General features: G+C 33.6%; 2 protein-coding genes and 1 long non-coding RNA gene across 4 annotated transcripts; 1 reads left to right on the forward strand and 2 right to left on the reverse strand.

Annotated features, from left to right (window-relative positions):
* Positions 1 to 43,632: 43,632 nt before the first annotated feature.
* On the reverse strand, positions 43,633 to 59,617 carry LOC126879509 (uncharacterized). Its single transcript, XR_007696080.1, has 2 exons — positions 53,658 to 59,617; positions 43,633 to 53,548 (listed from the first exon to the last, which is right to left on the reverse strand). It is a non-coding gene; the product is annotated as an uncharacterized LOC126879509 (long non-coding RNA).
* Positions 59,618 to 71,531: 11,914 nt separating this feature from the next.
* On the reverse strand, positions 71,532 to 450,322 carry LOC114346319 (homeobox protein abdominal-A homolog). Of its 2 annotated transcripts, none has more exons than XM_050642572.1 (3): positions 449,444 to 450,322; positions 421,910 to 421,942; positions 71,532 to 74,691 (listed from the first exon to the last, which is right to left on the reverse strand). In XM_050642572.1, exons 1-3 carry the CDS (start codon positions 450,105 to 450,107, stop codon positions 74,300 to 74,302), a joined length of 1,089 nt encoding a protein of 362 aa, XP_050498529.1. In that variant the 5' UTR covers positions 450,108 to 450,322; the 3' UTR covers positions 71,532 to 74,299. The 2 variants fall into 2 exon arrangements, with proteins under 2 accessions (XP_050498529.1, XP_050498528.1); XM_050642571.1 differs by having other exon boundaries at positions 421,898 to 421,942.
* A 50,968-nt stretch (positions 450,323 to 501,290) lies between these two features.
* On the forward strand, positions 501,291 to 502,504 carry LOC126880714 (uncharacterized). Its single transcript, XM_050644760.1, has 2 exons — positions 501,291 to 501,348; positions 501,501 to 502,504. The coding sequence occupies exons 1-2, from the start codon at positions 501,291 to 501,293 to the stop codon at positions 502,502 to 502,504; spliced, it is 1,062 nt and encodes a 353-aa protein (XP_050500717.1).
* Positions 502,505 to 576,716: the final 74,212 nt, after the last annotated feature.

A 576,716-nucleotide genomic window follows, 5' to 3' on the forward strand; every position in this document is an offset into this window, starting at 1 on the left:
TAGTTTTTTTCGTTTTTTGAAGATATCCATATGCATACTTCTATATAATCTATAGTATTAATGATGAATTATTCTTGGTTAGGTAGTCCATTTATTGAAATATGCGAAAAGATTATCCAAAAATCAAACCAGACATAGCAGCTCTGGGTGAAAAGATAGTACTCGCCTTTGCCGATGACGTAGATGCAGTACCACAATAAAAAGTTAAGGATAAGAAGATAAGAAGAACAATAAGAAGATAAGGACCACAATAAGAAGTTAAGGATATTTTCTCGAGGTTTGAAGAAGATGGATGAAATATCGGTCTAAAAGTAAATGAAGACAAAACAAAATACATCTTCTTTTTTGTGCTTGTTTTTAAGCGTTGGCTATCGTATAAACAAGCTGATGAAATGTTTCTCGGTCGGCAGCTATATGAAACAATTCCTCGACCGTTTGACCTATCCATTGTCTAATGTTACGCAGCCAGGACATCTGTTTCCTTCGAACCCAGCGTTTTCCTTCGATTTGCAAGAGGCAAAGACTCTAACGAAGAGTTAAAACGCCATTGATGATGATGATGATCATGAGTTATTGAAGCCATAAAGCTTAAACTAACGTCTTTAAAAAAGCTCTTTGAAATACCTCTTTGTTTTGGTTTGCTTATCAAAATATCCTAATTTTTCATGTATCGAATATTGCTCTGGTACCCGCTTTATATTTTTTTGCTTCTTGATAGAAGAATCTTTGTTTTTGTTTTTGGAATTTTCAAAGAACGAATAATAAAAGGAGGCAAGATTAGAGATAATCAAAAACTATCTCTAAACAGAAAAAATACAACTACATAAGTCTTCTTCTTCTTCTTAACTCAGGCGAGACTCGTTAGTCTCTGGCACTTGGTCATAAGACCTTTGTACCAAACCCTGTTCTTCTCCTTAAACTTTAATAAGTCCTGTGGCCTCAACGAAGGCCAACAGTTTTCTTATTGGTAGTTTTAGTATCTCTTCTGGTTCAAACCTCATTTGACCAGTGAAGTCCTGCCTTACATCACCTAGCATACTGCAATGGCATAGTATATGTATGGCAGTTTCTTCTTCCATTTCGCACTTTCTGCACCATGGTTCATTCACCTTACCTAGTTTGTATAGGTGATTTCTTAAACGGCAATGTCCAGTCACCATTTCAGTGACCGTTTTGATCTCTCGTTTATTGAGGTTCATCAAACTGTTCGAGAGTTTTTTTATCAATATTCTTGATTATTTTTTTAGTCTGGATTTGCCCTTGAGTGGTTGTCCATTTATTTTGATGATTCTTTATCAGCCATTTCTGAACCTCGTTTTTCATAGCATCTTTAGTGATGCCACAGAAAGGTTCTGGGCCTTCAAAAGTTTCTCTCGAGCCTTGTTTCGCTAGCATATCTGCTCGTTCGTTCCCATGCACCCCTTCATGACCCGTCACCCATATTAAAGACACTTTCTTGTCTTTTGCCAGGTTATTGAGGAGATCTTTGCAGTTTCTCACCAGTTTTGATTTGGTGAGAGATTTTGATCAATGATTTCATCAATTCAGGCCACCAAAGCAAAAACTTCAGCCTGGAACACCGTTGTATGTTGACCTAGGCTGTAAGATTTATTATAGTTACATGTTTGCCCAAAGACTCCTGATTCAGTATCGTGGGCAGTTTTAGATCCATCAGTGAACCATATTAAGTCCCCATTAATATTTGGGACTTTTTGTTCTCTAATGATATAATTGTGTTAATCTTCTCAGTGAAGATTAGTTCTGGTGTCATCATATCTGAGTTCATCATAAAGATGGATTCCTCAAGTATAGTCCCAGTAATGTTTGTGTGGCTATTCAATACATAATTTGGCCTCCAAGTATTGTTTGCTTTGAGTCTCAGGATGGTCGTAAAGGCTACCGCCGAAATATATAATTCCAGCGGAGGGAGACCTGTGATAGCCTCTAATGAAGCAGTTCCTGTACTATCCAAGGCTCCTGTTATATTTAGAAGCGCTTGTCTTTGTAGGGTGGTGAGAGTGGTCACACAAGATTGCAAAGCCGTCTTTCTCAACCAGACTACTGACCCATAAGTGACTGTCGGTCGTATCACTGATGTGTACAACCAACATATCACCTTTGGTTTCAATTCTCAGGTTTTACCTAAAACTCGTCTGCAGTTCCAGAAGAGTCGCTTAGCCCTATTGGTTATATTGGTAATATGAGTATTCCAATTGAGTTTCGAATCCAGGGTTACCCCTAGATACCTACTTAACCTCATTGGTTCTTTCCAGTACCTCTCCAAATAATTTCCTCCAGTACCCCTCCAACGACATAAGTATATAACAGTATTTTTTAAAGGCATTTTAACCTAGAATCCTATCGAGACCTAGACACGATACTTATCGTAACCGAGGACGTCCTCCAATAAAGTGGTCGCATGACAGATGACATCAAGCGCATCCAGCACAACTGGATTCAGGGTGCTCAAGATCGCATGCCATGGACTTATTTACGGGACACCTAAGTTCAGCAGTGGACTCAAAACGTCGAACGATGATAGCAGGCGACGTTCGGGAAAAATGTAGGTGAAAAGTACAACACTTTATGCTTGGCTTAATGTCATGTCGTTACGATGTGGTGTAATTATTTACATTTAAATAGTGCTATAGCGGTACGCTTTAATTACTATTTTTGCTAATTTTATTTTCCTAAATTTTAATAACTTTTCTCAAAACGAAATAATATGGGTCATATAAATGCACATGTAATATACAAACCAGATGCTAAGAAGGGCACGGTTTTACGAAACGAAATGTATCCTTAACCATATGTTTTTGGTGTGTTCAGTTTAACAAACTGAATTCCCCATAAATTAATTACCTTATCAGAACCTTATGTCAAAAACTCACTTTGGACATGTATTCGAAAACGTTTCCTAAAACTGCAGAAATGTTTCAACTTTTAAACGCCAGATCTAAATAATGTATTGCCCTTCTGGTCAGATGGTAGAAACACAAACAGATTAGCGTCTGTGGTTTCTTTCAGCCACTCAGTCGGTTACTACACCCCAGCAGGCATCGGTCGCTTGCTGGGCCGAAACAATAACAAACCCTCTTACGAGATGTATAAGCAAAACATATTTTTTTACCAAAACTAAATAAGTATATTATTGATATTGACAATTGTTTGCGTTTTAATTAATATTATTTTATATAATTGTTTCCGTCAACACACACACACACACACACACACACACACACACACACACACACACACACACACACACACACACACACACACACACACACACACACACACACACACACACACACACACACACACACCTACCGGAACAGTGCGTTAATTTTGTCCAGAAATATCTAGTTTTCAAGCTTTAATTCCTGCTACGCCAATGAATTTCTGCAATTCATTGAGATTGGATACCTAGGTACATTTTCCCAGTATCATTTATTATGTTGCCTATCTCGCACTCTGTCTTCCCCTCTCTTTTCTTTTATTTTTCTACCTGTGTCTGTTTCGTTTACTTTTTTTTCTAATTAGGAGAACTTGCTAAATGTACCTTATCTCTCACCGAATTGTTTGTTTCCATCTAGTTGGATACTATTTTACACAAACGGCCGCACAATTTATTTACGCCGTTTCTATATAGGAATTCGTTCGCCGTGTTTGGCAGTATCGTTAATGTCGAACTTGAATGGAAATTTAAATAAGAGGAGCAGTAAATAAATGAACCAGAACCATATTCTACAAAGGAAACATTCTATTTAATCAATGAAATTTTTGTTTATGGAAATGCATAATAGAAATAATATTCGACGAGTACTTGACAATAAATATTTTCTAAGAAAATAGAAGTATATTTTTATAGTATACAACGTTACTTTTGTATTGAATTTATACTGGATCTAGGAGCCTACTACAGTGCTATACAAAATTAGCGAAACAGTTTGGGGAACGTATCTTTCTATGTTTAATAGATATCTGCGACCAGGTTTATAGATATCTGTGAACAGAATGGACTTACAAAAATGAATGGATATTTCCAGCATAGAAATATTCATAAATAAACGTGGACTCAGGAATACTGAATACGGAATACGGAATAACTCAGTTATAGACTATGTCATTCTTAAACAAAAAAGTCGACTGAAAACAACATATAGCATGTAGATGACTAATTTGCTGCAGTGACCACTATCTTCTACGTTCAGATATTTCATTTCCACCGAAAATAGAAAAAGAAACGCCGCAAGGGTATCATTCAAATGAACAGCTCCAAGAAGTACGATACAATTTGAATAGTTTACACTTACACCAAGAAAGTGTTAAAAACCTATATAAACGTAGACTGGAAGAAAAACTAATTGAAACGGAAGATAATACCAGAAATGTGAATCAGTCATAAGAAAACATCAAAGAATGTATACACGCCGCTGCCTTAGAAGCACTAGGGCGATATGAAAAAACCGTACATCGAAAATCGTATTGGTGGGATCAAGATATTTCGAAGGAAATAACAAAGAAAAGAGAATTGTATCAAAAATATCTTAACACAAAAAACGTGGAAGACAGAATACATTATAAAAGAATGCAAGCGAGGGTCAGAAGAGAAATATATCAAAAGAAAAACGAATCCTGGACAAAATTGTGTACCATGCTAAATACATACATACGTGGAAGCCAAAGTTCAGAAAGTTGGAAACTATTAAAAAATTTAAGAAACGACAAAAAGAAAGACATGATTCAGTCCATATCACCACAAACTTGGGAAGGATACTTTGAAGATTTACTAACAGAGACAAGAGAGCCCTTTAAACAGATACAATCCAACGGTATACAAGGCGTAAGGTTGATAGGATAACCAATCAGAGCAAATGAGAGAGAAGTCGAAACCATATGCAAACAGTTGAAGAATGGCAGATCACCTGGCCCAGGAAATATAGCTCCGGAACTCATCAAATACGGACCTAAAATTCTAATTAAGCGGCTAAGACAACTTTTCCAGCAATGCTTGAATAACCATGAAATACCTGAAGAATGGAAAGAGTCACATCTGAGCACTATCCACAAAAAGGGAGATAAATCAAAACCTGAAAACTATAGAGGAATTATTGCAGTCACTTGTAGTATCAGCAGAATATATGGAAAACTTATTAAAAATCGAATAGAAGAGGAATACCAAAATATGGAAGCCGAAGGACAGGCTAGTTTTCGCGCAAGTCGATCTAAAATAGATCATGTTTTCTCCATTACTCAGATAATTGAAAAGAAAGTTGCTCGTGGCCAAGAAGTCCATCTGATGTTTGTAGACCTTAGAAAAGCGTATGATAGTGTCCTGCTGGTTAAATTATGGGAGGCACTGGAGAAAACAAAAATGTAAATATAGAATTGGTTGAAGCCGTAAAAACGGTGTACTACCAACAAACAACAAGAATTAAAACGGGAAATCTCATAACACCTGGATTCACAGTAACTAAAGGACTAAGGCAAGGATGCTGTATCTCACCAACACTATTCAAAATATACCTCGAAGCAGCACTCAACAAATGGAAGAAAAAATGTACGAATATGGGCATACCACTAACGGACTCAACTTTGTACACGCTGTGCTTTGCGGATAACCAAGTGATCATCGCACAGGACTCTGAAGATCTTAGTTACATGATGCGAAAACTATTAGAAGGGTTGACAGAGTGGAGCCTAGAAGTGAATATGGAAAAAACTGAATACATGAGTATCGGAGGAGACCAACATAGCCTCGGAGTAGAGGAAAATCAAGAAATAAAATTATGTGAAGTCTACAAATACCTGGAAGTAAAGATCACTCAAGACGGAAAATTAGATGCAGCTATTAAGGAACAAAATATACAGGAAAGGAAAGGCATATCCTTACTGAACAGTGTACTGTGGGATAAAAATATTTCTAAGGAAAATAAAAAAAGAATATATAACACTATAATAAAAAGCATCACAACATATGGATGCGAAGTTTGGCCCCTAGCTTAGAGCAACAGAAATGGGCTTCTGGCGCCGTTCGGCGGGAATATCTAGACGTGACAGAATAACAAACGAGAGAGTCCGAGAAATCATGGGGGTTACACATAATATTGTTGACGACATCAGGACGAAACAACTCAGCTGGTACGGACACGTAAGGAGAATGCCGGAGAATAGAATACCAAGACAAATCCTCGAATGGCAACCAAGAGGAAGGCGCTGACCAGGAAGGCCTAGAAAAAGTTGGAGAGAAGGAGTTGATAGAGAAATCAGGGACAGAGAACTCGAGGACGATCTATGGAATGACAGAACGAGATGGAGATTGGAAATCGGAAGACGTCGAAGAACGTTGTAAACCGATATTATATATATCTTCCTATTTTTGATCCTTATCTTTCATAGTGAAGCTCATCACTTTTCTTAAGATTGTGCAATGGTTTATTGACTAGATCAATGAGCTTTCTCATCTTTCTCTTCATTCACCAGATACAAGCATCTCCTCAATACAGAAGAAGTCTTTAATAACGACTTGGAATGCTACACAGTATCCAAAATGCTTAGGCATAATACTTGATCTTACCCAGATATTATATAATCCAGATAATCCATAATAAATATAATCCAGAAACTCAGCGGTACTACTTGGGATGCCACTGCAATATCATTAAGCACTTAATCTTTTGCCTTAGTGCGATTTGCCTATGTGTGTGAATCTTCTTTCTTCTTCGTTAAGTGTTGTCTCCCAATCAAATCAGATCACCCAAAATAAAAATTAAATCATCACTATCTTTATTCTATCTAATTACAGCTGCTCTTAAGAGTTCTATTGAACTTTATTTAAGCTAGTCCCTTAATTTTTTTCAACTATGACACTTTCCTTCTTCCTATACTCTTTGCTCCTCTAGTATTTCCCTATGATGTTACATAGTCTTAGCTATTTCGCATTTTTTGCTGTTTCTATCCTGCTCATTATTTTCTAAAATCCAGATTTCCAGGTATTTTTATTTATGAACCCTTTCTATTGGTACCTCTACCAAATGTGTATCACGGTGTCATATGCATAACTTATGTTGTTAATAATTTATAAGTTAATTATTATTCCTTCACTTTCAGATATTAATGCTTCTTCAAAGATGTACATATGCATACTTACATCGAACAGTAATAGACACATGATACATCCCTGCCTAACACCTTTCCTGATTTCAGTTTCTTAACTGGGTTCGTTATTTATTACAATTTGTGCTCTTTTATTCCAGTAAAGGTTTGTTAATTTTCTTGGTCTCTTTTGTCGTATATTTTTGTATTTAGAATTTGGTCTAATTTTTCATGTTTTACTTTGTCAAATGCTTTTTCAAAATCAACGTAACAAATCCACACTCCTATCACTGCATCTTTGAGCTATCAGATTAACGATTCTTTGGTTCCTAGTCCGTTTTGAACACAAACTGACTACCATCTATTCCTTCTTCCAGTTTTTTGTTTATAGATACGACTATGTATTATGTTCAAGAACAATTTGAGAACACGACAATGATATTGTTTTGAATTTACTGCAATTTTTAGGCTTTTATATCTATAGAGATAGCGCAAAAAGTAGAGAGTAACCCAGTAAAAAGTTAACTTTTCTACTGGGTTTTGGTCTGGACCTACTGCTTTACCATTTTTGCTATTTGTTAATGTCAATTTAATCTCTTCGTTTAATACCTTTAAGATCACACCATCTTCTACTTTTCCTCATATCTGTTAGGGAGCGTTCAAGTATTACGTATCGCAATTTTTGAAGATTTTTGACCTCCCCTCCCCCCATGTAACACACTGTAACGTTTTTCTGTACCCCACTCCCCCTACCTAAACGTTACGTAACACCCAAGTGGCCATTTGAACCTAAATGGAAAACGAGGTTGCGAAAAGTACCGGAAACTCGGTAAAAGAACTTTGTTATTATTTTAATCGCATTTGAGGTAATAACAAAAACTTACAATCATCATTCAACCTTAAATGTCCACTGCTGAACATACGCCTCCTCCCCTCGTTTCCAACCACGTCTATCCTGCGCCTGCGCCGCTCTCATCCAGTTTTTATTTTGCTTTCTTAAGTCGTCAGTCCATCTTGTAGGCGGTCGACCGACGTTTCTCTTGTCTTCTCTTGACCTCCATTCTAATAACCTTTTTGTCCATCGCCCATCTGTCATTCTGGCAATGTGTCCTGCCCATCTCCACTTCAACCTGGCTAGCATTTCGATGACGTCAGTCACCTTTGTTCTTCTCCTAATTTCATCGTTTTTGATTTTATCTTGCAGAGTTATTCCTAACATTTACCGCTCCATTCTTCTCTGCGTTACTCTTAGTTTGGTAGCCGAGGCTTTAGTTAAGGTAAGTGTTTCTGATCCGTACGTCAAGACTGGGAGGACGCACTGATCAAATACCTTTCTCTTTAGGCATGTAGGCAACTCACTTTTAAAAGTTTCTCTCAGTTTTCCAAATGCTGCCCACCCAAGAACGATCCTTCTATTCAGTTCATGTGTCTGGTTATCCCTGCCAATCGTAATTTTATGTCCCATGACATGAAATATGTTCAAAACTTACAATAATAATCTTTTATTATTAATTTTACATTTAAATTTTCCCTCCTTGGCCCCATCCTTAAATACATTTTTGGCTTCATTCTTTATTGTTCTTCTCATGCATTCTTCTATTTTATCTTTTTTAATAAAAGCTTAAAATAAAATAACATATTTATTATTTCAACATTTTATTTTGTTAATAAAAATTTTTGTATAACGAATAATATACGATGTTACCAGTAGTTTCGGAAAAATAGTGAAAAAAATGTGCAAAACTTTTTGTTCTTCGACGCCCTGTATCGTGAAAACGCATGCCATTACAAAAATTATTTAGTAAGCAAACCCCAATTATTTTTTAATTTTTCACCTATCCTAGAGGTCGTGTTACCTTTTTCTGAAACACCCTGTATATATATTTAATATATAAGAAGGCACTTATGGAATAAAATTATTTCTGTCCTCGTTTTAAATAATTTTAAAAAACGCTGAGACCAGTAGATTTTCATATATAAAAATGTGTGCTTTTTAAACATAAATTTAAATGTACAGGGTGATTCATGCAAGCGTCGCGTAGTCCATTATCTTTCATTTTAATTAAACACCCTGTATATTTTTGTTTTTAGAAGCTGCTTAACAACCTCATCTCAAAAATGTGTATTATGTAGGGTCTATTATGAATAATGCAAGGTGAAATTTTGAAATTATGTATAATTTTCGTCAAGATGTTAATCACATAAAACTTTGAAATTAATAATTCAGGAATCACACTTTAAATAAGGGTATTATTTTTTAAAATATTTATCAATTTTCTAAACTGAGTATCAATATAGTGGGTTTTGTATTTAATGCTTTTTATTTAAAGACATTTTTAAATAATTTGAAAATTTGCGTATTTAAAACATTAATGAACACCTACTGCTGAAAACGATACTGCATGTTATGGACTTCAGAAAACGTACATGATTTATGAGCATGTAGTTCCCTCTGCAACCTCTTAATCCCATATGTATCTTTTCATCTTTTGTTGTGGAGAAAGGTCCAGCTAATTATTGCAAACACATGTTACAGTGCTTCACAAATTTTAAGATTTTTTCACTTGAATACCATTGTCCTGTTGTCGGAACATGAGCGGAGCGTGAGGGCAGGGTTGCCAGGCCAGTTTTGATTTCTTCAGTAGTTTGGCTTTCAAAATATCAGTAGCAATCAGTAGATTTTTTAAACCATGTGTAATACCCTGTGTTAACCTGTGTTAACGGCCACCTGTTAAAATCGGCCACCTTTACTAACGCCCAGTTTCTAACTAACGGCCAGTTTAAAAATTTTCCAAACCAATTATATTTATGTAGATTCCCTTACTTATGAACTGGTATCAACGACCACCTTTATATTACGCACGCGGCCAAATAATCTCATATTTTTAAAACCTTCATAATACTTTAGTTATAAAATACTAAAATACCACAAAAAAAGCTACAACTTCACTGTAAAATAAGTTTATTTTGACGTTTTATTATTTATTTATTTATTTTACTTCAAAATAAACTCATCTTATGTGCTTCAGTGCTTATTCCCAACAAAAATATAAATTATAGAAATTAATTATTAATTATTTCTAATTACAAAGTACTGCTTATCTGATATTTAATTATTAAAATCAGCACCGCAAAGTCTAAATACCACAACTTAACAAAACACGCTCTGCAGTTATTGGAAATTGGAAACAGAATAAGTACTAAACTAAAGAAAAGACAAAAAATTACCCATTTCATTTTTACCAAAATATAATGTACCTACCTATCTATTCATCAGATAAACCCTAAACTCATAAATAACTCCGAGGGAACAGTTCCGGATATTGGAAACATACCTAATATATGACACATGGTATATTGAAAACACAACAATTCTCAAAAAGGTACTTGACCTGAAAAATCATTTTTACCCTGAAAATCCTATCGCTAATTTTACCATCAAATATAATTTAGGTGAAGTGAAACGAAAGAAGAATGCGCTGTTGGATGTTGGGCTTTGGGTTGTATAATATGAATGAGAAATGGTTTATATTTGAGCAACGAATTTTTTTTAGATTTTTTGGTACATTTTATACAGTTTTCAGTAGATAAGAAGATCGGAGTTCAAATCAGTAGGTTTTATACAGTTTTCAGTAGATCGGAGTTCAAACCAGTAGGACTACTGAAAAATCAGTAGACCTAGACACTGCGTGAGGGTGCAACATAATACAATTCAGGGGTCTATGTAAAACATAAAAGTAATTATGTAGTTTTTTTATTTAAGTTAAAAAAGAATGTTACGTAACGCGCTGTTCGAAACCCCCTCCCCCCATATAACGCGCCGTAACGTTTTACAAGACCCCCCCTCCCCCAAACTGCGTTACGTAATACTTGAACGCTCCCTTATTGTCTTTGAATAACTCATTGATGTTGATGCACGACAAATTAGATAAACATGTGATGTACATAAACTTAAAAAAATACGTGCTACATAATTTAAAATCGCACCGGCGGCTCTAATCATCAAGAGATTTTAGGGTGTGAGTTCATACAACAATATTTAAGCTAAAGAAAAGAAATTATTAATTTTTTGGGCTCCATTAATAGATCAGAATCTATTGCTATTTATCCATATAAAAATTACAAAAATGTTACGAAAAAAATGGTATCCCTTTGACTACTAATGGTACTTACCCTTGTTGTCTGTGGTAGGCTGCGTTTCCTAATACAATAAGGATACATAGATGGATTGTGCGAACAGAAAAAGACGAAATAAGTTTTAACATAGTTACCATTTATTTAGATAGAAAATTGTCATTAAACTGAGTTGATTAGAAAAATAAAAAAAAAAGAAGTCTTTCGCGTTTCATCTTAAAAGTTCAAAAAAAAAAAGAAAAAGGAACTAAACAGTTTATTGCAAAATATCTGGTGATGATCCGTTGTTGTTGAATTGCTGGAATCGGTTAGCTCGCCAGAGTTGTGGATACGACGAAATCACTTTCACTTTTCACTTTCATTTTTAGAGTTAAAGTACTGTTACATAATTGTTGTTATATTATACGAAAAATAAAAATTCCATAGTTCTTTTTGTTTTATGAAAAGAAAATAACTGCATTCATGATTATTAGTGATACTTCTCACTGACTTGATAATTAAACATATTTTATTTAGACCATTGTCTTTAAAAGAAAAATGGAACTGCGTTCCACGAAGATTGAATTAAGTGCGGTTTATATGAGACATATTAAACGGAAGTCTTATCCGCAAATGTTGAACTAAGTTCTGTTTGAACGAAACATATTACACGCCGTACTAAGAAAACTATTATTTTATCGTACCGGACACAACACAGAGAATATACCGGTATGGTATTTAAGACAACATATCGCACTTGCGATTTTCACGACAGAATCTTTAAGATTCCATTTTGCCTATTTAGGCACAGACAAGAAAAAATGCAGGTCTTCACTGCATGACCGCTAGAACTTAATTGATTTCTTCTGGTCCTAATCTCGGACAAGATTCCTCTCTGCTCTCTATATTCACCTCCCTTTTTCACAGCTATCACCTAATTTGACCAATAATCATCATTCCGAAATTTTCGTACCAATCACATAGCTGGAAAATAATGTTTAGACCAGCCTTATTATGATCATACGTTTCTTTTTCGGCCAATCACCACGAGTGTCCTTTTTGTAACCGTTTAAGGATTCCCAGGAAAGTTACTGCGTTGTAATTTTGTGGAATTCCTAGATTTCTATCACTCAAACATTTAGCAATCTTTCCTATTCTTCTTTTTATGAGGCATATCCTGTGCAAAGTAAATACTTTTAGGAAAGCTGTCTCCGAGCTCTAAAGTGTATTTGTGATTTTACTGCCTGCAATAGCTAAATTATCAGCTTAGGCGTCTAGAATTTCTTAAAATATTAATCCTTCCGCTTTCTTGTGGGTGGCCTAAGAGAAACGCGTTGGGAAGTACATTTCGTCTTACTTCTATCTATAACGACAGAGACGGACTTTTGCGATATTTAGATTGTGATTCTTCTAGCCTGTTTCACTGCCTCCCCCACGATTTCAACTTCGTGCTAACCAGTTTGAAATCGGAAACGGAATTAAAAAAATGAAACAGCAAAAAAAGATGAAAACCACATTTGTTAGTCACCATATCGTAATATCGTTCAGAGGCCTTAGGCTTTCTCTAACGATCAATACATGTCTTAAAATCTAGACATGGACGCGTTAATCATAACACAAAAAATTCACAAGAATACAACGACGCAATTCGTCATCGTAGACACAAAAAAAATAAAAACACAAAAATAGGGCAAGATATGTTAACGTTTTTTCGGATGCATAGGTTTCTTTCAACCTAGACTAACACCACGAATAACATAAGAATAATGATGTCTTAGCATCATTAACGCCATAAAAAAATAACATGTTATCCTTGACTTGGATGCATAAAGTCTCTCATTCATGACTTATTCCAGAGATAACACAATATAATAACGCCATAAGCAGTTATTACTTACGGACCAAAAAAAAACAAAAAAAGGGAGTTACTGATAGTTCTAAGTTGGACCTTGTAATTCTATAAAGATAAGCCTGTAATTAGTTTATTGTGGAAAAATGGACACATTGCTTTTCAGAAACTTACTACTCTTTTAAGAACAGGGGGGATTAGGAAAATATTGATATTTTAACTTCGTTGTGGTAACCAGAACAAGCGATAACTGACGCGTATCATACGCCTATCATAGGAACATTTTCGGTGGGGTCAACTTAAGGTAGGGTCATAGTCGGTAGAGTCTATTATTCAAAGTTACACAACCAAACGGAAATTTTAGGAAATGACATAGGAAGTCATCACCTAAGGTCTGTGGCTAAATTGCGATTATGAATGGCTTCTCATTCCGACGAGTCAACTGGCGGGAATCCGCTCACTTCATCCCTAGCCTTCCTCAGTGTCTGGCCATCCATACCGTAAAGGGGGTTAGACAACATATTTTAATAGAGGGGGCTGAAATTCATAGGTCCTTGAAGTAAGAAAAAACTTAGGCAAAACAAATAGGTTCTATTACGAACTATCACTAGTAACTGTACTAAGGACTTCTGATATCAATCTAGATACCAAAAAAAAATAAGAAACGATTTTCAAAAAAAATATAAAAAACATTTTCCCTAAGCTTAAGCTGGATTGCATATAAGCGAAGGTAGTATATCCTAGAAGGATACCAAAAAAAAATAAAAAAAAATAAAAAAATAAAAAATCAACCTTTTATTATAAAAAAAGTTTTACTTCTATATCGGACTAACGCACGACATAAAAACATTTGAAGAAGGATTTTTAATATGTCCTTTCAACAAAACAAAAAAATTTATTTTTATTAACTAGGTAAAACAGTTCAAAGAACTGGGGTGTGAGCCAAACTGAGTTGCTCTGGAGATCAACGTGCGGAATCCCCTACACTACTTCCAGAGGCTCGTCTCCTTCGCGACAACATCAAAAAAATATATCAAATAGATAAATATTGACCGCAGCGGGACAATTCCCTACTATTGGTCTACACCACACATAAAAAAAAAGGTTGTCGAGACAGCTCTAAAAAATTTATGCGCGTCTCTCGTCCTGAAGGGAACGAGGCACTTGGGGACGGTTTTGCCGAAGCAAAGTTGTATTCAACGTACTACGTACTAGGGTATCAGTGCATTACTGATCCCACGCCAAAATTTGTTGGAAGAGAAACAAATACCTTCCAGGAAAAAGTTCGCAATTTGCGTGACTTTTCTTTTAACACGGACCACGGAGGAAATGGGGTGTCGCTAAAAAAAATTACCGAAGTATTTAGATTATAATAGGCTTTCAGATCAAAAATTCATATGTCCAAAATCATTTATTTGAAATCACACTTTCCAAAATTGAAGAATTTCGACTAATAAAAAAATTTGGTACACAAAACAAAAAAAATTATTTCTCTCAAAAAAAACTTTAAGCACCTGTACTCTAAAATAGAAAAAATCAAAAATATCTCAAAAATTATATTTAAAGTTGGTTCATATCGCCCTGTAAATAACGGAATATACATTTCTATTCGCTATCGGACAAATCTGAAGCATCTGACGAAACATTGACGGATGAATAAGCTTTTAAATCTTTAATATGCCAATTTCCAGCATTGCAGCCATCTGGATTCCTAAGAACGTAAACTAAAGAGGATAGTTTTTTAATTATGGTACATAAAATATATTTGGGAGCCAATTTTGCCATGAATTGTTTCGGGGCGCTAGATAAAACCATATTTTTTCTCCAAACTTGATCGCCAACGTTAAACTGTACGTCGCGTTTACGCAAATTATATGTTTTTCCATTTCTCTGATATGCACGAGACAAATTTTTACGCACGGCCGTGAAAACTTCTTTTATTCCCGTTACTTCGGACGCGTAATTATCGCGATCACCCGGTAGGATTTCTATATCAACAAAATCATGGGGTATTTGACCGTAATAATTTCCAGACAACGGTACGTGTCTAGCAAAATTTAAAAATGCCGGTGAATATTTGGTTACTTCATGTTTCGCTGTGTTTATGGCTTGCCGAATTTCATGTATGTGTTTGTCCCAATCGCGATGTTCGTCAATATAACTTCTGATTGCCGTACCAATAGTACGATTGCTCCTTTCAACAAAATTTACTTGGGGAGAATAAACCGCTGAGAACCAGATTTTTTGGACTGCATATCTCTCACAAAGATCTTTCATTATTTTACAATTTAAATTAGAGGCATTATCACACATGAGATGTTGTGGAACTCCAAATATGAGAAACACCTGTTCCTCTAAAAATTTACAGATATTTGAAGCAGTAGCCTTGCGAAGAGGATGTAACAAAGTGTACTTAGAAAACCAATCTGAGACCACCAGCAACCACGTAAAACCGTTTCTACTTCTGGTTAAAGGGCCTATTAAATCAACAGCGATAATTTGCCATGGGTATTCGGCTTTTTTCTCTTTACCCATTTTACCCATTTGCGCCATATTTGGTGCTTTTTTGCTCCACACGTTTTGCAGGCACGGACATATTTAACAACATCTCTTCGCATTTTTGGCCAGTAATAATTTTCTTGGATTCGAGCAAGAGTTTTATAAACATCAGGATGGGCACAAGTTGCAGGATCATGACACGACTTAATAACATCCTCACGTTGAGGTTTGGGAACAAGGACTTTCCACTCGATTAAATTTGAATTAAAAGGAAGACAAGCCGGAATAAATTTGTATATGAGATCGTTCTCTACTTTCCACTGTGGAAAACTTTCTGGGTTAGACAAAATCTTTGTACGCAAATCATCGTACCAGGGATCGATGCGATCAGTATCAACTTCAAGATAAGCAATTTGATCATTCTCATGAATCCTACTAAGTGCATCAGGCACCTTATGACATGCTCCTTTACGATGGACGATTCGGAAATCAAACTGTTTGAGACGCATAGCCCAACGAGCTAAACGGCCTGTGGGATTTTTTAAATTTCTAAGCCATAACAACGAATAATGGTCAGTGATGAGGGTAAATTCAACACCATCTACGTAAGGACGAAATTTTTCAACAGCAAACAAAGCTGCAAGGGCCTCTTTCTCGGTGGTTCCATACGAACGTTCTGCTCTTGTCAAAGACCGACTAGCATAGGAAATCACCTTTTCTCCACCGTCTATTTCTTGAGTCAATACAGCTCCTAGACCGGTGTTACTTGCGTCACACTGAATAGTGAAGGGACGAGAATAATCGGGTTGTACTAGAACTGGGGAAGATACTAAAGCTTCCTTTATGGCGATAAAAGCATTCTCAGCTTCTGATGTCCAAACTATAGGTTCTTTCTTTTTCTTTCCTTTCAAAAGATCATTGATAGGGGAAACAAGGGTAGAAAAATCTTTGACGAAGCGTCTATACCAAGAACAAAGACCAATAAAACGTTTAATCTCCGTTGTGTTAGTTGGACGGGGATAATTAACCATAGTGGAAATTTTGTCGGGGTCCGACCGAAGAGAGTTATCACCAACGATATAGCCTAAATACTTCAAAGTTGTTTTGGAAAATTCACATTTGTCTACATTTATCGTAAGGTTAGCATCCTTTAGTTTATCTCGCACTTGTCCTAACAAGGCAACGTGTTCCTCAGCAGTGGAAGAACAAACAATAATATCATCCAAGTAAGTAAAAATAAAAGGTTCGAATTCTGGTCCAAAAATTTGATCTACTAATCTTTGCTGGGTTTGAGCACTATTACAAAGACCAAAAGGCATCACAGTAAATTGAAAAGATCCACGGCCAACAACAGCAAAAGCAGTTTTTTCTCGCGAAGATGGATCAAGAGGGATCTGCCAAAAAGCTTTTTTCAAATCTATCGAACTTATATATTTAGCGTTACGCAATAATGACAAAATTCGGTCAATATTGGGGAGAGGATGTGTGTCATGACGAGTAACTTCATTAAGATTCCTGCCATCAAAACAAAACCTAAACTCGCCTGTCTTTTTCTTTACAAGCAAGACTGGACTACACCAAGGACTGTTACTCGGCTCTATAACTTTAAGTTTGAGCATCTCATCTAATTCGCGATTTAAAATATCTGACATGTATGACGACATAGGAAAAGGACGTTGTCGAAAAGGCTTTGCGTCACCCGTATCGATAGTCATTTTGATCTTATCTGTTCTTCCTATACCATTCTTTTTGTCTACCTCCTGAAAACTATGGATGACAGCATCCGCTAGAGGTCTTAACTCGGCGGCAAGAGAATTAATCGAACACAAAGATTGTGGGAACGAAACATCGCCTTCAGGTTTTGAAGTTACTATCTCGCAACAAGGATTTCTGACACTCCATTTATTTTGTTCGAAATTTATCGCTAAAGAAAATTTTGAAATAAAGTTACTTCCTAAAATAAAATTTATTGGTAGCGATGGCACTACAAGACAACTAATCACATGACAAATTCCATTCGCCACAAACGGCAAATCTACAATACCAGAAACCTTTTTACTCGATCCGTCGGCTAAAGACACATTCTGACTACACGGTAAATCGATCTCAATGTTGTTTCTCTCAAGAAAATCCAATCCCTTGGATCCGACTACAGTAGTGGAACACCCGGTATCTAATAAAAGCGTAAAGGGTTGCGAAAGAATTTGAACCTCCAAGTAAGGTCTGTTATCGAATGGCTTTGAAGCAATGACCGGAGATAAATTTGACGAATGTTTATAAAAATTTTTTACTGTACCTAGCCATTTGTACCAATCAGAGACATTAAAATTTTCTGGAAACTTATTATCGGCCGCAAAACATGAATGTTCGGGGTTTGAAATTTTATTGTGAACACTCTTACCGAACTTAAGGGTGTTGGTTATTCGTTTTTTGAAGGTTTGACACAGTTTGGGTATGTCCTTACCGTAACATTATCTGCGCCACATCGGAAACAAAAATATCTATCAAAACGCTGTTTACAGTCGTTGAAATTGTGCCCGCGTCTTCGGCAATTAAAACAAACGATCATCTTCGATTTATTCGAAGTACTTTTACTAGGGTTTTTCGCCTCAGAATTTCGCGGAGCCGAGCGGTCGTCATTATTTTTAAAATTTGCTTTTCCGTTAGGAACATTAGCTTTTCTGGAGGGACCGGGGAACTCATGATTAACATAAGCGACGGACGTTTCCTTCTTGACACTAGGCACGACCACATTATTCTCTAGGAATGCAATGACGTTGTTTTTAAGTACTCGTTTACACGGAGCAAAAAGAAACAAAAAAATGACAGAAACCTCTAGGTGCGGTCGCCGCTTTATGAATAAAACTTAGGTTGCGTTAAAAATAAAAAAGCCTTTTTGTGATATTACTAATTAAGAGTAAGATGAAAAACTTAGCGTTATTTTATGAATCAATAATGAGCAGAACAACGTGGACAAAATAAGAAAACAAACTAATAAGAATTAGACAAGAGATAGCCCCACATGTTGCGGCGTCATTTTATGATGCACGACAAATTAGATAAACATGTGATGTACATAAACTTAAAAAAATACGTGCTACATAATTTAAAATCGCACCGGCGGCTCTAATCATCAACAGATTTTAGGGTGTGAGTTCATACAACAATATTTAAGCTAAAGAAAAGAAATTATTAATTTTTTGGGCGCCATTAATAGATCAGAATCTATTGCTATTTATCCATATAAAAATTACAAAAATGTTACGAAAAAAATGGTATCCCTTTGACTACTAATGGTACTTACCCTTGTTGTCTGTGGTAGGCTGCGTTTCCTAATACAATAAGGATACATAGATGGATTGTGCGAACAGAAAAAGACGAAATAAGTTTTAACATAGTTACCATTTATTTAGATAGAAAATTGTCATTAAACTGAGTTGATTAGAAAAATAAAAAAAAAAGAAGTCTTTCGCGTTTCATCTTAAAAGTTCAAAAAAAAAGAAAAAGGAACTAAACAGTTTATTGCAAAATACCTGGTGATGATCCGTTGTTGTTGAATTGCTGGAATCGGTTAGCTCGCCAGAGTTGTGGATACGACGAAATCACTTTCACTTTTCACTTTCATTTTTAGAGTTAAAGTACTGTTACATAATTGTTGTTATATTATACGAAAAATAAAAATTCCATAGTTCTTTTTGTTTTATGAAAAGAAAATAACTGCATTCATGATTATTAGTGATACTTCTCACTGACTTGATAATTAAACATATTTTATTTAGACCATTGTCTTTAAAAGAAAAATGGAACTGCGTTCCACGAAGATTGAATTAAGTGCGGTTTATATGAGACATATTAAACGGAAGTCTTATCCGCAAATGTTGAACTAAGTTCTGTTTGAACGAAACATATTACACGCCGTACTAAGAAAACTATTATTTTATCGTACCGGACACAACACAGAGAATATACCGGTATGGTATTTAAGACAACATATCGCACTTGCGATTTTCACGACAGAATCTTTAAGATTCCATTTTGCCTATTTAGGCACAGACAAGAAAAAATGCAGGTCTTCACTGCATGACCGCTAGAACTTAATTGATTTCTTCTTGTCCTAATCTCGGACAAGATTCCTCTCTGCTCTCTATATTCACCTCCCTTTTTCACAGCTATCACCTAATTTGACCAATAATCATCATTCCGAAATTTTCGTACCAATCACATAGCTGGAAAATAATGTTTAGACCAGCCTTATTATGATCATACGTTTCTTTTTCGGCCAATCACCACGAGTGTCCTTTTTGTAACCGTTTAAGGATTCCCAGGAAAGTTACTGCGTTGTAATTTTGTGGAATTCCTAGATTTCTATCACTCAAACATTTAGCAATCTTTCCTATTCTTCTTTTTATGAGGCATATCCTGTGCAAAGTAAATACTTTTAGGAAAGCTGTCTCCGAGCTCTAAAGTGTCTTTGTGATTTTACTGCCTGCAATAGCTAAATTATCAGCTTAGGCGTCTAGAATTTCTTAAAATATTAATCCTTCCGCTTTCTTGTGGGTGGCCTAAGAGAAACGCGTTGGGAAGTACATTTCGTCTTACTTCTATCTATAACGACAGAGACGGACTTTTGCGATATTTAGATTGTGATTCTTCTAGCCTGTTTCAATGTATTATGTCCATCTCTTTAATTTTTCGTTAGTATTCAACACTAGTTTTCAATTTGTATCTATCATAAGAGAAATAAAAGAACAACCCTGAAGAAAGATACAGAGAAACGGAAATCATGGATGACCGATAAATACTCGAGCTTATGGATCAGAGTAGAAAGAACAAAGAAAATCTCAAAGAATATAAAAGAACACATACCATCGTCAGAACAAAGATAAGAGAAGCAAAAGAGAAACAAAAAACAGAACAATGTCAAGAAATAGAGGAGTATCAGAGTCGATATGACAATTTCAATGTCCATCGAAAGGTGAAGGAAATAGCTGGGAAGTTCCGAAAACGCAGCAGCGGAAAAATAACAGATGATGAAGGCAATCTTGCCATAACCAAAGAAGATAAAAAGAAAGTATGGGAAGAATACTTGGGGAAACTTTTCCACGACCTTAGAACAGGAAAAGAACCCACTATTGAAGATAATTCAGGTCCCGAAATCCTACCAGAAGAAATAACCACAGCCATCAGACAAATGAAGGATGGAAAGGCACCGGGACTTGATGAAATACCTGCAGAACTGCTAAAGCTATTAGATGGAGCACAAATAAAAATAATAGCTGAAATATTTAATGACATATACAAGGCAGGAAAAATACCAGCAGAGAGGCTCAAATTCAGCTCAAATACCAGCAGAGTTTATACCGTTGCTCAAAAAACCAGGAACAACAGTTTGTGAAGACTATAGGACCATAAGCCTAATGAGCCATCTTCTCAAGCTGTTTTTAAAAGTCATCCATAATAGAATTTACCGAAAATGCAAAGAACAAATTGCGCCCAATCAGTTTGGATTTGTGAACGCCGTTGGTACGAGGGAGGCTTTATTTAGCGTCAGGTGTTGTTTCAGACATGTAGAGATGTCAGCTGTGATGTTTTTGCATGCCTGATTGTGATGTTTTTGCATGCCTGATTGACTACAAAAAGGCTTTCGATAGAGTCCGACATGAACAAATGATGGAAGTGCTGAAGAGGACAGGGATTGACGGAAGATACCTGAAAATAATAGCTAACCCGTATTGGAATCAATCAGCAGTGCTCCGAATAGATGGAGAATATACAGATCAGGTCAAAATCTTAAGGGGAGTGAGACAGGGATGCATAATTTCACCGCTGATATTCAATCTGTACTCAGAGCACATTTTTGAAGAGGCTCTAAAAGATATTGATGAAGGCGTAATGCGATGAAGTAACCTGCGATATGCAGATGATACAATAGTGTTTTCCAATACCATAGAAAGGCTGCAAAAAACTTAATGAATAAAATAACTGAAACCAGTAGAACATAATATGTTATAATATGTCCATATTATGGACTAGATATTTAAACACCAGCAAAACCAAGCTAATGATCATCAGCAAGCAAAACATAACTGGAGTAAATCTGTATGTGAACCAAATGAGAATTGAACGTGTCTCATAATACAACTATTTGGGAACTATAATCAATGAGTCGTGGGACAATACTCAAGAGATTAAATGTCGCATCGAAAAGGCAAAGAGTGCATTCTTGACTATGAGCTATGTGTTCAAGAGCCATGACATCACTCTAAAAACAAAAATAAGGCTCCTTAAATGTTATGTGTACTCAGTGCTTCTATACGGAGTAGAAACGTGGACATTGAAGGCGGAAACTCTATCGAAACTTCAAGCTTTTGAGCTGTGGTTGTACAGAAGGATCTTGAAGATACAATGGACAGACAAAGTCACCAGTGAAGAAGTACTACGGAGGATGAACACAACCGCAGATTTAGTCAACATCGTGAAGGGCCGTAAGCTGCAGTACTTGGGGCATATAATGAGAAATCAAGGCAGATACGCGCTACAGTGCATTTTACAAAGTAAAATTGAAGGAAAAAGGGCCCCAGGACGAAGAAGAATATCCTGGCTTGCTAACCTGAGAGCATGGTATAGAAAGACCTCAACACAACTATTCCGTATAGCAACTAACAAAGTCATCATAGCCAGAATGATCGCCAACGTTCGGAACGGACAGGCACCCTAAGAAGATCTATCAGTATTCCCGGTTTTCTTTTACTATTTTATGTATGATTTCTGGTCCTCTTCTATGTTTGCGCATTGTTCTTTTAATCATTCTTCTTTTGCTTGCTTAATTTTGTATTTTATTTGTTTGGCTACTTTTTTGTACATCCAATTATCTTTGTTTTCATGTTGACGTTTTTCAAAAATATAAAATTTTCTTCGTCATCCATTATTTCTTTTTGCAACTGGTTGGTATTAGAATTTCTTTTTGACTTTGATCTATTTCTATATCTATTCATAATCATTTCGTATCCGTTTCCGTATTTTGCAGAATTTGTTCTTTAATAAGGTAGCTCAAATGAAAATGTTACGGTGGATCCTGGGTAAGATTAGAAGGGAAAGGATCAGAAACAGAGGTGACTACAAGTCTCAAGAACAAAGACTGAAATGGTTTCTTTAGACATTTAGACGTAGAAATGAAAACATGTGGCAGAGCTCTTAGAAGTCAATGGAAGGAGGGTAGGGGAAAACCAAGGAGAAGATGAAGCACTGTGTGGCAGAGCATTTGAGAGGGAAAGGTTTGGGTGAACAAGACACGATGGACAGAAATGAGTGACGAATAAATGTAAGGAACAGCAACCCCTGAAAAGGGAAAAGCTGAGAATGAATAAGATGAAGGTAATGTGTAATTTCTAATGTGTTCGATAATCAAGAATTTATATAAAAAATTTATATTCCAAACCTGGTTCTGGATTAAAATAAAAATATACACTAAAACACTACTTTCTATGTAAACATCTTGAAGGAATAACGTAATGCCATGGAGTGGGCTAGTTCGTTTAATAAAAATGTTTTCGGGGAGAGGTAAATAACACACGCACCATGATGCAGTGTATGGCTTGTAAAAATGTAACGATTGAGGCAGAAACTTTAGTGTCACATAGCGGTTATTGAATTGATCAATTTATTCCCAACATGGTCTATTCTCTCTCGCTTTCTGGGTTTTTCTCGTATCCTTATGCCGAGTGAACTGCGTTTCAGACACGGCCTGACGACCCATACAGCTCACTATTATTATGTAGTAAAAGGGAAACGAAAACTCAAAGAATGTGTATTATACGATTCCGACATATTGTTATGTTCACTTTTTCATTATATATTCAGATATTTATTCCTGAATTCACAGCTCTCCGTGGCCGTAGTACATTTTTTATGCGTTATGGGCTTTCCTTTTTTGCTTCATTAATTTACAAATTTAGGGCACCCAAAGGGTGAACATGAAATTTTGCGACGATATAAAAATGAAAATGGAACAGGTAAAATTTCTTCTGCGAATCTATGGGGTCTACAAGAAAATAAATAAAAAAACATTTAGATTTTTTAAAAGGATATGTCTTTGATTTATATTAATATTCATCCATAAAATATATAGTTTTGTACAGTACCAATAAGGCAATATAGCTAACAATAACCAAAACCAATTGGAAACCATTATTTCTGTCGTCAGTCAATTTGTGTATTTAGGATTCTTCTTCTGCTTCCATCTTTATTCTAGGGCTAGGTGAATCACTTGTTTGTTTCAACTTCATCCACCTGCATTAACGTTCAGATAATCGTTCCATCTTTTTAGGGCTCATTTTGCGCACTTTATTTATTATCCATAATAATGTTGAAGAGCAACAGACTCAATACGTTCTGAATTCAAGGACTAGAGCCTCATTTCTGTGGAGATCAGTGGGTATCACATTATACAGGGTGTCCCGAAAAGAGTGGTCATAAATTATACCACAGATTCTGGTGTCAAAAATAGGTTGATTGAACCTCACTTAAATACCTATATACAATAGTGCACACAAAAAGTTACGGCCCTTTGAAGTTACAAAATGAAAATCAATTTTTTTCATATATCGAAAACTCTTAGAGATTTTTCATTGAAAATGGACATGTGGCATTCTTATGGCAGCAGCATCTTAAATAAAAATTGAAGTGAAATTTGTAAACCCCATAAAAATTTTATGGGGTATGGTTCCTTGAACCCCCCCCCCCCCCTCCAACCTTTTGTGTACGTTCCAATTAATTCATTATTGTGGTACCATTTGTTAAACAAAACGTTTCTAAAACTTTTTTTACCTCTTAGTATTTTTTCGATAAGCCAGTTTTTATCGAGATGCGGGTTCTTTTTTAATATATTTACATAAAAATTTTATGGAGGTTTTGTTCCTTTAAAGCCCCCAAATGTTTGTGTACGTTCCAATTAAACTATTATTGTGGTACCATTAGTTAAACACAGCGTTTTTAAAACTTTTTTGCCTCTTAGTTTTTTTTTGATAAGTCACCTTTTATCGAGATGTGGCTTCTTTTTCAAAATATACCTAAAAATGTAAATTATAAATAAATTTTAAGATTATTAACAGGTCTCTATAATCGTACTTAACCATATACAAATATGTGGTGGCTTCCACAAATATTCAAAATATCTCGATAAACACTGGCTTGTCAAAAAAGTACTAAGAGGCAAAAAAGTTTTAAAAACGTTGTGTTTAACTAATGGGACCACAACAATAATTTAATTGGAACGTAAACAAAAGTTTGGGGGGTTTAAGGGAACAAAACCCCCATAACATTTTTATGGGGTGCACAAATTTCACTTTAATATTTTTTAAGATGTTGCTGCCATAAGAATATCACGTGTCCATTTTCAATAAAAAATCTCTAATAGTTTTTGATATATGAAAAAAAATCGATTTTTATTTTGTAACTTTAAAGGGCTGTAACTTTTTTTGTGTGCACTATTGTGTCGATCGGATAGCTCAGTGCGACTAGCGGCTGACCCACACTTCACTTCGCCTTGAGGTATGTGAGTTCAAGCCCAGCCCAGGCCATCGGAAAAACAAAAAGGCTAACGCGCCAGTATAATATTCTAAATATGAATCTGGCGTTTAGACTGGAATATGCGGGCATCTGATCGACCTATGAGGGAGCAGTACGGCAAGGGATAAGGGCTTGCGGCTCGGTGATACTCCCCCATAGATCCCTACCGAAGGGCGTTGACGCCTAAGAACGGTGTAATACATACATACTATTGTATATTGGTAAGTGAGGTTCAATCAACCTATTTTGACCCCAGAATCTGTGGTATAATTTATGACCAATCTTTTCGGGACACCCTGTATAGTAGGTACTGGTGGCGAGTGTGTGAGTATTGACCTAATAGTGCCAAAATCAGCCTGATTCTATTATTATTGAATTGTATATCAATAAGTTTGGTATGCCCGCTTTCTACAAAGCAACAGAAGTACTACATTTGTATTCAGCTTCCAACCGTTTTCGACCTGCTAAACTTAAGTCCTCCCTCTTCAATAGCCCTTCTCCATCCCACTAACTTCCCTACCAACATGTCTTTGCTCTACTCCACTAACACGATATCATCAGCAAAAAGCTGACCAAGAGGCCTCCTCCCTTACCTTCCCTGTCAGTACATCCATAACAAGATTAAAGAGGTAGGGACTCAGTGAGGAGCCTTATCTCTTAAGTTGAATCAATTAAAGGGTTGTTTGGGGGTGAAGGGGATGAGCTCAAAAATCGGAACTATATCACTTCGAAAGCTCATAAATAGCTTGTAAATCTGTCGCAAAGAACGATTCAATATCCCTATTTTTAAGTAGTGGGGGGGGGGGCTGTGTAGTAGTGTAACGTGCTCAAAATTTTTAATGTGCGGAATATGAGAGCTCATAAATAGCTCATAAATCAGGCAGCTCAACACGGGTAAACTACCCATACACCAGGGAAGTATAGAAAGACACATTTAGTCACTGAAGGTTTTCACCTCCGATTTCGTTGAACCTCCATCGATTTTCATGAAAATTGGTGAGCAGTTAGAGGATACCTCAAGGAACAAAGGTGACATGATGCCAACTTGCGCTTTTACCTCGGGGGTGGATGCGGTTTTACCTTTATTAAAAATAATACCATAAATCGATAGAGGGACAAATTCTAAGCAAAATTTGTTATATTAAGTTATTAACATAAATCAATACTTTTTGAGTTATTAAAAATCAAAGATTTTATTTTTTCGTAAAAAAATGCTTGTTTTAAAGCTGTTTTTCACGTATAACTCAAAAACTATTAGCTTTTACAAAAAAAGTATTCTTACCAAAATTGAAGACAATAAAAAATTTAATACACTCTTCTCTCAAAGTACTAAACTTATGTTTATTCAAAGTGCGTTATAGGTAATTGAATGTATGTTTTTTTCGATGAGTACTCAAATCTAAGTATTCAAACTTAAATAACGGGAAAACGATGCATGTTATAAAATATACCTGTTAAATACTTATCAAAGTACTTCAAAATACCTAACAAATGAGCTCCAGAAGAAGTTAGTAGCATCAAAATTAAACAAGTTGTGATGAAACTAAGAGAACACTTTCGAATTTTTTAGGAAAAAGTGAAAAATTAAACATACGCCATTTCCACAAAAATTAAAATTTATAGCAATCCTTACAAAAATTTCTTTGTATTAGCATAAGTAATGATTTTAACAATTTTCACCGGTTTGGAATGCATATTTTTGAAAAAAAATATAATTTAAAAAATCAGAATTTTTAAAATTATCGTCATTTTCATTTTCTTTTGATAATAACTATAAAAATACTCAATATACGTAAAAAATAGTAAATAACCAAATTATAGTTTTTTCTATATCAAATAATATATCATTTTTACCATTTCTGTAGGATGAAAAATAACCGAGATAGAAAAGTTTAAAGCTTAAATTTTGCTGCGAGAACCATGTAACCGTGGCCATTTTAATCTTTGATTTCCAAAAAGTAAGGGGTTTGAAAGATTAAATTTAACGCACTTTAATAGCCTTTGGAATTACCTTTCGAACTGTTTTTAGGTGAACCTGATATCTTAAAAATTAACGGAGTCATTAAAAAAAAAGGATAACATTTCTTGGAAAAATTTTTAAAAGATTAAGTTTGAAAAATTTTTGAATCATAAATTTTAATGCTATTAACTTGTTTGTTATCTCATTTTATAGACATTTCTAAGTACTTTCACAAATGCTTAATAAGTTTATGTTATAAAATGCATCATTTTCCCGTAATTTAAGCTTGAATAGTTAGATTTGGCTACTCACCGAAAATAATATGCATTCAATTACCTATAACTCACTTTTAGTTAATACTAAAAGGTTTTTTTAGTAAGGAGTTTAGTTAATTTTTTATTAGCTTCAATTTTAGTAATAATAATTTTTTTGTAAAAACATATAGTTTTTGAGTTATCTATAAAAATCGGTTAAAAACATGCATTTTTCTTACGAAAAATTAAAAATTTTGATCTTTAATAACTCAAAAAGTTTTGATTTATTTTAATAACTTTATATAACAAATTTTGCTTAGAATTTGTCCCCCTATCTAATTATGTGGTTATTTTTAATAAAATAATTTTCACCCCGAGAAGGGGTGGCATCCACCCCCAGGGTAAAAGTGAAAGTTGGAACAATGTCACTTTTGTTTCTTGAGATATCCTCTAACCACTCACCAATTTTCATGCAAATCGATGGAGGCTGAACGAAATCGGAGGTGATAGCTTATATCCACCTTCAGTGACTCCACTAATTTTAGAAATAACTTTAAGAGTAGTAAACTCGAAGTTTCGAAGACATAATTCAAAGAGCCAACCAAGTTCCTCATATTTGAACTGGGCCCGACACAGTGGCGGATCCAGAGGGGGTCACGGGGTCATGACTCCCCCAAAATAAAATAAATATCAATTCAATAATCCTAAAAAAAAAGAAAAACCGAGAGCTGCCAAACAAAAAAAAATAGGCTCATCCAAAAAATAATTGAAAACCAACTTATCCTAGGGGTGGTAAGTGACCTTGCATCAGAGAAAAGTAATTCAATTACCCTCAAGATCCATGACCCCCCAAATTTCTGGATCCGCCACTGGCCGGACATATGACAAAATGGAGATCATGAGAAGAAAGAAACCTAGAAAGACCGCGACAAAAATGGTACGACGACTTATCAAGAACAGCGGGACTAAATTGGCACCGACTAGCACAGAGTAGAGAAAACTGGAGAGCAATGAAAGAGGCCTATATCGAAAAGATAGAGAACGACTGAAGAAGAAGAAGTATGCTTTTTCCAAAGTCAGTTTGCCAAGTGTCGGCTTTTGAGATTCTTTGATGTAAATTCCGACCATTGGCGTGGAAATTAAGAAAAAGGATCAGTTCATCAAACGCATATTTCAAGAAAAGTCATATAATTTTTATTAATTTTTGCATAATTATATTCAGGAAAATCTCTTAATTTTTGGGCAGAAATTGTTTAAACAATTTTTTAAACAAATTCAAAATATCACCTTTTGTATCCAAAAAATATTGTTTTAGGTTTTTGGGTGACTCTAAATAAGAAAGTTACTGTGTCATTTTTCTCAAAAGTTGATAGTTTTCGGATTATAGGCGATTTAACATCTGAAAAATGCGAAAATACGCATTTTGGAGGCTAAAAACTCATATATAATTTATATTTAAATTATTATCTTTGAGGTTCTCAAGAGCTTAAATTGAAGTTTAAATATTAATTTTGAATATTCTGAACAGTAATCGGGTCTAACTTCAATTTAGGCCGTTGTTTTTTCATTGTTAATTATGCGTATCCATCACATGTTTATGCCGTATACTATTTCAGAAATCTCTTATTTTGCTTTGTTCTGAAAAACATGTTTTTGTTTATTTTGTGTCATTCTAAACCAAAAAGGTTTCTTGTCATTTTCTAAAAAAGTTAATAGTTTTCGAGTTCTAAGCGATTTAAATTCTGAAAACAGCAAAAATACGCATTTTCGAGGCTTGAAAACTCATATGTAAGGTAAAATTTTTGAGGTTTTCGTGTGCTTAAAATGAATTCTAAACATTAATTTTCAAGATTCTGAAGAGAAATCGTTTCGAACTTTAATTTAGACCGCTGTTTTTTAATTGTTAATTATGCGCGTCTATCCGATTTTTATGCCGTATACCATTTCAGAAATATCTTATGAACTTCTCAGAAAAATGAAAAGAAATATTTTGTGTTTAGAATGGCCTACAAAATGTAAAAAAAATGTTTTTCAGGGTTAAATAAGAGATTTTTAAAATAGTATACGGCATAAAATCGGATGTACGCGCATAATTAACAATTAAAGAACAACGGTCTAAATTGAAATTAGACCCGATTACTATTGAGAATCTTGAAAATGAATGTTTAAACTTCAATTTAAGCTATTGACAACTTCAAAAATAATAATTTAAATATCAGTTTTTAACAGTTTAACATTCGTATATTCGCATTTTTCAGATCGCCTATAACTTGATTCGCCTATAACTCGAAAACTATCAACTTTTGAGAAAAATGACAGGGTACCTGTCTTGTTTAGAGTAACCAAAAAATTTAAAAAATATATTTTGGAGCAAAAGAGGTGATGTTTTAAATTTAGTTAAAAAAATTGTTTAAACAAATTCTGCACAAAAAATAGCTCGGCGCCCTTCAGATATGTTTAAGGGGATATTTTTGAACAGGAATCTGCAAAGAAATCGAATTATAATTTTTTTCACATTGGAACGTCCTCACAATATGGTCTATCTACCTATTTTTTTTTTATAATAAACTAATAAGTTATAAACTGTTCATTGATAAACATCCTTTGCAGCAGTGTCAACCCTACTCAGTTTTTTATTTCGTCGCTTCCGTTTTAAGGAATGATATGTAACAGTTCATAATTTAACAATTTTATACATCGTCTTATACCCGATTTTTGTTAATTTCTGAATTCTCGAAACAACTGCATTATCAGTCATTCCAGTATATTTTTTTTAAACGAGTTCACATTGAACGTGCAAATCGTTATTTTTTAATTCGATTAGTTATTTAGTAGCAAAATATAACCTAACCTTACAGTTACAACTCCGCCACTGTTGGATGAACAAATTTTGGTTGTAGAGACACAAATGTTCCGCGGTGTTGTTATCGTGAAAAACGATGCCAAGTTAACGTTAGGCAGAGTAGGGAAGAACTAATACTAATAAACTAATAGTGTTATATTGTTGTTGAATTGAACGAAATATATAAGTAATGGTTCATCACAGTTTGGTTTTTTATTACTTAAAATTTGATACTTTCGATGTTTAAACTTGTTTTCCTAACCAGTGGCGGCTCGTGATTTTTACAATAGGGGAGGCTATACCTAACTGTAAAATATCTAGACAAATTTGCACCAGCAAAAAAATGCGCCAAAAAATGTAATTTAAGGCCCCATCTTTTGGCCATTTTTTATTTACATTTCATAATATCATCCTAATTCATAATTTCATGATATCATCATTTTACAAATAGTTAGTCTAATAGTAAAAGTTTAATACCAAAGTTTGTGTCGTTTATTTGTTAACAATTCCATCTATTTGTAAATAGATACCAAGATACCTATGCATATCAAAATAAATACAGATTTGAAGTTTTGCAGTCCATACATAATGAAGCTTCAAATTTTTTAAGATACTCAACTGAATTTTTTTAATTCTAAACGCGGCCTACTGCCAATTCAAAAACACGATAAATTACTGATAATCTGCTTTGAGTTAGAGATATCGGAAAAAGTTATTTGAGCAAGTTGTTCCAAATATTATTATAACCCCACATACCAAATTTCATAACAAAATTCGCACTTTTAGATTTTTCATTATTTTTAGTCAGGACCCTAAAATTCGTTGTCCCGAGACGCACCCAACCACCCAACGGAGCTGAGAAGCTACACTGCCTCCCTTGGTATATCTCCGGGCAGCGTGTGATGGCGCCGTAGATGCCACTGTTAGGAGACCGGGTCTCCTTAAACGCCTGCTGCGCTGCACGGAGCATTAGCAACGGAGAAAGCTGGGCTTCTCGGCTCCGTTCGTGCATCTCGGGATAACCCAGGGTCCTGCCTACAATAATATGTAATAAAACTGAGACGTGATCATGCGTTCTAATGCTAATGCTCCGTACGTATGGATAATTAGTGATAATATGGAATTTACACGTTGTATAATAGTGAGAGTAATTGTTGTTTTCGCGATTCATGATAAACAAAACAGTATAGAGTGTGTAAAAAATTTATGGGGAGGCTGAGCCTCCCTTGCCTCCTCTGACGAGCCGCCACTGTTACTAACATTAAAGCAAATTCTTAATATCTTGTCTCTTATCTAAAATCATCAACATGGCAACGTCAATGTAAAAGGAGCTTCTTAGTTTTGTCCAGACTACAGTGTTGCCGATACTCCAAAATTTCTTTAAAGTATAATATATACAAAGTTGCTTCAATTTATTAGTGAAGGCCCATTGAAATTTTAAGTATCTAGTTAACTAATTTATATATTTTTTAAGAATTTTTTCATATTATCTTTCTAACAGTGTCATTGACTAACAATTGAATACTAAAGTAGGGAAAACATTTTCAGAATATATAAACTTTGGAATTTTAGGAAATATATCTGACAACCTTGATTGGAAAGCCGGTTTTTTTCATATCAATATGACTGATGATTATGTTGGAAAATTATTAGTGGATAAACTGTATGAGATGATGACAGAAACAGCTGCTACCAGTTAATATAAAGCTAAAAATGTGCTTACTTTAACCATTTAATAAATTTTCTTGGCTTTTAATACAAATTAATGATAAATAATTAACTTTATCTTGCAACTATTATTAGGAGTTTGACAAATAGGGCATGGAATAATACAAAATAACAAACAATACGAAGAAACACTTATTATTCATAAAGCGCTCATAAGTCAAAAGATCCTTCTGCATATTATGTTAAAAAGATAATTATCACTCTAAGTTGTTATTTACAAACATTCACCACCATTAAACAGATATTACGTAAACCATAAATATATAACTAATTATTTCTTCTTAAATGGCCATTCGGTTTGTTATTAGTTTTGCCGCAAAGTAATATTGTCTTAAATTATAGGTTTTTAAAATATTATGTAGAGTTACGTAGGTATATTATATTATTTATGTAGAAATAGGTACATATTTACTTGTGTCGTTATCTCTACAGCTAAATGCTAAATGATCAATAAGATGGTGATCGATTCAAACGAATATTTTAGGAAAACCGCAAATTGTGAAATAATTCTAATATTAATCTTTCGAAATTAAAAGTGGTTGACAAAATATTATATATAGTCCGTCCGCTATAACTTTTCCCATGCGGTACGATTCATTTTCAATCAAACTAGTTTCATCTCTTTTCGTTTCGCAACGTATTATGTTTTCCATCTTTTGAGCTATTTTGCCGATTATTAGCGCGCTCATCACTTTATAGTATACAGTATACAAAATGTATATACACATCGACGTTCGTTTCAATTTATGTTTTGACTTAATTTGATTGAAAATGAATCGTACCGCATGGGAAAAGTTATAGCGGACGGACTATACCTATCAAGACATGAAACAAAGCATGATTTTAGAGCAGAAGTCAAAAATATTTAAGCATAGAATAGTTTTCTTCGAGAACTTTTTTCAATGCCCTATTTATTTTCTTGGCACACTCTTAAACGAATTCCATCCAGAACAAGGATGTATACTGCCTCCAGAATTACTTAGCATATACATACATATATGGGGAGCACATTATGAGAAATGCGCTTGAAGGATGGGAAAAGGGTATCTCAATAAATGGCTGAAAAATAAACAACCTAGTTTTGCAGATGACACAGATCTTCTTGCAAACAGTCAAAAAGACTAATTGATCCCATTCGACTGGTTAAAAACTAAAGTCAAATATTTGGACTGCAGTTAAACATCTCAAAGACAAAAGATCATGATAGTCGATAGACTACATAAAAATCATACGCACGCGACCACGATTGACCGGTTTGAAGATGTGAGCCCATAGGTGCTTATATCTGGGATCATTCATCACAAACACAGAATCACTACAGGAAGAAATAAAACGTAGATGGGATCTCGCAAAAGTCACGGTAGTAAAGAAGGACAAAATATGGAAGGACTCTGAAATTTCAAAAATGAGGTTGATAAATTGCTTTATGTACAGTAAGGGAAAACCCTTTCTTTATAATATATGTATCCTAAAATGTATATAATGATTTAAGCATAAGTAGGTCGTTAACGAGGTGTTGGTTCTATAGTCCAGGGTAATAAGGATTTTCTCGGGACACTCAAAGATCCAGGGAGTTGACTACTTTTTTAGTTATTGTAGACCTATAGGAAGAAAACCTTCCTGTTTTCTGCCTAGAGTTCGTGTCCGTTTTTTAATCAGTAACAATTTAGTGCAAAAATCGCGATTTTTTCGATTTTTTGCACTCCATTCAAAAACTAAATAGTTGACATAAAATTACCATATTCAGTTTTTGAGAACATTGAAAAACCTGCTAAATGCAGATTTTTGAAAGTTAAAAAGTTAATTTGTTGCTACGCAAACTGCAAAATAAGTGAAAATCGTTATTTCTTAATAACTTTTACTAAAACTACCTTAGAACTTTAGTGTTTCACCCAAAGTTGGATATTGGGTTACTTAACAAACCCTCAAAATTTAAGACCGATCCATTAATTAGTTTAAGAGTTATTCTATTTGTTTATCCCAGAGACCTTTTTTTTGCAATAAGATAAGATAAAATAATGAAAATAGAGCAATTCTGAGTATGCCAAATGAAAGTAGAAGAGTGATAGTATCAAAATGTATTAAAACGAGATAAAAAAATAATTAACATAGTCAAAAATTATAATGCCAAATTTTTAAAATTTTGTAGTTTATAAACATTTAGAATAACTTTAAAAATGTTGTCCGTAGAAATAATATTTTTATATATTCGAAAAGATAGTATTTTAACACGAATTTTCAAAACAAAAAATTTAGCCTGGGCTTATTTGGGACAAAGTTAGCCATATGGTTTTTTAACTCACAGCTAATTTGTTTATAATAATTAAGGAATCTCATTAATACCATTTTAAAGAATGGGATTTGTATTTTTTCTTAAAAAATTTGCACAAACATTATACCTTCACAGCACCCTCTACGATTTTTCAAAAATGTAGTGCAAACGATTACTAGGGAAAACCTACAAATCCAGTGAGTTTAAAATACCGAAAAAGCAATTTCAAACGAATATAATTTGCTGCATCTCCGGATCAACTCAATGGATTTTGATCTTTCTTTTTTTAATTGGTATGTAATTTTTACGTACATTACAAATATGCAATTTGTTTATAAATTCATTAATTAATAAACAGTCTAATTTGTTTAAACCATTCTTGAAAAAATATTTTTTTACAAAAATCTATTTTTTTAATCATAGTATCATTAATGATCACAGAAAAAGTTAAAGTACACTTTAATAAATAAATGATTTTTATTAGATAATTATTTATTGAAGATAGTTTATTTATTAAAGTATACCTTAACTTTTTCTATGATTAATAGGGATAGTATGATTAAAATCATGGATTTTTGGGAAAATATTATTTTTTTAAAAATTGTTTAAACAAATTAGACTGTTTATTAATTAATAAATATCTAGACAAATTGCATATTTGTAATGTACAGAAAAATTACATACAAATTAAAAAAAGAACGATCAAAATATATTCAGTAGATCCCGAGATATAGAAAATGATAGTAGTTTTAAGTTGCTTTTTTTAGTTTTTGAACTCGTGCATTTGTCGGCTCCCAGATCCCCCTTCACTTACCACGACTAGTCACCAATTGAACTTCATTTTTAAAAATTCGTGTAAAATACCAGCTTTTCTAATATGTAAAATGACTTTTTCTACGGACAATATTTTTAAAGTTATTCTAAATGTTTTTAAACTACAAAATTTCACAAAATTGCCATTGGGATTTTTGACTATATTAGATAATTTTTTATCGTTTTTTAGTACATTTTGATAGTATCAGTTTTCTACTTTCATTTGGCATACGCAGAATTGCCATATCTTCATTATTTTCTGTCTTATGTTATTGCAAAATAAAGGTCTCTGGGATAAACGATTAGAATAACTCTTAAACTAATTAATGGATCGGTCTCAAATTTTGAGGATTTGTTAAGTACCCCAATATCCAATTTTGAGTAAAACACTAAAGTTCTAAGGTAGTTTTAGTAAAAGTTATTAACAAATAACGATTTTCACTTATTTTGCAGTTTGCGTAGCAACAAATTAACTTTTTAACTTTCAAAAATCGGCATTTTGAAGGGTTTTTAACGTTCTAAAAAATAAAATTTTGTAATTTTATGTCAACTATTTAGCTTTTGAATGGGGTGCAAAACATCGAAAAAATCGCGATTTTTGCACTAAATTGTTAATGATTAAAAAACGGACGCGAACTCTAGGCAGGAAACAGGTAGGTTTTCATCCTATATGTATACAATAACTAAAAAAGTAGTCAGCTACCTGGATCTTTGAGTGTCCCGAACATGGTCTATTTCTAGCTTATTACCCTGGAGTACTATAATAACAAACAAAGCGAAGGTTGATAATGTAGCTAATTGATGTAGTTTGTTTGGGTAACCTTGCGGTTTCGAAGCGTTGCTCACGTATAATCTAATTTCAAAGTCCAAGATAAAGGAAGACAAAAAAAGCCCGAGGAGGGGTTATGTATGGATTATTATTATAGTTAGCATTGTTCGAGATGGGTGTCTGAACGACATCCCCTGAAACAACACCTCCTTAAGTCCTACGCTTATGGACGTTGTATCTTTCAATAAAAGTATAGTGTACATTTCGTGTATTTCCTAAGTTCGAGAGTTGGCCCTTTTCCCGGCCCTTAAGGACCAACAAGACAATATCCCCAATACTAACTAACATACGGATATGAATCTTGGACGCTACGACAATCCGAAATGTTCTGTTGGATGACTATTTATGAAAAGAATATTTTCATATAAAAGTCAGGCTAAAAAAAATATAACATACCTACACTACATTGGCCACATAGTCAGAAGTACAGTGACAGTGGAACACTTGGTAGTAGAAGGAAAGGTAGAAGGCCAAAGACACAGAGGATGATCTCCTACGCGTTGGACAGACGAAGTGAAGACTCTGGAGGAAAAATCCCTACATGAAACCGTCCATGTGGCTCAGGATCGTAGCTAATGGACAGCAAGCTAACAATATTTAGAGCGTCATCACGCTCTAACAAGGGCTCAGGGAATGAGAAGGATTAGTTATTTCTTTGGTGTTTAACTTCCTTATCTCGTTCCTGACGGCTTTTGAAGTTTTTTTCTCTAAATTCCTTAGCTCTGCTATGTTCGTTTTGTGCGTATCTTTCATTTCCCTTACTTTTGCATAGGTTCCTTGTGTCCTTGTCTTGTTCAGTAAGTTTTTCATTTTTTTTTGTTTGCTTGCCTTGGCACTTCTTCTATGTCTTTATCAGAACGTCCACCAACATTTAGCTGCTTAATATTGGTTTCATTTTGTACGTCTTTCTGTACGTTACACTCTATTTTTCTGTTTGTAATCGCAGTAAATGTAACATTTTTAGTCCTGCTACAACATTTCTTTTTTTTTCCTTCTTTACATTCAAGACTACCTTCGCTCTAACTATTCTATGGTCACTTCCACTTGAAAAATTGATTTAATACAGTAACGTCTTGAAAAGCTTCGTTTTGGTTAGTAATTATAAAGCCAATCTCGTTTCTCTATGCCGTTTGGTACATGCCAAGTCCACTTTCTTTGGGAACTTCATCTATAACATTGACCAAAGGCTCCCGCAGGATGCTATCAGCCGAACCCTGGTTTTTTAACGAGGATACTTATTCATTCTACCCGCTTCTTATTTCAAGATGATAAGGCTTCTGGCTCGGAAGTTGAATAGCTCTTAGATTCAAAAACAACTAAGACAGTGCTGGAATCATTTGACGGGAACACGAAAGAGAGACAGAACCACAACGAGAATACTAAATAGAAGATGGAGCAGAAGCAACGGCGTAACCAATATGATCCTAAAAGGGAGGTTACAACTACTTTTCTGGGGGGTATGCAATATAGCCAATTTAAGTGTTGGGGAGGGGTTGTAACCCCTCAACCCCTGGTTACGCCACTGAGCAAAAGGGTGCAAAAAAGTCTGAATGAAAGGAAGTTTCATCTTATGTGTAGCTGTATCTATATTTGCTCAGAGTGCTTTTTGTGCTGCATAAATAATAATTACCTCTATCTTCAATAAATTACTATACCTACATAATATATATGATTTATTTTTCCGTATTCAATAATCAATGTGATAAATTTATTTTCACCACTATAAAACGAAGAATTTTGCAGAACTAGCATAGAACAAGTTTATCTTTCGCCTCTCCCAGCATAACGAATTCCTGCGGATTATCCGCTACTATTTACCGATTTAATTAGAAATTAGAAATATTATTAATTTATAACTATATTTATCAAGAAACTACACATATTCATTAACTAATGTTAGTTTACAGTAATCACAAGGTAGGAAATGCATATAAAATGTAAATTTTCGTAGAAAGCAGTGTATGATCATGATGAGTCTGTTTTATTTAAGTATAAAATAACTAGAAATAATAAATAGTAAATAATAAATTTGAAGTATGCAATTAACTGCCAATCTGCTGTATGTTTTCCTTTATTGGGTATACAGGGTGTTTCATTAATAATTGTCCATATAGTAACTGGAGAAACCTTAGCAAAAAATACGAAGATTTAACCTAAAACACTTAAATAAGATGTGGTTCCTTACTAAGTTACAGGGTGTTTTATCTAAAAATTTAAAAACTATTTTTGCTCAGCATTTTAAAACTATTCGACGTATTCTTTTCATACTTGGCAGGAAGTGTAGGTACTGTAGAAGCTACTAAATTATGTTAAACAAACGTTTATGGCAATAACCAGAGGCGTACGACGGGGGAAAGTGAATGGTTGACCCTTTCCAAATTCTACGCCACTGGCGAAATTGCTATTTAGTTCAATTTTTGAATTCTCCAATACTTTCCATGAAAATAATATTTTCTTCATTCGTAACGATAAAGTCATTAGTTTTCGAGATATTTGAATTAAAAATGAAACGACACGGTTATTTTGATCAGTTTAGTGTGTCGCTTCATTTTTAATTTCAAGTATCTCGAAAACTAATCATTTTATCGTTACGAATGAAGAGGATATTATTTACATAAAAACTATTGCAAAATAAAAAAATTACACTAAAATAACAATTTCGTCAGTGGCGTAGAATTTGGGAAGGGTCAACCAGACACTGTCCCCTGTCGTACGCCTCTGGTAGTAGCTAGAAACGTTTATTTATCTTAATTTAGTAGGGTGTACAGTACCTACACTTTCTGCCGAGTATGAGAAGGATACGCCAAATAGTTTTAAAGTACTAGGTACAAAAATAATTTTTAAATTTTAATCATATGAATCATATCATAAATTAATCAAAATAACTGTGCCGTTTCATATTTAACTTCAAATATCTCGAAAACTAATGACTCTATCGTTACCAATGAAGAGTATATTATTTACGTAGAAAATATTGGAGAATCTAAAAATGGTATTAAAATAGTAATTCCTCCAGTGGCGTAGAATTTGAGAAGGGTCAACCATTCACCACCCCCTGTCGTACGCCTCTGGTATTAGCTAGAAACGTTTGTTAATCATAATTTAGTAGAGTGTCTAGTAGTCGCACTTTCTGCCAAGTATGAAAAGGATACGTCGAATAGTTTTAAAATGCTGAGCAAAAATAGTTTTTAAATTTTTGGATAAAACACCCTGTAACTCAGTAAGGAAACACATCTTATTTAAGTGTTTTAGGTTAAATATTCGTATTTTGTGCTAAGGTTTCTCCAGTTAATATATGGACAATTATTAATAAAACACCCTGTATAATTATAAAAGATTTTAATAGGTCTGGATCCCGCGTATGAAAAAAAAGTTGATTAATAGCAAGCTGAAAATTTGTTAATAGCTTAAGGGTGTCTAGTCGGATAAACTTTGATATATGGGAACACTGGAACAGGGGCAGTTTTAATTGTGGACCAGGTTAAAAATTTGGAACGGTCAGACCACGAAAGCGGCACATTTATTTTGTCCGACAGCTCCGAACAGAGATTAAACTCTCATGCAAAAATCAGAATGCTATTTATCACCTCTCATAATTCCTGTCATTTGACATATTCTACATGTTCCACTCATTAAAACGCCCATTTGGTGATAAATACCAGTCTGATTTTTGCATGAGAGTTTAATCTCTGTTCGGAGAGTTTAAGTCGGTTCTGTCGGACAAAATACATGTGCCGTTTTCGTGGTCTGTCCGTTCCAAATGTTTAACCTATTCCACAATTAAAACTTCCCCTGTTCCAGTGTTCCCATATATCAAAGTTTGTCCGACTAGACACTCTTAAGCTATTAACAAATTTTCAGCTTGCTATTAATCAACTTTTTTTTCATAAGCGGGATCCAGACCTATAATGTTAGAGGAGAATTTCAGGACGAGCGATCGAATGTTTTTAAAAGTTCCAATAAATAAACTATCCTGTTCTCTTTTACCGCCGGTGGGAAAAGGTCGCTGCGCCTTTTGTCTTCGTTAGCATCTATCCAATAAAACATTTAACGCTGAAAATTTTTTGAACTTTTACCCAAAGAAAATGCCCCTAAATATTTCTTTACTTGTTTGTGCAACGATCAATTGAGCATACTGCTTTTGCAAAATACAGCTCATATCAGATCAGATAATTAAAGGCCAATACACATAGCTCGAAAATGGCACCAAGAGGTTTGTCTTAATAGCTTTATTAGATGCGACAAGACCATTTTTCGCGATTTGGGCGCTTTTAGTTGGTATTAGTATTCGCTGTTTCTGTACTTTCTATTCTTATAATATCAAAAATATACAGGTGCAGTTTTATGTGTTCGTTGCACCAGGATTGTTGAGCCCCAGAACATAACGAAGTCAGTTAACGAAGAATTACAAGAAATGCTCTGAGAGATCGAAAGAGGAGTGAAGAGTGAAGACGGAAGACAGAAGAAAATGTAACATACAGTGTATTAACGAATCAGACACATAATAATGGATAAAAAATAATGCAATAACCATATAAACAGTATGGGGGAGAGCCATGTGGTCAATAGAGCAAGAGATATATTACATCACCAATCGGCAACAGATGCATCAGACAACCGCGCAAAAAAAAGGTTGACAACCTTCCAAGAAGAATTGTTTGTAAAGAGAAAGAAATAAAAGGAAAATTAGGATTTCAAAAAAATTTGTTGTAAAAAGCTTAAGAGGGATTCGGCGTCTTTGTTTAGAATTTGGGTTGGCGTCTTTTTTATAAGCCAGTTCGGCCCTGCATAGTACCTATATCTAACAGTTAATGAGATATGTCTCTCTCTCTCTCATGTCGTTTCCCCATTACTGAGGATCGTGATTTCTTCCAATATTCCTAACAATGTTTCTCCATTGGTCTCTATCTTCAGCTGCTCTAAGAGCTTCGCAGGATGAGTTTCCAGCTGAATGCTTTATTTGGTCAGCCCATCTAGTTGGTGATCGTCCTCTTGATCTTCTCCCCGGAACGTTTCCAGAAACAATTAATCTCTCCAAACTGTCGTCACCTCTGCGAACCACGTGACCAAAGAATTGCAGAATTCGTTGCAGACATATTGTGGACAGCCTTTTTTTAATATCGAGTTGGTTTAGAATGGAAACGTTTGTCCTATGAGCTGTCCAAGGTATACGCAGCATTCTTCTCCAGCACCACATCTCAAAGGCATCAATTTTTTGGCGCTCGCATGCGGGAAGAATCCAAGTCTCTGCTCCGTATAGAAATATTGAGAATACAAGAGCATTCACCAGTCTCATCTTGATATTTTGAGAGATAGATCTGTCTTTCCAAACTTTAGTTAGGCGACTCGTCGCATTTTTTCCATACCAATACGTCTCCGAACTTCTGCTTCACAGTTACCATCGTTAGTTATACATATGAGATAATGTATTTAGCTTTAAATATTTATATTCTAATTTAGTTTGATCTGCACGGTTTATGAGATAAATGTTTTTCAGATGAAAGATAGTAGATGCCTTGGTTAAAGTTCATAAGGGGAGAGGTTAGGACAAAAATTGGATGTGTGAATATTGTTGATGTTTCGTTGTGTCGTGGATGCTTTGTGATAACCATGTATTTTGTCTTCCTTAAGTTCATTTTGATGTCATATCGGTAACAGTTTTCGCTCATGTGACATGTGCTCATATTATATGCTGTTAGTAATTTCTCTGTTATAATCATGCCATCTATATCTATACAATCTTTTAGTGTCTCTAAAGATAGCTTGACTTTTGGACATTAAAAACAGCGTTGACAATATACACCCCTATTTTACCCCCTAAGAATATCTGTCTCTTCGGACAGTTGTTCTTCGATTCTTATTTTGACTTTTTTATTCCAATATAAACTTATCTTTTTGATGTCACGGGTGTCTTTTTTATAATGTTAATTAATTTGTCATTTTGGACCCTGCCGAAAGCCTTTTTAAAATTAATGAAGCATAGATATCCTAGTTCATATCTAGATTTTTTTGCATGAGCACATTTATTCCAAAATGGAGTTTCTCTAGTGGCCATGCCGTTTCTAAAGCCTACTTGATTGTCGCTAATTTCACTAACTAACTTTTTATAAATCCTATTACGGATTATTCTCAGGAACAAATTCATCGGATGGTTCATCAGTGCAATTGTCGGTTGTTCTAAGCACCCTTTTCTGAACACCAATACAAAATAGGTAAGTAATACGAATGAACCATTTTACAGAAAAATGCGAAATGGAAGAAGATAATATGTATTGCCATACACATCTCATGTCATTACTATGTGATATCAGGCAGGAATCCACTGGTTAACTGGTAATCTTGGGGAAATCCTAAAATTTCCATTGAGCAAACTGTTTCCTTTGTTAAAACCATAGGACTTACTGGAAATTAATGAAAAAAAAAAGAACAGGGAAAGGTACAAAACGTCATATGACCAAGTAATCATCATCATCAGTCAATCTTCGCTTGTCCACTGCTGGAAATAGATCTCTCTCACAATTTCTATATGTGTCGATCTTATGCCTCTTGCAAAGTTTTAGATCGTTAGTCTAACATGTTAGTGGGCGACCTACGCTTCGGTAGGCATCATCTCGTGATCTCGATTCCAGTATCCGCTTTGTATCCGATTAATACTTTATTGACATTATTTTATTACTCATTATTTTAACTCCAAATACTACTTCACACACTACAATTTAACAATTTCGACTTTGTCTCTGGAATGCAAAAGAAAATTATACTCACCTTCTTTTAAGCGGCGGGATCTATCAACTCCATCCATACTCTTACCAGTACCTAATTTGTATATTGTATAGACTTACAAATACAATAGGTAAGCTTTCGTACAATCCTATCCCGATTATTAACATTTCTCAACATCAACCTCAAATTTTCAATTTCAAAAATATTTTATTTTATGTTTGGATACGTCCAGTCCAGTTGTGTTTTATATTGTTTGATATATTTTTTTCTACAACCGTTTAATAACATACTCATTATTCACTATTTTTGAATAGATAATAACAACCATTATTTTACCCGTGAGTAATAGTTCACTGGTCACGAGTTTAATTTAACAAGTGATGCTTGCGTAGTGACATGTTAGGTTTGTTCTAGAATCAGTTTCAAACGGTTTGAAACCATCAGCTAATAGTGGACCAGCGCGAGTAGAGGGGATAGCTCTGGTGACTGTATTATGTTCTCTCACTGACCAACTGTTTGCTGACGGTTTCTGACTAGTTTGACTGTTTGCTAGAACAATAGATATTAAGATCGAAACAGACTGCCATTACGTTACATGAGCTTGCGTGCTATTACGTTGCAATCTTTAAATTTGATTCTCTAACAGAAATACACCAAAATAGAGTTTATTATACGAATAATCCTCACGGCCACGATACTTATTTGTAACAATTTTATACGCCTCTTAATAATAGTAGGCAACCAATTATTCAGCCGCGTACTATTAATGAACTACATTTGTTTGTGTAAATGTTAATAATTTTAATAGATAGTAGTTGATAATTATTGTTCATTGTTTATAATAATATTAAATATTTATAATTATTTTTTAATGAATTGTTCATTTCCCATTTCTGCCCATAAATAGATTCCCTGTTATTTTTTCCATTCTTTTTTTGTTTTATTCACTTTTTAATTTCTGAATTACTACTACACATTTAAGAGAAGATAATAATATTGAAATAATAATAAATAACTATAAACATTAATTTAATTGTTTTAATGATCAATGGCGGGATATTTCCTACAAAATAAAAACAAAAAACTTTTCCAAAGAATATTTATTCAGTTCAGACAGTCTGTACAATACATATTATAAGGTTATACAGTTAAGAAACATGGCATCAAAGCAAAAGTAACACTATATCATAGTGGTACCTAAGAGTTTATAGTACATTCAAGTATAATTCGGCTTTGAGAGAGCTTTCGAGTAAAATCTACATCATACAAGTACGAAACATGTACACTTAGTCTACTTACGAGTTATTATAAACATTTTATTTTTTTATAAATTACGTAAACTACACCCATTCCGACAAAAAATGCTTCATTCGCGCGAATTTTAAATGATATGATTCACCTCTTACGTACAAATTAATATAAAAATCTTGAGATTTTAAAGTAGCATTCTTTTTTACTGATATAGAAATAAAGAGATCCTTAATACTACTTAATACTATAGTTTGAATTATCTATAACTTTCATTTTAAATAAAGTTACTCCCTAACCTAACCCTCCTTTCAATTTAAATAAAGTTACTAAGAGACATCTTTAAGAGCAACATGCGTTCTTCCTATTAAGGTATGACATACGGAGCAGAAATTCTCATGCTCACAAAAACAACAGCGCTAAAAATGCGAGTCGCACAAATGCGCACGGAAAGATCGATTCTCGGCGTGACAAAAAAAGACAAAATAAGGAATCAAGACCTGAGGAAAAGACACTGATATCGTCAAACGCATAGCCAAGGTAAAATGGAATTGGACAGGTCACATAGCGAGGCTAAAACACTCAAGATGGACCAGAAAACTAATTGACTGCTCCCAAGAGAAGATAAACGCAGCAGAGGACGATCACCAATATGCTGGATAAACGACATTATACAAATGTCCAAGAAATAGCCACAAAACGCACAGAACCGTGAAGAGTGGCGAAAAACGCGGGAGAGACGTATGTCCAGCAGTGAACGGAAGAGGTTGAATGATGATGCTGATGACTCCCTGAAATATGAAGTACGTACTATAATAATATACATATTTATGATAGTTTCCGTCAAGTAGACATAGAAACTGAGAATTGCAAGGGTACAAAAAGTTACTAACTATGAGGTACTTCGGCGTATGAGTAAAAAAAAAGAATTAGTAAGCATAATCGAAAGAGGAAAATACAATACTTTAGTCATGTGTTGAGAGGTGAAAGATATGAATTACTTCGAATCACATTGGAAGGTAAAGTACAGTGATAAAAATCAGTAGGAAGGCTAGGCTGAAAGACCTGAGGTTTGACCACTTTATCAAAGCTATAATTCCCATTTGGAAAGCCAACTTTTGAAAGCAGACGGTTATAAGAAGGAGAAGACAAAAACGAAAACATTCCAAATAATGGAAAAGTTCGGTTATAATCCTTCACAAAACAAGGAGAAAATTTGATCTTGAAAACTATAGGCTCATTAGCTTACTAAACCATAGATAGTTATTTATTCATATACAAGCTTTTTACTCGCAAATTGGCAAATAGATTAAAAATAAGACTCGATTTCTACCAGAAACAAAGTTTCGATCGGGTCGCGGAACAAATGACCATATTATTACGCAGTGCCTTAAACGTCTAGTCGAAAAGTCTATCTAATATTATAATAAGACTACTGGTTCTTATTTTTCTTGGCATCCACAAATAGGCGAGCGGCAGCAACCCCTAAAATTACGTAATACCGAACACGAAAATCAACTTTAAGGTGAATGACCCATTTTGGTCATTCTTTATGTTTTCGAGGTCGCTGAACCGGAATATGAAGTTTTTTTTTATCTAGAGTTGGTGGAACATGTTCAAAACTCAAATTTTATGCAAAAATGCGAAAAATCAATTTTGATGATTTTTCAATTTTACCTTGCTGTATCTTTGCTGTGTTTTTGCTACTCGTATTTGGGTAAAAATTTAAATGAACAATGAAGAATTCAATGGATATTAAGATAAGGATCGAGAATGAAAGATCAGTCGTCATCAAAATCAGTCGTCATCAAAATGAAAAACGATTGAAAAAAACAGACACGATATAAAGTTTCAAGATGTTCGTTCCAAGGTTCGTTTACCAAGATGCTTCGTATTTTCCATTCTTTTACATCGAGTGGAGTCATGGGCCTTAACTAAAGTGTCACTGAATAGACTCGAAGCATTTAAAATGTGGTACTGTAAACATATTGAGAATTTCCTTGATAGACAAAATAACCAACGAAGAAGTTCATCACAGAATGGGTGAAGAGCACGATCTAGTCATGATCATAAAATGTCGCAAACTGGAATACCTGGAGTATGAATAAATTCATAATGGAACCATGTTACGACTTACCTTGGACCATACTTCAAGGTAGTACATGGAAAAAGAGGTTCAGGAAGAAGAATAATGGTTGCATAACCTACGAAAATGGTTTACTGTGACCACTAGCGGACTTCTTAGAGCAGCTGTCAACAAAGTCAAAATAGCCATGTTAGTGTCCATATTTACTTCAAATAGAATTCGTTAAACGATTCTAGTTATCTTGGAATAACTTTATTGGATATAAAAATGAATAAATTTCACAGTTAATGACCTAAATTATTTTCGAAGATATTTATAGGCTCTCTTCATATCCATAATGTTTAGTATATTTATAACAAAATGCCACTTTAAACAAAACCACCAAAAACTTTTAAGTTCTATACATTTAAGCATCACCGAAAAGATTTACACTAACTTTCTGGAAAACTTTGTAAAAAAATATCGAAGAGTTGTACCAAGTTCAGGCTCTGAATCCCATCTACAATCCTGTTGTAAATGGTGATGAAATTGCACCAAAATCTATTCTAATAAAACAAAACTATTAGTCCAACAGTTAACACATCTATTCTACAACTGATTTTTTTGAAAGGTATTGCACTATGTCCACATTTCAACAATTTCAAAGGTACTGCTAGTTTACAGTAGAGAATAAACCATAAACAACGTTGGGAAACTATTAAACAAAGTCTAATAATATCACTTAAATAAAATATTCGAAAACGATACTCTCTTTAAATGAAACAACGGTATAACCACAGTTTCATGATAAAGAATCAGTTAGTTCACTCTCAAAATTTGACAGTTTCAATTTTACAATCCACTCCTGAGAAAAAATTTTGAATGCGCTACGATAACGACCAATCACGTCAAACGCAGTATGCCGTTAGCTGTCATTCATCTGCGAGAAGGACCAAACTTTTGATGCGTCTTCACCAAAATGGAACATGAGAACAAAGAATTTTCGCGGAGTGATCTACTGATTACTTAGCATTATACTGCGGAATAACTATTGAAATAGTGAATCTTGTATAATTAAGTTCGTTTAGCTAATCACCTAGCAGTATATTGTGTAATTAAGATTTATAATCCACTGTATTCGAGAGCTACATTAAATACCATAACTATTTAAATAAACATAAACTTTTGACATAACCAATGGTTGAGCTGTTGAAAAGTACGATTCTCAGAAAAACTGTAAGTAAAACGATCATAGACGTTAAAATACACAAGTACATAAACCAACAGATAAAGTTGTCGCAAAAGTATGGAATAAATAAATTATTTCAAAAACAGACAATTTTAAAAAAATCTTAAACACGTCACTTTTAATGTTTGAATGTTCATCAGTTGCTATGTTTTGTACATTACGTCATCAGAATTGGCGTACAGTCTGACAAATATACGATCATACTTGGCCTTATTGATATTATGCTCCACCTAGGATGCGCAGTCAACAGAAACACAATTCACCGAATGCGTTCCCACTTATTTTTCTACGCAAGTGTGGCCAAGTATCACCGTATACTTGACAAGCTGTAATGACGTAATCGAAGATTTTTTTAAATACAAAGCGAAGTCACGGGATACCTCATTTGAAAGGTCTCCTAATCCGCTTTGCTGCGATGCAATTATTTGAATATTCATTTTGATAACGTTAACCAAAACTGTTGGTTTATCATTGCAATGAACTTAGAAATTCTTTTCTAACGTAATTTAGTTTAGTAAATGAAATCATCGATTACGCCATTACGCCAACATTGATGACATATTGTCTAACACACATATCAATTAATGACAATTTAAAAATTAAAATTGATGGGTTTTAAGTTTTTTTTTATTCGTCTGTTTCTAAAATAATAAATTTATTCCATACTTTTGCGACATACTGTGTATTAAAATTATGGTCATGGTATAAATCTAGCTCTACCAAGAAAAATACATACTTGTTTATTACAAAATTCAACATTCCACAAATAGTCTTTCCTTTCTAAGAAAAATTTAACATACATTGTATACAAAAATAAATTTTATTCAAAATAAACAACAAATACTATGCTATGCATATTAACAACTATCCTACAAGTATCTAACAGTACCTCTTACACAACGATGTCAGTGTAAATCTTTCGGTAATGAGAAAGTTCAAGATAGGTAGAAATCAATAAGAATGTTCGAGAAAGAAGATCTATATCACAGGCTACAATTATTTTAATATTACAAAGTTCAGTTTTGCTTGTTTTTTTTTTGTTAATGATTAGTTCAGTTATTCACTTTCGACTTTAAATACGAAAGTGAACATTTTAAAATTGCATATAAGTAATTCGCTGAGTACATAGTTTTGGGCCCACCATTAAAAAAAATATTACCTCCCTCATCATGAGACTGTTTTATTCAGTTATTCATATCGAGTCGGACATTTTTTCTATTTCGGAAAATTTTCGAGAGGGAGCTTTTCGTAAATATAAAGGTTTCCAAACTTCGGTGCGTCCGACAACTGAATTACCCTTAAAAATTTGTCGGACAATATTACCACTTAATTGTAAATATTTTTATCAAACAATCCTGCAAAATTCAGCTGTGAGGGTATAAATTCTATGACTCTTTATGATGAGTGCGTCCCCCCCCCCTATGGGGGCGGATTATGGACTCATAAATGATGAACTTTTGCAGGATTGTTTGACAAAATACTTACAATTTACTGAATATTGTCTGACAAATTTTTAAGGGTACTCTAGTTGTTCGACACATCCAAGTTTAGAAACTTCTATATTTACGAAACACTCCCTCCTGAAAATTTTCCGAAAAAGGTATGCAATATATTTTTTTAATGGTGGGCTCCAGGACTATAACCTAGTAAATTAAATGCATGTATGTACAATAAAAAGGTATGTTTCTCATTTTGTTGATATTAATGACGACCTTAAAAATAATGAAGTTTCAATGGAAAGAAAAGGTTAGGTTGATAGGACATGGGTTTAAACATGATTGATCCATCATTTTTGATTTGCTGGCATTGTTTTATTCAGCGACGACGGAATTACAAGTACACTTATGTACAACCTCGAAAAAACAAAAGTAATTAGATCATTAACCAACGACCAACGAGATAAAAGGAAGTTGGTTTGACACGACAAGAATGTAAAAGGAATTTTGATATATTCGGGAAATCGGGTTTAGGAACCCTAGTTACCTAACAAGAAAAGTTTACAAATTTTACAGATTTCTGTTCCTATCTTTATTAAATCGGTGGATGTAACAAGGTAGAGTAAAAAAATATATTAGGATTTCTATACGAAGATATTGTTTAGAACAGTAATCTATTTTAAGAGCGAAAGAACCAAACTTATATCACGAAAAAAAAGGTAAGGAAGTGAATAAGTACGCGGAGTGCAACAAGATGATCACTTGCCATATTTGATATATCACTAAAACTGTTTAGTTTTACGTTTCTTACGTTCCGTAGTATCCAACAGCAAAGTAATTTTAACCAAGTGTAGAGTGTCTGTATTGTTAATAAAATAGTAAAGAAAAGTGCAGTGTATAATGTTATCCCCACAAGAGACAAATAAGAGAAGCAGCAACCTACAACCACAATCATGTGAGTAAATCCAATATGACAGGTCGTGACGTTTGCTGTCCAACAGGAAATTCGTGGATGAACACCTGCTTTTCCTTTAGGCCAGTATTATACTAGGCAACTGGTGACGCCACCAAGTTGCTCCACCAGTGACTCATTACGTCACGGGGCATTTAAGTAAATGAGACCTATTAGACTATAGTAACTGGTTGCGCCACCAGTTGCCCATATCGGCCTCCAGTTGCCCATAATATTTTGTGTGCTTTAATTTGGTGGAGCCACTAGTTGCGCCACCAGTTCCGCCACTAGTTGCGTCACCAGTTACCTAGTCTAAGGCCATTACCGTTAAAGCACACAAAATATTATGGACAACTGGTGGCCGATATGGGCAACTGGTGGCGCAACTAGTTACCGTAGTCTATAGTGGTCTTGTCACTGGTGGAGCAACTTGGTGGCGTCACCAGTTGCCTAGTATAATACTGGCCTTATGGTCCTTCTAACGAATTATAATACAATTTTTTTCGCAGAGGTTTAATCTATATGATGGTACATATTTCATTTATATTGACTTCTGGAAAAGAGATGAGGGGTTTGCCATTTAAAAAAAATGACCGAATGTAAGAGCTGGCAGATCCCCAGGCTGGTTGAACATGGCACAGAGGGGTCGAGAATTGAGGACAGCCTTTATTTGGGTCGATACCGTGAAAAATTCTTCGAAACTGAGCATTAAGTTGCCAATGAGCCTCTGGAGATGGTTCTTTGCACTTTTAAATTGCGCTTTCCAAGACTCCACCATGATGAGGGGCGTGAGGAGGAATAAATTTCCAGGTGATCTCTGGAGAGGCCAGAAAATCCTTTATTGCAGCTTTACTCTTTAAAAATTTGATGCCATCATATTATGACAGAGGGGACTTACGATGTTTGGAGGTTTTATGATTGTATGGTTGACCTAGGTCTGTCCCTAATGAGAAAAGTGCTCTGTACAAGAGATCTGAAGTTAGAGCTAAGAGTAAGGTTGGCTAGGTGCTACGTTTTCTCGACTTTGTTTTACGGAATGGAAGCTTAGACCTTGAATGCGGCATCAATGAAAAAACTAATCATATGAGTTGTGCGTGTATAGAAGAATTCTGAAAATATCATGGACAGAACACGTCACTAACAAAGGGGTCCTGATTGGAAGTCTTCTTCTTCTTGCAGTACCGTCTCCTGTCGGAGGTTGGGTACCATCACAGCAATCTTAACTTTATTGTCTGCAGCTCTGAACAATTGTATTGAACTGCACCCGTACCACTCCCTTAAATTTCGCAACCAGGAAATTTGCGCCGTTGAATTTTATGTTGAACTCCATGTCTGAAATTTAAAAAAGAAAAAAGTAAAGGGAGAAATATTCAAAAATTTATATCCTGGACTAGGTAGATCCATAAAAAGCGTTTTCATGGATAGAATCTATATTTTTACCTTGTTATGTACGCAATAAAATGAAGTTATGGAATGAAAGGTCACACAATTTGTATTTTCTATATAAATTATTCAAAAACGTTCGCATCCCAAAATATTTTTCAAAATTAACAGCAACAATACAAGATTTTGGCACAAATACAAAAACTGTATTGCCAATATACCGAACTTTGTAATATTTGTCTTCACTATCACTTTCAACCAAAATGCCACTCATACACAATCAGAAAGGCCGGAATCTCGTTTAAAAGTAACAAAAAAAAGATCGGAAAATGTAAATAGTGTGGTATTTGTTTATCTTATGTAAAAAGTAAACTCGGCAAGTTTAATGGTAATTGTACTACAATACATTGTTTGTTTATTCTAGTAAGAGTTATTTTATTCTACAATTAACAACAAGCTTCATCTTAAAAGCATTAATTAATCAGTCCAAGTTGCTTGAATAAAGTTTTTTATAGTACGTCGATACGTCTACATATAGCCCTATTTAATTTAATTATTTACACAAAATGTTCTGTACAATATAGAACGGGAGCCGGCGGGAAATTTTTAAATGTGTTCGTTATAAATTTTAATACGATTTTATTGCCTAAAATACCTTTTATAGTTACACAAAAGAAAAATAAAGATTTTTGAGTTCATGAATAGGTACGACTTTTTTATGTAATCATAAGTAGTGTCTCGTTTGGTTAGGATATTGACTATTTTTATGAGATGTGATATTGATTATGCATTTAGATCCTTTGCATCATTTATAAACCGTACCTTTAAACAAATATGTACATTAATTTTTAATTATTATGACGGTTACTAGAAATTATTTAATACTAATGGTATCGGCCTGAAGTTTCTGAAATTTCTAATAAGTACTAAAAAAGCAAACACCAAACTAAACAGCCAAAGCAGAGCTTACAGTCGATATACATAAAAATGTTCAACTCAGGAAATTGAAGAAAATGATAACATGAAGTAATAAGTATTTAAATTACCGGGTAATCATCATAATAAGGGACAAGAAAACACCAAAAACCGAAACTACCGAATGAAGTCGAAATGACTACTATCACCGAACGTCTAAAGGCGGAGATAGATATCCGCGCCGCGAACTCCGCGCTGTGTGTGCGCCGCGCGTTCGTGGCGCGGTTATTGTTCGTTAAAATTTTTCATTTTGACGATCCAGAGGAAACTTACGAACGTTTAGTAATTGTAGATAATCATGTATCTGTCCTGTACTTCTACTACATCTTATTTTGGTATTGTTCTGAAACTATTTTCTTGTGTCATCTTATGCAATTTACTATTTTATGTGGAATAAGCCACAGTTTGGGAACATTTCGGGAACTACCTTTTTCGCTTCCCGGCAACACAAATATAATGGTAGGGGAGCCCAAGCTGGGATTTTTTCAGTTACTCGAGCGCGTCAGATTATCATATGGGGAGAAACGCGGTACCCTGCAGATGTACCTCCACCATATATTGGCTCTTAACACAGAGGAGTTCGTTCAGGGGGGCCCGAAAAAAATCTATCCATAAAAATACTCGAAATTGTCAGATTAAGATAAGGTAAGTTAAATACATGCAAAAGAGTCTATATTTCAAAAATATGACGATTTGAGCGGGGCGTACGGAAATGGGTGAGTCAAAAAGTTTCACAAAAAAAAGCGAATATTTCGCGAAATGAACGTCAGATTGAAAAACTAAAAACTACGTGTTCAATATTTTTCAAAAATCTATCGAAAAATACCAAACTTGACCCCCCACGGAGAGGGGTGGGGGGTAAATTTAAAATTTTAAATACAAATCCCGCGATCTTTCGCAAATTAAACATCATATCGAAAAACTGCAAAATACACTTTATCAATATTTTTGAAAAATCTATCGAATGGTTCCAAACACGACCCCCCACGGAGGAGAGGTGGGGGGTTACTTTAAAATCTTAAATGGTAGACGCCGTTTCTTATTGCAGATTTGGATTGTTTGTATAAAAATAAACAACTTTTATTCGAAACATTTTTTTGAATTATGGATAGATGGCGCTATAATCGGAAAACAGATTGTTGGAAATGGAAAATTAAATTAAAAAATGGGAAGTCCCCACTAAAATGGAAAATTTTACTTAACTTTTTTGGTTTTAGGACCTAATAATCACAACCCAATAGGTCCCCAAAGCACTCGAGTGATTGCACATTTAGCATACTTTGCTCCCCTACCATAATATATCTGCTTGTTCCTACAACCAGAAACAAAATTAGAGAACTATAGGTACTTCCAAGTCATGCGTTACCTTTTTCGTTTTCCGGTGACACAATTGTAATGTATCTGCTTGTTTCAACTGCGTAGCTTCACTAGAAACGATATTAGGGAACTATAGGTTCTTCCAAGCCCTGTGTTAACTTTTTCCCTTTCCGGTGACCCAATTATAATATATCTGCTTGTTCCAACTCAGTTGCTTCACCAGAAGCGAAGTTAGGAAACTATAGGCTCTTCCAAGATGTGCGTTACCTTTTTCGCTTTCCGACGACACAATTATAACATATCTACTTGTTCCAACTCCGTTGCTTCACCAGAAGCGAAGTTAGAAAACTATTGGGTCTTCCAAGTTGTGCGTTACCTTTTCGGCTTTCCGGTGACCCAATTATAATATATCTGCTTGTTCCAACTCCGTTGCTTCACCAGAAGCGAAGTTAGAAAACTATTGGGTCTTCCAAGTTGTGCGTTACCTTTTTGGCTTTCCGGTGACCCAATTATAATATATCTGCTTGTTCCAACTCAATTGCTTCACCAGAAGCGAAGTTAGGAAACTATAGGCTCTTCCAAGATGTGCGTTACCTTTTTCGCTTTCCGACGACACAATTATAACATATCCACTTGTTCCAACTCCGTTGCTTCACCAGAAGCGAAGTTAGGAAACTATAGGCTCTTCCAAGTTGTGCGTTACCTTTTTTGTTTTCCGGTGACCCAATTATAATATATCTGCTTGTTCCAACTCCGTTGCTTCACCAGAAGCGAAGTTAGAAAACTATTGGGTCTTCCAAGTTGTGCGTTACCTTTTTGGCTTTCCGGTGACCCAATTATAATATATCTGCTTGTTCCAACTCTGTTGCTTCACCAGAAGCGAAGTTAGAAAATTATTGGGTCTTCCAAGTTGTGCCTTACCTTTTTCGCTTTCCGGTGACACAATTATAATATATCCGCTTGTTTCAACTGCGTTGCTTCACCAGACACGAAGTTAGAAAACTATAGGTTCTCCAAGTCGTGCGTTACCTATTTCGCTTTCCGGTGACACATAATATATATCTGCTTATGAATGTTTTTTTGATATTGATAACTATTTCCGAAGTGAAAGTCGAAAGGTCAAGTAAACTTGATTTCAAACTCGAATTGTGGCTTATGCCCAAATAAAATAGTAAATCTTATTTTTAATAAATGTTATTTTTAGTACAACAATGAACTAACATTTTTTAAAAAGGTCCGCATGTACATTTTTTTTATTTCAGCTTCTATTTCCGTTCAGATCGGATTTAAGTTGTTCTTTAAATTAAATGGTTCTTTATTGAGGATCCCACTATAATGATTTTCCACGGTAAACATCAGTAAGTTAGATATTTCCTTCCGACAGTTCCGACCATTCCATTACTAACAAATATTCAACTCATGCGCGCCAAAACCAACAAACCACTCGCAAACCCGTCCAAATACGTATTGCGAACCATCAAAGCGTTTGTTGAAAAACCGACAGAATTTATATCGTGGTGCGCCGTGTGCGTGCCGTTTGTGCGTCACTTGAAAACACGTACTAATCTGACGAATACGCTGCGCGCGAGCGGCTCGCACACCGAGCAGAGCGCATATGTATATCCGCCTTAAGATAAACCACGAAATACTCCAGATAAACAAGGAATTAGGACTTCAGATCAACACCGGAAAATGTAAAATAGTGATCGTAGAGGGGCAAATAATAATCAACGTCCCATACATACACCAAGTAGCGAAATTCGACGTAATACGACATATTTGTATATTTGGGCTCCCTGATAATCAACAATGGCGTAGACTAGTAATGTTTGGTCACTGATCAAAAGTTCAAGACTCATGGCCAAACAAAACACTAAGCTCAAGTTGGTCATTGCCCTTATTTTTCTTCTCTAGAAAAAATGAATAGAAGTAAGATCGAAGCCTTCGAGAAGTGGGTGGATAGACGAATCGGTCAAGAGTTTAGAAAGGCTGTTAAGAAAACTATATGGTTTTTTTCTGGCTATGTTACTTCGGCAACATAGCCAGAAAAACGGGGTCTATGGAACTATTGATTGTAGAAGGACCTAGAGGTCGATGTCCAACACGATGGGTGTTGCAGTTCCGCAATTTTCTTTTAACTTATGGTTCTCCCCGTATAGTTAAAATACTTTCTCGAAAACGTTGCTAGCTCTTAGACATCGTAAAAAAGTGTCGCGTCTAATATATGAACTTTTATGAACTATAAATATACGAACGTTTAATTACAACTTGGTTTATTAGTTTATTACTATTGGGAACGTGTCGATATGGCATCATTCAAATTATGGTAACTGCGTCCACGGAACAGAAATAATAAAAAATCGGTAATAAACCCTAAAACTAATTTTCTTTAATTGAGTACCAATCCAATATCGAAGAAGAGACCCCCCTAAAAATGTGTTTATTTAAAGTCAGCGGGGAACATTAATCAGTTGTGCACAGTTCGTTGAGCGAAGAAGGTGTTCTTCGTTTGGTAGCAAAGGGCTACCCTGCGTCCCATGACGGGATCCAGACATCATCGTTCCTGCGCTGCTCTGCTAGGAGGTGATGTCCTCGCTATAGACTATAGCAATCCTGCTGCATTGTACATCCCTGAGAGGAGTTTTAAGGTACCAAAATAAGTTTTAAAGTACATTTTACGTTGGTGTGGTATAATCAGATACCCTTTTCCTCCAATTAACTTTTAACGTCGCGAAGTGCGCGAATTTGCAAAGACATTGGGTCTTTAATCGTATAGACATTCATTTTAAACATAATTCTATATTTTTCTGTGTTGCATCGTATTATAATAATTACTGCATGTGTTTTATTTAGCATTACACTTTATTGACATATTTATATCCATATATTGATTTTATGATTTTATTGATTTTGATAGGGTGCCTTTCTCGTAGTAAACGCTCATAATATAATAATTTCTTTTAAATATACTCTTCTATGTTCCATTGACCTAACCGAAGTTTAATATTGTTTTGATATATTTTTAACGTTCTTGATGCCCTAATATTTTTGTGACCAATTAATTCTTTCTTAAAATGCCGTTTATGAGGTATCATATTCGCTTCGGAGATTTTATCGTCTCAGCCAGCTGTTTAGAATATTAGATAATTATTGTTGTACTTCCTTTACGATATTTGTAACAGCTGATTTGGTTTTAGGTCAAGGGAAATATTTATGTAATTTTGTCAAAGGGTTTTTCTTAGCTTTTCATAATTTGTATCTATTTGTCGTGATTGTATTTTGAGATATTTTCTGTTTCATTTTACTTGATCTTAATTAGAATAATACAGTCCACTTGCTTCGTATAATATATTAGTATACAGTTAATTCGAAGGGGAAAACCAGCGTGTTCTAGACTGAACTTACATATTATCTAACCTCCCCTTCTGGTGGCATCAAATGTGTATTTAGAGGCCATCTCTGTGCAGAAAGCAACAATGGGTATACCAAATGAAGACTCTGGTGGGAAAATTCTTTCATGAAACCATCTGGAACAGGATCGCAGTCAATAGAGACAACAAGCTAATAATACCACTATTGTCACCACACCATGACAAGGGCTCAAGGAATGAGAAGAAGGGATTTTAGTCTTGGCAACGACTTTGAAATCACATTACATGCTGGTATGATATGAAATCAAATACAGACTGAAAAAGCATTGTGTCCCTAGTAGGCATAGAATGCCCTACATTATAAGATTTGTCTGCAATTATGATGATTCTTCGTGATGTGGTGTGTCTCTTGTGAGTTTATGTTTCAGCCGAATAACAAATTCCCAAATATGTATGTGAATAATGTAAAATGCATTGCAACTATAAACTATATATACAAAAGAGCTAACAAATCTTTGAAAAAATATTCATGAAGTAAATAGTAAAAGGAGTACAAATAAGACATTTAAGAATAATGATCAAAGAAATCCACATTAAACGTTTGATTCTCTAATCTCATCCCGATTTAAAATTATTATTCCTTACTCTATTACCTATATTTCCATGTAACGGTTTTAAACTGAAATGAATTATTAAAGAATACGAGTTTTGGTAATTACATACCTACTTTTCCTTAAGCTCTTCGACTAACATGTTACGCGTTTATTTAACAAACACATCATAAAAATTTCCAAATTAGTACTATCATTACCAGCTCCCAGACTAAAGCTATCATTTAAAAGTTGGGGGATGAAATTGTGGAACTTATCAGAAAATGGTTAATCTGCTATTTTTTACGACTGCCTTAACATCAATCGCAATCTGAGAATCAATCTTTTTCGAAGATAGTCATTTGTTCTAAAATAAAAAATGATCAAACTTTGTAAAAAAGTTTTTGAGGTTTTGCAGAATTTGAAAATGTAAATTTATATCAAGATTAATAGTCCAGGAGTCAGCTAGATCACCGTGGGCTATTCAAAATATGTATTTTTGGCTGCTGATTACGAATAATTTAGAGGGTGAATTTCGATCGAAGTAGTCACACAATTGTTATAAACAATTGAAGTGTTTATAAAGCTCTAGTTCGTAAACTAAAAGAAAGTAAAAAATGTGTCAAATAAAATATGTTCCTTAACAAAAGAAACCATGAAAATATCGTTTACTAAACTTTAATCCAATAATTAGAACTCGAGATATTGTAAAATTCGTACAAAATGGTTGCAAAAGAAGAATTTTTCGAAGCTTTTTTGATCGTAAATTAATAATTTATTTTTTTTAAGGGTTTTAAGCAAATTACAGCAACAAATTTGTATCGAGCGGTTCGCTCGCGCACCTTTTCGCTGTGAGCTAATCTTGCGTCTCAGAGCGCATTATGAAAATATCGATAGCTTGGTCAAAAATAAATCTACGAACGTTTTTCCAAGCTCAAAATGTTCCTTTTAGAGTTTTTCTATCGTTACTGTTTGTTTAAATCAAATTATTTACAATTTCTTTAAGAAAATTACAACTTCAAACGAATATAACTTTAATATAAACAAAGATAACGGAGTTTAACAAAGTTTGTTTTTAAAAGTCTCTAAGTTAAACTTTAAAATGAGACTTTGTAAAGCTCATTTGTATGCGCAGAAGTGGAGTTACGATCGAAAAAAACTTCTTTTGCAACCATTTTGCACTAATTTTACAATATCTCTAGTTCTAATTATTGGATTAAAGTTTAATACCACCATTTTCTTTTTTGGTTTTTTTTTGAAGGAACAAATTGTATTTGAAAAAATGTTTTATCTCTTTTAGTTTACGAGCTAGAGCAGTTAGAGCCTTATCCTTATACAGGGTGTTTGGTAAAGAATCGGCCATAGCTTACTTAACCTTAGATTTCTGAAGTTAAAATAGGTCGATTTAAGCTAACTTACCTTAGTACAAAAATTGATAATAACCGAAATACAGGGTGTCAAAGTTAAACTTTTATTTTATTTATTTTTGAATATTTCCTGACAGGCATGGGACAACAACACGAAATTTGGTAAGCGGTGCTGGTATTGTACAATCTACTAAATTATGTTAAACAAATGTCTCTGGCTACTACCAGAGGCGTACGACGGGGGAACGTGAATGGTTGACCCTTCCCAAATTCTACGCCACTGGAGGAATTTCTATTTTAGTTCAATTTTTTTATTCTCCAATTCTATGTAAATAACATACTCTTCATCCATAACGATAAAGCCATTAGTTTTCGAGATATTTTAAGCTAAAAACGAAGTAGCATAATACATTAATCAAAATAAGTGTGCCTTTTCATTTTTAACTTCAAATATCTCTAAATCTAATGACTTTATCGTTACGAATAAAGAGTATATATTATTTGCATAGAAAGTATTGGAGAATCTAAAAATTATGCTAAAATAGAAGTTTCATCTACACTTTCTGCCAAGTGTCACACGAATATGTTAAATTATTTTAAATATTCTTTTTTTTTAATAAGTTATTTTTTATTTAAAACTTTAATACATATGTGTGCCCGCTCCTATAAAACTATTTGACATATCCATATGGTACTTGACAGAACGTGTATATACTCTACACCCTACTAAATTATGTTAAATAATTGTTTGTGGTTAATACCAGAGGCGTACGACAGGGGAAAGTGAATGGTTGACCCGTCCCAAATTCTACGCCACAGATGAAACTGCAATTTTAGCATAATTTTTAGATTCTCCAATACTTTCTATGTAAATAATATACTCTTCATTCGTAACAATAACGTCATTTGTTTTCGAGATATTTGAAGTTAAAAATGAAAAGGCACACTTATTTTGATTAATGTATTATGCTACTTCGTTTTTAGCTTCAAATGAAGAGTATGTTATTTACATACAAAGTATTGGGAAATCAAAGAATTGAACTAAAATAGAAATTCCGCCAGTGGCGTAGAATTTGGGAAGGGTCAACCATTCACGTTCCCCCGTACGCCTCTGGTAGTAGCCAGAAACGTTTGTTTAACATAATTTAGTAGGGTGTAGAAGTGTACAGTACCAGCACCACTTACCAAATTTCGTGTTGTTGTCCCATGCCTGTCAGGAAATATTCAAAAATAAATAAAATAAAAGTTTAACTTTGATTTCGGTTATTATCAACTTTTGTACTAAGGTAAGTTAGCTTAAATCGACCTATTTTAACCTCAGGAATCTAAGGTTGAGCTATGGCCCATTCTTTACCAAACACCCTGTATAACCAATCAAATTGTTTATAACAATTGTTTGACCACTCGATCGAAATCCACCGTTGAAATTCGTGATCGCGATCAGCAACCAAAATCACATAAAAAATTTGAGTGGACCCCATCCTTGGATCAGAATTGAAAAGGCTACGATAACCTAGCTGGCCCCCACACTATAAATAAACAGTCTGATTCTGAGATTGCGATAGTTTTTTGATAAATATTTTCAAGATTTCTCCTCATTCACAAAGAAAAAATCGCGTATACGTGTATATTTTTACATATCCAACAGAAACTATACAATTATTAAATTTACATTTTGTGTTGCTTTCAAAATATTGTACAATTTTACGTATCTATAATTGGTGCCGAGATTTTTAGGTCTCGACTGAACTATTACATAGTAATCACAAAACAACATCCATCTATAAGAAAATATTTTACACCTGATAGAATTAGAGAAGACGAGAATATATTTTTATAACTATTTAAAAACGTTAGTGATTGATTAATTCATAACTCCTGTCAGATGTTATTGTTTATTACGGAGAGACCAATAAGCTTCAGATCGTAAAATACTTTGTAAAAAAATTACTATGTATTATTTAATTATTAATAATAGTCCAAAGATTTACCAAAAGCTCCTAGTTTTAGTTGTCCTGTTGTAGGAGGTTGATTTTTCTCAGGGTAGCATATACATATTCATTTTTATTACATTTAAAATTTTGTTCAAACCTGGCATCCTTTACATCTGGCTTGTCTTTGAGCTTTATTATTTAGAATGGAACACTTATTCCGATAATTAGTTTTCTTTTAAATGTGCAGACTATTTGATTGTCCACTTTCAAATCTCCTCTTTTTAATTGTAAAGAGGCTGCGTAATTACCTTCGAATAAGCCTTTGAAATGCACACAGCTCATTCATTAACTATCCGAGTCTATTAAGTCTCTAACAGAGTCTAGAAAAGGCACACAATTACAGGGCATTTTTTAGTCTGTCGACGCAATGGCATGTGATGTTTATGTTAAGTTGTTTTTTGTTGAAAAACTCAACTCGTGTTGATAAGGTTTAAATTAATATTCTAATTTGTTCAACCATTCTATTAAAAATATTTTTCTCATTGTTTGAAGGGTTTTTTCGGCACGCTGAGTTTCAAAGCTTGACAGATTCAGCACCCTATTCATCTCATTCCCGTATAGTTTTCTGCGGAAGCAGCTTCTTATTGCAATCAGACACCATACTAAATGGGATGGCTGTTACCTGTTTCGCTTCTCAAAAGGCTGAAGGTTGGTGAACCCGTCATGTGTTTTTTTGACGAAACAGTCGACAAATAGTCGACTGTTATTACTATTAGTTATTTGTTGGAGAAATTGTATAGACATTGAATTAAATAACTAAATTCACTACATGAACACATATTTCTGTGACTATTGTTACATCTTTATTAAAACAAAAAGCTTTTATCTGTTTTAAAGGACTGCGGCCCGGAGTTTTCATTTATTTTTTTTTTGTTAAATCTAAGCAGTATTCAATTTTGAAAAATCATTTAAATAACGTTTAAAAGGGCGCAATCCATTTAGTTGTAAGAATTTTTTTTGTGATCAATATTTTTTTGAGTTTTAAATAAATACATTTTCTTTACAAGTTTACAATAATGATTTCGTTTTAATGAAAATGTAAATTTTTTCAGCACATAAGTAAATATGGTTTAATTTTCTGATATGTTTTTTTAGATTTAATTCCATTATAAATCTTTATTGGCGCCATAGGATTCTACAGTCCCTAGAATTCAGTATTTCATGTTTTCTTTGTGTCACACAGTTTTTCTTACTCTAAGTCACACAGGTATGGTCCTTTTCATAGGCATTTTTCAGTGCGTCACAAATGATAGAAAAAAAGGTAAGTCCGTGATAATACACGTTTATACATTTATTCTAACATGACATTTTAGTTAAATCTGACAGTTGTCACAATTTATTTACAATTTGGCATAAAAACAAATCAATTGTGTTTATTGCATTTATAAAATGGTATTTTCTTTGATTGTATAGTCTTATAAATTGTATAGATTATGTTCGTAGATATATTATATAATTCGTAAATAATTTTTTTTTCGATTATAGCGCCATCTATCGACAACTAGAATAAATGTTATAAATGTTTGTAATCACAGACGTGTCTTTTTTTTCTGTCACATACAATTTAATGCGTTAGAAAGAAATCGAAAAACTGTGACGCATTGAAAGATGCCTGTGAGAAAAAGTTTACATGCCCATTTAATTTTAGAATTATTTATATAAATTATTTACGTAGTTATTAATAAAAATTCAGAGTTGGCGCAATTATATGAAATGGTTGTTATTTCGACAAGAATCTATTCATGTAAATCGTATTGCATTTTAGTGAGATTACATTTACGATAAGATGGGTGCGGTGTCCTTTATAAATTGAAGCCAACTCAAGAGAAAAACCGATCATGCTTTTTTTGTTTATTATAAGTAATTTCTATTGAGTGATAATTTTAAAGGCCGAATTCATACGAGCCTAATCACATCCGCAACATTTATTCAACCTGATTTCTGTAAATATCTGGACTATTTTTAATATTAGTATAAATTAAATCATAGTGGGTAATAAACATTTAGTTGTAATATATTACAGGAGAAATCAATTAGTCATTCCTTAATTGGTAGTGAATGTAATACTAAAAAGATAAGGTCCCGCATTTTGATCTTACTTCAGTTCTCGCGATACAACCTCATTAGCTACAAGACGTTATGCAATTAACCAATTAGCAGGATTGATTATGATTAAATAATGCATTAATGGCTTCTAGAATGAATGGCTTCTAGTCGGTTTGAATTTTATTAGGAATGACATTTGAGGATAGTGGATAGGAAATAATTTGGAAAGTAAAATAACGTGGAGTGTGACATAAATCTAAAAAATGGTTATCATTAACATCAAAATTTAATGATCTTTTGTTTTCTTTTTAGAACTAAGGCAAACGACTCACTGATTTATAGAAAGATTAATTTAAAGAGTAAAGAGAAATTAAATTCCCAACGAGTTACCTATTTCCAATAAGATGTAAATTGGAGCTGGAAGGGCACATAATAGAACAAGTGATGGAGTTTAAATACCTAGGCATCGCACTATCTAGCTACGGAAGGCTCCGAAACAGAAGTGGAAGATCAAGTGAATAGAGCAAACAGAGTCGCAGGTTGCCTGAATGACACAATATGGAGAAATAAAAATATCGGAAAAGAATTAAAAGGCAGAATTTACAAAACAGTAATCAGACCAATAATGACATACGCAGCATAAACGCGACCCGACACAGAGAGGACAAAAATATTGCTCGAAACAGCGGAGATGAAAACCCTTCGAAAAATCGATGGTAAGACTTTATGGGACAGAGCTATAAGTGCAGATATACGACGGAGATGCAAGGTGGATAACATTAATAACTGGGTAAGAAACAGAAGAAAAGAATGGAATGACCACATAAGCCGAATGACAACAAATATAGTAGTCAGGACAGCGAGAGACGGTTCCCCAATAGGAAGACGATCAGTGGGAAGACCACGAAAACGATGGAACGACAACTTACTAGAGGCACATTGAAAAACAGACAGTCATGTCTATACAAAAAGAAGAAGAAGAGGACTTACCTATTCATCGGAGGTTCAGAAAAAGGGAGATAAAGTGACAAAGACGACTAAGATTGCTGGTAAGGAATATTCTATGCTAATTTAAATAAGAAAACAGTGAATCTGATAATGTATACGACAGAGCGCATAGGTTAAATGTATGGCTTCTATAAATGTTTTGATCATAGACCTGAGTTAAATTCGTTAAGGGGTGGATACACAAAATGAAGATAAAATAAAACACATATGTATCATTTAGAAGCTGGTAGCAATACTTAAAAATGTCAACAATGATATTCTAGGCGACCAACAATGCGGCATTCGTACTGGAAGTTCAACAGTAGATCAAATATTTACGATCTGACACATATTAAAAAGCAACTGGGAATTCAACCGAAATGTACAACAAATTTTCGTAGACTTTCAGCAAGTATATGACCAAACGCAACCATAGCAACCAAAAGAAGCAGACTCTGGAGCTGACTCAAATGTGCGCGACAGAATCACATGCACAGGTAAATATAGGAAACAGAACATCGATGCCATTTGGGATAACATCAGGACAAAGGTACCCCTTGTCACCGTTGTTATTCAATTTCTCCTTAGAATATGCAATAAATAAACATGCTCTGTGATGACAGGGCGATTTGCGAATCGAGGATAAAACTATTGTTGACCTTTTCTGATGATCTAGATGCAGTCGCTCATTCTACAAAAGGCGTGAGGGAGGTCTTTTCACAACTCGAGGAGGAAGCCGGTAGTTTGAGTCGTCGTATAAATGAAGAGAACCCGAAATACATGCTATTAGTAACCAAAAATCCAAGACTAGAAGTTGTCAGAAGATAACTATTAATGACCACAACTTGGAAGTAGTAAAAGAGTTTTCATGTTTGGGGGCGATAATCACATGACAATCACATGACAACCACATAGAAAAAGAGGTCTCAGCAAGGATAGCTGCAGTACATAGAGAATTATGCTCCCGCTTACCATTATTAAGATCTAATCTGCAAAGACGAAAATCTAAAGACTGTACATGTACAATTATTCGCCCAGTTATTAGATATGGCAACGAAACATGGACTCTACATCAACAGGAAATAAATAAACTGCTGATATTTGAAAGCAAGGTTCCTAGAATGATATTTCGCTCTGAAGAGATTAATTGTCAGAATTGACATAGTGTTACAGACAGTATTTTTTGAGAGACCAGGCGGTAGAAGATCAGTAACCGTCCCAGAAAAAGATGGAAGGATAATGTTGCAGCCGATTTATCTAGAATTGGGGTAAAACAATGGGAAATAGAAGCGCCAAATCGTAAAAGATGGAAGGCTATAGTGGATGCAGAAAAGATTCACCACGAGTTGTAAAACCAGTCAAAAAGACGAACACAGGAAAACAGACCGTAAAATGGCTTTAAATCTAAAGCTTAATCACTTCAAACGAAGGCAAGCGCTATGTAAAATTACATTGAATGTGGACATAATATTATAATGGTACATTAAAGGGTCTCAGAATTAAGGACATAAATGAGATGAGACCATACAAGTTCTAGACTCTGGACTGACGAAACTTCTCCAAATAACATCAAAACCCATTCATCGCGAATACATTAATGCTTCAAGTAACATTGTCAAACTTTTTACTAGTAAGGTTGTAGAAAAGTAAAATCAAAACGCAAAAGTTGTCATCCTACAGGAGATTATTTTATATTTCTTCTACCCTGACACCAAATTACGTATAAGAGTATTGAGAGTAATGCTTACTCGGCCAGAATTTTATGTCATTGGATATCTATTTCTTTTTAAAAAATATATTCGATCTGTCATGGAGATTAGAAAACCTGGTATAGGACTATAATGCTTTCAATTTGTTGCTGGCATGCTTGACATAATGGGCATAGCAGAACAAATTTAATAAAATAATCATTTTTCTTATTTTTATTCGTTTGTAACAGTATTTAGTGGAAACCACTGCTGGGAGCTAAGGAACCAAGACTCTTTTCAAAAATAATACTGAGGATGCAGTTTCTATGGAATCCTATTAACAAGTCTAACTTTATAAAAGGAAACAATTAGAACCCGTCTGTGTCCCACCATCCCTTAACTGTCTAACGTAGGATTCAGTGCTACATTTCTACATATTTCGTTCTCTTTTCACTTTTAGAGCTTTATTTTTTCAAGAATTATTAATACGTTCCAATCTAGTTATAACATTCCGACAGTATATCTCCAGGAATATCATGTTGTCCAATTTAGTTACATTTTTTACCTTAATATAGTGCTTGAAGCTTAGCAAAGTATTTTAACCAAAAAATTATTGAAAGCTGAATCAAGATGACCTGTTTTAACCCAGGAGACACCTTGATCCTGGTTCAGTTCACTACCTTGTCTTGAGCCAAAGATGAACCAGAAACAAACGAACAAAGCAAACAAAAGTTAATAAAATCATTATTTATTATTCTATAACTGGCCTATTTATGAAAATAGTACGGAATTATTAGGCCAGTGTTTGCATTGAATATAAAAATCACTTGTTCAAAATTGTTATAGATCTATACCAGTTTTATAACTCTCCTTCATTTGCGGCAGAAATATAGCTTAAAAAGCTTGGCACAATAGCAAAATAAACAAATAATTTAACAAATAACAAATAAATATTGCAACCCATAAATATATTTAGTCCTGCACTTTCCTAATTCTTTAGAAACAACTTTTAACACGTTAAGCGCCACCAGGTATAATGCGAATATCGTATCATACCTCATTGTGTCCTTTGTGTGTCGCGACATACATGTAGGCATAGTTGGGAACCAGAAACATACGTTGGTTCATTGCATTTTGGTTTTATCTCTTTTGAAGCAAAATCAAGGTATTATATTATAAAATTTACAATTTAGTAGGTACAAAAACTATAAAACCTACAGCTCATAACATATTATGTTAATAAGGCTATTAATATTATCTTCGACTTCGATACCTTTATTTTCATTACTGGTTGTATACAACAGTCCACTCTGCAATAATGTTTCCTATCACAAGACCCAAAATGTTATCCCTGTGACTACTATACTACGTTAATTCCCAAGCTAAGCTCGAATTCACAACCATCGGTGGGATTGCAGTGTCGTCGAAGCTTGTCATAAATTAATTTCTAACCAATAACAAACTGCGACGACCAGACACACGCACCGATATATGTGATCTCGAGCTTATCTTGAAAGTGAACGTAGTATGGTCCAACGGCGTTCATTATCTACGTTTGTCCAGTAAATTCTCAAATTTTTTATCTTTGGCTGGGAAAATCTACTGCAGAATAAAAATCAGAGTTTTTTGCAACGTTTCCTAAGTCGATAATATAAAATTTTAGGGCACTTATATTGAAAACTGTACAGCACCTACACGAATAATACATAAACATCAGATAACAATTGGTACATAAGACACAATAGGCTGGACTTGCACATTTATTTTATGAGGCCAAGCGACATAACGCAGACCTCAAAAAAAAATTAAAAAGGCAAGGAGCGTTTAAAAATAGCTGTCATACATGTTGAACTAATACCAAAAATACTCGAATTCGACAATAATACCCATTTTCCGTATTATATAATGGCGCTTAACGTGTTAAACAACACCTGTAGGCAACGCAAACGTCACTACTATAGTAGTTAATACGTCTCTTAGTAATTATGATCGGTGTTGTAAAAGCAACGTGGCAATTAAGTAGTTAATTAGTTTTATGTCAAATATGTTGAATGTTATTACAAATGCAATTAGATTTAAACGAGACAATATGCCTGGACATTAAATCATCAGTAAATTATGGTTGAGGTAAGAAAAATGGTTACGTCACAAGGACATATAAACGACGTAACTATCATTGTTAGCTGTGTGGAAATTCTAAAGAAAACTAAATACAAATATTTATTACGTTTAAGCTTAATAATATTTATATTCATCATCATCATCCAGCCTTCTGCATCCAAAGTTGAACATAGGCCTCCCCTAATTTCTTCCAATTTTGTCGGTCTTGGGCTTTCTGCAACCAATTCCCAGCAATCCTTTTGACGTCGTCTGTCCATCGTGTAGGTGGTCTACCTCTACTTCTTCTGTCTTCTCTTGGTCTTCACACTGTAATTTTTTGGGTGCAACTCCCGTCCTTCATTCTGGCTACATGGCCCGCCCAATTCCACTTCAGCCATGCTACTCGCTCTATGACATCTGTGACGCCTGTCCTTCTTCTGATTTCTTCGTTTCTGACCCTGTCTCTGAGAGTCAGTCCAAGTAGTGACCGTTCCATTCTTCTTTGGGCCACTCTAAGTTTCGTTGCTGTGGCCTGGGTTAACGATAATGTTTCAGCTCCGTAAGTCATGGCTGGAAGCACACATTGGTTGAACGTCTTCCTTTTCAAATAATTTGGCAAGTTGCTCTTGAAGATGTCTGATAGAGCTCCATATGCGGCCCATGCTAAGGTAATCCTTCTCTGTAATTCAGCAGTTTGATTGTCCCTGGCAATTTGGATTTCATGCCCTAAGTATTTATATTTATGGACCAATGCTATTTCGTTGACGTCGACTTTTGGATTTTCGCTTGGTACCAGGTTTGTCATGTATTGTGTCTTTCCAAAATTTACGTTTAAACCAACTTTTTTACAGGCGGCATCTAACTCAGTAAGCATAGTTCTAATCTCTTTTAAGTTGTCTGTTATAAGAACTATGTCGTCTGCGAATCGTAGGTGGGAGAGCCTTTCACCGTCGACATTTATTCCTTTGGCGTCCCACTCCAATTGTTTGAAAGCATGTTCAAGGACTGCCGTAAAGGGTTTGGGAGATAACGTATCTCCTTGTCTAATTCCTCTTTTGATTTTTATAGATTTGGTATCTTTGTGTAGTCGGACGGCCATGGTTGCATTATTGTATATGTTCGCATTCAGTTTGGAGTACCGATAATCTATACGACTTTCCTCCAATGCTCTCATTATGCTGTTAATTTCAATCGTATCAAATGCTTTGCGAAAGTCTACGAAAGCCAGGACCAATGGTCGGTTGTATTCGATAGATTTTTCTATAATTCCTTTTATGCAGTGTAGGTGGTCGTTAGTGCCAAAGTTTTTCCTAAAACCCGCCTGTTCTCTAGGTTGGTAAAAATCCAATTTTGTTTCCAGTCTATTTGTTATTATTCTTGTCAATAACTTGTAGAGGTGGTCTAATAGGCTTATGGGCCGGTAATTTTCGAGGTCTGTTGGATCGCCCTTTTTGTGTAATAAGATGGTAAGTGCACTGTGCCATCTTGTAGGTGTTTCACTTTGGTGTAGGCATAAGTTGAACAATTCCTTTATGTTGTTTAAAAGTCTGTCTCCTCCAATCTTTACGGCTTCTATAACGATATTGTCTTCTCCCGGAGCTTTATTTCTTTTCATTTTTCTCAATGCGTTCATTTTTCTCAATATTTATATTATTTTGACTTAATTCACAGCTTAAACTCGATGAAAACTGAACAGCATTTAGTTCAAATTAGCCCCTTTTGTTCTCACTACGAATGGAGACCAAGAGATGATACCTACCGAAGCAGAGGTCGTCCACCAACACGTTGGACTAATGATCTAACACGTTGTCATAGGAATGGGATGGAAAATATGAGGGAGATCTATGTCCAGCAGTGGACAAGCGAAGATTGAATGATGTTCTCTGTTCTACCCAATTTTAGCTATCATTATTATGATCTGACTTCCCTCGGCTGATTGACCATCTGATCTGATATTTAGTTCACCTCTAGCGATTGGCAGGCGTTGGAATCTCAAGAGCCATGGCTTTGAGGCTTTGTTGGATGTACCTCCTCTACATCTTATTGTAGAGTACGGAGCTATGAAGGCAGCCTGTCGTCTCAACTTCTCTGGATAATGGTTGGGAATGAATCGTTGAAGATAGACCAACCATCGAGTGTTGCCCTGTGCTCTCTATGGTACAGAACTATTGGTTCAATTATCTGACCATCATGAGTGGACGACACGAGTCCCTACACTGGCTCCAGGCTCTCGGCTCCCATGGATCAGTCTTTCCGGCCGAGATCTTTGCGATTCCGGTATGTGCTCGGGAGATAATAGATAGGGCTTGTTCAGACAGAACTATCTCTATCTGCTCTGACAGTCAAACAGCGTTAAAGGCTTCGGAAGCGCCCAAAGTCAGCGCTAAGCTAGTTATTGGGTGAAAAAGAGCACTGGCCGGTTAACTTGGTATGGGTACCGGGACATATAAGTATGGAAGAGAACAAACTATCTGACGCCCTGGCAAAACGGACTCATCCACTCTGCCTGTGGGACCAAACCTGCTATTTGAGTGCCCTTCAGTAGTCTCAAGAAGCTCCTTTTGATGAGGTTCCAGTTCTCCTGGGCCAGTTGTGGAAATATGAGACAAGGTAACCACCATATAGTGGGACCATCCAAACGTCTCACAGCCCAACTTTTCCTTTTAGACCGTAGAAGATGCTCTCTTGTGGTCAGTATGCTTTCTGGTCACTGTAGACTCAGGCGGCACCTTCGTCTGCTTATATTGGCGGATAGCGGAGCGCCGTTTATGTGATGAAGAGGACGAAACCTCCTCACATGTTCTCTAAAAGTGTCATCAGAGGTGATAGATCCTGGGTTCGGCCTTTATACAGCCGAGGCAAATACATGGGTTACTCCTAAAAAGACTTGTTGCTTTCTGTGAGACCACAAGATTACTATAGGATTAGACGTTTGAACGGTAGGAAGGGCTAAGATTTGGAACTTCTGCTCATTTTAGTAGATACGTGAGCCCGGAGCCGCTCAGACCCCAGCTGATCGAGTACGTATGATAGAGGTGATACAATGGACCTTTCTTAGGAGGTGTTTCAAGGGCTCACAAATGGACCCTGTCCCAATGTACCATAACCGTATCGATATTTAGTTCATGTATACTATAAAAAAATTACAAAACGTAATTAATGTATATGTGTAAATATAATGTATGTGCGACAAAAAAAACATGTTTTAACATTATTTGAATTCGTCTTTTACGCTTTTAAATTTGATTTACCTTTCCCACAGTAATAATAGTAACTTTCAACAAAATCGCACATTCCTAATTAGGTACTAATTGCGTAGTCACATATTTATCTTTTTGTATTTTTTTGGTCCAAATTCTAAAGAATTATTAATTAAACTCAGTACAGGACAACTGAAGCTACCCATCGGTAAACAAGTAGACGAAACTAACATTTACAAATGCAGTATAATAAAAACAAAAGAGCAATATTTAATCACAACAATGGTACGTAAAATAACGTCAAGTTTAGATCAGAAAACTGATCGTAATAAAAAAAGAAAAAAACTCAATATAAACGGAATATAGTTACTTTTTTAAGTATAAAAATATTAACGTGAACACACTACCCCTATATACAACGAATCAAAAACACAACGAAGCTCAAATAGTACATTTTTTGACGGTTTTTGCTGTAAATTTTAAAGAACCGTTTGGATTGACATGAAATTTGGCATACGCATAGCTAACACGTCAAAGAAAAAAGTGATATTGAGCCGATGTGTGCTTTTGCCCTGGGGGTGAGTTTCACCCCCTTCTGGGGGGTGGAAAACATACGTTCAAAGTAAGTCCGGAATTCGATAAACTGACTAATTCTAAGCAACTTTTATTCTAGAGTTTTTTCATTAAGTCAATACTTTTCGAGTGAATATGTTCATTATTCAACAAAAGAAAACACGTTTTTAGACGATTTTTCGCAAATAATTCAAAAAGTAAGTATTTTATCGAAAAACCATTCTGAGAAAAAATATAGCCTGTAAAAAAGTGAAAAAAATGGTGTAGGTATGCATAAGTCTCTAGACCTAGTAGAAGCAGAGTTATAGCTAAAGAAAAATAGGTTCATATTTGTCAAATTCCCAATAGAATATTTCAACGTGAAATAACAAAAACATGAAGCACTTTTGGAGAAAACTAATTACAACTTTAAACTCAAGTGTTTAAAAAAGCCTTATTTCTGATTTTATAAAAAAAAGATTCTAGCATCAAATGTACGCAAGTTACGCTCAAAATATAGTTGGTCCCTTTTGTTTTGGCAAAAAAATCGGGAAAATCACCCCCTAATTAGCAACTTAAATGAAATTAATCATTACCTCTTCACAAGTTGCTTTACTTATGTTGTGTTTTTATAGTCTGTAAGTTTCATCGATTCAGCGTGCTTTTGAACAACTATTTTTGAAAGAATTTGGTTTTAAAGTAAAATTTTTAAAAATTTTAAATTTGACAAAAATTCCTTTTTTTAAAATATCTTAAAAATTATTAGAGGTACCAAAAATCTCAAACAGTAAATAAGTCGGCTTTGCTTTTCTGAATATATTGTATTTTTTTGTTTGACTGCAAGACAAAGATTGGTTAAGATTTGGTGTTTCTAAATTTGCATACCCTCGTGATTAGTGACTCGTTCAAGCCCTTTCAACTACAGATGAAACTTACAGATCATATAAACAATACATACACCAGTAAAGCAACTTCTGAAGTGGTAACGAATAAGTTAATTTAAGATGCTAATTAGGGGGTGATTTTCCCGATTTTTTACCAAAAAGAAGGGACCAACTTTATTCTTTTAAACACTTTAAAAAAAGTTGTAATGAGTTTTCCCCAAAAAGTGCTTCATTTTTTGCTTATTTCACGTTAAAATATTCGATTTGGAATTTGACGAAAATGAACCTATTTTTCATTAGCTATAACTCTGCTTCTACTAGGTCTAGAGATCTAATACATACACCATTTTTTTCACTTTTTTAGAATATTTTTTTTCGACAAAATACTTACTTTTTGAGTTATCTGCGAAAAACCGTCTAAAAACGTGGTTATTTTGTGGAAAAATGAACATATTCACTCGCAAATAACTCGAAAAGTATTGACTTGTTGAAAAAACTCTATAGAACAAAAGTTGCTTAAAATTAGACAGTCTATCCATTTCCGGACTTATTTTACGCGTATATTTTTTCACCCCCGCAAAGGGGTGAAACTCACCCCCAGGGCAAAAGCACACGTCGGCACAATATCACTTTTTCCTCGACTTGTTAGCGATGTGCATCCAAATTTCATGTAAATCCAAGCGGTTCTTTAAAATTTAGAGAAAGTTAAAATTTTACCGTCAAAGAACGGACTAAAAAAACTGCTGGTAGAATCAGCGCAACACTTTTTCACGGAAAAGTTCGAATAAGTGAACGCAACAACTCAAACGGACAACAGCAGCAAAGTCAGTTTGTTGGTCAAATTTGAAATCACTTAGTACATTTTTCCACAAATCGGTTGCTTAAACGTCTCACTGGAGATACTCATGTTTTTAAAACTTGTCAAAATTTGCTCGTGTCTTTGTATGTTTCTACATTCTTTTTAATTTTATTATGTCGTTTGTCCAATGTAAACAATTTCGCAAATCTCATGAATCATTACCAAGATGAATTGTTTTTTAAATAACAGTTATTATTGCACGTAAAACTGATGAAACATATGGGAAATAAGTTAACTCAACACTAATATGGATAGTAGGTAAATGTTTAAATTTAAGCGCTAGAATAATTTTAACGCAGACTAATTGCTAGTTGTCTTATAATATTGTGACATACTGGCAAGAGTTTTTCATTATGTTGCTTGTGATTGACCGATGAAACACGAAATCATTTTTTTATGTTGAAGAACATATCTACGGTTCTCAACGAATAACACATATATTTTATGGAAAATTTATGAATTGGAAATTAATATTGACAACTGACACCGTAATTTTTTTGAGCAATCCTAACCTTAGTGTAGAAATTACCAATCAATCGTATAGTCCGTCCGCTATAACTTTTCCCATGCGGCACGATTCATTTTCAATCAAATTAAGTCAAAACATAAATTGAAACGAACGTCTATGTGTATATACATTTTGTATACTGTATACTATATACTACACACATCGGCGTACGTTTCACTTTCTGTTTTGACTTAATTTGATTGAAAATGAATCGTACCGCATGGAAAAAGTTGTAGCGGACGGACTATATCTCTCGAAAATGTACTCAATAAAGCAACAAGTACAATGTAGAACGAACAAGGAATATGATCTCATTAATAGTACCAATAAAAAAGAGACTGAAGAACTTCTTGATATAAGGAAACATTGATTGATTAAAACAAGGAACCATTGATTAGCACATCAGTTGACAAAGTAGACATGACAAATTAGACCAAATTCTAAAGGCAAAAACATAGACAAACCTCTTGTTTAAGCTCTTGGTTAAGAAAAAGTGTTTCATCAATTTCTGGCATTTCTTTTATGTTTAACTTTTATAATTTTTTTAATATTTGCTAGATGATTTAGTTGGACTAACTACAAGAAAATATGTATTATGTACTACTAACGAGAAAGAAAAAATTTTAAAATAAAGTAATAGAATCCATCTCATTATATCGTTTCAGTTATCATTTTATAATGTGCTGATGAAAACACTCTGGAAATGAGTTTTCTTTCTTTAAGTATAAATACATTTTAATAGTTTATTTGGAGAAAGTAGCATTTGATGCTTTTCAGTGAAACTAATTTAAGCAAGAGTTGTGGAATAACAAAGGAAGGAAGTGATTTCTATAAAGCGACCATCACTAAAATAATATCGCAACTAATGATACAATCTCGAAGAAACCGCTTTCCAGAAGTCCGATTTTTCATCGACATAATCACTTTGATCTACGTATATATAACACAAAGTCAAAAAACCTATCACCGTTAAAAACTCCTTTATGTCGGAACCTTCGACACTGCTTTGAGAAGATCCGAGCTACCCGATTTCTCTATGTTCATTTTCATCGGGTCGTGGTGGTGCTGGTGGATGTTCTGATCCATCTTCTGTTGCTTCTCTTGCTGTTGCTGTTTGTGTCTTTCCTGCTCTTCTCGCTCTCTCCTCGCTTGTTCGTTGATTTCTTTGACGGCTCGCAGTTCCTTTTTAAGTTTCATCCGTCTATTCTGGAACCAGATCTTTATCTGTCGCTCCGTTAGGCAGAGAGCGTGGGCGATTTCGATGCGTCGCCTTCTGGTTAGGTAGTGATTGAAGTGAAATTCTTTTTCTAATTCTAGGGTCTGGAAGCGGGTGTATGTCTGTCGGCCTCGTCGTCTTGGACAACCATTTGGACCTGTAACAAAAGAAACCAACATTAGCAAGAATCATAATACATGATAGTTTTAGGTTTTAGTCATCATAGTTTTAGTCAAAAATAATATACGTTTAAACATTTGGGTAAGAGTAGGCTTGGGAAATTAATTTGTACTGTTTGTTTCCCGGTCTTTTATGTCTTTTGGGATAGCCTTTCAAGTATATGTATTATAATTTATGACATAATTACACTCTATTCTTTAAATACCCCGTTGTTTTTTTTTTGTCTTTTTATTTCTTTAATTAAATTCAACATTGACTACATACAGTGCGCTGGAATAAGTGTTACCCCCCCCCCCTTATTAACTTATTTATTTCTAGCACATAAGCAAAACACTCGGACAGGTCGATTTTTAAAATAATCAAAGTATATTATAACATCAATGTTTCGAACTTTACGCGATTCCTCTTCAGGTGACAGGCAAAACTTTGATTTTTTTAAATGGGAAAGTACATTATGTGATAGCTCATTTAAAATCGTTTGAAATACAGATTACAAAAATGTATAATACTGTAATCCTTTTTAAGAGCGTAGGCGCAAAATTTCGATCGAATTGTTTTTAAACGCATTTATTTTTTTCTAATCCTGAGAAAACTACTGATAAACTATTTTTGAAAAATTTAAACGCAGAATAAAAGATTACATTATTACCGAGGGCTGAAAGTCCCTTAGAATAAACAAAAATTTATTTTGAATGATATATTTGAAATTAAAAATCCGACTAAATTTTCTTTTTCTTTTTCACCCCTGTGACTTATTAAAATAATCATTATAGAAGTTCTCAGGGACTTTTGACCCTCGATAATATTGTAATAATTCATTCTGCGTTTAAATTTTTCAAAAGTACTTATTAGTTTTCTCAGGATTCGAAAAAAATGAATACATTTCAAAATAATTCGACCGAAATTTTGCGCCTACGGTCTCAAAAAGTATTATACATACATATTTGTAATCAGTCTTTCAAAAGTTTTAAATGAGGTGTCACATGATGTACTTTCCCATTTAACAAAATCAAAGTTATCACTGTCACCTGAAGAGGGACCGCGTAAAGTTCGAAACATTGATGCTATAATATACTATGATTATTTTAAAAAGCGACCTGCCCGAGCGTTTTGCTTATGTGCTAAAAATAAATAAGTTAGTTAACGGGGGGGGGGGGTAACACTTATTCCAGCGCACTGTATATAAAATAATCAATACGTTTTGGTACAGTAAAAATACGTAAGTTACAATATACATGGAACGTTATCGAACTCACAGGTGGACTAAGACGGAGATAGAAAGGAAATCGGACATCTTGGGTATTAGCGCACCCTAATATGTCTGTGTAGATATTGGCATTGGATCCGACCGTCACATGTAACACCGTTGCCGTATCCTCTATTTTTTCATACTATCACGTTACAATTTGTTGTGATATTATATTTGTGTGTGAAATGTATCATTTTTGTGTATTTTAGGTATGTTCTAATATGTTATACCTAGTATAATGACGGAGAAGTAAACGTTATTATTCTATTATTCTTGTAGGTACATTTAACATTGATTGAAATTATGAAAGAAATATATAGAAAACAGCATGGCAGCACTGTGACGCACAAACATAAAAATTCAGCCACATTCAGCTGTGCGTTACATAGGGTGCTTTAATATTCAAGATGTCCAGGAAATCTATCTGAATCGGACGGAAACGTCATCTTGAACAAACAGACGTAAAATAATAACGTAGAAAGAATACCTAGAGAAACTATGTGAACTCCACAGAGATAGCACCTGTGAGCTAGAAGAAAGTTAAACCATGGACCAAGAATAGACCAGCTAGAAGTTTATTCTGAAATAAACAAAAGGATGAAAAAAGCAGCAGGCCCTGATAATATATACAAACACTACTACTTAAACTAATGGACAACTAATATATAGATAGCAATAATCACAAATACACTCAACAACATATACAACTCTGGAGAAAGACCAACAGAATGAGTTTATTGCAATTCCAAAAAAACTAGGAGTCAAAAAATGCAAAGAATACTGTACGATAAGCCTCATGAGTGATATCCTAAAATTGTTGCTAATAAGAGAATTTACAAGCTATGTGAAAGTGAAAGTCAAATTTCTCTCAACCAGTTCGGGTTCATAAATGCTGTTGGTACAAAAGAGACTTTGTTCTCAGTACAAGTCTTATTCCATAGATGCAGCTGCAAATGTATGAATTGCGATGTATACGCATCTCTTTGATTACAAGGAAGCGTTTGATCGAGTATAGCATGCCAAGATGATGCAAATACTAAAAGAAGCAGGAATTAATAACCAAGATCTAAAAATAATTGGGAACCTTTACTGGAATCAGACTGCAAATCTCATTGAAGGTGAACACACTGAATATGTGAAAATAATGCGTGGAGTGGAAGAGCTCTAACTCTTTTCATCATTTTCGTCTGATTAATTATACAGTAACGATAGAACGGAGATTAATTTTGTTTTCAGAATATTTTGCCTCATGAGTAACCACGAAATTTTTTGAAAACGATTTCCGGATTGAAAATAGAAACGTCAAAATCCTCATTTCAAAATCTTAATTTTTAAGAATAGTAATATAATATACCTACTTTTGATTTGTATCCATCGACACTACTTTTGGTATAATCATCACTTACAAAGATGTGTTGTATTATATTAACACCTCGCAAATATAATATTACTTTTGTCTTTCTACAGCCTCTTTCTTACTTTTGCGACTTCTCAATATATCCTGAGACAATGACAGGTTAACAGATAATTACAGATTAACAGAATATTAAATAAACCCGATGTTTTTTTCTCGTGATATGAAAATATCGATTTTGTCAACAAGCTTGAGATGAATAAAAATAACAGTATAAAAAGGTATTGTTCTAGAAGTTAAAGGAACTGTAACAAATCAATAAGTTCGCTAGTATTTGTTTTCTATCAAATTAATAGTTACCTATTGGAAGATACACTCACCGGCACAAAATTCCGCCACCCAAAATTTTTGATTAAATTGGACAATTTATAACTTTATTATTTGTACATACTCCGATTTTCAAGATTCTTGCACCAGGTACATGTATTGATATCGTTCGGTTTTATTCCGGCAATACAAAAATTTTGCTTGCATGGCATTATACAGGGTTAATGGAAGCGTTGTATTTTCTCCAAAATTTAAAAATTTCTGTGGAAAAATGCAATAGCTGATTTTGTTTCATACTCCTGTAATATTATCTCGGAGGCATCACAAAATTTTGTTTTTTGAATTATCCGAATATCTCTTTTCTTGTAAGAGCTGCACCATTTTTTGTAAATAAAAACACTGATTAACTCATAAAATATAGGTTGGATTGATAAGATTAGAATGGCCCGCATGTAGCCCAGATCTCAATCCTATTGAGAATTTATGTGATGAATTAAAAAAAGCTATTCGCCGTCATTCTAGGACTCCAGAAAATTTGGCACAGTTATGGCCTTCGTAGAGGAATATCGGGCTATTCCCCAGGCAAGGATAACACATCTTTATTCGATGCCAAACAGATTGCGAGCAGTCGTTGTTGCAAGAGGTGGACATACCAGCTATTGAATTGTCTTGTTTTGTTGTTAATTTTGTTTTGTTTTGTTAATTTTAGTGCGTTTGATATTTTAAATTAAAAAACCTTCAAAGCAGTGTTTTTATTTATAGCTCTTACAAGAAAAGAGATATTCGGATAATTCAAAAACCAAAACCTTAGAGATACCTCCAGGATAATACAAAAGGAGTATGAAACAAAATCAGCCATCCAATTTTTCCATAGAATTTTTTAAAGTTAGGAGAACATACAACGCTTCCATTCACTTCCATATAATGCCATCTAAGCAAAAAATTTTTGTTACCGGAATAATAACAAACAACATCAATACATGTACATGCCTACAAACTGATACAAAAAACTTGAAAATCGGGGTACAAATAAGAAAGTTATAGATTGTTAAACTTAATCAAAAATTTTGGGTGGCGGAATTTTGTGCCGGTGAGTGTATATTATAACTATTTTACAGGTTCATGTTAATTTTTTTAGTATCTGTCTACGAGTATGTTTACATTTAAAAAAAAGTTGTTGTTTTTGTAACACCTTATTACAGAAGTGTTCACCCAAAATAAAACCCCTTCTTTGCCTAAATGCAGTTGAACAATATTCCCTTCTGCATCATTTGAACCGGCGTAATAAATTTTACAACCTTATTCAAACTCGAACTAGAAATTTCGTATTCGCTTACAGAACCCCTTCCGAGTGAAAGTAGTGTACTTTTCCGATTTCGCCTTATTCTTTTAGTTTTTTTTTGGAACTATTTAAAAAGGGGTTTTACAGCATCCCTTCTAGTCATAAAAAAGAAAGTACCATTGAGTAAAGTTTTTATTACCTTGCAGATATAGCCAAAGGGTTTACTAAACAAGATAATAGACTTTCTCGAAACTGGAAATTGTGAAAGTTTTATCAGTTGTAGGGAAAGCAGAAGGAATAATGCATTTTTGAGCTTTGTGTTAATGCTTTTTTCGAAATACAAACTACAGGGTAAATCGCTAGCGTTTTTACCCACTCTCTCTTGTAAGTGAAATAAACTTGAAATGTATTTATATATTATGTTTATGATTTTCTTTCACTCCTCTATTTATTAGAAATACGTCATCTATCATCTTCACGCAATATCTTCACATTTTTAACTGTCTTTCTAATAGATGATGGTTACCGAGATTGTCTTTGAGAACTCTTTGTACCAACCATGGCTTGAGCCTCTCTGCATCTGAAAACACTTAAATAAGGGATAACTTTAATGTAATAAAAGCGTTTTGGTAAAATTGTGAGTTGTGGATTAGGCCACTGTTGCTCTGAGCGCCTCAATTATAAGAATCACGGTAAAATCCTACCGAAGAAGTACATACCTATAGAAAGAAACATCGTAGAATTGTCTAACTTAACGATTGTCTAGCTGTACAATCGCTAAGAATGGTTTGGGCTCTCCTCAAGAATAGTAACTAGTCATTTAATAAAACTACAGATGTTTTTTAAAGGTAATGTTTGCAAAAAAATAAATGTTTTGTTAGAATGAAAAGTATCTTTGTGGTAGATTCATAGGTACCAAAATTGTCAGAAAAGAAGGTAAATAAATGTGAATGTAAAGGTTTATGTAATAATTTTTGGTCAAAATAGTTATAATAAATCGATAAAGCTTTTTAATTTTAGAGAGTGCTTTTTAGTTAGAGCTCTATATTTTTTACAGTCCACTTTATAAGTCCATGTTACCATTTTGGAATTATATTAATATTTTTAGTTACTAGGCCTGGATCCCGCGTACCAAAAAAAATTTTATTAATAGCAAGCAGAAAATTTGAAGCGTTTACTATTTATTGTCTTTCATTGGTTCCGATCCTATGCTACTATTTCCCATGGTGTCACTTCCATCTTCTTCAGGTCTTCTCTGACTGCATCTTTCCCTCTTTTTCTAGGCCGTCCTGCCGGTCTTGTACCGTCTGGTCTTTCCCAAAACACATTACACATTGCTAATCAGTCTGTTGTCATCAGCCTGCCCATTTTAGTCTATTGGCTTTTATGTATCTCACGATGTTTTCCTGCCCGAAGAGAGTCTCTAATTCATTGTTGTATCTGCTCCTCCATTCATTTGTCACTCTGTTCCTTCAATAATGTTCTTCATGAAAAGAATTATTATGATCCAGAAGGTGCAGTGCGTATGTAGAAGTGTCTGCTTGTAGAAGTGTTGTGTTCTGCTATCCGTTTATCAAAGGTTCTGCCAGTTTGACCGATGTAAGTTTTCGGACAGTCACCACAAGTTAGTTTGTAGACACCACTCTGTAGTTGTTTTCTCTTTGGGCTCTTATTGTTCTTAATATATTTGCTTAAGTTGTTAGTTCTGAAAGCTGGTGTTATTCCTTTCTTTTTTATGTATCTGGCTATTTTTGTTGTTATCTTGCCAGTATATGTGATAGAGCAGAAGGTACTGGGATCTTTCTGTGGTGGTGGATAGACTAATTTCAGGGCTTTCTTATGGAGTTTTTGGTTTAAAATTTTATTAATTGTTTGTTCGTTATAGCCATTGTTTACTGATATTTGTTTAATGATGTTTAGTTCTATTTCGAAGTTATTTTTTGGCATGGGAATTTCTGTCAGTATATGTATCATGCTATGGTAGGCTGGTAATTTGTGTTGTGTAGGATGGGATGATGAATTGTGTATAGTTGTCAGTATGGGTAGGTTTATGATATACGGAGAACTCATGTTTGTTGTGTAGTCTGGTAATTGTTACATCTAGAAAGTTTATGGACTTATTCTGTTCTGTTTCTATTGTAAACTCAATATTACTATGAAGTGAATTAATGTATGCTAAAAATTAGTCAAGTTGCCTGTTAGTTCCTGTAAAGCATACTAGTATATCATCCACGTATCTCCACCAATATAGAAACTGTTTAAATACGGGATGTTTAGAAATTGTTGTTTCAAGCTGGTTCATAAATATATCTGATAGCAATGGGCTTAGAGGATTACCCATAATAACACTTCATACACTTGTAATACACGTTTCTGTAATAATTTTTTCAGTCCACTTTATGAGTCCAAGGTACCGTTTTTGAACTATATTAACATTTTTAGTTACATTTCCCTTACGGATAAAAGTTTCTCTGTATAATATTTCTACTTAGGTATTTTAACAGCATTTCCGAATTTGCAGGAATTTAATAAAGAAATAAAAAGATATATGTGTGAAAACAAATGAGAAAACATAAAAAGCACACCCTTATATCAGATATACTCTCATCCTTATCCTGACACTACACATTTCCCTGACACTGATTTATTCCTATGTGAGGGCAACTGCGGGAGGTCTTGTCTGTAACATTACACCAAAATTGTAAATGTAGAAAAAAGAGGTATGGGGCAGATTTCCGTGCAGTGGCGTAGACGAAATCTGATTGAATCAGTTACTTACAATACTAATATACATTTATACTGCATACTTTTACATTATTACTTTTTCTTTTTCTTAACTGGCTTTAGAGATATAGCTCTTATATCTCATACGATCTTGCGCTTTCATTTCCCATTGTTGTATGTACTCCAACCCTAGATAAATCGGCTTTAACATTATCCTTCCATATTTTTTTGGGACGGTCTACTGATCTTCTACTGTCAGGTCTCTCAAAAAACACTGTCTTCAACACTCTGCCTTCCTCTAAGCCTGTCCTCTTATTCGGTTAGCTTTTATATGCCTGACAATCTTTTCAGTACCATGAAGAGTCACTAATTCAGAATTGCGACGCTTTATCCACTACACTGTTAATTCATCTCTTTGAGAGCTAAATATCAATCTGAGAATTGGCTAAGAAGTTGGCTTTCACCTTTCTCTATGTGAAGACAGAGAATTCGACTCAACAACCCACTTGCTTCGTGGAAAGTCATATAGTGCCTTAGCGTTTTAACCCATGTATTTTTGGTGGCTTACCATGTAGAGCTTGCAAAGAACATTGATGATGCTCTCTTTAGGGCGAAAACGTTCTGTTTTGTATCGGTGCCGCCCAAAATCCCGACAGCCAAAATCCCGACGGCTAAAACACCGACAGGCCAGAATCCCGACAGGCCAGAATACCGACAGGCCAGAATCCCGACATGCAACAATCATCGCATAAGTAAAAATTCCGACCACTACATTTGGTTTAGTAACAAAAATTAAAAAACAGATGGCCATAAACAATAAACAATAACTAAATGTAATTATATGTTAAAAAGAAACTTATCAAACCTGTCGGGATTCTGGCCTGTCGGGATTTTGGCCTGTCGGTATTCTGGCTAGAGCTTCACGATACGATACAATATCGATACTTTTTAAGTATTGAGTATTGTATTGGTTATGTTAATGAAGTATCGTATCGAGTATCGATATCGGCAATACTTTCGTATAAAAATATCGTATTGATATTGATTTCGATACGATATCGATACAATACTCGATAAAATATCGACATAAAAGGATTATACATCTAAGCTGTGTAGGCCCTTTATGCCCACTTTTACTTTTGCATGCTTGGCAAATGGACATTATTCTAAAAATATTACGAATATTTCTTATAACTTATACGTATATTCTTATAAAGATTGAATATGGCTAAATGCTTCTTTGAAAGTCGACAAATACTTACTAATTCTGTATTGTTTAAAAACTACTTTTGAAAATATAGGGAAATCCCCGGAGATTCGAAATAAATCGCAATTCAGTATTTGTTAAAAATTATTTTTGCGTCATCATCACTCACTTCCTTAATATTGCCACAAATGCCACATCATATAAACAGTGTAATCATAACAGTCATTTACTCACTCTCAAGAGTTTCAAGTTCAGGCACTCAAGTGTAAGTGTAAGATATTAGGTCTGTTCGTAGAACGATCAGCAACCGTTTCCAACTATCAGACGCATGCGTGTTCGAAGTCTACGATCTCTAACTGGTAACTGCGCAGCGCTAACTGGTAACTGCGCATGCGTCTGATGGTTGGCAACGGTTGCTGATCGTTTGGATCGTACTACGAACAAACCTATTATAACAGCTGATGCTTGGGTTGCAGATCACTTATACTTTTATGTAATCAATAATTATGATCTAAATACCTAGTCCACAAAATATAATCAAAACAACTGTGGCGTTTTATTATTTTTTTCTCGATATCGATATTTTCAATAATATCGAGGCAAGCCTATCGAAAATACAAGAGTATTGTATTGATTTCAGATAATGAGTATCGTATCGACATTAATATTGCTAAGGTATGTATTGTATAGGTATCGTATTGGTTTTCGATACGATATCAATACAATATCGATATTTTTATCGAATATCGTGAAACTCTAATTCTGGCGTGTGATTTTGGCGGTCGGGATTGTGGCTGTCGGGATTTTGGCTGTCGGGATTTTGGGGTAGACCCGTTTTGTATTTGTAGCCCTTTTTTGGGGTTTTTTAAAAATAAATATACGTTTTCCGCAGAAGATTTTTCTTCAATTGTTGTAATTAATGGTATACAGCCAGCTACAGGAAATTCTTCCTTGTAAATCTGAGAATCTTTCTTTCAAATAACAGCGGTTTATTTATTTCCCGCTGATGTAGAATTCATGTTTCACTTCCATATAATATAACAACTGGGCGAATAATTGACATGTAAAGCCTCAATTTAAATTGTCTTTTTAGCAGCTTAGATCTTAATATTAATTATAAGGAGTATAATGCACCCGTGTTGAGCTGCCCCCCCCCCACTTGCAAAAATCAAAAAACAAATAGCCCTGATTTATGAGCTATTTATGAGCTCTCATATTCCGCAAACTAAAAATTTTGAGCTCGTTCCACTGAAGGTTCACCGAAATTGAAGGTAATCGTTGATTTTTACCTTCAGTGACTGCACTATACAAAATAAACTGAAATTTACTGATCTAAATGCGCGTAATTTGGAAGCTTATAAATAATTCAATGATATGTAGTCGCCAAATAATTAGTTTAATGCATTTTAAGTACAACTTTCTCTTAAGCCGGGAAGATAGGGTGGTTTTCTTGCGAAGGGGTTGTAGCTCAATAATCGAAATGCACGTGATTTAAAAGTTTATTCTTAGAGTATATAAGTTATAGGAATTATATCCGCAATACTATATATTTTAGGTTTTCTCAGCATTTTTCTCTTAAGTTAAATCAATTAAAGGGTTGTTTGGGGGTGAAGGGAATGAGCTCAAAAATCGAAACTATATAATTTCAAGAGCTCATAAATAGCTCGTAATTCTGCCGCAAAAACCGATTCAATATTCCTATTTTTAAGTGGTGGGGGGGGGGGCTGAGTCAGCCCCCCCACTAAAGTATTAAATTCCTGCTCAGTGGAACGAGCTCAAAATTTTTAGTTTGCGGAATATGAGAGCTCATAAATAGCTCATAAATCAGGACTATTAGTTTTTTAATTTTTGCAAGTGGGGGGGGGGGCAGCTCAACACGGGTGTATAATGCTCTATTCCCCGCAGCTATCCTCGCTGATACCTCTATCTTTCTATGTGGCTGTCATCTGTGATTACCGCCCCTAGAACTACTTCGAAATTGTGGTCATTAATGGTTATGTTCTGCTTAACTCTTAGTCTTGAATTTTTGGTTACTACGATGTATTCGTCTTCTCTTCATTTTCATTTATCCGAAGACCCAAACTACCTGTTTCCTTCTCCTCTTCCCTTTTTTTCTTAGTTGTGAAAACACTTCTCTCACATATTTTGTAAGTTCAGCGACTGCATCTAGATCATCATAATATTACTCACCGTCATAAATAAAGTGCACTTAAAATTGGGATAAACTGTATTCCATTTTTTTAATTTCTTTTTTCAATTTTTCCATTTCTATTTTTTTGTACCAATGTGTACCCGACCTATTTTGTATTGTCTGCTAACGTTTTTACTTTTTCCTTGTCACATAATTTTTTTCAGGCTTGAGAAAAGTGTTTTAAGTGTTTAAAATAATTTTTCTACAAACGTGTTAAAAATGCAATTTTTAGCACTCCATAGGAGCCTTAAAAATGTCACTTTAAAGCACTGGGTGCTTTAAAATTTTTAAGGCACTGCAGTTAAAAGTGAAATATCAAATTTTGAAAGCAAACGTCAAAATATTTATATTTCATTAATATTAATAATACGATTTGCGCAATTTGAAAAATGAATTTCTTGCACTTCAGTTTTACCATTTTCCATGGTTAAGGCGGAATGAGTAGAATTAACTGAATTTCCAGTCGAATGGTTATTTAAAAATGGTTGCTAAGGTCCGTAATATACGATGCAATTTAAAACTATCTCTTTTCAATGTATTAAAGGTTTTTAAAATTTAATTTAAACTGCATTATTGCATTTTTAACACGTTTGTAGAAAAAATATTGTATAATATACGTGTTAAAAGCACATTTTTAAGGCACTCATGTGAAGTGAGCCTTCACATGCGTGCCTTAAAATTGTACTTTTAACACATATCATTTTCTAGCTGGGCGCTTCCGGCTTACAATCCGAGCCATCTTCCGAACTATTGTAAAAATTTAAAAGTACCTACCACTTAGAGAAGGATCCTTCCCATTCGTGAAAAAATACAAAATTTTTCCTCAAAAGTTAAAAAACTTAACCAAAACTTAAAAAAAATCTGTCGAAAAAATATCTAATAGACGGCACATTAACTCGACAAGTCTGTTAAGCGATCTTCTTGGATATAAGCCAAGTTTTCAATAAAGTATTGCATTAAGGCCTTATTCATAAACTGCATAGAGCACTATCCAAGCAGTATTTATAATTAGAGTCGTACTTAACTGATAGATACTTCAGACTAAAAGGTTTATCTGATCCAAATTTGATTTACCTCAGAGATAAATCAAATATAAAGGTAGCAGTACTGTAGGTACTCTCTACTAAGCGATATCCCTAAACTCGAAAATAGAACAATCTCAATTTTTTAGGGCGACAAAGCTATTCTGGCATTGGGAAATAATCAAGAAGCTGCAAGAAATCTACAATCTTCAATGACCAAAATGGATAAATAATTGGACAAAAAAATAGCGAATAAAATTGAATGAGATCCAATCAGTTCATGTGAATATCACTTTTAAGAGAAAGCCATATATGAAATACAATATCGCTATTGCAGAGAGGTAACTGAGCATCAAGATGTATATATCTTGATGGGAGACTGTGTTGGAAGGTCCATATAACCAAAAAATGAGAAGAACTAATAAGACAAAAAATTCAACTGACTACTGGTTGCTTTCAAGAAACTCAAAGCTCTTCATAGATAATGAACTATTGACTTACAAACAAATAAATTATACTAAGGCCGGCATGTTCATACGGTGCTCAGCTCTGGGGATACAAAGCTTTCTGAAATAAGTATTAAGCAACAGCGTCGATGGCCCTTGTACGTTAAAAAAGGTTCACTGTGCGAGACTTGAAGATTGAGACTGTTAAAGAAATAATAAGTAAATGTGCCAACAATCATGAGGTTCAGCAAACATTGCATGAACATCCTGGATAGTACAGAGTTGCCAAGAACAGTGAAAAGAGTGAGTGAAGCCCCTGTGAAGAGGCACTGTAGTGCACCTACACAGGTGCTCCGATGAGGCTAAGTTAAAGCCGAAATACGTATAAGCACATAGTAGGTATACAGAGAGAGTCTGTAAAGTGGAATAAATTCAATATCGCAAATACTAATTGTTTTTTTGGAAAATGCTCAGACCCGTCGATTAGTATTTCAAATTGTCCTTTTTGACATTCAATAATAATGTATACAGGGTGTCCCAATTTAGAGATATGACGTCATCGTCGATTTTCTTAAATGGCAACACTGTCATTTTGATAGCTAATTTGATAGGGTTTGTAAAGTTATACATAACTGCAAAATATCAAATTTTTATTCTCTACCATTTACAAGATAATAGAAAATAACAAAGTTATATCTGTAATTTGGAATATATTCAATAATTAAAATACTAACTGTTTTTTTGAAAAATGCTCAGACCCGTCGATTAGTATATCAAATTGTCCTTTTTGACATATAATAATAATGTATACAGGGTGTCCCAATTTAGAGATATGACGTCATCGTTGATTTTCTTAAATGGCAACACTGTCATTTTGATAGCTATTTTGATAGGGTGTGTAAAGTTATACACAACTGCAAAATTTCAAATTTGTATTCTCTACCATTTAGATGATAATAAAAAATAACAAAGTTATGAAAAAGAAGTAATCAACTAATAATTGAATTTAATTATTTCAATAAATTTAGCAAAAACTCATAATGTTGCCCTCAATTATTGTCAAATTGACAATGGGCAACGTTATGAGCATTTGCTTAATTGAAATAAATAAATTCAATTATTATTTGATTACTTCTTGTTCTTCATAACTTTGTTATTTTTTATTATCTTGTAAATGGTAGGGAATAAAATTTTGAAATTTTTCAGATGTGTATAACTTTACACACGCTATCAAAATAGCTATCAAAATGATAGTGTTGCCATTTAAGAAAATCAACGATGACGTCATATCTCTAAATTGGGACACCCTGTATACATTATTATTATATGTCAAAAATGACAATTTGATATACTAATCGACGGGTCTGAGCATTTTTCAAAAAACAGTTAGTATTTTAATTATTGAATATATTCCAAATTACAGATATAACTTTGTTATTTTCTATTATCTTGTAAATGGTAGAGAATAAAAATTTGATATTTTGCAGTTATGTATAACTTTACAAACCCTATCAAATTAGCTATCAAAATGACAGTGTTGCCATTTAAGAAAATCGACGATGACGTCATATCTCTAAATTGGGACACCCTGTATACATTTTTATTGAATGTCAAAAAGGACAATTTGAAATACTAATCGACGGGTCTGAGCATTTTCCAAAAAAACAATTAGTATTTGAGATATTGAATTTATTCCACTTTACAGACTCTCTCTGTATATAAAGTATAAGCACATAGTAGGTATATAGAGGCCCTGTTCTGTACTCAAACTCAAATGTGAATCATCTTTACTTTATTAGTTTTAAAAATTTGTGAATATTACTGTAGGATGAAACAGAACTTCTCATTGATCTTTCTGATTAGATTGCAATGTTAAGTCATCTTTTGAGGGGTGTTTTACTAATAAAAAAACAAAACGGGCTTCTGTTTAGGTTTATTGTTATTCGGAAATTGTTGTCAAGGGCTTATTACATATTGTAGGTAGGTACTTTTTGTTCAATTTCATGTCATATTCTTTCTTCAGTATTCGCTGTTTTATCTTATTGATGTCGAGTAGATAGCAGTTGTTGATTTTATTTTTCGACTTACTTCATCGATTTTGTATACTTTATTTTAAATGTCACACTTGTTATGTATTACTAAGTAACACAACAAATAACTTGTTTCACTTGTATTTCTATTTCCGAAACGATTTCCAAAGATAAAAAATTAAAGTTATATGTCGATTTAAAACCTTTTGTCGTCTCCGCCTATGGCGCCGTGTTCTTGTGCAAGTCCCTTCAGAGCTAAGGGCGCAGTTGGGGTTAACATCTCGTTATGTAAAGGATCGTTTAAACACAGCGATATATCAAACAACTTATCAAGGTCAATCGAGTTGTTGCAACTTATCATTGTGTGTAAACGGTGCATCGCACGACTTATCAAAGTTGGAGTTGGGTTGAGGTTGGTATCAACTTATCACAAGGATCGAGTTGTTTTAATTTATCGTCGTGTCTAAACGGTACAGCGATTTATCATTGGACTTGGGTCGTATCAATTTAGGAGAATCTTACCGTATTAGAATTTATTTACATATAATTAAATAATGTACAGGGTGATTGATTAGTGGGGTAAAGCTACGTAGATCCGTTATAGTAATAGATAGCAATAAAAGTTAATAACAAAAATTGTAGCCAACTTTGAGATTCACATTTATAAAATTAATTAGAATGTTACATAGGGTGTTCGATAACATAGTGGCAGAAATCATAGAGCAAAACAGCGAAACCAAACAAGTTTGATTTCTCCGCTCGCACTCTTTGTTATTTTTCCGAAAAATGAATCTCGATGTCCTGATATCTGAAGTGTTTCAAAGAAAGCTGTTTTTGAATCAGTAAGATTCCCTATTCAGATGACGACGATGGCTTTTTAAATTTATAACTTTATGCAATTTTATAATTAAATAAATATTATGTAACTTAATAATTATTATTAGTTCTACGTTCTACAGTGTGGCAAAACCAAATGGAATAAATTCATTATTTCGTAAACCGACGACTAAAAAATCCGGACATATTTTTAAATTATGATTTTTTGGCATTTACATACTAGTGACGTCATCCATCTCGAAGCTGAAATAAAAAATATACATGCGGACCAATGTAAAAAAGGTCATTTCATTGTTGTCTTCTTACCGGCGTGAGAAATACAAAATAAGATTTACTATTTTATTTGGACATAAGTCACAATTCGAGTTTGAAATCAAGTTTACTTGACGTTTCGAGTTTCACTTCGGAAATCGTTATCAGTATATAAAAAAACATTCATAAATTAAAAATTTAACTTTTGTTTCTGGTGAAGCAACGCAGTTGGAACAAGCAGAATATTATAATTATTGTCACCGGAAAGCGAAAAAGGTAACGCACAACTTGAAAGAACTTATATATTTCTAACTTCGTTTCTGGTGAAGCAACGCAGTTGGAACAAGCTGATATATTATAGTTGTGTCACCGGAAAGCGAAAAAGGTAACGCACAACTTGGGAGAACCTATAGATTTCCAACTTGGTTTCTGGTGAAGGAACGCAGTTGGAACAAGCAGATATATTATAATTGTGTCACCGGAAAGCGAAAAAGGTAACGAATAACTTGGAAGAGCCTATAGTTTTCTAACTTCGTTTCTGGTGAAGCAACGCAGTTGGAACAATCAGATATGTTATAATTGTGTCACCGGAAAGCGAAAAAGGTAGTCCCTGAAAACTATAGGTTTTTCCAAGTTGTGCGTTACCTTTTTCGCTTACCGGTGACACAATTATAATATATCTGCTTGTTCCAACTCGTTGCTTCACCAGAAGCGAAGTTAGAAAACTATAGGGTCTTCCAAGTTGTGAGTTACCTTTTTCACTTTCCGGTGACACAATTATAATATATCTGGTTGTTCCAACCCTGTTGCTTCACCAGAAGTGAAGTTAGAAAACTATAGGTTCTTCCAGGTTGTGCGTTACCTTTTTCGCTTCCCGGTGACACAATTATAATATATCTGCTTGTTCCAACTCCGTTGCTTCACCAGAAGCGAAGTTAGAAAACTATAGGCTCTTCCAAGTTGTGAGTTACCTTTTTCACTTTCCGGTGACACAATTATAATATATCTGGTTGTTCCAACCCTGTTGCTTCACCAGAAGCGAAGTTAGAAAACTATAGGTTCTTCCAAGTTGTGCGTTACCTTTTTTGCTTTCCGGTGACAATTATAATATTATATCAGCTGCTTTTTCCAACTGTGTTGCTTCACCAGAAACAAAGTTAAATTTTTAATGTATGAATGTTTTTTGTTGATATTTTCAACTCAGGCGCTCCAAAACCAACAAACCACTCGCAAACCCGTCCAAATACGTATTGCGAACCATCAAAGCTTTTGTTGAAAAACCGACAGAAGTTGACGTGCCTGATCCCTTGATCACGCATTTTTAATTACTTTTTCTTTTGCGTAGACAGACGAATAGGGAATGTTGTATACAGATTAAAGTACGGTAATGGTACTTTTTAATAGTGATATAAAATACAGGGTATCCCATTTAAATTTTACTGAAAAAATAATGTACCTACCTACTTGAGTTTTAACTCACCCTTTATTAGATATAAAGTAAATTAGCAATATCAATCATTTTTAAAAATTTTGACAATAAATAAAATATGGCATCAATAAACCATTGCCGTTGTGCTTATTTTTATTTATACAGTGAGTTGAACTTGTTACGATTTTCATATAAAATTGGTTATAACTTTGTAAATACCCTGTATAACATACCCAACCTTTATATTTTGAAAGTAACAGGATCTATTTGTTTACGATGAAAACTAGTTATAATTCATTGAAGGGTCTAAAAGGGTCTAATGTACACAATGGTCTCCTCTTCAACTTGTTGTGGTCAACTTATCGCAGCGTCTAAACAGCGTTTCAACCTCAACAAATCACAGCAACTTGTCATCACAACTAGTTGCTGGACTTATCGCTGTGTTTAAACGCCCCTTAAAGTGTCTGTTTACAGGAATAACTTACGCACATTCGACTCGGCCATAATTCTCACGGAATGGCGGCTGTAGACAAAATGATGATGGCAAATGCCTCCCCAACAACCATTCCAGAGGTCATTTCTAATCTTCTAAATAGTTATTCCGTAATTTATTAAATTAGGCGGCCTTCTAGCACACAAAGATCTCGGTAGGTGTATGGTAAGAAGGCGACAGAGACAGTTTTTCTAGCATTTTTTTTTGTAGGATCAGTTTACGCCCATTTCGGAATTTAACAACAATAGATTTTAGTATATGGTGGTTTTCATTGTTTTTTTTTTGTTAGAATGTTGACGAGGATACAATAGAGCTCTATTGTACAATACAATTGTGAGTTAAAAGTATTTAGAAATTGAAAGGAATTAATGGTTTTATTGACCATGCCTAGATACCTATTATTTTTTTGTCGACATTTGTGCCATAATATGTTTCTTATGACATGAAAAACAAATATTTTTGAATTACCTAGGTAATTCAATTTTTGGTCTAAGTTTTTTTTAGGCTTTATGTACAATTTAGCTTTCGGTTATAGACGGGGTACCTTCGCCACCGTTAGCGAAATTATTCCGATTCGATTTTTTTGCACAAACCTACTCAAAAAAAGAGGTCCTTATAACAAATCCACAGTGAGCCAGGCGGTACCTTGGTTGAAAAATTGTTTAAACAATTTTTTTAAACAAACTTACAAAAATAATTTTTTCAATTCGAACAATTTTTTTTGGTAATTTGGGTCATTCTGGGCAAAAAAGGTCTCTTGTGGTTTTTCTCTAAAGCGTATTTTTGTTGAGTTATATACGCGATTTAAAATTTGAAAAATGCGAAAATTGCCATTTTCAAGGCTTAATAACTCTATTAAAAATTATTATTATATAGCGCTAATTGTTAATTATTAAAAATAACAGCTCTGTAATAAAATAATGACAAAAACTTCTTCAGGATCTTGAAGAAGGGGTTTTAAACTTTGATTTGGTCACTTTCTCACTTTCTGACTTTCATAATAATAATTTTTAATCAAGTTATTAAAAGCGAGCGTTAAAAAGATTAAAAGAGAGTTGAAAAATCGAGCGAGAATGGCAATTTTCGCATTTTTCAAATTTTAAATTGCGTATAACTCGACAACAATCAATTATAAAAAAAATCACGAGAGACCTTTTTTGCTCAGAATGACCCATATAATCTAAAAAAATGTTCAAAAGCTTGTTCGCTTTTGGGCATTTGTCTTTTAATTTGGCACCCGATGTTTACATATTTGTTATGAATAATCACGTTTAAGGCATCACTGCTAGATTTATGAACACGATTGTATGTAAAACACTGTTTCATACGTAAAAATCTTCTTAAATTATTAATGAAAAACTGATACTTTACATGAATTTATTTTCTTTCTTTACAAAACATTTCTTTATTTTTGAATGATTCAAAGCATGTAGGTTGTGGTAAGAAGGGAGACAGTCAGTTTTTCTAGTATCTATTTTTTTTGTGTATGATCAGTTTACGCCCATTTGGGAATTTAACAAACAACAATAGATGATAATATATTATGATGGTTTTCATTGTTTCTTTTTTGTTATAATGATGACCAGGATACAATAGAGCTCTTAGTACCTATATTAAGTTCAAACGAATTAATGGTTTTATTGATCATGTCTAGCATATACCAAAAATCTGTTAATACTGTAATTTTTCAATTTTTTATACACTAACCATAAAATGTGGTGCCATATATGGTTCCTAAACATGAAAAACAAATATTTTTTAATTACTTAATTCGATTTTATGACTAAGTTTTCTTTGGACTGTTTTTTACGTTTCTAAAGCTTTACAAGCTTGTAAAGGATGTTTTTCCCTGGAAACCGTCTATTATGACCCGGTCGTTCTGCAGCCACTTGGCTTACTGACCTTATTGTATGTCTTTCATTCCTTTAAGAAACCCAGGATTCTGGAATACTATACTAGCTTATACAGGTCTAATTTGCAACCTGCAATCTAATGCCTCGCAGTCGTGCAAGATATTGACTGTTTCAGGTTCTCTACTACAGCGTCTAAAATTGTTTGTAAACTAGATGTCACCTTGTCCATCCTAGCTTTTTTTGACATGAAATGCCCACTTCTTTGTTGTGGCTACACAGCACAGCACTGACTCTGCTTTTCATTAAAACTTCTCACGTATTTGTTGTGGCTACAATACAATGCACAGCACTAATTAAACCCGGCACAACTTCACACATTACACAAGCTCAAAGGGTTTAGTCATCTTGAGCCTTCGCATCTGGGGTTGGTTGACAAGAAGCTGAAGTACTTCATGGTTGGGATGTTTATGGAGCCTCTCTTCATGTCTCCTGGCGACTTTCTTAATTTCATTTGGAATATATTCGACTTGAAGATCTCTACGCAAACATACCAAGGAGCACATACAATATAGGGTGAGGCAGATAACTGGCCTATTAGAAATATCTCGAGAACTAAAGGCAACAGAATCATGAAAATTGGAATAAAGGGGTTTTGAAGGATGATCTATTAAATGAAAATATTTTCATCCCTTTGCAACTTCCGGTTATACCGGAAGTTGCTTATAACTTCGTTTTTTTAATGGGACACCCTGTATATTTTTACATTTTTGGATTCTCTTCGATGTCTTCTTTCCTAAAATATAAGGTTTTGTAATATTATACAGGGTATTTTAAAAGATAAATACGTTTTTTTATTAATTTCGTAGCAATATTCACACCCTGTAGAATTGTAATAGTTTGACATCTAAAACTCTACTTACGTTCAAATGATTTTTAATATACTCTACTATTGTTAAGAATCATTAGTATAGCTAAATTTTTAATTTTAGTATACAGGGTTTGTCGAAACTCGGAATGAGTATTTTCTGAGTTTTCTTAAATGGAACACCCTGTATTTTTGTATTGTAGTGAAATGATATTTTAGAGTACTTTTTTATTTCTTAAGCATTCCCTATACCTAACTGCTTTAATTTGTGAGTTATTGGTGATTCAAGCTAAACATTAATTGCAACAAAAAATACGTAAAATTTTATTAGGTTGGCCGTGAAAATACTCAATCCCAAATAATTTTTCAGAAATAAATACATATTAATCCAGACTGGTCCTTAAAATTACCAATAATGGTTTAGCTATCGAAATACCTACTTAGTTAAGATTGTTGGTGCGATTAACAATTAAGCACAAATTAAAGCAGTTAGGTATAGGGAATGCTTAAGAAATAAAAAAGTACCCTAAAATATCATTTCATTACAATACTAAAATACAGGGTGTTCCATTTAAGAAAACTCAGAAAATACTCATTCCGAGTTTCGACCAACTCTGTATACTAAAATTAAAAATTTAGCTATACTAATGATTCTTAACAATAGTAGAGTATATTAAAAATCATTTGAACGTAAGTAGAATTTTAGATGTCAAACTACTACAATTCTACAGGGTGTGAATGTTGCTACGAAATTAATAAAGAAACGTAATTATCTTTTAAAATACCCTGTATAATATTACAAAACTTTATATTTTAAGAAAGAAGACATCGAAGAGAATCCAAAAATGTAAAAATATACAGGGTGTCCCATTTAAAAAAACGAAGTTATAAGCAACTTCCGGTATAACCGGAAGTTGCAAAGAGATGAAAATATTTTCATTTAATAGATCATCTTTCAAAACCCCCTTATTCCAATTTTCATGATTCTGTTGCCTTTAGTTCTCGAGATATTTCTAATAGGCCAGTTATCTGCCTCACCCTGTATACAATGTTCTTTAATATTCGGTTCTGGAGCGTTTCTAAATTTCTATAATTGCTTTTGTTGGTACAGCCCCATAATTGTAAGCCATAGGTCCACACCGGTTTCAATATCTGTTGGTAAATCAGTACTTTGTTCTGGAACCACATCAGATTGGTTTCCGTAATAATACATATCTGAAGCTACATCTGGATAACAAACCAAAATGTCAATAAAAAGAAAACTAAAATTTGTAGATGATTCTTGTTAATTATTTCTGGTTGCATTTTACACTAATTTTTCATCCAAAAATTCTGCAATGATTCTTGCTACTTCTTTAGCAATAGTCAGTTATTTGTTTATTTACTGTAGTCAGTTTGTTATTTAGAAAGTCATACCATTGTCATGCTATTAACTATAATCATGTAGGTATTCATTTTGTCAATATTATTTCCACTTTCATGTATTTCTGTAAAAGACTTTAATGTGTCATAATTTTTGAATAGATCTGCATACTTTTGTTCTATGTAAGTTCTTTTCTTGTAGTTCTATATAAGATATGGCTTCTTTCTAACTTATGTCAAAAATATTCTGTAAGATTCTCCGTAAAAGCTTATGTACATATCGCAGTTCACGTATTCCGTTTAAAATTCTTTTCGTAAATATTTACATGGTGAAATTCACTTCCGTCGCTATGTTTCAGCCTTATAAAGCCATAGAATACAAACTGCCTCGGAAACAATGAAAAATTGAGATCCCGGAATAAAATAAATTTCGGATGCAAATCCAGAATTTACATTAACTGCGTCTTCCAAATTGGGAACACAAATATCAATCAAGGCTGCGTAATTTTAGTCTTGGTCGTCGAGGAGAGAAGCAATTTTATAACACAACAGGAATGTTTATTGGTTGTTTGTTGTTTTTTTGGTTTTGGACTATATTTTAGAAGGAATTTTATGTTTAACAAGTATTACAGTAATTTTATGCAGCAAACTATTAAAACAACAATTTCAACTTTAGAATTATTTGTACAGGAAGATTGTTTGGTTGTTTCATAAACCTTTCTTATTTTCGCTTCCAAAATTCATTTAGGTAGTCTTAAAGATTAAGTTCCTTCCATCTTTAACAAAACTACAGACGATCTACAATATTAGATGAACCAAATTAGTTTTATTTTATTTTATCTATTATGTACATCATTATATTTATATAATTCTCAATTACATGATAATAATATATTATTCATTTAATTTATCATTCATTATCTTGATTTTAGATATTATCGCTCAAACCAAAAATAAGGAAAATAAGCTTATTATATAATATATCCACCTTGGAAAGCAACCAAAAAATGGACCTAATGATTGATATATTCAAAACAAAATATATGACACTAAGTAAGATGAAAATTAAGCCCATAGATTAGATAGATGTATCTATCTACTTAGGCTCAGTAGTAAACGTATATAACGTATATCTAAAAACTACTTCTTAGCAGAATTCTAGCATTTCTTATTCTATAATCAATATAATATTAATCTATATTAACTTATTAATTTTTTTTTACTTTAACTCCAAGACTTTACGAGCACATAAGGAAACTACATACTACAAAGATACATCGACAACAAAGAAGTCCCACAAGAATGGAAAGTACCTTAAATGTATGTCAGCAATATTCAAAAAAGGAGATCGAAAACAATGTGATAACTACAGGGTTATTTCCGTTACACGGAAATCATTAAAATATATAAATACAAGGAAATGGAGGCAGAAGAACAAATAGGATTTAGAGCCGGAAGATCTACAAAAATGAATTTTGCACTCACACAAGTCATGAAAAAGATAACAGCGGTCAACCATGAGATTCATTTCGTATATATTGATCTGAAAAAGGCATACGACAGTATCCCTTTGATAAAGTTATGGGAGGCAATGCAGAATATAAATATAAACAGAAATCATAAAAATCATAAAAATTATTATAACAACACGACCACGAGAATAGGGATGTTCACAAAAAATTAAAAAGTCATTTCAAACATGTCAAACGATTAAGAAACACCCTAGGAATAATTGTCCAAAAATTTCAACAAAATTGAAAAAGCCTTTCTATAAAAAATCTTTATTAGAAATCTAGCATTATTTTAAATTTCAAGAACGCTTCTCTATTGGCCTGACGTCACTAGTTGCATACCCCAAGCGCGCGCCATTCTCATAGTGTTACTGTTTACCTGTTTGACGTTTCAGGCCATTTTATTTTGTTCTCTTCTTGTTTTATCAGGGTTAAAGTGGAGTTTTATAGTGAATTTGTTTAGTTTAAAGTGGATAGACTGTTTGTAAGGACATATTTTGGGTTTTACAAAAATAAACAAATAAAATGGAAGAAGGTTTTCAGAAAGCCGATTCGTATAAACTACCCACTGTAGTGTAGATGTAACAATGGTGTATGATTTATTGGCATCTTGTAAAAAAATAAATCTACCACAGCTTTACTGAGTGTATATTCAATATAATTTTCCATGTCTTCTTTAAGCTAAAAAAATAAATGCTTAATACTCCACAAAAAAAAAATAGAGAAAGTTGTATGCATGCATTGTACGCATGCATATTGTATACATACATTGGCGGTTATTACTTTACCTTGGTTAGGTGTATTAAAAATATTTTTATTCTTCTTCATGTGCCTTGTCCGTTGTGGACGTTGGCTATCATCATGGCAATTTTAATTTCATTTGAGGCGTTTCTGAATAACTCGATCGATTTTTGTCCAAATCATTGGCGTAAGTTTTTAAGTCATGAGTGTCTTTTCTTCCGGGTCCGCGTTTGCTCTCTATTTTACCTTGCGTTATCAGTTGGAGTATACGATATTTATCATGCCTCATGATATGACCGAAATATTTAAGATTTCGTTTCTTAATTGTAAAAGAGATTTCTTTTTGTTTTCCCATTCGACGCAATACCTGTACGTTGGTGTGGGTCGCCCAGGATATTTTGAGAATACGTGGGTACACCCACATCTCGAATGCCTCTAGCTTTTTCATTAATGTTTCCATTATTGTCCAGGCCTCTGCGCCATATAGCAAGACCGGAAATAATAACATTTTAGCAGCCGCATTTTTAGTGGGAGAGATATTATGTCGCAATGGGTGAAAATATTTCTCATGCATGTTGTTAAATGTTGCTATGTCCTTTTCAACTCTAGATCTTATTTCGGTTGTTTCGTATTTCGAGTTGACTGTTCCAAGGTAAAAAATATTTTTGAGCTTGGGTATTATACATTTTCATTTCAACCAATATTTTCACTAAATTATTAATGATTTTAATATAATATAAAGTCATACCTACATCCACATGTAGTTATTTCAAGGTTTACTTTTACTGTATGTATTATTAGAATCCCGTTTTTAGGAATATCCCAGTTTAAGGAATACAAATTTGAGGTCCCGAAACTTTTTCATTTACTCTTTAAGGGGGTAGGTGCAAGGTCCAATGCTATTTAAATTCATTCATTTTTTTCGAATCCTGAGAAAACTAATAAGTATTTTTGAAAAATGTAAATGCAGAAAGAACAATTACATTATTACCAAGGGCCGAAAGTCTCTGGAAAACTTCTATAATGTTTATTTTATTAAGTCAGTTATTTTAAGTTCTATCTGCAACAAACCATTTCTTTTTCTGTTTTAAATTGGCTGGAACGGTAATAAAAATCTTGTCAGAACTGTTTTTTGATGTATTTACACACCCAGGAACAAAACACCACTTATTTGGCTTTATTTTTAATAATTAAATACGTAAAAAACTGCGCACATTCAAATACACTGAGTAAATAGGTATACAAAACTAGTCGTCGATCAAAGACGTTACGACTGCTGACGTCACAGACCGTAGCCTCGCTGCAGGGTACCGTTTTTCTAGCCTCCAAGAAAATCAACATTATGAACTCATTTATCTTAAAAAATATACATTTTTAAACAGTTTTATGATTGTTACGTTTTTATATACCTTGTAATCTATTGAATTTAACTATATTTAAAAATTAGTGAACATCCCTATTAAACAAGGAAACAAACTCACCGAAGGGTTTTTGACAAATAAAGGGCTTAAACAAGAATGCTGCCTCTATCCAACACTTTTTAAAATATATCTGGAACAAGCTCTGAAAAATTGGAAACGGAGATGCAAGAACATGGGACTCCGATTGAATGTCCATACACTATATACTCTTTGTTTCGCAGACGACCAAATACCAAATAATATAATACTCTCCTTAGCATTTATATTCTTTGCAAATACTAATAGCACAAGACCACGATGGTATCAGCTACATGACAAGAATACATAGAAAAACTATATATATGAAATATACGAAAATCACGAATGATGGAACACCGGAAGGAGCCATTAAAGAACGAAATATCCAGGTCTGGAAAGCAATTACGCGTCTAAACTCAGTACTCCGGGACAAGCAGATAATCAATCAAAACAAGAAAAAGATCTATAACGCCGTAGTGAAAAGCATTACAACATACAGCTGCGAAATATGGCCTAAGGAAAAATCAAAACGAATGTTAGAGGTCACCGAAATGGATTTCTGGATAATAAAGAACTGCAGGAAGATCAAGAAGAGAACATGTCACCAATGAACGGATACGAGAAATAATGAAGGTCACACACACAATAAATGACGAAATCAACGAAATACAACTAAGATGGTTTGGTCACGTACAAAGAATGCATGAGGACAGAATCTAAAAACAAGTACAAATCTGGAAACCGCAAGGTAGAAGAAGAAGAGATAGACCGAGAAAAAGTTGGCAGGCAGGAACAAACAAAGCCATGGATCAAAGAATTCTGCAAGTAGATTAATGTACGGACAGAGAGAAATGGCTAACGGGTATCGGAAGACGGAGAACGTTGTAAACCGATAGTATGTATTTATTAATTTAATAATGCACCAAAAAACTGTGACATCCCTTGTTTTTGATCGGTAGCGTGTGGACAATCCTCGGTCTTTGCCTGGATACAAATTCTTGAAAAATTTATATAGACTAACCTTCTGGGTTATTGTGCTGAATCGATAGGCTAGTGCTAGTCGATAGTCCTCATTCATAGGCATTCAAGAAATAGATTAAAATTGCTAGGAAGAAATATTTGTTGATCCGAAACCTTCGTCAATGGGACTGGCGTATCAGCAGAAATGTTAGATATCGCACAAAATCCAGAAAAATATCGGCAAATCGTCATGGATGCTACCAATACTTAAAATCTGCGCATGGTACTCATCGAAGAAGTTAAATCTAATGTAAACTAAAAAGGATAGTTCCCTGGGTTGGCTGTATACCATATAGTTAAACAAACTAACATGGAAGTAAAACCACTTTTATGTAATAGGTATAATTTACTAAAATCTTAAAAAATCCCAATGGATTGAATAAAATATGTTAAGAACCAACGTTTTCGGACCTGTCAGTCCATCATCAGTGAACTCATTTACTTGCTAACTAGGCCAAGAACCAAACAATGATTGTAATTATAATTCAATCTACATTCTAATGTTGTAAAATTGAAAAGGCTAAACGTCGATGTTAATAGATAACCTCTGGGAACATGGTGAAACCTAATCGAAAACTTAAACAACCATCTTGGGCCAACAATGTCTGCAAAGTTCCCAGAGGTTATTTATTAACATCGGCGTTTAGTCTTTTCAATTTTACAACAGTAGAATGTAGATTGAATTATAATTACAACCATTGTTTGGTTCTAGGGCTAGTTAGGAAGTATATGAGTTCACTGATGATGGACTGATAGGTCCGAAAACGTTCGTTCTGAACATATTTTATTCATTCCATTGGGATTCTTTGAGATTTTAGTAAATTATACCTATTACATAGAAGTGGTTTTACTTCCATGTTAGAGTTTGTTTAAATCTAATGCTAGTAGATACTACGTGTTTCCGATCCAATCAACCTTCAACTTATTTTACTTATTTTAGATATTTCTTGTATCTCTTTGTAATAATAAAAGCTATTCTGTCTCATTGCTATCTAACTTTCCGACTATCGGCCCATTAGCCACGCTTCTTGCAAAGAACAAGAGGGGTGCAGCTTCACCACCCGGGGTCCGTTGCCATAGAAACGCGTCCGGCGCGCCATATTACTTCTACGGTCAGGACAGATTCCCGTCGGTTGAAAAGCAGGTCTTTGACCATGGTATAATCTGAGGTAGGAAATGAATTATGGCTATTTACTTTTGTTAAATACGACGATGGCATTTAGAAAGTTGTGTGACGTTTGGAGATTACTAGGTTGTTTGGTACACTTGTCTACCCTTCCAAAACATTTAAAAATAGGGAACTTGCATAAATTTTTAAATATTAAAATGATATTAAAAAACATAAGGTAACATGATCTTAAAACGCTTGCATGCGAAAAAAACAAATATTTTTAACCCGTACCTTAATTACGACGCTTTGAAAATGCTATAAAATTCAAATATCTTAGGAGGCTCTTGAACGTCCTTCTATTGGTTCGATGTCACGGGCCACGGTCAACCGGGCTAGCTAGTCGGAAACAACGCGATTAGGGTAGGTACCACGGGTATATTACATTTTAATCGTCTTTATTGAAAAATTCCTAGGTATTATTTATGTTCATCTTATATATTGTAATAAGTAGTTCCCCAATCAGCTTAGTTTTAAACTGAAATTGATAAAGTTGAGTGCTACTTTGTAAAGAGTTTAAAACGCATAATATGATGGACGAGGGTTTTTCAAAAGGTCAATCTGACTAACTTACCTACCGTTGATGTCTTCATCGTGGCAACTTTTATAAAAAGTAGTGAAAGCTATTCTATTGGAGAAATGCGAGGTGTCAAGGCAAATAAGTAAGAGTTATTAATAAGCTTGTTTAAACCGTTTATAACAATAGTTTGGTACCATTATATTATAGTATACGGTTTACCCCGAGGGTTTGATCTACCTACCTCTAATCGAAGGATTTCGTATATCCTGGAAAATATTACGGTGTAATTTGCACTATAATGAAGATTATATTTTATTGTAATGTTTATTAGTACCTACTGGAGCCTTTCATTATTGTGTTCAAAGCCTTCTGAGAAAAGATTATGGTGATTAGCAGACGTACCGATAGAACGTGTACATAGCCAACAAAATCCTTCTTTACAAAGTTAATAATACGCATAAATAAGAAGAATCATTATTGTAATTTTATAAGTTAAATATCTTTATCATCTCAGCTTATACTTACACCGCATCCCTCGGTAGACCGCAAGGTATAGTAGAAACCCGACTGTAGACCGCATACTATAGTAACACCAATTCTTTTTAGTTACTCTTACTTTTATTACTAAAAGTTTTGTTTATTTTTAAGTTACTTGTTTCTTCTTTGTTCTTCAACACAAGAAACGACAAAAGTAATTTCATAAAAAAGAACTTTTTGATACCTGTCAACAGAGATAAAATGTTAATATTTTGCCTGTCACAGAAAAAATCATTTTTGCCATAGAGTAAAACAAGATATTTCAACTATATTATTTATCTATGGGCAAACTGCATTAAATGCAATAGCCCCGCCGAACGGACAAACGATACGAGTGGCCTGTGACGTCAGACCCCAGGTCTCGCTTTTGAAGTTGTTTAAAACGGAAATTTTAGGCGCGGAACTTTGATATGTTGTATGTGTTGTAGGTACACTATTCATTATTAAGACGTAATATTTTGAGTATAACATTTTAAAACATAAATTAACAATTTTACGCAAAAAAATTTTTTAGTCCAAGTTCCCTATTAGTTAATAGTTAGGTATGTATAAATACTGCATATTATGTATTACTAAAAGCAATTATAGTGATCTGGAAAAGAGATCTATAGGGCTCCTCATCGATTGTCATTTGTTTCGAGCTTCTGTCAGGTGTGATCAAATATTAATATATCTACGTCATGCGCTATTGGTATATACCAATGATACAAACCAAAGGCGTATGACGTAGATATCTTAATATTATACGACACATGACAGAAGCTCGAAACAAATGACTGTGAATGAAAAGCCCTATAAATAAGAAATGATCATCAATATATCTGTAACAAAACAATCACATGAGGTAAATATACGAACCCCTGCCTATGACAGTTAACCCACCTTTGGAATTTGCAATTTATGGCGATTATCATAAACAAATCATAATCTACATGCTTATATTTAGAAGTTTTCATATTAATTAATATGATATTTTTATTAATATTTATTAAATAAGTTACCCTTATGGTTTTTATTTATTTTCAACAGTAAGAAACAAATTCGCTAAGTCGTGGATTTTCATCTACTTACATCAAATCTTCTTCTTGTGGTGCTATCTCCTTTAGTGGAGGTTAGCGACTACACTGTCAAATCTGTCTCTGTCCATTGCGGCTCTAAACAAATTGGTATGTATGCTGGATCAAGGCCGGTCCAGTCTCTAATAAGCCATGAAATCTGGCCCCTACCGGGACCCCGTTTCCCTGTAATCTCTCCCTGGATGATCAGTACTTTTCGTTTCTCATTATGTATCCTAGGTAGCTAACTTTTCTAACTTTGAACATGAATATCTTTAGCAACTCCCTATCTGTACAGAACATTTACGTTGGTAGTGTGGGTTGTCCAAGGTATTTTCAAGATTCTTCTATAAAGCCAGAGTTCAAAAGCTTCTAACTTATTTATCAGTGTTATGCTGAGTATCCAGGCCTTCGTTCCATACAAAAATATTGACCTTACATAGCAATGCAGAAAACTACATCTAAGGCTATCTTAATGTTAGATATTGTTACAAAATCAGCCTTCATTCATTTGGATAAAGCGTTGTCGGGCTACCCCTATTCTGGCTCATACTCCAAGTTTATAATAAAGTTGATTGTTGAACCAGCAGCCAAGATATTTTTATTGGTTTAGGTACGTATTCAAGCTGTTGCTGGTTCACATACATTGGAAGGGGTAAATCTTTGTTCCTTGATATTTTCATAACTTTGGTTTTTGCAGTATTGATCTTCATCCCCATTTTTTCACAACTCTCAATAACCCTATTTAATAGTATCTGGAGACTATAGTCCGGAACAGTCATTAAGATAGTGTCATCTGCATAGCGGATGTTATTTATTCTTTGACCGTTTATCTTGATTTCTTTTGAATACCTACTGCGATAAAGCCAAGGATAAAGCGTTCGCAAATATAGACGTGATACAGTATCCGTGATAGCACACAACCTTTTAATTCTGACTGCATATTCCAAATAAACACTTCCAGAAAACTACAATGTGTATATTTTGTAGTTCTAAAGAGCCTAGGTTCTGTGAAAATGTGGTATTTATTGTTTTATGTAGCCTTCATATACAGTATTCAATCTTCTATTTATATTTAATATATATTAATTTTCTTTAATTTAAAACAATCTTTATGGTATAATAAGTCATATATTTCGTTTCAAATTATTGTTAATGGTTATCATGGTTGGAAGGAGTCAGAATGAAATCAAAATTAACGCCGCGTGACGGTAAATATCTATAGAAACGGCTTCGAAATACCATTTTATGCTTATGGGCCATAAATCATAAATTTATAACGTATTTTTGTTTCTGTAGATTATGAAAGCTTATTACACAGTGATATTTATAGTGAGATAACCAGAATAGGACACCTACTTTGTATTCTGACAAAATTATTGGATGAGTATAGTTGATAATTAATTTTAAGCAAAACGAAATCCAAACAACCGGGGATCTAAAGATTTCTTGGAAAGAAAACAAATTATCTACAAACGAAGGTAAAGAAAGACAAAATTTAGTTTCGATACACAGACTACCACTACTACCACCATCTGCTTATGAACATTTCCTTCTTTTGGTCTCCTCAGAGTAGGGTGACCAAATCATAAACTTGAAAAAACGGGACACATCCAAGGAGCAGTGGCGCACCTAGAATTTTTCTCTGGGGGAGAGGGTTGGTTGGGCGTCGAATTTTTTTTGTATTGTTTGTGAAAGACATGTTATATTTTCCTACGATTTTTTGTATATTTTTCATATGCCCTGGGGGGTTTAACCCTCAAAACCCCCCTGGGTGCGCCACTGCCAAGGAGGGTTTGGAGCGATACCCAAACAGGTAGGGGAAATTAAAACATAGTCTTTTAACTAATTTGGGACCTTTAAATCCTTTTCAATTTACTTTTGAATGTGTAATTTACGTACGATCAAGACTGCGAAACAGAAAACTATAAAACTTCGCCAGAATCAACAACCCGTCAGAACAAAACAAAATATCGAGAAACAAAGCCAATTTAACAAATAAAAAGAAGAACAATGACTGGTTTCGCTGGAGGATATTGAGAAAGACAGAGAAAACTATCAAATACAACAATAATTTTACAAAAAAGTCAAAGCAGCAAAAAATAAGCCCAGCATTAAAACAAGAGGACTAAAATAGCAAAAAAAGAAAAACCTTGTTTGAGGACAGATAGATCAGCAAAATATTGGAAGAATATTACGAAAAAATGGTATTCACTGTGAAGGAAATACACTGCGATGAAAAAGTAAGGCCGTACAAGATAACGACGAATAAAAAATTTTCACAGAAGACGAAATAACTGTGGAATAAAATACGGAGGAAGAGAATTACGTAAAGGAATAAATCAGCTAATACAACAAATATGAACAAAACAGACTACCAGCCGATTGGAACGCAGGTATTAAGTAGGTACCTATATATAAAAAAGGAGATCTAGAGGAGTGCGAGAATTACAGAGCAATAACTTTATTAAACAACACATATTATAACATTCTAGAAAATACACTAAACATAAGACTTAAATCATGCACTAAACGAATATTAGGAAAATACCAGAACAGGTTCAGACCGGGGGAGGTCGACGACTAATTCCATACATACAGTGAGGCAAATAATTCAAAAATCGAGAGAATACAACAGAGAAATGCACCTAATATTCATGGATTTCAAAAGCGCTTTTGATACAACCAATCAGAGCAGCTAGAGAATGTTGGAATCCCAGAAAAATTAAGACATATGCTAACAGTGAGCCTAAAAAACACCAGAGCAAGGATCAGTTACAACGGAACAACTTCTAAGGATATTAATGTACACAAAGGCGTGAAACTAGGTGACTCTATCTCTCCGACAGTATTTAATCTGATATTGACAATATCAGATATTGACATAATCTGTAATCATGACGATGACAAACTTGCAAACAAAAACATTATTACAGATCAACTTCAAATAGTAACATGATGTTGATTCAGTCATCACAGCGAATACGAAAATAACACTTGCAGTTGGAAAATTACATAAGGAAGCGAAGAGAATAATAGGACTAGAGATAAACCAGCTCACAGCAAAATACATAGCGATAGGGAAAGCTGACCCAACTCAGAAATATCTAATAACACAGAACCATAAATTTGAAACTGTATCCATTTTTAGCTACTTAAGAGTAAAAATAGGGAAAACCGGAAAAAGAGAGAACAGAGGAAAGAATTCTGAAGGACAGAAAAACATCTACACGGTAGAAATCTGCTGAGAAGCAAGACTCAAGTATAATATAAACCTATATAAGACCTTAATAAGACTTGTTGTTACATATGGGATGAAAACAACGACGATTAAAAAGAAAGAGGAAGATAGCCTTCTGAAATTTGAAAGAAAAATAATGAGAACAATACTGGGCGACAATGTAACAAAAGAGGGAGAAAAAAGAATGAAAACAAATGCAGAAATTGAAGAAAAATTTAAGAGAGAAAATATAGTCAGATACAAAAACTCAACCCAACGCAAATACGGGACATTTAGGCGTCCCGAGATACTTTTTCGGGACTCCGGGACAAATCGTTACAAAAAGGGACAATCCCGTTTTTACGGGACGTTTGGTCACCCTACCTCAGAGCGACCCGTGGTGTGCTCTGAACCGGAACCAAATCTCCCTGTCATGTTAGCAAATTATTAAAAATAATTTGCAACAGACGCAATAGCGACATCGATTATTAGCAAAACGAAGGCCAAATCGTGTTAAGGCCCAAGAACAGCGTAGGTTAAAAAGGTTCAAACCACTGGACTTACCATTTAGAGTAAACTTTTAAACTAATTAGTTAGTAGTTATAAAATGTATTACATTAAATGTATAAAAGTGGTATAAAATTATTTTCTACAAAACTTTTATTTATAAAAATTGTACTTTGATTTTACCAGTGGGTAAAATCTTTCTTGTCCTTAGTGAATGTCATTACTTTGTTTATTGTTGACACTCAACAGATTGCAAAATACTTTTAAATTAAATAAAAAAAAATCGTGTTGCAACCGTGAAGTTAACAGACATTTAATATTATTTTTCGCATGTGAAAAATTGAACACACATTTTGCCACATTTTTATTTCCAAAATTCCTCCACTCGAATGAAAAACTGTGAAAAATGAATAAACTGAAATGTCAAAAAAGTGAATGTAACACAAAGACTGTATAAAAAAACACAGGTGAAAATAAAGTCAGGCAATGAAATAACAAAAACAATCATCCCAACAAAAGGCGGCCTCAAACAGGGATATGGTCCATCACCTACACTTTTTAACATACCTATATATACAGGGTGGGGCATTAGTGTGACAAAGTCCAATTAGTCATTTGTCGTAACAGATATGAAAAAAAGTTATTTAGGTAAAAGATGAGACAGACATAGCACCATAATTTGAAAATATTTTGAGATATACAGGGTCACCCGTATTGACAGAGTGACACAAACTTGTGTTTTTTAAATCGAATACCCTATAATAGTTTAAAAGATAATTACGTATTATTGTTAATTTCGTAGCAACATCCAAACCCTGTAGAATTGTAGTGATTTAACACCAAATTTTCTATTTATGGTCAAACGATTTTTAATATAGTCTACTATTGTTCAACATTAATAATATAACGAACAAGTTTAATATTAATATACAGGGCTGGTCAAAATTCGGAATGAGTATTTTCTGAGTTTTCTTAAATGGAACACCCTGTATTTTAGTATTTTAATGAAATGATATTTTATGGTACTTTTGTATGTCTTAAGCATTCCCTATACCTAAGTGCTTTCATTTTTGAGTTATTCGTGATTCTTTAATCCAAACATTAATTGCAACAAAAATTACGTGAAATTTTATTAGGTGGCTGTGCAAATATTAAATCAAAAATAATTTTTCGAAAAAAAAGTAGATATTAATCTAGACTGATCCTTAATTTATTAATTTTGGATGAGATATCCAAATACCTACGTAGTTAAGATTGTTGGTTCGTAAAATATTAATCAAAAACATACAAGATTCTACCTAGTAAGCTATGACAATAAATTTACTAAAACATTTGACGTTATACTATTTTTATAGTTCTAGTTGCTTTGTTACCATTACCTACTAAAATGAATTTTTCTAATGAGTAACTGATGAAAATGGTTTTTGTGCTAGGAGAGTATAACAAAAATGTGCTACTAGCAATAAGAATTTTTCATCAGCAATTCCCTGGTAGACGGAAACCAAGAAGAGAAACTTTTGAAAGTACACTAAAACGATTTCAACAGTCTAGGTCTAGATAGTTAGATTATAAGAACGTTCTTCCTAATATGCAGATCCTCAGTTACACTAAGGATTACATTTAATTCATTTCTCATTCGTTTCTTGTAATTTAAGTATCCAGTCCGTTTTAGTACACTTTCAAAAGTTCAACTTCTTGGTTTCCGTTTTCAGGGAATTGCTGATGAAAAATTCTTATTGCTAGTAGCACATTTTTGTTATACTCTCCTAGCACAAAAATCATTTTAATCAGTTACTCATCAGTTACTTATTAAAAAAATTAATATTAGTAATGGTAACAAAGCAACCGGAACTATAAAAATAGTATAATGTCAAATGTTTTAGCAAATTTATTGTCATAGCCAACTAGGTAGAATCTTTTATGTTTTTATTAATATTTTACGCACCAAGAATCTTAACTACGTAGGTATTTGGATATCTCATCCAATATTAATAAATTAAGGATCAGTCTAGATTAATATCTACTTTTTTTTTGAAAAATTATTTTTAATTGAATATTTGCACAGCCACCTCATAAAATTTCACGTAATGTTTGGATTAAAGAATCACTAATAACTCAAAAATTAAAGCACTTAGGTATATAGTGATGTGATCTTGATTATTGATATGAGATAATATTCTTATATGTTACTTAATTTAATCAATGTATTAATACTAATCTAATTAATTAACCAGATCACATATCAATATGTTTTCAATCTCAGGGCGAATTATAAATTAATTACTTACTTCCGTGGCTTCTAAATATTTCTTAATGGTTCCTAATCGGGATAGAAAAGAAAAGAGTAAAAAAAATACACATATGGGTTACAATTATAATCAAAATATTTTTTATTTTATTTAAAAGGCAATCAATGCTTAATATTTGCTATTTCTTATTATTCTTAAACATAACATTTACAAATGGGAATCTTATTTCCTTTTGGTTTTCAATTGAAAGTTTTTATTAACATTTAACTATTAGGAGTTATTAGGAACAACTCTATTTAAGTTTGATGAAGCTTTTCTGATATTATTGATTATGTTATTCAATTTTTTATGTGGAATTTAATACGAAAACCCATACATTCATGTCCAAACAAATGAGACTGACCTTTTCCTGGTGAACTGAAAATGTCCTCACACAAGACCCTTTCCTGCTATCCTTGGCTGCGATCAAACCTCGTCCTGGCTTCCAGTGATGTTCTCCTTTGAAAAACTAGCTCGAATAGCTCTCGTTCCTGCTTTTGTCGTGATGCTGTGTTCTACCTTTTTCGAAACTGCTATCAGCTACCGGGACACTCTGGGCTCAAGGAGGTTCTTTTACTCTCGACCTGGCCTACTTCTCGTTCCACGATAGATACTCCACACTCACGGAACTACACCGGCTTTCTCACTCCTCGAACACTACCGTCTACTACTCGACTTCACTTCTCGACAGCTCAAAACATTCTGCTCTCTATTTTTCATTCATTCCCCTACTTTCTAAATATCCCTTCCAGATTCACAAATCAACCTTCCACCACCAACTCTCATTCGCAGTATTCCTCAAAACCAATTTTTAAACTTTCTAAATATGCTTAATGGATTTCCAAAGAAAATATTTAATTCCCATTCTAAAATACTTTCTAACTATTTACAAATTTTAATGACCTATTCTCTCTTTCAAATGAGTCTTATTTAGCATAGGCTAATGATCGAAACCTTCCGCGAAAAACGATAATGAACTATCATCTATTTCACTGAGTTTTATTTAGCATAGGCTAATGATCGACCTTCCGAGAAGAACGATAATGGTACGCGTCATTCACTTTGTTTATCTAAGCACATTGTTCCGAGTTTCGTACGCTTATTCTAATCACTTCTTAAAATTAAATATAAAAATTTGTTGTATACAGGTTGTTCTAAATTTATATGCCCGAGGTTGAGAAAATTAAAAATATTTTATATTAAAGTGAATTTTGTTTATAATTATCAAATTTTAATTTTTATATCAAATAGAAATATAACAAATTCCCGCCTTGTATTCGATAAAATTTATCTGCATTTTTAAATAAATTTTCTCGAGGCAAAACCAACTCCCTGTATATTTCCTTACTTTAATCTACGTCTTATACCCCTTCTTCTTGTATTACTCTAATTAGTCCCACCTGTAGAGTAATTGTTTCCTTATTTTCAGTGTCCTCATCCTGTGTTAGAGTGTCGGCTATTATGTTGTCTTTCCCTTTTTCCCATATTAATCTTCTGTCTTTTTCCTCAGATTTTTCACATACTTTTATCGTGTATTCTGCATCCTCGTTTTCATATGCCTCCTCTTCAAATGCCACTGTTTCGATCATATCTTTTTCGCTTTCATTTTTTTGCTTTATTTCTTCTTCTCCTGAGCTCGTCTCTTCTTTTGAGGAATCCCAGGTTTCCTTTGTTTCTGATACTCTCAAATTTTCTTCTGGGCTCAACTCTTCTTTTGAGGAGCCACAGGTTTCATTTTCTTTTGTCTTTTTCTGACTTTTTCTCCCTTTTCTTCTTTGTCCTTGCTTCGTTGCCAAATTCATTTCCACTGTTTGTTCGTTACCTGATTCGTCCGTATTTTGTTTCTCCTGTTCCTTGTCCTGTTCTTCTTCTTTTTCTTCTGTTAGATTCATCGTATTATTTTTAAAATCTATCACTACATGTTTTTCTGCCAATTCGTCAACTCCTACTATCATGTCATGTGACATGTTTGGCATTATTACACATTGTAGTGCATACATCTTCTTACCCAGTCGTACCATTACTCGTATGCCTTCATTTATAGTTGCCAATGTCCGTTTGTTTGCGCCCACTAAATTTACCCTAGGTATTTTGTAAATTAAATTTGTTAAGTTAACTTCTTCTATTAGTTTTCTGTTGACCAATGTTATTTCAGATCCAGTGTCTATCATAATTTTAATTGGTTTCTCGTTGATAAATCCATCCACAAATTTTAAATTAACTCCATTTTTCTTTTCGTTGTTTCTTGCCAATTTAATAAACTCCTTGGGGTTACAAAAGATTCCTGTTTGATTTTTGGTTTTTAGTGAGCGCCGTCGTGAAAAAACGCCGGTTGCTCATCGTTGTTTATATTTTCGTCATAATGTCTCTCTCCGTCATATCCATCTGTCTGGGTATTATTTACTTCTCTTCTATTTCTCTTGGTCTGTCGGATCTGTTTCGGTTTTCTTGATATCCCTGTTCATTTAGTCTACCATTATTTCTGTTTTCTTGATTTGAGCGTGTGGTGTTTCTATTCTGGTATTCTCGATTTCTGTCCTCATTCCATTGCCTATTTCTTTGTTCATAATTTCCTCTTCCGTTGTCTCTATTTTCGTTTTCCCTTCTGGGATTAAAATCTCGTCTTGTATAGTCCGTCCTATTTTGATTTCTATCTCTGTAATCCTGTGTTTCTCGGGGCCTGTAATCTTCTCGCGACCTTCTTGATTTTGTTTCTCTTACACGTAATTCTCTTATTTGTAGGAATTGGCATAAACTATCTATGTCTTTGTAGTTTTGCAATGTGATATGGTCTTCCAGCGTTTCTTCGAAATGTCTTGCAATCAGTTCGACTAATTGTTCCGATGAGTAATTATATTGTAAATGTTTTGCGTTATAGTAAATTTGTAATGCATATGTCCTTTCTGATATACCCATCCTATCATTGTATTTCCCATTTTGCAATTCCTTGTTAATTTCCAATTGTTGCACTTTTCCCCAGAAATAATTCAAAAATTTTTGTTCAAATTGTTGCCAACTGTCAAATTCTTCTTCTTTGCAATCGAACCATAGGCTTGCTTCATTTTTGAGATGGTTTCTGATAGTTTCTTTTGCTGTTTCGAAATTTCCGATGTGCTGTATTTTCTTTTTCAGGCTATTTATGAACGGCACTGGGTGTAATCTTCTTACATCCCCGCCAAACCTTATCTTCACGTCATCTGTGCTATGTATAACCATTTCTCTTCTTTCTCCGACATTTTGTTGCGTATTGATTTCCGCAATCTTTCTTTCCACTTCTTCTATGTCTGCTTGAATAGCGTTTTGCAACTTGTTTTCCAAACTTTCCATTTCTTTTTTCTGGCAATTCGTTAACTCCTTCATTTTATTTTGAATTTTCATTTCTTGTTCTTTCATGTGGTCCTTCATTCTCATTTCTTGTTTTTGCATGTGATCTTTAATTTTCATTTCATACTTTTCTATGCGTTCCTCTATTTTCTTATTGTTCTCTTCTATCGCTGGTTTTGTTTCCTGTTGATTGTCATCCATTTTTTTCTCCACTTTATCCATTTTCTGATCCAATTTTTGTTGTGTTTCATCCATTTTTCGATCCACTTTTCGTTGATTGTCATCCAGTTTTTGTGACTGGAGTTGCATCAGTTGTAATAGTTTATCTATTCCTGATAATTCTTGCTGTTCTGATGCCATGATTGTCGTGTCTAAAATATCTTCTTGGTCTGAATGTTCTTTTTGTTTTTTGTTGTCCTTGCTTTGGCTTCTTGTCACAGACATTTGTTTTCAAGAAGTATTATCCCCGCCAAATATGAAATTTTACTAGTATGTTACCAAGACGACTTTTTTTTTTACCCAAATATTATAAATTGTCAATAAATATATCAAATGTAAATATCGTAAAAATAAAATATTAAATCAGTTATGTAAAATTTGTACCTAAAGAGATCTAAAATTTTATGTTATCAAATGTAAGTATCTCACTTTTTACCACAGGCATATAAATTTTCAAATACCGGCTTTACTCTTTCTATCCTTCAAATTTGCCACTAGAAATGCTTTCCACGTTGGACGACAGTTGATGTGATCTTGATTATTGATATGAGATAATATTCTTATATGTTACTTAATTTAATCAATGTATTAATACTAATCTAATTAATTAACCAGATCACATATCAATATGTTTTCAATCTCAGGGCGAATTATAAATTAATTACTTACTTCCGTGGCTTCTAAATATTTCTTAATGGTTCCTAATCGGGATAGAAAAGAAAAGAGTAAAAAAAATACACATATGGGTTACAATTATAATCAAAATATTTTTTATTTTATTTAAAAGGCAATCAATGCTTAATATTTGCTATTTCTTATTATTCTTAAACATAACATTTACAAATGGGAATCTTATTTCCTTTTGGTTTTCAATTGAAAGTTTTTATTAACATTTAACTATTAGGAGTTATTAGGAACAACTCTATTTAAGTTTGATGAAGCTTTTCTGATATTATTGATTATGTTATTCAATTTTTTATGTGGAATTTAATACGAAAACCCATACATTCATGTCCAAACAAATGAGACTGACCTTTTCCTGGTGAACTGAAAATGTCCTCACACAAGACCCTTTCCTGCTATCCTTGGCTGCGATCAAACCTCGTCCTGGCTTCCAGTGATGTTCTCCTTTGAAAAACTAGCTCGAATAGCTCTCGTTCCTGCTTTTGTCGTGATGCTGTGTTCTACCTTTTTCGAAACTGCTATCAGCTACCGGGACACTCTGGGCTCAAGGAGGTTCTTTTACTCTCGACCTGGCCTACTTCTCGTTCCACGATAGATACTCCACACTCACGGAACTACACCGGCTTTCTCACTCCTCGAACACTACCGTCTACTACTCGACTTCACTTCTCGACAGCTCAAAACATTCTGCTCTCTATTTTTCATTCATTCCCCTACTTTCTAAATATCCCTTCCAGATTCACAAATCAACCTTCCACCACCAACTCTCATTCGCAGTATTCCTCAAAACCAATTTTTAAACTTTCTAAATATGCTTAATGGATTTCCAAAGAAAATATTTAATTCCCATTCTAAAATACTTTCTAACTATTTACAAATTTTAATGACCTATTCTCTCTTTCAAATGAGTCTTATTTAGCATAGGCTAATGATCGAAACCTTCCGCGAAAAACGATAATGAACTATCATCTATTTCACTGAGTTTTATTTAGCATAGGCTAATGATCGACCTTCCGAGAAGAACGATAATGGTACGCGTCATTCACTTTGTTTATCTAAGCACATTGTTCCGAGTTTCGTACGCTTATTCTAATCACTTCTTAAAATTAAATATAACAATTTGTTGTATACAGGTTGTTCTAAATTTATATGCCCGAGGTTGAGAAAATTAAAAATATTTTATATTAAAGTGAATTTTGTTTATAATTATCAAATTTTAATTTTTATATCAAATAGAAATATAACAATAGAATGCTTAAGAAATAAAAAAGTACCATAAAATATCATTTCACTGGAATACTAAAATAGAGGGTATTTATTCTATTTAAGAAAACTCAGAAAATACTCATGCCGAATTTTGACCAACCCTGTATATTAATATTAAACTTTTCGCTATATTGTTAATGTTTAACAATAGTAGACTATATTAAAAATCGTTTGACCATAAATAGAAACTTTGATGTCAAATCACTACAATTCTACAGGGTGTGAATGTTGCTACGAAATTAACAATAAAACGCAATTATCTTTTAATCTACCTCGTATAATATTACAAAACCCTATATTTTGAGAAAGAAAACATCGAGGATAATCCAAAAATGTAAAAATATACAGGGTGTTCCATTTAAAAAAACATTATTTTGTGGCACCCTGTCAATACGAGTTACCCTGTATATCTGAAAATATTTTTAAATTATGGTCCTATCCGTGTTCCAACTTTTACCTAAATAACTTGTTTTTTGTATTTCTTACGACAAACTACTAATTGGACTTTGTCACACTAATGTCACACCCTGTAGGTACATCGATCAGGCTTTAAAAAGATGGTATATTGGTTTTATAACAGAAATAACTGTTATCATCAATGAACTAATTTTAAAAATTTATATTAAATAGTAGTTACCTTTCAATGGCTGTCATCGAGTGACCATATCGATTACTTTTCCTTTATTAGGCCTCGGTTTTTGTACAATTTGCTTCCAGACTTTTAGTGTGCATCCCATGGAGCTTCTTAATTTAATATTTTGTTTATTACACCACATGCCGCTTTTATTGTGTGTTCATCTATATATAGTTTTATCTGCGTCAAAATCATCTTTATAATTTCTCTTTTCTAAAATGTGTCACCTGTTCGACTGTTTTATTGTGGATCATTATACTTGCTATGTGCTACGCGATAGTTATCTTGAATATATAACAAGTACCTTCTGTAGTGTGTTTGTAGTATCCAGTTTGTTGTGTATATTTCTATATAAATTTAACCGTAATTTGTATGAAAGCTTTTTTAATAACAATAGTAGGTATAGGTCTGGATCCCGCGTATGAAAAAAAAGTTGATTAATAGCAAGCTGAAAATTTGTTAATAGCTTAAGGGTGTCTAGTCGGATAAACTTTGATATATGGGAACACTGGAACAGGGGCAATTTTAATTGTGGAACAGGTTAAAAATTTGGAACGGCCAGACCACGAAAACGGCACATTTATTTTGTCCGACAGAATAGACTTAAACTCTTCGAACAGAGATTAAATTCTCATGCAAAAATCAGACTGCTATTTATCACGTGTCATAATTCCTATCATTTGACATGTTATACATGTTCCACTCATTAAAATGCCCATTTGGTGATGAATAGCAGTCTGATTTTTGCATGAGAGTTTAATCTCTGTTCGGAGAGTTTAAGTCTGTTCTGTCGGACAAAATACATGTGCCGTTTTCGTGGTCTGACCGTTCCAAATGTTTAACCTGTTCCACAATTAAAACTTCCCCTGTTCCAGTGTTCCCATATATCAAAGTTTGTCTGACTAGGCACCCGTAAGCTATTAACAAATTTTCAGCTTGCTATTAATCAACTTTTTTTTCATACGCGGGATCCAGACCTAGTATAATATATTGGTTACTTTGAAAAAGTGCTATTATTTCTATAAATATGATTTTTTTCATAAATTTTATAATATAAAATAGATAGTCTATTATAGTTCAACTTGTAAACCGTAATTACGTTCAGGATAATGTAGACTTTCCTTTTTTTCTTCTTCTTCCTTCTTGGCCATACAACTCTAAGTTGGTCTTGGCCGCGTTTCCGCGTTTACTATTTTCCTTCACTTTTACCGATCGTGTACAATAATCTCCCATTTTTTAAATCCTATCACTCGTTACTGAAGTTACTGCATTACTGCGTACTGCATCCTTCCTTCCATCTTTTACCATCGGGCCTCTCCCAGGTTTTATTTAGCTGCCTTTCATCATTCGATCTAAGTACATGTCCTGCCTATTGTTGCCCAAATGCAAGAACAAGATGAGACTTAGACAGTCTTTTTTTTTTGGGTGAATTTGATGGCTTTGGCCGAGCCAATTAGCCAGACATTTTGTTATTTTAAAAACAAACAAATTTGATTTTTCAAGGAATTTTTTCTTTATTTCTAACTCTGAATACATAACAAACTAACATTATTATCTACAATTATTATCTAAATAATACTCTGTTTTGGTTGTTCATTTTTTTTGTAAATTTTTATTTTTTTTTGTATTTTTTGTTGTATTTTTTGTTGTATTTTTTTTGTATTGTTAATTTGTTTTTTTTATTATTTTTTTATTGTTATTTTTTATAAATTGTTTTTTTTTACTACTCTAAGATGTAAACCCGATTCAACTTTTTTTGCTTTTCTTTTTCTCTTTTTTTTTGTTCTTTTCTTTTTTGAATTATAATATAAAATAATTACTTAAATCTACAGGATTAAAAAAAATAACAACAAAACAAACATGCCTGCTTTGTTTTAACAAAATTTCTTAAATACAGGGTAAACTTTATTGCTACAATCTATATTTACAGTTTTTGATTGTTTGTAAATTGTTTTTAATATATTAATATCTTCAGAAAATATCAAATTGTTCAGGTAGACGGGAAGTGGAATTTTTAATATATTAAGATTATCATAAAATTTGTTTATATTTACTGATTGATGTGAACATTCGAGCAGAATATGTAGTAGATCACCTTCTTTTCCACACTCACAGTTAGGTGACTCTGTGAGACCCAAAGTGTACATATGAAGGGGGGTAAGAGCATGATTACATCTCAATCTATTTATAACTCTTATGAAATGGCGATTTGATACAGAATGAAACCATCTTTTAATGGGAATTTCAGGCTGCATTTGTTTGTAATTACTACCAGTTCTCGTGTTTCGATAATGCCAATTTTCTTTTTGGTGTCGTCTACTAATAGACAGTCTTGGTCTTGGTCTTACGCCAATACACCCGGTCTTGGTCTTGCAGCAAGAGTCTTGCGAGTCTCGGAGTTACCCATTAGCCTGTTGCTATTTATTAAACGTTACTTTAGACCTTGGAACAACGTAACAGAGTAGGTACATTTAAAGCTTGAATTAACATAATTAGCCATAGTAAAGACCAACCAAATTAATAAATGTGTAAACAACTCACACCGGAGAACAACAAGGATTAGATGAAGGACATTTATTACATTAAACTCGAATGAAAGATCAATTGGGAATAAAGTTTAGTGATGTCGAAAAAGTAACTACTCGTTGCTTTATACTCGTTACTATCCAATACCCTAAGTACCGAATACTAAACGAGAATTATAATATCGTTACTCCGTTACTTCAAATATTTGAGTATTTTGTTTACACAATAGCCGGGCATTATCTGTTATTAATTTGTCTCGTTACTTTTGAATATTAGTCACGCTGTTTCAGCAAATTTTGTTCGAATTTCGAACATCGCACACTCAGCAAAAACGATGTTTAGCTAGGTCGATAATATTTGTAATAGATTCCTACGAACTAATCAGGAAAAAATATAATTATTGAGTGGGTGTTCCTAACAGTAGTATGCTATTATGCTAACCTTATTATATTTTTGATAAGCTAAGGTGACATATTTTTAAAAAGTTTCGATACGATTGATTAATTTCAGAGCGAAGATGTCGTCTGCTGGGAAAGTATGTACAAAATATTTTAGAAACTTTTTAATTCCTGGGTTTTCGGTCTGATAAAAATAAAACACTTTGTTATGGCTTAAACGTTTCGGCTAATTGCCATTTTCAATAAGCACTTTAATTAATATTTATAAACATTACATAAAACAAAACAAAACACTAAAATTTACATTGCACTTGTTGTTTTGGCGTTTTGTTGTGGAATGCGAGCTTGACTCTTGAAAATATTTTATTCAAAATATTCTATTTTTATTAAGTACATCGTAATTATGACTTCTGAGTACGTGTGAAAATGTGTCCAGTATTCTTTTAATGGATATTTTGATTCGTTATGTATGTTTGTGGTATTATTCGTAATGCGCATAAGTCTAATTTTCCAAATTTTTGTTACATATTTTTTGCGTCTCATAGAGTCTTTAAGCATATAACTGAATTACTACACTCCCTAAAACGACACTCAGTACTAATTACAAGACGCAAGAGTCTCGTAGGCTTAGTCTTGTTTTTGCCCAAATCTTGCACGGTTAGTTTTGGTCTTGCTAAAATTAGGAGGTCTTGGTATTGGCCTTGTTCTTGCGAAACTGTAAGACCAAGACCGATTTTGGACAACATTAGTCCTCTTATACGATTTTCCTTGATATATCGTACTATCTTTTCGATCCCATTGAATCCTTGGAGCTCCTGATCCTGGTTATGTTTTTGACTCCACTCCACTGTTATCTGCAAGGCCCCAAGATTGTCCGCAGGATCTTATCTTCTAAGACTAATAATTTTGTTGTTTCACGCTGGTTCAGTATCCACGTCTCACTTCCCTATTTTAGAATTATAGTTTTATATACTTTTGTTTTAACTGCCTTTTAGATAAATTTGTAGCGTCGCTAGAGAGTAATGTGCTCTAGGTCCTGACATGATTCTAGCCGCTATGTCTTTATCATAAAGTTTTCAGATGTTACCACTGCTCCCAAAAGTATTTGAATTATTTGACAACTTCGAAATTGTAATCATTTATCGAAATGTTTTGTCTAATTCTTTCTATTGGATTTTTATTATCTACCATGTAATGTAGGTACTTGGTCGTATCTTCGTTGACCTGAAGGCCAATTTCCGTGGTCTCGTTTGCAAAAAGGGTAAAAACATCTTGCGCGTTTCTGGTGGATCGTGCAATGGTGTCAATATCGTCAGCAAAAGCTAAGAGCACCTTAGCTGCCTGGACAGAGAAGCCATTTGTTAATGCTGGTTGTGGTTTTCTAACTGCGTGTTCTAAAATGAATTTGAATAACAAAAGGGAAAGTGGATTGCCTTGTCTCAGAACCGTTTCGATTTTAGATTTGAAACTTATCTGATATACTGCTGCCAATTCTGTTAAGTTGTGCTCACTACGAAGAGCAATGGATTGTATCCTCCCTCCGACCCTTGCTCCCTGGTATTTATATTCGTTATATTCGTGAATTCTCGCATTTAAAATAATGTATTTATTTTAAATGTGAGAATTCACGAATATAAATACCAGGGAGCAAGGGTCGGAGCGAGGATACAATTCATTGCTCTTCGTAGTGAGCAAACCCTTACAAACACAGGAGTTCTTCACGCATCTCTAGACCCCGATTTTTGACCCTTCGCTTCGTTATCGATCATTCGCTATCTGTATCTGTAGAGTGTACAGATAGCGAATGATCGATAACGAAGCGAAGGGTCAAACATCGGGGTCCTTGGCCAATCCCTGCTATACTTTCTCTTGGGCTGGTAGAGAATAATAATTACTGCGTAATGCAAAGTATCTCTCTAACGTAGTCTGGGAGGTTATTATAAGTGAAACCACAAATTGTAAAAACAATTATTTAATAAAATTCAGGACTCGTTTCGACACCATTGTTGTCATCAGCTTTATAAAAAGCTTACTTGCTAATTTTCTCTTTACTCTGGGCTAATTAGCAAAATTCATGGAAAAGTTATAATCGAATTATAAGATCCTATAAATATATTAATAATATAGGTATGCAAAGTCCGCAGATAGTGTGCTACTTTTTTTATAAACAAAATTGCGCCGACAAATCTTTTTTTTTTCAATTATTGCTCTATAACTCCGAAGATTTTAACTTTACAACAAAAACCCAAATAAAAATTCACCGTAATTAAATTCTGCATAGAGATATGTTTTTCACGATTTGATCCGACGAAAATTATCCTCGGAAAATGCGGGTTTTCCTAACAAAAACTCTAATTTTCAAATAAAGTTTTAGGTAAGTAATTATTAAACAATAATTAAATAATTTAGTGACATCAAAGCTTTCTTGGTATAGATTGTAATTCCAGAAGCCGGTGAAAATTAAACAAATATTTTAGCAACAATTCAATTGTTAATTAACAATTTATGATCCCAATAATAACCAAAATAATCATGATACATTGATCAAACTTATTAGTCCTGTCGCCAGGGGGGGTACGACGGCCTCCTTTATTCAGATGGACTTACCCAAGTTTTTTTCATGTATTTTGAACCGTAGAATACGAATATTTTGAGTAACAGTTGATCCGGATGTCGATAAGATTGTTATTGACCAAGAACTTGAGGAATTACATAACCGCGATCTCTCGCAAAACAGAACATTTTTTGGTATTTTTTGGGTCATTTTAAACAAAACATGTTTCTACAATTTTTTTCGTAGGATGCCTAGTTTTCGAGATAACCGCAGTTGAACTTTCAAAAAATCGAAAAATTGCAATTTTTGAACCGAATAACTTTTACATAAAATCCTTTATAAAAGGTATATTTATATACCTTTTATAAAGGATTTTATGTTTTTGTAATGGTATACAGCCAACTACAGGAAATTTTTCCTCGTGGATGAATAACTTTTGATTAAAAAATAAAATAGCAAGTCTGCTTACCGCATTTTAAAGTTTAAGTCAAATTATATCGGTTTTGATTATTTGCATTGCTAAAAATTTATTTTTTTATTGTTTAACAAAGCTATAAACACATAGTGTTTCCCGTGCCTTTACATGCTTTTTTAACGCATGCTACGTAGAAATAGCCTGGATTGCACTAGTACCTATTCTACCTACTCGTTCGATTTTAAATGAGAAATCATTGAAAACATCACTCACGCACTAGGTGTTTGTAGCTTTGTTTAACAATAACAAAATAAATTTTTAGCAATGCAAATAATCAAAACCGATATAATTTGACTTGAACTTTCAAAGGCGGTAAGCAGAATTGCTATTTTATATTTTAATCAAAAGTTATTCGGGTTTAAAAATTGCAGTTTTTTGATTTTTTGAAAGTTCAACTGCGTTTATCTCAAAAACTGTGCATCCTACGAGAAAACTTGTTAGAACATTTTTTGCTTAGAATGACCCAAAAAATACAAAAAAATGTTTTGTTTTGCGAGAAATCTATGTTATGTAATTCCTCAAGTTCTTGGTCAATAACAATCTTATCGATATCCGGATCAACTGTTACCCAAAAATTCGTATTCTACGGGTCAAAATACATGAAAAAAACTTGGGTAAGTCCATCTGAATAAAGGAGGCCGTTGTACCCCCCCTGGCGACAGGACTATATAAAGATTATAAAGATGAGATGCTTATTTAATATTTTATCGACAAAATATAATTTTTTTTTCCATAATCTTTAAATTTTGAAAAAAAAAATAGTTATAATACGCTGGTCTAATTAGCAAAATTACAAAGAAAGGTTATTTATCAGCAATCTTATTGCTGCAATCGAATTATAAGATCCTATATATTATTAATATAGGTATGCAAAGTCCGCAGATAGTGTGCTACTTTTTTTATAAACAAAATGGCGCCGAAAAATCGTATTTTTTTCAATTATTGCTCTATAACTCCGAAGATTTTAACTTTACACCAAAAACACTCAAATAAAAATTCACCCCAATTTAATTCTACATAGAGGCATGTTTTTCCCGATTTGCTCCGACGAAAATTTTCCTCGGAAAATGTGGGTTTTCCCAACAAAATCCCGAATTTTCAAATAATTTTTTTGGGCCAGTAATTATTTATCAATAATTATATAGCTTGGTGAAATAAAAGCTTTCTTGGTATAGATTATAAATGCAGAAGCCGGTGAAAATGAAACGAATACTTTAGCAACAATTCAATTATTAATTAACAATTTACAGTCGCAATAACAACCAAAATAATCATGAGACATTGATCAATCTTAGAAAGCCTGTGATGCCTATTTAATATTTTGTCGACAAAATATAAATTTTTCATTTTTTTGCATAATCTTTAAATGTTTAAAAAAATTGTTATAAACAAATTAACATTTCTCAGAAATTGTTTATTATATTCTAATTTAAAAAATACTTAAAATGCGTATTTCATAGGTCTTGAAAATGAATGCTTTAAAAAAATTTTCCAACCATTTGCAAAAAAGTTATGAAACAGCAAAGTAAATATACGATTTCTCCGTTGTTTATAATTTGTTTTAATTGTTTCAAAGCTTAAAAGTTAGTCTATGGTACAATCTAATTACTCACAAAGAATGTCAAAAATTAGTGCAATGGTTATATTTTAATCAAAGATTAAAAATACTTTTTTTTGTAATTTTTAGCGCAAAAGTAGGCCTGATACAGAGTCGGAGCTAAAATGTTCACTCGAAGCGACTGGCACGCAGCATACATTATTTATTAAAAGTATACGTCACGCGGCCGCCGGTCGTCGCTCTGAGTGAAAATTTTAGCTACAGTACTGTATTATTCTACTTTCGCGCGTGTAAATTACAAAAAAATATATTTATAATCTGTAATTAAAATATAACCATTAAACTTATAATCGATATTTTCTTGTTAATAATTAGCTTGTACTTTAAACTCACTTCTACGCTTTGAAAGAATTAAAAAAAATTATAAACACCGTAGTAATCGTATGTTTATTTTGCTGTTTCATAACTTTTTTGTAAATGGTTGCAAAAAAGTTTTAAAGCATTCATTTTCAAGATATTTGAAATGCGCATTTGAGCTATTTTTAAAATTATAATATAATAAAAAATTTCTGAGAAACGTTAATTTGTTTAAAACTATTTTTTTTTAAACATTTAAAGATTATGCAAAAAAATAAAAAATTTATATTTTGTCGACAAAATGTTAAATAGGCATCTCATCTTTATAAGATTTCAAAGTTTAATCAGTGTATCATAATTATTTTGGTTATTATTGCGACCATAAATTATTAATTAACAATTGAATTGTGGCTAAAATATTCGTTTAATTTTCACCAGCTTCTGCAACTATAATCTAAACCAAGAAGGCTTTTAAGTCACCAAATTATTTAATTATTGGGAGATAATTACTTATCTAAAACTTTATTTGAAAATTAAAGATTTTGTTGGAAAAACCCGCATTTTCCGAGGAAAATTTTCGTCGGAGCAGGTCGGGAAAAACACGTCTCTATGCAAAATTTAATCACGGTGAATTTTTATTTGAGTGTTTTTGTTGTAAAGTTAAAATCTTCTAAGAGTTATAGAGCAATAATTGAAAGAAACACGATTTTCGTGAGGGAATTTGATTTATAAAAAAAGTAGCACACTATCTGCGGACTTTGCATACCTATATTATTAATATATAGGATCTTATAATTCGATTCCAGCAATAAAATTGCTGGTAAATAATTTTTCCCAAAAATGGCCTATTCTCCGATAATCAGCGCAGACTACTTGTACTTTTCTATTAAATTCAAATCGTTCATAATTTTTGGGACACCCTTTATTTGGTGCAATTCTAGTTTATTAAGAAGGAAATAATAAATAAAGTGAATAGATTACGGTAGTGTTTTGGTGAAGTAGAAAGCCAAAATTGTTCGTGGTTCTGCTTATGTGTAGTCCAAAGACGGCCATTCAAAGCTTTTAAAATACAATCAGAACGATAACCATATATGTCGTATATCCGTACATTAAAAAATCCTATGGTTTCTTGACACGATCCATCTCTTTTATTACGTTTACCGGTATAACCCAAAACCCGTTTTCAGAACCGAGAACCTCCTACCTCTGTACATTAAAGTCTCGAAAAGGCGACAGTATATCTCCCCAGTAACATTCCTTCAAAGGTAAAAGAAATCATTTGGCTTACGCGTAAGCATAAACAATCACTGTTTATTTCTCAATCTAGCACTAAATTTGTCTGCTGTTGCGACGGCAAATAAATTCCAGCTCCACCATGGCTTGCTGCCATATATCACTTTATCAGATTGAATACACAATGTAGCGGATGATTTAATCTATTTGAAATGCGACATTGGATTGGATTTTTTGTCGCTGTTCCGGGTTTGTTTCTATAAACGGTGGCATAAAAGGGAAATAACCTTTGATCTAATGCTTTCTTTCGTTTCAGATCTGTAAAATACGAGTGATCAAAATAGATTCATTTAAATCTGAAGTATATTACTTACGTATAAGTATTTATATGCAGACAATTTTGTTTTAGGCTACAAATAACAGAAGGTGAAATTCGGAGATTAACAAATTAACAAGAGATTACAAAAAAAATGGAACACTTTAAATACTGATAATATTGTATAGAGCAGCGGTTCTCAATCTTTTTGTGTCATGTACCACCAAATACTTTTTATTATTTTTGGTACCACCTAACTGAAATACATATCTAACTAGGTGATCCAATTAACTATAATAGTGGTTAGTGTTGCCACGAGACGAGACGAGACGAGACTTTCACTTAGTCTCGTCTCGTCTCGTTAACTCGAGACGAGACTAAGTTAAAGTCTCGTCTCGACCTAATGCAGTCTCGTCTCGTCTCGTCTCGTCTCGTATGGTCTCGTATGGTCTCGTCTAGTCTCGTCTAGTCTCGCCCAGTCTCGACTAATGATTTTTATTTCATTCCCACATTTCCACGTATGAAGTACAAATTGTCATATTCTCCGAAAACCCGCACAATCTGTTTCTATGCTTTATGGCGGAAGCACCCGCTAGAGACCGTCTTAAATTGCATCAATAATGAAAAGTATATTGTAAATTCTTCTCAACCTTCCTAATGCGACTGGCCTGTACTTGCAATTACTCACTGGTCTGGCCCTTTGGCGGTAGGTCATAAACCACACCAGCTTGCAGATGTTGCAGATGGGAATTTCCCAGGATAGTTTATGTTTCTGTTTCCTGTGTTTCGTCTACCTGATAATTCGATGACTAACCGCATGGGTCCTTCTCTCTTAGCTACTTCTTATCTTTTGGGTTCAAGTCTCAGTCTGTTTTTAGCTCTTGCAATCGCAACAATTTTTCAATCAGCGAATGCGAGTGCGAATACGTCGAATACGCGTGTTACATATTGATTGTAAGCATTTCTAATGTGTTTTACAACTACGGTATATATATTGTATTGTGTAGAGTGAATTACAACAATGAAACGAAGTGCCAGGATTGAATCAACCACTGTAAAACGTGCAAAACCACTAGTTGGAGACGAAGCTGCAGACGAGATTCTCGAAGAACAAGATCCATATTGTGCTAGTGATGACAGTGACAAAGACAAAGATTTTGTCCCAGAGGAATGTGAAACCACGAGCATGTCGTCCAGTTCTCAGTCATCAGTTTTTCCGGAAGATGAATCTTACTCCAGTGCTTCTACATCACGTGTTAATGCCAACTCGCAATCAGAAAAATTTAAAAATCTCTTCGCCTATTTGCACAACAATTTGAACCAAAAATATGCAGAGTGTAAATTATGTAAACTGCAGGGCAAAAATGTTCAGTTAAAAATGAAACAATCAAACACGAGTGGATTAAAGAAGCATTTACGAGCTCGACACAAGAAGGAATTTTCTCAACTATATCCTGCCGACAACACACATGGAAGAGGCATAAATGCAGCAGCATCGACATCGGCTATCAAACAGCAAACAATCTCCAATATGTTTCGGAGTTCTCAGCATCAGGTAAGCCAATGTTGCCTTTCTTTTTTTTTCGTATCCTTACTATTTGATTTTCTAATTAACGGTAACTAGTCACGGCCTCATCGTCTCTGCATAAAAATTCAAAAATTATTAAAAATACATAATATCAATTGCCACGTAAGTCTGTAAATTCAAAAAGTCAACAAATTTTATTATTTTATTTTACGTTTATCGATTATTCAGAATGTTCGGTTTAGGCACTTGGCAACTTCGTTATTTTAAAAAGAACACCATGTACTTACATATATTGGGTAATTCCGGGGGAGATGACCACATTTTCAAAAGTGCCAATATTTTCTTTAATACGCTTAATTAATTAAGTTATAAAATAGCAAACTACGCAAACTTTATTGCACATTTCATAAACAAAATCAGAATTCTAAAAAACAACACATAGTATTCAATAAAAAAACATAAACAAAACGTTCTAATGGTCCAACTAACCCAACCGTTAAGGGTTACATGAACCACCATATACGGTCTAGTTGGACCACCTAGGGTGAGACGGACCCCAAACAGTTTTTGGTAAAACAGGGTAGACACTTTTTTCTCAAAATAATTTTCCCTGACTTTTCCAGACTCTCTCTTCCAGACGATTTTTCAACTTTTCCCTGACTCAATGATAATATTTTTACAAGGGTTGGCAAATATAATGATATTTATATAAACATCGATATAACATTATACATACTTAAAGAATATTTTTGATAAATATCTGACATTTTATATCCAAACTAATATGATTGTGTACGCAGTGTAACGTAACAAAAAAAATTCAAGAAATAAAGCAAATTTAAGACTTAACCTTAACTTAACTTAAGCACGTAAGAATCTAAAGCAAAAATTTATAGTTTACCTTAAAAACAGAAATTTGATAGAAGTTTAACAAGTAAAAATTTATAATTTTGAAGTATAAATTTCCAGTTTAGTTTAAAAGTGTATAATAGTTTAGTTGTTGAAAAGTTATTAAAAGTTCCGACTTTAAAAGTAGAAATTTCGTCTTTAAAACTGAAATTTCTAATTGAGTTTAATGACAGGAAATACTAGTTGTTTAAAAACAGAAATTTGTATTTTAGTTAACTTTAAAAAGTCATTATCAGATGTTTAGAAATGAAGTGTGTAGTTTAAGTTTAAATGTAAACATTGCTAGTTGTTTTAAAATGGCAATACCTAGTTTAGTTTAAACCAAAAAATTCTAGTTCAAAGGCAAAGTAGAAACTTCTATTTATTTTTACAAGTAATGTAGTAACTACTCTTCTTGCATATTTCATACACGAAGCTTCCTTAATTATTGTTCAAGGTACACTATACATGACGCAATTTTTTGATGCTAGTTTCATCAAACTGCATGTAGCCGTTTCGTCGGAAAAAAATCGAGAACCTAACGAAATGCATTGGCGCCTATATGGGCCATTCGATCTTTGTCAGGTCGTAACTCCGTTTGAAGTGCGGCGAAAATTAATTCGGTCTGCCGGATTTTGTCACTTATCACTCGATATCTCGAAAACGAGGACTCAAATGAAAAACTTCGTCCCTTACAAAATTGTAGCCCGAAGGCTTCCGATGACAACGGTGCATTATTTACATTTTTTGTACAAGTAATAACCTAGGTACCCACCTAAGTTAGAGGTACCTACCCATTTACTAGTAAATGGCAATTAATAGATGTACGTTATAGTAGCAAATGCGTTCGCAAACCCTTATTCGCACACCTGTATTCACTTTTCAATTAGTTTGGATTTTATAAATGGAAACAGAACCATTGTCAAACGCTTTAAAGTTCCTTATCACTCTAAAAGTTGGCCGCTATAACAAACATCACTGCTGTTATTCATAGGAATTTTTCATTCAAATATTTATAACCGTTGCTACGACTAATTTGCAATAGTAATTATGTTGGTAACTATTACTACAATAGATCCTAACCAGTACTATCCAAATTGCGCTCACAACAACAAGCAATTAGCATCATTTACTGCAACGTAATGCACTGAAGTAATGTAGTACCTTCTCTTCTTTGGTATTTCATTCTGTAATACACGAAACTTCCTAAATTATTGTATATTCCACTCCACCACTTTAATAGGAAGGCAGTTTTTATACAAAAACAGTAGAAACAAATTACAATTTGCTTGCTACAAATTTGCGCCACAAATTTCTCACACATTTTTTTCCGTGTAGTTTTAATAATAATTCTTAATTTGCAATACCCAACTGTATGACTGTAAAATGAAAGCAACATTTATGCTCTGTGCAACGCTGATGTGCTCACTTTTTAACGTTTCTTCATTCATTTCCAAGGTGTTTCGATGTTACAATTAGGAAGGGTCTGTAAGCGTAATTTTTCCCAAAAAAACCGGTAAAACGGTAAAAGTTAGTAGACCCTATCTTCCACGTATGCTTATCAGAGCCTGAATAAAATTCAACGAGCAACTGAAAACTGAAATAACATGTAGGGTGCACAGCCCCAACCCGAAATTCTGTACAGTCAAAAATACAGGGTGTCCCTGAAATAAGCGGCATAAATTTAACCACAGATTCTATGGACCAAAATAAGTCGATTGAAGCCAATTTATCTGTATACAAAGTTGCTTCGTTTGGCCGTGAGAGGGCGCCAAAGTTTATTTTTGTTTTTAGTTTTTCTGTAATAATTCATACGCGGATCGTTAGATTTAGATGAAAATGAAACTAGATACCTGGATACTGCTTAAGATGCTCTAACATCTGATATGCATATCAAGGTCATTTCGATGCGATAAGGGTATAAACCACCCCCACCCTAACAGAAACCGTGGTATAACTTTTTTATGGATTGGACATTCCAGTCAATATTTTTTCTGGTAAAATAGCAACCTATTCTGCATGTTTTTTGTCTCCTACAAAAAATTAATATCTGCAGCCGTTTTCGAGATAAAAAATATTTTAGTAATCGCAACCCCAAATTTTGTAGTATCAAAAATTTTTTTTTGCTCATTTGAAAAAAGGGAAACGCAGGTTTAGATTCCTTGGACCAAAATAAGTACATTTTACTTATAAGAATTTTGTCTTAAAATGCTTCGTTTGTCCGTGAGAGGGCACAAAACTTAGAAATTTTCGTTATAAATTCCAATAGGTCTCACAGAAAAACCAAGCATTTTTCGACAAAAATTTATTGAATGAAATCAACTTATTTTAGTCCAAGGAATTTGTGTCTGCGTTTTCCTATTTCGAAATGAGCCAAAAAAAAAATTTTAGGTACTGCCAAATTCGGGGTTGCGATTACTAAAATATTTTTTATCTCGAAAACGGCTGCAGATATTCATTTTTTGTAAGAGACAAAAAACATGCGGAATAGGTTGGTATTTTACCAGAAAAAATAATGACTGGAATGTCCAATCCATAAAAAAGTTACACCACGGTTTCTGTTACGGTGGGGGTGGTTTATATCTTTATCGCATCGAAATGACCTTGATATGCATATCAGATATTAGAGCATCTTAAGCAGTATCCAGGTACCTAGTTTCATCTAAATCTAACGATCCGCGTATGAATTATTACAGAAAAACTAAAAATAAAAATAAACTTTGGCGCCCTCTCACGGCCAAACGAAGCAACTTTGTATATAGATAAATTGGCTTCAATCGACTTATTTTGGTCCATAGAATCTGTGGTTAAATTTATGCCGCTTATTTCAGGGACACCCTGTATATCTATTCTTTAAAATATGAACAATTTGATTCGGTGTAACTTTCGTTTGAAGCTTTTTTAATTTTTTTACGGGAACGCAGTTTTAGCACGATCCGTCTTAAGTGCCCCAACCTGTATGTTTGTCATGTTTGAACTCCAAAAAATTGGTCTTTAACATATTTATTTGGTTTATTGTTTACAGTTTGGTAGCGCGTGCGCACCCATCAGTCAACCTGAATTTGATGAGCTGGTTGTAGAGTGGATAGCTGTCAAATACCTTCCTTTTAATTTTTTTGAAGACGATTTCTCCCAAAAGCTTTTTGGCTACTTAAATAAACAACTGGTGTATCCCAAACGTACGAGCCTTAAGATAAAAGCTATGGATCGATTTAATAAAATGCAAGAGAGTGTAATAAGGATTATGAATGCCAATAGTTCAAAAGTCTCTTTCACAATAGACGGATGGACATCTGTAGCCAATAAATCGTTCTACGGGATAACCGCTCACTATGTAGACGATAATTATACGCTCCAGTCTCTGGTGATTGACTTTGTACCATCACACGGACACCACACAGGACGGGATATAGCTCAGTTCTTTTATTCAACTTTAAAAAAGTACAACATTGTTGAAAAGCTTCAAGGCATTACAGTCGATAACGCCGCCTCTAATACCCGATTTATGCACGAATTATCTCAAATAATGGCCGACGATGTTAATGTGAAATTTGATCCTGTTGATCAACATTTCAGATGTTTCGCTCACATATTAAATCTTGCTGTCCAAGACATACTGAAGTTAATACGAGACGAGCCCAAAAATGATTATGACGATTATGGGGAAGATGGTGGATCTGAGTCTGATCAAGAAGAAGATGCGGGTGAAAAACAAAAACCGTTGAGTAAGTTGCGAACATTATTCCTAAAAATAAAACGAAGTGAACAGTGGCAAAACAAATTTAAAAGTTGTTGCGACGTAACGAACATTAAATGTTTAGCAACAAATGTGGATGTTTCCACTAGGTGGAATTCCACCAATGACATGTTGGCTGTTGCAATTAAACTGAAACCGGCATTAAATGCCCTATGCGAGAACAATGCCGAATTAAGTTCGTTAAAAATACGTGAGGATGACTGGGCAATATTTTCCCAAATCCAGAAAATATTGAAATATTTTAAATCACTGTCTGTGTTACTGAGTGCAGAAGAATATGTCACGCTGCCGTTGGTGGTAATTGGTTTCAATATGTTACTTGACAAACTAGAAGAAGAAATTTTCGCTCTAGACTCCAAAGAAAATAGAACATCAGTGGATGAAATGATACTGCTCGCTTTCCAGGCAGCTCGTAATAAATTAATTAAGCACTATACCAAAGCCAATTGGATATATTGCGTGGTATTACTGTTAGATCCTCGACACAAAAAAGAAACTTTCTATTTGACAGATTGGGGCAAGGAATTACTTAATTCGTCGATGCAGAAATTTGAAGAAATTTATAAGAATGAATATTATGCACCAGAGTTTAAAAGTAATTCCACTCAGACTACCGAACATTCCACTAGAGAAGAGGATGAAGATTTTGATTTATGTTGTCTTTTTGAAATGAAAAATCAAAAATCTGCGGAGAGCACATGGCGTAACGAAATAGATGCGTATTTCAATAGCCCGAGAGCCCCCAGAGATGCGAACATTTTGCAATGGTGGAATCAAAATGCTTCTACATATCCAACGTTGTCGAAAATGGCTCGAGATTATTTTAGTATTACTGCTACAAGTGTGCCAGCGGAGAGACTTTTTTCGCGAGCCGGATTAACTATTCGAAAACATAGAAATAGATTGAGTGCGGACTCGGCTAGATGCCTTTTATGTATTAATTCATGGTGCAACAATAAGTTGTACAAGTCTATTAAAGAAAATGAATAACTTTTTATAACCAGAATTGTTCCTTTTATAGGTAGATGTAGGCATTATTAATAAGTACTTAATTATGTTAATTACTCATTATACTACTTATAAATTTATTTTTTTGAGATTAATGTTACTTTTTTTAGAATGTGTGATTCTGTTGTTTCATCGGCCATTTTGTACAAAATAAAATTTTCGTCTTTATTGTATTGTTTCGTTTTAAGTACAAAGCCATACCTAACACAAATAAAAGAATGTGTGACAACTGTAAATGCAAGCCTCTGCGGAGGATTTTTTCTTGCAGCGCAAATAAACTTTAACCGGAAAAATAATTTTTTCTGCGATCAGTATGATAAATCACTCATTCCGTGGTTGCTAATAAATCAGAAATTATAGGCTGTGCAATATCAACGCAATAAAGAAATAGGCGCAACGCGCAAACGTGGAGAAAAGTGCTTCGTATAGGTAAGTGCAGCATTATGTACTGAAGCACACCTTGACCTTGAGCAAGGAGTCATTTTGACGTACGAATCCATGTTTGGAAAACGATGCGTTTTCCTCGACTTTCCCGAAGGACTAGTGCGCCAAAATGACTCCTTATTCAAGGTGTGCTTTATAAAATTTTTATCTATTTTGCATATTTACAGTTCACCTTAGTTGAATTTTATTTATCCGCCACGCCACACTTGATTTTTCAATCATAATGCTACATTCAATTGTTGTTACAGTGCAGATCTTGATTGAGTTGAAGAGATACACGTATTTATTGAAAACTTCAAGACTAAATTGAGAGTCTCGTCGAGACTCTCGTTTGGTCTCGTCGAGACTCTCGTTTGGTCTCGTCGAGCCTCTCGTTTGGTCTCGTCGAGACTCTCGTTTGGTCTCGTCGAGACTCTCATTTGGTCTCGTCTCGCCGAGACGAGACTTTCGTTGGGTCTCGTCTCGTCGAGACTAGGCGAGACGAGACTGAACCACGGTCTCGTCTCGAAAAGTCGAGACGAGACGAGACGAGACGAGACTAGTCTCGGTCTCGACGGCATCACTAATAGTGGTGCTGATTTTATGTTTTTGCGTTTTGTGTACCACCTCAAAAAATGAAATGTACCACCAGTGGTACATGTACCACAGATTGAGAAGCGCTGGATAGAGTATAGAGGTATGCTTTTTCTCATGAGGATCTTTCAGTGCGTTACAGTTTTTCGATTTCCTTCTAATGCATTAAATGGCATGTGACAGAAAAAAACGCACGTCGGTAATTACATTTCGTCGGTGACATTTATAACATTTACTTTAGTTGTCAATAGATGGCGCTATAATCGAAAAAAAAATTATTTACGAATTATATAATATATCTACGAATATAATCTGTTCAATTTATAAGACTATACAAATCAAAGAAAATACCATTTTATAAATGCAATAAACACAATTGATTTGATTTTATGCCAAATTGCAAATAAAATGTGACAACTGTCAGATTTAACTAAAATGTCATGTCACTAAAATGTATATTATCACGGACTTACTTTTTTTTCTATCATTTGTGACGCACTGAAAACTGCTCATGAAAAGAAGCATATTATTATATTAACGTAACACAACATAAGAGAGTCTCCTAAATAAAGGCACCCAAGTTCGTGAGAGACAAAGATGGAGAAATGCTCACCGCCGAAAATAAAATTATCGAAAGATGAGCTGAATATTTGGAAAAGCTCCTGAATATCAAAAATTTCGCTGAATAAAATGGTGAAAACAACGAAAACAATGAGTTCAAACGGTCTAAATAGAAATAATCCTCCAAACCCAGAAGAAATTAGAAATGCCATACAAAACACTTAAAGAAAACGATAAATTCCCTGGTCTGGACAATATTGAGACCGAGTTAATTAAAAAACGAGTTCATAACTCATAAGTAAAATTCATCAGTTAATAATCAATCGAAGCAACAAGAAATATTGTATGGTAGTATTATTGTAGCCACACATAAGAAACGAAGAAACAAAAAAAGAAAGGAATCATGTATGAACTATGGAGGGGAATTTTATCAATCAATAGGTACTAGTGATGTAACGAATATTCGTATTCGCATTCGCATTCGCGAATACATATTCGCATGTTTTTGCATATTCGAATTCGCATCCGCATTCGCGAAATTTGTGCGAATGTTTTGCGAATATGAAAACCAGAAAAAAAATAATTTTAAGATAATATTAGGTTAATAAAATCAAAATCTATTCACTTCTCATCTTTTTTTATTAACCCGCCATTACACGCGCTATGAGGGAATCCCTCACCATATTTGTTTATAACCAATGAAATTGTGTAAACTAATACGATAACCTTAAGCACCCAGGAATGCCTTTAGCATGGTTCATGAGAGGGTATGAAAAAGTTATAGAATATTTCAGGCGGTCAGTGTGCTGTGTGATAGTTGAAAGAAGAGACATGCCTCTTCAAGTGAGGGAATTCCTCACTGCGCGTGCAATCACAGTGAAATCACGTTTCTATTAACTCAAAGAAACTTTTAGGTTTTTATTTAATATTTAGGTAGGTTTAATTAAAATATTATTGTTTGGATTAGGTTAGGAACAGTGGCACACCGAGGGGAGGTTTGGGGTTTAAATCCCCACCCAGAACATATAGAAATATATATAAAAGAAAGTAGGAAAATGTAACTTGTCTTTCACAAATAATACAAAAAACTCTCGGTGCCCAAGCAAACACCCCCCCCCCAGAGGAAAATTCTAGGTGCACCACTGGTTAAGAACCCATTTTTAAATTTACCTATTCTAATTGGGAAATAAGCCACAATTTAACTTGAAAAATTGATTTTATTGACGTTTCGAATTCCACCTCGGACGTCGTTATCAAAATACAAAATATTAATAGTTAATTACATAAATGCCACAAAGAAATAGCTTCAGAACAGTTGTTAATTTTAATTTGTATTTTTAGTAAAATTAATTCGCGTAAAGAACGTTAATTTCTTCAGTGGCTTGCTGAAATTGCAAATTAAGAAAACTTGCTTTTGATCTATATTATTTTTACTTTTGTTTTGTTAAATTAATAAAAAAAATGGTTTACGAGACTTTCTATAATATGTGAGTACAACCCATTTTATATTTATACATGTTGACATTCATTCTTCCTCGAAATAAGTCGAATTTATGTAGGTGAGGGCGACGCTCATACGCGTGCAACTACGTCACAATAGAAGACGCGTGTAACGGCGGGTTAAGAAAAGGTAACTTAACCTCAAACATGCAGCTACTCTCAAATGGAAATATGCAGGACACAACAGCAGACAAAGAGACGGAAGATGGAATGAAGCTATAACTCACTAGAGACCTTGGGACTACAAAAGAGGAAGGGGCAGACCACAGACGAGATGGTCGAATGACCTAAAGAGATACGCAGCGACCAGATCGACAGCATTAGCACTGAACCGACAAGAGTGGAAAGGTAAGGGGGAGGCCTACGTTCAACTTTGGACAAATGAAGGGCAATAGATAGATAGAACTTACCTTGTATAATCACATTATCAGTCTTCACTTTTTTTTATTATTTGGTATTATGTAATAAAGCTTAAGATTCAGATTGATTTACACTAAATATCAATTAACTTTTTATTAAAAATTTAGGAAACATTACAAAAATAAAAACAAATTAAAAAAAACTGGGCATTCGCATTCGCATCCGCATTCGCGAATGTCAGTAGCAGATATTCGCATTCGCATTCGTATTCGCGAATGTTAAAAAAATGACATCCGTTACATCACTAATATGTACTACCTATAAATATTGGGGCTTTGGTATTACTAAAAATATGACCACCATACGACGAAATAGTTGGTGACTACCAGCGTTGTTTCAGGCCTGGAAAAATCGACTATTGACAAAATATTTACTATTAGACAAATGCTTGAAAAGTATTGGGTCTTTATAGATTTTAAGTATGATTCAATTACCGCCCAACATTATGGAATAAACGGTTGAGCTGGACATACTCAAGAAACTAGAAACTAGCTGCGGTAACACGGATGTGTGTAGCTCCTTTGCACAAGTTAAAATAGGGGGGAAAATAACAAATAGTTTCTGCTTAAGGGAAAAGCGAAAAATGTCGCCTGTCATAATTTTCAATGTGTTTTAAATGTATTCATTTTTTTCGAATCCTGAGAAAACTAATAAATATTTTTGAAAAATTTAAACGCAGGATGAAAGATTACGTTATTAGCGTGGGCCGAAAGTACCTTAGAATAAATATATAAAAAGTTTCTTTTGAATGAAATATTTGCAAATAAAAATCACACTAAAGTTTCTCTTTTATTTTCACCCCTTTAACTTACTAAAATAAACATTATAGAAGTTTTCAGGGACACTCGGCCCTCAGTAATAACAAAATCTTTCATTCTGCTTTTAAAATTTTTCAAAAATATTTTGAGGATTCGAAAAAAATGAATACATTTAAAACACATTAAACATTTTGACAGATGACATTTTGCGCCTTTCCCCTTTTGGACTGAGACAGAAAAATCCTTTGTCCCCATTGTTATTTTAAAAATATATACAAAAATTAAACCAGACATAGCGGCTCAGGAGCAAAGATCTTACTCTCCTTTAAAGATGATGTAGATGCTGTAGCACAATCAACATGAGAAGTTAAGGATATTTCTTGAGCTTTGAAGAAGCTGCCTTCAATATCGGTCTGAAAGTAAATGAAAACAAAACAAAATACATGATCGTTTCAAAACAATAACGACGATAAGTAAGGATAAATGATAAAATAGGACGAGAAGTTGAAACGCAGATATTGGCAGGAAACAAATATTTTTTTTGCAATGTGGCTTCTAATAAAGTCAAAACTTCTCTCACGATGTGCAAAAATTCAGATATATAGACCATATAATACGACGAACAGTCGCGTATGGAAGCGAAACATGGACGTTAACAAAAAGAGAAGTAAATAAATTGCTAATGTGGGAACGCAAAATTCTTTCGAGTGATATAAGGCGCTTGTAGAGATAGGGTGACAAACGAACGGAGACACAGACACAAGTTAAAATCTCTCTTCGGAAAGAAAATCTTAGTGAGATCAAGTGAGATATATAAAGGCCAATGAACTAAGATGAGCAAGACATGTATACGGCAATCGTGTTAAATACTGTGTTTAGTGAAAGACCAGATGGAAGAAGGTATGTAGACTGCCTAGACAAAGGTGGTAAGATGCAGACAGAGAGGATCTGGAGAAAATAGGAGACTGGACGACACTCTAACCATAGAAAATAAAAACAGGATCTTTCAGAGCATCGTGCTGTATGGTACCATATAAAAGGTAATGGATAAATGGTACCATATGAAGACCACACGGAAGAAAGGCGAAATGTCACAAAAAGGTTAATTCGAGAAAATTGAATTTTTAACTTTCAAACCCTAATTATCATCATACAATTAAATATTTTGCGTACTTCTTCATTTAAGTAGTCTTCATAGTTATTTTGTAACGTATTATTTAATCAACGGAATTTAAAATAAAACGCAAAACTTAGAAACATTGCTTTATGTAAACACAAGTCAATACAAACACGAAAAAAAAGCGAAATGTATAACAAATTTTTTTTTCTGTTCTTTATTTGTCTAGCTTTTATTATTTTCTCCTCATTTTATTTACGTTTTTGTTGTAAGGTAAGCCTGTATAGAACCATCTAGCCCTTTCAGATGTGCAAAACTGACTCAAGTGGACCAGATCGTTGAATTTTTCGATGTTTCGTAAGACACAGGAGCGCCCTTATCGGATTTGTACATAGTGTACATTTGCTTAATATTTAAGTCATCCGGAAGGTACATTTTCTTAGTTTTATTTTTACTATAATGGCTTTCTCTTCCTTTAAAACGCTTTATGTGTTCAATAACTTCCATCTAGCTGTTGTTTTGGTAATGCGTGTTTTTTGGATTTTTTCCACGTTTGTCAATTGGTGCACTACCAGTAGCTTTTAAATTTCTTTAAATATTTTCAAGCCTCTTCCGACCAATTCAATGAAGGCTTAGAAAAGCTTTAAAACAAACCGGGACGTCAGTAGTTTTATTGTCAGTCGTTATTCTAACTCTAAAAGAATACGTTGCAATCTTGATGTAGCTTTATTTCGGGCTCTTCTTTGCTTCACGGGCATTAACGTTATTAGGCGTGCCAAATAAATATTTTGTTTATCACGCACCATGGGGTTAAAATTGTTTCTAATGTTTGATCGGTTTTGCTGATCTAGGGGAAGGGAGGGCAAGATGGAAGGCTTAACTTTATGTTGTGTAAAAAAATAAAACAACGTAATACAAAACTTTCATTTTAATCATTCTTGAAAGAGATCTTATACAGTTACAAAAGTCAGCCATTAAATGTTATTAATAATAAGTAGAATTTTTTTTATGAGTAATTAAAAAATAATGTCAAAAATTCCATCTTGCCCTTACCCTGAGGGCAGGATGGAAAGCTTGTTCGGGCAAGATGGAATGTAGAGGAAAGCACTACATTTTACAGTTTACACACATAAAACTGCCATCTTCTGTGTCGGTACACAATTCATGTGCCCAACCATTACATACAGGACATTGTACCCAGTCCTCTGTGGGTGGTGCCACATAACGTTCACCACGTACACAGAACACATAATTTTGTGAAGACTGTTCTAAATGTTGTACAATATTTTTAACTTTTTCTGTTTTTGTCCCTTTTCCTTTACCTTTTCTTTTATTCTCGCAGGTTCCTATTTCCTTGCTGTTATTTTTGCCTAACTATTATCTTCCAACTTGCCCTAAGTTGCAATTTTCCATCTTGCCCATTTGCCCCTTTCCAATAAAAATATCAATATTTTAAAAATGCTTTATTATTTCTCTTATTTAAATATAAATTCAGATAACCTGTACCTAGTAGATACTTTGTATAAATGCACAATAATAATATTATACACCTTGTTTAAATAATCGGATCACAAAAATTCAATAATTGCGTAATATTTAACTGCAAAAATAAGAAGGAAGCGTGTACACTCATTAGCTGACCTGAACTGATTGAGCCATCGTTTGTAAATGGAAGAGGTTCGCCTGCATCTGTGTGAGTGTGGATCCGGGCGCTTTATTGCGCAGCTCGGGTTTTATAGGTAATTTCCATCTTGCCCTATCCTTCCATCTTACCCTCCTTTCCCCTACTGTTTTAAAACACTTACGTCTCTCTACATTGACAATCGTCACCTGTTTCATGGCTCTGTTGTCTTAACCGCTTCATTTCTTCATTTATTCGACCTGTAATTTTGTTTTTTCTAGTGTTTTTTCGCGACCTGTATCATCTCTTTCACTATCCGTCATTTTCGAGCACAATAATACGCACTTTATTTAACGTTTTTAGTAAACAAAATGTGGCGTGTACTCCCCCGACGTCCCGACAAGCACTGACATTCCACCTTTCTCGGATTTAGGCGGCACACATAGTGAAAGCGGTTTCCGCTAGCGGGCAAACCGCGCGGTTCTCGCGCGCTGGTATGGTAACACAGTGAAGACGGGTAAAAGCGAGAGAGATCGTTCAAATCTGGCAGTTGCGTCTACTACTTGTAGCAAAATGTCGTCTTCCGATGATGATATAATTGCTTTAGATTCTGTTTTGACTAAACTGAAAAGAGAGTTGATGTACATCCTATTAATCGAGAAAGATTAATTTATGGAGAATATCATCATCTATTTCAAAAATTAAAAGATAATGCACGATTCTTCCAGTGTATGAGAATGACTCAGAGACTTTTAAATATATTTTGGAGAAAGTGGAGTATCGTTAAAAACAATATTAAACACTCAACTTACAGTCAACCAACAGAATATCGAAAGAGTTGAGAATATACATATCTGGGTACGAATTTAAATAGCGAATGGGACTACTCAGAAATTAAACAGCGAATAATAAAAGCGAAAGTAGCATACTTTAGAATGAGACCCATTTTCAACAGTCGAGACATATCATTAAAAACAAAATACCGTCTGTTGAAATGCTATATATTCACAGTTCTGCTCTACGGAATGGAAGCTTGGACACTAACTGTTACATCTATGAATCGGCTCGAAGCTTTCAAAATGTGGTGTTATAGGAGCATCTTACGTATATCCTGCGTTGACCGAATTACTAACGTGGAATTCCTGCGTAGAATGGGGAAAGAGTGTGCATTTCTCATAACCATCAAAACAAAAAAATTAGAATATCTAGGACATGTAATGAGAAATCAAGAACGTTACGGCCTTCTCCAACTGATTCTCCAAGGGAAGGTATGTAAATGGTAAAAGAGGACCGGGAAGAAGACGCATTTCCTGGCTTCAAAATTTACAAAAGTGGTATAATACCACTACCACTGAACTGTTCCGCGCTGCGGTAGACAAAGTCAAGATAGCCATGATGATCGCCAACATCCGGAACGGATAGACACTTTAAGAAGAAGAAGGAGTATCGTTTAATTAAAAACTGGTGTAATTTACATAAGCAGACTATTCTTCCGGACGAAAGGCTTGTTATAACATTGAGGTAAGTAGTTTTGTTGTAAATTTATTTTTCAAGTACTAATTTAGTTAATAGTTAATACTGGAATGGTTTTATAAATACCTAAGTAACACAAAATTACGGTTTCAATAAGATTGACTTTATTACTTTTGTTTATTATAATGTACAATTATTTATAAAATTAATCCATGGAGAACTATTAATTCTTATTATAAAAGAGCGAATAAACTAAATTATCATTGCAGTAAACATTAAAATTGCGCGGAAAAAACTAAATTCTCATTCTAGCAAAAGCGGTCAGGCAGGTTGAGGCGGTGGACCGCGCGGACCTGCTTTGACTATGTTCGTGTACATTTAAAGACGTGCATTCTTTTTGAAAACGTTTAAAAGCGGGTCCCGCTAGCGTTGCCCGCTAGCGTTGCCCGCTAGCGGAAACCGCCTCCACTGTGTGCGCCGACTTACGCGAGGACCATTCGCCTTTCTTTCCTTCTACGAAGAATTTTATAACGTGTTTTAAGCTATGAGAATTCGTCTTTTTCCCATGTTTGAATGACTCACATAAAACTACTACTAAAAACCTACATATGGCTGCTTTGACCCGAAAATAATAAAAAATTGACATTTCGCCTTTCTTCCTTGTGGTCTTCATATACATATAGAGCGGAAGTATGGCCAAAGACAACAACAATACGAAATACAATAAGAACAGTTGAATTGGACGTTATGAGATGTCTACAAACCACCAGAGAGGATAGAACAGGAACAGAGAAAATATGAAGTCAGAATAGAACTAGAATACTCAATTACAAAAAAAGTTGGAAAACACAGTCCTGCTGCGGTACGGGCATATACCTACAAAGAATGGCACAGCACAAGTGGCCGAAAAGAATATTGGACTGAGCCGCACCGGGAAGAAGACGGAGAGGAAGACTTGCTATGAGATGGAAATGTACACAGGAAATGCTAGGAGCATAGCACACCTCAGAGAAGGTGACTGAGAGAATAAGGTGATCTGGGGGACCACAACGGACAACGGCGAACTCATAATGGGAAAAAATCGATGTAGAAGACGAAGTAATTTGTCATATTGTTTACTTAAAATATAATAAAACAGATTCGTGTAGGTAATATTAACAAGATAGGTACAACAAATAATTTTCATTACTTTCTTAAAGAGTAAACCGGATATATTGTAACAGATTACACTATATTCGAGTATATTCCAACGAATAGTCGGAAAAAGAAGAGAGACAAGTAAATAAAATATAAAGACAATCGCTTCAAAGGGTAAATATAAAAGCAAAACTTTCGGCAAACTACAAATACATCATCCGCAAGTTTTATAGCCAGATAAACATTGGAAACATCCGAAGTCCCAAGAAGAGAGTCTGTATGTATGGATATATCCCGGTATAGAGATGCGCCTAACCCAGTGGTCGGCAAACGTATTAGCCAAAGAGCCAAATATTAAAACAATTGAAAAAAAATGGGAGCCAAATCTGCTTGTTAAGTGAAGTTTTATTACAGTAAAAAAGTAGTACACTAAATAAATCTATAGGGTTTAACAGGTTAAGATAGTGAAAAATTATTGCCCCAGCGATATTCCAAAAATAAAAATACCATGTTGTTTTACATCAAAAAAGTATTCCATTTTTAAAACCCTAGCCCTACTCATAACCCCCGAAAAAATTAAACCTGTTTTTTCGTTTTTTGGCAATATTTTTGTTTCGAATTCGCATAGAAGCTTCTATTTTCTTTCATTTTGTAGGGTTTTTATTCCCTATAACATTGTATTTTTTTAATGTTTGGCGCAAAATTTAATTTTTTTGATATATTGTTATGTAGAACCAAAAAGGGAAAGAACATCAAACGCGAGCTTTTTCAGCTGATTATAAGAATCAGAAATGCTATTCCAAGAATTGAAAATGATCATGACTTCCATCTCCAAGATCACATTTTTTTACTCTAATCTACATTTGATTTTTGACGAGCAAGAAGGAACACAATCTAGAACTAAGTAAATAATTTGTTGCCTAATAATAGTGGAATTCGTGCGTTTTTACCCTGTTTAAGATATATATCAAACTGATCTTCCCGTCATCTGATCCTATTTTCCTCTAAATACTACTTCTGTTTACATTATTATTCTTAGAGAATTGTTACTTTTATACAATTAATATACATTATTACCGATTATTAATAACTGTCATTGTTTCAGAAATTTCGAGAAAAACTCATATCCACTCGTTCCAAAAAACTAGTTCCTCCTGAAGCCGCACCTCTATCTGGAAGTTAGACGGAACGCAACGTAATATTATCTAGTCACGATTCATGCACCGGCTGCGATCCACAGAAAAGGAAGGAATGCGAAAGAAGGGAGAGACTGTACGTGTGATGCATTCCCAATCCCAATTCTTACCTACAGCAGGCACAGTCTAAGGAACATAGTGATGAACTGGCGGATTCTGATCCGGAAACTACAGATCCTCACTGGGGATCCATTTGGACGCATTTTCGATCATCGTCGGCAAAAGGCAATGCTGATAAATATCAGAGAAAACTGAGCAGCAGTCGTTGAAAACAGCAAAAATCTGTCGAAAAATCTTCATAAATCAGACTAAAATTGCCATAGTGTATTATGTACGGGGTGTTTCATTAACAATTGTCCATATCGTAACTGGAGAAACCTTAGCACAAAATACGAAGATTTAACCCAAAACAGTTAAATAAAATATTCTTCCTTACCGAGACACATAGTGTTTTATTACAAATGTTCTAAAATGATTTTAGCCCATGGTTAAAGCACATTTTAATATTTTTTGTTCAAACATGACACACAGTTTACACATCCTTTTCCCCCCATACAATCTACGCCACTGTCGTAATAATCATTTCAGCACATTTTTTGATTCTTCGTTACTTTTTACGTAAATATCATGTCGCAATGCGATAGAGTAAGTACTCTAAATTCACAATCAAGATGCAGTAGAAATAAACAAACCAAGACACGTTAAATGTTACTAGGAGCACTCCCAAATCATAATTTACAATGTAGGGTACAGGGTACATTGTTAATCCCAAATTATGATTTACAAAGTTTATACATTGTAAATTATGATTCGGGAGTGCTCCTTGTAACATTTAACGTGTCCTGGTTGGAGTTAATTAACGAAACATCACTATCATTATCCAGAATCAAAAGTTCACTGCTGAACATAGGCCTCTTCTGGCCATCTTGCGCCGCTCTTATCCAGTTTTTATTTAGCCTTTTTAAATCGCCAGTCCATCTTGTAGGTGGTCGACCGACGCTTCTCATGTCTTCCCTTGGTCTCTATTCCAATAACCTCTTTGTCCATCACCCATCTGTCATTCTCGCTATGTGCCCTGTCCATCGTCATTTTAGTCTTGCTTTCCTTTCAATGACGTCAGTCACCTTGGTTCTCTTCCTGATCTCTTCGTTTTTCACTCTATCTCGCAGAGCTATTCCTAACATGGACCGCTCCATTCTTCTCTGTGTGACTTATTTTGGTAGCCGAGGCTTTTGTTAAAAGCCTTGGCTTAACAACGGAACACTAGTGAATAATCTCGTATTTCGTATGTACCTAGATGATACGAGACGATCCTACCTACTGAGAGCAAAGCATTACTACAGATTTTGGTTGACCACATTACGCAGTACTGCTAGGCTAGAGGTACTGAATGGCTCTGAACACAAAAAATAAAAAATCATTGTCTTTCCCATAGCATAGCTAGAAGTTTGGTATTTTATCAAAGGCCGATGGGATTTTAACACATGCCTGTCTAATGACATCTTTGAGTACCTTGCCTTGCCCAAATTTTAGGAAGTGGGTAGCTTCCTTGACAATTTGCCGATATCGTTCTTGATCTTGCGCGGCATGTAACAATTCATCTGCTGATAAGCCATTCCATTGACGAAGGTTTCGGAGCCTTGAATATTTCTTCCTCTTCCTACCAATTCCTCTTTTTCCCTCGATCTTTCTGTTGAGTATTAAGTTCAGTATCTGCTACTCTATAGTAGCTATACTACTATACTGCTACTATTTTATACCCCAGATATTTGAGTTTTCTGTTTTTTATCATCTTAATCAAGTCAGCTTCGCATTGACCCATTCTATTTAAGACTTCTACTTTTGAAATGTGTTGAACCCCTGAGTTTTTAAGCATTTTACGATATGACCACATCTCGAAGGCTTCTAATTTGTTCATCATATTAACCTTCATGATCCAGGTTTTACATCCATATATGTAGTAATATAGGATACATATTATATATAACATTTTAGTTCAGCTGAGAATTGTACAGTATAGACGTAAGTTTCATAAATGCTTCTTGTAATTTCTATACGAGTTTTAATTGCTTTATCTGGATTAGTGTCTCGTTTATCCAACATCCTAGGTATTTAAAATGGTTTACTTTTGTACTAGGCTCATTGTTGATAACATAGGGCCAACGTCTTGTTTACAAACCACAATAATACAAGTAATTATGTCTTTTTAATTTATTTATGCCAAGTCCGTTATTGGAGCATTCTCTAGTGGCTCTATCTATAGGAATTAAAGATATTCAATACTTCAGCCAAGATCGTTGTGTCATCTGCATCTCTGATGTTGTTAATAGTTTCTCTCCCAACACGAACTCCACATTGTCCTTCGAAGGCTTCGTTAAATAATATTTCTGAGTACACGTTAAACAAAGTTGGGGATAACACACAACCTTGCCTACACCTCTTTGAATGTCTAATGACATAGATAAATACAAAAAGACACGTGTTTAATGAGGGGTAAACCAACAGTTTACGTTTGAGATAGCCTCTACACTCTACAAAGTCTACGTCTATACGTATTATATTTCGCGAATTACAAGAATGAGCACCTTAATAAAAAATATCTACAGGCTAACTTCACCCCTGTAGTAGAAACATGACACAGGCGGGACAGGCGACTATACGAACCAAACACTGATTTGCATAATATTTTAGTCATGCACCAGATGTCACTGACGACTGTGCAATTATTAAACCTAACGTCTGGCTCTCTTTACCGGTGCAATGAAGTTTAATTCAATGAAAACAATTAGAATTTCAAGAATTCTATATTCTGTGGCTGTGTCATGTCTGCGGATCCAGAAGTTGAGAACGATCGAATAAATTTGAAATAAAAAAGGTCTAATTAACAATACACATTAAATGATTTTAGTGGATCAGTGACAGAATGGTCAAGACATGATTTTTTCTGAAACTTTCAGAAGCAAAAAATATAAATTTAATCTAAATAAAAAGAAGAAGCAGACAACGACAGAAGAAAAAAAGACACAAAGGAGGTAATCGAAGTAGAGATAGATCAACAGAAAATAAAGCAAACAAACAAATACATGGAAAAAGTAATAAATAACAAAGGAAGGAGCATCGAGGACGATCTCAGTATCAGACTAGAAAGTACAAGAAAACAATTCCAGGATCAAATAGAAGATTCTTCAAGAACAAAGAAATATCAAGGAAAACGAACATGACAATATATCAAACAATTATATACCAATATACGGACCAGAAAACTGGATCTTAAACAAAAGACACCAGAGTAGAATATACACGCGGCAGAGATAAAATATCTCAGAAGAATCAATAGAGACAACAAGGACAGACAGACTCAGAAATAAAGAAATAAGAAACCAACTTAAAATCAAACCGTTAGATACTTGACACGATAAAGGAGAAAAAAAATAGCATTGTTCGGTCAGTTAACACGAATGGACAGTAACACGCAAGTGAAAAGAGTTTGGGAAGCTAAACCAATAAGGGAAAAGAGAAGAGGCAAACCAATAAAACAGTGGAACGGAGACATAGCAGATATATTACAAAATACGGGCAAACCTTGGCAAGAAGCAACACAAATGGAGAAGAACAGGAAATAATGGATAAAATTCATCAAATGATAGACACCTAATGGTAGAAGAGGAACGATTATGTATAGCCCGATCAGGGAACACAAAATTTTACGAAAACCTCCAAAAAATAAAGAAAGGATGAAAAATTCGAGTTATTTGTGAGTGAATATGTTCATTTTTAACAAAAAAAAACATGTTTATGGACGGTTTTTCGTAGATAACTCAAAAAGTAAGTACTCTAGAGAAAAAAAATATTCTTAGTAAAAATATAGCTTATAAAAAATTGAAAAAAATGGTGTATAAGCAGAGTTATAGCTAATGAAAAGTAGGCTCTTCTTCGTCAAATTCCAAATCGAATATTTCAATGTGAGGTAACCAAAAAAGAGAGCACTTTTCAGGGAAAATTCATTACAACTTAAAAGGCTTATTTTTGTTTTTTAAAAAAATTTCTAACATTAAAAATAAGTGAGTTACGCTGTGGTCCCTTTTATTTTTTGGTACAAAAAACGCGAAAATCGCCTCCTAATTAGCTTCCCAAATAAAATTAATCGTAACCGCTTCACAAGTTACTTTACTTATGTATTGTTTATATTATCTATAAGTTTCAATGGTTCAAAGTGCTTCGTTTTGAAAAAAATTGGGTTTAAAATAAAACATTTTTTTTTAATTTTGAAAAAAAATGGAATTGTTCATGAAATTAACTTAAAAATTATTAGTAATACCAAAAATCTTAAAGAGTAATCAAATGTACGTTTTGCTTTTCTGAATATTTTTCCTTTTTTGTCTTCTTGTTATACTAAAATTGATTATGCTATGGTTGTTCAAAATTTGCATAAACTCATGATTAGTTGCCCGTTCAAGCCGTTTTAACTACAGATTTTTCAAAAATAAACACTTTTAACCGATGAAACTTACAGATCATATAAATAATACATAAGCAAAGTAACTTGTGAAGTGATAATGATAAAATTTATTTGTGATGCTAATTAGGGGGTGATTTTCGCGATTTTTTTACCAAAAAATAAAAGGAACCAACAATATTTTGAGCGTAACTCACTTGCTTTTAATGTTACAAGTTTTTTTTTAAAACAAAAACAATCCTTTTTTAGACATTTTAAAAAAGTTGAAATGAATTTCCCCGAAAAATGCTCCGTTTTTGGGTTATTTCACATTGAAATATTAGATTTGGAATTTTATGAAGAAGAACCTACTTTTCATTAGCTACAACTCTGCTTCTACTGGGTCTACAGACCTCAATCATACACCATTTTTTTTTCAGTTTTTTGTAATCTATATTTTTGCTAAGAATATTTTTTTCGCTGAAATACTTACTTTTTGAGTTACCTCCGAAAAACCGTCCAAAACATGTTTTTTTCTGTTAAAAATGAACGTATTCACTTGCAAATAACTCGAAAAGTATTGACTTAGGGAAAAAACTCTAGAACAAAAGTTGTTTAGAATTAGTCATTTTATTCAATTCCGGACTTATTTTAAATGTATATTTTTCACCTTCGAGAGGGGGGTATTCCCCTCTATTTTTGAAAAATGGAGCGGATGTAAACTTTTTCTTATATAATAATAGACAATTTCAACTACCTATTCCCAAATTTTCATCCTTTATTTTTTTTTTAGGTCAGATTGTTCTTTGATCGGGCTAGTATGTGTATAACTGAACAGATGAAACCCTCAAGGTCACTTGCGCCGCATCAACGAACGTCTTTCGTGTCTTCTCTTCTCGGTTGCATATAAATAGGTTTTACTGTACGTAATATACCAAACAGACGTGTGTATTTTCTTTATAACGTTTGTATATAAAATGAATATAAAATGTTTATACTATTATAATCCTTCTATGTTAATTCACCTTAGTGATTAAGTAATTCAGTTGAGTAATAACTTAATATCAAGTTTTACAACATTAATCCACTAATCTAATCTTTACTAATCTAATCTTTAGAGACTACTAATCTTTTGATTTATGGGAATAAAATGTTAGAGGAATAGATGAACGATACAATATTTGAAAAAACCTTGTAAAACATAAAAAAGAAAATGATTAAACACTTTATTTACATGGTTCCTACTATGATCGACTTTGCAGATTATTAATGATTAACTTGACCTTCAAGGATTAAAAGTCGAGTCATACTCACAAAAAAACGAGAGAAGAACATTATTGAAATTCAAAATACACACTGCCAGAGGTGGGAACAACATTTTAAGAGGACCTGTCAAGCGGCGGAAAGTGAGAGATTACATTGTATGTACAAGGTATGCCTAGAATGTTGATGAGCCATTTTGTTGTATACTTGTTTGTCTATTTTAGCTTATTGACACACTGGTCGTCTTATCCTTTAAACACGATAGTTGTTGGTAGTGTTTCACTTGAACTACCTTAATGATTTTTGGAACTAACTTTTATATCTATTATATAGAATAGAATATAAACCATTAATTTCCTACTCACCAAACGTATTTATATTTTTTATGTGGGAGATGACTGATAATAATTAGTATCTTCATGGCATTTCATTTGTATTTTTACAATTGTTTAGTATGGCATGACTGATAAGTTTTCAGTCTATCATGACATGACTGATAATATTTATTGTATACGTTCCAGTTATATCACAAATAGGGGAGTGCATATAGATTTTCACTTCGGAAAAAATCTAACAAGATAGAACTTTTTGTAATTTCATTAAGAAATGTTTAATAAACAACATATCAAAAAGTTCTACTCGAGAAGTGGGTGCTTCATTTTTTATTAAACAAATGAATTACGAAGTTTGATGTTTTTTTAAATAACTCCGAAAATATAAATTTTAGAACAACACTGACTTGATTATTGAAAAATTCAGAAAATTTTACAAAAAAAACCTCATATAAAGAATTTTCTAAAATTAAATCTGTATCTTCTATAATTTTTTATTTATAATTAAAGACTGGATTATATGCAAAATGCATATGCATATATATGCTGCATATTTCTCATGTTTTTCATAAATGCATATGCCTTGCATATTTGGAGATTTAAGAGCATATAAATGCATATTTTGATGGGAATTTACTCTACCCCATTTAAAAATAAGGTATATATTAGTAACATCAACATCCATTAAAATAAAATGTGAAAGTAAATATTTTGCTGTTAAGCTCCTTTGTTGTTGTACCCATAAACATAATGGGCGTTATTTATAGCTGCAGGTATCATTATCCGGATATTTAAGATTTATAGACTTCTCAGAATTTACAAATTACCTAAGTAAATACCGATTATATTTTGAATAACATTACAAATATTACCTGTACTTTCTGCTGGTGTCGGCCAACTATGAATTATTCTGGGAAAACCAACCAAAACGAAATTTTAAGCATTTTAAGGGTAGGATAGATTATTTTATTTTATGAATGGTTAGTCTTAAATCAATCGCCGATTATTCAACTTTTGTGATTGCAAGTTATTGACTATACTGTGTAAAAAAATCATTTTATTATTATTGTGAAAATGCCTAAAGTAGCAAGGGAAAAATCAAGTCTTCTCAGAAGTTGGATTGGAAGTAACAATCATCTAAAAGTTATCGACAGTGAAAGTATGTTTTGCACCATTTGTGATAAAAAGGTAAGTTCTCCACTTCAATAGATTTTTAAACTTATCAAACTTCTTTGCACATCTATGTGTCTGTCTATTCTAAAATGACAAACCGTCCCATTTCTTCAAAAACTGTTTTTTAAAGTTCGCAACGGTTTGGCTTATACAGAGCGAGGTGTTGAGAGTGGCCCACCCTGTATACTACGGTACACTGACTGTACTTTATTGTTTGACGATTTCAATTTCACTTTGAGAAATAAAAAAAAATTGGGGGAGGTTTAAAAAGTTTGATCATTTTAATGTAGGTATCTATTTACGAAAACATCTAAAACATCATTATCATTATATTCCAGATTCCATGTCAAAAGAAATTCCAAGTAGTTCAACACATAAAAACTTCACTTCACCAAACTAAGCTATCAAAAAATGATAATAAACCTCGCCAGCAGATTCTACAGAACAGTTTGCAGATTCAGAATACGTCAGTTGGGCAAGAAACCTTTGCAAAGGATTTATGCCATTTTTTTTTGAACTGCAATATCCCTCTGCACAAGTTAGAACATAAATCGTGTCAAAACTTTTTAAAAACTTATTGCAAGATTAAAGATAAACCAGCTCAAATACCAAGTTCTTCAACTCTTCGGAAAAAATATGTCAGTGCATGTTACAAAGATGTGATGACGAGTATTAAAAATCAGTTAAAAGCCGAATATCTTTGGATTTCCGTCGACGAAACAACGGATACAAAGGGTCGACAAATTGCGAATCTAATTGTTGGAGTTCTTAACGACTCTGGCGATTTTAAAAACTCATACTTAATTAGTGTAAAATGTTTGGAAAAAACAAACTATGCTACAATAGCTAGATTTGTTAACGAATCCCTAACAAATTTTTTTTTACCTGATCAAGTACCATTTGAAAAAATATTATTAATGCTTAGTGATGCCGCCTCATATATGATGAAAGCTGCATCCAATCTTAAAATCTTTTTCCCTAATTTAATTCACTGTACATGTTTGGCGCACGGCCTAAACAGAGTTGCAGAGAAAGTTAGAATTGAATTTCCCAATGTAAACACCTTAATAAATAATGTAAAAAAAGTATTTCTGAAAGCACCACTACGTGTACAGGTATATAGGGAGATGCTTCCCGATATTCCTTTACCACCAGAACCAGTATTAACCAGATGGGGAACTTGGCTTAAAAGTGCTATATTTTTATCTGAACACTACGACGACATCAAAAGCGTTATTTCAAGTTTTGATCCGACTTGTACCGCTATTGATAACTGTCAAAATATTTTTAAAGAAAAGTCTATTAAAAATCAATTGTTGTATATAAAATCGAATTTCGATATCATTGAAAGTTCAATTACAAAATTAGAGGCTCAAAATTTATGTCTTCACAATAGTATGTCTATTGTTGATTCGGTTAAACAGAAAATAACAAATCTGAATGGGGAAATTGGAGTAAAAATTAAAGATAAACTTGATGACGTTTTAAACAAAAATGAGGGTTTCACTTTATTGCGTTCAATAAATAATATAATCAATTTTGGAAACTTCGATGAAAATATTAATATGGATCCGTCTCTAATAGCAAAGTTTAAATATGCCCCAATTACATCTTGTGACGTTGAGAGACCTTTTTCTGCCTATAAACAAATATTAACAGATAGAAGACATAATATTAGTTTAGAAAATATGAATCAATATATGATTATTTATTGTAACAATAAAAATATGTAAATTTGTTTTATTGTACTCTTTTTATAATATTAGTTTAGAAAATATGAATCAATATTGTAACAATAAAAATATGTACATTTATTTTATTGTACTCTTATTTATCTTGTGGTCAAAATAAAATATTTTGCCGTTTTATTTGTCACAAAACCTGAAGTTAAAAAAATATATTAAGAAATAATAATACAATTTGGTTTAAATTCAAACCTATTTATTTATTTTTATTATTTTTTATTTATTTATGTATTTAACGTAAACCATAAAATTATTCATATAAAAATAAGTGCATATATAAATGCATATTTGCATGTTAATTGTGCATATTCAGCTTGTTTTAAAATGCATATTGCATGCATATTTTAGACATTTTTTAGTGCATATTTTCCAGTCTCTATTTATAATGCTAAAGTCACCCTTCTCACAAACTTCTCACCATTCTCATAAACTAGCGTACGGCGAAGTGCACGGTTTAGTTATTTCAATGTAATTCTTTAACTAATGAATCAAATGAAATTTTACAAATTGAACCTAAAAGAAGAATAATTAAGCTATCTTATGGTTATAATAAAAAGAAGTCAAATGTATGGGCATAAGTACGGTGGAACCGGAAAGTGAGCCTTACATGAATTTTGAACTTACCTTTCAAGCATCGTACTAAATGATGTTTCATTCAAAAAAATCTCAAAAATTTAATTCAAATGATATGACGTCTTAAAAAATGTAATTTCTAAAATCTTCGTAGTTTTATAGAATTACCTTACCACCAATTTAAGACGGTATTAATCAAGTTTGAACAGATCTATTACAATTTTATAAGTGCTTTGTTAAAGCTTAGGATGTAATCTTTGGAATTCACTAAATTATTTTACTTTAGAAATGAAATAGACTATTTCTTTTTGAGAAAATTAAGAAAGATAACAAAAATGTAATAAAAAACCGAAAATTACCAACTAAAAAAATGTTTATATAAAGTGATCAAAACTTTTTTTTTGAAAACTTACCTAAAATACATTTAATAATAAACTTCAACAATAATAAATGTTCAGCAAAAAAATTTTTTTAGCTCTTATACAGTATGTCTGCGTAACTTGGAACCTATTGATAACTTTTTTATTATCAGTTTTACGAAAAAAAGTTATTCTTTATAAAATACTCTGCATCATATATAATCAAATATGCAATCATCAAATATCAAATTTAATGAATTTTATACGAGGTATGTCAAAAAATATGAATTTCACTCCTCAAGAGTAAAGTATCGTTAAATTTCACAATATCGAAAATTGTTATTAAGAAGAGTTGTTTGGAATTAAAAAAATTGTTTTAGTGTTCAATTACATCCTTCTAATTAAAATATTGTGAATAATAAAGGCCCTCTTAAGAAAAATTCATATTTTTTATATACCTTGTATAAAATTAAAAAACTGTAATATCTGATGGTTGTATTTTAGATTTTAGACCAGGGAGAGCATTTTATGAAGAATAACTTTTTTTCGTAAAATTGATAATAAAAAAGTTTTCCATGTGGTTGCTAACTGGTTGGTGTAGTTTTTAATTTCAACAACTTTGCATAACAGCATTTTTTGATATTCTGAAATATAAAGGTAGTTTACTCTTTAACGAAATTCATATTTTTGACATAACTCTTATAAAATTGAAAAAAATTTGTTATCTGATGGTTGAGTTTTAGATGTTTGACTATCCAGAGCATTTTATGAAGAATAATTTTTTTCGTAAAATTGATAATAAAAAAGTTTTCCATGTGGTTGCTAGCTACGCAGACATACAGTATAAGAGCTTCTGTATAAGAATTTTCAAATTGCAATGCCATATTCGGATTCAGTATAATCAAAAACAAAATAGAAACATATTTGGTCAAAGTAAAATGATGAATTTAACGATATTTTTAAAATTATGAATACAAAACAATTGTTATTGTTTAAACAATTAGCGGCCAAATCCGCGTGTAGAACTTTTTACTTTAACATGTATATAAACTAACAAAAAAAGTTTTAGAAAAATATAAGCTTGTTTGAATTTTTCCGAAACAGTGCATGTTTTCGTTCCAATTGCACTCCCCTAAAAGTAAATTGTTCATTTATTACTTAGCTCACGTGTCAATTTGACTGTATAATTACAATTATTATTGTAAATTTCATGAATATTATCAAAACGACTATTTTAATCTAAAATAAGAAAAGCTGCAGGTCTTGGCGACATTCTTGCACTCGTAAAGTATATTAAACGTTTTGGTATAAAAACTAAAGAATGGCTACTAGCACTCTTTAATAACTGCCTAGTAAGCTTCCTTCTGATACCAAGAGCTTCCTTTCCATATTTCTCCTCACGCACATCTTTAAAATCTATGAAAGACTAAATCAACCATCAGGTGCAATAGAGCCACTTAACATACAGCCGGTCTTCGCAGTAGAGTAAATATGGGTGAAGAATATCAAGAAAAATGTTATTTGGTTTTCTTCTTTGAGCATCTTCTCCTGCCGAATATAGGCAACACTCTCCTTCTTGGATTTCCCTTATAACAAGCTTATATTTTTTATCGCATGGAAAACATAACCGTTTCCGACTTTTTATGATTATATTGAGCTCATCTTTTTGCCTACTTGGCTGAAATGTTTTGCCCAAGTTGCTGATGTGGTTAGTCAAGGTATTCGGGCCTATCCATACACCCACATTTGAGGTACTACCAGCACACGTGAACTTCAAATACCAGCGCCGAAGCCAAGTTGTAGCAAGTCTTTGCTGTAGAGAGATCAAACTGAAAACTACTTTTTTAACCTATCAAGGTTCCAGTGGAGTAAAAATCAACAAACACAACCTATCTTCAAACATATGCATTTCAAAACAAGATAATATGGATTTAGATACTAAAAATCAATAACATGTGGCAGGTAACACACGTGGAAAGTTATCAAATCAACAAACAGCTGCATCACAACTACCTTTTAGTGAAATTGTTTTTTTCCTGAAAGCCGCCTATTATAAATCGGTCGTACTGCAGTCAATCGGTTTATTGTATATCGCCATTCCCTGAGGATACCGAGTTCAAAATTTTGGAATTCTGTACCAACTTATACAGATCAAGTGGATGGGTATCATATATTTTTGGAGTCACTTGGTTATGTGGATAGCATTGGCCGTCTACAAACTAATACCTCGAAGGCATGTAAGTTATGGTTATATCTGGTAGTTCTATCTATCAGTTCTGGCAACCTGTACCAGCTTATACAGGTTTGGTGGATGGGTACCATATATTTTTGGAGTCATTGGGTTGTCTCCAAAAACTATTTGTCATCTGCAATCTACTACCTCGCAGTCAAGTAAGCTATTGTTGACTGTTTCAGGTTCTCTGCTACAGAGTCTGCAGCTACGTATCCATGAAACAATCTTATTAAATCCAGGTATCCCTTGATTGACACATGCCCAGTAAGGAAGCCGGTTATGACTCTGAGCTGATTTCTTCAGCCCCATCAGCACATGTCCGTCCAATATGCATTTTGCTATGTGTTTGACCGGGTATATTTTCGTAGTAAGAGTTATGCTGCCTTTGGATCGTGGCCTTTCTCAGTAGCGGACGATGCTTTTTTGCACTCCCACGGCCAGCTCTCGGCCTAAGTATTTTGTAGCTCAAGATCTGGACAATGCAGCAGCTCTTTCGTGGCCGTATATTCCACGGTAACGTGGAAGCCAAACGAACAGTTAAATTGTGCTACTGCGTTTTCCAATGATGAGTCATACATCATCGTGCCCCTTGGATGCATATTATAGGGGAGGGAAGTATTGCCTAAGCGATACCCACCAGAAAGGTGAACGATGAAAGATTATAGCCTTGACATGGTATAAGAGCACTACCGAGTTTAGATAAAAAGAGTCATGGAGATAAAAAAGAAGGACTAGAAAAGAACTTAAAAATGAGTATATAAGAGGGTCAGGCAATCACGGGTACACACGCGACATTCAAGGCAGTAAGCCAGCTCCTGCAGAAGGTAGCTCACTGTTGTTATTAGACGATTCAATGTGCCCTAGATACAAGAGCCGTGGGTATATCAGAGACAAATAGAGTCTATCTAAGCATAGACCTCTCGGATGTTGGCTAAGACTGAGAGCGTGACGAGCGTGTATAAAGCAGTCTAGAGGAATTCTATAATCATCTCTTCTATATTTTCTGCTTCGTAAGGATGCAGTGGCGTCATGTAATTCGTTTGACTATTTCTGTCCAATTATCTTTCTCCTGTGCGTGTTATTTTGCTTCGGAGAATGAGTTATATGCTTTATTTGGTCCGGCGATCGTACTGAAGATCTTCCTCTGGATCTTTTATCTTGTCTCTACGTTGCCTTCAACTATCATTCCTTTCATGTCCTCTCTTCTTCTAGTTATATGACCAATATTGTACTAGTTAGTTTACATAAAATAGGTCAGTTGGCTGTAGTACGACCCGTGTATGGCTTCCAGAAGAAAAAAAAAACACAATAACAAATAATATTTCAGCAAAACTATTAAAAATACTACAGCGTTAAAACTATCAAAGCGTAGAAGGTTAGTAGCAAATGCAAAATGAACCTAGATTAATTATATTGGATTAATTCAAAGAAATATCATTATAAAAAAAGGACTTACTTAAATCGCCGTAAAATGAGCGGGCTGAATAATAATATAACAATTATAATACAATAATAATAAAAATAAACATAAAAAATTATAATAATTATAATACGATTATTAAAAAAACATTTGATCCATAAAAACACTAAATATTAAATTATGGCCGCTATCAAATAATTATCCAATTATTTGACGATCCAAATCGTCATAATAGAGTCGTAAATTTTGACTTTCAAATTCGAAAATAATTTATACTGAATGACGATTGTATGGAAGTGTTACTTGAAAAATTATACAAATTAGTCGTCAAAGGTGCGCAGAATAGGTTTACCGAGCATTAAGATGATTTAACGGTGGGAATTAAAATGTCATTTTTCACACGTGTTAGTTTTACTGTTCGAATGTGATTGCTGAGTATTGTAATAAGACATTTGTTATAACCAAACTCTCCTTTCATATTTACAGTTAAGGAACGAAGAACGAAATAAAGAGAGCTATTATTATTGCAGTAAATTGTAATAAAATTGTGACAAGAAAATTGCGGTTTGCGCTTCGCGAAGATTCTTTTTCTACAAATTGCATTGCGCTCCATCAATGACAAAACTGTCATCATTTAGTAACCAACTACAGTCTATTCCATGAATGTTCTTCTGCTTCTTTCAGTACCCTGTCCGATTATCGAACGTTGGCGATAATATTGGCAATAATAACTCTGTTTACGGCAGCTTGAAACAGAGTAGCGGTGGCCTCTTCTTTCGGCGATCTGGCCATGTTTTATGAGGTGAAGAAGGTTATACCTCTCTGTATACCTTTCGAATGTTTACTGTTTTTGTTATTCTGTGCTCTTTTTCATTCCATCAACATGTGTCACATAATATATTAACTAACTAATGAGCAAACATTTTGCACGAGAGATTGAAGCCTTATACCAAAACGTTTCTAGGAGAATATCAGGCAGGATTCAGGCGTGGACGTTCAACCATTAACCAGATCTTTATACTACGACAGATCCTCGAAAAAGCGCAAAAGTTTAACATATATGTGTACCATATTTTTGTCGATTTTAAAGCGGCATATGACAGTCTTAAGACCAAGTCTTTACAACGCTATGAATGAGTTAGTAATTCCAAAAAAAAACTCATATGTATGATAAAAGTGACAATGGCGAACATGCTATCAGCAGTAAAAATTCAAAACGACTCGTCAACCTCATTTGAAATACATAGAGGGTTAAGGCAGGGAGATGCGCTGGCTTTTTAATGTAGCCTTAGAAAAAGTCGTACGAGACGCTAATTTAGATAGCAGGGGAACAATATTTAATAGATCAGTCCAAATTCTAGCATATGCAGACGACGTGGACATTATAACAAGAACCAGGGCGAGAACTGCGGAAATCCTAACCGAGCTAGTAGCAGCAGCAGAACAAATGGGGTTACATATAAATCAAAATAAAATCAAATTCATGGCGACTAACACAAACACAAGAGCTGGAAATGTTGACGCAGATCTAATCATTAATGACCAAAACTTCGAAGCGGTCAAAGAGTTCATATATCTAGGGACATCGGTTAACCCCAATAGTAACACATCAGGGGAAATAAAAAGGCGAATAATAATTGCAAACAGGTGTTATCATGGTCTATCAAAGTATGTACTTAGCTAACAAACGTCTGTCTCAAAAAACTCGTATAAGGCTGTATAGAACATTGATAGTCCCCGTTCTCACATATTATGGATCAGAGGCATGGCCGCTAACTAAAACAGATGAATCCGCTCTATCGGTTTTTGAAAGAACGGTGCTACACGCAAGATATTCGGAGCGGTCTGTGAGAACGGAATATGGAGGCGTAGATATAACTTTGAACTGCAGAATATCTACAAGCATACGTTTGGTGGAACAGATATTACCACTATAATTAAGCGAAACCGCCTGCAGTGGGCAGAACATGTAGCCCGGGCCCCTGAATCGAACATGATAAAAAATATTCTAACAGCGCAACCCATGGGAATGAGAAGACGGGGTAGACCAAAGCTGAGGTGAATGGACGGGGTAACACAAGATGCCGAGAAGATCGGAGTCGGCAACTGGAAAATGCAAGCAAGGGACAGAACAGAATGGCGTAGAAAGCTTGAGAACGTCGAGGCCCTCTAAGGTCTCTAGCACCAAGATAATGATGAATGAACAAACCTAGCTCTTTCAATCTTGTACATAAGGGCTTTTCTGGTTTCTGTTGGAACCGATTTTCGTGTCGCTGACCACTCTTGCTAGCTGGTGTTCGCAATTTCTTCCTATTCTGTTTCCTAGTTGGTCTTCTTGAATTATTCTTCTTCTTTATGTCTGCTTCATTAGTCTTCTGTTGATGATTTTCTTCAATATTTTTCCTATAAACTCAGGAGAGATATTGGTCTCTAGCTTTACCTGGTATTCTTTCGTCCTTCCTTGGTTTTAGCAAAGCATGTTTAGTGTTTTAGTAGCATGTTTCCAGTTGGTCGGAAAATGCGCTTTCTATAGACAAAACCTGAAGATACAGTGTAGGCATTATTATTTTCTTCTGTAATTTCTTGAGTGCAATGTTGTGGATGTCTTCCATTCCTAGAGGTCTGTTTCCTTTTAATCTTCTTATGATTTTAACAACTTCTGCTAGATTTAGGTAGTCTTCTTCTACTACTAAAAATTCGTTTTTCCTTTTTATCCTCTCGTATTCGTTGTTAGTCTCTTCAATGGTTTGTTCATTCGACATATTTTGATTTTGTTTAAATTGTTTTTATTTATTTTTTTTTTGTTTTTTTTTTTTGGTAGTCAGTGCTATCACCTCTAGTCCTTATTATACAAGCTTCAGTTTGCGTGGGCACGCAACTAATCAAACTATCAACATTTTGTTGTGGTAGGTTGCTCCATTCTTCAAGAGCAGCTTGTACTAGCCGTGCAGTGTTTAGTGGATTATCCCGGCGAGCTCTAATTCTTCTTAACTGCATATCCCACGAATACTCTATAGGGTTAAGCTCGTGTGAGCAAGCAGGCCACTCCAAACAAGGGATACCTTCTGCTTCATTGATGTCTCTAGTCACTCCAATGGTATGTGGAGGTCCATTATCATGCAAGAAAATTAAATGTTTTACTGTTGCACCTCTCCAGAGCCTAACTACAGGTTATTAACATACCTGTGAGCAGTTAAAGTTGATTTAATGAAAATTAAAGAAGTTTGTTTACGGATCACAATTCCTCTCCAGAACATTACACTTCCCCTTTTATATTTGTGAACAGATCTGACGGTTTTCGTTCTTGCTTGTCTTCCTCGACCTGTAAGTACACGATTTCGTGGGTCATCTGATTTTACACAAATCCTGACTTTTCTGAAAATAGCACATTTTGGCAATTCCCAATATACCCGTTTTGGCAGTGAATACACCAATTTAGGCGATCAATCTTGTGCTGCCTGGATAACTCGGGAACCCATAACGTCTCGTGCTGTATACTTTTTGGCACGAACTCTTCTTCTTATCGTTTCAACTGAAACAGTTACACCTGTAGCTTCCAAAAGCTACCTTTGGAGCTGCAAAATGGTTGGATGTCTTCCAGCTGACTGAACAATTAAACGATCTTGGCGAGCAGTTATTACTTTTTGGCGACTTTACCTTGCTTTATTTTTGAGATTTTCTAGTTAATGTTACGTAACATGGGTTTTGGACAGAACGCCATGTGTTACGCCTAGCTCTGCAGCAATGTCCCTCTGAGAACATTACTTTCTCCACAAGACCAATAATCTTTCCCCGTTGTAAGTTCTATAACCCCAAATAAGGCATATTTTCGTTTTTGGACGCAAAAGGTAGTTTATTTATTTTCGTTCAATTTGCAACTCGAGAAAATAACCTATACCGTACCGAGCTGTACTATCTGATTGTCTTATCGATTTGTTTATTTTCAATAAAAACCTTTATTCTTCGCAACAATAAGATTCCATATAATTTTGGTTGTGTGTAGATATACCTACGTAAAAAAGATGGTTTCTACGCCACATTGAGGTGTCAGTCATGAAGCAGAAAACGCAACGCAAATTCTTTTCATTCAGCCAGTAAAGATTTATAGATCGGTGACATGCGGAACAAATCCCCAATCACCCATTCGGTGGCATAATCTGCTTAAAACATTTCCATTTATATAATTATAACTGCCCATTAGTAATTTGGTGTAACGTCAGGTAAACATGCGAGGAGATTCGCTCAATGTAACAGTGCGTGTCGTTTCATTACTTTATTTTAAACAGTAGGGCTGGTAAAAATGTCCGAGAATTAAAGGGATGGCTGTGGAGTGTGGACACTGTGCTATTATAATGATTTCGAAAAAGTAAACATTTCACTAAATGCAAGAGGAAGAGGTTTATTCATTGGATCACGAATAAAATACAAAGATTATCTAAATTAGTCTACAACTGGAAATGTATAGATAAGGATTTGTAGCTCAATATCAACACAATCAAAGTTCCTTCAAATGCTGACTAAAGATATGGCAAATAGATACCTACGCCAACAGTTATAATTTAGCGAGTTAAACGAAGACCTAAATATTGGCAGATTGTCAAGGAAGCTACCCATGCAAAGAAGAAAAAGAAGAACAAGAAGAAGATACGTAAGTACAAGTCAATAAATTCATAATAGCTAAATAGGGCAGTCAATGAGGGTATTTAGCTCCGAATTCCGTCCTACTGCATTGATTTACTTGATATTTTCACAATACGTAGGGAATAGCTTAATTAACAAAGTCTACCGTATGCCGATGTGCGTTTTTATCTTGGGGGTGGTTCCCACCCCTTCTTGGGGGTGGAATTTTTTTTTGGTTAAAATAGCCACGGAAGTCGCTAGAGAACCGAATTCTAAGCAAAAACTGTTCTATAATTTTTTTTGAAAACTCAATACTTTTTGAATTATGAATGGTTGAATATTGGCCATTTTCATTGAAAAATGACACCTTTGCGGACGGTTTTTTGCGAATACCTTAAAAACTATGCATCTAACGAAAAAAACTATATAAAATATTTTTGTAGCTTATAAAAAAACAAAGAGATTCGTTCCTTCACGAATCTTCTAGTTATAACACAAAAAGAGATATGGTAGGTGAGAAGAGTTTGTTTTCTTGGTGCATGCTCAAATCGGTGTATTCAAATTGAAATAACAGAGAAACGGTCGATTTTAGTTGTAAAATGATACTATTACCTTTTGTAGTGCTTGAAAAAACCTCTAAAATAAGCAATATTAACTTGCTTATTCTCGATTACATTCAAACTAAGAGATATGCTGCAAAAAAATTTATGACTAATGTATTTTAAGAAAAAATGAGAAGTATATTTAACCCCACATCCAACAGAATTTACATGTATGGTTTTCCTTCTACAATACCTTTTATTATAGTGTTATTTCTATGTTCAAAAAGTTGGACGGGTTTAAAATGAATGATTTTTGAAAAAAAAAATAAGATCAAATTATAGAGCACATTTTTAAATTTTCTTAAAAACCCTTTTTTTCTCCATGTAACTCGAAAATGATAAGAGATACGAAAAAAATATACTATACAAAAATGTAGGGTTTTTTAGACAAAAATTTTGTTTTTATTTTACATTACTGTATCTCTCATTATTTTCAAGCTACCTGGAGAAAAAGGAAGATTTTTAAGAAAATCTAAAAATGCGCTCTATAATTTGATCTTATATTTTTTCAAAAACCATTTATTTTAAACCCGTAAAACTTTTTGAACATAGAAATAACACTATGTATAATAAAAGGTATTGTAGAAGGAAAACGATTCATTTAAGTTCTGGTGGATGGGGGTTAAATAAAGTTCTCATTTTTTCTTAAAATATATTAGTCATCAACTTTTTTTGCAACCTATCTCGCTTAGTTTGAATGTAATCGACCTTTAATATTGCTCTTTTTAATGGTCTTTTCAAGTACTACAAAAGGTATCAGTAGCCTTTTGCACCTAAAATTAGTGATGAGCGAGACTGGTCTTGGTCTTGCGGTCTTGGTCTTGGTCTTGCAGCAAGACCAAGACCAAGACCGCCTTTTGGTTGCAAGACCAAGACCAAGACCAAGCTTGCAAGAACAAGACCAAGACCAAGACCGAACCTTGCAAGACCACGCAAGAGCAAGACCAACCTGCAAGACTCTTGCACTTTTTTGAGAAAAACTGGTTTTTATTATTTAACTTTATTTTTTTAGTTCAATAATATATACTGACATTGTAAGAAACCTTAAACAATATCGAATTTTTAAAATACATAATATTTTGGTTATATTTTTAAGTCGTTTTGATTAAGTCAAACGGTTTGCATTTTCTCAACCTTCAAAGTGTCCAGAAGGAAAGTTTTCAAACGGCGACAGTTCACGGACAATTGAAATTACTTGTAAGACAAAAAAAATGTAATTATAGATAGGGTAATCCATTTTAAAAAAATACAATTAAAACGGTTTTTATGTACCAGTAGTTTTCGCTTTTATGTCTAATAAAAATACTGACACTTATTTCAATTCTTTTCGCATAATCGAGGAAAAATGTAGGTCGTTAAATTTAAAATGAATACAAAAAATATCATAACAGATTTTGAAAAGGGATTCACAGTGCTGTGAAAGCATTGTGGTCTGAATAAAAAATAACTGGTTGTCGATTGTAATGTGTCAAGCTTGGTATCGCAAAATCCAAAGCTTAGGTTCAGTTTCTGAATATAATGACAAAAATTCCTATACTGGGAAATTTTTAAAATTATTTTTTGGATTAATTTTTTACAATCAACGAAAGTTGGAAGTTGAATTATTTGTGAAAATCCCGGATGACAAACGCGTAAAGAATTTTACTGATTTCATAGTTGAAAACTATTTGGAAGAATCTAGGTTTTCCCCAGAAAGGGCCAGTAGTACAAATAGTATGTGCCGCACTTGAAATGCATACGCATCATTTCAGTGTGTTTTAAATTCTAGTTTTTACTACCCACATCCGAATATTTTCAACTTTTTAAATGTCATAATGGGTATTCAATCCAAAAATATGTGAAAATAAAAAGTGCGAATAACTCGTGTTACGATAGCAATGTAGTTTAAATAAAATTAAAGAACTGCAAGATAACAAATTACAGAATTAAGCGTTCATAACTCCCCATTAGGTTTAGTTATTATGTTATAGTATTAGGTCTATAAATAGGTATGGTAAATATGTATGTATTTTTACTAAAAAGTATGTTTTAGTTAGTTTATAAAAAAAGTTAATTATATTAAATAATGATTAAATAGAGTAAAAAATATTTGATTTTTGTGTTCTCTTAAAAAAATTTAATTTATGTTCTTAAATTTGACCCTCGTAGGATAAATACTACAGTGTTCGAGTGAAAGGAGCAGATCATTATCTGTTAACAACTATAAACCGTTTATCCCTTTTCGTAAAATCCGTGAATTGAAGGTCCCCGACCATTTGTGTCACCTTTAAGAAGCTCTTTTTCTTTAACATTTTATTGAAATACAGGGGCAATAAACAATAATCCAGACTCAAGACGTGGTCTGAAGGCAGTCGACAGGTATCGACAGCATGCAAAACACAACGTGACACAACCGAAGGCCGGCAATTGCAACAAGGGTTGTAAATGCAGGTTTTTCCTACTGATAAACATTACCATTATAAAAAATATACTCTAATCTCTTTATATAGAGGGAAATAATTAGGTCATTAAGTGAATGTATAATGTTAAAATTGGTATCCGTTTGAAACTACATTCTGCATTCTGTTAAAATTTTAAAGCAAAAAATATAGTTTCATTCTTCACATCTTTATTTATTTCAATGTACATTTTATTCGAAATTGTTTGGTTCAAATTATTACTACCAAAAAAGCAAGACCAGCAAGACTCTTGCAGCAAGACCAAGACCAAGAACAAGACCGGCTAGTGCAAGACCAAGACCAAGACCAAGACTGCCTTTTAGCTGCAAGACCAAGACCAAGACCAAGCTTGCAAGAACAAGACCAAGACCAAGACTAGCCTGGCCTTGGTCTTGTTCTTGTTTTGCTCATCACTACCTAAAATGGACCGTTTCTCTGTTATTTCAAGTTAAATACACCAATTTGAGCATGCACCAAAAAAACAAACTGTTTTCAAATACCTTATCCCTTTTTGTATTATAGCTAGAAGATTCATGAAGGAACTAGTCTCTGAGACTTTAAGACTTTTTTTATAAGCTACAAAAATGTTTTATATAGTTTTTTTAGTTAGATGCATAGTTTTTAAGGTATGTATTCGCAAAAAAACAGTTCGAAAAAGTGTTATGTTTCAATGAAAACGGCCAATTTTCAACCACGACTAACTCAAAGAGTATCGAGTTTTCAAAAAAAAATTACAGAACAGTTTTTGACCACAATTGTACAATTGACAGTACATAACCACAATTGATCGTTTGAGGTTGTGAGCTCATACTTATATCTGGGATCATTAATCACAAACACAGAGTCACTACAGAAAGCAATAAAACGTAGATGTGATCTAGCGAAAGTTGCCACCGCAAAAATGACCATAATATGGAAGGACGGCCAAATTTCAAGAGCGTTAAAGATGAGGATAATCAACTGCTTAGATTCCCAATACTGACCTACGGATGTGAATCTTGGACCCTGAGACAATAGGAAAGAAGAAAGATAGACGCCACTGAAATTTTCTGTTGGAGACGAATACTATAAATTCCTTGGACCGATCGTAGGACAAATACTTAATTCAATTTGAAGAGATCTAAAAGTTAGCCAACGACTCTCCAGTAGAGTCCATCTCCAACAATTAAAATACTTTGGACATGTTATGAGAGCAAACAGAAAACATGGAAATACTCATTATGCAGAGAAAGCTGGAAGGGCGAAGATCACGAGGAAGATCCCCAACAAGACTGATCGATCAAATTACAGGAATATGCAGAAGACCTATGCATGAGTTAAAAGAAATGACCAGAGACAGAGATCTTTGGAGACGGATAATACACGACGTCACGTCGACTACTACGCTCCCTCCGTGGGGTCAGGACTAATGAGAGAGATCCAATGAGTCCTGAAAATTATAGTTTCTAAGCCCAGTATTCGACTGTGTCCAATGCTAGCTGGTTGCCTGTCCATAATCTTCAAGGGCTCATCTGTGCGACAGGCTAATAGATGTTCCACGTTCTATATTGCTCTGTAGTCACACTTGTCTTTTCTGTTCACCGGGCATCCATTGATAGGTTTGACAGTCCGTGCTACGCCAGTTCTCACGAGGTTCAGCATTCTAGTGCAGTCACTGAAGGTTTTCACCTCCGATTTCGTTGAACCTCCATCGATTTTCATGAAAATTGGTGAGTAGTTAGAGGATACCTCAAAAAACAAAGGTGACATGATGCCAACTTGCGCTTTTAACCTGGGGGTGGATGCCACCCCTTCTCGGGGGTGAAAATTATGTCATTAAATATAATATCATAAATCGATAGAGGGACAAATTCTTAACAAAATTTGTTATATAAAGTTATTAATATAAATCAATTTTTGAGTTATTAAAGATCAAAGATTTTATTTTTTCGTAAAAAAATGCATGTTTTAAAGCTGTTTTTCACGTATAACTCAAAAACTATAAGCTTTTACAAAAAAGTTATTATTACTAAAATCAAAGATAATAAAAAATTTAATACACTTCTTATTTAAAGAACTACACTAATGTTAATTCAAAGTGAGTTATGGGTAATTGAAGGTATATTTTTTTCGACGAGTACGCAAATCCAATATTCAAGATTAAATAACGGGAAAACGATGCATTTTATAAAATATACCTACCAAACACTTGTCAAAGTACTTAGACATACCTATCAAACGAGCTCCAGAAGAAGTTAATAGCATCAAAATTAAGCAAGTTATGATGAAAATAAGAGAACCCTTTCGAATTTTTTTGGAAAAAGTGAAAAATAAAACACGCCATTTCCACAAAAATTAAAATTTATAGAAATCCTTACAAAAAATTCTTTATATTAGCATAAGTAATGATTTCAACAATTTTAATCGGTTTAGAATGCATTTTTAAAAAATCAGAATTTTTCAAATTACATATCGTAATTTTCATTTTCTTTTACACCAAAAATATTCAATATACGAAAAAAATAATATATACCCAAATTTTAGTTTTTCTGTATCAAATATTTTACCTATTTTACTATTTCTGAAGGGTGCAAAATAACCGAGATAGAAACGTTTAAAGCGTAAATTTTGCTGCGAGAACCATGTAACCGGGGCAATTTAACCTTGTATTTTTTTAAAAAAGTAAGGGTTTTAAAAAAATAGATTCAACGTGGTTTAAAAGCCCTTAGTTTTAGCTTTTAAATGGTTTTTAGGCGAATCTGATATCTCAAAATGAACTGAGTTATTTAACAAAAAAAAAACAATAACATTTTTTGGAAAATTAGTTTAAAAATAACTTTAGAAAAATTTTTGGAGCATAAATTTTAATGCTATCAACTTGTTCGTGGACTCATTTGATAGGATATTTTTAAATACTTTGACAAATATTTAATAAGTTTATGTTATAAAATGCATCATTTGCCCATTATTTAAGCTTGAATACTTAGAACTCACTTTTAGTTAACATTAAAAGGTTTTTCTAATAAGGAATTTATTTCATTTTTTATTAGCTTCAATTTTGGTAATAAAACTTTTTTGTAAAAACTTATAGTTTTTGAATTATTTATAAAAAATCGGTTAAAACATGCATTTTTCTCACGAAAAATTAAAAAAGACAGCAAATACAAAATAAGTGATTGATGTGATCGTCCATGGGTATTCTTTCATTTTTCCGACTGTACGTGCATTGCAGAGGCGTGCGGTCCATGGAAGCGGGGGAAGCGCCGCTTCCCTATTTATTCGTCGATATAAGAAAATATATTATTAATTAATATTTAATAATAAAATTTTTTCCCTAATCCAAATAATCTACATATTACCTAGCCAATAGGCATTGAAAAATATTAAAAATTAATCCAATATGCACACAATTTAACTATTTGGTCCACTCCTGGCAGAAGCGCATCTCAAAATCGCCGCTTGTCATGCAGTTGTTCCTTTTAAAATTGGTCAGGGTTCAATGACCGCAGCCACTAGTCGCGCGAATTTTGGTATGCCATGGAAGCGCTCGTCGTATCGCCTTCCCGAAAGTGAGATGCTCCGACTGTTAATGCTGGTAAGGGGTGCTTAGGTATTACATACATTCGCTTAAAGAATATTTCGATTTAAATTTTTTGCAGATATTTCCTTTTACTGATCTTTTATTTGACATTTTACAGAAATCAAATGGTATTGCATTTTGTATAAGACAAATTGATGACTTTATTAATACGATAATTAAAAAAACGAGAGCAGTTTAAAAATATTTGGGATAAAACTGAACGTATGGGGTTTGAACATGAAAGAAAAATAATGAAGATTGATAATTTCTGAGACAGAGAGACAGAGAAAACAGAGGAAACAAAGAGACCTTTTGATAATATTCTACAACAAATGAATTCTAGCTTTCAAAATTTTAACGATTTAAAATTTGTAGAATTATATATAATCTTAATATTTCTAATTATAATTCATCAAAATTTCCCACAGAGGAATTTATGTCATTACGATTAAATAATGAAAATTTTTTGATATCCCAGCTTTGCATTCTCAGTTAAGTATCATTTATGAAACAACTGACATGAATGATAAAGAAATCCCCAGAAATCTGGGATTTCTTTATAACTACTGGTTTAAACAAGTCGCTGTGTGAAGTGGTCAAGTTGTGTGAATTAGTACTACTAACTATCCCAGCCACAAGTGCATCAGTTGAACGAAGTTTTGCAGTATTAAGATGCATTAAAAGTTTCAAATTAAGAGTTTAAAAGAAATTCAACAAGCGAAGACAGACTTTGAAAGTTAGCCCTATTATCCATTAAAAAATACTGCATTCAACAATTATCAGAAGTTCATAGGAGAATAGACCTCGAGTATAAATAAGTGTCATTTTAGTAAAAGTTGTGTGTTGTGGAAAATGCCTCGGAGTATATATTTTTTTTTAAATATGATTCTTCTTTAGAAAACCAAGCCCGGCGCGAGGACTCAAGGCCCGAGCTAGCAATACAGATCAATGATAGGTCACTAGTCACTAGAAATAGCGGGAATAGAGTGCCTCACGCATTCACGCGTCACGGATTTAGTGTGTGAGTCCTTGTACGCAGGACGTCTCACATAATTAAGTACTTTGCTGATAGAGAGCCCCTGCGCATCAGAGTGTTATCAGGTGGAAAGTTGCTCGACCCTCGACCCTTAAGAAAATATTTTTATATCCTTATTGAATCGCTTCCCCTTTCGAAAAAGTCACCGCACGCCACTGGTGCATTGTATTGTGCATACACTTTCTATCGAGTGTCTATTTATATGTACCTTATCAATACGTTGTTAATGTGAAAGGTGTCAGACTCTGACTGTCATTAGAATTAATTAAATCTACTCATTAGTGAAAACGAGCTAATATTCAACTGTCGGTTGTACAAAATGGCGGTAAAATTAATGAATGAAGCTTAAATTGCGTGTAGTTTGAAATGACCTTGAATAGACCAATTAATTAGACTAGATTTCACATAGTATCCAAAGAATGTCAGTTTTTATACCATAATATACTTCACACACGCTTTCAAAACTTCCTCTCTTATATTGGGAAGTATTTTTTAATTACCACAAAATTTTATGATCGGTATTATAAGAGATGTAAATACATAGAAACATGTCTGAAACTGTTTTATAATTGGTTTTTATACAAATCATTAATTTCAAGCGATTAATTAATTATAAATGGGTGGTATTCTTCAAGGTGAAATCTACAGAGACATATTAAAAATAGTCTGTAAAGAAAAATTATCCCTTCTGTCCATTTGTCCCTGAATTCAAATATGTATTTCCATTTTAAATATGTTTAAAGTTTTGGGTATAAATGTATAAAGGAGTCGGATTTTCTTGATATATTTTGTTAAACAAAATACGTAGATGGGATGGTACATATAATGTACCAGCAGGTATTTATGGTGGTAAACATGTGTACCAACAGTTTCCGTTAAGATATTCCCTAAAAAGATTACCATTCCTAATATTATAGACTCGGATAAAAAAAATACAATAAATCAAGTTCTTAAGCAAAAGTCTTGTTCTTCTTCTTCCTTCTTGTATGTAGGCTTTAAAGCCTGTTTCTGCTTCAATATTAGCCTCCTAAATTGTTTAAGTTATCGTACCATCTTTTTCTTGGTCTGCCAATACTTCTTCGTCCATTTGGTGACTTATCTCGTGCTATTTGTACTATCCTATCCTCTGCCATTCTACTAATGTGTCGTTCCACTCCTGTTTCCGTTTTGTCACCCATCCATTTATGTCTTCTACATTGCATGATCTTCTTATGTCTTCGCTTTTCTCCGTATCCAACAGACTTTTCCCTGATTTTCGTCGGAGTATTTTCATCTTTGTTGTTTCTTTCTAGTAGTCGTCTCGTTTTAGATGTGTTAGGTCTTGTCTCCGCCGTGTATACACGCTGTGTATGTCAATATAGGTCTAATTGCTGCTTTATAGATTATTGTTTTGTATCTTGTCTTAGGTGTTTGTTCTTCCAGATTGTGTCATTAACCCTCCGTTAGTCGCTATCGGTGTCACACACCGACGACAGAATTATTCATTCGGGATTTACAAAATAACTGGTTTTTTTTTATCGCCACCTTCTGTACCTCTTCCTTTCAACTAACCTCGTGTTAGTATACATTCTTACCTACTTGGGTACAGTTGTGCAAGTTTTATAGCTATTTCCGGTGCAAGACTCCGTAGCGACAAACGGTGTGGTTATTAATTTATTAGCATAACTTGCAGTTCGGGTAAAGATTTAGCATCTTATTATTGCATTTTATCGGTAAGTTTTGGTCAAATCTTATTTATAGATGTCCTTTGAAGCCGAAAAAAACGTTTGTTGGAATTATGGGAAATGGTTCCTAGCGAATATTTTTATATTACAAATAACAATATGTATATTGTTATACTAGGGTTTTTCATATTATATCAGTTGTTTTTCAATAAAACATTTTCAAAAATATTGTTCAGTCATTCCTATACACAATATAAAATATTTGTATGAATTTTATAGCAATAACTATTTTTTTTTAAATTGTCGGTCTCTGACACCATAGCGACTCTTGATGCTCCGTTTATCCTAGCGACTAACGGAGGGTTAAGAGATCTCGCCGCTTTACTTGCTTTTAAGCTTTGTTGTCGTACTTCCTCTTCAACATCTCCGTAACTGGTTATATCTATTCCCAGATATCTAAACCTTGCTTCCTGCTTTATTATTTTCCCATCAATTTCGATGTTACATCATAGTGGGTATTTATATGTTGTCATTTATTTGGTTTTTTCTGCTGATATTATCATATTGTATTTCTTGGCTGTTGTATTGAAGATGTGTGTTAATCTATGGAGATTGTCTCGGCGATTAATGCGGCGTCGGCGTCGTCTGCATAACATAACATTTGGATTTCTTTGTTCCCCATTCTGTAACCATGACCTTTACGTAGTGCTTCTATTATTTCGTCCATTATTATATTAAAGAGCAATGGGCTTAACGAGTCACCTTGTCTGACTCCGCTTTGTACTGGTATTTAACTGCGTTAATTTTCCATTTATCTTTGCCGGTATTCAATTATGAAAATAGATGTTTTCGATGGTATGTTGATTGGTATGTTTCTTCTATACAGTAAATGTAAGACGTCTTCGACTTGGATGTGATCGAAATCCATTGTCAGGTCTATAAAATATAGATATGCTGGTTTATTGCACTCAAATGGTCTTTTCTGTGATTTGTCTCAGTACAAATACGGCGTCTACGCAGGATCTTCCGGATCTGAATTGTTGTTGTTCATCTGATAAAGTAGTTGTTAGTTTATTGATTTTGTTGGTTAGGACTTTTGTGGCTAGCTGAAGTGCGGTGTTCAGTAGATTTATACCTCTATAATTGTTGGGCTCTTCTTTGTCTCCTTTCTTGAACATTGGTATCATTATGCTGTTTCTCCATGCGTCTGGTATCTTGCAAGTTTTGTCATCTCTAGGGTTATACTTTCTCCTCCGTATTTTAGAAGCTCGAAGCAAAATTGTTCAAAATTTAAATCACTACTTAATTTTTTTTTCTTCTTTTATGACCTTTGGGAACTGCGCCCATTTAGCCAGCAACACTTCTTAAAATCAACGCCTAACCAAACCTAACTACTTAATTTAATCAACGTAAAACAAATTTTGTACAATGATATAAAGGTATATTAATAATTTTCAATGACAAACCTAATGTAGGTAGATTACCTTTAGATAAAATAAAATGATATTCGCATAGCAAATCAAAGAGGTCAACAACAAAGAATGTAAGCCAATAATGTCTCAAACAAATGGCAGTTGCAGCAATTAAAAAACTCGATTTGTTTGTCTGCCTTTTCCAGACATCGTTGACGACCTTAACAATATTAGTATTATTAGTAAACAATATAAACACTGCTGCGACACGCAGTGCATACTTCCTCCATTCATTTCTCACAGGTGGTAAAGACTTACTTTGCAAGCCACGTAACGTGTGATTGTCTGATAATGGGTGGCAAACGGAGATTCGCCAAGATTTTCATAACGTGAGTTATTTAAATATGAGTAAAAGTACTGTTCCGTATAAAGCTGGCCACAGACTATTAGTCCAAGGCGCATCTGTAAAAATATTAGTACATTTGGCCGTTGAGAGGTGACTCAAATTTTTTTGCAGAAATTGCTTGAAAATAACTCAAATAATAATATTTGAGTTATCCTCCCTCTCAAAAAGGTCCGAAACATTGTTTAAATAATCAAAATGTCAAAAAATTAAGGAAAAATTCGATTTTTTTCTTCGTTTTTTGATTATAACTTTAAAAGTATTCATTTCCGAGAAAAGTTGTACTGACATAAAAGTTGCGTAATTAAATTTTCAATAATATAGAATTGGTTACAAATTTAAAAAATAGTCACCCTTGTTGCAAAATAGCAATAATTGCGAAAAAACCATACAAAAACAAGTATTCGCATTTTACGTTTTTCAACCATTTATGCTACACTTAGGACGTTCATATTTCACCCAGAAGAACTTTATGATACAGTAAAACAATGTTGTAAATTTCATTAAGATAGGTTAGACAGACAGGTTTCGTTAAGATATCTTTCGCAAAAAAAATTCATTTTTTTTAAATGTTACAGGACTGTAAATAAAGCAGATAGCTAGTTGAATTTTTTTTTGCTTATAGAAGTGGACTGTACCTTTCATTCGCAATTTGCAAAATTAAAATTGAGTAACTACCACGGCGTCAGGAATTTTTTTTAAATAAACATTGTTGCTACGCGCAGGACAGCGGATAGCTTGCTCTGATTGGGCATTCCAATGACTTTTGATAATGATTGATACATTTTAATTTTTATTAGATTTCGATATAAATAAATAAATTTGTTTATTGCAAAATAAAACCACATACTCTATCCTTTGAAATAACACTTTTTTTAGCAAAAACTTTCTTTGTTCATATATTTTAACTTAGAGAATAAAAGTTTATTATTCTTAAACATATGCAATTGTTTAAACAATATTTCACAAAGAATAATAAAATTAGTTTGATTTTTGTGGAATAAAAATATTAAAATACAACAAAATATAGAGTAAGAAAATAATATATTAGATAAAGATTGGAAGAAATTTTGGTGGAAATCAACTTGTGTGAATCGAACACCGCTGTCCTGCACGTAGCACCAAAAATTAATGTTTATTTAAAAAATTTCCTGACGCCGTGGTAATTAATCGATTTTAATTTTGCAAATTTCAAATGAAAGGTACAGTAAACTTCTATATGCAAAAAAAATTCAACTTGCTATCTGCTTTATTTTCAGTCCTGCAACATTTAAAAAAAAATAATTTTTTTGCCAAAGCTGGATTATAGAATTTATTTTGCAAAATCTATTAAACAGATCTTAATCAAATTTACAGTGTTGTTTTACTATATCATAAAGTTTTTCTGTGTAAAATATGAAGGTTCTAGGTGTAGCATAAATGGTTGAAAAACGTAAAATGCGAATACATGTTGCTGTATGGTTTTCTTCGCAATTATTGCTATTTTTCAACAAGGGTGACTATTTTTTAAATTTTTAACCAATTCTATATTGTAGGAAATTTAATTATGCAACTTTTATGTCAGTACAACTTTTCTCAAAAATGAATAGTTTAAAAGTTATAATCAAAAAACCAATAAAAAAATCGAATTTTTCCTTCATATTTTGGCATTTTGATTATTTAAACAAAGTTCCGGACCATTTTGAGTGGGAGGATAACTCAAATATTATTATTTGAGTTATTTTCAAGCAATTTCTGAAAAAAATTTGAGTAACCTCTCAACGTCCATCTCAAAACAGATGCGTCCTGGACTATATGTACGTATTCGTGATTGATGATGCGCGACACTCGATTCGTTCAGTTCGTTGTAGTTCGCGAATAAAACATACAGACTATACGTTTGTTCACGATTCGTAATGCTCGATGCCTGATTTATCCATATTCGTTGGTTCGTGTTGAGGAGCAGCCTTTGATATTCGTTAATTTAAAGCAAGCTCCGCACTCTCGCGAAGTTACCTCGGGAAAGTTGACCGAACTCCAAAGTACACGTCACTACACACTTGTTCAACTTCGCGAGGAACACATTCACGCGGTTCGATACCGACTTAGATTCCTTTGACGCCGCAAAAACCGCCAAAGAATGGAAGTATGCCGAGGCGAAGCGAAGTCGCATGAAGTACATGTCTACACTCTCGTACTCACTGAACTTCGATAGACTTTGCGAGTAGTATAGTGGACGCTTAAAACTCACAAGAGAGAATTACTGTGCAGACACGAATCATGTTGTTTACGAATCGATTCTTAACGAACAAGACCCTACACGACATTCGTGAACTGTCCTTGAATTATGCATCGAGCATCACGAATCTCGAAGAAATGAATAGTATGTAGCCAGCTTAACGTTCTACATATTATTAATAAACAGGACAATCAAGGTAACCCTATCTTAGCAATAATATAAATCACACGGAAGACAAGGATCAGTTTTTTTTAAATCAAATACAGAATATACGAAATAAATTTAAGATTTAAAAAAATACTAAAAAAAAAGTATTTTATATATTCCTCAAGATATCTGTAGTAAATTCGTAGACCAGTTGAGACGTAAAAATGAGACAATTTATTTATTTTAAAATTTTTCGACTTGCCAAGATGTAGTACCCGGCATAATTTAATTAACTTTTGATCTGTTTGCCCTTCGTCCAGTGTGTGTTTTATGTTATGTATTAGTTGCCAATTTTAAAGAATTTCTTGCCAAACAAATGTTGCATTTGCTGGGATATGTTCCTGATTTGACGAAGTAAGTCTACGTTATTGTAATTTTTTGTTTAACATCAACTTCGATTTTTTGTCAAAGTTTTTTCCACCTACATATTTCGTTTGCTACAATGGCGTTTTTTTTTTGCTTATTTCAGATGGCCCTGATGGTGGTGCTAAGTTAACGAAAGTATTAGTCTAAGAGCTAGTGAACCCTCCGACTAACGGTCATCCTGTAAGGCTATAAAAACCATGACCTGACAGGCATCAGCCGTGCACGTGTATCTGCCAGGTGAATCGAAAAGTGCAAATTTAGGGGGTAAAATAAACTTATAAACTTTCTCCTGTAAAGTTTAAATATAAGTATGTGTTTGAGTAAGTCATTTAGAAGAAATGTGTATAATGACAGGCGATTCTGAAGAGCATAAGACCTTGCCAGGCGAGGGAAAAGATAATGGGTTTTTCCTAAAATTATTTTTTTTGCATCAAACAAAGTTTTTTTAGGTTTTTTAAATCATTCCAAACAGAAAAGGTCTTTGGTGATTTTTCCTTTAGTTAATAGTTTTTGTTATATAAGCGATTAAAAATTTTGAAAATTGCGAAATCGGCCATTTTTAACCCTAAATCGGACATTCAACTAAAAATTTCAATGTTGCCAAGGTAGGCAGATATTCTTTAAACATCGATTGATGAAATCCCGAAGAGTTTTTTGCAATATAATATCGAAAACCCCTTTGTTTTTTAATTGCTATTCAAGCGGGCGCGACACTGTAGTATAAGTGAGGACGTTTGAGTTTGCATAAATTCATTATCTCGAGAAAGGGGAAATTTAAAAAAAAATATTCAGACAGGTCGATTTTTATTCTTAAATTAGGACTTTTTGGCATATATATATATATATATATATATATATATATATATATATATATATATGTCTTCATATCAAGGCGAGATCCGTTTGTATCATAAGCTATACAAGATGAGATCCGTTTTGCAAGGCGAGATCCGATTTTGGATCTCACCTTGTATTCACGTGTATATAGTGACATCTCGATGTAACAATGGATAGGGTACAAGGAAATCCATTTTTGTCTGGACCTCATTTTGCACCCCTTTTGGTGAATTTTATATTGCAGTGGTTCCACTAAATCCGCTGTAGAGGGCAGCGCGCGCGATCCGTTGTGTATATGATAAATATATATTTTGCAGACAACCCGAGATCCGGTAAATTTGGAAACATCGCAAATGAATTTCACGGTCAGCTCTCTCACTCGGCTTATGTCTAGCTTGAATAAGAATGTTTACATTATTTAAGGGCTCTGTCCAGAAAGGCGATTGTCAAATATCTCGAGAACTAGACGGCATATCGAAAAAACTTTGGAATGCTTTTTGAATGGTTTTTCAAAATCTATATACTTATGCAATAGCAGGGTTCTTATTCTGCCTGCGAAAGCGGTGGGTGTAGCAACTTTGAATTTTCAACTGAAACACTTTATTTTTAATTAAATAGTTGAAATTTAGAATTAAAAATACACAACTTTTGTTTGAATCGATAATAGCTTCTTTAATCCAGTCGGAAGAGCTTCAAAATCGTCGTTTTGATGACTTTTTAGGGTTTAGGGGTACCTCAGGTAGTTAGCTTAAAACGTAAGAAATAAATTTGAATAGTTAATGTTTATTGATAAACAAAGCTCCAATTCTATTTTACTTCAACTCATTTTAAGGCTATTTCAATAAACTAATCGGTTCTTTTTTCAGTTTTTTGGTAAAACATTGTAACTTATAGACGAAAATTCTTAAAATCGGCTATTTTTCATTTAAATTGTCAATAAATAATTAAATAGAGAAAAAATTGGTCAGATTTACATAAATTTTGTTATTCCGTCCATATAGAAACTAAAACAATTGTTACGTAGTTACACTGAGTGTCATAAAAACCGTGTATTTTTACTCATTTCTTTGAGCTATTTCACGTAATATCGAGATATAAGTTGTATTTTTTACATAAGTTATATTAACGTTAAACTGACTTCATTTATAGTTTTATAAGCAACAATTAAGTATAGCGAAATTTATAAAACCTTGTTTAAATTGTTTTACATGCTCTATAATGCGGTTATCTTAAATTTTGTTTTGAATGTTTTTCTTCTTACTGGTAGACAAAAAATGGCAAAATGTGCATTTTTGACATCAAATTGTTGATAACCAACATAGTTACTACTCAAAATATTAAAAAAACTAACCGTCGGTATAACAGGTTGCCTGGAAACCAGATGCAGAACAGTACCATAAATGTTTTAGACTTTTTAGCACTTTCTTTAAGTGAAATTTAAAATCATTTACCACCCATGTACACTCATTACGGAATCTGTTACAAGAATTTCAGCGATTTCAGCCATTTTTTCAAAATTTATTTGGATTTTCTCTAGTAATCCTTCCAAAAGACAATACATAAATGGTGAATACCTTTTACACAGTGGTGTCATGGTGTGGGAACGCGTGGGAACGCCGTTCCCGCACTGGTTAAGAAAATAAAAAAAAATAATAGAGAATTTAGGTTTTGTAAACAAAAATTAGCAGTGCGTTCCGGCACTGCGTTCCGGCACTGCTAATTTTGCCATGACACCACTGATTTTACACCAACTTCAAGGAGGGTAATTTATACAGGTACATACCTGGAATTATTATATGGACCGTTCACTCTTGTTAGAGTATAGTTCGCTCAAATATGAGCTCTTTTAATCCATTTCACGCGGTAAATTAGTCCGCTTTTCCTTTAGGTCTTAGTTCATAGGTTGTGATGTTTTTTTGCCCTCTCTACTATCTTCTTCCACTCTCTCCGGTCCTGAATCTTTTCTCTCCAGTTTGCAATTTCCATCTTTGATATATCGTCTAGCAGTTGATCTTCCCATCTAATTTTTGGTCTTCCTCTTGGTCTATTTTTTACTGGTTTCCAATTCATTATCTTCCTGATCAGTTCTTCTACCCCTCTTCTTTGTGTGTGCCCAAACCATCTGAGGCTTTGTGCTTTAATGAATTTTACTATATCTTCTCCTTTATTTATATTTATTATTTCATGGTTCATCAGCTTTCAATATTCCGCTGTTTCTGTCTTTACTGGGCCATGTATCCTTATAATTTTTCTCTTAATTATTTTTAACTTTTCTTCGTCTTTTTTCGTAAGGCACATTACTTCTGCTCCATAGGCTATCACTGATCTGATTGCTGCTGTGTATATTTTTGATTTTGTTTTTTTTGCTCAGGTTTTTGTCCTTGAGTAGTTGGTGATATTTCCAATATACTCTATTACCTGCTTTAATTCTGTCGTTTATCTCTATACTCCTTCCGTTTTTGCCGTCCACCATCACCCCCAGGTATTTGAAGCAATCTACTCTCTGGAATGTATTTTCACCTATCTTTATTTCTGCTATTCCGTTTACATTGTCTCGTGTGCTTATAAGATATTTTGTTTTATTCTGATTGATTATTAGTCCTCTCGTCTTTGCTTTTCTTACCAGGGTTAAAAGTGCCTCTTCTAGTCTTTTTTTATCTCGTGCTACGAGTCCCAGTTCATCTGCATATCCTATGATCTGTGTTGAGCTTTGAATAATTGTCTTTTTCAGCCCTGTGTCCCTAATTACTCCTTCTAGAGCGATACTAAATAGTGTCGTTGACAGACTGTCTCCTTGTCTTACTTCAAGTTATATTTTGGTGTCATTTGTATCGCCCTCATTTGTTTTCACTTTTGCTGTTGAGTCTTTTATTGTCATTCTAGTTAGTCTTATTAATTTTGCCGGTATCTCCATTTTTTTCATTTCTTTTAATAATTGTTGTCTGTATATACTGTTGAAGGCCTGTTGGAAGTCGATGAATAGTATATGTAATTCTATGTCATGTTCATAGCTTTTTTCAATTGTTTGTGTCAGTACGTGTATTGCATCTATTGTTGATCTTCCCTTGATCTATTGTTCTAAAACCCTGTTGATATGGTCCTATAATTTTTTCTGTGTATTGATTTAGTCGGTTTCTTATAATTGTGGTCAATATCTTATACGTTGTATTTAGTAGCATAATTGGTCTGTAGTTGCAGCACTTAGTTGGATCTTCTTTCTTAAAGATTGGTGCGATGTGTCCGTTTTTCCATTCTATGGGCATGCTTTCGTCCTTCCAAATTGTAACCATTAACTTGTGCATTCGCTTCGTGAGCTCCTCTCCGCCGTTGATGATCAGTTCGTTGTTGATTTCATCTGGCCCTGGCGTTTTGTTTACTTTTAGTTGTTTTAATACCTCCATGAATTGCTAATAAGTAGGTGCGACTTCCTCTTCATCTCTGTTATCTCTTATATCCTCATCCTCTGAATATGCCTTATTGTCGTTTTTGTATAGGTCCGTGAAATGTTTTTCCCAATCTTTTTTGTTTATTTTTGTGACAGATTTTTTGGTACTGTGTTGTTGTTTTATCTATTCGAACAATTTCTTGTTGTCTTTATTATTCGTTTCTAATTCTTGCATTTGTTCAGAGGTCCATGTGTTCTTCTTTCTTCTATAGAGTTTCAATGCTTCTTGTTTTTCTTTTCTATATTGGCCCAGTTGTTCCTGTTCGGCACTTTGTAGCCATTTGTTTCTTGCGAGGTGCTTCAGTTGACTTTTTTGGTGACATTCCTCATCAAACCATTCTTTCGATTCTTTGTTTTTTTGGAATCCTATTATTTGTTCTGCTGTCTCTATTATGCTGTTCTTTATGTTTTTCCATTCTCCTTCTATTTCTATGTGCTCGTACTGACCCAATTTCTGTTCCAGTTGTTCTGTATATTGTTGCTTTGTTTCTTGCGTTTTCAGATTGGCTATATTCCATTTCCTCCTTTTTCCTTCCTTATGATTATTTGCTTTGATTATTTTCATCTTAAGTTTTGCTATCAACAATATGTGGTCAGTGCCTCCATTTGCCCCTCTATATGACCTTACGTCTTGTACTATTTGTGTCCACTTTTTCGAAATTAGAGTATGATTTATTTGGTTTCCATCCATTCTTCCTGGTATCATCCATGTTATTTTGTTTTCTTTTTTATGTTTATGCCCAGTACTAACTATATATGTATTTGTTGCTGCTGCTAGGTTGCAGATTTCTCCTCCATTATCATTCGTATTTTCATGAATGGTTTCTTTGCCAGCTACATTACGATTATAGTCCTCCTTTCCGATCTTTGCATTGAAATCACCCAATATTATTAATATGTCATTCCTCGGAATATTTTCACAGGTTTCTTCCAGGATGTCTTAGAATTCTGTTTTATCTTCTTGGTTTGCTTCTTCGGTGGGTGCATAGCAATTGACTATTGAGATGTGGGCTTGTTTATTTTCTTATGTAAGATATCCTTTCATTAACTGCTTTGAATTGTATCAGTTTTTCCCTTATTTTTTTGTTCACCATAAATGCCGTACCATTCGTTCCCTGTTTGTTTTCTCCCGAATAATACATGCTAAAGTTTTTCTTCTCAATTTTTCCTTCTTTCTTCCATCGTATTTCCTGTACGGCTAGGATTTCTAGTTGGTATTTTTCATTTCAAGAGCTATTTCTTGCATCTTACCTGCTGCCAGCATGGTTCTAATATTCCAAGAGCCCATTCTAATGGGTTTTGTTCTTTTCTTCTTATTGAGATTTTTTCTTTATTTTGTGTGCATTATTTTGTTTTCGTTAACCGTTTGCATTTCCGAGTCTTTTTTTGCCATGTCAATATCATATTTCAGCCGCTGTTCTTCGTTTATTAGTTTTTTGAATTTTCTATCAGCTGTTCTCTCTCTTCGTCCCATATCTAGATTTTGCCATTCACTATTAATTTCTTGTAGCCGATTTTCGTTTGCTTACCTTTGCTTCTTTCGTCCTTTGCAATTTTAGTTATTTCCTTTTGTATTTCTTTTTCTTTCGATGTCCAATCGTTGTTTATATAGATACGATCTTTATGCTGTTTTAGTTTACGTTTCTTGTTTAGGATTTCCATTTTATCCGTGAGGGCTTCTGTTTCTATTGCGCATACTGTTTCTCCTATTTTTTTTGCACTTCTTAGTTTTATTTGTATTTGCAACTCTTGGGCTCTGAAATTTTCCATTTCTTCTTTTAATTTCTTATAATCATTTGTTTCTACTTTCAACCCAGTCACGATCAAGCTTTTATTTTTGCTAAAATTTCTCCAGTTCCTCCTTTCATTCATGCAGCTGTTTTACTTCTTTTTTTAGTTTTTGTTTCTCTGCTTTTACACCCATTAACTCTTTATTGGTTTGTTGTTATTCTTTCCTTATTTGTTTTATTTCCTGAAGCATTTCATCGTTTTTATTCATTAGCTCTTTCATTATTGTAATCATAACATTTTCCATGTCTTCCTTGTTTTCGTTGCCTGCTTTGCTTGGTGACCGTTTTTTTAATTTTACTTCTATTAAAACAATCATCCAAGTTTTCTCTTTTGCGTTTCGTTTCATCATCGGTTTCACTTCCTGTGACATTTTTTCCATTTTCTAGGAGTGCAGCGCTAAATACCTGGAATACCGATATTAGATTATCAACAATACTTAAAAAATGAAAGTTACCAATTCACCGGTAGTTAATGCGTTATTTAAAAATTACCTGCGCACCAGAGTTGCCAGTTGGTCTGTAATTAGGATGGGGATTAAAATAGATACGAATTCACCGGGACCCGGAAATATGCACACCCTGATATTCTAGTTACGTAAGCTCGTCCGATTGGCGCATGACGTTAACAACAGAGTAAAGCATAGTCCCGTCTATGCGTTCGTAATACGAACGCGAATGAAATTTGAGAATAGTACAAATGAATGAATTATGACTAAAAGAAACTAAGTGATTTTTATAGTTTAGAGGAAAATTATTAAACTATTTACTTTTATTTAAATTGATTTTCAGTTATTTGTAAAGTTCCCAGTTTCTTGATTATATTGGTATCCGGAAAATAAAAATATTCATATAATCGATATCTACTAAAATTATTATATTTCGTTAGTTGGCAAAAATTGATTAGTGGCCTACACATTAGTAAATATAATTTTTACCAAGGGGAAGAAAAGCCCCAAAATAAAACCATAAATTTAATGGATTGATAAAAAAACAAAATTTTTTACTTTTTAAATAATGTATTTCATCAGATTTAAGTAAGAGGCTTGGAAAAGACAAAAATAAGTTTTACAGTTTTCATGCCATGCACTTTATTTAAATTTTGTGCATGTGAAATAGACGTACATACAGCAACTATGTAGCAGTTTTCATAATTTTTCTTTTACGCAATGTCAAGTTGTTAAGAGACTTGTTTAATTCTTTAATTCGGAAGTACATCCGAGACCTAAAAAATAACTTGTTCGCTTTGTTAGAACAGTCTACAGTTACACTTTTGGACATAAGGTTTTTTAAATAATTTTTAGTTACCAAAATGGAATCACCATTCATGTGGAAGGAAAAATTGTCTCCAGTTACTTAATATATGACAAGAGAGTGTCTGATGGTTTACATAAACCACACTTACTCAAATGATCAACCCACGTGTACGTTGAAACATCTTCGGATTGAATACTGGAGTCCTTCAATTTATGGCAGATATAACCAGCCAAATTGTCCAAACCATCATACTCGAGGTCACTAATGTTTTTTCATTCTAACTCTCATTGAAAACTTGAAAATCCACAACTGTTTCGTTGTTAGAATACAGCCTTTGGATCAATTGTCCAGAAATTGGTAAATCGGGTATGTCGTCTGTCTAAAGTACCCGTATATAACTTTTATAAAATAAAATAAAGCTTTTTGTTAACACTTTAAAAAAAATTTAATGGGTTTTCCCCGAAAAGAGCTTCATTTTTTGGTGCTATGTATCACGTTAAAATATTTGATTTGGAATTTGAAGGATAAGATCGTCTTTTTTATGAGCTACAAATTTACTTTTACTGGTTCTATAGACTAAGAATATACCATTTTTTCGTTTTTTTTATATGCTACATTTTTTCCAAGAATATTTTTTCGATATAATACTTACTTTTTGAGTATTAGCGAAAAACCGCCGAAAAACGTGTTTTTTTTTTGTTGAAAAGTAAATATTTTTAGTCGCAAGTGACTCTAGTACCTACTACTAAATTAACCTAGTACCTAAGTTAAAAAAAACTCTATAGAACAAAATTTGCTTAAACTTAGTCAGATCTGTTTCCGGACTTATTTTAAACGTATATTTTTTCACCCTCCAAGTAAAAGCAATCAACGGCACAAATTCAACTTTGAAGTGGGGGATGGGTAGAATCTAAATCCAAATTTTCATGCAATTAGGAGTTGACCCTGAAAATTATGTGTGTTTCTTTTTATCTTTTAAATCATTTTACTTAAAATCATTTTTTAACTATCAAATAATAATTACATATTGAGTTATTTTATTTTTTAAACTTTAATAATATTTATAAAAAATTTTACTTTCTTGTAATGTATTTTTAAAACAAGCAATCATTTAAATAATTATTTTGTAATAATTTGTATTATTTAAGAATATAATAATTACATTTTGGTTTCGTAGTAAGTGTTTTTTAAGAATATTAATGTATAGTTTTAAAATATTGTATTGCAAATAATTATCATTATTAAATGGTTATTATTTGTCAAGTATTCTTTTTCTTTTTTCACACCCTTATGTATGTAATAAAACTAAGGGACTTTCTGAAAGGTCAATCGTAGACTTTAAAGACACAAAAGAAGCGATACTTAAAAGTTACGCCCATTATATATCTTTATATCGTGGGAAATATACAATACAACACGAGCTCCAACCGCTCGACTAATACTCTTTAGAGCTGGCATCAGTGTGTGATCTCGCGTTGAACGGTAAATATCTAAAATTTCGTATATAAGTCCTCCCCTTTACTTTTCAGCGACGGATCTCGTTTCGCTGTAAATTTATCAGAAAAATTTAAGTACAAAAATCTTTTCCCCTCTAAGTGTGCCATGATTAATATGTTAATTATAAAGATACTTATGAACAATATACTCCAATAATTAATTTCCTATTGGTGGATCTCGGGTTGTCCTCGATTTAGTCGGATCTCGCCTTGATATGAAGACGTATATATATATATATATATATATATATATATATATATAAACTATATAAAGGTTCTATAGCGTTCTACGCCTTCCGGTACCCAATCGCCAAGCCTGTCGATCTAGCCAGTCTCTTTCTTGAAGATTTCTTTCTGACATGGCTTTTGTAATTCCTTGTTTCCAGGAGGTCGGTGGCCTTCCTCTTTTCCGTGTTTCTGGCGGCATCCATCTCATTGTAATTTTTGGTAATCTTTCATCTCCCATTCGTTGGACGTGTCCATACCAAGTAAGTTGTTTTCGTTGTACCTCGTCCACTATTGTTTTCTGCTTACCTACTTTTTCTCTGATCTGTTCATTTCGAACATGGTCCCATCTCGATATTCTGGCAGATCTTCTAAAAAAATCCATTTCAGTAGTAAGCAGCTTATTTTCGGATTTTTTTGTCATTTGCCACACTTCGGAGCCATACGTTAAAATTGGTTTCAGAATAGCGTCGTACATCCTCATTTTTGTATTTAAATTTATGTTATGTTGCCATAAGACAGGGTTTAGGGCTCTAGTAACCTTTCTAGCCTTCGTCACTCTATCATCTATACTGGGTTCCGTTCTTCCACTATTTGTTAATTTAATCCCTAGATATATATACTCTGTACAACCCCTGATGTAGTCACTTCCGTTAAGATCTAGGTCCTCCTGTTGTATTTGATTACCGATGTGTAGATATTGTGTTTTCCTTATGTTTACCTCTAAACCCCATTTCCTAAGGGAGAATATACCATTTTTTCGTTTTTTTTATATGCTACATTTTTTCCAAGAATATTTTTTCGATATAATACTTACTTTTTGAGTATTAGCGAAAAACCGCCGAAAAACGTGTTTTTTTTTTGTTGAAAAGTAAATATTTTTAGTCGCAAGTGACTCTAGTACCTACTACTAAATTAACCTAGTACCTAAGTTAAAAAAAACTCTATAGAACAAAATTTGCTTAAACTTAGTCAGATCTGTTTCCGGACTTATTTTAAACGTATATTTTTTCACCCTCCAAGTAAAAGCAATCAACGGCACAAATTCAACTTTGAAGTGGGGGATGGGTAGAATCTAAATCCAAATTTTCATGCAATTAGGAGTTGACCCTGAAAATTATGTGTGTTTCTTTTTATCTTTTAAATCATTTTACTTAAAATCATTTTTTAACTATCAAATAATAATTACATATTGAGTTATTTTATTTTTTAAACTTTAATAATATTTATAAAAAATTTTATTTTCTTGTAATGTATTTTTAAAACAAGCAATCATTTAAATAATTATTTTGTAATAATTTGTATTATTTAAGAATATAATAATTACATTTTGGTTTCGTAGTAAGTGTTTTTTAAGAATATTAATGTATAGTTTTAAAATATTGTATTGCAAATAATTATCATTATTAAATGGTTATTATTTGTCAAGTATTCTTTTTCTTTTTTCACACCCTTATGTATGTAATAAAACTAAGGGACTTTCTGAAAGGTCAATCGTAGACTTTAAAGACACAAAAGAAGCGATACTTAAAAGTTACGCCCATTATATATCTTTATATCGTGGGAAATATACAATACAACACGAGCTCCAACCGCTCGACTAATACTCTTTAGAGCTGGCATCAGTGTGTGATCTCGCGTTGAACGGTAAATATCTAAAATTTCGTATATAAGTCCTCCCCTTTACTTTTCAGCGACGGATCTCGTTTCGCTGTAAATTTATCAGAAAAATTTAAGTACAAAAATCTTTTCCCCTCTAAGTGTGCCATGATTAATATGTTAATTATAAAGATACTTATGAACAATATACTCCAATAATTAATTTCCTATTGGTGGATCTCGGGTTGTCCTCGATTTAGTCGGATCTCGCCTTGATATGAAGACGTATATATATATATATATATATATATATATATATATATATATATATATATATATATATAAACTATATAAAGGTTCTATAGCGTTCTACGCCTTCCGGTACCCAATCGCCAAGCCTGTCGATCTAGCCAGTCTCTTTCTTGAAGATTTCTTTCTGACATGGCTTTTGTAATTCCTTGTTTCCAGGAGGTCGGTGGCCTTCCTCTTTTCCGTGTTTCTGGCGGCATCCATCTCATTGTAATTTTTGGTAATCTTTCATCTCCCATTCGTTGGACGTGTCCATACCAAGTAAGTTGTTTTCGTTGTACCTCGTCCACTATTGTTTTCTGCTTACCTACTTTTTCTCTGATCTGTTCATTTCGAACATGGTCCCATCTCGATATTCTGGCAGATCTTCTAAAAAAATCCATTTCAGTAGTAAGCAGCTTATTTTCGGATTTTTTTGTCATTTGCCACACTTCGGAGCCATACGTTAAAATTGGTTTCAGAATAGCGTCGTACATCCTCATTTTTGTATTTAAATTTATGTTATGTTGCCATAAGACAGGGTTTAGGGCTCTAGTAACCTTTCTAGCCTTCGTCACTCTATCATCTATACTGGGTTCCGTTCTTCCACTATTTGTTAATTTAATCCCTAGATATATATACTCTGTACAACCCCTGATGTAGTCACTTCCGTTAAGATCTAGGTCCTCCTGTTGTATTTGATTACCGATGTGTAGATATTGTGTTTTCCTTATGTTTACCTCTAAACCCCATTTCCTAAGGGAGAATATACCATTTTTTCGTTTTTTTTATATGCTACATTTTTTCCAAGAATATTTTTTCGATATAATACTTACTTTTTGAGTATTAGCGAAAAACCGCCGAAAAACGTGTTTTTTTTTGTTGAAAAGTAAATATTTTTAGTCGCAAGTGACTCTAGTACCTACTACTAAATTAACCTAGTACCTAAGTTAAAAAAAACTCTATAGAACAAAATTTGCTTAAACTTAGTCAGATCTGTTTCCGGACTTATTTTAAACGTATATTTTTTCACCCTCCAAGTAAAAGCAATCAACGGCACAAATTCAACTTTGAAGTGGGGGATGGGTAGAATCTAAATCCAAATTTTCATGCAATTAGGAGTTGACCCTGAAAATTATGTGTGTTTCTTTTTATCTTTTAAATCATTTTACTTAAAATCATTTTTTAACTATCAAATAATAATTACATATTGAGTTATTTTATTTTTTAAACTTTAATAATATTTATAAAAAATTTTACTTTCTTGTAATGTATTTTTAAAACAAGCAATCATTTAAATAATTATTTTGTAATAATTTGTATTATTTAAGAATATAATAATTACATTTTGGTTTCGTAGTAAGTGTTTTTTAAGAATATTAATGTATAGTTTTAAAATATTGTATTGCAAATAATTATCATTATTAAATGGTTATTATTTGTCAAGTATTCTTTTTCTTTTTTCACACCCTTATGTATGTAATAAAACTAAGGGACTTTCTGAAAGGTCAATCGTAGACTTTAAAGACACAAAAGAAGCGATACTTAAAAGTTACGCCCATTATATATCTTTATATCGTGGGAAATATACAATACAACACGAGCTCCAACCGCTCGACTAATACTCTTTAGAGCTGGCATCAGTGTGTGATCTCGCGTTGAACGGTAAATATCTAAAATTTCGTATATAAGTCCTCCCCTTTACTTTTCAGCGACGGATCTCGTTTCGCTGTAAATTTATCAGAAAAATTTAAGTACAAAAATCTTTTCCCCTCTAAGTGTGCCATGATTAATATGTTAATTATAAAGATACTTATGAACAATATACTCCAATAATTAATTTCCTATTGGTGGATCTCGGGTTGTCCTCGATTTAGTCGGATCTCGCCTTGATATGAAGACGTATATATATATATATATATATATATATATATATATATATATATAATACTAGTGACGTCATCCGTCTAGGCGTGATGACGTAATCGATGATTTTTTTAAATGAGAGTAGGGGTTGTTTGATAGCTCATTTGAAAGGTTATTTAATTTTCTATTCAGTAATATAGACATTAACATAATTATTTATACAGGGTGTACAAAAAAAAAATTATTAAATTAATTTAGACAAAAGGAAGAAAAAAGTTGTGTGTACACCCTGTATAAATAATTATGTTAAGGTTTATACTACTGAATAGAAAATTAAATAACCTTTCAAATGAGCAATCACACAATCCCTACTCTCATTTAAAAAAATCATCGATTACGTCATCACGCCCAGATGGATGACGTCACTAGTATTATATATATGCCAAAAAGTCCTAATTTAAAAATAAAAATCGACCTGTCTGAGGATTTCTCTTCAAATTTGTCCATTCTCGAGATAATGAATTTATGCAAACTCAAACGTCCTCATTTATACTACAGTGTCGCGCCCGCTTGATTAGCAATTAAAAACATAGGGGTTTTCGATATTGTATTGCAAAAAACTCTTCGGGATTTCATCAATAAATGTTTAAAGAATATCTGCCTACCTTGTCAACATTGAAATTTTTAGTTAAATGTCCGATTTAGGGTTAACAATGGCCGATTTCGCAATTTTAAAAATTTTTAATCGCTTATATAACAAAAACTATTAACCTAAGAAAAAAATCACTAAAGACCTTTTCTGTTTGAAATTATTCAAAAAATTAAAAAAAACTTTGTTCGATGCAAAAAAGATCATTTTAGGAAAAATCCCTAATCTTTCCCCTCGCCTGGCAAGGTCTTATGTTCTTCAGAATCGCCTGTTTTTATACACATTTCTTCTAAATGACTTACTCAAACACATACCTAAATTTAAACTTTACCAGGAGAAAGTTTATTTTACCCCCTAAATTTGCACTTTTCGATTCACCTGGTAGATACACGTGCACGGCTGATGCCTGCCAGGTCATGGGTTTTAGCCTTGGTGTGCTATGAATTATCACTAGACAAATTTCTAGCCTTACAGGACGACCGTTAGTCGGAGGGTTCACTAGCTCTTAGACTATATACTTGGGCAAGATTTAATTACATAAACCAGCGTTTCCCAAATGGTGGGTCGCGACACGGTACCGGTCCACGAAAGAAAAATGCCGGGTCGCGTCGTCTCGCCGTCTCACATCTTGCATTTTAAGGCCGCGCTCTGACTGACGCCACCGCTATCTTTGTGATATTTTTGACTTCTTGAACAATGAATATGACATTACAAGGTAGCAATGTAAATGTATTTAGAGTACAAGAGAAGGTGGAAGCTGCAAAAACAAAACTTAATTTGAGGACACGTCGCGCGCAATCAGGAAATTACAAAGCTTTTAAAAAGCTAACAGAACTACAAAAAGAGTATAACGTGAATTCATTGTAGGATGAGATTTCAGTAGCTTTCAAGGAACACCTGTTCTGGAGGCAAATCTGAAGGAATATTCCCCTATCCACAGCAACAAAGTATGGATAAGGAATCCATTTAGAATGGATAAGGAATCCATTTAGAATGGACAGAGAATCCGAGACAGTTCCTTCCTGATTTAGATGATTACCACTCATATATTATTGACTGCCTTGACGCCAGGAGTACCCAGTTTTAGCAGGAAATGCGATAAAATTTCTAATTTATTTTGTTACGACGTATAGGTGTGACGCGGGGTTTTCAATACTGGTTTTACTCAAAAATAAATACATATAGAAATCGTTTGGAAGAACCTGAGGATAATATTAATATTTTTTCCTCCAAACGTGAATTTTTTAGTTAACCGGAAACAACTGCATACTTCTCAATAATAAATTATTTGATTTTTATTTTGTTTTATTACATTTTTGTTTGAGCTAATGATTCTTTATTAAAATATATAAAACTATAATAAATATTTAAATATTTTTCTTGTACACACATACCAGGGTATACAAAAAAATTTGTGGGTCACGAAGGATAAGCACAAAAATAACCGGGCCACAGAAAAATAAATTTGGGAAACGCTGACATAAACTATAAGCTCGATATCTGCCTTTTATTCCTATAAATTATTTATTTTATTTATTTCTATCTTCACTTCACTTTCAGAACAGTTAATCGTTGAGTGATATAAAATACAAGCTTACCATTATCGAAGCACAGTACAGCTTCAATAAAAATAAAACTGAATGAAACTTCATTGTTACGTCTTCCCACTATTTGTTAAAGAGTGTTATATTCCATTGTGCAAAAATTGTTTTACGTTGTATTACACCAAGTAGTTATTTTAATTATTTGAACATTTTTGTTGTCTGCTAAAAAACATGATTTATTTTTTTTTGTTCGAATATACACTCACCGGCACAAAATTCCGCCACAAAAAATTAAGTTTAACTTATCAACTTTATTATTTTTACTCCGATTTTCAATATTCTTGCATCAGTTTCTAAGTACATGTATTAATAGCGTTTGTTATTATTTCGGTAACAATAAAATTTTAGGGCCTGAATTTCTTCTAACTTTAAAACATTCTGTGGTAAAATTGAGGAGCTGATTTTGTCTCATAGTGCTTTCGTATTATCCAGGAGGCATTGCTAAGATTTTGTTTTTGGAATTATCCGAATATCTCTTTTCTTGTAAGAGCTTCGCAATTTTTTGTAAATAACAACACTGATTGACTCATAAACATATATATCTTAAAAAGAAGTTGGATTGATAATACTAGAATGGCCATGCATGTAGGCCAGATCTCAATTAGGGCTTACAATACCGATCCAAAATCTCAATACCGGTATTTGGTATTTAAAATTTTAAATACCGGGATCCCGGTATTAAAACCGGTATTATGAATAAAAAATATACACCTTATATTTATACTATCCTCAGTTGTTATACCGACTTGTTATTAAATAATATCTGAAACCTATTAAATTTTGTTTTGAAAAGAGTAGATGTTGTTTATAACATTCCATAGAGAGTAGGAATAGATTATGGTCTCATTAGTTTTGGACAAGATAACAGCGGAACTACAGGGTAACATTCCATGGTGGTTAATGTATGCTGATGATGTCGTGTTAGTAGGCAATAGTGAAAGAGACTTAGAACAAAAACTGGAACAGTGGAGGCAAGCTCTGGAGGAAAAAGGTTTAAAATTTAGTAGGACAAAAACAGAGTATTTGGAATGTTCATTTAAAGATGGAGTTACTACAAATAAAATGGTATCTTTGGATGGTGAACTGATTGTAAAAAGCAATAGTTTTAAGTACCTGGGATCGGTATTACAGAGTAATGGAGAAATAGATGGAGATTAATGCAGTAGAATTAGGGCTGGGTGAATGAAGTGGAAAGAAGCGAGTGGTGTGTTGTGTGAGAGAAAAATTCCAATGAAGCTGAAGGGAAAATTCTATAAAACAGCCATAAGACCGGCTATGATGTACGGAACTGAATGTTGGGCAGTGAAGAAAAAGAGTAACAACGAATGCATGTGGCGGAAATGAGAATGCTTAGATGGATGAGTGGAGTGAAAAAGAATGATAAAATTAGAAATGAGTATATTAGGGGAAGTCTAGGTGTGGCACCAATTGATGCCAAAATGAGAGAGTATAGGTTAAGATGGTTTGGTCATGTTCAACGTTGAGACGTTAATCACCCAATACGAAGAATAGCTGAAGTGCAGATTCCTGGAAGGAGTAGGAGAGGAAGACCAAAGAAGACCTGGGGGGAGACGATAAGTCAGGACATATTGGTAAAGGGGATTGACATTGATATGACCCAAGATAGAATTGTGTGGAGAAATGCAATTAAGGAAGCCGACCCCGCATACGGATAAGACAAAGAGAATGATGAGAGAGTAGGAATAGATAGATACAAAAAATGTGCAAATAGAAAAACTATATATTTGATTCTAGGATAAATTTTGCATATTATATTAGGATAGTACTTTTACTTATGAAATTTGCTATTTGTAAATTAATATAACTTTAAAATATATTAATACAAAGATTAACTACTGTGACAAATATTTTATATGGATTACTCTGTATTTAGACCGCTACAAATTTTCAATTATTATTAATAATTCAGAAAATAAGTGAGTCTAATTTATACACCACAATACACAAAAAAATGAAAAATAGATCTGAAAATGTAAAAACAATTCTGATTAATAAATCTTTAGGCTTATTTATAAAATAAAGTAGTCTAATTTTAGATATTTAAGAATTTTTATATAACTCATTTTATATATTTGTATACACGAGATTTAATAATTTGGTTGTAGAAGCTGATATAACCCTTCGTGTTAAATTAACGACATTCACGCTTTTAGAAAGAGCTATACCTGACTTATACATATGTGTAATAAACGTGTTTAATAAATATTTTTTACAATGATATTGGTTGTTTATCTTCAAAAATAATTTGTTGTACGAGCAAAAAATATCTTAGAAGAAAGATTATTGTGCATCAATTCAATTTTTATAAATTAAGCTAATACCGAAATACCGGTATTTTATTATAAATACCGGTATCGAATACCGGACAAAAATCGTCCGGGATCCCGGTATTCGGGATCCCGGAATCCCGGTATTGTAAGCCCTAATCTCAATCCTATGGAGCATTTATGGGATGAATTGAAAATAGCTATTCGCCATCATCCTAGCCTCCAGAAATTTTGGTACAGTTATGGCCCCGGTAGAGAAATATCGGGTTATTCGACAGGCAAGGATATCACATCTTATTTATTCGATGTCAAACATATTGCGAGCAGTCATTGCTGCGAGAGGTGGACATACACGCTATTGAATTGTTTTGTTTTGTGTTGTTAATTTTAGTGCATTTGATATTTTTAATTAAATCTTCAAAACAGTGTTTTCATTTACAGTTTTTACAAGAAAATAGATATTCGGATAATCCAAAAAACAAAATCTTAGGAATGTCTCCGAGATAATACAAAAGGAGCATGAAACAAAACTTTTTCCACAGAATCTTTTAAAGTTAAGAGAAAACAAAATGCTTCCATTCACCCCCGTATAATGTCATGTAAGCAAAATTTTTGTTACCGGAATAATAACAAACGATATCAATACATGTACCTACAAACTGATACAAGAATCTTGAAAATCGAAGCACAAATAATAAGATTATAAATTGTCAAACTTAATAAAAAATTTTTAGTGGCGGAATTTTGTGTCGGTGAGTGTATATTTAGTAATCGTTTTAGTGAATATGCTAACAGAACTTGTTGGTACACATGTTTGCCACCATAAAAATCTGCTGGTATATTTATGTATATGTACCACCACTCTACGTATTCTGTGCTACAAAATATATCCAAAAAATCATATTACTTTATAGCCAAACATTAGCAAGATTTAAAATGGAAATACATATTTAAATTCAGGAACGAAGAGGTTAATTTTTATTTACAGCAAATTTTTTTATGTGTCGGTAGAATTCACCTTGAAGAATACCACCCATCGATAATAATTTAATCGCTCAAAATTAATGTTTTGTATAAAAACCTAGTACATATGTAGCGGAACTGAAGATGGAATGTTCATTTCGAAAACATTCTATTATTCAGACAGAAAGGGTTCTTTTAGATAAATATACCTTTTATAAAGTATTCTTTTATTAATAAAATATATTTTAAATAGATTTTTGTGTAAAAATGGTTTCATACAATAACATAAAACATACATTTATTTTTATTACACGCAAATAAAAATATTAATTCCCATAACTATGTTTAACTCATTTATACATAGTTGCAAAACAATTTCATGAATATTTTCCTATTAAGAATAAAATTATTGATAATTATGAATAAATAAAACTTCGAAATTTGAAAAAAAGAATGGGCGTTAATGGTTTAATAATTCAATATTTCTCTTGTCGGTTGTCATTGCGCAAATGACACACAGTTCTTAAAAATCAAGAGTCTTTCACATTAATGGTAAAAGGAAAATAATTATACCTACAGTCTATTCCATGAATATAAGACTGTTTTAAATTATCGCGACAACGAATATTTTTCTGTGCAACATGAGAAGTACACATAGTCCAGAAAGCCACTGCGCATCCGCTAGGAAAAATATTCTAATCCGGATTTTTTGCACAATCTTACTCAAAAAGGACTCCTTTTAACAAATTTGCATGTTGCCAGAACCAAAAGGTGGTCAAAAATTTCTTAAACGTTTTTTTTTTGTTTTTTTCCTAAAATTATTTTTTTTGCACGGAAAAAAGTTTTGTTAGGTTTTTTGGATCATTCCAAACAGAAAAGGTCTTTAGTGACTTTTCTCTAAAAATGATAGTTTTTGACATATAAGCGATTAAAAATTGAAAAATTGCGAAATCGGCCATTTTTAACCCTCAAAAACTATGTGAAAAACTGAAAATTTGAATGTTGCCAAGGTAGGTAGATATTCTTTAACATTGATTGATGAAACCCCGAAGAGCTTTTTGCAATACAATATTCAAAACTCCTTTGTTTTTTAATTGCTAATCAAGCGTGCGCGACACTATTTTCCACCGACAGTATGGTGCAAATGAAAGTCGTAAACCGGCAACTTTAAGGAACAATCCCGAAACAGGTCGATTTTTATTTTTAAGTTATGATATTGTGGCATATATGGTATACTAGTGACGTCATCCGTCTGGGCGTGATGACGTAATCAATGATTTTTTTAAATGAGAATAGGGGTCGTGTGGTAGCTCATTTGAAAGATTCTTCAATTCTCTATTCAGTAATGTAAATATTTACATAATTATTTATACAGCGTGTCCTTCTACTTCTTTTTTTGTCAAATAATTTAATTTAATAAAAATTTTTTGGACACTCTGTATAAATAATTATGTAAATGTTTACATTACTGAATAGAGAATTAAAGAACCTTTCAAATGAGCTAGCACATGACCCCTATTCTCATTTAAAAAAATCATCGATTACGTCATCACGTCCAGATGGATGACGTCACTAGTGTACCATATATGCCACAATATCATAACTTAAAAATAAAAATCGACCTGTTTCGGGATTTTTCCTTAAAGTCGCCGGTTTAGGAAATAACGAATTTATTCCTTTCATTTGCACCATACTGTCGGTGGAAAATAGTGTCGCGCACGCTTGATTAGCAACTAAAAAACAAAGGAGTTTTGAATACTGTATTGCAAAAACCTCTTCGGGATTTCATCAATCGACGTTTAAAGAATATCTACCTATCTTGGCAATATTTAAATTCTCAGTTTTTCACATAGTTTTTGAGAGTTAAAAATGGCCGATTTCGCAATTTTTCAATTTTTAATCGCTTATATGTCAAAAAGTATCATTTTTAGAGAAAAGTCACTAAAGACCTTTTTTGTTTGGAACGATCCAAAAAACTTAAAAAATAATTTTAGGAAAAAAACAAAAAAAAAACGTTTAAAAAATTTTTGACCACTTTTTGGTCCTGGCAACATGCAAATTTGTTAAAAGGAGTCCTTTTTGAGTAAGATTGTGCAAAAAATCCGAATTAGAATATTTTTCCTAGCGAATCCGCAGTGGCTTTCTGGACTAACAAATAAATTCATCTTATAAGTAGATATTGGGTTGCGGGGGTAAATTTAAAATTTTAAATACAAACCCCGCGATGTTTCGCAAAATGAACATCAGATCGAAAAACTGCAAAATACACTTTCAAAATGTTTTTGAAAAATCTATCGAATGTTACCAAACACGACATCCCACGGAGGTGGGGTGGGTGGTTATTTTAAAATCTTAAATGGGACCCCCAACTTTTTATTGCAGATTTGGATTCTTTGCGTAAAAATAAGCAACTTTTATTCAAGACATTTTTGCGAATTATGAATAGATAGCGCATCGGAAAAAACGATTGTTGGAAATGGACAATTTAATTAAAAAGTGGAAAGTCGCCACTAAAATGGAAAATTTAACTTTGCTCCCCTACCATAGTAAAGACTGTTCCCCAAAAGGAAGACGATCAGTGAAAAGACCACGAAAACGATGGAATGACAACTTACTAGAGGCACATTGAAAAAACAGACAGTCATGTTTACATAACAAGAAGTTTTTTAATTTTCTTTGAATGATTCACGAGGAAATTTTACTTCATGTATTGTACTAGTTAATGAAACTAATATTCTATTATTTTATTGTCTTTACAACTCACTGGGGGTGCAGCACAGATTTTTTATTCGGTTCTTTTCTTCATAACCTTCTTATCCATATCCCATTATTAAACCTTTAAAACCCTTTCTTTTATTTAAACTGAAGTGAAAATCAACAGTCTAATTTTTGGACCTTCCTCGGTATCCATTAATTGCCAACATCAAAAGGCCTCAATCGGTTACCTATACGTCAGATAACCCGAGGTTTAGTGGGTTAGTAGAGGAAATAAAAACAAATTATATTACCCAATCCATCACCTGTTTTCGGCCATAAAACTTTTATGATTCAATAAAAAGTAACCTAATGCTGTCAATGTTTATTCTTGTTTGTTTTTCTCCTGGTGTACTTCCTACTTTTAAGCGGCAGCACTGGTGGTTTACCGTTTTTTAATTGCAGGAATTTGGCAATTCCTGGCTATTTATAATTTTTGAATGGGGAGCTGTAAGAGCTATTAAAAATTTACAGATCTTGCTAATGTATAAATAAAATTTTAGATACCTTACTTGTTCCGCTGACGAAAATCGTTGGGAATGTCTGTGGAATATAATTGGAAGATGCTTTGAGAACATTTTACAGTTTATCCAGGAAATTAAACCGTTGGCAGGTGAAAAAGTTCGATGTTAAGTTATGCTAAAGTTAACTTTAGCCTTTTGGATTATCCAAAAGTATTTCAATTTTTAGAATTCTAAATAATTATTAATGCATAGAATGTGATAAATTAAACTTTTGTTTTAATTAAATGTTTAAAATAGCTGATTTAAATATTAAATGCCATTATTTCGAGATATACCCCATTCCACGAATATACGACCCTCTTGGATTATCGCGACAACGAATATTTTACTGTGCAAAATATGAAGAACGAAAGTAAATTGCAAATTATATTGCTGTTTATTGGAGTAATTATTAGAGAGTAATTATTAGAGCAAAACAGTCTTATATTCGTGGAATACACCATACCGTCTTTTCCCAATCTCAAGATACTCGGGATACCGATCTCGAGATACTCAAGAGATTAATAGAAGACAAACATGTTTTGGATACAAATCAGCTTTGCTTTCCAAAGTATGTGAATCTCGCAGTGTGTGCCCTTGAGTTATCGTGCTGAAAAATTGCAGAATTTCTTCTAGGTATCGCTGAACTGCCATTGTTCTTCGGTTCATTCCCGTGCCCTGCGATCTTAGTTCTTGACGGTATGTATGACAATACATCTTAACACGGCATCTAAACTTCTTTGAACCCTATAAGATAAGCAATTTCCGGAAAAGGTTAGGCTTGTCTTCTATTTTCTTCAACAGAACTATTCAACGCTTAGTTGATGAAAATTTACCTTATATCCCTGAGGTTAAAATAGGCGATTTAAGCTAACTTACTTTAGTACAAAAATTGATAATAACCGAAATACAGGGTGTCAAAGTTAAACTTTTATTTTATTTATTTTTGAATATGGGAATCCTGACAGGCATGGGACAACAACACGAAATTTGGCAAGTCGTGCTAGTACTTTACAACCTACTAAATTATGGTAAACAAACGTTTCTGGCTACTACCAGAGGGGTACGACGGGGGAACGTGAATGGTTGACCCTTCCCAAATTCTACGCCACTGATGTAACTGCTAATTTAGCATAATTTTTAGATTCTCCAATACTTTCTATGAAAATAATATACTCTTCATTCGTAACGATAAAGTCATTAGTTTTCGAGATATTAGAAGTTAAAATGAAAAGGCACACTTATTTGGATTAATGTATTATGCTTAGTGTGACCAACTCCAATTCAGTCGAATTTGGGACAAGGCTGAAAAAAATGCCTAAAATCCGGGACTTTTGAATGAAAATCGGGCTATTTTTTTTATATAGAACTTTAATATCATCTTTTTATTGATTATTTAACATTTTTAAGTTGACAATGACATTTTGATGGGATTAAGCCACAATTGGTTGAAATGATAATTATTACATTTTTGTTAGTTTATGACGTTTCGACTGGTTTCGACTTCCAATCCGGAAATAGTTCTCAGACACGAAAAATTAGAAAATCAACTGATGTTGGATTTTCATTTAAATAATATTTTTATACGCTTATTCATATATTTTTATAAGGTTATATTATAACCTTAGGGCAGTGGCGCACCTAGAATTTTCCTCTGGGGGGTTTGGCTTGGCCACAAACATTTTTTTGTATAGTTTGTTTAAGACAAGTTACATTTTCCTTCTTCTTAACGTGCCCTATCAAGTCCCCTTGACGTTAGCGATTAACATGGCGAAACTGTCTCTGTCTCGAGCTATTCTAAATAGGTGTTCTGCTTTCTTTATTCCTGTCCACTCCCGGATATTCTTCAACCAAGAGGCCTGCTTTCTACCAATTTCTCTGCGTCCTTCGATTTTACCCATCATAATAAGTTGAAGAATATTATACCGGCCTCCCCAGGGCCGGACTGGCACATAAAAAAGGCGCCAACCCAAATCCCAAAAAAGGCGCCAGACCCCCCACCCTTTTTTACATCAAAATTTTTTCAAATCCTAACGCATGTAATTTCAAGTAACTCTATAAATATTACTTGTGATTTTTTTAAGTTTATTTTAATTTAAATCCATAAATTATATCCGTAAATTATATTAAGATGCCATAAAAATACATATAGCTTCAGTTTCCCAATATCCCTTTTACTCCGTTACATTTTTTGATGATCTCTGGAGATTTAAAACAAATTTTTGAAAAGTTTAAGTAATTTTTCAACTGCTTCTACAGAGGAATCTACTGGTTCAAAAACAATTAACAACAATCATGATTGGTGTTCAATATAACTCACTTTTCGAATTTTTTCAAATTTTTAGAGCGCTCTAACACTCCATATAATAGAAGAGTAAACCTAGATAAAATATCCGCAACCACACAGTGTCAGGCGATCCGTGCCTGAGTGGTGAATGACCTAGATCAGACAGCCGCAAACGGAGCCCTCGGAGAACTGACGAAACCCTTTGAAATTTGAAATTCAAGCCTTAACGTGGGTAAGGGCGCACTGCATCGCCGGACAATATAATTCGCCCATACTCATGGGAAATATATGGATAAGTATTTAATCACGCAGGAAAAAATAAAACAAAACGAAGGGACAATGGAGCGAGTCACCGGTGATGATGCAAGCTGGAACAAGCTATGATGAGATAATAATATCGTGTTCATCAGTAGTGAAGGGAACAAAGGGAAAGTATTCAGCGAAGAAGAAAAGAGGAAGGAGACTTCGGAAAAAGGGGATCTGTTGGAAGAATTCCGGTCAGGGGTAGGGACCTTAACAAGACGGAGCTTCCAGCGGAGGCAACCTTGCAAAGCAGCTCCTCACTTGGGGAGAAAAGATCTAGAGAGAAGGAGTAGAGTTCCGAAATAACGGCTATGGTAAGAGCAATGAATAAACTTACCAGAGTTACAAATAATTTAGTGAAACTAATGTCCGACCATAAGAACACGAAAGTCGAAATCAAGAATGAGGTAAAAAACCTTAAAAGAGTCACCAAAGACATCTTATTCTTTTTGTATAGACATGACTGTCTGTTTTTTCAATGTGCTTCTAGTAAGTTGTCGTTCCATCGTTTTCGTGGTCTTTCCACTGATCGTCTTCCTATTGGAGAACCGTCTCGCGCTGTCGTTAAACTGTCGAAGACCACTGTTCACCGAAGACATGGAGGGAACTTTCAGAGAAGTCGCCCTCGGCAGCAATGAGAACCGAAATATAATAGTGGAGAAAAGCGGTGAGGAAGGAACGACTAAGAGGCGGCAAGCGTGTCCACACAAATGGACTTCGAAGAGTTCTTTCCCGAATAACTTAGTGAAAGAAAGATACAAATGATCGCAACGGTCCTGAACTCAAGGGAAAGAGGCTTTGAAAAAATTAACATTATAAATTCGAATAGGAAAATCACTTTACTTTACGGTCGTTAAACCTGGAAGAGGAAATAAATCTCCAGGCGACTTAATAATGGTCTTGGAACCTGGACTTCTAGGTGAAGGGGAAAGGTCCAACGACCTGACCAGGAAAAACCGAAACTGGTAGTAAGTGCAGTAGGTACATGCAGACCAAGAGATCTCCCACTTAATTCTATGATCACAATTAGAAGGTAGAGTCAGGAAAAAGAGAACCGGGGAAATCGTCAGACTATTTTCATGATCCCTGTAGAGAAAGGGGTGACAGAAAAATGGAAGGGGACAAGAGACTACTGGCAATTATCTCTAAATTATTGAGGGAAGACATAGACACTGGAGACCAGAGAGGCGTCCCTAACAGTATAGGGGGGGGGCGCTACAGAGGTAGGAACCTCAGGAAGCTCCTCGAAGTCACCTTTATGGGCATAGACCTCCACCTCGCGCTGGAGGAGTATAAACGTGGTGACGAATGAAGGTGATAGTGAAGGAAGGTGGAAAATCCTACGCCGAGTTGCTAAAGCTAAACAAAGGCAGTGCAGACACGAGGAAGAGTCAAATTGGTGTCAAAAGCGCTAAGAAGATTAGGTAGAGGGACCTAAAGCTCGAAGTGGCATGGAAAGAACAGGCGCCCGAGTCGTAAAAATTGTCTTCGAGGGCGCCGCTCGTCGAATCTAAGCTACCTATGTATTATAATAGAAACACCGGATATTGATACCTACGAAAGGCGTCCGAATCGTAAAAATGGTCTTCGAGGGCGCCGCGCGTATCTGTGCTATTTGATTATCTGATACCTGTTAAAAGTTATACTTTGTTGAACCAACTGGCTTCATTATATATGTTTCTATAGCAGCTTCTTCATTCAGTAAAAACAATTTTTAGGGGAATGGTTGCCACCTAGTCTTTGTGTAAAGGTTAAAAAAAAATTTTCAGCGTTTAATTTTTTTAATGGATATATACTAACGAAGGCAAAAGGCCCACCGGCCCGCTGGCCGGTGGGCCGGCGGCCCAGTCCGGGCCTGGGCCTCCCCTTACTACGTGTCCAAAATAGGTCATCTTTCTATATTTGATGTTATCAAGCAGCTCGCGGACACTCTCTTAAGGACTGCCACATTTGTCAGCATAGCCGTCCATGGCATTTTCAGAATACGTCTGTGCAGCCACATTTCAAAGGCCTCCAAACGGTTAATGGTGGATATTTTTAATGTCCATGCTTCGACACCATATAAGAGGACTGACCAAATGTAGCATTTAATCATGCTCTTTCGAAGTTGAAGTTGCAAGGTATCATCACAGAAGAATGACCTCATTTTTAAAAATGTCGTGCGGGCTATCTCGATTCTACATTTTATCTCTTTATCTGGATCTAGTTGTTCAGTAATATGGCAACCAAGATATTTAAAACTGGGTACTCTTTGAATTATATGACCATCAACATATAACCGTGAATCTTGATGGGCCAAACGGCTAAATACCATGTATTTTGTTTTTGAACAGTTTATATTTAGGCCAAACTCTCTTCCCACTGTGTCAATGGCATTTAAAAGGTGTTGTAATCCATTCATATCATCACTTAAAATAACTGTATCGTCTGCATATCTGATTGTATTTATCAGAATTCCATTAACTTTCACACACCATTCCAAATTATGCAGCGCTTCCTTAAATATTCTATCTGAATATAAATTGAATAACAGTGGGGACAGTATACAACCCTGTCTGACACCTTACATTTTCCTACTGTTCTTTATGTGCCCTGGGAGGGGTTTTAACCCCCAAAACCCCCCTGGGTGCGCCACTGCCTTAGGGTAATACAAAAATCTAATTATCATTATACTTAATCAATTGTGGATTAATCCCTTCAAAAATATAATTGTCAAACATGCCACAAGAAAACAGCTTCAGAACATTTTTATGCTGATTATTTCTTACTATACATACTACCGTTGATTGAGGTATTGGAGGGATACTACCTATTTAAATTTGAAAATAGAATTTTGAAAATTCGGATGGCCCGGAAGCCTTATCCGGGACGCCGGGACACGAATTCGTAATTCGGGCCATGTCCCGGATTTTTCGGACTATTTGGTCACACTAATTATGCTCCTTCGTTTCTTGGCTTCAAATATCTCGAAAACTAATGGCTTTATCGTAACGAATGAAGAGTATGTTATTTACATAGACAGTATTAAAGAATCAAAAAATTGCACTAAAATAGCAATTCCGCCAGTGGCGTAGAATTTGGGAACAGTTAACCATTCACGTTCCCTCGTCTTACGCCTCTGGTAGTAGCCAGAAACGTTTGTTTAACATAATTTAGTAGATTGTACAATACCAGCACGACTTACCAAATTTCGTGTTGTTGTCACATGCCTGTCAGGATTCCCATATTCAAAAATAAATAAAATAAAAGTTTAACTTTGACACCCTGTATTTCGGTTATTATCAATTTTTGTACCAAAGTAAGTTAGCTTAAATCGACCTATTTTAACCTCAGGGATCTAAGGTTAACCTATGGCCCATTCTTTACCAAACACTATATATATATATATATATATATATATATATATATATATATATATATATATATATATATATATATATATATATATATATATATATATATATATATATATCAATCGGTTTTAAAACGTCTTGCGACGTTGTCCGATGCCTAATTTCCATGACACTCTATCATCCCATTGGCCCTCTCTAAGATCTCTTGCGCTCATCGCCTTCGTTACTCCCTCTCTCCAAGATTTCTTGGGTCTTCCTCTCTTTCTGCGGTTTGGTGGTACCCATTGCATAATTATTTTAGGGAGTCTTGAGTTATCCATCCTCTGGACGTGTCCGTACCATATCAGCTGTTTTCTTTCTATGTCTGTTGTTAGAGAGCCGTCAACCCCCATTCGCTGTCTTATCTCATCATTACGTATTCTCTCTCTGCGTGACACTCCTACTGATCTTCTAAAAGCGTCCATTTCTACTGCCTCCAGTTTTCTTCTGTTGTTTTCGGTTATCCGCCAAGTTTCTGCTCCGTACAATAGACTGCTTTTAATAAGAGATTCGTAGATATTGTGTTTTCTTCTTTTTCCTATTTCATGATTCCACAGTATGCTGTTTGGACAACCTATTGTTTTTCTGGATTGTGTTATTCTTCTCTTTATTTCTTCATCATCTTTCCCCGTTGTGTCAAAAACGATTCCTAGATATGTGTAATGGTCGCAGGGCATGATGATTTCATTATTTTCTAATGTGATGTTCGATAGTTCGGTACCTATTGGCAGGTATTTTGTTTTTTGTGTATTAATTTCTAGTCCCCACTTTCTATATTCTTCTTGTAATTTCCTTGCCATGTACTCTAAATCATCTTTATCGTTTGCTATAACAACCTGGTCATCAGCAAACTGCAATGTATATAAGCAAATCTCTCCAAGGTCTACGCCCATGCCTCTGCATTTTCGTTTCCACTCTTTCAATGCTTTTGCAACATATATTTTAAATAAGGTCGGTGATACACAACACCCCTGACGTAGACCTTTATTAACCAGGAAGCTTTGCGATAATCTGTTTCCAGTTTTTATTTGTGATGTTGACCCTTCATACAAATTTCTTAAGGCTTTTATTAAGGTGACACTAATATTCGTCTGTCGTAACACGTTCCAGAGTTACCAAACACTACATGCAGTAATTATTTATTCTTTTTCTAAAGACTTTCATCAAAACTGCTTCGCAGTACTTACTATGAAAACAAAATTAGATAAACTAAGTCCATATCCGGTAAACTTCAAAAATTACTTTAGAATATTAAAGGAAGTAAAAATGTTTTATTATAATATTATTATGTCCAATAAACAATGATATATTTTGATGTTTGGATACGTGTAGAAAATATTAAGATTTGAATCTGACTGTCCGTAAATCGTCTCCTTGTAATTTATGGAGATATGATAAGGCCTTAAATTCCGAAATTCCATCGAAAAAAGAATTTCATGTTCCACATATGGCAGAAGATCCCAAAATCCATCCTCCTTACTAATCAAGAGCACCATAAAATGTGCAAACGTACATTCTAGATGGCGTGCTCGACCTTGCTATTCCACCTATCTTCGCACTTCTCATTTCCGTCCCACCGTTACTTTATAGTTATCACTTCCTTCATCCCATCTCGAACGATGCCTTACTTTTTTGGCCCGGCGATCAGCGGTCCCAAACATTCTGAAGTCTTCAAAGATAAACAACTACACTAATAATTTTATCTCAAATAACAAAAGTAGATCGTGTATATCAACGCAAAATATATTTACACTGTCCGTCTGATTAACAACGGACTCTGTTCAAAATAATTATATACTGCTCATTTCGAAATATTGGGTAGCTATGACAATACGAGCTTTCCAAAAAGTTAAAGAAAAAATTTTAAGGATCTTCAATTCATAAGTGCATTAATACGTTAAAAACACTACAGGAATGGAAAATGGGATTATCAACATACACCAATAAGGGATATTGGTAAAAAGGGAGATTGGTAATATGCAATAAGTAAAGGGGCAATACAATACCAACGTCTACCAAAGTGAAGTTGGGAGGAAATTACTAGAACCAGAAGAACAGAGAAGACAACGTGTGGATTTTCTATTCAACAGATGATTAAAGAGGGACGAAGCCTCCAACTTATTTAAATTTATAAACCTACAGGAAGCTTATGAAATGCACCAGTGATAAAACTATGGAAAGCAATAGAAATGATAAATATAAATAATAAATATGTTGATTGTAATACGAAATAATACACACTCAGACCTCTTCTATCTCCAACATTATACAAAATCTATATACAATAGGCAATAATAAACTAGAAGAAATAAATATCATGGAATGCATATACTATTTGTATTATTATAGTTATTAAAGTACCAAACCAAGGGTATTATAAGGATAATAACGCTTGAGGTCAATGGTACGTTGGCTTAATATACGTTGGCCGAAAGCGTTATTATCCATAATACCCGTGGTACTTCAACGTTTAATTTTCGACTAAATATTCTTTTTCTACAACCGTGTTAAAAATGCAATTTTTATCACTCCATACGAGCGTTAAACACTTTAAGGCACTAGTGCTTTAAAAAAATTTTAAGGCACTGCAGTCCGTATTCACCTTATAGACAATTTTGATGTAATGTCAAAAAAATATAAAAATGGAATGTCAGTCAAGTTTAAGTAAAAGTTTTTGTAGATATTGTCCTGTAGTTACGTTTGTAGAAAAAATATTGTATGATATGCGTGTTAAAAAGTACATTTTTAAGGCACTCATGTGAATTGCAGAACTCGCTATCGCTCATTTTGCAAACTTTCACATGCGTGCCTTAAACGTGTACTTTTAACACTTATATTATAAATAACTATTATATGCAAAAAATTTGAATGAATTTTGAATGAATTAGTTTTCAAATAAGTACATTTACCAGCAATATTCATAACGTAATTGTGGTACCTAACCATAGTTTTGCTTAGGTTGAAATTTATCAACTTGAAACTATTTTTTAAATTTAATACCCTAGGGTGTTATTTTGAAAAATAGCGCCCTAGGGAAATATATCATATTTAACTGACTTTGAAATCATGTCATTATTACATAATATACATAATATACCAGTCGCACATTAAATAATAAAGAGATTTAGCACAGCATAAAATACAGAACGGGGAAGCTAAAAGAGAAAATAAGGAACGGGTAGACAAAAAAACAAAGAGAGAATATCACAATTACCAGTAATGAGATTAAATACTATATGGGTGCACAAGGAGATATGAAAAGAAGAAAAATTACATTTAAAATACAATTATTGTAAAGAGGATCGTACTATATTTATAATACTCAAACTTTTATATGGACAAAATACAACAAAAAAGAAGAGCACTATAAAAATTAACACATGACGAAGATCATGCGGAATATCTATAAAATATATAATTAAAAATGAATGCATAAAACTTTGCACCAAGCATTGGGACTTCAAAGACAGTTACAGAGTACGTGTAGAACGCATATAAAGAGCGGTATGTAGTTGGAAGCCTCCAGAGAGAATAAAGCAAGGAAGACCAAAAATAGGCTGCAAAAGTAACATCATAAAAGCTATAGGCACGAGAGACATGCATTAACAATTTGATGTTCTAAAAACTGTATGGTTACTTTCAGAGCTAATAACTTAACAAAAAACAAACAACTCCAACCAAGCACTTTAAGTTCATTAATTTCATTTTCGGGTGATTTAAATTTCAGCAACGGCTTTATTTAGGATGTTGTTGGTGATAGATACTAAGTCGAACGAAAAGATACTGCGAATTGCCATTCGAAATTTTTGTTTACGACACCTGAGCATCAGCCATGTATGTATACATATATTCCATCCCTAAGTGAAAGATCGTGAAGTTGAACTGTAGTACGATTGACGAAAAGGGCACTACCGATACCATATACGGGGTTCGTGGAATAATTTTTTCGAATGGAAGTTTTGTATGGCGGACTAATATTAGACTATTTGTTTACCACGGAATATGGGTATGAAGTGAATCTTATTTATTGTGTATGATGATAGAGTATAGAGTGATAAATCTGGCTAAAGTTATCGATGTCCTTTTATTCTTTAGGGGTTCTTTTATTTAGGGCTGTTGGATATTTGGGAATATGGTACATTTCAAGAAAGATCTCTTATGGTAGTTTTGTTGTTTGGACAGTATTTAGACGTTTGTGAAGTTGATTTGATGTTTAGTGGAAATGGCAAGTTGTGCAGGGGTACAAGAGAGTTTTGAAATCCTAATGTCGCTTTTGTGATAAGTTAGACGACCTTAAAGAGAACGACTGGTCTGTCCAATGTAGCTCAGTAGTTGCACCCTGTACAGGGTAGATAAACAACATTAATAGGTATGTTCTAAAGGGGCCATTGGAGTTTGATCTTAGAAAACAACTTTCCTACAGTTCTGGTGCAGTATATCTCCCAGTATATCTATCTCTATCTGGTGTAGTAGGCATAATCTTTCTTTTCGAAATGTCCTATATAAAAAAAATACACTTAAAGAAAAATATAGTAGGTAATACATATACGAGTCGGAAACACGTTGCACAAAATATATTCGAATTTAAAAAGAAACGACAATGGAAAATTATAAAAAAAAGTTGTACAAATCTTGTTTTTTACAAAAGCAATAGGTGTACTACATAATATTGTTTTCTTTATAACACAGAAGACACGTATAAATGCCGCAAAATAAATTTGTAAAGCACATTTACTTTAACTCTTCATTATAACAAATCTCCACATTTCTGATATTCAATATCTTACTTCCATTATTGTTATTCTAAATCTTAAATCACTAAAACGAACCAACCAGAAACTTTGGAAACATAATGTAATAGATTTATATGAAGTCTTCAGTGCTGTTGAGAACCGCTGTTCGACTCCTACTTGCCTTTCTTGCCCTTGCACCAATTTCAATTCCTCACACGAGTTTAATCCAATAGTGGCCCTTCACGCACATATATCTTTGTAAATGGTGTTTTTACGATCAGTCTTTACCATTGCAAATTATATTTGCCAAATTTCATTAAAACGGTAAAGGAGGTAGCAGTAATTGTATAACAAGGCAAAACACTTTTAATAGGTATTTTCCCTTAGCACAATTATAATCAGAACGGGAGGATTTTGCAGAACAAAATATTAGAGAGTAGGTATTTAAAAATGACAAAGCAAGTTCCAATCTTGGCTAGACCTCGTGCATAATAGCTGTTCTTTTCTTTTCTACAAGAAAATAATTTATACAACTCAGAACATCTCTATATAACACGAGCAAAAAATCACAAAGCTACTATATTTTGTTAGCTCTTTTGTCAGTAAGTGTAAATAAGTGTCAGGTAAGTGTCAAAACCCCTCTATCTGCAGAATAAAATAATTCTAAAAACTAACGCAATGTATTTTATTTGCAGTTACATATATTATCCTAAGTTAAAATTACATTATAAATTTAAAGGTCTATGCTAACTCTATTTCTAATTCGTGACAAATGACCGATTTACCCATTCCATACTTCCTGGTGTCATCAGTCAATGAGAACAATGATATATTTTTTATTGATTTGTAACTAAAAAGAAACACCATGAATAAATGTTGCAAAAAAGAGAGAATGCTTAGATTAATTAGTGGAGTGACCAGAGAAAAATAAAATTAAGAATTTCTTTATTAGGGGCAATTAAAATGAGAGGCCAAAAGAGGCCATACTCAAAACTTACTTGGAATCAGCAGATAGAACGAATAACCAAGAGAACGGTCTACGTTAACGGTAGCCACACTCACTCATGGAAAAATGTGGGGTTCAACACTAGACATGTAGTCTGGGCTGATTATCGGAGAATAGGCCATTTTTGGGAAAAGTTATTTACCAGCAATTTTATTGCTGGAATCGAATTATAAGATCCTATATATTAATAATATAGGTATGCAAAGTCCTCAGATAGTGTGCTACTTTTTTTATAAACAAAATGGCGCACGAAAATCGTGTTTTTTTCAATTATTGCTCTATAACTCCGAAGATTTTAACTTTACAACAAAAATACTCAAATGAAAATTCACCGTGATTAAATTCTGCATAGAGACGCGTTTTTCCCGATCTGCTCCGACGAAAATTTTCCTCGGAAAATGCGGGTTTTCCCAACAAAATCTTTAATTTTCAAATAAAGTTTTAGATAAGTAATTATCTACCAATAATTAAATAATTTGGTGACTTAAAAGCCTTTTTGGTTTAGATTATAGTTCCAGAAGCTGATGAAAATTAAACGAATATTTTAGCAACAATTCAATTGTTAATTAATAATTTGCGGTCGCAATAATAACCAAAATAATTATGATACACTGATCAAGCTTTGAAATCTTATAAAGATGAGATGTCTATTTAATATTTTGTCGACAAAATATGAATTTTTTATTTTTTTGCATAATCTTTAAATGTTTAAAAAAAATAGTTATAAACAAATTAACGTTTCTCAGAAAGTTTTTATTATATTATAATTTTAAAAAATAGCTAAAATGCGCATTTTAAATATCTTTAAAATGAATGCTTTAAAACTTTTTTGCAACCATTTGTAAAAAAGTTATGAAACAGCAAAGTAAACATACGATTACTACTGTGTTTATATATTTTTTTAATTATTTCAAAGCGTAGAAGTGAGTTTAAAGTACAAGCTAATTATTTACAAAAAAATATCGATTCTCAGCTTAATGGTTATATATTAATTAAAGATTATAAATATATTTTTTTGTAATCTACACGCGCGAAAGTATAGTAACACAGTACTGTAGCTAAAATTTTCACTCTGAGCGACGACCAGCCGCGTGATGTACACTTTTAATAAATAATGCATGCTGCGTGTCAGTCGCTTCGAGTGAACATTTTAGCTCCGACTCTGTATCAGGCCTACGTTTGCGCTAAAAATTACAAAAAAAAGTATTTTTAATCTTTGATTAAAATATAACCATTGCACTAATTTTTGACATTATTTGTGAATAATTAGGTTGTACCATAGACTCACTTTTAAGCTTTGAAACAATTAAAACAAATTATAAACAACGGAGATTTCGTATATTTACTTTGCTGCTTCATAACTTTTTTGCAAATGGTTGGAAAATTTTTTTAAAGCATTCATTTTCAAGACCTATGAAATACGCATTTTAAGTATTTTTTTAAATTAGAATATAATAAACAATTTCTGAGAAATGTTAATTTGTTTATCAACAATTTTTTTTAAACATTTAAAGATTATGCAAAAAAATGAAAAATTTATATTTTGTCGACAAAATATTAAATAGGTATCACACCTTTATAATTTTTCTAAGTTTGATCAATGTCTCATGATTATTTTGGTTGTTATTGCGACTGTAAATTGTTAATTAACAATTGAATTGTTGCTAAAATAGTCGTTTCATTTTTACCGGCTTCTGAATTTATAATCTATATCAAGAAAGCTTTTATTTCACCAAGCTATATAATTATTGATAAATAATTACTGGCCCAAAAAATTTATTTGAAAATTCGAGATTTTGTTGGGAAAACCCACATTTTCCGAGGAAAATTTTCGTCGGAGCATATCGGGAAAAACATGCCTCTATGCAGAATTAAATTGGGGTGAATTTTTATTTGAGTGTTTTTGGTGTAAAGTTAAAATCTTCGGAGTTATAGAGCAATAATTGAAAAAAATACGATTTGTCGGCGCCATTTTGTTTATAAAAAAAGTAGCACACTATATGCGGACTTTGCATACCTATATTAATAATATATAGGATCTTATAATTCGATTCCAGCAATAAAATTGCTGTAAATAACCTTTCTTTGTACTTTACTTATTAGACCAGTGTATTATAACTATTTTTTTTTCAAAATTTAAAGATTATGCAAAACAAAGAAAAATTTATATTTTGTCGATAAAATATTAAATAAGCATCTCATCTTTATAATCTTTATAAGTTTGATCAATGTATCATGATTATTTTGGTTATTATTGCGATCGTAATTTGTTAATTAACAATTGAATTGTTGCTAAAATATTTGTTTAATTTTCACCGGGTTCTGGAATTACAATCTATACCAAGAAAGCTTTGATGTCACTAAGTTATTTAATTATTGATTAATAATTACTTACCTAAAACTTTATTTGAAAATTAGAGTTTTTGTTAGGAAAACCCGCATTTTCCGAGGAAAATTTTCGTCGGGAGCAAATCGTGAAAAACATATCTCTATGCAGAATTTAATTGCGGTGAATTTTTATTAAGGTGTTTTAGTTGTAAAGTTAAAATCTTCGGAGTTATAGAGCAATAATTGAAAAAAATACGATTTTTCGGCGCCATTTTGTTTATTAAAAAAGTAGCACACTATCTGCGGACTTTGCATACCTATATTATTAATATATAGGATCTTATAATTCGATTCCAGCAATAAAATTGCTGGCAAATAACTTTTCCATGAATTTTGCTAATTAGCCCAGAGTAATGGTAGATTGGATTTATAACATGGTGGGAAAACACCCAATTACATATGAATCAATGTGGTGCAGTAAAAAAGCGTCATCTTCAAATTAAGCAATGTGCAAAGACTTGCTTGCCACGAAATCACACCAACGGCAGTTATGGAGGCTCTACTGGATCTCCCTTCTTTACATGTAATTATAAGAGGGGAGGCGAGGATGGGATATTATAGACTGCCAGAAAACCTGAACAACGTACCGGTTCAATCAGGACATAGTCACATAATAGATGAAAATAGGGATGCCAAATATATGGTGATTTCCGACCATCGGGCATCTAGACACAAGTCTGAAGTAGCTTTCCAAGTGGACATTTACCCACGATAGGGATGAGACAGAGTAACCTCCCGACCCAGACTGCACGGTTACACCTGGTATACGGAAGGGTCTAAAATTAGAAAGAAATAGGCAGGAATATTCGGTAGTGGTAGAAATTTCAATATTTCTATTCTACTAGTAGAATATATTACCTTTGTATTTCAGGCAACAATTTTTGCAATTTTGCAGTGTGCAAGAGAAAACAACTTGAGGGCTTTCGAACTGAAGGGAATCAATATACATATGCACAGATAGCCAAGAAGCCATTGAGGCTCGCATAAGCCCTAAGGTAAACTCTACGCTAGTGTGGGAGTGGATATGAACTCGCCAAACTGGTGTTACACTGGTATGGGTTCCAGATTGTCGGGGCATATACGGCAACGAAAAAGCTGATACACTTGCCAGAAGACCATCAGCTACATAATACTACGGTCTAGAGCCGGCCAAGAAAGTGCCAAAAAGCATCGTCTGCGAGCGGAAAAAACCTACATTTGAAGCCAACACAACTCACACTGCGAAAATATACCCGGTCAAACACATGGCAAAGTTGGACGGACATGTGTTAATAGGGCTGGAGTACTGTGGAAAACAAGCAGGAATCAGCTCAGAGTCATAACAAGCTTCCTTACTTGGCATGCGCCAGTTAAGGGGCACCTGTATACAATAGGACTCTTTCATGGAGACTTGAGCTGCAAACTCTGTAGCAGAGAACCTGAAACAGTCAACCTATCTTGCATGACTACGAGGTATTAAATCGCAGGCGGTAAACACTTTTTGGAGACAAAGAAGTGAATCCAAGTATATATGGTACCCATCCACTAGACCCGTGTAAGCTAGTACGGGCTTCCAGAATTCTGGAATGAGTTTCATAAAGGAATGGAAGATATACAATACGCCAATTGGCTGGAGTACGACTGGTTCATAACAAACGGCTTCCAGAAAAAGAAAATGAGAGGCCAAAATAGTATAACATGGATTAAAACGGTTAGGGAACATTCAAGGCTGAATAATGATTAATCACCCACTGATATTAAAGACAAGACAGGTCTGTAAATGATATTAAGGTTGTTATGACCCAAGACAGACGTAATGCAGAGTGGAATACGTATGTATTCAAAAATGTATATGTGATCAAATAATAAACAGAAAAAAGGAAAATGTCATATTCCTTATAGCACTTCCATATTCTAAGATTTTCTAGGTAAGTGTTTTCAATGATATTATTATATTTTCCCAGAACTTTCAAGACTGAAATTTCGATAATATAATAAAGCAGTAACACTATAATGTGAGATGATTAACCCACATCGAAAAGCAGTATTTTTAACTGAAAATCACCTCCTGCCGCCTCGTCTGCCTCTGCAAACGATTTTCATAAACAACGGTAAACAACGGAATTACTGATATTGCGAAAACTCAGTAGCTGCATTCATGGTCTGAATTGCGCGCATGCCAATTAAACTCGGCTGTTTGAACATTCTGAACTGGCGAAATGGGCTCTTGCATACAGGATGCAGTATAAACTATCCATATCATCTCCATAGAGATGCCCGTTCTCTATGGTCGATCCAATTACTACGTCGTGTTTGACTATTTCTGTCTCGTTCGCTTTGATTTGCAGGGCCGCACTCAGTAATGCCGTATTCGATATTAAAAATTACAGAAGGCTTTCCAGTAAGTAATAAAACGCTTCTAAAATGTTTTTTATTTTGGGCACTTTAATTTTATACATATACATACATATATTAAAATCTTTCGTAATAATCATAACACAACGTAAGAGGTCGGTAAATGCATCTTCTTCGTTTGGTACTCTGTTCTTTAGTGGATGTTAGCGCATAGGCGTCATTTTACGAATTTCATTGGGATGGCAAAACCTACCGAGGGGTTTGGGGGGTAAATTAGGTTTTGCTAGGTTTTAGGGGGGAAATTTTGTAAATTTTGATGCAAAATAGAAGGAAATAACGCAATTTATACACTATTTTTTTATAACTATACACACTAGCTGTACCCATCCTGATTTTCGATTTTTTACAATATCTGCCCCAACCTTGTGTATCAACCTAGGATTCTACTGGATACAGGTCTAAATCTTATAAATTCAATACAATAATTCAAATCTTTAATAGGCTTTTATTTACAATAGTATTTTAGTAAGATAATCAATGGATTCAAATCTAACTTAAATGAAGTCTCCTTTTCCGGATATTAAATACATCAATGACACTTTCAATATAGACTGGGATTTTCCTAATGGCTAAAAGCCCCAATGCAGACATTTTTTCCTGGCCGCTAGCGTTTCTGGTGTAGGTTTTTAATCTTCTCAGGCATGAAAAGGTCCTTTCACACCCAGCTGAGTTTGGTGGTATCGTGAAAAATAGCCTGAATATTTCAAACGTCATGGGCAAGACATTTCTTAGAGCCTTTTCTACAAAAACTGACGATTTTTCTTCAACTGATTTGTTTCTCATTTCTTTCATGTTATGAAAAATTTTCATTTCGTAGAAAAGTGACTCCTCATCCAAAGAGTAGTATTTTGAAACAAACTTGATGCTTTCCTCCACTACTTCATGTCTTCCCAACAATTGGCTCAGGTGGTTAAGTACATCCAAATTGTTTTCCTGCAGCCTATTTTCAATTTCCTGTCCAATGTGTCAAGGAGTGGGAAAAAACGGTAGCTTTTAGGTGCTCTTTAACCGTTTCAAATGGAGCTTTAGAGCCTCCGCCAAGTTTAGCTGGAATTTTTCCTCTCCTTAGGAGCTCCGCTGGACGAAACCCACATTTTTCAGTAATTTTAGAGCAGTAATCAAACAGCTTGTCGAAGTATTGGTCTGTCCTAAAACTTTGTAGTATCTCAATTGTGCTGTTCTTGACTAATTTCAGAACGTCAAAGGTCAGGCTGACTGATTGTAGTATTTCTGACAGTATGTCACATTGTAATAAGACCTGTTTCAAGAGAAGATGATTGAAGACGAAGTTGAAGTCTTACATGCTTTTCAGAAAAGCGCTGGCTTGACCACCAATGTCTGGATCAGTATTTTCGATTTCTTGTAGTAGAGTCGAAATTGTAGCTTCGAAGTTGTCCAGCAATGAACGTACAGCTTCGACTCGGCCGGCCCATCTCGTGTCACTTAACGACTTTAAAGTCATTGTCCCTGCAGCAAAACCTTTTGAGCTTCAATCTTTGGGGTGGCAAAATAGGAGGGTACAAAACTTTGGGGTGGCAGCTGCCACCCCTTGCCACCCCCGAATTACGCTTATGTATTAGCGACTACAATGGCAAATCTGTCTCTATCCAATGCGACTCTAAACAAACATGTTGAATCAAGACCGGTCTAGTCTGGAATATTTTTAAGCCATGAAATTTGACGCCTACAGGGACCCCCTTTTCCTTCTATCTTCGCCTAGGTGATCGGTTACGCGAGACAGTACTTTTCGTTTCCCATTATATGTCCTAGGTAGCTAACTTTTCTAACTGTGATGATTTTTAATAGCTCTCTACCTGTACCTATCCTCTTCAGGACATTTTCGTTGGTGGTATGGGTTGTCCAAGGTATTTTCAAGATTCTTATAAACGTATACTTTGGTATATTATTTCACTATAATTGCCAACCAAGCGGTACGTTTTTACCTTTAGTGAGTTTGTGTTACAAGTTTTACTTGCAGTATGCAGTAAGCGAGTGTCTAACTGAGTTAATCTGACTTTAAACTTGTCAAGACAAAAAATAAACGCTTGTTCAGCTTAGACGATGATACGACCACAATAATACCAATGGCTTATCATCATCAATTTTTTTTTCGGAAGAGATCTATTGTACTACAGCCAATTGGCTATTATTACAGATTAGATGTTCCATTTATTTATTCCAGAATTCCAGATTCCTGTACAATATGTTTTTGGAGTCACTAGATTAGTCTTCACAAAGTGTTTGCCGTCTGCGATCTCATGTCTTAGATATGGTTGACGGTCTTAGTCAGTTTCTCTGCTATAGTCCACAGCTTAAGTTTTCATGAAACAGCCAAGATATATTCAGATGTCCCTTGACTGAAGCATGTCCAATAAGGAAGCTTGTCATGACTTTGAGCTCATTTCTGCTTGTCTTCTGCAGTACCTACTTTAATCTTTAGTCCAAAAGTAATCACTAACTTTAGTAATGCACTACATAATATTATTTCATACTTTTTAAAAGTTATTAGTATACCCCCACTCCCAATAACATTGTATTTACATTTTGTGTGCCAAGAAAATGAAAACTAAATATTAACTTATACAAGGGAAGGATCCCAGCAACAAATACAGCTCATTTAAGAAGATAAATGGACTATTGGAATGCTGCTCTATATTTCTGAAACCATGGAAATGAAAGGGACAAGGAATGTTTATGCCAGTACGAGATGAATACCTACATACTTTGTTTCTTTTGACAATTAATTAGTTATAGCATAAAATGAAGACGATCTTAGGTTTATGAATACAAAATTAGAACACAAATACACAAGCAATTGGAAGTAACAACAAGGAATGATAAAAAAGATAGACGAAGGAATAGAAATCTAATTAACAAACACAGTTAAGTACTTAGGATTCATAATATCAATTAAAGGAACAATTAAGGAATAGGTGTATAAATGAACCAAGGCAAACGCTAGACTCTACAAGAAATCTAAACTCACTTTTGCAGAAGAACAAAAGCATTATTTAAAAAATATAATTGAGAATAAAACATCATGACAAGAAGTATACTGACCTACATGTCTTAAAACTAGATCATAAATAAGGAAAACTCCGATGAAGAGTCACAAAACAGGACAGAATAAATATACAGGCACACAAACGCTGGGCAAACAAAATTACAAAATCTAGTCCGATATGAAGAAGAAAGAAAGGAAGGCCTCGAAAATCGTCTAAATATTATAAGAGGCAATGGAAAGAAGAAACCTGCAAGATGGATTTTGATAGAAGACAAGAAATATACATTATAATAAGACAAACGATTCTTTTATGAATTTTAGACCATGTTACAAAATATAGAAGATAGGGATTGGAACTATGCTTACTAAGTTAGATGCCGCCTGTAAGGAAATAGGTTTGAACATAAGTATTGGAAAAATATAATACATGACAAATATTGTACCAAGCGGAAATTCAAGTCAATGTTCAAGAAAATTTTTAACCGTAACTTTTTTATCTTTTCTCAGAAAAACAAGAATTTTGTAGGATTTTACAAGATCTATAAGACTATTAATAAATCCTTTTAAAATCCTCAGTCGCAAAAAGAGGTGACTTTGAAAGGGTTGGTAAAGATGGTTTTTGCATGTTATTAGAAGTTTTAATTGTCAATAGCTCACTCAATTTTTGCCGTAGAAAAAATTTTTGCAAACAACTTCTTGGGGATTAAATAAGCTACAATTTCATGTTGAAACATTTTTTCGCATCTCTGACGCTAATCTTTTTATTCTGAAGAAAAGGCATTTCTTACCAAACTACAAAAATTTGTTATTCGCTTTTAACTCCATTTTTTTAAAAACTAATCATTCTAAGCCGGTCAAACTCTTAGAACCTATTAATAATACATAAGTAAAAAGTACCAAATAAGGTCAATGACTAATTTAAATTAAAGTGGTGATTAGGGGGTTATTTCGGATCACTTTTTCGCTGAAAAAAAAGGGGCTGACATTCTTTTGATTATGTCACTTAATTTTTGAGATAGAGACTTTTTATTTCTGGAGAAATTATTTTGAACAAGTTATCTTCGAAGAATGTATAGTTGTCCCGTCGTTTGACTTTGAAACTGCAATATTTAGCATTTGACGAAGAAGAGCTAACATATAATAAAGTATAGCTCAATTACTATTGGAAAATTAGAAAAAACAGTTTGGTTTATTTTTTTCAAAAGGTACATTTTTGTTATGCAAAGTTGTTTTGATAAAACGAAAACTTTTTGAGTAATTAGCAGAAAACTGATTAAAAACATTGATTTTTTCGAAATAAAACATTTTCGATAGCGAATAATTCGAAAACTATTAATTTTAACAAAAAAAAATATTTTGAACGTTTTTTGCTTAGAATGAATGTTTTTACCAACTTTTGCGGTCAAAATATAATAAAAAATTTCCACCCCCGAGATGGGGTGGTAACCACCCCCATGGTAAAAGCACCTTTTGGCATAATATAGATTTTGATCTATGGAGTATCCACTACTTATCCTTAAATGTTCAAGCAAATCTATCCATTCTGTAAAAATTGCGAGGTTTTGTCCTAATTTAAGCTTCATTACTTGGACTATCAGTTGATATTAAAAAATTTTGAATACATTAAAGATAGAAAAATATCATGAATAAGTAAATATTGCAAAAATATGGAGCCAAAAAGGATATTCTGGTGACGCCATGGAAGATTAGGTGCAGTGACAGCATGTAAATTATACCAGGAAGAGAAAAAAGAGATTTAATAAGGGACACTGAATAGTTTTCTCGAAGTTAGCCGGTTCCATTTTTGTTGTAGTTCAAAATAGATAATTACCCAAATATATTATTTTTGCACGATTGATCATTTTTGACTGTTTACCGTGACAGATTTTACGTCAGTAGGTGACATTTACTAGCAACTCGACGGTAAGTAATCCAACTCGACGGTAAGTACTCCAACTCGACGGTAAGTAATTCAGTTACCGTCGAGTTAAAAAATCTCTTAATTTTAATTTATTTTTTGAAAGAATAAAGAAAACTAACAAATTATTTATTAATATTGAAACTTATGGTACAATTTGTTAAATTATTTAATGAAATCCCACTTGTTTGGGCTGTGGTTTCACTTCTAACAGAAACTCCTGCAGAATCGCATACATTAGTAGTATTACTAGTATTGCACAATATTTTTTCGGCAAAATCTATTTTATTTTGAAGAGAATCTTCTACATAGCTTTCTGCCACTGTCGATGAACGCCAACCTCCATGACGCTTTAATCCGAGGACATCAACACCTTTATTAGTCAAAAGCGTTGCTGATGTCCTCCTGAACGAATGGCCAGTATAGTTCTCGGGATTAGGCAAATTTAAGAATTTGGCAATTTGAGAAGGCCAGCCCCCGATTGTCCCTTTCCCTATTACTTGAGCACAACATTTTCCTTTGGCGTATCTTAAGAACAAATGATTTGATTTTACTTGTAATGGACGAAGTTTTATATACTTTTGCAGAATTTCTAAATATGGAATTTTATCGTCTGGTTTATTAACGACTGTAAAAGTACGCTCTATGTTCGTTTTTGTATTGTGTACTTTTATAATCATTAAACCATCGGTTTGTTGGATGTCATTCATAGTAATATTATATAATTCTTCTCTTCTACAGGCACCAGATATTCCCAATATCATTGCGACCTACAAATTATGAAAAAATCTTCATTGGAGTATTTCTTTTACCTAAACTAGCTTATATTACCTTGTGAACTAGAAATTCTTCATCCGGTGCTTCCATCAGAAATTTTTCAAATTGCCCCCGTGTAAAAATGCTCGCTTTCTTAGGCCTATAGCCAACATTTTTTCTCCTCAAATACGCGATCAAAGTTGAAAACTTGGAAATATCAATGCCATCATAAAGAAAAACGGTGGATTTAATCATTGAATATTCTGCCCAGAGGCTTCCAGGAGCTTTCAACTGCATATGTCTTTGAACGGAATATGTCAATAGAGTCTTTTCTTCGATTCTTAAATTCTTGCCTTCGCACCATTTTTTAAAACTTTGGTAGGTATTTTGATAACGGATTTTGGATTTTTCGGGAATAATTGCGGAACACCCTTCTTCCCAAGCCCGTTCAATTTCTTCAAATTCACTTTCGCTCATATTTTAATTTATAATAATCGAAATTGTACTTAAAATTATTGACAACTAAATAAACATTCAATTATCCATTGTTGTTATGCAGCCTAGTTACTACCTAACAACCAAAGTATCTATCTTGATAAAATAAATGAAACTAGTCAATATGACGAAAATGTTTAATTTTATAATTTATAATGGTATCAATCGTGCAAAAAACGTTATAAGCATGTCGAACGTTAAGGGTAACCGATCTCAGACAATAATTGGAGTCGTCGCTCCGCTCTTCCTCCAAACAATTGTCTTCGATCGCTATAAAACCCTTACCGTTCTCCATACTTAATATACTATTTATTTATATTTTCTTTAAATATTAAACTAATTTACACTTACTACTTCTCAAACATTTTTATTAAAACAGTGCCAAAAATTAAAATAATAAAAGAATAAAACACACACAAACACATTAAACATGCCACAAATGATTTCTGAACATTAATTGTTGGAAATTTTTTTAAATAAATACGTATTTTCTGAAAATAAAATTATATAATAAATATACTTACAATCATAAAATGTATAAAAAGATAAAAAAATAAAAGTTTCTATTGGGGTATGAACCAGCTTATCAGCGCGGTTGGTATTGGTGTTCATTCGCCTTAAACGCTTCGCCACGGAGACAATGTGTCATTATGTGCGAAGATCGACTAACTAAACGGATTAAACTTTTGACATTTTTGAATAAAATCAAATTATTTTGATTTTGGATTGAAATGATTTAGAATTGAAAAAATACAACAAAACATAGAGTAAGAAAACAATATATTAGGTGAATATTGAAAGAAATTTTGATGGTAATCAAATTATGTAAATAAAAGTATTACATACTATGTATTTTGGTAGGTTCAAATAGGTAGGTATTGTACCCTCGGAGATGCGTGGAAAAAATTTACACACAAAATAACAAAATTCAGTTTGGCAACACTGTGTGAAAGTTGATAGTAACATAACCTTTTTAAGATAAGCACATCTGTAATTTAGTCCAAACAAATTAATATTTTTTTTGCCAACAAAAATGAGAATTTTCAACCAAATAATGTTTCAAATATGATGTGCAAAATAATTTTTAATTAGATTCTGCTAATGAGCTTGCTTTATTTTGTCATTAAAGTAAAAAAAACTTAAAATTTCACTCAATAAATCATTATCGTCTTAATTATTTTAACTGTACTAATATCCGTGGAGTAATTCTGAATGATTAATAGGTTATTAAAACATTTTATCTGTAGCGGCTTCTGGACTATCTTAAAAATATCGAATTTCATTGATAAAATGCGCATATCCCACCGATCTTCGCTTCGACCATACCTATTATACATTTACAATTATTACGTACCTGTTGCTTTTAAAAACTATTTAAAGGTCACTACAATTATAAACTTTTTTGTTTCTATCCTCACAACAATAAAACTAATATATTATATAACATTTGTTTACCTTCATATTGAACAATTATTTATTATTGACAGATTATTTCAACACCCAATCAGAGCCCGTATAACGACTAATACCATACTGTCGGTGTGCGCATGCGCGCAGATTAATATAAATTCACCCTCAATCTCAATCGCTCCTAAAGAAATATAACTTCAAAAATTATGGTTGGTTTTCGCACCAGAAGAATACCTAATTATGACGACGAAATTTATTGGGTACGGTTCAATCGGATAATAAATTGTATAAAAATCAATCCATATAAAAATATCCCTTTTCGTTTACCAAGTAGTCTGTAGGAAATATAACTTCAAAAATTATGGTTGGTTTTCGCACCAGAAGAATACCTAATTATGACGACGAAATTTATTGGGTACGGTTCAATCGGATAATAAATTGTATAAAAATCAATCCATATAAAAATATCCCTTTTCGTTTACCAAGTAGTCTGTAGGGGTATGATGGCTCCTTTTTCAGGACGCCCCTGGATTTGATTACGCCGGTGCATCCCTGGTCGCCGATGCAACGTTTGTACAGTAGAGATCTGCAACATTGCGCATTTTCGGGGTAATGAGGCGTTATCTTCATTTGCTCGGCTCGTGACGGCCTATTGGGATGGGATATGCCGGGATATGTGTCCCACAGCACCGCCAACCGCACTCCCGAATATGTATGCGCTTTCATATTGTGCGGCTGTTTTGCATTCTAATGAGAAGTGCAATTCTGCATTAAATGGATACGGACATGCTAAGCCTGTTATATCGAATCAAATATTTAATTAGTGGAGGCCGTTAGTTGAGAAGTTACTCGCTTGGTGGAAACTGGGAAATTTCATTATGGAAGTTGGTATTTTGATGAGATCCTTCAAATTGTTATGGTCCTCCACAACTGTATAACTAAAGTCAAGAATATCTTGCTTAAATTGTTCTATATTATTGAAATACTCAGAAATGTTTCAACTGTTTAAAAGAGAAATTAGCTAAAAATTTATAGTAAATATGTATTAAAAAATTACCCCTTACATAAAAAAAATGTATTCATTTACCTGCAGGAATATGCAAGACGTTTAGTATAGTTGCATTCCTTTTAAACATCAGGATGGATCCAAATGTTAAAATAATACAGAGCTTTTAAATTATCTTAATTTTACAAGAATTTTTGTTCTCTTATATCTTTATTTGTACCTTTATATCGTCACTTTTGGGTATGTTTTATTGCTAATTGAAGGGTGTTACAGTACTATAAACATTAACATCATTATTTATACAGGGTGGCCAAAATTTTTGAATAAAATTAATAGACGCAAAAAGAAGAATGCATATAATTTATTTAACGGAAAATATATTTTACTGCTGTCAGAAAAGATAAAAAGAGTCCTGTCGCCAGGGGGTTCATACAACGGCCTCCTTTATTCAGATGGACTTACCCAAGTTTTTTTGTGTATTTTGACACGTAGAACACGAATTTTTTGGGTAACATTTGATCCGGATGTCGATAAGATTGTTATAAACGAAGAACTTGAGGAATTACATAACAGCGATTTCTCGCAAAAACAAAACATTTTTTGTATTTTTTTGGGCCATTCTAAGCAAAAAATGGTCTTACAAGTTTTTTCGTAGGATGCATAGTTTTCGAAATAAACGCGGTTGAATTTTAAAAAAATCGAAAAATTGCAATTTTTTAACCCGAATAACTTTTGATTAAAAAAGAAAATAGCAATTCTGCTTACCGCATTTGAAAGTTCAAGTCAAATTATATCGATTTTAATTATTTGCATTGCTAAAAATGTATATTTTTATTGTTAAACAAAGCTATAAACACATGGTGTTCGAGTGATGTTTTCAATAATCTCCCATTTAAAATCGAACGAGTAGGTAGAGTAGGTACAAGTGCAAGAGTGGCAATTTCTACGTATTAGCATGCATTAAAACGCATGTATTTTCCACGGTAAACACTATGTATTTATAGCTTTGTTTAACAATAAAAAAATAAATTTTTAGCAATGCAAATAATCAAAACCGATATAAGTTGACTTGAACTTTCAAAGCGGTAAGCAGAATTGCTATTGTCTTTTTTAATCAAAAGTTATTCGGGTTCAAAAATTGCCATTTTTCGATTTTTTTAAAGTTCAACCGCATTTATCTCGAAAACTATACATCCTACGAAAAAACTTTTAAGAACATTTTTTGCTTAAAATGACCCAAACAATACAAAAAAAATGTTTTGTTTTGCGAGAAACCCTGTTATGTAATTCCTCAAGTTCTTTGTTTATATTATAAAAATCTTATCGACATCCGGATCAACTGTTACCCAAAAAATTCGTGTTCTACGGGTCTAAATACATAAAAAAAAACTTATAGAATAGAATAGAAATATGCTTTATTGTCACTGAAAATACAAATTTTATGGACAAAGCTTAATTAAAGTCAGCAAAAAATAAATAAATAATATCTAACAATAACAATAACAAATACAATTTTCTGAAATTTGATAAATCGTCAATATAAAAAAAAATATACATAAATACAAAATATAAGTTAATAAAGTAAAGAAAAAAAAGAACAAAATCGATATATTGCAACAATTTATAGAAATTGCAAAGTGAATATACAACAAAGTAAACTATTTATAGACATAGGAACTAATAAGTTTAAGCTGCTGCATGTGACACCCAAATATAGATAAGTTTGGTTACTTGTACATTACTGTAATTTCTTAGTTAGTCATTAAGAAACTCTTCTACTGAATAATATGGTCTTTTAGATAGATGAGCTTTTGTCATTTTACGGAACTTGGGGAAAGATGTTGCAGATTTGAGTTGTAAAGGAAGATGGTTGTATAGTTTTTTTGCGGAATATAATATAGATTTCTTTACTAACTCAGAGGACGTGATCGGTAAATAGACATCAAAATTTGAATTTCTGGTGGAATAGTCATGACGAGGCCTTGCTGGAAAGACATGCATGTGTTTACGAATTAAGCAAACAGTTTCTAAAATATATAAAGATGTAGGGGTTAAAATGCCGTGATCTTTGAAGTAACTTCTGCAATGTGTTTTTCTTCTGAGGCCAAACAGATACCTTATTGCTCTTTTTTGTAAATTAAAAATAACATCTAATTGGGCAGCTGTACTAGAACCCCAAAAAGGAAGACCATATCGAAGATGAGGCTCGAACAAAGAAAAATATGTTAGTTTAGAAGATGCTAAATTGAGTTCTTTCGAAACAGATCTTATAGCATAGGAGGCTGAGGCGAGTTTCTTACTTAACAAATCGATATGAAGGGATCATTTGAGGTTGCTGTCTAAAAAAATACCAAGAAATTTTACAGAATCAACGGTAGAGATCTGGCTGTTATTAACAAGCAGGGGTTGAAGAGCACTTTTATAGGATAATGCTACTGTCTTATCCACGTTAAAAGAGAGTAAATTAGAGTCAGACCAGGTTTTTATCGTAAGCAAATCAGAAGTTATAGTTGCATGAAGAGATGCAATAGTTGAGTTGCTCCAAGTGATACTGCTATCATCAGCAAAAAGAAAAATTTTTCCATCGATTTTTAAGTTAGTGATGTCATTTATAAAGATAAGGAACAATAGAGGACCCAATACTGAACCTTGTGGTACTCCACATACAATGTTTTTGAGACTAGAGTCAGTATCATTTGCTCTAACTACTTGTTTCCTATTATTCAAGTAAGATTGGAGCCAATTCAAAGAAATACCTCGAATCCCATAGAAATTTAGTTTTTTAATCAAAATGTCGTGATTTACACAATCAAAAGCTTTGGCATAGTCACAGAAACAGTGGCAGTATAAAGATTATTGTTTAGTGCTTGGTAAACCTCATGAAGCACAGAAAACAAGGCATCAGTGGTACATTTATTAGTTAAAAAGCCGAACTGATTTTGGGATAAGATGTTGTTATCAATGAGAAAGGACATAAGACGGGTTTTTATGAGTCTCTCAATAATTTTTTAAAGTACCGGTAGTAAGGCAAAGGTCTATAGTTGCAAGCATTAGATTTTTCACCACCCTTATGAAGGGGAATAATAATGGCTATCTTTAGGCACTCTGGGAATTTGCCTCTTTCAAAGGAATCATTAATTAGTGAGACGAGGATTTCCAACACATTTTCTGTGAGATTTGAGAAGATTTTTATGGATAGTCCATCAGTACTACAGGATGATTTGCTTTTGATACTATTGATAGTTTGGATCAGTTCAGATATATCGATTGGTCTTAAAAAGAATGAATTCGAGAACACTCCTGAATTGGGGAGATAGTAAATGGGATCTTTTTGTGGCAAAATAGTAGAAGTTATATTTTTACTCACATTAACGAAATATTCGTTTAGATTTTCCGGGTCTGGAAGGGCAAATGTTTGAACTGCGTGAGTTCCATTTCGAAGATCGTTTATTATGGACCAAGTTTCTTTTGCAACACTTTTAGAGCTTTCCATACGATTTTGATAGTAGGCTTTTTTAGCTGATTTGATGAGTTTTAGATAGGTTACCCTGTACTTGGTGATATATTGAGTGACAGAGACGTTGGTAGCAAATTTCTTGATATACAATAGTGAGCGCATATTTTTTTCTGATATGCGGATACCTTTGGTAGCCCAGGGTTTGTGATGTTTTGGCTTAATTGAAATTAAAGGAAATGCCTTATTGAAGATAGAGACAAGCTTTTCTATAAAATCGTTGAAATTATAGTCCACGTCCGCAGAAGGAAAATGCCACTCAGAAGTTAAGCATACATTCTGAAATTTATGAAAATTCCGAGCGGAAAAAATCCTACCTAAACGTCGGGTTTTCGAGGAGGGTTTGCTGAAGATGTTAAACTTCGTAAATACTGCTTCATGATCTGATAATCCCGCATTAATAATTGTAGAGCAGACATCAAGGGGTGAGAAATCTGAGACAATATAGTCAATTATGGTAGATGAAGTTTTTGTAATCCTTGTAGGAGAATTAACGTGCATTGAGAGACCATATGATTCAAATATGTTGACCAAGGACATTTGGGTAGCACAAGCAGCATCATAATTAATGTTGAAGTCCCCTCATAGAATTTTTCTGCTTCTATGAGGCAAGTCATCTAACAAATTTAGCAGGTTCTGAAAAAATAGTTCCACAGGGAGTCAGGTGATCTATAGATGCAAATAATGTAAAGATTAAGATTTTTATTATAAACTAGGGAAAACTCAAAGAAGGCTTCATTTAACAGAAAGTCATATTTTGTAATCAGAGAAAAATCATTATTTCTAGAAAGAATTAGGGTGCTTCCATGAGCTGAACTTGGACGATCATACCTAGCAATTGTGGTATATTTTTCTACAAAAAAAGGCTCGTTGACTTCAAGCCAGTGCTCTGTAACCGCAACTATCGGGGGAAATCCTAATTCTTCCAGAAACAAAAATAATTCGTCAGTTTTATTTCTTATAGAACGAATATTAATCAGAACCATACTAAAGTTGTCATCACTAAAATTATTCGAGGTTTCTAGTTCCTCAGAACACGTCGTGTTATTTAAAAATTTCGTCTTGGAGAGCTAGTAGAATAATAACTTCGGTGACATTCCCTTGATTTTTGTAGATGTATGATTCTTTCCGTAATCAATGGAGAGGTTGTAAATAATATTCGATACGCAGACGACACTGTACTAGTTGCAAGAACAGTAGAAGAATTACAACGATTACTTACAAACATAAATATTGCTTGCAACAATTATGGCATAAACATTAATATCAAAAAAACCAAGTATATGGTCTTCAGTAAAATCATGACACAACCAGCACATATTAGTATAAACGGCATTCAAATTGAAAAAGTATCAAATTATAAATACTTGGGAACTTTAATAAACGAAACTGGAGACCAAAACAATGAAATAAAAAGACGTATCGAAATTGCCAGGGCCACCTTCATAAAGATGAGAAAATTCTTCTGCAACAGAGATATAAGCATCCCTCTACGATTAAGAATGCTAAGTGGCTACGTATTTAACACGCTATTATACGGTGTAGAGGCCTGGACTCTCAAACAGAACAACATAAAAAATATTGAAAGTTTCGAGATGTGGTGCTACCGTCGAATGCTGAAGATAAGTTGGGTTGAAAGAATCACAAATTTTGAAGTAATACGAAGGATAGGAAGAGACCCAGAAATTTTATTAACGATAAAACGAAGAAAACTCTAGTATTTGGGTCACCTGATGAGAGGTCATAAATACGCATTACTTCAAAATATAATGCAAGCAAAAATAGAAGGAAAACGGAATCCAGGCCGTAGAAGAATGTCGTGGATGCGGAATTTGAGAGAGTGGTTTGGCTGCACCACTAATGAACTTTTTAGGTCAGCTGTAAACAAAGTCAGGGTAGCCTTGATGATTTCCAATCTCCGATAGGAGTGGCACAAGAAGAAGAAGAAAATTCTTTCTGAACTTAGAAAGGACCTATAAGCAACAAGATCAGCTTCCACCTCAGCTGGACCAATTCCATAGGCATCATTAAATTCTAGAAGAATTTTTCTTAGTTCCTCAGTCTTGGTAGGTAGTCCTTCGGAAGCCAAAAATAGTTTCCGGGTACTTGGGTAAAAACTTGGGTAAGTCCATCTGAATAAAGGAGGCCGTTGTACCCCCCTGGCGACAGGACTAATTGCTTTTTGCTTAAATTACATGTTCAAACTGCCAACAGGAAGGTGGGTGGTTGTTTGACATTTAATTTAAGCGAAAAGCAATGTTTATTTATGAAATAAACATTTTTATATTTTCTGACACCAGTAAACATATTTTGAGCTAAATAAATACATCCATTCTTCTTTTTGCGTCAATTAATTTAATTCAAAAAAATTTTTTTGGCCACCCTGTAACAAAAAAATGGTGTTAATCTTTATATTACTGAATAGAGAATTGAATAATGACCTTTCGAATGAGCTACCACACGATCTCTTTTCCCATTTACAAAATCATCGATTACGTCATAACGCCCAAATGGATGACGTCACTATTATGACATATATGTCAAAATAGCATAATTTAAAAATAAAAATCGACCTGTCTCGGGATTTTTCTTCAAAGTGGCCTATTCTCGAAAAAATTAATTTATTCCATAATGTTGAATCTCTCTATATACATATTTGATGGGGTACTGCGATACTTCACACAATATCAGCTCAGCAGTATATTTGCGACCTACTTTTGAGATTCCTTCTTTTTTTTTTGTGATTAGATATCGACTTTCTTTTCGTCTGTGTAGGAATCAACATCTGTTAAGTTTCCTCAGAGTATTCAGAAGTACTGCAATTCCTTGCTCTATGAAATACTTTTCTTAAGTGCCCTCTCCTCAATGGAGGTTAGCTACTACAATTGGGCCATGTTAAACAAAAAGCAACCAACCCTCAATTTGTAAATTAAGAGAAAATTAACTTTTTATGTTTTTCTAAATATTTAATTTTCCGTCGTATTTTTTTAAACGATAACTTCACTAATCAATTGTTTAATTTTAGAGCAATTTTATCATAGTAGTATCAAAATTATCCTAATAAATTTGTACAAAAAAAAATAGCCATATTGAGGGTTGGTTTCTTTTTGCTGTTGGAAATATATCTAATAAAATGCAATCTGCAAAATCCAACCAACCCACAAAATCCATGAATAAAACCGAATAATTTCAGTCAACTCAGTAATACCATACAGTAGAATTTCTACTATTAAACATAATATCAATACAAATAAAAAATATGCGATAATCAGTCAAAACAACAAACCATAATATTAAAAAAGTAACATAAACATAGCCTTAATCCTAAAACTTACCATTTTCTGCAATTTCGCGAGCCGCTTTAATTATTTTAACAGTTCTTGATCTAAACATATTTTTCGCATTAATGATTCAAAGATTTCTTCATAATATAATAGATATAACACAACAAATATTTTAATATTTAAGCACGAACTAATATTGGTCAGTATGTACCTACACGTAAAAACAAAAAGATGCAACGTTCCAGGAACCGTAATCGGCATAACAATATCAACCCACTTGGCTGGTACTTTTCGACAGTGCAATGTAATAATATGTTCAGTCCAGTGATACACACAAACAATCCAAGTGGGTTGGTTGTCTTATGCGAAATCTTAAGTGAACTATTATTAAACAGAAATAATTTGGAGTAGTATTTTTCATGGTTTAATATTTAGAATGGCTTGGTTGCTTTTTACACAATATAGAATACACATTTTTAAATAGATATGTGACATTATCTTGTTTTCCTCAAAAATGTGGGTTGGTTGCTTTTTGCATAACAAGGCCCAATTGCAAACTGTCCTCTGTCTTCAGCTATTCTTATTAGCTGCTCAAAATTTAGCCCTGTCCATTGTCGGACGATTCTGAGTCACGATAGTCTTTTCCTTCCTAGTCCTCTCTTTCCCTCGATCTTACCTTTCACTATAAGTTGAGCATATTAGGTGGAACCCCGATAAGTCGGCCCCCGATAACCCGGAACTCCGGCTAACCCGGACCGATTTTTATCAGACAAACATTTCAACAATAAAAATGTATTGCTGTTACAAAATCTCGTGAACCTAATTCATTCATTTGGTGACGTCAATATACGAACGAAACGATTGATGAATCCGACATTACTGAAAATATCAGGGTGCAGATGGGACCCTGTCGCGCAATTCGCAGCAAATAAAATAGTCGTATATATACTGTTATATTCTTATTTATATGAGAATTAAAATTTTATAATTATAAGCAAAATTCAAATTAATATAAAAGATCTTCAATTTTCTCAACCACGGGCATGTAAGTTTAGAACAACCTGTATACAACAAATTATTATATTTAGTTTATAAGAAAGTGATTCGAAGAAGTGTACGAAACTCGATAACAATGCGCATAAGATAAACAAGTTGAGTGACGCGGCCCATTATAGAGTTCGCGGACGATTCGATCATTAGCCTACGTTAATAAGACTCAGTGAAATAGATAATAGGTCATTAAGTTTTGTAAAAAGTAGAAAGTAAGTTTAAATTGGGAAATGATTATTTTTTCTTGAAATCCATTAAACATATTTAGAAAGATTAAAAGTTGGGTATTGAGGAATACGGCGAATTAAAATTTGTGGTGGAATGTTAATTTAGGAATCTGGAAGGGATATTGAGAAAGTAGGGAAATGAATGAGGATGAGAGATCAGATGTTTTGAGCGGTCGAGAGGTGAAGTCCAGTGGTAGACGGTAGTGTACGAAGAGTGAAAAAGCCGGTATAATTCCGTGAGTGTTGAGTACCCATCGGAACGAGAGTTAGGCCGAGTCGAGAGAAAAGAATCTCCTTGAGCAAAGAGTGTCCCGGTAGCTGATTGAAGTGGTTCGAAAAAGGTAGAACACGGCATCACGAGAAAAGCAGGAACGAGAGCGATACGAGGTAGTTTTCAAAGGAGAACATTACTGGAGGCCAGGACGAGTTTTTCATCGCAACCAAGGGCAGGAGGAAACGGGTTTTGTGTGAGGACATTCGCAGTTCACCAGATAAAGGTCAGTCTCATTTGTCAAGACATGAATGTATGGGTTTTTGTATTAAATACCACATTAAAAATTGAAGAACATAATCGCTAATATCAGAAGATTTTCATCAAACTTAAATCAATTTGTTGCTAATAAATCCTAATAGTTTCATTATTAATAAAAGTTTTAAATTGGAAACCAAAAGGAAATAAGATTCCCATTTTTAAATGTTTGTAGTAAATAAATATAAGATCTAACAAATATTAAGCAGTAATTGCCATTTATATAAAATAAACAAAATTTTGATTTATAATTGTAATTCATATGTGTGTATTATTTTATTTTTTTCCTATCCCGATTAGGAACCACTGAGAAATACTTAGAAGTCACGAAAGTAAGTAAATAATTTTATAATTCGCCCTGAGATTGAAAACATATTGATATGTGATCTGGTTGATTAATTAGATTATCACTAATGCATTAATTAAATTAAATTACATATAAGAATATCATCACATATCAATAAATAAGATCACAACAATACGCATACGCATTTTCAAGGTTCACGAGGTTTTGTACCAACTCTATGTAATATAATATTTGAGAGATAATGGAACCGGATTGAACTACATATACCATAGTAAAAATTACTCATGGCACACCACATTCATTGTCGAAAACAACAGGCACCTGTATTATCCTTTATTTGAAACTGTCTTAGTTGAAACATTGTTTAGAAAAGACTATTAAAATTCTTTTTTTAACAATGGTCTTAGTCATCACTGTTATTAAATAACATAACATCAGAGACGGTATTGTGTGTAGTAAAGTCGTGTTTTGTAATCGTTCGTAAATTTATTCAGATTTTGTGTTTGCGTGTCTTTTGTCTATAAGGGCAACAAAACGTAAAAATGTTGTAGTGACAATGGAAAAGAAACTAGAAGCATTAAGTAGAATTGATAAAGGTGAATCTTGCAGCATTATATTATGGTGTCGGTACATCTACAGTATCGGATTGGAAGAAAAATAGAACTAAAATCGAAGAATTTTTTTTTTCAAAATGATAAAAGACAGTTTGGACAATCGGTACAAAGCTAATAAAGCTAAGAATGAGACTTTTGACGACGCTTTGTATGTGTGGTTTTGTATGGAATGCGAACGTGGTTTACCAGTGTCTGTGTGACAATTATAACGGAGTTTATCTGTAAGCATACCATATTTTATTAATTTTTACCATTTTCTCCGGCTAACCCGGATTTTCGATAACCCGGATCGGCCGCGGTCCCAATTAATCCGAGTTAACGGGGTTCCACTGTACTTATGAAATATTTCTCAAAATATTGTCTAGGTATGATGTTTTCCTAACTGTCACTGTGTTGGGAAGTTCTATTTTCTTGCGTATTCTATGCAGCACTTAATCGTTTGAGGTATGCGATGTCCATGAAATTTTGAAGAATTTCCAGTAGATCCAAATTTCAAAGGCCTCCAATTTATTTACGGTTGATGTATTAAGGGTCCTTGTAACTGCATAGAGAAAAGCCGATCAGACGTGTAGCATTTTGATAAACGTAGTCTAATTTCGAGTTTTGTTCGAGAATGACAAAGCAGTTTTTGATTTTTTTGAAATACTTTCTGGCCTGTTTTAGGAATTCATGAAGAGTGATTTTTTTGTTATGTCTAGAAAGCTAGTTGAATATACCACTTCAAGCTATATTGTAGAGTTTTCGTAAATTTTTTTAAACACTGCATCTGGTGTATTTGGTTATCTGTAGTGCATTTTATTGTATTACTTGGAGTAGGCATATATATCATCGACATCGAAGGAACTGCGTGTAAATTTTAAATTCACCTAAATCAAGTCATGAATATTTATTGCCGAAGAATTCGCGTTTCTCTGCTGCGTAATGGCGCCCATAAACTTTAATCAAATTCCCCTGCAGGTAAAGCCCGACGAGCCGAGCCGAGCCAAGCAAGCAAGAAACTAAAATGAATGGTCCTTATTTATCAGCGCCCTTAATGTTCCGAACATGGGAGTAATAAATAGACATTTTGTTCCTCGGGAATCGATACGGAGAGATAGGTTGAAATGTTTTACTAGCGGAATCGCTGCCTGGAGCATCGTAAACGTTGGGAATTCTTTGTTTCGTAGCGGGATCCATAGATACAAATCCCCTATTTGCTACCTCCACAATTTCTACTCCCGAAACCGGTGGTATTGTTCTAACTGCTGCACAACTTTGCCGATTTGACGCCGTGATCAAACATATACCTCGATCGGACGATTACGACGAATGCTATGTTTAAATGCTCGGGATTCACGTCCCAACGTTGAAACGAGTGTTCGAAAAAGTTTAAAATAAATTGTATCGTTTATCTCGAATAACCATTGCAGGCTTATCTTCTTTGTTTTATTCTCAAACAATTGTAATCAATGTAGGTATGTTTTGTTTAATATCTAATCGAAGTTGTTAGTACATAACTGTCAATTCGAAATTAAGAAATTTTCGAAATTTGTCTTCCGATATCTATTTTTTATTTCCCCTCTTTAAGTAACGTGCCCAAATTTTAGGAATGGGTAGCTTCCATGACAATTTGCCGATATCGTTCTCGATATTGCGCGGCATGCAATAATTGATCTGCTGATAAGCCAGTCCATTGACGAAGGTTTCGAAACCATGAATATTTCTTCCTACCAATTCCTCCTTTTCCGTCGATCTTTCCATTGAGTATTAACTGCAGCATCCTCTATCTGCTACCTCTCATTATATGCCCGAGATATTCAAGTTTTCTCTTTTTTATCATCCTGATTAAAGTAAGTTACCTTCGCCTTGACCTACTCTGTTTGAGGCTTCTCTGTTTGAAATGCGTTGAACCCAAGATATTCTGAGCATTCTGCGATATGACCACATCTCGAAGGCTTCTAATTTGTTCAACATATTAACGTTCATGATCCAGGTTTCACATTCATATGGTAATACAGGATACACATAACATTTTAGGAACTTACTTGTAAGTTCAACTGAGAGTTGCTCAAAATAGATCTAAGTTTCATAAATGCTCCTCTTGAAATTTCTATACGAGTTTTAATTTCTTCATCCGAATTTAGTGTCCAGTTTATCCAACATCCTAGGTATTTAAAATGGTTAACTTTTGTTATCGGTTTATTACTGACAATTAGTTGCATACTGCCGACGTCTTGTTTGCTAACCATAAGTAACTTTGTATTTGTTGTATTTATGCTAAGTCCGTTATTGGAGCATTCTCTAGTGACTCGATCTATAAGAAATTGAAGATTTTCAATACTTTCAGCCATGATCGCGGTGTCGTCTGCATTTCTGATGTTGTTAATAGTTTCTCCCTCCTCGATCCTCGATTAGAACTCCACATTGTCCTTCCAAGGCTTCGTTAAAAATGATTTCTGAGTATACGCTAAACAAAGTTGGGTGATATCACACAACCCTATCTGATACCTCTTTGAATGCAAATTATCTCTGTTTCTTTGCCGTCTACCAGAGTAGAAGCTTCTTGATTCCGATATAGATGTTGTAAAATTCTCAGATCTTTATCATCTATTCTTCTATTCCAATCATTTCTAGATATTCAAACATTCTATTATGTTGAACCCTATCAAACGCCTTCTCAAAATCTATAAAAAAGACGTAAATTGGTTCCCGTACTTCCCATAATCGTTGAAGTATTGTTAGCATTGAGAACAAAGCTTCCGTTGTTCCCAATCCTTCTCTGAAACCGAATTGTTTGTTTCCCATTGTCTCTTCACATTTCTGCTTGATCCTATTAAGAATTATCTCAAGAAGTAGCTTGAGAAAGTGGCTCATGAGACTAATTAGTGTTAAGTCTTTACATAATGATGTGTTAGGTTTTTTGAGAGTGGAATAAATGTAGACTCTAACCATATCTATGGCATCATTCCAGTTTCGTATATGTGGTTTTAAAATGTTTGTTAGTTCTTAGACATTGTAGTCATCTAGAAGTTTGAGCCAGTCTGATGGTATCTGGTCAGGGCCTGGAGATTTACCATTTTTATTTCCCTAAAATTCATAAAATATATTCGAGCATCCAAACATTTCCTAGAATAATTAATTAACCGATTATCTTTTTCGGAAGTTATCAAGCCGACCTACTTTTTGTGATCATATATTTATTTTATAACACTCGTACCGTATTAGGCAGAAAATCCGTTCACAAACCATCTTGGATACGGCTTACTCGACTCGGACTCCATTACTCGCTATTTATGGGACAAGTAACCATATAATTTTTCATGATAACTGTACTGACAACATTAATACTGATACAATTTACACTTAATGGAAATACTTGTCTGTAAGAAAAATGCCGATGGAACCGATAATGTGGATTTTATTGAATCGCATGCGCTGAATGATGCTTTTATTCCGAAGAAGAGACTCGCATGCAAATGTGATTTTAATGTCCATTAATTACGCATTTGCTACCGACATCAAATGTACTGGTTTTCTAAGAAGAAAACTAATGGGCCTTAAGATGCAATTGGTTTTTTTTGAGGATATCGTTTATATGTCGGTAGTTTTTGGATATTTTTATTAAGGATTTTTGGCTTTTACCTGAAGTATACAGAATTGTTGATTTCAATATCGTGATAAAATTAGTTAGTAGCTCAAATTTATTTATTTACAAAGCTCAACAGCTCAAGGCCTGGGGCTAAAAATAAAATCATATAATACTTATTACAAAACTTATATTACAGTGTAAAGAGGGACAGTAGAACCACTCTCCGAAAAATTGGAAATAAAATCTGTAGTCGCGCATGGCGACCGCGCAATGTTGGCAGTCGCTTTTGCCCCAATCTCGCATTGCTAGTCGCATAGAAACGTACGGGTTTTAACATGGAAAACCCGCATCCTCCACTGGTGAATTACCAATTGCGTACTGCCGGTATTACTTCTTGAGATTAAAGTGCCGACATGTAAGAGGTTTTACTGTCCCTCGTTATACTGTGCTTAAGTGGGGTGGCTGTTTGTCCAAACATGCTCCTTGCCTAGGTACTAAATTGACTTACTATTCTCCTCTATTCATCCCCATTTGTTAATCTTTCTTCCCAACCAATAATTTCGCATGTAAACGATCTTTGTCTGGGTCTTCATTTCCTCTTCTTTTTTGTGATTTGGCCCCCTTTTAGGATCATCTTTGGCATTCTCTTCCTTTCCATTACCATCACGTGGTCCATCCATTTCACTCTCTGTGCCTTTAAGAAGCGACTGATGGTTGGTGCGTTATACACTTCCTCTATCTTCTTGTTTGTTCGTCGCACCCAACCTTCCATCGTATTTTTGCCTCCAGATATATCTCTGAGCATTTTCTTTTCCCATTATTCCCATCTTTCCAATTTCTCCGTATTTGCTTTTTTCATTGTTCATACTTCGCTACCATACGTCAGGCACTGTGTATTGGGATACACTGCATCTCAGTAATCATCTTATTAAGACAAATTCTTTTAATAATTAAATGTCTTTGGTAAAACAAATACGTTTGTTTATAATAAATACGATTGACCTATATTACCACATCAATGTGTCGATTTTCGATACAAGGTCAGTTTGAAATAACAATTAGTATTCGTTATTTATAATCTAGTCGATTCAGCACTTTTACTAAACACTCTCACTTTTATTTATACCAAATAGTAAACAGGGGAATCCACTTTGAGTTCTACTTTCATGGCGAAAAGATTAGTCATTGGTATTTGAGATCCCAACGAGTAAACATCACAGTTACTAAATAATATACCACCAGCTCTTTACCGTAGTTACTTCAACGTACCAATAAATGAATCTACAGTGAGTATTGTTACTTCATTAACCCTTATGGTAGGGGGTAACCACCCCTCAATTATCTGAGATGGTTCAGATAAACAGGAACCATCATAACTGTGTGGGCGTCTGATCGGCCCATGGGAGAGCAGTACAGCGTGGGATAAGGGCTTGCAACTCAGCGATACCCCCATAGATCCCTACCGGAAGTACCTGTGAAGAAGACTAATATTGGTATGCCCCAAGAGAAAACATTTGGAGAAATGAGTCGAGCATTCGAACAAGTCATTCGACAACGTAACAACAAAAGTAAATGAATTACAGAAGATATATTTATATTGAAAATCATAAAAAACGTCGACTTAAATCAAATGAAACAGAATATATGCATCTAAATCGGAGAACTAAAAGAGAGATTTGACAATAACACCGAAATCATTGTTAATAAGAACGAAAAAAGAAGAGAATGGAAACTGTATATATCAGAGGTTTTTAACGATGACGCAAATAATAATACTCAATTCCACCAATATGTATTAGGATCGTTTGGGGTCTAAATGATTCCTATGATTGTATTATTTATTTTATTAGTCTGATCTTTGTTGGATTTCTGATGGCCGTTCTTGCAGTTTCTGTCTTTTGGATTGTTGTTAGGCCTTTATCCAATGTGGCTCTTAGGTATTTGGATTTCATTTTTCCATTCTGTCTCTCTATCTTGTACTATTAGTTGTTCTTCTGGGTTATCCCTTCTCTGTTTGAATATCCGCTTGGGCATTCTCTGTATTTATTTATTCTCTGACGTAGTTTTACAACATGGTGAAGAATTCAGGTACTTATAAATAAAGGAGACCATCGTCTAAATTTTATCAGTTAAATATCTCATTTTTATATTTAAAAAATAATTTCTTTTTTTTTTATTGGATCGAGAATTTATTTGTAAATATATTATTCTGACGTTTTAGAGATGGTGCGTTTTAGAGATAAACAATTTGTTAAATGGTTATTAAGACAGGAGTAAAATTGGAGTAAAATTTATTACTGTGCAAGGTTAATAATCTCCAGAATAATTGGACTAATGGGAAAATTGGATCTCAAGGATATTTTACTGCAAAACAAAAATATACCGCACAAATACCGAGGAAAACCAAATTGTTGTTTAATAAATTCCACAGCCAACTTCTAAAAAGTTTTTAACTTTAAGAAGAACAGAAAAAAGACATAAGATACAGAGCAGTCTAACAAAATACCGAGCAATATCTGTCAAGATGAAAATATTTATAAGGAAGTTCGACCTCACCCCTATTATTGTAGAACTCGAGATTAAAACCCATAAATTATATTGTTTCTCTTTTTTCTCTTTTCGGAAGTCTGTTACAAAACGGGAGTTGTTCGCTGAAGCGGAGGCGAGAGCTTTTTTCAGGGTGAAGGATCCATTTAGAGGTTTATGTGAAATTAAAAAAACGTACGTGTTGTAAAATACAAATATGCCTCAGTTACAGTGACTGAACTTCGTAAGTAAGCTTGACTTATTGGATAACAGACATAATATATTATTCTATAAGGAAGAAATTTGGACTTTGATTTATTCAATCATTAGGCATTCTTCAAAGACTTAAAACATGACTAAATTATTACATTTTTATAAATGATAGATACTATATTTTAAAGAATCATAAATAAAGTAAACGTAGACAACAAATAATGTAGATAGTACATCTACATAATATCATCCTATTAGAGGTAAAACTCACTAACTACACTTTTCAGAAAGTGGAGAAAAATCGACTTAAAGGTACACATTGTTTTTTAAATTCACCTGACTTGAATATTGGAATTTTTTTAATGCAACTTTGAAGAATAAATAAAAACAGATATTTTAAGCCACAGGAACATGTTTCGTCACAGGACCTAGGATATAATCAATATAAGATCAATTTTTGTAATTAATGAGAATTTCTACGAACACAATTATTGGATATTGATATCCTATTAGAAGTAAAACTCACTTACACTTTGTACTTGATGAGTTTTTCCATGAACACAATTATTGGATATTGAGAAGTTAATGAATTTGTCTTCATAAAGTATCATGACGTTGGGATTCAAAATGAAAGAAATAGGTAATGAATAAAATGTTAATAAACATAAATAAGTTTATACAAAACAGTTGCCTCTATACAAAATCACATTCAATATAAACAGAAGTAATGTTATTGTTGAAATATCAACATTCGTTTTTGGGCATTTATATTACCCTTTATCTAAGCTATCTGTTACAAAGAAATTTAAACTAATATTCATTTAATCAATCGCCGAACAGATATACAGTTTCAACAATACAATATAACACACAAGTTCCCTGCTTATTCGCAAAATAGATTATGTTACACAATAATTTATGTAAGCTATCTGCTACAAAGAAATAATTTAAACTCACTTCTTTAATCAATTACCGAATAGATAATGCACACAATTAAAAATAATACGCAGTTATGTTTACTAATGTATTGTTTGAAAGATCACTAAGTACCGATTCGGCACTCCAGATTGCAAGGAAAAATTCACTAAGTGCAATGATAAGTTTTAATGAATTTTACCCTGAAACCGAAATTCACAATAATGCACTCCAGATTGTAAGGAAAAATTCACTAAGTGCAATAATAAGTCTTAAGGGATACAGTAGCGATCAACAGGCAGCCAAAACGCGTTCCAAGATAGCGGCTGTAATTTTGAATATTTTTTCGAGATATTTGGCACACGTATTCGTAATATAATAAAGAATGGCGGTACAGAGTCAATTTGAAAAATATATTAATATGTGGAAATTACTCTGTAATTAAATACCATATTAAAAAAACGAGCCTGTACCGCCATCAAGAAGAACAAAAAAATACATTTTCTTCAAATAAACTTTTTTATCCGATGCCTGGATTTTGTCATTTTGGAACTACTAATGAAATAAAAAATTTTAGTAGTTCCAAAATGACACAAAATCTAGGCATCGGATAAAAAAGTTTATTTGAAGAAAGTGTATTTTTTTGTTCTTCTTAATGGAGGTACAGGCTCCTTTTTTTAATATTGTATTTAATTACAGAGTAATTTCCACATATTAATATATTTTTCAAATTGGGCTCTGTACCGCCATTCTTTATTATATTACGAATACGTGTGCCAAATATCTCGAAAAAATATTCAAATGTACAGCCGCAATCTTGGAACGCGTTTTCGCTACCTGTTGATCGCTACTGTTTCCTCTTAATGAGTTTTACCATGAAACCGAAATTCACAATAATGCAGTTAGTGAATTATACCATAAATTATCTCAGCAATTAGAAGGGTTAGAGCCCCAGGTGACTTCTCCAGGGCTGGGCAGTACCGTCTTGAGTTCAAATTGATGAAAATGTCAAAATCTCAAAAAAGTGCACTTAGTGAGTTTTACCTCTAATAGGACGATATATGAGCATCATACCGAAGAAAATCACAGCTCATAAAATTATATGGGAGAGGGTAGAAATGAATACATATTGGAACAGATCACTTATAATTGGAATTATCAGACCGAACTTTCTGTATGTAACCAGCTGAGATGATTAGACAAAATAGTGGGAAGTTTTCTGATAAATTGGCCAGAAGGAAGGCTTGTTATGATCGAAAAGAAACGAAAGAAGGGAGAGAAATAATATACACCACTATTCTTGCTAGACGTAATGACTTCTTCTTCTTCTTTAAGTACCGAGCCCAAATTTTAGGCATGGGTAGCTTCCATGACAATTTGAAGATATTGTTCTAGATCTTGCGCGACATAATAACAATTCATCTGCTGATAAGCCAGTCCATTGAATAAGGTTTTGGCGCCAAGAATATTTCTTTCTCCTTATTCCCCTTTACCCTCGATCATTCCGTTTTGTATTAACTGCAATATTAACCAGTATCTGCTCTGCTACCTCTCATTATATGCTAAAGATATTCAAGTTTTCTCTTTTTTATCATCTTAGTTCATTTACCTTCGCCTTGACATATTCTGTTTAATTTATATTTTATCATTTACACATTCTATACTGAAGTTCACCTTCAGATGGCAGCGTTACAGAGACACGCCTGTGCTTTCTATATGGCAGAAATAACTACAATGTTGTCAAAGTTTTTAATCGTACGTTATGGGCCGGTTCCTATAAAAAAACTATAATTTGGGAAATATTTATGAATGTAAAATGGAAAAATACTACACGTTTGTAAACTTTTTTTGAGTTTGGCTCTGCTTATTTTAAAAAAGTAGTAAGATTTATAATGGCAGTAGAATTGGCAACACCGTTATCCTATATCCGTACACTGCCATCTGAATGTGACTTCCATTATAGGTAGGTACACTGTATCCATATCCATGGTGATTTGAAAAACAGACTGAATAAATGACAACCAATTTGACACATGCACATTTAGCAATGTGACCACTATAGTCGGTTCGCTAAACTCAGACGCAACTGGCTAGATATTTTAGTCGATAATTTTTTTGTTTTTTGCCAATTTTGCAAAAATTTGCAAACATACTAACTATTTAGTGATTATTAACTACTTAGTAATTATTTTTTGCCAATTTTACTAAAATTGCCAAAATTACCGACTAAAATATCTAGAAAGTTGCGTTTGAGTTTAGCGAACAGACTATACCAACTGTCGAAGTTCGGAAGTCCCTATTGCAAAATCCTTTATGTAGTCGATTCTTGCTGATATAATTGCATCTTTTTTTGTTTATCTTTTATTTTCTATATATAGTATGATACAATTGATCCAAAAGATGGCATAACTCAGACATCCAAATTGAAAGTTATCCTTTAACACCAAATTGTTCTATATGGTCCACATAATGTTCAGAAAAAAGTCACACCATTTTGAGCGTCGGGTTTGGAGGGGGGAGAGGGGGGAGAAATCGGTAAATTCGTAGTTTTTTACGTTTTTCGTCAATATATCTAAAACTATGCGGTTTAGCATGAACAACCCTCTATACAAAAATGTTCTACATTAAATTTGAAATAAAAAAGGACCTATCCTTAATCGTCCTACAATGAACGTTTCCAAAGTTACGGAGGTAGTATAGTATAATTGGTACAAAAAAGGCCTAACCCAGACATCCAAAGTAAAAGTTTTCATCCAACATCAAATTGTTCTATATGGTCCACATATTGTTGAGTAAAAAGTTACACCATTTTGACAGTCCGGTTTGGGGGGGGAGATGGGGGAGAAGTCGGTAAATTAGTAGTTTTTTTACGTTTTTCGTCAATATTTCTAAAACTATGCTTTAGCGTAAACAATGTTCTATACAAAAATGTTCTACATAAAATTTAAAACAAATAAGGTCCAATATTGATGATGATTTTGGGTAGTGAGGTTGACGTTTCTTCAAGGGCTTATCACTAACATACCATCGGCCACTGAAATAGCAAATTTTATTTACAAAACACAATCCTGTTAAAGAAAATTTCTTTTATTAGTAATAATATTATAAATTGTCCAGAGAATATAAAAAGTATCGAAAACCTCCACTTTTCACCCTCCGTAACTCTGGAACCGTTCATTTTATAACAATTATGTATAGGATCTTTTTTGTTTTAAATTTTATGTAGAACATTTTTGTATATAACATTGTTTACGCTAAAGCATAGTTTTGGAAATATTGACGAAAAACGTAAAAAGAGTACTAATTTACCGACCTCTCCCCCATCTCTCCCCAAACCGGACGCTCAAAATGGTGTAACTTTTTACTGAACAATATGTGGACCATATAGAACAATTTGATGTTGGATGAAAACTTTTACTTTGGATGTCTGGGTTAGGCCTTTTTTTGGGCCAATTATACTATACCACCTCCGTAACTTTGGAACCGTTCATTTTAGAAGGATTATGCATAGGGCCTTTTTTATTTCAAATTTAATGTAGAACATTTTTGTATTGTTCATGCTAAACCGCATAGTTTTAGAAATATTGACGATAAACCTAAAAAACTACGACTTTACCGATTTCTCCCCCTTCTCCCCCCCCCCCCCCCCACAAACCCGACGTTCAAAATGGTGTGACTTTTTTTTGAACATTATGTGGAGCATATAGAACAATTTGGTGTTGGACGATAACTTTCACTTTGGATGTCTGGGTTTGGGTCTAGTTATACCATACTAATATTATGAATAATATATTATAATAATATTATAAATAATAAACTAGAGTTCTATGAACAGCAATCATATTTGTTATGACAGTGTATTTAGTTTGAAATGTATTATAAAAATTCCAAAATAATGTTAAAATATTTCAATTTCTTTTTGTGGAGGAACTATGGTTGTCCTCTCTACTTATAGCAAGTATAGCTTGAATATGTAATGTTTGACTTCTATGTTTGAAAAACGTTGCGACTCATGATGTTTTGAGCATTCTACGACATGGCCACATCTCGAAGGCTCCTTATTTGTTCATCATATTAACCTTCATGATCAGGCATCCAGGTTTCACGTCTATATAGTAATACAAGATACACATAACATTTTAGAAACGTGATTCTTAGTTGTAAGATCAGGTGAGAATTACACAATATAGATTCAAGTTTTATCAATGCTCCTCTTGCAATTTCTATACGAGTTTTTCAGGATTCAGATCAGGATTTCAGATCAGGCTTTAGTCTCTCTTGCATCCAACATCCTAGACGTTTAAAATGGTTAACGTAATCGCTAAGATGACTGAAAGCTTTTTAGAGAGCTATTGGAGTTTTTGGAATTTACGTACCTATCACGACATATCGAGCAGAGAATTGGGTATTGAACGACAAACAAGAAAAGAGATTGCAAGTAGCGGAAATGAGCTATTTAAGAAAAGTCGTGGGAGCTAGGAGAATCGATAAAAGACGTAGCGAAGATATTAGAAGATAATTAAAAGTAAAACCATTAAAGGAAAAAATTCATGAAAAGAAATTAAAATGGACTGGGCACTTATTTAGAATCAACGACGGCAGACAGGTTAAAATGACATGGGAAGCGAGGCCGATAGGGAAAAACAGGAGAGGCCGACCAAGGAAAACGTGGAATACAAGTGTGATGGAAATATTGCAGAATAGAGGAAAATCGTGGCAGGAAGCCAAAGAATTAGCTAGAGACCGAAAAAAGTGTCGTAAGTTCGCAGAGAATAACGAGTGAAAAAGACACCTCGACACCTTCCGGTATAAGAGGATCATCGATTATGTATGTATGTATGGAGTTTTTGGCTATTGTGTTCTGGTGACACTGGATGAAACGAACGCCTTTAGCTCAACTACAAATGGAAGGTGGATGCAGAAAGTGTTGAACAGAAAGGAGAAAGTGATAGGAAACCTAAATGGTAGGATAATACATATGAAAGAGGGAAGATTCAGTGAGTGCTTGCGATACGCACAAGTCTGTTTTGGGATGCATTTTGTGAAATATATACGATAATGAGGTCCAGCGTCTGGAGATACTGTCGGACGCCCAGCTTGTAGATACCATTAGGCAATGGCTAGTTGATGGAGGCTTTTGTATCTTTTTTACCACGCGTTTGAAACATCTAAACACCTTAGATCCAACCAAGATATCTGGTGTTAGAACTTAACACATTATAAAGTCTCTTGCAGGGCAACGTATAACAAACATGCAGAGTGTATTTCGCACATATAATATTGTAGTAGAAAACTGTAGAAGGTTCATAACAAAAGTAATATTAAAGATTAAAAGTAGTAGCCGTGTATTAAATCTTAACATTAAAAAAACTAATAAACCAATTAAATCTACAAAGATTTACAAAAAGTCTAAAAATAGTTTTTGTCGCTTTATATATTTATCGATTAAATACAGGGTGTAACAAAAATACAGGTCATAAATTTAATCCCGTATTCTGGGACCTAAAATAGTTCGACTGAACATAACTTACCTTAGTACAAATGTGCACGGAAAAAAAGTTACAGCCCTTTGAAGTTACAAAATGAAAATCGATTTTTTCCAATATATCGAAAACTATTACAGATTTTTTATTAAAAATGGACATGTGGTATTGTTATGGCGGTAGAATTTAAAAAAAAATTATAATGAAATTTGGACACCCCATAAAAATTTTATGGGGGTTTGATTCCTTTAAACCCCCCCCCCAAACTTTTGTGTACGTTTCAATTTAATTATTATTGTAGCGCCTTTAGTTAAACACAAGTTTTTAAAAACTTTTTTGTCTCTTAGTACCTACTTTTTCCAAAAGTCAGTTTTTATCGAGATATTTGAATATTTGTCAAATCCACCACTTGTATATGGTAAAGTACGATTATGGAGACTTGGTAATAATATGAAAATTTATTTATGATTTACATTTTTAGGTATATTTTAAATCATATTAAAAAAGAAGCCACATCTCGATAAAAGATGCTTTATCAAAAAAATACAAAGAGGCAAAAAAGTTTTAAAAACACTGTGTTTAACTAATGGTACCGCAGTAACAGTTTAATTGGAACGTACACAAACATTTGGGGGGTTTAAAGGAACAAAACCCTCATAAAATTTTTATGTAAACATATTAAAAAAGAAGCCGCAACTCGATAAAAACTGCCTTATCGAAAAAATACCAAGAGGCAAAAAAGTTTTAAAAATATTAAATGATTTAACTAATGGCATCAGAATAATAATTTATTCGAAACGGACACAAAAGTTTGGGTGGGTTTAAGGGAACCAAACCCCCATAAAATTTTTATGGGGTGCACAAATTTCACTATAATTTTTCTTTAAGATGTTCTTGCCATAAGAATGCCACTTGTTCATTTTCAACAAAAAATCTCTAATAGTTTTCGATATATTCGAAAAAATCGATTTTCATTTTGTAACTTCAAAGGGCTGTAACTTTTTTTGTGTGCATATTTGTACTAAGGTAAGTTAGGTTCATTCGAACTATTTTTGGTCCCAGAATATGTGGTTTAATTTATGACATGTATTTTTGTTACACCCTGTATACTGTATAACAACTATTTTAGAACAATAAAAGAACAAACTGCTAAAAACAATTACTTACTACAATATAATATTTAAGAGGAAGAGGAAGATTGAATCATTGTATGTATTTCAAAATTTATATACCATTCTTGGCAAACGTCTTCAAAAATTCCTTATACTAAAAAATCTCATTAGTTCCGCTACTGTGCTCCGTTCCAAGAATCTCCCAATAACTCCATCGACTTTCCTACTTTCCTTCTAAAGTTAATGTCTGTTGAACTCTCTCCAAGTAGTTCCGGAGTATGGCTAAGTTGCCTTTTTAGGCGGAGTAACGGCAAAATTCCAAATGAAATTAATTTTTCGCAATTCGCCACCCTTTTCTTTTACTGTAATTGCGTATAAAGAATAGTTTTTATGACGACGTTTAGTACACTTGCCACAAATCTCATTACATATAACACTTACCAGTGGGGATTACTGCAATTAGTTGGCTCAACTTTGTATTAATGTGAACGGAAAGTTTGCGGGGAATTTTTCAGGAAAGCACATTAAGAAAGAAATATTTTTGAAAGGGAAATATAGAGATGTGTATTTATAAAATAAGACATAACGAACAAATATTTTTAACACAACATAAGACATATTATAAGACATAACGAAAACGGTAAACATTGATTTACCAAGAATCTGTACGCCATAGAAAAAATGTTTCGAACAATAATTGTAGCTGAGATAATATTGAACAAAAATGTTTATACTGAATTCGCTCTATCGAGATTCACTTTGACACTGACGTTAGTAATTTCTTTTTTGGGAAGTTCAGTTGTCAGAAGTGACTGGAAATTACTACACAACCAACGCACCTGCTCATAGCCAATATTATTAATAGTAAACAGACATAAAAATAACATAAACCTTACGCCAATGAATAATTATTTTTTCTACGAGCGTGCAAAGATGTCTACTTTCGCGCACGCGTTTTACTTTTCCGCACCCATTTTGCTTTTCCGCACTGCATTTAGATATTTTAATATGGCCTTAAAATAATTATAATGCATGCAATAAACTAATATTTAGATATTATTTACTATTTTATTTCAAATGTATCTTATTGTGTTCCTGCTTTAATGAAATTAACGCGATTATTTCATTCATAGGAGATTCTGACCAACAGAAAGCTACAGAAATAAAAATTAAATTGATTATTTTTTAATGATTTTAACTTCCTATCGTATAGTAAGATATTTGATCACGTGTTTAATTCTGTCCAATTATATTAAAATTATACTGAGAATTATCTACTGTAGAAAATTACCGATAGAATTTTTTAAGTAGATTGTTTCTGTTTAATGGCAACCAGTTTCCTAGTTTTGACAACTGTCACATTTAAGAAAATATCCATAATATACGTATGTATTAAAAAATAATCTTACGAATATCACACGACAGTAAGAATAAATAAGAAAATAATGCTTCATTTTTACTCAAATTTGTTGTCATTGGGCAATAGCCACTCGAGCCCTGCGGGCTCTCGTGTCTATTGCCAGACAAATTTTCGAAAAACTGTCGCATTATTTTCAATTTATTCTCACTTTCTTGTGATATTATACGCGATAATTTTTGATAATATCCCGTCGTCAAGTATATTACGTCAGATGCCCTTCGTTGATACGAAAAAATGCATTCAGTGACATTAATGACAATTAATGTTTTCAAAATGATAAAAGTGATGACTTTCAACCGTCAAATATTTATAAAAACTGTGTGTTTAATTGTACTAATTTGTACTTACATAAATAAATTACAATAAAATTTTGGTTTTGAACAGTTTTATTCATGAAATAATCGCAACAAATTGCACTCGATCTCTAAAATTACTATCGAATTTTTGCCCTCGTGACACTTTGACATAATTTCACTCCCCTTCGGGTCGTGAAATTAAAACTGTCAAAGTGTCACTCGGGAAAAATTCGATAATTTTAGAGCTCCTGTGCAATTACTACTGACAATTCGATGAAATAAAATTATTTTGACATATTATTCGAAAGTCAAATCGGTAGACAATAACAGTCGTTTTGAATCATCGTCATGGAAACCAAGATCGTCGTCATGCTAACTAATTATATTAAAAGTTTGGTTTTGACAACCTTGTCAAAGAATTAATTTGTGTATGTATTTTCATAATAATTAAATTAATTGATTAAGATTTGATCATTTTTTAAAGACTCGTAGAAAAAATATTGTTCCTAACTTTTACAGAAAGATTTTATTCCGCACTCGACTGCTTGCCGAACTCCCGCTTCGCGACGTTCGGCAAACTGCAGTCGCGTGCGGAAAAGTATAACTTTCTGCACTTGTTAGGAAAATATCTATATTTACACCATTATAATGTATTGATAACAAATGACAAAATTATTTATTGTACAAAAAAAAATATTTTGTAGAAATAAACTCCACAAAATTTTATGAGATTAGTAGACACTCTCATATTTCTAATAATTCTTCTTTTGTTAATGAAATACTTAGTTGATTTTAGCAGTTAATAGTGTGAGGTAGGAATTTTTGTGTTGTATGTTTCCTATTCCGAATGTGTCAAAGTGAATCTCGGTAGAGCGAATTCAGATATTAGCACTTTTTGTATAGAATGAACCGTTCTCTCATAAATAACGCTTGAAGCGACCAGCGATTTTGAATATCAGTTACCCGCGCGGCATCAATTTTTTAACCTTTCCGTGGCCGTGCGGGGCAACTTGGTTACCCCAGATGCGGTTTTGTCTTTATAACTTTTCAAAATATTTTTATTTTTTTTATCCCTCCAGGTAATCTTAGAAAATATATTACTAAATCGTTTTTTTATAAAAATTATCAAATATAATTTAAATTTTATACTAAAATTGAAATTAACTCCTCGGGGCACACAGTGCCAGAAACCCCTGCCAGAGACATTCAACAATATACAAGTCGGAAGATGCAGCTTTTGTGCCAGGGCACGTGATAGAAAGACTCAAATATCATGTAAGTACATGCAGAAAACTAATTTGTACCATACATCGAGAAGAAAGTAAAACATTTTTATGCCCTGACTGTAAAATCAGGAATAAAATCAAATTGTAATTACAGGTAAAAATAAAAAAATGTAAATCTTTTTAATAATAAAAACAAATTATTTCAGTTACTAGTGCCTTATTATATAACTTTCCAAACAATAATGTAAAATTTAAATGAATTATTAAAGTATTTTAGTGGGGTAACATAGTTGCCCCGCACGGCCTGCAGCGTAAGCTTTTATAGCACGGTTCCGGAAAGGTTAAATAAAATGTGTATCAACTCGATGGTAAAAAGTCGATATCTTTTGATTAGAGTCTCCTATGGACAAAAATCAAAATGCGTTTAAAGGTAGAGTGCAGCTTTTTTATGCATTCTGTCTCTGATGCTCTTCTGTCTCTGTGAATGAAGTCAGTTTCTATACAGTTGTTAAATAAATAAACGATTCGCGATTTTTGCATTTTTTACGATTCTCATGAAATCAATAAAATTTATTACATACTTTCATTGCATTGACCGGTCACTATGGAATTTGCATTGTTAGGGAGCGTTCAAGTATTACGTAACGCGATTTTTGAAGATTTTTAACCCCCAACCCCCCCTACGTAACGCACTCTTATGGGAGTTTAACTATTGCGTAACGCAAATTTTGAATATTTTTGACCCCCCCCCCCCCCCAACCTGCGTTACGTAATACTTGAACGGTCCCTCAGAGGGATATCTTCAAAACCAAAAAATCTTTAAAAATACAATATAAGTACACCAGTTATAAACAACAATATCTAAGTACACATTAGATGCCAAACTACGCTGGAAGTCTCACGTCAAGAAATAAAAAGGCAACAACCAAATATAAAGTATAAAACAATGTATCGGCGAGTTTGAAGAAACTCCACTCTGTTGATCAATAAGAAGTTACTACTTTACAAAAAAATATTAAGACCTGTATGGACTATGGATGTCCAGTCCATTATGGGTTCACAAGGAAAAGAAAAATGTTTTTCATGTAGATGGCTGTATACCATCAATCACAAAAATTGGAAAAATTCTTTGTAAAAGGTATAAAATTTTTATTAAAATCCCTTTAAGGGCTAGATCACAACAAAACGTTTTCGATTTTATAAAAAATCATCATCAGTGTTAGACAGATTGGATGCCAGCTGAGCCACCAAAGAAATATTCGGATAAAAACCTTCGGATAAGAACCTCACATATTGAAAATTGAGTGTCAACTGAACTGAAAGGTGAAAGAACGTTAGAAGTATGACAATGACAGATTATCAATGCGACAATATGAATTATTTTGTTACTTCAGCCAAGGAATTTAAAGTTTATGTTGATGTTGAAAATAAAACATTATCAATTTCGGTATGGTATATTTCGTTTGGATGAAGACATTTTGTTGTTATGTGCGAATGAGAATGAGACTAAAAACACTTGATAAGACTGATAACCTAAGAGATTCAACCCCAAACCGCCCGAAAATGAATGGATGAATAAGGAAGAAGGGTGGAGGATTAGGGTGGAAGGATGTGGAGATAATCAATAACTGAGAAAATAAAACGGATAATGTAGAAATATGTATATCTAAATTGCTGTAGAATTTTTAGAATAAAAGTAGTAAAACAAAACAGAAAGTTATGCTTAAAACAAATGAATAAAATCAAAAGAAATTGACGTTTGTAACGTTAGAATGTTTATAAGCCATTTATATAAATTTTATATGTTGTAAATTATCATTGCTTTAATAAATTTATTAAACCTATTTTTGATGGTAATTTTGATTCAAACATCGCCACGCCAGACCAACTACTGGCGTGACGATGCGTGAATGATCACCAGCGTGTACGCTCACCAGCGTGTACCTATAGCGTATGCGGTGTCGTTTTATTTAATTGAAAGTTAAAACAATGACAAGAAAATATGGATGAAGTAATTTACGAAGCGTAGATAAAACTAATCAGTCCAATCATTTATTCTTATTATTCCTTTATGTTCACATTTACTGATTAATATACCTATTAAATATTTGACAGCAGTGTAATGCATCGCCAATTTAAAATGTGTTTATCCTGAAAACCGTTGAGTTTAGCAAGACGAATGTAGTCTGCCTTTTTTAAGTAAAAATAATAGGGGAACGTAAGTTTTGGTCCAAAAACTATGTAAAGTGGGGGATAAAAGAATTGAACGTATTAAATGAGCGCATGAAAAACGTATGTGGCGCTTTCTGGGTAATACATAATTTTTGGTGGCATTTGCTGCGTAATACATAAGTTTAATTTTGACATCCTGTATTTCGGTTATTATAAATTTTCGTACTAAAGTAAGTTAGCTTAAATTGACCTATTTTAACCTAAGGAATCTAAGGTTAAGCTATGGTCCATTCGTTACCAAACACCCTGTATATTTACTAAAACACCAATATATTTTTTTCACACTTTATTTGCACTGATACATACGTAACTTGAATGACTTAGCAACGAACTTATTGTCTGTGTGAGCGAAGTGCATACTGTCGTTTTTAAAAAAATTCACTCTTAACAATTTCCCCTGTCGCGTCTAAAAAAGTATAACTTCAAAAAAAAACAAAAAAATAGGAGTGTATGGTTAATTTTGCACCTCAGTGTAGCTAACAAGTTAAGCTATTAAGCCGGCCACTCACGATACTGCGGTGTCGTTCAATTTTGTCGAATTCTACTAATTGACAAAAATTTTTATCGTTTGTGACCGTGCAATCAACAAAATCGTTACAATTTTAAAAAATCCACGACGAAAATAAATTTCCTGTAGCTGGCTGTATACCATAAATCACAAAAATACTAGATTTATTGTAAAAGGTATATTTAAAATCAAATACATGAAGGACAGCAAATCGACAGGCCAAAGAAACCTACAGAATCTGACAATAGCAGACTATAACATCGAAAGCGTAAAAATTTTTACATATCTAGGTTCACTAGTTACCGCAGATAACAATGTCAGCGAAGAAGTTAAGAAGTTAATTTATCTGTTTAGTATACGAAGCGAATATGTTCGATAACGAAGCGAAGGGTCAAAAATCGAGGCCCCAGGAAAATGATCGACTATCATTTTCTTGGCGCCATGATTTGTTAGTGTTATTTAATTTGTTCTTCTTTAGCAATTATTGTCTTTTATTAATTTTCAGAACATTATTCTTATTTTAGTATTTATCTTTTCTAGTCATCATCATTATCTACTTTTATCTACTGTTCTTTGAGAGGCATGCAAAATTGGCCGTATCCATCCTTGAGTGTCAAGTTGTTGCTCTCTTGCATCTCTTGCTAGCCAACTCTATTCAGTTTGCCTCCTATTCATACTTCTATTATCAGTCCATATATTTCGGCATCTTATCATTTTCCCCCTACATAATACTACTGCAAAGTAGTATTTTATTACTTCGGCTTCTTCAACGTAGAAGCCACCTATATTTTTGTCATTTTTGTTCCATTAGCTTACACTAAGCTGATTTCTTTTCTCTACTTCTGTTGGAGCTTATCACTCTCTTTACATTCACTCCAACAGAAATTTTTCTTTTTTGTTACAATTAGTGTCCATTTAACTGACAAGAACCACAAGTTCTTATCGAGCAGGGAACCATGTTGCCCTTTGAGCACTCCTAACACATTCAATCTTTTAACATCGACTTGGACTCGCTATAAATATCATATAAGTATCATGTCAACCATATTTCTCGATGTTACCAATTTCATAAGGTTGCTAGTTTCATGTACTAAGCAGAATGCATTGAAGATGATCTAATCTAGATCAAAAACGTTTTGCGAATCCTTTTGGATGACTTTTAATGGTTTTTAATAAACTTTTTTATACCATTGTACAAACGAAGTTTTTAGTTCTGTATGATTTTTTAATTATGGTATACAGCACGCCACTGGGATTTTCCCATTGATTTTGTTTTAAAACTAAAGCCCTAATACTAGCAAGGAACCAACGAAACTTGCAAAATTTGACAGTAGACGACGCTAACATAGAAGTAGTAAAACAGCTCACATACCTGGGTGTACAGTTAACTGAGGATGGCTGCGACGAGAAGGCAATAGGGAAACGGATAATGCTTGCTAACAAAGCATACTTCTGTCTGTCGCAGGTGTTTGGATTCAAAGACATATCCCATTTGCGATAATGGTATATGGAAAATAAGGTTCTACCACGAATTACAAAGAACCCTCTATAGCAAAAATACAAATATTACGCTGGGCAGGTCTCCTTATAAGAATAGATAACGACAAAACACCTAGTAGAACGCTTATCGGAGCTATGGTGGGGACGTTGGCCAGTAGGAAGAACAAAGGAAAAGGTGGATAGACGAAGTGAGAACCGATGAGAAAGAGGTATTAAAGGTGGACAACTAGATGAGAGCAGCCAGGGACAGAGATACATACTTGGAGGCGGATGCTGGGGAAGGCCAGAGCCCGACTTGGGATGTAGCAATATAGGAGATAGACAACTGACGAAGCCACTAAAAATATTTAACAAATCTTGATATTAAATCTGAATATATTATGTTTACGCGTTATTGAAGTTATACTTCTTTAGGCGTGATTGAGAGTAAAATTTCATAATACTGCGCGAATGCGCACACAGACAGTATGACGTTTAGTTGCTAAAATCTTTCTAGTTATGTATAAATATATCAGTGCAAGAAAAGGTGTGAAAAGAATATATTAGTGTTTTTAGTAAATATATTTATTATAATTTTTGTGTCTTTAGATTTGTCTTCCTCAGGAGTAAGATGAGTATTATTAAAACATTTTATTGTATATTTATTATACTTCACCTATTGTCTGTTTGTGGATCTAGTACGTTTCATCGCCGCCAGTTCATCGCCGCCGTTTCGATGCCGCCAGTTCATCGCCGGCCTATTCATCGCCGGCCGATTCATCGCCAGTCAGTTAATCGCTATCTGATATAATGCCTATATTTTTGACAGTTACATTTATTATTTATTTTTAGTATTAATTAGGAATTCTAGTAAATGCGAGATATGACCATTCCCGTTGCCATACTAAATCTTTTAAAAGGCTTTTAAAGTTTTATAACATAAAATATATTGTAATGATAATCTTTTAAATTTCACGGTCAACATTTCCAACCAAGAGAAACTGTTTCTTAAATTCGAAAAGAACCGAAAATTTCTGTACAAAAATTTAGGGGAAGTAGAACAGTAAATATAATAAAATATTTTTTATCTTTTTAATTGTCATAAGTTTTGAACTGAATTTAACGTCGTGTCGTGTCATCTCCCGTAATACAAAATCAACTGACTAACTGGCGATGAAACGGACGGCGATGAAATGGACTGGCGATGAACCGGCGGCATCGACAGCTGCGATGTTTGTTTGTTACTGTGAATTGTCATTAGGTATTAATATAGGTATTAATACGTCCGAACCGATACAGACACAGTCCTCGTAGCGTATTTGGTATAGCATTCGGCCAGAGATCGAGAGGTCTTGTTGAGTTCGAATCCAGTGCAGTCCTATAATTTTTTTTAATTCTTTTGAAAGCGGTAAGCACAAAAATAGTTTGGTGTTTAAAAAAAATTAAAACAAACTAAAGTATATTTATTTTTAAGAAATCATACAATAGAAGTATAACTTCTTACGTGCGTACAAAGTACACACACATTATTTTTTTTCCATATAAAATAAAAATCCGATTTTTTTTTCATATCTGTCAGGCGTCCCGTGACCACTTACTATTTTTTATGAAATTAGTAATTTTTAACATTGAAATGTATGTTTAGCATTCTGTTATTTATCCTAGATAACAATAGTAATCTCATTGCACCCTAATTTTACTTTTAAACTAGTAAAAACAACCTAACTGTACTTTTAACTCTATTTTTTAACGACCAAAATGTATTTTTAATGACCAAAAACATTTGAATAACAAAACAAAGTTAAATATTTATACTAACTATTCACATAATCATTTATGTTAATGTATTAATAATAAACAATAATTAATTGTGCTAAAACCACATACATTAACAACGACCGCAGCTTGCTGAAGTATAACAAATCATGTCGTAAAATTTTTTATTAGTGTTGAACAAGGGGTTTTTATGAGAATATCACTATTGTTTTATTAAGTTAGGTAATTATAACTTTTTTACATGTATGTATAAACAGTGATAAGATAAGAGCTTGCATTCTTTCATTATGCACTTTTGAAATACTCGTATGTATTACATGGAGATTAACAAAAACGGATGGCACATGTCTACACCTACAGGTATCATTATTGTAATTCCAAAGCAATTTTTCTCCAGATCATTTAAAAATTCGTTTAATAGATAGAGCCTTTACAAAATTCAGCTACCGGGGATTATACAAACAGTTGTACAGTGTTTGATGTTGACATAAAAATGTTGACAGTTTATTGGAGATTATAATATGAATAATATATTCCTGCAATAAAACCTGTTATATAAGACGGAAAACTTACTTAGGAAATGCTATGATAGATAGAGACCTCAAATATGGAGATTAGGAGAATATAGTACTGTGGGGGGCGAAAACGGCGAACTCATATTGGGAAAAAGCCGAAGAAGAAGAAGAAGAAGCAGAAGAATATATATTATGAGAAGAAAGCTTGTACAATGGAAAAGGGCACCTCAATAAATGGCCGAAAAATAGCAATTTGTGTTTGCAGACGACATGACATAGCCTTTGAATACAGTGAACAGCACAGTGAACATAGTGAGCACAGTGAACAGTCAAGAAGAGGCAATTGATTAATGGATAGGGAATACAACAATCATCCAAGCCGGCCAACCAAGATTAGCCGGTTTGATGTTGTAAATTCATGTTTTAATGGGGGATCACAAATACAGAGACATTGGAAAAGTTAAAATGTAGCAACGTAAAGGCACATATCCACTACGTTGGCGCTCCGCGCTCCTGCAACTGCTCCACATAGTGGATACGTTGCGGCTCGGCGCTCCAATCGATGGCGGTTTATATGTAGAGAGTAGAGGAGCGCATGCCTTATCGATTGGAGCAGTTGCAGGGAGCGCTAACATGGTGGATACATGCCCTGATGTAGTAAACTTGGTTATAGGGAAGATGACTAAAATATGGACACTTCCTAGCTTTAATTACTCCAAAAATGAGATCAACCGTTAAATATTCCCAATATTAACACGAATCTTGGAATAGTGAGGCAATTGGTAAGGAGAAAGATAGACTTCTTTGGAAGCAAAATGTTACGAATTCCGTGGCCTGATCATAGAGTGAAATTCAAAATTTAATTTCTAACTAAAACTAAAGATCAGAGAAATGCTATCCAGCAAAGTTAAAATTCAACAATTAAAATTCTTTGGATATGTTATGAAAGCAGACAAATCTGCAAAAAACTAATGCACGAATTAAAAGAAATCACCAGAGGCAGTGATCTATGGAGATGGACCATGCACGATATCACGACGACTACTATACTCCCTCTGGAGGGTCTAGAATAAAGAGAAAGAAGAGAGGGGAAGATCATATAAAAGAAACATGACGATTCCTATTGAAGCTACATTTAACAACAGCATCGTCCACAAACTCTAGGTGACTGACAGAGCTATGAAACGGAGAATGCTCAACATTAAGCTCAGCGATCGCAAATATTCAATGAAGAAATAAGACGACGATCAAAATTAAGATATGATCCAAAAGATTGCCATGTTAAAATGGAACTGGGCAGGACACGTAAGAAAAACGGAAGATAACCGTTGGACGAAGCAAATTTTTGAATGTCAAGAGCAAATACGAAGTATGGGCAGACCTTGAACCAAATGGACTGATGATATCAAGCGAATGATGCAAAATGGATGGACACAAATGGATGCAAAAAACAGTAAACAGATATGAATGGACGCTGTTGATGATGATGATGATCATCAACAGCTATTCCATCCATCGTCGGATGTAAGCATCCCTTAGGTGTGTCCATTCATATCCGTTTGTTGTTTTTTGCATCCATTCGTGGCCAGCCATTCGCTTGATGTCATCAGTCCATCTTGTTTGAGGTCTGCCTCTATTTATTTTGCTTGCCCTTGGTCGCCACTCGAGAATTTGCTTTGTCCAGCGGTTGTCTTCCATTCTTCCTATGTGTCCTGCCCAGTTCCATTTTAACCTGGCAACCTTCTGGATCACATTTGTTACTTTTGATCGCCTTCTTATCGCTTCATTGGACTTGCGATCACTGAGCTTAATGTTGAGCATTCTCCGTTCCATAGCTCTCTGAGTCTTTTGAAGTTTGTAGACTATGCTGTTGTTAAAAGCCCAAGTTTCGGTTCCGTATGCCAGAACTGGCAACACGTACTGATCGATAAGGATCTAATAAATAGGAAATCTAATAGGCAATAGGAAACTTTAGAGTTATAAAATGCTAAGATACATTTTACTTAAATTTTTTAAATTTTCATAACAACTCCTAATAAAAAAATATAAAAAATTTTTTTAAGAAACGCTTTTCTTTAGTTACGAGTGACTAAAATTAAAAATATTATACAAAAAATCAACTAAAAAGCAAAAAATAAAAAAAATCAAACTCGAAGGATTATTTGAAAAAAACTGTCACACACATTTATTAAAAAATTGAAAAAATCTAACATATTCGTTAAAGAAAAGCGTGGGGCGAAAACCGTTTATTCGATGAAGACGCGCCCCACGCTTTTCTTTAACGAATGTGTTAGGATTTTTTCAATTTTTTAACAAATGTGTGTGACAGTTTTTTCGAATAATCCTTCCGAATTTGATTTTTTTTTTATTTTTTGCTTTTTAGTTGATTTTTTTATATTTTTAATTTTAGTACACAAAATTTTTTTTTCATATTTTTTTATTTTTTTACTTTTTAGTCTTACACTTTTCAAACATTAAAATATATCGTCACGTTTATTAAAATATATGTATAAAACACATGATGTAAAAACATGAAAAATTGAAAAGTAGTCGGAATCGGCAAAAAAATTGAAACTTTATTTTTTATTTATGAAGCATAACGTAAACAATTAACGTAAAAAGTAAAATTATGTATAGTTCATATAATTAGCTACAATCCGTAAAAGTTTCAAGTTTCTTCATTATAAAAAACCAGAGAATTTAAGCATTTTCCATAAAAATAGTTTTTTTTATTTAAACAATAATTAATAAACACAAAAAAACTTTTTTTATTAACTACTCGTGTACTGTTCCCGCGAATGCGTACCTATATCTGCAAATTTTCATTCAGTTGCATTGAAAAAAAGGCAGTCAAATTAACGTCTAAAGATTTGACACAAACGATTAAACTAAAGAAAAGCGTTTAAAAAGCAACAGAGTTTAGGTCTGGATCCCGCGTATGAAAAAAATGTTGATTAATAGCAAGCTGAAAATTTGTTAATAGCTTAAGGGTGTCTAGTCGGACAAACTTTGATATATGGGAACAGGGGAAGTTTTAATTGTGGAACAGGTTAAAAATTTGGAACGGTCAGACCACGAAAACGTCACAGAACTTCCAATTTATTTGTTACCCTTTCATTAAACTCTCATGCAAATCAGACTGTTAGATAACAAAAATAGCAGGGGTAGTCCAGTCGGGTTAGACAAATAACAGGCCTAACCTTGTATGCCAAGCTGCCCCAAATTTTATTTATTCTAATCTTTAGGGAGGGTCAATAGTAGTGTTAATTTAAAATCTCGACTGAATTCCGCCGTTGCGTTAGCCGTCATTTTGATTTTAAACTGGAACAGTTTTTGCTCAATATCTCCGCTATTTTTAACTTCTCGACAAAAAGTATGAGAACTAAAATTTTTGAAAACGTGATTTTCTATAATTTTTTTCGTGAGGTCGATATTTTCAGAGTTATGGGAGAAAATAATAACTCATTATTTACAAATGGCATGACGACCAATACTCATCACTTACCCAATGGTAGCAAAAATAATGAAAAACTATAGGTCTGGATCCCGCGTATGAAAAAAAAGTTGATTAATAGCAAGCTGAAAATTTGTTAATAGCTTAAGGGTGTCTAGTCGGATAAACTTTGATATATGGGAACACTGGAACAGGGGCAGTTTTAATTGTGGAACAGGTTAAAAATTTTGAACGGTCAGACCACGAAAACGGCACATTTATTTTGTTCGACAGAATAGACTTAAACTCTCCGAACAGAGATTAAACTCTCATGCAAAAATCAGACTGCTATTTATCACCTGTCATAATTGCTGTCATAATATTCTACATGTTCCACTCATTAAAACGCCCATTTGGTGATAAATAGCAGTCTGATTTTTGCATGAGAGTTTAATCTCTGTTCGGAGAGTTTAAATCTGTTCTGTCGGACAAAATAAATGTGCCGTTTTCGTGGTGTGACCGTTCCAAATTTTTAACCTGTTCCACAATTAAAGCTGCCCCTGTTTCAGTGTTCCCATATATCAAAGTTTGTCCGGCTAGACACCCTTAAGCTATTAACAAATTTTCAGCTTGCTATTAATCAACTTTTTTTTCATACGTGGGATCCAGACCTATTGATAATTTCTAGTATGGGTTTTAACAAACGCACGGGTAATATATGTAAGAGACTAAGCAAACAAGAACGGAATTTTATATGATGGAATTTTTAATAAGGGATTACTGAGCTAACCGTTGTTTATATCCACCAGGAAATGCAACCCTTACAGCCCTAATTGAAATTTACGTATTCAATAAGCCCTGGGCATCGTTTCAAATTTAAAAGAGATTAAAAAAGTTAATATACAACTGTTCTGCGGCAGCAACAGCGGGGCTTCATCCCATGCAAAATTAAAATCGCGGAATGGGGGATGGGATGGGGTGAATCAGCGAAACAGAGGGAGTAGTAATTTTCAGGCGCCATGTTGTAATTGGCTGGGCTTAGCTCCCATTCCATTGTTCAATAATGCATGTGATTTATATCCTGTAGGCGCGGAGAGTTCCAGACGGCACCTGAGTCAATGTCTTCAAAGACGTACGTACGTAGGGATAAAAGGGGTAAAGGTAACATTAGCGGAATTCCGGTAACATTTATCGGAAGCAATTTCATTCAGGATTAGGAAGCACTGTTTGATTATAATGAATTAATTTAAAGATAAATTAGTTTATTATCTGAGTTAAGGTGCGCTTACATGAGCAACAAAACAACAAAAATTTCTCAATTATGAGCAATAATGGTCGATTTAAATGTTTAGCTATTACAATATTCAGCGATAAGGAGTGACTCAAAGAAATTAGACAATAATTTCATACTTACATGAAAGCAATACATACGAGCAATTCGGCAATATTTTATCCAAAAACTTTACTAGAATGTCTCGAAGTGATTTTGAATTTTTTTTAAATAAAGTTAGCTCATTAATTACGAAACCGACGACCAATATCATCATACAGTGGAACCTCGATTATCTGTCTCTCCATTAACCGTCACCTCTGTTAACCGTCAGGGTACATACAGACGTTGTATTGACTACATAAGCAAAAATTTTAATGTAAAAAAATAAAAAAAAAGTTAATTTTATTTGTGATAAGGACATAAACGGCTATCCAGTGCTGACAGATAAAGAAATCGTTGAAATGACAACAAAGGCGGACCAAACAGATTCAGAAGCTGACACAGACTTGGAATTTGACTGTAGATATGTTGATGAACCTATTGTAACTGACAAAGATTTGCGTAAATAGTCTAGAGAAGCTGCATCGCACATGCAATAATTCATCGAGTGGTATTCTCAACAAGAAGAAGCCAATAAAGTAGATTGTATGATCTTATGCCGATTAAGAAATTCAGCCGTCGCAAAATGTGAAGCAACAGTAAAACAAACAAAGATTTCAGAATATTTTAAATTGATTCGATTGTACGAACACAAATTCCTCTAATATTGTCATACAAATGAAATTTGAGATTAGTTTTACTATGAATTTTTAATTTTTTTTAATGTTCTGTTAACCGTCTTTTCGATTATCCGTCATACCCTTGGTCCGGTGCCCTGACGGATAATCGAGGTTCTACTGTATTTGGCTTTTACAACTCTTCGTGAGCCTTTGCCGTGTTTACTATTATCTTCCATTGGTTCAGATCCTGTGCTACAATTTCCCATGGTCTCACTTCCATCTTCTGCAGGTATTCTTTGACTGCATCTTTCCACCTTTTTCTTGGCCGCCCTGCCGGTTTTCTACCGTCTGCTCTTTCCCAAAACACACTGCTAATAAGGCTGCCGTCATCACTCCGTACCACATGGCCTGCCCATCTTAAACTAATGGCTTTTATGTATCTCACGATGTTTCCCTGCCCGAAGAGAGTCTCTAATTCATTGTTGTATCTGCTCCTCCATTCAGGCGCGGATACAGGGGGGTCAACGGGTCCATGGGCCCCCCTATTGTATTTAGTCTATAAGTATTTTTTTATTATTTATTATTTTTTTCTGTTAACTCTAAACTTTAAGCCATCAGTACAACACTAAATTACACGACAACCGCTTCCAAAAATTGAAAGAAGCCATAAAATCTAATAAAACACCCTTCTCTGAAAAATAGTCTGCAGGCGCATTTGTTTGGGTACCGGTGGAACCATAAACATCGGAAATATTTTTCTTAATTCAAAGAATAACAAAAATGATATTTTAAAATGCAAATACATTACACTGGCTATAAACCTTATCTTATGAAAAGTCACGTTTCAAATTTGCGATACAATACAGATATAAAAATTTGTTTTTTACTAGATAATCCATGCGTCCCAGTGAGATTAATAGTCGTGAATTGTCTATCAATCCTTTTGATATCGTAGGTACCTGTGTTTATATGGTGGGATTATATAGTCTATACAATCTGAAAAATATAATATTATTTGAGGTAAGTCTGGCCCCCCCCTATTATGAATTTCTAGATCCGCGCCTGCCTCCATTCATTTGTCACACTTCCCTGTAAGGACCATATATAACTCGCAGGATTTTGCATTCCCATACTAATAGACGACCAATATGAGACATGAGAGAACCAATTCCTGCATCAACAAAACTTGCTTAACCCTTCGATCTTTAGCTACTGGGGATTTATACAAAATAGTGATATATTTCAAACTCCAACTCAATAGAAGTCAATTCATCTTGTTTTTCAACATGCGGTCTTTAAAATCGGAAGTTTTGTTATCCCAGAAACAAGGACGTAAGTAAACTGTAACAATCAAGTGAACAATTTTGTCATTATTCCACGAAACGTAATTTTAAATGAACCAGGTACAGCCACATTTCACAACAAATAAAAACAGACAACACAAGCCTCACCGCGATACTTTCAGTCATCCCCTATAATTACCTTGTTCTATATCAGATATAAACAAATTGCCTTGAATTTCTATACACAATAGATATTCGGTAATTTTTATCAGCAACATTGAGCAATATGAAATGTATCGAACAATTAGAAGCAATATCGCCGAAACAGTTGTCGCATTTTTTGAAATTGCTCCATATTGCTCCACTAATTACTCCAGTTTGATCAATTCGTGTTGTCGAGCAATAATTGCTCAAAAAATTTCCCGTATAAGCGCACCGTTGGTCACCTCGTGGGAGAGTTTGGCCGGCAAGTCCTAACCTGCTTTTTATGGTCATTTATACATATATAATATTGAAAAACGGCCCATAGGTGACATGTTATAAAATTATACCTGCTTTTACAATGATTTATTTCCATAAAACGGCTCGGGACTTTATATTAGAATACTGGGTTCAAAACTTGTATTTTTTTATAAATAAATTTATAACATCACTTTTGTACGTAGAGGACTCGTGGAACAATGTTTTTTTATTTCCAAGAAATTAGATGTACCTCCACTTTATAACATGCGTTAACAGTAACTTTGAAGGCTTTCTTCATCTTTTTGTGTAGACATGACTGTCTGTTTTCGATGTGTTTCCAGTCAGTTGTCGTTCCATCCTTTTCGTGATCTTCCCATTGATCATCTTCCTGTTGAGGAACCGTCTTTACGACTCGATTTGTTGTCATTCGGCTTATGTGGTCGTTCCATTTTACTCTTTTTTTTTTCTTACCCAGTCTCCACCTTGCACCTCCGTCGTATATCTGTAAGTCTAGGTCTGCTCCATAGTGTCTTATCATCGACTTTTCTGAGCTTTCTGAGTTTAAATCTGAGCTGTTTCTAGCATTATTTTGATCCTATCTGTATCAGGTCGTATTTCTGGCGACTCAGCAGCACACTTGAGCGATAGAGGACTCAGGGAATCTTCCTATTTTATCACACTGCCAGCTTCAATTAGGTCAGTTGTTCTTCTTCTTCTACTTCTAATTCTTCTTCTACTTTTATTTTTTTTTGTGTTGTAGTAAATATTTTAGTATTTAGATATTATAGCAATCTGTTTTGTTTTATTATTTTTTGGATTAGTTTTAATAGTTGGTTGATTAGATCTGTTCCTCCGTACTTTAGGAGTTCACTCGGTATTCTATCCTCTCCTGGTGATTTTCTTCGTTTGTCGTCAGTTTTGATGTTGGTGGTTCATTATCATCATCTTTAGCAAATAAGGATGGAAGGTAGTCTGCCCCTGTTTTCTTCTGTTTGGTTTTTATTAGTTCGTTCATGTCTTTTCTTTTTTCTCTGATCATTCCTCATATTATTTCTTTTTGTGTTCCGTAAAGTCGTCTTCCATCTGTTTTGAAAAGCCAGTTTTCTTTTTTATTTGTCTGACTAGTACTTGGTTTATTTTTCACTCGTTTATTGTAGTTGTATGCCTGTGCTGTTGTGTTCTGTATTGTAAAAATGCTTTCTTTATTTTTTCTTCACATTTATCTTCACTTCCTCTCCAAACTATGGAGTTTTCTTTTTTGATGTATTAATGTTTGTTACTTTCTTCTCTCCAAGTGATTCTGTTGCTGCTTTAAAGTTGTAGACAGTTCTTGATAATAAGCAGCTATTTTTCTTTCTCTTATGGCTTTGTCTAAGAAAAAGCTTTCAGTTTTTCTTTTAGAAAAGTTATTACGTTATATTAAAGGATTCGCAACGAACGTATTACAGAAATAATGGGAATCAAACGAAAAATTACAGATGACTTATTAACAAAACAAACTATTTGGTTCGGACATATACAAAGAATGGAAATACTAGATACTGAAATGAAACGAACACCAAAAGAAATACTAAAATGGCAATCAGAAGGCAAGAGAAAACGAGTTTATATCGAGAACAAATTGGAGAGAAGGAATAGACAAAGAGGTAAGGAAATAAACATAAAAGAGGACTTATAGAACGACCGAACGAAGAGACAATTGGAAGTAGGAAAACAGCGGAGAATGTTATAAACCGATATGTAGTAGTAGTATTATGCCGGATTTATACTCAGCCATTGCCACTGCTGCTGCCGCTGCCGGAAATATTGCACGAAATACGATATCGACGCGAGTGAGGTGTTCACATCAGTTCCTCGCCAATGTCCTCACAACTCATTTACCGAACGACTCTCCAGAATGGAATGTGACGACAGCATCGTCTTGCTCTCTTACTCACTTGCCGCTTTGCCGGCCGCAAGTGAGACAGAGAGTAGTTGAATGTGAATACTCACTCGCGCTCGCGCTGCCAGTCCTTTGACTTCCATCTCGAAAACCGACTTTTGAGGGAGCGCCGTGCAATGGCAGTAGCATGAGCAGCAGCAGCGCGAGTGAGCTATTTACACATTCACGCTGCCCACTTCCCTGCCCAATTCCCTGTCCAACAGGACTGAGTGTAAATGCGGTATTAAAGGTTACTGACACATTATTTTGATCTTTTAATATCAGATTACCTAATTATTTCGGTTGGAGCTTTTTCACGCCCCGTGGCTATTAGATTTTGCTAAATTTATAGCATGTTATTTCAGAGTTTGTTATTTGGCACTATACCATGTTCTTTATAATGGTTTTTATAGATTAATCGAATTCATCTTTCTTCCCATGACATCTCTCAAAAATGTGTTGTCTCAATCATTTTTTATACATTTTCTATGTTTATCGGGAACTTGAAAACACTGAATGAAATAAGTCAGCTTATATTACCTACTTATTATACATACATGGCTTTCAGTTACTTTGAAAAATCCTTCTACAGCTTAGTCACATGTACATTATTATAACAAAGCCAAAACAAGACCTTATAATCTCCGAGGATAGTAGGAAATTTATTTCTCATGCCCTGATACGAAGTAGCAACAGATGGAATAAGATAATCCTCTAAAGACAATTATTTAACGTCCATTTAAAATACCGCCATTCCATTATTTTTGCGACTAATCAGAAGTCAACGGAAAATGCAAAATGAGCTAGTTCGATACTGTACTAATATTCATAATAAAAACATGGTATTAGCTATGATTTCTGATAATAAATCTTTACACTTATTTTTAGTTTTATATTCCATGAAAATATGATCATTTCGTCTTAATAAGTACTTTTTACTTTATACCAACTAGTAATTATTCACAATCTACCCATTCTCTCAAAGCCATAATTTGAACCAACCATATTTTTTTCTGTCACCCGAGAGAAAAAAAATCCTCTCCAGCCTTGAACGTCTTGTTTCTTGTTGGGCCTTAATGGGTGGGTTCTGAATTTCACATTAGTCTTTCCCAACAATGGGTTTCGGACATTGGTTGGATAGTCTGCCTCGGTGATTAATGACTATCTTGTTAAAGAAACTGGTTTCCATAGTTATTTCCAGTTCTTTGTGCATCGCCGTGTATAGCAGAGAACCAGGTAAATCACCATACTATATCATTAATGGCTTTCTAAAAAGTGGTGCGTGGATTAGGGCTAGGGAGATGGAACACCCAGTCCGTAATATGTACTCTGAAGACGCAATTGTGAGAAATAAAATCTTGTATTATTAGCAGCTGTTAGAGAAATCCGGACTAGAATAATTTCTCTGTTATTAAAAGATACAATAAAAAACATATAATTAAAACATAAAGTTTCATAGTTTCATAAACTTTCAATAGTAAGAAGAAAATACAAATCTAGCTAATTTAGCTAATTTTGGCTAATTTACAGAAAAAAAAATAAGATTGTGCAGCTGATTTTCGCAAAAAACACCGTGAGTTAGTATTTGACCATCATGGGTTTTAAAAATCGTTTGGGGACGATATAATCTTCTTTTATAATATTAAGTCACGTATCCATTACGTTGGTGCTCCACGTTGCGTGTAACTGCTCCTCATAATGAATACGTTGGTGCTCTCGGAACGCGTTCACCCTCGGCGATCCGATCGGTGGCGGTTTATATGTAGAGGAGCGCATGTCGTATCCATTAGAGCAGTTACACGGAACACCAACCTAATGGATACGTGCCTTTAGATTGGGATGTTATAGTGTAAAAACTAGTAATCTATGGGTAGAACAAAGAAAAGTTAAAAATAGAAACAAACGTGTAAAAAAATCAAAAACTACCGTGGAATCTCTCTACTATGTACATAATATATAAAGTCCTCACATATATGTACCAGCGCAGCGGCTCCAACCATTAGATTAGCAGAAAATATTATTGGAGAGTATCAGACGGGATTCCGACGGGGAAGATCGATACTGGATCAAATATTTACAGTCAAACAGATCTTGATCAAATAATGGGAACAAACTATACTATATATTGGCTGAATTGGCAATACCACACAAGCTAATAAGACTCATTAAAGCCACAATGGATGAAACTCGGGTATGTGTACGAATAAAAAACCACCGGACAGACTTTTTCAAAATTTCGCAGGGACTAAAGCAAGGAGATGGGCTGGCCATAACATTGTTTAACCTGGCACTGGAGTATGCGGTTAGGCAAATGCAAACTGGACGAGGAAACCTACTGACCAACCGAACAGTTCAACTGGCCGCTTATGCCGATGATATTAATATTATGAGTAGAACATCAACAGGAACACAGGAAACATACGCAGAGTTAAAAACACAAACAAAAATGCTAGGTCTGGAAATTAACACAGAAAAACAAAAATAATGACTCAGACAAGAAGAAATATAGTCCCACAAAACATTATACATGAAGATGGCATTGAAACGGTTGGAAAGTTTACATACCTGGGAGTAGAAATATATGCCGACGGATCAGAAGATGGAGAAATATGGAAGAGAATAACGCAGGCAAACAGAGCTTATTTTGCCCTCTCCCATATATTTCGGTCTAAAAGTGTCCACCGAAATACAAAGATCAGAATCTATAAAACTTTAATTCGACCAATAACATGCTATGGTGAAGCCTAGGTCCTGAAAGAAACATCCAAAAACAAACTCGACACATTCGAAAGGAAAGTACTGAGGAGAATACTAGGACCTGTGAGGGAAAACGGAATCTTCAGAAGTCGATACAACAACGAACTTTATCAACTTTATAAGGAAGCACCCCTGTCAGACTTCATTAGAATACAAATATTGCAATGGGCCGGACATGTGATAAGAATGGGAGAGGATAGGCTACCAAAAAGAGCACTAAATGCTAGAATGCAGGGAAAGAGACCGGTTGGAAAGCCAAGAAAGCGCTGGGAAGACACAGTAAACAGCGACGCACAAACCCTTTTAGGAGTCCGTGTATGGAGAAGAGCAACCACAGACAAGCAAGGGTGGAGGCAAAAAAATAAAGGAGACCAACGCTCAATTTGGGCTGTAGTGCCGTAGAAGAAGAAGAAGGATATGTTGCCAGTTTTAAAGATGGAAGATGGACCAAGAAAATTTTAGAATGAATTTTAGAATGCTTGTCGTAATCGAGGACGTTCTCCTACAAAGTGGTCGGACTACATCAATCGTATCGAGCATAACTGGATTCAGGGTGCCCAAGATAGGATGCAATGGAATTATTTACGGGAGGCCTATGTTCAGCAGTGGACTCAAAGCATCTAATGATAATGATGAACTGTCTGAAATATATACATCTCGTCATGTTTCTATTTCTTTTAATTAATTAGAGGAAAAATAGGATTTGGAACACAATAAATAGTCCAAGAGGCAGCGCTGAAAAATATCTTTGAATTTACTAAAGCTAGGAGGGTATCAAAGTTGCTTTCCTACGAAAGTAATTAAATCCATTTAATAAGGCTGAAAATCAGTACACACATTCTAAATTAAATATAAATTAAAGTAATTATAGTCGGTCAGCTATGTGACGGGACAGAGCCGGTCGGTCGGCCCCAGTGAATGTACAGGATTATTCACTATATTTTGACCCCCTTGTAAACTGCTTTATTTACAGAATTAGAAAAAAATGTAGAATACAAAAGTTATTTAATTTTTAAATTATGATTTTTTGACATATATATCGTCCTAGTGACGTCATCCATTTGGGCGTGATGACGTAATCGACTATTTTTTTTAAATGAAAATAGGGGTCGAGTGCTGGCTCATTTGAAAGGTTATTCAATTCCCTATTCAGTAATATAAACATTAACATGATTAATTATACAGGGTGTCCAATAAAATTTTTAATTAAATTAATTGTTTAATTAATAATTCAACTTTTTTTGGACACCCTGTATAAATATTGATCTTGAGCTAGCACACGACCCCTATTCTCATTTAAAAAAATAGTTGATTACGTCATCACGCCCAAATGGATGACGTCACTAGTACGATATATATGTCAAAAAATCATAATTAAAAAATCGAATAACTTTTGTATTTTACATTTTTTTCTAATTCTGTAAATAAAGCAGTTTACAATGGGGTCAAAATATAGTGAATAACCCTGTACATTCATTGGGGCCGACCAACCGGCTCTGTCCCGTCATACAGCTGACCGACTATAATAACTGTTATTTATATTCAATTTAAAATGTGTGTACTGATTTTCAGCCTTAGTAAATGGATTTAATTACCCTCGTAGGAAAACAAATTTGATACCCTCTCAGTAACTCCTGTTCTACGTTTCGCTTCACCGACCGCAGTATGTTTCTCTACACAATTACAGTAATCAACTCTGAAAAATTTAGCTTTAGTACATAAATTCAAAGAGACTTTTCTGCGCTGCCTCTCCGTCTAAAATAAATATATCATGCAAGTAATCTTATTTTAAATTTATTCACTTCATTTTAAGGAGTCACTGCCCAACAATCTCAGGAATTCCGTTTTCAATTCGAATGAATTAAAATTCAATAAACATAAAATATTTATAAATCTCGACAACAGAGCCAACCGCCACTAATACATTTAAGATTCAAGAGCACCAGTGATGTGGTCTAAGATTTTTTTGAAGATGTATACATATTTGCATTCCAAAAACGGGTTTCTTTTGAATTTTCTCACGATTTGTTTCGTTTTTTTTTTAAGAAAATCGGCAATAAACCTTTTAGAATAAAACAAAGTGGATAGTAATGCAATATATATATATATATATATATATATATATATATATATATATATATATATATATATATATATATATATATATGTATTTCAAGTGTTATTTATTTTTACCAGTTGGTAATACGTTAATACGTTTATGTCAAAGAAGTGAAAAGTTCTGTATATGTATACAGGGTGTCCAGAAACTCTACCGACAAACGAAGACAGGAGATTTTTCAGATAATTTTAAGATAATTTAACCCAATTCACTTTATTCAATTTAATTTCTTAAATTCAATTTATCTTAAAACTGAAAAACATTGACAGCCGCGATATCAGAGTAATTTCACACCTGTACTGTTATGTAACCAGAAAGTCAAAATAAAAGTTTAGGATCAAATTTCGGAAAAAGTAGGAATTCTTTAGGGTAAGACAGGGCTGTATATTGTCACCTCTGCTGCTGTTTATTATAAAGGGTGTCCAGAAACTCTACCGACAAACGAAAACAGGAGATTCCTCAGATAATTTTAAGACAATTTAAACCAATTCACCTAGTCCGAAAATGCTTCCTAAGAGAGCTAGAGCTCTTTGATGATGGCGTCTTGTAATTAGTTTTTCTTAAATACCTCCAGAATGCTTCTATTTAGAAAAACAAAAATTGGTACGCGTATTTATCTTCAAGATATAAATATAATCCATCTATTGCAAATTTCTAGTACCGATCATAGGCGTCCGTTTTAGGTAGGGCAACGGTTATTTTATCGCATAACTTTTTTATCTTTAACTTTTATGCATTTCTGACACTGGATTATTAAATTGTGAAGTATTCTAGTACTAAAAGGTACTCTTGTTTTAAATCGGTAGGACACACCGTTTTCTAGAAAAATCGATTTGAAAATTTTTCGCTTTATGAATTAAAAAAAAAATTAAAAAAAAACTGTTTAGAAAGACGAAAACTGGTACATTTATTTATATTCCAGAGATAAATCGATTTCATTAATTGTGAATTTCTAGTACTGGTCATAGGCGTCCGTTTTGGGTAGGTCAACTGTTATTTTATAGCATAACTTTCTTGTCTTGAATTTTTGAGCATTTTTGACACTGAATTATTAAATTATGAGGTATTCGAGTACTAAAAGTTACTCTTAGTTTATGTTGGTAAAATACTTCGTTTTTTGTTGAAAAGTTCTTTCAATTTTTTTTCAAATTCCAAAAACGAAAAACGGTGTGTCCTACCGACTTAAACAAGAGTACCTTTTAGTACTAGAATACCTCACAATTTAATAATCCGGTGTCAGAAATGCATAAAAGTTAAGGACAAAAAAGTTACGCGATAAAATACCCGTTGCTCTACCCAAAACGGACGCCTATGACCGGTACTAGAAATTTGCAATGGATGGAATCGATGCATCTCTGAAAAGTAAATATGCACACCAATTTTCGTTTTTCTAAATAGAAGAGTTCTAGAGGTATTTAAGAAAAACTAATTTGATGACGCCATCTTCAAAGAGCTCTAGCTCCCTTAAGAAGCATTTTCGGACTAGGTGAATTGGGCTGAATTATCTCAAAAATTATCTAAGGAATCTCCTCTCTTCGTTTGTCGGTAGAGTTTCTGGACACCCTGTATATGAGCCGCAACAACCACAACAGAGATAGAATCAGACAGAACATCGCCACCGATGACTTTAACTTTGAGAGCGTCAGAGAATTTAAGTGTCTTGGAACAACAATAACTGAAGACAATAACGGATCACAAGAAATAAACAATAGGATACAGGCCGGCCGGCAACAGTTGTCTTTACGCCCTCCAAAACCTTATAAAATCGAAACAACTAACAAAACATACAAAGATATAACTAAAACAATCATACGATCCGTAGTGATGTATGGTAGCGAAACGTGGATGATAACGAAGAGAGACTACGTTTTTGTGAAAAAAAACCTTAAGAAAGGCCTTTGGACCTGTGCTTGATGAAGTAGCAGGATACTATAGGAGATGAACTAACGAAGGGCTCGAAGAACTGGTATGGGAAGAAGTTCCAACTGGAAGAAAATCACGTGGACGCCCTCGACTCCGGTGGCGAGATAATATAGCAGGAGACCTGAAAGTTATGGGCGCTGAGAACTGGATAGAGATATATTCAACTGGCCAATACAGAGAGAAATGGAGGCATCGAGTCGGCTTAAACCCACTAAGGCTACGGCTCCACGGGCGAGAAATTGACGCTAGCAGTAGCAGTAAAATGAACTTAAGGTTTCTCATTTATAAACATGTTAAATTATGTAAATACAAGTTGTAAACGTAATATGTAATAAATAGGCATAATTTGTTAACGTGGTTTGAAAAAATTAAAAAAAAATAATATTAAAAAAAGACACAAAATAAAATAATAACAAAAAAAATAATAAACAAAAAAAAAGAAAAAAAAGAAGTAAAAAAAGTGTTTCGCACAAATTAAAATATATATTAAAAAAAACAGTAAAATAATTAAAAAAAAAACAAAATAAAAAGAAAGCTACACAATGTACCAATGTATCTATAAAAATAAAATTGTAGAATGTACTATGTTATAAGAAATTTATGACTATGAATCTGCAATCAATCAGAAACCGCGGAACGGAATGGGAGTAGCCGAACTGAACCGACTACGCACAAGTCCTGTAGTCGGTACAGTTCGGCTATTCCTATTCCGTTCCGCGGAACCTTAAGTTCGTTTTACGGCTACTGCTAGCGTCAAGTTCTCGCTCGTGGAGCCGTAGCCTAAAGGTTGTAACGCCAAACGCCACGGAGTAGTAGTAGTAGTAGTGAAAAGTTCTGACACTCAGTGGATATGAAAAATACCAATCTAAATTTTTGTTTTTTAGAATTATATTTTTACTGAAATAAACTAAACTAAGGTTTGGTATATGGATCAATGGAAATACATATGTATTGGCTTAATATGAATCTTTATTGTACTCTGAATTCTGAATAATCTAAGATACGATATAAGGTCGATTTGCACCGATCTGTTTAATGGATAAAAATTATTGGATATGTAATTTAGCATGTTAACAATTACAACAAAACAAGGGTTGCCCGATCCAATCTTGTTCTAACTATAATAATTATGACTGTGATAAAAAAATTATTTTGCATCAGTTTATAATCATATGAATAGATTGTTGGATCTCATATTGTCAAACCTTACAGTATCAGATGTTATTAGGTCAGATAGTCCACTGATTGCTGAAGACAAATATCATCCTGCTCTTACTTTCACTATCATTATAGATAAATCAGAGTCTGAAAAGCATTGTATGAAAAACTATAAATATGATTACTCAAAAGGTGATTTTTTGATGTTATATAAGCTACTTGAGCAATGTGATTGGTCTGACCTACTGACATGTGATGATGTGGACAGGTCTTTGGGTATTTTCTATGCAAAGATGTATGATTTTATGGATGTATCAGTACCAAAATTTGAGGTTAAAATGAATAAATCAGTGCCAAAATTCCCGTCTTGGTTCTCCATTGATCTGGTTAAAAATATTAGGTTAAAAAATCGTCTGCATTGTTTAGTTAAAAAAGGTAAGGCAAATGCAGAAGAGTTGAGTATGTATTTAACACTCAGAAAAAATATAAAATTTCAAACAAAAAATGATTACAAATTATATAAACAAAATATAGAAAAGCACCTAACAAATGATCCCAGTAGTTTTTGGGGATTTTTAAAAGGAAAAGCAGGTCTTAGTGGGGTACCAATGAAGATGGTATTTGGCACCGAGAGCTACGAGGGTTCTCAGAATATAGCTAACGCTTTTGCACAGTTTTTTCAGTCTGTATATGCAGAAACTGATGACACTGATTATAGTTTAAATAAAGAAAGCTGAGGGCTTTTTAAGTTTCCTAGAATTGTAGATTCTGATATATTAAATAGCATTAAAAAATTAAAACCAAAAAAGTCCACAGGACCTGATGAGATACCGTCTTATATTTATAAAGGTTGTGCTGAGTTTATAATTAAGCCTTTAGTTTTTATATTTAATTTAGCAATTGAACAAAATCGATTTCCTAGCTATTTAAAAAGTGCTGTGATCTCTCCTGTACATAAAAATGGTAAAAAATGTGACATATGTAATTATAGACCAATTAGTATCTTGAATGGAGTCGCTAAAATTTTTGAAAATATTTTATATTTAAATATATATAATTTTGTAAAAGAATCAATAACAATTTCACAACATGGTTTTCTCCCAGATAAACCTACAGTTACTAATCTTTGCCTATTTTCAGAACATGCGCGTAATGCAATAGTCAATAAAAAACAGCTAGATGTCATATATACAGACTGCGCAAAAGCTTTTGATCGGGTGGACCATGGCATACTCTTAAATAAGTTGGTTGAATATGGTTTCTCTGAGAATGCATATAACTTTATGAAATCTTACCTGCTTCACAGATCACAGATAGTAAAGGTGGGAGGAACATTTTCAGATCAGTTTAATGCCATGTCAGGTGTTCCACAAGGTAGTAATTTAGGCCCTTTACTATTCCTACTTTTTATCAACGATTTACCAGCATCAGTAACTGTTTCAACCAGCCTACTGTATGCTGATGACTTTAAACTTTTTAGAACAATCTCATGTAATGAAGACTGTCATATGTTACAGTCTGATCTAAGTCATGTGGCTGGTTGGTTTAGAATTAATAAGATGTCACTTAATATTAGCAAATGTTCAGTTGTCACATTTACTCGTAAATTAAATTTCATCATTGAAGATTATCATATAGATGGTGTAGTTTTAGACAGGAAAAATGAATTTAGGGATCTGGGGGTCAATTTTGAGTCAAACATGAGCTTTCATAAACATCTTTATAGTATTGTAAATAAGGCATATAAAACATTAGGTTTTATTATACGTAATTCTAGGGACTTTGATATTGACACAATTATAAGGCTCTACAATGCCATTGTAAGACCAAATCTAGAATTTGCGTCAGTCATATGGTCCCCAACAACAGCTTTTAAAACGGATTTAATTGAAAAGGTTCAAAAGCGTTTTTTAAGATATCTTTATTTCAGAAAATATAGAGTGTACCCTTATATGATCTCATATTATTCAATGCTAAGGTATTTCAAAGTCGAAAGACTCTCTGCTAGAAGGGATCGGCAGTCTGTGATGTTCATATATAATATTGTAAATAATTTTAAGTATAAAAGCTGTGGAATGGTTAATTTTATACATTTTAAGATACCAAAGATTAGGCTGAGAATTATAAATAGGAAACCTTTTTTTGTATGGAACAGTTTATCTCCTATCAATAATATGCTCAGAGTTTGTAATGAATTTTTAGACCAACATCCAGAACTGGATCTTTTCGATGCAAGTTGTAAAGATTTTCAGAAACTTCTGGTGGGCTGGGATAATTTTCAGATGCAATTAGAAGTTATATAACATATAGATCTATATCATATATGTGTATATATATATATATGTATTTTCTTTTGTTATTGTTAGTTTGTTGTTTTGTTTGTTAGTTTGTAAGTTGCCATCACCTGTGATTACCATTGTAACATTTTTTTGTTTATTACTGGTGTTTGTGATGTGTACCAATAAATAAATAAATAAATAAATAAAATAAATAATTAATTAATAATTAAAAATGACATTTTTTATAAATTCAAAAAAAATATGACCTGGGCAGATATTACATCAGATTTTTTAGGTCATTCTAAACAAAAAAGGTCTTTTGTAATTTTTCTCTAAAGTTGATCGTTTTCTACTTATAAACAATTTAAAACTGAAAAAATAACGAAAGTTGACGATTTTCAAGGCTCAAAAACTAAGTATAAAACGGGCTCCACACTCTCGGCGAAGTTACTTCGCCAAAGTTGACCGAAGTCCGAAGTACCTCTCTACACACTCGTTCTACTTCGCGAGGAAGTGCGATACCGACAAAGATCCCTTTGACTCGGACGCGCCAGACCGACAGAGAATGGGAGTAGAACGAAGTTAGGCAAAGTTAGACAAGGTGGCCGTCTACACTCTCGTACTTGTTGAACCTCGATTGACTTCGACGAGAGTGTGGACGGCGTTTTAGATGTAATTTTTGAATTTACAAAGTACCTAAATTCAAGTTCAAACCTTATTCTATCAGTTCTTGGTATTTCAGTCATTATTACTATGGTCAGTCATTTGGACTTATTTCATTCTGAAACATTGTTTTTTGAGTGTTAACCTATCTCCCCATAAGAAAGCTTCCTCATTAACAATTAAAAAAATATGTTTTAGAGATAGAAAAAGGTTTGAACTTGAATTTATGTACTTGATGATTACAAAAATGATATTTTTTACTTGTGCTTTTGAGCCTTGAAAATTGTCACCTTTCGTTCTTTTTTCAGTATTAAATTGTTTATAACTCGAAAACGATCAACTTTAGAGAAAAAACACAAAATACCTTTTTTGTTTAGAATGATCCAAAAAATCTGAAATAATATCTGCCCGGATCGAAAAAATTATTTTTAAATTTATAAAAAAAATGTCATATTTTAAATATTAATTAATTATAGTTAGAACAAGATTATATCGGGCAACCCTTGTTTTTTCTAATTGTTAACATGCTAAATTGCATATCCAATAATTTTTATCCATTAAACAGATCGGTGTAAATCGACCTTATATCGGATCCTATACTAGAAAAAGTATTTATCTATGGATGCTATACAATGTGGTGCAACTTCTCTCACTACTTACATACATTCAAAACGAACAATTTATCACGCAGTGAGAAAAGTCGGCCATTGCAGTGAGAAATATTTTTTCTCACGGGTTCTCCTACGGTTTTCATATATGATCGCCGTTTCCATGGTAACATGCACAATACAAACACAATTAATGTTGTCAAACGAAATTTGCGTTGAATCAAAACATACCAGGAATTACCTTTCAAAACTGTTCAAAAATAACTGTTAATTACGAATTTTAAATACATAACGTATATAAATTTTAAGAATATTAAATACCTACATGTAAGTATATATATTTTATTTCAATTTATGCATATAATATACCTAAAGCACCTACATTATTTAATTTTGAAGTTTGAACTCTTGACAAAACCTCATCCATAGAAAAAGTAGAGTGTACAACACATGAGAAAATGACATATTTCTCCCTCGCTTGATTCACGGCAACAAACTTCTACTCTCGTGAGAAATATGTCTTTTTTCTCACTTGTTGTACAATATATTATTTTCAACTCTGATTCCTATAAAACAATCTTACCTGTTAATCAGACTGATCGAAATTATGGTGCACTTACCTGAAAAATAAAAAAAATTATAAATATATAGATAAAATAATTATTATAAAACTAAATAAATATAAAACTGAAAATAAAAAACGAAAAATGGCGATTTTCAAAGCTCAAAACCATAAGTACAAAATATTATTAAATATTAAAATATTAACATAATATTTTCTATTGCTATTTTTGAGCCTTGAAAATCGTCATTTATGGTTTTTTCCAGTTTAAAATTGTTTATAACTCAAAAATGATCAACTAGAGAAAACTAACTTTTTTTTCAGTAAAAATTGTACTTTTTTGGAAATCTTTGTTGTTCAGAATGATCCAAAAAATAGACAGATCCTAAAAATATCTGCCTGGGCCGAAAAAATTTATTATTTATTTAAAAAAGAATTGTTTAAATAAACTTGGAACAAGCGACTTCTTAAACGTTATTCTGGAGTATCTCATGAAAGTGATTATGCAAAAAAATCTCTTGGGAATATTTTTCTGAACGAACTCAATCTTTTAGCTTTGTCTACATAAAAAAACACTATAAAGTGTGAGAATATTATAAAAAAACCTTGTTCAGAAACCGATAAATTATATAAAAATAAAAAATCAGCTCCATATTACAAAAAAAAAAACAGGAATGTACGAGAATAAAAGCCAATACAAATTATTGTGCGTAATATGGTAAAATGCTCGTGCTTTACATGCATGAAATGAAATAGCCATAATTTAGCACTTTTTTCAATTAATAGAAGGATGTGAATAGTTATTTACCATAATGTAATTACCGATGACAACAAAGTTTCAATCGATAGCACAAAAATGCGAAACAAGACACAAAGCCCATCGAATAAACCTATTTGTTGAAGCTCATAGCGTAATAAAAACAACATTAATGTGATAATGAATAATTTACAGCTTATAAATTATATCTCTAGTCATAATTTACATTAAAACAAACCACAATACTGATGCTTTCGTTGCACGCAAGCATTATTATTTTAAGTGGTTATTATAATGGAACTAGAGTTGTGTTAGTATGCGATTGACGTGAATGCTGCATGCTGAAAATTTGTGGAATTAGCGTAGTCTTATCGTTAATTATAATTAATTAATAAGCACTTTCTTGGAATGCAGTATGTATATGTGAAAAGTTGTAAAAGGGTAATTAGATTCATAACTAGTAGTAAACAAGGATTTGCTAGTATTAAACAAGGCTTTGTAAATAGTAGCAAATGTTTTTATTTCGAAATATGCGATCAGGTGGGACTAATACCATCACGATATGATACCATCATAATATAATAATGTATTCTAGTGTTAATGTAGACGTAGACATTTGACTGAATATAAATTCGAATAAGTTTCTTTAACTATACACTCCTATGATATTTTACTTAAGTCAGTACTGCTTTTCTGTCTGCATGTGCATTACTGTTTTAGCATTTTATTTTATTTTTGATCAGTTGTAATCATAATATTTGTAATGTAATGAATAAATTACAAATCCCAAAATCTAGAGGAAAGCTAGAGTGGTGGCTCTCTCAAAACCAGGGAAGGATCCAGCGGATACAAAGAGTTTTAGACCTCTCTATTTTGTGTCACCTTTTTTAAGGCGTTCGACAGGATGATACTGAACCCGATTACTAAAGCTGTGGAGACCAAATCCTTTATCTCACCAAACATATTGAATATAGTTTTGAACGAAAATACATAACACGAGTAGCGTTCATAGACCGAGCTGCCGACTATGACACAGTTAACCTTCAACGATTGCTGGCAAAACTCTACTAACTGCAAAGGATTTCCGACTTACCAAAGGTTAGTAAAATGTGTCCTCCAGAATAGACACTTCTACGTAACGCTCCAGTCCAAGCGATTCTATAGAGATTTATATCTCTAGTCATAAGTCATTCTTTACATTAAAACAAACCACAATACTCCACACTGATGCTTTTTTTGCATGCAATCATATTATTTTAAGTGGTTATTATAATGGAAGTATCCTATAGTTGTGTTAGTATGCGATTGAGGCGAACTGGTGCATGCTGAAAATTTGTGGAATTAGCGTAGTCTTATCGTAGTAGTAAAAGGGTAATTAGATTCATAAGTAGTAAACAAGGCTTTGCTAGTAGTAGGTAAACAAAGCTTTGTAAATAGTAGCAAATGTTTTTATTTCGAAATATGCAATAAGGTGGGACTAATAATCATCGTAATAAATATAATCAGTGCTGTTTTTGTGACGGTACGCGCCGGTACGCCGTACCGGCACCTTTTGGGACAAGAAAAAAAAACAACCAATATTTTGTAACTTTAGGTGAGCATTATGCGATTGACGCGATGTAGAACTTACAACTTTGTATTTAACGCGAGACAGGTGGGATCACGATCGGTAGAATTATATTTTGCTGACGTCACAAAACGAATTTTACAATGCGAGAATCGACGGTTGCTAGACAACGTGACGTCAGCAAAATAGAATTCTACTCATCGTGATCCCACCACTGTATTTTCTTCTACCCTCCCCGCAGTCTCCGCCCCCGCGGCCGGCAATATTGCACTATCCAAGGTCGTGTGTTGTTTTGTTTTCCATATTTCACTCAGTTCCGCAGTGACCGCGGTCAAAGTGACAGGTACTTGCCACTGTCCTATTTGTGCGCCCTAATCTGCTACCCTCTTCCGCTCATTTAGTATGAAAGTGTTGTGTTGCTTCAAAAATGCAGAAGATTACTAATTATTTTAACCAGCCCAAAAAACGAAAACTAGATGAACAATTTCAAAAATTCTTAACATCGCCAGTGATATTGGACCAAACGCCTTCACTAGTGTCTAGTCCAAAGAAGGTGATAAACATTGGCCAGACTGTTGGACTTTTGAACAAAAGAGTGAACATAGTAGGAAAAACGATTGGCTTATTGTACAAAACAAAAAGTTAGGCCACAGGTTAGGCTGTGACGTTTGCAGAAAAGTTGGATCTCTGGGTGTAGAAAAAAAATGGTATGAAGATGGTCAAGCAGTGGACTGAATGTGATGTTAGTAGTTCTGGAGAGAGTCAAGCTCAGCAACAAACTTCACTAAGAAAAAAGATATTTGATCACAAAGTTAGTACTGCTCATGAAGCTGCTGTTAAGATTTTTGTAGATTCACAGAAAGAAACGTTAGAAAAGGTTTTTTTAAAAACAGTGTCAAAAGAAAAAGAAGTAACGGCGCGAGTTTTTCGAACTGCTTATAAGGTAGCAAAGGAAAATCAATCTTTCAACCACTTTGAGGCAGAAATAGATGTTCAAGAGCTAAACGGGTTAGATATGGGCAGAATTTTACATTCACGGAACGCTTGTGCTAATATAATTACTCACATAAGTTCAGAAATGAATTTTTAAAGCTGTTATGTAATGCCCTGAAGGGCACAAAATAGATGAAAACATTTTAAAAAGTAGACTTGTTGCTTTGGCATGTGATGGAGCAGCAGTGATGCTTGAAGGGAAGTCTGGGGTTGGTGTACTGTTGAAAGATAAGTTTCCATCTATTGTTATTTGGCATTGCTGTAATCATAGACTTGAGTTGTGTGTGAGTGACGTGGTAAAGAAAATGGCAAGTATAAACCGGATCAAGGGATTTATAGACAAACTATACGTACTGTATCACGCCTCACCCAAGAACAGTCGGGAGCTGCACGTATGTGCCGATGAGCTTGGTGTACAACTGTTAAAAGCCGGTAGAGTGTTGAACACGCGGTGTGTCGTATCAAGTTTTCGCACAGTTTCGGCCGTTTGGGAAAATTTTGAGGTCTTAGCCAACCATTTTGCAGCAGCCAAAGTAGACCAGACGCGTAATTCTTTGGAAAGATCCAAATATGAAGGCCTACACAGAAAGCTGACATCAACGTGCTTCATTTTGGATTAGGGACTGATATGCGACGCACTGCAAGAACTATCTGATGTTAGTGAGGAGTTACAACATCGAGACCTTGACCTATTTCGAGCTAACAAGAAACTTCAGATTTTGATGAACACGTTTGTTTCTCGAAAAGGCAGTCCTGGAATGTTTTATGCGCAAGCTGGGACAGCTGTCAACAACAGAAGTTTTATGGGAATCGAACTGTATGTGAAATCTAAAGAAGGCCCCATCAATGCTGTTGTGTTTTATGACCACCTTGCTCAATCAATCGAAAAGAGGGTGCTCAGTGGAGACGATGCAGTGTTGGCCAATTGCGCCCGCATAGTTGACAAAAGCGCTTGGCTCAAAAACATTAAAGACAATACTTTTGGGGAAAGAGACATTGAAGCGCTCGCAGTTCCTCTACAAGTGAACAAACGAGAGGCAATTAAATCCTTCAGAGAATATGTTTTTGACAATTGTAGAAATTTGGGGGAAAATTGTGAGAACAATAGCTACCCAGAAAATTTGCTACGTTTGACAACAGCTTTAAAGACAATACCAATATCTTCCACTGAGTGTGAATGGGGATTTTCCCAAATGAACCTGATAATTACTGATGACAGAGTTTCCCTACTCACAAAAACTGTTTCTTCATTAATGTTTGTGAAGTTAAACGGCCCACCTCTTACTCGATTTGAACCCTCGAAGTACGTGAATTCGTGGCTGCTTCGGGGACGGCACTCAGCATTGGACACAAACAGCACGGAAAGAGCAGAGAAGAGACTTATGACAAAATCGTCTCCAAACTTTGGACAGTTCTATAAACTGCAAGTTCTTTCTTGTAAAATGTAGCTATGATCTAAAAACTTACACTGATTAATTTGTTACTGAATACTAACTAATTTGTTACTTTTGAACTGTTATTTGAAAAATTATGTAATAAAACATGTAAACTAAGATTTTGTGCGTTTTTTATAATATGCCCTTGAAATGTGTACAAGACTAAATTTCTACAGTAGGCCAGTTAATTAGCAAATACAGTTTTTTCCAGTAAAAGCAGACATACCTGTTAAGAAACCACAAGTTAAATAGGAGTAAAAAATTTCAAGTTTTCTGAGAAAAATAATCTGTGTACTGTTATTTTATCAATGGTGTAGCCAAGTAGAGATGGTCTTAGATTTTTTATAGTTTTCAGGTCAAATTATATACAAATTCTTAAATTTTTTCTTGCTTCCAAATGGCTTTAAAACGCCCTTTTTGAGGCTAAATTTACAAAGTTTTCCCGGGGCCTGACCCCCCTTCTGAATACCCCCAGACTAGTGGAACAATGCGTACCGGAACCTATATTGTTACAAAAACAGCACTGAATATAATAATGTATCTACTATTAATGTCGATGTAGACATTTGACTGAATATGGATTCGAACAAGTTTCTTAAACTATACACTCCCATGATAGTCTTCTTCTGTGCTGTTTTTTGTCTGAATATGCATTATTGTTTTAGCATTTTAATTTTCATCGCATGCATGGCAATATTTGTAATGTAATGTATGAATTACAAATCCCCAAAATCTGGAGTAAATCTAGAATGCTGGCACTCTTAAAATCAGGGTAGGATCAGGCGGACAAAGAGTTTCAGACGTGTCTCCCATTTGTGACACACTTTAAAGGCGTTCGAGAGAATGATACTGAACTGGATATGATGATGATGATGAAAATTATTCCAGACCAAATCCTTAATATCACCCAACATAGTGAATATAGTTTGAACGAAAAGAATAACATGGGTAGCGTTCATAGACCGAACTGCCGCTTATGAAACAGTTTACCATCAATGGCTGCTGGAAAAAATCGAAAGAATCTACAAAGGATTTTCGACTTACAAGGGTGGTAAAATGTCTCCTCCAGAATAGACGCTTCTATGTAACGTTCCAGTCCAAGAACAGTCGGTGAAGGCACCAAAAAAATGGGCTACCAAAGGGAAGTGTCCTCGCGCCGATTCTATAGACTTATATATTATATCTAGTCATAATTTACATTAAAACAAACCACAATACTGATGCTTTCGTTGCACGCAAGCATTATTATAAGTGGTTATTATATTGGAAGTATAGTTGTGTTAGTATGCGACAGTTGTGTTAGTATGTGTTAGTAGCGGACACGGAAAGTAAGTAGTATGCGATTGACGCGAACTGGTGCATGCTGAAAATTTGTGGAGTTAGCGTAGTCTTATCGTTAATTATAATAATTAATAAGCAGGAATGCAGTATGTATGTATTATGTAAAAGGGTAATTAGATTCATAAGTAGTAAACAAGGCTTTTTAAAGGCTTGGTAAATTCTAAAGACAAAAGGGACTTACGAATAAAAACAAACCTTTACTGGAATCAAAGAACACAAATTCTAATAGATAACGAGCCCAATCCAGAAATTGAAATCAGGAGAGGAGTTAGGCAGGGATGTAATATGTCTCCATTACTCTTTAATGTGTATAGTGAAGCCATTTTTGAAGAAGCATTACTATTACTACCTCAAAGTGAAGGAATAATAATTAACGGAAGATCTATTAACAACATAAGATATGCAACTGACACCGTGATTAGGGCAAGCTCTGCTAAACAACTCCAATTACTACTAAACAAGACAAACAGTTTCTGTGAAGAATATGGACTAAAAAGAACATAAAAAAGACCAAATACATGATAATAACTAAGAAAACAAAGATACACTCATAATTTTGGGAAATGTACCGATATAAAGAGTTGATAAATACAAATACTTAGGAACCTGGATTTCAGAGAAAAATGATCAAACAACAGAAATAAGGACCAGGACGGGAATAGCAAGAAATGCGTTTGTAAAAATGAATACAATTCTCTGCAAAAAAGACCTTAGATTAGAACTGAGAGTAAGAGCTTTGAGATGATACGTGTCCTCGATACTGCAATATGGACTTGAAAGCTGAACATTGAAGCAAGAACACATAAAGAATAAACTACAGTCATTTGAAATGTGATGTTACAGAAGGATGCTTAGAATAGCATGCACACAGAAGAAAATGAGGAAGTATTGCGAGAAATGGGCCAGCGATATGAAATGATAAGACTGATAATACAGGGAAAGATAAGAGGAGGGTGGAGTATAGATAGAAAAAGAGTGCCATGGTTGAAGAATTTAAGGGATTGGTTAAATGCAGTTCTATAGAACTCTTCAAAGCAGCGGTAGATACAGTAAAGATAGTGATGATGATATCCAACCCTATCCGAGTCGGAGACGGCACTTAGAAGAAGAAGGCGAATATCCTTTCTTAACATACTATACAAAACATTTTCTAGTATCCTATATGCTCGCCTAAGTGCATATTCGGAGGAGTTTCTTAGCAAATATCAAAGTTTTAGGTCTGGCCGATCAGAATTTACTGGATTTTTGAGCTGAGGCAGATAAACGAAAACACCAACGAAGTCAATATTGATACCATCTCTTCATAGATTTTAAGTCACCCTATACTACTAAGTAAATTGTATGAAATATAATAGAATAATAGAATCCGAATAGGAAAGGCTAGAGAAAATTTTTACAAAATGAAGTGTTCTGCACAACAGATTTGCAGTTGAGCCAAGATTTAAGTTGTCTAGGTGCTACATTTTCTCGACTTTGTCTTATGGAATGTAAGCTTACACCTTGAATGCGGCATCAATGAAAAAACTAAAATCATTCGAACTGTGGGCAGAACATGTCCCACACAAAGGTGACTGATTATGCAGGGAAAGGTTCAAGGAAAAAGAAGCATAGAGAGACGTAGAATACCGTGGCTGCGCAACCTGAGAGAATGGTACGGATGAACATAAAATTAATTTTTTAGAGCAGCCGTCTCTTAAGTCCGAATAGCGATGATGATTGCAACCTCCGTCGCGTAGATGTCACTTGAAGAACAGGAAATTGTGTTCCTTTTCCTGCAGGAGTCATACATCATAATAATAATCGATTAAAAAAAGGCACTATTTTCTTTATTTTTGTATTTCTTTTATTATAAGCTATAGTTTCTTTAGTATAGTCGGTTCGCTAAACTCAGACGCAACTGGCTAGATATTTTAGTCGATATTTTTTTTTGTTTTTATTATTATATATTATATTGTATATTATACTATTTAGTGATTATTAACTATTTAGTAATTATTTTTTGCCAATTTTACTAAAATTGGCAAAATTACCGACTAAAATATCTAGAAAGTTGCGTCTGAGTTTAGCGAACAGACTATAGTAAAAGGGCTAATACTGCGCGTGCGCACAAAATTTGTGATCAAAAGGCCTACTACTTCTTAATAATTAATTAAAGTAGGTAACGGAAATGAATAAAATAGTACGTAATACTTATACATAGCAACAGAAAAATTATTTTACAAAAAAATAAAGATGTGAACAGCTGTTCCTATAATAATATACTTATTGTCTTTCATTATCTCTATATTTTCCGCATTAAATACCCCTATCCATATTATTTTATGGCAACAATACTCATTTAAATAATCATTCGTTTATATTAAGTAATGGTAAACAAATATAATTGAATAACTTTGTGTTTTAAAACGTGGTGTATTGAATTTGATAAGCTAAAAGGTCACTAAGTTGAACAGCAATAATGTTTATTGAAAACAATAGAAAATGTTCAAATAATTATTCGAACATTTAAAACTATCAAACAATACTTTTAATTTATCAGTAGAAGTATAACTCCACCTTTGACAACACTGCAAACAATGTAAATATATAAAAGACTGATTAAGAGTGTTTAGTGTTACGTGTATCTAAACTCTAAACAGACATGTGGTTCAAAAAACTCCACAAAAGTTTCAAAAAATGTACCAGGGTACCCGCCCTCATGCTCAGAGCAAATTAAGACGAAGTCGACTTAACTTCTCTGTTAGCAGAAGCCCTCAACAAATCCGTCAAGGATTTCCACATATTCGGCAATCTGCCAAAGATTGTCCACTTTTGTATAAATGCAACCAATACAAAGTTGTTAGTAGTGTTTTTGTGTGAAAAAGTGTTTAGAAGTTCACATCGTTGCTGTTAGCTTAAACCCAAGGTTTGCAAAACCCCTTTACAGCGAGGATCTGCGTTGCTGTGATGTTTGATATACAATTAAATACTACACAGAGACATTTTGAAATACTACGAAGTAAGTAAAGTACATTTGTTGGATATATTTGTTTATATTATGTATTGTTTTGTTTTTCTCTTTAATTCCTAGTATGTTCTTATCTATTTAGATTTTTTTCTCTATAAAAAATTGTTCGTACCTTTGAATAGCATTTTGAACCGGTAGTGTTAAAACAGAGAAAAAGTTGGGAGAAGGAGGAGTATAATACACTGCGCTCCAAAATTAACGTATAATTTTAAAAACCCTGGTAAATCAAATAATTTTAATGTTTAGATTTTTGTGATAATATATTATAGTTACCCACGGTAATATTGTAAAATTTATCGAAAGAACGGTAAAAAACGCCGATATTTTTTTTTTATTTTTTGCAAAAAAATTAAAAACATGCTAGTTGTGCATAATTTTATTTCGAATTTAGTTGGGTTGTAATACGTTGTGCTAAACGTTTAAAGGGGTTTTTCAAGTATATTGAGTGTTTTTTCCTTTGAAATGAACCACCAGCAGCAAGAAAATCAAGATTTGTTAGAAAGTGACTGTGTTAGAATCGTTACTCTTCGCGAAGACGGATACACTCAAGTCGAACTCGCTGAACGTTTTAAAGTCATTCAGTCAACCATTTCAAGAGTGTTAACACGTTTTTTTGTTACTGGAAGTAACGCGAGAAGACCCGGTCATGGCCGTAGAACGGCCTAGAGCAGCGGTTCTCAATCTGTGGTACATGTACCACTGGTGGTACATATCATTATTTGCGGTGGTACACAAAACACACAAAAACTTAAAATAGTAGTACATAGTAAGTCTTGATTATACAATCTAAAAATATAGAAATATAATAAAAGAAACTTTAGATGGTACATGACTCAAAAAGATTGAGAACCGCTGGCCTAGAGAGTAGAACTCCTAATCAAGACTGGTTTTTGACACTTCGTACACCGGGACAAAGGTTTGTTAGCAGTACTTCTCTACAAAATGAATTTTTGGATCGTTATAACTTTAGAATCAGCCAAAATACGATTAGGAGAAGACTTGCCGAAAACGACCTACGCCCTAGAAGGGCACCAACTGACCCATCATTGACCAGAGACCATAGGAGGCAAAGACTGCATTTTGCTCGTGAACATGTTGATTGGAATAATGACGATTGGGGAAGAATATTGTTCACCGATGAATCCAGGTACTGCCTTTTTCCTGATGATAGAAGAAACCTAGTGTACAGAAGGCCTGGGGAACGCTACGCACAGTGTAACACTGTAGGAACTGTACAGTATGGCGGCGGCTTGGTAATGGTGTGGGGTGGGATAAATTTGGAGGCTCGTACGGAATTAGTTAGAATAGATCACGGGCGGCTTACATCGCAGAGGTATATAACAGACATTTTAAAAGAGCATGGCGCGCCATTTGCACCATTTATTGGGGATAATTTCATGCTTATGCAAGATAATGCCAGGCCACACATGGCAAGAATTGTGCAGCAATATCGTCATTAGGTTGGAATTCCTGTCATGGATTGGCCTGTGAGAAGAAGTCCTGACCTGAACCTAATAGAACATGTTTGGGACATCATAGGCAGACGACTACGACAATTACCTAATGCACCAAACACATTAGATAAACTGTTTTTGCGGTTAGTTGAAATTTGGGATCAAATTGATCAAGAAGAAATTGGAACGGTAATTCTCAGTATGAGAGATCGTTGTCAAACTGTAATAAATGCCAGAGGAGGCTTGGTACTAGTACTTTCTTGAACTTTAAAAATTTCAATTCCGTCATATAATTATAATGTTAGTTTATTTAGATCAGTTGTTTGTTTATATAGATGTTTAGATTTATGATGTTATATTGTTAATTTCAATACATTTTGTGTAAAAAAAGAAAAGTTTTTTTTATTTAAGATGTTCTAAAACAACCATAAAACAGAAAAGAACAAACAAACATTTTTTCATTACAACTCAAAATAAGAATTTTAAAATTATGCGTTAATTTTGGAGCGAAGTGTATATGGCCTGAAAGAGTTACAGACAAAATGCTATGTTGTTCATAGTTCAGATGTTCTTTATAGACTTTAGAGATGCTTCTAACACCATGAATAGGTAGAATATGTATCCGGAATTGATATACTTATCTAAATTTTTCCCTTTATCTCTAAAATATAGATCAACTTCAAATAATAGCATATACAGGTGACCTACTAATCATAGCAAAGACGAAAAGGACACTTATAAAAGCACCTGAAAAATTAGCTAAGGGAGCAAATAGAATAGAAATAAACCAGCTCAAATCAAAATACATGATGATAGGGAGGGACGACAAAAAAACTCTAATATCTAATATAAGAGAACAATAAATTTGTAACTGTATCCACCTTAGATACTGGAAAACAATAGGGAAAGTAACAATAGGGAAAACCGGACAAGAGAGAACAGAGTAAAGCATTCTGAAAGGCAAAAAAATATGGAATGAATAGAAATCTGCTGAGAAGAAAGGCTCTTACTAAGAAAACAAAGATGAACCTCCGTAAGACCTGTTCTTGTAAATAGGATGGAAACAACGATGATTAACATGAGAGAAAAAGTGGGCCTTCTGAAAATTTGAAAAAAAAATAATGAGAATAATATTGGGTCACAATGTAACAAAAGATGGAGAAAAAAGGATGAAAACAAATGCTAAAATTAAAGAAGAATTAAAGGGAGAAAATATAGTAAGATACATAAAATCTCCCCGTTGAGAATGGGTAGGACATAATATAATATGTCGAGGAGGATAACTAATTGGACACAAGAATAGGATTTTGAATGCCATGGCGTTAGCTATAAACCCTAAGGACCCTAGGGATTGTAATGCTTAATGAATTAATTAATTCATTCATTAATTAATGAGTCTGTAAAATAAATACCAGATTACTAAAAAATAATTTGTAAAAGATGCCATTAACTTGAAATATCTACATTTTCAAACAAATCTAATGACAAAATATAAAATAAAATTCATACATTTTCAGTGCCATTAATATTACTTTTGTAGCCACACCACTGTGTCTCGGATTCGTTCCATTTCAGATTTTTTAAGTTTTTTTGTTGGAACCCACAAAAACTCGTTACCAAAACCGTATTTTTCTCCAATATTCTTTAATCAAAAACCTGTTACAACTGAAGTCACTTATACACCCACTCGCTCTACCTTGATGCTATAAATTTATCGCCAAGAGTTATCTCCGATATTCATCTCCTTTACAAAATAAATAAAAAAAAAACAAAATGAAGATCCGAGAAGATTGGAATCTAAAAGGCAAGATGAACTGTGTTTAATCCGGACAGGAAGATGAAAGTTTTGAATTTGTTTCGATGAGGTGGCACGATACTTTTAAAGTTTTTGATGTAGTTTTGCTTAAAATAAAGTTCAAGTATTTCGCTAATAAATAAAATTAAAAAATTGTTTTGGAAAAGTTAGGAATTATCAAAAAAATCAAAACTAAATTCTGTAAGGGGACTTTACGACTTCTTGAACAGGCATACGGATGAAATCAGAAGAAAAATAAGAAAAATGAAAAGAAAAAGTTAATCTAAAAATATTAAATTCAATTAGTGGTATTAAAAATACCATAAACTTTATATTTAAAATAAAAAACGAAAAATAAAAAAATATTTAGTCCGACGATGATGTATTCGATCGCTCTTATCATTTAACATTTATGCGGAGTAGATATTTTTAGACGTATAATGTAAGGAAAATGAAGGTATGAAGGAAAAAACTTGTAAACAACAGCTTCTACATAAATGATACATACCGTTTTATTTTACTGTGACAAAGAATAGTCGAAGAAGAAGAATAGTCGGCGTGAATTTACTGGTTAAAGTGTAACGTTATCAACGTCACACCTTTAATAATTTATATTTAAATATTTCTTTTATTCCAATTTCTGTATTAGTTTATTAATTCCTTAACCTTCAAATTATTGTTTTAAATTAAATTTATTTTCTTCAAAAAATAGCTGGCGCCCTCTCTCTTTCTTTTCTGTAGGCTCAATATTCTGTTCTATTTTAACAGAACAGCTAATTCCCTAATAGACATAAATATGTTCTATGCTTCTATGCTACACTTCATTTCAATGTCCCCTTACATTCTGCCAAAGTCAGTTCTTCTAAGATGGTGGGAAAGTTTGTTTTTTTATAGAAATTGATACATAATTATAAAAGTCAGTGTCTCATTGTAAAAATTCATTTTTGTATTCAACAATTTATGTTTTATCTATGTTTATCTCAAACCAGGTCATCTACAGTGATCTAAAAATTCCTACAGTGAAACAAGTAATCGCGCAGTGTAGTGATAAATATCTAAAGCGTCTTGAAGTGCACTCCAACAATCTTGTAATCGGTCTTCTTGACAACAGTGTACAAAACAACAGACTAAATATTCGTAGTCCACTGGATTTACCCTATAGACAATAGACAACAAGTAAAAGTTTAGAATAAGTTTAGATTAAGTAGTGAAGTAAATAGATATAAGTCATACCAATGTATATCCAGAAACATTCAACCAATAGAGTTATAGCCACTGGGCGATCACTCTTAATGTTTCAAATTCTGTTCAACAAAAATGATTAGTGATTAATTATTTATATGGGAAATAAGCCACAATTAAAATGAAAAAAATAATTTTATTAACGTTTCGACGCCCAAATCGGGTGCCGTTGTCGATTTGGGATTTGATGATTTGATGACAACGGCACCCGATTTGGGCGTCGAAACGTTAATAAAATTATTTTTTTCATTTTAATTGTGGCTTATTTCCCATATAAATAATTAATCATAAAAATGCCACAAGGAAATAGCTTCAGAACAAAAATGATTAGTGTTTATAGTTTGAAATAAACAGATGGTGTTTGTAACAATAAAAAAAAATCTATGTTTATAGACCAGACAAAGGCTTTCGATCGCATCCAGGTTGAAGACGTCTTACATTTACTGCATAGAAGAAACATACCAATCAATACTATACAAACCATCGAAAACATCTACTTTCATAATCGAATACAGGCAAAGATAAATGGAAAACTAACGCAGTTTATACCAGTACAAAGCGGAGTCAGACAAGGTGACTCATTAAGCCCACTGCTCTTTAATATAATAATAATGGACGAAATAATAGAAGCAGTACGTAAAGGTCAGACAGAAGACGATCTCCAAAGATTAACACAATCTTCAATACAACAGCCAAGAAATACAATATGATAATATCAGCTGAAAAAACCAAATGTATGACAACATCTAAATACCCACTACGATGTAAAATCGAAATTGATGGGAAAATAATAAAGCAGGAAGCAAGGTTTAGATATCTGGGAATAGATATAACCAGTTACGGAGATGTTGAAGAGGAAGTACGACAACAAAGCTTAAAAGCAAGTAAAGCGGCGGGATCCCTTAATGACACAATCTGGAAGAACAAACACCTAATACAAGACACAAAAGCAAGGATCTATAAAGCAGCAATTAGACCTATATTGACATACACGGCGGAGACAAGACCTGACACATCTCGAACGAGACGACTACTAGAAACAACAGAGATGAAAATATTCCGACGAATATCAGGGAAAAGTCTGTTGGATAGGGAGAGAAGCGAAAACATAAGAAGATCATGCAATGTAGAAGACATAAATGGATGGGTGACAAAACGGAAACAGGAGTGGAATGAACACATTATAGCGATAATACGAATAGCACGAGATAAGTCACCAAATATACGAAGAAGTATTGGCAGACCAAGAAAAAGATGGTGCGATAACTAAAATAATATAGGAGGTTAAAATTGAAGAAGTAACAGGCTTTAAAGCCTACATACAAGAAGAAAGAAGAAGAAGAAGAAGAAGAAGAAGAAGAAGAAGATATTCAACAATCTAATCTTGGGATTTTTTCTAAACTACAGAGTAACGTTCCCTGGTGCTTCATAATATGCTAGCTAATGATGTAGTATGTAGTGCTAGTATGAGACAGTGAATAAAACTGGAACAATGGAGATAAGCTCTGCTCACTACATTTGATTGGAAGTGGTAAAAGTAGTGTCAACAATTTCTAGAACCTCTTTTACTTTGTTGGATGTCGATTTGCACTTATTCTGCAATAAACTGTTATGTTTTTTAATAGAGGCTTTAATGGTCGTTTCTTGTTAGTATGTGAACTCAGGGATGTTTTCATCCAGTGTAGCTTCATTTACAAGTTGGTCCATTGCTTCGTTTCCCTTAAGTCCAACGTGTGATGGATTTTTTGTTGATAGTAATATTTCGTTATTATCATAATTTCATTTTATGGACATAGTTGCTGTAAAGCTGTTAGTGTACTTAAAGCATCAGATATTATAATATAATGAGATGCAGATGTTCTTTTACAATCTTTTAATGCCTTCAAAATAGCTAGTGCTTCTCCAACTTAGAGGGAAGAGTATTTTAAATTTGTCTGTCTGCTCCATGTATGTATGCTGCTGCTAACTCTGATTACGTTTTTGGGAGTGTACTCATTGGTTCATTTGTGTAGTTACTGATAAATTTAGATTTGACAATATTTAACTGCACCATATTTTGATGATCTGGATCTAGTGATATTCGAGCTGCATAATTTAGTGACAATTTTGCCGTAGTAAGTCTAATTTGCTGCGTATAAATGATTGATATAAGGTTAATAATAGGATTCTTTTATCTCTGTATCTGCTCTCCACGTACCGTTTGAGAGAATTTCCATCAAAAGGTTAGGTTGATATTTTATAGGGCATTCCATGACTTTGACGTTTATGAGACCGCTGGGAGTCAAACTGTCAAACATTGTGTTTGTTTATATTTGTACCACATTGTGTTTCCTAAGTTTTTTACCTTTTAATCGTTTTTTAGTTGTATTTTCCGAACATTTTGTTGTTGATTTTGTGTAGATTTTAATTGTAGAAGTACTTGAACGACTTTATTTAGATTTAAGCAGTGAATAAATAAACATGAGTGAATATTTTCGAAAGTTGGTGGTAGACAATACAGATGTTACTAGTCGGTACAAGCAAGGAAATTGGCAAAATAAATAAAATAGATTCATTTTTCCTTAATTAACCTAGAGGGAAAACAATTTTACAAGCGTAAGTAACATGGACATAGTTATTTAGCATTTTTATGGGACATTTTATAGCATTTAACCATTGTTTTTGTCTCTCAGATGATAACTTATTTAGTTTAGTTTTATTCTTTAAATGTAGCACTGATGGTAACCGATAAAAATCACGACTACTTCGCATTCCACTGTTCAATACAAAACAGAAATGAGGCATATTATCTTTTTAAATTAATTTTTCCAGTAAAAATGTTACATTAATCCTTGTACAAAACTAAATTACAAAGAAACGTAACTAAACTGATCTAAAACACATTAAGAACTAGCAGAATAACACTTATGTTTGCCTCCCAGCCGCCATATTGATTTAATTTTGACAGCATGTTGAAATTCACTATTTTGCAAGATATTTATATGGCTTTTCCAGTTTAGGGTGCAATCTAGAGTGATTCCCAGATAATTTATTTCGTTTGTTTCTGTTACGAGCAGGGCCGCCGCTACCATGTGTGCAAAGTGTGCATCGCACACGGGCGGCCGATTATAGGGGCGGCCAAAAGCAGTCCACGAAAATAAATTCAAAAAACAAATAGTAATGATTCAGATATTTCTATAAACTCTAATATTCCACACAATCTAAACAAAAATGCCAAAAAATGTTATTTATTATATGAACTGCCCTTTTGCAGCTATAGTCATAAAGTAGTTCCGGGAATGCTTTTTAATTCAAAGTGGCTGGCGGTTTTCGGACTTAAAGGATATTTTTATCTACGTGGTCCATATGCGAATTTTTCAAATTCTGAACATTTATGCTTTGTTAAGAAAGTACGACACGACTTTCCGAGAATTTAGATAAGTACTTGTTAAGTTGCTCTCATTGAGCAATAAAAAAGTATTTTTTATTACTCGATGGTTTAAAATTTTTTTTTTATTACTCGATGGTTGCTCTATTATAATATTGTTCCTTTATGCTTATGTATGGTTATAGATGGGTTATAGTTCAGCCTAAGTTGAGAATTTGATGATTTGAGACACGCTTTTGATAAACGATTTTGTTTGTAATAGATGTATAGTAGTGTGACCGTTTCTTTTGCACACTACTGTATTGCAAATAGGCCTGGAACTCGCGTGCCAAAAAAAAAGTCGATTAATAGCAAGCTGAAAATTTGTTAATAGCTTAACGGTGTCTAGTCGTGCAAACTTTGATGTACGGGAACACTGGAACAGGGGAAGCTTTAATTGTGGAACAGTTTAAAAATTTGGAACGTCAGATTACGAAAACGTCCCATGTATTTTGTCGGACAGAACATCCAATTGATTTGTTACCCTTTCGTTAAACTCTCATGCAGAAATCAGACTGCTATTACTAACCAACATGATTCCTGTCATTTGACATGTTCTTCGTGTTTCACTCATTAAAATGCCCAGTTGGTCATAGACACCAGTCTGATTTTTGCATGAGAGTTTAATGAAATGGTAACAAATCAATTGGAAGTTATGTCCGACAAAATACATGGAACGTATTCGTAGTCTGACGTTCCAAATTTTTAACCTGCTCCACAATTAAAACTTCCCCTGTTCCAGTGTTCCCATACATCATAGTTTTGTCCGACTAGAGACCGTTAAGCTATTAACAAATTTTCAGCTTGCTATTAATCAACTTTTTTATAACCGTAACCATAACTTACCCGTTATGGTTACGATGTATCTCCTGCACATTTCTTTAAATACTAGTACCTATGTTGAAAGGACTAAAGTGTTAAAAGGGTGGCGGCAAATATTAAGTTGTACACGGGCGGCCAACACTTTAGCGGAGGCCCTGGTTACGAGTAGTAGGTACGTCCATTTAATGTTAATTTAATATTTTTTCGTTTGAAATTATACAGTAAACTGTGTGGGTGTGTATATATTAGCACACCAATTAATATTATTAGTTCATTAAAAAATACACAATAAACGATTATCAGCACTCACTGCTTTTGATATTGCTCACGCCTCAACTACGGTAAATAGCAGCATTGTAACAACTGTCGTGCACAAATGTTATGAAATCTACTCTACCGGCTTCAACAACCATCAAATATTATCAAATTATCGTGTAGGTACACATAACAAACACCAGCAAAGTCCAGCACTCAATAACGAAACCCATTACATGGCATTACCTTTTGTAAACGTAGTAATCCAGGTACTTTACGATATTATTAACGCTTCGAGAGCATGGCGTGACTTACCGAATTTCATTTGGGCTTCGGGGTCTCATTATCATATCGCATGAGTCGACTAAACGTGCTTAATTATATGTATTTTGCTACTGGAGTGAGGCCTTAACCAAAATGAAAACGACAAACTATAACTACGGTTATACATTAGTGCACGTCTTTACGAGGGAGAAATGCCACAAATTCGTTTCGTTATTTATTTGGCGAGATCTGATAAGCCGTTTATCTTCTAGCATGATTGGGGAGGATTAGCGTACGTTCAGAGTGGACGAGCAAAGAGCAAAGAGCAAAGAGCAAAGAGAAAAGCGGAGAAATCAAACTCATACTGGCAAACGGAGGTGCACAGAGTGCTAGCAAAGAGCAAAGCGGCGAAACCAAACAAGTTTGATTTCTTTGGTCCATGTAGTGAGACCGCTCCCGTCTGAAAAATTTTTTCATTCGGTTTCTTTGTCAATTCCTATTCAAAAATGTCCCCTTTAAACAAATCTGAAGAGCACCGGGCGGAATTTTTGGGCAGAAATTGTTTAAACAATTTTATCTACTCTATGTTATATTATGTGTAAGTTTTTAGTTTGTGAAAACTGTCATTATAGATAGCAGTGCGTGAAGTGTTTAAAGTGAGCGTGAAGTAACAATGTATTTTAAATGGGACTTACTTTTTCGCATTGTTTTTAACACACTTTCATATAATCAAATATCCTTAACTTTGGCGTTGTTATGGTGATGAGATAATGAGCAATAAATTACGACAAAAGTTTTTACAGTTTTGTGGTTTGAAAGAAGTTAGAATTTTTAAATGTCAAAGTTCTAAAAATTGTAGAATAGAAATGAATTCCAGTGACGAAGAGTTACAGTTTTTTTATTTGTTTATGGTAGAGTAGATAAAATATTGTATGAAACTGTGCATGAAGTACTTTTTGCGAACTTACGCGATGTATAGCACTCGCTCCGCTGTCGCTCGTGCTCTAAATATCGCGTGCGTTCGCAAAAAGCATACTTCACGAACTGTTTCATAAATAACTATTTTTAAACAAATACAAAAGATCACGTTTTTTTGCTCCGGAACATATATTTTTAGACGAAGTAGTTTTCAATCCTAATAGTAAATTATTAATATTGAAAATATTAAAAATATTACTAAAAGATTTTTAAATTGAAAACTTATTGGTACACTTTCCTGGTGACACCTCCAAGACTTCTACAATTTGCAAGTCAAATGGATGCTGCAGTGAAGACGAGAGGGAAGGAATTCTACACTATGCAATTCACACCCCCCGTCTGCAGCTGGTAAAGTTCCAACGGAAAAATGCATCTAGTTAGGCCGCACCTACATTGGATCCGATTTTCTCCGATCAGATCAGATCCGACGTCGGCCGACGTCAGAATAGAAAATAAACCCATAGTATTAAATGGGGGTGCCTACATCGGATCCGTTTTTCTCCGATCCGATCAGATCAGATCAGATCCGACGTCGGCCGACGTCGGAATAAAAAATAAACCCATAGTATTAAATGGGAGTGCCTACATTGGATCCATTTTTCTCCGATCCGATCAGATCAGATCAGATCCGATATCGGCCGACGTCGGGAGTAGCTTCTCCTATTCTCATCGAGAAGTGTTTGGTTTCATTCCGATTGGTTGCAAGTTGAGTTGCAATTTTAGTGGCAAGTTGGTTGCAAGTTGGTTGCAAATTGGTTGCAAGTTGGTTGCAAACTGGTTGCAAACTGGTTGCAAACTGGTTGCAAGTTGGTTGCAAACTGGTTGCAAACTGGTTGCAAGTTGGTTGCAAGTTGGGGGTTGCAAGCTAACATGTTTAAATATATTCAATGTCATCATCTCAACACTTCATGGCAACTTATTGTCGGTGGTCGGTGGGCGGAAGATTACTGAACCAATGTAGGCACCCTCGCCGGAAAACCGGTCTGATCGGATCTGATCTGATCGGAGAAAGACGGATCCAATAGGGCTTTTCATCGACTGTCATTTGTTTCGAGCTTCTGTCATGTGTCACATAATATTGATATATCTACGCCATACGTCTTTGGTTTGTATTGTTTATATACCAATAACGTATGACGTAGATAAATTATTATTATGTGACACATGACAGAAGCTCGAAACAAATGACTGTGAATGAAAAGCCCTATGTAGGCACCGCCTGTCGGATCGGATCGGATCTGATCTGATCTGATCTGATCTGATCTGATCGGAGAAAATCGGATCCAATGTAGGTGTGCACTTACTCTACGGAGTAATACGACTATAAAATAAAAATGTATACCATTCGCATTTTTATTATTATATATTTTTAGGGTTTTTGGGTTATTCTAAACAAAAAAGGTATCTTGTAATTTTTCCCAAAAATTAATAGTGTTCGAGTTATAGGCGATTTAAAATCTGAAAAATGCGAAAATACGCATTTTCGAGGCTTAAAAATTCATATTTCAATTAGTATTTTTGAGGTTACCAGATACTTAAATTGATGATTAAACATTCAGCTTCGATTCTGAAGAGTGATCGCGTCTAACCTTAATTTATACCGTTGTTTTTTAATTGTTAAATATGCGTGTTTATCAGATTTTTTTGCCGGTGCGGCGCGCTCTATTTCAAAAATCTCCTATTTCCTCCAAAAATTATTTTTTCTAGATTTTTTGGGATATTCTAAATAGAATAAGTTTCTTGACATTTTTCTCAAAAGTTAATAGTTTTAAAGTTATAAGTTAATAAAAAACTCATTTTTGGATTTTAAATCGCTTATAACTTTAAAACTGTTAACTTTTGAGAAAAATGTCAAGAAACTTATTTTATTTAGAAAATCCCAAACAATCTAGAAAAAATAATTTTCGGAGGAAAATAGGAGATTTTTGAAATAGAGCGCGCCACACCGGCAAAAAATCGGATAAATACGCATATTTAACAATTAAAAAACAACGGTATAAATTAAGGTTAGACGCGATCACTCTTCAGAGTCTTGAGGCTCAATGTTTAAACTTCAATTTAAGTATCTGGCAACCTCAAAAATACTAATTTAAATATGAGTTTTTAGGCCTCGAAAATGCGTATTTTCGCATTTTTTAGATTTTAAATTGCCTATAACTCGAAAACTATCAATTTTCGAGAACATTTACAAGATACCTTTGTTGTTTAGAATGACCCACAAAACTTAAAAATATATGTTCCAGATCAAAAAACGTGATCTTTTGTATTTGTTTAAAAAAAATTGTTTAAACAATTTCTGCCCAAAAATTCCGCCCGGCACCCTTCAGATTTGTTTAAAGGAAATTTTAAAATATTTTTAAATAGGAATCCACAAAGAGACCGAATCGGAAATTTTTTCAGACGGGAGCGGTCTCACTACATGGACTACTGTGAGAGTAAAGAGCAAATATCCTACCGCTCCTATCCATACTGCCTAGTGGAAAAGAACTAAACTCTCGTCTAGCGTAACTACCCGCTATTAGCACTTCTTTGCTCTTTGCTCTTTGCTCGTCCACTCTGAACGTGCACTTTTTGCTCTTTGCTCTTTGCTCGTTGCTCTTTGCTCTTTGCTCTTTGCTCTTTGCTCGTCCACTCTGAACGTACGCTTAGAATTGGCCTGCTATAATGTACAGTGTAGAGAACATCTAAACTATCTTTCCACGTAAATGAATACACTAGTAGAAAGTTACTTTGTTAATTGTTGAAGTTATTGGTCTATCCATTAATAATAATTATCTATAATGTTTTCATTTACAGTTTTAACCCATCTTTTTAGTAAGAAACTCGCCTCAGCCTGCTATGCTATAAGATCTGTTTCGAAAGAACTCAATTTAGCATCTTCTAAACTAACATATTTTTCCTTGTTCGAGTCTCATCTTCGATATTGTCTTCCTTTTTTGGGGTTCTAGTACAGCTGCCCAATTAGATGTTATTTTTAAATTACAAAAAAGAGCAATAAGGTATCTGTTTGGCCTCAGAAGAACAACACATTGCAGAAGTTACTTCAAAGATCACGGCATTTTAACCCTTACATCTTTATATATTTTAGAAACTGTTTGCTTAATTCGTAAACACATGCATGTCTTTCCAGCAAGGCCTCGTCATGACTACTCCACCAGAAATTCAAATTTTGATGTCTATTTACCGATCCCGTCCTCTGAGTTAGTAAAGAAATCTATATTATATTCCGCAAAAAAACTATACAACCATCTTCCTTTACAACTCAAATCTGCAACATCTTTCCCAAAGTTCCGTAAAATGACAAAAGCTCATCTATCTAAAAGACCATATTATTCAGTAGAAGAGTTTCTTAATGACTAACTAAGAAATTACAGTAATGTACAAGTAACCAAACTTATCTATATTTGGGTGTCACATGCAAACTTATTAGTTCCTATGTCTATAAATAGTTTACTTTGTTGTATGTTCACTTTGCAATTTCTATAAATTGTTGCAATATATCGATTTTGTTTTTTTTTTCTTTACTTTATTAACTTGTATTTATGTATATTTTTTATATTGACGATTTATCAAATTTCAGAAAATTGTATTTGTTATTGTTATTGTTAGATATTATTTATTTATTTTTTCTGACTTTAATTAAGCTTTGTCCATAAAATTTGTATAATTTTCAGTGACAATAAAGCATATTTCTATTCTATTCTATTTCATTGGCGAGATTTAAACGTTTTTCTTTTTCTACATAATCTTTCAACAACCTTCCAAAACAAGCTTTATTTATGACTACGGAACGTTTGGGAACGAAAAGTTCAGAGGGGATCCAACCAACTGATAAACCAACACTTAATGATGTCGAATGGATGATGATTTCTGACCATATGACATCCAGATACAAGCTTGAAGTACCTTTTCAAGTAGACATTTGCCCACGAGAGGAATGGGACAGGGGAAATTCTCGACCCAGACTGCAGGGTTACACCTGGTAGAAGGACGGGTCTAAAACTGCAGAAGGTTCAGGCTCAGGAGTATTCTGTAGTGGTGGAAATTTCAACATTTCTATTCCACTGGAAGAATATACCTCCGTATTTCAGGCAGAAATTTTTGCAATCTTGCAGTGTGCAAGAGAAAACAACTTGAGTGTCTTCGAACTGCAGCGGGTTAACCTATGCCAGATAGCCACTGATAGTAGCCATTGGGGCTCTTATAAGACCTAAGGTGAACTGTGGGCTAGTGTGAGAATGAGGAACTTGACAGACTGGCGCAAAATAACAGTGTTATTCTGGTATGGGTTCCCGGTCATCGGGGCATATGCAGCAACGAAAGAGTTACTGTATATGCACTTGCCAGTAGAGCATCAGCTAAAAAATACCTGGGTCCAGAGTCGGCCGTGGGAGTGCCAAAAAGCACCGTCCGCGAACGTAAAAAAGCCTGGATCCGAAGCCAACACAACTCACACTGGGAGGGTATACCCGGTCAAACACTTGGCAAGATGTATATAGGACGAACATGTGCTAGTAGGCCTGAATTACTGCTGAAAACAAGCAGGAATCAGCTCAGAGTCATAACAGGTTTCCTCACTCGGCATGCGCCAGTTAAGGGTCACCTGCATACAATGAGGCTGTTTCATGGAGACTTGTGCTGCAGATGCTGTAACAGAGAACCTAAAACAATCAACCATATCTTGCATGACTGTGAGGCATAGGATCGAAGGCGGCAAACACTTTTCGGAGACATCGAAGTGTCTCAAAATATATATGGCATCCACCCACTAGACCTGTATAAGCTAGTACAGTGTTCCAGATTTCTGAAATGGGTTTTATAAAGGAATGGAAGATGTACAATAAGCCAAGTGGCTGCAGTACGACCGGTTCACAACAGACGGCTTCCAGGGAAAAAAATGTCGTGACTTACCGAATTTCATTTGGGCTTCGGGGTCTCATTATCATATCGCATGAGTCGACTAAACGTGCTTAATTATATGTATTTTGCTACTGGAGTGAGGCCTTAACCAAAATGAAAACGACAAACTATAACTACGGTACGGTTATACATTAGTGCACGTCTTTACGAGGGAGAAATGCCACAAATTCGTTTCGTTATTTATTTGGCGAGATCTGATAAGCCGTTTATCTTCTGGCATGATTGGGGAGGATTAAACTTGGCCTGTTATAATGTAGTACAGTATAGAGAACATCTAAACTATCTTTCCACCTAAACGAATACACAAGTAGGAAAGTAATCTTGTTAATTGTAGGAAATTATTGGTTTATCTATCTTCTGTACTCTTTCTTTTCGTAGTTTTGACCCATCTTTCCGCCACTGGTGATATTTGAATATTTTTCTTTTTCTAAATACATAATAAACAAATCACTACGGGAGATCTGGGAACAGAACGCTCTTCACCTTCTTCGCTCTTCGGTACGGATTATTTATTTATTATTTTTTTATTTAGCTCCATTTAATTTAAAATCTGTTATCACTCGTAACAATAAGTAAATTTTATGACAATAATTAGAAGAAGAAATGACTTGTAGGAATTCTCTCCAGTGAGAGGCTTCCTTTAACATATAATTAACAAACAAAGTTAATAATGTAGTGGTAAATGTTAATTAATTTTATTTAAATCTGTTTATTAAGTCTGTAGGCTTAAAACGCTTTAGTCGACGCACTTCATCGTTGACATTAAACAGTTCGCGCACTAAGTCATTAGAGTGAGCACTAGTTTTGTTTTTGTATTTTTCACTGTACTTTGTGACTTCAGTTTTTATGGATTGAACTTGGAGGTCTTTTTCTATTATGTTGTTCGAAACATACCACGGAGCATTTGTTATAATTCGAAGAACTTTTTTCTGGAATCTTTGTAGGATTTCTAGGTTTGAATTGCTAGCAGAACCCCATAATTGAATTCCATACGTCCATATTGGCTTCAGTACAGCTTTATATATTTAGATCTTATTTGTGAGATTTAATTGTGATTTCCTGCCAATAAGCCAGTAAAGTTGTCTTAGTTTGAGAACCAATTGTTTTCGTTTTGTAAATATATGTGTTCTCCATGTTAATCTTCTGTCAAGATGTAAACCTAAATATTTGACTTCATTTCTCTGAGTAATCATTTGATTATTTAATAACACTGCTGGACATATACCTCTTCTTAGTGTAAAGGTAACATGGATTGATTTGGTCTCATTAACTCGAATTTTCCATTTTTTAACCATGCTTGATATTATTAAGGCTGGCTTGTAAGTTTCTTGAGGCAGTTACTGGATCATGATGTGAGGCGAGTATTTCAGTGTCCAACTTGAAGTTGGTAGATCTGCAGTAAAAAGCTGGTACAACATTGGTCCCAACACGCTGCCTTGCGGTACTCCTGTCAGATAAGTAAGACTTTAGAAGTTCATAATATGGATGAGGCAATAGGTTTTTTAGTTTATAGAGTAGACCTTTGTGCCAGACTTTATCGAACGCTTGGTTTATGTCAAGAAACGCTGCTGAGCAATATCGCTTATTTTCAAAGTCGTTGCTGATATGTTTTACTAATCTATGGACTTGCTCTATGGTTCCATGTTCTTGTCTAAACCCAAACTGATGTTCTGGTATGAGATTTTTGCACTTTGCACTTTGGAAAGCACAGGCAGTAAACTTATTGGCCTATATGATGTTAATTCCTCTAGTTTTTTTCCTGGTTTTGGGATCATAATTATAACTGCCATTTTCAGTTGTTGCGGAAAAAATTTAATCTTATTATTGCATTAAAAATTTGTAATATTTCCGTTATTCCTTTCTTTGTTAATTTTTGTAGTATCCTACCCGTTATCAGATCATAACCAGGAGCTTTTTTAGGATTAATTTCTTTCATTATTACATCCTTAACTTCATTGTACTTAAATTTCGGTATGGACATCTCCATTTGGTAAGGTTCATTTAGTACTCTATTTATTTCCTCCAATTCTTCAGGTGTTGATTCCAAGCTGTTTGGTTGAAAGACTTGTGAGAGATGGCCACCAAAGGCATCTGCCTTCTCCATGTTATTTCTTGTCCATTTGCCATTGTTTTTTCTTATTGGTGGTATTGGTGTCTGAGGACTTTTTAGTTTCCTTGTGGTTTTCCATAGTGAGTAGTCGGTGGCTTCTGTTGGTGTAAGCTCTTCTAAGTATCTTTGTAAAGAATCATTTTTTACTTCAAGTATTATTTTTTTAGTTCTCTTGCTGCTTTATTTAATTTATTTTTATTGCTCACTGTTCTGTTTTATTGCCAATTTCTTCTTAGCCTTCTTTTCTCTGAAATTGTTTGTTTTATAGTTGGAGGGCATAATTCTTTTCTGGTTGACTGTTTGTAGTTTGGAGTTGCTGCCCATGAAGCTTTCTGTATGTTTTTTATGAGGTTAGTTATCGCCCATTCAACATCTGCAGGTGTTTTTAATGGTATTTTTAAATCTATCGCTTCATCTAATACTTCTTGAAAAGTATCCCAATTGGTCCTTTTATTGCACAGAGCGGGTGGATTTGGATTCTGAGTTATATCGGAGTACATGTGCATAAGGACTGGAGTGTGATCCGAAGACACGTCTAAGCTGGATGTTGCTGTGACTAGTTTGCTGTCAATTCCTTTTGTGATATATAAACCAAGAAGGTCTCGTATTTTATAAGGGTCCCAAGGCCAATATGTGGGTTCTCCTGTTGACAGGCAGTTTAGATTATTGCAATGCATTGCAGTCACTAGTTCACGACCCTTAGTAGTTGTAACTCTCGCACCCCATACTGTGTTTTTAGCATTGTAATCTCCACCGGCTATAAATTTGTTTCCAAGCGTTTTGAAGAAAATCTCATAGTTGTCTCGTTTATTGTTGTGCTTGGAAGGGCAGTATACAGCAGATATTTTGGTGATTTCAGTAACTCCTTCTAGAACATCTAACTAAACTATCTTTCCACCTAAACGAATACACAAGTAGGAAAGTAATCTTGTTAATTGTAGGAAATTATTGGTTTATCTATCTTCTGTACTCTTTCTTTTAATAGTTTTGACCCATCTGTCCGCCACTGGTGATATTTGTATATTTTTCTTTTTCTAAATACATAATAAACAAATCACTACGGGAGATCTGGGAACGGAACGCTCTTCATCTTCTTCGCTCTTCAGTACGGATTATTTATTAATTAAACATTTAATCATTAATTAAATTTTCATATTTTTTCTCATAATATTTGGTTTCATCAGATCCTAATTGTATTTTCTTATCTCTCTTCGTTTTCTAAGGTTTATTAATTTTCCCCTTTTATTTACAAAAATTTAAGTCGCGCCTTTTTCTATCGTATCCAGTTATCTTTGGCAATTTTACCCTGTCTAGTCTATCTCTCTATAATATATTTCTCTATCTATTTATGTATCTATTATATGTATATTGCCTTATCTCTGATTATTTGTTTTGTTGGACCCATTCCCGATAGTTTCGAACCCAACGTTCGAACTCGCTCTCCACCAAACATCTAGCTGCCGTTCGCAGTGTATCCAATGGTGCCCTTTCTAGCAACATCAAAAAAAAGTTATTTTTGAGGTATTTTTGAGATCAAATTCTTTTGTAGACAAATTTTTACACATTATATACAGCATTCCAAACCGCAGACACAGATCATCTAAGATAATACTGGAAATACCAAAACAAACCCAGAAAATATCGCAGCGGTGTGGAACCAACAGACGACCAAATTAATGTTGTCTTTGAATGTATTATCAATTATCACTGTATTTTATATTTTCAAAATTATATAGAAACTAATAGAGGAATATAGAAAATGGGGCCTGGAGGTGAATACCAAAAAAACACAATATCTATGCGTAGGATGGGAAGAAACGGAGAACCTGAACCTGGAACAAGAGACAATAAATTACAAGCTGCAATGAATACATATATCTGGGAATAAAACTAACTAGTACAGGACGAAACGAAGAAAATATTAAGGAAAGGATAGTAAAGGGGAAACAGGTGATAGGAGCCCTGAATTAGGTACTGTGGCAAAAAAATATAAGAACAGAAAATAAAAAACGAATTTACAACACAATATTAAAACCAGTGTTAACCTATGGAGCTGAAGTCTGGCAATTAACCAACAAGTACAAAGATAAATTACTAGCCACTGAGATGGATTTTTGGAGAAGGTCAACAAGAAGATCTAGACTAGAACACATAAGAAACGACGACATTAGACAACAAATGGAAATGGAAAGAACAATCATAGATGACATCGAAAGACAACAGCTAGTCTGGTACGGACACGTAAGACGAATGGACGAAAGGAGAATCTCCAAAAAAGTGTTAGAATGGACCCCGACAGAAAAACGAAAACGAGGAAAACCAGCAACTACATGGATAAAGGGCATCTCCAAGGCGATGTCTGAAAGAAATCTAAGAGAGGAAGACTGCCACATTAGAAAGGAGTGGCGATTAGGAACGGAAAGGCGTAGAACGCTATAAAACCGATATAATATACAGTAAAACCTCCGTTAACCGAACCGACATTGAAAGCGAGACTTCTGGAATGGTAGGTCGTAGGTAAATGGAACGGAAAGTGGGCATTGGGCATAATATGCTATATGATTTGTATTTAATAATATTTTATGTAAACGGTATGCTACGGATATGGAAAGTAAACGGAGCGTATAGTGTGAATCGACCTTTATTCATCCACAAGAAGTGACAACTCTTGATGTTCCTATATATGTATATTTTACGGGATCAATAAAATAATACGGCTATGGCACATAAAAAAATAAGAGAAAATAATAATAAACGGTAAGTATTTTTCTGACAATTACAAGCAAACGGTAAATTGGCTTTTAAACCTAAGAAATTTGACGGATACTATTTATAGGGAAATCAAATACAAAAGCGGTAAAAGATGAATACGTGTCTATCGTGAGAACCACAAGGTTGTAAAGAGCGATATTCACGTTGACATAGGCCAGGTTTGTTATTTTGAGCTTGAGAGACGCAATCCCTAATCCCTGGTAACTTAGCCATTAGGTCTTTGTACTAAACCATGTCCCCTAATTTACTGTAACATATATTATACATAATAGTTTTAACTGTATAGTTCCAATACTCATTTTGTAGTAATTTTAGAACAATAATTGTTAATTAGTCTATAAATATGCTGTTTTGGCATACTTATAAAAGGTATGCGCCTTTTATATTTTTTACTACATTCAAAGATAGTCAGTCAATAGCTAGTATTGTAATTGTTTTGTTTATTGCTTTTATATCAGTATATTATAAAGTATACACTGCTTTTTAATTGCAGTTTGCTTGTTATCTACCGCCTTTGATGATTATTTAGTAAGTGGTTTAATGATCTCATTTCTTTTTAATTAACTGATTTTTGTTGTATTTCCTTTACACAACACTGTAAGTTGTGAGGTCCAATATGTACTGGTTAGGCCTGGATTCCGCGTACCAAAAAAAAATTTTAAAGCACTCATGGGAGTGCCGACAGAAGTGAAAACTTCTTATAGTATATAAATTACAAGCTCAATGCTTTTCCACATCCAAAAAGAAGTGCTATATCTTTATTATATAAGCGTTGCGTACGTTCTATGCTATTTTTGTATACATACACATAATATATATTATGTACGTACGAATTTTTTTTCGGCAAAGTGATGACGGTCGCAAACTCAATATTTTTTCCTAACTAAAAAGTGCACAACGTCCCTACAGAAGTTTTCACTTTTAAAATTTATTTCATCAAACAATGACGGTCGCTAATTTAATACTTTTTCCCCATCAAAAAGTGCACAACGTCCCTAAGAAGTTTTCATTTGAAAAATTTATTTCGCCGAAGCGATGACGGTCGCTAGTACAACACGTATTCCCCATCTAAAAAGTGTGTAACGTCCCTGAAAAAGTTTTCGCTTCAAAAATTTATTTTGTCGAAGCAATGACGGTCGCGATGACGGCCGATAATTCAATATTTTTCTCCATCTAAAAAGAGCACAACGTATCTAAAGAAGATTTCACTTCAAAAATTTATTTCGTCGAAGCAATAACGGTCGCTAATTCAATACCTCTTTCCCATCCAAAAAGTGCACAACGTCCCTAAGGAAGTTTTCATTTGAAAAATTTATTTCGCAGAAGCGATGACGGTCGCTAATTCAACACTTTTTCTCCATCTAAAAAGTGTATAACGTCCCTAAAAAAGGTTTCGCTTCAAAAATTTATTTTGTCGAAGTAATGACGGTCGCGATGGCGGTCGATAATTCAATATTTTTCTCCATCTAAAAAGGACACAACGCCCATAAAGAAGATTTCACTTCAAAATTTGATTTTGTCGAAGCAATGACGGTCGGTAATTTAATACTTTTTCCCATCGAAAAAGTGCAAAACGTTCCTCAAGAAGTTTTCACTTCAAATACTTATTTCGTCGAAGCGATGATGGTCGCGATGACGGTCGTTAATTTAACCTTCGGATGACCAAGCGGGGGAAATTGTGACCCCAGCGTATATTTTTCTTTAATAATTTCAAAAGTATTTTCAATTTTTAACTCATTATTTTTTTATTTGCTTTAATATCATTCTAGATATCCTCATATTTTGAAATAAAAAAAATTCCCTATATTTTACGAATAAAAAATATATTCTGAAGTTGATGTTTAGTAAAATACCGTCTATAATGTGTAATTCCAAGTAGTTTTACGCTAATGACGTCGACTTTTCAAAGTAACAAGACACTTACTCAACATACACACTACACATGACACTAATACTCATGTTGCGACTGGCTGAATGACAAAAAGTTCATGCCATAAAAAAAACTTCATTTTTTTGTTAATTTTCATTTTTGACATTTTTGACCTGGGGTCATTTTTCCCCCCTTGGTCATCCGTGTAACAAAAAAAGGTTGGTCATCGGAAGGTTAATACTTTCGCCCATCCAAAAAGTGCACAACGCCCCTAAAGAAGTTTTCACTTCAAAAATTTATTTCGCCGAAGCTATGACGGTCGCTAATTCAACACTCTTTCCCATCTTAAAAGTGCAAACCTCCCTAAAAAAATTTTCACTTCAAAAATTTATTTCGCTGAAGTGATGACGGTCGCTAATTCAATACTTTTTCCCCATCTAAAAAGTGCACAACGTCGTTAAAGAAGTGTTCATTTCAAAAATGTATTTCGTCGAAGCAATGACGGTCGCGATGACGGTCGCTAATTCAATAATTTTTTCCCATCTAAAAAGACCAAAACGTCCCTAAAGAAGTTTTCACTTCACAACATTATTTCGTCGAAGCAATGACGGTCGCGAAGACGGTCGCTAATTCAATATTTTTGCCTATCTAAAAAGTGCACAACGTCGCTAAAGAAGTTTTGACTTCAAAAATTTATTTCGCAGAAGCAATGGCGGTCGCTAATTCAACACTTTTTCCCCATCTAAAAAGTGCACAACGTCCCTAAAAAAGTTTTCACTTCAAAACTTTATTTCGCCAAGGCGATGACGGTCGCTAATTCAATACTTTTTCCCCATCTAAAAAGTGGACAATGTCCCTAAAGAAGTTTTCACTTCAACAATATTAGTATAGTCTGTTCGCTAAACTCAGACGCAACTTTCTAGATATTTTAGTCGGTAATTTTGCCAATTTTAGTAAAATTGGCAAAAAATAATTACGAAGTAGTTAATAATCACTAAATAGTTAGTAATTTTGCAAATTTTTGCAAAATTGGCAAAAAACAAAAATATTATCGACTAAAATATCTAGCCAGTTGCGTCTGAGTTTAGCGAACCGACTATAATATTATACTTACATTATAATAATTCACGTACAAAATTTATTTCGTCGAAGCGATGACGGTCGTGAAATTAATCTTTTTTCCGCATTCCAAAATAGATTTTACATTTACTTTAAATTTAAATACTTTTATACAATTTATGTATACATACTCATAATATAGATACGTACAAAATTTATTTCGCCTAAGAGATGACGGTCGCGATGACGGTCGCGAAATAAATCATTTTTCCCCATCCTAAAATAGGTTTTACATTTATTTTAAATTTAAATGCCTCTACACAATTTATATATACATACACATAATATATAGCATAAGCGATGACGGTCGCAATGACGGTCGCGATGACGGTCGCGATGACGGTCGCGATGAGGGTCGCCAATTCATAGCTTTTTCCCCTATCCAAAAATCGCACAACATCCCTAAAAATGAAGGTCGAGATGACGGTCGCGAATTCAATGCTTTTTCCCATATCAAAAAATCGCACAACGTCCCTAAAGAAGTTTTCACTTCAAAAAGTTGATTAATAGCAAGCTGAAAATTTGTTAATAGCTTAACGGTGTCTAGTCGGACAAACTTTGATATACGGGAACACTGGAACAGGGGAAGTTTTAATTGTGGAACAGGTTAAAAGTTTCGAACGTCACACTACGAAAACGTCCCATGTATTTTGTCGGACAGAACTTCCAATTGATGTGTTACCTCTTCATTAAACTCTCATGTAAAAATTAGACTGCTATTTACCACCAACATAATTCCTGTCATTTTACATGTTCTACGTGTCGGACTTATTAAAATTGCCAACATATTTGTCGGGCAAACATTTTTTCATATTATAAAGTTTGCTATTGAATAAACTTAAAAATAACCTGCCAGTTTTCACAATCATGACTGTCTTTTATTTCTGTTTGTACATGTTTGTAAGAGTACCTACATAATGTTTGTATATGTTGTACATGATTGTATATGTAATAAGAATAAGTAAAGATAAATAGAGAGATTTAAACACAATATATAAAGAGGTCTGCAGCGAATGTTTAACCTTTTTTGGTCATTTTTACCTTCCCAGATTTTTATTTTTCAACATTTTGTTCGAATTATATTTGTATTTATGATTACTTAGATTTATTTTTTAAATGCTACGCATTTGTGTTAATTTTCTTACGAGTCAAAATATGAATTTATGCATATTCCTTTTTTAATATTTTATTTATGATAAAATTAAAACATCCGTTAAAAGCGAGTTCCGAAAACTTTTATTCCCAGCCGGAATCTGGTTGGGTAATCCCGATATAATTTAGCTCGAATGAAAATATCTTGTTATTCCTTCCAGGGGCTTTAAAGAGCCTTTCGCAGGGATTCCATAATTCGAATCATATTTTCAAATCTAATTTCGCAATTGGTGTGTTTCTCCCTCGCTGGGGAGCGTTAACCATCCCCAGTTCTTAGTCATTAGACTATCAAGCGTCATTATCTTACACCTCGAACGCATTCTGTGTCTGCTCTAAACTGTGGCGAAATGGCGATAAAGTTACACGGAATGGGTCCTTTACGCGTGTTTATGTATCCTTACAGCATTCAATGTTCATGTTCTCGAGTTGCCTATCTAAGTGTCTAACCACATTTGATGGGTAGTTAATCTGAATCGTTAATCAAAAAGCCGAAACAAGCAGTTTCCTACGTTTTAGGGGTTCAATATAAAGGGTTTGCCATCTTAAAAAGTTTAATTACGTTTTCAGAACTGAAATGTATTTGCTCCATAGCTTGCGGAATTGCTAATAAAGCATAAACACTGGAAATCAATTTTCCTGTTTTAGCTCCTTTTCAAGGTCTAACACACCAATGTCTAAATTATGGCTAGTGGTTTACCCCTGAAAAGACGGTTAGAAATAGTATATTGTGCAACAAGTGCAGAAACGTACTAATTTCTCACGAGTTTGAAAAGTTGCGGTACGAGCGCAAGCGAGTGCCGCAATTCAAACGAGTGAGAAATTACCTTTCTGCACGTGTTTCACACTATACTTTTTCTACAAGCACAGTTTTTCCTAAAAATAAAAATCACAATTTCCAAACGACGATTAATTATAATAGGTACCTATGTGATAAATTTTAAACTGTATTTAATTAATACCTACTAATCAATTTAAATTCCTTATACCTAAATAAATTGCACAGAAATCAGTTAAAAAATTAATGCACTGCCTTAATTTGTTTAAATTTAAACAATTATTACACATTATTGCCATTATATTTATGCAGTCACGTTTTTACACAAAACCTACTTCATTCGACGTCTCTTGCACAGGTTGCTAAATCCTTATTGGTTATTTGATAATTATAAAATGTTTAATAAGAATAAAATTGTAAAATAAAACAGTTGTAACATCCATAATTTAGTTTCTATGCTATAGTTAAATATAATAATTGTCTTATAGGTTATATATTTGTCTAAGGTTTAACCACGGATGTAAACAGAATATAACGTTACTCAGAATGCGGTAGTCCACGGATTTAAACAGAATATAACGTTACTCAGAATGAGGTAGTCAACTGTGCAGAAAAGAACTTTGCGGCACAGAAACGTCACTTTGCGGCACAGAAACGTCACTTTTCTGCACACTAGTGTCAAATATCTTATACTGTGAGAAAATATCAAGTTTGCTAACATAAAACCGTGCAGAAAAGTGCACTTTGAATAGTGGTTGTAGAAAAATGAATATACCGTCTAGCTAGATATTATAGATATAGCAAAATAGAAACCATTTATCCTTGCCAAAATGTACTTACTTGTATTTAAAGGTTTAAAGATTTTTTTCTACAACCACTATTCAAAGTGCACTTTTCTGCACGGTTTTATGTTAGCAAACTTGATATTTTCTCACAATATAAGATATTTGACATTAGTGTGCAGAAAAGTGACGTTTCTGTGCCGCAAAGTGACGTTTCTGTGCCGCAAAGTTCTTTTCTGCACAGTTGACTACCTTATTCTGAGTAACGTTATATTCTGTTTACATCCGTGGACTACCGCATTCTGAGTAACGTTATATTCTGTTTACATCCGTGGTTAAACTGTATGCGTCGTTTAAACACAACGATAAGTCACAGCAACTAGTTGTGATGACAAGTTGAAACGCTGTTTAGACGCTGCGATTCAATGCGATACCACCTTCAACCCAACTCCAACTTTGATAAGTTGTGCGATGCACCGTTTACACACAATGATAAGTTGCAACAACTCGATTGACCTTGATAAGTTGTTTGATTTATCGCTGTGTTTAAACGACCCTAAATATATAACCTATAAGACAATTATTATATTTAACTATAGCATAGAAACTAAATTATGGATGTTACAACTGTTTTATTTTACAATTTTATTCTTATTAAACATTTTATAATTATCAAATAACCAATAAGGATTTAGCAACCTGTGCAAGAGACGTCGAATGAAGTAGGTTTTGCATAAATATAATGTCAATAATGTGTAATAATTGTTTAAATTTAAACAAATTAAGGCAGTGCATTAATTTTTTAACTGATTTCTGTGCAATTTATTTAGGTATAAGGAATTTAAATTGATTAGTAGGTATTAATTAAATACAGTTTAAAATTTATCACATAGGTACCTATTATAATTAATCGTCGTTTGGAAATTGTGATTTTTATTTTTAGGAAAAACTGTGGTTGTAGAAAAAGTATAGTGTGAAACACGTGCAGAAAGGTAATTTCTCAATCGTTTGAATTGCGGCACTCGCTTGCGCTCGTACCGCAACTTTTCAAACTCGTGAGAAATTAGTACCTTTCTGCACTTGTTGCACAATATACTATTTTCTACGAGCGTGCAAAAAAGTCAACTTTTTCGCACGCGTTTTAGTTTGGAAAGTTTTACTTTTCCGCACTGAATTTACATACATATTGTGCTTTTCATGCCCAATTGCTTCGCATGTCTTAGTTCGAAGATAACGTATAACTCAAAATTACTAAATATTAGGTAAGTTTAATATAAAGTCAACTTTTTAATAATTTTATTATTATCAAATATAAAATATGTAATATTTTGTAAAAACTAACTCATAAAAATGTTGTATTCTTTCTTGTACCTGTTTGCTGATTTTTTCGGTAACAGATCAAGATTATTGACAACGTCGAGATGGGGGTAGTTCTTCGTGACTTGATGCCCCATCTAAATCACTGAATTATTTTAAAATTCGTAAAGATGCGTGGCAATTTTAAAGTGTGTGACGTGCTTTTTGACAATAATTGCTTTGTTTGACATCGTTGCTATGACTTTAAAGTATTAAAACCTGTAGTGATATACACCATTCATTACTGCATAATAGGTATTTAGGCACCGCATTGACTTTAATTCGGGATTATTTTAACTTATCAGCGTTATTTTTTAATTCAATTAATTGATGAAGATTTGGGAATAGAAATCTGGGAATAGATATAACCAGTATAATAATAATATCGTATGGCATTTTTGCCGGGGAGATCCTTTCGGACAGTTCCGGCGCCATTTACATCTTTAACCCTGTTTGAAGTAACTAGTGCCGATGTACACTAGCCCAGGGGGACCGACGGCTAAAGGCCCATTAAAGGCCCATTTATACATATCAGGGCCGTGTCCGTTCCGTGTGAAGACAGGTCCCGGTCAAAAAAAAAACAATATGTACTCTTATAAGTATATTTATACATTGGCATTTCCCGGACGGGGCCCGTCCGGGCCCGATCTGAAATTAATCCCAGCCGATATTTTTGCTGTCGGCACTGGCGATGCACGAAAATGACACGGATCGCAGGGACTTAAACACGATTTTATTGTTTTGTGAAGGCCACTGCTGGAAAACAGACAAGCAATAGATATTGTGAGGTGAGATCTTCTATCCAAGCCGAAATATTTTCAACTATCTTTTACCGTCTTTTACACAGATATATGTAATAACGTTTTCCTCTCTTATTCGGCCCGGTACGCACACTGCCACAACCCGGTTGTATGTAAATATTGCTTTAAAAATACCCGGACTCGGCACTGACCCGGAACGGACACGGCCCGGGTATGTATAAATGGGCCTTTATACATACCCGGGCCGTGTCCGTTCCGGGTCAGTGCCGAGTCCGGGTATTTTTAATGCAATATTTACATACAACCGAATAAGAGAGGAAAACGTTATTACATATCCTTGTGTAAAAGATAGTTGAAAATATTTCGGCTTGGATAGAAGATCTCACCTCACAATATCTATTGCTTGTCTGTTTTCCAGCAGTCGCATTCAAAAAACAATAAAATCGTGTTTATACAAGTCCCTGCAATCCGTGTCATTTTCGTGCATCGCCAGTGCCGACAGCAAAAATATCGGCTGGGATTAATTTCAGACCGGGCCCGGACGGACCCCGTCCGGGAAACGCCAATGTATAAATATACTCATAAGAGTACACATATTGTTTTTTTTTTTTTGACCGGGCCCTGTCTTAACACGGAACTCTTCTTCTGTTTTGTATTGGCTTTCGTGATAGTACCATTTTCGGAATTTTGCTTTTCCCATTCTTTTAACGTGTCCTTACTATCGGATTTTTCTATGCTTTGATTACCGTCGATATTTTTGCTTCGTTATATAGTTCCTAAGTTCTTTATTATTCCTTGTTCTCCATTGTCAATCTATTTTCACACCTCCCTATATTGCTTTTTGTATTTTCCTCTCCCATCTTGACGCACTATTATGTAGCTGTAGGCCTGATCAAGTGATAACTCTTTTGTAGATTCTAATTTTTGTTTTTCTTGAGACATATTTGGATTTCAAATAATCGCAATGATCTATACTTTCTGTTTTCTTTTACTATTCTTGCCTTTATCTCCCATTCTATATGTCCCTTTTTATCTAATATTACACCCACGTAACAGTAATTTACCCACCCAAGTAAATTCTGAAACCCTTTTTCTTCTCTTCTTCTTCTTTTTCTTTATTTATTTCCCCATTATCATATATTTTGTCTTTTCCTTTTTTATTAGATACCTAAATTTTTTATCTCTTTTATTATATTACTAATCTTTTTAGTGCTTTCTCACTTATCGATATATACCTAAATATACAGGGTGTTTGGTAAAGAATGGGCCATAGTTTAACCTCAGGTTCCTGAGGTTAAAAGAGGCCGATTTAAGCTAACTTACCTTAGTACAAAGTTTATAATAACAATAACCGAGATACAGGGTGTCAATGTTAAACCTTGTTTTTTATTTATTATTGAATATTTCCTAACAGGTATGAGATAACAACATGAAATTTGGTATGTGTCGGTTTTTGGGTCGAGAAAACTAAATTCCCTACCAAAAATTATGTATTGCCCAGAGGGCGCCACATACGCCTTTCAGCACTCATTTATTACGTTCAATTTTTTTTATCCCTCACTCTGTATAATTTTGACATTAAAATTTTTATTCTCCTATTAGTTTTACTTAAAAAAGGTATACTTCTTTCACCTCCCTAAACTCAACCGTTTTCGAGATAAACGCATTTTAAATCTGCGCTACACCGTCATTTTTAGCATAATATCATTGTAGTTACACCCGAAAAATAACTTAAAACCATAATAATTGTGCCAGTTCTCAAATTTATGTCATTGCATCGCAAATTCCATTTGAAGAAATTTGCGATACATTTTTGGATAATTTTATGGTTTTAAGTTATTTTTCGGGTGTAACTACAATTATGCTAAAAATGATGGTGTATCGCAGATTTTAAATGCGTTTATCTCGAAAACGGTTGAGTTTAGGGAGATGAAAGAAGTATACCTTTTTTAAGTAAAACTAATAGGAGAATAAAAATTTTAATGTTAAAATTATACAGAGTGAGGGATAAAAAAATTGAACGTAATAAATGAGTGCTGAAATGCGTATGTGGCGCCCTCTGGGCAATACATAATTTTTGGTAGGGAATTTAGTTTTCTCAACCCAAAAAACCCCCACATACCAAATTTCATGTTGTTATCTCATACCTGTCAGGAAATATTCAATAATAAATAAAAAAAAAGTTTAACTTTGACACCCTGTATCTCGGTTAATAAACTTTGTACTAAGGTAAGTTAGCTTAAATCGGATTATTTTAACCTCAGGAACCTGAGGTTAAGCTATGGCCCATTCTTTACCAAACACCCTGTATATAAATGAGGTCAATAAGACATTTTGGCGCCTAGAGCCTAGTTAACATTTTATCTGTTTTCTACCATTCTCTTCATCTTTGACAGCCTGAAATAGAGGTTAGCTTGTCCTTGAATGTAAGTACATAATTTAAATCAAAAGTTGGTAGGCTCACCTGAAAGAAGGCAGCTGTTGGTAATAAATACCAACGAAACCATGATGATCGCCATATAAATCGTATCCTAAAGCCCCAGTTTCAGCCACTAGTTGTCCATTATTTTAATCCCCCCGAGTTTTACGATAACAATCGCAATTAAGCAGAGGTAATGCTATAAAAACATTCTTATAATTTCGCATAAAATGAACATTAATTTAGGAAAACGGGTCATTTTGAAAGTTTACCCCATTTTGTCACGATAGTTTATAAATTGTACAAACTGGAGTCATTCATAAATCATATTTTACGATTGATTTTTTATGTTGTTGGTAATTACAATATTTTGTCACGCACGTTTATGAGGTCGTTTTTCATTTCAAACTTATTTATAGCCACTTTTCAAACGTGCTCTGGAATTTAAAATAATCCATCGGTTTCTGAAATGTTCAAAATGTTCAAGACTTTATTGTTATTATGTCTACTCGGCCCTGCCTGTCGTTAATGGGTTTGTTTGTGCGCAAAGACGTAATTACTGTTTATTTGGTGCGGATTCGAAAACATATCCAATTTCCAGAAAAACTGCTGGAGAACAGAAAATATAAGATGGCTAGATGCCCTAAGAACTAACTAGAGGATTTTTGGTTAAATGACATTAGAAATATTGCCCTAAAAAATGTTTTCTTTTACCATCTTAATCATGTCTCGACATCATAACACGACAATCACAAAATATTTTTTTTTGATTCATTCATTGAAAAAATATATATTTTTAGGTTTATTTGTTTACTTCGTAAGATAACAAGATATTTTTTAATGGTGCAATGGTTGGAAGTCGAAAAATTTAACACGTATCCAGTGACGTACAGATTTTTGTCCATATGGATGGCCAACCCCCAAGTACCTTCCAAAAAATAGTTAAAAAACAATGTTTGTGTTTGTGTGGTTCATATACAGTATGATGGAAAGGAATAAATTCAGATAGTATGGAATAAATTCATGACCTCGGATCATCATTATCACACAGCCAAATTTGTCATCTGTCCGACATAGGCCTCCTCAATAAGTCTCCACCCTTCTCTGTCCTGCGTAGCTGCAATCCGGTTTGTCGCTATTCTTTTAACATCGTCGGTCCATCTGGTAGGTAGTCTTCCACGACTTCGCTTATCTGCCCTTGGCCGCCACTCCAAAATCTTCTTTGTCCATCTGTTGTCTCTCTGCTGTTTCTCAAAGTTAGGCCAAGAATGGATCTTTCCATTAAGTAAACCGCGTCAACCATGAAAGGTTATTTGCGGGGAAGAGTTGTACATAAAATCAGATGTTTGCTTATAACAACTAATTACAATTGAGAACTTAAGCTTATTTTTATATTAGATTGTACAATTTAGTTAGTTTTAGAAACTTAGTCACTTTATCACATTTATATAGTTCAGAGCACTTTTCAGATCACTTGGTAAACCAGTTTGAAGTCGTTTCAGGTGATAGAGTGGGCAACTAACAATAATGTGTTCGATTGTCAGAGGAATATCACAAACATAGCACAGTTTTTGTTGTTCTTTCTTCATTAGGTACTGGTGGGTTAACCTGGTATGTCCTATTCTCAAGCGGTGTTGTATTGTCTCTTGTAAGCAGATAAATTGTGGATGTGTTTCTTTAATTAAAAGCTGTAGCATTTCTATATGTGTGAATACAAATTCAATGTTCCACTGAATAATAGCCATTTTGTTACTTTTTATTTATCGTTGTAAGGAGTATTTTCCTGTGATGCGTCAGTATCTTCAGAGGTGTCATCCTGAATACTAAAATCTTGGTTTATTTTACTAAGTAGTTTTTTCTTAATTCTTGTAATTCTAGATTTAATTGCTCTTTCGTTCAACATGGGATATATTTCAGTTAGCCTATGTCCCAACCCGTGTATATCCTGTGTGTATTCTAGGGCCAGTTCTACTGGGGTGGAAGAACCGTGAACGTCTTCTAAGAATGCTAGTAATTGGGTGTAATTTAGTACATATGGTGGTGAGTGGTGATGCATCCTGGGTAAATTGTTTGACTGGTTGTAATAATGACTCAATATTAGTAGTTTCTGAAGTGGATTTGTCTAATTTGATAATTTTTTTCTTCTTTTTAATTAGCACCGGTTTTGGTTTCGTGAATTCTGTTGGTATAGTTTCTGTAGGAGTGGAGCAAGTTGGGGATGTCACTTCCGAGTGAGATCGTTTATTTTTATTATCGGTATCAGTGCTGACTTGAGCATCCATTTCTTCTCGAGATTCGTCATTTACATGTGTAATTTGATTTTGTTCGGGGCTAGTAGATGGTATTTGTGGAAGAAAATTTTCCTCCGTTTGGGGCCTCTGAGTATTTTGTGGATAAGAGGGATTTGAGGAACAGTCCGAGGAAACGTGACCAGTTTGGTGGCATTTGTAACAAGTTAGTTTATCGGAAAGAAAAATTCGGTACGAAATATTTACAAAATCAATTACGACGGAGTCGGGTACAGTAAAATTGTCTGTAGGTGCAAAGTAAACTTGTCTTCGAAAACTAAGTACATGGCTGTATTGCGGGTATTGTATTCCACCTCTAAGGAACAAAATCGGAGACATTAATTTAAAACCAAGATTGATTAAACACTGATCGATTATGTTATGGGGTATAGATGGACATACTTGGGATAGAACTAATCTATTAGCGGGTGTAATTATTTTACGTGCTTTGATTGTATGTTCTCCAATTTTAATTTCACCATGTTGACTTAGAAAATCATCTACGACGTGTATGCTTGAAAGGTAGATGCATATTCTTCCGTTTGACATTTTGGATGAGAACAGTACATTTTTTGGATGGACTATAGTTTCTACTGCAATGGTGTACTCTTCTGTTCTTATTCCGTCTACTGCCGGTAAAATTATGGCCTGGTTTTTGTTGGGAATTTTGTTAATGGTTGTTGCTTAGTGATGGTAGAATAAGTAATGTTTTGCTGATCTGGATTAATTGATGGACCCCTGTAGTCAGAAGTACCACCTGCCATTTTGTCAAATTGAATCTTCTATCTTTTTTTAAATTTAAATTGAACTTTCATTTCAATAATTTTAATTTGGGTAGGTCCGACTCTGTTTATTTAAAAGTAAATAGTCGATCTAGCAATTAGCAAGATAATGCCAATATGTAGTTGAAACTAGTTTTTAAATAATTAATAAATACGAAATATAAATACAGTAGAACCCCGCAAATCCGAACTTTCGGCAAATCCGAACCAACAGAAAGTGAAAAATTTTTTAAAAATTCAAAATAAAATTTTAAAAACATGCTTATTATATGTACAGAGAACCAGACAATTTAACAATGTAAAATTAATAGGAATTTGGACATGTAAAATTTATTAAAAATAAATACGTACTTTATATACTTTACTTTATATACTTTATATACTTTATACGTAGTACATACTTATAAAAACTTAAACACAATCAATAAAGGAATGTGCATAATACACATTTCCCATGGTATAGGTACTATGAACGAAAACATTGAAAAATATAAGAAACATGAGAAACATAGTGTAATCAATATCCAGATTACAAATTAAATGAATCATTTACATGGCCGAATTCCCATGTCCCGTGACGAAACAAAACTACTAGCGTTAGCGATTTAATATTTCAGTGATCTATTTTATAAATCTAAATATTTTTAAGCTTTAGAATATTGGAGGCATAAACGTGCGGATAAAGTTTCATAAAGGGATCGGTGGCAGTCCAAATCTTTTAAAAATCATCTTCGTTAGCTTCTTAGGCTAACTTTCGAATAATCCGAACTTTTCAGAATCCGAACAGGTTGTCCCCCCAATTAGTTCGGATTTGCGGGGTTCTACTGTAATGTTCTTCGTATGTACCTATATAAAAACAATGTTTGTAATCAAACTACTGCAAATTTGGAAACTGTACAATGTTTCTTCTCAAGGCTATAAAAGTCGGGCAGCTCAAAGTATTTCGACTTTTCTACCTGAAATTTCAGGACCGGATCGGATCTTTCCATTTAAAATGATGACATCGGATATTATTTAAAAAATTCATAGATTACGTCATTACGCAAGCACTGATGATGTAATATCCAATACATTATATAACAGTTTATAGCCACTCAAAAATTAAAACGTCTTTTAATACTTTTAAGTTTTTATTCCATACGTTTGTATTTTGTATTACTCAGGCAAGCCTCGTACATCCATACATACAACTCTTGAAAAAATGCTGTTCAAAAGATCTTAATTCAATCATTTGACAAAAAATAAAAGAAATAAAACAGAGATTCACATATTTATTATCTTCTAAGAAATTCAAGCATATGATAGCGAGCTTTCAGCATTTTAGTTGCCAAACAGAAAATAAACTATCTACTGGAAACAGAAATGGATTTCATTAGTACGAAAAGCAAAACTAGAAAGAGTTAGAAATGACGAACATTAGAAGCTAATGTAGAATAAGCCAATTCGATGTAATTGTATATAACAGACAGCTTCCAAGAAAAAAATCCGAAGAGTACTCGGAACTGCCAACTGACTGATCATTATCGTATTTGTCGGATGTGTATTCTGTATTTTTTCGTTATGGGTTTTCTTTTGATGACTATTAACTGGTATAGGAACTTGTATGTTATGGTTTTCTTATCATAATGATTGGTCTGGCGTATTGCAGAGGAGGTAGGAAGAGGAGATATATATTGGTAAACGGTGTTTTTCATTACTTTTGCTTTAGTTTGTTTTTATGTGAAATAAGTTGAGGGCTAAACAACTGGTATGGTACGGCCATGTACAGAGAATGCCAGATGACAGGATCCATAAACAGATTTTGGCATGGACACCACAAGGGAGAAGAAAAAGAGGAAGGCCGAGAAGAAGCTGGAGGGAGGGAATTGAAAAAGAATTAGAGGAAAGAGGAATCCCTCCAGGTCTATGGTTAAACAGAGAAGAATGGCGGTTGGGAGTCGGAATGCGTCGGAGAACGCTGTAAACCGATAGTAGTAGTAAGTTAAGGGCTAGTTATGACACCTCCATATAGGCAGGTGGTGTCGGAAAAAACCGATTCTGTCGGTAAACAAATCTCGAAATGAGATCCTACTCTATATGAATTTATACTGTTCTCTTATTTGAAATAAATTTTTCACTTCCTCTGTATAATCAGTGTCCAATGTATAGTTTGTAATTTTTAAATCGACTAAAGATATTGATAAAAATGTTTTTACACCAGCTTTACTTCTGCTCTTTCATTTATCGGGTGCAGTTGTATCGCTCCCGCACGAAGCAGCCTTATCGAGAGAAAGAGAAAACGAGACAGTTGACTTCAAATGTAACAACGACAGCACGTTTGTATTACAGTTTTCTCACCAGGGAGCCATCCCGTCAATATATGATGTCACCTCATCATAACCACACCATTGGCTTGAAAATTTCATACGTATGCCGTTTCCTCTCTTGATTTCCGAAGAAGCGAAAACAGTGAGGCCGAAAATTGTAACAGCCGTTCATATTCTTTACACGTTATTGAGTATTATACTAATATGTATAAACCCAGGGTGATTATTATTATAGTATAATATCTATCCTCATATAGAACTGGTAAATCACATCTTGTGACAACCTACACATATGAAAGTGTTACAAAATACAAAATATACTTTTTTCTATTCTCATACTATAAATATATCAATTACGATGTCACAGATATAGTACATTCTTTCACGGTTTTTGCTGTACATTTTAAAGAACCGCTTGGCTTGACATGAAATTTGGCATACGCATAGCTAACATGTCAAAGAAAAAAAATGATATGGTGCCGATGTGTGCTTTTGCCCTGGGGGTGAATTTCACCTCTTCTCGGGGGTGGAAAAATATATGTCCAAGATAAGTCCCGAATTGGATAAACTGACAAGCAACTTTTGTTCTATAGAGTTTTTTCACCAAATCAATGCTTTTCGAGTTGTTTGCAAGTGAATATGTTCATTTTTCAACAAGATAATCACGTTTTTAGACGGTTTTTTGCAAATAACTCAAAACGTAAGCATTATGTCGAAAAAAAATTTCTTGGCAACACTATAGCCTATTAAAAAGTAAACAAAACGGTGTATATATTAGGTCGCTATACCTAGCAAAAGCAAAGTTCTAGCTAATGAAAAATAGGTTCATATTCGAAAAATTCCAAATAGAATAATTATTCAATGTGAAATATCCAAATAATGAAGAATTCTTGGGGAAAACACATTACATCTTTTTTAAAGTGTTTAAAAAGAGATTATTTCTGTTTTTATAAAAAAACCTCTAGCATCAAATGTAAGCAAGTTACGCTCAAAATAAAGTTGGTCCCTTTTGTTTTGGCCAAAAAAATCAGGAAGATCGGCCGCCAATTAGCAACTTAAATGAAATTAATCGTTACCGCTTAACAAGTTGCTTTCCTTATATTGTGTTTATATTATGATCTGTAAGTTTCATCGATTCAAACTGCTTATTTTTGAAAAAAAAATTGGTTTTAAAGTAAAATTTTTAAAAAATTTAATTTTGAAAAAAATGTTTTTTTCAAAATAAATTAAATATTGTTCGAGATACCAAAAATCTTAAACAATAAAAAAAGTCAGCTTTATTTTTCTCAATATTTCGTATTTTTTTGGTTTTCTGTAAGACAAAAATTGGTTAAGATTCGGTGTTTCTAAATTTGCATTTACTCGTGATAAGTGACTCGTTCAAGCCCTTTTAACTACACCTCTTTCAAAAATAAAGACTTTGAACCGATGAAACTAACAAATCATAATAGTCAACACGTACGCGAGAAAAAAACTTGTGACGTGGTAACAATTAAGTTCATTTGAAATGCTAATTAGGGGTGATTTTCCCGATTTCTTACTAAAAAAAGGGATCAACTTTATTTTGAGCGTAACGTTTACTTTTGCTGCTAAAAATTTTCTTTAAAAAACAAAATAAGCATTTTTTTAAACACTTTAAATGAGTTTTCCCCAAAAAAGTGCTTCATTTTTTGGTTATGGCACGTTAAAATATTCTATTTGGAATTTGACGAATATGGACCTATTTTTCATTAGCTATAACTCTGCTTCTACTAGGTATAGTGACCTAATATATACCTACACCATGTTTTTTACTTTTTTACGTGCTTTATTTTTGATAAGAATTTTTTCTCGGTCAAATATTTACTTTTTGAGTTATTTGCGAAAAACCGTCTGAAAACGTGGTTATTTTGTAGAAAAATTAATATATTCACTCGCAAATAACTCGAAAAGTATTATTTTGGTGAAAAAACTTTATAGAACAAAAGTTGCTTAGAATTAGTCATTTTATACATTTCCGGACTTATTTCGAACATATAACTCACTCCTAGGGCAAAAGCACACATCGACACAATATCACTTTTTTTCTTTGGCTTGTTAGCTATGTGTATGCCAAATTTCATGACAATCCAAGCGGTTCTTTAAAATTTAGAGGTTTTGCAATATTTTACTTTTAAAGAAAGTACTAATACAGATTTTCATTAAGATACAGATTTTTAACCAATAGAAACGCGATATGGCATTCGCGATAAAGGTGGTACACCAAGCAGTGACCAATGACGAGTCAAATACATACGCTTTGACAGTTCTCAATATGTAAACAAACTGTCAAACTACCTAATTTGTTTGTGTTACAAAATTAATAAATTTGAATATATTTTTTGTTGTGAATGATCATAGAAAAAATAGTGTAATATAACTTGCATTAAATTATCATTATGAAGCTCGTACTCTATACGAAGCTCGTACTCTATATGAAGATATAGGGAGAAATATTTAATAAAAATTGTTGTCATTAAAAGTTTTTTCGTTGAAGTAATTTTAAAAAGCTCATATTTCAAATAAGTCTCTTTAAAGCGTTATATTATAAGTAATATTGCACCGAAACGTATGTTATGCTTATAAATTGTTGTAATTTACATTGTTATGTAAATTTATTATTTTGGCAAACGTCTGCCGCACTTTATAGCCTGTTTATTGACTACAATTACCCATTAAACTACCAATAAAACAAATAAACATATGTGCATGTATGAATCTTAAGATATCGCTCACTTTAATACGGTACATACAAAATAATTGTTGTGTTAACACAAAAATTATGTTGAAACCAATTACCAAAGATTTTTTACAAATTATATCGTATATTTTTCTTCTGATGGTTACTTGAATAATTATTCTGGTTTGTTTTCATTTTTACATCGTGAATTATTTATGAAAGGAATATAATATATTATATGCGAGGCTTGTTCAATTGAAACACATCCTTACATTTTGTACTTGACTGATTGGCTGCAAACGACTACTTTTTAATGCCAAATTTTTTAATTTATTATTATTTAATTTAAAAATGTGAAAATCGCAAGAAAATAAATAGGGACTAACGGATTGATGTTCTAATTTCCTCCGTTTCTATCGTTTTAGATTTTCGTCCACTACAACATGAGGCCGAACATTATCGCGCAGAAGAATGACATCAAGTGGGAGTTTCCCTGGACGTTTTCATTTTATAAATGCACTCTAGATATATAAAGATATGGAAATTTTCAAAAGCTTTTACTAAGTCAGTGTATAGAAAAGTCGGTTTACGGTTTATTATACTTAATTGATTTTTTGCTAATTTTGTGAGAAAGCCAGCGATTGTGTTCTAAAATTATTTTCCAACTTTTGATTCTTATAAAACAATCTTACCTGTTAATCTAACTGATCGAAATATTGGTGCACTTACCTGAAAAATAAAGAAATATATAAATATATAAAAATAACTATTCTAAGTCATTTTCTCGAAATTCTATTTCGTAATGATAATGAGAGTTTAACTATAGGTCCTTTGCTTTTTTCAAATAGTTTCAGAATATGTATACCACAAAATACAAAATATACTCTTAATTTTGCATTTCAGCTTCCAATTCGGAAGCTGTTCTCATATAAAATCTTATACTAAACTTTATTTGGTATTGGGACAATGTAGTAAAATGCTATGTGAGGTGACCATTACATAGGCGTACTTGTTTATAGGCTAAGGAAAAATCATCAATCTGCAAAATTATATGAAGAGTTACAAACACCTGAGAGGAGGAAAGGGTTGTAGACAGTGGTGTCATGGTGTGGGAACGCCGTTCCCACACTGGTTAAGAAAAGAAAAAAAAAATAAAGAGAATTTAGATTTTGTAAACAAAAATTAGCAGTGCGTTCCTGCACTGCTAATTTTTCCATGACACCACTGGTTGTAGAGCACTGCTTAATCAAGATACAAATCATTAAATGAGTTAACTGAACGGCAAATTAAGTTGCTATAGGTATGAAGAACACCAGAAGAGATAGCGAATATGCGGGACCCCAAATGAGAATACCGGAGATAACGAGAGATGAGGTTGTCGAGAATTTAAGGATGATGATTGATGAATGGTAAGGCAGTAGCATCTGTCCGAATACCTGTGAAGATTTGGATGGCTCGGAGGAGAGGAAGGAGTTGCTGTGTTGAGGCAAGTGATGACTCGGACATATCAGAAAGAAAGGATGAGCACTGAATGGATGGAAAGCATGATGGAATCACTGTATTATTACCGGATTTACACTCAGTCCTGTTGAAAAGGGAATTGGGCAGGGAAGTAGGCAGCGTGAGTGTGTAAATAGGTCACATACAAAATTCTCCCTAGTTGGCCATGAGACAAAATTTGATTAAACATTTGACATTATACTATTCATATAGTTCCAGTTGATTTGTTACCATTACTAATATTAATTTTTCTAATGAGGAACTGATTAAAATGGCTTTGTGCTAGAAGAGTATAACAAAAATGAGCTACTCGCAATAAAAATTTATCATCAGCAATTCCCTGATAGACGACAACCAAAAAGAGAAACTTTTGAAAGTATACTAAAACGATTTCAGCAGACTAGATACTTGGATTTTAAGAACGGTTGTACTAATATGCAGATCCTCAGTGACACTAAGGATTATATTTAATTCCTGTTATTTTCACTTACAATTGTTTTTGTTCAATCAGATTTATCATAATCTATGTGTCCAGTACGTTGAATTCCCTCCGAATATCATTAGCAATTCCCTGATAGACGACAACCAAAAAGAGAAACTTTTGAAAGTATACTAAAACGATTTCAGCAGACTAGATACTTGGATTTTAAGAACGGTTGTACTAATATGCAGATCCTCAGTGACACTAAGGATTACATTTAATTCCTGTTTTCTTCACTTACAATTGTTTTTGTTCAATCAGATTTATCATAATCTATGTGTCCAGTACGTTGAAGCCGTTCTAGTATATTTTTAAACGTTTCTCTTCTTAGTTGTCTATCAGGGAATTTCTGATGAAAAATTCTTATTGCTAGTAGCACATTTTTGTTATACTCCACTAGCACAAAAATCTTATTAATCAGTTCTTCGTTAAAAAAATTCATATGAAATTCATATAAATTCATATTCATATTTATATTATTTATATTAATAAATTAAGGATAAGGCTAGATTGTGATGTATTTTTTTTTCGACAAATTATTTTTGATTGAGTATTTTCACGGCCACCTAATAAAATTTCACGTAATTTCTCTTGTAATTAATGTTTGGCTTAAATAATCACGAATAACTTACAAATTAAAGCACTTAGGTATAGGAAATGCTTAAGGAATAAAAAAGTACCATAAAATATCATTGCATTACAATACTAAAATACAGGGTGTTCTATTTGAGAAAACTCAGAAAATACTTATTCCGAGTTTCGACCAACCCTGTATACTAAAATTTAACATTTCGCTATACTGTTAATGTTTAACAATAGTAGAGTATATTAAAAATCGTTTGAACATAAAATAAAAATTTGATGTCAAATCACTACAATTCTACATGGTGTAAATGTTGCTATGACATTAACAAAAAAAAACGTAATTATCTTTTAAACTACCTCGTAAAACCATATATTTTAAGAATGCAAACATTGAGGAGAATTCAAAAATGTAAAAATATATAGGGTGTTCCATTTAAAAAAACATAAGTTTGTGTCACCCTGTCACCCCTGTAAATTTGAAAATATTTTTAAATTATGGTCCTATCAGTGCCCAAACTTTTACCTAAATAACTTTTTTTCGTATCTCTTACGACAAACGAGTAATTGGACTTTGTCACACTAATGCCCCACCCTGTATATCTGTCTTATTAGTTTATATCTATCTTATCTTTTGGATCGAAAACTTTGTTGTTCATCATATTGTGAGACTATTTATTTTGTTAGCTGCCTCTATAATTAGAAGGAGTCTACTAATAAATAACTTATCATTTAAGTCCAAAATATTAATCTAAATATTCGACCAATAGCGACAATATCAAAGTTTTTAATAAAAAATTTACGATTTTGTATTTGTAATGAAACAAAAATATTTTTATTCGATACTAATATGTAGTTTCTTTGTCGAGGATATAAACCTTAAACTAACATCGTTAAAAAGATCGTTACTTTCCTATTTAATATTCTTTATGGTCGTATAGTTGGCAGTAAATTAACATTTTACAAGCCCTTCAACGCGAAATAATGTTATAGTTCTAATAATTTTAGTAATAGGCTCCGAAATGACTTTATAGCCACGCACAGTTGACTATATGTGTTTCGGCTAATTTCATGAACTAGTATAAAGGCATAAAGTGCGTTTTATGCCTGACTAACAAAATAACACCCAATTGAAGTGCTACCCCGGTCATAAAAGCAGGAATGACCCTTAGAGGACCGGTCACCCTTTCCTCCTGGCGATTCGAACCGTAAACAACGAACCTACGGACGATAATAATACAACAAAGTAAAAGAATAGACCAATTTTGGTAGATTATTGCAGTATGATAATCACGTATCATTTAAATTGTCAAAGGGATGTTAGAGTGGCGGAATAACAAAAGAGGGGCTCCCTTGGGAACAGCGCAGTGTCGGACTAGGTACCAAAATTGAAGTTAAAAGTAAAAACTTGTGAACCGTGTTAGAAGCTACCATTAAGAAAAAAAAAGCATATAAAGACAAAGAGTATCTTTGTTAACTATTAGATAATTTATATTTGATTATATTGATGTATTTGGGTTTGAATCGACAAAGAAATGGTAACTTACAATGATCGAACGACTTTTTTTATATTTGATGGATTGCAATATTGAAAAATTACCAGATTACAAAACAAACATGAGTTGAATGAGTTCTCCATATTTCGTAAACCTACCCATACTGATACAACCATACCTACTCCCATCCTACACAACATGAATTAGCAACCTACCATAGCATGTTACAACTATTGAAAAATTCCCATGTCAAAAAATAACTATGAGATTAAAGTGATTTTTTGACAATAATGAAATTGAAAACAACAAATAGTAGTAAACAATAATACAACGTACAAAGAATTAACAACATTTTAAACCAAAAACTGCATGCCCTGAAATTAGTCTTACCACTACTACAGGAAAAACCCAGTACCTTCTGTTCTATCACATATACAGGCAAAATATCAACAAAAATAGACAAACACATAAAATAGAAAAGAATAACACCAGCCTTCAGAACTAAAAACAACTTAGGCAAATACAGGGTGTCCCAGACTAATTTACCCACGCTATATCTCTTAAACGAATAGAGATTTTCGAATGGGACAAAAGTGGTCTATTCTACTTGTAATACACTTTAATACGGCGTAGAAAAAAATCATCCCCTAAATATTCATCCCTTAGTTACGACCCCTAACTTTAATTTTTTTAATAGCACCCTGTATATTTTTTTATAGTTTTGGATGTGTCTTCTATTGTCTATTCAACACATTTTCTGAAAATAAAATCGGTTCGTAAATAACCAAGAAAATATCAGTTTAGTTTTGTTAATTATGCCGATTATGCGTCCCAGACTAATTTACCCACGCTATATCTCTTAAACGAATAGAGATTTTCGAATGGGACAAAAACTAATCCATTACATTTGTAATACACTTTAATATGGCGTAGAAAAAAAAATTATCCCCTAAATATTTATCCCTTAGTTACAACCCCTAACTTTATTTTTTTAAATAGAACCCTGTAAGTTAGGGATGAATATTTAGGGGATGCATTTTTTTACGCCATATGAAAGTGTAGTATTACAAATGGAATAGATCAGTTTTTGTACCATTCGAAAATCTCTATTCGTTTAAGAAATATAGCCTGGATAAATTAGTCTGAGACACACAATTAACAAAAATAAACTGATAGATTCTTGGTTATTTACGAACCGATTTTATTTTCAAAAAATGTATTGAATAGACAATAGAAGACTACATCCAAAACTATAAAAAAATATACAGGGTGCTATTAAAAAATTAAAGTTAGGGGTTGTAACTAAGGGATGAATATTTAGGGGATGATTTTTTTCTACGCCATATTAAAGTGTATTACAAGTAGAATATATCACTTTTTGTCCCATTCGAAAATCACTATTCGTTTAAGAGATATAGCGTGGGTAAATTAGTCTGGGACACCCTGTATATTAAGAACAATAAAGAGATGAAAGGAAAAGCAATTTATTATTATAGAGTGGTGTATGTACACAAACTGACAAGTACCTAGTGACTGTCCAAAACTTACATCGGTCAGACTAGCAGAACCTTAGACAAACGCACAGCAGAACACAAAAGAGCTGTCAATAATAGAAAAACAGATTCTAGGAACTCACTTCACTTTCTAGATCTTTCATTATTTTATTGAACAGTTTCATTTTCTTCATATGCAAAATAAAGGCCTTAAGCTATCCATATTAGAATCTATGGAAATTAATAAATTAAAAAATACAGATATAATTCTGAATGACTATCTCGAGACAAACAGCTCCCCACTCTTCACCCTATTCAGTTAGAGACTTAGACACCCTATACAGTGCAGACATATAGTAAAATTCATCACTTGAGAAAGGCACTCTGCCGAAACAGCTGTAATAGTGACATTAAGTTATAATAAATTTTGTGGAAGTAGGTATTGAAAACAAAAGTTTTCAGTGTTTTATTGTTAGATCATAATATATTTGGGTTTAAATCGATAAAGAAATGATAACTAATCATTATTCAAGGACTTGTTTTATTTGAACCTCGTCTGGAATAAAAAAAACAGCTGAACAACAAAGAACAAGCATATTGTAAGATAATGTTTTGCATATTTGATTATAAAGTGATTTATTACATTCAGTCAAAACTGTAGTCTCTCATATTACTTTTTCTTTGGAGCATTTGACCAAGACTAATAATAGGATGAGTTGAGAGCATCGCGTAATAGTTTTCGAAAAAAAATTAAATTAAATATATTAAGATTTTCAATTTAATATTTTTTTTGTTTCAGATGTGTTGTCCAAAAAAACATTATTTTCTTGATTCAATTTCACTACAATAAAAACATGAAGTAAAAACGATCACAAACGAAAGGTACGAACGATTAGGATAATGCTAGTACATTTTTTAGAGAGCTCAAATTAAATACACCAAAAGACAATGATTCACAAAACTTCCGCTTAGTATCAGAATCTAATATCAGCCATAAAATATAGTGTCACCAAAACCAATATTTTTTTTAACAGTATTAATAACAATAATGGTACAAAACTAAAAATTCTCAAAGGGAGATCACCAAAAATTGTGGCTCAATCCCACTTAAATTAAACATGCCATAAGAAAACAGTTTCAGAAAGTTCTTAATATTCTTCTCTTAATATTTTCTTTTCCTTTGCTATTTTAAGTCCTTCTTCATCAAACCAATTCTTCTCTGCTTTAATTTAGGTCTTTTGAGGAATAATTTTATCATTTGCTATAGTTATCCACTGTCTATTCCTAGTTTCTCTTCGTCTTTATGGGATGATAGAAGCCCTTTATTTATTTCATTGATATATCCTTTCTTTTTATTTCCAGTTCGCTTAACTCTTCTATATCATATCCATATTCCCCTTTGAATTTGTTTTTCCCTTACAGGTAGGGGACTGGCAAAACAGAAAGAGGTGGAGAGAACGGTTGAGTGAAGCAATACAGTGAAAACTGTGAAAATCCTTAGTATATAAATATGAATTTGTTTTTCTCATTTCTATCTTTTTGCATCATTCCACATGAGCTAATGGTCCGAATCCATTTCGGCTGCTCTGTCTTTGTCTTTTTATAATTTCTTATACATTTCATGTGGTTTCTTTCCACTAATACGTGATCAATCTGGTTATCCGTCCTTCCATCAAAAGATATTCAGATTCCCTTATGTATTTCTTTTCACTCTAACCACCATATGTTTTCCATCGCAAAACTGATTAGTCTTTGGCCATTATCATTTCTCACTTCATGCTTGTTATGTATTTCAGCTACTACGTTATACTACATAGCTCCTTTCCCCAATCTTGTATTGCAATCACTGATTACTATTTTTATATCATGTCTTGGTAGATGCTCATAAATATTGAACCGTCAATTGCTCGTAGAATAGGTCTTTTGGATCATCATCTTTTTGTCGGGTGGGTAGTGTCTGTTAATTATACTTATATTCCTTTTTTCTCCTGTCATTCGTATTACGCATATAACTTTCTCTTTCTGTTCCCAGCATCCTGTCTTTCCTTTTCCTCTTAAAAAGCGTTATGACGTCAACTTCCGTTATTTCGATTTCCATTTGTTTAATTTACTGTATTTGGTATTTCTTTATTTCATTGGGCTCTTTAAACGGTTGCTCATGAAAGGACTCTCTAACGTTTCAAGTCGCTAGATCATCTTTTTACAAAAAGTGAGTTCCACTAATCTATTCAATTACCAAGTCAACATAGTACATCGTACATAGTACATAGTACTCCAATTTATTAAAATTTTTGAAATGGTCCCATAAAATCCCCCTTTTTTTTAATAAATATACCTATTTGAAATTTTAATAAATTCTTGAATATAAAAATATTCTTTAAAAAGTAATATTCTTTACAAAGTATTCGTGATCAAGTTTATTTTATTTAAACTTTAACAAAACATTCATCCTAATTCTCAGCGAGCTTTTAGGTCCGACTCTGATAAAGACAAAAGTCAAGGGGAGAGCTGGAAAAGCGGGTAATTCCTCCCTGACCAGAAGGGGTTCGCCATAAAAAGAAAACGATCCATACAACGAGCCATAGCCAGTTATGCAAACTATGGCCACTATCTCTTGTATAGGTCGATGGACAATCGAGACGGTTATAAGGAAGGGGAGAGCGGGGATGCTGCCCCCGAGGGAGTCATCCTCGAAATTATATCGGAGCTCCGAGGGTGCGTGCATTAAAGAGAATGTTTATGATGGCCGTTCCGACACTTGCGGCAACTGGATGGGGTTATTTCCATAAAATTAACAACAAACAAAAAGGCTTCATTTGCGTAGGGTGGTTAGTGTGTACGGCTAAAGCGCATATATTATCGGGGTAGTTGTGTGTACGTTTCGACCTAAAGGGACGAAAATGTACCCGTTTTGGATGATATCTATGACCAACAATGTCTGATATCTGAACCATTTTATTACCTATTCAAAAATATAGCTTCCACGATTTGGAACATATAGTCCGTTCTTTAACGGTAAAATGTCGCAAAACCTCTAAATTTTAAAGAACCGCTTAGATTGACATGAAATTTGGCACACACATAACATGTCAAAGAAAAAAAGTGATATTGTGCCGATATGTGCTTTTACCCTGGGGGTGCTTGTCACCCCCTCTTGGGGTGAAAAATATTCGTTTAAAGTAAGTCAGGAAATGGATAAACTGGCTAATTTTAAGTAACTTTTGTTCTATAGAGTTTTTTCACTAAGTCAATATTTTTCGAGTTATTTGGCAGTGAATATGTTCATTTTTTCAACAAAATAACCACGCTTTTAGACGGTTTTTCGCAAATAACTCGAATAGTAAGTATTTTGTCGAAAAAATATTCTTAGCAAAAATATAGCCTGTAAAAAATTTAAAAAAAAATGGTGTATATATCACGTCTCTATACCTAGCAGAAGCAGAGTTATAGCTAATGAAAAATAGGTTCACATTCGTCAAATTCCAAATGGAATACTTTAACGTGAAATAACCAAAAATGAAACACATTTCGGGGAAAACTCATTACAACTTATTTAAAGTGTTTAAAAAAGCTTCATTTTTGTTTTATAAAAAAAATTTCTAGCATCAAAAGTAAATAAGTTACGCTCAAAATAAAGTTAGTCCCTTTTTGTTTTGGTAAAAAAATCGAGAAAATCACCCCCTAATTAGTACCTTAAATGAACTTAATCGTTACGACTTCACGTCGTACTACGTTTATCTTAAATAAACTTCGAAGTTTCTTGACTTCTGTATGTATTGTTTATATGATATGTAAGTTTCATCGGTTCAAAGTCCTTATTATTGAAAAGGCTGTAGTTAAAAGGGGTTGAACGAGTCACTGATCACGAATGTATGCAAATTTAGAAACACCAAATCAATTTTTGTCTAACAGAAAAACAAAAAAATACATGATATTCAGAAAAGCAATGCTGACTTTTTTTTGTTTTTCGAGATTTGTGGTATCTCTAACAATTTTTAAGTTATTTTGAAAAAAAAAAACATATTTTTCAAAATTCAAATTTTTTAAAATTTTACTTTGAAACCTAATTTTTTCAAAAATAAGCACTTTGAATCAATGAAACTGAAACTTACAGATCATATAAACACAACATAAGTAAAATAATTTGTGGAGCGGTAACGATTAATTTCATTTAAGTTGCTAATTAGGGGGTGGTCTTCCCGATTTTTTTTTGCCAAAACAAAAGGGACAACAGTAAAAGGACAGCACCGGTACGGGCCCACAAAAATTTTATTTCCCTAGATCTACTGACAAACTGGTCATTTCACAACATCTGGCAACAGCGCCTCCCATAAGAGCCTGTGTATTAGAGTTAGATAGAAAATCAATTTTTCCCCAGATTCTGGGGAAATTTTAAAAAAATTTTAAGGTTCATTCTGCTCATTTTTGTCTCGTTTTGTGGTGGAGGCGCGACTGCTCGTCGGATAGTGACATGTGAGGTATCATAGGAAAGGGGAGGGGGTAACGAATACGTTAACACAAAAACAAAGATGGCGGCATAGCCAAAACGGCACTAAAGCATATCTCAGTTGTTATTGGTCCGATCGTGACATATGAGGTATCATAGGAAAGGGGAGGGGCTAACGAATACGTTAACATAAAAACAAAGATGGCGGCATAGCTAAAACGGCACTAAAGCATATCTCCGTTGTTATTGGTCCGACGTGTGAGGTATTGGAAAGGGGTGTGTTGGATCGTGACGTACAAATGGATCGGTGGAAAGGGGCACGTTGCATATACTATATTTTATCTACGACCATAACATAATATGTTATTTAAACCAATCACGTGCAGAAATCTAAGCATTACGAGTTGTATACTATATTTTATCTACGACCGTAACATATTCGGCATTTTTATTCAAATTCGCCATTTTTATTCAAATTCACCATTTTTAACCCAATTTTCCTTGACATTACGTCGAAGAAATCTACCATAGTTTACCTATTAGCCGCTGAATGACGCCATTTTTAGTCAATTTTTATTCAAATTCGCCATTTTTATCCAATTTTCCTTGACATTACGTCGAAGAAATCTACCATAATTCAGCTATTATCCGATAGTTGGCGCTATACATCTCGTTAGCATTGGTCTGATTGGAGATTGTGGTACGTTAAAGGTGTGGGTAGTAACGAATATATTCATCGATATGAAAAAGAACTTCGACTGAGTTGACAAAGACAAAAAAAAATCTAGAAGGAAGATATTTAATAGAAAAAGATTGCAAATTTTCAAAGCAAAAGTCTTTTAGAGTAATTCGATTGAGAAAATTATATATACACAAGTAAAAAGAGAGGCATAGACAATAAAAGTTGTAGGTATGTAGTACCTAATGACAAAGACAAAAAAATCTAGAAGGAAGATATGTAATAGAAAAAGATTGCAATTTTTCAAAGCAAAAGTCTTTTAGAGTAATTCGATTGAGAAAATTATATATACACAAGTAAAAAGAGAGGCATAGACAATAAAAGTTGTAGGTATGTAGTACCTAAACGGCTTAACGTAGAGAGGCATATATTTTATCTACGACCGTAACATAATTTATGTGTAAGCGATGGTGACATCTCATTAGCATTGGTCTGATTGGAGATTGTGGTACGTTAAAGGTGTGGGGAGTATCGAATATGTTATTTAATCCATAAACTAACCGTTACGAGCTGCATACTATATTTTATCTACGGCCATAACATTTGGTGCCACCAATTCGCCATTTTTATTCCAATTCACCATTTTTATTCCATTTCAGTATTTTTAGTTAAACTCGCTATTTTTATTCCAATTTGTCCTGATACAGATATTACGTTGAAGGAATCTACCATAATTCGTTCTAAATGTGATCTCAAAATCCCATACATAAAACAAATTGAATTCATCGATATGAAAAAGAACTTCGACTGAGTGTATTATAAATGACAAAGACAAAAAAAATCTAGAAGGAAGATATTTAATAGAAAAAGATAGCAAATTTTCAAAGCAAAAGTCTTTTAGAGTAATTCGATTGAGAAAATTATATATACACAAGTAAAAAGAGAGGTATAGACAATAAAAGTTGTAGGCATGTAGTACCTAAACGGATTAACGTAGAGAGGCATAGACGTAAGGAGAGACGTGGACAATAAAAGTTGTAGACATGCCTAAATGGCGTAACGTAGAGAGGCATAGACAATAAAAGTTGTAGGTATGTAGTGCCCAACGGTATGGGCGCACAAAAAAATTTCCTAGATCTACTGACAAACTGGGCATTTCGCAACATCTAGCAACAGCGCCTCCCATAAGAGTCTGTGTATTAGAGTTAGATAGAAAATCAATTTTTCCCCAGATGCTGGGGGAAATTAAAAAAAAATTTAAGGTCCATTCTGCTCATTTTTGTCTCGTTTTGTGGTGGAGGCCCGACTTTTACGTCACGATTGGACCAATAAAACAGAAGATATAACTAATGCCCTTTTGGCTGTATCCTGAAAATACGTAACTAATGCCCCTGATAACGTATAAGATATAATAGAAGCAGTATTTTGATATGTCCAATCCATCCCTCTCTGAGAGATATGCGAGGTATCATGTGATTTAACAAATTGAATAATATAGAAAAAATAAACATAACATCATGCCATAAAGACATTAGATACAAATGATTTAACCACCAGACACAGAAAAATCAAATAGAGCAGAATGTTAAAAAGGAGTTCTGTATCTTCGGTCCTCTTGGTGCAATAGGGACATACGAATTCTCAAATGATACGATTTAACCAATAGAGTTCAGTGACAGAAAAATAAAATACATCATGTCAAAAGGGTCTTAGATACGTATTTTCCGTCCAATCGTAACTTACAGTACCTCAACCAATAAAATACAATGGCATAAAAATCAAATACATCAGCATGTCAAAAAGGCTTTAGTATTTTCTTTTCTACTGAGAAACATCCAAATCTTTCGTAAAATATTATACACGGGCGTTCTTTCTATATGTCCAAACTAGTAAACCTCTTATTTTTAACACGCAACTCTCAATATTTACATTATTTCTTCCTAGAAAATATCAGTGTATCAAAATGGAATACAAATATATGCAAACCACCAATTGCTAAATCTATCATTATATCGCTAATACCTAAAATACATATCAGATAAATTCTTTCGCTAAGTCCAAACCACCGATATTTCTCACATTATTTTCAAACCAGATTTAGAGTTCTAGTCAAGCATAAAAATCAAATACATCAGCATGTCAAAAGGGTTTTAGTATTTTCGTTTCTATTAAGAAACATCCAAACTTTTCGTATACTATCGTGTTGTATACTTTTGTACACTATTGGTTTTTATAATTTGTTTAAATTTTTTTAATAAATGTAGCAATAACTTCGAAATTATGGCATTTAGTTGTAGGGAAAATAACATGAAAAATAATCAGTATTTCTTTAGGACTTCAAAACTCAAATAACGACTTCTTGTCCTATTAGAAATACGGAATTGGATTTCCAGAAAAACGGAAAATCTGACAACAATGTAATTGTCACTATAATATAGACCGCCTCAGAAAATTAATACCCATCAAAATCTATAAAAATCTTGCAAGCCGTTTCCGAGATAATTGAGTGTTTCCATACATAAAACTCACTCTGTATGCAAACCAGATTTAGAGTTCTAGTCAGACATAAAAATCAAATACATCAGCATGTCAAAAGGGCTTTATTATTTTCGTTTTTACTGAGAAACATCCAAATCTTTCGTACTCTATTATACACAGGCGTTCTTTCATTATGTCCAAACTAGTAAACCTCTTATTTTTACCATGCAACTCTCAATATTTACATTATCTCTCCCTAGGTGCAAAATGTCAGTATATGAAGCATAAATATATGCAAGCCACTAATTGCTAAATCTATCATTATATCGATAATACCTACAATACATATCAGATAAATTCTTTCGCTAAGTCCAAACCACCGATATTTCTCATATTATTTTCAAACCAGATTTAGAGTTCTAATCAGTTGGAGAATACAAATTTTTGTTATAAAGTACGTTTTAAATGTGATCTCAAATAAAATCCCATGCATAAAACAAATTGAATTCATCGATATGAAAAAGAACTTCGACTTAGTGCAATATAAATGACAAAGACAAAAAATATATCTAAAAGGAAGATATCTAATAGAAATAGGTCGCAAATTTTCAAAGCAAAAGTCTTTTAGTATAATTAGAGTAATCCGATTGAGAAAATTACTTATTATGGGTATACACAAGTTAATAATAAGCAAAAAATCGAACTTCTATTGATCCAATCAAAAAAATCAAATACATTTGTACTATGAGAATGATCTCCGAAAGGGAAATCGATAGGTCAAAATAAACTAATTTTAAAGTAAAAATGTGGCTTATTCACAATAAAAATAATAAATAATAAATTTTCTTGCGCTCCTTATTGTTTTACGAAAGATACAAAAAAAAACACGAAAAATACACGATACGTAGGTAGAAAATAATGTCATTATTAATTATGACTTAATCATTCTTTCGAATGTTTTTAGTACGCATGACTCTAAGAATTTACCCTGGTATGATTCTGGTTTCGAAGGATCTTTGGACGGTTTTAAAATAATTCGAACTAGGTTTCGAAGGATCTTTGGACGGTTTTAAAATAATTCGAACTAAATATATTCTTACCAACCATCTGGAAACTTAAGGTGTGTGTCGATATAATTCTTTATTTGCACTAACGCCATTACTACAATCGGAAATTTTCTTAATCATTCTATAAGTACAGTATTTTAATTGCATTTTAAACAGGTTTCTAATTCACTTATGGAAAAATTAGAATTAGAATCAGAATCAGATTAGAACTTTCATATTGTGATACATTTGTATATGGAAGAAAATAATACGGTATGTATAAGATACAAAATTCAAGCATTGGAAAAGCCATACAAGAGGCACACCAAATTCAAAAATCTTGACTATTTCGTCTAAACATGAATTAAAATTTCTAGTTCTATCTTCTAGCTTCTCATCCAGCTTGAAATAGGATATTAGTATTCATATTTATTATTTCAAAAAATTTTAAGATATCGTGTCTTTTGTTGTAGGTATACTGTCACATTTTCAATACATATTACCCAATTTTTACTTACCCATCATCGAGTTAATTTATAAATGCAATAAGTAACTCCTTAAGATATTATGCTTTCAAAAAACGCTACCAACCAATCTCCTTCATATTGGCTAGTTTCAAATGTATTTCTACAATTACACCATTATTTGCCGAAATATTTTAAAGCAGTGTTGACAACGTCTAAAAAACTGTACATAATTTGGTACATAAATATCAAAAATGATGATCAAAATTGCTTTTATTAGATGATTATTAGCTCTCTTTATCCAGCTTAACAAAATGAGAAAAGTGCTCTGCACAAGAGATCTAAGGTTAGAGCTAAGAATAAGGTTGGCTAGGTGCTACGTTTTCTCGACTCTGTTTTACGGAATGGAAGCTTGGACCTTGAATGCTGCATCAATGAAAAAACTGGAATCATTCGAGATGTGGGTATATAGAAGAATTCTAAAAATATCATGGACAGAACACATCACAAACAAAGAGGTTCTGAGAAAGATGAACAAAGAAATGGAAGTCTTAAATACAATTAAAACCAGAAAATTGGAATATCTCGGACATATTACACGTGGAAAGAGATACAACTTGCTCCAACTCATTATGCAGGGAAAGATTCAAAGAAAAAGAAGCATAGGGAGACGCAGAATATCGTGGCTGCGCAACCTGAGAGAATGGTACGGATGTACATCAAACGAACTTTTCAGAGCAGCTGTCTCCAAGGTCCGAATAGCTATGATGATTGCCGACCTCCGTCGCGGAGATGGCACTTGAAGAAGAAGATCCAGCTAAAATAAAATAAATAAAGAACTTACATCGTCATATCCATATACTGTTTTGAAAACCGAGGACTTGGAAGCTCCAATAAGTCATAACTCGAAGTTTGAAATAGTAAATAGTATATCAGTGAATGTTTATGCTTTGGAATTAAATCAAGTTAAGGAAAAATAATTTTACGAATTAGTGCCTGCTTGCCTAAACAAAACAAACTTGATAGACATGTAAATTTGAATCTTATTCAGGATAAATATTTTCTAAAATTAAATGATTACCTACGACTCTCATCGTAGTGACGATGGAAATATTGAAATAAAATATCATACTTCTGGAAAAAAAGGTGTCTAGGTTGTTACACTATATAACCAAAAAAGAAAACTAATTCACCCAGATTTATTGGAAAAATTTACTGTTTCACCGTATCATTAAAATCTTACAAAAAAAGAAATATCGAATTAAATAAACAATACATAATAGAACTAAGAAGTAAATTACGAATATCAGAGTGCATGAGATACGAAATAAACATCTTACAAGCAAAACTATCGATACAACAAATACATATTATATACATTATTCACTTGAAAATTTTAAAGTAATGTTGGCTGAATGTCCAAGAAACTGAGTATATTTAGCCTCTTTTACAATATTTCTGAAAAACTTCAACGAATTTGTCTATTTAGCGAAAAAAAAATCTAATTCACGCAGTTTTATCGGAAAACTTTGCTATTTACCATTTTTATTCACTGTCTTTTTAATCTGTTGAGTAACATCTTTAATTTATTTTGATTTTTAAGAAGTTTTCTAACCTCCTCTAATTACGATTTTTTGTAGAATTTGGACTGGTTGTATTGAATTATGATAGGTATGTGTATCTGATTACGCAATAATTTCAAAGAGACATTCTTTGTAGCTTAGTATAAATTGGTCTTCTAATACTAAAATATTATAAAAAAATAATAGAGTAAAGCAATACAGGAGACTTAAAAAAGGTTTAAAATCTCATGAAATCTTGTTTATTTAGTCTAAACATGAATTAAAATTTATATTGTTCATACTTATTATTTCAAGAATTTTAAGATCGTTTCTAATTATCCATCATCCAGTTAATTTATAAATTATGAAATAGGTATCACTATGATATATTATGCAGCAATAACTATGTTTTCAAAAACTATACCAACCAATCTCTTTCATTCTGACGATGTATTTATACAATTACAACATTATTTACTTAAAAAGTTTAAAGCAATGTTGGCTGAATGCCCAAAAAACTGAGTATATTTAGCCTATTTTACAATATTTCTGAAAAACTTCAACGAATTTTTCTATTTACCGAAAAAAAAATCTAATTCACACAGTTTTATTGGAAAAATTTACTATTTCACCATTTTATTCACTGTCTTTTTAATCTGTTGAGTAACATCTTTAATTTATTTTGATTTTTATGAAGTTGTCTAACCTCGTGTAATTACGATTTTTTTTGTAGAATTTGGATTGGTTTTATAGGATTATGATAGGTATGTGTATCTGAAAACACAATAATTCCAAAGAGACATTCGTTGTAGCTTAGTGTAAATTGGTCTTCTAATACTAAAACATTATAAAACATAATAGATTAAAGTAATACAGGAGACTTAAAAAAGTGTTAAAATCTCATGGTACAAAAAAGAAAATGTCTCGAGTGTGAATTTAAAAATGGAGTTACTACAAAAAAGAAGATGGTACATACCTTTGAATATTAAAAAATATTTGAAAAATTTTAATTTTTTTTTGTAGATTGTGTAGTTAATACTAAAAATTAGTAAGGAAATAAAAATGATTATAAATTAAAAAAATCTTCGACGTTTGTTCTTAGAGCATGTGAAACATTAATAATTACCAAAAAATTTCAGTAGGTACCTTTAAATATTAAAAGTATTTGAAAAATTTTAATTTTTGTAGATTGTGTAGTTAATACTAAAAAATTAGTATGGAAATAAAAATACATATCAATTAAAAAAAATCTTCAGCGTTTGTTCTTAGAGCGTAGTTCGAGTATGCCCGAACTTTCCCGATCCCCAATATATCTACTTCTTCTTGTAGTGCTCATCCATTTTGGATGTTGACGATTATCCTAGAAATATATACTTTGCATACTAATGTACTGAAAAGATTTGTAGTTGTTGTGCTGCATCACATATATAGATTTTTTAGCCAGAAAATCCTTCACCTTCCTGGTTTTCTTCTACTTTTCTCTGTAAAATTAGTTGCAGCAGTTCATATCTTCGCTCTTTCTTACAATGTGTCGGATGTATTCGATTTTAACTGTTTTATTGTGGGTACCAGCTCTTTTTCTTTTTTAATTCTTAATAAAATAATCTAATTAGTTATGTGATCTGAGTAAGATATATACAAAAATAAGAAAAAAATGTTTTATTTCTTTGGAATAAAATAAAAAAGCCAAGTTGGTTGACTGGTTTAAAGTATTGCAGTGCAGGGGATTTGAACCTATGATCCAACACTTACTTATTTTCAATGCAATGTAACAAAGTCTTAAATCGCTCGACCAACGTGGCTTTGGAACTTTGCTCTAAAAAACAACGATGATATTCACATGTTATGACATTCCTATTGACAATAAAAAGAAATAAAATGTTTTTCAAATAATATTTTATTCAAAATACTGTTATTTAGAGTGTGAGCTTTATGATTATAAATAAAAAAATCTTTGACGTTTGTTCTTAGAGCATGTGAAACATTAATAATTACCAAAAAATTACGGTACCTTTAAATATTAAAAGTATTTGAAAAATTTTAATTTTTGTAGATTGTGTAGTTAATACCAAAAATTAGTGTGGAAATAAAAATAAATATCAACTAAAAAAAAATTTTCAGCGTTTGTTCTTAGAGCGTAGTTCGAGTATGCCCGAACTTTCCCGATTTCCCAATATTAGCTGTGAGTTTTGGCTTAGGATACCCATATAAAAAGCATGGAAAACGAAAAGTTTCAGCGTTTGTTCTTAGAGCGTAGTTCGAGTATGCCCGAACTTTCCCGATTTCCCAATATTAGCTGTGAGTTTTGGCATAGGATACCCATATAAAAAGCATGGAAAACGGAAAGTTTACCTTGGACAAGTGACGGCGTCACTTGTCCAAGGTAAACTTTCCGTTTTCCATGCTTTTTATATGGGTATCCTATGCCAAAACTCACAGCTAATATTGGGAAATCGGGAAAGTTCGGGCATACTCGAACTACGCTCTAAGAACAAACGCTGAAACTTTTCGTTTTCCATGCTTTTTATATGGGTATCCTAAGCCAAAACTCACAGCTAATATTGGGAAATCGGGAAAGTTCGGGCATACTCGAACTACGCTCTAAGAACAAACGCTGAAAATTTTTTTTTAGTTGATATTTATTTTTATTTCCACACTAATTTTTGGTATTAACTACACAATCTACAAAAATTAAAATTTTTCAAATACTTTTAATATTTAAAGGTACCGTAATTTTTTGGTAATTATTAATGTTTCACATGCTCTAAGAACAAACGTCAAAGATTTTTTTATTTATAATCATAAAGCTCACACTCTAAATAACAGTATTTTGAATAAAATATTATTTGAAAAACATTTTATTTCTTTTTATTGTCAATAGGAATGTCATAACATGTGAATATCATCGTTGTTTTTTAGAGCAAAGTTCCAAAGCCACGTTGGTCGAGCGATTTAAGACTTTGTTACATTGCATTGAAAATAAGTAAGTGTTGGATCATAGGTTCAAATCCCCTGCACTGCAATACTTTAAACCAGTCAACCAACTTGGCTTTTTTATTTTATTCCAAAGAAATAAAACATTTTTTTCTTATTTTTGTATATATCTTACTCAGATCACATAACTAATTAGATTATTTTATTAAGAATTAAAAAAGAAAAAGAGCTGGTACCCACAATAAAACAGTTAAAATCGAATACATCCGACACATTGTAAGAAAGAGCGAAGATATGAACTGCTGCAACTAATTTTACAGAGAAAAGTAGAAGAAAACCAGGAAGGTGAAGGATTTTCTGGCTAAAAAATCTATATATGTGGTGCAGCACAACAACTACAAATCTTTTCAGTACATTAGTATGCAAAGTATATATTTCTAGGATAATCGTCAACATCCAAAATGGATGAGCACTACAAGAAGAAGTAGATATATTGGGGATCGGGAAAGTTCGGGCATACTCGAACTACGCTCTAAGAACAAACGCTGAAGATTTTTTTTAATTGATATGTATTTTTATTTCCATACTAATTTTTTAGTATTAACTACACAATCTACAAAAATTAAAATTTTTCAAATACTTTTAATATTTAAAGGTACCTACTGAAATTTTTTGGTAATTATTAATGTTTCACATGCTCTAAGAACAAACGTCGAAGATTTTTTTAATTTATAATCATTTTTATTTCCTTACTAATTTTTAGTATTAACTACACAATCTACAAAAAAAAATTAAAATTTTTCAAATATTTTTTAATATTCAAAGGTATGTACCATCTTCTTTTTTGTAGTAACTCCATTTTTAAATTCACACTCGAGACATTTTCTTTTTTGTACCATGAGATTTTAACACTTTTTTAAGTCTCCTGTATTACTTTAATCTATTATGTTTTATAATGTTTTAGTATTAGAAGACCAATTTACACTAAGCTACAACGAATGTCTCTTTGGAATTATTGTGTTTTCAGATACACATACCTATCATAATCCTATAAAACCAATCCAAATTCTACAAAAAAATCGTAATTACACGAGGTTAGACAACTTCATAAAAATCAAAATAAATTAAAGATGTTACTCAACAGATTAAAAAGACAGTGAATAAAATGGTGAAATAGTAAATTTTTCCAATAAAACTGTGTGAATTAGATTTTTTTTTCGGTAAATAGAAAAATTCGTTGAAGTTTTTCAGAAATATTGTAAAATAGGCTAAATATACTCAGTTTTTTGGGCATTCAGCCAACATTGCTTTAAACTTTTTAAGTAAATAATGTTGTAATTGTATAAATACATCGTCAGAATGAAAGAGATTGGTTGGTATAGTTTTTGAAAACATAGTTATTGCTGCATAATATATCATAGTGATACCTATTTCATAATTTATAAATTAACTGGATGATGGATAATTAGAAACGATCTTAAAATTCTTGAAATAATAAGTATGAACAATATAAATTTTAATTCATGTTTAGACTAAATAAACAAGATTTCATGAGATTTTAAACCTTTTTTAAGTCTCCTGTATTGCTTTACTCTATTATTTTTTTATAATATTTTAGTATTAGAAGACCAATTTATACTAAGCTACAAAGAATGTCTCTTTGAAATTATTGCGTAATCAGATACACATACCTATCATAATTCAATACAACCAGTCCAAATTCTACAAAAAATCGTAATTAGAGGAGGTTAGAAAACTTCTTAAAAATCAAAATAAATTAAAGATGTTACTCAACAGATTAAAAAGACAGTGAATAAAAATGGTAAATAGCAAAGTTTTCCGATAAAACTGCGTGAATTAGATTTTTTTTTCGCTAAATAGACAAATTCGTTGAAGTTTTTCAGAAATATTGTAAAAGAGGCTAAATATACTCAGTTTCTTGGACATTCAGCCAACATTACTTTAAAATTTTCAAGTGAATAATGTATATAATATGTATTTGTTGTATCGATAGTTTTGCTTGTAAGATGTTTATTTCGTATCTCATGCACTCTGATATTCGTAATTTACTTCTTAGTTCTATTATGTATTGTTTATTTAATTCGATATTTCTTTTTTTGTAAGATTTTAATGATACGGTGAAACAGTAAATTTTTCCAATAAATCTGGGTGAATTAGTTTTCTTTTTTGGTTATATAGTGTAACAACCTAGACACCTTTTTTTCCAGAAGTAATGATATTTTATTTCAATATTTCCATCGTCACTACGATGAGAGTCGTAGGTAATCATTTAATTTTAGAAAATATTTATCCTGAATAAGATTCAAATTTACATGTCTATCAAGTTTGTTTTGTTTAGGCAAGCAGGCACTAATTCGTAAAATTATTTTTCCTTAACTTGATTTAATTCCAAAGCATAAACATTCACTGATATACTATTTACTATTTCAAACTTCGAGTTATGACTTATTGGAGCTTCCAAGTCCTCGGTTTTCAAAACAGTATATGGATATGACGATGTAAGTTCTTTATTTATTTTATTTTAGCTGGATCTTCTTCTTCAAGTGCCATCTCCGCGACGGAGGTCGGCAATCATCATAGCTATTCGGACCTTGGAGACAGCTGCTCTGAAAAGTTCGTTTGATGTACATCCGTACCATTCTCTCAGGTTGCGCAGCCACGATATTCTGCGTCTCCCTATGCTTCTTTTTCCTTGAATCTTTCCCTGCATAATGAGTTGGAGCAAGTTGTATCTCTTTCCACGTGTAATATGTCCGAGATATTCCAATTTTCTGGTTTTAATTGTATTTAAGACTTCCATTTCTTTGTTCATCTTTCTCAGAACCTCTTTGTTTGTGACGTGTTCTGTCCATGATATTTTTAGAATTCTTCTATATACCCACATCTCGAATGATTCCAGTTTTTTCATTGATGCAGCATTCAAGGTCCAAGCTTCCATTCCGTAAAACAGAGTCGAGAAAACGTAGCACCTAGCCAACCTTATTCTTAGCTCTAACCTTAGATCTCTTGTGCAGAGCACTTTTCTCATTTTGTTAAGCTGGATAAAGAGAGCTAATAATCATCTAATAAAAGCAATTTTGATCATCATTTTTGATATTTATGTACCAAATTATGTACAGTTTTTTAGACGTTGTCAACACTGCTTTAAAATATTTCGGCAAATAATGGTGTAATTGTAGAAATACATTTGAAACTAGCCAATATGAAGGAGATTGGTTGGTAGCGTTTTTTGAAAGCATAATATCTTAAGGAGTTACTTATTGCATTTATAAATTAACTCGATGATGGGTAAGTAAAAATTGGGTAATATGTATTGAAAATGTGACAGTATACCTACAACAAAAGACACGATATCTTAAAATTTTTTGAAATAATAAATATGAATACTAATATCCTATTTCAAGCTGGATGAGAAGCTAGAAGATAGAACTAGAAATTTTAATTCATGTTTAGACGAAATAGTCAAGATTTTTGAATTTGGTGTGCCTCTTGTATGGCTTTTCCAATGCTTGAATTTTGTATCTTATACATACCGTATTATTTTCTTCCATATACAAATGTATCACAATATGAAAGTTCTAATCTGATTCTGATTCTAATTCTAATTTTTCCATAAGTGAATTAGAAACCTGTTTAAAATGCAATTAAAATACTGTACTTATAGAATGATTAAGAAAATTTCCGATTGTAGTAATGGCGTTAGTGCAAATAAAGAATTATATCGACACACACCTTAAGTTTCCAGATGGTTGGTAAGAATATATTTAGTTCGAATTATTTTAAAACCGTCCAAAGATCCTTCGAAACCTAGTTCGAATTATTTTAAAACCGTCCAAAGATCCTTCGAAACCAGAATCATACCAGGGTAAATTCTTAGAGTCATGCGTACTAAAAACATTCGAAAGAATGATTAAGTCATAATTAATAATGACATTATTTTCTACCTACGTATCGTGTATTTTTCGTGTTTTTTTTTGTATCTTTCGTAAAACAATAAGGAGCGCAAGAAAATTTATTATTTATTATTTTTATTGTGAATAAGCCACATTTTTACTTTAAAATTAGTTTATTTTGACCTATCGATTTCCCTTTCGGAGATCATTCTCATAGTACAAATGTATTTGATTTTTTTGATTGGATCAATAGAAGTTCGATTTTTTGCTTATTATTAACTTGTGTATACCCATAATAAGTAATTTTCTCAATCGGATTACTCTAATTATACTAAAAGACTTTTGCTTTGAAAATTTGCGACCTATTTCTATTAGATATCTTCCTTTTAGATATATTTTTTGTCTTTGTCATTTATATTGCACTAAGTCGAAGTTCTTTTTCATATCGATGAATTCAATTTGTTTTATGCATGGGATTTTATTTGAGATCACATTTAAAACGTACTTTATAACAAAAATTTGTATTCTCCAACTGATTAGAACTCTAAATCTGGTTTGAAAATAATATGAGAAATATCGGTGGTTTGGACTTAGCGAAAGAATTTATCTGATATGTATTGTAGGTATTATCGATATAATGATAGATTTAGCAATTAGTGGCTTGCATATATTTATGCTTCATATACTGACATTTTGCACCTAGGGAGAGATAATGTAAATATTGAGAGTTGCATGGTAAAAATAAGAGGTTTACTAGTTTGGACATAATGAAAGAACGCCTGTGTATAATAGAGTACGAAAGATTTGGATGTTTCTCAGTAAAAACGAAAATAATAAAGCCCTTTTGACATGCTGATGTATTTGATTTTTATGTCTGACTAGAACTCTAAATCTGGTTTGCATACAGAGTGAGTTTTATGTATGGAAACACTCAATTATCTCGGAAACGGCTTGCAAGATTTTTATAGATTTTGATGGGTATTAATTTTCTGAGGCGGTCTATATTATAGTGACAATTACATTGTTGTCAGATTTTCCGTTTTTCTGGAAATCCAATTCCGTATTTCTAATAGGACAAGAAGTCGTTATTTGAGTTTTGAAGTCCTAAAGAAATACTGATTATTTTTCATGTTATTTTCCCTACAACTAAATGCCATAATTTCGAAGTTATTGCTACATTTATTAAAAAAATTTAAACAAATTATAAAAACCAATAGTGTACAAAAGTATACAACACGATAGTATACGAAAAGTTTGGATGTTTCTTAATAGAAACGAAAATACTAAAACCCTTTTGACATGCTGATGTATTTGATTTTTATGCTTGACTAGAACTCTAAATCTGGTTTGAAAATAATGTGAGAAATATCGGTGGTTTGGACTTAGCGAAAGAATTTATCTGATATGTATTTTAGGTATTAGCGATATAATGATAGATTTAGCAATTGGTGGTTTGCATATATTTGTATTCCATTTTGATACACTGATATTTTCTAGGAAGAAATAATGTAAATATTGAGAGTTGCGTGTTAAAAATAAGAGGTTTACTAGTTTGGACATATAGAAAGAACGCCCGTGTATAATATTTTACGAAAGATTTGGATGTTTCTCAGTAGAAAAGAAAATACTAAAGCCTTTTTGACATGCTGATGTATTTGATTTTTATGCCATTGTATTTTATTGGTTGAGGTACTGTAAGTTACGATTGGACGGAAAATACGTATCTAAGACCCTTTTGACATGATGTATTTTATTTTTCTGTCACTGAACTCTATTGGTTAAATCGTATCATTTGAGAATTCGTATGTCCCTATTGCACCAAGAGGACCGAAGATACAGAACTCCTTTTTAACATTCTGCTCTATTTGATTTTTCTGTGTCTGGTGGTTAAATCATTTGTATCTAATGTCTTTATGGCATGATGTTATGTTTATTTTTTCTATATTATTCAATTTGTTAAATCACATGATACCTCGCATATCTCTCAGAGAGGGATGGATTGGACATATCAAAATACTGCTTCTATTATATCTTATACGTTATCAGGGGCATTAGTTACGTATTTTCAGGATACAGCCAAAAGGGCATTAGTTATATCTTCTGTTTTATTGGTCCAATCGTGACGTAAAAGTCGGGCCTCCACCACAAAACGAGACAAAAATGAGCAGAATGGACCTTAAATTTTTTTTTAATTTCCCCCAGCATCTGGGGAAAAATTGATTTTCTATCTAACTCTAATACACAGACTCTTATGGGAGGCGCTGTTGCTAGATGTTGCGAAATGCCCAGTTTGTCAGTAGATCTAGGAAATTTTTTTGTGCGCCCATACCGTTGGGCACTACATACCTACAACTTTTATTGTCTATGCCTCTCTACGTTACGCCATTTAGGCATGTCTACAACTTTTATTGTCCACGTCTCTCCTTACGTCTATGCCTCTCTACGTTAATCCGTTTAGGTACTACATGCCTACAACTTTTATTGTCTATACCTCTCTTTTTACTTGTGTATATATAATTTTCTCAATCGAATTACTCTAAAAGACTTTTGCTTTGAAAATTTGCTATCTTTTTCTATTAAATATCTTCCTTCTAGATTTTTTTTGTCTTTGTCATTTATAATACACTCAGTCGAAGTTCTTTTTCATATCGATGAATTCAATTTGTTTTATGTATGGGATTTTGAGATCACATTTAGAACGAATTATGGTAGATTCCTTCAACGTAATATCTGTATCAGGACAAATTGGAATAAAAATAGCGAGTTTAACTAAAAATACTGAAATGGAATAAAAATGGTGAATTGGAATAAAAATGGCGAATTGGTGGCACCAAATGTTATGGCCGTAGATAAAATATAGTATGCAGCTCGTAACGGTTAGTTTATGGATTAAATAACATATTCGATACTCCCCACACCTTTAACGTACCACAATCTCCAATCAGACCAATGCTAATGAGATGTCACCATCGCTTACACATAAATTATGTTACGGTCGTAGATAAAATATATGCCTCTCTACGTTAAGCCGTTTAGGTACTACATACCTACAACTTTTATTGTCTATGCCTCTCTTTTTACTTGTGTATATATAATTTTCTCAATCGAATTACTCTAAAAGACTTTTGCTTTGAAAAATTGCAATCTTTTTCTATTACATATCTTCCTTCTAGATTTTTTTTGTCTTTGTCATTAGGTACTACATACCTACAACTTTTATTGTCTATGCCTCTCTTTTTACTTGTGTATATATAATTTTCTCAATCGAATTACTCTAAAAGACTTTTGCTTTGAAAATTTGCAATCTTTTTCTATTAAATATCTTCCTTCTAGATTTTTTTTTGTCTTTGTCAACTCAGTCGAAGTTCTTTTTCATATCGATGAATATATTCGTTACTACCCACACCTTTAACGTACCACAATCTCCAATCAGACCAATGCTAACGAGATGTATAGCGCCAACTATCGGATAATAGCTGAATTATGGTAGATTTCTTCGACGTAATGTCAAGGAAAATTGGATAAAAATGGCGAATTTGAATAAAAATTGACTAAAAATGGCGTCATTCAGCGGCTAATAGGTAAACTATGGTAGATTTCTTCGACGTAATGTCAAGGAAAATTGGGTTAAAAATGGTGAATTTGAATAAAAATGGCGAATTTGAATAAAAATGCCGAATATGTTACGGTCGTAGATAAAATATAGTATACAACTCGTAATGCTTAGATTTTTGCACGTGATTGGTTTAAATAACATATTATGTTATGGTCGTAGATAAAATATAGTATATGCAACGTGCCCCTTTCCACCGATCCATTTGTACGTCACGATCCAACACACCCCTTTCCAATACCTCACACGTCGGACCAATAACAACGGAGATATGCTTTAGTGCCGTTTTAGCTATGCCGCCATCTTTGTTTTTATGTTAACGTATTCGTTAGCCCCTCCCCTTTCCTATGATACCTCATATGTCACGATCGGACCAATAACAACTGAGATATGCTTTAGTGCCGTTTTGGCTATGCCGCCATCTTTGTTTTTGTGTTAACGTATTCGTTACCCCCTCCCCTTTCCTATGATACCTCACATGTCACTATCCGACGAGCAGTCGCGCCTCCACCACAAAACGAGACAAAAATGAGCAGAATGAACCTTAAAATTTTTTTAAAATTTCCCCAGAATCTGGGGAAAAATTGATTTTCTATCTAACTCTAATACACAGGCTCTTATGGGAGGCGCTGTTGCCAGATGTTGTGAAATGACCAGTTTGTCAGTAGATCTAGGGAAATAAAATTTTTGTGGGCCCGTACCGGTGCTGTCCTTTTACTGACAACTTTATTTTGAGCGTAACTTGCTTAAATTTAATGCCAGAAACTTTTTGTAAAAACAGAAATAAAGCTTTTTTTAAACACTTTAAAAAAGTTATAAGGGGTTTTCCCCAAAAAGTGCTTAATGTTTTGGATATTTCACGTCAAAGTATTCTATTTGAAATTTGGTGAATATGAATCTATTTTTCATTGGCTATAACTCTGGTTCTACGAGATCCAGAGGCCTAACGCGTACACCATTTTTTTTACTTTTTTATATGCTATATATTTGCTAAGAACGTTTTTGTCGACAAAATACTTACTTTTTGAGTTATTTGCGAAAAACCGTCAAAAAATGTGGTTATTTTGTTGAAAAATGAACCTAATATTCACTCGCAAATAATTCGAAAAGTGTTGACTTGGCGAAAAAGCTCTATAGAACAAAAGTTACTTAAAATTAGTCAGTTTACCCATTTCCGGACTTATTTTGGACATATATTTTTTCACCCCCAAGAGGGGGTGAAAGTCACCCCCAGGGCAAAAGCACACATCGGCACAATATCATTTTTTTCTTTGACATGTAAGCTATAGGTATCCCAAATTTCATGTCAATCCAAGCGGTTCTTTAAAATTTAGAGCAAAAACCGTGAAAGAATGTACTAATAACAAAATTCTTAAATTTCAAATGTACATATTTTAAAAAAAGTACATAGGTAGGTGCTTTATAATACGTTCATTGTAAAGATGTTCGTTTTTTTATTAAAAGAGTTTCAAAATGTTAATGAAAGGACTATTGCAGGAAACATACCATTTTTTTAAATCTTACAACATATACCACCAACTGAGTTGACGTTCACTAAAATGGTAAAAAGAATCTAAATGAGATATTACTATTGTAGTTAGAACAAGAAGCTCATCAACAACTATGAGCTGTCTACCTATTGTTTCGTGCTACTCCAACAAAGAAAATCATCCATTTATGAATAACAAATTTTTCAAACAACTATAACGTGAATCCTGACTAGACAAGGTTATAATAAAGATCTCATCCGAAGAATTATGACCTGTGACCAGTGCTTAGGTTCATGCTTGGTGACCTCTGCACAGCACATTAACAAGTTCCATTTTTGAAAAATAGATCGTAATTCAAAAATAATTAGAACAATTCTGACAGCGAATAATTCTTAACACCTGATACATATCTTCTAATTTTGAAATTATGTAAAATGCCATCAGTTCTGACACCAGCTGTTAATATATTCGAGGAAATTGTTTCAAACTTTCTAAAACAGTGTGTTGCATAGAAATGTGTTGTTTAAATTGTTAAAGATTAAATTTTTCGTCGGTATTATATGATAATTTTTCAGTTAATCTTGATAAATCTATAAAGATTACAATTACAACACGACGCCCAATCTGGTCTAAAATTTACCACTAAAGTCCAAGTCCGTATATACCTACGTAAATAAGGGTTGATAAATAAATATCAAAATAAACAATAAATATGTCAATTTGTCAACACAAAATCATGTATAAACAAAAAATAAGCGCCCTCCAGCAAAACTTGAACATATGTAGTAACATAGTAAATTGTTTTCTTGTGGCAGTTAAATATCGATGTTAAGCCATACCTCATAGGCGCATCGGTCAAAATTTGGGGTTATTAACAAAAAGCTTTATATCGATGACCTAGAAGCATTACCTCGTAAGTACCAAAAATTCAAAATCAAGCTTTTGGCGTTGCAATAATGATATAAACCTTTTCTACTAATCACCAGATTGGTAAACTTTATAATATAAACTTACAAAACAAATTTTACGTTATAACCGCCATTAACTACCATAGCAAAATAAACATACAGTTGAGTCCGCGAATCTTTACCCGTGCGTCATCATTTAAAGCATACGAAATAAGTCGATGATAAGTCGGAAATTGAAATTTACTAAACGCAACAGCAAGTGACAGTAAGGGCCAATTTCTCATATCGAGTTCAACTCCAGTTTAATCTGAACTTTTAGTGAACGTCCGTTTAAAGTCAAAATCGTCTTTCTCAACTCACGTTCAACCGATGGCAGTTTAAACTTAAACGATGCGAAGCTTGAACGCTGGGATTCGGCCGTTCAAATATTTCAGAACCCAGTTCAGATGATTTCATGGATTACGCATGCGTTGTATTAACACGAAACGCTGTCATAATATAAATATATCACATTTTATTATATTAAGCCTAACGATACACGATAACAATATTTTTGTTATTATAACATTTATTTATAATTATTAAAATGACTATTTGGCTATAACTAAGTACTTAAATTTAACTTTATTCAAAAACAGCATAAAAATGGTCGTACAAAATGGCGATAGTTTTTTACCTTTTGCCATCTATTGGCATTTATCGAAAGCTGTAGAACGTGCACTGACATGAACGTGCAATGAGAAATGCATTCCCAACAAAACCGAAGTTCACCTGTGAACTGCGGTCAACTGAACCATAGATTAAGGCAGGTATGAGAAATCGACCCTAAGTGAATTGCTGTTGCGTTTAGTAAATTTCAATTTCCGACTTATCATCGACTTATTTCGTATGCTCTAATAAATGATGACGCACGGCTAAAGATTCGCGGACTTAACTGTACACAAGGTATTGCCATATTCCCTCTTTATACTGTGGTATTTCACTCAAAATATTTAGGCGAGTTATTGACACATGATCAAAGGTACAATATTCATTGCTTTGCGCCTTTAGGTATACTTTTGATGATTGGTAGAAAAGGTTTATACGGGGTGTTTCATTAATAATTGTCAATATAGTAACTGAAGAAACCTTAGCACAAAATACTAAGATTTAACCTAAAACATTTAAATAAAATGTGGTTCCTTACTGAGTTACAGGGTGTTTTATCTAAAAATTCAAAAAATTTTTGCTCAGAATTTTAAAACTATTCGACGTATCCTTTTTATAGTTGGCAGGAAGTATAGGTATAGTACAGACTACTAAATTATGTTAAACAGACGTTTCTGGCTATTACCAGAGGCGTACGACGGGGGAAAGTGAATGGTTGACCCTTTCCAAAGTCTACGCCACTGGCGGAATTGCTATTTTAGTTCAATTCTTGGATTCTCCAATACTTTCTATGAAAATAATATACCCTTCATTCGTAACGATAAAGTCATTAATTTTCGAGATATTTGAAGTTAAAAATGAAACGACACGGTTATTTTGATTAATGTATTGTGTCGCTTCATTTTTAATTTCAAAAATCTCGAAAAATAGTCATTTTATCGTTACGAATGAAGAGTATATTATTTATATAAAAAGTATTGGAAAATCAAAAAATTACACTAAAATACACTATCCCCTGTCGTAAGCCTCTGGAAGTAGCTAGAAACGTTTGTTTATCTTAATTTAGTAGGGTGTACAGTACCTACACTTTCTGCCAAGTATGATAAGGATACGCCACCTGGTTTTAAAGTACTGGGTACAAATAATTTTCAAATTTTAATCATATGAATCATATCGTAAATTAATCAAAATAACTGGACCGTTTCATATTTAACTTCAAATATCTCGAAAACTAATGACTTACCCGTTAGGAATGAAGAGTATATTATGTAGGTAGAAAGTATTGGAGAATCTAAAAATGGCAATAAAATAGTAATTACTCCAGTAGCGTAGAATTTGAGAAGGGTCAACCATTCACTATCCCCTGTCGTACGCCTCTGGTAGTAGCTATGAACGTTTGTTTATCATAATTTAGTAGGGTGTATAGTAGTCGCACTTTTTGCCAAGTATGAAAAGGATACGTTAAATAGTTTTAAAATGCTGAGCAAAAATATTTTTTAAATTTTTAGATAAAACACCCTGTAACTTAGTAAGGAACCACATTTTATTTAAGCGTTTTAGGTTAAATCTTCGTATTTTGTGCTAAGGTTTCTGCAGTTACTATATGGACAATTATTAATGAAACACCCTGTATAAGTATTGCGGCGCCAAAAGCGTGACTTTTGAGTTTTTGGCACTTACGAGGTATTGCTTCTAGGCCATCGATATTGTGTTTATACGGAATATTGTGTTTAAATGGGACAATGGAAAGATTGATTAATAATAATGAAGGAAACAGACATGAGTGAAGAACCCCCAGATACGTAAAATGGACCAGTCTCTAGAAATTATATTCCCTTGAATCATTAGATATGAAAGTAAACTGTGCCTCTTCCTTTTTATTTGCTCTGTATTTCCGAGTATCAAGTTACGTTGACTAATCCTGATTTATTTCTAGGTCAAAATATTTTGCCTCCTTTTTTAATCTTTTTATAACATTCCTAATTCGTTTTTTTTTTGTTTTCGTTAGAATAGTAAGATCATTAGCGAAGGCCAGACACTGATGTTCATTGTAGAAGATGGTTCTGGTCGTATTAACTCTGCTTTTTATGATTGTTTCCAATACCAAATTAAAAAGCACCGTGGATAACAAATCTCCTTGTCTAAGACCTCTTTCACTTCAAATTCGTCCAGTGAGAATCCTCTCCATACTACATGAATTTTGTGTGCTTTTGGGAGTCATTTGTGCTATTCTTGTGCTATTGTGATATTATGTTCACACCAGGTAGTCTGGATTTCCCTTCGTGTAAAAATTTGATCTGTCACTGATCTATTAACCCTAAAACCGGCCTGATATTCACCTCTCTCTTAGAGTCCTGGCTAATACCTTAAAACAAGTACCCAACAGAGCAACACCTCTGTAATTTTCAGATGCCAATCTATCCCCTTTTTTGTGTATGGTGCATATTAATGCTTTGGTTTAATCTTTTGGAATATTTTCTTCTTCCCATATCCTCTTGATAATGTTATACATCCATTTTTTGTACTTCTTCCCCTTCATTCTTTAGCATTTGCGCATTTTCTCCCGGCCTTTCGTTATTTCTGAGCCCACTGACTATACTTTTAATCTTTCCTTCACTAGGCTAGTGAAGGAGAGGCATTAAGGAATCAATTCGAACAAATGGAGCTGTTTACAAAAAACCTACAAATATTAACACATCAAACTACCATTTCACTTTAGCAAATAACCATTGTAGAACATTCACTCAATTGACAAGCTCATCTCAGCTTCACTTATTACTAAAACACCAATTTGCCCTGCACATCTTCCCCCCAAAGGCCCTAATTAATTTGACCCGTCGCCGTTGGACGAATGAATTACGGCCTTATATCCATTAGGTGGCATATTGCCGAGCGATTGCAGCGCTATGAACGACGCAATTCGTAATTAGAAAACCCCTGTTGAAGCGGGAGAGGGCGTCCTCTGTGGAGAAGGAATGCCATTAATAAAGAATGTACCCACCACAGATCCTGCGATGGAATCGTACGAACGAGCGGAATGCTAAAATATTGGTATTAATTAAGATGCCATAAGAATCTTAATGAGAATTTGGCCTTAATTATTTCTATGATGGGAATATTATTCTCTAATAAAGGAAAAATGTTGCGGGACAGAGATTCTGGTTCGAATGCCTAACTACTAAAGTGCATTTAATTAATATAATATCTTTATACATTGGAATAATTTGAACAATTATGTTTACTTTCTATTTTTGTAAAAAGTACTAAAAGTAAGCAAGAAATAATACCAAAAATACAAAAATTTAAGGTAAGTTAGAAAGGCAGCAATAGTATCCTTCAGAACATAAAAATATTTGTTTCCGAAAATGAATAAAGTATCTACTCATAGCAGCTCAATAACTCACGTTGAGGTGCTTATTACATCTTTCCTCGACGATTTAAAACAGCATTAATTAATTCATAGCATTATTTGGACTCTGCATCCTAGATACGTATGATTTGTTGACTATTTCCAAAGTTTCTGATATTCTCTAAATTGTAGTATGTATTTCATCGTTTTTGTTTACTATACGAATTTTGGTTTTTATACAGTACAATTTCATACTAATCGAAACTGACCAGGTGATGAGGTAAAAGAACTATGTACCTATTTAAATATGGAAGGAACCTTATTAAAATTTCAAAAGTGAATACAAAAATCATAAAAACCCAATAACTAGACAGAACAAGCAATTGGACTCAGCAAGTCCTAGGTTTTCACCCAACGTGACCGAAAGAATAAACGGAAGTCGATATTTGAACTCTTCGTGTAACTTTGCGTCGATTGATATACGATTTCACTAATTCTGAGTCATTTTTGATAAACTTCAGATCACTATTTTTAAACGGAAGTGATATAAAAACCAGAAGTATATCTTGCTAAGGCGAGTCGAATAATATATTGCTTGTACTTTTTCGGCGACTTTAAAATAATACTTCCGGTTGCAACTTCAGAACCAGAAGTTCGAGTTTCTCACCTTTTAATTACAGGTTTACTGCCATGACAAGCATGCCGTGATGTACGGGAAATTTAATTCTTGAGCCGCGAGAATCAACAATTGATTCTAGCCTGTCTGTGTAGATATATGATAAAAATATTTGCGGCTGGAAGGGACTTCTTTTTTTCACTATTGTGGCAGTCTAAGTGGCAAACATATTTAAGTTATAAGCTCTCATTCGACACCTGATTTGTCATTCTATCTAATCTAGTAATGGAGGAGTTGTGTTCTCGGACAGCTTGAGTGTTCTCGGACAGCCTGATAGACAGACATGGATAATTCAAGGTTTTCACCATAATGTTGTAAAATGCTAAAATGGATCAAAACAACAACAGTACAAGAAGAGTAGTAACAGTTCAGAATAGGTCGATCGTATACAACTGCTGTATTTATAGTAAAACAGAAATAAGAAAAGAACAGTTCAAAATATTGGAATCAATCAGTTTGGTAATCGGTGGTGGGGGAACTCATATTCCACCATAGACGAACAGGAACTTCATCAACCAGCGGAATAAAGTTATCACCTCAAATTCATTTTAATAAATATTGTAATATAAACGTATCAACAAGATAATTAATTTAATCACATAGGTAACTACTTAATTTGTTTGACCATCAATAAAACTTGATGGTTGCATAATGCATACCTAATATACTGATTACTTTATAATTATATAATATTATAATATATTAATATATTATTTTGACAAATAATACGATGCATTATGATGAATATCGCTATAATTAAATCCTAACTTGTTTAAATCTGGTAATAAAAAATGTATTTGAGGACAATAAATAAAGGTATGTGTTGACAATCCTAGTGTCTATAATAATAAAGTTGATATTAGATAAGATAAAAATTAAAACATTTTATTTTAAAAAATAAATTGAAGAAAATATAAGACTACAATAGTATAGAAAACCATCCCCAAGTAGCACAATAAAAACATTTTAGTTTTATTAAAGGTTTATAAAGGTTTTATTGTGGTAAATAAAGTTTTAAAATAGTTTTAAAGTTACCTTGTAGATATACTGCCAGAACTTTAAAACTGTTAAGCATTTGTCACTAGTTTTAAAGTATCTAATAAGAGTATCAAATAACACTAATTAATCTTAATAGATAATTTGTCTTATTGTAGTTTTAAAATGGTTTATTCTCAGTTCACTTATGCCTTAAAATTATTTTTTTAGTTTTCTTTAAAGTTGCTTTCATAAAAGCAATTAGTAGGCTATAATAAAACCAACCGCTCTTAACTGAATCAATTTGGTTACCGTAAAGACTAAACTATGCTTCTTGTTAGAAACAATAAAACTAAAGTCATCACCTCTTCTTTCATATCCAAAATGGTCGGCTATTTGTTTTAGAGCGAAACAGAAGTGGAAATACAGTTAGCATGGAAGAAATAAGTCGCAAGTACTTAAAATATAAACGAACTGGTCATTTCAAAAGAAAAATACAACACACACAGCACTACGACGCCTCGATTTTAGGTTAGATTCACATTAAAACCGAGTGGCATTATTGACAGCAGCATTAAAATTAAACGGTTTTAATTCCAAGGCAACCTTGCTTTTATGTAGGATATATACTCTTGGAAAGGTATAAAATAAAACCATTTGATCTTAACAATTCTCTGTCGATAGACCAAATAGTTTTATTTGGATTTCGGCCATATTGCTTTCTGGAGATGCTGAAAGCCATGATAGATTACAATATAAGGCTTACATAAAAATTATAAATAAGCGTCTTAAAGACATAAATTCGATTTATTTTAACATTAAAACATTAAAATTGTAGATAAAATTCTTTTTCTTTCAAATTATTATTTTTCGGATTTAATTTTTTTTATTTTTTAATCGCCAAAAGTCAGAAATTTTAGGGGGCGTGAGTTATTTAGACCTATTTTTGTTAACATTATCAATAAAGTTGGGTGCGCAAGTGTTTTTCTACCTTGAAAGTCAGAAATAACCAATTACTTTTTATTATTTTATGGTTACAAATACGTATCTACCTATCATAACACATGTAACAATTTGTTGGCCTCTATGGAATATATGGGTTTAAAGAATCATTTAATAATGGTAAATTGACTTTAAAAGCCTCCATTTAAAAAACCTTTTTAAGTTTGCTATAAAACTGTCTGCACTTAAAGTGTCTTTTAACATGGTTTTAAAAGCACCTTCACAGCAGCGTTAAAACCAGTTGCTTAAGAAAACAAAGTTTTAAAAAGGTTTTTATTTTTGGTTTTATTGACCTCTTTCAGAGTGGGCCCTTTTATGCTGAAAGCGGTTTTATTGCAACCTTACGGTTTAATTAAAAACCAAATGGTTTTAATTTTAGTTTTATTCTACAGTTTTAAAGCATCCTTAAAAGACTTAATAAACCCGTTCGGTGCTACTTGGGTCCATTCTCGTAAATTACATGCTGGACATGTCCAACCGCAACGAACCTGATATAAAATAATCTCGATGATTCTTAGTAGAAGCAATACATGACAATGGATGAATCACAAATTACAAGAAAGGATGGGTCAAGAGAACATAGCTAGAGGAATAAAAGCACAGAGAAGAGAAGAGCAATCCGTTAAGAATGATGACGGAATGGATACCACCAGTTAAAAGAAACACGGGCAGACCTACACTGAAATGGAGACACTGAAGTGGAAGAATCCTTGAGTAGGGAAATTAGAAATGCAAAAAGGACAATCGAAAAGAGAGAAGAATGAAGAAAAGTAGTGCAAATAGCGAAGTCACGCCAGAAACTGAAGAACCACTCCAGAATGCGATGATCTCCCACACAAAAAGGATCTTCAAGTGAAAACAGCTTCAGCTTCCTCAGGGGCGTTTAGCTTATAATAACCACACAATTGAAGCCAAGGAACCTCATCGACCAGCACAATAAAATTGTCGCCTCAAATTTAAGGAATAAATAATTTTAATACCCTTTTTTTGTTGTGAATGATCGTATAAAAAATTATGATACCACTTGCATTTAATAGTCATTATGATGCTCGTATTCTATACGACATTCGCTGTGACGCGACTTTAAAAATTTTGTCTTAATGGCTTGAATTTTTTATATCGTTTCAAATACGAAAAAAAAATGGCGGATTTTTGAAAAAAACGTTGACTTTTTTTAATGAAACACCCAGTATATTTGTTTGTAAATTGAAAGAAAGGTCATTCAAGTATCCAGAGATATAAAGTTTTTCAAAATCGGTTGTCAAATCACTGAGTTATTAATTTTTAAAATGAGAGGTGCAACGTGGATATCACATACCTAAATAACGTAACTAAGCAAATTGATATTATGTTATGTGATTTCCACATTGCATCTCTCATTTTAAAAATTAATTGCTCAGTCATTTGACAACCGATTTTAATAAATTTTATATCGCTGGATAGGTAAATGGCCGTTTTTGCAAGTTTTTAGGTAAATGACAATTTTTTATATCGCTTTTAAATAAAAAATGGCGGATTTTTGAAAAAAAAATACGTTGTTGACTTTTTTTATTAAAACACCCAATATATTTTTTTCTAACTTGAAAAAACGGTCATTTACCTATCCAGCGATATAAAATTTTTTAAAATCGGTTGTCAAATGACTGAGTAATTAACTTTTACAATGAGATATGTAATGTGGAAATCACATCACATAATATCATTTTGCATAGTTATGTTATTATAGGTATGTGATATCCACGTTGCACCTCTTATTTTAAAAATTAATTACACAGTGATTTGACAACCGATTTGGAAAAACTTTATATCGCTGGATAGGTGAATGACCTTTCTTTCAATTTACAAAAAAATATACTGGGTGTTCCATTAAAAAAAGTCAACGTTTTTTTTCAAAAATCCGCCATTTTATTTTCGTATTTGAAAGCGATACAAAAAATTCAATCCATTCAGACAAAACTTTTACTAAAATAAAAAATATCAGCGAAAACCGCATATTTCTATCTTGAGCCGTTTAGAAGTTATAGGCAGTTAAAATGGGGGAAAATATAAGTGGACACCCGGTATTTAGAAAATTAATTTGAGGACAATACATAGAAGTGTGTGTTAACAAGTCTAGTGTATAATAAATTTGATATTAGATAAGAAAAAAATTAAAGCCTTTTATTTAAAAAAAATAAATTAGAAAAAATATAAGACCACAATAGTAGAAAACCATCCATTCTCGTAAATTACATGCTGGACATGTCCAACCGCAACGAACCTGATATAAAATAATCTTAGTAGAAACTCGAAATGTTGAAAGAAGTGTTCTTGGCTCGAGGATATCGGTTAACGTGAAGGTGAAAAACACAATTCTCAATTTAAGTAAGAAAAGAAAGAAATATGGCTGGCATCGAGTTGCCGTGGAATGAATCAAGAGAACGAAAATGGGTGGGCGGCGGGGGGGTGGCGAGGGTTGATTTATATCCCCGTTCCTCGATCAAGCAAGCTTGTTCGTTCGAGCGAAGCGGTGGACCGAAGGGAGCGGAAGGCGAGAGGGAAAGCTATAAAATAGTTTGAAGAGGGCCCGGGAGATGTCCCTGGATAACGTCGGTCTCTTGAGAAACTTCGCACTGCATGCACGAGAAGCAGCTACATCAAGGATTGAAAAATATCAGCGATAAATAGGATTTATTTGTTGATGCGGTTTGAGGGGTTGTGAGGAGCGAAAAGCGAAATGAGACGTGAACATACATCCTCAACGCAACGGTCAGTTTTCGTGTTACTCATACGAATGGCATCTAAAACTACAACATCCTAAATGTCCTAAAATGTCAGAAAATTACTAGAAACTAATTCAGTACTTGTCAGAGTTATTTGCTAGCAAAAATGTTAATTTTTCAACAAACAAACACGTTTTTAGACGGTGTAACGTTACAAACGTCACATCTTTGATATTTTATTTTTAAATAATTATTTTACCTTATTTTCTTTAATATTTCATTAATAATTATCTTCTTCTATTTGGTTTACCCATTTCCCCCTTTAAAAATTGGTTGGCGCTCTTTTATTATCCTCTTTTATTATCCTCTTTGATTATCATTTTATTATCCTTTTTTTATTATCTTCTATTTACTATATATCTTTTCATTTAAATCAATATACTGAACGTACCCTGTATACACTCTTACTCCGTAAGTATCTGTCTCAATTCGGAACATGCCCGCCACCTATGTCGCACTGTCATGAAAGTGTCACTTCATACTTCATCCCTACCAGAAGACACAAACTGGAAGGGAAAAATTAATCCTTAAAAAGGCATGTAATTCCAAAATTAAATCATTTTCTTTCCATCAAATCATCTCTTGGGGTAAGAAATATTATAATTATATTTCTCCATCTAACAGTTTTTATATTGTTTTTTTTTATCTAACCTTCAAATGGTCAACAATGTGTTTGATTTCTATATTTCTTTTCATCTATTAATATGCACGTTTAGTTATCAAAATTTAAACTATTCTCCTCATCTTAATTCTATGTAATTTAACCTTGCCAATTACTATTTCTGAATACTATTTGGCAAAGGTACAATTTGGTTTTCTTCTTGATTGTTGATATGTGTTTTACTGTTACAGTTTTTGGAATAAAATCTACTTTTTCCTTTCGGGAGCATGAAGCCCATCGCTAACATTTTTAGACAGACAACAGCACCTAACATCATAGACATCACCAAGACCGTAGCTGCAGCGACCTAGAGCCATAACACCTGCCCAGGTCTACAAGTCGACAGCAGTACCATACGACATCAAGAAGATACCATCAGCTACCAAAAGCCATAAGTATAATCCAGAATTGTTAGTTTTTGGCAAGAATTTAAATACATTTGTTAATGCAATTTACTAAGTCATTTTATTTATTATATCTTTATGAACAATAAACATGATTGGTTAAAATATATTGTTTTGTTTGCTACCATTCTAAATTTTCAGAGTTCATATCTAAGGTTAGGACAAGACGAACACACACCTGAGTGACTGAGCTAAGCTAAGGGTGTAACGATGGCTATCTTAGTTGATTGAAGTAATATTTTCGAATATTATTTCAATTAGCGGGGTAGTCAATCGCCTTTTCGTTACAACGGTTCTTCGCAAATCTGTGCGTAAAGCGAGTTAAGTCCAAAAATGGTGGAAATTAGCCAATGCACTATCTGTAGATATGTTAGAATTTGATATCTACATGTGTGTATAATTTGTCAAGCCCAATTCCATTTCTATGAGATATTCATTTATCACAAATCAAAAAAAATCTGTGTAAAGCGTGTAAAGTCGTGAACTTAGACACATGATTATATAAGGAAACAGGAAGGAAGGAAACTCAGTGTGTTAAGTCCCACAATTCTGTGGGTTGACACAGTGTGTTGACTCTCTGTGCGCCACGCGACGTTGCAAACTTTAAACGCGTTTATCTCAAAACGGTGTTTTAAAACTTGACTCTCTTTACGCACAGAGCACAGAAATGTCTCGAAAAGTATAAAAAACGAAAAATATGTGTACGTTAGAAGTCTGTAGACCTAGTAGAAGCAGAGTTGTAGCTAATGAAAAGTAGGTTCTTATTCGTCAAATTCCAAATCGAATATTTCAACGTGAAATAACCAAAAATTAAGCACCTTCGGAGAAAACTCATTAAAACTTTTTTAAATTGTTTTAGTAGTTTTTCTATTAAAACAATTCTGTTGGTGACTTTTTATTGAATATTTCTCGTTTTAGAAGCTGCCAAACATTTTCTGTGAGATTAAGATCAAGAGAATTTCCCGGCTAGTTCCGAGGATATCATGCTCAACCAGAAATTGTTTAACTGAATTAGCCGTAGTAGTTAACAATTTGAAATCTGCAAATGCTAATGGTAGACTACACCATTATTTTTGTTGGGGACCGTTCAAGTATTACGTAACGCAGGTTGGGGGGGGTCAAAAATCTTCAAAAATTGCGTTACGCAATAGTTAAACTCCATAAGAGTGCGTTACGTAGGGGGGGGGGGGGTAAAAATCGCGTTACGTAATACTTGAACGCTCCCTTGGATGTTTCCAGTTTTAATAACACATTCAAGTAAATATTTTTCTTCTGGTCTTCAGCTTGCATGCACCAGAAGCAGCTACATCAAGGATTGAAAAATATCAGCGATAAATAGGATTTATTTGTTTGATGCGATTTGAGGGGTTGCGAGGAGCGAAAAGAGACGTGAACATACATCCTCAACGCGGTCAGTTTTCGTGTTAGTCATACGAATGGTATCTAGAACTACATAGAACATCCTAAATCGTCAGCAAAATACTAGAAACTCAGTTTCTCGATTTTGACAATTGAGGCATGTTTCACAAAAACCACTTAAGTCCAATTTGTTCATTTTTCAGAAAACGAAAAAACAAGGTTTTATTTTCAAAATAATTGGAACGTAGACGTTCGGATACAATTAGCGTCTCTTTGCAAAGACAATGGCGTCGACTTTGCTAAGTAACAAGACATTTACTCAACACACACACACACACACTACACAATACGCTAGGTATCTGATTAGAAAAATCCACTGTACCATGCCAACGGCGAACGGCCATTAGTTGTCGAGGGATTAAGGTAATAAAAAAGAATAATATAATTGAGTTTTTAATTTCGTTTGTACTAATGGTAGGGGAGGCCAAGCGGGGATTTTTGTAGTTACTCGAGCGCGTCAGATTATCATATGGGAGAAACTTGGTACCCTGCAGATGTACCTCTACCATATATTAGCTCTTAACACAGGGAGGTTCGTTAAAGGGGGCCCGAAAAAAAAATATCTATCGTTAAAAATACTCGAAATTGTCAGACTAAGATAAGGTAAGTTAAGTACATGCAACAGAGTGTACATTTTAAATATCTGACGATTTGAGCGGGGCGTAAGGAAATGGGCGAGTCAAAAAGTTTCACAAAAGAAAAGCGAATATTTAGCGAACTGAACGTCAGATCGAAAAACTAAAAAATAAGTCTTCGATATTTTTCAAAAATCTATCGAATGGTACTAAACATGACCCCCACTGAGAGGGGTGGGGGGTAAATTTAAAATTTTAAATACAAACCCCGCGATATTTCGCAAAATGAACCCCAGATTGAAAAACTGCAAAATACACTTTCAAAATGTTTTTGAAAAATCTATCGAATGGTACTAAACACGACCTCCTACGGGGGCGGGGTGGGGGGTTACTTTAAAATCTTAAATGGACCCCAAATTTTTATTGCATATTTAGATTCTTTACGTAAAAATAAGCAACTTTTATTCGAGATATTTTTTCGAATTATGGATAGATGGCACTATAATCGGAAAAAACGATTGTTGGAAATGGAAAATTAAATTAAAAAATGACAAGCGCCCGTTAAAATGGAAAATTTTACTTAAATTTTTTTGATTTTAGGACCTAATAATCACAACCCAATTGGTCCCCATAACGCTCGAGTGACTGCAAATTTAGCATACTTTACTCCCCTACTATAATTTCAACGGATAATAACTTGACTTTAATCGTAGCCTAAATAATTATTTTTTTATGATAGTTTAGTAAAATTAAACAAAAAACTGTTGATAAGTTGGACTATCCTATCCTGTTGCGGACTTGTAGGGTATTCGAACAAGCTGGGGAGGACGTATGACGTATGTCGTGCATTTTACGAAAACATCGAGATTTTGATAAAACTCTTAGCGCTTAAAAAATCGTCTTTTTTGTAGAATCTTATTGGAGGCTCTTGAAAACATCATTCCTTTGTAGTAAATAGTGTCAATAAATCAATTTCATCAAGGGGCAATGCAGCTTTGTTTTAATTTGAATCAGAGTTGGACCACCATCTCCAGATAGCTATTTCTGCATCTTATGCTTCATCAGTGTAGGTATGCAGTCCCAACTCTGAAACAAAAATTAACAATCCTGCCTTTTAAGGGAAATCACCGTGATGCAATAATTCCAGCTTTGAGACGCAAAACAGCGACATCTCTAGTAAAACTAGGAAGACGACGAAAAGACCCAGATGCACAGTTTACTGTAATAAAACAATTAAAATAATTGAAATAAAACAATACACAATATTTTAAATCCAAGACTTTTCGTCGAAAGAAACTGCTTTCTTTGGACGGAGAAGGCGAATATAGAAGAAAGTAGAAAGGACAACGATCACGTATCTACTCCCTTTTCGTCTAGGAAAAAGTGCCGAAAGACAGTTTCGAGTACTCAAAAATCTGAGTAAAGAATAACACGGGGGAAAGGCAGTTTTGTTTTAATTTGATTCAGAGTTGGACCACCATCTACAGATAGCTATTTCCAGTGCCGAATAGCAAGATTATATACCTACCTGTACGTCAACTCAGAATACAGATGGTAAAATCATAAGAGACCAGAAAGACGTATATTATGATAGGATAAAGAGGAGTTTCCCTGAGAAACAGGGAAACAAAATTTAACATTGAAATAATGATAAATCAAGAACTACTACATATCAGCTACAATAATTGATAACAGAAAAGGTTAGGATGCAAACATACCATGGAAGAATTGAAAGGCAGTATATTAAGGGGTTACATAGTTCTTGCGGGTAAAAAAAATGACTTTTTAAAGAAATTATATTTCGAAAACTAAAAATTATTTTATTTATAATTGGAACATGTAAAAGTATAGTCCTTAAGGTATTCTCACAAAAATTTTCAGCCAAAAATCTTCATTTTTGTAGAGTTGACTGCAATTTTTCGACAACAGCCCTTTTTTGCGGTGGGCAGCATAACAAGTCCAGTCTCATCTGAAATCAAAAAGTTTCTGGTAGTTTATATCTTTGGCTAGTTAATGAACGAAGGAATTTTTATAAGGTGAAGTTGTTTTTGTTTTATAAAAAAAAACTACTTTAAAAATGGTCATTTTTGAATAAATGAGAAAAATTGAGGTCGAAAATGTGTTTAAACTTATGTAAAATCTTCAAATTTCATTTTTTTTTTAATTCCTTCGTTCATTCACTAGCCAGAGGTATAAGCTACAAGAAACTTTTTGATTTTTTGATTTCAGATGAGACTGGACTTAGTTATGCTGCCCACCGCAAAAAAGGGCTGTTGTCGAAAAATTGCAGTCAACTCTACAAAAATGAATATTTTTGGCTAAAAATTTTTCTGAGAGTACCTTAAGTACTATACTTTTACATGTTCCAATCGTAAATAAAAATAATTTTTAGTTTTCGAGATATATTTTTTTAAAAGTCACTTTTTTTGCCCGCAAGACCTTACCAATAACCATGTAACCCCTTAACAATAAAAAGATGAACTCAATAAAAATTGCCAGAATACAGTCATGCAATCTATCCAGTAGTATTTTTAAGTCCTCCATGGTTCTTGCGATAATGGCAGAGTCATATAGGTTAATAGCAAGGGCGACAAAACACGACCCTATCTTACACAACGCCTATTACGGTATTTCGTCTGTAACTCCTTCGTCTGCTCTAAATGAAGCTGTTTGAAGCAGCACGGGACCAGAGTGTTATTTTAATATTTTTTTGTAAACTAAAATCATCATGAATATTTCGAAGCTGCTCAATATGTTGCAGGATTTCCATAGCCATACTTTTTTGTTTTTCTTTATCTTTATCTTTTTGTGAATTAAACGATACTTTCTGATGTATTCTTTATGATTTTTGTTCATGTGATTTTGTTTTGTGACTGTCTTTTCTACTTTTCTATATTCTCAACTAGAGAGAAAAAGATTTTGGAAATATATAAAAAAATCACTCGATTAAATACGCTCCTTGAACACCAAAATCTCCTTACATTTTCTGTTCTATATATTAATAGTTGTAGGTAATTAGTTAGTGTCAACTTCTCTGATTCATACAGCATAATATTAAAAATACCACTCTAATTACCACATAAAATAAACGCATTGGTAAATAACAATTTAAATAACCATTCTATCGAATATCAACCGCTAATGTTCGTTAACAAAACGATTTTTTCGTCGGCAGACACACCAACAACACAATAATAATATTGTTATAACCCAGCGTACTCGAAAAACACTTAATTGTCATGTTTCGTTTAATTGAATGACCCTCCTAAATGATACAAATTTATGCGGGCTCATTCTGAATTATACTATAATAAAAGCGCAGGAAATGGCTGTAAAATACTAAAATCACGACCTAGAATACTAAAAGCTTCCAAAATGTAGGTGGCGAGTGCTAAATTACGAATGTACATGATTTATTTCTACTAAAAATCTGCGTTTTATGTTTAACGATTTGTTTTTTCTTGTAGAAAACGAGGTACGTGTCAAGGTTTTATTGATTCTGTTTGTTTAATCGATATGCATTTACCTATACAGTAAATATGCAGTAAATAAAAACTTGAAATCACATACACACTTTTATTTATATAGGACAAACCAATCAAAGTTTATAAAAGCGGCTTTAGGAGCATCAATAAACACAAAAAGAAAATATTTAATAATTATTTTTAGAGTTTTGTGTTCATTAATGTTCCATTTTTTTCTTGTTTTGTTTTTAACTTTGGTTTGGTTAAGTTTCCAAACCAAGCCGAAAAACAAAACAAAAAATGTATAAGTACTACTGAAAAAACTAGGGACCAGTATGTATCGCAAATTTGGACAATTTGGTTTAACAATAAATATAAAGGGGTCATCAGTAAGAGGGGTAAAGTAACAAGGATCCAGATAATAAATGAAAATATTGAACAAATGGAAACAATGAAAAACTTAGCTGGCTGGATTACTGAAGATCTAAATCCGGAATCAGAAATTTAATCAAGAATGCAACAGCAGTCTTTTTGATGATAAAAGAAATTTTGGAGCAACTAAATCCGATAAGTATCGGATATATATTTAAAAAAAAAATTATAATTACTATATTCTTCTTGATAGTGCCGAAGATTGGACTGTTAGATAATGTCCAGTGAATGAAAAAGCTGAAAGCTTTTTAAATATGTTTTTAGAAGACTTAAAAATACCATGGATATATTATACCCTATTCCACCAACATACGCCTGTTTTGGATTACTTCGACAACGAATATTTTACTGTGCAAAATAAGAAGAACGAAAGTAAATTGCAAATTACATTGTTGTTTATTGGAATATTATCAGCGCCATTTACTTTCGTACTTCTTATGTTGCACAGTAAAATATTCGTTGTCGAAGTAATCCAAAACAGGCGTATGTTCGTGGAATGGCCCATACAAATGAAATGGTGTTGTGCAGTATGGTAAGAAACAGAATGGTTGATTACCGTTAAAAGGAGAAAGACGGTATATTTGGGGCACATAGAAATATAAGTACGAGTTATTGCAGCTCAGTATGACGGGTAAAATCGAAGCAAACATGTAGACGACAAATATCCTGGCTGAAAAACATTCCCGACTGGACAAGGTTAAACGGACAGACACTTTTGAGGGGAGTAAAAGCTAGAGACGGATTTGCAATGGTTATAGTAAACCTTTATTAGTGGAGTGGGCACTAGAAATTATTATGACTAAACTGAAAATAATTATTATAATTATATTATGATATTAACAGTCCCAATTACTATTAATTTCGTTCTAGTTGTCAACGTATCATCATTTTCTAATTTTTGGTTCTGATTATTTATATGTATTTAAAATTTTATCTACATTTGTAAATATGTAATATATTATTTATATCGTTAATTACGTGGCCAAATGCAGGATCTCACAAATATCCCAAATTCTTCAACAAAAATTTTCTTCGAATTCCTTGACTCGTTCATTGACTTTTATTTTACGTTACATAGTATTTGTATCAGGTCCTCTTACAATATGTCCAAACTGTTTAAGTTTTTCCGTTAAATACTAGATTACTCTCGGCTTTATTGGATTCATATTGTAAATATACTTACACTAAAATCACAATAAAGATGCACTAGAAATAAACAAACCAAGACACGTTGAATATTATTAGGAGCACTCCCAAATCATGATTTACAATGTATAAACTTTGAAAATCATGATTTAGGTTCTACATTGTATACACATTGTAAATTGTGATTTGGGAGTGCTCCTCGTAACATTCAATGTATCTTGGTTTGTTTATTCCTAGTGCATCTTTATTGTGATTTTAGTTTATGTATTGCAAATCTTTAGGTTTGTGGTGCGACTAGTGTATTTATTTATTTCATATTTTTAGAGCTCAACTAGGACTGAAAAGTTTAATTTTCCATTACAAGTAATGTTGATATTTACTTATATAAAATACATTTAATATTATTTCTTATAGTCTTTCCAAACATTTCTTAACGGCTTCCTTCCAATGATTTCTGTCCAATGTTTTTTCTTTCCAATTCTCAGTACATATTACTGTTTTGTAAGTCTTCGTATACGCTCTCCTTCTATCTCTTTCTTGGCCTACCTTTTTTTCATTTTTGTATTGGCTTTCTTGATAGCATCATGTTCGGTGATCTTTCCTTTCCCTATTGTATCCTCATTGTATCCTAAATATTGTATTGTCCATTGTACTTATAGTTCTTTAATTTTTTTAAGTTCTTTAAGTTCTTTATTATTCCTTCTTCTCTAGTGACCAACAATTTTCACACGTCCATATATTGCTCTTTGTATTTTCATCTTCCACCTTTTTAAAAAGTTTATTTATGATTTTTTAGATTCTAATTTCTGGTTTTCTTGAGACATATTTGGATTTCATTAATGATCGGAATGCTCCATTCATTTTGTTTCCTTTTGCTACTCTTGCCTTTATCTCCCCTTCCGCGTGTCCCTTCTCATCTAATTTTACACCCAGGTAAGTAAATGCACATGAACCTGTATGTATCTCCAATGTCAAATAATCTTCTTTTTCTTTACCTCTTATTATCATGTATTTTGTCTTTTCCTTATTTAATACAAGTCCAAAGTTTTTGTCTCTTTTACTATATTGTTAATTAATCTTTTTAGTTCTTTCTTGCGTGTCGTTCATCTGTGAATGCTATACATTAGTGGCCATTTTAGATTGTTTCCTACGCAATTATTTTGCATTTTCTGATTTGTCTTTCTAGTATCAGAATAAGAGTCGATAGTCGGTCTCCCTGTCGTAATCCTTCCTTTGTTTCAAAATTGTTTGGTAAATAATATATTTATCAATAGATATGTTTTTGTCTTTGTAAAAATGCATACTTTGCTGCTGAATTATTTTGAGATGTACTGTTTTGTATAGTCTATTAATAGACCAGGGCATTTAGCACAAAATTAATCGATTTTTAACTCCAGAACCTAGAGACTTGCAACTTTTCAGGATAATGCGAGGAAAAAAGTCTACTATATAAAAATTAGTTGAAATGCATAGTTGCTTTTTAAAGTGCATACAATTCATCCAAAAGTCCATGAACATGTCAAAATAAGTGTATTAAGGGCTATATTTTGTTACTCGGGGGTTTTTGGTTTGGTTGAACACAATGCAAAAATTTGCAAGTTTCTAGGTGTATCTCTAATTTAAAAATCGATTTATTTAGATGTTTTTAGTGCTAAATCCCTGGTCTAATAAAAGATATTTCAAAATTTGGAAAAGTTGACAGTTCTTTAAAACCATGCGAATCAATTCTTATTTATGTCTGTTTTTGTGTATTTCTGATCATGTTTATTTTTTTTTGCATCAGAAATACATGTAAGTAATCGTATATTGTTTTTCCTTTGATACTTATATTCATTTGCATAATTCTTTGTCTTTGAATTTGATACTGATATTGAAAACAAAGGCTGAAAACCCTGCTTCAGAAAGAAGCCATGACTACAAATAACATACAGATGCAGTGGCGTAACAAACTCCGTCGGGGCCCCCCGCAGAATTTGAAACGGGGCCCCTTTTAATCCGGGAGCAGTCGCGCCGTTAGAAAAAATCCAACTTTTTATCATTTTCCGTGATAACTTAATGAACAATTTTGCAACATATCTTTCCACTTGTAAGTGCCTCGATGAAGATTGTAGTAATGCTTAGGATTTTTTTTTAATTTTTTTTAATTTCATTTTTATTTTTTTTGTGGAATTTATGGCTTTGGTGGGAACCCATTAGTTTTAAAATTGTTAGAAATAGATATTTTTAACATAACAAGCAAACAAAAATATTATAAAATTGAAATTTGTTTTAAATTCGTATTGTTAGATTTTGTTCTACGCGCGACTGCTTACGTGACAGAAGTGAGCGCGACTGCTCCCGCGTTAAACAATTACTAAATACGATTTATTTAACAAAAACTTTTTTGTGTTAGCGTTATCATTCACTGTTCTTACATTTCTCATCTTTATCGGTATACAGACCCATACCAAAAAAGTGTGTTTGCGTAGCTTGGAACCTATGGGAAACTTTTTTATGACATATCTATATTACGAAAAAAAGTTATTCTTCATAAAATTCTCTGCATGGTATAAAACCTAAGTTACAATAATTAGATATTAAATTTTATTGATTTTATACGAGGTATATCAAAAAATATTAATTTCGCTCAATAGTAACTATACCACCTTTATATTTTACAATATTGAAAAATTTTATTATAAAAAGTTGTTCGCAATTAAAAACTATGTTTAAATATGCAATTATATCATTCCAGTTGAAATATTGTGAACTATAAATTTACTTAACTCAGAGAAATTCATATTTTTCGACATACCTCGTATAAAGTTGGTAAAATGTGATATATTACTATTGAATCTTCGTTTTGAGATAATGCAGAGCTTTTTATAAAGAATCTGATAAGAATTTTATAAAGAATTTTTTCGTAAAATTAAAAAATTAATAATAAAATAGTTATTATAATTATTGTAATAAAATGATGTTGGTTATCGGTAATTTGAGAAATATTTGGAAAAATTAATTATTTATATACAAGGATGTAATTACATGTGTATTAAAATTAAAATCGTATATTATTAAATATAAAAGTACTTTATCCTTGAGTTAAATTCCTATTTTTTGACTTACCTCGTATAAAATTGATAAGCTTTCATATCTGATGGTTTATTTGGCTTATTTTGTATCTCAGATTTAAGACCATTCAAAACATTTCATGAAGAATAACTTTTTTCGTAAAATTGATAATAAAAATGTTTCCCATATGGTTCGAAGCCACGCAGACATACTGTATAAGTGCTCAAAAAAATTTATTTTGAATTTTCAAATTGTAATGTCTGACAGGGCCGTAACTACCATCGGGGCAGTGCCTCGGGGCCCCCGGCGAAGGGGGCCCCGCGATTGTAATCGCGTTATACTGCCTATAGGCAATATAACGCGATTAAAAACCTACATTATAGCCGAAGAATGTAAGTAACATTATATGTAGTATAGTTTTTATGAAAACAGAAAAGATGTTATATTGATGGTAGATATTTAGCTTATAATAATAATGTGATTTCAAATTTTTTTTGTGTTGGTCAACTAAAATAGCAATATGTAGGTAGGTACAGGAAACTTCTGTCATGGAGTACATTAAAATGCGTTTTCAAGTGATTAAATATCAATTTTCCCGGACTCCTTCTGCTGGGTGATTAACCCCAGACCTCCCGGTAGGGGGCCCCCAACATCGTACTTATGGTCCTGATTTAATGACATGTTCGAATTCAGCATAATCAAAAAGCAAATAGAAATATTTTTGAACGAAGTAAAATGATAAATTCGCCGATATCTTTTAAAATTATTTAACATAAAACAGTTTTAATGTTTAAAGAATTAATAAACAATTAGAGGCATCTGTGAGTAGAACTTTTCACTTTAAGATAAGATATATAAACTAACAAAAAATGTTTTAGAAAAATATAAGCTTGTTTGATTTTTTCCGAAACCGAAACAATGCAAGCTTTTCTACATTGACTCCCCTAAAGCCTAACTGTTACAATTTCCTTATCTTACCGTTTATCTGTTGAGAGATTGTCCAATGATTACCTACACAAGAAAAGTCGTCAATAATTGTTAAATAAATGCGTACCAAACTGATGCAACTATAACCGTAAAACAACACATAAATAACATTCAATGCAAACAACCAATATGAAATTACTGGCGATAATATTGTATCGAAATACTAAAAGTAAGTAAAGAACAGAGAGAAAGAAAACCCTTTTTTGGATTTAAAAATATTGTTCTTAAATTCGTCAAATTGCAATTCTAATATCTTTCAATAGTCACGTATAATTCATTATATAGTTTATTGTCGCTGCCATAAAATTTCGGTAGGCCGGAAGGGATTAAGTTTCTAGATATTATGAGATGATTCACTTGGCAAATACGTCTAGTTAGAAACTTTTACTGTTTTTAAATTTAAACAGACAACCTAAAAATAATATAACAACAGATTTTTACATAATATCAGATGACAAGATGGGGCCCTTAAGCGATTGGGGCCCCCCCGCAAGCTTCACGCTGCGGGGCCCTCTGTTACGCCCCTGTACAGATGTTCTTTATGGACATGTAATATTTTTCTGAGTGTACCTAACTGAAGCCGCCTCTGCGTACTAAGGTAAAAAACTGCAATTTCCTCCGTCTCTCTGACTTATTTAAAGCTTCGAACCGCCGCGGAGATATCAAAAAAGCACGGCTCTCAATTGCGGTCGGCCAGTAAAATGTCCTTGACCTCTACTAACAACATTTCCAGAGTTTTATCGAGATTGTCTGTCAACATATCCTATAAATGTTTTGTGTTATTGCACCAAATGTGAAAACGTTGACATCAAACGGCCCAAGAATGGCTCTATAAACAATTACCATGGTGATATTCATTTGTTTAATGTGAAATATTACATCGACAACAAGTCGTTAGCGTTTAGTGCAATATCAAATGGTATTTAGCGGCCCATTATGCCATTTTTTTATTAAGACGTGATGTCTTATACAATCAAACTGTCTTTTTTTTTGAAAAAAGTACAATCTCATCTTGAACAGTCATTAGAATGTCACGAATATGTTTTTATTAAAGAAGATTTTCAGCATGAATGACTTGATTTTCTATAAAAAATTTAATTACATTGTTGCGAAATACATTCGAGTGTGACACACTACAAATCATTCACTGAAAGACAAGAGTGAAGGCGAAAAAACGTTGTAAATGTCAGAAATGGGTCAGTCAAATGTGAAATTGTAAAAGATTCCAGACAACTTTTTTTGGTCACTGTAGAATATGTTAACGTTTTCATCCACTAACTTATATCTTCCATATTGCATACTATTCCGTTTTTATCATTTATTTTCCAGTTCATTGCTGTTTTGTTTAGAATCAATAGAATAGACCAGACAGACTGCAGCCAAGCTGTGTGACAGGCTGTAAGCAAAATAGAACTACACCATACTAAAGCTGAGAAATGTCATGAAAGTGGACCATGAAAGATTCCAGCTTCCCAAACAGCCAGTACAGCACTACATATTTCTATAGATATCCAACAGATTTGCTCTATCTATACCTACCTCGACACACTCGCAGATTCGGTGTTACAAACTGGGTGTCCACGTCTTCTTCTTCCTTCTTGTATGTAGGCTTTAAAGCCTGTTTCTTCTTTAATATTAACCTCCTAAATTGTTTAAATTATCGCACCATCTTTTTCTTGGTCTGCCAACACGTCTTCGTCCATTTGGTGACTAATCTCGTGCTATTCGTACTATCCTATCCTCTGCCATTCTACTAATGGGTTCGTTCCACTCCTGTTTCCGTTTTGTCACCCATCCATTTATGTCTTCTACATTGCATGATCTTCTTATGTTTTCGCTTTTCTCCCTATCCAACAGACTTTTCCCTGATATTCGTCGAAGTATTTTCTGTGGCTTGGTTCTAAAAGGGCCAATGTCAAATTTTTGTTTTTTTGCACAGGTTTCTTTTGAATTTAATATTGACCAAACAAAATGCAAAAAATTGACACTGGCCCTTTTAGCATTAAGCCACATTATGTGACTTGGTGTTAAAACGGCCAATTTAAATTTTTTGCATTTTGTTTGGTCAATATTAAATTCAAAAGAAAGCTGTACAAAAAAACAAAAATTTGACATTGGCCCTTTTAGAACCAAGCCACAGTTTTCATCTCTGTTGTTTCTAGTAGTCGTCTCGTTTTAGATGCTTTTGTGTCTTTTCTTAGGTGTTTGTTTTTCCAGATTGTGTCATTATGAGATCCCGCCGCTTTACTTGTTTTTAAGCTTTGTTGTCTTACTTCCTCTTCAACATCTCTGTAACTCGTTATATCTATTCCCAGATGATATTATCATATTGTATTTCTTGGCTGTTGTATTGAAGATGTGCGTTAATCTTTGCTGCTGTCCACGTGTAGATCAATAATCAAGCAGTTATGTTTAGTTGACACAAGGGAATAAGTATCGGAGCGGGCAATGAAATAACATATTGTTTGTTTAGAACAGTCACACTTTGAATGACAAACAAAAGACAAATCTCTTTAGCATCGTTTCTCACTTCGTCTATCCACCTCTTCCTTCCTTCCTTGGTCTTCCTACTGGCCGACGCCCCACCATAGTTCCACTAAGCGTTCTACTAGGTGTTCCGATGTTATCCATTCTTATGTGGTGACCTGCAATGTCCTATAAGGTGACAAGGTGACCAAGTCACCTAGGGTTCGATAACAAGGAAAAGGCCCCACCAGAGGTCAATCCTTTTGATGCCGTAGGTACCTGGGATGAATGAATTGTCCCCTTAAACGGAGTGAGAGCCGTACATTGTTCTATATTTGAAAAGTATAGTTTTAAGTAACATTCACAAATTTGAATCATTTGATTCACCAAAATATTCTTAAAATTGTTTAGAACAACGGCAACACTTCATAATATACCCACGTTACTCTAATAGTCCATTGAAATGTTACATTTAGTGTGCATTTCTTAGAAGAGTCAATTTTATTTTTTTAATGTGTAGGGGGGTTCAGTAGAAGCTTAAGTTCAAGTTTTTGGGGTTGAGGCCCTTGTCCCCCGGCCGCCATCTTGGAAAAAGTGGTGCAAAGGGCTTTCGCGCTGTATCTCGTAAACTAGCTACCCTACAGAAAATTTAATTTTACATAAAATGAAGCAAATTAAATTTTCTACAATTTTATATCTATTACTTTTTATCGTAAAGTGACCAAAAAAAAAGTTATAAACAAAAATAAGAGAAAATTTTGTTACAATTTTATATCTATCACTTTTTATCGTAAAGTGACCAAAAAAAAGTTATAAACAAAAATAAGAGAAAATTTTGTAAGAAATTTCCTTTTGGAGGTTATAACTTTTTTTACGTTCATTTCACGATAAAATAACATCATAGCGATTTTGTAGAGGATTTTTCAATAAACAATTTTCACTATAAAGTTGTTTAATTTTATTTATTATCTAGGTTTTACAGCGCTCCAAACTTGACCAGATTCTCGAATTCTCGTAGAAAAATAATGCTTTTCTATCTATATATTAGACGAGCGGCATTAACCGTTATGCCAACCACGAAAATCAAATTTAAGGTGAATGATCAATTTTGGTCTATTTTTATGTTATCGAGGTCGCTGACTCCGAATATGAAGTTTATTTTTATCTAGCGTTGGTGGAACATGTAAAAAAAATAAATTTTATACAAAAATGCCAAAAATCAATTTTGATGATTTTTCAAATTTACCTCGCTGTATCTTTGGTCGCTGTAAATATTTCCTTTTAAAAATTTTACTGTGTCATCTTTGAAGTATGTAGATAACAATGAAATTTGTCCAAAATGTTTAAACACATTAAAAAAAGAGTTGTTAATTTATTAACATTTTGTCATCATATTTCGTTAGTTTCATGTTTACTTAAAAAAGTTGAGTGACAAACTTTTTAGTTTATAATTTTAACCAACACAACAATAAAATATAGTTCATGAAGAAGTTTTTTGGAAAATTTTAAGTCAAAATATATAATAGGAAAAAAGTTATGTTACTTCATATACAAGCGGCACACCCCAAAAAACGCTTATATCTCGAGATCCTGACCACGGTGTGGTGAATGGCTAATTTTTATCATACTTTATGATTTTGATATTAAAAATCGTTTTTTGCTCTGCTTAAGAATTTTGCATTTTGCGGTTGCGTCATTCTTCTTCTGAAGCGGCGAATTTGTCCTCAAACAACTTCTTGGGCCTTTTCTATATATGCTTAGAGTTATAAGTTTTATAGTGGGAAGAAAGGTCAAAAACAGATTAATAATAGCATAGGAATGTTAAAATTATAATAAATTGTATGAATAAAAAATATATATAGATAGAAAAGTAAGCCTAACTTTTGTTTTTATTGTATCCCTATAGCATTCGAGAATCTGGTCAAGTTTGGAGCGCTGTAAAACCTATATAAATAAATAGAATTAAACAAATTTATAGTAGAAATTGTTCGCTGAAAAACCCTCTACAAAATTGCTATAATGTTATTTTATTTTAAAATGAACTGAAAAAAAGTTAACATCCAAAAGGAAACTTGTTAAAAAAAATTTACATATTTTTGGTTATATCTTTTTTGTTGGTCACTTGACGATAAAAAGTAATAGAAAAAAAATTGTGGAAAATTTAATTTGATACATTTTATGTTTTAATAGATTTTCCGTAGGGTTGGTAGTTTACGAGATATAGCGCGAAATTCCTTTGCACTCCGTTTCCAAGATGGCGACCGGGGGACAAGGATGGAGACCCCAAAAACTTGAACTTAAGCTTCTACTGATCCCCCTACACATTAAAGAAATAAAATTGACTCCTCTAAGAAATGCAAGGTACGGTCAAAAAAATGTAACATTTTAATGGACTATAATAGTTTTGAACATTCTGAAACAAATTTCCAATATTACAACTTAATTGTCTTTTTTTTTTCTATTTTTACCAAAGCATTTATCGCATTCCAATAAGTTTTATGTCCGTGAACAATTATTGTTAATCCCTGTTGCTCACTTAAAATTAGATCCCTGAAACTGCCAGGGCTAAGTTGGCAAAAAATCGAAAATATTTTTTAATGGCGTGTTTTTAATGGAGGTCATAAATTGTGTTAGTAGAATGAAGTTTTATTTTTATCTCCCATCACCCACATTTTAATTGAGTGTCTAGTAGCTATTAGATCGTTTTTATTATGACAGATAGTTGTACTAATGAAATTACACGAAGGGGAGGAACATTTGGTAATAAAAAAGTAAAATTAAACGAGATGAGTTATAGGTAAAAATACGGCTAGAATCGTTTGTTGAAATGCAAGTGAGTTTTATAAATGAAAAATCAATTATTTCGGAAACGGCTTACACGATTTTTATTGAGGTTTTAGTTAGTAAGAGTCTTGTGATGTGACCGATATTATCGTGGTACATATTTACACTTTTGTCAGATTTTCCGTTTTGCTGGAAATCTAATCAACTTTTCTTATTTCAAATGGAACACGCTGTATATTATTTGGGTTTTGAAGTCCTTAAAGAAATACTGATTATTTTTCCTATAATGTTTCCTGTACCTAGTAAATATGCCATAATTTCGGAGTTATTGCTACATTTATTAAAAAAATAAACATATAAATTATAAAAATCAATTTTTTTTTACCCGGGCAGAAATTATTTTAGGTTTTTCGTTGATCGTTTTCGAGTAATAAACAAATTAAAAATAAACAAAGGTATCAAAAATTACAAAGGCAGAAGATCAAATATAGCTGAAGTATAAATGGAAAGATATTATATTCTTACACAGAAAATACACAGAATATATCTGCAAGACTATGTCCTCCACAAAAAAAAACTGATGATCTGCATTATTTTAAGGCACAAACTGGATATGCGAAAGAAAAGCACAAGAAAAAAAATAAACAGGTTTTCTTTGTCTAATTGGAGTTTGCTTTCCATTGGAATGAATTTCAGCCTTTTTTACATTCTCGTTTAGTTTTTTTAAGTGCATAGTCTGTAAATCTAGTTTTAACTGATATACAGCACTCTTGGTATTTTTATGTTTCATCAATCAATCCTTAAAACAACATTTCTTAACATTTCATTCCCCATTTGTTGGCGATCAGCATGGAGCATGGCTACCCTAACTTTGCTTGCTGCTATTCGGAATAGTCAGGTTGTAGTTGCATTGAGCCAGTAGTACCTCAGGTTTTGAAGCTAAGATATTCATCTTCTCCATGGTCCTCTCTTTCCAAAAATACCTTGCTATTAAGAAAGAGTTGCAAGGCACAAGTTATATCTCTGTTAATTCCTCATAATATGGAAAGATATTCTATTTGGTGAGACCTCAACACTAATCACAAATACCACCCATGAAATTCTTAAAATGCGTCTGTAACACCTCTAGTTTAGGCCTCTAGTTTTCTTAAACAAGCTTCAGAAAGTGTCCAGAGTCCAGCCCTCTACCTCTTATAAAAACGTAAGTAAACATTTATTGCGTACATTATTGTCGATTTCCTTGTTCTGATTGTCAGTTCTTCTCTACTTCGAAGTCATATTTCTCATCTTCAACCATTATTCATAGTTCGAGGTTATTTCCAAGTTTGGATCCAACATAAACTTCTTTTTGAAGATTTTGTATAATATTATAACTTGAACACAGTAATAAATAGGTAAAAGCTTTAATATTAGGCTATTGATTATGTACTATAGAAAGGAACTACAACGTTAACGGGGTTTTATTATTTTATATGGTCAATGAATCTCTATATATGAAAAAACCGCGGAGTGCTACCATTTAAAGGGGTGCGTTTTTGAGAAATGGGTGAATTAGTCCCTGGGCACAGGTTACATTAGGGTGAGTTCTATGCACTTTTGGTACAAACACGTCTACATAAAAATTGTTCCTGGTTAAATTTCCTATCTAAATATAACTTTTTAAAGTCAAAGACACTTTTTTTACAAAAATATATTCAAAAGAAAAAGCACAAAGAAACCCAAAAGAAAGAAATTTTGTTTTTTGTCCCATAACTTTTGTCCACGGGAATATAGGTATAGGCATTGCTTTACAGAAAAAAAACTTAAATATTTTCTCTTTAAAATGATGTTCAGTAGAGGTCACTAGGATTTATAGTTTTTGAAATATGATTTTTCAAAGTTCGCCACTCACAGCAATTTTGGGCAATTTTACTTGTTATTTCGCAAATATTGTTCTGTAACTTTTTTCTACGCAACGTTAGGCATATGCAATGGTACATGTAAGAGGAATAGAAATCAATTACCTTTAAAATGTTCTACTGTATAATGTTCTACGACTTCTTTTAAAGAGGTTATCTTTTTCAAGATTTTATACTTTTAACGAGTTTTTATATTTTTTACGATTATTTTTTAAACTTCCCATTATAACTTTTTTCTACATTTAGGTATATATTATTTAATAAAAAAGAAAGCTTATTCTGTCTACTTTAAAATGGTGTACTATAAAAAAATCTAGGATTATTTTTGAATAAGATATGCTTTTTCAAAATGTAATAAGTACTTACAACGATTTTTGATTTTAGGATTATTTTTTAAATTTCTCATTATGTGACATTTCAACTTTTTTTTTATAGGTAATACTTTGGATCCACTTGACTCGGCCGGGCAAACTTCAAAATATGGATTAATTCCAATATTTACTGTCAAACCTCCTGCACCACAAGCTTTGCTTGAAAAAATAGTATGTACATGTACCAAGGGATGTACAAAAAACGCGGTTATAGGAAGATAGGAATTAATTGTTTAATATTCTGCAAAGGTGCATGTGCATGGGTACTAATTGTGGGAACTCTAAGATAATTGAACGTCAGAGGAAGATATTGAAGCTAATGCTAACGAAGAGATGGACTTTGATTTTGAAAAATTTTTAAATGTCAACGTTTAAATAATTTTAACTAAAGTGATGTTTTCTAAGACTAATGTTTATGTAATTTTTGTAAAAGAAATAATTTTATATAATACAGGTTAAAAATATTAAAGAATCACTCGGTTTCCATTATTTAAATATAGATGATACACAATTTTAAAGAACAGAAAGTAAGCCCTCCTTATTGAGCAATATATAGTATATTCATGTACAAGAAAAAAAAAGTTATATTGAGAAATTTAAAAAATAATCCTAAAATCAAAAATCTTTGCAAGTACTTAATACATTTTGAAAAATAATATCTGATTCAAAAATATTCCTAGAATTTTTTGTAATACACCATTAAAGTAAACAAAATAAGCTTTTTTTATTATATAATATAATAGAGGTATACCTAAATGTAGAAGAAAAAAAGTTATAATGAGAAATTTCAAAAATAATCGTAAAAAATAATATTTTTTTATTAGGTATTATTTAATGTATAATATAATATTATGTTATATACACTATATTATATTATATAACATTATATAATATAGTATATAATAAAATTGTTTTATTTTTATATTATATTATAAAAATCGTTAAAATTATAAAACCTTAAAAACCATAATCTCTTTAAAAGAAAGTCTTACAACGTTGTACAGTAGACAATTTTAAAGGTATTTGATTTCTATTTCTATTACGTTTACCATTGCATATACCTAAAGTTACGTAGAAAAAAGTTACAGAACAATATTTGCAACATAACAAGCAAAATTACCCAAAATTGCTGTGAGTGGCGAACTTTGAAAAATCATATGTCGACAACTGTAAATCCTAATGACCTCTACCAAACATCATTTTAAAGACAAAATATGTAAGTTTTTTTTTCTGTGAAGCAATGTCTATACCTATATCCCCGTGGACAAAAGTTATGGGACAAAAAACAAAATTTCTTTCTTTTGGGTTTCTTTGTGCTTTTTCTTTTGAATATATTTTTGTAAAAAAAAGTATCATTGACTTTAAAAAGTGATATTTAGATAGTAACTTTAACCAGGAACAATTTTTATGTAGGTATGTTTGTACTAAAAGTGGATAGAACTTACCCTAATGTAACCTGTGCCCAGGGACTAATTCACCCATTTCTCAAAAACGCACCCCTTTAAATGGTAGCACTCCGCGGTTTTTTCATATATAGATATCCATTGACCATATGAAATAATAAAACCCCGTTAACGTTGTAGTTCCTTTTAGCTATCTTATTTTGAATATAATCAATAGCCTATATTCCCTTAAACAATTTTCTAAAGGGTTCGTTCAGGTAATATTCCTATAAGTATAACACTTATCTCGACTTGTATTATTCGCAAGAGAAAGTCATCTACCACGTTTTTTAACAAAACATTATCTGCGAATCGAAAATAATTCATTCGGGTTGAATGGCTTCCACCCCTATCTTCTTTTAAAAAATATTTTAGTAGAAAGTGGTCTTCCAGCTATCTACTCTATTGTAAGAGTTTCTCCCCTTTCTTATCTGTTAATAACCCTAACGTCCCTACAAAAGGGTTTTTTAGAAAGTCACTTTCTCGTTACCTCGTGAGCTAAATTTTAGTGGTAACTTTTATAAATCGCGTTTCTCTGTCTATTAAGGGTGTGCAGATATTTGTATTATTTTTTAGGTATTATTCAAGGATTTGAAATTATGTCAAATCGTTTAAACTATCTATGAAATCATATGTATTTAAAAATATAATTAAAATATGTAAAGAAATTAAATGTTGTTTTGGGATTTGAGCCACTTCTATATTATATAGAATTTGAATTACAACATAATTTTAAAAATTTGTAACAACAAAACTCAATTACAAAAATCATAAAAAGCATAACAGTATAATGCGGCCAGCTCAGATAAGATTTATAATAAATATTATTAGTGCAGTCACTGAAGGTGGATATGAGCTATTACCTCCGATTTCGTTGAATCTCCATAGATTTGCATGAAAATTGGTGAGTGGTTAGAGGATATCAAGGAACAAAGGTGACATGGTGCCAACTTGCGCTTTTACCCTGGGGGTGGATGCCACCCCTTTTCGGAGGTGAAAATTATTTTATTGAAAATAACCCCATAATTCGATAGAGGGACAACTTCTAAGCAAAATTTGTTATATAAACAAGTATATTCAAATGGGAAATAAGCCACAATTTTCCCTAAAAATGATTTTATTAACGTTTCGACGCCCAAGTCGGGTGTCGTTGTCAAAATACAAAATAATACTAAATAAACAAAAATGTTGTTGCTTAGTAAAAAATTCTTCTAATAATTTATTTAATCTGACTCATTTATATCGGCAATTCAGACACGTATTATACATTTTAAAGTAGACGACTTTAAAATGATATTGCCAATATTGATGAGTTACGTTCCTGGGACGACTTTACTAAAAGATAGTTCATTCGATTACATGAAATCAATCCCAACTCAAGAATATCCGCCACAAAAAATCATAGCATGTGATCTGTCTTTAAAAAGACAACCAAATGCAACGGTGGCACTGAAATTCTCGCGTTAGAGATTCCATAGTAAATCACGAGGGAAAAACAGGAAAAACCTCGTGATACTATCCCGACATCGTAAGTATTTGGGTTTACATTTAGTTTACTCTCAAACAGTGTTGCCAATCGCATGTCTTTAGATTATCCGATGATCGCTCGAAAAATATCCGATTTGTCACGAAAAGGTACGCTAGGTCCAAAATTATTCTGTTATTAAAATCAATGTTGCCAATGTTATTCTTTTAGTCCCCTTAACAACCATCAAATAACAAAAGCCGTTGTTCGTACGCCAATCAGTTTATTTTAATCAATTATCATTATGATACATAATTAATTGATTAATTAATTATTAATAATCAATTAACGTAACAATTATTAACATAATTGATTAATTAATCAATTAATCTCATAATTGTAATCAATTATGTTTTCAGCAACCCAATCAAAGTTGACATTGACAGTAATTAAATATTTGATAATAATCAGTTGATTCCATTTCTGATTAGCATTCGAACAACCGGCCCTTTAATCTGCTGGATTCTCTGTTTCACATTTTAAAAAATTTCGTTTATAGATGAAAATCTCGTATCCTAGCTGATTACCTAATTCAAGTATGTAAATACTATTTACTTACTATTATTATATTATTCGTATTTTGTATTATCGTGTTAAATTCTAAATAAATAAATAAATCTAAATATTTCATTATTTGGATCGTTATATTTATTATAATTATTTCAATAAAAAAACACTTTTAAATATTATTTTATCAAAACGTAATAACTACATACCTAAAACTAGGTACTAGAAAAATAAATAATAAATAAATCAACACAAAAAAAAATTCAGCTACATTAATAGCATAGGCGCAAAATTTCTGGTCAATGCTTTTAAAATGTATTATTTTTTTCGAGTCCTGAAAAAGCTAATAAGTAGTATTTTAAAATTTAAACGCAGAACGAAATATTACATTATTACCGAGGGCCGAAAATACCTGAAGATAATTTTTATTATAATAAGTTACAGGGGTGAAAGAAAAAGAGAATATTGAGTGTGATTTTAATTTCAAATATCTCATTCAAAAGAAACATTTTGTTTATTCTAAGGGACTTTCGGCCCTCAATAATAATGTAATCTTTCATTCTGCGTTCAAATTTCTTTAAAAATATTTATTAGTTTTCTCAGGATTCGAAAAAAATGATTACGTTTAAAGATTATTTCAAACAGACGTTTACTTAAACACTGCACTACATAAAATGAAAATAAAACTAAATCGTGCGTGAATTAGCTTTCATAAGTTTAAAGACTAAAAACTCATAAGTAACATCGGAGGGCAGACGGTTTCGGAAATTTGAATTGGATTAGTATGCCTTAAGTGGAGGCACTTATGCATTTAAATTCTAAACAAAAGAATTGGCACATGTCCCTTTTGTCAAAAGATGAAAAGTATCGGATGTCGGATGTCACTAAACATTCATCCAGTATAAAAATTTGGTTGGAACGAAAGAAAATTAATGTGTTGTTGGTGTTGGCAATATATGGATGAGAAAGATTTAGTAGATGGTAGATACACTGAAAAATATACGCAAATATCCGATTTATTTAAAGGTACGAAGAAGATACGACAACTCTCAAAAAGGTACGCAAATCGGATAATTATCCGCCGATTGGCAACACTGCTCTCAAAGCTAATACCAAATTCTGACTTGATATTTTAAATTTTAAATAATACTAAAATACTAAATATGTACTAACTCGATATGTTACTGATTTACTAATTGTGGTATTTTCTTTCTATTGACTTCCTCCTTTAATATGGGTAACCACATCCTACTGCATTCTACCGAGGAATTTGCGACACAATTGGTTTCATTTAGCATAATTAGAGCCGCTTCTTTGATTTTTCTCTTTTTACTATCTGCTTCTTTTAGGACTATACTTGAATCTCTCCACTGAACTCTATGTTCATTATCCCGTGCGTGTTGACATATTTGAGATCTATTAAATTCTCTATTTTTTATATAAGACTGATGTTCATTTACTCTAACGTCTAATGGTCTTGACGTTTCACCTATATAAAATTGTTCGCATTCACAAGGTATTTTATAAATACAACTCTTTGTTCTTTCTTGTTCACTGTTAGGTTTAGTTTTAGATAGAATAGATCTCAATGTGTTTGTTGTTTTAAATGTTGTTGATATGTTGAATTAATTTCCTATTGTTTTAAGTTTCTCAGATAGTCCTTTTACATATGGTATTGATATTTTCCTCATATTATTTCTTGTGAATGTTGTAGGATCCCGTTCTAAGTTGTTCTGTTCCATTCGATCCAATCTTGACAATTCCTTATTTATAAACGATATGGGATAATCATTTTTTAATAAAACATATGTTAACAATTGTTTTTCTTCTAAAAATGAATTTTCGTTAGAACAAGTAATTTTGGCTCTATCATATAAGGATTATCAGGCCTATGAGATGGTTATTATTGCAAAGAAATGTCTTCATTTTCAGTAGTCACTGGTTTTAACCATTGCTGCCAGAGATTTCCTTTGCCAAAGAAACAAAATATTTTTTATTTTGTTCAAAGGTTTAAAAGGGAATTTTCACATCCTAAAGATCATACAAAAAGCTACTATATCCTTGGGCAGATGTAGAATAATGTGCCGTAACTCCAAAATGACTCTATGGTTATACACAAGGGTTTTTAGACCAGTGATACCTAACCTATGTGTCGGTGACGTGCTGCAGACGCAGGTGAAAGAAGCAACAAGTGGGATCAAGAAGGTGGATGGGTAAATACACAAAGGCTAGCATTTGGGGCCACAAAAACAACTCCTATAGCAGCGTTGGAAGTTCTGCTGAATCTACCACCACTTCATATCTTTATACAAGGCAAAGCCAGATAAGTGATGCACAGATTAATGCACAGTCAGCGACATCTAAGCCAGGTGCATAGTGCTGACAATAGAAAACTAATCGAGGAGCTAAAAGCAGATATTGTGGTGGGGCAAACTATCGATGCATCAGCTGCGAGATATAGCTTCGACAATAGGTTCAAAATTAGTATACCAGGCAGGGAAAATTGGAGGTAAGGTGAACCCGTACAAACTGCTGCTACCTGGGACAGTGATGTCTCAAAAACATCGGAAGGTGTGGGAGCTAGTATCTTATCTAATCATCCTGCTTAGGTCCATCTTTGGACATAGGCCTTCCCAATCCTTTTCCATTCTTCTCTGTCTGTCACTAGAGTTTTCCACCTAGAACCCACGGTCTCCAATTTATGAGAATGTTGTTCCATCGGTCTCCTTTTTGTCTTATAGTGTGTCCGGCAAATCTCCATTTCAACTTTGCAACTTCTTATCTAACATCCCTAACTTTGGTTTTCTCTCGTTATCCACTCGTTTCTCTTTTTATCCAATAGTCTTATGTGCAACATTTGCCTTTCCATTGCTCTTTGCGTTTTTATGATCTTGTCCATGTTTGCTTTTGTAAACGTCCACGTTTGGGAACCGTAAATGAGAACAGGGAGTACGCATTGATTGTATACCTTGGTCTTAAGATGTTGTGGATATCTCTTGTTTTTAAGGATGTAGCTTACGTTTTCCAAATGCCGCCCATGCCAGTCTAACTCGTCTTTTGATCTCTGCTGTTTGGTTTTCCTTGTTCATTTTTATAATTTGACCCAGATATATATAATCGTGAGGAGGGAAAAGACTACAGAAAGAGATATATGACCTGATAAAAAGAATATGGGAAGTAGAAAAAATGCCAGAAAAGTGGACCATAGCAAGAATATGCCCTATACATAAAAAAGGTGATAGAATGCTATGCGAAAACTACAGCGGCATCGCACTATTAGAAATAGTTTACAAAATCTTGGCACAAAGTATAAGAAAAAGGCTAAGTCATTATTCGGAAAAAATACTGGGGGAATACCAAGCAGGTTTTAGAAACAACAGATCAACGACTGACCAAATATTTGCCTTAAAAGAAATACAGACTACCTGTTACGAACATAAAACAGTACTATATGCTTTGTTCATAGACTTTAAGCAGGCTTATGACATAGTAAATAGACAGCAGATGTACGAACTGATGAAAGAACTGGGGATACCAAGTAAAATTGTTAGGATGATAAAGATGACGATGGAAAACACAACAAACGAAATAGCTTGGAAAGGGTATACATCCAAAAAGTTTGAAACCAAGGAAGGATTACGACAAGAAGACCCACTATCAACAATGGCATTCAATCTAACATTGGAAGGAATAATCAGGAAAAGCAGAATAAACATGCAAGAAACGATATTTAAAAATGGCCACCAATGCATAGCATTTGCAGATGATCTGACGCTATTAGCAACAAGCAAAAAAGAACTACAAAAGTTAATGAAAAACATAATAACGGAAGCCAAAAAATTCGGACTTAAAATAAATGAAGAAAAGACAAAGTATATGATAATGGGAGAGATCCAAAAAGAAAAAGAGAATAACATTATAGTACAAATAGATGGAGAAAAAACATACTCGTTCAAAAGAGCCAAAGAAATTATTTACCTGGGAGCCAAAATAGATGAAAATGGTCATGAAGAAGGGGAGATAAAGGCAAGAATAGCTAAAGGAAATAAAAAATATGGAGCATTACGCACATTATTGAAATCCAAATACGTATCAAGAAAACCAAAAATAAGAATTTATAAGACTGTTATCAGACCTACAGTAACATACGCAAGTGAAACATGGGTGCTCAAAAAGTCAGAAACAGACCTATTAGAAAGATGGGAGAGAAAAATGCAAAGAGCAATATATGGAGGTGTGAAAATAGAAGGTCAGTGGAGAAGAAGAACCAATAAAGAATTGGAAGAACTATATCAAGAGCCAACGATTACGACGACGATCAAAGCACAGAGAATACGATACTTGGGGCACATAGAGAGAATGGGAAGTAAACGAATGCCAAAAATGGTACTCTCACGAAGACCAATACAAAAGAGGAGGAAAGGCAGGCCAAGGAAAAGATGGAAGGACAGTGTATATGAAGACTTGAAGAAAAGTAACATTGAGAGATGGAAAGAACTAGCATTGGACAGAAGAAGATGGAGAGAGGTGGTGAAGGAGTGTATAAAAAGACTGAAGTGTATTTAAATAAAATTTACAAGTTTTATAAGTTATGTAAGTTATACTAAGTTATTTATTATATTATTTATGTAATCAGAAATGTAAACATTTTAGCCCTAGGCCTACAAGGCCTGTTGCGCTTAATAAATAAATATATAATCGTGAACTTGTTCTATTTCATCTTGTCCGATCCTCATTGTGATTTCCTCATCTGTAGTTGTTATGATTTTGGTCTTACTGTAATTCATATTAAGGCCTAACTTTCCGGCTTCTATGTCCAGTTCTTTCATCATTTCAAACAGTTCTTATTTTTTATCGGTTATCAATACGATGTCATCGGCGTACCTTATGTGGTTCAAGCGTTGTCACAAATTTTTATACCTTCTTCTTCCCATTCTAATCTTTTAAAGATATCTTCCAGAGCCTGACTGAAAAGTTTCGGTGATATTGTGTCACCCTGTCTTACGCCTCTATTTATTTGAATTTATCGTGTTCCTTCGTATACTTTAATTGTTGTTGTGGCTTCTATATATATATATATATATATATATATATATATATATATATATATATATATATATATATATATATATATATATTGGCTATTAGGTCTGTATATCTGTGGTCAATTCTGCTGTTAATCAAAGAACTTTTCACTGCCCAATGTTCGACACTGTCAAAAGCCTTTTCGAAATCTATGAACGTTATATATAGAGGGATGTGGTATTCATTTGCTCGTTCTACAAGGATTTCTATACTTAATAAATGGTCAGTTGTGCTAAATCCCTTTCTAAAACCAGCTTGTTCTTTCGACTGGTATTTATCCGTCGAATTTTGTCGTTAATCTATTGGTTAAAATTTTTGTTAGGAGTTTATACATTACATTGAGGAGTGTTATAGGACGGTAGATTTTTATATCTGCTTTGTCCCCTTTCTTGTGTAAGATAATGGTTACGGATTCCTTCCAGTTGTTTGGGATTCTCTTTTCTTTTAATATTTTGTTAAAATAGGAGCTGGTATAGTAGGGGCAAATCAAGAGATTCAAATATTTGCCGTGTAGACTCTTCACGATGGAGGCATGACCACACGTAAAGTTAAGGTTCGTGTCATCACGTGGTTCTTGCTCTTGATTCACTAACTATATCAACGCGTCTTAAATGTACACTGTTTATGGATACTGGAAACAACTTGTATTCTCGTGTAGCTCTTACTTATCCTTCCTACGCAAATTGCAAGAATTTCGTACACGCTCTCATCACTGATAAGCTTCCCTACTATATTTATGCCACCACTATAAAAGTAAAGTAACAAGGTACAATAACACCAAGTACATCTTATCTATTCACGACATAAGTAGTTATACTCATATCGTCCCCCGTATTACAAAAGAGCGTCAGTCGTAAGTGCATATCCTTATAAACTACATGCAGTCAGAATAATCTAAACAAGGTCAGTCACGTTTCGGATGTGATGGAAGAAAACAAATTTAGAAAATGACTCTAGAGACAACCGTCGAAAATAGTTTTGGAGGCCGTTGGCAGAACAATCACCGTTTGCCGTCGCCGTCTCTTTTATTACTTCGCCAGTGGGTTCTATTCTCTTTAAATAAAGTCAATCGATAACGAGCATTTCTTATTGAAAATATCTACTTTTACTGCGTATGTCAGAGGGTTGCAAAATGTCAGATTGTAAATGTACCAAATATAATTATGAACATAGTCGCAGTCGGAGGAATATAACACTAATCGCTTGTGTAGATCGATTTTCCTAAGCCCCGGTATACACGACAACGATTTACCCTAGCGATGTGACTGCGCAATTCGTTTGTGCAGTTTTATCGATGAAATGTACGAAAATTGCTGCAAATTTTAGGCTAGTGCATTAGTGCAAACGATTGGCAGACAGGAACAAAATTTATTCGACAAATCGTTCGGGGGTTGTCGGGGGGGACAAATTTGTCGATCGGGGTTGAAGTTTTATCGTAATGGTGGTAGTGTGTAGACGGAAGTTGGGTAAAGTGACCACATATTCCGATTTTGGCGGGATAGTCCCGCTTTTAAGTGGACTGTCGCGCATCCCAACGATTTTAAAAAATGTCCCGCTTTTTAGAAAATATCTGCATTTCTTATTTTAAATGTACTGTAATAATAGATTACTAATTAAGCATTAAGTTTAATTTGTACTTAATTGCATTAATCATTAAGCTTCATCAATAATTTTTGATCCAATAAGTCCTATTAAAAAAAGAAGAGTACATAATTTGAACAATACAATAAATAACGCAAATTTTGGTGGAAAAGCTAGAGGAGGCATCAATAATGTTTTTACGATACTTAACGAACAAATAAGCCACAATTTAACTAAAAAAATATTTTATTAACGTTTCGACGCCCAAATCGGATGTCGTTGTTAAAATACAAAATATTACTAAATTAAACAAAAATGTTGTTGCTTAGTAAAAAATTCTTCTAATAATTTATTTAATCTGACTCATTTATATCGGCAATTCAGACATATACATTTTAAAGTAGAAGACTTTAAAATGATATTACCAATATTTATGAGTTGCGTTCCTGTGACGACTTTACTGAAAGATAGTTCATTCGATTACATGAAATCAACTCTAACTCAAGAATTACTATGGAATCTCTAACGCGAGAAAAGTTTATCCAATGCTATAGAGATGAAGTTTGCTTGTTATGCCAATCTTTTGGGGAAAATCTCAACTCTGGGGAGAATCTAAAACTATCTGGGGCATGGGAAACAAACCTTCAACGTAGGAATACGCAATGAAAAACTAGAATACAAATTTGACAGTCATGATCCTACCTTTCTACCAGTCATGAACATCTTTACCAAATTGTTGTTTGTTTGTTCATAAGCTCCTAATTGAAGTTTCGATTGAAATTTCTAGATCTTTAATATAGAATTTAAAATTGTATATTACTTTAGGCAATATTTAAAGGTATTGAGAGTAGGTAAATAGTCAGTAATAAACAATTGAGTGTAAAAATGAGTGGCGCATACAATATTCCAGCTACAAAAGATCTGATATGAGTATAACGTGGCTCGAAAATGTATTTTAATTTTGATGCAAAACAAAATTCTAGTTTTATTTTAAAATATGTTTCCATAATTTTTGCTAAATTTGAAGTAAAACGCACCACAAAAGAGTAACTTTGATACAGTTTGAATTTTGAAACTCTTTTGTGGCACGTTTACTTCAAATTTAGCAAATATTATGGAAAAATCTTTTAAAATAAAACTAGAATTTTGTTTTGCGTCAAAATGAAAATACATTTTCGCACCACGTAATATTCATATCAGATCTTTTGTAGCTGGAATATTGTATGCGCCACTCATTTTTTGGCGTTTAGCGGTTTTTATTCTTGTATCAGGGGTTTTCAAACTTATTTATAAATTAAATGTATGAAGTTGAATGCAATGTTTCTCGATTACACGTTAAGCTTTATAAATGATCCTCCCAAATGATCTAGTGTCCATCGAATGTAGACTAGATTTTTTTTCTATTCGAAATAGATTGAAAAAGATATTGGGATGGCCGGTAAATAAACTCGGATTGCCCGTTGCCAGATCAAATTTAGCGGTAACCACTACAACTACATAAACCATTTCGGGAATAATCGTTAATTGGATTATACGTTTGTAGCTTAATACCTTCTAAACGGCTCGACCGATTTTGATCGCTAAACACGAGTTTGAAACGTATGGGTATGGACAAGTAGTATCTGATGCATCTAAGGTAAAGTATGATAACTGAAGCTATTACAGGAATTATTGAGCTTGAAAAACCGTTTTTTTTTTCATAGATAATAGATTTGATCATACTTATGAAGCCTATAACTTAAAAATTCGAATTTTCCCGGATATGAGGTATACACCGTTAGATTCGTCTAGAGTTCTTTTACAAACGCTCAGTTATTGGCGCAATTCGTAGGTTGAAATTTTGAATAATTGTCGAAAAACCAAAATTTTTAAAGTTTAGTTTTTCAGTTTTTCGGCTATACTGAGCTGTGTGTATGTCTGATCGTGACGTCTTACACACCATTTGAAAGCTTAACTCAACACTATTGAGTTGGTGTATTTGCGGTTCTCCTGACTCTTCTTGAACCGAAGTCCTATAGCTGGCTTATGGGTGGTCAAAAGTCACAAACTACACCGTTTCTAAATCGGCCCCGACCCCTTCATCAAACACAGAAAAAAATTCAGATCGGTTTAACTTTTCCAGTCACATACATACATACATGCATATCCACAAACATTTTCGCTTTTTTAAATAGAAATTGAGTCGTATTTCTGAGCTCGGTAACTTTTGAATGGTGTAACCGATTTTCAAAATTAGACATGCGTTGAAAGGTACTGATCAGTACTATTAGAAGCCGCAAAGGTTGGACTTAAATTTTCGAAGTTTTTGGGAGTATTGGGGACGAGAACGAAAAACAGACCCTAAATAGGAAGGGCCGTAAAATCCACACCCTTGGGCCAAAATGGATGGTTGACATGATGGCCCACTTGGCGAGTCTTTTCCTGAAGATGGGAGTTGGCCCAATTTTCAATTCAGTCAGATTTAGAAAATCGAAAATTTGGTGTACTGTATAATGTGTCGCGTGTAGGGGGGGTGTGGGTGTGCGCCACTGGCGAGAACTGCAGTTCTCTGGTAATTTTATGTCATCTGTATTGTTTATAGGCGCTCTTGCTGAACGGAAAAATAAACTACGGATTCTTTGTCAGTGTTTTTAGAACAAATCTGTATAAATTTCCAAGTCACATAACAACCTCCGCACCACAGAACACACCGTAATTAATTCTGAACAAGACTTAAACAACTTTTGTCCAAGCCAAGACCCGACAACGAACATGCCCCATAGTGTATAAATCTGACGCAAGAACGAACGTGCCGGTATAGTTAATCACCCACATAAAGAGAGTATGTTGCTGTTAACTTTGTGGAAATATCGAATTTCGAATAGCCGTTTTCTTAACGTTAAACGATACCTTTCTGACCATAAACAATAACAATCAGTTTATTTCGTTTCTTTGAACTGGCACTGGGTGAAAGACGAAAATTGCGCTTGAGATGGATTTCAGTCGGAAATACCAGAAGTTATTGTTCGCCGAATTTTTTTTTAATTAAGGTAGAGAGCAGATTTGAGTTATTAAATATTTTTCACAAATAAAAATATCAGAAATGAAAACGACGACCTCTGCAGCGTAAATGAAATACGTATTTACTACATTTCGTTGGCTTGGAAGAAGAACGTCACAACTCAAAAATTGCCATTTTTGTGGTTTACCCTCTAACCAACCAAACTCAACCAAAAATTGTCAGAAGTTACACTCATGTAATTACCGCTAGATGACGACTTACAACAGTTTGACTTTGTCAAACCCAAGCATTACATTTTATGGAAGACCGTCGCAATATAGTTGTGTTTCAGTTGTATGGAAGTTACCACGTGTTTTTGGAAGAACAGTGTTACAAGTTGAAAAAGGAACGTATTTTTTTTTTGGGATTTTGTGTTTAATAATTAGTAATTAATGTAAGACACTTACATTTCGTCTTAGGTACATAAGTATTCCTTAAAGGATTTGTGTGTTTATATAGAATTATTATGAGCAATACAGTAAACATTTCAACAAATTTTGGGAAAAACTGTTACAAATTCTAATTACAGGTAGAAAAGTGAGAACAAGAAAGGTCTTTCTATTTATATTTAAATGATAATAATGAACTCTTCAAAAGATTTTACCTCTTATTTTTTACCTTACCAAAATTATAATGAAAACTAGCACATTAAAATTTTAAAACGTCGCTCCTGAAAATTAGAACTTTTCGAATTGTAACAGTGTTCTTCCAAACCAACGATTTGTCCTTTACAATGAACAATGCATGTTTGAAAACAGGTAGACAAAGTTTTATAATTGATTATATTTTGTCGTATAGAGAGAATACACCACAAAGATAGTTAAAAGCTTACAGGAAGACGCCACAAGAATTCCAAAAAAAGGATAATACAAAGAAGCAGAAACATTATATCACAGAAGAGAGTTGAAGAAAACACTATGGGAAGAAAGAAGTCAAAAATTAAGTCTAATATCTTAGCCTCTGATACAGAAAGGACAAAAAGAATGCTAGAAACAGCAGACATGAAAACCCTTCGAAAAATCGATGGGAATGGGATAGAGCTAGAAGTGCAGATATACGACGGAGATGAAAAGTTGGCAACATTAAAACTGGGTAAAAAAGAGAAGAATAGAATGTAACGACCACATAAGCCGAATGATAACAAATAGAGTAGTAAGGACGGCGAGAGACGGTTCCTCAATAGGAATAGAAACCAAGGGAAGACCAAGAAAAGATGGAATGACAACTTGCCTGGAGACACATTGAAAAACAGACAAAGCCATTATTTGTTTACTACGAAGTTTGATGTAAAATTGACTGGGGGTTGTAATAAATCGCTTCGCACTTGTTCATGTGCGCCCATATAAAAAATTTAATGGGGGGGGGGGACAGACGTGAAGATGTTGCACATTACATTTTGTATCCTCCTTTGGATGACGATACATAGTTAATGGCACCCGAAAAGATAGGGGAGCACGGCCCCCCGCCGATGGTTATGGGCGCCTATGCACTTGTTAATATTTTTGAATTTAAACGTTTATTGAGTATGTATAACTAGATATATGTAACAGTAAATAAAAAGGTTAATATGCGTGTTGCTTCTCTCAATATTTTGAATCGAATGGTCTGGAGTCTGCTTTTGGCGACTTTCAATAAGAACGTATGCGTATGCATGAGAGCGTGGGGTATATATATTAGCTGCATTGGCATACTGGTTCGTATTTTCAGATATTAATAATAATGTACGTAATTATAAATGTGCGTAAACAGTCATGTCTACACAAAAAGAAGAAAAAGAAGAAGATCTTAGCCTCATCCAACGAAGTGCTTGGTGAAAGAAATATAAATAAAAATAAATCGTTCCCAAGGCGAAGAATTCCACGGTTGTGGAAACCTAACAGAAGGGAAAATGTAAAAAAAAGAAAAAATCTAACATGAAATACATGTCAACCAAGACACAACAAGTACCTATACGATAATAATTAAATAAGACAAGAAGAAACGAAACGTATGCACTCGACAGTCAACATGATTTTTATAGCCTGCAAAAGGAAAGATGGCGCTTTTATGGAGCTTTGCTCTTCAATTAAATCGTGGATGAGAACATCAAAAGTGTCAATAAAAGAAGAGGATAGATAATCGGAAACAAAGATGAAGATAATCTGCAAGTGACAGGTTCACAGATTTAACATAAGAGCAAAACAATAATTTACTATGGCAATCTCATCTCAGGAAACTAAAATAATAGTAAGCAGCAAAGAACCAGATGTAAAATAGAAATTGATGGCATCAAAATTAAACAAGTAATGAAAAAAAATGGAATTAAACGGTTCAGCTATGGAGACCTGGGCAAAGAAGTGAAAGATCAAGTACAAAAAGCAAATAGCTGACAGGATGTGAAGAATGAGGTAAGAAAAATAATAATATATACATCAAAAACAAGACCACAGCCACAATACAAAAATATTGGAAACGACTGAGAATAATAATTACAGAAAATACGCTGAGAGATCGAAAGAGGAGTGAAGACATGAGACGAAAATTTAACGTACAGTATATCAAATAACGGACACTAAATAGAAAAAAAAAAAGAATGGAATAACCACATCAGCCGGAGACAAAATAGCAGGAGATGTCACTAATCGGCAGAAGAACAACTATCGGACGACCGTGCAAAAGATGCGAGTGCCAATTTTCCATAGAGGTATAATCCGTAAATGCACAAGCAGAATTACTTATAAAGAGGAAGAAGAAGAAACATTTCTCTTAGAGCTTTTTGACTATTCAGAAACTCTCATCAAGAACAGCAATAATAAATTATTATTTTAATTTAAGTTTAAAATGTCAAAAAGAATATGGATAAAGAAGAAAATCTTAGGGGAATGAATAGAGTATAAAGACGAACTATACTCGAATTAGAAAAGATAAAGGGAACTTTGGGATTTAGGAATGAAAGTTATAAATTCAAAATAGCAGTTCTTGTTCTTGAGTACATAATATATCTCCTATAAGATGTCATAAACTAATAATAATAAACCACCAAAAATTCAGACTTAAACTAAGATTAAGCAATATCTATTTTCGCAAATTAAGCAATAAGAGACGTTACTAAAAGCCTACAAACGTGTGGGATTCCTCTTGATATTAAACTCCCATACATTAATTTTAACTTAATTGAAACACAATGTTTTGAATTATTATTATCTCAAAGAAAATCAATAAACATTTAATTATTGAATATCTAGAAAAGCATTCAAATGATTAAACATATTCTACGTAAACTGAGAAACATAATATCAATGTCACTTCTTGCTAAAAAAATAAGAATCTGAAGATAGAGATTGTAGATATCTTAGTAATTATCGACTGTGAAAGTATGTTGTATACTACAGTATAGAATAGTGTTAAAATATCGGCTTGAATTTAAACTACATTTATTTCGAAATTCAATATTTCGTTAAATGTTTTTAACTCCATCAGGAACTTAGAAATGTAAGCTCAGGCAACACACACGATGGTCTTCGAGAATCCGAAGCGGTATTGCTCCGAATAGTATTCTTACTAAATGAACCAAATTGTGTAACAAACTCATCAATAGAATGCAACAGCAAGAAGATCTGGTTAACGATACCAAAATAACCAATTACCAGCAACACTAATGAATTAACAGCGGATCAGAGATACCCATTCACAGAAAAATTAGAATTTGATCAACCGAGGTCATAACACCAGCCAAGACTTTCAGTTCCAAAAGTCTAAATATTGCTGACGCTTAGTAAAAGCAAAGTGTAAAGAAGAAGGCTTAGGTAAAGAAGAATATCTCAGGTAAATGAATAGTCTATAACGAATAATTATTCTCAAATTAGGACACATAAACGGGATGTAGTGATCCCTGTGCTTTTGGGATTTAATAATATTGAAAGTTATAAATTTAAATAGCAAGTATTTGAATATATCCAATAAGTCGGTAAATCTAAACTAATAGAATGTTAGAAGATAACTTTCACCGAGAAAATTTATTGAAAGTACATTATAGGTTATATAAACCAAAAAAGTTAAAATAATAAACCATAAAATTATGAAACAAAATAAGTTATCAATCGAAGTACCACAGAAAACGACAATAAATATCGTTCCCCTACCACCAGATTGACAACAGGTGGAATACTTTCTTTGGTTACAACATCCCGTGATTTTCAAAATTATAAATCATACAGGGTGCCGAGGAAATTAAGATGAGGGAATTTTAAATAATTCACGTCCCATCTGCTCAGCGTGGTAAAAGTTCCAACAAGAAAGATTGCTTAGTACTCAACAAAAGAGTAAATAAATTAAAAATGTATAAACATTTTCAATTTCTTTGCAATCCGAAAATGCAGCAGCATTATACTCTAGTTAAATCGGAGAGTGCAGGAAGAGTCTATACCGGTTTCTGGTATTTTTTTACCCTCATCAGTAGTCCCATATGCTCTTCTCTCCGATTTCACCAGGTACACTGCTTTGGGCCTTTCCGAATTGCAAAGAAAGAAATGCCTGAGTATAGTACTAACTAGAGTATAATGCTGCTGCATTTTCGGATTGTAAAGAAATTGAAAATGTTTATACATTTTTAATTCATTTACCTACTCTTTTGTTGAGTACTAAGGAATCTTTCTTGTTGGAACTTTTACCACGCTGAGCAGATGTGACGTGAATTATTTAAAATTCCCTCATCTTAATTTCCTCGGCACCCTGTATGATTTATATTTTTGAAAATCACGGGAGGTTGTAACCAAAAGTATTCCACCTGTTGTCAATCTGGTGGTATGGAAACGATATGTATTGTCGTTTTCTGTGCTACTTCGATTGATAACTTATTTTGTTTTTCGGTAGATGTCTCTTCTAGTACATCCGCGGCATTTCGTTCTTTGCAATTCGGAAAGGCCCAAAGTAGGGTATCTGGTGAAATCGGAGAGAAGAGGATATGGAACTACTGATGAGGGTAAAAAATACCCGAAGCCGGTATAGACTCTTCCTGTACTCTCCGATTTAACTAGAGTATAATGCTGCTGCATTTTAGGGGTATGTTTATACATTCATAAAATTATAGACCAGTAAGGATCTGCGAAAAAACGTCTATTTTTGGATGTGAGAGGTGGCATTAGGATTTTTGCAGATAAAGTTAGGTGACACCTTCAGTAATCATAATTGACTTATGCTCCTTCTCAAATATGCCCGGAACATTAATAAAAAAATTAAAATATTTAAAAATTTCGAAAAACATCGATTTTTTTCTGTTTCTTTGCTTATAACTTTAAAACGATTCGTTTTGGAACAAAGTCGTAGAAAAATAAAATAAAGATAATTGAATTTTGTATGATATACGACTGGTAAAAATGTCTTGAGTTATTACCTTTTCTGCAATATAGCAATAAATACAAAATAAGGGGGCAAAATAAGTCTGTTGTTATTCAATATGTTTTAACCACTTTGGTGGCACTTAGAACCTTAAGAGGAAAACTGACAGAGCGTGTTGCGACATTATGAGTGAAATAAAAAAATGTAACAGAAAAAGATAAAAACTGAAGACGGAATTCAACCCAACGTGAAAAAGATTAAACGTAAGAAGAGATATAGAAATTTCTGTCAAAATTTGGTATTTATGACCCTTAAAATAACACCAAATGCTAAAATTTATTAGCCTGCGGATAGTGTGGATGTCTCGTCAGCCGAGGGTATGATCAGTGGCGTGGTAATTTTATGGTCAAACTACGTTTTGTTCTAATTTTTATCATTGTGAGAATTAAAAAAACCAACCAATATTTTTATCTCCACCACTGAGAGCGGTCAACTTTTTGGTTGCCTGTATTCTTCGGGACATTTTATCACAAAGTGTAAATATTACTAATTTTGCCGTCTTGTAGGGTATCTGCGTTCTCTTTCTTTTCCACTATTATATAATATTATATCTCTCTTTGCCGACGTTTAAATTAGGACCCACTTGAATCTCGCTTCAACACGCGCCTCGACCTCGTCGTGAGAATTCTCCTTTAGTAATTCGCTTAGGAAATTCTTTGCAACATATGTACTTAAATCGTGTACCAAATTTCATTAAAATCGACCTAATAAATTTTGCATAATAAATTTGCAATCTAAATGTTTTTAAAAAAGTTCAAATTATTTAAAATCTTTCTGAACAAAAAGTAGACCATTTAGAAGTTGGCTAATTTTTTTACATATAAAGAGGTGCTCTACCTATCTAATTCACTTTACAGAATTAAAATCGGATTATTTAAGGGGCCTTAGCAATGTTTTAAATTTATAAACAATTTTTTGGCTTATAAACAAATAGCTTTGTTTAATAATAAAAAAATTTATTTTTAGCAATGCAAATAATTAAAACCGGTATAATTTGACTTAAACTTTCAAATGCTGTCAGCAGAATTGCTATTTTATTTTTTAATCAAACGTTATTCGCGTTCAAAAATTGCAATTTCTCGATTTTTTGAAAGTTCCACCGCGTTTACCTCGAAAACTATGCATCCTACGAAAAAACTTGTAAGAACATTTTTTGTTAAGAATTACCCAAGAAATACAAAAAAAGATTTTATTTTGCGAAAAACTGATTTTATGTAATTCCTCAAGTTCTTTGTTTATAACAATCTTATCGACATCCGGATCAACTGTTACCCAAAAAATTCGTGTTCTACGGGTCAAAATACATAAAAAAACTTGGGTAAGTCCATCTAAATAAAGGAGCCCGTAGCACCCCCTCCTGTCCACAGCACTAAATTGTTTATAAGCCAAAAAATTGTTTATAATTTTAAAACATTGCTGAGGCTGCTTAAATAATCCGATTTCAATTCTGTAAAGTGCATGAGATAGGTGGAGTACTCCTTTAGAGGAACTGGTCCGAATATGGGCCCCTCATTTGTTTTTTTATTGAAACTTGCTTATAATATTTTGATAATACTGTTTAAATGTCATGTATACATGCTATAAGACCTTAGAAATAAAACTGCTAACTATGTATTTTTTATTATAAAGCTTATTTATTTTACAGGTAATAATATGAAGTAGGGCATATTTTTCTAACAAGGCCAGGCTGTCTGAAATATGGGCCCCATTAAAAAACTATCAAAATTTTCTTTTGACAATAAAAATACGACATAACTTATCCAACAATTCATGCTTAAGGAATAATAAATATCTCTGAAAAATAAAATAAAATTATCTACAAAAATCGCAAACGCAGATAAGAGTCTCTTTCAGCTCCGGAACACTGTTCATGTGCCCAGAGATTGCACATTAAACATTGAACCAGTTTCTTCTCCATTATCTAGTATCATCAGAAAACTGTTTTTTACATACATAATAGACATGTGGCTCCACTGCTTTCAGGAGATTACTGTCCTATCTGCGTTATGTCAAGGTCTTCATCAGCGGGCAAAAATTCCTCTTTATCTTCTTCATCACGAACTGAACTTGGTTTTGTTTTTTCTCTTGGATTTCTTTATATTTTTCCCCTATTAGCTTCCCCTTTCCTTCCTTTATCTTTATATTTTCTTTTAATTCAACTGAAAATACTGTTTTTTTCCTTCCCTTCTTTTGATTGTCTTATATTCTCAATTGATAATTTAAGAACCAATTTATACGGAGATAAAGTTATAACTTAAGAACCGAGAAGTTTTAATTTCTCTTAAAAACGCTCGGTTCGTAACTGATGGGACAGGTGAATGAACGAATGGACTGATGAATATTTTTGAACAATGTTCTGGCATACTTAGTTGTTGCCTTCGCTGTGTTCCTTAATGGTCGATCTGGGTCTTTAGAATAACTTGGTCCTTGATCTTCTGAACGAACTGTTATATTTTCTAAAGAAATCGTTTCTGCAAGGTGACCTGTCAATCCTTCCAAATAAATTCCAGTCGAGTTACAAGTTTTCTCAGATTCAAGTTTCTCAGCACCGAAATCAGCATCAGAAAAAATAGTTATATTTATTGGTCCTAGTCCTGTTACTTTAAACCCATTCTTAGCTATTTCTGCCGTCTGGCATTTCAGAAAGGCTTTTTCCAATAGTTCTTCTAGATCAATGAGGGCGGTCTGAATATGAGCCCCTAGCCCATATTTACGTCACACAAGGGGCCCATATTTCAAAATATGTACGTTCAAGAAAAATATTAGCTTATGATTTTGTTATTACTTTTTGGTCAAAATCTACATTAACACCCTTTTCTTCCCTCTTTCTGTCGCACAAGCAAAATATATCAATTCCGAAATAATGTCCATAAACACAAATATCACTTTATATAAACTTACCCAATAAAATTTTTTCAAGAGTCAAAATCAAACGGTCTACACTGTGTAACAACAACATATGCACTGGTGGAGGAATCTGTAACTATATGACAAGAGAGGGGCCCTCTAGTATATTTGGGCATTTTCGAACAGATAGCACTACGTGTTTCCTAGGTAGTGTGGTGGCCCATATTAAATACATAGCCCATATTCGGACCAGCTCCTCTATATGTAAAAAATTGACAAATCTTTGTATGTTCTAGTTTTTGTTGTGCAAGATTTTAAAAATTTTTAATTTTTTAAAAAAGTTTAGATTGCAAAATTATTATGCAAAATCTAGTAAGTCAATTTTAATGTGATTTGGTATACGGTTTTACCACATTACAAAAATTTTCTAAGCGAATTAGGAAGGTTCCAAGTGTATCCTAAGTGATGGAAAATCATTGAATAAAGACAGGCTTGTTTTGCCCCCTTATTTTATATTTATTGCTATTTTGAAGCAAGGGTGATAAATTAAGACATTTTTAACCAATCGCATCTGATATAAAATTTAATTATCTTTGTTTTATTCCTAGCGGACTTTGTTCTAAAATGTTTTTAAGTTATAAGCAAAAAAAGTAGAAAAAAAAAACGAAATTTTTTGAAATTTTTAAATATTTTATTTTTTTTATTAATGTTCCGGGCATATTTGAGAAGGAGCATAAATCAATTATTATTAACGAAGTTATCACCTAACTTTATCAGCAAAAATCTGAATGCCACCTCTCACATCCACCTAAAAACAGATCCTTACTGGTCATTATGGTTTATTCACTTGTATAAAGTATTCAAAAAACATCTCCCAAGAAAGTAGTTGCAGAACGAGAAAGATTCCTTGCCTACTGAGCACTAGTTAGTTCCTACATAATAAACTGAAAATTAAAAAAAAAGAAAAAGATTGCCAATGGTATAATATTTGTTGTGTTTTTCCATTCAGAAGTATGTTTGAATAAATATAATATGTATTTCACAATTCGAATCAAAAATCCTGCTAAATATTTATTACTCACAATCGAAAGAAGCAATAAAAATCTTAAAATATAAATGATACGGTCAAAAGAATAGCTCGGTTATCATTATTAACATAGAAAACTAGTAAACAATAATAATATAAGCATAATTTAAATTTTATATCCAAACAATACCATAAATCATCAATGTGAAGTTTATTAACAATATCTACTGATTATAATGTTACACTGTGTCAATTATTAAAGAATAAAAAGGTTTATTTTTTATTACTCTTTTATATTCTTTTTGTGATACAATAATTGTTTAACGGTAGCGGAAATATTGGTTCTAGGTTGTAAAAAAGTTGTAAACTGCCAAATAAAATCAAAGGTGCTGTAATAAACCTTTCTCCATGCTGCTGTTTGGTCCAGTGTATTATGTTTCTCTATACAGTGAGGTGTTGCACTAAGCTAGTGACGACGATTTTATGGAAGATTTATGTTCTAATTTTAATAGAGTTATTGTTTTCATTGGAATTTGAAGGAAACATAAACAGATGAAGAGAAAAATGATGAAATAAAATGAGAATGTAAAGAAAAAGAAAAATAATTGATGGATTCGACCGTTACTTGATGGAAGTTCATTTTATCTAACAATAAAACACTGAAAACGTTTGTTTTCTATACTTCCACAAAATTTATTACAACTATGTGACTACAGCTGTTTCGGCAGAGTGCCTTTCTCAAGTGATTTAGATTACTATGGGTTTGCCTTTTTAAAGTCTTTAACTGAAGATGTTGAGGAGTGGGCAGCTGTTTGTCTCGAGTTGGTCATTCAGAATTATATCTGTATTTTTCAATTTATTAATTTCCATAGATTCTAATAAAGATAGCTTAAGGTCATTATTTTGAAGATGCAGAATTTGAAACTGTTCATTAAAAGAATGATTATGATCTAGAAGGTGAAGTGCGTATGTAGAAGTGTCTGTTTTTCTATCGTTGAAAGCCCTTTTGTGTTCTGCTATCCGTTTGTCAAAGGTTCTGCCAGTTTGACCGATGTAAGTTTTCGGACAGTCACTACAAGTTAGTTTGTAAACACCACTCTGTAGTTGTTTTCTCTTTCGGCTCTTATTGTTCTTAATATATATCTGCTTAAGTTGCTGTTAGTTCTGAAAGCTGGTGCTATTTTCTTTTTTATGTATCTGGCTATTTTTGTTGTTATCTTGCCAGTATATGTGATAGAGCAGAAGGTACTGGGTTCTTTCTGTGGTGGTGGATAGCCTAATTTCAGGGCTTTCTTATGGAGTTTTTGGTTTAAAATTTTGTTAATACGTACGTATTGTGTTGGTACGTAGGACTTGTATAAGAGGTAATAGAATATGTACACTACGCCAACTGGCTGAAGTCCGGTGGGTCTAAAAAAAGACGAGTTCCAGACAAGAAAAAAATCTGCCGTTGTTTGCATTTCAAACTATCAGCAAATCAAATTCTGTACATCTATGATATTGTACTTCTGATCTACCACAGCTTCTAGACTCTAGACCAGTGATACTCAACCTGCGGCCCGCGGGCCGCATGCGGCCCTCACGCGTTTTTTATGCGGCCCGAAGGCTAACTAAACGGCCCTGTGATCAAATTATCTGTCAAATTTCACGAGTTTTTCGAATTATTTGATAGTTGTCCGATGTGTTTGAGGCGTGTTTGGGCGTGAGGCAGACAATTTAATGACTTTAATTTTAAATTATATTAAAATTTGAAAGAACTCTGATTAAAAAGCAGGTTATTATTAACTGTTAATAATAAATTATTAAAGTTAATGAACAAATAATCATTTTAAAAATAATTATCTATTTACTACATTGCAACGACCCATTTATTAATCACAAGAAAAATTCAGGTCCGGATTAACAAAAAAAAATTAAAATAATTGTAAAACAACACCCTGTATAATAAAATTTTTAGAATTCGTCTGCACATTTGAAAAGAGCACAAAAAACTAAGTTTAATTGCTCGCTTCAATTTTTTGCGCAGATAATTTAATGACATTAATTTTGAAATTATATCGAAATTTTTGTTTTGAAAGTTTGAGTTTTTAAAAATTTTGACATAATTTCAAAATTAAAGTCATTGAATTGTCTGCGCAAAAAAATGGAAGATCCATTAAAGCTCTTTTCAAATATGCAAACGGGTTTTGAAATTTCAGTATACAGGATTTTGTTTCAAGGTCACAATGGATTTATAATTTTGATTAATCCGGACCTGGATTTTTCTTGTGATTAGTAGTTGGGTGGTTTGGGTTCTAAATGTGACATATGTGTACCAAATATCAAAAAAATGTCCAAGGTGGTTCTAAAGTTATTGGTCCAGAAAGAAATGGGCAAAATCGATAAATCACCTTGTACCTCTATTCACCATTCAAGTATTTCCGTTTCCCAATGAAACACCCTGTATACTACTTCTTCATCTTGATTGTGGTCCGCAAGCTGTGGCAATAGCTACTATGTGGCCCAGGAAAGAAAAAGGTTGAGTATCGCTGCTCTAGCTAGACTATATAGAAGCAATTACTTCTGTAATTTTAACGCACCTGAAAGATTGATGGTTAAACTTTTCCAAACTAATTCGAAACTTAAAAAATCTTTGAAGCAAGGAGAGGACAGAAAATAGGTTATCTTTGGTGTTCATTATAATATGCATTTTTATTGTGGGTGGGTGTCTAAAAATATAAATTCCACTTATATAATGAGTAAACCCATGTAGTGCGATGGTTACTAAATTGTATTCCTTGAAATGGAATTCTTTTTTACATGGATTCTAGTAAACTTCACAAAATGGTTGGGGTCTATGAAACATGAGTCTGCACAATATTTTGCTAATTTATTATTTATCAGTGGGCTCCTGATTTCTTCGGGTCTGTTTGTGATCAACGTTATGCGTGGGATTCGTCTTTTTTTTCGTTTGTGTTTAAAATAACAAAACTTTGCATTTTTTTGTATTTGATAGATTTCTTGCTAACGTTCTAGTTTTAAATGCTTTATTAATGTATGGACAGATATGTATCCTAGCTTAATGCTTCATTGACAAACAAACAGTATTAATGTGAAAGCAGATATGCTGAGAATACAGAAAAAGTTTAGTCAACAACGTCGGCTTATCCAGACAGAAGCCTCGACAAAATTATCGCAATTTTCGATATTGAATTACAGGAACTGTGTGTTATTAAAATAACGTATGTTTACAAGTTTATGAGGAAGTCAAAGCTATTTTTTTACCTACGTCTGTTTGTCTGTTTTCATTCATGAATTTTTTCGTATGCAAGTAAGCTATTTTAATTTATAAAAACAGTAAACAACAAACATCAAAATCTTTTAGATTTTGACTTGACTGTGAAAGTATGTTGTATACCAGTGGCGGCTCGTGGCCTTAGAGACAGGGTTGGCAAGGTCTTTTTGTCTCCTCATATAGGTATACCATATAATTAAAAGGCTTAAATCATCATAGGAGATTTTTTTGTTTGGTTTACTTGACATTCTCTCTTGTTTCATGGTGTTTCGACAATATGTTTTGATTCTTTTGAGACAAGAGAAATCCCCGTTCATTTAAAGCAGAAGTTGGTGGTAATAAGATGATCAGTTTGTTGTAATGAATTGCAGTACTTACTATATAAAATAACACATATTTTGTAACTTATCAAACTTTCTGAAAATATTTGGATCAGTGTAATTTTTAAAAAATGTGTAATAATAAATATCTTAACAATTCTTTGGCGAATTTAACTTTTATGTTTTGAATCGTCAGAGGTAAAAAATTTGCAAATCTTCAAAATTTGAAAAACGAGTATCTATTTGCATAATACATAGTAGGTATCCAAAATTTCAAAATATACTCGTTTTTCGAGATATGTATCATGCCTGTGTCTTTTTTGGGTGGTTCGGAAATATCAGGCGAACCCAAAACGTCACTGCGTATATATTGAAAACTACTATCATTACGAAAATCTCTGAGATTTTGCACCAGTTTTCTTATTCTATCTTTGGAATAAATAATGTCAGTTGACTGATTTCGAACAATAATGAATTAGACCAGGGCGCATCTGTAAAAATATTAGTACATTTGGACGTTGAGAGGTGACTCAAATTTTTTTGCAGAAATTGCTTCAAAATAAATCAAATAATAATATTTGAGTTATCCTCCTTCTCAAAAAGGTCCGGAACATTGTTTAAATAATCAAAATGTCAAAAAATTAAGGAAAAATTCGATTTTTTTCTTGGTTTTTTGATTATAACTTTAAAAGTATTCATTTCCGAGAAAAGTTGTACTGACATAAAAGTTGCGTAATTAAATTTCCTATAATACAGAATTGGTTAAAAATTTAAAAAATAGTCACCCTTGTTGCAAAATAGCAATAATTGTGAAAAAAACATACAAAAACAAGTATTTGCATTTTACGTTTTTCAACCATTTATGCTACACTTAGGACCTTCATATTTCACTCTGAAAAACTTTATGATACAGTAAAATATTACTGTAAATTTCATTAAGGTCGGTTCAATAGCTTTTGCAAAATAAATTTTGCAATCCAGCTTTCGTAAAAAAATTCATTTTTTCAAAATGTTACAGGACTGAAAATAAAGCAGATAGCAAGTTGAAAATATTTTTGCATAAGAAGTGTACTGTACCTTTTATTTGCAATTTTGAAAAATTAAAATCGATTAACACCACGGCGTCAGGAATTTTTTTAAATAAACATTAATTATTGGTGCTACGCGCAGGACAGCGGATAGTTTGCTCTGATTGGGCATTCCAATGACCTTTGATAATGATTGATACATTTTAATTTATATCACATTTCGATATAAATAAATAAATTTGTTTATTGCAAAATAAAAACACATACTTTCTCCTTTGAAATAACACTTTTATTAGCAAAAACTTTCTGTGTTCATATATTTTAACTTAAATAATAAAAGTTTATTATTTTTAAACATATGCAATTGTTTAAACAATATTTCACAAACAATAATAAAATTAGTTTGATTTTTGTAGAATTAAAATATTAAAATACAACAAAATATAGAGTAAGAAAATAATATATTAGATAAAGATTGGAAGAAATTTTGGTGGAAATCAACTTGTGTGAATCGAACACCGCTGTCCTGCGCGCAGCACCAAAAATTATTGTTTATTTCAAAAAGTTTCTGACGCCGTGGTAATTAATCAATTTTAATTTTGAAAATTGCAAATGAAAGCTACAGTACACTTATATAAGCAAAAAAAATTCAACTTGCTATCTGCTTTATTTTCAGTCCTGTAACATTTTGAAAAAATTAATTTTGTTTGCGAAAGCATGATTGCAAAATTTATTTTGCCAAATCTATTGAACCAATCTTAATGATATTTACAGTATTATATTACTGTATCATAAAGTTTTTCTGGGTGAAATATGAAGGTCCTAAGTTTAGCATAAATGGTTGAAAAACGTAAAATGCAAATACTTGTTTTTGTATGGTTTTTTCGCAATTATTGCTATTTTGCAACTAGGGTGACTATTTTTTAAATTGTTAACCAATTCTATATTGTAGAAAATCTAATTACGCAACTTTTATGTCAGTACAACTTTTCTCGAAAATGAATACTTTTAAAGTTATAATCAAAAAACGAAGAAAAAATTCGAATTTTTCCTTCAATTTTTGACATTTTGATTATTTAAACAATGTTCCGTATCTTTTTGAGCGGGAGGATAACTCAAATATTATTATTTGATTTATTTTCAAGCAATCTTTGCAAAAAAATTTGAGTCACCTCTCAACGTCCATCTCAAAACATATGCGCCCTGGACTAAATATCAAATCGGTTTGGGCAAACACTTTCTTAAAAATATTTAAAAGAATATTAAAAGAGTAATCATTTAAGAAAGTTCTCAAACCGATTGCTTCACGGATCGAGATATTACATCACAACTTTCAAAATCGTCGCCTTCGATAATAAATTAAAAAAACTTCCAAAAGCTGCTCACGAAAATCTACTACAGTGAAAACTAACAGAGGTTTAAAATTCGATCGTGTCTGACAAACTGTTTGCATTTTTTTTTTTTTTCGAAACAAATTGTCCTAAAACAGTAGTCCGGGCGAGCTAAACTGGCAAGAAACGACGATATTCTTTAAGTTTTTTACACGCATCCTGCAAAACTAAAGTCATTCTATTCCCATGACAGTGAGTAAATAGAGCTTGTGGTGCAATAGTTTTAACTTTTGCCTGGAGGCCTTTAAATTCACCAGACATCACGGCAGCGCCGTCATAAGTTTGCCCCCAGTTTGCCCTACCAATTTATCTTTGATATCAAAAAATTTTAATCTGTTATTTAAAACACCAAAAGAATATTCTGCTTTATTGCTTTTACTCACGTCTGTAAAACCTAAAAACCTCTCATTATCACGTAACGCGTATAGGACAACAATTGATAATTATTGTGAATGACATGATCATCAGAAGTTTCATCTACTTCTAGCGAAAAGCAAATTGTTTTCTGAATCTCAGATCCAATAACGTTATTGATTATATTTTTTATTAGTTCATTCTGTACTGTTTTAGACGTGCCGTAAATATCTTAGAATCAGAAAGTAGTAAATTAGAAAATTCCAAATCGTACTTCTTAAACAATTTTATTAGTTATCTATAATTATATCATATATAACGATTATACGATATTATATATTATATATCTATAAATAAATGATAATTCCTGACAACTTAAAAAATTACAATATCAATTCAACGACATAAAACGGCGTGATTATTTTTTACAATTTCTGCCGATGCGATGCCTCGAAATGAAACCTCGGCAGATCTTTATGTGCCGTACCTGCCGTATCTGCCTACGGACAGAAACGTATGTTCGCTTGCTCATCGACTTGTTATTTCGTTGAGTTTTACGTGTAAATCGTCACGCTAGGGATGAACTAGGGTCGGCTAGCCGGCACAGTCATGCCTCCTCTACATATCAGCAGACGCGTCCGCGGATGACATCCCCGTATGCATCCGCAGATGTGTAGATGGGGTAATTTGGTCGTCTGTTGGTGTTCTGTTGTTTATTTTTCGCGTCGGCAGATGCAAAAAATAAACAACAGACGACCAAATTACCCCATCTACACATCTGCGGATGCATACGGGGATGTCATCCGCGGACGCGTCTGCTGATATGTAGAGGAGGCATCAGATACATCGGTAGATGCGTCCGCAGATGCATCCGCAGACGCGTCTGCTGATATGTAGAGGAGGCATCAGATACATCGGCAGATGCATCCGCAGACGCGTCTGCTGATATGTAGAGGAGGCATCAGATGGATGGCATGGCTCGGATCATTCATTTTTTAAAAAGTCTCTTATGCGCATGGATCACTTAACGCTCGGATTGGTCGAATCCTTTTAAAAACCACGAATAAAATTATCTAACAGATTTTTGTTATTTCATAGATACAAAAAATTACATAAACTCTGATTAAATTGAATATTAAAAAATCTATACATCAATCAATGTGTGGGTCGGCACTGCCGACCCTGACCGGCCGCCACTGTTGTATACTACAAAAAGGACTATTTTTTTCGTATGCAAGTAAGCGATTTTAATTTATAAAAACAGCAAACAACAAACATCAAAATCTTTCAGATTTTGACTAAAACGCCGTCCACCTTGTGAAACTTTGCCTCACTTCGTTCTACTTCGATTCTCTGTCGGTCTGGCGCGTCCTAGTCAAAGGGATCTTTGTCGGTATCGCACTTCCTCGCGAAGTAGAACGAGTGTGTAGTGACGGTACTTCTGACTTTGGTCAACTTTGGCGAAGTAACTTCGCCGAGAGTGTGGTGCTCGCATTTGTCGGTATCGCACTTCCTCGCGAAGTAGAACAAGTGTGAGAGGGTACTTCGGACTTCGGTCAACTTTGGCGAAGTAACTTCGCCGAGAGTGTGGAGCCCGCGGGTAGAGTTTGATTGAAGTAGGAATGGTTGAAAATTTTTCTATAGCTTTTCGGAATCTCTTATATTTCCAAACATGAATTTAGCTTTCTTCTTCAAATCTTAATTTTGTTATTGCTTTAATTTCGTTTTTTTAATTCGGCATGTGTCTCATAGTTTTGGTCTCCATTATAATATTTATATTTTACACAGAAGTATCTAAAGTAGGATTCTAATCGAAAAATCAAACGAATACAATATAACACTCTGGATAGCTATTGTAGATTACGAGAAAACATTTGACTCAATAGAAATTTGGGCAATCCTCAATGCCTTAAGAAACAATAGCGATAATGACCGATATATAAAAATTAATACGTATGGCGGAAATGAGATGCTTAGATGGATGAGTGAAGTAACAAAAACGGATAAAATTAGGAATGAGTAGATTAGGGGAAGGCTAGGGGTGGCACTAATTGGTGGATGCCAAAATGATGGCATATAAATATGTTAAGATGGTTCGTGTATTTCTCGAGATATTAGACCGTTTCTATAATTTCGATATACAGGGTGTCCCAGACTAATTTAGCCAGGCTATATCTCTTAAACGAATAGAGATTTTCGAATGGGACAAAAACTGATCTATTCCATTTGTAATATACTGTAATATGGCGTAGAAAAAACGATCCCCTAAATATTCATCCCTTAGTTACAACCCCTAACTTTAATTTTTTTTAATAGCACCTTGTAACTAAGGGATGATTTATGTAGAGGATGATTTTTTTCTACACCATATTAAAGTGTATTACAAATGGAATAGATCAGTTTTTGTCATTGATCATTCGAAAATCTTTATTCGTTTAAGAAATATAGCCTGGATAAATTAGTCTGGGACACATAAATTAACAAAAATAAACTGATATTTTCTTGATTATTTACGAACCGATTTTATTTTTAAAAAATATGTTGAATAGACGATCGAAGACCACATCCAAAACAATAAAAAAATGTACAGGGTGCTATTAAAAAAATTAGGTTAGGGGTTGTAACTAAGGGATGAATATTTAGGGGATGATTTTTTCTACGCCATATTACAGTGTATTACAAATGGAATAGATCAGTTTTTGTCCCATTCGAAAATATCTATTCGTTTAAGAGATATAGCCTGGCTAAATTAGTCTGGGACACCCTGTATATGTGAATATCTATCCGCAATTCAAAAAATGTCTCGATTAAGCTACTTATTTTTACGAGGGGAATCCAAATCTGCAATAAAAAATGTGAGTTCCTATTTAATAATGTAACGTTATCCCCACCCCACCTCCAGGGGGGAGTCGGTGGTCGTGTTTGGTGTCATTCGATAGATTCTTAAAAAATATCGAAGACGTATTTTTCAGTTTTTCGATCCGATGATCATTTCGCGAAATATTCGACCATTCCGTTACTTTTGGGGCACCCTATCAGGGTGTCGGATTCGGGATAGCTATTTTAATTTCGATTCACCTATCTCTTCCATTTTTTTCTATTTTATTTTCAATTCATCGAGTGTTTTTTGTTTCCCTTTTCCCGCCCCTACTACTTGTTATATTTATTATTTTCTTGGTCTGCCTCTTTTTCTTTTTACGATGTTCTTTGCTTCATGTACCTTTTGTTGGGTTGCATCCTAATCTAATGCCCATACCGGTTCATTTGTCTCTTTGCTATTTTACTCATTATCGGTTCTTGGTTGGCCATTCTTCTAATACGTCTCGTTGCTTAATCTATCTGATTCTGTCGTTCCAACTATCCTTCTTAAGTGTCTCACCTCCATTCCATTTTTCCTGCCCTTACGTTTTTCCAGAATGGTCAAATGGTTTTCACTGACATAAAGCACAGGTATCACTTGTGTTATATATTTTTATCCTTAGACGTCTCTCGTGTAAGTTCCCTTTTTCCAAGTACATATTGGGACTAACGCATAGTACAGGGTGGCCCGAAAAGATTGGTCATAAATTATACCACATATTCTGGGGTCAAAAATATTTCGATTGATCCTAACTTACCTTAGTACAAATATGCTCATAAAAAAAGTTACAGCCCTTTGAAGTTTCAAAATGAGAATCGAATTTTTTCATTACATACATATATCGAAAACTATTAGATATTTTTTATTGAAAATGGACATGTATCATTCTTATGGCAGGAACATCTTAAAACAAAATTATAGTGAAGTTTGTCCACCCCATAAAAATTTTATGGGGGTTTTGTTCCCTTAAACCTCCCCAAACTTTTGTGTACGTTCCAATTAATTCATTATTGTGATACCTTTAGTTAAACACGTTTTTAAAACTTTTTTGCCTCTTATTATATTTTCGATAAGGCAGTTTTTATCGAGATGCGGGATGCGGCTTCTTTTTTAATATATTTACATAAAAATTTTATGGGGGTTTTGTTCCTTTAAACCCCCCAAATGTTTGTGTACGTTCCAATTAAACTATTATTGTGGTACCATTACTTAAACACAGTGTTTTTAAAACTTTGTTACCTCTTGGTCTTTTTTTGATAAGTCACCTTTTATCGAGATGTGGCTTCTTTTTCAAAATATACCTAAAAATGTAAATTATAAATAAATTTTCAGATTATGTATTATTAACAGGTCTCTATAATCGTACTTTTAACCATATACAAACATGTGGTGGATTCGACAAATATTCAAAATATGTCGATAAACACTGGCTTATCGAAAAAGTACTAAGAGGCAAAAAAGTTTTAAAAACATTGTGTTTAACTAATGGTGCCACAATTATAACTTAATTGGAACGTACACAAAAGTTTGGGGGGGGGGTTTAAAGGAACAAAACCCCCATAAAATTTTTATAGGGTGCACAAATTTCACTTTAATTTTTTTTTAAGATGTTGCTGCCATAAGAATGCTACATGTCCATTTTCAATAAAAAAATCTCTAAGAGTTTTATAAAATAATCGATTTTCATTTTGTAACTTCAAATGTAACTTTTTTTGTGTGCACTATTGTATATAGGTAAGTGAGGTTCAATCAACCTATTTTTGACCTCAGAATCTGTGGTATAATTTCTGTGCTCTGTGCGTAAAGCGAGTTAAGTCCAAAAATGGTCGAAATTAGCCAATGCACTATCTGTATGTTAGAATTTGATATCTACATGTGTGTATAATTTGTGAAGTAACATTCCATTTCTAAACTGGGATATTCATTTTTCACAAATGAAAAACAAGCTGTGTAAAGCGTGTTAAGTCCTGAACTTAGACGCATGATTATTTAAGAAACAGGAAGACTCAGTGTGTTAAGTCCCACAATTTTGGGACTTAACACACTGTACACTAATGAGTTATTAAGTTGACTCTGTGTGCGCAACGCGACGTTGCAAACTTTAAACGTGTTCAAAACGGTGTTTTAGGACTTAACTCTCTTTACGCACAGAGCACAGATTTATGACCAATCTTTTCGGGACACCCTGTATAACGTGCTTTATTTCGGAGCTTTTACGGCTTTATATCAAAATTATTTTCTAAATAAGTTGTGTTACGAATCTTCTATATCTACATATTTGTAAGGTCGCATATTGAGTAATACTTTAATTAATCAATATTCCGTTTCCAGCAATAACTATGTACTTGTTTACATGCTCGTATATTTTGTTACGTTGTATAAAAATAGAGACATTTTACCGAACCCCCCGCTGTTCAAAAATGATTTTCTTACATATAAATACAGCAATTCCAATAACTCTTACATTTTTTCCCCAGCGGGTGACCATCAAAAAATTAAAATAATTTTAATAAAATTAATTTAATGGTATGTTTAGCTACTACACGAGGGGCATTTCCTTGTTTTACAGAACTTACATAATTATGGAAATATAATACTTTTTTGAGCTTAGATAATATTTTTAAATAACTGATATAGGTGCCCACTGTCTGCCTACATTTATGAAAGGTCAGTAGCGTGCCAAAGGCCATTCACTATTTATCATAGAGCTGATGTAAATATGGTATTAAATATCAGGAAAAATGTTAAAAAGATAGTGTCTTGTAGGCGCTTTTGAGGCGCCTGCCATTATTACACTGTAAACAAGTCATAGAACCAACGATAATACACGGTGGCAAAAATTTTAAAAACAGCAAAATTTAAAAGAAAACAAACATTATAGCAAATTCTGCGATTTGTATATAATATACAAATTAAATTAACCAAACAACAATGAAAATGTTGGATTCTACAGTTTTTCATATTTACTTTTCATACTTGCTACAGTTGTTTGTTTGACGAGAAGCTCAGTAGTCAACATGAAGACAAAACCAGCTGCAGACTGTGGTTCCTACCACAAAATGTTAAAAGCAGAATTCCGCATTAAGCTACACAGAATACAATTACAAATAAAAGAGAAAAATTAAATCCAAAGCACTCAGAAAATTTAGAGAAGCATTAACAAAAGCTGACCTACCCTGGCTGACAAAACGTGAGAATACACAAAGAAGTGGATGGCCGAAGCTAACAACAACACAAATCTCAGAGAAAAAATAGAAAGGAAAAAACATTGGATGACTGATGAGACTCTGGACCTTCTAAAAGAAAAGCGAAAACTTAGAAACGGCACATCAAATTCAATAAAAAAAATAGATTTAGGCCCCATAAATACAACTATAAAATAATTGATGAATTCGACCGTTACTTGATGGAAGTTCATTTTATCTCACAATAAAACACTGAAAAACGTTTGTTTTTCTATACTTCCACAATATTACAACTATTACAACTATGTTATTACTACAGCTGTTTCGGCAAAGTGCTCAAGTGATATATTTAACAATATGTTTGCCTTTTTAAGTCTTTAACTGAAGAGGTTGAGGAGTGGGGAGCTGTTTGTCTCGAGTTGGTCATTCAGAATTATATCTGTATTTTTCAATTTATTAATTTCCATTGATTCTAAAAGTGATAGCTTAAGGCCTTTATTTTGAATATGTAGAATTTGAAACTCTTCATTGAAAGAATGATTATGATCTAGAAGGTGAAGTGCGTATGTAGAAGTGTCTGTTTTTCTATTGTTGAAAGCCCTTTTGTGTTCTGCTATCCGTTTGTCAAAAGTTCTGCCAGTTTGACCGATGTAAGTTTTCGGACAGTCACCACAAGTTAGTTTGTACGCACCACTCTGTAGTTGCTTTCTCTTTCGGCTTTTATTGTTTTTAATATGTTTGCTTAAGTTGTTGTTAGTTCTGAAAGCTGGTGTTATTCCTTTCTTTTTTAAATATATTGAGTTAATATTGAGTTCACAATAGAAACAGAACAGAATAATTCCATAAACTTTCTAGATGTAACGATTACCAGACTACACAACAAACATGAGTTCTCCGTATATCATAAACCTACCCATACTGACACAACTATACACAATTCATCATCCCATCCTACACAACACAAATTAGCAGCCTACCATAGCATGATACATAGACTGACAGAAATTCCTATGACAAAAAATAACTTCGAGACAGAACTAAATATCATTAGACAAATAGCAGTAAACAATGGCTATAACGAACAAACAGTTAACAACATTTTAAACCAAAAACTCCATAAGAAAGCCTTGAAATTAGTGTATCCACCACCACAGAAAGAACCCAGTACCTTCTGCTCTCTCACATATACTGGCAAAATAACAACAAAAATGGCCAGATACATAAAAAAGAAAGGAATAACACCAGCTTTCAGAACTAACAACAACTTAAGCAAACATATTAAAAACAATAAAAGCCGAATGAGAAAGCAACTACAGAGTGGTGTGTACAAACTAACTTGTGGTGACTGTCCGAAAACTTACATCGGTCAAACTGGCAGAACTTTTGACAAACGGATAGCAGAACACAAAAGGGCTTTCAACAATAGAAAAACAGACACTTCTACATACGCACTTCACCTTCTAGATCATAATCATTCTTTCAATGAAGAGTTTCAAATTCTACATATTCAAAATAAAGGCCTTAAGCTATCACTTTTAGAATCAATGGAAATTAATAAATTGAAAAATACAGATATAATTCTGAATGACCAACTCGAGACAAACAGCTCCCCACTCCTCAACCTCTTCAGTTAAAGACTTAAAAAGGCAAACACATTGTTAAATATATCACTTGAGAAAGGCACTTTGCCGAAACCGCTGTAGTAATAACATAGTTGTTGTAATAAATTTTGTGGAAGTATAGAAAAACAAACGTTTTTCAGTGTTTTATTGTGAGACAACTATTATAAAACACTTGCAGAGGGGAAGGTAATTAAATTAAAAACATAAATATGTGCATATCCGAAAAATATTCAAAATATTTAAAGAATAAGCTAGATAATACTCTGGAAATAAGAGGGGAAAATGCAGAAGAAAATAAATGGATTGAGGACGAATGTAAAAATTTGAAAAGGTAACTGAATATGAGTACCTTGGATAACAATTACAAATAGAGGAGACGAAGAGACAGAAACAGATAAGCGGTTGTTAAAAGGTAGCAAAGCAGTAGGATCATTGAACGCACTGTTGAATGCAAAAAAACGTAACCGTGGTTGTCAAAATTGGAATTTATGAAACAATAGCAAGACCAATGGGACTGGCGCAGAAAAACAAACCAGAAACTAATGGAGATATATAAGAGACCTAAAATCAGGGCGCAGAGAGTTAGATGGTTGGGACATATTTCACGAATTCCAGAAGAAAGGAACTTTGCAAGAGTTTTGCCAGCAGGAAGACAAGGAAAGAGAAGAATAGGGAGACAACGAAGGAAGTGGTTTGATACCGTCAGGACTAACGTAGAAGAGACTGGAGAGAACAAGTGAAGGACAGGAAAAAGTGAAAGAATTTAGACCGAAAGAAGTGGGCTTCTAAGGCGCACTACTGGAGAAACATGCTGACCGCCAACAAAACACTTTTTTCTGGCTGGTTTTTCGGGCTGGTCCCCAAAATTCACAAAAATTTAATTCCTACCTCTGCGGCTTTTGATAGTATTGAACAACACTTTTCCATTGCAAGTCTAATTTTGAAAAACGGTTATACTATTCAAGTTTGGGGGAAAATCTTTGCTGCTGGGTGTGTTTGTGTGTGTACGTGTGTAGAAACGTTATCCGTTCTGAATTTTTTTTCAAGAGGGGGTCGGGACCGATTTAGAATTTTTGCAGTTTGTGACATTTGACCACCCATAAGCCAGCTATAGAACTGGGTAAGTACAGCAGGAACAGGGCATATTATTTTTTGTGTGAATACACCAAATCGGTGGTGCTTGAGTTCAGCCTTCAAAAGTTGCCTAGGTGGTAAAGATCGGACATACACACGACCCAGTATAGACGAAAACTTAAAAATTGAACTTTGAAAATTTTAGTTTTTCGACAATTACTCAAAATCTCCGCCTACGAATTGCACCAATTACCGAGAGTTTGTAGGAGGACTCCGGATGCGTCTAACGGTGTGTACCTCATATCTAAGAAAAATTGAATTTTCAAGTTATAGGTCTCATAAGTGTGATCAAATCAATTTTCCATGAGAAAAAACAGGTTTTCAAACTCATTAAATCCCATAAAAGCCCAAATATCATATTTGACCTTATGTGCATCAGACACTACTTGTCAATACCTTTCAAACGCGTGTTTAGTGATCAAAATCGGTTAAACCATTTAGAAGTTATCGAGCTCCAAAATTATAATCCACGAAATGCCCTAATGGTTACGACGCTAAACTTGTGATTGGACAATCAGAGTTCATTTACCAGCCATTCCAAAATATTGAAAAAAAAATATTAGGATTGCTGGGATATGAAATTGGATTGCTCGATCACAAGTTTAGCGTCGTAACACTAGATTATTTCGGCGATAATGGTTTAGTGGTTTAACGCTTAACGTGTAATCGGGAAACATTACATTCAAGTTCATACATTTAATTTAAAAAAAACTTTGAAAAACCCTTGACAGAGAGAATAAAACCGCTAAACGCGGTAAGAATGAGTGGCGCACACAATATTTCAGCAACAGAAGAGCTGATATGAACATTATATGGGGCAAAAATGTATCTTCATTTTGATAGATAATAAAATAATATAAAAAAAGGGTTCAAGGCAGGTTTCGATTCAGAATTGGACTACCATCTCCATATAGCAACTATTTCAGCATCCTTATGCATCATCAGTGAAGTTTATGCAGTCACAACTCTGAAGGGAATATAAACATTCTGCCTCTTTTAAGGCAAACCATCCAACACCCTTTTAAGGCAAACAATGGCAAACCATAAAAATATTGTTTATTATATTTTTATTTCAATTATTCTAATTGTTTAAAAAGTAGTAAACTTTGTATCTGGGGCTTTTCGTTGTTTTCCTCGTAATACCAGAGATGTCGCTAGATTGCGTCTCAAAAGGTGGGTTCATTGCATCGCGATGGTTTGCCTTAAAAGAGGCAGAATGTTTATATTCCCTTCAGAGTTGTGACTGCATAAACTTCACTGATGATTCATAAGGATGCTGAAATAGTTGCTATATGGAGATGGTAGTCCAACTCTGAATCGAATATAAACAAAACCTGCCTTGAACCCTTTTTTTATCTTTTTCATTTTACTCAGTTTTTGAGTATTTAGAAACTGTCTTTCGGTCCTTTTCCTAGACGAAGAGAAGGTAAATGCGTGGCCTAAGTGTCCTCTATTTGCTTTCTCCTATTTTCGTCGTCTCTACGTGATTATATATTGTAAAATCCGGAGATATGGGATGCAGCCAGAAAGCAGTTTATTAAGGAAAAGTCTTAGATTTAAAATATTGTTTATTATATTTTTATTTCAATTATTCTAATTGTTTAAAAAGTAGTAAACTTTGTATCTGGGGCTTTTCGTTGTTTTCCTCGTAATAAAATAATAGTTTATTTTGAAAGATTTTCCATGATATTTGCTAAATTTGAAGCACGTTAGTCAAACTGCAAACTTTATAGGTTACTCTTTTGTGCATTTTTGTGCGCAAATTTAGCAAATATGGAAAAATCGTTCGAAATAAAACTAGAATTTTATTTTACATCACAATGAAAATACATTTTCGCGCCACGAAATATTCATATTATCAGCTCTTTTGTAGCTGAAATATTGCGTTTAGCTGGTTTTTATTCTTGTATTAACCTTACGATATAATTTCTATACAGTATGTTGCAAATATTTGGAATAAATTCGTTATTTCGTAAGTCAGCAACTTTACGGAAAAAACCTGAAACAGGTCGATTTTTAATTTTAGATTATGATTTTTTGACATATATATCGTGATAGTGACGTCATCCATCTGGGCATCCAGAATAGGGGTCATATTCTGGCTCATTTGAAAGGGTATTCAATTCTCTATTCAGCAAGATAAACATTAACGTAATTATTTAGACAGGGTGTCCAAGAAAAATATTTTTTAATTAAATTAATTGACACAAAAAGAAGAATGTATGTAATTTATTTCATTCAAAATACATTTTACTGCTATCAGAAAACAGAAAAAACTATTTTTTCATAAATAAACATTACTGTTCGCTTAATTTCAATGTTCAAGCTGCCACTCATCTGCCTCTTGGCAGTTAGAACAACCAATTTAAGCGAAAAACAATGTTTGTTTATGAAATAAACATTTTATTTTTTTTTCTGCTAGCAGTAGAATGTATTTTGAATTAAATAGATTATATATATACATTCTTCTTTATTTTTCAATTAATTTAATTTAAAATAATTTTCTTGGACACACTGTATAAATAATTATGTCAATGTTTATATTACTGAAGAGAGAATTGAATAACCTTTGAAGTGAGCTGGCACACGACCCCCCATTCTCATTTAAAAAATCATCCAGTACGTCAGTACGCTCAAATGGATGACGTCACTAGTAATATGGTATACATGTCAAAAAATCATAATTCAAAAATAAAACTCAACCTGTTTCTCAGGATTTTTACTTTAAGTCACTGGCTTACGAAATATCGAATTTATTCCAAACGTTTGCACCATACTGTATAAAGTATTTTCTATTTCTACTTCTAATCTAATTAAGACTAATGTTAGTAAAATCAAACTAAATACATTAGTTAATAAAATAAATAAAAAAGTATATGTACCATTGTACTCACCACAGACGACCCGATCAAAGGGACTCATCCAGTCTAGAAAAGAAAGATAAGCATTATCACAATGGCTTCTAAAAAGTATAATAATGGTACAGTAAAATAGATATGAGCAGTGTTATCGCATAAGTTATGGTTATTTAGGTAATACCATGGCTTTATAATGATATAATATTTAAATAACGTCCCATATAATTTATTTATTTAAATAGATTAATAAATTTCAGATATTCAAATGAAGCATTTATCGGAGAAGGAACAAGATTTTTCGTAATAAATCTTGCTGGTCTTGTTGGGTATGGTGGGAATGGGAGTTCTACTTTCGAGACGCTGAATTATAATATTGAAATAAATTTGTGTGAGACCAATAACGGAGATTTATCTCGAAAACAAGGTTTTCGCCTTGGAATAGATTTCAATATGACTGTAACACCTTTTTCTTATTTATTTCTATTGATTGGAAAGGCAAATAGTTAACATGGTGTGAAGAAATATTGTTTACCACACGTTTTGGAAGAGAAACATTCACAAAGTGTGTGTTCGAATAAATGCATTGGAACATTTAGAACTATTTTTAATTTAACCATAAAAATATAACTACACTTTTGACAATAATTCGCCAACTGTGAAAATATATAAATGGCAGAGTGTTAGAGCGTTAAAGGGTGCAGAAAGAAGAAGGGGGTGAAAGAAGGAAGAGAGGAAGGCCGAAACAATCCTGGCTAGGGAACGTCGCAAAGGAATCTTTGAAAGGATCTTTGGTTCCCAGGAAACTGGGAACCGGAAGACGAAAATCGTTATAAATAACCAGGAATAATAATAATAAAAAAAGTTAAGATTTGATGTCGAGATTGAGATATCAACTACGCCATTGAGGTCTCAAGCTTGTATCAGAAAGGCGAAGGGTGAACAACGGCTAGTGAAAGGGTCTTGGTGATAGTATCCTTGCCAAATAGATGCTCTTAATAGGTGCCAAGTAATGCTGTAGTCGAAACTTCTTGTAGATGCAACTAGCAAATCCTACCCACAAACGGGAGGGTGAAGGCGTGTCTTAAATCTGAACCATTGGTTAAAAAATTGTTTAAACAATTTCTGCCCAAAAATTCCGCCCGGCACCCTTTAGATTTGTTTAAAGAGGACATTTTTGAATAGGAATCCACAAAGAAACCGAATCAGAAATTTTTCCAGACGGGAGCGGTCTCACCACATGGACTACTTTACAAACCTAATACATGTCAGAAGTTACACAGGCGCAAATACTGACTCAGACCACTTCCTGGTAAAAGCCAAGTTGTGACAAAGAATTTCCAACGCCAAAAAAGAAAGGGGCACTAGACAAATAAACTACATATAATGCAAAACAGAGAGAAACAGTTTCATTCATACATAAAAGAAACCCTAGAGCAAATCTGGACAGTCGACCAGTTAAGCACGGCAATGTGGAACAACTACAAGAAGGCTTTGACATTTGGAGTTTAGCAGCCGAAAAAACATGTATGCCGGGAATATCCCGAACCCAAGAGAAAAAACTCCTGGTTCGACTAAGAATGTCAATTTTAAAGAATTGTTTTCATTTAATTGCTATTTTCATTTTTTATCGTGTCAGGAAGTAAAAAACGGTATATTCAAATTTCTTTTATAATATATAACGTTAATATATTCGAAAATTTTACATTTATTATTTATTCACAATATTTTACCAAAATTAACTGCAACCCGGTAAGTAAATCTTTTTAGTAATTAGAGCAAGTAATTGTGTAACTAAATATTATGCATCATTTACTCCATTTACTTTTTAACAGACATCTCATTCAGTATTCAGTCATCGCAAAATTTAGTACTTAGGGACATTTGTGTGACAACCTATTATGGACGGTAAAATTCGAAGAAAGCGAAATGTGGGAAGACGAAGAATACCCTGGCTTAAGAACTTCAGTGAATGGTTTGAATCAGTACCGGATTAAGGGGGGGGGGCTATGGGACTATTAGCCCCTGGCGGTAAATTTTGAGAGGCGGTATTTCAAATTTATGGGGTTGCAGCAGAATGCACTATGGAAAGTACTTCTTTTTTTAGTTGTCGAAGAAATTTATGTTTTTTTCTCAGCTTCAGCTTACAGATGGAAACGACTCACTGATCTATTGAGAAATTGTGGTCATACAAAATTTGTTCCAAAAAGAGTTAATGTGACTCGATGGTGAAGACGATTTAATGCATTAAAAGCTCTTAATTTATGCTATCAAGATATAAAGCAAGCACTTTTAGAGTTATCCTCTAACGATTAGTCTATCCTCAAGCAAACAATTTACACAAAAAGATGACCGCCCTGAACTTGGCACCCTTCCAAATTTTTAGAGTTCTGAGCTCTTTTTGAAGAGTTCTATAGTTCTCGCCGGGGTGCAGAAAGAGTTCTGCAGTTTAAATGCCGTTTTTTTTTTAAACAAATTTTGGGGTGCCAATTTCAGGCCGCACCCCTTTTGTGCGGAAGGGTAGTTCCAGATGCACAATTTGGAAGAAAATAAAGAGTTCTAGAGTTCTCAATAGTTTTTTTTAAGAGTTCCGTCATAGTACGCGAGTTAGGGGCATTTGAAAAAAAAGCGAAGATTTGCCGCCGCATGCGTATTGAACGATACTTGAGAATTATTATAGTTTAATATTATTTTAGTATAATATTATTATAGACTAAAAATAGGAGCTTTTCATGGAGCAAATCGAATCAAAAGGAGCAAAAAAATTTGTATTTGTTATTTAAAATAAAAAGGAGGCAAAAAATATTTTTTATTTAAGAAAGATGAACCACATATGCAGATATAGTTTAATGGTTAATAATAATCCTTTGATTCATGAAGGGTGCTATCATTAAGGGTGTCAAGCTCAGGGCGGTTAACAAAAATATAACAACTCTAATTTATTGTTTATGAATTATGAATAAATTATTCATAAACTTGTATAATTAAAGACAAAAATTCTTATGTAAATAATTACTAATTCGAGATTCAATATACATTAAATTTTTAGTACACTTTGATAAAAAAAGGGAATATGCATCGATTGTTTAAATGTTAATATTGTCTTACAAATTTTTTTGCTCCTTTTGATTCGATTTGCTCCATGAAAAGCTATTTTTAGTCTATAATAATATTATACTATAATAATATTAAACTATAAAAATTCTCAAGTATCGTTCAATACGCATGCGGCGGCAAATCCTCGCTTTTTTTTCAAATGCCCCTAACTCGCGTACTATGACGGAACTCTTAAAAAAAACTATTGAGAACTCTAGAACTCTTTATTTTCTTCCAAATTGTGCACCTGGAACTACCCTTCCGCACAAAAGGGGTGCGGCCTGAAATTGGCACCCCAAAATTCGTTTTAAAAAAAAACGGCATTTAAACTGCAGAACTCTTTCTGCACCCCGGCGAGAACTATAGAACTCTTCAAAAAGAGCTCAGAACTCTAAAAATTTGGAAGGGTGCTATCATTAAGGGTGCCAAGTTCAGGGCGGTAAAAAGATGGCTACGTTAGAATTTGGTATTTATATTGCCTTTTGGTTCGAAGTACTGGAATGAACTGACCTAGCCAGTAAATCTTTACAAAGCGCAAATATGGACTTACATACATGTTCGTCTTTGTATAATAGCTCATTACAACTTTTTTACGAGTCTCTTACGAGTGATAAATGTAATTTATTTGAACAAAAGGGGCAGCTCTTATCACAACAAACGGAATACAGCTAAGAAATTAGAAGTCACAAAAGAAAATTACAGTTTGACGAAGCAGATAGAGAAGAGATCCATCCTTACACCGCAAAATAAGATTAGAACCCAAGTACTTTATAAAACAATAATTGATTAGGTATTTGGCAAATAATCTGAAATCTAGAATAAAAGCGTATGAAGATCTTGCCATCATTTTCTCATATTTATTTTCTCTACCTCTTTCAGAGGATAACGTGATTTCAGACAAAGCGTCGGTATTAGTGAATATTTATTCGAATGACTTTAATACATCTCTAGCAAGTGAGGGTATTGAGTTAAAACATTTTATAATGTCACTACTAGGGTACTAGGCCAAGTTGAGTATAAAAATCCAACAACTCATAGTGCTACTTTTGTGGTGAAGGTTTTGCATAAAAATAATATTTGCAACCTTCCCAAACGTAGAAATAGCACTAAGAATCTTCTTAACGTTGATGGTTGCTAATGCAACTGGTGAAAGATCATTTTCCACTTTAAAACGGTGCAAAAATCATTTGAGAAATACGATGAGGGAAGAAACATTAAATTCGTTCGCTGTTTTAAATATTAATAATGATCTGCTTACAAAATTAGATTTTAATAAAATCATCGAACTGTTTGCAAGTAGGAAGTCCAGGAAAATTTGTTTGTAAATAATTATGTTAATTTACTTTACCTATAAGTTGTGAGTTTGTGTCTTTGTGGCTTTTTTGTATATTTGTAATAAATTACCTAATAATATTTAAATTGTTTTAATGAATGGTTAACCTAAGACGCATCTATACCTACTGCAGAGTGGCAGTATAGTATGACCGGGCGGATGTAATTTCGGCCGGAAAAAGGGCAGGTACTAAAAGCCGGTAGGTAAATTCGGCCGGAGGTTTTACCCTTAACTACAGACATCCCAATATTATCACGTAACTACAGACTCCCGGTATTTTTTACCGGTCATTATAAAATAGAGTCAAAATATAAAGTTAATAATAAAAAACAAAACCGTTTTGCATTATGTGTTTTATGGAGTCTCTAGATATGGGAAAAATGGTAAAATGAGTGATTTTAATAATATAATACAAGATTTTTGAAGAATAATCTATTAAACCAGAATTTTGGTAACATTTTTGGTCTATTGAAACAAACGGCCATAAATGCTATGGACAAAAATTTAAACTTTTTTTTAACAAATAAACCTAACATAGAATCACAAAGGAAATATAAAATAGCATCCACGAAAATTTTTTACATCCATGAAAAAAATCTGCAAGGGGTAAAATTGTAATAAAATTAAATGGCAATTCCATTTTTGCAAAGTGGCCTCAAAATTTTTATCTTCAAATTTAACCTTCATTGAAGGTCCAGGATGTCTTCCACAGTCCATTTCTTTACTTTTTCCCCAAAAGCACAAAAAAATAATGTAAACATTTCAGATTTACAAATATAGTACTCATATAAAAATACTCCCTTAACACAGACATCCGGTAATTTTTACCGGTTAAGATTTTTGATGTGTACCAGAAAAGAAAATATTGACAATACACAATACACGCTTTGACTAGCATTGTTATACAAACTGCCCGAGAGGTACAGAGACACATGAACTTGTAAGTTGTGAGGTTACCACGAAATCCACATTTTGGGAATGCCCGCCGGTAAAAAATACCGGATGTCTGTAGTTAAGGGTTAATTACTTCTTATTCGTTTTGAACCGAAATTTTGCTAATTTTAAAAAATTAATATATTATAATATTATATATTACACAGTACAATTTTCAAAGGAGGAAGACCTAACGCTTCGTCAAAACCTAACTTTCGGGTATTAGAGTGTAGAGTACCCCAGGAGTGTAATTACCAATATTTTAATCTCATCGTAAACATCAACCCCTCGGCCGAAATTACCCCTGTCATAAATGGTACCCCTTGATTTATGCAGGTAGGCCAAGGGATTACCGGCCGAAATTACGCCCGCCGAGTATGACCTAGCCCCCGGCGGTCCATGAACTAAATCCGGTACTGGTTTGAATGCAGTAGTGCAGAACTCTTTCGAGGGACAGTCGAGTCTGCATGGCGATGATGATGTCCAACCTGCGATAGAAGAAGGCCGCATTATGTGCAATAATGAATACCGACTTCTACAGTTGATTCTATATGGGGAGATTGAGGGGGAAGAGACACCTTGGACGTAGAGGTATACATCCTGGCTGGTCAATTTTAAGAAATTGACTGGTCTAACATCAACTGATATGTTTCGAACTGTTGTGAATAGCATAAGAATGGTCAATGTGGTTGCCATCAATAGAAGGTAGACATATTTTTAGACGAAGAAGATTATTGACTCGTTTCTCCTACCTTAGTAACTAGTGCATGTAGACCTTTCATGCTATCTGGGAAAATTGTTTTGTCATCTGCATATTAGAAATTATTCCGACGTACTCCTTCATCAATGTCTTCCAGGGCAGCTTTAATTATATTTTCTGACTAAATACGAAAAAAGATAAGACTCACCCCTGTCTGATATTTATTCATAACTACACTATGTATTCATCACAACGTCTTCGCTCAGTTGGCTGTCTGGAATTTTTGCTATTTGGCCTTAAAACAGGTTGCTGATTATTCTAAGGTCACTATTATCGATGCCAGTGCTTCTTAATATAGATAAGTATTAAAAAAACTAAGTTTTCAATTTAATAGCACATAAAACAACATCCAAAAATGTTATTCTACATCCTACCGGACTGAAAACAATGGGAACCTTCTCTGGTAACACCTCCGAGGCTTCTACAATTTGCAAGCCATAACGGATGCTGAGACTAAGGAAGATGGGGGAATTTTACAATTTATAATTCACGTCCCATCTGCTCAGCGCGGTAAAGTTCCAACGAGAATGGTTCCCTTCGTACTCCAATCGGAGTAAACATGTAAATCAAAAATGAATATTTATTTTCAATTTCGTTGCAACACGAAACTACAGCCGAAACCCAGTTGCAACACGAAACTTAGTTTTTTATAGCAGTTGCCACTAGGGCATCCCTGCCATTTCGTTCGTTGCAATCCGTGACTGCACGCCGGGGTTTGTCCTAGTTGGGTCAGAGAGGGCAGCATATGTGCCTCCTGATGGGAGAATAATAAGTTTCGAAACCGGTAGAGGTGCTTGCTGCACTCTCTGATTGAACTGGAATAATGGTGCGGCTGTAGTTTCGTGTTGCAACGAAATTGAAAATGGATGAATATTGATTGTTGAATGAATATTATTCATTTTTGATTTACATGTTTACTCCGATTGGAGTACGAAGGAAACCATTCTCGTTGGAACTTTACCTCGCTGAGCACATGGGACGTGAATTATAAATTGTAAAATTCCCTCATCTTCCTTAGTATCAGCATCCGTTATGGCTTGCAAATTGTAGAAGCCTCGGAGGTGTCACCAGAGAAGGTTCCCATTGTTTTCAGTCTGGTAGAATGTAGAATAAAATTTTTGGATGTTGTTTTATGTGCTATTAAATTGAAAACTTAGTTTTTTATAGCAGTTGCCACTAGGGCATCTCTGCCATTTCGTTAGTTGCAATCCGTGACTGCACGCCGGAGTTTGTCCTAGTTGGGTCAGAGAGAGCAGCATATGTGCCAGCATATAATAATGGTGTGGCTGTAGTTTCGTGTTGCAACGAAATTGAAAATGGATATTCATTTTTGAGATAAGTATTAGTGTATCGTGTTTGACTTTATCAAATGCCTTCTGAGGTCGATGAATGTAAATATCACAGTTGAGATCTCTGAACGCTGGGACAAAACTTGTGTAAAAATAAGTTCTTCACTTGTACTTGTACCTACAACATCCTTAAAACCAAAACTCTGTAAGTGTTGGTTGTTCTTCGCATACACTTTTTTGATTAACTAATATCTTCTAAGATAATTTGGAAACGATATCTGCCTGCCTTGAGTAATCGTTTGGTTATTAAATTATAATATGTAACTCAAAGTGCTGGATGTAAAAGAATTCAGGGAATTCCTGGTTTACTCCATCGGGAGACTGAGGAATTCTTGACAATACATTGGGACTTCCGATGCTTATCTCCCATATACATAATATATACAAGTACATACCTACTGTAGCAAGGCAAGAAAAAAATACCTTTACGTTGTATATAATTTAATTCCTTCATATTTTCCTTTTAAAAAGTGAATTTTTAGGTAGTAAATGTCGACTCCTTGAATTATTTAATAATTTTCAGTTAAGTAATTACAGCCTTCTGAGTAAACAAGCCATGCTCTTGTTTTCCAATGAATAAAGTTGATAGGAAGGAATTTCCGCTTAGCAATTAAAACCAAATCGTTAAGAGAATAATGCTATAAATCACAAAAGCTAACTTAAAACCGATTATATTTGACAAACCGCAATCTTCGAGGAGAACTTTAAGGGCCAGTACAAGTCATAAAACACTTTTATAGCTTTTGAATCGCTCCCATTAAGTTTACGCGTCGCTGGACTGTTCTGTGGATCTGGATCCGACGGATGACGGACAAAGACAGAGCACTGTTCTGTTTTGGTATCTATGAAACCAATTTCGACGCTTTTATCAATCGAAATGGATGCCATAAATAATCCTTTGATGACCGTTCAGTAGGTCGTAGCTATAAATCTAGGCATAAAAGCGAACTTTTAAATAATAGAAAGGATTCTCTTCTACTTTCTTTCGTTTATTCTGTAATAGAATGGAAAAATATGTAATAGAATCTTTAAGATAAATATTGATAAATGTTTTTGAACATTTATATCGATAGCGGTAATTAGTTCCCTAGATTTAACTACTTTTTTCTATTGGCCTTCCAACAAACCAAAAATACCTATTCGATTCAAAAGCTAGCGAAAAGATGGTAGCCATATTAGCCCGATCAAAGAACACGAAACTTTACGAAAACCTCAAAAAAATAAAGGTAGGATGAAAATTTGGGAATAGGTAGTTGAAATTGTTTATTATTATAATATAAGAAAAAGTTTACAATTCTACATCCCCTCCATTTTACAAAAATCTTTGTAAAATGGAGGGGATGTAGAATTGTAAACTTTTTCTTATATAATAACCAATAGACAATTTCAACTACCTATTGCCAAATTTTCATCCTTCCTTTATTTTTTTTGGGTCAGATTGTTCTTTGATCGGGCTATATCCTTTTTCGACTACAAAAAGGCATTATTTGATAGAGTAAAACTTGATAAGCTCGTAGCCATCTTGAAAGAAGCAGGATTTGATGAAAGAGAATCATAGCCGATCTCTCTCTCTTCAATCCTGACCCCCCCGGAGGGAGTGTAGTGGTCGACGTGATGTCGTGTATTGTCCGTCTCCAAAGATCTCTGTCTCTGGTCATTTCTTTTAATTCATGCATAGGTCTTTTGCATATTCCTGTAATCTGATCGATCCATCTTGTTGGAGATCTTCCTCGTGATCTTCGGCCTTCCATCTTTCCTTGTATAATGAGTCTTTCCATGTTTTCTGTGTTTGCTCTTAGGGGCCATTCAAGTATTACGTAACGCAGGTTGGGTGGGGGGGGGGGGGGCAAAAATCTTTAAAAATTGCATTACGCAATAGTTAAACTTCCATAAGAGTGCGTTACGTAGGGGGGGGGGTTAAAAATCTTCAAAAATCGCGTTACGTAATACTTGAACGCTCCCTTATAACGTGTCCAACGTATTTTAATTGTTGGAGATGATGGACTTTACTGGAGAGTCGTTGGCTAACTTTTAGCTCTCTTAAAATTGAATTATTTGTTCTATGGTCGGTCCAAGGAATTCGTAGCATTCGTCTCCAACAGAACATTTCACTGGCCTCTATCTTTCTTCTTTCCGAATTTCTCAGGGTCCAAGATTCACATCCGTAGGTCAGAATTGGGAGTGTTAAGCAGTTGATCAACCTCATCTTTAACGCTCTTGAAATTTGACAGTCCTTCCATATTGTGGTCATTTTTGCTGTGACGACTTTTGCTAGATCACATCTACGTTTTATTTCTTCCTGTAGTGACCCTGTGTTTGTGATTAATGATCCCAGATATAAGTATGAGCTCACAACCTCAAACCGATCAATTGTGGTTATGTGTGGATGATAGTTATGTAGTCTATCCACTATCATGATCTTTGTCTTTGATATGTTTAATTGCAGACCAAATATTTGACTGTCGTTTTCAACCAGTCGTATAAGATCAATCAGCTCTGCTTGACTATTTGCAAGAAGGGCTGTGTCATCTGCGAAACGTAGGTTGTTTATTTTATGACCATTTATTGAGATGCCTTTTTCTCATCCTTCAAGTGCTCTTCTCATAATATATGCTCTCCATATGAATAATTGTGGAGATAGTATACATCCCTGTTTGACAACCCGTTCTGGATGAAATTCGTTTGAAAGTGTGTCAAGCACTTTAAGAAGCAGGATTTGATGAAAGAGAATCATAGCCCATAGGTAGGTATATAGTTTATATTACACCTAACTGCCAACATCAAGTGGATGGCCAGTTGACAGAGGCAGTCTCTATAGATAGAGGAGTGAGATAGGATGCATTACGTCACCAGTGTTCTTAAAGTAGAGAAAACCATATTTAAAAAATCAAAAACGGGAAATTTTTAAACCACAGAATAATTTGGCTGGATAAGTAACCAATTTACCCATCACTTTAAAGAATAAGCACCTAGATAAGCATATAGATAAACAATAATTTATTGTCGTTGAACAATGCTCCATTATTGTTCTACCTTGGAGCGGTACCAAAACCAGTAGCATCTCTCCCTCACTCCTATGGCGTTACAGTCATTGCCTCTTACTACATCCAAACCATTCCCTAAGGTTCTTTAGCCATCAGTTAAGTCTGATTCTTATGGATCTTTTTCCCTGGATTTTTCCTTGCATAATGACCTGGAGTATTAGGTAGGTATTTATCTCCCCTTATCACATGTCCCTTATATCTTAATGATCTTCTCATAATTGTAAGAAGTACTTCAATTTTCTTATCCATACGTTTCATTACCTGTACCTGTACATAGGTTATTCTATCTACCCATGAGATCTTCATTATTATTCGGTACATCCACATCTCGAATGCCTCCAGTCTTCTCACGTCAATTTTCTTCAGTGTCCACGATTCCATACCGTAGTATAATATGAATAGCACATAGCACCTCAACAGTCGTATTTTTAACTCAAGGTTTAAGATCCGGCAGCAGAGAAGCTTCATTCTTGTAAATGATTCATTCTTCTCTACATGAATCTTGTCCCCCTACATTAGTTTGAGAATTTCCGCTGGCAGTTGATCTGGACCTGCAGCTTTTCCGTTCTTTAGCGTGTTTAGTGCATATATCACTTCATCTTTCATTATGCCTGGTCCCAATTCTCCTTTTAAATTTTTAAGGTTAGCTTGTCTTCTCTCATCTTAGAAGAAATGCGTAATGTATTTATTTCTTCCATATTTTCGTTCTGTCATTATACATTCTTATAAGGTAACCTGCCCAGCCCGATCTTTGCATTTTTGTATAATTTGCTATAAAGGAATCTTTGTAATATTGGTAAAACTCGTGGTTGCACCTTATTCTAGGTCCATGTCACCAGCCCCCCCTTTTTCAATTTGAGGGTCAAAAAAAAGCTCATTCGTTTGTATTGCGTTAGTACTGGATTGTATCACCCTTCATTCGTTTGTACTGCCCCCACCCTTTTAAATCTGCCTGGAGGGGCTGGCGACATGCCATCCCCCCTTTTTCGATTTGAGGGTCAAAAAAAGGTTCATTCGTTTGTATTGCGTTAGTACTGGATTGTATCACCCTTCATTCGTTTGTACTGCCCCCACCCTTTTAAATCTGCCTGGAGGGGCTGGTGACATGCCATCCCCCCTTTTTCGATCTGAAGGTCCGGGATGGGTATGTTCGTTTGTACTGCGGTAGTATCGGATTGTATCGTCCTTATTTTGTTTGTACTGCCCCCACCCGTCTAGATTGACCTGGGGGGGCTAGTGACATGCTACCCTCTACTCTGCACTTTTTGCCTTCTGAAAGTCGAAAATAGGCTATTTCGTTTGTACTGCGTTAGTACTGGATTGTATCATCCTTCATTCTTTTGTACTGCCTCCACCCTTTTAAATCTGCCTGGAGGGGCTGGTGACATGCCATCCCCACCTTTTTTGATATGGGGGTCCGGAATGGGTATGTTCGTTTGTACTACGTTAGTATCGGATTGTATCGCCCTTATTTTGTTTGTACCGCCCCCACCCGTCTAGATTGGCCTGGGGGGGGCAGTGACATGCTACCCCTCTAATCTGCACTTTTTGCCATATGACGTCGAAAGTAGGCTATTTCGTTTGTACTGCGTTAGTACTGGATTGTATCACCCTTCATCCATTTGTACTGCCCCACCCTTTTAAATCTGACTGGAGGGGGATCCCTTTTTTCGATCACGGGGTCCGGGATGGGTATGTTCGTTTGTACTGCGTTAGTATCGGATTGTATTGCCCTTATTTTGTTTGTACCGCCCCGACCCGTCTATATTGGCCTGGGGGGCCAGCGACATGCTACCCTCTACTCTGCACTCTTTGCCTTCTGAACGTCGAAAATAGGCTATTTCGTTTGTACTGCGTTAGTACTGGATTGTATCACTCTTCATTCGTTTGTACTGCCTCCACCCTTTTAAATCTGTCTGGAGGGGTTGGTGACATGCCATCCCCCTTTTTCGATATGGTGGTCCGGGATGGGTATGTTCGTTTGTACTGCGTTAGTATCGGATTATATCGCCCTTATTTTGTTTGTACCGCCCCCACCCGTCTAGATTGGCCTGGGGGGCCAGTGACATGCTACCCTTCTACATTTAAAACAGGGGATTAATGCTAGGAGTAAGGACACAAAATTAGCCAAAACTATTATAGTAACACCGCGGGTGTAAAATTTGGTAAATTCGTCAAAAATGTAACGAATTACATTTTGAAACTGAAAAACAGGCTTGCAAGCCACTCTCCATGGGGAATGGAAAGTTACACCCTCAGATGTATGTCGGAGTAGTTCTACGCTACCGATTTGAAAAATGGTACATGTATTTGTTGGAGATATTTTGAACACCATTTTCGATCAGAAATCAGAGGAGCGACCTTGCCTTTTCCTCCCAGGAAGAAATTTATCCATCCCTTCAATAAATTTTACAGTTTTACACGCTATCGATATGAAAATCAAAGATCTCATGCGGCGCATTCCGAAATGCACTCTTCGTTGTACAATTTCAACCTCTCTGTTGAAAACTTTTCAATCGTTTTTAAAACCATTCATTTTGGAACGAAGTCGTAGGGAAATAAAATAAAGATAATTGAATTTTTTATGATATACGACTATAAAATACACTTAATAGGTTTTGCATAATAATTTTGCAATCTAAATTTTTTTAAAAAAGTTAAAATTTTTTATAAACTTCCTGAACAAAAAGTAGACCATTATGTAGAAGTTTGCTCATTTTTTTGCATATAAAGATACGCCCTACCTATCTAATACACTTTACAGAACTTAAGTTGGTTTATTTAATCGGCCTCAGCAATGTTTTAAAGTTATACACAATTTTTTGGCTTATAAACAAATACAGTGAGGACGTTTAAGTTAATAAATACGAATAAATTCATTTTTCTGTTATTTATCAAATAAACATTTTTTTCTGGTTTAGGACAACAGTAAAATGTATCTCGAATTAACTAAATTAAATACTTTCTTCTGTTTGTCTCAATTAATTAAAAAAAAAATTTGGGCACCCTGTATAAATAATTATGTAATAAATAGAGAATTGAATAATGTTTCAAATAAGCTAGCACACGACCCACATTTTCGTTTAAAAAAATCATCGATTACGTCATCACACCCAGATGGATGACGTTAGTAGTATGATAGATATCCCAAAAATTATAATTTAAATATAAAAATCGACCTGTTTAGGGATTTATCTCCAGAGTTGCCCATTCTCGAGAAAATGAATTTATTCCAACTCAAACGTCCTCACTATATTTGTTTATAAGCAAAAAAATTGTTTATATCCTTAAAACAGTGCTGAGGCCGCTTAAATAACCCGATTTTAATTTTGTAAAGTGTATTGGATTGGTAAAGTACCTCTCGATATGTAAAAAAATTAGCAAACTTCTAACAGGTCTACTTTTTGTTCAGAAAGTTTTTAAAAAATTTGAACTTTTTCTAAAAAAATTTAGATTGCAAAATTATTATGCAAAATCTATGTCGATTTTAATAAAATTTGGTGGACGGATTGAGTATGTTGTAAGAACTTTCTAAGTAAAATACGAAGGTTCTAAGTGCAACCAAAGTGGTTGAAAAACATTGAATAAAAAGAGGCTTATTTTGCCCTCTTATTTTTTATTTATTGCTATTTTGCAGAAAGGATAATCATTTAAGATATTTTATAGCAGTCGTGTCGTATATCATACAAAATTCAATTATCTTTATTTTATTTCCCTATGACTTTGTTCCAAAATGAATCGTTTTTAAGTTACAAGCAATGAAAGTTGAAAAAAAACGATGTTTTTCGAAATTTTTAAATATTTAAAATTTTTTTAATAATGTTCCAAACATATTTGAGAAGGAGCGTAACTCAATTATAATTACTGAAGTTGTCACCTAATTTTATCTGCAAAAATCGGAATGCCACCTCTCACATCCACCTCAAAACAGATCCGCCCTGGTCTATACAGCGATAATTCCATAGTAGAAATCGAAAATTGCAATGTCATTGTTTATTTAATAGGTCAGTTTGACATTTAATATCCTTGCAAATATTTTCCTATAAAAATGTCTCGTTTTGGCACTGAATCTGTAGAGTCAATTAACACGTTGACGGACAGTGCGTCAAATGTATAAGCAAGTTTTTGACACTATATTTATTTTACAAATAATGAAATACCTACGGAAATTCTGAATCTTATTGCAGTCATAAATGAACAATACAAACCTTTCTAGAAAACAAATTGCCAGAACATAGCAGCTGCAATTATTGTTATCTGGTCTCTGACATTAGATGGTAAGAAAGATATTGATTGTGGGAACTTTTCATTTAATGTTCCAAATACATACTTTTAATAATTTTCGATTCCAATGAATTCTGCCGTATGTATGTTTCAGTTAATCAGTTATCCAGAGAGGTTGAAATTGTACAACGAAGAGTGCATTTCGGAATACGCCGCATAAGATCTTTGATAATCATATCGATAGCGTCTGAAACTGTAAAATTTATTGAGGGGATGGATAAATTTCTTCCTAGTAGGAAAAGACAAGGTCGCTGCTCTGATTTCTGATTGAAAATGATGTTCAAAATATCTCCAACAAATACATGTACCATTTTTCAAATCGCTACTACTCCGAGATCCATCTGAGGGGGTAAATTTTCATTCCCCATGGAGAGTGGAGAGTGGCTTGTAAGCCTGTTTTTCAGTTTCAAAATTTAATTCGTTTCATTTTTGACGAATTTACCAAATTTTACACCCACGGTGTTACTATGTGCAAGGTTTGGCTGATTTTGTGTCCTTACTCCTAGCACTAATCCTTCTCTGTTTTAAATGTAGAAGGGTAGGGGTAGTACAAACAAAATAAGGTCGGTACAATCCAGTACTAACGCAGTACAAACGAAATAGCCTATTTTTGACATTGAGATGGCAAAGAATGCATAGTAGAGGGGTAGCATGTCACTGGCCCCCCAGGCCAATCTAGACGGGTGGGGGCGGTACAAACAAAATAAGGGCGATACAATTCGATACTAACGTAGTACAAACGAACATACCCATCCCGGACCCCCACATCGAAAAAGGGGGGATGGCATGTCACCAGCCCCTCCAGGCAGATTTAAAAGGGTGGAAGCAGTACAAACGAATGAAGGGTGATACAATCCAGTACTAACGCAGTACAAACGAAATAGCCTATTTTCGACATTTAGAAGGCAAAAAGTGCAGAGTACAGGGTAGCATGTCACAGGCCCCCCAGGCCAATCTAGACGGGTGGGGGCAGTACAAACAAAATAAGGACGATACAATCCGATACTAACGCAGTACAAACGAACATACCCATCCCGGACCCCCAGATCGAAAAAGGGGGGGATGGCATGTCACCAGCCCCTCCAGGCAGATTTAAAAGGGTGGGGGCAGTACAAACGAATGAAGGGTGATACAATCCAGTACTAACGCAATACAAACCAATGAGCTTTTTTTTGACCCTCAAATCGAAAAAGGGGGGATGGCATGTCACCAGCCCCTCCAGGCAGATTTAAAAGGGTGGGGGCAGTACAAACGAATGAAGGGTGATACAATCCAGTACTAACGCAATACAAACGAATGAGCTTTTTTTTGACCCTCAAATCGAAAAAGGGGGGGCTGGTGACATGGACCTCCTTATTCTCCATATAGTACCATTGTCACAAATGAGTCCCAATATCCTCCTTAATATATTTCTTTCTCATAATCCTTAGTGCCCTTCAGGGCGTTGGATTATCTTTCTTTCAAAAGTATTAATAAGGTTTATTGTACATATTTTCTGTTATGGCCATGATCATGATACATGTTTCTACGCCATATGTTGGCTATTGGTCGTATGATGGTTTTATAATATTTTAAACTTCTTTACCTACTTCCCTATGTACTTATGTCTTTGGATCCAAACACCTGCGACAGAGAAGTATACTTATTTTTTAGACGGCATTGTCCGTTTCAAAACCAGTAGGTGAAGTTGATATTTCCTTGAATAATTCTGGTTATTCCGATAATAAAATATGAATAAGAAATTGATTTAAAACACCTTCTTCTTCTTCTTCAAGTGCCATCTTCGTTCCGAAGGTTGGCGATCATCAGGGCTATACGTATTTTCGAAACTGCTGACCGAAACAATTCGTTGTTGCTACAGCTATACCATTCCCGTAGATTCTTTAGCCAGGAGTTTCGTCTTCTTCCTATGGACCTTTTTCCTGCTATCTTCCCCTGCATAATTATTCGAAGCAGTTCATATCTTTCGCCTCTTGTAATGTGTCCCAAGTATTGCAACACCAAGTATTAGAACACGAAGATCAACATAATTATAATTATTTCAAAATATATTAACACTCTTTAAATCCATTGAAATCGTCATAATATGTATTAATAAATTGATTCAAGATTTTTGTATATTGAGAGACAGACCTACCACAGACAACAGACGGCAGATTGTTCTACATATTGCGAAATATAATTATTTCTCCATTATAGGAACTTACGAAACACCATTGGAGGTGAAAGAAAAAAATGTATTATGCCATCTGGTAGTATAAATAGATTATTTGTGTGATAAGTATTATTACTTAAATACATGTGAGGTCAGAGACGTATTTTCGGTTGGTGACAGGTTGAAATAATTGATACAAAAAAATTTGGTTGAGAAAGTGAGTATTTTGAGATCAAATAAAAATTATTAAACCTTACTAGGTAATAAAAAATATGTTCTTTTATTTATTAGTGAAAATGAAAGTGTAAAAAAAGGATCCCATCCGAGGTCATACAAAATAATGAACTTTTAACATACGGAGTGGATTATAATAATAAGTTAACTTGCAGGGGTATTTTCTCAGAAAATTTTAGAGGAAGAAGATAACACATAAGTGGATTAAAAATGAAATATTAAAAATCCTAACAACTACGGTACCATTAATTTGCTCAACTCATTAAGTAAAAAAATACATAATCAGTGAAGGGCAACAAGGTTTTTGACAAAATATATCTTATCAACAATAGCGGCTATGTACATAGCCAGACAAATTGCTGAGAAATTATTGGACTATAAAAAACATGTCTTCTTCGCCATTCATTCTGTCTATTGTGCGTCCTTCATTTAAGCATTTTTCTCCCAAGTCCTCTGTTAAATAGTTCTTCCACCCCGGGTCTTTCCCTAATCACGTTGTTCCTGATCTTGTCCATAAACATTTTCATTTCAGTTAAATCCATTTTCTTTTCCTGAATCTTTACCGGCCACACTTCACCTACGTACACCAACGCAGGCCTGACCATACTCTTGTATATCTTTCCTTTCAGTTCTTGCCAATGACCTTTCTCCAACGCTTTAACTTCTATAAATTTGTTTGCTCTCATCCACCAACACAATATTATTCCCAAAGAGCATTGACCAAGGAACCTCCATCCTTACCTTCTCTGTCAGAACATCCCATAACAAGATAAAACAGGAACTCCCTCGTACATATCCCCCACGAATTCTCTCTCGTACTCAAGCTGTCAATTCAAGAAGTCCTTCTTACAAAAGACAAGCTATTAAAAAAGGTAAACCGAGTACCTATACCTAAATTGCTTTGATCACATAGCCAGAAAACGGGGACTATGGAACTTTTGGTAGTAGAAGGACGAAGACCAAAGATAGAGATTGAAGAGGAACAACAAGGAAACTTGAGAATGAAATTAATAAAACACTAGCAGATAGACCAAATAAGATATATCTATCACATTAGGATATTCCACGATAAGGAAGACGGAATCCTCACCAGTAAATCACACGAATGGATAGGAATTGGGGAACTAGTCAGAATAGCAAGTGAGTTAAAACTAACAGGCACCAGAGCACCAGAAAAAGTCCTGTCACATCCAGGTTATTCCACGATGGCGAAAATGCGATCCTCACCAACATGTCACAAGAATGGATAGGAATGGAGGAACTAGTCAGAATAGAAAGGGAGTTAAAACTAACATACTAACACCAGAGCATCCGAAAAATGCATTAAAAGATGGCAAGAAATTTAACAATCAACGTCACAGATTTGAAGATCATACAGAAACGGGCCAAAGGCCTCATATAAGAAGAAGAAAAAATAACAACGTTGATTAAAACAATCAATCAATTAAACCTTAATATTTCAGCAGCAAGAAAGTTAACTTACTGAGTGTGAATACTCAGGATCGCACCTAGGAACCCGATCGGACATACGAGATTTTAATGAACCAGTCTTTAAATAAACACAATAAGTCGACTTTACCTAGTACGAGATCTAGTGGAGTCAATACTTGGCACAACATAATCAGATTTCTAGAGGATATTATGCTCCTTGTCTCTAGATATGTAAAAGGTATTACATATCACTTTTGGTTAGTAAACAAGACACTTTTAAATGTGGCTTTTGGTTATTTCACAAAAATATTTCGGGCCTATGAAACATGATTGTGCTTACTGTTTTGCTAATTTGCTCAACGGCATCATTTCCTGTGATTAACTTATCTAGCACCTATGTCAAGGATACCTTGTTATTTGATCACAGTTTCTTAAGAAATCCTTTAAAGTCCAAATCAAGACGTGGGCATCGTAAAGGCGATTGGTATTTCACAGCACTACAGGCATATCTGCTGAGATATTCCCGTGACTTAAGTATTTGGAGTTTATTCCTGTCTGTCAGATAATGGAAGCGGTTCCAAGAACATTTTGTGAGCTTAAAATAATACAAGATATTGGTTAGGTTTAATCCGCATTATGCGTCAGCTGAAATATTCTTAGGTCAAAGATTTAGATAACTCAGATAATTTCTTTCCTCAGATTTCTATTTAAGATTATTGCTCTGGAATCGCCTTTAGTGTTATTGGTATCATGATTTTGTGACCAAAGATATCTTCTATACTTAGACCTACTATTCTATAGCGTTTAAAACTTTTTTCCTCCATCAAATATCTTCTCGAGAAAAAAACCAAACAAAGTATCTTTGCTTCAGTTGCTTTTCTTTGATTTTTTCCTATTGCGACTTTAGATCTCGGTTCTTGATTTTCTTTATTTCCATTCTCTTTTATCAGACTTTAACGTCAGACATTAATGTTCTTCTGCCCTTATATACTCTTATGTCGGTTCATCCTTAGGGTAATTACTCGGTTTTAGAGAGTATGTAACCAAAATTGTCTTGGTATTACCGTTGATCGCCTTCCAGCTAGTGATTTATCTCTTGATATACATATTTAGTACTCCATTCTTCTTAATCATTCGATTTATGTGCAGGTTCCATTCGGGTTTTGACCCACCTTTGGTTTCTTCGATTTTGCATGATGCACCTTACCACTTCGTTCTATACCTACTTTGCCTCTTAGCCTACGGCCAGACAAGCGACAATTACGGCGCTGTAAGAGCAGTAAAATGAAGCTCGAAAAATGGGGTCTACAGTGAGTATAGTGGGACCCATTTTTCGAATTTTATTTTACTGCTCTAACAGCGCCGTAATTGTCGCTTGTCTGACCGTAGCCTAAGGTTAAACTTAATGTTTGTTTATCCTACACAGCTCTTTCATTTGTGTATCTATATTCCGGTTTTTTAAGCGTACACGCTCATCCGGTAAGGACCTGTGGAGTGAGTAACACCGAGACGCAAGCCCCCAGATATTGACATAAAGGTAAAAAGAAAAAAATAATGTAAATACTGTTGTTATGATCAGAATACACCTGAAATTCAACCATATGTATATCTCCCCAAAGGATAATATTTAAGATATTGGCGCATCAGTTAAGTTAACCGACCGAAATGGCGAAACCGATGTATTAACACTGAGGTGAAGTCAGGAATTTATTATAAAGCCAGTGCAAAACCAATAATGACATGCATCAGAAACAAGAACCGATACAGGATACAGTCACAACGCAAAGATTACTAGAAACGGCAGAAATGAGAGTACTGAGAAATTGAGTATTACAGGAAATACGCTGAGAGATTGAAATTGAAAGAGGAGTAAAGACATTAGAAGAAAATGTAACATATAAGTGTATAATAACTGAAATAGAAAAAAGAATGGAATAACCACATAACCAGAATGGGGGAGACACGTGTGGTCAAAATAGCAAGAGATAATTAAACAATCGGTAGAAGAAGTTTCGGCCAACAGCGCAAAAGATGAAATCATGGAGTTACAACCTTAAATGTAGAAGTATCAATATGACAATGAACAAGTAGAATTACATATAAAGAGGAAGAAAAGAAGATCAAAATAAAAATGAAGACAATTTTGATCCAAGAAGATTCCAGTATTCTGGTTTCTGGTATTATCATGGTATGTTCAAGTGGAAATCGGTGGGACTGCGCATTTTATCAATGAAATTAGATATGTCTCAGACACTCCAGAAGCCGCTAACGATAAAATGTTTTAACATCGCATTAATCATTATAAATTATTCGAGGGATATTAATACAGTGAAAATAATAAGACGAGAACTGGACAATAATGATAATAAAGAATAAATTTAAAATTTAAAATTTTTTCTACTTTAATGACAAAAAAGCAAGCTCATTAGCAGAAACCAATTCAAAATTATTTTGCATCATAGGGTCATTTCGCCTGTTCGCGTCCATCGCCCAATTCGCGTCCATTTTACGGCTCTTCTTTTGAAAATTCTCGAAAATAAGTATACTAACGCGCCAATAAAACGAAGAGTTATTACCGCTAATACCTCAATATATAAGACACATGCACACACAGACAAAACTTTCATACGCCCAACCAATCCTGTTTAAAATAATTTTTAGTTTTGTCTTGTCAAAAAGAAAGTGCGGATGTGCCTAATATTGAGAAAAAAATAGTGTGCAGCAGCACGGTTAACGGTAAGTATTTTATTTTTTTATGTGAATTTTACGATAAATAGCTGTTTTTAGACTTTAATAATTAAAAAAGGAGTAATATTAATTATGAATTTGCTTATATTTTTTATAGTTAACAGTTAAAATAAGGTGGACGCGAATTAGTACACCGAATTTCTAAAACTTACACTTTGCGTCCGCAATGGACGCAAACTATACCTACAAGGGATAACAAGAGAACAAATTGCGTCCTTTTTTCAACATACGACTAAATTCTTTGGAAATTTAAAATGTATTATATAGTTGATTGAAATGAATGATTTGAATGAAGTAAGTAATTTTTTTGATTCCAAATGTTCTGTTTAAGATCAGTTCTTCAGAGACAAGAAAAAATAAGGAAAAGAGAACATACATAGAAGAAGATTTAAAAAAAGCGTTAAATGAAATTCGAGAGAAGAAGACATCGATAAGACAAATATGAAAAGGATATGCTATTCCCAAGACCACAATATTGGACAAAATCAGTGGGCGCAGACCAGATGGAGTAAAGAAACTGGACCGGAGCCAGCGCTAGGAGTAGATGGTGAAAAAAGGTAGCTGCATGGCTAAAAAAACAGGAATTGTTAGATACTCTTACTAAGGAACAAAAGCCAGAACCGCTTTCGACTTCTTCGACTTATCAGCATCAATTGCATCGCTACCAACCTTTTTAGAAAAGTCTCCTCGAGTACGACCAGCTTCAGCTGTGTTGGAGAATTAACAAAAGAAAATCCCTGATCCATTTAAAAACCACCTGATGTTGCCTGAAATTTCTAACAAAGCCAGAAAAGAAATTCAAAGAACTCCAGCAGTCATATATTCTGCTGCTTGGAGAAAGTATTATGAAGATAAAGAGAAGATCAAGAACGAAAAGCAGGAAGCAATACAAAAAAGAAAGTTAGAAGGAATAGAGAAACAAGAACAGAAAAAAAACTTTAAAAGATTCTAACATGGTTCGTAAAACTGCTCCGAAACGAAAAAAGAAGATACATTTTCTTCAAGAAGTCACACAGGAAATGGTAGATATAGCATTTAAGAAAGAAAATTAACCAGTCGTGGAATGAGTAAATGTCCTGAATGTGACGATGTACTAATTTCAGATGTAGAAGATGACGATGAGAAAAACATTGGTTGTGACAAGAAGTGTATTAGATGGTATCATCTAAAATGCACTCGATTTGTAGGATTAAGTTATTTAGAGGCCAAAGTCTTTTTAATGTGACTTGTGTCATTAATTAAAATTCTAAGGCCTTAATAATCATACCTTGTCTCATAGTTAATATGATTCAACATTTCTTGTGGTGGTAAGATTAGACAAAATTATTGTATTGTTTTGTGACTATGATATAGCCAAAAACATGATAATTTTAATTTTTAAATAACTATATATTCTTAAATAAACAAATTGTTAAAATCCAGTCTTTCTTTACATGATCTTAAAAATATTGGCTTTACATTCCTATTCTAACCTGGTGGACGCCAAATGGTCTACTAGTGGAGGCAATTTGGATTTTGTGGACGCAAAGTGGGTGAAACGCTTAATTCTGAAATTTGTTTATTTAAAAGAAAAACACAAGATGTTTTGAACTAAACTAAGAGTTAACCTTAAAATAGACTATATAATGAACACATTACATAAATCTTTCATTGAAATAAGTGCTGGGACATTTCTATTTTCTTCTTCAAACTTACCAACTGCACTAAATGGACGCGAACAGGCGAAATTACCCTATTTGAAACATTATTTGGTTGAAAAATCTCATTTTTATTGGCACAAAAATATATTAATTTGTCTGGATTAAATTACAGTTCTGTTTATCTTAAAAGGGATATGCTACTATCAACATTCACACAGTGTTGCCAAACTGAATTTTGTTATTTTGGGTGTAAATTTTTTTCACCGATCTCCGAGGGTACAATACTAATTAATTTAATTTATTGCGAAGAAAAATCGGCTGTTTCCGACGGATAAATCCATAAAGATAAATAATAATCGAAAGCCCCACTCCACGTAAAGTTAAAATTTTTATATTGATGTTTTGAATATGTTTGTTTCTTTATCTATAAAAAAATGAGACGCCCAAAAATTAAGCCTAATAAATTAACGAGTATGTAGTAGGTAGGTATACGCTAAACTGAAGTAATGCGTATTTTACTTTTATGTGCGTTCTAATCTCCTGCTTTGATTACGTAAAATTATTTACTTCTACTTTCTTACCATTCTTCCATTTTGTCTATTTTTGGTTTAAGCTGGTTTATTACAGTGGCGGATCCAAGGGAGGGCGATGTAAACCAAGTTATATATAAGGATTATCAAAACATTCAACAATCAACAAGAGTGGGCGTGGGCGCTTCGAAAAAGAGATAGAGCAAAGGATCGTGAAAGGAAAAAGGGTGATTTTGGATGCCTAAACCCGATGCTATGGTCAAAAGAACTATCTAATCAAAGAAAACATCTCATCTTTAACTCCATCTTTAAAATTATACTCTATGGATGCGAAACATGGCAACTTACTAAATCACTGGAACGACGCCTACTTGCGTTGGAAATGGACTTCTGGAGAAGATCGGCTAGAAAATCAAAGCTTGAAAGAATACAAAATGAGCAAGTCAGAAATATAATGGGAGTCAAGTCAACCATCATAGACGAAATTCGAAGGAGACAACTGATCTGGTATGGTCATGTAGAAAGAATGGACGACAATAGGCGGCATTCAGAAGTCAATGTCACAAAGGAATCTTCACCCTGGAGAATGGAACGACCGACGAAGCTGAAAACTGGGAACAGGAAGGGGAAGAACGCTATAGATAACCGGGATAATAATAAAAAAATACAGCAATTGAATAAGAATTAAGAAGGACTGACGGTTTTATCTAAAAGTTGGTTTTCCAGTAAATTTGATACGTTTTGCTCTATTGGGGCTCATCAGGTAGTGATAGGTCGAAGAAAAAATCAGAAGCAAAGACAGAAACTCGGAAGGGCAGGACTCTTTTAGCTCTATATGTTCCATTATGGAGTATACAGTGATGAGCGCGCTAATAACCGACGCAAAAGTTTAAAAACATAATACGTTGTGCAATAAAAAGAGATGAAACTAGTAGAGGTGTAAAATTATTGATAGGAACATAAATTTACATTACATTAGGTGCCTACATAGTTTCCCACCAAAAAATGAATAACCATTTTCAATTTCGTTGCAACACGAAACTACAGCCGCATTAAATTCTAGTTCAATCGAGGGTGCGGCAAGCACCTCTACCGGTTTCGAAACTTATTAGTCTCTCATCAGGAGGCACATATATGCTGCTCTCTCTGACCCAATCACGGATTGCAACGAACGAAACGGCAGGGATGCCCTAGCGGCAACTGCTAGCAAAAGACTCAATCTAATAGCACATAAAATAACATCAAAAATGTTCCACTCCACACTCCACTTCCCACCAGATTGAAAACAATGGGAACCTTCTCTGGTTACACCTCCGACGCTTCTAAAATTTGCAAGCCATAACGGATGCTGAGACTAAAGAAGATGAGGAGATGAATTTTACAATTTATAATTCACGTCCCATCTACTCAGCGCGTTACCACCGATCATCTTCTTTAGTTCTTTAGTCTCAGCAGAACCAGAGAAGGTTCCCATTCTTTTCAATCTGGTGGGATGTGGAGTAACATTTTTGATGTTATTTTATGTGCTATTAGATTGAAAACTTAGTCTATAGTTTCCCACCTTTAGATGTCTGACAGGAGAATTTTATAAAAGACTCCTGTCACAGTGACAGTTGTCATACTTCTCCGATATATCTTAAGGTGGGAAATTATGTAATGTAATTTAAATGTATGGGTTTCTACCGATATTTTCCCACCTCTACTAGTTTCATCTCTTTTTATTACACAACGCATTATGTTTTTCCATCTTCTGCGTTATTTTGCCGGTTCTTAGCTCACTCATCACTGTTCGAGTAAGTACCTATACCCCTAAAAGTAAAGCGAATTAGAGAAATTTGTTTTATACCTATTGGAAAATTTAGCTGTCTTCAGCTTCAATTAGAATTACAACGAACGATAGATCGTAGACGATGATCCGGAATCCGGAAGATGCAGAATTTCGTGGCTTAAAAATCGATCATATGTTTTAACTGGTCGAGACTGGGTACCTATTGTGTAGCCATCAACAATAAAAATAGACACTGAGAAACAGAAAAAAAAGCAACTTCTTCACATTTTTAACGTAGACAGATTCTCAGTAATAGCATAATTCTACAAGGAATCTAGAAATCTTATGTGAAAATACTTAGTGTTTGATTGACAATAATAAATTTAGAGTAATGAAGACAACATGTACTTAAAAAAAATAAAAAAGACGGATCTAAACATATTTCCGTAAGACGGTTTTACTGATTATAAGAAGGCATTTGACATAGTTAAGTATCAATTATTTAACAAATAATGTAACAGATAAATGCCGCAAACTGATATTGTGTATTAGCATGGAACTTTGGATCAAACCTAGCGCTTTTTTATTCCATTTCCAAGTAAAAATCATACAATAATATAAAAATAAATAAAAGTCATATAAATCTATATTCTGTTATTGGAAATTGTTCTTACAAATAGAATAGAAATAGATAAAGAAGATCATAATATGTGTTAATATTAAAAAAAAATTAAAATCAAGGTATGATACCTAATTGACCCCAATTCAACGATAAAAACATACATAATTGCAATAAAAATGTTTAATGAATAGATGATAATGAGATGATAGTCAAAATATGACTTAAGATCAGTCAGTTTCCCGACGGCAAAAATTTAGGTAAGATAAATGAAATTTATATAAAAAATTCTCATTTTGGGAGGTTGATATCAACATTTACTGCTTTAAATAACATTTTGATGTTTAAGGCGTTAATAAATACCAATATTTACGCTTTAAACAACATTTTCGGTTAAATAATGAGAATTCGAAAATATTCTTTATTCTGCAGGTAATTCATACGTATAAAAGAAGAAACTAAGGTGAAGAAATGCAATAAAAACAAAATATACCTGTAAAAAAGCAATCAAAACCAAATAGCCAACCAAGCAAAAGAAATGAAGAAAGTGGGAATGCAGATAAACAAAACCAAAATAAAGTAGGTATACATAGCACATAGGTATACATTAGTCTCAAGATAATACACAACATAAGAAAATTGCAAAAAAATATTAGTTAGACCAAGAAGAAACGTAGAAATATGTAAGAGCTGGATATAGCGACACACAGCTAATTAATGAAAAGAGTCGTACCTGCTGAAAAACCAAGAACCGAATCCTACACATGAAAGATTCAAGGGGATTAAGATTAAGAATAAAATGAGGAACATGACTTTGTATTTCTTTGCTAAATAAGCTAACGACAGCAATTCTTCTGCAATGCCCTTTTAACAAGTGATAGATACCTAGGTGAAGACAATCCATTATAAATCAAAGATATGTAGAGATTAAAATGTAAACTGTAACTCTTGTAGAGACTAGAATAGAAAGGATACTCTTGTATGTAGAGTATTGCAAGACGGATAAAGGATAAAGCATCGTAATTATTTCAAAACTGGAGATTTTCATCTTGAGATATTCATAATGTTTTGGTTTTGACATAATACGATATTATAATATACCTAATATAAGGATATTCGATTTATAGATACAAATCAATATAATTTAAAATTGGCATGTTGTAAGCACTAAAACAAAATTACTTAAATGATTCTGTCTGTAACAGACAATAGTTATAAAAAACATCTCATAGACAAAACAAACTTATGACAAATGCGAAATATGACTGATAATTACCAAAATATTTCTAGACATGAGATAAAAAAACATCATAATGCCATATGTCGACAAGGCCGCATGACATACTTAAAGAAAAATTAATCAATACGCATGCGTCGCAGAAAAAATAATGTTTAATGATTATAGAATGGAAAAACAAAAGTTGTTGATAGCTAAAATCAAAATAACGCTATTATGACCCAAATATAAATTAATTAACTCGAGCGAAACGCCATTAAACAACATTAATTGATAATTAACAATTATAAATTATTATTCAGCAATAAACGCGTCTGTGTTTTGATAATAGGGTAATAACCGTTTATTTAATGGCGTATCACTCGCAATTAACGACATACTGATAACGGAATTATGTAATTTCTAAAGTTACCTGTGATTGACATCCAGGGATATCTGGGTATATCTGGAATGGGCTGTCCGCCGGGAGCGGTGGTCTGTGAACAAGAAGTCAATGGATCTACGACTGCGGAGGCTGCCTGGTGGTAGAATTGTGCCGCCACTGCCATGGAGGCGGATGCTGCACTAACAGAACTAGCTGCCGCTGAAACTGCAGCCCCGTTTTGATGATGGTGGCCCAATGTGTAGTTTACCATGGAATCTGTAGGGCCGACATTGCCAGCTAAGCCGGCGGTGTATCTGCAGGACTTGTCGGCGGCGGCATCTACTGCTGCGGCCGCTGCCAAAGCGGCGGTGCTGGCACTTGAAGGGAATCCGCCGGGAACCATGCTTCCCGAAGCGGCAGCGGCTCCGAAGGCTGCTGCGGCCACCGCTTGTTGTTGATGGTGGTGATGGGCCGCTGCCGTCGCTGCTGAAACGTAAGGGTACATTCTGGAGGCGGGTGAAGTCGACGAAGCGCTACTGTTTGAATGTTGAGGAGAAGAACCGCTCGGTGAGCCTGAAGAACTGTAGTTGACGACGGACGCTAAACTGGCTTCGATGGAGGAAGTGCTGACTGGACTTTGAAACAATTGTTGATGATGGAATTGTTGATGGTACTTAGGTAACATACTATCAATGATAAATTTGGAACTCATTGCTGTCGTGCAAGGCTCCAATCACTACACCGACGCGCACTATATCTCATAGTCTGAAAGACGGCACACGCTCTACGTTTACGACCGGGCACTTAGACTAATATCAACAACGTCGTTTAACCCTATTGCAGAGTATTTGTTACGCGTCCTTCTCCTCTACTTCTTCGAATCCTTTATGACCCATGTATGTTCAGTCTATAGCCCTCTATGCCTTATCCGCGGTACTAGAGAGTAATGGCGCCCCTCCACGACCGTGCCAATCCGAGCAGGTGCTGTTCGGGCCAATGGGCGTCCGCGGCCGCGATGGAACACGCCGGCCCTCGACACGGCACACACCGATTCTCGCTCGTTCGCTTCGGCTGAGGGAAATACACACGCAACGCGCGAGTTGCGGCCCGCGGCCCGGCAACCGACAAACGTTTGAGGAGAGGAATAGTGTTTGTTTTTGTTGATACATAAAACGTAAAATTATTATCAAACAGAAAATGATCGCAACAATAACATAACTCTACATTAATTTTATGATTCGTATAATAACAGCTCTTTTATTCTTATATTTATACATTTACAAGTATAAGTCGTATTGAAACGGCTACAATTTATGGGTATAAATATACGTGGTAGCTCAAAATGTGGGCAAAATAATATATTTATAAAAAGTGTATTTCTTTTTCTTCCTTAAAATTTAAAAACAAAACTGTTTTAATACCTTATTTATCATTTAGATCACAATTTTCAAAAATATTAAACAATGATTAAAAATTCTTCAGTTACCTGAATAGAAAAGAATAATCAGAAGCAATGGTTTTAAATTCTTTTGTATTTAAATAAAACAGTTTCATTATTTTCTATACAATTTAAGTGTTGTTAATATACCTTTCTTTAGCATCTTCTTGTTTATATGCTGAGGGGCAAAACTATGAAATAAATTTACTTTTTGGAAAATCCCGAAACAGATTTTTACTTTTAAATTGCGATTTTTTGGCGTATATATCATACTAGTGACGTTATTCATCTCTAGACCTAGACGGATGACGTACGTAATCATAATTTGAAATGGTTTTCAATTTTTTATTCAGTAATACATATACAATCTAATAAGTAACATAATTATTATCAGTGGTGTCATGGCAAAATTAGCAGTGCCGGAACACACTTTCCTTAACTTTTTTACAAGTAAAATATTACTCTATGTTTTTTTAATACAAGTTACGTTTGCATATTTTAAAATGTAGGTACATAATATACAGGGTGTAACGAAAATACAGGTCATAAATTAACTCACATATTCTGAGACCAAAAATAGTTCGAATGAACCTAATTTACCTTAATACAAATATGCACATAAAAAAAGTTACAGCCCTTTGAAGTTACAAAATGAAAATCGATTTTTTCGAATATATCGAAAACTATTAGAGATTTTTTTATTAAAAATGGACATGTGGCATTCTTATGGCAGGAAAATCTTAAAAAAAAATTATAGTGAAATTTGTGCACCCCATAAAAATTTTATGGGGGTTTTGTTCCCTTAAACCCTCCCAAACTTTTTTGTACGTTCCAATTAAATTTTTATTGTGGTACCATTAGTTAAATTCAATATTTCTAAAACTTTTTTGCCCCTTAGTATTTTTTCGACAAGGCAGTTTTTATCGAGTTGCGGCTTCTTTTTAAATATGTTTACATAAAAATTTTATGGGGGTTTTGTTCCTTTAAACTCCCCAAATGTTTGTGTATGTTCCAATTGACCTTTAACTGCGGTACCATTAGTTAAACACAGTGTTTTTAAAACTTTTTTGCCTCTTTGTATTTTTTCGAGAAGGCACTTTTTATCGAGATGTGACTTCTTTTTTAATATGGTTCAAAATATACCGAAAAAGGTAAATCATAAATAAATTTTCATATTATTACCAAGCAGTGGCGGCTCGTGACCTCAGTATGCGGGTAGGCGACACTTATACCTTTATATATACTCTATACTCTACTATACTCTACATATTAAATACTCGTATACCTATATACACAGTGTGTCGCATTTAAGATGAAGACACCCGTATATTGCGGCTATCAAAATAAATACAGATTTAAAATTTTGCAGTCAAGCAAGTGTGGTTTACATTTTTTAAGATAGTCATAGTAAACTAAAATTTAAATTTTAAACGCTATCTACTGCGAATCTACAAACAGGGCGAATTTTCGATATTTTGCTTCGCGTTAGAGATATCGGAAAAAGTTATTTGGAAAAGTTGTTCCAAATATTATTCTAACCCCACGTACCAAATTTCATGACAAAATTCGCACTTTTAGTTTTTTCAGTATTTGTAGTCAGGATCCTAAAACATACAATTGGCTATCCTGAGATGCAGCTCGGGACAACCATTGCCGAAGGCGCAAAACAATCTAGCCTAACCTAGCCCCAAAAAGTTCCCGGAAATTCTCGTCCACTAGGGCTAGACAATCCACAGTTACAGTGCTGTGCTTACGTAAAAATGAGAGACGCATATCATTCTGTTCTGTTCTTTAGGTTAGGCGGATTTTAAAGTGCCTGACCATAGGGTAGTGCCACAATAGAAGTGAGTGGTACTACTACGAGGAGCGTACAATAATTACAACTTCGAAGAGAAATTAAAAAGTGGCTTTTTTATTTTAGATAGGTACTTACGTATTGTGTCAAAATTTATAAATTACAATTTTGAAATAAGTAATTTATATTAATAAATAATTTATTATTGTATTGTACATTTGAAGAGGTTAGGCAGCGCCTACCTTGCCTACCCCGACGGGCCGACCCTGTTACCAAGTCTCCATAATCGTACTTAACCAAATACAAATATGTGGTGGATTTGACAAATATTCAAAATATCTCGATAAAAACTGACTTTTCGAAAAAGTACTAAGAGGCAAAAAAGTTTTTAAAATATTGTTTTTAACTAATGGTACTACAATAATAATTAAATTGGAACGTACACAAAAGTTTGGGGGTTTAAAGGAACAAAACCCCCATAAAATTTTTATGGGGTGTCCAAATTTCACTATAATTTTTTCTTAAGATACTACTACCATAAGAATGCCACATGTCTATTTTCAATAAAAGATCTCTAATAGTTTTCGATATATTGGAAAAAATCGATTTTCATTTTGTAACTTCAAAGGGCTGTAACTTTTTTTATGTGCACATTTGTACTAAGGTAAGTTACGTTCAATCGAACTATTTTTGGCCCCAGAATCTGTGATTAAAGTTATGACCTGTATTTTGGTTACACCCTGTATACATTTGCTTAATTCAAAATATTTTATTTAAAAAACCTAAATTCTCTATTTTTTTTCTTTTCCTAACCAGTGCCGGAACGCCGTTCCGGTACCATGACACCACTGATTATTATACAGTGTGGCAACAAAAATAGTTAATTCTTGAATTATGCTTGTAACTTCTTTAATACAAAATATATTCTACTGCTGATAGAAAACAGAAAATAATGTTTATTTGTCTAAAATTTGTTTTTGGCTTCAATTAAACGTTAAAATTGCCTCTTAAGCATCAATTGAACTGAGGACAACAATCTTGAACGTTTTGAATTATTTTTATTTATTATGTTTTATCTAATTATATTTTTTAAATCTTGTAAATTTTGTTGGCGATGGGTGTAAACTTTTGATTTTAAGTAGGTAACTCCATAAGAAAAAAAAAAACAAGTGGTATATAATCTCAAGATTATGAGGAAGAATCCAATATCTTCACTTTGCCGATTTACTGTTCCATGTGAATAGAAGGTTGCTTAGGTAATCATAAAAAAGGATTTGGCGAATGAAGCGAGGATTTGATTTGATATAGGTAGGTATGGATAAATCCAGAGGTGTAACCAGGATGATCCTAAGGGGGGGGGGTGTACAACTATTGGATGGTCTCTGGTCTCTGCAGTATAGGAAGCAGATGTTGAACCTTGCAAAATGGATACAAGTCCGGTTTTATTTTTTTTTTCTGGTACATATATCAAGGGGTGCTTATTATGAGACTAACTTTTTCTTAAAAAATTTCGCCCCGGAACCCGCCTTTTCAGCCTTTCAGCCTTTGTGGTTTTTGCGGAACGTAGCCCTTCCTGTACCTTTTGCAAAAAATTTCTTTTATAGAAATATGAAGAGGACTATATTCTCTACGATTTATTTCCCAACAGCATAATATGTCTATCACCCATCGTTTAGTGAGGGTGGGGCCCCAAAGTTGACAAGTTTTTAAAAAAGATGTTTTAAAAAAAATATTTTTCCCTAACTATAATGGAAATTAAGAAGAAATCCTGCGGCAATTATTCACAAATATGTGACTGATTTTTTGGTATAGGTTTCACTTAAGGGTAATTGCCCTTTTTTTAATTACAGGGTGTTACATTTTAAAAAACCCCTTTTTATACCATCTGAACCGTTTACGATAGAGTAAAAAGACTTTCAGCGATTACCCATGTACTGGTGCTATTTACAAATTTGTATAATGCAAACCCATTTTTCACCCAAAAAAAAAGAAGAATTAATAAAGAAAGTGATTTTCTTGGAATCCTGCACACACAATGCCCTTTATTAATATACTCCTAGTGCAACCCCTGTAGCAAAAAAAAAAAATAAAATGGGGGGTTGAAAAATTTTTTTTTGTTTTTTGATCCATATGGTCATATGCTTCATCAATAGTGTTTTTCAAAAATATATATGGTTATTGCAACATCCCTGCGGAAACCACCCCTATCCTTGAAAATATACTGCAGAAACTACCCCTATCCCTTGGCAAGCAGGTTTTTACGATTTTCTCATTACCTATGCATTCTTTTTAAACAAAACTTATCAAACAAAACTTAGTGCTTAAAGACCACTATTTGCTCTAAAAATTAGGCCCTATTCATTTTTTTCGTATAAGCAACCGTTACGGCACAGTGGCGCCGTAAACCTCAGATATGCTTTGGCGGGCTCCAGTTTTTGTTTTTTTTTTCGTGTCACCTGTTCGTTTTGTTAATAAAGTACTTATGTAAAATAAAACAACACAGTGTAATCTGCAAATTATGACCTATGCATATTTTACATTCTTTGCGCCTCAAAGCCACAGTGGTGGCCCAAAATCAAGTTTTGCATATTTTCGTTACCTATTTTATTGCATTAATGCTACCTTAATAGCAGAATATTCACCTTTAAGTGGTCGCTAAGCAGTGGCGGATCCAGGGAGGAGTGATGGGGGCTAGTACCCCCTCTCAAACCAGGTGATATTATATTTAAAGATTATAAATATATTCATTTATTTTTATAGAAATACTTAAATTATATTGTTATTTTTATAAGAGTGGCGTACTTTTTATGCTTTAGCGACAGTGGCGGATCCAGCATGGTTAAGAGGGGGATGCCAATTGGCTAAATTTCTATAAAAATAAATGAATATTTTTATAATCTTTAAATGTAATATCACTTGGTTTGAGAGGGGGGGTTGATCGCCCCTATCACCCCCTCCCTGGATCTGCCACTGCGTAGCGACCACTTAAGGGTGAATATTATGCTATTAAGGTAGCATTAATGCAATAAAATGCGTGTAGGTGGCGAAAATATGCAAAAATTGATTTTGGGCCACCACTGTGGCTTTGGGGCGCTAAGAATGTAAAATTTGCATAGGTCATAATTTGTAGGTTACACTGTGTTGTTTTATTTTACAGAAGTACTTTATCAATAAAACGAACAGGTGACGAAAAAATAAAACAAAAACTGGAGCCCGCCAAAGTATATCTGAGGTTTACGGCGCCACTGTGCCGTAACAGTTGCTTATACGAAAAAAAGAATAGGAGCTAATTTTTAAAGTAAATAGTGGTCTTTAACCTTGTATAAGTTTTGTTTAAAAAGGTAATGAGAAAATCGTAAAAACATTCTCGCCAAGGGATAGGGGTAGTTTCTGCAGTATATTTTCAAGGATACGGGTGGTTTCCGCAGGGATGTTGCAATAACCATATATATTTTTGAAGAACACTATTGATGAAGCATATGCCCATATTGATCAAAAACTAAAAAAAAAAAATTTTTTTTCAACCTCCCATTTCATTATTTTTTTTTTGGCTACAGGGGTTGCACTAGGAAATCGCTTTTGGTGTCCATGCATGGGTAGTAATAGCGTGCACAAAATGATATATGAAGTATATTAATAAAGGGCATTGTGTGTGAAGGATTCCAAGAAAATCACTTTCTTTGTTAATTCTTCTTTTTTGGGGGTGGTTCCGGGGAAAAATGGGGGGTGCATTATACAAATTTGTAAATAACACCAGTACATGGGTAATCGCTGAAAGTCTTTTTACTCTATCATAAACGGTTCATATAAAAATGGGTTTTTTAAAATGTAACATCCTGTAATTAAAAAAAGGACAATTACCCGTAAGTGAAACCTATATCATCAAAAAATCAGCCACTTATTTGTGAATAATTGCCGCAGGATTTCTTCTTAATTTCCATTACAGTTAGGGAAAAATAATTTTTTTAAAAACATCTTTTTCAAAAACTTGTCAATTTTGTGGCCCCACCCCTACTAAGCGGTGGGTGATAGACATATGCTGTTGGGAAATAAATCGTAGAAAATATAGTCCACTTTATATTTATATACAAGAAATTTTTTGCAAAAGGTACAGGAAGGGCTACGTTCCGCTAAAACCACAAATTACCCCTTTAAAGGGGTGAAAAGGGGGGTTCCGGGGCGAAATTTTTTAAGAAAAAGTTAGTCTCATAATAAGCACCCCTTGATATACCAGGAAAAAAATAAAACCGGACTTGTGTCCATTTTGCAAGGTTCAACCTCTGTTTCCTACACTATTAGTGCATCAAACAGTTTTCCTTAGAAAATATTTATATCTAGGTACATCATGTATCATTCAGGTCTATCAGCCCAGTCTTCATTCACGTCTATCGGTCCAGTCTATAGGGCTTTTCATTCAGTCATTTGTTTCGAGCTTCTGTCATATGTCACATAATATTAATATATCTACGTCATAAGTTATTGGTATATACAATGATACAAACCAAAGACGTATGCCGTAGATATATTAATATTATGTGACATATGACAGAAGCTCGAAACAAATGATAATCGATGAAAAGCCCTATTGGTCGTAGATCTCTCTATGCGTTGCCGCTTGACGCCATAGAAAATATTCTATAGTAGTATGTTTACCCACATGTAGGATGTAGGTACGCCATTGGTATATGTAGGTATTGATTTAATGTGTTTTTCATTCATTAATCATAGGGAGTTGCCGCCAAAAATACACTACTTCTCCTTGTTTATTACAAATTGCTAGTTTTCTTTTTCTTTGATAAATTAAAAATAAAAATTATTATCAACTACATTTGAATTAATTAAATATACATTATGAGCATACATAAATATATCTATATCCACGTTTATAGGTTTTATCATTTTTATATATTTTCAATAGTTCGGGAGATGACGAACAAAGTTTACTAACTCAGCGCCAGTTTTGTTGAGATTTTTTGCAAAATATTTTCTTTTGTCACAGCTCACCTCGGATTTTATCAGATTAGGAACCTCTTTTAGAATCCTAACCACAGTTTCATCTGTCAAATGCTCTCATTTTTTTCAAAAAAATAAATTTTTGTTTTTTTTTTGAAAGTATTTTACCATCGTAAAATACTAATTGTTAAAATTTTTTTATTTAGGTTCTTTTTTATTATAGACTAATGATTATGTATTTTAGAAAGGAACTACAACCCAACGTTCGGGGTTTTATTGTTTCATATACGTTTGGTAAAGAATGGACCATAGCTTAACCTTATATTCCTGAGATCAAAATAAGTCGATATAAGCTAACTTACCTTAGTACAAAAGTTGATAATAAGCGAAATACAGGGTGTCAAAGTTAAAATTTATTTTATTTATTTTTGAATATTTCCTGACAGGCATGGGACAACAACACGAAATTTGGTAAGTGGTGCTAATATTATACAATCTACTAAATTATGTTAAAAAAAAGTTTCTGGCTAACCAGAGGCGTACGAAGGGGGAACGTGAATGGTTGACCCTTCCCAAATTCTACGCCACTGGCGGAATTGCTATTTTAATGCAATTTTTTGATTCTCCAATACTTTCTATGTAAAAAATATACTCTTCATTCGTAACGATAAAGCCATTAGTTTTCGAGATATTTGAAGCTAAAAACGAAGGGGCATAATACATTAAAATAAGTGTGCCTTTTCATTTTTAACTTCAAATATCTCAAAAACTAATGACTTTATCGTTACGAATGAAGAGTATATTATTTGCATAGAAAGTATTGGAGAATCTAAAAATTATGCTAAAATAGCAGTTTCATCAGTGGCGTAGAATTTGAGAAGGGTCAACCATTCACTTTCCCCTGTCGTACGCCTCTGGTAGTAGCCAGAAAAAATTATTTAACATAATTTAGTAGGGTGTACAGTGCCTACACTTTCTGCCAAGTATCACACGGATACGTCAAATTATTTTAAAGTATTCTTTTTTTTTATAATTTATTCTTTATTTAAAACTTTAAGAACTACTTATGTGTTCCCGGTACTGTAAAACTTTTTGACATATCCTTATGGTACTTGGCAGAAAGTGTAGGTACTCTACACCCTACTAAATTATGTTAAATAATCGTTTGTGGTTATTACCAGAGGCGTACGACAGGGAAAAGTGAATGGTTGACCCTTCCCAAATTCTGCGTCACTGATGAAACTGCTATTTTAGCATAATTTTTAGATTGTCCAATACTTTCTATGCAAATAATATACTCTTCATTCGTAACGATAATGTCATTAGTTTTCGAGATATTTGAAGTTAAAAATGAAAAGGCACTCTTATTGTGATTAATGTATTATGCTCCTTCGTTTTTAGCTTCAAATATCTCGAAAACTAATGACTTTATCGTTACGAATGAGGAGTATGTTTTTTACATAGAAAGTTTGGAGAATAAAAAAATTGCACTAAAATAGCAATTCCGCCAGTGGCGTAGAATTTGGGAAGGGTCAACCATTCACGTTCCCCCGTCGTACGCCTCTGGTAGTAGCCAGAAACGTTTGTTTAACATAATTCAGTAGATTGTACAATACCAGCACCACTTACCAAATTTTGTGTTGTTGTCCCATGCCTGTCAGGAAATATTCAAAAATAAATAAAATAAAAGTTTAATTTTGACACCCTGTATTTCGGTTATTATCAACTTTGTACTAAGGTAAGTTAGCTTAAATCGACCTATTTTAACCTCAGGAATCTAAGGTTAAGCTATGGCCCATTGCCCATTCTTTACCAAACACCCTGTATAGTCAATGGACTTGAAAGGACCTCTAAATATGAAATGCTCCGCATAGTCTAAGACCTAAGATGCAATCATCAGATATAAAATTTTATCAATAGTGTACGAGGTATGTTAAAAAATATGAATTTCGCTCAAGAGTAAAGTACCTTTATATTACACAATATCGAAAAGTGTTATTAAGAAAAGTTATTTGGAATGAAAAATTATGTTATAATATGGAATTCTATTCATCTAATTGACAAAAATAAAAAAATTTAAAATGTTTCTCAAATTAGGTACGGATACTTATGGATATCCTACTAATATCTTGTTTAAACATAGTCCTAGAATTTTTTGCAATACACCATTTTGCTATTTTTAAAGAAGCATAAAGTATGCTTTTTTATTTCACAATGTATATACCTAAATGTACAAGAAAAAAAATCATAATAAAAAATTTAAAAAATATACATAAAAAATATCAAAAATCATTAAAAATATAAAACCTTGAAAAAGCATAACTTACTTAAAATAGTCGTACAACCTTATGCAATAGACCAGCGGTTCTCAATCTGTGGTACATGTACCACTGGTGGTACATTTCATTTTTTGAGGTGGTACACAAAACGCAAAAACAGCCGAAATTAGCACCACTATTATAGTTAATTAGATCACCTAGTTAGATATGTATTTCAGTTAGGTGGTACCAAAAATAATAAAAAGTATTTGGTGGTACATGACACAAAAATATTGAGAACCGCTGCAATAGACCATTTTAAAGGTAAAGTTTGTTTAGCAGTAAATGGTTGACTTCAATTAGTGCGGTCGTAAATATTATTAAATTTATCTGACTTGGCCCATTGTTAACACCGGTCCGGAGCGATAAACAAACGAGGTAGACAGAGTTGGTCTTTTGACAATTAACACTGGCTAGACGGTACTCCTATAATAAAGCAAAGAATCCACAAAATTTACAATAATTACGATGACAAAAACAAAAAAACGGATGTAAAATATATTGCTTTGCCTTATATACCCGAAATTAATGTTTTCAAATGAGTTTTAAAATAAATTAAATGTATTTTAATTGCTAAGATTATAGAAAAACAAACATTCAAACATATTTAAATTTTACCTGAAACCGGGCCTTTGATACTATTATTGTATAACCCAGGATGTTTATAGTCGGTACTATTTGAAGTCAACCATTTACTGCTAAACAAACTTTAATTGACTTCTCTTTCTACTGAATGTACCATTGCATATACCTAGAAATGCGTAGAAAAAAGTTACAGAACAATGTTTGCGAAATAATGGAAAAAATGGCCGAAAAATGCTGTGAGCAGCGAGCTTTGAAAGATCCTATTTCGGAAACTAGAAACCCTAGAGACTTCTACTAAACGTCATTTTAAAGAGAAAGGATGGAAGTTATTTTTCGCTGAAGAAATGCCTATACCTATATCCCTGTGGAAAAAATGTTATGGGGCATAAAACAAAATTTTTTTTATGCTTTTTCTTTTGAGTATATTTTTGTAAAAAAATATTTTTGACTTAAAATGTGATATTTCGATAGTACATTTAACGTGGAACAATTTTCCTGTACACGTGTTTGTACCAAAAGTGCATCATATAACTCATCCTAATTCACCCTGTGCACTGTAAACGCACCCATGTAAATGGTACCACTTAGCACTCCGCGGTTTTTTTCAAATTTACAGGTCCATTGACCATATGAGACAATAAAATCCCGTTAACGTTGTGGTTCCTTTTAGCTCTCTTATTTTGAACATAATCAATAGCCTATTATAGGTATTTGTTTTTAATTATCTGATCTACCTTAAAAAGTTTGCCCATGCCCATGTCCGATCTATGTATATTGTATATTGTATCTACTGTATCTACAAAGCATACCAACATTTTTTGGTGGAATTATTTTGGTCATTTTCATGAATCACTAAACACAATAATAAGAATAAATTTTATATTACTTTGTAATTCTACATAAACTTTTACATAAATACGTAATAGATAATTGGCAGAGAAAACACACAAATGAATTTATTTCTAACATAAAGATAATCAATATTCACTGTAATATTAAAAATTACTTCTAACAATCGTTTAATGCCAATAATTCTGCTTGTTATTCTGCAGATACTTATTCATCTAAACATTAATTTGGAATCATTTCAATAAATAGAGCTTGAGCTGCCATCTATATCAGCACGCCTGAAGCTGACGGACCAAAGTGGCCTTTGCCTTTAAACCATGGGCGTAACATATACGAAATTGATATTATAAAATAAGTAAAAACGAACCAAAATTTGCAATTGCTTTTAATATATATGCTTATAAAAAATAAACGCAGATGTGTCCAGTGATATATACCTAACAAATTTGTTGAAATATCTTGATTATTCGTCACCATCACCATCGCTTTCATCATTATTATTAACAAATAACATTGTTCAGTAGGTACCTTGGAATTATATTATATGCTCAGCTCATACGCTTTAGGTTGTTTCCGGTCAAGATTTTTTGTTATGCTTCCCTCGAGAGTTATCCATTAATATCGTTTCGAAAAGAGAACACAGAAATATTAATAATAACAGAAGCAACGATTATTGGATGAACAACCATCCATCTAAGAATTTTCATTTTCGTTACATGCATTCGTTATTCTTTCTTTTTAACTGCCCAACATTCACTTCGTATATTATAGCTGGTCTTAGGGCAGTTTGATATAATTTTCCTGGTCAGTTTCATTGTAATCTTCCTGTCAACAATTCACCACTCGCTTCCTTACCTTACACTTTCATCGATATATCCCTAATTATTCTACTTCACCATCTAAATATTTCTATCGAAGTATTCTACTTCACCATCTTCCATGATGAGGAAGTTCCCATCTACTTCACTCACTTGTCTTCTCTGTTTTAGTTTTCATTCTAAATCGCTATTAGTCTAATACGAAATAGCGTAGATATTAGAACGGAGAAGGCACAAAACCTAAACTAGCTCTGTCATTTGACATTACGATAATCAAGCCTTTAAAAACCTGCAAATATGGATCAATGATATGATGAGGATGAGAACCTTAGAGCTGTGTGTGTATGTGTGTTCACAAAGAGGGGATGGCATTAGATAAACTTTTTGCCACAGATATTCCTTAGAGCTGTGATAATCAGGCAATGTAAACAGAAATTAGCTAGCAGAGCAGATTATTAAGTAGGCTAAAGCCTCTCTATAAAGCCGATCCAAAAGATTAAAATCTCGCAGCAAATAGCTGGATGTGAAACCATGAACTACTTACTCGCCGAGGAGAGTGATGTAAAATCCAAGTGGCCGGTATGAAGAACACTGAAGCGAATAAGAACTGGGGTGGTACCAGTGAAAATCGGTAAAATAACCTGGGGCCTTAGACACAAAACAAATATTAAATACAAATGTGGCACCATACAGAACATGGAACATATTATACTAGTACATACCTGCGACCTCGATGACTAACTTAACAAGCAGGAAGCTTTGGTTTAGCCCAATATTCTTCATTATGTGCTACATTAGCTGCCTTCAACCTTAACAATCACATTAGTGAGTTGTTCACGGTCTTCACTGGAATAGTTGTTCAGCACTGCATATTCCTGTCCAATCGCAAATGTTGTTGAGCCATGACATCTACTTTCATCCAATTCCGCTGCGGCCCTCGATTTTTCCTTTCATGCTAAGTAAAAAGGATTCTGTACCGGTCTCCTCCAAGGTATTATTTTTTTATGTTAATTGATTTCAGTAACTTAGTATTCGTAATTGTTTTCAGTAACTTCAGTAACTCAGGGGAACACCATTGCAGGTTAGAAAAATCAGGATAGGGTCGTGGAATCTTGGTAGTCTTACAGGTAAGAGTCTGGAGTTAGTAGTTCAAATTGCTTGTATTCAAGAAACTAGGTGGAAAGGACAAAGGGCGAAAGAACTAGGTGAAGGATACAAATTGTGATATGCAGGGAGTAGTAACACTAGAAATGGAGTTGGTATAATTGCTGATCGTGAAATGAAAGAAAACGTAGTGGAAGTGGTAAGAACGAGTGATAGAATGATGTCAGTGAAATTTGTAATTGATGAAGAGGTATTGAATGTTGTGTATGTGTATGCTCCTCAAACAAGTCTTGGTACGAATGAAAGATGAGCTTTCTATGACCAATTAGGAGACGTCCTGAGTAATATTCCGTCAGAGGAGAAAGTTATAATAGGAGGTGATTTCAATGCACATGTGGGCCAAGCCAAGGCAGTATACGAAGCAATACATGAGGGATTAGGCTTTGGAACTACAAATGAAGCTGGAAATGATTTGCTTGAATTAGCAACACAACAGCACTAGCTATGGCGATTGTTAACACATTCTTTAAAAAGAGAGAAACTCATCTTATTACGTACAAAAGTGGACAACATCAATCCCAAATAGCTATTTCATGATAAGGAAAGAAGACATACGTGAATGCAAGGACTGCAAAGTAATAGTTAGTGAAACAGTAAGTCAACAACATAAGAGAAAAATGGCCAGTAGTATTAGAGAGACTGCTATTGAAATACTTTGGAAAACGTCAGGAAAAAAGTTTGAGGATAAAGAGGCTTGGTGGTGGTCAAACGAAGTATGTACAAGGAAAAATAAAAGAGAAGGGAAAATTATATAAAAAGTGGCAAGAAACCAGATCCGACACAGATCTTCAAAACTATATGGTGGCGAAAAAGGAAGCGAAAGTAGCAGTAGCAAAAGCCAAATCAGAAGCGTATTCAAACCTATAAGATCAACTTGATGCCAGGGAAGGCGAAGCGAAGATATATAAAATAGCCAAACAGAGAGCAAAGAAAGCAAAAGATTTTAATCAGATTAGATGCATCCGAGATGAAAATAATAAAATACTAGTTCACGAAAGGATGTCAAAAAGAGATGGAGAAAGTACTTTGACAGTTTATTAAATGAAGAATTTTACAGACAGCCTGTAGAGTCAACGGAGACAGTAGCAGCAATGGTCACCAAAATAACAAAGGAGGAAGTGGCTCAAGCGCTTCAAAAAATAAAGAAAGGAAAAGCGGTAGGACCAGATGATATTCCTGGGGAAGCATGGAGAGCATTGGGAGAGACAGGAACAAGGTGGCTAGCAGGTGTATTTAATAGAATTATGGAAGTTGGACAAACGCCAGACGAATGGAGAAGCAGTATCTGTCTACAAAAACAAGGGAGTCTCTCCAGTTCTCTCAATAAGAAAGGAGTCCCTGGTGAATATGTAAAGATTCTGAAGGATATGTATGAGGGAGTAACGACTAGTGTTGGGACAGGTGTGGGAGAGGCTGATAAATTTCATGTGAAAGTAGGATTGCAGCAAGGCTCGGTGCTTAGTTCGTATTTATTCTCATTAGTTTTGGACCAGATAACAGCGAAACTAGAGGGTAACATTCCATGGTGCTTAATGTATGCTGATGATGTCGTGACTTAGAACAAAAACTGGAATAGTGGAGACAAGCTCTGGAGGAAAAAGGTTTAACACTTAGTAGGACAAAGACAGAGTATTTGCAATGTTCATTTAAAGATGGAGTTACTACAAAAAAAAATGGTATCTTTGGATGGTGAACTGATTATAAAAAGCAATAGTTTTAAGTACCTACCTGTTATCGGTATTACAAAGTAATGGAGAAATAGATGGAGATGCATGCAGTAGAATTAGGGCTGGATGGATGAAGTGGAAGGAAGCGAGTGGTGTGCTGTGTGACAGGCAAATGTCAATGAAGTTGAGGAAAATTCTGTAAAATAGCCAAAAGACCGTCTATGATGTACGGAACTGAATGTTGATCAGTGAAAAAGATAGAGGAACAACGAATGCATATGGCGGAAATGAGAATGATTAGATGGATGAATGGAGTGACAAAAAAGGATAAAATTAAAAATGAGTATATTAGGGGAAGCCTAGGTGTGGCACCAATTGATGCCAAAGTGAGAGAGCATAGGTTGAGATGGTTTGGTCATGTTCAATGTCGAGACGCTAATCATCCAATACGAAGAATTGCTGAAGTGCAGATTCCTGGAAGGAGTCGGAGAGGAAGACCAAAGAAGACGTGGGGGGACACGATTAGGCAGGACATGTTGGTAAAGGTGATTCATATTGATATGACCCGAGATAGGGAGAAATGCAATTAGGGAAGCCGACCCCGCATAGGGATAAGGCAAAGAGAATGATGATGAATTGTTTTCAGTAACTTACAAACGGTATCTACTCTATTTGACACAGCTTCGTTGGCCTGCATCGCTGTCCAGGGTATTAGGAACATTCTTCTCTGCAACCTCATCTCAAACGGCTCTAGGGATTCATCGCATCAGGCTTCAGGATGCAGGTCTCGGTGTCATCTAACTGTCACTGTCCAAATGCAGCATTTGATCATTATATGACGTAATTTTAAGTTTGAGCTGTGGTTACAGAAGAATGCTTTCATCGTAAGAAACGTTGTGCGAGCTGCTTCAATTCTGTTGTGCGAGCTGACCAAATACTGGACTGAAAAACTTCCAAAAAAAGTTCCGGAAATGAAAAAGTAAGTTAGAAGGGCAGAAGAAAGTTTCCTCCTATTCCCTAGTTAACGTTCCATTGACTCATAGAAATGTAATTTTCCTGTACTTATTTAAGGTTAGATTTGATTGTCCTCTGTGGCACAATATTACACTTTTCTTTCTTCTTCTTCATATGCCATCTCCTCTAAGAAGGTCGGCAACCATCATGGCAATTCTAACTTTCGATACCGCTGCTCTAAAGAGATCATCAGAAGTGCAGTTAAATCAACTGCCAATCGGCTCTCAAATTGTTTAACCAGGAGAAGCGTCTTCTTCCACGACCCCTTCTACCCTATATTCCTCCTTGATAATATTACTTTTTTCAGTTTGTTGAACACTTTTCTTTGTTTTTCTATAAATAAATGTACCTACCTAATTGATTATTCGCTTTATTTGTAGTCAACAAATTATGTTCAATTAGTTGTAATATTTGTATTTTTTATTCTATTATGATGATCAAACGTGTTTGTTTTGGATTTTCTTATTTATTTAATCTTCCTCAACATATTTATGTATGAAGCAACATTGTGTTCATCTTTAATACGTCCGAGAACAAGTGACGCAAAAGCAATCTTTAGTTCGCTCAACTGATACAATTATTTTTAACCTTTTGTTTTATTTCCAGAGAAAATAAGTTCTAAGTTTAGATTGCCGCTTATTTTAAACTACATTAAACTCATATCAACATAAAATTTCAGTTTTTTTGGGAGGAATAATCCCGCATTGATCATTATATTTGAGGGTAAAACATTTTACATATTTTTCATAATTAAAATATTTTTTAGAAAATTTATCTTACTTAGTAATTACTTAGTTAAAAAGTATCGTTCTGAACATACAATTAGTACTACACCAGTAAGGATCTGTTTTTAGGTGGATGTGAGAGGTGGCATTCAGATCTTTGCGGATAAAGTTAGGTTATAACTTCGTTAATAATAATTGATTTATGCTCCTTCTCAAATATGCCCGGAACATTAATAAAAAAAATAAAATATTTAAAAATTTCAAAAAATTTCGTTTTTTTTTCTAATTTTTTTGCTTATAACTTTAAAACGATTCATTTTGGAACAAAGTCGTATAGGAATAAAACAAAGATAATTAAATTTTCTATCAGATGCGATTGGTTAAAAATGTCTTAATTTATCACCCTTGCTGCAAAATAGCAATAAATATAAAATAAGGGGGCAAAACAAGCCTGTCCTTATTCAATGATTTTCCATCACTTAGGTTACACTTGGAACCTTCCTAATTCGCTTAGAAAATTTTTGTATTGTACTAAAACCGTACACCAAATTTCATTAAAATTGACTTACTAGATTTTGAATAATAATTTTGCAATCTAAACTTTTTTTAAAAAATTAAAAATTTTTAAAATCTTGCACAACAAAAACTAGAACATACAAAGATTTGTCAATTTTCTTACATATAAAGAAGCACACCACCTATCTAATGCACTTTACAGAATTGAAATCGGATTGTTCGGATCGGATCGGAACAGCCTCAGCAATGTTTTAAAGTTATAAACAATTTTTTGGCTTATAAACAAATTAGTCCTGTGGCCAGGAGGGGGTCCTTTATTTAGATGGACTTACCCAAGATTTTTATGTATTTTTTGACCCGTAGAACACGATTTTTTTGGGTAACAGTTGATCCGGGTGTCGATAAGATTGTTATAAACAAAGAACTTGAGGAATTACATAACATCGATTTTTCGCAAAATAAAACATTTTTTGTATTTCTTGGGTAATTCTAAGCAAAAAATGTTCTTACAAGTTTTTTCGTAGGATGCATAGTTTTCGAGATAAACGCAGTGGAACTTTCAAAAATTCGAAAATTTGCAATTTTTGAACGCGAATAACTTTTGATTAAAAAATAAAATAGCAATTCTGCTGACAGCATTTGAAAGTTTAAGTCAAATTATACCGGTTTTAATTATTTGCATTGCTAAATATTAATTTTTTTATTATTAAACAAAGCTATTTTTTTATAAGCCAAAAAATTGTTTATAATGTAGCGTGATTAGTGTAATTACTTCTAATTACAATAAAACTAGCGGTTCGTAATTTATATACGACTTTATTTATATAAGTTACAGACGAATTTATCTTATACACTAAACTTATTCACAAAATATGCCCGTATTTATACCCAGTTGTTATTCTGGAACAATTGACTCCCATCTCGAGCTATCGGCTTGTTCCGCCTACGTGACGTACCTTCCAGAATTCTCCGGCGAGGCCTAGCACATCCGATTACGTCATTCTCGAGGTGTTTACTGTTATACGGGGATCGGCCAAGATTTCTCTTCCGCTACACTGCTCCCCTCTTAAGATCTGAGCGTCTCGATCAGCAACTCTAAATGAAGGCCCAGGATGGCGGAATCTACACGACTCTCCAGCTCTGCATACACCCTTCAAGAAGAAATAACAGTCTACTGTCTTTGAAGGGTACGACATCTTCGGGTTCATGCAACACACAGTGATTTGTACACCAGTTCCTCTGAAGACCACTTCAAGCATGCTTCTCACAATCTTCCAATCCAGATTTTCTACTGCATGGCCTATTTTTGGTAAAGCCAAATTTTTGATGTCATAATTACACACGATTTTCTTCAAATTAGTTAGAGCACGCCATATGTTCTCGTAGCTTGGCGTGTCCGTATAAGACTTTCTGGTCACCATATACAGCAAAGATCGAGGACCATCTTCCAATCGCAGTACTCTTCCAATTTTAGGCTGCTGATTTCTTAACTCGTCCAGGCGGCCGAACTTTCTATTGAATACGGACGATATTCCTTTAGTCATCTCGAGGTCTTGGGCAACACAGTGGGCCAGAGAGACGTTTTCTGGAACACCAAACAGATCTTGCTGAACTTCTGTGGTCACGCCGAATCTAGCACTCTTTCTCGCTGCGTAATTTGACATAAATTGATTAAAACTTGGCTGTGCGACATCTTTCATCTCCTGTTGGAGGACTCGTGCTTCTTCTGTTTCATTTGAGCCAGCATATGGTGCAAGACGATTTATGTGAATAACTTTTGGTTTACCGTTTGGCAACTTCTTAATTCTATATATTACGTCATTTATTTTCTTCTTAACTTCATATGGACCTTCCCATTGTCTTTGCAGTTTAGGACATAAGCCTCGACGATGTTGCGGATTATAAAGCCAGACAAGATCACCTACTTCGAAGCTTTCATTCTTGCATCGAGAATCATATTGATCTTTCATTCTGTCACTGGCTATCTGGATGTGTTGTCGGGCAAGTTCATGAATGTTGTTCATTCGTAATTTCAGGCGGTCAACGTAGTCTTCGCCTGCAACATGTTCCTCGGAAGGTCCGCAGCCAAACTCTAGGTCGCAGGGCAACCGAACTTCACGACCCAACATCAGGCAGGTTGGTGTTTGACCTGTAGTTTCATTTACGGCCGAGCGGTAGGCCATCAGGAATAAATGAATGTGTTGGTCCCAATCTCGCTGATGTTCAGATACAACTTTGGACAAGTGTTTACCCATCGTTCGGTTCATCCTCTCGACCATCCCATCTGATTGAGGATGCAGGGGTGTTGTTCTGGTCTTATTGGCACCAATCAATTTACAAACGTTTTGGAAAAGAGCTGACTCAAAGTTTCGCCCTTGGTCGGAGTGGATCTCCAAGGGAACACCAAATCGGCTAAAGAATTCTTTAACAAGTACCTCTGCAACGGTAGCAGCTTCTTGATTTGGTAATGCATAGGCCTCAGTCCATTTTGTAAAATAATCCATGGCTACCAGGATGTATTTATTTCCAGCATCGGTTTCTGGAAATGGACCTGCAATGTCGATAGCTACTCTTTCCATAGGACTTCCAACATTGTACTGTCTCATGGGTGCTCTCTTTTTACCAACCGGACCATTACCGGATGCACACAGTTCACATTTTCGGCACCATCTTCTTACATCATCTTTACAGTTCACCCAATAGAACCGTTCTCGAACCTTTTGCAGAGTCTTCGTAATACCAAAGTGTCCACCTGATGTACCGTCATGCAACTGACGCAATACTTTTGACACTTTACTTTTAGGTACAATTAACTGAAGCTTAGATTCTGTACCATCATCGTTCTCAAAGGTTCTGTACAGAAGATCATCTTTTAGTACCAGGCAATTCCATTGGCTCCAGTAGGCCTTGACTTCTGGACTACATGCACTAATGTTCTGCCAACTAGGTCTCTCACCTTGCCGCATCCAATCCAATACTCGTTTTATACATGGATCATCTTCTTGGGCGACTTGTAACTGTTGGGGCTGCCATTGCTCATTAATTACGGTGGTTCGTCTCACGGGGCAAAATCGTTCCTCTAATTTGGCACAGTGATTACAATTCGCACTGCATGGTCGTCTCGAAAGGGCATCAGCATTTGAGTGAACTCTTCCGGCCCTGTGTTCTATCTCGTAATCATATTCTTGTAATCGTTCTAACCATCTTGCCATCTGGCCCTCTGGATTACGGAATTGTATGAGCCATTTTAGAGCAGCGTGATCGGTGCGAAGAAGGAACTTTCTGCCATACAAGTATTTATGGAAATGTTCGCAAGCCTTCACTACACCCAGCAGTTCTCTTCTGGTAACGCAATAGTTTCTTTCCGGTTTCGACAGGACTTTGCTGAAATAAGCGATGACTTTTTCCTGTCCGTCCTGGATTTGGGAGAGAACAGCTCCTAGAGCACTGTTGCTAGCATCGGTATCCAAAACAAATTTTCCTGCCTGTCCCGGGTAGCTTAATATCGGTGCACTGATCAGAGCCATTTGTAGTTGTTCGAAAGCTTTTTGGCACTCTTCACTCCATGTATATTCTTTGCCCTCCTCCGTCAACTTTGTTAGGGGCTTGGAGATATTGGCAAATCCTTTGACAAATCGTCGGTAATATGTACATAGGCCAAGGAAACTTCTAATTTCATGTTTATCTTTTGGTACTGGCCAATCTTTAATTGCATCAATCTTTTCAGGATCAGCTGTTACACCATTACTCGATACAATATGTCCTAAGTACTTAACTTCTCGTCGAAACATGTGACATTTCTTCGGACTTAACTTCAAGTTCGCTGCCCTCAATCGTTGAAAGACGTCTATTAGATTCTTGGCATGTTCATCAAAGGACCTTCCAACCACAATTACATCATCCAAGTAAACCAGGCATGTTTTCCATGTTAGACCTCTTAAAACGGCCTCCATTAATCTTTCAAATGTGGCAGGGGCATTACATAAACCAAACGGCATAGCCGTGAACTGCCAAAGCCCTGATCCTATCGAAAATGCGGTTTTCTCCCGATCGGCTGGCTCCATGTCTACTTGCCAATATCCACTTTTTAAATCGAGTGTGGAAAACCAACGAGAACCGGAGAGAGTATCCAATGTATCGTCTATTCTGGGCAAAGGATAACTATCTTTTTTTGTTACCGCATTGAGCTGGCGATAGTCGATACAAAAACGCGTTGAACCATCTTTCTTCTTTACCAGAACTACTGGTGATGTCCATGGACTGTTCGATGGTTCAATTACTCCTTGTTTGTCCATATCCTTGATAATCTCTTCGGCCTCATCTCTTTTCGCAAATGGAAGTCGTCTATCCCTTGTTTTGCCCTTATCCTTCTTATCAATAGCAAAAACATCTTGATACTCTATCAGCATAGACCTTACTTTTTCCGTTCGTTCATAGTCAAGGTCTTGGCATCTTTCAATGATCATCTCGACAAGGTCTTTTGGATACTTTGACTTTGATGATTTCTCATTGGTATTCATAGAGCAAATTGAAGCCACGGGAACACACTGTCCGATCAAAGCTCCTCTACTTAACTTAATAGCAGTTTCCCTTAAATTCATAACTCTTACAGGGATGACATCTCGAACTTTTACCAAAGTTTTCGCCGTTAGGAACTCGACATTTTCTACATCTTCGACCATCCTTAAACTTCCCTCTCGGCAGTGTCCATCAAGCATGGTCATCAGAATTTTCTCACTATTACCGGGTATGGTTACGTCGCATGTAGTTAGTAAGCGGATGACATCTTCTTTGTCGTCGTGAAAGGGCAACTCTTCACCGTTGATCCTGAGAACTCCATTTTGAACATCCAATATTGCCCCCACTTTTCGTAGTACGTCCATCCCCAATATGAACTCGTCGGAGATCTCGGCAATTAATACTTGATGTTCAACTGTGGTCTGGCCAATGGATACTGACATATTAGCCTCGCCATATGTATTAATTAGCTCACCAGTTGCTGTTCTAAGCTTTACTGTTGCAGGTGATAATTTATTATGGTCTCGTACTACATCTGGACGTGCGATAGTTCTCGTTGCACCTGTATCCACCAAAAATGATCTACATCTATTATTGATACGACCTTCGATGTATAAGTTGTGGATTCCACCGGAGGACGTAAGGTTGACAGTTACTATGGGGGCTCTAGTTCTCGAGGTCGGCAGTTGCCCCTTGGTGTCGACCCGCTCTAGTTTTCCGACGGCTGTACGATCTTCTTACAATTACGTCGAATGTGGCCTACGTCTCCGCAATTCCAACATCTAGGCTCGCGCCTCTTTGGCATCTGATTACTCAATACTCTCCGTATCATTTCCTCCAGACGTTCATCGTTGTGTTCGTCACTTTCTTCAATGGTTCTTACTCTATGGCTTCGTGAAGTTTGACTAGCCGTTTCGTGTTCCAATGCAATAGCAAGTGCTTCATCTAAAACTTTCGGTCTTGCTAGTCGTAAAGCTTTCTGTAGTTCACTATCTTTCAGCCCATTGACAAAGGTATCTACCGCAATTTCTTCTAAAACGCTGTCTGGCACCTCCGGATAAGCCAACCGCACCACACGAGCCACATCTGCTTCAAATTCTTGCAGATTCTCACTTGCTCGTTGACTTCTATTTCTCAGTTGTGCTTTGTATACTTGTTGTAGATGGGCATCTCCATAGCGTTTTTCTAGACGAGTGAACAAGGTCTGGTAACATTTTTCTTGACCCTTAGGAATTGATCTTAATATATCTGCAGCATCACCTCGCAAAGCAGCAGTCAAGGAAACAGCCTTTTCTTGTTCGGTCCAATGGTTGGCGGTCGCAATAGCTTCGAATTGTCTAAGGTATATGGACCAAGAGGACTTCCCATCGAATGGTGGTAATTTAAATCTCATATGATGCGATGTTTCGTCTCTCGGTGTTTCATCCTTCACTACAAGATCTAAAGCTACTGCATTAACTGATGGTTGTACTTTTGTATCAGTTATCATGCTCTCTAGTTGTTTGATCTTCTCTTCTAGCATTTCTTTATTGTCGTCTACACTTTTCTGTATCTTATCGAATGTTCTGGAAACTTCTTCAAATTTCTCGTCGGTCTGTCTACAAACGTCTTTTATTACTTGAGAAACACTTTCAAATTTCTCATCGCTTTTTCTAGAAGTTTCATCGATCTTTTGAGAAACACTTTCAAATTTCTCGTTGTTCTGTCTAGAAGTTTCATCGATCTTTTGAGAAACACTTTCAAATTTCTCGTTGTTCTGTCTAGAAGTTTCATCGATCTTTTGAGAAACACTTTCAAATTTCTCGTTGCTTATCTTAGAAGTATCATCAATCGTTTCAGAAACAGTTTTTAATTTCGATAAGATTGCTTGTTCTGCTGACTGGAAGTGGAACGTCTCTGGATCATCTCCGTTCTTCGTTAGGACTTCCTCGAGTCGTGCTTGTAGGACTATCTTGAGCCCACTGCTGTCCAGATCCCGTTCCTCTAGCTGTTCACGGAGCTGTTTTACTGTAAGTTCTCGTAGCAACATCTTTGGTCGGCACACACGTACTTTCCAAAATGTCTTTTAAAAGTCTTTCCGAATACCGAACAATCAACGCACTTTAACTATTCCCGACGAATAAAGTCCAAAAGTCTTTTAAAGTCTTTCCGAATACCGAACAATTAACGCACTCCGGTTATTCCCGACGAATAAAGTTCAAAAGTCTTTTAAAGTCTCTCTGTAATTCACTTATTTATATCGCACTAAGTTTACCGAACACCGACACCAACTGTAGCGTGATTAGTGTAATTACTTCTAATTACAATAAAACTAGCGGTTCGTAATTTATATACGACTTTATTTATATAAGTTACAGACGAATTTATCTTATACACTAAACTTATTCACAAAATATGCCCGTATTTATACCCAGTTGTTATTCTGGAACAATCGACTCCCATCTCGAGCTATCGGCTTGTTCCGCCTACGTGACGTAACTTCCAGAATTCTCCGGCGAGGCCTAGCACATCCGATTACGTCATTCTCGAGGTGTTTACTGTTATACGGGGATCGGCCAAGATTTCTCTTCCGCTACAATAAGTTTAAAACATTGCTGAGGCCCCTTAAATAATCCGATTTTAATTCTGTAAAGTGTATTAGATAGGTAGAATACCTCTTTATATGTAAAAAAATTAGACAACTTCTAAATGGTCTACTTTTTGTTCAGAAAGATTTTAAAAAATTTGAACTTTTTTAAAAACATTTAGATTGCAAATTTATTATGCAAAATCTATTAGGTCGATTCAGGGGCGGATTTATTCATTAGTGGGCCCGGTGCTAATTCTTGTAGAGGACCCTACCCAACTCTTTTTTGACAAGGCACTTTAAAAATTAAAACAATATAAACTTCAGTCCATTTAAAATTATGCAGAAGGTACAAGGCTAAGACAAGGTAACGCTTTTTTTCTTTGTTTATTTTCAACAAATGCTTTTATGATACTTTCAAAATGGCACCCATTGAAAGACATCTATTTTTGTCAAACACCTTTAACTTTCAGAGCGATTTAAAAGCATTGTATTGTAAGATTTCCGAAAAGGAGATGTAAAAGTATACCTGCTAATCTGTTGCCATTTATGTCATGTCATAAAAGGGTGGTTATCGGGTGTTTCTTTCCTTTTCTCTCAGAAAAAAAGATTATATGAAATTGTCAATACAACAATAATTTCAAAGTAATTTTTACAATAAATAAGAGGAGTTTGGTAGGGTAAGTACGACGGCGCGTCAGAATGCCAAATACGTAATTTTAGACAAATGTGTAGGTTTTCTGGGGGCCCCTTCAACCTGGGGGCCTACAGCACCTCTAGCCCCCCCTAAATCCACCACTGGGTCGATTTTAATGAAATTTGGTAAACGGTTTAAGTATGTTACAAAAAATTTCCTAAGCGAATTACTAACGTTCTAAGTGCCACCAAAGTGGTTAAAAACATTGAATAACAACAGGCGTATTTTGCCCCCTTATTTTGTATTTATTGCTATATTGCAGAAAAGGTAATATGCTAAGACATTTTTGACCAGTCGTATATCATACAAAATTCAATTATCTTTATTTTATTTCTTTACGACTTTGTTCCAAAACGAATCGTTTTAAAGTTATAAGCAAAGAAAGCAGAAAAAATCGACGTTTTTCGAAATTTTTAAATATTTTAATTTTTTTATTAATGTTCCGGGCATATTTGAGAAGGAGCATAAGTCAATTATTATTGTTGAAGTTGTCACCTAACTTTATCTGCAAAAATCCGAATGCCACCTCTCACATCCAAAAATAGACGTTTTTTCACAGATCCTTACTGATCTATACAGCCAATACCACAAAATACCTCAAATTAAGAAAAACGTTACGAAGATTACATATTTCACTATCTCAGTATATCGAACAATTAAACAGATTTCTACAATTTTGTATTAAAAAAAATTAAAAGTACTTACCCAATCACGTCTTCTGGTTTCTAACCTGAAATAAATATCTACATTATTCATGGTAAGGTATCAGTATTGATAGAAATAGCAAGTGGAGTACGACAAGGTCACTCTCTATCAACGTCATTATTTAATGTCGCAATAGAAGGAACAGTAAGAGCTACAGAAATAAAGGGTACAATTATAACATCGTCGTCGCAACTTGTGGCGTATGCTGACGACATAGCAATAATTAGCAGAAACCTGAACAGTTTAAAGGAAGAATTTACGAAGTTATGCAAGGAAGCATCCAAAAAGGATTTAGAAATAAATCAAAACAAAACAAAATACCTAATATGCTCAAGAAAAAATCCAGTTGCCGCCATGTGTGGAGTGTGGATGCTATGATGATGATGATGATGATGATAATGATGATGATGATTCATGGTGGAAGCCCAAGCGGGGATTTTTGCAGTTACTCGAGCGCGTCAGATTATCATATGGGGAGAAACCTGGGGTCGTATTTTCGAGTTCAATCGAATTTGTTCGCATACGAGTTAACTCGAATAAAAAATTTCGTATACGAATCTGAATCTGTATTTTTGAACGTCCTTCGAAATGTTATACGTATACGAGCATAATTTGCACCGGCAACACTGCAAATTCGAACAACATTGGGCTCAACCTTCATCTGAAGAGTGACAGTGTTGTCATACTTATTTTATTAATTTCTTGTATAATTTCAATCAATGGTATAATCACATTATTAAAAAAATAGCTAAAATATTAGCTGGAATCGAATCTTAAGCTTGCATAATATTAGTAATATCGGTTTGCAAAGTCCACTATTTTGTTTATTATTATTTTTGTATCCAGTATTTACACTGATATTTTACTAGTTTTTTGGTGTTTCAAAACGATTTTTTAAATGCACGTTTATATAATGTGATAGTATGAAAAAATTGAGAATTTACACTCATATTTTACTATTTACTTTTCAAAACAAACTGAGGTGTTTCAAAACTATTTTTAAATAACTATATAATGGGATAGTATGAAAAAATTGAGGATATGGCAACGGTGTCATATGTCAAGCTTAGAGCTTACATTCAATGCTAATTAGAATACGTTCATAAAGTTAGGTTAGGTTATATATTCAATGCATTATCGTACAGTATGTCGTTTCCTTCTATTAAAAAAATATTTTAAACCACCCATTGAAAAGAAAGTTCAATGTAAAAATATTGTATACAACAACGATTAAAACCATCAATGACAACTGAAATCACCTTGAAATGACAACAAAACAATTCGTATACGAGCATCCAAATTCGAATGGTTCATACCCATTCGAGTCATCGTATACGAAAAAATTCGTACACGAAGTATTCGAAAATACAAAAAACTGGATTTCGAGCGAAATTCTTCTAATTTCGTATGCGAAATATACTCGAATGAACTCGAAAATAGGGCCCCTGGTACCCTGCAGATGTACCTCTACCATATATTGGCTTAACACAGGGGAGTTCATTAAGGGGGGCCCAAAAAAATCTATCCTTAAAAAAACTCGAAATTGTCAGATTAAGATAAGTTAAGTTAAGTACACACATGCAAAAGAGTGTATATTTAAAAAATCTGACGATTTGAGCGGGGCCTAAGGAAATGGGTGAGTCCCAAAGTTTCACAAGAAAAAAGCGAATATTTCGCGAAATGAATGACAGATCAAAAAACTAAAAAATATATGCTCAATATTTTTTAAAAATTTATCGAATGATACCAAACACGACTTCCCACGGAGAGGGGTGGGGGGTAAATTTAATATTTGAAATACAAATCCCGCGATATTTCGCGAAATGAACATCAGACCGAAAAACTGAAAAATACACTTATTTAATACTTTTGAAAAATCTATCGAATGACATCAAACACGACTTTAAAATCTTAAATAGGAGCCCACATTTTTTATTGCAGATTTAGATTCCTTACGTAAAAATAAGTAACTTTTATTCGAAACATTTTTTCGAATTATGGACAGATGGCGCTATAATCTAAAAAAACGATTGTTGGAAATAGAAAATTAAATTAAAAATGGAAAGTCCCCACTAAAATGGAAAACTTTACTTAACTTTTTTTGGTTTTAAGACCTACTTTTCACAACCCAATAGGTACCATCATATTTTATTAGAGTTAATCGATTCTACTATAGTTGATGCAAATTCAGTTTTCTAAAAGAAAAATGAAATACTGCATTCAATCTGACATTGGAAGGAATAATCAGAAAAAGCAGAATAAACATGCAAGAAATGATATTTAAAAACGGCCACCAGCCCACAAATCATAGCGTTTGGTATAACAGAAGCCCGAAAATTGGGACAGAAGCCCGAAAATAAATGAAGAAAAGACAACGTCTACGATAACGGGACAGATCCAAAAAGAGAAAGAAATTATGAAAATCATGAGGAAGAAAAAAATTAAAGGCACTCGTGGGAGTGCCGACAGAAGTGAAAACTTCTTATAGTATATACATTACGAGCTCAATGCTTTTTCCCCATCCAAAAAGAAGTGCTATACCCATATCATATACGCGATGCCTATGCCCTATGCTATTTATGTATACATACACATAATTTATATATGTACAAAATTTATTTCAGCGAAGTGATGACTTTCACTGATGACTGAAAATTCAATACTTTTTCCCCATCCAAAAAGTGCACAACGTCCCTAAAGAAATTTTCAATTCAAAAATTTATTTCGTCGAAGCGATAACGGTCGCTAATTTACTACTTTTTCCCCATCCAAAAAGTGCACAACGTCCCTCAAGAAGTTTTTACTTCAAAATTTTATTTCGTCAAAGCGATTAAGGTTCGCTAATATAATATTTTCCCCATCCAAAAAGTGCACAACGTCCCTCAAGAAGTGTCCACTTCAAATATTTATTTCGTCGAAGTGATGATGGTCGCTAATTTAATACTTTTTTACATCGAAAAAGTGCACAACGTCCCTAAATATGTTTCACTTCAAATATTTATTTCGTCGAAGCGATTACGGCCCTAATTCAATACTTTTCCTCCATACAAAAAGTGCACAACGTCCCTATAAAAGTTTTCACTTAAAAAAATTATTTCGTCGAAGCGATGACGGTCGCTAATTTAATATTTTTTCCTTATCCAAAAAGTGCACAACGTCCCTCAAGAAGTTTTTACTTTAAAAATTTATTTCGTCAAAGCGATTAAGGTTCGCTAATATAATATTTTTCCCATCCAAAAAGTGCACAACGTCCCTCAAGAAGTGTCCACTTCAAAAATTGATTTCATCGAAGCGATGACGGTCGCTAATTTAATACTTTTTTACATCGAAAAAGTGCACAACGTCCATAAATAAGTTTCACTTCAAATATTTATTTCGTCGAAGCGATGACGGTCCCTAATTCAATACTTTTCCAATCCAAAAAGTGCACAACGTTCCTAAAGAAGTTTTCACTTCAAAAATGTATTTCGTCGAAGCGATGACGGTCGCTAATTTAATAATTTTTCTCCATCCAAAAAGTTCATAACGTTCCTAAAGAAGTTTTGTACTTCAAAAATTTATGGCGTCGAAGCGATAAAGGTCACTGTCACTAATTTATATTTTTCCATATCCAAAAAGTGCACAACGTCCCTCAAGAAGTTTTCACTTCAAAAATTGATTTCATCGAAGCAATGACGGTCGCTAATTTAATGCTTTTTCCATCGAAAAAGTGCACAACGTCCCTAAAGAAGTTTCACTTCAAATATTTATTTCTTCGAAGCCATGACGGTCCATAATTCAATACTTTTACCCCATCCAAAAAGTGCACAACGTCCCTCAAGCAGTTTTCACTTCAAAAATTTATTTGATTGAAGCGATGACGGTCGCTGATTTAATACTTTTGTCCATCGAAAAAGTGCACAACGTCCCTAAAGAAGTTTTTACTTCAAATGTTTATTTCGTCGAAGCGATGACGGTCGCTTATTTATTACTCTCTCCCCATCCAGATTTAATAATTTTTCCCCATCCAAAAAGTGCACAACGTCCCTAAAGAAGTTTTCACTTCAAAAATTTATTTCGCCGAAGTGATGACGGCCGCTAATTCAATACTTCTTCCCCATCTAAAAAGTGCACAACGTCCCCAAAAGAAGTTTTCACTTTAAAAATTGATTTTGCCGAAGCGATAACGGTCGCGATGACGTTCCTTAATTCCATTCCTTTTTCCTATCTAAAAAGTGCACAACGTCCCTAAAGAAATTTTCACTTCAAAAAATTTATTTCGTCGAAACGATGACGGTCTCTAATTTAATACTTTTTCCCCATCCAAAAAGTGCACAACGACCCTCAAGAAGTTTTCACTTCAAAAATTTATTTCTTCGAAGCGATGACGGTTGCCAATTTAATACTTTGTCCCATCCAAAAAGTGCACAACGTCCCTAAAGAAGTTTTCACTTCAATACATATACGTACAAAATTTATTTCGCCGAAGAGATGACGGTCGCGAAATAAATCCTTTTTCCCTATCGAAAAATAGGTTTTACATTTATTTTAAATTTAAATACTTCTATACAATTTATATATACATACATACAAATAATATATAGCATAAGCGATGACGGTCGCAATGACGGTCGCGATGACGGTCGCAATGACGGTCGCGAATTCAATGCTTTTTCCCCTATCCAAAAATCGCACAACGTCCCTAAAGAAGTTTTCACTTCAAAAATGGTCATGAGGTAGGAGAGATAAAGGCAAGAATAGCTAAATGAAATAAAAAGTATAGAGCGTTACGAACATTAATGAAATCCAAATACGTATCAGGATAAACAAAAATCCGAATTTATAAGACTGTTATCAGACCTATATTAACATATGCATGCGAATCATGGGTGCTGAATAAGTCAGAAACAGACCTTTGGGAAAGATGGGTGAGAAAAATGCAAAGAGCAATATATGGAGGTGTGAAAATAGAAGGTCAGTGGAGAAGAAGAACCAATAAAGAATTGGAAGAACTGTATAAAGAACCAACGACAACGACGACGTTCAAAGCACAGAGAATACGAAATTTTTGGGGCACATCGAAAGAATGGGAAGTAAAAAATGCCAAAAATGGCACTTTCACGAAGACCAATACAAAAAAGAAGGAAAGGCAGGCCAATTTAAAGATGGGAGGACAGTGTATACGAAGACCTGGAGAAAAGTAACATTGAGAGATGGAAAGAACTAGCATTAGACAGAAGGAGATGGAGGGAGGTGGTGAAGGAGTGTATAAAAAGACTAAAGTGTAATTAAATAAAATTTATAAGACTTAAATAAAATGTAATCAGAAATGTAAACGTTTTAGCCTTAGGCCTACAAGGCATGTTGAGCTTAATAAATAAATAACATACTGAAGTTTTGAAATGATTACTAACTTACTAAATGAATTTCGGTGATCACTTCTTTTGGTATATCAAAGTATGTATTTTCATATGTGTAAGAACTTCCTTATACAAGACATACCTTATACACCTTACCTTACCATTCTACCAGAGCAACAACAAATTTCCGCTAAAAACCGAAATAGTACAAGAGACTAATAAAGTAAGTAGCACGTTATACAGTAAGAGCCATCGTACTAGACACATGGGTAGGTACCTAATTGCTATGCTTACAGGCTAATCCGGTCCGTTCTCAGATGTGACTTTCATCCCTGTCATGTTACTGTCAATAAACTATTCAAAATAATTGTTTTTGGATACAAAAAATACATTAGTTAATATTATTATATTACTCTGTTTTAAAATAAATTTATTCAAACACCAAGAATATTGCAATATTTTAAAACTTTTACAACTTTAACAAAATGACAACTATAAATGTCAAAATTAGATCAGCTGAATTTAATACAGCTGATCGATTATTTTAGGGGAGTGCAATTAGAACGAAAATATGCATTGTTTCGGAAAAATTCAAACAAGCTTATATTTTTCTAAAACCTTTTTTGTTAGTTTATAGACATGTTAAAGTAAAAAGTTCTACTCGCAGATTTGGCCGCTAATTGTTTATTAATTGTTTAAACAATAACAATTGTTTTGTATAAATAATTTTAAAAATATCGTTAAATTCATCATTTTACTTTGATCAAATATGTTTCTATTTTGTTTTTGATTATGCTGAATCCGAATATGGCATTGCAATTTGAAAATTCTTATACAGAAGCTCTTATACAGTATGTCTGCATAGCTAGGAACCACATGGAAAACTTTTTTATTATCAAATTTACGAAAAAAAGTTATTCTTAATAAAATGCTCTGGATAGTCAAAAATCTAAAACTCAACCATCAGATATCAAATTTTATCAATACGAGTTATGCCAAAAATACGAATTTCGTTAAAGAGTAAAGAGTAAAGTACCTTTATATTCCAGAATATCAAAAAATGCTAATATGAAAAGTTGTTTGAAATTAGAAACTATGTCTAAATAAACAATTACATCATTCTAACCGAAAAAAAATTTCTATTTTTTCTCAAATTACGGATACTCATCATCATTTTATTTCAATTATGATAAATATTTTATTATCACTTGTACGAAAAAAAGTTATTCTTCATAAAATGCCCTTCCTGGTCTAAAATCTAAGAAACAATCATCAGATATCAAACTTTTTTAATTTTATACGAGGTATGTAAAAAATATGAATTTTTCTAAGAGTTAAGTGTCTTTATTATTCACAATATTTTAATTAGAAGGATGTACTTGAACACTAAAACAAATTTTTTGTTTGTATGTAAAGGTACTTTACTCATGAGTGAAATTCATATTTTTTGACATACCTCGTATAACGTTAATTAAATTTTATATTTGATGATTGCATCTTAGATTATATACGATGCAGAGTATTTTATAAGGAAAATTTTTTTCGTAAAACTGATAATAAAAAAGTTACCAATAGGTTCCAAGTTACGCAGACATACTGTATAAGAGCTAAAAAAATATTTTTGCTGAACATTTATTATTGTTGAAGCTTATTATTAAATGTATTTTAGGTAAGTTTTACAGAAAAAAGTTTTGATCACTTTGTATAAACATTTTTTTAGCTGGTAATTTTCGGTTTTTGTATTACTTTTTGGTTATCTTTCTAAATTTTCTTAAAAAGAAATAGTGTATTTCATTTCTAAAGCAAAATAATGTAGTGCATTTTAAAGATTACATCCTAAGCTTTAAAAAAGCACTTATAAAACTGTAATAGATCTGTTCAACCTTGAGTAATACCGTCTTAAAATGGTGGTAATTCTATAAAACTACGAAGATTTCAAAAATTAAATTTTTGAGACGTCATATCATTTGAATTAAATTTTTGAGATTTTTTTGAAAGAAATTTTTAAATCATTTTTAAACAAAATTCATGTAGGGCTCACTTTCCGCCCATACCGTACTTATGCCCATACATTTTGTTTCTTTCTATTATAACCATAAGATAGCTTAATTATTCTTCTTTCATGTTCAATTTGTAAAATTTCATTTGATCCATTAGTTAAAGAATTACATTAAAATAACTCAATCGTGCACTTCGCCGTACGTTAGTTTACAGTGCGCCAATGTTTGTGAGAAGGGTGACCTTAGCGTTATAAATAAAAAATTATAGAAGATACAGATTTAATTTTAGAAAATTCTTTATATAAGTTTTTTTTGTAAAATTTTCTGAACTTTTCAATGGAAGAAGTCAGTTTTTTTCTAAAATTTATATTTTCGGAGTTATTTAAAAAAACATCTAATTTCGTAGTTCATTTGTTTAATAAAGAATGAAGCACCCACTTCTCGAGTAGAATTGATATGTTGTTTATTAAACATGTCTTAATGAAATTACAAAAAGTTCTGTCTGGTTTGATTTTTTACAAAGTGAAAATCTATATGCACTCCCCTATTTGTCAACTTTCTATGTTAATACATATTCAGTTTCTATACATTTTCTGACGTTCTAAACGACACTAGACATAACAATTAACATTGCAACACGTGAAGGGTGGTCCAGGAGTGTAATAGCTCAATGTTAATATGTGTCTAGTAGTATATTATGTTGGCGCTGACTGTATAATTGGCGCCCAACAGGGTACACGACTGGTTTCATATTTGGTCGTTTCGCTGAGATATATTCTGCCTACGTTGTTTAGGACAATGAATGCTTATGAATATAAATTTAAAATGTCTGACAAAACGTCAGTAGTTTGGTATAATAGACGTAGGATAAGTTAAACTACGACAATAGGTATAGAATTAGTTTGATATCAACTGAACATACATTTATATTTTTGGTACAAGCTTAAGAGAAGCTTCATGGTTGAAACGGTAATGTATAATTTTATTTTCTTCTTTTTCAGAAGCCTTCTACCCATTTCTGCATAGGAGTCTATCGTACATTGTCTTGTCAGGTGAGATGTGAGATAGTCAGAATTAAATTATTCTCTTATCAGTATTGCGAAGCATTTCATAGCTTTGTATTCCTGTCCATTGGCAAGTATTACGAAACGAAGCCATGATATCTTTTTACATCCTAGACTTCTCTTACCCCTATCTTTCCTTCGTGTACCAGTTGATGAAAAGTGTTTCGTCAGTAATCTGTGTTCTCCTTGTAATCTGCTATTTTTATTTTAACATAGATAAATTTTAATAATAATTCGAAATACTTTGAATCACTGAAATTATGAATTGTGCTGATGTCTCCAGTGTAGCAACGGCAAGTCGTCTTTGAACCAGGGTAAACATTTTATCCTTTACATTTTTATATCGCTACAAGAAATTTTATGACCATTTTAAATCATCCCCCAGTTCCGAACGTGTTAATAAGTTATTACCATTTGATTTATTTAACGACTATGAGAAAGTGCCGAACGCCCTTATTTTATTTATTTTTTAACTTTTTGTTATTCCGATGATTTACAGCATTAACCACAAACGTTTAAAACACAAGATTTACGATCTGAGTAGATTTGTTTGAAATATAGTAGCAATGCGTTTTATTCTACCATAAACTGGTAGTAAAATTTTATGACAGCCAATAATCTCTTGTCAGTTCACGCTGAGGCAGTGGTTTTCATTGTATACATGAGATAATGGAGGGACTTGTGAAAGATTATATGTAAAACTTTTTCTATTTGGGTTGGTTTTGATACGATTTCTTGTTGATACTTGTGGCAGTTCTTTTATTGCATTTATATTATTTAACTTGGAGAGGATTGGCCGTTTTTTGGTTTGATGTATTTTCTTTGTTTATCTTCGCGTTGATAACGAATAGGGTAACTAGTTAAACATCAACCTACAGAGATATTTATAGAAAAAATTGACAATTTTACCAACAGTAGATAGTTAATGTTTTCTCAACCAATAAGTAAAATATAGGCTATTGATGATGTCTAAAAAAGAGGGCAAAAAGGAACTACAACATTAAAGTGGTTTTATTTGTTTCATCTGTTCAATGGACCCCGTATATGGTAATGTCACCCTCTAAAACCAAACATATTTTGTTCACAAAAATATATTTTCACAAAAATATATTCGGCAAAAAACAAAGCAAAAGAAAACACGAAAAACGCGATTCTTTTGCTCCATACTTTTTTTTCACAGGCATATAGGCATAGATCTTCACAGAAAAAAATGTCTATTCTTTTTTTTTCAAAATGACGTTTAAGGATTCTACATATTATCATGAACTCATCGTTTCCAGCACGTAGCGTAGTCTCCGAAAAACCTGATTTTACAAAGAGGTGTCTGATACATCTGATGAATCCTTTAATTAAGGATTCTACATATTATCATGCACTCATCGTTTCATGCACGTAGCGTTTAGTTTCCGAACAATATTGATTTTAATGGTTTTAAATATGAACAATTCATACTGTCCGGAACGTATGGTATCAGACACCTCTTTGTAAAATCAGGTTTTTCGGAGACTACGCTACGTGCCGGAAACGATGAGTCCATGATAATATGTAGAATCCTTTAGGACTTATAGGTATCTGAGATACGATTTTTTCAATTTCGTCATTCACACCATTTTTGGGCCATTTTACCTATTTCTTTACAAACATTGCTCTATATATTTTTGCTACGCAGTTCTAGGTACGTATAAGCAATGGGTCTACCCCAAAATCCCGATAGCCAAAATCCCGACAGCCACAATCCCGACGGCCAAAATCCCGACACGCCAGAATCCCGACAGGTTTGATAAGTTTCTTTTTAACATATAATTCCATTTATTTCTTGTTTTTTGATTATGGCCATCTGTTTTTATTTTGTGTTACTAAACAAAATTATTTACCATTTCTTATGAACTAATTTTCTAAATAAAATTTCTAACATGGGTATATGAATTAAATTATTTTTTTTGTCAATATATAGTCCAGGGGTGGCCAAGTTCCTTGATAGTCCGAGCCATTCTTCAAAATTTGAAATTTTTCGCGAGCCGCAATTAAATAATTATATATTTAAAAAGTGTAAAAAAGGTATTAAATTTTTCTCTTACTGTTTAGACTACACGAATTTTAAAGTGATAAAATTGGTTCAAATCGTTGTTTCAAAAATTCTACAAGTAACCTTTACTAATACAGGATACTTCAATTTTTCATCATCCTTCCATCTTTTTTTTGGGACGGCTTACTGATCTTCTACCGTCTCTCAAAAACACTGTCTTTAATACTCTGTGTTCCTCTGATCTTACCACATGACTTGCCCATTTTATCTTATCTTTTATATGTCTGACGATGTTTTCAGTACCATACACAGTCACCAATTCGGCATTACGTCGCCTTCTTCACTCTCCTGTCAATTCATTTCTTTGGGGGCCAAATATAATTTTGAGAACTTTCCTTTCAAATACCAGCAGCTTATCTATTTCCCGCTGGTTTAGAGTCCATGTTTCACTTTCAGTAAAAATTGGGTAAATAATTGAAATGTACAGCCTTAATCTAGAATAATCCATATTGTCTTTTTAGAAGCTTAGATCTTAATAATGATGCTAGGGAGTATAATGCTCTATTCCACGCAGCTATCCTTGCTGAGACCTCTTTTTATAATATGTGGTTGTCATCTGTGGTTGTCGCCGCTAGATATTTAAACTCTTTTACTACATCGAACTTGTGGTCATTAATAGTTATGTTCTGCCTAACTCTTGGTCTTGGATTTTTGGTTATTAGCATGAATTTCATCTTCTCTTCGTTTTGTCGAAGGCCCAGACTACTTGTTTCTTCCTCGAGTTGTCAAAACACCCCCTTCACGTCTCTTATAGAATGAGCGACTGCACCTAGGTAATCAGCAAAGTCCAACAATAGTTTTGATCCTTGATTCGCAAATCGCCCAGTCAACTTAGATAATATTTTACTTTTTATACATATTCTAAGGCCAAATTGAATGGCAACGGTGATAAAGGGTCTCCTTGTCTAAGTCCTGTTGTTACACTTAGTCTTTTATATTTGTTGTCAGTAATTTAAGACATTTTGAAACACAAAATTAAAAGCAATTCAGGTACATTTATTGAGAGCCACAAATAATCCTTCAAAGAGCCACATGTGGCTCGCGAGCCACAGTTTGGCCACCTCTGATATAGTCCAATAATATAATATGTAAAATCAAATCCTGAATTCAAGTTTACTTTCATATAGTAGATATTATCATGTCACTTACAACCTTCCATTTCAGTAAGTATAGCTTTTATATTATAAAACGAAGTGTTTAAATAATTTTTTCTTTTAAAATACCTACATAATAATTATTAGTACCCGTACTTATTAGTAAGTAATAATTTTTCAATTTCAATACTCTATAATATGATTTGGTATTGCATTTGAAAAGGAAACAATAAATATTTAAAATGTAGTGGTCGGAATTTTTACTTATGCGAGGATTGTTGCAAGCAGAGGCGGTTTCTCCATTGGTTTCTCTACCACACAATGTAGTGGCCGGAATTTTTACTTGCGAGGATTGTTGCATGTCGGGATTTTGGCCTGTCGGGATTCTGGCGTGTCGGGATTTTGGCGTGTCGGTCTTTTGTCCGTCGGGATTTTGGCTGTCGGGATTTTGGGTGTCGGGATTTTGGGCGCCACCGATAAGCAATACAAACATTTAATAGAAAGGAAAACCAATTAAATTAAAAATGGTCTAATGTAAAAGGTTCCAGGACTAATTTTAAGCATTATGAGGTAGGTGACAACAATACCGTGTGTAAAAGGCTTGTCAGAAAATTTGAAAATGATGGGAACCAAGTACAACAGTCAAAACAACCAACACTCTGAGATCTATCCTGTCCAAAATCAAAGCCAACTACACTCAAGAAAAATCCACTGCATCTATAAAATATCCTGTAAATGCAACAACCACTAAGTGTTAGAGTAAACGAGCGTGAAAGTTACATCAAGAACAGAGACTTTGAGAAATGCGAGATATGCAAACATGTCTGTGGTATATTGAGCACAGAGTACAATGGAAAGATAGATCAACAAACACGAAAAAAACAAACATGAAAAAGATAAAAGTCATAGAAGCATGCCTTATCCTAATTAACGAAGAAAAATTTGTAGCAAACTCATCAGCAGAATGCAGCAGGCTTTGGTTGCGAATACTAAAAGAAGAAGTCAACAACAAGAACATACCAACAATAGCGGAGTAAAGGAAGTCGGAGAACAAGTCATCTACAAGCTCATACAGAATACCTGAATGCATAACACAATGTAATACACAATACACGAACTACGTCTATGTTACAAAAATAAACAAAAATAAGTCACACAGTTACATCTACGATACAAATTACAAAAACAAATGAACACAAAATTATTCACAACAGTCAGAATTTGATACCTATCCCTAATGATTTTTTTTTTCGACCACACACTTGTTGTGGCCTACAAGATCTAAACGAAGTATGTCAATTTTTGAAAAGACATAGATAATAATCTCTATTGAGAACGATTCTTGAGATCGAATGGCTATTTTGCAATTGTTTTTTACGACATTTATTATAACACCGGTTCCAACAACCGGATCAAAGTTTACCAAACGCCATTCTGTTCATTTTTTCAAAAGGAACTACATATTTTCATTTTGGCAAAATTAAATATCTCCAATAGGAGATACAATCATTTAAGCAATTAAATTGTTAATAACAAATAACTTGACGGGTTTTTAGCCTAGTACCCTCCAAAATTCAAATTTAAGCACCAAATAATAAAAAAAAAAACCGTCAAGGTATATATAAACCAGACTGCAACTGAGCTATAACCGTCAACCCCGATATAAACCAGACTGCAACTGAGCTTTGTTGGGCTTTTATTTTATTCTTATGGTTTTATGTTTGTAAATATATCAAGGCTTTATTTATCACAGAACAATATTCTCTGAACAATTTCTGCTGACATTTCGATCGTACTGCCAAAACCCACTATATACCGCCACTTAAGCGATCCAAACGGTCCTATAAGTAGGTATATTGAGGTTGATCAATAAAAATTAAACATAAAAAAGGAATACGCCATTAACAATTCATTTTCAGCATACATAAAAAGAAATCGACATCATTATGACATTCGGCGATGACAGAATAAGACTGCCACCTCACTTTTCGCATGGCTGTTCCTGAGATAAAATCTATAAAACTGTAAATGACCGTTTTGTGGTTATTTTACTAAGTACGGTGTCATCCGCAGCCCTATTGCGTCCGTCATTTGGTGTCTGGAGCTGACGGTTCCTATTCTTTGTATTCGTGACACGCAGTGGCGTAACGACTTCATATTTTATCAGGAATTTTTGTTATTATAATTAAGTGTATAAAATTCTGAAATTAACAGAAAGCAGAATTTATACATTTATACGTGATATGTTAGTGGAATATTTTTTTTGGCACAGGCTTTTGCCATTCAGCCAGTCACAACTTTTTTAAGTTCTTCCTAAAGCAAAGAAAAGAAAGTAATTATCACAATACCTATTTGATTATCAGTAAGGAATAACATGGTTACTCGCTTCTCGTCTAGGGACATATCAAGACATTAGTTAGTGGAATAGTTCCACATAAATGAGGCAAACAGAAAAATTGTATATTAAATTAAGTAAATATTTATCACGAACAAGTTGTCACTCTATTAAAGTCAAACGATAGATCAAGACAGGATATAAATACTATTAGGCCTGGATCCCGCGTACCAAAAAAAAGTTGATTAATAGCAAGCTGAAAATTTGTTCATAGCTTAACGGTGTCTAGTCGGACAATTTTTGTTGAAAGGGAACACTGGAACAGGGGAAGTTTTATTTGTGGAACAGGTTACATGTTTCGAACGTCAGACTACGAAAATGTCCCATGTATTTTGTCGGACAGAACTTCTAATTTATTTATTACCTTTTCATTAAAGTCTCATGCAAAAATCAGACTGCTATTTATCACCAACATAATTCCTATCATTTGAAATGTTCTACGTGTCGGACCTATTAAAACGCCCAATATATTTGTCGCACAAAATTTTTTTCATATACTATATAAAGTTTGCTATTTAATAAACTTAAAAAGAACCTGCTAGTTTTCACAATCATAAACTTGTCAGGATGACACGTTTCACAATTGTTAAAATCACGTTCCACAATTAAAACTTCCCCTGTTCCAGTGTTCCCATACATCAAAGTTTGTCCGACTAGACACCGTTAATCTATATTAACAAATTTTCAGCTTGCTATTAATCAATTTTTTTTTGGTAAGCTGGATTCAGGCCTATATACATAGATTATTTTTAACCTTATTAAATACCATACAATCAGTTTAAAACTGCATAAATTCCAACGGCTAACATGGATATGTTTTTAAATATTATGTTTATATCGGATTAAGCCACAATTGATTGTAATACAAATTCCAATTTTAACTAAAAAAATTGAAGTGTCGATTGCCACTCCGGAAATCGTTCTCAAAAAAGATTATTTAAAAATTGTTTTAAAAATGGAATATAGAGTCTATAACCTTACGCCAAAGTTGTTGAAGAGATTTATTTTGTCTAAAAATTCCAAATATTTCTTGCATGAATGCAGCCTTTTCCATTTACAAATCCATTCCCGAGTCTGAAGTCCTAACCATATTTCACCGAATTTATCAAATACCGCAGGCCCTAGAGGCCCAAGGCTTCAATGGTTTTCTTCCATTTTTTCCTATCTTGTGCTAGGTTTTTCCAGTTTTGCACTCCTAACAATCCCCAGTCTTCTTTTACCAATTCCATCCATGTTCTTCGTCGTCGTCCTCTTTTCATGTTTGTGACTTTAGCACTTTTACTAATTCTTTGGGGACTCCTCCTTCCTCAATTCTAACTACGTATCCGAGCCATCTTAATTTTTGAACTTTCGCAATATTTAAAAATTTTTGTTGTCCATACATTTACGTTATTTCCTCATTTGTTATTCTATAGATATGCCCATCTTTTATACCTTCATATCTGAGTATTTGTCGCTTTTATCTAACTAGATTCAATTCTATGGTTTTGCTTAAGATCCAGGTCACTTAGAGCACCGTTGGTCGGATAACCGTTGTATAGGTAGGTATATTCTTCTTTTTGCTCCTCTCGGTATTTTCTTTAATCTCAGCATTTTATTTAGACTTCCAGCACTTTTACTACTTTAGCCATTCCTTATTCTTTTTTCGATTTCTTGAGGCTCTTTATTTCTATTTGTTAACGTTGTTCTTCTTAGGGTGCCTGTCCGTTCCGAACGTTGGCGATCATTCTGGCTATGATGATTTTGATGGTTGCTATACGGAATAATTGTGTTGAGGTCTTTCTATACCATGCTCTCAGGTTAGCAAGCCAGGATATTCTTCTTCGTCCTGGGCCCTTTTTTCCTTCAATCTTACCTTGCAAAATGAATTGGAGTAGCTCATATCTGCATTGATTTCTCATTATATGTCCTGCAGCTTTATTACGGCCCTTCAAAATGTTGACCAAATCTGCGGTTGTGTTCATCCTCGTTATAACTTCTTTATTGGTGACTTTGTTTGTCCATGGTATCTTCAGGATCCTTCTGTATAACCATGGCTCAAACGCGCTAAGTTTAGATAGAGTTTCCGCCTTCAATGTCCACGTTTCTACTCCATATACAAGCACTGAGTACACGTAACATTTAATTAGCCTTATTTTTGTTTCTAGGGTGAGATCATGGCTCTTGAACACAGAGCTCATAATCAAGAATGGAACTCTTGGGTATTGTCCCACTCATTGATTATAGGCTCCCAAGTAGTTGTATTGTGAGTCACGTTCAATTCTCATTTGGTTCTTGACTCTTCGCAACTTGTTAACGTTACTCCCAAATAATCCAACTGTCCAACTATCCCAAAGTTATATTCCTTGTCTGGGACAGATACTTTCCAAAACATATGCGTATACTCGTATTTAAAGGGATTACAAAGTAACCAATGTTTATTTTCATTGAAAATCAGTTCAAGGACTAAAATTCCAAATATGTCTTGCATAAATGCAGCTGTTTCCATTTACAACCCCACAATGTCCATTCCCGAGCCTTCAGTCCTAACCATATTTCATCGAATTTATCAAATACTGCAGGGAATGTACTGTGATAGTTTATATTGCTTGTGGAGTCCATGGAAGTACTGATTCTAAAAAACCGCGTTAGAAACAATGAAATAATCAAGAATAGCGACGTAAGCATACAAGCCACCTCTACCTCAATAACTGATTATCGCTTATACTATCTTTATTGCCCACCAAATAAAATTATTACAAAGAACACTTCACGAAATACTTTGACAAGCACGAAAATCGCTTCATAGCTGCTGATGATTACAATGCTTAACACCTTCATTATTGGGATCAAGAATCATAACCTCTACAACACACTGCTTATCTACAAATGTATACTGAAACCCATCTGGACGTAAGGTATCCAAATCTGGGAAACTAACAGCGAAACAATCCTACACAAGATTCAGCGCTTTCAATCAAAAGTTCTAAGGCAACTCTGCAATGTTCCTGGGCGCATTTCTTAACAATACTCTACATAGGGATCTCCAAGTCCAAACCGTCAAAGAAGAAATTATTTCTCTGTGCTCCAACTACCACAGTATACTGCATGATGACCCAAACATATTGATCACCAATCTCCTGACACCTCTACAGAACAGAAGACTAAAAAGAGCAGACCCTCTTGAACCTCAACACTAGAAACTAAACTAAAGGAAAGTACAAAATGAATACAAATTATTGTTATGGTACTCTTTTAGATCGCAATAAAATGTATATCAAAGAAGAATGTCTCAGAAAAGTTGGTACATATGCGTAAATTTAAAGAGATTACAAAGTAACCAATGTTTATTTCCATTGAAAATCAGTTCAAGGACTAAAATTCCAAATATTTCTTGCATGAATGCAGCCGTTTCCGTTTACAACCCCACAAAATCCATTCCCCAGCCTTCAGTCCTAACCATATTTCACCGAATTTATCAAATACTGCAGGGAATGTACCGTGATAATTTTTATTGCTCGTTAAAAGTTTTACGATCTTACAAGTCATCAAATTTTAATTATTGGAATACTACTCACGATCTCTGTTATATTTGTTGATTTTAATGTGTCAATAAGAAGCCAGGAAGGCTTGTTAACATAATTTGTATTAAACTTTTAAGTGTTATAAACCGTTAAAAAATGGTAGTTAATAAAGATAAATAAGCAAATAAAACGGATTGTTACCTAGTTTTATGGACTCTTCATTGTATAAACATAAAAAGGAAAAAAGCTAGCGCTTGACAGAGCATTATTATGTGCTTTGTGGGTGGTGTTGTAGCACGTGGATATCACTTATTTTGCATTTGCATATGACAGGTCCAAAACTATAACAAATAATAAAAAACAATATTTTCTTCATATTATAATGGTAGGGGAGCAAAGTACCTATGTTAAATGTGCAGTCACTCGAGCGGTATGTGGACGTATTGGGTTGTGAAGAGTAAGCCCTAAAACCCAAAAAAAGTTAAGTAAAGTTTTCCATTTTAGTGGGAACTTTACATTTTTTAATTTAATTTACCATTTCCAAGAATCGTTTTTTCCGATTATAGCGCTATCTATCCGTAATTCGAAAAAATGTCTCGAATAAAAGTTACTTATTTTTACGTAAGGAATCCAAATCTGCAATAAAAGATGGGGGCTCTCATTTAAGATTTTAAAGTAACCCCTCACCACATCTCCGTGGGGGGTCGTGTTTGGTGCCATTCGATAGATTTTTCAAAAACATTTAATAAGTGTATTTTTCAGTTTTTCGATCTGATGTTCATTTCGCGAAATATCGCGGGATTCGTATTTAAAATATTAAATTTACCCCCACCCCTCTCCGTGGGAAGTCGTGTTTGGTATCATTCGATAGATTCTTGAAAAATATTAAGTATGTATTTTTTATTTTTTCGATCTGTCATTCATTTCGCGATATATTAGCTTTTTTCTTGTGAAACTTTGGGACTCGCGCATTTCCTTAGTCAAATCGTCAGATTTTTGAAATATAACTGTTTTGCACGTACTTAACTTACCTTATCTTAATCTGACGATTTCGAGTTTTTCTAAGGATAGATTTTTTTTTCGGCTACCCCTTAACGAACTCCCCTGCATTAAGAGTCAATATATGGTAAAGTTACATTTTCAGGGTACAAGGATTCTCCCCATGTAATAATCTGACGCGCTCGAGTAACTGCAAAAATCCCCTCTTGGACTTCCCTACCCTAACAAAATATTACTTTTTTACTTGACGTAAAAACAGGCATCTGAGTTAATGTATCATTATACACGACACGACACGACTGTCTTCGTATAGTGGAAGGTTTTTCTCTTGTGTTGAATGGTTTGGTCCTGACCGTAGTTACAGAATGGACTTCAAATGCAAGACTTAACATCTTCTTCTTCAAAGTGGCCTCTCCTCAATGGAGATTGGCTACTTCAATACAGTGGCGGCTCGTACCACTTTAAGAAGGTAGTGCCACAACTCGGGCAGCCGCCAAAATTTTTAGTGACGGATTCACGATATTGTCAAAAAAGGTATACTGACAACAAAAACTAAAAAAAAATATGCGCGGATACTTTTATCTTATGTACATATCTTAAGTTTATTGATCTGAGGTGCCAAGCAATTGTCCAACATTGATCAAAACAGTTCCGTAAATTAATTAATAATAGAAACCTCTTAACCTACCACCAGCATTTACTGCTGATAGTGCTTGAAAATTGTTATTACGATTTAGTCTCTATTTACCAATTTATAAAAATAATACTATTTCATTATTCACACACATGCACAAATTTTTGTAATGTCACTTTTAAAGTTTACGATATATGAAGTTCTTTCTTCTATTTTTTGGTTGCAAAGTTTTCAATGACTTTATAATTAAAATTATCAATACAATTTACAAAATGCTTTTCTGCAGATAGCATACCTAAAGCACTAGGTTTCGATGTAAACATCGAAAAACAGCGTTCTGCTTCAGATGTTGATATAGGAATGGTAACTAAAATACTTAAAAGTTTAATAGTTTCTTTAAATGTGCTTTTTGAACCTTCCCTCTACAATAAAACCGATAGCGAAACAGCCCCAGTACTTAATTCGTCTCGCTAATACAGTACCTACTTCTAATTCAGTTTTAAACCGAGTTTTGCTTAAAAATTAAAATTGTCTCCATGATTCATTAAGAAATGATTCGGAGAACTGATGCTTATAAGCAGAAAACTTCTCCGACATAAATAAATTAGAAGCAACTAAATGTCCGGAGAAGGTAGACCTTTGAAAGATCTGGTACTTTGAATAATATGAACCTTTAAGTCGTTGTCTAATTCGGCGCTAAAATTGACCAGCTCCTTAAATATGCCTCTATTTTCTGAATTTTCTTTTTCGTCGTGACCTCTTAAAGCTAACTCGAAAGCTCCACAACACCTTATAACATTTGTAGTTTTTTTTTTCTAGCGAAAAACCACCAAAAAAATTTTTAAAATACTAATCTTTATTGTCAATTAATAAATTAAACTTAAGAAATAATCAAAATATTATCAAAATACCCACGATCATGATGCACCAAAAGTTTAATTATAAATACAAAAACTTTTTAACAGAAAATATACATAATAAAAGCGACAAACCAGCACGTAAAGAAACTCAAAATAAATAGACCTGGCTTCATACCCTCGTGCCTGGCACAGAGATTCTAATGTTAAGGTATACTAATAGTCCAATATAGCCCTTTCTCTGTCACTTACATATAATGCTCGTAAAATCTTTCTCTCTTTACTCGTGCCAGTACTGACTTCGGCGCGAAGGAGATTCTCCTGTCGAAGACTCTCCGCTGTCGACAGGGATTGTATTGCGCCCATAGTTGCCATATTTTATATAATTTATGAAGATCAAAAGAAATACACACAAAAAAATTAATAGGAATTAAAAAGTTTTGAAGATAAAAAATATGTTTATGGATAGTTAGCAAGGTAGTGCCATGGCTCTATGACACTACCTCACGGGCCGCTACTGCTTCAATAATTATTGTAAACTATTCTTTGTCTTCAGGTGTTCTTATTAGCTGTTCAAAATGGACCCTGTCCATTGTCGGATGTTTTTTAGTACGATAGTCTTTCCCTTCCTAGTCCACTCTTTCACTCGATCTTTCCTTTCACTATTAGTGAAAGGACTTAAAATAAGCCCTCATAAGTCATGCAATTTACCAGAAGGAGTAATTTAGAGGGACTGAATCCTCTCTAAGCCCATAATATGGTACACATGTAGTAGTATGATGTGAGGTAAAATATCTTTGGTGTACCTAATATTAGACTCGAGGCTAACTGGGAATCGGAATCAGCAAATATAATGAATAACCAAGACAGCAGTAACTACTACTAACTAAAGTTGTTGAATTCGTGGATTGCAGAAATACTAAAAATGAAAATGGAGGAGAATAGAAATAAAACAAAAACGATGATAGTTGATAGTCCAATGTGGTCGCCCACATCTCTAGAAGATAGGCACCTTTAGAAGAAAATAAACTCTCGCATTTAGTCAAAGTTAAAAAATTTATGTTATATGTTATAACTATGTTATAACAAAAAAAATATGCAGATCTTAAAAATGCCTTATATAGGTAAGTATAGGGTAACTATGTTAATGGTAGCCAAACGCACTCACGAAAAAATGTGGGGTTTAAAATCAGACATGTTATATTGGATTTATATTTATAACATGGTGGTAAACTAACAATTACATATGCATCAATAATATGGTGGCCAAAGGTGCAGCAAAAAAGTGCCATTTTCAAACTAAACAAGGTGCACAGACTTGCTTGCCTCGGAATCACAGGAGATATGAGAGGCATACCAAGGGCAGCTATTGAGGTCCAACTGGGTCTCCCTCCCTTACATATAATTATCAGGGGAGAGGAGAGGATGGTATAGGTATTATAGACTGCGAAAAAACCTGAGTGACGTACCAATGATCCAATGCATTGCATTAACGACGTTCTACACTTTCGGCAAAGAATTAAGGATTTGCATGAAATTTTAATTTCACTGGATTATCTGGATATCTGTACTTCACTCAAAAACAAAAAAGCACCCGGACCTGGCAATATACCCTCAGAACTAATAAAATATGGAACTGAAAAACTATATGAACACCTGACAATACTCTTTCAAAACTGCATAAACAAAGTAGAGGTTCCAGCTGAATTTAAAACCTCTACCACTTCAACTTTACATAAAAAAGGAAACAAACAAAACTGCGACAATTACCGTGGAATAGCAGTTACTAGTACCATTAGTAAAATCTATGGGAAAATGATCAAAAATAGAATAGAAAGAGAATACACTGATATGGAGGCAGAAGAACAGGCGGGTTTTAGAGCTGGTAGATCGACCATAGACCACCTTTTTTGTATCACTCAACTTATAGAAAAAAAGGTTGCTGTAGATCAAGAAATCCACTTTTTGTTTGTTGATCTAAAAAAGGCCTACGATAGCATCCCCCAAAACAAGTTATGGAACACTCTAAGACAAACGAACATCAACTCAAATCTCATAAGAGCAGTGGAAAAACTATATGATAACGCCAACGCCAAAGTTAAAATAGGAACGAATGTTTCCAAAGGTTTTGTAGTAGACAAAGGACTGAAGCAGGGATGCTGTCTATCGCCGACACTTTTCAAAATATATCTGGAACAAGCATTAAAACTTTGGAAGCGGAAGTGCAGCGGCATGGGTATACAATTAAATAATAACAACCTGTACACTTTATGTTTTGCTGATGATCAAATTGTGATTGCCAACGATTATGACGATCTGGAATACATGACTCGGAAATTAATCGAAGAGTACAAAAAATGGGGATTAGAAGTTAACATAGAGAAAACAATGTACATGAACATCGGTGGCAACGAACAGAATCTAGTTTTAAACGACGGACAACACATTAAGTACAACAATAAATATTCTTATTTAGGAGTAGAAATCACGGACGACGGCAAATCAGATCAGGCTATAAAAAAACGAAACACTCAAGGTAGAAGGGCCATATCTCAACTAAATAGTATTATTTGGGATCAACATATATCCAAAAAAAATAAACATCGAATATACAACACTATTATAAAGAGCATAGTAATGTATGGAAGTGACGTGTGGCAGTTAAAGACAACTACTGAAAGAACACTACAAGCCACGGAGATGGACTACTGGAGACGTGCCGCAGGAAAATCAAAACTCGAAAGAATTAATAACGAACGTATACGAGAGATTATGGGAGTCACACATACGATTGTCGAAGATATAAGAGTACAACAACTAAAGTGGTATGGACATGTGCAGAGAATGCCAGAACACCGTCTGCCAAAACAGATTCTAGATTGGTCACCACATGGTAAGAGAAAAAGAGGCCGACCCAGAAAGAGCTGGAGAGAAGGAATAGACAGAGAGATCCGAGAGAGAGGTTTAGACGAAGACCTTTGGGAAGATAGAGATGCATGGAGATTGGGCATCGGAAGACGTCGGAGGACGTTTTAAACCGATTATATATATATATATATATATATATATATATATATATATATATATATATATATATATATATATATATGAAATTTTAATATGTTATAGTTTACTTAAAAAACTAAGACTTGATTTTAAAAAAAATGTTTTACCGTGCCGTTTAATTACTATTAAGGCACAAAGTTAAGTTTTAACATGGGCTCTTATGGGAATTCTTAAAAAGTTAATAACTTTTGACTAAAATTTACGATTTTTAATTATTTGCGCTTAAATTAAAGGTTCTTTTGTAAGGAATAACATATTAAAAAATGAGGATTGTTTACCGTACCAGTTATTTTTAATTTATTTATTATTTTTAATTCCCTCATTTATTCCGTAAATTCCGTAATTTATTATAATTTATTTTTATACAGTATTCAATACTGAAACATATGATTTGATTATTCTGCTACAAATGCATTGTTACCAACTTTCGCTTGCATATGTTTCCCCCCTTTCCTCTGAGAGGCATACCCCGCAACGAAGGTGAAGAAAACAAACTAACAAACACACTATAGTGAATGGAAAAGAACAAAACAGGTAAGTCGCGGTGGAGGTTTAGCGCGATGCGATGCCATCCAGGAGGTTTACATCGATGCTTTTGAATATCAAAGTAGTTTGTTTTACATGGATGCCTACTGCGCGGGCTACAAAGATGCTTTCCTGTGGTTGGTGCGGTCATCCAAATAGAGAATAGTTGTTTCCAATAAGTACGAGAATGCCGAGAATATCTCAGGCGTCATTCTCATATACGAATAAAATCGTTCCGGGTCATTTTTCAGTTCGAGGAATAGATGATGGTATTCCCCTAAACGACTTCTTTTCAAATTTATTGGATGCACTGAAAACCGTCTGTTGGGTATATTACCTATCAGCCACCACTTGTTGATAGCTGACAGCTGACATTTTATCACTATCATCACTTGACTAAAACAACATCGCAAAAGCATAATCTGTTTGTCATTCAAATTTTATCTAACCACTTCACTTGACAGTGGTCATAGCTCGACTGAACAGCGCAGATAACCTCCTTGCTATGTGCTGCCGACATCGACCGCGACTTAACTAGTATAGTAGCATCCACCGCGACCTCCACCTCCACCGCGACCGCCACCTCCACCGCGACCCTCTTGTTCTGTTCTTACCCTTACATCTTCGTTGAATATCTGCTTCTACAGTCCGTTCGCAATTTCTTAAGAGCACGAAATGAGGGTCAAAGTCATAAAACGGCCGTAAGTGTCGTAAAATCATAGGCGGAGGTTCCTGAGGTATTTATTCATTAAAATTAATGTGGATTTACATTTAGTTTCCTTTCCAAAATGTTTATCAATATTCTATTTTGAATAAAATAACGTTTTTAATAATTAATTACTTAGCACTTAGTACTTAGCAAAAAAGAATTAAAACGTTCACGGCTAATGTTTGATAATTTAACCGTTAAAAATTTTGTAAATAAGATTATCTTTAGAGATCTCTTTGCACATTTCAATACTAACCTTCAACGTACATTAGGTATTTAATGTTAAGACGTGACTTATGAAGAAACTTAAAATTTTGACTTCTGTACAAGTACAATAATATGCAATACCTCTGGAATTCATACCTGAAGCTGAAGATAGGTATAGAGACACTGTATTTGGCGCTTTGGCCTCGCCTCTTAGTTTATATTCGAAACTTGAATTGAAAGGGTGTTATTAGGAACGAAAACAATTTTTTTGTTTAGTACGTTTTTGACCATTTAATCGAATATTAATTTCTTTTGCGAATTTTGTGCAGTGCGTGAGTAGTGTTTTTGAAGTTATACTTCTTTACTCTCGTGAGTGAAATTTTTTAATTCCCTGGCGCATGCGCACACAGACAGTATGTAGTTCGTTGCTAATCTTTCAAGATAGGTATGTATATATCAGCGCAAATAAGTCATTAAAAGAATATATTAGTGTTTTTAGTAAATGTATTATTTATTATAATTTTTGTGTCTTTGGATTTGTCTTCGTCGGTAGTAAGATAATAAAATATTTAGGTATAACATTTTTATACTTCACTTGATCTATTTGTCACCGTGTTGTGTAATTATATCCGAGACGTTACTCGTTACTTACAAGGGGCTCGATAGCTTGGTTAGTAGAGCATTGGACCAGAGATCGAGAGGTCCCGGATGATTCATATTTTTTTTTTTAATTTTTGGTTGTTTTAATAAACAATTTTTGAAAGTGGTAGGTAAGAAAGTTAGTTTAATACTTAAATAAAATACAACTAACCTGTTAAGTATATCATTTATTTCGTTGAAATTATATAATACGTACGTACAAAGTACACACACATTCTTTTTTTCCATATTCCTACAAACATATACTTACCTTTCGTTCGTGCTTGTTTTTGTTATTGCTTGCGATGGCTTCATCATCATCAACGTCATCAAGTTTTACACCGGTGCTATTGCGTACAGTCAGTAAGTCTATTCACCAAGAGAGAAGACTATTGTCTTCTCTCAAATCCCACAAACACTGTTCGGAACATAATCGAGAGTTGTGCCAACATGACGGACGTAGCAGAGTCAACAATATATAGGTTCCTATCAGAAAGAAAAATACAAGGTATAGCTAACCTAAACACAAATGAACACTTGAAGAGGGGAAAAAAGCCTGTTGAAAATAATGAATTTGCCAAAAATATTATTCGAAGAAAAATTTACGGATTTTTTTTTTCAAAAAAGAAATACCCAACCTTAACAAAATTTTACAAGAAGTTAAAGACGATCCGGATTTGCCTAATATCGGACGAACCAAATTGTGGGAAGTTTTAAAAGAATTAAATTTACGGTGGGAGAAATCAGACCGAAAATCAGTTTTGATTGACCGCGAAGGGATAATATGTTGGAGAAGATATTATCTAAGATCCATACGAAAATTCCGGGCTGAAGGAAGGCCAATCTACTATCAGGACGAAACTTGGGTAAATGCAGGTCATACTCTAACAAAAATTTGGTCAGATAAAAATATATTAAGCTCCAGGCAAGCGTTTATAGAAGGTTGGTCTACTGGTATTTCCCCACCCTCTGGTAAAGGTAGTAGATTAATAATTTCTCACATTGGCAGTGAAAAAGGATTTCTTAGGGATGGTTTGTTGGAATTTCAATTCAAAAGCACAAAAGACTATCACGAGGAGATGACAGCTGATGTTTTCGAAGAGTATTTTGAGCAGATGATTGAACATATACCACCAAATTCAATTATAGTATTAGACAATGCACCTTATTATTCAAGACTAGTAGAAAGACTTCCAATGACTGCGTGGAAGAAACAAGATGTCCTTGACTGGCTGCGGAATAAGTATCTGCCTTACGAAGATGGAATGGTTAAAGCAGAACTTTTAAAAATTGCCCGGCAACACAAATCTAAGTACAAGAAATATGTAGTTGACAAAATGGCGGAAAGGCGAAACATCACAGTCCTTAGACTTCCACCCTACCACTGTGAAATAAATCCAATTGAACTCATTTGGGCCCAAATGAAAGGTTATGTGGCTAGAAAAAATACATCATATAAAATACAAGCTGTGCGTGAATTGTTATATGAGTCTTTAGAACATATTACAGAACAAAACTGGCGAGATGCATTAAGACATGTAATGGAAGAAGAACAAAAAAAGTGGGATCTTGACAACATAATTGATGCCACTGTAGAGATACAACCGATAATTATTAACCTGCAAGACGACTCGGATTCCGAAGATGATCCTGTTTATTTTTAATTTGAATATGTAATTTTGTAATCTTAATTTAGTTCAGTCATATAGTCGAAAAAAAAGTGAGTTACCTGGAAAGTTTTCCGGGAGTTTTAAAAATTGGTTATTTTGTGGATTTTAAGCTATTTTTGAATTTCAACTTTGCTACGTCGTATCTCCGCCGCTCGCGCCGCCATATTGAAAATGTGGCGCCAAATAACAGTTTTTTTGGGAATACATCCTTTCCGACGCATTTTACGAAAAAATCATTTATGTACAAAATGAAACTAGAAAAAATGTCCTACTAAATTTTGGTCTGCGATATCTCGATCGATGCTTAGGACGAAGTCGTTCCTGGTATATATATCAGGAACTGCAAAACGAAGGAGATTGCCCTAAATTTGTAAATTATAAATACATCATATGTGGATTAGGCCTACAGGGGAAACCACAATAAAAAAAACGCGCCGCTTACTCTACCTCCAGGTGGTGTGGAAGTGAGTTTTTTTTTTCAAAACGTCTATTAAAATATATTTTGCAGCGCTCGTATGCCAAATACGATTAATTTTATGAAAAAATTCAAATTATGTAAATTGTGGGAAATTTTTTCTAGTTTAATTTTATACATAAATGTTTTTTCGTAAAATGCGCCAAAAAGAAGATATTCCCAAAACACTGTTATTAGGCGCCATTTTTTAATTATGGCGGCGGAGATACAAGGTAGCAAAGTTGAAATTCGAAAAAAGCATACCGAAATCCATTAAATTACCAATTTTCAAAACTCCCGGAAAACTTTCCAGGTAAAACTACCAAATGATTGGACTAATTTGTATAATTTAAAAATAGGTATTAATTAAATAAATGTATGTTTTACAAATTGCAAGTAACTTTTTATTTTTGAATTGTTTATTTTTGAATAAAATATATAAATTTTATTAAAACAAAAATACAATTTACCTACGTAGTTACCGTTTAAAAAATATATTTATTTAGTTTAAATAAATGTTTTAATTATATACTCTACGGCCCTGGTCAATCATCTGTACTCAAATATACCTACATAATCCGATTTAACTTTTACAGGTCTATTGTATTCCTTCAGATACAAGGTGGGTTAGTCGAAAACATCTTAAACTGCCAGTTTTAGGTTGGATTCCGTTATTATATGATTTTACCTGTCCTCTCTGTATTTCAGCCCACTAATGAGGGTCAAACTTGTACGTGCTTGTACTGAGCTCTTAACAATTTGCGAACAGACCATAACTCTGCCCCATAATGTGTTACCATCGATTTTTCTAATGCTATATTTCTATTCTGCTATTTCATCTCTACTATTTCTAGCACTATTTTTGTCCTCTCTTTGCCAGGTCGTGTTTCTCACGCGTATGTCATTGTTGGGCTGATCACTCTTTTGTAAATTTTCCCTTTCATTTAATTTCCGATATTTTTATTTCTCCATATTGTTTTATTCAGGCAACCTGCAGATCTGTTTACTCTATTCACTTGATAGATGTTCATGATAATAGTGGACAGAATTATAAAAAAACTCAAAGGTAAAGAAGAAAGCCTAAATACAATAATTGGATACAAGAACTTGCAACCAGTAAAATTACAGAGTTTAGGTTTTAGTTTCTATCGCCAACCGTCACTAAAGTCATTCATTATTGTACTCATTTGACACCATTTGCGGCAGTAAAGTAACATTTTATTGTACTGAAAGAAGAATTTTACTTTACCTGCCGCGAATAATCAAATTAATCCAGATTGAATGTAAGTGGTCGATGGCAGTAATCGAATAGCGAGAATTTGAGTGAACTTAAAATTTATTTACTTTAATTATTAAAAATATTGTACATAATTTGCGTTATTATTCTTGTCCTCATGATCATTTTTCAGTGCGTCATTAATTATGACGTCATATACTGTATTGGGTGTGTCGAGACTTATTTCATGTAATTATTGACGAATCTGACAGATGCCACAATCGTACTTAGCCATAGGTGAAAAGCTTGTGGAATTAGTAATTTAGTAGATTTGATTTTTACACAATATGTTAACATGTAGGTATTTTTTATAAAGGGGAATAGAATTAAAAAGTAAACAATATTGTTAATTAAATTTATAAATATGGAAACATTAAAAAATGACACAAAACTATCCATAAACTGTGTTTTTATCTTCTTCTCTAGGTGCTGTTTCCGCTTCAAAAGTTAGCAATCATCAGAGAGATCTTTATTTCTGAAACAGCGGCTCTAAATAATTCATTGTTATTACATCCAAACCGGTTCCTAAGGTTCTTCAGCCATGAGTTACGTCTCCTTACTACGGATCTTTTTCTTGCATAATGACCTGGAGTATTAGATATACAGGGTGTTTCTAAATTCATGCGACAAACTTCAGGAGGTGATTGCTCGTATGAAATTAATATGGGTTCTTCCTATAACAAAATTTCCTCAGCCCAACCCTTAAGGGTGATATCACCCATAAAAGGTGGTAACTAAAATTGAGTTTTTATTTTTTTTTTAATTTCAGTAAAGCTAGAAACTTGAAATTCTGTAATTTTCGTGCACTCGCAAAGGACTAACCACGTGTATTTTTTCAATATTCCTGTTACATTATACGGGGGTGAAATTAGCAACCCTTACTTTATTTCATATCAAAACTTTTTTTTCGAGACGAAGTTGTATGAAATAAAATTTAACTTAAAATCCTTGTTTTATTTAAAACTTTTTTTATTCTTAAATTTTTTTCCCAAAACCAATAGCTGCAGAGAAAAAAAATAAACATCATAATAGCTGCAGAGAAAAAAATAAACATCATAATTTATAATTTTTTTAATAAATTGAGTGGAAAACAGTAAAGACGTAAAATGTAATACGATTCATAATAAATGCTGGAAATGACCACCTCTAGCCAAAATACATGAACGTAGCCTACGTGTCATGGATTGCCGTACACGTTCAAAGATTTGAGATGTATTTCTTATGGTGTCACACGCTATTTGAATACGATTCTTCAAATCGTTAATATCAACTATGGGTGATACGGCCGTGGGTAACGGCATAAACGCTGGCCTCATACGCCAGTAGACGTGGGTTCGATCCCTGCCAAAGACAAACCATTTTCATTTCCAATAATGACACGAGCCGTCTCACCGTGCCTCGGAGAGTACGTTAAGCCGTCGGTCCCCTGGGCTAGTGTACATCGACACTAGTTACTTGAAACAGGGTTAAAGATGTTATTGGCGCTGGAACTATCCGAAAGGATCTCCCCGGCAAAAATGCCATACGATATTATTATTACGATATTATTTATTATGGGTGTCGTGTAGACTAATGATTTAAGGTAACCCCAAAAACAGAGAAATCACAAGGATTTAACTCTGGAGATCGAGGAGGCCAATGTTGGGGCCCTCCTCGGCCAATCCAACGGTTGGGATATGTTACATCTAAATGTTGCCTAGCAGTCCGACAGAAGTGTACTGGAGCACCATCGTGCATGAACCACATGTTTTGTCAGATATTCAGTGCGATGTCTTCAAGTAGTTCAGGGAGATCATTTTGTAGAAAACTGGTGTAAGAAATTCCATTTAATGGCTGAGCCAGAAAATGTGGCCCAATTAAGTTATCCCCTAGTATACCAATCCATACGTTCACTGAAAAAACATTTTGAAAATGGTGCTCTATAATCTCATGGGGATTCTCGTCTGCCCATATGTGATTATTGTGAAAATTTATGATAGCTACTCTTGAAAAATATGCCTCGTCCGTAAACAATACATTATTTAAAAATTGAGGATTTTGTCGCATTTCGTGTGTTAACCATTCACAAAATCTAGCTCGTTGAGGAAAATCTCTAGGTAAAAGAGCTTGAACCCGTTGGATGTGGTAAGGATATAACTGCTGCTCTTTTAAAACTCGCCACACAGATGAATGGCTGATATTTAAGGTGTTGGCAATTATTCTAGTGCTTGTTTCCGGGTGTACATCAATTTCATCTAAAATTGCTTGTTCTACCATTACATTTCTAACTGTCCGGAAACGACCAGTACTGTTTGAATTTCTTTTTAACATTCCAGTTTCGGATAAGCATTTGTGAATACGTGCAAATACGGAATGATGAGGCGTTATTCGTTGCGGATATTTTTCAGCATAAAGACGTCTAGCTTGTCGACAATTACCATTTGCCATACCATACACAAAATGCATGTCGGCCATTTCAGCGTTTGTATACATGTTATAAAATAAACAATACACAGATAATGCAAAAATAACAACCTACAAACTTACAAGTAAACTTCGATTGGTAACTACCAACAACAGTGTTTGACATCAGTCTACTAAAATTTGAATAAACATTAAGTAAACACGGTAAATGTCGAAGTGACAGCAGCCTACTATTCTAAAACTTTGTAATTAAAAACATTAATGTAGAGGTGGTCATTTCCAGCATTTATTATGAATCGTATCACATTTTACATCTTTACTGTTTTCCACTCAATTTATTAAAAAAATTATAAATTACGATGTTTATTTTTTTTCTCTGCAGCTATTGGTTTTGGGAAAAAAATTTAAGAATAAAAAAAGTTTTAAATAAAACAAGGATTTTAAGTTAAATTTTATTTCATACAACTTCGTCTCGAAAAAAAAGTTTTGATATGAAATAAAGTAAGGGTTGCTAATTTCACCCCCGTATAATGTAACAGGAATATTGAAAAAATACACGTGGTTAGTCCTTTGCGAGTGCACGAAAATTACAGAATTTCAAGTTTCTAGCTTTACTGAAATTTAAAAAAAAAATAAAAACTCAATTTTAGTTACCACCTTTTATGGGTGATATCACCCTTAAGGGTTGGGCTGAGGAAATTTTGTTATAGGAAGAACCCATATTAATTTCATACGAGCAATCACCTCCTGAAGTTTGTCGCATGAATTTAGAAACACCCTGTACATCTCTCATCACATGTCCCATATATCTCAGTTTTCTTCTTATTTGTTAGTTCTCGTTCCTTATGCGTAAGTCTCATTACCTCCACGTTGGCTATTCTATCTACTCATGAGATATTTAGCACTCTTCGGTACATCTCGAATGTCTCTAGTCTCCTCACGTCAATGACTAACTTTTAACGAACTAAATTCTAAACCAAAACACAAAATAATGCACAAAGACGTTGTGAACCACAAGTGAAGTCGAATTCGAAATTTCAAAATGACAGGTACACAAAATACTGACCTGAATAATAACCGTCTCTTGACTCTTTGACACTTCTAAAAAATGGCCAAAATGGACGAAGTTTTCGTCAAATGTTCGTAATACGTGTATTTGATTGGCTAGAAAAAACGCGCATTCTAAATATCAACGAATCAAACGTAGGTTAGGAATAGACATCTTATGTATATAACCATTGTAATGCTGCATTATTTTTGTGTTTAATCACGGAGCTACCGCTTTTTCCGTCTCATCTAACTTAATGCATTAGAGAGAAATCTAAAAACTGTGACGCACTGAAAAATGATCATGAGAACAAGAATAACAATTAAATTTATGTCAAAAAGTGAAATTCTGTAGTATTTTGTAAATATATTCATATAAAATAAATTAAAACTTTACCGATTTAGTAATTATTCAGTATTGATAATTGATAACTATCGATTAAAAATCGAAAGCGGCCATCTTGCAAAAGTTATCTGTCATCACTGTCATGAAATTATTATGACGTCTAAATTTTAAAAAGTTCTTAAATTGTAAATTGCAAGTAAGTGTTAAAATCAATATCAAATTATTGTAGAAAGTGAAATTTTAGATAAAATATATTTTGGGATTATTCAAGCTGTCAAGCTTTCAGTACTTCACTTTCCAGTTTTTCATTCAGGGATTATTAAAATTAAAGATGACTAATTTTATGAAATAATAAAGATAATCAAATTAAAAAAATTGTGTAGTGTTATAATGAGATTTTAAAGAAGTTAAATAAACGACAGGTTTTTATTCAATTTATTTTATAAATTTTATATTATTTTTAAATTATTACACAGCCCAAACTCTTACCTAGTCAACTTTAAGGTGCGAATCATCAGAACTTAAATTTCAAGTTGATTTCCAATCATATTATGTTGGCGATAAAATTTTGTATGCACCACGTCAGTAAAGACTCTTTATCGAACTCGTCTGTTACTCGCCTCGCTCGCTCTTCTCGTAATAACAAGACTCGTTCGATAAAGAGTCACTTTACTGACTTGGTACATAAATAACTATTATTTACCTACTCTACGCAGATGATATTTATTATACTGATAGCGAACAAAAAAAAATAAAATGGAAAAGTTGTCGACTTCGTGGAATGCAGAAATACTAAAAATGAAAATGGAGGAGAATAGAAATAAAACAAAAACGATGATAGTTGACAGTCCAATGTCGTCGCCCACATCTCTAGAAGAAAACAAACTCTCTTATTGAGGCGTTTAGTCGAAGTTAAATTTATGTTATAACAAAAAAAAAATATGCAGGTCTTAAAAATAAGTATATAGATAAGTATATTTTTGTACAATAATTACATAAATCTCAATTTTTGAAAAATTGTATTTTTGAAATTATATTTATGTATTTTTATTCCGTATTTTATTTTATTATTACGTATTTTATTATTACTATATTTTTACCACATAACTGGTTTCGTTCCTTAACAATTCATTCCGCAAATTACTTCTACAGAATCAGTGACGATACCTTCACTAGAGCCATCTATTAGATTGTGTTGGAATACTACTGCAGTATTGATTTTAGGGCAGTAAGCGCATTCACCCTTTTTTTAAGTAGTTGACAGTTGATTTTGCACGCTCTCATTCTCTAATTTTGCCTTTATACTGCTAGAATAGTTCAACATTCAACATACGTTTAAAATATACAGGACTGAAGTATCAATATAATAATATATGTATTCTAAATAATTTAATGAAATGTTAAACTACTCTAAAATGTATAATTTATAGGTAATTTGGACTAAGTACTTTAATGGCATATTACTAAACAATGTCACATAGCAAAGGAATTTATATCGGCTGTTCCTTTCTTCAATTTTTTTAGCTATATTTTCAAATCTTCTCTGAGTTTTTGCCAGAGTATTCTCGAATTTGATATTGTAATGTTATAAACTTCAACCGTTTGTTATTTTTATTCAAATGATTATTTCATTCCAATTTATATTGATTTTATTCATTTAACTATCTGTTTTGTTTTACTATTTTTCTTATAAAAATAGTTGACTCTCAATTTTTTATCATCTAAATACCTTTTGACTTATGTATTTGTCATATTTTCCCGGAGGCATCACCAACATTTTGTTTTTTGAATTATCCGAATATCTTTTTTTCTTGTAAGAGCTGTACCATTTTTTGTAAATAAAAACACTGATTGACTCACAATTGATACAATTGAGGTTGGATTGATAAGATTAGAATGGCCCGCACGCAGCCCAGATCTCAATCATATTGAGCATTTATGGGATGAATAAAAAAAGCCGTCATTTGCCGTTATTTGCCGTCATCCTAGGCCTCTAGAAAATTTGGTACAGTTATGGCCCTGGTAGGGGAATATCGGGCTATTACCCAGGCAAGGAAAACACATGTTAATTAGATGCTAAACAGATTGCGAGCAGTCGTTGCTGCAAGAGGTGGACATAACCGCTATTGAATTGTTTTGTTTTGTTGTTAAATTTGTTTTGTTTTGTTAATTTTAGTGCGTTTGATATTTTTAATGAAATAAACCCTCAAAGCAGTGTTTTTAATAAATTACAGCTCTTACAAGAAAAGAGATATTCAGATAATTCAAAAAACAAGACCTTAGTGATACCTCCAGGATAATACAAAAGGAGTATGAAACAAAATCAGCCCTCCAATTTTTCCACAGAATTTTTTAAATTTAGGAGAAAAAACAACACTTACATTCACCCCCGTATAATGCCATCTAAGAAAAATTTTTTTTACCGGAATAATAGCAATTGACATCAATACATGTACCTACAAACTCGTGCAAGAATCTTTAAAATCGAAGTACAAATAATAAAGTTATATATTGTCAATCTTAATCAAAAATTTTGGGTGGCGGAATTTTGTGCCGGTGAGTGTATACATACATTTAACCATATCTTAATTTTTTTAAATCAGATTTTTTGCATCTGGTTTTTGTAACACTTCAGAAAAAGTCACGCGTCGCCACTGTGTGGCAGGTTGTAATGTGAACAACCAATCCAAAGTGTTTTTTACAATAAACGATGTAACGTTTTTTACATTCCCAAAAGACAAAAGTGTGAGAAGTGTTTGGCAGCAAAGATGCTGGCGTGAAGACAATTTTAATTTAAATACTGCTCGAATTTGTTCTAACCATTTCACTAAAGATGATTATGTGCGAAATTTAAAACATGAACTACTAGGATACACCCAAAAACATTTTTATGTATGCTTAAAAAAAGAAGATGTTCCTTCAATAAATTTGCCCCTCTCTGCAATAAAAAGCCTTCACATAAATTTCCACTTCCACTGCAGAACAAGTTACAGATGTGATGACCAAACCTCTAACGAGAATAAGATTCCACATCCTCTCAAAGACGGGACTGATGTAGATGTGAAAAACCTTTTTAATAACGGAAAGTGTTGAAAAGTAGGTATTAATAAGGTTTTTCTCATTGTATTCAGTGAATGTCATAATTACGTTAGTGTGATAATAATTTTAATGAAATATCACTATTTTAAGTGCACATTTGCCTATTTCATCTTCAATAAATCCATAATTCACAAAAGTGTATATCCATTACTTTATCACTACGTTTCGTAAAAAGAAATTTAACATAAATAATCCGTAATTCTGTTACCAGAATGCTTCCACTCTTCATGTTATCCATAGGTTATTTCAAATTGGCGCCGCTAACTAGTCACATATTGACGTCATGCGCAGAACCGAACGAATTTGAAACACTTTGGTGTCATATCTCTTAATTTATTGTATCATGACGATACCCAAGTATATTGCAGAAGTTAAAGAAGGAGAAAGCACATGCTGATTTAACTCTGAGACCCGAGACGGCTCGTTACTCAGAATAGATATCCTCGGCGTCGGTTGGTCTTTTCCTCCGTTTCTATTATTATAATACTCATAAACGATCATGCAGTTTGTATCTTCTCGTTGCAACATTGCATAATCAACTACTTAAACGTCATTCAAACAATTTATGACACTTGCCGGAGATTTACGACCGAAATGTCAAATACATTGTATTTATTTTCATTGAAATTTTATTGCGCAGATTTTATGAGCGAACATTTTTGCACCATGTTTGGATGTGTATTGTATTATTATAAGCGGGAGATACTTCAAAATGAATGTAACGGTCATTTCGGCTTTTATTGAGGTCGACTTCATTCATATAATACAAAGACATAAAATATCTGATTCCGATTTCATCGAGTTAAATGATTTGTTTAGGGGTAGTGGGTTAGTGTTTGGGGTGATACACAGTAAAAACCCTCCTACTATGTATCTGACTATTTTATCGCGACGTTACAACGGTCTATTAAAATAATTAACGCATTTATTATCTAAATTCAATTATTTTATAACAATAATGTTCTGTATGTTACCGCTCTTCTTCTTCAAGTACCGTGTCCTTTCAGGACGTTGGTTACACCATAGCCTTAATGTTATTCACTGCCATCTTAAATAGCATGCTCGTATCAATATCATACCAATCTCGCAAGTTCTTCGACCTATGAAATCTTTCTTCGTCCTGGACTACGTTTGCCAGCTATGTTCCGTTTCACCGTTGTTGGAGCATAAAAATCTATTGTTTTTTTCCCAGCAGTCAATATACTGCATGTAATCTATTAACTCAGTAATATGCAGAAGAAGAAGAATCATCCAGGAAGATCAATTCATTTTCAGAAAAGGAAGAAATTGTAAACTATAACTAGCAAGACTGGTCGGTGGCTCAAAAATCGTTTTCAACAGAGAAAAAAGAACAGGAATAGCCATATTGAACATAGAAAAAGCCTATCCCACGGTACGAAAAAATGCCTTAATCTACAAAATAGAATGCGCTAGACTGCCTCATTACTTATTCAACATATTTTATATGTTACATATTTGACTAATGGAACTTTTGATGTTTCAGCTGACAAAACCATGTCCAGGATGCTAGAACTTAAAAAAAGGATGCTTCAGGGCAGCGTTTTATCACCGACACTATATAATATTTTTATTTCAGGTTTGCCCACTGATACCAGAACAAACACAACATTATATGCAGACGACACAGCAATCTACACCGCAGCCAAAGAAAACAGGAGAAACGTCGAGAGACTGCAGACTTCACAGAAGACAGAAGACATAGAACAGAAGACATTGAAGACCCTTTACGCAACAGAGCGTACCAACCAGAGAAGAATTAACAATGAGAGGAAATAGAATCAAGTCAAAAGAGGTCGTCAAGTAGGTACCTACGAGTACGAGTCCATCTCTCAGAAGCTTAAACTTTACAAAACATATCAGGGATGTCAAGAAAAAGGCATTAATGGCGAGAAGATTGATCCAACCCTTCATATACAGGACCAATCCTCTAACGAAGGTCAAGAAAGTTCAATTATACCAGGCTTGCGTTAGAGCGGTGATAATATATGCAGTGCCAGTATGGAGTTCAATAGCGAAGATTAACTGGAGAAGCTTTTAAGGACAGAAACGGCATGCTCCAAGTTAACAGATGCATCGTCAGGGCAAGACAGAGTTTTAACTGTATCCTTTCAAGAAAGGGTCTAGTACACACCAGGGAGGGAGGTGTTAGTGAACAGGATCAGAAATCTCTTTCAAAAGGCCACAAGAAGACTCCATAAGATTAAGAAGTGATATTTTCTCTAGAAACAGAGTGCAGTAACGTAAGCAATATCGTAAAAGGTTATTGTTGTGTTTTGAAAGGTACCTGATGAAAAATGGTACCAAAATACTTAGAATGAAATATAATGAACGTATTTTATTATCAAACATTATATGTTTGTTCTAGCATCAGTTTCAAACGGTTTGAAACCATCAGCGAATAGTGGACCACCGCGAGTAGAGGGGATAGTACTGGTGACTGTATTATGTTCTCTCACTAACCAACTGTTTGCTGACGGTTTCTGATTAATTTGATTGTTTGCTAAAACAAACTTATTATGTATGTATAAAAAAAATTGCTACTTGATAAAATATTCATAACGACTAAAGTTTTTGGACCTACCAAGGCTATAGGGATTTATAAAACTGAGTTTGTAAGATTACATTGAACAGTCTTTATTATTACTGTTATACTTTAGAATAATAATAGAAACAGAATACGAATAGACGTAGGACTATTCTGCGCACTAGCAGATTTAAAATTACAGCACAGAGCGCTCAGTTAGTTACTAAGTTTTTTATATGGATAGTTTCTGTTTTGGACGTTCTCTTCTTTTTTTCGCATTTCTCCCTCCTCCAGTATTGTTATAGAACATCTCCCTCCCCCAGAACATTTCGGTTCTCTGGCATTCGTATAATGTGACCAAGCTATCTAGTTTCTTGGGTTCGTATTTTTGTCGTAATTGTTGGTTTTTCATAGATCTTTATTAATTTTCATCTGTTCTTCTTTCCAAATATTCTCTGACGTTTATATTCCTCCGAAAATTTTTATGAGCAGTTTTCTTTCTCAGATCTCTACTTTTTTCCTGCTAATTCGTAATCCACGTTTCACTGGTATAGGGCACGATTTAAGAATCAGGTGGAAGAAAAGTTAAGACTACGAAATGGGAACACTAAGCCGAAGAATAAGAAGAAGTGGAAGCTGCTCTTGTAGCAGACTATAGGTTCTAGAGTCGATGATGATCATAATGTTAAAATATAAACTTAAGGGAAAATGTAGCTAGGAAATTCAAACCAGCGTGCGTAGGCTTAAAGACAAAGAGAATACCTGCTTCTACAATTTTAAAAATAATTCGTTTGTATTTGAAAATATCTCGTAAACCCATTATACATATTATAATAGTATTGTTATATTGGAAATTTAATATGTGTGTTAATTATCCTTTTCTTGGTAAGCCTATGTCCTGCAGTGAACTTAAAACAGGCTGATGATGATTATTCTTTTGAATACATTCTATACTTTAGCGACTTTAGCCCATATACCATACTGAAATTTGCCTGGGTGTTTATTAGACAAAAAATATTTTCTTTACAAAAAATCGATCTTGACCACAATAACGTGCCCAACTAATATCAATTATCGTAACCGCTATATAAACATTTGTCATACAATCTGTTGGGAGTAGAAACTAATAATATTGTGTAATAAAAATCCACTGAAATTTGTAACGAAACACTTTCCCCAAAATATTCTAAAAAAAGACTTGGAAAAGGCTATAAAACATTTTTCTCTTAGTGTGATAGCTACATACATAGGCCTGGATCCCGCGTACCAAAAAAAGTTGATTTATAGCTAGATGAAAATTTATTAATAGCTTAACGGTGTCTAGCCGGACAAACTTTGATGTACGGGAACACGGGAACAGGAGAAATTTTAATTGTGGAACAGGTTACAGGTTTCGAACGTCAGACTACGAAAACGTCCCATGTATTTTGTCGGACAGAATTTCCAATTGATTTGTTACCCTTTCATTAAACTCTCATGCAAAAGTCAGACTGCTATTTACCACCAACATAATTCCTGTCATTTGACATGTTCTAGGTGTCGGACTTATTAAAATGCCCAACGTATCTGCCGGACAAACATTTTTTCTTATATTATATAAAGTTCGCTATTGAATGAACTAGAAACAACCTGCTAGTTTTCACAATCATAAACTTGTCAGAATGACACGTTTATAAAAGAACAGGTTGTCGTAATGGGGTAGTTACTCTGAGACGAGGGTTGGTTGTTAGGAATACACTATTTGTCCATACTTTATTTATTGAACACTACTAATTATTATCAGTAACAAGTTGGTGTGCTTAAAGTAGAACCATCTGCGAGTGCATCTGGATTAAGAATGATATATAATTAACGAATCAATTAGAATGAATCACGGTGCCTTCATGTATAAGTATATAAACAAACTTGTAACATGTAGTTTGTTTATATTGCCGATTCAGCTTGACCATGACATACGAAAATATGAATTAGTTGACTATGCATTATTGTCGACTGGTGCTTCTAACAAATCTAGGTCACCTACTAAAATGTAAACAAATGTGTATGTTTTGGTTTTTTTTCTAGTAAATTTAAGAATTAAATGAATATGTCTTGATCTCAATTTTGGATGTTGATAAACCTTTACATCCATCCCCTTCGGGAAATTTTCTGACTACATGCAAGGAAGAAAATTGTTGTGCTCCACCAACTGATTACTTAGAATTATACAAATATATACAAATACAAAATACAAATATAATATATACAAATATACAGCTTATTACCCTATAAAAAAATTGCCATCAAACATCGTCTATTCTTACTTATTACTTCCTTATATCTCGCGAAATTCTACACTCAGAAATTGTAATGTATATTTTATCTTTTCCCGATTTAAAATAAAATTATAACTTTAACTCCTACATTTGAACTTACTTTTTAATTATACTTCTTTCACTTTTAAAATAATTATTTGATTTTCTGACCTTTTACATATTCTTCAATTAAAAAAATTTCTCCTTTTTCTTCCTCTTCTTCTTGTCTGGTACTTTACAATACATATTTTCATTTTCTTTATACTTAGTACTTTCTTCATAGTGTACTATTAAACATATTTCTTCTTCTTCATATTTCTTCATTAAACTCGTATTTACTTCACATATTCTTCCTTTTCTAACCCTTACCTACTCGGCGAGATTTTCGCAGCTTTAAATCCTTGTATTTGCTTCCGGTCCTTTCTCCACGTCCTTAGTCGTGAGAAGGTTTGTTCCAAAAAGACAAAATGGATAGTTGTGCGCTTTAAAAAAAATCTTCTACATTTTGCATCCCTAAATTCCTGTCTGATCCGAACTGCTCAGTCTTGATGAGAGTCGGTTAGCTTCAAAACATGAAATGAGCATGCTAAAATCTTCTGATGTTCATTTTGTACCTTTTTCCTTGACAAGAGTGTGTTTTTTCTGAATTGTCTTTAATTAATTATGCTTCTGATAAATTTAAAAAAAATCAATTGTCTACTTAATTCATCATAAAACATAAAAAATCATATTTATACTAAAATTCAACCGATACTAACAAATTGAAATCAAAAATCTTCTTGTCGGTATCAAAACTTCAACATTCAATAAAAATTCGAAAGAAAGTGGTAATAAAAATAGACTATATTTTATTAAAAAAATTACGAAAAAATCTATTTACCTATCATTATTCTATCTAGCTAGGACAATTCTTTTTCAATCCTATCTATCTATCTAACATCTAACACCTATCTATCTAACATCTATCTAGCTAGGGTTAGTTTTCTTAGCTAGGGCCCTATACTACGTGCACGTACTACCTATAAAATTTACCTAAAAATTACGAACGAGAAAAGCTCAATAAATAATGTGAGTTTTTGCTATCTACTAAATAATAGTTTCTTCTCACTTAGTTCGCGCAATTAGTCACTTTATATACCGTCACAACGAAAAGGTCTCTATTTCTCTGATTGAAATACAGTCTTACATGACCTCATTTGACTTAAATAAGTATATTAGCATTATAGAAATTTAAAGTTAGTTTACATAATGAAAATTTAAAGTAACTTTATATTATATTAATTGTCTCTATGTTACCTGAAGCAATACAAAGTATTCTTCTTAAATAGTACTTTTTACTGTACAAAAGTCTCTTCAATTATTCGGTTTTCCATATCTTTGTCATTAAATCTTCTTTACCTTAATCTTAATAACATGTCTATCATTATGATATTATGATAAGTCTTATTTGTCAATCTTTTTTTGTCCTTTTCCCTCCAATGGGATTTTCTTGTTAATATATAAACTTCCTTACGTCATTATAACTTATAAGTCTTTATTTTTCTTCTTACATCATTACTTTTACATCATTTCTTCATAAATTCATTGTATAAAAATTATTGTATATCCTTGTATATAAATAATTTAATATCTTTTCCGTAGTCATATTTTTAATTTTCGTCTTTAATGTTTCTTTTTCTTGTCATTGGTAAAAAAAAATTCTCTAAATCTTGATTCATCGGTCCCATATATCGGAGCTCATATTTTCCGTGAAACTTATTCTCGTCGATTATGTTTGTATTTCCTTTTTCTTCTTTAAACCGTTTATTTCTTTGTCGTTTCTTATATTCTCAATAATATTATTTCAATATATTCTCAAAATTCTTTCCTAGTGTATAATTTCAGTAATTTTTTATGTCTTATGTAATGCGTAAAACTCTATTCAGCAAATTCCTGATGTATGTATTTCTGACTCGTTTAGGGTCAGGTATGTAACAACAATATAATATACCTTACGCAAAATAAAAGCCTGATATAGCGTTTCCTTAAATTAAAAATATTATGTAATTTTAGACTGCAAATAATGCTTTGATATTCTCTCTATTAGAATTATAAACAAAATGCATTTGTTTTCATTAAAAAATAAACTTAGTATCAATAATGATCTGTATGTACAATGAAAAATATAAACTAGATTATTGAATATACCTCTAAAACTTAAAAAAAAAATGAAAACTTGTCCTAATTTATCAATATTCAATAAAAATTAATTCTAATAATTTCCAAAATATTTTTTATATTATATGCATTTAAGTTATATTAATAAAAAATTTTCGTGTATGTGAGACTGTATGCAATGAAAAAAATAGCTCAAAAATTACTCACGCGTACACTATTGTCATTGTCCACTATTAATTGTCCATGAAGTCTGGTCCTCTTGACGTTGGGCGTGGCTCCCATGTCTCCAAACCTCGTTCCTTACGTCATCTACCCTGCGGCTACGTCTCTCCAAAACCATCTCATACTCCATCTACCCATTTTTTTCGTCCCTTCCAATTTTTTGGTTTTGTTTCTAGTACATTTAAGAATTAAATGAATATGTCTTGATCTCAATTTTGGATGTTGATAAACCTTTACACGTTCCACAATTAAAATCACGTTCCACAATTAAAACTTACCCCGCTCCAGTGTTCCCATACATCAAAGTTTGTCCGACTAGACACCATGATGCTATTAACAAATTTTCAGCTTGCTATTAATAGACTTTTTTTGGTACGCGGTATCCAGGCCTAGGTACTCGTATATACAAATGTTGCTAAGTGTAAAAAGAATTAAAAGAAGAAAAAACAGCAGACTATATTCTCTAATTACATGATTCGACTTCAAAAGTTTGTTATTAGGTACTTTAAGAATTTCATTTTAGAAATTCTAACACCATTATGATTTTTGTATTTGCCTTTTAGCTACTTTGAAACTTTAAAATCTCGAGGATTCAAGAGTCAAACTACCAGAAATCAATATAATATTTATTCCAGCTGAATTTTTGTGCAGTGTTTTTACAGTGTAAAAGAGTTTTATTTTCATCGTTTAAGTCTCGCTCCAGTGACAACATAATTCAGTTCGTCTGTTCGATTCAATTTTACAGTCGTCATCACTTTTTTTTCTTAAACTCGGACTACAATCAAAAGTGCAGAAAAGTATAAAACGAATAGAAGTTCCAGAAACTCAGCATTTCGTAGTCATGTCTTTAGAGCTCGTTTAAATAAATTGGCTGTAAATTTTGGGCCAACGATTTTGATTTAAAACAGTTTTTTTAATTAGATGTCTAATATACAGAGTGCATGAAAAGTCTGGAGAAACGCCCAATTGTCTCTTAAATGGGTGGTACGAAATGTACAAACATCAGAAAACACCTATTCTGCAATATGTAGATTACAAATTTGATAGGTATTTGCAATGTTACCAGATTTACCTTTTTGAAGTTATACTTCTTTACGATCCAGAGTGAAATTTTATAATGCCGAGCGCATGCGCACACAAACAGTATGTATTTCGTTGCTAATCTTTCAAGATATGTATGTATCAGCGCTGCCTGTCACCGCAAATAAGTCATATTATATCATATAAAAGGATATATTAGTGTTCTTAGTAAATGTATTATTTATTATAATTTTTGTGTCTTTGGATTTGTCTTCCTCGGGAATAAGATATTTTATAATAATAGTAAGTATATTTAAAGTATTTTTGTATACTTCACTTGGTCTATTACATTTGTCAGTATGTATGAGAAATCTTGTAACCTGTCAAAGCAAAAGGAATATACAGTAGAACCCCTCTAATCCGTCACCCTCGGGACTAGGAGTATGGTCGGAACGCAAAAAAGGTCGGATTATCAGAAAAAGTCATTAAATACGTGTGTACAAGAAAAAAAGCCTGTATTATTCTCTTCAGTGATATAATAACCATACATATGTACATAATTATATTGCATTAAAATGCCAGAATTCTTTGTTATGTATTTATTAAATTAATTGCAAAAAAAGTATGTACCTACATATGTACTGAAAAAATTAGTAGTCTACTTGGAAAAAAAGTCAGTGATAGATTTCTGTTTACAAGACGAAATTCTGGACTTAGCTGCAATGTTTCTCCAATTTTTGATCCACAAGATGTCCATCGGTGTTGATGCTGGATTCTGCTCTATGTACTGAAGGCCGATTTCAAATGCATTCTTGGCATCTGTGTGTGAAATCTGGACAGGAGGCTCGTCAACATCACTGTCGGATTCTAAGTTCATGTTTTCATCACCATCATGTTCCGAAACCGCGGCAACAATGTCGTCATCATTCAGCACTTCACTGGTTTCGCAGTTTTTGTCGCATTGTTCAATCCACTCTTCAACTTCACCAGCAGGGATTGAATTATTCAGGGTTTGAAGATTTTTAACGATTTCCTGCATGTCGTTTTGCTCATCTTCGATCTGGTCAATTTCGGTCATAACTTCTGGCCAAAGCTTACGCCAAGATTTTCTTAGCGTGTCAGGATTCAGTTCTGCCCATGACTCAGCCATTGTATAGATAGCATCTTTAATGTTCAAGGATTTCATGGCTTGAAAAATGTCATATCCTTCTTCGGATTTTTCTAAAATAGAACTTATGTATTTTCGGCGATAACGCCTCTTAAAACATTCTATCACTCCCTGGTCCATTGGCTGGATAAGTGATGTGACATTTGGTGGGAGGAAGATAGCTTTTATATCTCCTTTTACTAAATCCTCCTCAGAGGGATGCGATGGTGCATTGTCCAATAGCAGTAGAGCTCGAACGGGAAGATTTTTCTTTTTCAAATCTTTCTCAACACATGGCACAAACTCGTCAAAAAACCACGATTTGAAAAGATTGCAGTCCATCCAAGCAGATTTTTGATTACGGTAATAAACCGGCAATGATGATAAATTGATATTTTTGAAAGCCCTGGGCTTCTTAGATTTGCCTATAACAAACAGCGAAAGCTTGTGTGTACCATCGGCATTGCTACAAGGAGCAACAGTTAACCTATCTTTTAAGAGTTTCGTTCCCGCTACGGTTTCATTTGGCGCACTTAAGGTTTTACTGGGAAGCATTTTGTAATTTAGGCCTGTCTCGTCTATATTATAGACTTGGCAAGGTAACAGTTCATTTTCTTTTACGATTTCTTGAAACTTCACCGAAAACTCGTTAGCCGCCTCAGCATCAGCAGATAATTTTTCACCACAAATTGAGATAAACCGGATACCATGACGGGTTTTCCAGCGATCAATCCAGCCTTCACTAGCTTTAAACTCACTTCCGACTTCTAGTTTTTTGTGCAAAATTATTGCCTTTTCTTTTATGATTGGGCCAGATATCGGAGTTCCCTTCCTTCTTTCTTGGCTGAACCACATCCATAATGCACTATCAAGCAGTTCAAGTTTAGGCTTTTTCAATGTTTTTCGATTCTTAAGAGCGTTTTCTCCATCTATCGTCATTGTATGTGATTCAATGTCTTTCCGATTTTTTCTCCAATCCTTAATTGTTGTCACGCCTACGTTCAGTTCCTTGGCAATTTTTTGTAGTGATTCACCTTCATCCAGCCTTTGAAGCACTGCAAGTTTTTCACTTAACGAAAGAGTAATGTGTTTACGTTTCGCGGACATTTTGAAAACATGTGTACACACCACAAGGTTCGAAATAACACTGAAAGAATTGCGAGCAGGCACTGAAGGAATTTGCCGGGGCATGCGGGCAGGTCGGATTACCCGGAGCGTCGGACCATCCGAGGGCGGATTAGAGGGGTTCTACTGTAGTTCAGTGGTAGAGCGTGTGACCGTAGATCAAGAGGTCCCGGGTTCAAATCCCGGACGATTCATATTCCTTTTTTTTTTATATTTTTGGTAAAAAAAGTTTAATATTTAAATAAAATACAAATGACCTGTTAAGTATATTAATTTCGTTGAAATCGTAATAATAGAAGTATAACTTCTTACGTGCGTACAAAGTACACACACATTCTTTTTTTCTGATCTCATTAGTCACTTTTGATTTTTTTAAATACAACACTCTGTATATTGTATCATTATTGGAATCCTCACTACAATACGAGTTCAACCCTATGTAACACTTAATATGTTATCAAGTCACGAATGTGTTAAATAAAACTTCTCAGTGCCAAATAGTTTTGAAGTAATTTAGTAAATATAGAATGCTGTGATTTTGACATTAATTCATAAAACTAATAATGGCTTGACGTTGATTAAAAAATGCTGGAAAATACATTGTATTAATAACTAAAGCTGGCTGTTGTTTTATGTGTTTTTAAAAGCTCTACAATAAAGATGATTTTTAATGACAAAAAGCGAATTATTGTTTTAATGATGAGGGGCTAAATCGATTGAAAATAATCTTACAGTGAAGGAGCCAACTTGTTCAACAATACTTTCCCAAACCATTGTCCTATCCACAAGGCGATCGTACAAAAAATTGAGGAAACTGGAAGAATAAAAAATGTCACTGGAACAGGTAGACAACAAACTGTTAAAAACTACAATAAAATTTTAGATTTATTGCAAAGTTTTCTTGAATATTCACAAACATCCTCACGCAGAGCAGCACAAAAACATGATGTAGGGCATTCTACAAAATCCAGTTGTTGCAAGAATTAAATGAAGATGACTACGACCTTAGATTACAGTTTTGTGAAGTAATCGAACGAATTATCCGAACGAAATCTGAACGAAAGAACGATTAATTCGTTAAACAAGATATATTTTTTCGACGAAGGAATTTCGTTCTTTAGAGACGACTGCTCTGAAAAGTCCATTTGATGTACATCCGTGCAATTCTCTCAGGTTGCGCAGCCACGATATTCTACGTCCCTTTATGCTTCTACTTCCTTGAGTCTCTTCCTCATAATGAATTGGAGCAAGTTTTATTTCTCTCCACGTGTAATATGTCCGAGATACTCCAATTTTCTTGTTTTGACGGGATTTAAGATTTTCATTTCTTTATTCATCTGTCTGTGATGAAGCGAGCGAGACGAGCGACTGTGGCTGGCCACAGTCGCTCGTCTGTGATGGAACGTCCACTCCACATAAGAACCCACGGCCAATTATCGGAAGCTGCTTTGTGGATCCACAGCGTAGCGCTGCAGCGTGGCCCGTCTGTTTTGAACCTACTTTTCATTAGCTACAACTCTGCTTCTACTGGGTCTACAGACTTCATACATACACCATTTTTTCACTTTTTTATAAGCTATACACTCAAAAAAAATTTAGTTCCTGATATTGATTAACAGTGATTACTGAATAGTATTTCGTTGTCACAACAATTTAATTTGTTGTTTCAACGAACTTTTAGACATTGACGAATGTATTTGGTTATTGTCACAATGATTGAATAATAATTGTGAGGATAACTACAGTACATTAATCAATAACACTCAATTTATTCAGCCAATAACTTGTTTCGTATATTTAATAAATACTGTTAACTCACGTTCTTGATTTCGTAGATGACAAGCAATTACCTTGGTTTATCGTGACAACGTACAGATTTCATTAAAACAATGTACAAATGTTGTTAATATAGAGTAATATATGATTATTGAATATATGTAAATTGATTGTTGTGACAACGAATGCATTAATCAATCTACTACTGCATTTAATACCCATAATCAATGCGTTGATTGTGACAATAACACTGGTTAACACAATACTGGTTTCCTTAATTTTTTTTCTCTTCTTCGGTATTTCTATGGGCCTGACTATGAAAAAAATTCTTTAAGATTTCTAACAGCTTTACTTTTTGAAATATACAGTTTTATAATTTTGACAAAACAAATGCAAAAAATTAATATATAAGTCAACAAAATCTTTATTGAACACTATCAAATGACCTTTTATATGATTTTCTTGAATGAACAACTTCAGATAGATCTCGTTTCAAATTCCAGCAGTAGTCTGCCATCATATGTGAGTCCCACCTTCCCTGATATCGCTCTTCCATTGTCCGAAGATCCTGATGAAATCTTTCACCTTGCTCCTCACTAAAATCACCCAGATTTTTTGGAAATCGGTCCAAATGTGAGTGTAGGAAGTGGAGTTTTATGCTCATGTTGCACTTTAGCTCTTGCAAGTTCGATAGCATACACTCGACAAGCTCGACATAGTCGTCGGATTTCTTATTGCCTAAGAAATTACTCATAACCGAAACGAATGAATTCCAAGCTTTGGATTCGACTTCAGTCATTGATTCGACAAAATTAGGATCTTTCACGAGTTGTCTAATCTGTGGCCCATCAAAAATACCAGCTTTCAATTTTTCTGTACTTAATCCTGGAAACTTGCGTGAAAGAAAATTGAAACATTCGCCACTTTTATCAAGCGCCTTCACAAACTGTTTCATTATGCCGAGTTTAATATGAAGTGGTGGAAGTATGATGCGGTCTCGGCTAACTAAAGGCACGTTTATAATATTTTTTGTACCAACTGTCAGCTCTTCCCGCTCTGGCCAAACTTTTTGTGACCAATGATGTTGTTTGTCACGACTGTCCCAGAGACACATGAAACAAGGGAACTTTGTGTACCCCCCTTGTTGACCTAAAAGGAAGTTAACCATTTTAAGATCAACACAAATGACCCATTTGTGTTCTTCATACTTAATTTTTTCCATAACCTTAGAAATATTTGCATATGCTTCTTTTAAAGTCGTCGAATGTGCAATAGGTATGGATCCGTATTTGTTACCGTTATGAAGTAAAACACACTTTAAACTTCTTTTGCTGCTGTCTATGAAAAGACGCCAATCACTAGGTTGGTACTTTTTTAAACCTATCTGTTGCAAAATACCACCAACATCGTTACAAAAAACTAAATCCTTCTCTTCAGAAAAATACGGCAACAGATTTTTTTGTCGGGTACGATAAAATGTAATTTTGGTTTCCGGAGTAAGCAAATTCTTTTCTTTTAAACGAGATGCTAAAATTTCAGAAGCTTCTTTCGGTAAGTTCAGATCTCTTATTAAGTCATTTAGTTCTTTCTGATTAAATGGTTGAGGCTCTGAAAGGCTACATTTGTAGTCTGGATCAGAGTCTTCACTTGATGTATTTCGTTCGGTTTCACAGAGATTTGGATCATCAGAAGATTTAGATGTGCTGGGTTGTACTTCTCGTGATTTTAATTGAGGTCTTTGAGCAGAAGGTAAGTTAGGATATGACCACTTGCTTCGATTTCCAGGGTTAATTCCATTTATTTTCACAACGCAGAAGTAGCAGTCGTCATGATGGTTTCGAGGTTCTCGCCAAATCATGGGTGTTACGAACATTATTGCATCTCTTTTTCCATTGGACCACAACCGTAGACATACCACACATTTTTGGCACACAATATGAGGAGCCCATGGCTTGTCTTGATTACACAATTTTATATTAAAATATTGATGGTACGCAGTTTTCACAAAGTCCGATATAGGTTTTCGATATTGTTTAAATATATATTCACCACAAATATAGCAAAAACAGTCTGGATTAAGCAGACAACATCTTCTAGAGGAAGCCATATTGTTGAAGTTTGCCGGGTACGGTAGTCGGAAAAACAAACACATGCACGACAAGCCTATTACAAAATTAACAACAATAATGACGCCGGACTCTACGCACACTGTTTTAATACTAATAGTAACTAACAGTGTTGCCAATCCACGCTGTGCTGGTGACAAAAACGGTTGTGCGCATAGGCAACCCAAATAACATTTAAAATCTTAAACGAATATCTAAAACGACGACAAAATTTGTTTTAGTGACCAATAAATAACAAAAATCTAAGTAAAAATAATTAATGAGAGTAGTTAGCTATAACTTAAAAACAAAAGCTGTTAGAGAAAAATAATTGCCGTATTTAAAAAATCTGCGCCAATTTGAGATAGAAACATAAAAAAAATCACAGGAAACAAACAATTTTTTTTCTTTTGTTGACCAGTGTAATCGTAGTTGTTGAGACAATAAATGTTTTGCTTGACCATTTGAAAGTTAACGGCTTTTCCTTATCGTGATACCCCTAGCTTCTCTGTGTTACCGAAGTGCCGAATAATAATTGCATTTCGTTTTCAAGTGTAGTCCGTAGTAGAAGCAAGTTTTTGTGTGGCTATTATCGTGAAATTTCGATCGAATTCTTTTTAAATGTATTAATTTTTTTCGAATCCTGAGAAAACTAATTATTATTTTTGAAAATTTAAATGCAAAATAAAATATTACAGTATTATCGAGAGTCTGAAGTCCCTAAGAACCTCTATATTGATTATTTTAATAAGTCACAGGGGTTAAAAAGAGAAAATTTAGTATGATTTTTAATTTCAAATAGGCATACCATTCAACGGAAACTTTTTGTTTATTCTAAGGAACTTTCTGCCGTCGGTAATAATGTAATATTTTATTCTGCGTTTAAATTTTTCAAAAATACTTATTAGTTTTCTCAGAATTCCAAAAAAATGAATGCGTTTAAAAAGAATTCGATCGAAATTTTGCACCTGCGCTCTCAAAAAGGATTAAAGTGTTATACATTTTTGGAATCACTATTTTAAACGTTTTTAAATAAGCTGTCACATGACGTACTTTCCCATTAAAAAAATCAAAGTTACGCCGCGCCTGTCACCTGAAGAGGGATCGTGTAAAGTTCGAAACATTGATGTTATAATATACTTTGATTATTTTAAAAATCGACCTGTCCGAGCGTTTTGCTTATGTGCTAAAAATAAATAAGTTAATAAGGTGGTGGGGGGAGTGTAACACTTATTCCAGTACACTGTATAAGTGAAATCATATGAAAAATCACACAGTGTAAAGTCCTTTAGGTTTAGGACAAAAAAGGGGGATTTAAAAAATTATTATTAATTAATTAATATCATACATTGTGCTATTGCATTCAGTATTTATTAATATAAAATACGTTCATAGTAGGAATGAACGAAACTGATTGTAAGAATGAATAGAATTGCTTGTAAGAAAAACCGTATTTATTGTGGGAATGAACGGAATTAATTGTAACAATAAACGGAAATAATTGTAGAAATAAACGAAATACGTTAGGAGAAATAACACTGTTATTGACACAACGAATAGTCTTCGTCGGTCAATTAACGACGTTGTTGTTTCAATAAATAGTGTTCGTTGACTCAGTGAACAGAGTTCGTAATATCAATAAATAGTGTTCGTTGACTCAGTGAACAGAGTTCGTAATACCAATAAAGTGATATTATGGTATACATAAGGAATGTTCATCCATTCAATAAACGTAATACATTGGCTCAACGAACGAAAATAATGAATTGATGAACATCGTTTTGTTGTCCCAATAAAACCAAGAATTGGACAAATTTTACAATCAGTTTCGTTCATTCCTACTATGAACGTATTTTATATTAATAATTACTGAATGCAATAGCACAATGTATGATATTAATTAATTAATAATAATTTTTTAAATCCCCCTTTTTTGTCCTAAACCTAAAGGACTTTACACTGTGTGATTTTTCATATGATTTCACTTATACAGTGTACTGGAATAAGTGTTACACTCCCCCCACCACCTTATTAACTTATTTATTTTTAGCACATAAGCAAAACGCTCGGACAGGTATTGCGTTTGTTGTCTGAATTAACATTTTTATTGATATTACGTACCTTTTTCGTTGAGTGTACTTTCGCTAAGAATATTTTTTTCGATATAATACTCACTTTTTCAGTTATTTGCGAAAAACCGTCCAAAAGTATGTTTTTTTGGTAAAACTGAACATTCACTCGCAAATAACTCGAAAAGTATTGACTCTAGTGAAAAACTCTATAGAACAAAAGTTGCTTAGAATAAGCCATTTTATACAATTCCGGACTTATTTTGAATGTATATTTTTTCACCCCCGTGAAGGGGGTATTTCCCAATTTTTGTAAAATGGAGGGGATGTAGAAGTGTAAGCTTTTTCTTGTATAATAATACATAGATACCTTCAACTACGTATCCGCAAATTGTCATTCTTCCTTTATTTTTTTCGAAGTTTTCGTAAAGTTTTGTGTCCTTTGATCGGGCTATTCCTAATAGGCATTTGTTTTATCTTCTTAAGATGTTCCTGACTACATAAAGCCGAAAGTATTGTATACCTTGTATATTGTATTCCTTTTAATAGTAACACAGTATTAAAATGATTAGCCCTTCTTAAGTTTGAAGTATGTGACACGTACTCGACCAATAACTCGGAAATTTTTCTTCCCGTTTGTGTTAGAAATCCAGATTTAAGACAAAGCGCACATAAGCTGCAGTCCGACCTTAGAGAATAACGGATTAGTAGAACGATAGCTGTAGCTGTAGCGTATCTGTGCATTCGAGAAAACGACCGACGATCGATAAGACAATGAACGTTGGAGCTGCAACTTCAAGTAAAAAGCTGTGGAGGTGTTGGAAAGAGAGAGACAGTGAAGTAGACCAATAAACTTGACAGGATATCATCAAAATTATGTATCTATTATGATAAGAGTTACGATAAAATCGTTCGATTCTAATATAGAGGTAAAAATATAATGGCGTTTTTCTTATCAATACCATAATTACAATCCTTAATTTTAAATAATTCCTAAGGCAATCCTGAATAATAGTTTCTATAGTCCGTCCCACCTTGACTTTACAGTATAGGAACATAGGCAATGCAGTTCTTATGAGAGTCTCAGCGCCATGATGCCGATTTTATCAAAAAGAATTTTTTATAATCGAACATTAGAGAGATTAAATTAAAACTGTTTTAGAAAGGCAATCTCCAATTAGGATTTATATGCGTTTAAGTTTATTTGATATACTTACTATAGTTATTACGCATATGAATCTTAAAATTGTCGATGGCATTTCTAAAAAAGTTTTGATTTAATCTCTCTAATGTTCGATTACAAATTCTTTTTGATAAAATCGGTATCACGGCGCTAAAACTCTCATAAGAACTGCATTGCTATGTTCCTCATACTCTAAAGTCAAGATGGGACGGACTATAGTACTTAGTTTCATCCATACCCACTTTCATTTCTACCTAAGTACAGATTTTGCTAAAACGTTTGTGAAAAAAAAACGAACATTTGACCTCTCTTTATTGTTGGCCGTCGAAGGCAACACGTCTCTCTCAGTAACAACCACTTTGGAACTACCGTGTGGTAAAAAATATTTTTTTTGCCGCGATTTTCTCTCTATGAACTAATTTAAAGTTGTTTTCTCTCAGTTCAATAGTGTAACACGCTAATCCGATATAGACAAACCGTTAATCCGCCAACAATAATTAAATCTCGTACGAAAAGCAACCGGGAGTGAAACTGACATGTAATTTTTTATAAACTGAATTAGATATTGTCTGTATATCATACTACCTCTTTAATCTACCTTGATCCAAAAACCTAATACAGTCCACACAACTCTGAAATTATATTAATAATTTCACATATCGCCGGTCCGGAGCATGAATGACGTAACTGCAAATTTTGTCAATTCCTGTTTATTGCGTAATTAACTTCTAAAAAACTGTGTACAAATGATACAAAAGCGACAGAACTGTAACTATGTGCTGAGTCACTACAGGGTAGTTGCGTCGTTATGGATATACGCACCATTTTAGACCTTGTTTCAGATGAATAATGACGCAACTGTAAATAGGGTTGAAAATGGGGAGACTAAATTAAGATAATGAAATTCGGACCAATAGGGATGAAAGTAAAAGCCATCGCTGTAAGCATGTTTTTTGTACAGAAAAATTTTAAGATCAAGAATGACGCAACCTTAGATAGGGTTGAAAATGGGGGGATTAAATTAAGATAATGGAATTCGAACCAATAGGCAGGGCCGCGTTTAGGTCAATTGACGCCCTAGGCAATTCTCTAGTAGCCGCCCTTCAATCATGTATCATTTTTGCGAAAAAAAATTTGCAAAAACACTAAAAATAGATTTAAACTACGATGTTCATATAGGTACCTATAACAGAAAAAAAATTTCATTCCAGTTCGATCACATCAGAGACCTCTTTTCAAAAAAAAATTTTTTTTCTTGACAAAATCGACAAACTGTTAACACGTTCTTGCGTCATGCTTGATGGGAAATTATTTTTAATTCTTGACACTTTCGAAAATGACCTTGCAGTGGACACGTTGGCAACTAGGATGCACAAGTAAATGTACAAAGCAATGCCAAAATTAGGAAAAATATCTTTCAATCCACTTAGTGCAGTTACTGAAGGTTTTCACCTCCGATATCGTTGAACCTCCTTCAATTTTCATGAAAATTGGTGAGTAGTTTGAGGATACCTCGAGGAATAAAGGTGACATGATGCCAACTTGCGCTTTTACCGTGGTGGTGAATGCCACCCCGTTTCGGGGATGAAAATATTTTTTTTAATAATACCATAAATCGATAGAGAGACAAATTCTAGGCAAAATTTGTTATATAAAGTTTATATATTAATATAAATCAATACTTTTGACTTTTGAGTTATTAAAGATCAAAGATTTTATTTTTTCGTAAAAAAAATGCATGTTTTAAGCTGTTTTTCACGTAGAACTCAATAACTATAAGCTTTTACAAAAAAGTAATTATTATTAAAATTGAAGATAATAGAAAACTAAATACACTCCTTACTTAAAGAAATGTTAATTATAAGAAATGTACTCAAATCTACATGAGTTACAAGCTTAATAACGGGAAAAAGATGCATTTTAAAAAATATACCTACTAATTAAACACTTGTTAACGTACTTCGGAGTACCTATCAAATGAGCTCCAGTAGAAGTTAATATCATCACAATTAAGCAAGTTATGATGAAAATAAGACAACCATTTAGAACTTTTTAGGAAAAAGTGAAAAATAAAACATACACCATTTCCGCAAAAATTAAAATTTATAGTAATCCTTAGTAGAATTTCTTTATAATTAGAATTAATAATTATTTCAATAATTTTGACCGGTTTAGAATGCATATTTTAAAAAAAGATATAATTTAAGGAAAATCAAAATTTTTAAAATTATCGTAATTTTCTTTTGATAATAAAAAATACTCAATATACGTAAAAAGTGATATATGTCTATAAGCAAATTTTTGTTTTCTCTGTATCAAATATTTTAACTTTTTATATCGTAAAAACTAACGGAGTTATTAAAAAAAACAATAACTTTTTTGGAACAATTTTTAAAAGATAAATTTTGAAAAATATTTGCATAAATTTTAATGCTATCAACTTGTTAGGGGGCTCATTTGATAGATATTTCTAAGTACTTTGACAAATGTTTAATTAGGTTATGTTGTAAAATGCATCATTTTCCCGTTATTTAAGCTTGCGGATACTTAGATTTGGGTACTCGCCGAAAAAAATATACATTCAATTAACTGTAATAATGTGTTAATAACTTGAAAATGTTGATAAATCGATAAGATAAGTCGATAAGATTCCAGACATCTATTTAGGTCTCTTATCAGAGTGTAGATTATAATATAGAATGTGTGGATTTTCATCTCATCGCTAGCTAAAAAGCTTAGTTCATCATCGGCCCCCTCGTCAAATTGAATTTTTCTTTTTCTCTTTCTTATTTCTTTATTTTTATTTGGGCACAATTGTTTGGCTTCCTTGCGGTAAAGTCATTTGAAAGAGCTTCATGCTCTTTAATGACAGAACCCAGATCCATAATTTTTATATACAAATATTTTTTATACAGTATTTTTGCCGCCCTCTCATAATGTGCCGCCCTAGGCAACTGCCTATATTGTCTAATGGATAAAGCAGCCCTGCCAATAGGGATGAAACTAAAAGCCATCATTGTAAGAATAAACTGCATACCGATGCTCCGGACGGTTACTCTTTATTTAATCACCATTTTAAATATTTAAAAAATGTTAGATGAAGAATGACGCAACTGTAAAAGGGTTGAAAATGAGGGGATTAAATGAAGATAATGAAATTCGAGCCAATAGGGATAAGAATAAAAGCCATCATTGTAAGAATAAACGCCATACCGATGCTCCTGGACGATTACTCCTCATTTAATCCTTATTTTAAATATTTAAAAATCATTTCTTGTTCTCCTGAGAAAGTTGGCTTTTTGCAGTTACGTCATTCTCATTCCGGACCGGCGATAAGTACATGCCTTAATTGTACAGATGTCAATTGTTCTTTATTCTTTGAAATAATTGAAGAATTGACCCGTGACGCAGTGACTAATAACTCTAGTACAGGAAGTTTTTAGGAATAAAGAACAATGGATTGAGATGACGAAGTAACTGAAGAAGGGAAAAGGGAAAGAGAAGAGAAGCAATACTGCAGCAAAAGAAATAAACTCCGAGAACGCCACCAAAAAGAGATGAAGAAAACACAAGTGGAATGGACCAAATGATGAAACTAATAAGAAAATTAGCAATATATTTAAAAAATATATAATGCTTCTAGCTGTTGCTTGAAGTAAACACTTTACTTGAACAACTTCTAAAGAGATCAAAGTAAACAAAGACATGAAACAAGGTGTTCTATCTCTCCTACACTGTACAACTTGATATTGGAAGCAATAAAAAGTGTACAGTAAGGGAAAAACCCCTTACTGTATAATATAATATGTATCAAAAAATGTATATAATTTTAAGTAATTTAGGTTGTTACAAAAAGATATTGTTTCTAAATATGCAAACAAAACGAAGGTTGATTAACGCAGTTTTGTTTATGTAACCTCGTAGAGGCTCACGTATAGTTTACTTTTCAAAGTCCAAATTATAAGGAGGTATAAATAGCTCACAGAGGGATTATCATAATGATTCTTCTTCTTGCAGTACCGTCTCCTATCGGAGGTTGGCTACCATCACAGCAATCTTAACTTTGTTGGCTGCAGCTCTGAACAACTGTATAGAACTGCACCCATACCACTCCCTTAAATTTCGCCAATAAAATGATTATAGTATTGTTATTATCAAGATCGTTACTATGCTAGTGAGCCGTCCTACGAGAAGGGTGTCCTGAAGGACCACCCCGCGAAACAACATCTTAGTAACCTTATGTTGATTGATGTTGTAAACCGTAAATAAAGTTACAAAGCTAGAGTCAGTGTTTCAACTCGACATTCCAACCCTGCAAGATTATCATGGCAATCTACCAACGTAGCACCAACGTAACAAAAGGACAAAATTCATAAAAAAAAAGCATTATTACAGATTAACTTCAAGTAATAGCATATGCAGATGATCTGGTAGTCATAGCACAGAATAATTCGATAAGGAAGCAAAATATAGTATGTTCGCTAAACTCAGACACAACTGGCTAGTGATTTTAGTAGGTATTTTTTTTTGTTTTTGGCTAATTTTGCCAAAATTGGCAAAATTACTAACTATTTAGTAATTATTAACTATTTAATAAGTATTTTTTTTGCCAATTTTACCAAATTGGCAAAATTACTTATTAAAATTACTAGCCAGTTGTGTCTGAGTTTAGCGAAACGACTATAATAGGGCTAGAGATCTTCTTCTTCTTCTTCAGGTGCCGTGTCCGTATTCAGACGTTGGCTGTCATCATGTTTACAATTTCCTGAAACCTCTCTCTATCGGCTGCTGCGCAAAATAATTCTTCTACCGTGGAACCACACCATTGTCTAATATTACGTAACCATGAAAGTTTCTTTCGACCAATACATCTCTTTCCCTCTACTTTTCCTTGTATTATAAGGCGAAGTAGATGGTATTTAGGCCCTCTAACTATATGGCCGAAGTATTCTGTTTTTCTCCTCTTTATGATGTTTATGAGCAGACGTTCTGAATTCATAATTTGGAGAACATTTTAATTGGAAGTGTGCGAAACCCACGATATCTTTAGGATTCGTCGATAGCACCACAATTCGAATGCTTCCAATTTATTTAGCATTGTGGTTTTTAACGTCCATGTCTCACAACCATACAATAGTATAGACCACACGTAACATTTAGGACCTTTCCTGGTTTCCAGGTCATAAAAGCCTTAAGTGAGATTTCAATCCTGGTTATTATCTCTTCATCACAATCGCAATTTACATTTAACCAACTGCCAAGGTATTTAAAATGGTTTACTCGTTCTATCTTCTCTCCATGAAGAGAAAGCACTCCTTGATCTACATTTATCTTTACAACTGCCATCCACTTTGTGTTTGAAATATTGATTTTTATGCCTCTCCGATAACTTGCTTCACTGACTAGATTTACTAATGTCTGGAGATCTTCTAAATTTTCTGCAAGAATGGCTGTGTCGTCAGCATATCTGATATTGTTGATTACTTTTCCGCCCAGTCTTACTCCCTCTTGTTTGTCATCCAAAGCCTCCCTAAAGATTTCTTCAGAGTACGGATTAAAGAGACTGGGTGACAAAACACAACCCTGTCGCACAGCCCGTTTGATGGGTAGTTTTTTAGTACGACTATCCCCAACTTGGATAGATGCTACTTGATTTTAATATAAGTATTTTAGCAGTCTTATATCGTAGTGATAAAGTCCTGCTGCCTGTAGGCGATTGAAAAGTATATCGTGTTGTACTCGGTGGAATGCCTTCTCGAAGTAGATGAAACAAAGATAAACGTTCTTTCGGAATTTACAGCTTTTTTGTAAAAAAACGTGCATACAAAATAGTGCCTCTCTAGTTCCTAGACCATCTCTAAATCCATATTTCTTATTACCTATTCTACTTTCACACAGAAGGAATACTCGGTTTTGTATATGACTCACCAAACTGATATGAGTCTAAAATCGCTACATTTGGTGGGCCTGCTTTTCTTTGGTAATGTTATAAACAATGACTCCAACCTGACTCCAATGACTAGAGATAAACCAGCACAAAACAAAATACATGACGCTAGGGAAGGACTACACAACAACTCAGAAATAGCTAAAGCTAAGAACACAGAACCATAAATCTGAAACTGCATACACCTTTAGCTACTTGGGAGTAACAGAAGGAAAACCGGAAAAGAGAGAATAGAAGAAAACATTCTGAAAGGCAAAAAAACATATGCAATGCATAGAAATCTGTTAAGATTGAGAAGCAAGACTCTAAATAAGAGAACAAAGACGAACCTATATAAGACTTTAATAAGAGCTGTTGTTACATGTGGGATGGCAACAACGACGATTAACAAGAAAGAGGAAGATAATCTTCTGAGAGAAAGAAAAATAATAATAACGATTAGTTCGATTGTGAGTCACAATGTAACAGGACAGGGAGAAAGGAGAATGAAAACAAATGCCGAGATTGAAGATGAAGTAAAGGCAGAGAATATAGTCAGATACATAAAATCTTTTCGTTTAGAATGGATAGGACATAAATGTACAGAGACACCCACACTCAGATATGTTGAGACTGATAACTAACTGGACATCACTATGGTCCAGGTGTAGAAGAACGCCTAGAAGAAGATGGCTGGATGATATAGAAGAAGACGTAAGAGCAGTGAATGTGAAAGACTGAAAAGTTCAGTGCAAGGACAGGAAGAAATGGAAAAGAATCACGGCAGCAGCAAAGACACACAGCAAAAAAAAAATGACATAGAGGAGTAATCTACCTCATCCAAGAATAGGATTCTGAATGCCATGGCGTTAACTATAACTCCTAGGGATCGTAATTCTTAATGAATGAGTATTCTTCTTCTTTAAGCGCCATCTCCGCGGCGGAGGTCGGTAATCATCATAGCTATTCGTATTTTAGAGACGGCTGCTCTGAAAAGTTCATTTGATGTATATCCGTACCACTCTCTCAGGTGGCGCAGCCACGATATTCTGCGTCTCCCTATGCTTCTCTTTCCTTGAATCTTTCCCTGCATAATCAATTGGAGCAAGCTGTAGGGTTAAGGATCCTATTATGAGACCCGTTCCTAATATGAGACCCCTGTCTCTAGAGTCTTGTAAGTGCTGCAGCCTGGTGACTGGGGTAAAAACTTAGCTATGGTAGTGTTTCTAGTAGGCTGTGAACAAATCGAGGGTCTGTGATTTAGTATTACCAGTCAGTGAAGTTTTTAAGTATTTTGCGAGTCAAAAGTTTTTTAATCGGTGTAGCTCAAACTGAATTTTTATTTTTAAGGTGAGAGAGAAAAAATCACCTTAGTAATTAGTTGATAGCTACTTAAATTGGTTACAAAAACACGCAATTATAGTGGCGTAAAAACCAATCCTAAACTTAAAATATGGACTAAAAAGTTCACACGTGGTTGCTCCTAATATGAGACCCTCAAGTGTGCCTAATATGAGATAGGGTACTGTAATGTTTTGAGTATAGCATCATGTATTTTTACTTTTTTATTGGGAAATAAGCCACAATTTAAGTTAAAAAGCAAATTTATTGACGTTTATACTTCCAATTTCTATTTTTAACTTAAATTGTGGCTTATTTTCCAATAAAATAGTAAATTGCATAATATTCACAAACAAACAGCTTCAGAACAATAGAATCATGTCTACAGCATGTAATACAGTTTATATCCAGAACAATGTGTTAAAATAATTTGTATCACCTTATTAACATGTATAACGTGGTGTCTCATACTAGGATACCACATGGTCTCATATTAAGACACCTTTTTTTAAATTGGGAATTTTGACATTTTGAATAAATTAATTTATTGTTAAAAAAATGTTAGTTTAAAATTAATTTTGCACCTGTTGCAATATAATAGCATAATTATCTGACATGTATTTAATTTAAGACTTCTTGAATCCATAAACTGTACGATTACCAAGAGTTTTAAAAAAAGGGTCTCATATTCGGATCCTTTACCCTATCTCTCTCCACGTGTAATATGTCCGAGATATTGCAATTTTCTTGTTTTGATAGTATTTAAGATTTCCATTTCTTAATTCGTCTTTCTCAGAACCTCTTTGTTTGTGACGTGTTCTGACCACGATATTTTCAGAATTCTTCTGTACACTGTAACGTTACAACGTTCCATCTCCTTTCTATTCATCCTTTTGTCTTCCTTTGTGTTTTACTTCTCATATATAGATTTTCTCTTTATTTTGTTTCTTTGACATTTAAATTAATTTTCGTTCCAAACCTTTTCTTTTCAGTTAACATTTCATTCTGCAGTCTTTCCATTCAAATTAAGTTTCCATTCGCTATGCAAAAATTAAGTTCCGCACTTCAATTGTTCTAGCTCCTGTCCTATTCCCTTAACGCACTTCAAATAATAATTTTCTGAAACCTGAACTATTTATTGTAATTAGCGAGCATTAAATATTCGTCAGTACTAGTTTTTGTCCAATATGTTACCCACTTAAAAATGAGTGCCTTCGGAAATTTGCTCTCTTTTGAATAAAACTTGAAATAAGTAAAACCAATGTAGTATTATCTGTAACAAGAGGTGTTTCCCAACTTATTTGAGGTGAGTATGTTTTTTTGATTATAATTTACCTTGTGCTTTTTGGCTGATGTTTTGGTGAGCGATCCTTAGGAATGCTTGAGTTTTTTTATTTATTATTATCTTTATATTTTTTACACTTAGTGCCATTATTAGCTTTATTAGTTTCAATTACAATTTTTTCTTTGTGTACCCTCGTTGGCAAGGAGATTATGTTCGGTGGTATTAGTTGCGACCGTTTGACTTTCGTAGGACGGTCTACTTATACGCGAACTGGGTCTCCTTGCCAAACGTGGATCTCATATGTGCTATTGACACATAGTAATACGCACTGTTTCTTTTTATTTAGTCGCTGGGAAGAGCCCATGTATTACCAGGCTATACAAATCAAATACCATCTAGCCGCCGTTTTGCACCGGTGACCATGAAACTACAGTAAAGGCCTGCACCCGAACACCTTCACCGTCAGTCAACAGGGCTACGTGGAGCCGAAGTTCCTCCAAGACCAGAAGACAGCAACGGAGATCCCTCGACGCCTCGACGATCGCATAGGATAAGTAGCCTCTTGCAGTTAGATGTTCGCAAAGTGCTGCTGAATGAACTATTTTCTTGACAACAAGTCTTTTTATTGTAAATAAATTTCAATTTTCCTTTATTCAATATTTTGAATGGCGATAATGTGTATTTAATAGATTTAATAAGGTCAATAAATGAATATGTGAACTTTTCGAATTTTATTGCTTAGCCTCCTTTAGGTTCTTGGAAGAGTGATTCTTTCTTGCACAGCGCAGAACCTACGACAGGCTGAGCTAGCCAATAACCTGTGTAAGGGTTACATTAGGTTACAACACCCACAGCTCGAATGATTCTAGTTTTTTCATTGATGCAGCATTCAAGGTTCAAGCTTCCATTCCATAAAACAAAGTCGAGAAAACGTAGCACCTAGCCAACCTAACTCTTAGCTCCAACTTCAAATTTCTTGTACAGAGCGCTTTTCTCATTTTGTTAAAATTTGCTCTAGCCTTTTCAGGGGCGTCATTTGATAGGATCAGGGGGCATTTGCCCCCGACCCTGAAAATGACTGAAATTTACAAAAAATAGATCAATTTTGTATTATGTTTGCATATATAATGTATTGTATATATAATGTTTGCCCCCCCTAGCAAAATTTCAAATGACGCTGCTGAGCCTTTTTTATACTGATTTTGATTTCCTGTAAGTAATCTCCTGTGGAGTTGATCATTGTTCTAAGATATGCATATTGTTCGATTCCTTCGATTTTGGATCCGTTTATGAAGAGATTTTCGTTATTTCTTTGAGTTTTCGATATTCTCATAAACTTTGTCTTCTTAACATTCATTGTTAGCCCGTATTTTTGTCCAAACTCTGCTATTCTGGTCACCAGCCTCTGAAGATACCCAATATTTTCAGCTAAGATGACAGTGTCATCCGCATATCTAATGTTGTTAATGGGAACTCCACTTACCTTTATTCCAGCTGTTTCATCCACAAGAGCTTTTTTCAAGATCTCTTCCGAGTAGGCATTAAAAAGAATTGGCGACAAAACGCATCCCTGTCTCACTCCACGTCTGATTTCAATTTCCTCTGACAGCTGGTCGTTAACACGTACTTTTGCTCGTTGTTTATAGTATAAATTCGATATAATCCTGAGATCATTGTAGTCCAACTCCTTTGAGTCCAGGACATGCATTAATTGTTCATGTCGTACTTTGTCGAATGCTTTATTATAGTTAATAAAACACGAATGAGTATTACATACCCTTTAAATCGATCGATCTTTAATAGTTTTTAAATACTCATACAATATGAGCCATACATAATAATATTGGTTGTCTTTTTCCTGTTCGCCGCCTTCCCTGGCGTTAGTTCAGGGAAGGCTATGACATAGATCACTATCACATCGTAGACGGCTTAGTGCCAACGCCTGAGGACAAGCGACTATCATGGCACGAGAAGGAATCTGCCGGGGTCATCTGAATTCAAAGTTGGCCGTCTGTAAAGAATGCAACTTTGTTTTATTCATTACGGGGTGTAGTCAGAACATCCTTGGCCAATAAACATTGATTTTTTTAAATTCATAATTAACAGTGCGACAAACTTCAGGGTGTGATTTTGCATGAAAAAATAATGACAGTTTGCTTTATAAATGTATGTCCGCAAATGCTTCTTTTCCGATATAAGGGGTGTTAATTTTTTTTTAACAATCTGGCGATTTATATTGCTTCAAGATTTTGCCATTCCATAAGTTTTTTGGTCATCGATAATATCTCATTCTTTGTGCACCGCCATACCAACAGGGTTGTTTTTGTTGGATCTCCTTAATAATGATCTATTTTCTATCCGTGATGATATACGCGCAGTACTAATTTTTATCTTAGATTGCAGGTTATGGTAAAATCGTTGTACATGTACAACGTTAATCAATTTTACATTGATTGCAGTGTTTTTAGAGCTTGTCCCAGTTTGCACAATGGTACAGTGTCATAAAACTTTGTTAAATCCATAAAAAGCAGATGAATTTGTCTGTATATAGCTACTTTGTGGCATTAGATCGATCAGTGTATAGAAATGGTCTACACAAAAGCGTCTTCCAGTATTCCGCACTCTTCGTAAAGTGTCGTATGCCTTCTCTATGCCATTTCTTCTTCTTCTTCTTCAGGTGCCATCTTCGCTACGGAGGTTGGCAATCATCATAGCTATTTTAATTTTTGAGGCAGTAGCTCTAAATAGTTGTTTTGAGCTACATCCAAACCATTCTCTCAGGTTCTTCAGCCATGAAATTCGTCTTCTTCCGATGCTTCATTTGCCATCTATCTTTCCTTGCATTATGAGTCGTAGGATGCAATACTTCTCGCCCCGCATCACATGTCCGAGATACTGTAGCTTTCTTTCTTTAATTGTAAGTTCAACTTCCTTTTCTTTACCTATTCTTCTAAGTATTTCTTCTCTATATGCCATTTCTAGAGGTGCGTATTTTTCTTCTACTATTTATTTTAGAACTTTCTCGTGTGGATGGGAATTAGAATGGATAAGGGTAATTTTTTTCCCTTTGCATTTTTCTGGAATAGGTAGCTTCTCCATTTATATATATTATCTGCTAAAAGGTATCTTCGTTAGTATCTTCGTGAGATTGTAGACCCCGTTTTTATTAGCTCTGTGGGAATCTCTTCCGGTCCACAGAGTCTCTTTTATTTTTGATCAAATTTATTTCCTTATTTACTAATTATTCTGAGTAGTGACTTTTCCATTTTTCCATGTTGATGATTTGGATATTCATTTTGTTTTATCATTTTCATCATATTTCTGATAAATTTCCATGTATCTGAGGATCTACTTTCATCTAGATGAAATTTCACCTCTCTGCATATCCGTTTCCAGTTTTCGTTTTTGTTCACTTCTTCTTTATGTGCCGTGCTCGATTATCGAGCGTTGGCTATCAAATTGGCTACAGTAATTTTAATGACGGCAGCTCGGAAAATGGACGCAGAGGATCTGTTAAATGTTTTTGTTAACGGTTATCATATTTCTGAATTTTGTTTGTTCTTGACGATATTTATGTTTGTGATTTTCTTTTTTGTGCTAAGCCATTTGTGGTATTTATTCTGATTTATTCACTTTTGCTCCCTGAGTTTACTATTATACATATACTAGGATAGTATTTCTTCAGATGTTTCTTGTTGATTCTTCCTTGTCTAAGGCTTCAGTGACTACTGTTTGTATCGATTTCACTGTCTCTGATATTCACATTATAGGTAACTTATTTAATTCGTTATCTAAGCTCTAATATAGATCCTTTGTACTGTCATCATAGAAACTGCAATTAAAGCCTTAACCGAAGATTGTAATCCACCTATATTTCTGAAACTTCTTTTTATCTTTGTTGATTCAGGCAAGACATTTCCTTTCCTTTCTCTGGTACTAAGTCGTATGAAGCGGCGCATCCAATGGCGGTGTCACGGGGGTCATTACCATGACCCCCCAGACGAAAATAAATATCAAGTCAATAATCCTAAAAAAAAATAAAAACCGAGAGTCGTTAAACAAAAAAAATTTAGGCTCATCCAAAAAATAATTAAAAACCCACTTATCCTAAGGGTGGTAAGACTAAGTGACCTTGCATATTAAATCACCCTCAAGATCCATGACCCTCCCCTTTCGGGATCCGCCACTGGTCGTAAGACCACCAATGTGGGGCGCCAATGTGTAACAATATGACAAACCAATGTACAAAAGTGTGAGGTACTGCCTATCTATATCATTGGATGATAATTGGTACAAATTAAAATCGTCATCTCGTCGTTTCATAGTTACTACAGGGATAAGGTGTCATTTTATTGTTGAACAATTAGCACCCAATGATGTAGGTAGTAACTCCACTGTTATAATATATTGTTGCAAGTGTAAAAGAAAGTACAAAAGTAATAAAAACATCAGGTTTTCAGAAAATTCAAATAACGTCCCTGATGCTAATATAATAAGAAATATAGCTTTTCTAAGAAAAAATATATTTCTTGAATGTTTTTACTAAAAAACAAAAAATATTTAATTTAGTTTCATTTTACAAGATTTTTAATTGACTTACCTTTTTTTTAATTAAAAATAAACTGTTTACATTTAGTTTCATGGATTTTTTCTAATTTATATCACGTATGCTTGTTATCTTGACAATATCTGAAAAAAAAACAATTACTTATTACCACTTCAATGATTTTTGAAAATTTAAATTTCAAAGTCTATGTATACATGTTTATTTAATAACTTTTACAATTAGCAGACTTTACTTAAAGGTTTGGAACTATTGAGCTAGGTCGTGTTTTACGTGGTCTAATATACTGGTCTACCCCAAAATCCCGACAGCCAAAATCCCGAGGTCAAAATACCGATACGCCAGAATCCCGACAGGCCAAAATCCCGACACGCCAGAATCCCGACAGGTTTGATAAGTGCCTTTTTAACATATAATTACATTTATTTCTAGTTTTTTGTTTACGGCCATCTGTTTTTTATTTTTTGTTACTAAACAAAAGTATTTACCATTTAATATGAACTAATTTTCTAAATAAAATTTCTATCATGGGTATATGAATTAAATTATTTTTTTGCCAATATATAGTCCAATAATATATGTATGTATAATCAAATCCTGAATTCAAGTTTACTTTCATATAATAGATATTATCATGTCACTTACAAACTTCCATTTCAGTAAGTATAGCTTTTATATTTAGTCCTGTCGCCAGGGGGGGTACAACGGCCTCGTTAATTCAGATGGACTTACCCAAGTTTTTTTTATGTATTTTGACCCGTAGAACACGAATTTTTTGGGTAACAGTTGATCCGGATGTCGATAAGATTGTTATAGACCAAGAACTTGAGGAATCAAATAACAGCGATTTTTGGCAAAACAAAACAATATTTTGTATTTTTTGGGTCATTTTAAGCAAAAAATATTTCTACAAGTTTTTTAGTAGGATGCACAGTTTTCGAGATAAACGCGGTTGAACTTTGAAAAAATCGAAAAACTGCAATTTTTAAACCCGAATAACTTTTGATTAAAAAATAAAATAGCAATTCTGCTTAGCGCCTTTGAAAGTTCAAGTCAAATTATGTCGGTTTTGATTATTTGCATTGCTAAAAATTTATTGTGTTATTGTTAAACAAAGCTACAAACAACTAGTGCGTGAGTGATGTTTCTATGATTTCTCATTTAAAATCGAACGAGTAGGTAGAATAGGTACTAGTGCAATCAAGACTATTTCTACGTTACATGCGTTAAAACGCATGTAAAAGCACGGGAAACCCTACGTGTTTATAGCTTTGTTAAACAATAAAAAAATAAATTTTTACCAATGCAAATAATCAAAACCGATATAATTTGACTTAAACTTTCAAATGCGGTAAGCAGACTTGCTATTTTATTTTTTAATCAAAAGTTATTCGGGTTCAAAAATTGCAATTTTTCGATTTTTTTAAAGTTCAACCGCGTTTATCTCGAAAACTGTGCATCCTACGAAAAAACTTGTAGAAATATTTTTTACTTAAAATGGCCCAAAAAATACAAAATATTGTTTTGTTTTGCCAAAAATCGCTGTTATTTGATTCCTCAAGTTCTTGGTCTATAACAATCTTATCGACATTCGGATCAACTGTTACCCAAAAAATTCGTGTTCTACGGGTCAAAATACATAAAAAAAACTTGAGTAAGTCCATCTGAATTAACGAGGCCGTTGTACCCCCCCTGGCGACAGGACTAATTATAAAATGAAGTGTTTAATGATTTTTTCTTTTAAAATACATCATAATTAATACCCGTCCTTATTAGTACGTAATTAATTTTTCAACTTCAATACTGTATAATATGATTTGGTGTTGCATTTGAAAAGGAAACAATATATATTCAAAATGTAGTGGTCGGGATTTTTGCTTATGCGAGGATTGTTACATGTCGAGATTTTGGCCTGTCGGGATTCTGGCGTGTCGGGATTCTGGTGTGTCGGTGTTATGGCCGTCGGAATTTTGGCTGTCGGGATTTTGGGCGCCACGGCTAATATAGATATGACTGGAGAACCTTCTTTAGAATTCTATATATTTACAATTTTTTCTTTTTTAATAGCTTTTTCTTTTTTATAGGTTATTGCCTCTTCTAGGTTTCTTGCTGTTATTGATTTATCGAATCCATTCCAATATTCTTGAAGGTTATCTGTGTTCTGCCATCCTCTTTACGTATCCTTACCAGTTAACTGTATTTTCTCAATCTCTTCGCGTATATTATGATCTAGTTTCATTTCATCTCATATTTGTTCGTTTCTGGTCCATTCTAGTTAGGATTTACTACAACTTCGTCTTAAATCTCTATCGTTATAAGTTTGTTTTTGTTTACTTTGATAACATCCTAAACCTACTAACTACTAATACTAACCATATAGTGTAACGCTTTGTACAATCTTCAACAAATATGTTTTTTGTTTCTTTTTTGGTTGCTTTTGTCAGAAAAAAGAATTTAACACTCGTGTCATTGCTCAGCTCTGATTTTATCTTTACTATTCCTTTTCTTATTGAAAATTATTCCCAAATATTACAGGTCCAAAGAAGAATGGAACGGTCACTACTGGGACTGGCACTGACTCTCAGAGACAGGGTTAGAAACTAGTTATATTGAAAAAGTAACTATTCGTTACAAAGTAGGTACTCGTTACTTACGAATACCGAAAGTAACGATTACTATACAGAGAGGCAAATCGTTACTTTGATTACTTTGATTACTCTGATTACTTCGTTACTTCGTACCAATCGTATCATAGCGAGTACCTATTTTGATTTTGAGTATTGTATCTACTCGGTTGATATTGGAGTCGGACCGGTATTCCATACGAGTGTTCGGTATCAGTACAGTTACCTAAAATTTTATCAATGAAGGGCGAAGGCTATGAAGAGTTTTACAGAATTACAGGGCGCTGAGAGGTAGCTGAAACAGAGGGAGGTATAACATTTAACAAAGGGACATCTTGGATATTAAAGCACCCTATGTAACGCACAGCCGGCACAGCTGAATGATGCTGGATTTTTATGTTTGTGCGTCGCAGTGTTGCCATGCTGTTTACTATATATTTATTTCATAATTTCAATCAATGTTAAATGTACCTACAAGAATAATAGAATAATAATATTTACTTCTCCGTCATTATACTAGGTATAATGACAAATGAGGTGTCAAATTAAAGCTTATAATCCAAGGATAGTACGAAAGGTGAGAAATTAGACCTAGGTTGTCTGTCCGTAATAATTTGTCATTCTACCTGATATAATGACGGAAGAGTTGAGTTTGCAAACAGACAGACAAGACGGACGGACGGACAGACGGACGTGGACAATTCAATGTTTTCACATTTTTTCAAAATTGGTGAAAACAACAACATAAAAACTTTACTTAATTGGTGTTTCAAAACTACTTACTTTTAACACATTACACAATATTACAAGGTTTCTAGCAAGTTAAACATCACAATGATTTAAAATAATCAAGTAAAAACCTATATATACATAACATATTAGAACATACCTAAAATACACAAAAATGATACATTTCACACACAAATATAATATCACAAAAAATTGTAACGTGATAGTATGAAAAAATAGAGGATACAGCAATGGTGTTACATGTGACAGCCGGACCGGGTCGCTCCAATGCCAATATCTTACACAGACATATTAGGGTGCTTTAATATCCAAGATGTCTTAACAAAGCATGCACCCAGAAACAGATGTCTATACGATTTGTCGAGGTAGATAATTCAAAAAATTTCACAGATGTTAGTTCTTTTGAAAATAAAAATGCAACACGTTAGATTTTCATAATAAATACACACTATTCTTATCAGGCCTAGAAAAAAATAGCTTAGATTGACCGGAAAATATGTAGAAATGATAATATTTCTAGACTATGGTCATCAACTTTAATTTTACATGTAGGTATGGCATTGTTTTTTTAGACCAGGGCATTTAATACTAAAAACACAGAAATAAATCTATTTTTAAATGGCCTAGCCGGGTAAGATGATAAAAAGTGCCCCCAACTCGATTCGAATTCCATATAGGTCACCGTTTAGCATATATAGTGAAACTAACTTTCTGAAATTTTTAGCCCCTAGGTGGTCATGTGACCCACCTAGAGCCTAATTAGGGTTTTTATGCTTTTATTTTTTATCTCAGCCGCATCGAGAACTAGCGAAAAACTTTAAATAAATAATTACACTTTTATAAAAAAGAACTCTTTTATAATAAAACCTTTTTATTATTTATAGGAAAGAATATGAAATAATTTAACGATAAAGGATTTAACGATAAAATGCTTAAAATTCCAAAAATTACACTCTAATAAAAATAGTTATTTATGAAACACTTCGTGAAGTATGCTTTTTGTGAACGCACGCGATTTTTAGCGAGTGCTATAAATCGCGTAAGTTCGCAAAAAGTACTTCACGCACAATTTCTTACAATATTTTATCTACGATAAACAAATAAAAAAGCTGTAACTCTTCGTCACTGGAATTCATTTCTATTCTACAATTTTTAGAACTTTTACATTTAAAAATTCTAACTACTTTCAAACCACAAAACTGTCAAAACTTTTGTTGTAATTCATTGCTCATATTGTCATCACCATGACAACGCGAAAGTTAAAGATTGTCACCATGACAACGCGAAAGTTAAAAACAGTGCGAAAAAGTAAATCTCATTTAAAATACATTGTTACTTCACGCACACTTTAAATCCTTCACGCACTGCTATCTATAAAGACAGTTTTCACAAACTAAAAACTTATACATAATATGACATAGAGTAGAAATAGTACTTTATATAATATCACGGTTTTGTTATTGTACATGTACATATGTAGGACACAACATATTTGGAAAGAATAATTAACTTATAAAATATGAACTTTTACTAGGTGTATTAACTGTTATTTATAATTATGATTCCAAAAATTACACTAGTATAAAATAGTATTTTTTTAAATACCACTGTTTTTCAAATGGTATATATAATTTTAAGTATATAAAGTTTTAATTATTTATTAAAACAATTTAAAAAAGATACGCAACCGCCAGGTTCCAACTGGGGACCTCTCGATCTGCAGTCTAATGCCACTGAGGCATCATCAATTTGTAGATATCGATTTATTGACGTACTTTAAAATATCATTGCATTAGTCACATTTTTAAAATAGTTTGAAATTTAAAAAAAAATCGATTTATCCATTCAGTGTGATTGGTCAGTAAAGCTTTGTAGATCCGTTATCAAGATAAGTAATAGATAGTAATAAAAGTTAATAACAAAAATTGTAGCCAACTTTGATTACAGATTGATAATAATCAGTAATCGTAAATTGTATGTTTTAGACAATTATTCAGTCATGGCTTACTTAAAATTTGGAAAGATTTAGACCCGTAATTATTAATAATTTAGCTCTGAAAAATGAAAATATCTCGAAAACTAATAAATCTACACATAGGGAATGTTATACAAAAATTATAGTATGGTAATGGTACTTTTCGATAATGATATAAAATACAGGGTGTTCTATTTAAAATTACTGAGAAAATAATGTACTTGCGTTTTGACTCACCCTGTATTCAATATAAAGAAAATTAGCAAAACAAACATTTACGAAAATGTTGACAATAAATAAAAAATATGACGTCAATATACCATTGACCTTGTGCTTGCTTTTATTTATACAGGTAGTTAAACTTGTTACGATTTTCATATAAAATTGGTTATAACTTTGTAAATACCATGTATAACATACCAAACCTTTATATTTTTGTAATCGAATAGTTACGAAGATATCGAATATATAATAAAATATAGGGTGTTCCATTTAAAAAAACATAAGTTTGGTCTGCCACTATGTTATCGAACACCCTGTAACATTCTAACTAATTTTGTAATGTGAATCTCAAAGTTCACTACAATTTTTGTTATTAAGTTTTATCGCTATATATTACTATAACGGATCTACGGAGCTTCACCCCACTAATAAATAATCACCCTGTATAATAGCAGTTAAATATTGTATTGTTAGCTAGTTTTAAGCTACCCTGAAAATTTCAGGTGTCTAGATAGCCTAGAACTATTTTTAAAATGGATTACAAAATTTGCGGAGTCCGTGAAACCAACCAAGCCAAGTAAAAAGGTTTTAAAAAGTTGTAAGCTTTAAAAAGTTCTGCCCTAAATTGTTTTTTTTTTAATTTTTGGCGAGAAATTTAAATTTTAGAACGATTTTAAAATTTTAAATGAGTATAAAAAAATAACTAAGACATTCGTTTTCACGAAAAAAATATATAACGTGTATTTTTGCACAATGTTTCACCCTGAATTTTTTCAAATTTTTAAAATTTGTGAAACGCACCTTTAAAAATAAAAAACCGCATTTTTTCGGTTTTTTTTTCGTTTTTTGATACAATTTTTTACATATTTTTCAAAAAAGGTAACACTGTCACTAGAATAGGTGAAAAACTAAAAAATAATTGGGGTTTGCTTAATAAAAAATTTTTGTAACGCCATCCATTTTCAAGATACAGGGCGTTGAAGAAAACAAAATTTTACAAATTTTTTACGATTTTGCCGAAACTACTGGCAACATTGTAATAAAACTTGGCCGGTTTTAAGAGGTAGTTATTGTGCATGTTGGTCGTAGTATCATGGAACCTACTAGAAGCTCGAATACTTTATAAGTGTTAAGATCTTTTATTTTTTGAATAAAAATGGCGCGTCGTATGAAAAAATAGGAAGATAGATTTTTTGTCACCAATTGAACGAGGAATTAAAAACGATTGTTAATTTGAAATATGTCAGTGGCGTACTATCTTTTTTCTTTGAAAAGTTCAGACCATTATCCCTATGCGCGCCAATGATGAATATAAAATCCTTAATTGTATGTCAAAACATGCACAATAACTACCTCTTAAAACCCGCCAAGCTTTATTACAATGTTGCCAGTAGTTTCGGCAAAATCGTAAAAAATGTGTAAAATTTTGTTTTGTTCAACGCCCTGTATCTTGAAAATGGATGGCGTTACAAAAATTTTTTATTAAGGAAACCCCAATTATTTTTTAGTTTTTTACCTATTCTAGTGACGGTGTTACCTTTTTTGAAAAATATGTATAAAGTTATATCAAAAAACGAAAAAAAACCGAAAAACTGCGGTTTTTTATTTTTAAAGGTGCGTTTCACCAATTTTAAAAAATTGAAAAAATTGAGGGTGAAACATTGTGCAAAAATACACGTTATATATTTTTTTGTGAAAACGAATGTCGTAGTTATTTTTTTATACTCATTTAAAATTTTAAAATCGTTCTAAAATTTAAATCTTCCGCCATAAATTAAAAAAAAAATTTTCGGACACAACTTTTTAAAGCTTACAACTTTTTTATTTAAAGTTTTTCGCGAGTTCTCGATGCGGTTGAGATAAAAAATAAAAACATAAAAACCCTAATTAGGCTCTAGGTGGGTCACATGACCACCTAGGGGGCTAAAAATTTCAGAAAGTTAGTTTCACTATATATGCTAAACGGTGACCTAAATGGAATTCAAATCGAGTTGGGGGCACTTTTCATCATCTTATCCGGCTAGGCCCATTTAGTAGGTACATAGAGAGTTGCAACTTTTTGCATTGTATTTAGGATTAGGATGACGTCTGGAAAAAAGTCTACAATACAAAAATAGGTGGAAATGCATTATTACATTTTAAAGTGTATAAAACGCATCGAAAAATGAATAAGCATGTTAAAATCTATATATTAATGGCCAAATTTTCTTATTTCGGGGTATTTGGGGTCACTGAACACGAATTTGCAATCAGAACCGACCTCCGAAGCACCTGAGTGCCCAGGGTTACTGCTAAGGTACGTCATCTAGAGTTTCGAGGGTTTGTTTTTGGCACTTAATTGATGCAAACAGATTAATCGAGATTACTGATATTGTGGAGCAGCAATGACAGAACAATTACATAATATGGTATTATCATTTGATTTCTATCCATTAAATAGATCGGTGAAGGTCGTTATATCGGATCTTACACGAAATACTGAGAAATTCGATTCTCGATATGATTACCGGTACTCAAATACAAGAGTAATCATAGTAATCAAAGTATCCTACTAATACTAATACCAAATATGTACTGAGAAATACGATTCTCGATATGATTACCGGTATTCAAACACAAAAGTAACAAAAGTAATCAAAGTAATCCAAGTAACGAATACTTTAAATGATTACTTTATACAAAAGTAACGATTTGTAATGAATACTCGAAAGTAACTATATTCAACATCACTATTAGAAACGAGGAAATCAGGACAGATGTCACAGATGTAGTACAGCGAGTAGCACAGCTGAAGTGGAATTGGGTGAGCCATGTAGCCAGAATGAAGGACGGGAGGTGGACTCAAAAAATTACAGTGTGGAGATCACGAGCAAACAGAAGAAGTAGAGGTAGACCACCTCGACGATGGACAGACGACGTCAAATGGGTTGCTGGGAATTGGTTACAGGAAGCCCAAGATCGACAAAACTGGAAGAAATTAGGGGAGGCATATGTTCAACTTTGGATGCAGAAGGCTGGATGATGATGATGATGATGATGATGATGATGATGATGATGATGATGATGATGATGATGATGATGATGATGATGATGGTGATTACAGGTTTTTAAATACTTGATTTTTGAAGTTATACTTCTTTAGGCGCGTTGGGAATAAATTTATATGTGCGCGAATTCATCAAAAGTCTTGGTGCTGTGCGCAGCTGAAACGTTAAACGTGCTCTGATTGGGCAATTACAATGACCTGTCAATAATTGTTCAATATGTCGGTTATGGGTAAACAAATGTTGTGTATTTTTATTTATTATTGTTGTAAGTATTAAAATTAGTTTAATATTTAAATAAAATATAAATAAACTGTTTAAAGTATATTAATTTCGTTGAAATCATAATAATAGAAGTATAACTTCTTACGTGCGTACAAAGTACAAACACATTCTTTTTTTCATTTATGTACTACATCTAAATCGGGCGCTAGGAGAAATAGAAAATACAAGAGATAAAAATTACAAATGGGAATTCCACGAAGACACCTTAGAGAAAATAAAAGAGAAAAAAGAACTATACCATAAATACCTAAGCACAAAAGATCCACAAGACCTCCGTAAATATAGAGATAAGAACAGAGAAGTTAGGGCTATTACAACGAAAGAAAAAAATGAACAATGGGAAAGGTCATGTAGAAGTATAGAACAGAATATGGGAGGAACAAGAAGTTCAGAAGCCTGGAAAATTGTGAAATCATTACGAACTAACAGGAAAGAGAAAACTTTTATACAATAAAATTGGAAAGAAATCCTTTGTAAAAGGTATAAAATTTTTTTATTAAAAATCCCTTAAAAGGGCTACATCACAACAAAACGTTTTCGATTTTTATAAAAAATTATCATCAGTGTTCGATAAACTGGATGCTAGCTGAGCCACAAAAGAAAAATATCTGGGTAAAAACCCTTTACATAAAATATAGATGCCTTAAAAGTGCATACTTCAATAAAAAGGCCTGTGATGGTCACATGGCAAACAGGATAATGCCCTAAGGTAAAGTATACAGGTTTCCCAACACGTGGGATCCAAATTGAGTTGATCACATTTCAATGACTTAATGGCAACTCTTGGCTTAAAACAAAAAATTGTATACATATTTACTTTCCTGAAATGAATGGATTCCATCCATTGCGAATTTCTAGTACCGGTCATAGGCGTCCGTTTTGGGTAGGGCAACGGTTATTTTATCGCATAACTTTTTTGTCTTCAAGTTTTAAACATTTTTGATACTGGATTATTAAATTGTGAGGTATTCTAGTACTAAAAGGTGGTCTTACTTTAAGTCGGTAGGATACACCGTTTTCTAGAAAAATCGATTTGAAAGTTTTTAGTTTTGGGAATTTGAAAAAAAAAAGTTGAAAAAAATTAAAAAAAAACCGATGTATTTTACCAACTTAAAGCAAGAGTAACTTTTAGTACTCGAATATCTCATAATTGAATAATCTAGTGTCAAAAATACTTAAAAATTAAAGACAATAAAGTTATGCTATAAAATAACTGTTGACCTACCCAAAACGGACGCCTATGACCGATACTAGAAATTAGTCACTAATGAAATCGATTAATCTCTGGAATATAAATAAATGTACCAGTTTTCATCTTTCTAAATAGTTTTTTTTTTAATCTTTTTTTTTAAATTCACGGAACGAAAAATTTTCAAATTGATTTTTCTAGAAAACGGTGTATCCTATCGACTTAAACTAAGAGTACCTTGTAGTACTAGAATAACTCACAATTTAATAATTCAGAGTCAAAAATGCTTAAAAATTAAAGACAAAAAAGTTAGGCGATAAAATATCCGTTGCCCTACCCAAAACGGACGCCTATGACCTGTACTAGAAATTCGCAATGGATGAAATCGATTCATTTCTGGAAAGTAAATATGTATACCAATTTTCGTTTTTCTAAATAGAACCGTTCTGGAGGTATTTAAGAAAAACTAATTACATGACGCCATCTTCAAAGAGCTCTAGCTCCCTTAGGAAGCATTTTAGGACTAGGTGAATTGGGTTAAATTGTCTTAAAATTATCTGAGGAATCTCCCGTCTTCGTTTGTCGGTAGAGTTTCTGGACACCCTGTATATCTAAATCGGGTAATGCCCACTATTAGATATTCCCATTTTGCCATATTCATTTTCAGACCCGCTGTTTTATATTCTTCTTTTAATTTCGATATCATAATAGTTAAAGTGGGCTTTATCTTCCGAGGGACTGTAACTTTAAAAAATCTAACATAATCCAAAACTGTCGAAGGAAAAAGTGTATATGGTTATGAGAGAAAATTTTTTTTATAAGCAATAAAAATGTAAAAGACTAAGTTTTCAATGTAATAGCACATAAAACAATACTAAAAATATTACTCTACATCCCACCAGATTGAAAACAATGGGAACCTTCTCTGGTTACACCTCCGAGGCTTCTAAAATTTGCAAGCCATAACGGATGCTGAGACTAAAGAAGATGAGAAAATTTTACAATTTATAATTCACGTCCCATCTGCTCAGCGCGGTAAAGTTCCAACGAGAATGGTTCCCTTCGTAGATACTCGTAATCAGAGTAAACATGAAATCATAAGTGAATAACCATAACAATAACAATAACAACCATAAATGAAAATGGTTATTCATTTTTAAATAAAAATGTAAATTATTCTGGATCCTATCCTGGAAAGAACAAAAATTATTTTTTTATAGAATCGACGAAAAAAGATAGTCCGTGATAGTAGAATAGTAGAAGAAACATATATAAAAAAAGAAGAAAGAAAAAGAGAAGATAGTGAAGAAATTACAAAATAATACATGACCATATTTTTTTTAATGAAAATATTATGAAACATTAATTTAGATTCACTTTCCGTAAACATTTTACAACTGTTTTATAGTACATAAAAGTGATCGTAAAAACTGTTTTTACAATCATTCATATAGGAAAACTTAATACAGCAGCATTATCGTATTCAACAAAAATCAACAGTGGCGATAAACAGCCTCTAAAACAGGGTATTTCATCTCAACCGTTCGTTTAGCGAACGCAGAACGCAGATCTCTCTGCTGGCAAATATCAGTAACAACCCTCAATCGATATAGCTCCAGCAGCATCCCTAGAGTCGCTGGTGACATCTGCCCGTTTTTGCTGAAACTCGTAGGGGTTCGAGTGGTTGCATGCGAGAGGGTTGTTGCAGATTCCTCTCTTGGCTGTGGATGCTTCTTTTGCTATACGGATTGTCCCAGAGCTAGGACGCATGAAAATATTTATTCATTAACTTTTAGTACCTCGTCCCTAACAACCTAAATTACAATGATGGCACTGAGTGTTCATAACTATTAATAATACGAGAATATAATCAAATTTATAATACTCGAGCAACGTAAGAGATGACATATTTCAAATCACAAGACATATTCGAAGCTTTCGTACCTATCATTCACAACGCGTTGCTTTCTTTCTGCATTAAAACTTCGTTATTTTTCATTTAGAAACCCATTATAGTTGAAGATCCTGAAGGGTCTGAAAGTGTTTTTTTTGAAATGGTTAAATTTGTTTGTAGAAGCTATATACAAAATCCCTAAAAAGGGCTACATCAAAACAAACGTTTTCGGAATTACAATTCCATCATCAGGTTTTATTTCAGGTTTATTTCAGGTTAGAACGCCTGTGCCACCAAGATATTAGTGCTACTAATAGCAAGCTAAAATGCTTTAAATGTGTTAAAGTTTATAAAAATGTACATCATCATCACCATGGCATGTACACTCCTACCGGAGTGATTGCCACACTCTTTGGGCTTTTCCAATTCATTTGTCGCGGGGAATCAGTCCTCAATAACATTTTGATTTTACAATTGGTTGTGTGACTTAGCGTCTTCTACAATATTTTTCCATTCGTTCCTGGTTTTGCTTATGGTTATCAATTCTCTAACTCTTATCTTCTTAAGGTCCCTAATTATCGGGTTCTCCGATCTCGTTTTCGGTCTTCCTCGTGGTCTGGCCTGATATTGGTCTCCATTTGGTAGTGCTTCTGGATTTCTCCCGTTCTATGTGTCCCATCCATCTGAGTCTCTGTGCCTTAATAAATCTGACCAATCTTTTAAACGTTTTCTTACTTCGTAGTTCATCCATTTTCTATCTATCTATAAGCGAGGTTCCTACAGCCTCTGCCGCTTCTCGCACTTCGACCGCCATCGTTTCTGTCCATCCATTCGTCTTCTTTGATGGCTCTATCTTTCATGATGTGCCATACGTTTTCTTCACAGGCAACTGAAGGTCTTCCCCTTCTTCTTCTTTGGTGTGGTATGTAATTCAAAGCTTTCTTTGGCCATCTATATTCATTCATTCGTTTCACCTGACCATACCACACTAGTTTTCTAGTTTCAATTCTATCTACACTGGAATAAGTATACAGTATGTGTCCTCCTTCTAATATCTTCATTCCTGATATGATCTTTTTTAGATATACCACACACTCTCTTTAGATAATCCATTTCTACTACTTCTATTCTTTTTCTATCTTTTTTTGTCATCTGCCAAACTTCTGCCCCATAAGTCATAATAGGCTCTACCAAGGTACGATAGATTGTCAATTTCGTTTTTTGTCTAATATATTTAGACCACAGTAGAGAGCTTAGAATGTTTACCGCCTTTTTGCCCTGCTGCGTTCTCTTTTCGATGTCTCTTTTGGTAGTGCCTTCTTTAGATATTATAGATCCGAGATATTTATATTCATTACATCTTTTTGTGGATTAATTTCTAACTCTGGATCTTCTTCATCATCCCCTATTTTAAGATACTCTGTCATTGACATATTCATATTGAGGCCCCATTTTTCATATTCTTTCTTTAGTTTTCTAAACATGTAGTCCATGTCTTCCTCATCATTCGCTACGACCACCTGATCATCCGCAAAAAACAAAGTTGTTAGACATTTACCACTGCCTACGTCTATTCTCATTCATTCCGGATACTTGTTTCCTCCACTGCTCTAGCGATGATTGAATATATATTTTAAATAAAGTCGGAGACAGACAACATCCTTGTTTAAGCCCCTTTGATATAGGGAATGATTCAGATATAAAGATTCCTTCTTTAACGACACTTCTTGCATTTTTGTATATATTTGCGATAGCATCCACATACTCTCTACTGAGACCTACCTTCGTCAATGTTTAAAACAGTTTTTTCAAAGGTACCGTATCGTATGATTTCTTCAAATCTACAAACAATAGGTGGGTAGATAGATTAGCAATAATGCATTTTCTAAATGCATTATTACCAAGTTTAGTGGGACTGCTACTCTCCGAATAATTTTTCTCTCTAGAATCTTCAATCTTTTTCTAATTGAATCGTTTATTTCAGAAAGCCGTCAAATGCAGTTTTTCACATTTTCGGTAAATGAAGAAAAACTGTTTATTTCTTACAAGACCGAAAATTTGTTCTTTAAATTATTAAGAACAATAGTTAATACCTTCCCAAAACAGATGGCACAGTCCATTATGTTTTAATAATTTCCAATTAAATTTAAAAAATTAATAATTTTGTTCACTTGACGGGTTTCTGCAATTAAACTGAAAAATATATTTTTGAGGCAATTTCTTCCAGTTTTAGAACAGAATGTGCTTTTAAATAAAATAAATAACAATTTAATGAATTTATTTTATTATTATAATAAAGAAATAGTAATATAAATGGCTTAGATTATACAGTAACGCATCTGTAGTAAATAGTAAACATAGCTCAAGAAAAATAAAGGCTTAACCAAGATATTCCCTGTCAACATTACACTCCTCTTCTGCTGTGGGCCACTTTATGATGTAATTATACAGGATGTAACAAAAATACAGGTCATAAATTAAAGTACATATTCTGGGAACAAAAATAGTTCGAATGAACCTAATTTACCTTAGTACAAATATGCACATAAAAAAAGTTATAGCCCTTTGAAATTACAAAATGAAAATCGATTTTTTCGAATATATCGAAAACTATTAGAGATTTTTTATTAAAAATAAACATGTGGCATTCTTATGCCAGGAACATTTTAAAGAAAAATTATAGTAAAATTTGTGCATCCCCTAAAAATTTTATGGAGTTTTGTTCCCCTAAACCCCCTCCAAACTTTTGTGTACGTGCCAATTAAATTATTATTGTGGTACCGTTAGTTAAATTCAATATTTACAAAACTTTTTTGTCCCTTAGTATTTTTTCGATAAGGCAGTTTTTATCGAGATTCGGCTTCTTTTTTAATATGTTTACATAAAAAAATTATGGGGGTTTTGTGCCTTTAAACCCCCCAAATGTTTGTGTACGTTCCCATTAAACTATTACTGCGATACCATTAGTTAAACACAGTGTTTTTAAAACTTTTTTGCCTCTTTGTATTTTTTCGATAAGTTACCTTTGATCGAGATGTGGCTTCTTTTTTAATATGGTTCAAAATATACCTAAAAATGTAAATCATAAATAAATTTTCATATTACATATTACAGTGTCCATAATCGTACTTAACCATATACAAATATGTGGTGGATTTGACAAATATTCAAAATATCTCGATAAAAACTAACTTTTCGAAAAAATACTAAGAGGCAAAAAAGTTTTTAAAACATTGTGTTTAACTAATGGAACTACAATAATAATTAAATTGGAACGTACATACAAGTTTGGGGGGTTTAAAAGAACAAAACCCCCATAAAATTTTTACGGGGTGTCCAAATTTCACTATAATTTTTTCTTAAGATACTGCTGCCAAAATAAGGCCACATGTCCATTTTCAATAAAAAATCTCTAACAGTTTTCGATCTATTGGAAAAAATCGATTTTCATTTTGTAACTTCAAGGGGCTATAACTTTTTTTGTGGGCACATTTGTACTAAGGTAAGTTAGGTTCAATCAAACTATTTTTGGTCCCACAATATGTGATTGAATTTATGACCTGTATTTTTGTTACACCCTGTAGAATGTCTCATATTCAGATGTGTATTTTGGTAACTTTTTGTCATTAATTTTTTTAATGTTAGTAGGAACTTTTCCAAACGGATATGATAGGTCTGTTGGAAGTTCAGGAGCATTAAGGTATTTCTTTAAGGTAAATGTTGAAACAATAAATCCTCCAATTTTTCTTAACCACAACTGTTCCTGGGTTAGTGTTGTTATAACAAAATTTCTTCTAGGTAGAGACTTTAAACTGAGTTCTTTGTTCTTCTTTTTTGTTCCTTTGGAAAACCTGTCCCACATGTTTCATCAGAGTTCACAGTCTTTCTTGTGAATGTGTGTCCACCAAGTACCAGAAGAACATATCATATCACTGTTTACCTTATGGCCAGTAAAACCATCAATTTTACTAGCTTTAAGGATGATTTCGGTATAGTGATTTGGTGTGTATACTCTATCAGCACGTCGCACAACACATTTTATATTCCCAAAGTCACGGTCGCATAATAAATACGATGGTCCCCTGACCGGAAAATAATGGGTAACTGACTCAAATGAATTCCTATCACACAGATTACAGATTCATGAGAAACCTCACAACACAGTGATTTTTGTTCTAGCCAGGTGGCTGTCACTAACGAGTACAAGATGTTTCACTCCATTTGGAAAAACTTCTGTTTGTAGATAATGCAAGAGCATAGAACAAATCTCATCAGGAGACTTATTCGCTTTGACTTCATGAAATATTCTGTATTAAACTCAATCTTGATAAAAATGTCAGTTGACGGGTTTCTGAAATAAACAATTCAATTTAGGTGTGCTCGGTTTACTTTTTATATGAAGCTTCCCTTTTATATGAAGTTCTTTCAGAATTGGCAGGCTGATTCTGTGTTTTGCCTAGGAGTTGTGCAAAATTATTCTGTATACTCACATACATACATTTTGAAATCTTATTTTTATCGATGTTGTAAGAGTCCATGTTTCAGCGATGTATGTAGCAATGATAATAAGGACATTAACCAACCTGATCTTAGTATTCCTTGTATACTTTAACTTTGGATGAAATTTTATCACCATCAGATTTCTTATTACGTTAAATAGGTGATTAGATACTTCCATATATTCCATTATACTCCAGAGAGGACCGACTCCATCATACTGAATCGAAAACCTTCAAAAAATTGGTATATTTTGTTCCCTCTGTCTGGTGTTCAATATCTGCTCATGCGTTTTTTTCCTGGCCTGAATCTACATTATTCTTCGGCTATCTTAGGAAGTAGAAAGTTCTTCAGTCGTTCGTTAATATGTAGCAGGATTTTGCTTGCTTGAGGAACAAGTGCAATAGTTCTGCAATTGTTGCCTACAGCTAGTGATCCTTTTTTATGGAAATGGGTAAAGCTTGACTCGCACCACTTATCAGGCCATTCACCTGTGATCCATATCGTGTTGCACATATCCATTATTGCATATGCCAACATCACCCATCTCTTTCAGAGTCTTCGCTACTTTGCCATGTATCAGTTGGGTTTTTTCTCTTATTGGTTGAGATTATTCTCTACTTCTACTCTTAAACTGATTCTACCTCTTTGATTGCATTTTTCTTGTCTTCTGTGACATGCATCTTTTTTTGGAGTGTCTATAAAATTCTGGCTCTCTGTGTCGGGTTTTTACTTCTCTATTTTGGTCTTGAACGGCTTAAAGTTGTGGCTGTAGCATAGTTCATGGCTTTCATGGTAGATTACATGTTTTGCTCCAGTTCTTGAATCACGTCAATATGAATATACAGTGTCAATATTCACAATAATCTCTGATGAATATACAGGGTGTCCAGAATCTCTACCGACAAACAAGGATAGGAGATTCCTGAGATAATCTTAAGAAAATTTAACCCAATTCATCTAATCCAAAAATGCTTCCTAAAGGAGCTAGAGCTATTTAAAAGATGGCGTTTGGTAATTAGTTTTTCTTAAATATTTCCAGAACGCTTCTATTTAGAAAAACGAAAATTGGTACACATATTTATCTTCCAGAGACAAATCGATTCCATCCATTGCAAATTTCTAGTACCGGTCATAAGCGTCCGATTTGGGTAGGGCAACAGTTATATTATCGCATAACTTTTTTGTTTTTAATTTTTAAGCATTTTTGAGTACGGATTATTAAAATGTAAGGTATTATAGTACTAAAAGGTACTCTTACTTTAAGTCGATAGAATACACCGTTTTTTAGAAAAATCGATTTGAAAATGTTTCGTTCCTTGAATATTAAAAAAAAATTTCAAAATAAAACTATTTAGAGAAACGAAAATTGGTACGTATATTTATATTCCAGAGATCAATCTATTTCATTAATTGCGAATTTCTAGTTCAGGTCATATGTGTCCGTTTTGGGTAGGTAAACGGTTATTTATCGCATAACTTTTAGTCTTTATTTTTTAAGAATTTTTGACATTAGATTATTAAACTATGAGGTATTCTAGTACTAAAAGTTTCTCTTGCTTTAAGTTGGTAAAATACACCGTTTTTGAAAACTTTTTATTTTTTTTTAAATTCAGGAAACAAAAAATTTTCAAATCGATTTTTATAGAAAACGGTGTGTCCTACCGACTTAATGCAAGAGTACCTTTTAGTATTAGAATACCTCACAATTTAATAATCCAGTATCAGAAATGCTTAAAAGTTAAAGACAAACATTTAATGTTATGCGATAAAATAACCGTTGCCCCACCCAAAACGGACGTCTATGACTGGTACTAGAAATTCACAATGAATGGAATCGATATATCTCTGGAAGATAAGTATCTGTACCAATTTTCGTTTTTCTAACTAGAAGCGTTCAGGGGGTATTTAAGAAAAACTAATTACAAGACGCCATCTTCAAAGAGCTCTAGCTCCCATAGGAAGCATTTTTGGACTAAGTGAATTTGGTTAAATTATCTTAAAATTTTGACTATATAGCTATATTAATTGACGAAAACACTATGACTGAAAAAACTAAAATTATTTTTGCTTTTATATAGTTTCAAAAAAAATTTTCTACGCTACATCACTAGACGTGATAGAGACGCCACTGGAGTCTAGGTACATTTTTTATTATACAATACAATTTCATCCTGAACAAACGCATTATGCGTAATATCTATTGTGAGGGAGTAATATTGCCTCATGGTCAATATTTCAAGGAAACTGCAAAAAGGGTTATGTTCATAAAAAAGGCCGTTGCGGCCTTTTATCTTTTTACGAGCCTACCTACCATCAGATCATATTGTAAATCAAGTAATGTCTTGCCAAAAATGCAGTTTAACCCTTTTTCGCAGAATTTTTTGTCTCGAATTAAAACATTGTGAAGTAGGAGTATTCAGGGTTAAGATTGCTTAGAAGAATTTATTATTTTTGTTAGTTTCCCAAAATAGGCAGGTATGATTAAAAAATAAAAAATTGTGTTAAAATAGGTGAAATGTTACTAGTTAATCTACCATTTAGTTAAAGGACATTCTTCTTCTTCATGTGCCTTGTTTGTTGCGGACATTGGATATCATCATAACAACTTTAATTTTGTTTACGGCGTTTCTGAATAACTGGATCCATGTTAATCCAAACCATTGGCGTAAGTTTTGAAGCCATGAATGTCTTCTTCTTCTGGGTCGTCGTTTGCTCTCTGTTTTACCCTGTATTTATAAGTTGCACTAGACGATATTTATCATGTCTCATAATATGACCGAGGTATTCAAGTTCCCGTTTCGTGAAAGAGATTTCTTTTCGTTTACCCATTCGGCGGAATACCACTACGTTGGTGGTGTGGGTCGTGCAGGATATTTTGAGGATACGTCGGTGCCAGGCGCGGATACAGAGGGGGTCAATGGGTCCTTAGACCCCCCTATTATATTTAGTCTATACATTATTTTTTACATTTCTACAATTGTCCCGCCTTCAGCAAAGAAACATCACTGTTATAAATTATCATTTTGTGTAACTATTTAACGCAGAATGTTTAATTTGAATTATTAATTTATGAAACGATAGTTTTACACATTTTAAACAATTGACAGTATATTTTAAACGTATGGACAAAACGACTGTGTAATTGCGATATGGATGTATATCCCAAGAAAGCATCAAATATCTTACCGGGGGCTGCCAAGCGTTTGCTGCAACTGGCAACTGGTATGACTCAGTAGGAAAGATCGTTCATTAAGAGATAAATAACTATCAAAGTGGGACTTCTCCAAACCAACCATCTCCCATATTATCAATACGTCCCTGAGAGTATGCTTGAGAATGACAATTACAAGTTAAACTGGAACTGCAGACCAAACAGTGGCACATAATAGAACAAATCTCATATTAGTTAATAAATTCATGAAAGAAACAACACAACTGATGTGGCAATACCTAACAACAATAATCTGCATGTCAAATATAACAAAAAATTGCCAAGTACAGAGATTTGGAAGTACCCAGACAATACCTCTAAGTCTCGCTACTACTGGAGTCATTCCGGAGAACCTTCTAGAAAACATAAAATAGTTGGGTCTGAATGGACATCTCTATAGACGATGCTGAAAGCTTTACCACTTTCAACGTCCAGATATACAAGAAGATTTTTGAGAGATACCTACTCCAGCAGACCCGGTCACCTAGGGCTCGATAGCACGGAAAGAGCCCCACCAGAGCTCAGTCCTTTTAATACCGTAAGTATCTGGGATCTGGGATGAGTGAATTTTTCCGCTTAATGCCTGTTGCGCTTTTAGTTACTCATTTGGAGTTATAAAATGGTCAAAAACGGATATAGAAAGTCTTCAGTAGATAACAAGAACACTTCTCACAAAGGCACAAAAATATCATCCACTTAGTGCAGTAGAGAGAACAACATTACCGCGGTATCTAGAAGGAAGAGGACTTATGGGCATAGGCGAGTAAGTGGACAAGCATGTTGCTAATTTAATAACCTATTGAGATTGTATTGAGGACGTATTGATAACCTTGTTATCAATACGTCCCTGGCAGAATGCTTGAAAAGGACAATTACAAGCTATACTGGGACCACACTATGCTCGGAGCCTTAGAGGGAGCATGAACCGTATGGCTAAATCTGGATAATAATATCTAATATTTTCGGGAAGTCTAGCCCCCCCTATTAAGAATTTCTAGATCCGCGCCTGGTCGGTGCACCCACATTTCGAATGCCTCTAGCTGTTTCATTAGTGTTTCTGTTATTGTCCAGGCCTCTGCGCTATACAGCAAGACTGGAAATACATAGAGCATTTTAGCAACCGTATTTTAGCATCACTGAAGAGACTCGAAGCATTTGAGATGTGGTGCTATAGACGCATTTTGAGGATTTCCTGGATAGACAGAGTTACCAACGAAGAAGTTCTACATAGAATGGGTAAAGAGCGCGAACTAGTCGTAACCATAAAACGTCGCAAACTGAAATACCTGGGCCATGTAATGCACAATGAACAACGATATGACCTACTTCGGTCCATACTTCAAGGTAAAGTGCATGGGAAAAGAGGTCCAGGACGAAGAAGAATATCCTGCCTGCATAACCTGCGAAAATGGTTTAACTTAACCACTACCGGACTTTTCAGGGCAGCAGTCAACAAAGTCAGAATAGCCATGTTAGTGTCCAACATCCGTAACGGATAGGCACCATAAGAAGAAGAAGATTTTTGGTGGGAGAGATATGTCGCAATGGGTAAATATATTTCTCATATTGTTAAATGTTGCGCTGGTTTTTTCAACTTTAGATCGTAATTCGGTTGTTTTATCCTACTTCGAGTTGACGACTGTTCCAAGGTACACATCTCCGTCTTTCTAGTCTACGTGTTGAATTAATTGTTTTTTATTTTCAATTGTCTGGCAGGTTTTTTGAATTTTGCTCACCAGCATCCATTTTATTTCATTTATGTTGAGGTTAAGTCCTCTTTCTTTAATCGCTCTTAGTACCCTGTCCATAAGAGGCTGAAGTTCATCAATTTTGCAGGCAAGTACGACTGTATCGTCCACATATCGGAGATTATTTGTCAATTCTCCATTGATTTTTATGCCTCCGTTTGCTTCATCCATTGCTTTTTTTTAATTTGTTCGGAGTAAATATTAAAAAGGCGAGGGGAGAGAACACATCCCTGTCGCACACCTTTTCTGATCTCAATGCTCTCTGTGAACGAATTGCCAACTTTTACCCTGGATGTCTGATTCCAATAGAGACTTCACGTCACAATTCGGATGTCTTTATAATCAATTCCTATGTTTTGGAGAATCTCAATTAGTTGGTCATGTGTTAAATTTTCAAAGGCATTCGAGTAATCTACAAATCACATGGCCTTGTTCATATATCTACACCTCTGTACCAATACTTGAAGGAAAAACACTGCTTCCCTTGTACCCAGAGCATTTTTAAAAGCAAATTGTGACTCGTTGATTTTCGCTTCACATTTGTAGATTCTGTTGTACTTATACATATATGATTTTGGTGAAGACTTTGATGATATGAAAGGACATTATTTAATACAAATAAATACGAATACTATCCCAGAGAACGGCAGTTCTCGCCAGTGGCGCACAGCCCCCGTACATGCGACACTATAATACACGAAATTTTCGATTTTCTAAATCTGACTGAATTGAAAATTGGGCCAAATCCCATCTTAAAGTATAGGAAAAGAACTCGTCCATCCATATGTCAACCATCCATTTTGGTCTAAGGGTGTGGATTTTACGGACCTTCCCATTTAGGGGCTGTTTTTCGTTCTCGTCCCCAAACCTCCCAAAAATTTCGAAAATTTAAGTCCAACCTTTGCGGCTTCTGATAGTACTGATCACTGCCTTTCCAACGCATGTTTAGTTTTGAAAATCGGTTATACCATTCAAAAGTTACCGAGCTCAGAAATTTTATTCAATTTCTATTTAAAAAAGGAAAATGTTTGTATGTGTGTATGTGTGTGGAAAAGTTACACCGCTTTTCTGTGTTTCAAGAGGGGGTCAGACCGATTTAGAACCGGTGTAGCTTGTGACTTTCGACCACCCATAAGCCAGCTATAGGACTGGGTATGTACAAAACGGCATATTTTTTTGGAGGTACATATATATTTTAGGTTCAGGGAGAAACAGTAAACCCGCAAATACACCAAATTAATAGCGCTAAGTTAAGCTTTCAAATGGTGCCTAAGCGGTTAAGATCAGATATACACACGGCTCCGTATAGCCGAAAAACTAGAAAACTAAACTTTGAAACATTTGGTTTTTGGACAATTACTCAAGCTTTCAACCTACGAATTGCGCCGATAACTGAGCGTTTGTAGGAGGACTCTAGACGCATCTAACGGTGTATACCTCATATCTGCGAAAATTCGAATTTCTTAAGTTATAGGCTTCATAAATATGATGAAATCTATTTCCTATGGGAAAACGGGTTTTCAAGCTCAATAATTCCTGTAATATCTTCAGTTATCATACTTGAGCTTGGATGCATTAGATACTACTTGTCAATACGTTCCAAACTCATGTTTAGTGATTAAAATCGGTTCAGCCGTTTCGAAGTTATCAAGCTCCACAGTATAATCCATTTGACCATTATCGTCGAAATGTTTATGTAGTTGTACATTTACCGGTCATCCCAACATTTTTTTTTCAATCTATTTCGAATAGAAAAAAATCTAATGTACATTCGACGGACACTAGATCATTTGAGAGATAATGCCATAAACGCGACCATTTATAACGCTTAACAAGGAATCCAGAAACATTACATTTAACTTCATACATTTAATTTATAAATAACTTTGAAAAACTCCTGATACAAGAATAAAAAACCGCTAAACGCCGTAAAAATAAGTGGCGCATACAATATTCCAGCTACAAAGGAGCTGTTATGAGTAGGTGTAGGTATTAGGTACGTGGCGCGAAAATATATTTTCATTTTGATGGAAAATAAAATTCTAGTTTTATTTTAAAATATGTTTCCATAATATTTCCTAAATTTGAAGTAAAACGCGCCATAAAAGAGCTTCAAAATACAAACTCTATCAAAGTTACTCTTTTGTGGCACGTTTTACTTAAAATTTAACAAATATTATGGAAACATCTTTTAAAATAAAACTATAATTTTATTTTCCATCAAAATAAAAATACATTTTCGCGCCACGTAATATTCATATAGTCGGTTCGCTAAACTCAGACACAACGGGCTAGTGATTTTAGCAAGTAATGTTGCCAATTTGGTGAAATTTGCAAAAAGATAATTACTAAACAGTTAGTAACAAAAACAAAAAAATTACTGTTGGTCTGTGCCCATTGAACTGGTAAGTACCTAGTATTTTCGAGCAGGGAAGCATGTTGCCCTTTAAGCATGTACTTAATTTAATCTTTTAATATCGACTGGTAGTCACAATATTTTCACAAAATCTAATATGTAAGCCATATATTATGAAGTTACCACTTTAATTAGTGTGCTAGTTCCAACTACTTAGCAGAATGAACTGAAGATGTTCTGAATTAGAACGAAAAGGTTTTGCACGACATTTTATGAAGTTTTTTAATAAACTATTTTATACCAGTATACAACTTGAAGTTTTTACTTCTGTATGAGTTTTTCAAAAAAATTATCTACTAAAATCACTAGCCAGTTGAGTTGTCTGAGTGTTGCGAACCGACTATATCAGCTCTTTTGTAGCTGGAATATTGTATGCCCCACTCATTTTTACGGCGCGGCGTTTATCGGTTTTTTATTCTTGTTAAATAATACACAATCAACAAATACTTACCTATATATTATCACCAGTGTCCCGAACTTCAATAAAAGTATCATATTTTATATATACTGATGTGATCTTTATTATTGATATGAGATAATATTCTTATATGTTACTTAATTTAATCAATGTATTAATACTAATCTAATTAATTAACCAGATCACATATCAATATGTTTTCAGTCTCAGGGCGAATTATAAATTAATTACTTACTTCCGTGGCTTCTAAATATTTCTTAATGGTTCCTAATCGGGATAGAAAAGAAAAGAGTAAAAAAAATACACATATGGGTTACAATTATAATCAAAATATTTTTTATTTTATTTAAAAGGCAATCAATGCTTAATATTTGCTATTTCTTATTATTCTTAAACATAACATTTACAAATGGGAATCTTATTTCCTTTTGGTTTTCAATTGAAAGTTTTTATTAACATTTAACTATTAGGAGTTATTAGGAACAACTCTATTTAAGTTTGATGAAGCTTTTCTGATATTATTGATTATGTTATTCAATTTTTTATGTGGAATTTAATACGAAAACCCATCCATTCATGTCCAAACAAATGAGACTGACCTTTTCCTGGTGAACTGAAAATGTCCTCACACAAGACCCTTTCCTGCTATCCTTGGCTGCGATCAAACCTCGTCCTGGCTTCCAGTGATGTTCTCCTTTGAAAAACTAGCTCGAATAGCTCTCGTTCCTGCTTTTGTCGTGATGCTGTGTTCTACCTTTTTCGAAACTGCTATCAGCTACCGGGACACTCTGGGCTCAAGGAGGTTCTTTTACTCTCGACCTGGCCTACTTCTCGTTCCACGATAGATACTCCACACTCACGAAACTACACCGGCTTTCTCACTCCTCGAACACTACCGTCTACTACTCGACTTCACTTCTCGACAGCTCAAAACATTCTGATCTCCCTTTGTCATTCATTCACCTACTTTCTAAATATCCCTTCCAAATTCACAAATCAACCTTCCACCACCAACTCTCATTCGCCGTATTCCTCAAAACCAATTTTTAATCTTTCTAAATATGCTTAATGGATTTCAAAAGAAAATAGTTAATTCCCATTCCAAAATACTTTCTAAATATTTACAAATTTTAATGACCTATTCTCTCTTTCAAATGAGTCTTATTTAGCATAGGCTAATGATCGAAACCTTCCGCGAAAAACGATAATGAACTATCATCTATTTCACTGAGTTTTATTTAGCATAGGCTAATGATCGACCTTCCGAGAAGAACGATAATGGTACGCGTCATTCACTTTGTTTATCTAAGCACATTGTTCCGAGTTTCGTACGCTTATTCTAATCACTTCTTAAAATTACATATAACAATTTGTTGTATACAGGTTGTTTTAAATTTATATGCCCGTGGTTGAGAAAATTGAAAATATTTTATATTAAATTGAATTTTGTTTATAATTATCAAATTTTAATTTTCATATCAAATAGAAATATAACAATACATTTTTTTAGTTTAAAAAATATTTTAACATGGGGTATATGATATCATACCTTGGTTTACTAGTCAGGTTACAGCTTTAAGACGTACCCAATATAGTGACAAAACAAGATCGTAATTAATTTTATGAATTGTAGCCTAGCAGAAGCACTACCTCGTATTGCCTGATATCCGTATCGAATTTGTAGACGGGTTAATTGGTGTTGCTAATACGACCATTTAATATTTTGACCAAAAAAAAAATAAAAACATGGGCCCAAAATATTAAGAACTGTCACTAATGAACAAATAAAAGGTCTCATGTTGCAGACGGTCGTGAATGTACACTCGCTAACAAAATTATTGAATATTTTTATTTTTTAGTGACCTTCTTCGGTTAAAATATTTATGGCCTGAAAAGAATTTATTGAAATTATTATTATCCTTTTGAAATTTTGTACCTGCTAAATAGTTTACGTATTTTTCAAAATGGTTTATACAGGTGAGCCTTGTGCATGGGCGCCCATACCCATTGGCAGGGGGGTCGTGCCCCCCTGGCTTTTCGGGTGCTTTAAATGATATAATTATCTAAACATCTTTACGTCTGCCCCCCCTAAAAATTTTTATATGGGCGCCCGTGACCTTGTGTACTTATATGTAGTACTTACTTAGGTGAGTGATGAGTGATACTGAGGCCTTGGTGTATGGGATATTATGTTACATCAACACTCAATATTGCAAATCATTTTATATAGATAGTTCTAAGTTTAGACATAAGAGAAAATTAATAATTTGCCTCTACAAGAATAAAGAAAAAGTGAACTAATTCTACTATTCAAAAAATAAGGTAAAAAACAGTCAGAAAACTACAGACGTAAAAACTTGTTAAATACTACCTTAAAACTTACAACTAAAATTTTACAAGAACTAACGGATCGGAGATTAAGAGGAAACAGTAGCGATCAACAGATAGCGAAAACGCGTTCCAAGATTACGGCTGTAATTTTGAATATTTTTTCGAGATATTTAGCACACGTATTAATAATATAATAAAGAATGGCGGTACAGAGCCCAATTTGAAAAATATATTAATATGTAGAAATTACTCTGTAATTAAATACAATATTAAAAAAACGAGCCTGTGCCGCCATTAAGAAGAACAAAAAAATACACTTTCTTCAAATAAACTGTTTTATCCGATGCCTAGATTTTGTGTCGTTTTGGAACTACTAAAATTGTTTATTTCATTAGTAGTTCCAAAATGACACAAAATCTAGGCATCGGATAAAAAAGTTTAATTGAAGAAAGTGTATTTTTTTGTTCTTCTTAATGGCGATACAGGCTCGTTTTTTTAATATTGTACTTAATTACAGAGTAATTTCCACATATTAATATATTTTTCAAATTGGGTTCTGTACCGCCATTCTTTATTATATTACGAATACGTGTGCCAAACATCTCGAAAAAATATTCAAAATTACAGCCGCAATCTTGGAACGCGTTTTGGCTACCTGTTGATCGCTACTGTATCACCTTAAGTTTAGAAGGTGTACAACAGGGTTTTCATTCTGGAAGGTCGTGTACAGATGCAATATTCGTCATAAAGTAAATTGCTGATAAATCACTAGAATATGATAGATAAGCTTTTCCGTGTCTAATTGACTTGAAGAAAGCATTTGACATAGTACGATTCCATCCAATATGTATTTCATCTTCTGTATAATAGAAAGATTCCCCTATATATTATGAAAACTGTTGTTAAAATCTGCCAAAACAACAAAATTGAAGTCAAAATAGATGAACAACTTACAAAACCTATTGACATAGGCAGCGGAATAAGACACGGCGACACGGGGACTCATTGAGCTCTATACTCTTCAGTTTATTCATGGATGAAATCATTAAAAGTTCAACGAAGGAAGAGGATACAGAATGAAAAACAAAGAAGTAGAAATACTCTGTTACATAAATGACGCAATACTGATAGCCCAAGATGGAGATAGTCTGCAAAGACTATTCCACAGATTTAACATAAAAGCAAAAGAATATATATGTAGGTCTGGATCCCGCGTATGAAAAAAAAGTTGATTAATAGCAAGTTGAAAATTTGTTAATAGCTTAAGGGTGTCTAGACTGTCTAGTCGGACAAACTTTGATATATGGGAACACTGGAACAGGGGCAGTTTTAATTGTGGGACATGTTAAAAATTTGGAACGGTCACACCACGAAAACGGCACATTTATTTTGTCCGACAGAACAGACTTATCAAACATATCAAATGACAGGAATTATATTGGTGATAAATATCACTCTGATTTTTTCATGAGGGTTCAGAAGTGAAAGGGTAACAAATCAATTGGAAGTTCTGTCCAACAAAATACATGGGACGTTTTCGTAGTCTGATGTTCGAAACCAGTAACCTGTTCCACAATTAAAACTTCCCCTGTTCCAGTGTTCCCGTACATCAAAGTGTGTTCAACAACTAGACACCGCTAAGCTATTAACAAATTTTCGGCTTGCTATTAATCAACTTTTTTTGGTACGCTTGATACGCAGGCCTAATAGGTCTCATTTAGATCCCAAACCATCCAACTACTAATCGCAATAAAAATCCAGGTCCCGATTAAAAAAAAGTTATAAATTCATTGTGACCTTGAAACAATACCATGTATTTTTTTACCATTTACCAGACACCATGTTTTTTACCATTCTGCAAAATACAGAATATGCATATTATTATGCATATCTGAAAAGGGCACAAAATGTGTCCTATAATGGTTCGCTTAAATTTTCGGCCCAGATAGACTTTACTTTTGAAATTACATAATTAAAATTTTAAGAACTCTGACATTAAAAAGCAGGTATTATTAACGTTTAATAATAAATTATTAAAATTATTGAACAAATATTCATTTTATAGATAATCAAAACTTATTTACTACATTGGAACGACCCATTTATTAATTACAAGAAAAATCCAGGTCCGGATTAACAAAAAAACAAAGTAATTGTGACCTTGAAACAACACCATGTATTTTAAAATTTTCAAAATCTGTTTGCACATTTGAAACGAGCACAAAAAACTGAGTTTATAGGATCGCTTTAATTTTTTGCCCAGAAAATTTAGAGCCTTTAAAGTTAAAATTAAATATATTGAAATTTTTAAGAATTTTAAAATTAAAAAGCAGGTTTTTAAAGCCCTTTTAATACCTACATTTACATTATTAAAGTTAATGAACGAATACTCATTTTAAAAAAAATCAATAATTATTTACTACATTGGAATGAGCCACATACTAATTACAAAAAAAATCCAGGTCCGGATTAACAAAAAAATATAAAGTAATTATTGTGCCATGAACCAACACCCTGTATATTTAAATTTTCAAAATCCGTTTGCTCATTTGAAAAGGACAAAAATCTAAGTTTAATGGGTCGCTTAAATTTTTTGCGCATACAGTTTAATGACATTACTTTTGAAATTATATTGTTAATTCTGTATATCGTGTGAAATTTTTGTTAGTTCTTAAAAATTTCAATTGAAACAGACTGTATGACTTGTACACACTTCTAAAAAAGGGTCAAACCGGCAAACAGATGTATGTTCTCAAAGAAATTGAAAGTGTGTAAAAAAATTTTTAATAATCAGCTAAGTACTTTCAACACATAACGTGCCATCATTAGAGCTTCCTAAAAGGACATTTAAGATAAGAGATTTTTTATAAACAAAAGATTGAAAAAACTTACGTCCTCTTATAAATCCTTCATAGAAGAGTAATTGTTAAAATTCACATGATAAATCATGGATACTGGGCAAAAGCCACAGATATCGGGTATAAAACCCTTAAAATTAAAAGTTTATCACATCTAAATTCTTTTTTAGTTTAGATGTGAAACTAAAAAAGAATATAGATGTGATAAACTTTTAATTTTAAGGGTTTTATACCCGATATCTGTGGCTTTTGCCCAGTATCCATGATTTATCATGTGAATTTTAACAATTACTCTTCTATGAAGGATTTATAAGAGGACGTAAGTTTTTTCAATCTTTTGTTTATAAAAAATCTCTTATCTTAAATGTCCTTTTAGGAAGCTCTGATGATGGCACGTTATGTGTTGAAAGTACTTAGCTGATTATTAAAATTTTTTTACACACTTTCAATTTCTTTGAGAACATACACCTGTTTGCCGGTTTGATCCCTTAAAAATTTCGACGTAATTTGTCTGCGCAAAAAATGGAAGCCAACAATTACACTTAGTTTTTTGTGCTCTTTTCAAATGTGCAAACGGATTTTGAAAATTTCAATATACAGGGTGTTGTTTTAAAGTCACAATGAATTTATAATTTTTTTAGTGCAGACCTGGATTTTTCTTGTGATTAGTAGTTACGTGGTTTGGATTCTAAATGAGACATATGTGTACCAAATATCAAAAAAATATACAAGGTGATTTTCTAAAGTTATGGATCCAGAAAAAATGGGCAAAATCGATAAAACACCCTGTAACTCGGTTATAAAATCGGTGTATAATACAGTAATTATAAATATTGTAATTATAATTACAATAAATGTAATATATCTATTTAACATTCAAGTATTTCCGTTTCCCGACTATTACGCCAGGAAAATAAGGCAAAAATATACCATGTTCGGGACACTTGAACAGCCAGGTTGCAAATGGGTTTTTGGGTACTAATATAGGTCTGGATCCCGCGTATGAAAAAAAGTTGATTAATAGCAAGCTGAAAATTTGTTAATAGCTTAAGGGTGTTTACTCGGACAAACTTTGATATATGGGAACACTGGAACAAGGGAAGATTTAATTGTGGAACAGGTTAAAAATTTGGAACGGTCAGACCACGAAAACGGCACATGTATTTTGTCCGACAGCACAGAATTAAACTCTCCGAACAGAGATTAAACTCTCATGCAAAAATCAGACTGCTATTTATCACCAAATGGGCGTTTTAATGAGTGGAACATGTAGAATATGTCAAATGACAGCAATTGTGACAGGTGATAAATAGCAGCCTGATTTTTGCATGAGAGTTTAATCTATGTTCAGAGAGTTTAAATCTGTTCTGTCGGACAAAATAAATGTGCCGTTTTCGTGGTGTGACCGTTCCAAATTTTTAACATGTCCCACAATTAAAACTGCCCCTGTTCCAGTGTTCCCATATATTAAAGTTTATCCGTCGAGACACCCTTAAGCTATTAACAAATTTTCAGCTTGCTATTAATCAACTTTTTTTTCATACGCGGGATCCAGACCTAATAATGTGACAATCTGAACTCAGAAAACTAAAACAATAGTAAAAATCTCAAGGATCTCATCCAGAAATCTCTGTAGAATATTTATTATGCGATGTATTTGGTCTATTATTTAGTCTATTTGGATATTATTATTACGGAAGATGGGAACGAATAATTTGTTTTTGGTTTAGTATAAATTGTATTTTTATTAGCAATATCTTCTCAAATAATTAAGGAAATAATTGGTAGATATGATATTTATGCAATTATGGTCTATCTATACTCTATACTCTACTCTATACGATTGTATTTTATTTACTGCTTTCCTTGACTTATCAATCTAAAGTATCATAAATGAGGCCATGAGAGCCAGAGTGGCCTAACTGATTTTAACATTACTTTACATAATCAAAGAAAATGATCGGAAGCTAACAATGTCCGATTGTTTTAGCAGTTTTAGGTTGACCAAGAATCATTGTTGGTCAACATACAATTACTAAAACAATCGGACATTGATAGCTTCTGATCATTTTCTTTGATTATGTAAAGTAATGTTAAAAGCAGTTAGGCCACTCTGGCTCTCTGGCCTCAAATACATATCTATTATAGAAGGAATCATAATTACTTTATCTGTTTTTTGGTTATTGATACAATATTGTACCCTGGATGCTGCACTTAAAAGGTTTATGAGTTTTACGATGGCCTTCCTAGGTAATGCTTGTTGCTTGTAGTATTTCTCTTGTTCAATTCCGGAACTTGTTTAGGATTGATATTATTTTTGATTACTTTGGTTGCTTCTTTAAGGGTTGTAGTAGGCTTTATTATTCCTTGATTAGTATTTTTTATAACGTGTTCAGCAGTCTTATCATTATCGTTTTCGGCTTGACCATTATTTTACATTTCGTGATTTTCATTCTTTAAGTATGAAAACAACAGATTTGCTTTTTGTTTTTTGTCACGTGCCCATGTTCCATTTTCTTTTCGAATCGCCGGAATCTATTGCATCGGTTTATTTATTATTCTTTTTATACATTTCCACGAGTATTCATTGGTATGATAGTATGGTCATCTGTCAGAACGTGTAGGTCATGGCTTACTGATTCATTTTTGGTTAACTCTATTTCCATTCTCAACTGCTCGGTGAGGTTGTTTAATACATTTTTATTTTCTGCAGTTCTGCTTTTTTGCCATGTTTTCTTGGCTTTTCTTTTTCTTTGCACCAGTTCTCGAATTTCATTGAGATAGTTTTGAAATTATTTTAAGCAAATTCTTTAAAATTTAACTATATCAGGTGTTTCACGGAGGGTAGCCTTTAGGTGTAGTAGGCTTTATTATTCCTTGATCGGTATTATTCACGTGTTCAATAGTCTTAGCATTATCGTTTTCTTCTTCTTCTTCACGTGCCATCTCCGCGACATAGGTTGGCAATCATCATGGCTATTCTGATCTTAGATGCTGCTGCTCTTAACAGTTCGGTTGATGTGCATCCGCACCATTCCCTCAAGTTACGCAACCACGAATATCGTTTTCAGCTTGATCATTATTTTCTTTACGTGATTTTGAAATATGTACCAACTTACATTCTTTAAGTATGAAATGAACAGATTTAATTTTTGTTATTCGTCACTCTGACCAGTAGAAACAGTTGGTATATAGTAAAATACCACAGATAAATATTAGCTATACTTAAAAATTAATTTAAATCTACTTCAAATAGTATTAAAAGTGAAAAACTCCAATGCGAACATAGACTCATAACATTATATACAATATTTTTGACGGTGAGTATATACCACTCGAAAAATATTAGTTCCCAAGTTTGTTGACCCCGAAAAATATTTTCCAGATAAATTAATTTGGAATTAATAACTGTAATCGTGAATTAATGTAAGCGGGCAATCGACCAAATAAAACAGCTATAAGCGATTATCTGGATGATTTTAATTTTAAATTACAACATGTGTAAATTTAATTTGTTAACTGTTTTATGCGTATGTGTACCCAAAATATCGCATTGATCATGAAAGCTTAAAGTTCCGTAAATATGTGAGACAACACAAATGAATGTCAAGGTGTATCCAAAGAAATGTGAGATAAAATGTCAACACGATAAGTATTTTTAAAAAACTCTAACAAGAAGTAAAACCACTTCTATGTAAGAGGAACCCTAGGGAACTTCCCTTTTAGTATAAGTATTTTTCTTTTTTCACAAACACACTAATTAACAATTAGTTAATTAACTATTTTTAATAATGAGAAAAAAGCCACAATTTTACTAAAAAAATGATTTTATTAACGTTTCGACGTCTAAGGCCGATGCCACATTATGCGTTTTGACCGGATGCGTTTCCGCCGCATCCGGTGAAAACGCATAGTGTGACAGATCGATCCGGTTGCGTTGGAAACGGATGCGTTTTGAGTCATCGGTACGCGCTTACAAACTGCACCAGACTAAACGCATAGTGTGACAGGTCGGTCCGGTTGCGTTAGAAACGGATGCATTTTCACCGCATCCGGTCAAAACGCATAATGTGGCATCGGCCTAAATCGGATGCCGTTGTCAAAATACAAAGAATATTAATATTAAACAAAAATGTTGTTGCTTAGTAAAATATTCTTCTAATAATTTATTTAATCTGACTCATTTATATCGGCAATTCAGACATATATTATAAAATAAAGTATTATAAAGTAGAAGACTTTATGTCATTATGAAAATGATATTGCCAATATTTATGAATTGCGTTCCTGGGACGACTTTACTGAAAGATAGTTCATTCGATTACATGAAATCAACCCCAACTCAAGAATATCCGTTACAAAAAAATCATAGCATGTGACCTGTCTTTAAAAAGAGAACCACATGCAACGGTGACAGTAAAATTCTGGCGTTGCACGTGGTTGTCTTTTTAAAGACAGATCACATGCTATGATTTTTTTGTGACGGATATTCTTGAGTTGGGGATGATTTCATGTAATCGAATGAACTATCTTTCAGTAGTCGTCCCAGGAACGCAACTCATAAATATTGGCAATATCATTTTAAAGTCTTCTACTTTAAAATGTCGACTGAATTGCTGATATAAATGAGTCAGATTAAATAAATTATTAGAAGAATCTTTTACTAAGCAACAACATTTTTGTTTAATAATAATATTTTTTGTATTTTGACAACGGCATCCGATTTGGACGTCGAAACGTTAATAAAATAATTTCTTTAGTAAAATTGTGGCTTATTTCCCATTAATAATAGTTAATTGCAAAAATGCCACAAGAAAATAGCTTCAGAACAACATTAACAATTAGTTATTTCTTGTAATTACTTAAAGACCGAAATAACTACTGAGACCGAAATAAACAGTAGAGTAGAACAAGCCAGAAATGCTTTTTTGAGGCTTCATAAATTTCTGACTGATCGCAAACTGGATTTCAACCTGAGATACCTACAAGATGCTAAAGTGTTAAGTTTGGCCTGTTCTCGTGTATGGGATAGAAGCATGGACGTTAAAGGTCAGCTCCATTAACAAACTTAAAGTCTTTGAAATGTGGTATCTGCGCGGAATGTTTAGAATATCATGGATGGACAAAGTCAGAATAAGAACGTATTAAGAAGAGAGGGCTTTCAGGAAAGGGAACTTTTTGATTATGTCAAAAGTAAGAAGACTGCATGCTTAGGGCACACATTACAAGGAGACAGTGGCGGCTCGTGAGTTTTACAATAGGGGAGGCTCTAACTATAAAAAATCTAGACAAATTTGCACTAGCAAAAAAATGCACCAAAAAAAGTAATTTTTGGCTCCATTTGTTTTTGACCATTT

This window comes from Diabrotica virgifera, chromosome 2, assembly GCF_917563875.1.
Source record: "Diabrotica virgifera virgifera chromosome 2, PGI_DIABVI_V3a".
Lineage (NCBI taxonomy): Eukaryota > Metazoa > Arthropoda > Insecta > Coleoptera > Chrysomelidae > Diabrotica > Diabrotica virgifera.

Coding starts and splice junctions, on each gene's coding strand:
- LOC114346319 (XM_050642571.1), bottom strand. CDS start 450,107: ATGAGTTCCAAATTTATCATTGATAGTATGTTACCTAAGTACCATCAA. Junction 421,943..449,443: donor TCCCTGGATGTCAATCACAG/GTAACTTTAGAA, acceptor TTTCTTTTCTAG/ACTGGATGAGTCCCTTTGAT. Junction 74,692..421,897: donor CGTCTGTGGTGAGTACAATG/GTACATATACTT, acceptor CTTTTGTTACAG/GTCCAAATGGTTGTCCAAGA.
- LOC126880714 (XM_050644760.1), top strand. CDS start 501,291: ATGACGGACGTAGCAGAGTCAACAATATATAGGTTCCTATCAGAAAGA. Junction 501,349..501,500: donor ATCAGAAAGAAAAATACAAG/GTATAGCTAACC, acceptor TTTTACAAGAAG/TTAAAGACGATCCGGATTTG.